This window comes from Cydia amplana, chromosome 8 (genome assembly GCF_948474715.1).
Source record: "Cydia amplana chromosome 8, ilCydAmpl1.1, whole genome shotgun sequence".
Taxonomy (NCBI): Eukaryota; Metazoa; Arthropoda; class Insecta; order Lepidoptera; family Tortricidae; genus Cydia; species Cydia amplana.
The window spans coordinates 736,255-1,302,049 of NC_086076.1; the positions used below are offsets into that span (position 1 = coordinate 736,255).

General features: G+C 37.2%; 16 protein-coding genes, 2 long non-coding RNA genes and 1 other non-coding gene across 22 annotated transcripts; 14 read left to right on the forward strand and 5 right to left on the reverse strand.

Moving 5' to 3' along the window:
- Positions 1-1,022: 1,022 nt before the first annotated feature.
- LOC134650388 (zinc finger protein 239-like) lies at positions 1,023-45,177 on the forward strand. The gene is made up of 4 exons (XM_063505343.1): positions 1,023-1,940; positions 42,962-43,045; positions 43,890-43,975; positions 45,013-45,177. The coding sequence occupies exons 1-4, from the start codon at positions 1,835-1,837 to the stop codon at positions 45,175-45,177; spliced, it is 441 nt and encodes a 146-aa protein (XP_063361413.1). The 5' UTR covers positions 1,023-1,834.
- Positions 19,007-21,854, forward strand: LOC134649992 (uncharacterized). The gene is made up of 3 exons (XR_010097016.1): positions 19,007-19,077; positions 20,322-20,497; positions 21,505-21,854. It is a non-coding gene; the product is annotated as an uncharacterized LOC134649992 (long non-coding RNA).
- Positions 45,178-46,269: 1,092 nt separating the features above from the next.
- On the reverse strand, positions 46,270-67,675 carry LOC134650389 (pseudouridylate synthase 7 homolog). Its single transcript, XM_063505344.1, has 13 exons — positions 67,314-67,675; positions 66,334-66,544; positions 64,512-64,653; positions 60,972-61,092; positions 59,517-59,705; positions 57,446-57,540; positions 56,310-56,389; positions 55,335-55,514; positions 53,176-53,311; positions 52,494-52,860; positions 50,966-51,114; positions 49,435-49,581; positions 46,270-46,424 (listed from the first exon to the last, which is right to left on the reverse strand). Exons 1-13 carry the CDS (start codon positions 67,625-67,627, stop codon positions 46,270-46,272), a joined length of 2,286 nt encoding a protein of 761 aa, XP_063361414.1. The 5' UTR covers positions 67,628-67,675.
- Positions 67,676-73,568: 5,893 nt separating this feature from the next.
- Positions 73,569-90,065, reverse strand: LOC134649985 (uncharacterized). Its single transcript, XM_063504800.1, is given in 10 exon segments — positions 73,569-74,061; positions 76,805-76,997; positions 77,849-77,941; positions 79,077-79,166; positions 79,675-79,785; positions 80,316-80,558; positions 84,275-84,373; positions 85,631-85,735; positions 85,816-85,912; positions 89,053-90,065. Coding segments are annotated over 10 exon segments (2,205 nt in total). The 5' UTR covers positions 89,844-90,065; the 3' UTR covers positions 73,569-73,678.
- A 1,970-nt stretch (positions 90,066-92,035) lies between these two features.
- Positions 92,036-93,482, forward strand: LOC134650464 (THAP domain-containing protein 2-like). Its single transcript, XM_063505420.1, has 3 exons — positions 92,036-92,196; positions 92,380-92,557; positions 93,049-93,482. The coding sequence occupies exons 1-3, from the start codon at positions 92,117-92,119 to the stop codon at positions 93,358-93,360; spliced, it is 570 nt and encodes a 189-aa protein (XP_063361490.1). The 5' UTR covers positions 92,036-92,116; the 3' UTR covers positions 93,361-93,482.
- A 702-nt stretch (positions 93,483-94,184) lies between these two features.
- LOC134649955 (uncharacterized) lies at positions 94,185-278,116 on the forward strand. Of its 2 annotated transcripts, XM_063504758.1 has the most exons (9): positions 94,185-94,377; positions 271,640-271,730; positions 271,859-271,918; positions 272,544-274,890; positions 275,174-275,360; positions 275,894-276,066; positions 276,393-276,615; positions 277,050-277,377; positions 277,669-278,116. In XM_063504758.1, exons 1-9 carry the CDS (start codon positions 94,257-94,259, stop codon positions 278,078-278,080), a joined length of 3,942 nt encoding a protein of 1,313 aa, XP_063360828.1. In that variant the 5' UTR covers positions 94,185-94,256; the 3' UTR covers positions 278,081-278,116. The 2 variants fall into 2 exon arrangements, with proteins under 2 accessions (XP_063360828.1, XP_063360827.1); XM_063504757.1 differs by lacking the exon at positions 271,859-271,918 and having other exon boundaries at positions 94,186-94,377; positions 271,640-271,790.
- Positions 155,286-156,193, reverse strand: LOC134650169 (probable palmitoyltransferase ZDHHC24). The gene has a single exon (XM_063505020.1). The coding sequence runs from the start codon at positions 156,126-156,128 to the stop codon at positions 155,286-155,288; it is 843 nt and encodes a 280-aa protein (XP_063361090.1). The 5' UTR covers positions 156,129-156,193.
- Positions 161,876-162,545, forward strand: LOC134650465 (uncharacterized). The gene is made up of 2 exons (XR_010097042.1): positions 161,876-162,179; positions 162,238-162,545. It is a non-coding gene; the product is annotated as an uncharacterized LOC134650465 (long non-coding RNA).
- Positions 230,934-231,006, forward strand: Trnas-gga (transfer RNA serine (anticodon GGA)). The gene has a single exon. It is a non-coding gene; the product is annotated as a tRNA-Ser (tRNA).
- Positions 278,117-295,288: 17,172 nt separating the features above from the next.
- On the forward strand, positions 295,289-318,352 carry LOC134649945 (neurotrophin 1). Of its 3 annotated transcripts, XM_063504742.1 has the most exons (9): positions 295,289-295,860; positions 310,485-310,838; positions 311,464-311,632; positions 312,525-312,714; positions 314,838-314,987; positions 315,965-316,135; positions 316,521-316,644; positions 316,755-317,004; positions 317,134-318,352. In XM_063504742.1, exons 1-9 carry the CDS (start codon positions 295,390-295,392, stop codon positions 317,814-317,816), a joined length of 2,562 nt encoding a protein of 853 aa, XP_063360812.1. In that variant the 5' UTR covers positions 295,289-295,389; the 3' UTR covers positions 317,817-318,352. The 3 variants fall into 3 exon arrangements, with proteins under 3 accessions (XP_063360812.1, XP_063360811.1, XP_063360813.1); XM_063504741.1 differs by having other exon boundaries at positions 316,755-318,352; XM_063504743.1 differs by lacking the exon at positions 310,485-310,838 and having other exon boundaries at positions 316,755-318,352.
- Positions 318,353-320,186: 1,834 nt separating this feature from the next.
- On the reverse strand, positions 320,187-325,350 carry LOC134649944 (myb-like protein X). The gene is made up of 2 exons (XM_063504740.1): positions 323,621-325,350; positions 320,187-323,401 (listed from the first exon to the last, which is right to left on the reverse strand). Exons 1-2 carry the CDS (start codon positions 325,275-325,277, stop codon positions 320,253-320,255), a joined length of 4,806 nt encoding a protein of 1,601 aa, XP_063360810.1. The 5' UTR covers positions 325,278-325,350; the 3' UTR covers positions 320,187-320,252.
- Positions 325,351-334,280: 8,930 nt separating this feature from the next.
- On the forward strand, positions 334,281-340,210 carry LOC134649946 (uncharacterized). Its single transcript, XM_063504744.1, has 3 exons — positions 334,281-334,332; positions 339,321-339,417; positions 340,023-340,210. The coding sequence occupies exons 1-3, from the start codon at positions 334,318-334,320 to the stop codon at positions 340,166-340,168; spliced, it is 258 nt and encodes an 85-aa protein (XP_063360814.1). The 5' UTR covers positions 334,281-334,317; the 3' UTR covers positions 340,169-340,210.
- Positions 340,211-358,904: 18,694 nt separating this feature from the next.
- Positions 358,905-360,837, forward strand: LOC134650364 (keratin-associated protein 19-2-like). Its single transcript, XM_063505317.1, has 2 exons — positions 358,905-358,913; positions 360,505-360,837. Exons 1-2 carry the CDS (start codon positions 358,905-358,907, stop codon positions 360,835-360,837), a joined length of 342 nt encoding a protein of 113 aa, XP_063361387.1.
- Positions 360,838-452,351: 91,514 nt separating this feature from the next.
- On the forward strand, positions 452,352-456,486 carry LOC134650366 (uncharacterized). Its single transcript, XM_063505318.1, has 4 exons — positions 452,352-452,357; positions 454,132-454,931; positions 454,980-455,541; positions 455,806-456,486. Exons 1-4 carry the CDS (start codon positions 452,352-452,354, stop codon positions 456,304-456,306), a joined length of 1,869 nt encoding a protein of 622 aa, XP_063361388.1. The 3' UTR covers positions 456,307-456,486.
- Positions 456,487-459,016: 2,530 nt separating this feature from the next.
- On the forward strand, positions 459,017-463,545 carry LOC134649974 (probable rRNA-processing protein EBP2 homolog). The gene is made up of 5 exons (XM_063504787.1): positions 459,017-459,127; positions 459,362-459,582; positions 460,040-460,198; positions 460,835-460,982; positions 463,148-463,545. Exons 1-5 carry the CDS (start codon positions 459,074-459,076, stop codon positions 463,511-463,513), a joined length of 948 nt encoding a protein of 315 aa, XP_063360857.1. The 5' UTR covers positions 459,017-459,073; the 3' UTR covers positions 463,514-463,545.
- Positions 463,546-464,737: 1,192 nt separating this feature from the next.
- On the reverse strand, positions 464,738-479,351 carry LOC134649948 (signal recognition particle subunit SRP72). Its single transcript, XM_063504745.1, has 13 exons — positions 479,216-479,351; positions 478,628-478,862; positions 478,067-478,211; positions 476,679-476,869; positions 475,158-475,295; positions 473,278-473,410; positions 471,984-472,163; positions 471,352-471,510; positions 469,715-469,930; positions 468,085-468,182; positions 467,026-467,127; positions 466,466-466,570; positions 464,738-464,905 (listed from the first exon to the last, which is right to left on the reverse strand). Exons 1-13 carry the CDS (start codon positions 479,337-479,339, stop codon positions 464,776-464,778), a joined length of 1,956 nt encoding a protein of 651 aa, XP_063360815.1. The 5' UTR covers positions 479,340-479,351; the 3' UTR covers positions 464,738-464,775.
- A 1,853-nt stretch (positions 479,352-481,204) lies between these two features.
- LOC134650469 (protein Spindly) lies at positions 481,205-490,394 on the forward strand. The gene is made up of 5 exons (XM_063505423.1): positions 481,205-481,845; positions 483,515-483,672; positions 484,750-484,841; positions 489,434-489,548; positions 490,240-490,394. Exons 1-5 carry the CDS (start codon positions 481,319-481,321, stop codon positions 490,389-490,391), a joined length of 1,044 nt encoding a protein of 347 aa, XP_063361493.1. The 5' UTR covers positions 481,205-481,318; the 3' UTR covers positions 490,392-490,394.
- A 15,667-nt stretch (positions 490,395-506,061) lies between these two features.
- LOC134649958 (uncharacterized) lies at positions 506,062-525,271 on the forward strand. The gene is made up of 2 exons (XM_063504762.1): positions 506,062-506,243; positions 522,991-525,271. Exons 1-2 carry the CDS (start codon positions 506,085-506,087, stop codon positions 525,160-525,162), a joined length of 2,331 nt encoding a protein of 776 aa, XP_063360832.1. The 5' UTR covers positions 506,062-506,084; the 3' UTR covers positions 525,163-525,271.
- Positions 525,272-527,402: 2,131 nt separating this feature from the next.
- On the forward strand, positions 527,403-554,324 carry LOC134649954 (cadherin-23). The gene is made up of 24 exons (XM_063504756.1): positions 527,403-527,562; positions 538,881-539,091; positions 539,401-539,544; positions 540,328-540,476; positions 541,003-541,131; positions 542,260-542,478; positions 542,893-543,105; positions 543,237-544,061; positions 544,294-544,489; positions 544,695-544,995; positions 545,461-546,343; positions 546,632-546,817; positions 547,178-547,352; positions 547,606-547,725; positions 548,270-548,490; positions 548,757-548,883; positions 549,360-549,535; positions 549,833-549,953; positions 550,302-550,468; positions 551,073-551,245; positions 551,631-551,768; positions 552,290-552,350; positions 552,903-553,051; positions 553,901-554,324. Exons 2-24 carry the CDS (start codon positions 538,881-538,883, stop codon positions 554,196-554,198), a joined length of 5,382 nt encoding a protein of 1,793 aa, XP_063360826.1. The 5' UTR covers positions 527,403-527,562; the 3' UTR covers positions 554,199-554,324.
- Positions 554,325-565,795: the final 11,471 nt, after the last annotated feature.

The following is a 565,795-nucleotide window of genomic DNA, read 5'->3' on the forward strand; positions in this document are numbered from 1 at the left end:
TTTTATTATCTATGTACATATCTTGAAAAAACGTCGATGTTATATAGTTTTAGGAAAACGGGTTTTTCTTCCGCATACAGGCACAATAGACGTTCAAAGAAAGGAAATATTAAAGTTGAATGAAAACCTAAGATTAACTACCTTATTTTGACAGATTTATACGATGCGCTAAATCCTGAATTTTACATAAATTGGTATTTCAAAACTTTTCGAAAGAAACTGAAAGTGTGTGATGAAAAAAACCAAGACAGGTAAAGAACAAGTAAGATACCTACCGCTAGGTGTAATTCTTTGGCTCGCTAGTGAAAAGGGGTAAAAACCGGCCAAGTGCGAGTCGGACTCGCGCACGGAGGGTTCCGCACCATCAACAAAAAATAGAGTAAAACAAGTAAAAAACAAGCAAAAAAACGGTCACCCATCCAAGTACTGACCCCGCCCGACATTGCTTAACTTCGGTCAAAAATCACGTTTGTTGTATGGGAGCGCCACTTAAATCTTTATTTTATTCTGTTTTTAGTATTTGTTGTTATAGCGGCAACAGAAATACATCATCTGTGAAAATTTCAACTGTCTAGCTATTACGGTTCGTGAGATACAGCCTGGTGACAGACGGACGGACGGACGGACGGACGGACGGACGGACGGACGGACGGACAGCGGAGTCTTAGTAATAGGGTCCCGTTTTTACCCTTTCGGTACGGAACCCTAAAAAGGAGTACTAGTAATCTATGGAACTTATTTAATATACCCTCTTTGTTTGCGCTTCGCGAAACTTGTACTTTTTTCAGTAGAGCCACGGAATTAAGATACTACAATGGGAACATCTCGTCCTATACACACCTACTCGTTTTCATTATCTTGACTAAGTAAGTACATATATTTGTCACCCGCTTAGCATATTCTCTGAATATGAACTTAAACACATTCAACTTTATACCTTTCTTGCTTGCAATAAAGTACACATTCGCTAGTTTCCAAATGCTCTCATAGTGAAACGCTTCGCGCGAATTTAAAGCGCAAAGTAGAAAAATAAGAAAATGCTTGTGTGGTCGTTGAAGGAAACTGCAGTGGAACAAAGACCAGTCTCATTCAGCGGGATGCCCGCGTCTGATCATCGATTTCTCTGGATTAGATACGTAATGCCGCGTAACGGTGTCTTCGACCACCGGCCGCTGCCCATTACTGCCCGCCATGAAATATTTATGACGACTCCATAATAACGCGGGCGACGATATCATTATACTTTGTGATGGGGGAGACAGGCGGGGCGGAATTTCTGAACGCTCCTTACCATTGCAAAGTCGCAATCGTTCGCTTTATGATACAGGTAAATAGTTTAAGTTTCAAACTGACCGATCAGCTGCAGTCAGATGGTTTGAAGATTCGAACGCTCTGCGCAGCCGCGCCGCCCATCCATATTAACTTGTTAATTAGATCCATAATACGACTTGCAGATGAGCTAGAGTGAAGTTGAATACATAAAAAGGGCTTTTTCAGCGATCGCATGCATTGTGGAGTCGGAGGCTGCCCGGTGGACTGGCACCAGAACTTTGCGTGTTCATAAATAAACGCGAACGGTATTCAACAGCCCTTGGTGCTGTATGCATAACGAATTTGAAGGAGGCAAACTTGGAGGCTCTGGTGGCTCGGATGGAGTATAAAATTCCGTAACAACATGGTGGAGGATTTCATTCGCCGCTCTGCTGTCGTTGAAGACATAGCTCCGTCAATTAGTTTTAACTAATTATCGCGCGTGAAACAGTGAAGTGTGCCCGTTTTAAAAACTAAAGTGTTAAGTGTTTATGAATGTAAATGAGTGCGGGTTTAGTGGGAGATGCGGGCAGAATGCAGTTGTAGCGCGATGGCGCTGCGGACGTCAGTTGCTAGTTGGTTCCATCTGCGTCCGCCAGACGGCGTGCGTGTCTCCGAACATGGCCGACGTACTGTCTACTTTGAATATTTTTGCATGGAATCTGCATTACGTTTTAATCCATTAGATTATTGCTTATTTGGAGATGTTTGGGAGTCGTAAACAATATGATACATGTAATATCTAAATGGATTTGGACGCTTTTAGTTACTAGCGCGTCCTACGCACGCGTCAGGAAGGGTTATAGAGGTACGATATATCGCGAAGTGCGAACTAAACAAGTGAGAATCTTAAAAAATAATTTTCCCCATAATGTTAAAAGCTTAATATAACTTAAACCTTGTTTAGACAGTTCATTCAGAGGTTGCATGTGATATCTGTTTCATTGCGGTGTTTGGTCGATCGATTGAAATCATTGTGTTCTATAGTTAGCAATGTAAATATTCTAACTGGGGCTATTTTAAATAGGTACCTCGTCATGTAAATACTGCAACTAGTCGGCACACCTCCATCCATTTACGCCCATACAAATCACTTGTCACCTGAAGCATATGTCACAACCTTACTCCACTATAACTTTGCATCTACCAAACAAATTACACTAGCAAAATTTACCTTACCACTTCGAAATACGATTGCGTGTTTTATTGTGGCAAGCATGTTTAACTTTGTCATATGCAACCCTGTACTGTGCCCCAAAACTGAAAGGGCTTAAGTGTGTAACGTTTGTATGGAACATAGGTCGTTTTGCTTGCTTGTGTTGGAGTGATGTGCTCGGTTAAGGGCGCCAGCGTGGAAAATCAGGTGTCAACGGATTCTGATGTCGAGGGCATTCGATGCATGCGGAAAATGCGTGAATTTCCATTTAAATTCGGAATTCGAGATGGAAATGTTTTAAGTAAAACTATTTTGACGTGCACGTGCATGTTGGCGCCAGTCAACGAAGTTGCTGGAGATTTTGACGACATTGTACGCAGGTTTTGTCAAATATGTGAAGGTATTATAGGTATTTTTGTATTTTACTGACGAATAGGACCTAATTGCGTACATTTCTAGATACTGTCAATTAGTTCTGTGAGCTGTAGAACTCGCTAGAGCCATTTCAGGTTATTAAAACATTTTAAAGTTAAATGACTATAAAAATATACCTACATAAAAATTGATCTTGAAGCTGAAGACAGTGTGTGTATGTGTATGATGTAAATGCTGGGAAACTGGTTTGTTTGTTTGATACCTACTTCTTCGAAAACTTCATGTAAAAATTAGACAATAAATCGGATTTCCGACCAAGCTAGATTCTTATAAATATCTAAAGGAATGAGTCTAAATTGAATTTTTATATTATAATTAAGTTAATACTAATACAGTAAAACCCATCCCACTTAATAATATTCTGAAGGAACCACGTAAAAAATACATCTTAAGCGTAAAAAATATATGAAAACAATTTGGGCCAGCGTGGAATAAGGTACCTCCATCGCCATGTGAGAAATTATATTAAGCGTTGTAGTTCTAGTTATTTTTTTTTATCACTGGCCTATAAATCCTGGTCTTTTGATAGGCTTGCGTGGGGATATAGATCCAACAAGTTATTATTATTATACATATTAACCACTCGACGTTGTTAGGGCTAGTTCAATCAAACTAACTAGCCTCAACAATGAAGCTAACATTTCTCCATATAAATAAAAACAACAAACTCATAAAGAAACTCCGAATGTGAAAAGTCTTGATGTTTTCTTGTGATATGTGGCCTAATTCCGTGCTACAAAGAAGGCTCGTTAGGGTAGGTGGTAAAACATTGGTCATTAATTAGCTCCACTATTTATTTATGTCGTTTGTAGAACGTACACGTTAATATTTTGTACGTTGTTGTGGCAATTAATTAACGACCACGATTTATGCTGTTATAGGTTTGCGTGGTTATTTTCTAATATATAGAAGGTAAATGATTTTTGATACTAGCAGCCGTTTCTTCAAACAAAAACGTCACTTTTGACACTTGTTTGACACTGACATATCCGATGCATAATATATCGTTTCATTATCTAATATTTGACGTATCTTATTGTTCGAATACGGCTGTAAAACTAGTTTATATATAAAATCTTATGCAGTCAAGCCTTCAGTCAGTCCGTAGTTGATCATCATAACTTCTTACCGACCACATCAGTTAGGACCACAGAACAAGTAGAATGGCGATGCGAGCAGGGTACGTGTCGCCGCCGGTTATGAGCAAACGCTCGCATGCTAGTACTCGCCCGCGCTGACCGAAAAACGTAAACATGCCTTTTGCGCCACAATAACGTTCAGATTAAGAAGCCAGACATCAAATCTGTCTAAAGGAGGCGTATCCATTTCATCAGGCACACAAGTTTTTACTACCGTTGCGCGAGAAATGTGGAAATGTGGAGAGGAACGAGCGGCGACACCGGTTCCGATACTAACTGCGCGCGATAGCCGTTCTAACCTCTTTAATATGTTCTGTGGTTAGGACCTATTTAGTATTTAAACTTTGATGAGTGTTTAGTTCGAGTTCATACATTTGCTACTTGCGTTTAGTAACTTAATCAATGTAAATGGACCTATAGTAAGAAAATATATCTACCTTCTACAATTGTACATATCTACCTTAAACACCTGTCGTTCATTGACAAATTTGTCCACCTGATAGATCCTGATAGAATATTCCTACCTTTCCGCAACTATCCGTGTTACGAGACAAGCACTAAGAAATTCTATAACCCTACGATTTAATCCATTACTTACTTCATTTACTTAAAGGGTAACGAGGTGTACTGTTACATTCATTGATGCTGTCTACAATCAAGTTAGAAAAATTGAAAATAAATCTACGCAGGTTTTATGTAAACTAGTAACATTAAATAACATGGCTTGAAATCTTAAATAAATCATAGTCGCTTATACAAATGTTAGCGCATTGCAGACCATTCATAAAGAAGTACATTAGTATAATTTTGCTCGTAATATTTCTTCAGGATCGTTTCGTTGACTTAAACCAGTTTAACACGAACAAAACTAATCAACGGTTCGTAATGAACTTTTACGTATAATTACTAGAAAATATTGTGTTTTTTGTGCCATGTTATACGTACCTATTACGTATAACATGGCGTAAAAAAAAACAACGGGTTGCACTCCGGGAGTGCCGACAGAAGTGAAAACTCAATGACTAATCAAAAATGTCTGCAGCACTATGTATAATTGACCCATCCTCCTTTCTATTGAAAAACTTTAGTTCCAAAATTGCACGTAGCGTGATTTTATTAGAAAATAATTAAAACATATACCTACGTATAATCTACGGTAGCCTATTTTCCGAATTCCATTACTTTTAGCATGTTGCGTTTTATTCAAATTATGTTTCACTGTCGGATCTTAATGATGTTTATCTATACTTGAAGGATGTTTATACTGAAGCAAGTTGAATTTGAAAGTTATATTTTTGTCGATATTTCTAATTTGGTGTTTGAGGTCAAATGATCCGTTTTCGTAGGCGTAAAATGATCCCTGGAATCATTCTACCCCCTAAGTAATTTACTATGAGCATTTCCTGTACAGGCCACAAAGCCACTTACTTCCGAAAAAATGACCTTAGGAAGAAATGCTAAGGGCTCTTAATGCGATTAAATTATGGATTGCCTTTTAAAATAGCAAGCAAAATCTGTGCCCCTGACGGCGTTGAAATAAGGCCAAAATAGAAAAAAATAAATAGCACTCATCTTCTGAAAATAAAGAAACGCTGGAATCGACTGACTTAAATGATTAAAACGAAGAAATCTTGATATTACAAAGGAATCATCTGTGATTATTTTAACTCTACCCTAGGGATCGTTTTATACATACCTATGTATAAAATGATCCTTTACTAAACCTTTAGAAAACATAACATAATTATTTAAATATATAAAAAAAACACGAGAAATAAGTATGCAGTTACTTAGTTAAGTAAATGGACTATTCATAAAGACCTAAATCTTGTGTTTTGGTCTCCAAATGTGAACACAGTAAAGTTTCTCCCTTAAGGGGATCATTATACCCACATCTCCCCTAACTGTGAGATCCTCGTATTTCAGCCCGTACAAGATTAGAACATTGAATTTTATTGCTTAATATAAAAGTCCAGTTTTAAATAATTGACCTGATTGTGATACGTTATGACTAAAGTTCTTTGGTGAATAAACAGGGCTGCCAGATCGTAGAATTGGCTACGAATTTCGTATAATCGAATTTTTTTCGTATCCATTACGTATAGTTGGTCAATCGGTATAATTGGATACGAAAAAAAACACCGATGTCAAACTACTGACATGCTGTAAAACAGTGTGCCAATACTGTTTATACGATTTAATGGAACGGCAACTACTAAAATACACGTCAACGTGAGCTAGAACCGCGAATTTTTATCGCATCGTTCTCTGTCACTCTTATTACGCCTTCATTGGAGTAAAAGAGAAAGATCCCCGCAATTTGGGCTTTCGTTTTTTTTTAATTTTGTACTCGTATAATGCAATCGAATTTCGTATAATTGCGGGCACTGGATCGTATAATCAAGATTTATGTACTGGCAGCCCTGTGAATAAAAACGAAACAGCAGGCTCAGGCATAGATTTTCGCCGCGCGGTAGAAAGAGAGGGTTACGTTTTACGTCTTACGCCCTCGCGAGTTTAACATTTTTCCCCATCACAAAAAGTGCACAGCGCCGCTAAAGAAGTTTTCACTTCAAAAATACAAAATTTTCTGATAAATAAGTTTTTTTCCATAATTTAATTTTTGATACCAACTATTATCGCTGACTATACTTTTCTTTCAACAGGCAACTTAATAATCATCGAGACAATTCTAACAAACACAATTAGGTTGTGTTGTTATATCATGTGGATCTTGCATTGTCACTCAACTTCCTCTTACATAGGTACCTACGAGTACCTATGCAGGTATGTGAAGTTGCAGCTCAAGCCTCAAAAGAAAGTGGGTCTAATTCAGCTTGCAAGATTTGACCTAACCAACCAAAGAAATAGAAGCTTGTAAAAATCAATTACCTATACAGCGCAAGCGCGTCGCAAGAAAAGTCAGTTATCTCTAAAAATGGACTGATTGTATTTACTCAGAAGTCTCCATAAGACTAAAAGGGAATAAAATTATGTCTTCATTCCCTTGGATATGTTCCACATCGCAACAATGTCAAGCTGCCCTGAAGCCGATTCCGATTTGAACAATTATATTAAAGATTCAATTTTGTTTGTGTTTATTTCATAAAGCAATAACAAGTAATATAAACTACAACTAACTACAACAACTAAAATAAAAAATAAAAAACTGGCTCCAGATCAGTGCTTTGGGGCAGGATGCATTTTGTTTTAATACAATTTTGACGATCGCTCATGCTGATTGGTGAGCGCAAAATGCAAACACAATTCTGTTATCAGGCATCCATAACAAATTTTTAAGTTTCTTTTTTAAGATTTAATTTTTTTTTATAAGAAATTCTCAATATGATCGCCAAATACTAAAAATTGTATAAACAATACTCTAGAAAGCATGTTATCGAAATGTTTTAGCGTGTGATGATCTCTTTGTGAAATTTTACATCATTAAGTTTGACTTCTTTATTACTTAATTCAATATTTTTTTAATAATTGCATCAATAAATTGCTCTGGTAATTAGATTAAGTTGACATTTGTACCCAAACACTATTTAAAAGTGCTTGTTGCTAGGTCTAGGCACTTGAGCAAAGAACATTTTGACTTTATCAGAATCAGCCCCTAGTTAATTGTACAAATAAGGATGTGTCCGTTAAGTTTAATTAGTAATTATGCGAGTATTTGTAATTGATTCCACGATCGCGGTTCCCATGGCTGGATTCCCGGTAGGTACTGGGTTATGTTAAAGCGGTGTTAAGGCGATTAGTTTTGTGGAATACATATTTGTTTTCGAAGCGTTTTTACATTGTCTGATCCGATATTGGAGGTCGGATATGACTACAAAGAAGGAAAAAAGAAAAAAGTGCTTTTTTATTTTTTTATACATTTTGTATTGGTTTTTTTAAAGCAGTAATGCAAAAATAAAAGGACTTGATGGCATTGCGCCATATCGGATGTCGGATCGGACATTGTGGAAACGCTCTAAGGCTTTTGAATTACTAAGTAGCGAACTAAAAATCATGACATTAATAAATGTTTATATTACGAGCGAGAGGCACGAGTTTGATTAAATAAAAATGGCGTAAATTTGTAAGTTCCAATCGTGGTATTTGTCTAAAACTGTGCCTATTTGTTTTTGAAGTGAAAACTTCTTTAGCGGCGCTGGGCACTTTTTGAGGTGGGGAAAAAATGATAAACTCGGGACAGCGTAAGGCGATCACGTGACCGTAAGATTTAAATAGCCACTCATTTAGATGGCATTTAAATCAATAAAGAAAAACTCAATGACATTACATGAAAAAGGTTCAAATCTTGTACGGGCTGAAATACGAGGATCTCACAGTTACATTCTAACTTTATATCACTCAAATATAATTCAATAAAGCTACATCTTGATGAAATCGCTAATAAAAGTGAACTCTAGTGCTGGTGAATAAAACTCAAAATATCATGACTAAATATTTAGATGCGAGGTCTGCAAGGTAACTTTACAATTTCTATTCGAATTTTAAACAATTAACGCTACAAATTTGAATGTCGAATTTTAAACAAGCTCACTGACCAGCAATTTCGGAACTAAAGTTTTTCAATAGAAAGGAGGATGGGTCAATTATACATAGTGATGCAGACATTTTGGACTGGCCATTGAGTTTTCACTTCTGTCGGCACTCCCGGAGTGCAACCCGTTATTTTTTTTTTGTAAATCTTTGATGACTAGCTACGAGAGCCTATGTCAAAAATATATCTAAGCGAGATTGTTTAAAACATTGAAATCTCCAAAGTTCCTAAATTACAAATAATATTCTCATTGCTCCTATAAAACAATATACTTAGTTAAATAAAATTCTCCTCGTTTAAAATTTGAAATATACCTAAGTAATGTGTGAATGGAAAGTGTTTTATATTCGGTTTCGCATGCGGGTGATGTATTCAATCGATGGAGGACGTTGAGATACTCAGTCGCCTTAAGGAATGCGTGCAAGTTCTACGCAATAAATGTATTACCCGACGCGTCGAATCTGACGAGGTTTTTGCGCAAATTCGATAATGTACTAGGTAGTATGGGTCAATCAGCTTTTTTGAGTCGCTATAACTGATGTAAGTTTGAAGTAGACAGGTTTTCATAAGCATACCTAATTACAAGTTCCCTTCAACATAAAAAAAACAGTCGGTAAATACGTAGTAATGATTCGATTATTGGGAGAGTGGTGATGAGAGATAGTAGGTAATGCCCGGATGAGATTACCAAGGCTCGGAAAAACGCCCGTCATTTTGAAAACATTACCCTGTTCCGTACAACACAGACTTCTTTATACCAATGTCAACGATTAAATATGCCCCAATGACACCCGTAGACCGTAAACGAACATTTTCAAATCGTATATAAATGGATGGGGAATACCGATTTCCTATAAAGTTTGAAGGTTACCTACCTATAACTTACTATTTACGAGGTATTACTAAAGATTTAACAATCTTGCCAGTTAGCGCGGCGGTATTGTCTGCTGTGCTCAATATAGAACTTAGCAAGTACTAGCCAATGACCTGTACACGTCAGGCGGTAGTCAGATACGTAATAATTTGATTATCGATGGTGAGAGTTAGGCGTAATGCGCGGGTGCCCGAGGCGTCGGATGCTCGCGCACGCCGCTCTCACGGTCATTAACCTACAGGCTGATTTAAGAGTTAGGAGGATCCAAAAACATATTCGCAACATGTTTCTAACTCTTATAATAATCACACCACAAAATGTCAAACGAAGGGGCTTGGCTATTGGAAAAATAAATCAAAATATTCATTCCATAATATACCTATCATTCATCAAGAAAAGGAAGTACTTCCTTCATATAGTGAAGCGGTCGTTTACTTTCCTCATAAGGTCATAGATCAGTGGTTCCTAATCTGGGGGTAATTACTCCCGTGGGGGTAAAACTGCTATTTTACGAGGGTAATAACGTAATAAGCTAACCTAATATAACAATATTAACAAACGTACACATTTTATTTTTTATTACCATTGGGAGGAGGGGTAAAATCAGGTTCCCTAGTTAGTCATAGGGGTGAGCGGACTGAAAAGGTTAGGAACCACTGTCATAGATACAGTCAGCAGCAGAAGTTGCTAAGCCGGCGAGGTGTTCAAAATGATCTTGACGCGAGTTTACTGTTAAGAGAATAGGAGCCTGTCAAGGTAATTTTGAACACCTCGCCCGCTTAGCAACTTCTGATGCTGATTGTACAACAAGACAGATAGTTTTGATAGATTATACCAGGTTCTTTTTAATAAGGCAGAAGTTTACTATATACTTTAGAGGCATTATTTGTTAGCTCAATCACAGTATAATAAAGAGTACTAGCGTACAGTATGGACACTCCCTGCCTCCCGTTGAAAGTGCCGCCCACCCGCTCTCGGTTACCTCACAGTTACCCTACAATGCCTTATCTCACTCACACAAGCATGGTACGCGTTCACCTACACGAGCTTAGGCTGTGTGCGTAGGAACGCGTTTGTTTCATACATTTGATCGCCAGTGTCCGAGGTGTGGCTCAATTGAATATTTAAATACATATTTCAAAACATGCAAATATTTAAAAATCGCAACATCCTGTACATTCAAACCAGTGAACAAACAATCGTGCGCATGCCAGTACTGTTTGCACAGCGATTACCAAGATCACGACCTTATCAGGTCACTCGCCTGACCCTTAGCACCTTGACATAAGACCTGTTTCCCTTCGACCCAGGGCAAGAATCTTATAGGCCAATTCGAGCTTTAAGGTGCACCCACATTGGTGTTATTAAAGCACTTACCAGTTAAGAGCCAACAGGAGCTAAGATTTAAATATTTTAGGTAAATATACCCGTCTCGCTAACGGAAGCGGCTCCTAAAACTAGTGCGATAAGGACAAGGCGAAAAATCCTGCGTAAAAATATCAAAAATCGAGGTTTCGTACTCGACTGTTTCCTCCTCCAAAACTTAACCAATCGTAACCAAATTTGGAAATCTAAATGATTATGACATTATCTGTGTCGGACCGTTTTCCTTTTTTGACTAATTGATGTCAGTTTTGAATAGCACGCCTCTCATTGCGGCATAGTCAATTAGGCCATTTTGGCCATTTTTGAAGGGCTCTAGCGCCTTAAAAAACAAAAATATCAAAAAAAGCAAAACGGTCCGACACAGATATTGACAATATTAATCTGTGTTGAAAAAATCATTGCTCTAGCTTCAAAACCCACGGCGAAAACAGTCGAGTACGTTTGTATGGAGAACCCTATAATTTGTATTGCGAAATTATAAACTTATTATAATTCCTATGCTGTTATTGACTTAATATAGTAATAATAAATAAATAAATTTAACTCGCACTGTTATGGTACGGGATACATGCGCAATATACCTAAAATAAAATAAGTTAAGTTAATGTACATATATGTTTTTAGTTTAAGGATAATCATATTGTGTGCCCTTACAGGGTGTCATGTACCTACCGCTTTATACTTGTAACACCTTACTGAATTATGAACATGGCTACAATGAAATAAAGAATAAAGAATAAAGAATAAAGAAATGACCACTCCTGTTGGCTCTTAAGGCCCCGTAGATTCGTGTTCTTCTCTTACTCTTACTGAGCTTAAGTGTGAGCGAGATGGATACAATGCAGAGCATGTTTGGGATCGCGGATATCAATTTTTTTTATTGTTAAAAAATTTAGTGAGTTGTAGACTTATGCTCTTGATTTTTTTCTATTGAGCGGAAGTCAAAAAATCATTATTCGAATTTATAATGTCTCTAGAGGAAATCGTCATGATTGCTAATTAAGTTTTTGGCAACCGTATTGTGATCTTAAAAAACGGCACGTACCTATTTTAAAGAACTCCGTTCTCTGAACCTAAGGCACCGTAAAAATGACTGTGCTGAAACGGTACGTAAATTAGGTTTCAACGAACGGGGGACAATAAAAGATAGTCTAACCTCCGGAGAAACAACTAGCACAAAGGGAACTTAACTCGAGACCGTATCGCCATAAATCTCACCCTGTATGTACCCACTTTTGTACTTTTTAAACCGCATTTTTATTCAAATACCCACTTAGTAAATAAAATATGGGTGGAACAAAAACAGGAGCTGGGTGGAGATTGTCCTCTTCCGTTCTACTTCCTTTTTTTAAGTGAATTTATTTGCTACAAATAGGGACATGATAAAGAACAAAGACGATAAAAACTACATCCTAACATATTTAATGTTTTTTTTTGTTAGTTTTTACATTTAACATAGTTTTTTAAATTAGAATAAAAAGAAAACGCGCAGATCATTAGGTGCCTACTTTAATCTATTAATTAAATGCATTTAAATGGTGAACTACCACAAAGTCTACAACTTAAAACATAAACATTTATTTGTAATTCAAGCACAACACAATGTGCAATTTACTGTCTCCTCCATATATTGTTTACGTCGAAATTGTGTATATAATTATGAAAAAATAAATAAAAGAACAACACAATAATTCCAACACGATCTAAAAAAAGTTATATAATTATAACGGGGTATTTTTCTTTAGGTAGTTTAGGTTGCGTTCTGTGGGTTGCCTAGAAACTTTCCTTAAATAAACTTTCGCGTCTTTCATAGATATTTTTCCAGTAATAAAAATAACCTAACGCTTTTCCTAAAACAACAATAACACAGTTTGATGTCGCATGTGCCGGGCTAAAAATACAGTAAAAACAGTGACCGGCGATCGTCAAAATGGCGGTATTTTTCTATGCGGTCATGAATTACGCATGCCGCTGTTATATCGGGTCACAATTGTTCAATCGAAAACCTGTGGAATCTTTAGATCAAATATTGGGAATAGATATTTTTTCTGGGTATTCGAATATCGCAGCTTTAAAATTTTGTTTTATATTTTAGTGCAAACAGTAACACACTCTTAACTGTCCATTGGTGGACCTTATGCCTTTTGTAATAAGGTTTACGAACTGTTACTTAATAGTGTGGGCGATGGTGCGCAATTCGTATACTACAATCATTAGAATCTACCTTAACAATCTCACATGTAGGCAGCTAAGTATGATTTGTTCTTAAAGGGGCCCACTGATTACCAGTCCGCCGGACGGTATCGGCCTGTCAGTTGTTCGGAACTGTCAACTTTTTGTTCTAACTGACAGGCCGATATCGTCCGGCGGACTTGTAATCAGTGGGCCCCTTATAACAGTTACAGGTTGGTATAAGTTTGTTTTTTATTTTATTTTAAGGTACCGCAACCAACCACAATCAATAACTTTTTGCCACAACTAAAGTTTAATGGTGGTAATATAAAATTTGATACAGTTCGCAGCAGAAGTTGCTAAGCGGGTCAGGTGTTCAAAATGATCTTGACGCGACTTTATTGTTAAGAGAATAAGAGCGTGTCAAAATATCTGAACACGCCTCTATTGTCAAGGCATTAGAGTGCGTGTTCAGATATTTATGAGCACCTCGGCAGATCCGATATATCTGATGGCGACTATACCTACGGGTAGACCTATAACAGTCTTTTAAAGGGAAGCAATAAAAAAATAAAACAACTCAAACATACGACTTTTTCTTTCATCTAAAGTGTACCCTACTTTGTTAGAAATTGTACCGAAAAAATGTTTAGATGTTGGCAAATTAGCATTTGGACCCACGGAGGGGTCCGGGTTTTGTTTTACTTTTAAACCGCTCTTAGTTTAAAAACTTCTGGGGATTATTTAATTTTGTTACTCGCTTTTTTTCGCAAATTCAGGATTGCATCACAATTTAAGATTATACATTTAATTAGTACCTATCTCCCTGTTTTGTTTCGTTTTCGCGGTCCTAAACTATTAATATCTAACTTAAAATGAAAATTAAATGCACAATAATTAGATAATTAAGTACTTAATTTTCCTATCATTAATTCCACAGGTTATATTATTGATTTTTGTTGTAGTTTAATAACAATAAACAAACATCTTCGTGAAAAACAGTTCATCAATAACTCCGAGCGATTCGAAGCCAGATTGGATGTAGGTAGGTACTACTCGTAAAGGCGAATTTTTAGTAGGTGTATAGTTTTGTTAACCCTTATTTTCAACATTATTGTTATGTTGTGGAAACCCCATTTTGCCCAAATAAGAGTAGGTAAATATTCTAATACTAAATCATGACTATGCAAGTATGCACCTTTGGTCCTGCAGGCTACCGCGAAAACCGAAATCCGCAAATTGCGGGATCTTTCTCTTTTACTCTCATTACGACGTAATTAGAGTGACAGAGAAAAATGCCCGCAATTGACGATTTTGGATTTTCGCGGTTATAGCCCTGTTGTCACTTCTAGAATTCGTCTAACCTAACTTAGCAGTACCATGAACGGGATAAAGTGAGGCAGTGTCATTATAAACGTCATATTTTCACAGAAATTTGTTATTCATGTTGATATTGTAACACTTTATCATTGCAAATGCTATGCAGCAGAGTTAGTTTGGTCTGACTTATGAGTTAGTTTTTTTAGGTACTTATAAGTTTTAGTTTTGTAGGTAGTTTCATTTTAGGTTACTTTTTATTATAAGTTTGGTATTAACTATGTTTATGGTTTTAAATAAAATATTATTGGTTAGTTACTAGGGGCTTGCCCTTTCTGAAAAGATTGGGCACCTTTTCCTATAAGTAGGTATTAAAGAAAACTAAGCCTGATCAGGTTTGGCCAATGGGTAGGTATATTATGTTTGACGCGCCACCACCTAAAAATAATCTCGTAAAAGAATCTCGTAGCACACTAAAGTGGACATTATACCTTATATGTAGGTACCTTGCCTTGAGAAAAACAACATACAAGTTTTACGGAAAACAATATCCACTTGGCGCCAACTCCTATCTCAAACATAAATATAACCCAATTTAATTGTGACCAACATCTAACCAATTACTTTATCCACATATCTATAAACAAAAGACGGTTTTCAAACGCCCCGCCCACCCAGCAGGGCGTGGTGTATCCCCGCCCAGTGACACTCCCCCCTTAAGATTACCAGGTTTTATTTTCCAGTGGGTGGTGGGGGGAAAGATGGCTACTATTTATGCGGGGGTCTATTTGAGAGAAATGGGCTTTGGTAACAAAAGGTAGAAATATGCTGGTATATCTAAGTACCTATAGGTATTGTGCTTTCCTTTGTGTTAGGTAACTAGCTTCGTTTACTAGCAGACAAAGAGACTTGTACCTATATGTATATGTAAGTGCAAATATTATGTTTTCCAAAAATACCTTTAAAAACCAGGAAATTAGAAGGAGACGTGCCGCCCGAAACTTGCGACGGAAGAAATGACCATCGCCCGGGTTTTTACCTTTTAAATTAATGTGAAAATATATAGGTAGATACTTCTTTTTCAAATTTTGCTCGTCTGATCCCCAAAGAGTAGTATAATATATAGGAAGATCCTCTGCTATATCACTATTTTATACAGACTATGGTCAAGCAAGGTAACGATATATTGAAAATAATGAAACGATTAGGTAATTTTCGTTTAAGTAAATAACAATTTACAGTGTATAAAACTAAAAATCTTGAAAGACCAAATCAATGTTTATAAAATTAGCATGTTTACAACACTCAATTTACGTTACTAGTAATGAGGGTAGACAAGTAATTGTAAACTGATTGTAAAATACCTATGCTTGCCATTAGGCATTTATACTAAAGGTATTTATAACATAGTATTATTTCTTCTTTTATATTTCTGATACAAGTGGAATATCGACATATAATTTGAGTAGAAATACAAGGAAAACTGAAATTAAACATACAGTTAGCTATGCACAGTGAAAATGTCCACTAGAAAACTATTTAGGTACCTAGGTAGGTAAGAACATGTGTAGTATGCACACAAATTGTAATATTTTCTCCTAATCACCTATAGTTCGTTTTTTTAGCATTAGAAATAAGGTAAACAATCTTGATGTGTCTTTTATTTGAAAAACACATTTTAAAAATAAATTACGGCAAATATGTAACAATTATTAATTTAATACGATCATTTATATTCGGCTGCTTTGATAAGTAATAGTTACTGATTTTTAAAAAGCGTTTTTCAATTATTAAAAGACATGTCAAGATCGCTTACCTTCTTTCAAGTTCTTTCTAATGCTAAAAAAACGAACTATAGAATCAACAACAAACACAGAACAAGTGTGTAGACTATGAAGTAATATAAAAAAACCTACAGGCCAAAAAACAGAACGCGATTCAAGAATAGAATAAATGTTTTCAAATGGTACTACCATTTTGAGGAGTTACGCAATTTTGTACACAATTAAAAATAAAAACAAAACAAATTCAATATTTATGTAAGAAGTTTGCTTGCAAGTGTGCTTTTAACTTTTTTCCCAAGAACGTTCCACAAAAAGATGGAATCTCACGATGCGCCTGTCGTTTTTGCGTGTTGATTTATTGCGTGAATGCCATTGACATGTTGATGCATGGCAGCCGAAATATTCACACAATGTTTTAGATAAAAAGTATCTGTTAAAGTGTGAGTTTGACGCAGTGTAGGACCAATGATGTGCTGACGGAAAATTTCGAAAATTGCGAAATTTCCACATAGGCAACTTCATTTATTTTTGTACAGGGGTCGATTTTTACCGGTACCTAGTTGCCAAATGAAAGTTTTCTTTGTTTCCTGTGAAATTTTCCAAAAACTTCCGAAGTTTTTTCCTACTTTTTGGAAGTAGGTAGGTAAAATTTATAGTGTGTGGTAAACAATCATAATAAGAGGTCTTTCGATTCCGACTGTTGGTGAGTTGTTAACGTTGTTATCAACATGTTGACAACGATTCATATGGAGAACGTCGTCGATAAAAGAAATGTTTTTGTAACTTAAAAGTATTTAAAGATTAACTAACGCACGCATTTATAGACGCGTTTCAAATATAATATTGAAAACGCGAAAGTTTTAAATATTATATTTAAAGATTTTTAAAATATAATACTGTAGGAAGATAGGGTTATGATTTTAGCAGCCCCGTTTTAATTATGATGTTTGTGGCCGCCGCTGTGTCAAATTCTTTAGTAAAATGAGTGAAGGAATGAACGTCATAATTGCAGCAGTAATGCGGCGGCGAATGTCACTCATTTTATTCGCAACAGTAATGCAACTGCAGTTGACATCCGAACGTCACCTTGAGCAAACAAAGAGGCACCATACCATTATTTTCTAGAAGCCATTCAGGCTATTTTCAAACTCCTGTACCTAATTTTGTTCTGGCCATTGGGTTCTACCCTAAATTTTCAGTGATGTATTTCCACGGCTACTAAGTAATCGTGCCTAGTTCAGTTCATTTATTTTATTAAACATAGGTACATAGTTTGAGTTGTTATCACCTCATATAAAAACAACGGGTTGCACTCAGGGAGTGCCGGCAGAAGTGAAAACTCAATGACTAGTGCAAAATGCACTATGTATAATTGAGGTTAACGCCATCTAGCTTAGCGTTAATTACTTGAAACCCCTAAGCAGATCACTGTTAGTACCCGAGTTATATTAATACCAGTTAGAGCTAAACTCACTAGATGGCATTTAAAGCAATAAAACACCTCAAATCGTAACACCTAATGTAACATGAACATGACTGCAATATAATAAAGAATAAAGAACAACTCAATGACATTACATGTAACAGTTTTTCATGTAATGTCATTGAGTTTTTCTTTATTGATTTAAATGCCATCTAAATGAGTGGCCATCTAAATCTTACGGTCACGTGATCGTCTTACGCTGTCTCGAGTTTAACATTTTTTCCCCACCTCAAAAAGTGGACAGCGCCGGTAAAGAAGTTTTCACTTCAATAATTAAGCACACTACTGATATATGTATACTGACCTAGTTCTTTAAAAAATACTTAATCCAATATATATTTTTGTGAATACTTTGGTAATTTTATACTTACTTTGTGAATCAAACCGATGTTTATTACTTAGTGGTCATGTAACGGGAATGTGTGACATTTATATGCGGTGCTAATTGCCAACAACTATCAAGGCTAATGTAAACATATATTAGACTACATTATTTTAATCTACTTAAGTATTTATTTCTTAGCTACAACCCTATGCGCCGGAGGCCCCGCGACCGCGTCTATAAAAGGCAGCCTGCCCACGCGCACGGCGCACTCGGGATCGGAGCGGGACGTAAGTATTCACTTCCTGTACTTTAGCGGCCATTTTGTGATGCCACCATTTTGTTTGACACTTTATGAAATTATTTGGTTATTTTTCAATTTTAAACGCTATTTAACTGAGTAAATAATGGATATTTATATTATTTATCAATCGTAAGTTGGATATCTGCGATTTCGGTAATCTGCCATGTTGTACACGTTTTGAAATTGTGTACTGTGTAGGTACCTACTTAGTTCTTTTTCAATTTTGAACGTTAGTTAAGTGAGCTATAAATAGAATACCTATTTATTTGTAGGAAAGTTATTAATCTTGTTTTAGAACAATGGAAGTCCGTCAACTCCCATTTTGGGAATCCGCCATCTTGTTTTTACCACGTGTTCTTAAATATATTCTTTCTCGTTTTGGTTTTTGACTTTCAAATTACCTCAATAGTAGGCTAGGAAGATTAGGGACATTATTTTTGAACAGTTTACGTGACATGATATCGTCTCAAAATAACATTGTGATAATCTGTCATCTTAGTTCAAAACCACGTGTTCGTGTTCTTTGCGTCGTTCTTTTAGTTTTTGTTCATATTTCACGTTATTTTAAATCAATTAAGTGTTAAACTGTAAGATTTTATTTACAACTTAAAGATATAAGTACATAGCCGTTTCGAAACTTATGTCAAGAAACCAACTGTATTTATTCACTGTTATTTTTGAAAGAAATAAAAATTTATAACTAGTACCTAGTGTACCTACACCTATATACCTAATCGTTCTCTGAAAGTATATAGGTAATTATTTCTGCATTTTATCGTTTACTATGTCCTTTTATTACAGTGAGCCAGGGTACCCGCTAATACTGGGCTTGCGGCAGAATGGTAAGTCTATTTTATTTAGTCACTATCTAGTCATATCATTTTAAATTATAAAATAATCATATACTTATGTACTACTAGACGTATCCTTCACGTGAAGAAGAGAAAAAGTCATCTGAATAAAAGCTGCTAAATATTTAGCTGTCTCTAGATCTGTTGTGAACGTCCCTCTTTTACCTATATTTTTTATAGATAATTTCATTAAAAATAAAATTTAATAGTTTATATTTTAAATTATATTCAATGATTCAGCCTACTTAAATTGTCACGGCCGTATTCGAACAATGTTTTTTGAAGTCACAGCGGTACGATACCGATCTGTCAGTGTCAAAAGTGGCATTTCTTCAACCAAAAAACTTATTTACCTATGCGTTCCTCTTATATCAATGCTTAGCTGGACTGGAAAAAATTACAGTAGGTAAGTATACATATTGACTCTACTCCCATCATTCACAAAAACAAATTTTCATTACAAAGACATTCTATATAAAATAGTTATTTACGATACAAGTGCGGAAAAGAGGAAATTCGAAACGAGTGGCGATAAATTAAAACACGACCGAAGGGAGTGTTTTAAATCGACACGAGTTGCGAATTACCTATTCGCACATGTATCGAACAACGTTTTACAGTACATATGGCACTTTAAAGTTTCGACATACGCACGAAAAGTGCCATTTTACGCACTAGTGCGGAAAAGTAACCCCATGTGTACTGTAAATTGTATTTACAGTACATATGGTGCTACTTTCCCGCACTAGTTCGTAAATAAGCACTTTTCGTTGCTATGTCAAATATTTAAACGGGCATATGTACTGTAAAACGTTGTACGATACGCGTGCTAAATGACTGCGAATAGGTAATTCGCAACTCGTGTCGATTTAAAACACTCCCTTCGGTCGTGTTTTAATTTATCGCCACTCGTTTCGAATTTCCTCTTTTCCGCACTTGTATCGTAATAGTTATTTTCGATACAAGTGCGAAAAAGAGGAAATTCGAAACGAGTGGCGATAAATTAAAACACGACCGAAGGGAGTGTTTTAAATCGACACGAGTTGCGAATTACCTATTCGCACGTGTATCGAACAACGTTTTACAGTACATATGGCACTTTAAAGTTTCGACATACGCACGAAAAGTGCTATTTTACGCACTAGTGCGGAAAAGTAGCCCCATATGTACTGTAAATATCTATTTTAGTTCATTGTACCTAAAGGATGTTGCTGCATGAAACTTTGTGTTTCCAGGCAGGTAGCAGACGCACCTGGCTCCGGCAGCAAGCTCGGCCGCCCGGTGCCGTTCCGTCGACGACGTCGATCGACGTCGAGCGTGACGTCGGGTGACGTCGGGCGGAGCGCTGGCCGCGCGGCTGCCCCGCTCAGCGAGCGGCTAGCAGTGGACGCGCTGAGAGAGACCTGCGTTGGTGAGTGTTGAAACAGTAAACGTCGATCGACGTCATGTGACGTCGAGCGTCTGGCAGTGCGGCTGTGCTCAACGAGCGACTAGCAGTGGACGCGCTGAGAGACCTGCGTTGGTGAGTGTTGTACGTCGATCGACGTCGATCGACGTCGAGCGACGTCATGTGACGTTAAGCGTCTGGCAGTGCGGCTGTGCTCAGCGAGCGACTAGCAGTGGACGCGCTGAGAGAGACCTGCGTTGGTGAGTGTTGTAATAATACGTCGAGCGACGTCGGGTCGACGTCGGGCGTCTGGCAGCGCGGCTGCACACAGCGAGCGGCTAGCAGTGGACGCGCTGAGAGACCTGCGTTGGTGAGTGTTGTAATAGTAGATGTCGAGCGATGTCGTGTGACGTCTAGCGCCTGTCATTCGCTCAGCGAGCAGCTAGCACTGGACGCGCTGAAAGAGACCTGAGTTAGTAAGTGTTGGACGTTAGTTTACAGTGTGGTACACGAGGACTAGATATTGAGCCGCTACGTGCGGTGTCAACAAAAGACATTTACGGTCAAGGAATTAAATTTCAGTACCATGTCGTACATGGTCACAGTGGCAATAGTGTGAGGTCCCTAGCGGCTATCATATTGATTGTCACTGTGACAAGGTACGAAATGATACTAGAATAAAAAAAATCACTGAGCCATATTTTTTGTAATAATAAACATCGTAATGTAAATTATTCTTTTTAGGGTTCCGTACCCAAAGAGTAAAAACGGGACCCTATTACTAAGACTCCTACTGTCCGTCTATCCGTCTGTCTCATGAACCGCGATAAACAGCAGTCTAGACAGTTGAAATTTTCACAGATGATGTATTTCTGTAGCCGCTATAACAACAAATGCTAAAAACAGAAGGCTCCCATACAACGAACGTGATTTTTTTGCCGTTTTTGCGTAATGACACGGAACCCTTCGTGCGCGAGTCCGACTCGCACTTGGTGGTTTTTTTAATCATGTTTTTCCTCTCCTTGTTCCAGATCGCGGTCTCGTAGCGAAGTCACAGATTGTAGTTTAAATAAACATTAACATTAACATGCTGCGATCAGAAAATCAAACCTTTTAACATTAAGTCTTTAGTAATATAATATGTGTAATTCGTTCACCAGTCTTTCACGATTGCATTATCAAATAGGGATTCACCGCTATACTTTTCCGTTACTGATACAAGCAGGAACATATATTCTTGCATAGTATAATGCACAATTTTAGAGATAAGTTTTTTGTTAAGTAATCCATTTTACATCTCAGTCGGCGCTAGTTAAGTTTCTTTTTTGACCCTTAGTTATAGTTTTTTTTCTATTAAACTTGTGTTTTTTCTTACTTTAAATGTGGTACTTTTATTTTACACCTTGTTTTTCCCTATAGATTGTTTAATCCTAGTAATGCAGCTGCAGTTGACATCCGAATGTCACCTTACCTAACCTGCGTGCCAGTGTCTAACTCTTGTTAAGGCTACTAGTATCTTAGGTACTTAATTTAATGATTTTTAGTTCATTGCTGGCTACGTAGGAGCGACGAATTCAATAGACCAATCAAATCGCTTGCTCGGTGACATCTGGAGAGACCATTAGGGCTATTATGGCCGGCTCTTTATCATTTGTCACCATGGCTGTCACGTTCTAACAAATAAGTAAGTGCGAAAGTGACGCATAGCATGACAAGTGATAAAAATGCGACCATGATACGCCGCCATAAGTGGGTTTCGTTTGAAAGGACTGACGTTTTGAGTTCTTTTTAGTGTAATAAAGGTGCGATGAATTTATTCGTCAGTTATGAAGCGATACAGTTGACTGGCTCTACGCTACGGGCTGCTAATGCCCGACCCCGCTTTGATCCCCAGATATTGCTGGACCCGCATCTCATTTTCAAAAACACATTAGGCTATTTTTCATACGGAGATTTATTGCAAATAAGTAATAAAAAGCCACTTTCATAATAATTTTATAGAATTACAGCAACTTAAATTGAATCTATTCGATTGACGATATTTATATGTAGGTATGTATACTGTGTAGGTATTTAGTTGGCATCGTGGTACCAAAAACATCCTAATATTTAGAATAGAATAGAATAGAATAGAATAGAATAGAATAGAATAGAATAGAATAGAATATAATTTATTCGTAAGCACAGACAATACATAATATGAAAGAAAACACAAAATAAGATTAAAGTGCCACGAAATGGCCTCATCTCAGCATGTTGCTGGTGGCTTCCAGCGCTGGTCTTGACACATTGACTCATCTAATAAAGTCTTGGTTGTTGGTCTTGGTTATTTGACACAATGTAATAAAGAAAATGTCATCAAAGGTTTTAGTTTTGTTGTTTTGGAAATAATTACAAAGGCATCGTTATTTTCCACCTTTCAAATGAACGCCCCTATAATATGTTTTGTTTACGATTACATCTAAATGTGTCGTTAAGTAGATAGGTTTCATTGTAAGATTGGAATTACTAGGTTCATTTAAGTTTACCTACCTACAACAAAACATTTATTTTTGTAATTTTAACTTTGCACAGATAAAAAAAGAAAAAAAAAACTTTAAAAAAATCCCCTAGTGTGCCCGTCTCCGCAATATTCAAATGAGGATCATCTGCTACTTGGTCGCCATCTTGCGCTAATATTGTTTCACAAAATAAAGCTTTACGCTCATTTTCTGGAGACAGTTTTTACAATGTGTTTTTAAGGGATCGACATTAAAATTTAATTTTGGAAGAATTTGGGGATAATGTGTCAATCAAATAAATTTCATGTGTATTTAAATGGCGGCTGCAAATGTAGAGGTATTTTTTTATTCATTACTCCCCGAGCTATGTCAATGACCTTGGTTGTCTCGCGTATTTTTTTTATAAACAAAGAAAACACCGATCATCAAACCGTCAAGAAAAGATCGTACTCCCGTCTTAAATTCCGGCAACGCACTTGCAACCCCTTGTAATTGCTTACAATCAGGCGATTCCTCTACTCGTTTGTCTCCTATTTATATCATACAGAAAAGCGTACTTACCTACTTTGCTATATAATGTTATTCATATAGGGAATAAAAATTATACGTTTAAACATAAATATCTCGTAATTTTTCATGAAATTCTTAGCAACACAAACTGAAAGATTGATTGATTAAGATAAAAAACGATCAGTACCCTCAAAGCAAATCAAAACTTCAGAAAGTCCATAATACATGAGTGTAATCCCATCAAAGGAACTCGATTAGTAAACATTAGTAGCGCAAATGCCGACGCGGCAATAAATTGAAATAAGAGAATTAAGAAATAAATCAAAAGAGGATTTTCCCGACACGTCGTCGTCGCGAAATTGGAAAAATACAACGCGACACGGTGAGCGCGGCGCGGGCGCGTTGTCGCACGACACGACACGACAATTTTGAACGCTTTTCATCTTTTGTTAGCTATGCTTTAATATCCTATGAGGCCAATTTAAACTTAAGGATGACTCACGCTAGACCGGGCCGGGCTCGTGCCGAGGCGTCCAACATATCATCTTCTATGACGGCTGATCGGTGATCACGTGGTGCTTTCCATAGAAAACGAACGCCGGAAGCTCCGGCCCGGCCCGGGCCCGGTCTGGCGTGAGTCATCCTTTAGTGCGAGTCGGACTCGCGCACGAAGGGTTCCGTACAATTACGCAAAAAGCGGCAAAAAAAAAATCACGTTTGTTGTATGGATGCCCCACTTAAATATTTCTAGAATATAAGAAATATTTAAGTGGGGCATTTAGTATTTGTTGTTATAGCAGCAACCGAAATACATAATCTGTGAAAATTTCAACTGCCTAGCTATCACGGTTCATGAGATACAGCCTGGTGACAAACAGACGGACGGACAGCGGAGTCTTAGTAATGGGGTCCCGTTTTTATCCTTTGGGTGGGCCATTTTATTTAAAGTTGTCCCCTACACTTTTTTCTCAAAATTGGGATGTTTTATGTTATTTCTACTCAAAATCACGAGCTCTTTTGACCCTAATAGGAGAAAAAAGTGTCCCAAAATTTCCATACATTTTTCGGTTTTCCATTCCGTGACCGCCATACAGTCTATGAAAAATGGTAACAGAATGGAAATAAAAACCTTGGGACACTTTTTTCTCCTATTAGGATAGAAAGAGCTCGTGATTCTGAGTAGAAATAACATAGAAATTCAAAAATTAAAAAAAGTGTAGGGGACAACTTTAAATAAAATTGCCCGGGTACAGAACCCTAAAAAAGAAAAATAAATTCTGATACACGAAATAAGAGGTGCTGGTACAGGACAGCCCATGGAATGCTCCTCGAATGTATCATTAAAATTCCGTGCTACAATGGACCCTTGCTCCATAAAGATAATAAGAGTGTCGGTACATATTAAGCGCGCAGCTACGTACAGCCTCATCTACATATACATGATGAAATTGAAAGAAAGCGGGTAGTCAGGTGGTACTGCGTTCTATTTTATTTTCCCCTGTTTACTTTTGTACAATATGAAGATAAAGTCATATTTTTAAAGAGGGTAGGTTGATAAATTTTGATGACTATGTTAGCTGAGACGCCCTATTATGAGGTGGTCTTCAATTCGTAGGTATATGATGTCAAAAACAAACCATTTGAATATGTTGAATGACTGTTGATAGTTATTCCTATACCTATGTACACGAAGGTATTGAGTTTTACGCGAAATAAGAAGTTTAATTTGTTGTTTAGTGTTTTGGGTAATTATAGGAAACACATTAAGGATATTAAAACGACTTATGAACAAGCTTTTTTTTCATACAAACATATTATTATGCATGTAAACGCAGTAATCTTATAAACATTGTGAATATTATACCAAATTAAGGATACCTATTTTTGATATTTCACCAATAACTGGAATAATCGCTAATCGTGCAAACAAATATCCGTTGTTTATTCTGTGTCTGTAGAATACTCCGGGTCCGGGCTTTAAATGCAGGGTTTGGCTCACATAACTGACCTTATTTTATTATGACACCAATCCTGAAATCGAAAAAAAAAAATTTTAGCCCCCCCTCCCATAGAAAACATCATAAAAACAATGGACCTGGACCTTGGAGGATACAATTAAACGGAGTAGCCATTAACAGGCTTTCCCCTCTGTCGAAAATAGGCGGCCAACGGTCATACACAATGTATGGACTGACGTTTATCTGACATGGCTATTTTTACGTTACGCATACATTTGACGTTCCCCTCCCCCGCAAAAATCGGCAGACTGTTTTGTACAGAAAATTACAGACATGGCGTCTCCGTTTGATTATATCCTCCAAGACCTGGACCGTTCTACATATAATAAAAGAATGTGTATAGATATAACAGAATAATAAACAGAATAAAGCATCAGCTGTGTTACTAACATACTCTCGTTATCAACGACTTCGTTGGCGACTTCGGAGAACTAGTTTTAAGCTATTTATCGCAACAATAGCCTGTGAGACTCATGCGAAATAATAAATATGGGTAAAATATATATGTATATATATTATATGTATGTATATATGTAAATATATATAAGTATATATATATGTGTGTGTATTATACTATGTATTTATGTATGTATATATTGATAATAGTAAGTAGGTACCTAGTATTTAGATAGTGACTTTTATATCTCTGTACTGATTTTCTCTTCCGCACCAATTGTAAGTTTCTGTTTGGCCCAATGGTTGACTGGTAGAGAATGCCTTATGACATTAAGTCCGCCATTTGTACTTTCTTGTATTGTGCAATAAAGTTTAAATAAATAAATAATAAATAAATAAATAAGTACAATGTCTATGTAAGTAAAATGAGCTAACTTAAGGTTTTAAGGCACTTTCCCTCCAGCCCTAGTAGCACGGTCGCATTTTTATCGTTTATCACCATGCCTGTCACGTTCTAACAAGTATGTAAGTGCGAAAGTGACGGGCATAGTGATAGTCGATAAAAATGGAACCGTGCTGAGCCCGCTGGGCTCATTAATTATTTCCACACTGTATAGCGCGAGTCATCTTTATTGTCAACAGCAGGTAACGGTACAACTATCGAGCAAAATGTTAAGAAAAGCACTCCAATACAATTAATTACCAAAGGAATTCGACTAAAGGTCACCAAAAGCGTGATTTGTGCATTCCAGGAGGGTCCATATAATTAATAGAAGTGGCGATAACAGGGGGGGCAACGATGGGACACGGAATCTGGTTAACACACAGATTTGGACGTGAGCTGAATGTTGGTTTTTAATTGTTTGATAAGTAGGTTTTTACGGCACGGCCACAGCAAAGAATTTTCGCGAAAGAAATAAAAACCTCAGGCACTACCAAAACTAAGATTTGGTATTGATTATTGATACTTCATTCGGTTTTGAACTTGTGGACCATAGTTGTAGTCATCATCATCATCATAACTTAAGAGCTTTGCTCTTGTCTGTGGAGTAATTGCCAATCATTTATTTATTGCGCCAGTCTTTTAGTTTAATATGTCTATTAAATATATCTGTATATTTAATATGTCTGTGTCTCACAGTCTCACGGAAGTTTTGTTATTAAAATAGTGTTTTAATTTCCACATAGTTGTAGTACTGGACTGGTATTGCTTCACTTATTTTTCTTTGAGTAAGAATTCAACAATATTATCTTCCTGTCTCGATTTTTTTTAGAATTAAAGACATAAAATCCGTAAATATTCTTTAGACACTTTGAACTTATTCTTTCTACTTTATATACAGATTTTCTCATGATGTTTTCCATTACTGAATAGCAATTACTAAAATGATATTCCATAGTTACTAATACTTAAGATCCAAGAAAACCACCAATAACAAAATAAAGAAAATCGTACAAAATTACCAATATATTTTTCTTGAAAACCTTTCTTCAATTTCAAGATTACTTCAAAAGAATTCCCTCTCCACTATTTCAAATAAAAGCAGCTCTTTTCCAAGAAACATAACCCTCCCTATCTATCGTAGTTAAAAGCTCTCGAAGGCACTTTCAGCAGCAAATCCGTCTTAGAAGTACTTGACATAGTTTTGTGGCCACGCCTCCCGCCCAGCTTATGGCCACGCCCAGCTGCCTTGGTTGATTCTTATTAGGGTTGCGTTGAAAGCTGAAGTTTTCAGGGAATTACATGTTTATTTTGGAACGTAAGTAAATAGTTTTGAAAAGGTTACCAACGTAAAGTGTCATTCTATGGAATTGCTAAGTAAACAAACCGCCATATTAAAATTGTCTCTAAATGTCAATTTACTAGTGACTTTTGTAAACATAGTAAGTTCCATAAAATGACACCTTCATATGTATGCCTTACCAAAAGCTGACTTTAAACATATAACATACAAACTCATAGATATACATGAATCAACAGTGTCATTGTACTTTTTTATAATACCTAAGGGTAAAAAAGCTATTCTACCTAGATGTTGGTAACAGATAAAAGACACGGGCAGTCAAAGAGGTAATACTGAAAAGTTTTAGAATTTACCTAGTGTTTATTAAGACTCGAAACAGTGAATTCGTAAAACCCATAAAAATACAGAACCAAGTATCAAGTAGTTAGTAGGTAAGTATTTAAGTAGGTAGTAGAATGTTCGGGCCAAAGACAGTGTGGTTTATTACCCCCACCCTCAAGTGGGGGGCGTTACGTAAGTTTCAGAGATAAATTACTGCGAACGTTAAACTTTTATATTTCTTTGGTTTTCTTAGACAACGAAATAATACTGGGCGTTTTAATAGTGAGAAATTTAGTTGTTAGAATTGCTTTAAGTTTGAAATTATCTAACAATATTTTCTTATTTATTTGAAAGACTTAGAGCTGTATACGAGAGAATTGACATTTTTGCTATAAATAATCTAATTTTAAAATAATAATTGAGTTGGCAAACCAACTCCAAAATCATTAAAGATTAACTGGGTAGGTACTTACATACTTTGTAATTGGAAACAATGTAGAATTTATATTTTATAATAAGATCAGATGGGGTAAGATCAACATAGGTACTTAATATATAGGTACCTCGGTATTCGCACGGGGCAGGACAAACAGTATGACGGTTCCACACTAGTTTTACTCTACCCTACCTGTGCTTACTACCTACATTTTTCTACATTTTTATTTTTTATTTGTATTTTTTTACCCGGGCCAATTTTTATTTTTATGCCAAATATTTTTTCACAGATTTGTTTGATACAATTTGGTAAGTTTGAAAAGCTCTTCATTCTGAGTGGAACAAAAACGAAATCCCAACATGGGACAAAAAAAGTAATATTCCGTTGAGTTAGAGTAAGACCAAAGAAAGTCTGCAGCGCTAGGTTAAAAGTAGTTTTTAAAAATCAGTATGCGACAACACCACAGAAAATGGATTAAATAGTCTTGATACTTGTGAAATTTCTACCATATTTACCGTCTATGAAAAAATTAAGCTGTATGCACAGCTTAATTATTATGGTAAAATAAATTTCATTCCAACAATAGATCTCGTAATATGTAGACATATACTAATATTGATAAATAATATTGGAAGAACGTGACATTTGGCTTCATCAAAATTATTAAGCTTTTGTAATATCCGCGACGGCCTAGTGGTAAATAGGTACGGAGGGCCTACCGCGAACACCGAAGTTCTCAATATGCGGGCATCTTTCTCTTTTACTCCCATAATTAATAGATTGACAGAGAAATTGCCCGCAATTTGCGAACTACAGTTTTCGGAAAAACGAAATAAACCATTAAAACAATAAACATATATTAAAAATAAATTTTAGCTTTAACTAGTAGATACCCATGCCGTGAGCATAAGCATGGAGGTGGCATGGAGGTTGTGGGTTCGAGCTCGAAACCTAGCTAGTACCAATGAGTTTCTCGAAATGTTAGAGGAAGTACATAAGGAAGTACATATATGCCTATACCTATTAGGTGTGTTCAATTTGCTGTGAAACCTTAGTCTAAACCAATATTATTTATATTATATTATCTAAGTAGGTACATATGGTGAAGTATTAAGATGTTTCATTCCACTTACCCGTCATCAATTCAATTTTGTAAACATTGTCGTTTTTCAGCTTGAATCGCCTCGTGCTGACTTTTTACAAGTGTAAAATTATTCGTCATGCGGAAAAGTAACTCCCGCACGCCGGTTTTGTAAGGTTTCACCATGTTTTTTCCGTTCATCACAAAACACAACGAATATTTAAACGATTTTGACAAACACATACCATAGTGCATGACGTTTACTGACTGCTAAGAAACATTGCCATATGTAGTTTTTTAATTCGCTGTCAAATTATTGCGCTGCAGACTTTCTTTGGTTTTACTCTACAAAAACCCATCTTAGGTAAGGACGTTATGGTACCTCAAAGATTTCTGGGACAAACGGAGTAATTGCGCTTATTATTGTACAGAAAAGAAAACTAGATAGCTATTTACCACTTTTTCGAAATCTGACGAAAAAAATACATCAAAAAAATTATTATTATAATGACCAGTGTAGGTACTGAGTGTTGTGCATCCTGTATATAAAGACCAACCTGTCATAAAGGGACCCGTCTGAAAATCAGCGCTGGGTATATATCTAGACATATATCAGGAAAAAGCTGAGATTGGTACCCATTGCCTATACAGATATAAAATTCTTGTGCATGTTTTTGTATAATTGTCTTTGTGAAATGAAATGTATATTGTTTTTCTCTCGTGTATTTTTTTTATGGTACTTGTGGCAATAAAACATTTTTTTTATTTTATTATTATTTTAAAAGAAGAATCGATTTACCTCCTGTTTGTACTTTTCTCTATCTAGCGTTAAAAAACAAACAAAGCCCTCATAGGTGCACTTATTGGCTATGAACCGTGCACGTGCCTCAACCCTGAGCCCTCAGAGCTCAAAGAGAAATATCAAAAAATACACGCCGGCCTCTTGGCGCTTTATTAAGAATAAATTTAGGGCGGACGGCGGGCGGCGGGTGGCACAAGGGAAAGGGGACCAGCGGGTTAAAAAACTTGACAGAAATCGGAGCAGAACCCGTACCATGCGTCACTGACAGTGTCAAAACTGACATATACGCTATCGAGAACGTAATTTACTTTCTATACAAAGAGTCAAAGATTTATTTGTTCAACAAAGGTATGTTACAAGCATGTTGCAAGATGTTAAACACACATCTCGCATCACTAATCATCTTGCTTGCACTAATATGCGAGTACGAGCGAGATGCATAGAAAGTAAATTACGTTCTCGATGGCGTTTATGTCAGTGCCAAACTAGTGGTAGCCACAAGGGGGCCTAGCCAAGATGACAGTCGTTGATAGAAAACGCCATTTCAAACTTAAATAATGTATAGTAACAGTAACGTGAGTTTTCGTAGCTTCTGTCATCCCGATACATTTTTTTAAATTTTTGTTCGGTGTTTGTCGATGTACGATTGTCATCTTGGTTAGGCCTCCAGTTGGGAGTGTCAGTATCCGAAAGGGTACTTACCTACAGGTAATACACAAAGTTAATAAATACATATTATCTTCTCTTATCTGAGATGGGATAAGTGGGGTACTCGAAGAGAGGCCTATGCTCAGCAGTGAAAGATAAAAGGCTGATATGATGATGATGATATCTTCCCTCATCTCTCGTCCCATAAGCACAAGCGGGAATTAAATCGCTACCTAACCCGCTTGCGCTTCCAACTCGATCCCAACCCAACACGAGGTGCCTATCTTCAGACTAATGCATTTATTCAACAGGCGTTAGCCTCGATCGATACGCCGCGTAATTTCACCGAAACTGCGACTCCACACTTCGCTGGTTATCGTCTATTTGTTTCTATCGAGGGTCAATGAAGTGTGTGGAATATGAATTTGATGATACTTCTTTCGAAGACACACACACACACATACACCCCTCATACTAAAAGTAGAGTCTACGCACACCGCCTTGAAGTGAACAGAATAAAATGAGTGTCATTATAAACGTTGTATTTTCATATTTTGAGTTTAATGATGACATGGACAGAGTTATTAGAGAGCTATTGGTCTATCTCTAGTGGCTCTAAGGGCCTAACCAAGAGGACAAACTCCAATACAATACTTAAGTTTATAATATTGGCATTTTCTATCAAGTATTATCATATTGGCTAGGCCCACTCGATCAGAAAAGATCCTAGATTTAATCGACAAATAAATTCCATATAATTAATTATCGAACCTGCTTACAAAACTTCAGACACGCTTGTAACTGTTCTGCCCAAGCTGAAAAGTGGATGCTTCGCGCTCGCTCAGATTAATAGGGTTGCTAAATAAAAACCGGCCAAATGCGAGTCGGACTCGCGCACGGAGGGTTCCGCACCATCAACAAAAAATAGAGCAAAACAAGCAAAAAAACGGTCACCCATCCAAGTACTGACCCCGCCCGACGTTGCTTAACTTCGGTCAAAAATCACGTTTGTTGTATGGGAGCCCCATTTAAATCTTTATTTTATTCTGTTTTTAGTACTTGTTGTTATAGCGGCCACAGAAATACATCATCTGTGAAAATTTCAACTGTCTAGCTATCACGGTTCGTGAGATACAGCCTGGTGACAGACGGACGGACGGACGGACGGACGGACGGACAGCGGAGTCTTAGTGATAGGGTCCCGTTTTTACCCTTTGGGTACGGAACCCTAAAAAAGGCACCCGATTGCTCATTTTACATTTTATATAGTATAATTTTGAAGATTTTTTTTTTGGTTGTTGTAGGTTTCTATTGTATTTTTTGAAACCTTTTCGAGTTCAATTAGTATCGGTCACTGGAACAACTTTCCTCACAGCGCCAAAGAATGAGCTGTGCGTATTTTGACTCATAATTTTCCACGTATGACCTTTTTTTTCTGACGCAGGGCAAAGCAACAAAGTTTATCTTAGGTTCTAATAATAAAATCAATAATCATTAATCACAATTAAAAACATTTTTAGACAGCTTTTAAATTTAGTAGCTAAAAGAAAATAAAAGTTCGTCTTTCAAAATTTTAAAAAACAAACAAGCCATTGCCCTATTTCAATCCAGAATCCTAAAGTAATTCACCTTTCCTTAAACAATAGACAAGAATAAACAAAAAGGAAAAAGTTGAGAATTCCTAACAAGTTTACTTCGCAAATCGGATTCCGAATTTGAATAAGACCCAATAACAAGTGCGTACTTACCTTGCCGAGCCCCCTTTTAATGGGGGGATGGGATCTAAGTATTTCTACTTTAGCAGAGACATTGCATAATAAAATAATGCCAAACAAATATAAATACCTACCTACATAGCCCAGGTACCATTTAAACTTAGAGTACTCACTCCATACCATACTATTATTTATTCTGTGTCCATACTCCATAACAACTGGCTTACTTCGTTATTAAATAAATATTATAAATAAATTAATAAATACTAGGGGACATCTGACACAGATCAACCTAGCCCCAAATACGATGATATACATAGGTAGGTACTTATATAAATAAATACATACTTATATAGGGAAAACACCCATGACTCAGGAACAAATATTGGTGTTCATCACACAAATAAATGCCCTTACCGGGATTCGAACCCAGGAGTCCCAGGACCATCGGCTTCACAGGCAGGGTCACTACCTTACCCACGAGGTTAGACCGGTCGTCAAAATTAGTCAATTATAACTTAGGTAGGTATATCAGTAAATTAGTGTCGTATCATGTCATGGCACACGTTTAAATAACCCATCTTTGCAAGCAGCAAGGAATCTTTGTAAACAATAAAGAGCCATAGGTATTACCCGTGTTATTATACCACGAAAGTTTATTGGCATAATGGATTGGCACGGAACAATACGGTGAGTGCCAACTCACGTCCGCTTGCCCTCGAAACGAATCGATCAAACTAATGTAGCACACAATTAGCAATATATGTCGGCGGCCGATCGTAATATCCGCCAGATCATGAGATTCCTAGGCATATCGTGAAATGTGAAAATCATTGACTCGTACCCCGAGTCGACGGAGCCTCTATTTCTGGATAGTGTTCCTGTCGGGCATCTGAAGCAACCTAACGAACCTAATATCCTACGAGCTATCTATTGGTTTAATGTAACCACCGTCAAAACATTACACAGGAACTTTACGATCGGGCGGATATCACGATCGGCCGACGACATAGATATAAATGTAGGTACGTATATCTTAAGTCTTAACACGTCAGGCGGTTTCCAAACTATCACATCAGTAAGTTATGGAACTTGCATGATATATTATTAGGGCACCCTAATCGACTGATAGTACGTACTATCAGTCGCTTTTCTGTAAAGGAAAACATCGGAAAAATATAACTAATTATTTAAGGTTTATCTCGCTTTTGTAAAAACGAGTGCCTGCACCAATTCCTAGAGACCCGTAGCGACCCCGTAGCAAATATACAGTATTTAAAACAAGCGTACGCTACGGATTTGATAATCGAAATATAAGTTAGGTATTCAAAACACAGTTTATAATCGAATACCTAAAGTTATTTGTTGATTAATTGCATACCTATTCTATGAATTAGAATAAATAAATAATTAAATCTAATACCTTTAAATAAACAGTTCTTGTTTATTTATTTATTTATTTATTTATTTATTTAGATATATAAGTATATATTTCGGGGATCTCGGAAACGGCTCTAACGATTTCGATGAAATTTGGTATATAGGGGTTTTCGGGGGCGAAAAATCGATCTAGCTAGGTCTTATCTCTGGGAAAACGCGCATTTCCGAGTTATTATATGTTTTCTGAGCGAATCTCGGTCACCCAGATATTAAATATTATAGGACATTCTTACACAGATTGACTAAGTCCCACAGTAAGCTCAAGAAGGCTTGTGTTGTGGGTACTCAGACAACGATATATATAATATACCTATAATATACAAATACATAAATACATAGAAAACACCCAAGACTCCGGAACAAATATCTGTGTTAATCACACAAATAAATGCCCTTACTAGGATTCGAACCCAGGACCGCGGCTTAACAGGCAGGATCACTACCCACTAGGCCAGACCAGTCGTCAACAAAACAATTTATTAATACAATACAATTAATACAATCCTTGCTACATTTATAATTACGGACAAATCCCTCGAAAATACGTCGCATAAAATTGACAAATGTATCTATAACTAGCTGTTGCCCGCGACTTCGTACGCGTGGATTTGTATATTGGTGGTTATATATTCTATATTAGCTTAGAACATTATGCAGAAAACGATAGCAGTAGGGACTGCAGTTAATCATTTGTTAATTATTATACACAACCTGGCTACGAAGTTTCAAGCCCCTAACTGAATAAAATTGTTCTCGATATAATCCCTCTCAACCCCCAGCATATTTTCAAGTCCACTATTTAGTAAAACCTACTACCTAACTACCTATTTACGAAGTTTGAAGTTCCTAGCTTTAAATAAAATTTGAACTCTCTACCAACTTTCAACCCCTTCTTAAACCTTTTAGGGGATGAATTTTTAAAAAAGCTGAAATTACTTATTATGTATTATAATAATATGCCTTTATACAACGATTCAAGCCCCGCACTCAAAAAAATGTTTGACCTCCATACAAATTTTCAACCCCTTTTTTACCAACTTGAGGGAAGAATTTTCAAAAATGCCGAAATTACTTTTCTTGTATTCTAATAATATGTCTTTATACAAAGATTCAAGTCCCGCACACAAAAATGTTTGATCTCCATACAAACCTTCAACCCCTATTTAACCCTTTTAAGGGATGAATTTTTAAAAACGTTAAAATCACTTTTCTTGTATTCTTATAATATGCCCTTATACGAAGATTCAAATCCCGCACTCAATAAAATATTTGATGTGCATACAAACTTTCAACCCCTTTTTCACCACCTTGGGGGATGAATTTTCAAAAACGCTGAAATTATTTTTCTTGTATTCTAATAATATGCCTTTATACAAAGATTCAAGTCCCGCACTCAAAAAAAATGTTTGATCTCCATACAAACTTTCAACCCCTATTTAACCCTTTCAAGGGATGAATTTTTAAAAACGCTGAAATTACTTTTCTTGTATTCTTATAGTATGCCCTTGTACAAAGATTCTAGAAAATATTTGATGTGCATACAAACTTTCAACCCCTTTTTCACCACCTTGAGGGATGAATTTTCCAAAACGCTGAAATTAGTTTTCTTCTCTTTTATTATAATACCTTTTTACGAAGTTTCAAGTTCCTAGCTTACAATAAAATTTGAACCCCAAGACAAACTTTCATCCCCTTTTTAACCCCCTTAGGGGTTGAATTTCCAAAAAACGTCCCATAGCTTTTTTTTGTAATCGGCTATTATGCCTTTCTAAGAAGTTTCAAAGCATTTGTAATGGATTCAAACTTTCAACCCCTTTTTATCCCTTTTAGGGGATGAATTTTCAAAAACGCTGAAATTACTTTTCTTGTATTGTAATAATATCTCCATACACAAAGTTTCAAGTCCCGCAATCAAAAAAATTTTTCTTCTCCATACAAACTTTCAACCCCTTTTTCACCACCTTAGGGGATGAATTTTCAAAAACGCTGAAATTATTTTTCTTGTTTTTTAATATTATATCTTTTGATAAAATTTCTAATTCCTAGTTCAAAATAAAACTTGAACCCCATACAAACTTTCATCCCCTTTTTAACCCCCTTAGGGGTAGAATTTCTCAAAATCGCTTCTTAGCTCTTATACATTTTATAAATGCAACCTCGTGTCCAAATTTCAACTTTCTAGCATTTGTAGTTTCGGCTCTGCGTTGATGAGTCAGTCAGTCAGTCAATCAGTCAGGACACGTGCATTTATATATATAGATAGATAGATAGCTGTTGCCCGCGACTTCGTACGCGTGGATTTGTATATTGGTGGTTATATTTATATGGCCGCTATTTAACTGATCACCAGATTTAGTAAAATTTAATACCAAAAAAATTTATTTTACCACCCTAAAATAATAAATGATCACCAAAATTATAACTCCATTTTAATGTGAAATGATTACCAATTTTATTACATTTTACTATCCTATTAAAGGAAATGACACCAAACTAATCATTATTAACCCAAAAATAGTAAATGATTACCAAATTACAAATCCCATTTTAATGTGAAATGATAACCAAATTTTTACATCTTGCTATCTTATTAAAGAAAATGACACCAAAATAATCATTGTAAACCCAAAAATATTAAATGACCACCAAAATTAGAACCCCATTTTAATGTAAAATTTTAACCAAATTTTTAAATCTTGGTATCCTATTAAAGCAAATGACTCCGAAATAATCATTTTAAACCCAAAAATAGTAAATGACCACCAAAATTGTAACCACATTTTAATTAAAAATGTGCAAATATTTAATATATATTATCGTTATCCTATTAAATTAATTAATCCACTTCGTCACCTTTTTCTAGCAGCATTTTATTTCTGTAACAGTCGTAGTTCTAACAACCTAACCTAACCCACTTTTCTAGTAGCATTTCTTTTCTGCTAGGGTCGCAGTTCAAACCTAACCTAACCAACTTTTCTAGTAGCATTTCGTTTCTGTATGGGTCGCAGTTCAAACCTAACCTAACCCACTTTTCTAGTATCATTTCTTTTCTGTAAGGGTCGCAGTTCAAACCTAACCTAACCCACTTTTCTAGTAGCATTTCTTTTCTGTAAGGGTCGCAGTTCAAACCTAACCTAACCCACTTTTCTAGTAGCATTTCTTTTCTGTAAGGGTCGCAGTTCAAACCTAACCTAACCCACTTTTCTAGTAGCATTTCTTTTCTGTAAGACCAAGACAGCCAGACAGACAGACAGGGGCTAGTAATTTTGGCATCATTTTACTTTATTTGGTAATATGTATACATTTTTTGGTACCTAATCATAGTGGTTTAATTAGGTGAAAATATCGCATTAATTTGGTCTTCAAGATTTGGTGATCATTAATGATTTTAGGTAATCGTTCAATATATTTGGTATTTGAATACAATTTGAAGTGCAGTCGTAATTAAAACGGTGGTACTTTTGTAATTTTAGGCCTTATTTTTTTGGTGTTCAGTAATTTTTTTTGGTAAGCATGATTTTTTTATTTAGGGTACCAAAGTATTTTTTGGTGGTCATTATATTTGTAGCCGTTAGCCGTTAGATATTCTACATTAGCTTAGAACATTATGCAGCAAAAGTTCGCAGTAGGACGGTTAATCATTTGTTAATTATTAATATTATACAACGCATGAGACTCTTTCACAACCTACGAAGTTTCAAGCCCCTAACTGAATAAAACTGTTCTCGATATAATCCCTCTCAACCCCCTTAGAAGATTTTCATGTCCTCTATTTAATAAAACCTACTACCTAACTACCTGTTTACGAAGTTTGAAGTTCCTAGCTTTAGGTAAATAAAATTTGAACCCTATACAAACTTTCAACCCCTTTTTAACCATTTTAGGAGATGAATTTTTAAAAACGCTGAAATTACTTTTCTTGTATTCTAATAATATCCCCAAATACAAAGATTCAAGTCCCGTGCTCGAAAAAATTTTTGATATCCATACAAACTTTCAACCCCTTTTCACCACCTTAGGAGATGAATTTTCAAAAACGCTGAAATTAGTTTTCTTGTATTTTAATTTAATATATTTTTGCAAAGTTTCAAGTTCCTAGCTTAAAATAAAATTTTAACCCTATACGTTCTTTCCACCCCTTTTTAACCCTGTTAGGGGATGAATTTTACAAAACGCTGAAATTATTTGTCCTGTCTTCTAATAATATCCCCAAATACAAAGATTCAAGTCCCGTGCTCGAAAAAATGTTTGATATCCATATAAACTTTCAACCTCTTTTTCACCACCTTAGGGGATGAATTTTCAAAAACGCTGAAATTAGTTTTCTTGTATTTTAATAATATATTTTGTTACCATGTTTCAAGTTCCTAGCTTAAAATAAAATTTTAACCCTATACGAAACCTCAACCCCTTTTTAACCCTGTTAGGGGATGAATTTTACAAAACGCTGAAATTACTTTTCCCGTCTTCTAGTAATATCCCCAAATACAAAGAATCAAGTCCCGCGCTCGAAAAAATGTTTGATATCCATACGAATTTTAAACCCCTTTTTCACCACCTTAGGGGATGAATTTTCAAAAACCCAAAAATTACTTTTCTTGTATTTTAATTTAATACCTTTTTGCAAAGTTTCAAGGTCCTAGCTTAAAATAAAATTTGCACCCCAAGACAAAATTTCATTCCCTTTTTTACCCCCTTAGGGGTTGAATTTCCTAAAACGTCGCAATTACTGTTTTTTGTAATCGGCTATTATGCCTTTCTAAGAAGTTTCAAAGCATTTGTAATGGATTCAAACTTTCAACCCCTTTTTAACCCTGTTAGGGGATGAATTTTCAAAAACGCTGAAATTACTTTTACTGTCTTATAATAACATACCCATATACAAAGTTTCATGTCCCACACTCACAAAAATATTCGATCTCCATATAAACTTTCAACCCCTTTTTCACCACCTTGGGGGATGAATTTTCGAAAACGCTGAAATTAGTTTTCTTGTTTTTTAATATAATACATTTTCACAAAGTTTCAAATTCCTAGCTTAAACTAAAACTTGAACCCCATACAACCTTTCATCCCCTTTTTAACCCCCTTAGGGGTTGAATTTTTCAAAATCGCTTCTTATCTCTTGTACACTTTACAAATGCAACCTAGTGTGCAAATTTCAACTTTCTAGCTTTTGTAGTTTCGGCTCTGCGTTGATGAATCAGTCAGTCAGTCAGTCAGTCAGTCAGTCAGTCAGGACACTTGCATTTATATATATAGATAATGTATTGTAATGTATTACAGCTTTATACTCATAAAATATGGGTTATCTGAAAGCAACGAGTACCCGCAACCTGAATAACTCGTCACAAAAGCTCTATAAATAAATTACTTTCCAATATTACAAACATCCCTAATATCGTGAAAGGTATACGCTGAATGACAACCCAATACAACCCACAACAATATCAGAGTTACAACCCTGGCAAACTCTTATCTCACCCACTTTTCCCTCAAAAACCAACCTTGGTAGTGTATTACTAGAGTTCATATAAGTATGACAGGTGTTGTTGAGGTAGGAGGTTTGGAAAATGAGTTTGATTGAAGTATCGTTTGTCAGAGCGTCACATTTCGATGCGTCACCTTTATAGGCGATTACGTTTTCTTCAATACAGGGTGGTTTAACATTATTGTTAAAAGTGGCCACTTTTAACAATAAGGGTTCAACTGGCTTGTTTCTTTCTGATTTGTTAGGAGTGGCCAATAACTATAGCATTTCCCTATGATGGAAAAATATGTAAATCAAAATGAAATGTGTCAGGAATTTTGCACTTTGCACTGATCAACTTCGGAATAAACGCAGTACACTAATGGCATATATGTATATGGTTCAAGACGTGCATAAGTAAAAAGGTAATAAACCTGAAATTTTTGAAATCTACTTCCTGCAGCTCTGCCCATTAACAAACCACCCCTACCTATGTGCATGTTTAGTTTAGTATATGTTCTTTTTAAAATATGACAATTTTGTGGCAAGGATTTATTTTGAATGTCAATAATAACATTTATACATAGATGGTCAGACAAATGCATGTCATAACAGGATATAGATTTTACATTTGATTTCATTATATTTGAATATGTATGGTCAATACAAGTCTTACTGTTATTCGTTATTCTAGTAGGTTCGTTAACTAATTGTCTGAAGCCAAACTGTTTTAATGTATTTAATAAATATTTAGAATTATTACATTTAGTCATAAGGTCAATATTAATGTCACCGATTATTATTACGTTATAATTTTGAATTACATTTAAATTAAGTAAATTGTTTAACATAGTTAGGTACAATGGTACATCACCACTCGGCGGTCTGTATATACACACGATAACTAACTCTAGTCCTATACACTCAACCGCACATACCTCGAACTGAGACTCCACAGATAGGTCCGTTATTTCCTTCCGTTCTATGCATGGGATGTCCGGTCTTACATAAATACAGCTTCCTCCACCCGTCCTGGACAATCGGCAGCAATGAGCACGCAGTTGGTAGTTAAGAATGTTGGTAGCTAGTATTTGGTTGGATTGTAACCAGTGTTCCGTTAGGCAAAGTACGTCAACCTGTCCGCGCACCTGGAGTTCCGCTTCCATTTTATAGGTCTTATTTGCGAGTCTATTAATGTTTTGGTGTAGGATGCTTATTGGAATGGAATTTTGGGAGGTTCTGTCGTTCGTTTGCATCGTAGGTGAGTTGGCAGGCACTGACTTGGTTTCGGGAGACCTTGTCTCCCTGGGTCGGAGAAAGGGCCGCCATTCCGTGATGCATGTATTTATTGGCCAGGCCGTTGCTGTGATGAAGTCATCGTACACAGTTATGGGAATGTTGCAGAAGATTCTCAAAGTTTCCGAAATTTCTAGAAACTTTCATGATGTAAGTTTCCACTTAGAAAGTTCTCGTTTATTTACTCAATGTTCTTAATTTATTTTATTTCAAGTGTCATAGAAATTGAAACTTAGGTTAGTTAGAAGTGTTAGAAGATTTGGCAATAAACGTGCAGAACAAAATACCAAGAAGATTTCATGGGAAATTTTCAGTTTTTGTCAATTTTCTTTGGATTATTGCTACCCCTTCGTAGCTCGTTGCCTTGCCCGAAAAATCGTCAAATCACGTCGATTAGCACGTACAATACGCATTGTACACAAAGCTCGATTGCACAACCCTGTATTTGTCCACCTGCTATTTAAGCGACAACCCTGGATGTTCCCTTCAGTCCTTATGAAAATTCGGCGGAAAATAGTGCTATCAGTCTATTTGAGCATTAACTGTGTCAGGGTGTTAAATTACCTAAATGCTAATTTTGAGAGAAAGGAATACTTGTGTTTTCCTTCAGTCTTTGAGAAAATATTATAGAAAAAAGCAATAAAATTTTCAAAAATATCTACTTTTTTTAAATGTTTTTCTAAAGAATTATGAGTTTCTAAGAAGCCTGTAAAGGTTCCTTTTCCTTCAAACATTTTTTTAAATCCAATTTCGAAACTAAAACCATGTCCTAAGAGAAAACTCACGAACAGCCTCGTCTTTTAAAACATCCCTCTAGTCTTGTGTCTTAAAACCATATATACCTACTTGATTAGACCGATACAAAATTTAAACCACGATGGACTTACAAAACCTAACCCAAACCGAGCCGCTAGATCTCTCAACCAAATCACGAACCATCAGCTTCGATCTGACGTTCCTTGCCGGCATCAACAGTCAGCTGGTCAAATTGTATGAGAGCCAATGTAAGAATCCGTGTCGAGGCAAGAGCGTGCTACCGTGCCATGTGTGCTTGAAGACGTTCGATAGGCCCTCGTTGCTCAAGAGGCATATGAGGACACATACTGGTAAGTATCTTAGGTCATCTTACGTAGTAACTTGCTGATGCCGCAAAGTTCTCCAAAACACGCCTTCGCCTTTGTACTGCCTATCCTGTGCCATATATTTGTGTTCTGTGTTTTGTACAATAAAGAGTTTATACATCCATACATAACGCATTGCTGACGTTTGAAGGCTCGAGGCCTCAGGCCCCTCCTCCTACTAGACGGTGTTTTCAAATTACGGCACCAATGCAATTAAAACTGCCACGGCCATGCGCTTGGCGGGGAACAGAACGCTATGGAGGAACCTGGTCTTCAACAGGACCATGATGTCACGATCCTCAGTACCTACCTATTGAGGGACCGACTGAAGAAGAAGACGTTTGACAACCGACAGGTTCAAATAGGATTGGGCTGGCCACGTCTATCGCATGAATCCGGATAGATAGGCTAAAGGATGACTCACGTTAGACCAGGCCGTGTCCGGGCCGGAGCTTCCGGCGCTTCGTTTTCTATGGAAAGCATAATACGTGATCATCTGTCATAGAAAAGTAAGCAGCGAAAGCTCCGGCCCGGACACAACCTGGTTTAACGTGAGTAATCCTTAACATCAAGTCGATGCCGGTAGAGAAGCGTAGGCGGGGCAGGCCGAGGCGGAGTTGGACGAGTTCTAGGAAACTTCGGGAACATTTATACAAAAATTTTAGAATAAGTATTTCGAGGTTTTTCCAAGTGGATGTTTCACAATTTTGGTAAATTTCCGACGGCACCATCAGTACCTAGTCTCGGGACTAATGTCTATTAAAGTCCTATACCTACCATTGTCCTATACCTACCTACCTGTACCTATAGTAGCGGGCGCAGCATGGTTCCATTATTATTGCCTGTCACTATGCCCGTCCCTTTCGCACTTACATACTTGTTAGAACGTGACAGGCATGGTGACAAGCCATAAAAATGCGACCGTGCTACCGCCGTAGGAATTACATACTCGTAAGTACACGTCTGTATAAGTGTGTTTGTTCCGTAGGCGAAAAACCTCACATCTGCAACGTGTGCAACAAAGGGTTCAGCACATCCAGTTCACTCAACACGCACCGACGGATACACACAGGTGAGTTTTTAAAGGTGACCCAGGGAACCTTTTGACGGATCTATATCTGAATCCCTAAAGTCTTTTCTCCTATCTTTGCATTCCCTAATATTGTTTGTCATAATGATCAATTGTCCTAACACTAAAAACCCTAATTTTGGTTTCCCTAATTATTGATTACTTATCCTAATGTTATTAAGCATATTTTCTTTTTTGCGAGGGTCGCAGTTCTAACCCTAACCCACTTTTGTGGTAGCAAGTTCTAAAACCTAACCATTTTTCAGAACCTTACATTATAGAAAATAATCGTTATGACAATTGATCGTTAGGGCATGTGCCCATTAGGACAAACCAGTTAGGGCAAGTGACTTTAGGACAAACGTTGTTAGGGATTCAGAATGACACCCCCTTTTGACGCGGGGGCCACAGCCAGACCTGGCGGCTTAGCCAAGGTGACGATCGCTTGCTCTTCGCCATCGAATCGCTTTGTGTCTTTCTATCACTCTTCCATATTAGTGCGAAGGTAGTCCTATAACCGTACAGTAAGTAAAGAGTGAGTACTTATCCGCGCCCTTATCTTACTTACCTTCTTATCCTCAAAGGTTAGGTTAACCTAGCATAACCTAGCCATTCTAAAAGTGTGGTCCGCGGACCCCTAGTGCTCAAAGCCTCTATTGGGGCCTCTATATAATAAGAAAAAAAACAGCTCGTCTATAGGTCCAAAGTGACCAACGACACATTTTAATTTGGGGTTCCGTCAAATATTTCGCTTTCCAAAAGTTAGTCACCAAAAAAGTTTGAGAACCGCTGGCCTAACCAAACTAATGTGGTTTGTGTAACATATATAGGTACTTGTTCATTGCAGGGGAGAAACCCCACAAGTGTCCAGAGTGCGGCAAGTGTTTCACCGCCAGCTCCAACCTGTACTACCATCGCATGACCCATACAAAGGTAAAGTGTAAACAAACACAAGCAGGGGGGGGTCACGCTCTCTGCAGCTGACTGTACCTAAAATGTTGATGTGTGTAGGGTTTATAAACTGAAATAGATGTCATATATTAAAGAAAAAGTGACGAAGCCCTCCAGTGGTGAAGGCCGGATTCGAACCGGTCTTTAGCAATCCGGGCTAACGCCTTGAACCCCTTGGCCACCCCGCCACCGTGGAACCCGTCCAAATTTCTCGACTATATGCCATTTTACTAAGACTAGGCGTCTTTGACCAACTCTAAATATCTAATTTATATATAGTAGTGTGACTAGGTACTTAAAAACACAAATCAAAATATTTAATTAAATAATTTGATTTGTTCCCAATGTTGTGTAATTAACTGGAGCAGGCGTGTCTCACTCCGCGATTTCGTCGCTTTGCTACAGGTAGCTAAAAGTACATCCGTTCCACACCAATTTTGGGGAAAGCCATAAGCCGCGGGTGGCGCTATCGCCACCTGGCGGCCATATCTGTGCTGATCGTAAGAGACGCGTTTTGTTAGAGAGTGAGTCTTCTGTACCTACTTAGTACTATTATTTATTCTGTGACTGGAGTTAGAGCTAATGATATTGTCCCGTCGGCATTACAGTAGGTACGTACATAAATAGCTACCTACGTACCTACCTAATGAATAATCAAAACAAAAATATTACTTAGTTAATTAATTTTGTTTGATATCTTACAGATAATATTTTCTTCGGGTTGGTGGTGAAAAATTTTGTGATTCACTCGAGGGCAAATTGGTTTAACCCTCGTGCTTTGAAACCCTCGCAACGCTCAAGATTCAATTTTTCGAAGCACTCGCTACGAACGTGGTTCAATTTTGGAATCTTTCGCTTTCTCGGGTATATATATCATATTAGCACGAGCGGTTTAACAACATCAAGTTGCCCTCTTGTACAACATTTAACTATTGTTTTGATTAATTGTAACATAGATTACCGCAAAGTAACGCCTGATTCTAATAATTATACCTATTGAATGACTGTTTCTTTTTCAGAACAAGCCACACAAGTGCTTATGGTGCCCGCGTTCGTTCCCGACACCAGGCGAACTACGGGCGCACACTGCGGCGCACGGCGCGCACGCAACGCATGCGACGCACGCTCGTACCGCGGCGATGGTGCCACGACTTTATGGCAGACGTAATAATGTTAATATGTAACGGATGAAGACGAATAAAGTGAAGGAATCGGTTTTGTAGTTTCCTTTTTAACCTTTTCCACGCCGTGTCAAACACAAAAGCTGTCACTCAGACGCCATATCATTGAAGTGTCAAAACTGAAGTTGAACTTTATGTATATGCACGTAGGTCGATGTTGCTCTGTGGTCTGTAACCGATTAATCGGTCTTTGGCGTTGAACCTACGGTGCGGATATATCGGTCATTGGCGTCCAAAAGGTTAACCTTGTAGGACAATGTACAAAATTGGATATAATGCCTTTCCTAAATTGGCCATGCAAACTTGTGGCTGGGTGTACAGTCAAGGTATTATAGTTGGTCAAAGCAATTTATCAGTCAGTAAGAATCAGGAAAACTATACTTACCTTTTCTTTTGGGTGCTAGTACTAGTGTACGACAAAGATAGTATGATTCTCTCTATGTTTGAAATGAGACAGTCCTTTGACAAACTATAGTTAAATATCGACGTGGACAAAAGTGCCGAAAATATGTCTACACTACTTTGTTGGCATTTTGTTCGTGTCGGTATTTAATATCCTGACTGTACATTAAAATGTACAATCAAGATCTAAAATATCGATAAGGACAAAGCCCCAAAAACATGTGTACACTAATTGCCTTGAAAATATGGTATGTGTATATAATATTTTGTTCTGTATCGATATCATTAGACTACATAAGTACTTAATTAAAATGGAATTTGAAAATTGAAGTATTTACTACACAAATAAGAAGGTAACTAGCATTCATTTAAATTCGTTAATTTCTCTAACAAACTCAACTCTAATTATTCTACAACTAAATACAAAATGTTTCAGAGTCCAGAGTTTGTCTATATCACTATATACTCAAGGAATTGGAATAACTTAAGAGTCATCACTACATAGTATAAAACAAAGTCGCTTTCCTCTCCCTATGTGTGCTTAGATCTTTAAAACAACACAACGGATTTTGATACGGTTTTTTTTAATAGATAGAGTGATTCAAGAGGAAGGTTTATGTTTAATTTGTTAACCCGTGCGAAGCCGGGGCGGGTCGCGAGTTTCGAAATAAAACTCATAATTAATTTGAATATTTATTCTCCCCCTTTCGCACGTTTCGCGTCACCATCTTCAGGGTCCAACTTTCTCTTCGCCCCATTTTCCTTCTGGCCTTCGTTCCCGTTGTTGGGACCTTCCGATGCATCGGCGTTTTCTGATGACCCTTCGTTGCCTTTGGCACCTGACGTTTCTGAAAGAGAAATAGTTATTTGTACAACAAGAGATCAAAGTTTGATATTTCTTCGAGTGCTTATTTTGAGTCCCGTGCAAGCGAAAGATTCTATAATAGATTCACGAGCGTAGCGAGTGAATCTAATTTAGAAACTTGAGCGTAGTTTTTTTTTTTTTTTTTCGTATGGCTTTTTGTGTTACTCTACTTCAGAGATTTACAGTTTTTAAGTACTGTACCGCTTCTATTGTTAAGGTGGTCAGATCTTCAACTTGCCCTTGGTATTTGGTTAGAGGACAGTCAAATACCGTGTGGTGTACGGTCTAGTACGGTTTGAGCGTAGTAAGGGACTCAAAAGCGCACGAGATGTAAATAACTTTGATCTCGTGTAGTACACAACATTTTTCACCTCAGCAGTGAGAACATATTAGTAAACCCGAAAAATGTATTCCTTCTTCATCACTTACCTCTATTCACTCATGTTTTCTTAAGATATACCAACAATTAAATTTTCACCTCAGCAGCTCGAACAAGGGTACTTTGCTACTTAAAAACAGTGAGCAAAATCGCATTTTGCTCACTGAGTGAGCAAAATTGCATTTTGCTCATTTTGTCTCACTCAGTGAGCAAAATGCTATTTTGCTCACTGTTTTTAAGTAGCAAAGTACCCTTGTTCGAGCTGCTGAGGTGAAAATAAGTTTTTCACACCACCTATTCGGAAAAGAGCTTTTTCTTCCCTGCTAGGAGGGATCAAAGTGGCACTTTTCCGCCCTGCTACGAGGGATCAAAGTAAGCACTTTTCTGTTCTAGCACACTATTATTACATTTTTTGCACATTCTTTTTTTAGCTTAAATAATCTGTTTTTAAGCATCAGATTGCGTCAACACTAAGATTTTTTTATTTTCCTCATAGTTGATGTGAAAAGCAGTATGTGTCACACGGTATCAAAATTACTTCGTCTTCGTCTTGGGCGTTAACACTTGAACCCCTCATTACGCTCAGGATTCAATGTACGCCCTTGACGGAAATATATCATTCTGATCCCTTGTAACACAAACTTTTATCGCTGTCTGTACTTTTATTTTCACATACAACTAATACTCATCGAGACAATTCTAAAAACCCCAAACACAATTAGGTTGCCTTGTTTTTCACTTCCTATGGCCACCTCCTGTCTTTATCATCAGATCAGCTCGATGGTACCGTAATATTTCATTGTCGCCAGACTTACATTTGTATGCAAATCTTCAGTTTCATTGGAAGTCGAGAACTGGGTCAAAATTAACTTACAAGATTTGACCCGTACAAACATACAGTAATAACATATACTAATCTATGCAAACAAACATTGCAATATAAAGCAAAGCTTGTAAAAAACAGGAATAAAATCAATTTCAATTTGTTAATTTGTGTAAGGATGTCCTTGTAATATTTATTTGTTTTATTATTTCCCCCGTGATTTGAAACAGCCGATTTCAAAACAGTCTAATATACACTCGCCATCAGATATATCAGAGCGGCTGAGACGTTCAAAAATATCTGAACACGCACTGTAACTCCTTGACAATAGAGGCGTGTTCAGATATTTGTGAGCACCTTGGTCGCCCCGATATATATGGCGACTGTACCAGCATTCTATGGTCATGGTCTACAATGTCTACAACGTAATTTCCGCTTCACGAAATGGTACATTCTGACATCAAATCGACAAGAATGATTAAAAGAGCATTTGAAAGACATTTAGGTCCTTTTGATATGTATTGAATGAATGAATTGATTTCAGGCAACTAGTGGCCCATACCATAGAGAAAAAAATACATAGATTGCTCACTCCATACATCAGTTTTAGTACCAAAAAACTATTAGCATCTAGCATCGAGTAGCGGAACTATCAGTACTGCTACTTGACAATAGATGTAGCACCGACCGGAAAGTCTTATCTCAACAGCATAAGACTTTCCGGTCGGTGCTACATCTATTGTCAAGTAGCAGTACTGATAGTTCCGCTACTCGATGCTAGATGTAGACACTGAAATTAATAGTTTGGATGATGTATGGAGTGAGCACTCTTGTCTTACTATATTTCTCTATGCCCATACATAAATACCTTAAAACTAATATACATATTATGACTACATAGCATAAAACAAAGTCGCTTCCCGTTGTCTGTCTGTCCCCATGTATGCTTTTAGTTTTTTAAAACTACGCAACGGATTTTGATGCGGTTTTTTTAGTAGATAGCGTGATTCAAGAGGAAGGTTTATGTAATTTGTTAACCCGTGCGAAGCCGGGGCAGGTCGTAATAGTAGTTTATGTGACTGCTACATAATGAGAGGCATTAAAATACGAGTGTGGGTTTAAGAAACGAACGTTAGTGAGTTTCTTAAAAGGATCACACGAGTATTTTAATGCCTAATTATGTACAGTTACATACACTACTTTATCTAAACACATACTTAAAACTAACTAAAAGATAAACTGTACGTCAAATGGCGGTGAATGAAAACTTTTTTTGACGCATGTCACACATCCGTAGTTTTTTTAATTCCTAGACAAAAGAATGAAGTCCCTATTCTCATGTCACTCGAGATCAAATATCATGCGGTTTATATTAAAAAAACATACTAAATTGACGTTTCGTATCGATAACTGTTTTAATATCTATGGATACTAGAATAGAGACCCACTTGAGTTTTGACTGCTGTTCCAAATTTAAACTCATAACCTTACAAAAATCTATAACGTTACCCATAGGTAACTCATGAGAACACAAACTTTCTTATCTGTGGTAGTAGGAAAATTTGTACTTTAATGTACGAGTACATATACTCGTACATTAAAGTACAAATTTTCCTACTACCACAGATAAGAAAGTTCTCATAGTAAAATTGGTTGTAATAAAGCTTGTCATTTCCTACGGTTTCTGAACGCATTATAGAGCACTAATGACATGTGTGTAGATAAAAATATAAACTAAACACTAAAAATCACATATTTGATATGTAATGGAAAGGAAACTGAATACAATACCTGTGGCATCAGGTTTCTTATGGTAGTTGTTCTGCAGCGCCTGGTTGTCGCCCGAAGTGTCGACTTTGAGCAGTTCTCTGAGAGCCATGGTCGCGTAACAACTCGCCGGGAGACACATGCTGACGAGCAAGGCTTTATATTGACCATCTGGAAAAAAAGAAATTAATTTTTCACCTCAGCAGCTCGAACAAGGGTACTTTGCTACTTAAAAACAGTGAGCAAAATCGCATTTTGCTCACTGAGTGAGACAAAATGCGACTCGCTACGCTCGTGAATCTATTATAGAATCTTTCGCTTGCACGGGACTCAAAATAAGCACTCGAAGAAATATCAAACTTTGATCTCTTGTTGTACAAATAACTATTTATTTGATTTTACATACTTAAATCAACCTAGTCCCACCAGGAATTTTAATCTTAATAAAAAATCTGATAAAATTCGTTTTAAATACTTAATTAACCCCTTACTGCATTTGATAAAAAATATTTGTTTAAATTGGAATTGGAAGTTTAATAGCTGTCAAAAGAGTTGAATATCATATCCGCCATATTTGGCAGCGAATGCGGTAAAGGTTCCCTTTGTTTCCCATAAAGTTTTAAGTCATAATGTATTGTTTGTCATATTATCATTAGTCATAAAACTGAAACCGTTAACTTTTCAGGATTTTCGTAAGGTTATCCAATAGATAAGTTAGGTTAGGTTAGGTTTGTTTTATGGCAATCCTGAAAAGTGACGCGTTTCTGAACCAAATGAATTATGATTAACGAAAATGTGGGCAAACAATGTATTATGACTTAAAACTTTTTGGGAAACAATAGAGACCCGGTAAAGGGTTAATATAATATCAACCTTCGTGCATTCCGACAAGGTTCACAATGACGCACTGCACACGCTTATATAGTTCGTTTTTTTTAGCATTAGAAAGAACTTGCAAGAAGGTAAGCGATCTTGACATGTCTTTTAATTGAAAAACGCTTTTTAAAAATCAAAAACTATTACTTATGAAAGCAGAAGAATATAAATGATCGTATTAGATTCATAATTGTTACATATTTGCCGTAACTTATTTTTAAAATGTGTTTTTCAATTATAAGACACATCAAGATTGTTTACCTTATTTCTAATGCTAAAAAAAAACCGGCCAAGTGCGAGTCGGACTCGCGCACGGAGGGTTCCGCACCATCAACAAAAAATATAGCAAAACAAGCAAAAAAAACGGTCACCCATCCAAGTACTGACCCCGCCCGACGTTGCTTAACTTCGGTCAAAAATCACGTTTGTTGTATGGGAGCCCCACTTAAATCTTTATTTTATTCTGTTTTTAGTATTTGTTGTTATAGCGGCAACAGAAATACATCATCTGTGAAAATTTCAACTGTCTAGCTATCACGGTTCGTGAGATACAGCCTGGTGACAGACGGACGGACGGAGTCTTAGTAATAGGGTCCCGTTTTTACCCTTTGGGTACGGAACCCTAAAAAACGAACTATAGTGTGGAACGTAATGTTCAAAGATTTCCGTTTGTTCATACCTGGTGTCTCCTTGAGAGTAACTCCCCTTATTTCGTCCATGTCGGATAGTATGAGATCCTCTGTGGGCGAGTTGTACCGCACAAACGACCAAGACATGTCGATAGGTCGAGTAACCAGTCGGCGGTATGCGCCAGACATACTAAGACTCCTTAGGAAGAAAACATATCGATAAAGTACCCATTCATACGTTTAAAAAAATAAGGAAGGTAAGAAACTGACTAAATACGCTCAACATCGCCCGTTATCTGGGGGCACGGCAGTGCCCCCGCCAAGTCGAGCAAAACAAAGAGGCACGGCCGTACCATCCTTTTCTCGAAGCGATTCAGGCCATTTTCGACATCCTGTAATTTTGTGCTGGCTGAAGCTAGAACCCTGAATTTTCAGTGACATATAGGGCTTAACATGTTTTAGATATATTCTCAAAAACATTAAATCGGAACTTGTAGTTTAAAAATTATTGTACGTCAAAGTTCCTTAGTTTCGACACTCATTCACTCATTCACGCACCTACGATCATTATAATCAGGGGTCGGACAAAAAGTGCGGATGACGTCAAACCACTTATAGGATGATTTCAAATAGTATTTTTGATTTTCATAAACAATGATCACTTATCATTTATCAACCTCTTTATTAAACGATATCGCCACTTGAAATGAGTAAGTACGTTTTTGACTGACACATTGTCAATCAGATGAACAATAATTGACTTCGTTATTGTTTAGCTATTGTATCTTCACGATTATATTTAGCTAAAATTTAGCTATAAAAGTATAATAACATCAAATTATCTTTTTTATTTTTACTAATCTTACCTACTGTTCCCACTTTTGACTATTAAACCTATTTATCTGAGGATCCCACAAACTTGTTCTAAGTGTTCTAACTAGTAATAAGTTTCGTGAAATTTATTTTAATCACTACATCACCCTACCACCTGTATTATTAATTCCATGGATTTATTTACGATTATTTTGTTACTTCATTAATACTACTTTGTTACTACATGTCACACGGAAGTTTAAATACAAACTCAAACATCATCCTGTGTGCAAGATTACGTCATTTTTACGTCATCCGCACTTTTTGTCCGACCCCTGTAAATTATAATTCTAAGGCACTTCTAGCATACCCAATTACCCACTAGCTTCAAATTTTAAACATCAAACTGCTGAGTCATTATACGTATTACAAATTAAAGATATCTTATTGATACGGTTTTAACACCCCCTGGCAATGATTAAAATAACCGACTTGGTTTCACATTACATCTCAAGACTTTTTTGTAGTAGAATCGTTGCGAGACTTGCACCTTTTTACATGTAATGTTTTTGATGGGATTAGGATTACTAATTAGATATAGAAAACTGTTTGGTCGAACATCACCGTTTTTTCAAGCCATGCAGTGACAAAAACTTGCTAGAGTTAGACCAAGAAAAGTCTGCAGAGATTTTGACAGCACAGGCAGTGCAGGTGTTATAAAACTCAAGATTTTGTTCTAAATATAGGTAAGAAAAAGGAACGTACTTAATCTTATTTTTCAACTCCAAAGTCAACCCATCCTTCTTCAACAACTCTTCATAAAAGTCGACCATATTCGGCGGGTAGTCTATAAAATACCCCGGCAAAGGCATTATAATGTCCAATATACTAAACTGCCCACTATCCACGTCTTCTTGCGTTAATATTTTAACTGGGAACTTCACTGGTTCCTTTTGCATCCCTGTGTTCTTTTCAGATTGTTTTTCTTCCGTGGATGGTTCAGTTTGGTCGCCATCTTGAATGTCGCCGCCATCTTGGATATCACCGCCATCTTGGATAACGCCGCCATCTTGTGTTTCGACGCCATCTTGATCGTCGGGGTTATCGCCATCGCTGTCTTCGTCTATGTCATCTGTTGGAGATATTACGTTTTGAGTTGAACAGGAGTATACATTTAATACAAATTCATGGAAGAATACAGAACACACTTATAAATAGACATTTATGTAGGGGCATGGTTTTAGGGATTGTTGAATACATACTTATAATAGTTATAATTACCATTTTTATGATCAAAAGACGTACGTGTTTCTTTTTTTTTTCGTTTAAAATTTCGAGTAATGCCGCTATTTGACTTCGATAGGTCCGTCCGTCATCCGGTACTTTAATTAAAATATTTCAATTCATGGTTTTTCTTCTCTAATCTTTGTTTTTTTTTTTAACTTACCGTCGACTTCTGTGAGTGGTACTAGGTCTCCAGCAGCGGGTTTCAGTCCGAAGCGTTGGATTCGCTCCGACACAGCGCGGTTCCATACCATGGATTGGTAGGAATGTATGTATAGTAGGCGAGTGTTGCGGGCCAACTGGAAAGATATAGCTAAGCTATTAAATAAAATGAAAAATTAACTTGAAATTAAGTTTATTACGACCTTCTAAAACACAGGTACATTTGCTCTAACCAAACTTAGTTATGAAAGCTAGTAAGACCCTAGTAAATATAAGCATCATTCCATAATGGAATGTGTAAATGGTGTGTTGTAAGAATGTGATATGTTTTCTGAAAGAGTTACGTATTTGTATGATTCCATGTACATATGTATATTTTTAGGGTTCCGTAGCCAAATGGCAAAAAACGGAACCCTTATAGATTCGTCATGTCTGTCTGTCTGTCTGTCTGTCCGTCTGTCTGTCCGTCTGTCTGTCCGTCTGTCTGTCCGTCCGTATGTCACAGCCACTTTTCTCCGAAACTATAAGAACTATACTGTTGAAACTTGGTAAGTAGATGTGTTCTGTGAACCGCATTAAGATTTTCACACAAAAATAGAAAAAAAACAATAAATTTTTGGGGTTCCCCATACTTCGAACTGAAACTCAAAAATTTTTTTTTCTCCAAACCCATACGTGTGGGGTATCTATGGATAGGTCTTCAAAAATGATATTGAGGTTTCTAATATCATTTTTTTCTAAACTGAATAGTTTGCGCGAGAGACACTTCCAAAGTGGTAAAATGTGTGTCCCCCCCCCCCCCCCCCCTAACTTCTAAAATAAGAGAATGATAAAACTAAAAAAAATATATGATGTACATACCATGTAAACTTCCACCGAAAATTGGTTTGAACGAGATCTAGCAAGTAGTTTTTTTTAATACGTCATAAATCGCCTAAATACGGAACCCTTCATGGGCGAGTCCGACTCGCACTTGGCCGCTTTTTTAAATCAAATTTTTATTACACCTTATGTGTATAATCGCATGAATTCTATAGTCATTTTAATTGTATTTTTTGTCTTATTTTCTCGTATTAATGCATGTTAATAATTATAAGATGTAATTTTTTTTTTAAAGATGTGTCCCGCCGAGTTTGTTGCCGGTCCCATATTGGGATGCCCTCCTCCAATTGAGGGGGGATTTAAATTTTAAATCTTCTCGGGGCAGAGGTGTAGGGTTGGAGCCGGTGTAGCTTTATTTGACGTTCATAAGCGCATTGTAATTATGCCTACTTGAACTATCTTTTATCTTATCTTTATCTTTAACTTTTATTTGTTTTATACCGAAGTCTCGTAGCGAAATTTTCTGTTTTAGTTCCCAATGGTACCAACATTCCAAATTATGTAGTAATTTTAATATATTAATTTACCACTTGTTCACGAGCTCTCAACATTTTAGTCTATCAAGCCGCCCTTCAACGGTCAGTTTTATATTTTTATAGTCCAAACAGCCAGAATCAAGACTATATTGGAAGATTTACCTGCTTTTTGTAAACTCAAGATATGTTGCGCCCACAGACAAGACATCCTCCAGACTGAGCATAGTAGCGCTACCCCCTCTGCCACAAATATACGGTAGTTTTACTCCATCTTCGAGTCAAAGTGTCTTTGTGTGACGTCCGTGTCTTTGAACGGACCAATCACGGCACGGGACTCGCTCACCTCGTCCCCCGCACCCCAGTATTTTTGGCAGCATCGGTTTCATGAAATAATTGCTCTAAACTCCGTCTAGATGATTCCTAGTCTATGGTTGCGCCAAATGAAGAGACCATATAGTTTGTAGCTTTCTAATAGAGCCCGAAGGCTAATCCTATTGTCTATTGTTAAGTAAAACCGCTCGTGCCACGTGCCACAACCACCTGCATAAAAAATCGGTACTTCGGTTCCTGAGTGCCGGCGAGTCGAACGCTACAGAACCAGTCTAAAATGTGTCATCGAGATGCGTAACAAAGGCGCGTTATCGGAGAGCGCACCTACACTGGTTTTTTGAGCGTTGGACTAGCCCGCGCTCAGGTGCCAAATAGAATAATTAGGACCCTTTTTTGCAGGTAAGTGCGGTTTTACTGAACAATAGACAATAGGATAAGCCTTCGGGCTCTACTAGAAAGCTACAAACTATACCTTGTTGAGCGCTCCCAGCAAGTCTTTAGGCTGACTAGCCAGTGCTTTCAACAGTCTGAGCTCTATACTGTTATGGGATCTAATCCCGGCCGCCAGCGCTGCGCTTGCGCCGTTATCGCGGTACTGCTCGAGCGCGAACTGAAGCGGACCGGGACGGGGCCGGAGGATGCCGTTTATCGCCTGAAATAACACATACATTACTCTGATTGAAACTTTCACGATTTTTACACATTATGTCAACTTAAGCCAGTCTTCTCCGAGACCACGGGGACAACGCCGTCCTCGAAACGTCGGAGGTAAATCTTAAAACTTAGATACGCGATTAAGTCCCGTTGTATAATTTAATAACATACATTACTGCAGGGATCGGAACCGGTTTTTTGCAAAAACCTAGAAATAACCATATTTTTTGAATTATTTTATACTCGAAATGTAGGACTCAGTTGTGTTTTTAGGTTACGACTTCGTATTATTAGATTGCCCTATTAGAAATGAAGTAATTAGCAAAGAACGAAAAAATACCGTTTCCGTTCCCATACAAAAAATACCGGTATCCGATCCCTGCATTACTGTTCAATAACTAAAAAACAAAGAGTTATTAATAGTAGAAGAGCCGCTGTAGACTAATATACAGGGTGCCCAGTAATTAATGGATAACCTGCTAACCACCAACAGGGCACCTAAGGCTGGTCCAGAAAATGCACTTGTAGGTCTAGTAAAAGATTCATGGTTTTCAAGATAATCGAACTTTTCATAACTAACACCTTACTTAACAGATTTCTTTGAAGATCGAGAACTTTTTCACAATAAAAGCTTTGATCCCCGCTCCGGGTCATTCTTGGTGCAGAGGTTACCACGATTCAACGCGGTAACGCGGCGAGCGTGTTGGGCACCTTTGCGACTAGGATACCGCTGGGTGGTATTTTTGACCGAGTGTTTTGTATTTGTTTTTTTTGTGTATTATTTTTGACTTACCTCCTGAAACTCCCCTTTAAGCATACTCTTCCCGATCTCATAAGTGGGCGTGTCGGCCCTCGTGCCGAACCGCTGCAAACCTGTTAGTTATAGCAATTATTGTGAGAAATTATTATCATACCCCGCAACGGAGCTAGCAAAACCGTAGCATATGACAGTTTTGTGTCAGGGCTGGCGATTATGATGAAACATTTTGCTTTAACTTTATTGTATGTGAGATTAATAAAATTGATCGAGAACCTTGTTGACCCTCTTCCGATATAACCCGGTTCAATTTACTGTCAAATAATATAAATTAACAGGTCAATGTCAATATTAGATGCGTCTCAATGTATCTGTTATTTTGTTTATAAAATCACGTTTTTTTTTTCGCATTTATTTCAAATATTAACATGGAATTTTTATTGCTTGATAATATTGGTGTGTTTGAAAACAAAGAAAATATATTTTTTGTACTTTAGTTAATGCGTAATAGTGATAACCCTGGCGTACAACTGCTACAGATTTGCTAGCTCGGTTGCGAGGTATGATTATTATCAAGATAGTTAGTTCATATATTTTTTATAATGCATATTTAATGTTGCTATACCCTCTCAGGGTTCATGTTGAGACTACTTAGCTTTAAGCTATATATAAGCATCAAATGTACCTACACATGAAACGCAATAAAATATTTTCACCTCAGCAGCTAGAACAAGGGTACTTTGCTACTTAAAAACAGTGAGCAAAATCGCATTTTGCTCATTAATTGAGACAAAATGAGCAAAATGCGTTTTTGCTCACTGTTTTTAAGTAGCAAAGTACCCTTGTTCGAGCTGCTGAGATGAAAACTTAATTGTTGGTATTTCTTAAGAAAACATGAGTCAATAGAGGTAAGTGATGAAGAAGGAATACATTTTTCGGGTTCTCTAATATGTTCTCACTGCTGAGGTGAAAAGTTTTGTGAACTACACGAGATCAAAGTTATTTACATCTCGTGCTCTTTTGAGTCCCTTACTACGCTCAAGATTCTAAATTATAGATTCTATATTACTATAGAATCTTTCGCTTGCACGGGACTCAAAATAAGCACTCGAAGAAATATCAAACTTTGATCTCTTGTTGTACAAATAACTATTGAAATTTGAAATTTGAACCGTAGTAGTTGATGAACCCGTTATCCGACAGGAGCTGGCAGGCTTTATCCACTGAGTCGTCGGCGGCGGTCACGTTGCGCAGGGCTATACGGAATCTGAAAAGCAAGTTTTTATTTACTTAACCTCCAAAGGCTTAAGAGGCCGGTATCGATTTTAGTCGCAAAAATGTAAAATTGATAGATTTAGTCGATGAAATTGTGCACCTTTTGTTACGTAATAGAAATAACATGTACTGGTATCTATTAGCACGTCTTCTTATCTTGCATTTGTACAGATCATTTTTTTGAAAACTGGCTCACTAAATTAGTAATGATTTTTTTTCTGATGGACGTTTAGGTAAACGCGCGTAAAGCACTGATTTAGTCGATCTTATTTGTAAATTTCGTAAAGTTTGGACTGCTAAAAATGGTAATTTTGTATTACACATATCCTGTACTCCAACTTGCCTAGACTACTTTTTTATTATATGATATTGAACAAGAGTAAATGAAAGTTAGACGAAATCAATTTTCACCAGAAATTACTTCAAAACAAGTGAACATTTTTCGTGAAAATCGACTTAATTTCAACGTAATTTTGATACTTAAACAATCTACAACATTTCCTGAAACTGTTCTTATACATCATTTTTTATAATTTATAACTATAATTTTTTGATGTGTTTTTAAAAACTGCCCCTTCTCGTCATATATTGCCGGTGACGCAAGCTCGGGACCTTATTATTAAAAGGCAAGATGAGAAGACGTGTTAATAGAAACCAATACTTGTTATTTAGATATTACGTAACAAAAGGAGTACAATTTCAACGACTAAATCTATCAATTTTACATTTTGGCTCTAAAATCGTTAACGGAGCCTTAAGCCAGTTTGAAGAAATTTAAACCATATCCAATAAGGATGTTGACATGAATCGTGAATATATAACATGTTATGTTTTTACCATAGCAGGGAATATTAGAATGCGGAAAATCATATTTTGCAAGTGTAAATATGCGTAATAAATTGATTAAAAATAATCAAAAGTATTAAAATAATGCCCAGTATCACGTGACTGACGCCAATCGGAGCGCGTGACGTCATGGCATAAGAAACACCACAGACAAGTCGTCAAACCACCGTAATCCATACGACACCACCAAAGAGTTTGGATGTTCAAAACCTGTATGTATTTTTTATTTCGACATTAGACATAATACAAAAAATATTAATACACGATATAAAGTATATATTTGTTGGTTATGAAATACGATATTTCACTAAAAATCTTTTTAATTATTTGGCTGAATGGAACTATCATTGCCACGTTGGCCGTGGGAAACAGAAAAAATTAAATAGGGATGTTGACAATTTTTTGGAACTGGTTTCATTTTGTAGATAGACACGTAATAATTACAGAAAAAAATATTAAAAAAATATATTCATTAATTTTGAATAAGAAAACATGTATAATAAGTTTCGTGTTTAAATTTCGCGCCTAAACGCTCCAAACTGTCACGTGACCTTGATGACGTAACGGCGTTTTAAACAAACTGCTGTCAGTAATTTTTTTAAATTCTTTATATGGCAACTGACAATTTTTTTTAAAGCCTTAACACACTACCGCATCGGACAGCGACCTTCTTTCTCGCTCTAACTTATAGCTGCGTCCTTAACGCACCACCTTACACACTATCGATTCGTGCGCCGCACCGCACCAAGATCGCGTTTCGGTACGATAATCTGTAGACACTTAGGCAGGTTTTATAACTTGTCTTTGGAGATTCCACTGTGATTACGTCACGCGCTCCGATTGGCGTTTGCAGTCACGTGATACTGGGCATTATTTTAAATACTTTTGATTATTTTTAATTAATTTATTACAGATATTTACACTTGCAAAATATGATTTTCCGCGTTCTAATATTCCCTGCTATGGTAAAAACATAACATATTATATATTCGCGATTCATGTCAACATCCCTATTGTCGATTTTCCCCCCCCTCCTAAAATCGTCCAAAAATCATGCTTCGAATGACCCCGTTTCCTCCTAAGTCATGCTACCATCATCCGATGTCCAGGTGTTTAACTCACCGGTTCCCTTTAAGCATCCCCAACTTCAAGTGCGTGTCGCTGAACGTAAAATTGCCTATATGTATGTCCCGCAGATCTCTCGCGGCGCCCGCTAGACGGCGCGGGTCGACCTTGCGCGCCGAGAACCACTGCGAGGTCTTGGCGCGGCGATCTTTGGTGCCGGCGTAACCGAGGCACGATGGCCGGAGACTGTAAACAAAAAAGTTGCAATCATTATATAGTTTGTCAAAGGACTGTCTCATTTCAAACATAGACAGAGACAATCCGACTATCTTTGTCTTACACTAGTACTAGCACCCAAAAGAAAAAGATGAGTATAGTTTTTTTTGTTCTTATTTACTGGCAATTTGGTTTGACCAACTATATTAGTGTTTCATCATCTTTCTCGCGTTGTCCCGGCATATTGCCACGGCTCATGAGAGCCTGGGGTCCGCTTGGTAACGAATCCCAACATTTAGCGTAAGCACTAGTTTTTACGAAAGCGCCTGCCATCTGACCTTCCAACCCAGAGGGTAAACTAGGCCGTCTAGGCACTTATTGGGATTAGTCCGGTTTCCTCACGATGTTTTCCTTCACCGAAAAGCGACTGGTAAATATCAAATGATATTTCGTACATAAGTTCCGAAAAACTTATTGGTATGAGCCGGGGTTCGAACCCGCGACCTCCGGATTGCAAGTCGCACGCTCTTACCGCTAGGCCACCAGCGCTTCTCCATACCAGTTGCAACCATTATATTATATTTATTAGTATTTATAAAAAAAGGCTTTTTTTATATTAGTATTAAATACATTAAAATTAACGGGTCGGGTCACTCACGTATTTTAAGTCGAAAACGCTCGGCATGTTTCACTCCGTACCGAGGAGTATCATCAGGAGCTTGCGTTAACGGTGACGGACCGGCGCAGGCTGCGGGCCGCAGGTCTACTAGCTCTACTCTAGCTACAGGCTGCGGGACTTAAAATACGTGAGTGACCCGTTTTTAATATATTTAATATAAATAAATAAATAAATATTATAGGGCATTTTTACACAAATTGACTAAGCCCCACGGTAAGCTCAAGAAAGCTTGTGTTGTGGGTACTCAGACAACGATGTATATAATATACAAATACATAGAAAACACTGATTTAAACTTTCACGATTTTTACACATTATTAAAATATACAACGGCACAACGCCGTCCTCGAAACGTCGGAGGTAAATCTTAAAACTTAGATACGCGATTAAGTCCCGTTGTATATTTTAATAACATAGAAAACAACCATGACTCAGGAACAAATATCTGTGCTCATCACACAAATAAATGCCCTTACCGGGATTTGAACCCAGGACCGCGGCTTCACACACATATGGGACATATTTTTGAATAAGTTGTCTACACCCATATTTTTACATTAGTTGTAAATTGTTGACCACCTGTACAGCACCATCTAGCGGGATAATTGGGAACTTACTTCATGCGCAGGCGCTCGGCGAGGCGCTGCGCCGCGTCCATGGTATCGCAGTTTTCTTTATGTAGAATGAAGTGCACGTGTTCACCGCCCCACACCCACTTTACACGGTTGTCTATGCGCACTGAAACACAAATACAATTATCGTCAATAAAAATGTCAAAAAGTTAGGAAAGGTCTCGAGAAATTCTGGGACATTTCAATAGGGAGCGTGCGTACCTAAAATTAAGACCTAACGCGACCATCGAAATTGGAAATCTCGCTATGTTACTTTTTATTCAATCATCAGCTGAGAATGACCTCAGAGGATTGTTTCATTTCACATTGAACTACGAAGTATCAAACCAAAAACTGGTAGAACTGGCATGTAACTTACCTTTTATATGTTGTCCGTAAATTCTGTTCTGATCCATGGCTTTTAAATCAATATGGCTGTAGAACCCCCACCAAAAGTAAAGCCATAGTAGTTTATGGTGGAGGTTGTCTTGGTTATTTAAGTTTGATAGAACGGGATACCATCTCTTGGCATTCCCATTCCCACTCCATTGCCTAAACGAGTATTGTCTCCGCTTTCTAAGTAATTTCTAAAATTCTTTTCACTTCCCAAATGGTCTCCAAATTCTGCGTCTTTATCAGAAACTGAGTCAGTCCTTCCCAAAGTTTGGTATTGCATTCCTACTCCTTGGTTGGTCATATCAGCACTTTTATACATATTCTGCAACACATTTTGTGGCGGATATTCGAAATACTTTCCTCTAGAACCTAGAAACCTCACATATACAGAACCTAACATGAAGGCAAGTCGACGTTCACGCTCTAAAATACTTTTCACCATAACCTCTGGTACACTAACCACAGCAAAGGTACCAGACTCCTGTTTTTCAATCCAATGCAGTTTCCATCGATCGACTTCTGCCCAAGCATTCTGATACCTCAATGTTTTTACAATCAAAGTAAAGTCATCCCAAATACCAGGTAAAAGTATACCACAGCGTACCAGCGGTTCAACTTCTCTTTGGCTCTTTACAATTATTTTAACTCCTGATGAAACAGTTATGGTGGAACTGGTACGTTTAAGCCATGAAAGCGTGGTTTCATCTTCACACCAAAGACGTAAAGCACCGTTGGAATATATCGGCTTTGCTCTAAATATTGGGCCGGGACTGTTATTTGATTTTGCTTCTTCCATTAGCCTCGTTTGTAATTGTTGCTGAAATTCTTCGGAAAGCTGAGGAGTGAAATATCTATTTAATGCTGTGATGGAAACTATCAGACCCGATTTTACAGCTTCTGCATACGGTTTATTTCCTGCCGTTTCTGTTTTCTGTCTCTTAGCCTCAACACTATTATCAACAAGGACTCTTTTACGCGATATTGTCTCTTGTTTACTTTCTTTGGCACTGAGTTTTCTCCTCTTAGGATCAGTAGGACATATGGCTTCAACAATCGTTCTTTTTCGTGATATATTCGGGTTTTCTTCATTTATTTTAAGAGTACTAGCTTCAAGGACGATAGCTGCTTTCATGGTATTTATGTTAGGAGTACTGTTAGCTGTGATTTTAGAAGCATCTGGTAGGTGGGTATATAATGCAATTGTGTTCGTCTCTATTGCTTGTCTTGCTTGTTTCCTAGCTTTTCGACGCTGATTCCTATTTTTCTTTTTCTTTATTTCTTTAATTGCAGGTTCAGACACTGGCTGTATTGTTTTATTTTTGGGAATCTGAACAGTCCAATTAGCTTCAACTCGGGCTGATATCGCGTCTGGTTCTGTCTGCTCTAAGACATCAGGTGCTCGTGAATCGTCACTATCTTCTATAATAATTATAGACTGAGTATGACGTTCAGGCGTGTCTGCAGGTAAAGCCTCTAATTCAGCAAAATTTCCTTCAGTCAGTGTACCGTCTGGGTGCGTAGATAATGTAGTTGTGTTCATCTCTATTGCTTGCCTAGCTAGTTCTCTAGCCTTCCGACGCTGTTTCCTATTTTTCTTTTTCTTTTTTTCATTAATTATAGGTTCAGACTCAGACACTCGCATTATTGTTTTATTTTTGGGATCCTGAATAGTCCAACCGGCATCGAGCCTTGCAAACACATCGTCTTGTGGTTCTATCTGCTCTAAGGCATCAGACACTTCTGGTGAATTGTCTTCTGTGACAATAGACTGAGTATGACATTGAAACGTGGCTGTAGATGAAGCTTCTGATTCGCCAACATTTCTATCAGGCAATGCAACGTCTGGAGCGGACGAGTTAGTTTCCCAAGTCACCGATCTATCAACTTGTATACACGGCAAGGAACGGCTTTGAGCGTAAGAGTCTTTTCTAAATAGTCCAGCAATTCTTTCGTCAAGCTGGGTACGGTATAGAACCTGCGCCGAGCTTGAAAAAGCCATTGACCCAGCAACTTCTCTATCAGACAGGGTACTACCATGGGCCAGCCCCGAGCCACATATCGAAGTCACTGTTCCATAAACTCTTTCAGACTGGGTACAGCTTAGAGCCTGCGCCGAGCTTAGATAAACGATTGTTCCAACACCTCTTCCGCTATAGTTATGGCCTTGCGGTGTTCCATCATTTGTAAAATGGGAAGGGACTGTAGAAATGTCTCGTCGTGAAAAGAGAGGCACTGTGGAAACAGCACCCCTTTGTAAATTATGCGAGAGCATTGTAGAACTGTCTCGTTGAGTAAAATGGTAAGGTATTGAAGTAATACCACCACTGTGGGAAAAACTGGATTCGGGAAGAGCTTTTTCATTATGTAAATTGTATGGCACTGTCGAAACAGCACCAATACATGTACTATTTGGCATAATTCTGGCATTGCCATAAGTGTTGTGTGTAGAAACACTACTGAAATGTACATTGTGGCCTTTCTGTGCTTCATCTCTTGAAACTCGTGTGAAGGGGTTTATGTCAGTTGGTAACCAGCCTGAAAACGAGTGAACTATTTCAACATACAGTCTGTGAGTTGTTAAAAAACAATTTTCGTTCATAAAAATATAGGCATGAGTAATCTGAAATACGGTACTGAAGGATTTGTCGGCATTTCACAAACTGTATGTTCTATTGCTGGTACGTCCGGTTTTACGGAAAGTTATCCACGCTACTTTTTTATCAGAAAATTGTATGTTATTTCTTCTCGAAATCACATCCTACCTCGAAAAAATACAATAATTTTGTTTGTACCATCCATTCCGTTACTGTCATACAGTCTATGAAAAAAGCTAGAAGAATTAAAAAAAAAACTTAATAAACTTTCGTAAATTGCCCTTGTATACTGTAACGCTACTTGCGTTGTCATCAAAGCTTACCTCATTCAACTAATCTAAGGTTTACCTCATGTATTTTTAGGCACTCGCGCGATATGTTTCAGAGAGCCTAGATCTCTATTTTCACAACACCTTCGCTCGCCGCGAGAGCGAGTGTGACTAAAAATACGTATTTTTAACTAAATTTACGGGTTAAGTCACGTGACTTAACCCGTAAATTTAGCTACTTAAACGTAAGTATGACTAACGACAGTTTAAATTCGATTAAGGCTTACCTCCTTTCCTGTATCTCTCGAACCGCACAAGCTTCTTGTCCCCGTCACCGACGGTGCTGCCCACAATACTGTCTCCGAAGGCCTTTTTCACCGCATCATGGATTTTGGTCCGCTGCTCCTTGGACATGCCTGTCACATCTATCTGTTGATAATAGGTTGAGTTATCATAAAACGATTGAGTGGCTGAGAAAACGAATGAGTGGCTGAGACAGCAGTACAAGGTCACGGATGCTGTAAAACGCGTAGCCAGTTTGAAGTGGGAATGGGCCGGTAATATAGCACGAAAGACCGATTCGTGGAGTAAACGACTACTCGAGTGGCGACCATGGGGTGAAGAACGTCCTCAAAGTAGACCCAATATGCGTTGGGACGACGACATCAATAAAGAGAGAGAGAGAGAGAGAGAGAGAGGGAGAGGGAGAGGGAGAGGGAGAGAGAGAGAGAGAGAGAGAGAGAGAGAGAGAGATCATAAAACGATCGAAGACATTCATTCTCTACTCCACGGGACAGGCATTGCCTAGTGTGGACGTCAGTAAAAACTGTATCCAAGTGAATATTTTTCGGAAATAAACTATTTATTTACAAGCTTTTATTTACTTTCACCTGTCCCGTTGTCTGTAATCAAATCTTGCAAGTTAAATTTGATCCACTTCCCGGTTTCCGATTGAGCTGAAATTTTGCATACACATGTAAGTTGGGTGACAATGCAATATTATGGTACCATCGAGCTGATCTTATGATGGAGACAGGAGGTTGGATATAGGACCTCTGTGATGAAACAACGCAACCTAATTGTGTTAGGGGTTTTTAGAATTGTCTCGATGAGTATTATTTGTCTGTCGTAAGAAAAGTAGGTACAGACAGCTTGTACCAAAAATGAAATTTTTGCCAAAAACTTATTTTCAATGGAAAGTGAAGTGGGTAAAAATAGAACATTCGTCATTAGCAGCAGCATTTTTTTATTAACCTCCAAATAGCTATAGTTTGTACAGTTGGTAGTGACCCTGCATATGAAGCACTACTGGTTTATAGGTTTGAATCCTAATAAGGGCATTTTTTTTTGTTTATTAATAATGAGTAATTTGTTCCTGTGCTATGATTGTTTTATATACTTAAGTATTTATTTATATAGTTATTACAGTCAGCAGCAATATTAATTGCTAAGCGGGTGGTGTTCAAAATGATCTTGACGCGACTTTTTTGTTAAGAGAATAAGAGCGTGTCAAGTATTATACGTCGGCCGCTTAACAACTTCATCTGCTGATTGTACATCTGTTCTACAATACATTTTTGTCTTGTACATACTTACGACACAATACTCTGGTACAGTCAGCAGCAGAAGTTGCTAAGCGGGCGAGGTGTTCCAAATTACCTTGACGCACTCTTATTCTCTTAACGATAAAGTCGCGTCAAGATCATTTTGAACACCTGGCCCGCTTAGCAACTATTGCTGCTGACTGTACTAGGTTGATTTGTGAAATGCACAGGCAGCTTAAAGCTGATACGTGCACATCAATGTCCACTTGTGTTTTGTCCTCTTCAAAGGTGTTCATAGATTGTCTCATATTTGATTTAATGTTTTGAATAACTGTATCTTACTTACTCAAGCTTAATCAAAGTAAGCGACCATGGGGGGAAGAACGTCCGCCAAGTAGACCCAATATGCGTAGGGAAGACGACATCAAAAGGGCTGCGGGGATGTGATGGCTCCAGGTTGCACAGAACCGTGACGAATGGAGAAGAATGAAGGAGGCCTACACCCGAAGGGTAGAAAAGGGCTAAAGAGAGAGAGAGAATCAAAGTAAGAAAACCGAACACCTACTTCAACCTTCTCACTGCTAGCTTCCGACACGGCCAGCTTGTTGATCCGGTCCCACTCGTCCATCGGCAGGATCTCCACATTGTACTTGTTCAGCAGCAGGTCCTCATCCTGTTCTACGTCCTTGTCCACGGGCGGTTGCGGGGGTTTGGTGTTGGTAAGCTTGGCTATCTCGCCTTGGAGATTGATCTCGGACACTTGGAAATCGGAGTATCTGGAAGGGTTGTAAAAGTTTGATGTAGCCAGTCAAACAAGTTTGTCAGTAGAAAAAGGCGTGAAATTAAATTTTCTATGGGACGATAAGCCTCCACGCCTATATTTTTTACAGCCCCTCTTTTCTAGTGACGGAAATTGCTTGATCTGTATAAAATTAATTCAATCATGTTTTTTTGTATAAAATTCACGTTTTTATATTCCAGACTTTCACCCAGCAGATGGGATCTGCAGTCAGCCCCAAAACAAACTTAAAAAAAATAAAAAATAATAATATAACAATCCTGACTGTAGAACAAATGAAGCTTAAATAAATATTCCAGACACATTCAATTGGCCAATTTACTATACCAAACACCCAATCAAACAACATTTTAGTCTTATATACTGCCGCGCTTAGCATAAGAGCAGTAACTCACAAATACAAGTACAAATTATACAAATGAATGACATTTCAAAGTGAGTTACTGCTCTTATGCTAAGCGAGGCAATTTAGTATCTGGAATAACCATTCAAAAAAGTAAAATAGTAATAGGATTGGACAAGTTACAATGTGGTCTACTGACATTTAAAATCAGAATTCACATATTAAACTAAATTAAGCTACAAATTTGTATTGAAAGGACAGGAAACGTCTAAATAAGTAGTAGGGCCTTGAAGGAAAGCATACTCTAAATATAAACTATGTTTTTAACTTATTTTTATGAATACTAGCACAAACATATACTTATTTGTACAATATGAAAACTACTAGGTACTAATGATTTTACCTGGACTTGATAACACCTAAAAACCCCTCATGATCGTTGATATACTTTGTAACACCAATCTCCTCTTCCGACAGTCGCTTCCCAGGCGTATCTCGCGGCGTTTTACCATAGTTCTGGAAGGATTGAGGCGGGCCGCGTCCTGCATAATCATTCTGACGGCCTCCCCGAAACCCCCTGTTATTTCCAAAATTATGCCCCCTGTAGTTCTTGTTAACCCCTCCTCTGGAGCCCCGGTCTCTGCCACCGAAGCCCCCACGGCCGCGACCGCCCCATGGCTTCCTATTACCCCAGTTACCACGATTTCCACTGCTCATGTTTAGTTATATGCTAACCTACAATTGCACTGGGTTCTACTTAATAGAAAGCAATAAAAATAGTTAAATTGACCGTATTTTAACTACATGCATTTTTTAAATCTTAAATCAACTTGATTTTTTTGCTTTTTCACCAAAAAACAGCGAGTCGAATTGAAATTGCCGATCAGCAAATCACAACACGCTATAACCTATAAGACAAAACGTCAAATTGACATGACATGTACGGAGTTGCCAGTGCTTTAAATAACAATCCCCTCATTTTCCAATAAGGCCTGGTGTCTTTCCTACCAACTTTTGGGTTCATTGAAGGGTAACATGACAGCCGCTTTCATAAAACTAGTACTTACGCCAATTCTTGGGATTAATTGCCAACTGGACCCCAGGTTCCCATAAGCCGTAGCGATAAGCCAGGGCTACGCTAGAAAGCTGATATATAAAATATATAAAAACTATAATAAATATATAAAAATTAAATGCAAAAGAATAGACAAATATTTTTAGAACATTTAACAATTAATTAAGTTTTGTCTATTTTGTGTAAAATTCACCAATATTTTTACAAATTTAAGCATATTGATACGTTTATGGCAACATTTTATCATAGACAACAAATCAATCACTACTTATACTTTTAACTTAAATGCAAGGCGATATTCAATCAGCCAGAGTATTTTCTGCCAGATAACTGTCATATATAGTTGGTCAAACCAATTTGTCAGTAAATAAGAACAAAATAAAACTATACTAATCCTTTTCTTTTGGGTGCTAGTACTAGTGTAAGACAAAGATAGTACTTATGATTCTGTCTGTTGAAATGAGACAGTCTTTTGTCAAACTAGTTTGGCCAGGGGGGGCCAGGGACTGTCCCATTTCAAAGAGACAGAGAGGATCATATTGTCTTTGTCTTCCGCAGTTTTTTTTGTTCATATTTACTGACAAATTTAGTTTGCCAGACTATAAGGGCTCATTTTGACGATGCAAGTTTCATTACATTGCGGCTTGCGGCCATTGCGGGTTTTGATCGGTCGGTTAAATTGGACGTAACTAGTCCGCAATGTAACTAAAATCGCATGCGAGTTCGCGCGCCGTATAAATAAGCCTTAATTGATTATTATTGAATTATCCCCAGAAGAAAGTAAATTAAGCGTGAGGATATTGAGGGTATTTTATACGGTACGTATGAATAGTAATGATTAATGAAATACGTAATCTCATTAGTACACCAACTACATACTTCAATTATTTACAAAAATAAAACCACCTTAACCAGTCTTGTAAATTACATGTAATTTAAATACTGTAAACAAGAGATCTGACATAATTCCTTTACATTGCAACATAAAACGTCTAAGATCGAAAATAAATCAGTTTAAAAATCAATAACATCTGTAGTTATTTCTATCTATGATATTAGTGATAAATTTACAATTACAGAAATTTCCATTGATTATATAGTTCCAAATATGTTCAATTAGATTCGAGGTAGACCTATTAAAAACTAACAGAATATGAAAATATAATATAAGAAGAATAAAGATTGCAAAAATAGACTAGTCAATGGTTATAATACGATCGAAATATATCTAGAAAATAATATACAACTCGCAAAGGAACAATATTAGCGCTATTTACCATCACTTCCTAGGGCACAAAAAGTTGTCTAAATTAATAAAATAAGGAATACTCTTTCTCTAAAATATGACTAAGTCTAAATACAAAAAGTAGCACGTCAAAAAATATTTTTACAGTGGTTTAAAAGAAATAAATGCGAATGACAGCGTAATAACCAGAGATCGGACAGATTGGCGTCATTGCTCGCAATAATGTGGACATGACTCCAAATTTGATTAAATAATTAATCATAGAATTATTTTAATTAATTTTTTACCTGAGATTTACTTTTGTTCCCTAGTCAATAAATAGCACTTAAATATATTTTTGATATAAAAAAATGAGTAAGTACCTTCAGAAAATTTGGAAAACATACTTATTATTTTTTTTAATAAATTTACATTATAAGAAATTTAGTGTTATTTATTGATTAGGAATCAAAATTAAACCTCAGGTAAAAATTAATTAAATGATTAATTATTTAATAAATTTTGGAGTCATGTCCACATTATTGCGAGCAATGTCGCAAATTTGTCCGATCTCTGGTAATAACATACAGCGAACTGTGATAAAAACTACGAAAAAGTCCCCTTAAAAAAACAATATTCGTGGGCTACGTGGCAACACTGCCTCAATTTGTTTGGATGACGTTTAGTGTTGTCATGTAATTGAATTTAATTTAATCAACTTTCAGTTAGACCGAGGTCGCGCGGCCCATGTTTATAAAGCATCAGGTTACAATTTTACAAGACTATACTGGCAACACCGGTCAAAAGGCTAATCATTGGTCGAGAAAATGTTAATCGCATTAATGTTGCCAGTTCACACTTGTGAAATTGCAACTTATACTTTTAAAAAATCACTGAAATATGAGGAATATTTAACACGCGTCAGTAATATTTCTTGTGATTTCAATATCACAGACTGCAACTCAATATTACAGTATAGTTAGTTAAATAGATTTACATAGACATAACATTTTGACGTTAGTTTCTGAATTTATACTCGATAAATATGACAAGCAACCTCGACACAACGTCAATTTAAAAGCTCACTTCAGAACAAACCCTCGTCTAAATATTATGTATTCAACGTAAAATATTATGAACACTTATACAATTCTGATAGTCATCATTAAATAACTTTCTATGAAATATACTTCAATGATTCCATAAAATGGAGGTTCTTTCTTATATCTGTCGAAATATCGATATTTTAAGGATATAATCTGTAAATCATTTACATCAGATAAATTTTATCATCTAATCTAAATGCTCTCCCATTTTATTCAACATGGATTATAAAAAACACGTGACTCAGTTATTCAGCTAATGAGATACATAGTCTGTCAAATCATTTCCGTCAGTAGAAAAAAGCGGCAAATTTAAAAAATGTAGGGTTATTGGCGTTATTGCCCAATAGAAAAATTTAATGTCGCGCCGTTTTCTACTGACAAACTTGTTTGACCGGCTATAAAACATTTTGAGCTGAAACTGTCATTACAGCACCAAGAACGCAATAAAATGATTCGAGCCTTTATAATTTAATCTTAAAATGTATTAAAAAGTAAAAGAGAAAACTACTCCATTACTTTTTCCCGAGAATGTCACAATATAGACGAAAGTACGCCGATTTGTAAACAATACGATATATACTGAAACTCACTCATAAAATACATACAAATATGTGATGTGAAGATTGCACATAAGACCGGTAGGTACCTATATTATATATTACGGACTAAACAACCATATAAAATCTACGCTATGATATAATTATTTGTTCTGCGCTTGAAATACAAATGTTACAAAATTCTAACTAAGTTAACATTAGGTCGAAAGGTGTAGATAGATCATGGCAGACCGTTTTTTTAATATATTTTTTTTAATTTGTTATGTTAATCAAAGGTCTATCGAAATAACACATTCACTGTCTAACAAAAGTATTTAAATTAAAAATAAAACGCGAAATAAGAATACGTAGTTAATGTAATGTCAATAAAATAAATAGTTTTTTTTTTAATAATCTCCAAAAAAATTTAAAATATCCCTTACCACTCTTATTTACTAAATCACATGAAAAAATCGAGAAAGCTAGTATTAAAATTTCATAGTTCATCAAAAGTAGATACGAATTTCAATATCAACGTTGCTATAAAAATGTGGTACTTTTTCGTAAATTATGAAAGAAGGCATGCAGCATGCACTATGCGTTGTCCGATACACAATTCTGCTTTTATACAAATTATACACAGTGAATGTATTACACGCAGTATATTGACTTTATGAAACAGTCTGCCGCGGGTAGAAGCGTTGTCTGGCAGTGTTGGACAGGCTATAGGACTAAGGTCTAAGTTAAAGTGCGAGTTGAGATCAAAGGAGTGTCGGGGGAATGAATCAAATAGAGGGCAGGTTTTGAGGTTAACCAAGTATATTAATTAGGTACTGTAGATTACATGTAAAACAAAAATGTTTGCCTATCCTTGATGTTTTTGCAGGATTATTCTCTTTACATGACGAGTATCTGTCAAGTAACTTTCAAAAGACTTAGAGAAAAATCTAAAGTAAAAATATTTAGCAAATACAAGATGCTGGTTTGTAAATAATTGTAAATCAAAATTGGGAATATAAGTGTAATGGAAAGAAGAAAGTGATTGTCTATTTGAAATGTAATTTTGTCATACAGATTTAATGTTCTATCCAAATTCTACAGATGTTGAGAAATTATCCTATATGTATGCTAATAGCTTACCCTTACTTTTAGTAACTAGCGCATAATTGGAAAATTCATAATAAACAGCGAAAGAAAAAACTACATATTTATTTCATTCCTCCGACACTAAGAAACAACCGTGAACATTATCGCGATATGAGCTTGCCGTATTTATATTTAAATATATTCAAAAACTTGGCAACAATGATAAACATAGCATGAATGTATAAATTCACCAATATCTCGTACACACAAAGCTCACACAATACTGGGTACTGAGGGTAGTCACAGAAAACAAAAATGGCGCTTATAGGGTAGTGTTATCTATACATAAATTGATTTACAGCAATCATTTTTTTAAATACCCTAAAAATTAATAAGAGAACCGAAACTTATTTCCACTTTTCGGTCGCCTTTTTGAATTTTTCAATAGCAGTATGACTCGTTTGCACACTGTTATTATAAACAATTTTGCTATGTGATTTTAGACTTTAATATTTACACGCATTAAGTCTGTTTCTGTATGTGCTTGTTTCACACTGAGCTAAAGCTTTTTTTTAATTGCTAGACGTAGGAGTCAGTTTCCTTTTTATAACTGATCATTTCAGAAAAATAATGTTTTATGTATTTCTGTAAAAACCCTCCACTAGAAATTATGAAAATACATTTAAATAGTTCACTGTTCAATTCGATGTCATACACCAACAAAGAACTATCTAATTCTAAATGAATTTTCACTCTCATTCATACAAAATTTTATTAACAATGAGATTTCACTTGTACAATTTGTTCGAGTTTCATTCGTTTAAATTTCAGAAGTAAATGCAAATTAAAACTGCGTTTATTTCATGTTCGGTTTCACTGACAATATTGAAAATTAGGCACATTATAATTTTACAAAATGTCAAGAAATCCGGAGTTAGAATACTTAGAATATTTGTATTGTGGTCAGATTTCAATATTGTCAGTAAAATTCACAAATCGCTCGATATATCGTTAATCGATTAACTGATCATTTGTAATCCTTATTGCAACTGCACAAGGTCTATAATTTGTATTTATATACCAGACACTAAAAATATCAGTTTAATTGGCTCAATTTGTCGTAGCGATTGGTACGGTACGATGGTTAGTAATTTAGGTATTCGGCAAGAGAGTTGAGGTGATTGATAAGACACACAGCAACATAGGGCGATGTGTAACGAACCCTCTTCAACGTCAGCAGCCGCTCCGTTGGTAGGTTGAGGAATAGCAGCCACCGAGCCACCCAAACACGTAAAAAAATATAGCCATCGCATTCCAATTGAAACTTTGTCAGGTGATAGTTAAAATGCAGCCGGCTATATTGCGGTTGAAAGTCAGTTTATGACCTGAAGCACAGAATAAATAATAGTACTAGGTACAGAAGGTTCACTCTCTAACAAAACGCGTCTATTTCGACAGATATGACCACAAGGTGGCGCAAGCGCGAGCAGGCTTCCGTTCCGTAGAGTGCGCGATAACTACTACTGTTAGACACCAAAAATGGTGTGGGCCGCATGTATTGTAGATCTCTAAAGAAGCCTCGTGAACATCAGTCGTTCATCAACATCAGTTGCCTTGGTAATCTGGTAAATTGGCCAATAAAATTAAAATTTTTGTATCTGCGATTTAAAAACATCTTACAAATGGTCAGTTACCGTTACATTGAACCTGACTAGTTCCCAACAATGCCTATAAAGCGAACTACGAGCTTAAAGAGCTGAGAGCACTTGTATTATTATCACAAATAGTTTTATCAGTCGAACGCAGAACTAATTTCTGCATTGAGTCTATAATGTCCTCACTGACAGAGTTCTCCGGAGAATCTTCCTTATTGTCAAACACAGGAAAGAAGTCATAGTGCGGCTTCCCGTTGACTTTCTTTTCAGATTTCTTCTCTTCCCCGCTCTTGATGGTGGATATGTTCCGTTTGGAGAACTCGTCCCAGCCCTCCGGAGTCTTCCCGTGGACTGTGTTCCAGTCTTTCCGGAACGATGTAGATGGTTTGGTGTCGTTGGATGACAGTTTTTGCTGTATGTCATTGATTTGATTGTGGTTTTCCCTGCTTGAAACTATTTGTCCATATACTGGAATTATGAGAGAGTTTTTCATGTATTTTTTTTTAATGAAAAGTAAATAGGTTATAATTCCATATTTGCTATTAGTTGAAGGAAAACATCAAACCGAACTTATCCCAAGGTCCCTAATAAGACATTTTTTTAGGTTATAAAGGTCTGCACCAATTTATCGAAACAAAGGACCCTTAAAAGACAAACGAGAAAGCTAAGCTAAGCTAAGCGCTAAGAGCTAAGATAATTATCGTTCCTGGGGTACAATATACGTAGTATTGTCAGTATTATTGACATGGCTCTGATTGATCTGACAGTTGTTGATGCCAGAGTCAAACTTCGTTGTCTGTTTAGATGACTTGACTGTTTTCTTGCCTTGATCACCTTAAGCTATGTGACTCCAAACCAGAGGTTGTGGGTTCCAACCTAGTTAAGAGTATTCCATGGAAATGGCATTGATATTTACAATTGCCATTTGATCCACCAAATGAAATCTTGAGAAAACCGGTCTAACCACAAAAAAGCTTAGTTTCTAGGGCCAAACCAGTGCTTATTGACCGAAGCGTAGCGGGTCTACGTTTTGACTCGGGCATTTTGCTTTTGTATGTCCGGATGTTCTCCTCTACAGGTCACAATTCTCAACCGATTCTTGTGAAATTTTGTGACCAGATTCTATGAGTAAATAAAAAAATTTTGTCGATCCCGTTTTTGGATTTTTTTTAAAATGGAGGAGTTGTGATACCTCGCGCTTAAACCAATAGTCGTATCGATATCATAAGAGTATTTTCTTTTTGAGACATATTTACATAGTAAATGGCAAAAAATGCAGAAAATTTGTATTGCTGGTTTAGGCGGTATTTAGATATTTAGTTTGTACTCGAGAATGAGTAGCCGAATTTCGTCAGCTTGGCTAAGAACTATCATGGCGCATTTTAGGGTTCCGTAGCCAAATGGCAAAAAACGGAACCCTTATAGATTCGTCATGTCTGTCTGTCTGTCCGTCTGTCCGTCCGTATGTCACAGCCACTTTTCTCCGAAACTATAAGAACTATACTGTTGAAACTTGGTAAGTAGATGTATTCTGTGAACCGCATTAAGATTTTCACACAAAAATAGAAAAAAAAACAATAAATTTTTGGGGTTCCCCATACTTCGAACTGAAACTCAAAAATTTTTTTTTCATCAAACCCATACGTGTGGGGTATCTATGGATAGGTCTTCAAAAATGATATTGAGGTTTCTAATATCATTTTTTTCTAAACTGAATAGTTTGCGCGAAAGACACTTCCAAAGTGGTAAAATGTGTGTCCCCCCCCCCCCTGTAACTTCTAAAATAAGAGAATGATAAAACTAAAAAAAATATATGATGTACATTACCATGTAAACTTCCACCGAAAATTGGTTTGAACGAGATCTAGTAAGTAGTTTTTTTTTTATACGTCATAAATCGCCTAAATACGGAACCCTTCATGGGCGAGTCCGACTCGCACTTGGCCGCTTTTTTTGTTTGCACACAGAAAGTCTGGGTTCGATCCCCAGTAAGACATAACTTTTTGTCTTTTTTTTTCACTTAAACTTCGTATTTTTTTTTAAATTAAAATCTTTGTATTGTTGATTGATCAAACCGCTGTGTGGCGCTGTCCTCGTGCATGGTCCCAATAAGCTATGCTCGCGAGGTCTACAGCTCACAGATCCACTGGTATTATTTCTTGGTTACGAAAAAGTGATGAAAAAAGTTAAAATGAGTAATATTGACGTACCTGGGCTACAATACGTAGTATTGTCAGTATTATTGACATGGCTCTGATTGATCTGACAGTTGTTCATGCCGGAGTCGAACTCCGACTTCTGCCCGGCTTTGAGCAGTATCTGTTTGGATGACTTGACTGTAATATTGACGTACCTGGGGTACAATAAGTAGTGTTGTCAGTATTATTGACATGGCTCTGATTGATCTGACAGTTGTTCATGCCGGAGTCGAACTCCGACTTCTGCCCGGCGTTGAGCAGTATCTGTTTGGATGACTTGACTGTAATATTGACGTACCTGGGGTACAATACGTGGTATTGTCAGTATTATTGACATGGATCTGATTGATCTGACAGTTGTTCATGCCGGAGTCGAACTCCGACTTCTGCCCGGCTTTGAGCAGTATCTGTTTGGATGACTTGACTGTAATATTGACGTACCTGGGGTACAGTACGTAGTATTGTCAGTATTATTGACATTGCTCTGATTGATCTGACAGTTGTTCATGCCGGAGTCGAACTCCGACTTCTGTCCGGCGTTGAGCAGTATCTGTTTGGATGACTTGACTGTAATATTGACGTACCTGGGGTACAATAAGTAGTGTTGTCAGTATTATTGACATGGCTCTGATTGATCTGACAGTTGTTCATGCCGGAGTCGAACTCCGACTTCTGCCCGGCTTTGAGCAGTATCTGTTTGGATGACTTGACTGTAATATTGACGTACCTGGGGTACAATAAGTAGTGTTGTCAGTATTATTGACATGGCTCTGATTGATCTGACAGTTGTTCATGCCGGAGTCGAACTCCGACTTCTGCCCGGCTTTGAGCAGTATCTGTTTGGATGACTTGACTGTAATATTGACGTACCTGGGGTACAATAAGTAGTGTTGTCAGTATTATTGACATGGCTCTGATTGATCTGACAGTTGTTCATGCCGGAGTCGAACTCCGACTTCTGCCCGGCTTTGAGCAGTATCTGTTTGGATGACTTGACTGTAATATTGACGTACCTGGGGTACAATAAGTAGTGTTGTCAGTATTATTGACATGGCTCTGATTGATCTGACAGTTGTTCATGCCGGAGTCGAACTCCGACTTCTGCCCGGCATTGAGCAGTATCTGTTTGGATGACTTGACGGTTTTCTTGCCTTGGTCGCGCGAGTCTTCCGGTTCTTCGCTGCCTATACCGTCGATGTCGTAAACCTGAAAACAGGTTGAGTTAGACTTATTAATTAGTATTTTTAGAATAAAGGATAATTGATATGGCCGATGGGGGGAGGAGCAAACATTTATAGTGCTACAATTGTAGAAAATTATTGAGAGCGCCACTCCCTACCAGGGATGTTGCGAATATCCGCATCCGCATCCGCAACCGCGGAACTTCCGCATTATTTTCAACATCCGCATCCGCATAAAATCGATGCGGATTTAATGCGGATGCTGATGTGGAACAGGTCGGTACAGGAACGTCTTAGCATCGGCGTAAGTGCTAGACTGCTAGGTAATTTAGTCATTAACCAAAAAAACATATTAGAAACGAGCAGTCAAGCGTGAGTGGGACTTAATGTACGGAACCCTTGGAACGCGAGTCCGACTCGCACTTGGCCGGTTTTTTGAAATAAAAATTACTAAAATGTAATATTTGATGTTTTTTATGGTACTATCTTGACATCCGCATCCGCATCCGCGGATGTGAGCCTTTAAAAATCCGCATCCGCATCCGCATCCGCGGATGTCAAAAAATCGGCATCCGCAACATCCCTACTCCCTACGTAACTGTCACACTTTTGAAGTAAAAATGTATAATTTAGTATGGATTTTTTAATTCCATTTTATTTAATTTCTATTATTCGATGTCGCAGTGTAAGTGTAGTTACAAGTTTTATTCTCTTGGGGGAAACAGCCACCCATCCGCGACTCCCTTGTAAATAAATATCATAATTATGTATTTGTATAACGTGTTAGGTCTTTTGGGCCAAGAAAATATTCTGAAGCAATTTAAACTGTTCATCCTTATACAATGTTCAGTTCAATCATCAAGCCACTTCGCTAACCTTATACATGACATCCTGGCTGCCTTTTTCCCTTTCTCTCTTGTTCTGTACTGCGAGCCACACGTCTTTGAGTTCACCCGCCAGGTCGCGGTCCTATAAAATAAAACCCAAATGTGTAAGTTCGCTTCAAATATTCATACAAATATATACAGGGTGGATTTTCTTTTTGGGTCAGTGAGGGCAGCTACCAGATCCCGTGCTGCTACGAGAAAACGGTCTAAGAAGACCTTCCCTCGATTTCAAATTAATGAAGATTGGCTTTTACAGATTTTGGAAAAAACATACAGGGTGCGAGAAAAAGGTCATTTTTGACAAACTTTTTTTTTTGATGCCAATCGATCCCATTCCTATTAAGGATCAAAAGCTTGTATGGAACCAAAAAAAAAATTTCCGGCTAGAAAAGCCACTAATCGAGGAAAACTTTTCCCATACAATTTGTATGAAAATGAAAACTTTTATTTTTCACATGCTATTTTTGTATGCCAATCGATTCCATTCCTATCCAGTATCAATAGTTTCTTTGGGGTCAACTTACGGTAATGTACTAAAAAGCCACAAATTAAAGAAAACTTTTTCCATACATTTACTATGGAGAACATGTGAAATTTAATTCACATTTTTCTATCTGGCCAATCAGTCCTGTTACATTTAAGGACCATAATACTGTATGAAGACATTGCTGTAGGACTGATGGGCGAGATAGAAAATTGAGAATAACATTTCACATTTTCCCCATAGTAAATGTATGGAAAAAGTTTTTATTTATGTATTCATCACTTCCTTTATAAATAAATAAATAGTAATATTTAATTGGAGTGCAATTCTGGAGGTTAAGAATAGAACTTTTGGGAGACTCGCGAGTGAATTTGAACGGATAAGAGTTTTTTGAAATTTGAAGTGTGTGAATGATTTGTGTGGCAAGAGGTGTTTGTGATGCGCGCGAGTAAATGAGTAAAATGAATAGAGGAGTGAAGTAAGACATTTTTGCGGTACGAAGTACTGCGACAAATTAACAAAATGAGTGGTACAAATGAGGTGCCTCACGAGTGAGCGACATATTGGACAGGTGGAAAACCAGCCTAAAAGCTTATCTTAATTTTTAAAGGGGTTTTGTCACACAGTGACTATGTCACCCCTGTAATAGATAATTTATTTATATTTGATTTAATATAACGTCAGTTACGGTGGAATTTCCTTATAGCTTTTGCATTAAAAAATTTAAATGTACCTTCAAAATAGTTGGGTGCCGCGCTAGCACCAGCCCTGGGTTCATAGCCTCAACAAAGTCGCAGAGCAAACTCACTAGGGCTTCTCTGTCCTGAAATCAGTAAGTTATAAATTGTATATACAGATGTAGATAGACAAATGGACACAAAAAATAACCAATTGGTTCCCTACATACAGCTAGAGAACTAAGGGATACCCTAAAATGAGATGGGAAGACGATTTCCCACCAAAGTGGAGAAGAACCGCTCGAAACACAGGAGTGGAAGGCTTTACAGGAGGCTTTTGTCGGAGACCCCGACAACCTGACTAGTAAAACTCAAAATCAGTGATAAAGAAACAAAACAGAACTATAACTGAGTCAGTGAACAAAGCTAATTGTATTGTATATACATGTAATGTCAATGAAAAAATCAACAATGGTCAACTCTGGTCAATTGAGTACTCGAACCCACATCTTTGGACTGCCAATCCGTCCACATTTAAGAATGACAAGGCAAATGTTTCCAGTGAATAATTACCAAAACTTAACACTTAAGAAACCATTAAATTCTTAGATTCAGTTGAGACTGAGATTAAAATTTGTGTAACTGCGGACTTACACTAGGATTGGCAGCATTTTTCCCATTGGCCTTCAGGATGTCTGGATTCACCATCACAGCGAACACCAGTAGTGGTGGCCGAGTGCTGTTGGGGCCACAGCCCTGCGGCACCTGATTAAAAAAAAAGAAGTTTAAGTACAGTCAGCAGCAGAAGTTGTTAAGCAGGCGAGTTGTGCAAAATTACCTCGACTAGCTTTTTTTGTCAAGTACAGAACAAAATCAAAACTCGGCTAAATGTCTTTCCCCAGACAGTTAATAACATGTTTGTAGCTATCACTATCCAGTTTGAGGTTACATTAATTACCTACAATTTGTAAAAGTTTAAAATGTTTATATTTCCATTGCCATGATAAAAGAAGAAGCAATGTTTCTAAGGTTACACTGTTATTTAATTGAAACTGGATACCCATACCTACTAAAACAATCAGCAAAAATCATCCAGACATGACAAAAAAACATCAATAACTGAATTAAACCTGCATCTAGATGATGTAAGCTGTTGCTACACTGAAACTGCTGACATCACAAATCAATAAATGCTACACAATCACAATTTACACTAATAAACAATACGCATCCAGTTAAACTTGGCCTATCGACCCTAAAACATATAAAATGAGGATAAAGATTATAATACCAACCTGCATTCCTCCGTAAAGTGGAATAGGATCTGAATATTGCTTCGGATTGGCGATTTTCTGCCATCCCAACACATTTATGAACAATTTCTCCGAAGTATCCCGTATAGTGTCTTGAATGCACATATGGGGCTGAGGTGGATTTTTGAACTGTCTAAAAGCTCTCGAACCCCGAACATACTGTATAGGCACAGTCCGCTCTTGTGGGTTTTGATTTTCCATAGCAAAAATACAAGTTCATGAATGCTTTGTGTAAAAATCACTTCTAAAAGTCGTACATAAAATATCGAATGACATTTATGTTCCGGTTAGACCCAGCCTTCAGCTTGGCGGACTGACATCCCAAGTTTATTGAACTCTTCCGGGCAACGGAACGTGTTGTTTCTATTCAATTACACCGTCTACACTTTATCACTCACCAAATCCCTACTTTAAAACGACCTTTGTTTATGTAATTACAGCTTATTTTGATATACAAAACGGTCTAGGTACTAAAATTAAGAGAAATTAATTCGATTTTACAAAGGAGAGAGAAGGAGGAAAGATACTTTTTTTTGGACGACGGGAGGCCGCTAGTGATGTCAACAATCACTTTTAAACTTCGGTTTAAGAACCGATAAATGGAGATTTAAATAAATAATAAAGTAGAATTAATTAATAGATTCTGAATTCTTAGTTACGCAGGGGTTAAAAGTGGCTCCAAATGGTTTGTGTAATATAACACACGGCCGCTGCGTTGCCAGTTCTTTTTTCTTTTGAACTTGGCTTGACACGCTGCCGCGTGTCTAGATGGTCAAGCAGAGCGCCTACCGCGAACCACGTTCGACGTGTTGCCTCTCTGTCGCACTTGTAAATTCGTACGTAAGTGTGACAGGGAGGTAACACGTCGAAAGTGGTTCGCGGTAGCCCCTATCTTGTCAGTAGAAAAAGGCGGCAAATTTGAAAAATGTATGCGCGAAGGGATATTGTCCCATAGAAAATTTGAATTTCACGCCTTTTTTAGGGTTCCGCACCTCAAAAGGAAAAAACGGAACTCTAATAGGATCACTCGTGCGTCTGTCTGTCCGTCCGTCTGTCACAGCCTATTTTCTCCGAAACGACTGAACCAATTAAGTTGAAATTTGGCACACATATGTAAGTTTGTGACCCAAAGATGGACGTATAACGTCTTGGAGGATATAATCAAACGGAGACGCCATGTCTGTAATTTTCTGTACAAAACAGTCTGCCGATTTTTGCGGGGGAGGGGAACGTCAAATGTATGCGTAACGTAAAAATAGCCATGTCAGATAAACGTCAGTCCATACATTGTGTATGACCGTTGGCCGCCTATTTTCGACAGAGGGGAAAGCCTGTTAATGGCTACTCCGTTTAGTTGTATCCTCCAAGTATAACGTAAATAAATTAATTTTAAATATGGAGGCCATTTTTGGGGGGTAAATGAGAAAAGTAAAAAATAAAGTTTTTCAAACTATATCGTGTTACATATCAAATGAAAGAGCTCATTGTAGGAATCTCAAATATATATATTTTTATAATTTTAGGATAAATAGTTTATTCCCCCCCCCCCCCCTTATCTCCGAAACTACTGGGTCTAAAATTTTGAAAAAAATACACAAAATAGTTCTTTACCTATAGATGACAGGAAAAGCTATTAGAAATGTGCAGTCAAGCGTGAGTCGGACTTAATGTACGGAACCCTTGGAACGCGAGTCCAACTCGCACTTGGCCGGTTTTTTACTGACAAGATTTGCTTCACCAGCTTTATAAATGAAAGTCACATGACTGTACGAGGCATGTAACGCGAAAACCGATTTTTTTACTCTAATGAAGGCGTAATCAGAGTGACAGAGAAAAATGCCCGCATTTTGCGAAATTCGGTTTTCGCGGGACGGGAGCCCCTCGGTATTCTATTATTCTAATGTGAAAAACACGCTAACCTGTTTTGAGAAGAAATGGAATGAGGAATACATATTATAATAGTACATCCACATTTTATTTTATACTAGCGACCCGCCCTGGCTTCGCACGGGTTAACAAATTATACATAAACCTTCCTCTTGAATCACTATATCTATAAAAAAAAACCGGCCAAGTGCGAGTCGGACTCGCGTTCCAAGGGTTCCGTACATTAAGTCCGACTCACGCTTGACTGCACATTTCTAATAGGTTTTCCTGGAATCTATAGGTAAAGAACTATTTTGTGTGTTTTTTTTATAATTTTAGTTTAGACCCAGTAGTTTCGGAGATAAGGGGGGGGGGTCATTTTTTGCCTATTTGGGGGGGGGGGAATGGTCTTTGGGTCACAAATTTACAGATGTGTACCAAATTTCAACTTAATTGGTCCAGTAGTTTCGGAGAAAATAGGCTGTGATAGACGGACGGACAGACAGACGCACAAGTGATCCTATTAGGGTTCCGTTTTTTTCCTTTTGAGATACGGAGCCCTAAAAACCGCATCAAAATCTGTTGCGTAGTTTTAAAGATCTAAGGATACATACAGACAGACAGACAGCGGGAAGCGATTTTGTTTTATACTATGTAGTGAGTGATTATATTTCAAAGCATTATTTAACATTATTATCTTTAGCGTTGAATGCAGCCGTGAAAACTGGAATAACGGTAAACTTTTTTATATGTATTTATTTATTTATACAAAGCTAATACAATTAGAGGAGCTGGTTTAGTCCTTATAACTATAATAAGTGGTATAACTACAAGTGTACAATATTATATTGATACTAAACAAATTCATAATTATCTCGGAAAAAAAAACAATCTTAATTAAACTAGAGTCGGACCAATAAAAGTCTGCAGCGGATTTGATAGCCCACGCAGTGCAAGTGTTATGTATACGTCATAATTTCATAGAAGTTTGACGTTTAAAATAACACTTGCACTGCGTGGGCTATCAAATCCGCTGCAGACTTTTCTTGGTCTGACTCTAGAATAGAATCACAAAATTAAAACAAACAAAAAACTTAAGAGCAAATATTATAGACTGGCAAGAAAACTTTGCCAGTAGAAAATAGGCGGCAAATATGAAACTCGTAGGCACGGGCACGAAAGATCGAATTTCACGCCTCCTTTTTATACTGACCTAATTGGTATGCTAAAACTATAATAATATTATTATGTACGTATTTTTCATTTGAAGTGTCTTATTTCCTTAGTATGGTATAATAACTGTAAGCTCCTTTCAAAATCTGTAAAGAAAAAAAAAACATCATTAAAATAAAGCGTTCACAGAAAAGTAGAAAAGTTAGGCCTCATTCGCATGGGCGCTTTTTCAACGCGCATCAACGCGAACGTTTTAGTATAAAGGTATACTCAATTTTATGCTGTAAAACTAACTGCTTTTAGAAACGGGTAGGTATAACGTAATACGTAACATCATAACATGTAGCTTTTGCATATTTATTAGACTGCCAATCTAACGTTACCTCACGCCTTTTAGCTACTTATTTTTATTTTAACGTGTGTCGTTATGACAAGTTTTAAATATTAACTTGTTCTAACGTTGTTCTACAGACATTGAATAAAAATCTTACTCAGTTAATCTCTTAAAATTACGTCCTGCAATTTGTTAAATCTGCGATCAGACAATAATTGTATACATAGTACTTAGTAGGTAGGTATAAGGCCACGAGTAATATAAAATATAACAAAGATATATGTAAAAAATAAATAGTAGTTAAAATATAGTTCAGCAAGAGGCATTTGTCAGTTAAGCACAGGTGACAGAAGATAATCGTACCCATTTTTCTTATGGTAATATTTTAACCCTAAAAGAGGGATGAGTACAGATTTTTTAAACTTCTTTTGTTACTGACAAAACTTATTTGCCGTTGTCCAAACTATAGGTATTTGCTGAGTTAGATAAATAATTAAGTAATTAATCATACAGCAACGAATGTAGACAGTGTGAGGTTAGTGAAAGGTCCTGCCGTGTAGATGTGAACGATTTGCATCTGCCCCTGAAGAATCAGAACGTTGTTCCGCTGTTGAAGATTGGCTGCCCACCAGTCACTCTCAAACGGCCCCATCATAACAGCTTGACTCTGAAAAAAGAAAAACGTTACTAAGTTTAAATGGAGACGGTAACAAATATCGTAAACGATAGATACGTGTAAACGGTGAACTTACAATATACATGTTGCAATCATTTTTGCGAATATTCGTAGATTCAGCTATTTAGAATCTTGATCGTTCTAGGTCTAAGTCGGTAAGAAGATCGCTACTCTTAACTTTCGAAAGATCGCTAATAGTCTTAGACGCCTGACAAACTTTACTGGCTTTAGTAGTCCCATTAATTAATTATATATTAATTTTACACTAGTTAGGTATACAGGGTGACCTTAGCAATTGGACGAACCCTGAAATCCCACGTAGGATTACTTCTCAGAAATGCTCTAACGTTAATATTTTTTTAATTAGAACAAAATATAAAAAAATAAATTTTCAAACGAAAGTTATTTTCAATAATCGTCAACAAAAAGAAACATACTGTATTATTCATTGGCGGTGCTTTTGACAATTTGTTCGAAAATATGCGGCAATGATGACATTTGTCAAGAGTCAGAATCTTATCTTATATCTAATACCTTTAAATATTTTATACCTTTAAACGAGCAATTCTTGTTTATTTATTTATTTATTTATATATATATATTTCGCCGATCTCTGAAACGGCTCTAACTATTCGGATAAAATTTGCTATATGGGGGTTTTCGGGGGCGAAAAATCGATCTAGCTAGATTTTATATCTGGGAAAACGCGTTTTTGAGTTTTTATATGTTTTCCGAGAATTCCGAGCAAAGCTCGGTCTTCCAGATATTCTTGTTAATGTCGTAAATAAAAAAGATAATCAAAACGGTCCATGAAGGTTTCATACTATTTATTACCTCAGGAGTTACTAATAACACATACAGGTTGCTCCAAAGTAAAAAATCGTAATTTGTCAATTTCTTTGTAACCGCTACACCGATTGTTATGATACCTACTTTGTATACTGGTTCTAAATACCCTAATGTAAATACCTAAATTAATTAAACTCGATTACCCTAATGCATAATAATATGTACATTTAGGCTTTGTCCAATGGCTAGGGACACCCTGTATAACTGCTTAATAAGTATTAAGTAGCGATAATCACGACGCTAGAACGCCTAGAACAGCAATCGCAATCGTAAATAGTGAAATATAATATTTTGAAGAATCTCTCTCTCTACGCGTGTAAATTTATGCATGATTTGCAATAATTGCAATTCGCGGGCTCCAGCCTACTGAATAACTAATTTCATCGTAAAGAACCTTACCTTGTAAAGAACATCATTGCTATGCCAACAAAACATAAACAGCTGAGCAATGCCAAATATCAAATATTCTGCCATCAAGAGTTTTTGCGTTGTATTTGTTGCAGACTGAAAAAAAAAAATTTTTAGTTAAACATTGTTATAAATTATTAATTGCTTAGATTTATCTAAATAACGAATATACAAACGGTTAGTTGAAACGCGCTGGCACAGATCATTAGTGAGCACATGACGACATAGCAAAACATCACAGGTGACAAAACTGAGTTGAACAATCTGGAATGCCTGAAAAAAATTGTATCATTTTCATTTCATACTTGCTTGACGAAATTGAGGGCGTACCCTAATTATTGTTTTGAAGATAAGTGCGCTCCAATAACCGAGGCCTACGTAGTGCGGCTAATGTTGATGGGAGAAATATCGATATCTTTTTCACGAGAGTACTACAATGAGAATCAAAATATAGCTGGTAAAAAAAGGCGCGAAATTCAAATTTTCTATGGGACGAAATCCCTTCGCTCCTACATTTTTCAAATTTGCCGCCTTTTTCTACTGACAAGATCTGCTTGACCAACTTTAATGCATGTTATTCATCCGATTTATAGAACAGTTGTTATTATTTTTAGTATTTAGTTTCCTCTGTCTATTTTAAATGAACGACTTGACTACCTATGATTAAGGCTGTTTGGATGGCTGGTGGGCTATTTTATTCGATGAGAAAATCTATGAAACATATTATGTAATGTTTTTCTAACTTACTATATTAACTAATTTTAAAAGAAAAAAAAACTGTATCAAATTAAGCTCTAGCAATAAATGTGGAAAATAAATTGCGTAGTATTCACGTTTTAGCTTACTTGAATATGTTTAAAATAACAAAATTATGCTTTTAAGTCAAACTTTTGGTATAAGTATTTTTAATCGTGTCCTAAGTTAATCCTTAATCTCTTATTATGGATATGACTGTATGGTTTGGTTAATTCCTTATGATATGACCAAACTAGCAACTTGAACATCAGAACTGAAGAATTTGAATATCTAATTTTAAGTAAAATAGCAACTTAGCAACCTAACGCGTCCGCGATAAATTAAGGGCTTCTTTCATAGATGATGAGGATTAATGAAGGAAAGCCTGTCTTAATGCCAGTGCGAGCTGGAGAAACAGCAAAGTGCAAATGTATTAGAGCAAGTCGAAAAACATAGCGAATTCTTAATTATAAATTTTCCAACGTTTCCGACACGAGGACTGTTGATATAAAATGGATATGAATATTTAATAACTGTAAATAATATGGCGTACTATACTATGACTGTCACTTTTTAATATTAACGGATTATGAAGAAAGTGTCATGTCACTGAATAATAAATACACCCTTGACTTACAATACAAAAGAAAATTGATATAGCATACATTTCAAAACCCAGAGACATCCTGAGAAAAATAAATATCGGTAATACAGTCTGTTCGGAAAAAGAAGAATCATGAAATGTATTGGGATTGGGCCCCATCCATACATTCCACGACTCTTCTGTTTTCGCACAAACTCTATCAAGGACTAACTAAATGTTGCTGCTAAATAAATATTTTTGACTTTAAATAATTATTGATTTTGTTGGACTTGTCCACCAAACACGTCTACCAGTCAGTTTTGATAAACACGTTCATAGGTATAACCTTAGCTCTACTCCTCGCCTTTATAAGGGCATATCGACGATTCCCATAGAGGCTTCTGGTGACCAGAGGGCAGGTCTAGAGGGCAGGCTGATCCAGGCCTAAACTAAACTAGGTCTTATTGAAATTATTCCCGTACTCGATCCAGAGTACGGGAATAATCCCAATAAGACCTAGTTTAGTTTTATCCGGGGTAAAGATCAGGCTAGGATTAAGTTACCAAAGAAAACCAAGGGCTCCTGTGACATTGAACCGGATAAGCGATAAGATGTGCAAACAGAATATAACAAAAACATATTATTTTTTTAGCCTTGATTGAGCGAGCGATTTCCTTACTTGAGCCAAAGTCTAAATAACTTTTTGGTTCCTAAAATCTAATTAGAAAAAGCGGCTAAGTGTGAGTCGGACTCGCCCATGAAGGGTTCCGTAATTTATGACGTACCTATTAAAAAAAACTACTTACTAGATCTCGTTCAAACCAATTTTCGGTGGAGTGGAAGTTTGCATGGTAATGTACATCATATATTTTTTTCAGTTTTATCATTTTCTTTTTTTAGAAGTTACAGGGGGGGAGGGACACACATTTTATTTTGGAAGTGTCTCTCGCGCAAACTATTCAGTTTAGAAAAAAAATATATTAGAAACCTCAATATCATTTTTGAAGACCTGTCCATAGATACACCCCACACGTAGGAGTTTGATGGAAAAAAAATTGAGTTTCAGTTCTAACTTAGAACTTCTAAGTATGGGGAACCCCCAAAATTTATTGTTTTTTTTTTCTATTCTTGTGTGAAAATCCTAATGCGGTTCACAGAATGCATCTACCTACCAAGTTTCAACAGTATAGTTCTTATAGTTTCGGAAAAAAGTGGCTGTGACATACGGACGGACAGACAGACAGACAGACATGACGAATCCATAAGGGTTCCGTTTTTTGCCATTTGGCTACGGAACCCTAAAAAGACTGTGGTTTAACTTTTTTATTTTTTTTGTCAGTTTTTACATAACTAATGATTACTAGGAGACATTCGTTTTCATAGATTGAGATCTTACAGTAATTTTGCAAAAAAAATAACAGTATCAGATTTTTGTACTGCCGTACGTGTATGTAGCTTTTTCAAAACTATTTAAATGCAGTTTTTTTAACAGGTCTCTTGAGTACTAAGTGTGTGTATCTATTCTCGTTTCAATTTTGTCTCGCCTAATGTTTGAATTTCCAAAGGTTACTTGAAAGAGATCACTTGTTAGTGATTGAATGTTTCTTCAGATAGTTACTCTTTATTATTTAAGTGTTAGAAACTTATCCCTTGTAATTTATACACAAGTAAACGATTATTTTTTAACTGGCAAACATCTCAATGTAAAACTTAAATATATCTTATTACTTATAAAATATAAATAAAATTTAAAAAAGTATTGAGACGGACGTACAATACTATTATATTGGTTTCTCTAAGTGCATTGCCATATTTACAAATTTTGCAATACAATAGCATAAGTCTTTAAATCATACTTTAAAAGAGGACATAAAGCAGTATATCGCTAAACAGCGTTCATATAATTTTTGTAGTTGAGAAAAGAAAATTTTAAAAGTATTTATGTATACTCTCGCAAGCCAACTTAGCACTAAAAATGGTTCGAAATTCGCGTCTAATTTTTTTTGTCAAATTTCACATTTTTGTTCACTAACATTTTTTTATAGCGCTTAAATGAATAAGCAATCTTTAGTTAGGTAAGAATGGGTTAACTTACTTCAGAAGTAAAACATGAATTCCGTGGAGTTGTCGGACCACCTTTTCTGCATTTTCATTGCTTACTCTCCCTTCCGTGCCCAGCATCTCCCTGCATCTTATACGAAGCAGATCTAATTTTCCTCCAAAATACACTAGTATCACCATTACACTAGTATCATAAGCAGCCATTATAGTCGCCCCATAAGCACATAGCCCGGTGTGCCACACAACAGTGATCCAGCACCCTGGCGAATTCTCTTTATCAAAAGGCATCCATGAGCTGAATATGTGGGGAAATGGTTCAGTTCCGTTGCGAAATCCCTCCCGAAATGTCTCCGATGAACAATATTTTATTAATGGTGCAGTAGTAGTAGTAATGAAGGTAGTAAACACTAAAACCCAGTAGAAATAAGTTACGCGTCGACAATATCTTGTGTAAGTATTGATGATATTTCCTTTAGCTTCATCCTGATTATCCCTTTCAAACTTGTCAGCTTCAGTTATGTAGTCAATGACTTGACGCCAATTTCCTTGCCAAAATACAAATGTATTTGCTTTAAATACACAAACGATGCTAAGCATAGAAATCTTCAGATTTGTCAATACGAGATCCAAGTCTGATCTTATTACGTAGAGTTCCATGTACTGGGTGAATACGAAAAACGTTACAATCTCGTGTATGATTATTTTCCAAATTCTATCCATCCACTTCTTGGGAAGCAGCAGCCCAATTTTATTTAAAAGCCAATAGTTTGGACCAAAAAGAGGCCTGTTTGGGTCTTCTAAACATTCAAAAATTTCCTTGATCATTTCGAACTCGTTTTGAGCAAGGTCTGTTGAAAAGTGACATAGAAAAATACTTTCAGTGTCATTTATATATTCACCCCGCTTCTCTAGCCTTCTATTATACCGCAGTGAGTAAAGCAATCACAGCATAGTGTGATGGTATCATTTTCAACTATTGACAACCCCATTTCCATTTTTTATTAAAGCAATAAATACTTATCTGTTAGCTTTTTTATTGACAACTAAGTAGCCGGTATACATTGATATCACAAGAACTTTGTAAAGAAACAAAAGACAAAATAATGTTTGCACATGCTTTAGTAACTTAGAAAAAGTTTAAAAATACGTAACATAATTTAGGAACTTTACATAAACGAAGAATAACGACTACTCCAACCAATACTCATTATTTTATTATGTCTGTCTCGTTGATTGACAAAGTCTATGCGGTGCAATACGGTTATACTTAATTCTTGAGTGATTGGTATAGTTTGGCAAAAGTCCTTTATTGGCAGTGGAGCATAGCAATGGCAGAGAGAATCATACTCTCGTTTTATATGCTAGTACTCCAAAAAGAGGGATGAGTATAGTTGTTATTCTACTATTACTGATAAAATTTGTTTATCAAATTATAACTAGTTTAGTAGAATGTAGTAGGGTTTATTCGGGTAATTCCGGAAATCGGGTAATCCCGAAAATCATTGTAAAGTCACTCATATTCCGTTGTAGTAAGAGTCAGCTTTCGGAATTATCCGCCACTATCGTTCATTCGGAAATACCCGAATACCTACACCTTATATGTAGGTGGAGATGTAGTCTTTTAACAAAGTGTATTACACAAATTAAGACAAATTTCTGGTATTCTGATAAATAAATAACTTAACATTTAATTAAACTGCAAGTCCATATATAAAATTCATTCCGAGTAATTGTACCTAGAGTAAGTCTAATTTGTTCGCATATTAAACCGTATTCAAATATTTTTATTCTTATTTTGAATAGGTATTGCTTGGATTGACGTTTTTAACCAAAATACTTTTCAGTTATCGACATCGACGGATTATATCTACATCACTACGATAACTTAATTTATAATGTATTTTTACTGAATTCCAAACCTTCAATTTCGATGTCTTTATAGCAATCGCGAAATGTGGGCGGGACGATCATACGAGGGGCGAATACCCAAAAAAATAATGAAGCCGTCAAACGTTCGAATGGTGTGAGGCGGACCGTTCGGTACAATTAGCTTTTAAATAACACAGCAGGGTTGATGTAATGATACCTTATTATAATGACTAGTTAAGTATTCTACTGGGCAACGTTTTTTATAACGGCTTATTTTTTTGTACTTTTGTCAATTCATTTATGAAGGTTTTTTTTGTTTTCAATAGGATTCATCAGTAATAATACTATCGTTTGATACGAACGAACTATAATGAATCACGGATAAAACTTAACGGCTAAACTAACAAAATATTTAATTCAAAATATACAACTTAATCAAAGCGCTTCGGTTTCGCTTCGTACACACAGGGTCAATCACGAACTCACCACGAACTTCAAAAACCTGAATTTAACTTGCTGTTTTTCTATGGTTCTTGAATAATGATATATTCGAGAATTTCGAGATGTTGTGGATTTTTAAACTTCGCGGTAATACCTCAGATTGAGACTTACGCCAAATGTCACTGAATAACAGAGGGCCTACCGCGAACCACGTTCGACGTATTGCCTCTCTGTCGCTCTTGTAAATTCGCACGTAAGTGTGACAGGGAGGCAACACGTCGAACGTGGTTCGCGGTAGGCCCTCAGATTACTTACTAATTTAAAAACCGGTAATTTTTAGCACAACACTATGTTAATATCTAATGAAAAAATATAAAATTATTTCACTAAATGTTGATTATTTAACTAAGTTAGGAAAAATAAACAAGCTTCATCAAAAAACACGCGAAATAAAATCACATCTTAAAATTTACTGTAATTTCAAACGAGTTTACTGATGAATTTCTTCATTGCAGTATCTAAACGTAAACCTAATCCGACTAAATTAGACAGTCGTTATAAATTGTTCTTGCTTTTTCTTTCATCGCGTGTACGCCTTTGCAAAACAAAGATATTTGACATACATCCCGACTCCTAAATTTCTTTGCTTTGTTGTAAATTGTTCTGACAATTTTGACATTTCATTTGTCTTGTCCAAGCAAAATAAAACAAACTATGGGAGAGCTTTTATTCTTTAGTTTTTTAGTTTTTTATAATTAAAAATATCTTTAACTATTAACGAATGTAAAATGGTAAGCTGCGCAGTCGCTAATTGCAAAAATACTTCAGTTAAAATTACGAAACACACAAACGGGATTACGTTTCACAGGTAACATTTCTTTAGCATACACTTGTAAACAATTCTACAATAATCGCAGTTATCATAGTTAGCCGACTATTTTCAAGACTTGAACTATTTTGACTGTATTCTGCTTGTCTTTTGTTCGCTGAATTGCCTATTCACATTTGTTTCTTCAACTTTTTGCCTTATGAAAGTCTTGTTTCTCACCAGGTTTCCTCGTGATAAAAAGCGTCGCCGGCAATGGGAAGTGGCCGTGGACCGGGAGAACTGGTCGGCCACGGCCTCGAGCGCAGTGTGTTCAGAACATTTTGATGCGAAAGACTTCTATGTGACCGACTCCGGGCTGCGTCGGCTGTCGGTTGAGGCGGTGCCTGTTATTAATATTTCTGTAAGCACAATTTTATTTATTTTAGTTAGGGTGTCCACAGTGGCGTATACCAACAGAAGGCCAGTAGCACATTTGTCCAATGGGAGCAATGGAGGCCTGTTCCCATGGTCTAATAGGGCCTGTCAGTTTGCCTACTTTGCCAATTGGTCCCACTGGTGAGCCAGATGACTTGTCTAACAGAAAAAGGAGAGGTCATCACTTGACCATACTTGGAGCACAATACAATACAATTAGCCTTTATTCACTGACTCATTTGTACTTGGCGGGGGCATTGCCATGCCCCCAGATTTTATACTTATTGTTAACTAGCGACCCGCCCCGGCTTCGCACGGGTTAACAATTTATACATAAACCTTCCTCTTGAATCACTCATCTATTAAAAAAAACCACATCAAAATCCGTTGCGTAGTTTTAAAGATCTAAGCATACATACCGACGGACAGACAGGGAAGCGATTTTGTTTTATACTATGTAGTGATTTATTTTTCTAGATATGCCAACCAAGAGCTCAAACGGTAACAGAACTACAGCCAGCAGATATCAGTCCCGCAGATTCTGAAGAAGTTATCAAACTAAAGTACAAACTACGAAGACTAGAAATAGTTTCTTCTAACAGAAAACGGAGAATCTATGAGCTGTCAAAGAGTAATCAAAAATTTAAAAAGAAATTACAACAAATGAATACTGTTATCAAACATTTAATACAGAATAAGAAACAAACAGAAATAATAGGTACAGAGCAAACTACTAGTCAAGATTTAGAAAATATTGACATACGGAACATGGATTACGTAGAATGTTGATATGTCTTGTGAATTGGAAAAGTGAGGTAAATATTTTGCTCATTATTGCCAAATTGTGATCTACAAATACAAATTGTGTTGTAAGTTACGGAAAGTTTCTAAAAAGTTGAAATTTTTCGGAAATTTCATGAACCTCAACGAGACAACATGTAAATTGTGGAAATGGAAAGTTTCAAATTTCAAAATTATTACATAATTTTATTTTGGTTCTAGGTAATAGGAGAATTTGTCAGAAAAAACATTCGAATGTTGATTTTCCCAGGAATCCACAATTTTAAAATTTTAGGACTGGACATAGATATTTCTCACAGAGCAGTATCAAGTCTAGTAGTCTTCCATATACTGATCCATAAAAAAATGTACATATCTCTACTTAAATTAAATTTTATATTCCAGAATCAAGTGTTCATATTCCAAAATTCACTTTTACTTATTATTTATTTATTTATTTGGCTCACAAAACAATTGTATTTTCCAATTGTACAAACTCGGAGGACCCGGGTGGACCTTATGCCTTTTGTAATAAGGTTTACGAATTGTCAGTTAACAGTGTGGTATTTTATGAATATACCTAAACCAAATCCTCTATCAAATCCCATTTTCTCCTAGTTTTCTTTGATAACTTATCGGCATTAGAAACCTCGATAGCATCGATCGCGCCGCGCGCGCACCTCCCACCATTCTTCGCCAGTCTTTCGCTACCAACCGCTTGCGGCGCACGTCAACCACGTTCAAATTTCGAACGTTCGAAAACAAAACACGAAGCGTTCCAATTTAAAATTTTATTAAAGTGCGTTGATAAAAAACAGTGCAATGTGCCAGTGTTTTAATAAAGCGTGATAGTTAAAAAGTTGCGAGTGAAAATGTGACTGTGAGTGTCTGAGTACTTAGTTAAGATGCGGGAGTTTTTAAGGATTGTTTTGGTGTGTGTGTGCGCATTGCTTTTGACGGTATGTTGTGAGGACAGTGAGGAACTGGATTCGAGGGGTGACAAGGATGAGAAAGGTCTACCAACAGGTATGGAATGCAGTAATTTATTAGATTTAATGGGGTCAGCCTTCCTTGCAAAATTAATGAGAGTTCTTCGATGATTTCTAATATGTAGGTACTTGGTTACCTTCATACACTTTCGTTTCACTCAGGTAAGTAAAGATGCAATATCGAAGTACATTTTGGTGGACGCACCTGTAAGGCAAAAAAAGCGTCTTGTAAACAAACAGTCATCATAGCCTATGGATACTGTTGACTGCGGTGTCAAGTCAAGCAGAGATTGGATTTATGCACTAAATTAAAATGGGATTGAAGAACAGACGTCTGCGGATTTCTTCATAAGTAAAAGGTGTTTCTGGAGATAGCAAAGCGTAGTGAGAGCGAAAATTCTAAAAAATATTCTGTAAGAGAGACGTCTCAAATCTATAGACGGGATTTATTCATGAAACGTCGGTAATTGAAAATAATAAAATAAATTTCGCGATAGACCCGTCTATAAATGTGAGTTTATACTAGGTACCTATGTGTTTCAAACGCGAAAGTTTTAAATATTAAGTATATACTGAACAGCTCTTTCACATGTCAATGAACTTAAATGTAAGCCCACTACACCTCTGGGTATCATAGGATAACATTCATCATCATCTTCTACCCTTTTTCGGCCACAGCTGCATAAAACAACTGTAAAGGAGAAAATGCCCCAAATGTCCCAAAACCCCACATGCACCAACGAATAACAGAAATCTGTTACAAAGTCATTTGAGCGGTATTCTCAATTCATAATGCATGTGTTCTTATCGCGTACGTACGTCGAGCACGTCCGTGCCGAATAGGCATTCCAATTGCACGTTCATCACGGCGATTTTTAGAATAAGAATAAGAAACCATTTATTGCCACATAAAAAACGGATAGGTTACAAAATATAATAATATTAAATGATTGGCATGTGCGGCAAAAGGAACGGGCTCAGCATACGCTGCGTCAGCCATTTCATTACAAATTGCCTATACGCAGCGCTGATTATCAGTCCGTCCCCTTCACTGAACCACATTGATATAGTTGGTCAAACCAAATTATCAGTAAATACGAACAAAAAAAACTATACTCATCCTTTTCTTTTGGTTGCTAGTACTAGTATAAGATAAGACAAAGATAGTATGATCGTCTCTGTCCAAGTTTTGAAATGAGACAGTCCTTTGATAAACTACGTATGCTGTTTAAAATATTTTTTACCAGAGATAGCTTTTTAGTAAGTTTTGGCACGAACTCTTTACAGTTAATTATAGTTTTTTGTTATTTCTCAGTTTTTTAAGATCTTTTTAGGATCGAAAAAATCTCGTGATTCTTAACAAACACACTCAAATCTGAAAAGAAGTGTGGGTAGTGTCAAGTAGTGTGTACGACTTGAAATATGCTGAATAACGACTTTCTAACACTTAGTAAATTGGCCACTAGACAGACAGACGCACATGGCTAAATTCACATTATGTAATTTATTTCGTAAATACACAAATGCATTACACGTCCAGGCAAACAATCTCTGTAAAATATAACGAAGCGTGCGGTACACTAAATGCCACGAGAAATGACTCGGGCTTGACCAAATTTTTTTAAGATTGTAGTGCCTCTACAATTGTTGCGTTAGAAATATCTCATTTAGCATTAAAAAAGTAAAAACTGTATTCTGCCTAAAAGAAATTGTCGCGATTTGTTTCACGAGAATCGCTTGAGAAATATGACCTGGCCCCTATTTCACCACGGTGACAGGTGCGACAATTGTCGACATCACTGTTACTGACGTCACAGGCCTCCATAGACTACGGTAACCGCTTACCATCGGACGGGCGGTGTGCTTGTTTGCCACCATCATATTTTTTTTAAACTCCATTATATCGCCAATAAATAAGTACCTACTTATTTTGCGAAGCTAATGACAATTGTCACAAGAAACACGACAATTGTCACGAAATTCCGACACAGAACTCGTTTCCTGTCAAGAATTACCGAAAGTTCTATTAAATCGTACAATTGTCATCATCATCATCATAAACTTCGAAAGAGAAATACCTGTTTTTTGCCGAAATAATAAAGTTTTTTTAAATAATACAATTATGGTGGCAAACAAGCACACCACCCGTCCGATGGTAAGCTGTAACCGTAGCCCATGGATGCCTGTGACGTCAGCAACAGTGACATTTGTCGAATTGTCGCACCTGTCGCCGTGGTGAAATAGGGGCCTGATATGCGAACAACTGGGCATGGACATACCTACCTACGAAAGCATTTTTCCCAAGCTAAAACGGCTACACTTCACTTTACTCCGATAAACTATGATATGCTTTAAAGGAAATGTCGTGAGTTGATTCAGAAGTCGAGAATATCGAAAACATATCGCCTTCCGTGTACCAGTAACGCTCTTACGCAACGCGTGGGCAGTATTTCCATAATACAAGCCGTTTGAAAGCTTATTGGAGAAGAGAGTATGTCTATGACTATTTAGTTTAACTAAAGTTGTTTATGGTATAACAGAAATGGTGTTGGCGAGCGTAGAAACTGAGGATTTAGTTACTTTAGGTACGGTTTACGGCGTTGGTTTTAAGAATACAGTTTTAAGAATTTACCAATCGTCGATAACATTACCGAAACTGGCTGCCGGATATGTTAAAATATGCAGCTAAGAGAACGACGCACAAATTGTGTTGAACTTATCGGAACGAAATAGGCATAGGCCGAAAACCATCAACCTGATTGTTTAAAAGAAAAGGAGACCTCAATCAAGCCCTATTGCCAGGAAAGACGGAAAAGCTTGGAGCAAGTACATAACCATAATAAAGTAAAGAAGCCCAACCCTAAATAATGGGAACAGGCTAGTGAGATGCATGGGAGTTCTTTAATAGTAGGTACCTATCAAAGATCAAGCTTTAGATTTAAAGAGGACAAATGGATATATTTATTTTCATATAGTTAGAGGTCTGAGCTATAAACTGAAATAGATGTCATATACCTACTAAAGAAAACGTGGCCGAGGACGGAATCGAACAGGAGTCTTGGATAGAAGAAAAAGAAGAAGGCGGTAATTTGAGTTGTATACCTGCTTTTGAAACGTTCAATATGATTGTCTTATTTGGCACTCAATTTTGGGTAGTTTGAGATATACTTTATACATCTAGATGTTTCAGTATCTATACGTTATTTTAGGAAAAGCTGGTTGCGACGCCGAATACAATTGGCGAGATTAAAGCAGCCATACGACTTCGCTGGCTCAGGAACCTGGAGAAAATGGGACTTGGGAGATGGAGATGGGCGCCCGGGTGGAATACGTCCGTTCGGGCGTCCCAGGCGCTACAGTGACGAAGCCCTAACAGACCAGCCCAGCCCAGACCAGCCCCCCTCGGAGTACCCAACTCTCGTGAAGTGGTGCTCAATAGGGCAGAGTGACGTTCTCTTGTGTGAGAGGCTAAGATCCTTTTTGGGTCACTGAGATAATGGTTAAGAACTGTTAGCAAATATTATCAAATACTTGGCTCAGGACCGCTTCGGCCTCAGTTTCATTTCGTCATCTCCATAAATCGTCCACAGTGCCATGTCGTCAGCCTACAATTCCTAAATCGTCACCTTCCTAACTTGCCTACTTTCTGATATCGTCAATACCCCATTTTGTCTAAATTCCTATTTTGACCATAGTGCCAACTCGTCCAATATCTGATATCGTCAATATACCATTTTTGTCTACGTTCCTATTTCGACCAAAGTGCCAACTCGTCCGCGTTCTTTTATTTGAATTGAGAATGTAGAATTAATACTGATTGTCTTCATATCTTCTTAAGTGCTATTTTCCAGCTAGTATGCGGCAGTTACAATTAGTATTTGCTGTTGTCACACTTGTCCTTAACCATAAAGATAACTTTGATGATAATGATGATGTACTATTAGGGCTGCTATGTAGTTGACGAGTTGGCACTGTGGTCTAAATAGGAATGTTGACGAGTAAGCACTATGGACGAATTAGGAGTGTTGACGAATCGGCACTGTAGTCTAATTAGGAATATAACCAAGTTACTACAGTGGCCCACGTAAGAAAGCGGGCGAGATAAGAAAGTGACGATATAGGAATGCTGGCGAATCGGAACAGTAGACCAAATGCGAATGAGAACTACTTAAGAAGTTGCCGAAATGAAACTGAGGCCGAAGCGGTCCTGAGCCAAATACTTAATTCAAGAACAATATTGACCTTCCTTAAGCACAAAACAAATGATTCACGAAATTAATACGCAAAAGGCAAAGGGTCCGCAAACTTGATCGAAACCGGTTTCTTCCTAATCATTTTAATAAAAACATGATTACAGTCAAAATGCCTGTTGAAGATTCGTATCTTCACATGTTCATATTGTTCATTGTCAGTGTCGAATTGATGGGCCATGTAAGGTTTTGCGATTTTTTGTTCCTCATTCTTGGAAGCGAAACAACATCTTCGTGTTTGTAAATAGTTACGTTGACGTCAACAATAATAATGAAAACATATTAATAAACGTTACAACTTACAATAGTTCTAAATATATGTGTAAATAATATAACGTGATTAACTTTCATTACTTCAGCAATCAATTAGATGTGTTATACCTAGTGCTCTAATTTCCGACCAAAATTTGTTTTCGTAGTAAATAATACAAGCTTAAATGGAATAATTTACCATTCACTCACACATGAGTGAATGGTAAATAACGGATGTTCGTATGTTTTTGAAAATATCTTTCTTCTTTCTCTAAAGTACTCTGATTTTCTCAGTTTGTTACTGAATTTCTCATTCCCCTATTTAATTATCTGTCGCACAAGATTAGTTCTTTCATGATGCGAACAATGCCTTATTGCACCGATGACTATTTAGAAAAACCTTTTTTTATTGTTATATGAAATTGCCATAAAATATCCACTTTGCAATAAATTGCGAAGTAGTTTTTTAAAGAAATGACTTTAGTCGTTACACCATATTGAAGTGTCCTCTGTGGTTTTGGAATTGTTGTCTGAGAAAATTGCATTGCTTTTTGCATTGTCATTTCGTTGCACATGTGCATGTCTATTTAATTTCGGACGTCTACTTTTTCACCTATTAATGTACTATGATTACGTATAACTTTTAGATGGTACAAGGACGAATGATGTACCTAACCAACTTGAGCAACACAATTGGCCTTTGCTCAAGGGTTATTCCCACTAGTTACCACCAAGTTGTTATCAGTGGTAACTACTGGGAATTTTTTTCCCACCTTTTACCACTGGTAACTACTGTTACCACCAACTCGGTTTAGTGGTAACTACTGGGAATTTTTATTCCCAGTAGTTACCACCAAAATTTTGTTAGAGTTAAATACTAATAAAAACAGTATAAAAATAGTATAGTATAAATATATAGTGATTTTGAATTACCTAATAAAAATCACTTGAAAAATAATCTAAATGGTTTATTAAATTTATCTTACATATTTTATAGTTTTTGTACTAGTACCGGTTAAACTGATTCAATATTCTTGGTCACGTTTAAGGCAGTTTACTAAAACACTAATCGACTTGTAATTGTTTATTAAATCACTCTATATTTATACTATACTATTTTATACTGTTTTTATTAGTATTTAACTCTAACAAAATTTTGGTGGTAACTACTGGGAATAAAAATTCCCAGTAGTTACCACTAAACCGACTTGGTGGTAACTACTGGGAATAATTTTTCCCAGTAGTTACCAGTGGTAAAAGGTGGGAAAAAAATTCCCAGTAGTTACCACTGGTAACAACTTGGTGGTAACTAGTGGGAATAACCCTTTGCTCAATTGCTTAGCAGTGGGTGATACCAGGCTGAGGAAGATGATGATGATGATTTCATCACTACATACTCGTAGTATAAAACAAAGTCGGTTCCCGCTGTCTGTCCCTATGTATGCTTAGATCTTTAAAACTACGCAACGGATTTTGATGCGGTTTTTAGGGTTCCGTAGCCAAATGGCAAAAAACGGAACTCTTATAGATTCGTCATGTCTGTCTGTCTGTCTGTCTGTCCGTCTGTCTGTCCGTCCGTATGTCACAGCCACTTTTCTCCGAAACTATAAGAACTATACTGTTGAAACTTGGTAAGTAGATGTATTCTGTGAACCGCATTAAGATTTTCACACAAAAATAGAAAAAAAACAATAAATTTTTGGGGTTCCCCATACTTTGAACTGAAACTCAAAAATTTTTTTTTCATCAAACCCATACGTGTGGGGTATCTATGATGATATTGAGGTTTCTAATATCATTTTTTTCTAAACTGAATAGTTTGCGCGAGAGACACTTCCAAAGTGGTAAAATGTGTCCCCCCCCCCCCCCCCCTGTAACTTCTAAAATAAGAGAATGATAAAACTAAAAAAAATATATGATGTACATTACCATGTAAACTTCCACCGAAAATTGGTTTGAACGAGATCTAGTAAGTAGTTTTTTTTTATACGTCATAAATCGCCTAAATACGGAACCCTTCATGGGCGAGTCCGACTCGCACTTGGTCGCTTTTTGTAATAGATATATAGAGTGATTCAAGAGGAAGGTTTATGAATAATTTGTTAACCCGTGCGAAGCCAGAGTGGGTCGCTAATAATATATTACAGTTAATTTAAGTGAATAGCTAACCTAAACTAACCTATCCTAGGTTAGGCACATCAATCAATGCCGTGCATGCCTTATCTAAATTGTGGAGTTAAATATGAATTGTCCGGCGACCATAATTTTGTAAACATTCGATTTTACACGTGCCTTATCGATACGTAATGTTGTATGTCGATTTTATGACTCAGGCGTGAGTATGAGTACTGAAAAAAGATTTACGTGCAAAAACGTAAAAAATGACTAATAATTTATTATTGTTCGGAAAGTCGACAACTTGACAGCTTACAGCAATTTGTTATTTATTTATTTAAATCTTATGGCACGATATAAAATTGGCAAATGGTGGACTTAATTCGTTAAGGCATTCTATAGTCTCTACCAGTCGAGTATCAACGTTATCGTAGAATTAAGACGCATATATTATGCAGAAATCTCGGGTCAAAATCAATCTTGGTAGGTACTATTGAGATCACGTGACGCAGAGATCCGAAGTGGATGGCCTCCGACACCAAAGACCGCCATGCTTCTCTGTCCAAAGTCGTTTCTGTCCAGTCGACGGCGCCGAGTTCGCTATGGTGTTTTTGCATATCGTCTCTCCAGGGGCGTCCACACGGTCAACACTCGGTTCGTTTAAGTTTTTGGACTAAAGTCAACAATTCAACATGCTAAAAATAATCGCTAAAGTTTAGAGGTGTTCTTATGTCAGATTTCGGCACATCGTTTTTTCGGTCACTTTCTGCTGATTGTATCTATCAGATACGCAATCAGATTGTAAAATTAAATATAACTCATGAAAGGATGATCCTGACAGCTGTCAACGTACAAAATGGCGGACCAATCAAAATGGCCTCCCACTGCGTTCTTATTCAAAGCACATTGCATCGCTGCCCTTTACCCAGCAAAGGAGCTGAAGATATTGGGAAATTATAAAAAATTCAGCCTATTATTGTACAATAGCTGTTTACAATTTGTAAACATTATTGTAAGGAAATATAGTCTACCAATGATCAGTGACTTATTATGGGTGTTAGTTCACGTCATGTCAAATCTAATCAATCAGGCATTGTTGTCAATAATACGCCTAATACATATTGACGATCAATTTGTTATGATGCACTTGAGAAAGTTGCAACACCGGTTGACCAATTTGCTCTTGACCGTCAAATTTCGAAATGTTTTGGATTTACATTGTGGTCATCATTGTAGCTATCATAGGGATTGCATCAGTTAACAAAAGCCAAGGCTTGAGTTAACTAGCGTTCATATCAACCGCTTGTGGGTTATTGACATGAATGATATCAATACAGAAATCAATTTGAGAATGTTGCAAAATTTACGAATTGGGTACTCGAGTGAAAACATGCTGTTTCTTTGTTCAACTTCTGAGAGATGAATGTCCAACTATTCCAAATAAAGCGCAATGGTTTAGCTTCTATTTAGTTAATTAAATTAAGTGTTGGGTAATTACCTAGCTAAATTACTTAATTAATTAATGATTTGTTAAAATCCGAAAATATTGCCAAACATATGCACGATGGCATATATTTTCAACTTGCCATTAAACATTAAAAGGTTATATTAATTTAAAATTGTATTTTGCTCCTTTTAATTTAGTGCATGATTTTCGTAAAGCATTTCTCCGGATAAAGGGCTACTTACTTGTCAGAATACCTTTATAACCAGAGGTACCTACATTTTACATTCACGTCGCCTTCAATGGTTTAAAGTATGGGTCATAACTCATAATATAATATTTTAAGTCATAATGTATTGTTTGTCATATTATCATTAGTCATAAAACTGAAACCGTTAACTTTTCAGGATTTTCGTCAGGTTATCCTATAGCTGGGTTAGATTAGGTTAGGTTTGTTTTATGGCAATCCTGAAAAGTGACGCGTTTCTGAACCAAATAAATTATGACTAACGAAATGCGGGCAAGCAATACATTATGGCTAAAAACTATTTGGGAAACAATAGAGACCCTTTAAAGTGATTTCAAAGGTATCCGAAAGTAGCCTCAAAGTGTGCACTAGGAAACATGAGTAAACATGAATGTCCGTAGCGAATGCGAAATGCACCTTCCTGCGCGCACAATGGAAGCGCGCTTCCTGAATTTAACGTTATTTACATACGCTAACAATGATAGATACTAGCTACTCGCTACTGCCACTGCTATTTTTAATAGACTTCAAAATTTTTAAGGAGGAGGTTCTCGACTTGTTAGGGTTCCGTAGCCAAATGGCAAAAAACGGAACCCTTATAGATTCGTCATGTCTGTCTGTCTGTCCGTCTGTCCGTCCGTATGTCACAGCCACTTTTTTCCGAAACTATAAGAACTATACTGTTGAAACTTGGTAAGTAGATGTATTCTGTGAACCGCATTAAGATTTTCACACAAAAATAGAAAAATAATTTTTTTTGGGGGTTCCCCATACTTAGAACTGAAACTCAAAAAAAAATTTTTCATCAAACCCATATGTGTGGGGTATCTATGGATAGGTCTTCAAAAATGATATTGAGGTTTCTAATATCATTTTTTTCTAAACTGAATATCTTGCGCGAGAGACACTTCCAAAGTGGTAAAATGTGTCCCCTCCCCCCTGTAACTTCTAAAATAAGAGAATGATAAAACTAAAAAAAATATATGATGTACATTACCATGCAAACTTCCACCGAAAATTGGTTTGAACAAGATCTAGTAAGTAGTTTTTTTTAATACGTCATAAATCCCCTAAATACGGAACCCTTCATGGGCGAGTCCGACTCGCACTTGGCCGCTTTTTTACGTTCCTCTCGCCACTCCTCGCGTTAGCCATTGATAGCCGTGCACTGTGTTCAAGAGAGGTTAATGTATCTGGGCCACAATCCCTGGTACTCCATATACGAACGAACGTCTGCAACAGATAGTAACAGCCATAGTGGCAGAAAATCATCATGGCTGCGCAATATCCGGGAATGAACCAGAATCGGAAAAGCCGATGAAAAATATGCGGAACTGACTGCCAACCTTCACTAGTTAAAGAGGCAGTTAAAGAGAGAGACGATGTGTAAACTAAGTAAACTCAAACACACCCAACTTATTACTTGAAAAAGACGCGAAATTCAAATTTTCAATGGGATATCAACCCTTCGCGGCAATTTTTAAATTTGGCCGCCTTTTTCTACTGACAAAGTGTGTGCCAGAGTATATATATCTATCAATTGTTAAGCAACAGTATTTATTTTCCGAACACCTGCATCGCCCTCGAGGTGCGGCGTCCTGCACATTGTTTCCGAACAATGCTTGGGAGCGTTTTCACTGGCCTTTGCTGCATTTTACACACGCCAGCCGACATTGTTTGAATTTACGTGTTTTAGTGTGTAGCAACGACATGTTCTATTGATAGCTTACTAGGGTTTAATTAAACTGAACACAAAGCAAACAATAGATAAGGACCTAAGACGTACTTGGGAAGACCGACTGGTCTGGGGAGACAGTATGGATCTGCGTCAGCTTCAAGCCGATAATTGGCAGGAAATGGTACAGGATCGGGAAAAGCGGCGTGGTCTCGTTTCGGAGGCCAAGACTCTCTTTGGGTCGCTGAGCCATATTTTAGTTAGTTAAAGCCAAATGGTATTCTCTGACTATAACAATAAGTCATAGGGCCCAAGCAGAGACATAAACTTGACTGATGACTTGCTTATAGCGGATCGAAATCTCTCTTTCACTGCGTGATTGGTTTGTTTGGTTCATTCCCATTTGTCCGCGCCTGGCCTAGATGGGAATAGGTATCTAGGTATATTCATAGGAATTGTCTGTACATAAGGTATCTGCTCTACCTCGTTGTATTGTTCCAACTCGTGTGTATGTATAGCGAAGCTAAAGAACATATTCTACAGAAGGCATGATTCAGTATTTGTTCTTACATATCGTATTTTGATAGATCATTCATCAAAGGTAATGTGCTATTTGCGGTAAGTTTCATCAAATGCAAGCATAGAATTATCAACAGGCGAAGCGATGTCATAAGGTCAGCTAGGGGCGTTATGAACCGCGTGAACTTTCATGTTTGTATGTTCCATAATTACATATTGTTCGTTAAATCATTGGACTCCAATGTAATTTTGCAGGAACATAGTACAGACAGATGTGATTTTTATGTTCCGATTATGAGGAGAATCAGTCCTACGGTAGACGTTCATAGGGTGATGGAAATTAAAGTGATTAGTGTCCGCCGGAAGTTCCGATTTCGGCAGGTTTCGATATAAAAATCATGTTTCGGCCGAAGGTTCGGTTTCGGCGGAAACAGTCTAATATAGAGCAAAACCGAACCTTCTTGGACACTAACAGTTACTGCTAAATCTAACCAAAAACTCGACACACCTTTAGAGCTCCGTTTTGCAGTAACAATAGGGTATTTTTCAGTACCTATTTAAAATAAATTATTTCACACCATGCATGAAATAAAGCACCAGAAAATTATTACAAAAACATATATAGCAGTTACATATTTTTATTTAAGCACAAGTCTTATTTAATAGATCGGATAGAAGTATAAAAAGTAGGTGAGTTGACCGTGACGTCACAATGTAATGTTTCATATAAATTTCCTTGGAGGATACAACTAAACGGAGTAGCCATTAACAGGCTTTCCCCTCTGTCGAAAATAGGCGGCCAACGGTCATACACAATGTATGGACTGACGTTTATCTGACATGGCTATTTTTACGTTACGCATACATTTGACGTTCCCCTCCCCCGCAAAAATCGGCAGACTGTTTTGTACAGAAAATTACAGACATGGCGTCTCCGTTTGGTTATATCCTCCAAGTAAATTTCATACAAGAATTGCTCGTTTAAAGGTATTAGATTAGCAAATCGTTTTGACAGTTTTAAAAAAGAAACTGATTTGACTAGTAGGAAAATACCCTATTAAGACGTTTAAGATTATAAAGCCAAGTTACCAAATGCGCTCTCAGTTGTTTTTCCTCCACATAACACTTGCAAAAAACGGATATTACCAAACTGCAATACGTACTCATTGTAATCGAAACCAAGCACTTCATGCAAACATTCCAAAACCAACCTTAAATCATTAATACAAAGTTCACTTTAAAATTGACTCGCATGTTTCGCAAGTGGTTAGTGGCCGGAACGATTCGAGGTTCATTCAAGAATTTTCGCGTAAAAACGGTATCATAAACGCATTGCATGCATCTTACTCGCTCTGAAGTACAATCACATATGTGCGAGTGTGATGTATTGATATCGCTTTTGGTATTTCGTTTTCGTGTCAGAATTTTCATTAGTTCTGAGCGACTTGTGTCTTGGAGTTGGTAATCGCGTGCAAGGTTTACGTCGAGTATTTTAACGGTACGAATATGAAATATTTCAAGAACTGTGTAGTGCTTATGCTTCTGGGCTTCAAGTATACTTATTCGTATGTTTATGTATCGACAAGTGTTGTTGCATTGATATAGCCAGTGATTGAACATGATTTACGTAATATTTACTGTAGAATTGATACTTAAGTAGGTATGTCCTTAAATAAAATCTTTAAAGTTAACCGTAAAATAAAGAAGTGTTTAAACACATACTACACATACACTGCCACTTTTACATCGTCGACGATTTTAAGTTGGTTTTAATTTAATAGTTGAATTTAATTAGCTAGTTGAAGTTAAATACTAAAACACTATAGCTTAATTGCATTCGTATTATTCGTATATTTTAAGTTATCGGAAGTAATATAAAATCTCATCGTTTTTATTATTTTTTTTCAATCGGTATAACTATGTTTATCTAACAATTCTAACATATCATGACAAAATTTTATTGATGTCACCCACGCTTTATTTGATGAATAACAACTCATCCAAACTGAGATAGCAATAAATATAACATATAAAATACATATAACTTTAAAAGAAACGTTGAATAACTATTGAAGGCCTTATTTAGTCATATTTCATATGTTATTCTCATATTCATCCGCTCCAAATAGTAGTTTATGCAACAGTGATATAATAAGGGTTCTTAAAATTCAAGGGTCGAAGTTACAAAACGAGACGTAGTCGAGTTTTGTAAAAAAAGACCCGAGAATTTTAAGAACCAATTATGAGCTGTTGCATACATTACTTTTTCTATGACAGCTGCAGCAAAAAAAAAAAAAGTTATTATTAAAAAAAAAGAGTTATTATTAAAAAAAAAGAGTTATTATTAAAAAAAAAGAGTTATTATTTAAAAAAAATTGAGTTATTATTTAAAAAAAAAGAGTTATTATTTAAAAAAAAAAGTTATTATTGTAAATGAAAACATACCTCTTTCAATCAAGATGATCGGAACTTGTATCTTTAAAAAAAATAAAGCAGTTGTATTATACTCATAAGATGACTGCTTGCAGTCATCTTATGAGCCTATAGACAAAGCATTCAAATGACATTGCTTTAGATATCACTGTCAGTCATTTAATTGACACATTTAAGTGCTGGAGTAGAAAAAAATCATTTTAAAACCACACAAACGTTAAGCTTCTTAAATACATTATTCATTTACATTAGGATTACAATAAAAAGGTCACGTGCAATTATAGTAATCTTAAGCGTTAGTTTAACAAACCTTCACTGACTCCCACCGAGGCTGCGCTGCGTTTGCGCATACAAAACCTTTGCGCACGAGTTGAAAGGAAATTACCTTTATGTGAACGGATTAGGAGTCATTACAAATGCTTTATTTATGTGGTTTGCGCGTTTAAATACAGCGATTATAAGCGTTTAAGCCAAACAATAGTGAACTTTATTGCTATAGTGTTAACAGTTTTACGTGTGTTTGTTTTGGTAAGTTATTCTGCGTGGGGACTAGTGACGGTTAATGTTCGTAAAGTATATGACATACAATGATTACACATATGTTCACGTGCATATGATGTTCCAAAACGTTTTCTATAAGGTTATTTAGATTAGGGCACTATGGATGGCTCTATAGCCATGGGTGCCTCTATGGCACCATGGATTATTGTCTTGTTAAATATACACCGCGGGATTTAATAACCCGAAAGATTTAAACCACCTATTTTTGACGACATCGACAGTACGAGTAAATAATGTTATATTAACATGGCTCCAATTATGTGTTTTAATTAAACTACTATTTCAGTACAAATTAAATCACATTAATTTACCGCTTCTTTGTGAACAAAACTTTACTCCAGAGAGTGAGCGAGTTTAATTAATCTCAAGTAGAGAAACAGAGAGCGAGTATGACATTTCACGAATCACTCCGATATCAACGATGCACGGCGAATGCAGTGACTTGTGTTCCATGACAAGAAGTGTCAAGTTATGTATAGGACATGTCTAGGATGATGTTTACGTTGAAATTATTTTAATTTATTGGCACCACAAAATACCACAAATTGTATCAAAACTTTATTAGTTACTACAACAGTACAGTGCAGTTATTATTGTTGAAACTTTGCGATAAAATCTTTTCCTTTGACTGAGGTAACCAAAGCCATTAACTATGATACTATCCGAAAGAAATCATGCCTCTTATTGTTTTAATTCATACTACAATTGGAAAGGGATGATTACTTTGTTAAAATCAATGACCTTTTGTTAAAATATCGATCATACTTATCAGTACGTATTTTAAATTCTCGATGTGTTGATTTATACTAAGTAAAGTAAAATAAACAACTATGTTAAACAATTACGATTTTTTATTAATTTAATGAATTAGGTTTTCGAAGTGTGTACCGCCGTTTTCAGCACAAAGATTTAATTTTAAACGGATTTCATTATTTAGGTTTACAAAAGTGTTCTTTATTTCTTCGGAACCCGTTCGAATTCTTAATAATTCTTCTCCAGAGTTCACTGGTGTTGAGTATTCCTTATCTTTCAGAGTTCCCCATAGAAAAAAAAACCAATGGTGTTAATTCGGGTGACCGGGCGGGCCAGGTTAGGACGTTGCTTCCACCTCTCAGGGTATTGTTCGTCTAGCCAATTTACGAACTACAGGCTGAAGTGAGTCCGTCGTGCCGGAACCACATAGTTCTTCGGGTTTCCAAATCCGTACACAATGTGAATATCCGCTAAATGAGCCGGAGGATATTGCGGCATGGCGAATTTTATTTATTACAGTCAATAAAATTTTTAAGATTTTATCTTGCGTGACAATCAGTAAATTATTACTTCATACTAATGAAAAATGTCATTTTAGTGACATCAATTTCAAACTATCAGCCAGTTATCGTGAAGGTAAATAGTTTGCACTCTCGCGATTGAGAACAGAACAAAATTTCGGTAGTAAAACCTTTTTGTAGGATAGATACCAAACTGGCAAATAAGAGTAATAAGTAATAACCATGCAGTTAGTGCGTCTGCGTGTAAAATTAGTTGGTGGCTACGTCACGCAATAGAGTATGTTAGAATTGAGATTTTTTAACTTATGATTTGTTTTAAATATTTAATATCTCTTAAATTATGGGTTTTTGGACTATATGTTATATAACTTTATATACTCTAATTAGGCTCTAAAATCGTTGGTTTAAATCCTTCGGGTTATTAACGCCCACGGTGTATAGATGCGCTCCAAAATAATTATCTATTACAGTTATCGTAAAACGGGATGGCTTCAGAAAAAAAGGGGGCCTTATTTTTATAGCATACTGATTCTAAAATTATATGAATTCTTACAAATGTATCATACTTACAGATATGACGGCGGACTTTAGCCCAATGAAAGCTTAATTTCTTACTCGTAACTAAATTTTATTGGGATATTGCTGTATAAATCAAAAGTAATAAAAGTAGGTAGGTATTTAATCTCATTTGTACTTCTTGAATCAAATTGTATCTATACTTACCTACCTAATCTACCTATCATTTTTTTACATAATCAAAATCATTAACCAAAGCTCACATTAATTCACCGTAACATTGGCTCTAACTATCTGGGCGGGTCGGAATGTCAATCGTGATATGCGTATAGACTATGTTGCCCTTCACGGTATTAATCCACCTGACTGTCCTGTCCTACTATTAATTTAGTGAGTAATGTAGTGATTAATTAATTAATTATAATTATGGCAACTTAATGGGGCAATTAACGTTTTTCTATTGCTTGTGGCAATGGTGGCCACTTTTTGTGTCACACTTTAAAGTAGGTATGATTTAAATAAAATCAAGGATGTCAGTCGTAGCCTTATGTAATAATGTTCATAATAATTATATATTGGCTTTACTACACTACTACAGTCACCATGCTAGCCATGTTGTTTGAGCGCTTTATTTTATAACATTTACAGTCCATATGGTGCTACTTTACCGCACTAGTGCGATAATAAGCACATTCCGTAACTATGCACTTGTATCGTAATGTACTTATTCCATCTTCACTAATTCTAAATGGGTAGACCTCAACTATGCGTTTCTCCAGAATCCCTTTGGTATTGCAGGTGTCCATAGGCATCTTTACTTTATTCCTCGTAACTGGAGCCTCCATTTAAATCATAAAAAAAAAACAAAATATATGTGCGGAGATTACGTATATTACATAGATTTAATAAAAAATAATGAATGAAAACATGCTGCAATGCCTGCTGGAATTTTCACGACATAATCAGGAACTGTTCTGTTAATTTGTAAAATTTACTAATACGTCTTTCACAAATTTAAAATACACTCGAAAACACGTAAATGTCGTCTTCACCGAACTGTGTGTCGCAAATATTTATGTCACCAAACCGGTAACATCTTCATACGGAGAGTCAATAGTTCACGTGTGTTGTTTCGTCATACAACTCGCTGCTTCAAAAAGATGTATGTCCATACAAGTATAATGGGGTATAGCAACTTTTTGTTAGATTGAGCAGTAAGTGGGTAGTATAAGGTACGTTGTATTTATTAACAAATTAAATAAGGTGTTTAAGTGTACAGAACGTCAACTTGGTGTTTACTGACATGAGTTTAAAGTGCGATGTTAAAGGGTCTATAATTTTGGTTGTTGGGTACAGTCAAATAATTTCCGTACCATTTCGTACCTTGTCACAGTGACAATCAATATGAAAGTGGCTGGAGATCTCATAGTATTGTCACTGTGACAAGGTACGAAATTGTACTGAAATTAAATTCCTTGACCGTACTAATATGTAGTTCCGTTCTTGTGTTTTTATATAATTGTCGACGACCGATAAATGAAGTGTTTAAAAACCTCATAACCTAAATAAATAGTGTTTTAAATGTGTATTAGGTTAGTACTTATTGTATTTACTTTAGTTTGATCTAAATATGGCATGTTTCTAGAGTTAGACCAAGAAAAGTCTGCAACGATTTTGATAGCACACGTAGTGCAATTTATTAGTGCATAAATAATACTTGCACTGCGTGTGCTATCAAAATCGTTGCAGATTTGTCTTGGTCTAACTCTAGAAATATTTGATAAATTCCTAATCTAGAAATGTGGTCAATATTGTTGTTTCCGGTCACCGGTTCTCCTTGACATTATAATCGCCACTTTTGTCAAAACATCTCAATGCATCAATAAGGAAAAAATAATCCCCACGCTTACCAAGAAAAATGGTGACCTTACAAATAGGTATTATTCTTCTTCTTCCTCGCGTTGTCCCGGCATTTTGACCACGGCTCATGGGAGCCTGGGGTCCGCTTGGCAACTAATCCCAGGAATTGGCGTAGGCACTAGTTTTTACGAAAGCGACTGCCATCTGACCTTCCAACCCAGAGGGTAAACTAGGCCTTATTGGGATTAGTCCGGTTTCCTCACGATGTTTTCCTTCACCGAAAAGCGACTGGTAAATATCAAATGATATTTCGTACATAAGTTCCGAAAAACTCATTGGTACGAGCCGGGGTTTGAATTGAACCCGCGACCTCCGGATTGCAATTCGCACGCTCTTACCGCTAGACCACCAGCGCAAATAGGTATTATTGACAAAATATTTTACTATTAGTTTCTAGAAGTATGCCTACGAGAAGTTATTAATCTCTTTGTGGTTTGTGTTTATTTTGAGAGTTAATACTTAGGTATTTATGGCCTGCGACTGACGTTCGTTACCCATTATAATGATTACCATAACCTAATATAAACGTATGTTTATCGTTATATTTATAGGTATTTTACTGAAATATTCATTGTCATTGTATGTATTATGTAGTTACGTATCGTTTGTTTAATTTGATATTTGATATATTTATTTACAGTCAAAACCATTTATAATGGCATTGCACTGCCACACTTAGTTAATGCAAAGTTATAAACTATATAATATATAATTTATTTATACCTATGCAATTAAATATAAAATGAACCTGGAAATGGAAATGGGACCTTGTTCTTGCAGATCTTACGCATAATTAGTATCCAATAGGCTAATAAATTCTTATTTCCATTGAGCAATGAAGAACGAGGCGATTTTTCTGCATTTTTTTCTTTTAAAGCCCTTAGTCGACTGGTTGCGAAAAGGAAAAGTTGAAAAACTCAATCTTTCAGCGAGATTCGAATTCGCGACTCCGGTATACCAGCCCTCCGCTCTTCCAACTCAGCTACCGAGACTTTTCCGCAATACAGCGAATATTTCCACCATATCTTTTATATCCGCCTTAGGGGGGTCTAGCCTAGCGATATTACGTCATTCACCGATGTTTTGACTATTAGTATCATATTAGTTAGTATACTAATTCCTTGTCTGAACCGGATACGAAAAAATTAGGAAGATAAATTCGAAACTTAATGCTCCATTAATTCAATTAGAACGGATTTTGCCGAAGTTAAAGGTTAACGAAGAATTCATAAACAGCTGTCAGATTAACAATAAGCTTGACCGAAACATATTGTTCCTGCATTATAATGATGTTTTTAATGTAAATTACATTGAAAGGCGACCATTTGTACGGAACAGCTTATTTAATTCATTCAGTTGGTTAAATTAATTAGGTATTAATCATTGTATTCTATGGTTAAGTGGCCTTAATTAACAATAACCTTGTGATATTAGCAATTATAAGTTGATGGCGATTGTTAGGATTGCAATGAGGTAAAAAACCCACAGATAACAAATGATTTCAACTGCCTTAGAACGAAACAAAAGTGTGTAGTCTGTGTTTATTGGTATTCAATTATAGTATTTTATGCAACCGTTGTTTAAGAGGGGTCAAAAAAGGCGAGTGGCGTGAGTAACAATTTGAGGCGAAGCCGAAAATTGTTAATAAAGACGCCACGAGTATTTTTTGACTCAGTTAAACAACGTTGCATACAATACAATACTTTTTCTACGACCAAGCACTTACTTTGAAATAAAATTGTAAATTTAACAAATATTTTTAATTCAAGAAGTAGCAAAAATGGAGGGTACGGGCGGGAAAAGAATGAATGAATGAATGAATGACATTTAAAATAAGGTTGGCAACACTGTATTTCATTCAATATTTTTTAAGTGGTCATTACACGAAGTATTGTAAAATCGCCAAAAACATACTGCGTGTATGCACACATTCTTTTTTGGGGCATATACTAAAGACTTGTCTTGACAACTATAAGGTAGGGTTTTAAAGGTGTGTGTACGACCCTTTAAATGACAAATAAAAGTACGGGAGTAGAAAAAAATATATTAAAACGGGACACTCGTGTATTAAATCGAAGATCGTAATCTTCTTGTTATTAGTTATTAAAAATAACTGTAATGTTCATTTTAAGAAAATTTTAAGAGAAAGATAACATTTATAAGAAATTTAAACATATTAGGAAAAAACATAAGATTCGGCCTAGATTCTAGAAGGAACGTAGTCGTGAGCGTGACCTCATACTTTTGATTTCTAGTACATTCTTCGATCTAGTCATAAAATAGCGTAGAAAAATCTAGTTTCTCCATATGTATCTCATGGCGACGCTAAGGCGAGCTGCTGTGTCGTCTGTATAAAGCCGGCCTGGTTTAAACTAGTTATAGACACATCAAACATCACATCTGTCTTGTGACACATTGGCAGAAAGGGAAATATTCTAACATACACACTAATTCTGAAATTACTTAAGGTGCTGTAATCCAGTAATTAAACCTTTTTTTGTGTTCCTCTAAAGGAGGATGGGCAGATTTGTATGGGACACTGGCTTATGAACCAATAAGAATAAGCGACATACCATTGGAAGGGTTTTTTTTATATACTCCATTTTTTTGTATGACGAGACTTGTCAAATCTCTGTTTAAAAAAAAATTATGACACAAAAAAACATAACAAAACGAATAAAAAACTAAAATAACGTGACACCAAATCATCCACAATAACAAAACCTTAATGATCTGCGACACAGGAACTTAGTATCGAAAAAAACTATACAGTCACGTTTAAACTCACACTACTTTTTGCGGTGATAACTTTTTTCACACAACGATTTGGGACTATCTGCCATAGTAAAAGTTTCGGAACTTAGAATAAGCTATCCAGTGACATATCGCTTGTCCTTATTGGTCAATAGGCCAATCTGCCCACCCTCCTTTGTCCATGAGTATAATTATAACTTAAATACATCTAAGTATAAAGAAAATAATAATTCTCGTGAACCTCACATTTATTCAAATCTAATTCGACACTTTTAAACATAAAAATTAAACAACATTTAAGGTAAATTAAATCTAATTTGTATGTAGGGATAAAGTGATTAGAATCTAGTTGCACGGAATAAATAAACCACTCTATTTCATTTTAATAATAAATAAATATATTTATTAATAATATTAGCACGCAACATTTTACGAGCCAATCATACAAAAAATCAACCCAACACCACAGCAAGCCCAATAATATTTGTGCTAGAGTACTAGACGACTATAAATGAATAATTATTTGATAAGTAACTATCAAAATATTATACTCTGGTGCTACAACAGAAATCTTTTGAGATGATCTATAAGAGAAGTGCAAGTCATTCAGCAGCTCTGTAGCTCTGCGGGCGGCCCAAGAAGTGTACCCTGAGGTACGCTACTTATTTATTTTTATCTTAGCATGACACTTTTGTTTATTATTTTTTATGATATCGATGTAATAGTAATAGTATATATATTATTATAATAGTAAATGTGGCTATAAGATAATAAGACTGGTTCTTTAGCGCAAACTTGAAATTATAACAATATCAAACGCCTTACTGCATTTTAAAACATATCACCAACCGTAAATTATATTTGAACTTCTTGAATCGTCTTTGAAAGATGGTAATCTTCAAAATAACAACCTAACCCAGCCTAAAGTCTCGTACCTACAAGCAAACCTGGCATAGGTCACAAAATCCAGTCCTAACCTTACGTAAACGCATTGTAAAATCAGTATTTGAACATCATTCTTCCGCCGCACAACCTCGGTGATAACATCGATGAAAAACAAACTTAAATCTACAGATCATTTAAATCTTAATTCCAATGAATAGAGCTGGTTTTCGAGTGTTTTGTTCATATTTGAGGTGGTTTTGATACGCCTGGCGAGTTGGAGATTGTTGGTTGCGAAGGAATGCTTATAAAAGGTAGTTAAAAGTCTGAGGGATGCGTTTCCTTGTTGGTATTTGAACAATCTTTGATTTTGTCCTTTATTTGCCGTGCATTATAATGAGGTTGGCTGCAAGTTAATTAAAGTTAAGGGTATTCGGTTTGTCGTCGGAATACGTAATTCCTTGATGTTATCTTGTAGATTTACAGGTTTAAACTGTGGTTACGCGATCATTCTGGGTACGTTGCGAAGGCTGGGCAGTAGAATCATATAATAAATTATGACAAAAGACATATAATTTATTTTTATTACTATATTTGTAATTAATTAATTTGATTTTCAAGTATGGAGTATAAAATTTACATTGTTTTGGTTATGTTAATTTGGCGTTTTCTTAAAACGTTCATAAAACAAGCCCTTTGGGCCTTGGTTGTAGTGATGTGTAGGTAAGTAAAGTGGGACGCGTACTCATGTCCATCTTGTGTAAGAGCTTGACTTAAAGGAGCGTTAAATATTAATGTTTTAACCGCAGATGACATGTGACAGGCTTTGTATTACATCAAAATTGACACGCTCAAAACTATGCTAATATTTATAAATTAGACTTAATGAAAATAATGAAAAACACAATTTAATTAAAATGGAAACTTCACTAACTTTACAAAATATTAACTTTTTGTTTTTGGTTGCTTAGCAACATAAGCAAAAAGTATTTTTTCTCATGTCCTATTATATAAATTATAACCAACATAAAAGTTACACATGCCGTGCAAATCTAGCAAATTTTCTCATTTCCTGTTCAAAGTTATATGCTGGACTTTCTGTGGAACCAAAAGTAGATTTTAAATAAGTAACGAGACCTACAATCGTCTAAATATAAACCAATAATACTTACAATTGTTAATAAAAACCAGTTGCATTCAAGATTAGAATCCCACTTCAACCGTATCAAACAGTCTGACATTCAAGCTTTACTGTGACAAAGGTAATTGGCGAGTTAACAATTAGTACAATAGTGGGTGACATTACTGACACTGCGCACACCTTGACCTGCGCAGGCGCAATAGCGGCCATCGATTCCTGGCAATGAGAGTAAGTTCTCGCTATTGTTTTTACTGAAATAATGATAGCATATCTGAAGTGCCATCTTAAATAGGTACAGTTATTTAAATTATTGAGTATGGAAGCCCCCATCCCTCATTGCCCCATCATGGTGACTATAGCTGAAGCCCTCTCGCGTATGAGAGATCTTTGCCTTGCGGTAGGCCTTACTGAGCAGTGGGGAGTGGGGATTATTGTACTAACTATTATAAGCTAGGTATTAAGAGGTGTATAAGAATATTATTAGTTGCAAATATATAAAGTTCCATATATGTACTAACATAAGAACATCATGTAATACCATGGCTGCAATAAGCAATTATGATTATTACTAAACTATTACCTAATATGTCACATAAGTTTCTTTAAATAGTTGTTATTGCTAGGTAAGTACTACATACATATAAATATTTATATGTAAAGTGTAAATTATGCTAATCAAATAATAGATAATGACTCGTTTCTGAGAATGGTTGACATAATATACTTAAATGACCGCTAAAGCAATTCTACTGAATCACCGGAGTTAAAGTAAATATGTACCTTATGTAATTTTTAATTGTGCACTGTAATTAGGGAATTACCGTTACGGGAATATTCGCTAGGTAACTATAATAAACCAGCGGTGGCAGCATGGTTCCATTTTTATCGCCTGTCACTATGCCAACCACTTTTGCACTTACATACTTGTTAGAACGTGACAGGCATTGGTGACAGGTGATAAAAATGCGATCGTGCTGATGGTTCTGAATAGAAGAATGAAGGCGGTTAAAAACGATTTTCATTTGTATAAATAATTGAGGAGCATGAAAAATTAACATCAATTCTCCTTCAAATTGTATTATTATCCATATCTGGAATGAGATTCAAAAACAAAATTGTAGCAAAAATTAAGAAATAAGCACGCCACTGTATAGATTTTCCGGGTCTGCGAAAAAACTGTTTCTGCCATTGATTTAAAAATCAAGTCAGAACGCACAGATAACAGTACCGAGTACCAAGCCTTCATTGTATTTTCCCCCATCCAAAAATGAGCATTTTCCCCATTGACACATGTCTCACTTTCGATTGATGCCGCCATGCGTGTTAACGCATGCGTGCATCAATTATTGCGCCGCCGGCGCTTTTCCCCGGCTTTCTCGCCCAACACCCGTGACGAAATGCGAGACCTACGACTGTCCCTTTCCGTTGTATGGCGTTGCCTCGCTCTCGTAGTTATGAAACTTGCGGAATGCTATGGGTATTAAGGTTAATAGTTTAGTTTGTTATACGGACATATCGTATGTGACAGTATTAGGGCAAGGGAGCTTGGTAATTTATGGTTTTGAAGATTGTTACATTTATGTATCGAAGCATGAGTCTATTGAGAAACTTACTTTTCTCGTAGTTTGGCCGTTGTAATTTTAATTTTATAAATTCCGCCCATTATCTAGAATCTAGGACATGCTACTTGGGTCAAACATACCTAATATTTCAGAAAAAGGTCACTTTTGTTAGACAATAAATCAAAAGTTAACGACCCGGGTAACCCGTTTTTTCAACCCTTCCTGTGGAAAGCGCATAGTTAAGGTATGCTAATTTTTACGCTGCGCGTTTTAGGCGGGATACATTTTGTCAGCACTTGAGATTCGAATAACAAAAACCGGCCAAGTGCGAGTCGGACTCGCGCACGGAGGGTTCCGCACCATCAACAAAAAATAGAGCAAAAAAGTCGTGTTTGTTGTATGGGAGCCCCCCTTAAATATTTATTTTATTTTATTTTTAGTATTTGTTGTTATAGCGGCAACATAGATACATCATTTGTGAAAATTTCAACTGTCTAGCTATTGCGGTTCATGAGATACAGCCTGGTGACAGACGGACGGACAGTGAAGTCTTAGTAATAGGGTCCCGTTTTTTTTTCCCCTTTGGGTACGGAACCCTAAAAACGGGATATATATGTAACTGGTTATAAATGAATATTATGATCCACTCCACAGCAGAGACCACAGAAGTACTTAATCTTTTCCTAAAACGTGTTTGTCCATATAGTGCGCATCTGTTTTGAACCATGAATGGTTCAAATAGTACGAGGAACAAAATGCTGAGAATGCTTATTGGCTGATCGTTTAATGGTCGGCTTTTTAGTTTGATTAATGGATTGTCTTAAGGTTCAGGGTTCAAATGTACCCTTTAGACGTTAATGTATGTGGAATTTATTCGGCATGCTGGCCATAAGTTAATAACAATGATGGACTGTCTACGTACGTACGTAATTACGTATACACAACGAAGGCCGCAAAAATATCTGACACGATCTTATTTGTAGAGCCATAAGTGTCACATATTTTTCCGGCCTTCGAAGAGTAACATTATCGCAGGTGACTGTACAATGTGCAGTTTATTTGTAATTAATGATTTAATTAAGTGTTTTGTTGTCTTTCCAAAAGTTAAGGAATAACTTTGAAGAATTATGATCCTAATTACCTTGAGGCTTTTTATGCGAACTTCATTAACGCTTAAAAGTTTTAAAGCACAAGTATTGTATAATTAGACTTTATGATATGTAATACTTAATTAATGTTTAATATTGTGTGAACAAGATGGTACTTACTCAGGCTCAAATAGGAAACAAATTACATATTTTAATTTCAAGGTCATGAAAATCGTGTAAAACAGATTTTAATTCGTGAGAAATAAGTGAATCGAAAAACTTTACGGATGTGTTTTTTCCCTCAACAATCTTAGCTTACGTAAACTCATCTTTCAATAATCGTGATTCTGATTACAATTGAAATGAGTTTTTTTTACGAGTTCCACGCGCCTGCGATATTTTATATTATGGCGTGTAAGTAAAAAATCGTTAAATTTTAATTTATTTAATCTTATTGGTAATCTTAGTTTTTAAGTAAATAAGTGTCTAAAGTCAAGTTTGAATTTGTAATTAAATGTTATTTCTAAAAATAGATACAAACTGGTAGACCAACTGTAGGTAAACATTTATTATATCAGGAAGTATTTTTATCTAGTGTTTCTATTTCGTTAAGACACGAAATGAATTTAACACTTAAGGTGACTTTTGCGGCAAAAATGCAGTTGGAATGTCACGATGCATATCTGCATTATTAGTATTATTACTATTTATTACATCGTCTGAATTCGAAAATCCGAGCTGTACCTTAAGTGTCATTCTATGAGTATGGAACTTCCTAACTATGTAAACAAAAATCACTTGTAAATTCATCATACAGAGACAATTACAATATGGCGGTTTGTTTACATACTTAGCAAGTTCCATAGAATGACACTTTGGTAATAAGGCCTAGGTACTCGCAGAATCAAATTCAGAAATGTATTTAATATTTGGTAGCTCATACCGGAATCGAAGATAAACTCCAGACTAGTTTCGTTCTCTCACCAGTTTGCATTGACTGCATTCCTGCCCCCGCGCAATAAGTGTTATTGTCTGCTCCACTTTGTCGCATAACTGGTCATATTTCGCTACTGACAAGAATTGATTCAATACCTGGAAGGTGCAACATTGGTGGATTAAAAAAATTTAGATGCATTTTTCTAGAAGGAACTAACGTAACTTATGTACTGACACAGAATTTGGGATTAAACTGACAATAGTTTGAAGAAATGATTAAAAAATTACCTTGAATGTTTGAAATATTGTAGTTTTATTAAAAAAAATATTTCTTGAAATGAAATCATTATGGGTTTTTGAGAAATTTTATCTGGACAATGTCCACAGTGGAGGTTATTATTTTTCATGCTCTGAATGAGGGGCATTGTTGTTCTAAAAGGTGTGCAGAAAATGATACGTTTCTGCACTAGAGCATTTTAAGTTCTACGTAAGTACAACTATATTAATTTTTTTTGATAAGCAATTGAAATTTGGGTTTAAATGGATTTGTTATACAATTTCTATTTTGATATTCAACTCCCCATTCCATAAATAACGATACTTTCGCCTAAATTGTTAATTGAAATCGGAAACAAAAAAATCGTGGAATGTATCGGGCCATACATTCCACGACTCTTCTCCTTCCGCACAGACCCTACCCTCAAGATTTACTATAAAAAAATCTACTTTCTTAAAAAAACACATGCATTTTACTTTCCTCGTATTCTAAAATGAAAAAAAAGAGTTTTTAAGTCTGGTGAAAGGCATCATTTCAGCCTCGGACCTCGGCAGAAATGAGTGCCTTTCATCCCTTGGTTAATAATCTACTATTACTTACATAATAACAAGATATGTATAAGCGACTGACATTTGCGCCAATTCTCGACAATTATGCCACGGCTTGTCTCAAACTGGTCACAATAAAACCACAATTAACAAATATTTAACACCTTAGCTGTTCAAAATGTGAATTATTTGAGGTCGTGCAGACAGACAGCTACAGGTCAATTAGAAAATTACCACGAACCGAGTCGCGTTAATCGGTACGAATCGGCACTAATCGATACGAATCGGCAGTAATCGGTATGAATCGAGCACGACGTCGATTACGTGATAATCTGAATATATACGAGTTGACCGTTAGAATGGCTGCTGCATTACGCATTGAATAGCCAGCGTATACGTTCGTTAAGTGATGAAGTCACAAGTTACATTATCATACAGGCCACTTCGAAAGTACACTGACATGATGTCTAAATGAGGTCATTTAGTTATCACCGGTGTGAAGTTATCGGGCGTCTCGCTCGCGCTAATACATAAGAAGTACGAGCGAAATTCACGACTAAATGCGATCATTTAGATATCATTCTGACGTCAGTGTAATTTCGAATTGAAGCTTCAAAGACAGATAAATTTAAATTGTTTTTTTGGTTAGTTGAAAAATAATATTCAGTGACAAGTATTTTTAATTTTTAGTTTATTATAACTTTGGATCATTACTAATACATAATCGGATCAACCAATTTTCAGTGAAAACCAGCGTGAAATTCAGAAATTCTACTGAAGATTACTGTTCGCGCAAACATTGCCTCAATTTGCTGCCTATTTTATCTGACAAAATTGATTTATCACACTACAGTTGAGATTCTCTGATAAAACCACTGGATAAACTTTATATAATTACACTTTAAGGCGATAGTGGATGGAAAATGGGGACTAGGTTTGTATGCAGCGGCGGTCACGTGACCTCGTCCCCTTTCTCTCAACTTTTGTTGCAACAACGGATGCCTTAACCGCAGCGGTAACAACATGATGCATCATGTTCGTTGCACCCAGTACCGTACTAAACCACTATATAATAATATAATCCACAACAAACCCTACAAACCTGAAGCGAGAGGTCATCGCTCGCCTCCGGCGCCGGCGACTTTTACTTTCGACCGGGGAAAGCGACGCGAACGCACGAATGGCCGTGTAGCCAACATACCAATCGCTAACGCTCCGTAGCGAAAGAAACGCAACTGTCACTGTCGCACTAATATGGAAGAGTGATAGAGAGACAAAGCGTTTCGTTGTCGGAGCGATAGCGATTGTCAGCTTGGCTGCTTACTGGATTTTTATGTTCTTAATACATTTTACCGCACGAAGCAGGCCTGTCCATTGACACGAATAAAAAGGCATTAACTAGTCGGAATCATATGCTCTTAATCCATTTCTATCATCTGATTAAGTAATAAGTATGTCTTAAATGGAAAAAGGTAGTAACTACATATATGAGACATGTGTTTTTTTTTTATTTATTATTTAACAGGACACTTTATACGTTTGTATATATCGGCCCCATGGTCCGCTTCTTATGAGTACTTCCAAAAATTACAAAATTCAGTGAATATTTAGTTCCATAAAATTATTTTTTGGTTGTGAGGCATGTTAAGGTTAGTAAGCTGATATTATTTGTTTAATTAAATTGATGTTTGTTGTGATTTCATTTTCATTTCTGAAACTCGTTAGACTAACGAGTGACTCTATATAAACTTTAGCCAATTCACTACAAACAAACTATAACATATGCATATAATGCGTTAACTTCCCCATATGATTAACCTTAACCAAATGTAGATTATGAAGTCATAACATGCATACAACCTCCGGCTGACATGTTGGTTTTAAAAGCTACGTACATGACATGAGACATGAATGATTGCATTGTATTCAAACAAACAGCAATGTCACAAGTCAGATTATAGCTACTTCTTTTAATGCAATTGAGAATTCTTTATAAAGAATAGATGTATACCTTTTGAAGGTCAAGAAAGAAAGCTTTCTTTCACTATTGAAGACTATTTAAATAATTGTTAAATGTCAGTTGTAAATTGATTAACATTTACTAAACTAAGACTGATTGACATTGGTGTTTTCACTTTTATTTTTACTTTTATTAGAATCCAATATTAGTCAAGTTTAAGTCAATGATCTAATGATGGTTGGGCACTTAGCTTTGTGATGAATGGAGTGGAATGAGTATTATGTAATCGTTGAAATTGTTGACGGCCAGACGTGCGATACGGTGTTGTTCGGAACGAAAGTGATAAGGGGCAATAATCTTGGTCGTTGTAGTTTTTTAATTACGTAATAACAAAAGAAAAGCCCTCGTTAAATACTAGTTAAAATGAAGTAGATATAATAGGTACAGTTCTAGGCTATTGTTTCAGGTACCTACCATAATATATATACAGTCGTAGATTTTATTGAAATGTTTTACTACTTAATGCAATTAAGGATGAAAGTAATTTGTGTAATCGCAATTAGAATCGTATTGATTATAAAACAATTAGTGGTTAGTTTTGTCAATAACAATAGGTATTTTAAACATACTTAATTGCAATTTCGTATCGCTTTAAGGATGACTCACGTTACACCGGGCCGTGTCCGGGCCGGAGCTTCCGGCGCTTCGTTTTCTATGGAAAGCATCACGTGATCACCTGTCATCTGTCATAGAAAAGTAAGCGCCGGAAGCTCCGGCCCGGACACGGCCCGGTCGGCCCGGTCTAACGTGAGTCACGCGCTATGTTAACATTTATTTAACTTTTTTTTTTTTTTTTTTTTTAATAGTTTTATTTTATATTGAAAAACTTAATAACACTTAAAAAATAAAAACTTATAAATAAAAAATTTGGCCTAGGTCGTGGTCACTCGGTAGGGTACCCAGAAGGCTGGCCGCATTGCCCCGCTGGATGGCAATGCTGATCCGCTGGGCAAAATATTGGCCAGCCCTCTGGTCGCCAGAAGCCTCTATAAGGCGCTTTGAGAGCTCCTTATAGAGGCTACGTGCGCTAGGTCCCCACGGCCCCAGGGTTTCCACCCCAAACGCCGCAAATATGTAGCTACTACCTAGTGTCGCATATTTGCGGCGTTTGAGGCTTTCGGCTGAGGATGCCGCCGCACCAGCACCAACTTTGGTGCTTGGAATATGGGACGGCGCCAGGGTATCTACACAGGTAGCGTCCCAGACAAGTGGCCGACCCATACTCCAAGGCACCAGCGTCATTCCGTCAGGCCTCTTGCCATCGTCCCTGGCCAGACCGTTGGGCTCGAGGACCGACGGTATCTTGGCACTGACAAGGGCCCTTCGGATGACGTCGTTGAGGCTGGCGTGGCGGGGGATCCTACCAGCGCTCCGGACACAAGAGAGGCCATGGTGGCCCAGTATGTCCACCATGGCGCCGCATTGACAGCGGTGAGGCTGGTTAGCTGATGCCCCCAAACGTAAGCTAGCTGCCAGGCGGAAGGTGGTGTTATCTAGAAAAGTACCTATGTTTGGAGATGGTAGCGCCTGCAACCACAGACCCGACTCCCACTCCGCAGACGCAAGGAGACGAGCTCGGTCTGCCGAACTAGTTGACGTATGTAAAAGGTTATTCCGTACTAGTTGACAGAGCGGCTCGTCCCATTGCCTCTGCGAACAGGGATTGGCAGGCGGGTCTGTGTTGGGACAGGTTATAGACCAAACGTTCTTGGCCTCAGAGCAGTGTGCGGCCTCCATAGATCCAATGGAAGGATCTAATATTTTCCCTATGAGGCTTTGAGCACCGTGCACCGAGGACAAGAACGCAGGTAGAGCAACACAAGAAATTTTGCGGATACCCAGGCCGCCGAACCTAATGGGTAGGCTAGCCTGGGTCCAAGATCTATCATCAAAAGGAATATTGAAAATAGAAGTGAGTGTTTCTGCGATTAATGTATCTAATTTTGAGACCAAAGTGGGGTATTTCCAAAAATGTGTACCGCGAAGTATATATGTAAATTTTGGGACGAAAAGACAATGCTTAATGATTACATAGGCTGAATGAAGATTAATTTTGGCCAAACGGAGTGATGTTGTTTTGAAATTTTGAATTTTTGAGTCGACGAAGTTTTCAAGGGATTGATCTAGGACGGGACAACCCAGGAGGTGGAGCGATTCTTTGTTAATAATTTTGATACCCGGGGCGAGTTGTCTGAAAAGGTCGATTGTATTTTCCTTGTCCAAACAGGAATCGGTGATGAAAAGTTCGCACTTGGAAAAATTAAGCGAAAGGCCAATTTTTTCCATGTCTGAATTAATTTTTTTTAAATCTTCAAGGACGGAAATCGCTTCTCCGCCGAGGGTCCCGTCATCTAAGTACCATACGTTTAATTTTGAATTTAGTTCCTTAATGATGGGATGTATAGCGAGGCTGAAAATTGCTGGGCCGAGCGGGTCGCCTTGTTGGCATCCTACAGACGAAGCCAGAACGTCGGTTTTATATAATAATTTGGAAGGAGAACTATAACATTGCCAAAGAAATTTATATGTCAGAGGAATTTTGTCTTTTATTTGAGTCAACAAGGCGCCCCTGTCTACGGAATTGAAGGCGTTGCAAACATCCACCTTAAGCAGGACCTCTCCTCCATTATGCTCGAGGAATGTTCGCACGGCGTGCACGGCAGCTTCACATCCACTTTTGGAACCAAACCCCAGTTGGACAGGTTGAAGTTCTGGGGCGAGCTTCGAAAGGATGGAGCGGCAGGCGATCTTGGCGGCAAGACGTCGAAGTGTGGTGCCAACTGCAATGGGGCGGATGCCGCCGTCTTTTTTTGTTAGGGCATAAAGGTTTGCTCCATACAGGACGTCCTTGATGCCGTCCGGGACCTGTCCGGCCAGCATGATATTCACCAGGGCCGTCAGGTCCTTTAAGAGTATATCCGCCGATTCACCACAGCCACTACACAGGAGATCTTTCAGGTGCTGAGGTGTGAGACCATCCAGACCTCCCGCTGAACCATTGGGGAAAGACATTACGGCTCCAAGGACATCCTGTGTGGTAGCAATAAGGTTTGGATCACCAGGTAGAGGAGGATTAGGCAGGCAAAGGTTTGTAGCTGGAGGTGGATGCTTGCTGTGTAAAGCTGTGAGGGTGTCAGAGTTAGATGGGGCTACTGCATCGTCAGAAAAAAGCAAGCGGGCGGCACCTTTTATGTCGCCGTCGTAAACTTTAGTCTCTACAGATTTGAATAAATTGTTGTTGCTGTTCCTAAAATGGTGAGATGTGGGATGAAGTGAAATATCCCTGCAGCAGTTGTCTTTTACTGTTTTCGTGAGTGATTTTGAATGTACATCAGAATTTATATGGAGGATTTTGAAAGTGAATGAAAGTAAGTGTTCCCAATTACGTGTGGAGTTATCTGATAGGATTGTTTTGATTGTATGGTTCAAGGATTTGGCAACAGAGATTCGGGCGCCGCGTGGTATCCGTTTTAATACCGGGCGCGAATTTTTTAATTCACTCAAAATTTGGTGAAATGGTATGTCTGGACTGGTGTTGTGTACCTGTGAAGGCGCTGGAACGTTTGGCTGGGACAGTACGGTAGATGAGGGTTGAGTATGGCTTCGTCGGTGTGTTTTGGTGATATGGATGTTAAGGCCTCTAGGGCCTTTAAAATAACATGGTTCGTTACATTCCGGGCAACGAAGGAGATTTTCTGTCGATGCAGTAGTTCGTGTAGGGCAGGAAAGGCTTGCGAGGGGCATCTACAATACGTCAAGAAAAAATACAATACTTACTTAAATTAAACTTAAAAAAAGACACAAAAAGTAAAACTAAAGACTTAAGTAAATAGGTAAAGTAATTAAAAACTAAATTTTGTAATTTGCTTCAGCCGGTGGAGGTTCAAACTCTGCTAGAGTGCTCTTTGATGAGATCGAAATTCCTGTGCGTGGAAACTGGTGGAGCCATCGCAGCTACTTTTCAGGCAGTAATGGCAGCTTAAGCCTTTCAGCTGCGAAATCACGAGGCCTCTGAATAGTTGCTGAATAAAATCAGGTGTAAACACGTAGTAAACAAACAAAATTGTGCACAAGGCGGTGTGTGCTGTCAAACGTATTTATTTAACTTACTTGGAGATAACTATAATCAATTGAGAATTTTATTGGATATATTTATTACATTGTGTGTGATCAGCGACGCAGGCTCCGTCAAGTAAACACAAACAGGAATCATCTACAGGTTTCCTCACAGTCACCATCACATCGGAGCGGCCAATGTGTTCACAAATATTTGAACAAAACCTCCACTATCAAAACGAAGTGCATGTTCACATATTTTTTACCACCTTGGCCGCTCCGATATATATCTGGCGACTGTACCAACAAATGATGTAACTTGCGGAATAAAATTAACGACGTAGTTTTAAGTAGTTGTACCCTAAATACGTTTGTCGTATCGCTTTGCTTGTTGCAGGAAGTTGCAATGGCTTGCATAGATTAATGTTAGTCTACTTTTTATTGGCATTTTGTAAGTCGTTTCTAATCAAGTTAAATAGCTTTTCGTAACCAATATTTTTCTACATTTAAATCGGTACCGTTAAATTGTGAAACCGCAAGTCTTATAGTACAGTTTACTTATTGCTGCGACGTAGTAACAATCTTTGCAATTCTATATAAAAATAAGTATTGTCACAAATTGTATCATGTATGTCATAAAGAACTATCGATTAGCAAATTCTAGGATCTTCTCTTATTACCAAGATTAACTAAAGTGTAATTCATAGGGGTGGCCATTTTCATACTTATTATTTATTGCAACACAAAGAAATCAATATTTAAACTCTGTTTCACGAAACAGAGTACATCGTTTAAATATTGATTTCTTTGTGTTGCAATAAATAATATTTTTTATTTATTATTATCGTTCAAGTCTTTTCGCAATTTCCAGAACCTAACTTACACTTTAAAGGCATTTCCTTCAAACCAGTCTGATGAAAGTGGTTTAGAGGCCGCCATCTTTGGCCATATATTCCACTTCGTTTTCGAGAGCGCGGCTTTTTATATAAACCAGTATACCGTGGTCTTATGATCCTTAACAATTATGACTAATCGAAGAGTAGACTTATAATGGTGTCTAAATCAACTTGCATGACAAGTAACTGGAATACGTGCGCGTGCGCGAGCAATTAGACCAGTTTATGGCGATACGTGGAATTAGTGCAATGGGCTAATTGGTGTGTTGGTTAAGTGATTTGGTTTGCCGTGGGAATGGATTAGGGTTTTAAGCGGATTAAGTTTTCGGTGTTACATGTTGATATCAATATGTGTGTTCACATATTGTAAGGGAATAAGGTGCTTAACTGTTAACACCTTTGTCTGTTTCAATGTTTAGAGTTACCTTTTTGCTCTATTTTATTATAAGAGTAGCGTATGATGCTTACTATACTTCGTTTTTTTAGCATTAGAAAAAGACTACGCGATCTTGACGTGTCTTTTTATTGAAAAACACTTTTGAAAAATAAGTCACGGCAAATGTGTAACAATTATGAATCACACTGATTTAAACTTTCACGATTTTTACACATTTTCCTCCGAGACCACGGGGACAACGCCGTCCTCGAAACGTCGGAGGTAAATCTTAAAACTTATATACGCGATTAAGCCCCATTGTACAATTTAATAATTATGAATCATATACGATTATTTACATTATTTTGCTTTCATAAGTAAAAGTTGCTGATTAAAAAAAAGCGTTTTTCAATTAAAAGACACGTCAAGTTCGCGTAGTCTTTTTCTAATGCTAAAAAAACCAATTATAAATACAATATAGTTATTTTCGATACAAGCGCGAAAAAGAGGATTTTCGAAACGAGTGGCGATAAATTAAAACACGACCGAAGGGAGTGTTTTAAATCGACACGAGTTGCGAATTACCTATTCGCACGTGTATCGAACAACGTTTTACAGTACATATATGGCACTTTAAAGTTTCGACATACGTACGAAGAGTGCTATTTTACGCACTAGTGCGGAAAAGTAGCCCCATACTGTAAAATACAATAAGATATAGGAGAGACATGATGGTAGGACACCTGATACGGCATGACAACTTTTTTCTAAACATCTTGGAAGGCAGGATTGAAAAGAAGAGAAGAAGGGAAACCTAGAATAACTTATATAAAATAATGCGTCGTCGTATGAGGAAATTAATAGACTGGCACAAGAAAGAAATGATTGGCGATTACTCCACCGACAAGAGCAAAAGCTCTTAAGTTATGATGATGATGTTCACTTACAACAAAAAAAGCTGTGGCCTATGCTACGATAGCTTCATCAGCGTTTACTTTAATGTTCTGCATATTTTTTTTGGAGTTTGACATGTTTTCTAATAATAACTATTTTGTTACAGGTAAAGAAAAGAACACAAACTGCCCTCGCATGTCAGTTGACGTACGGTATGTTTATTAGAACTAGGTACAAACAGCAACTACCTTAACTGTCCATCGGTGGACCTTATGCCTTTTGTAATAAGGCCCGGTTTACGAACTGTCAGCTAACAGTGTGGGCGATGGTACATATATTGAAATACAACTGTACAATTTATGATCGTCTAATCCAAACGGCTTTATTGCACCAAATCAAAGAAAATAGTTATTTGTACAACAAGAGATCAAAGTTTGATATTTCTTCGAGTGCTTATTTTGAGTCCCGTGCAAGCGAAAGATTCTATAGTAGATTCACGAGCGTAGCGAGTGAATCTAATTTAGAATCTTGAGCGTAGTAAGGGACTCAAAAGCGCACGAGATGTAAATAACTTTGATCTCGTGTAGTTCATAAAACTTTTCACCTCAGCAGTAAGAACATTTAGACAACCCGAAAAATGTAATCCTTCTTCATCACTTACCTATTTAGTCATGTTTCTTAAGATATACTAACAATTAAGTATAATTACCGCAATCAAACACAAAAACAAACAAACAAACGTAGTAAATTTCAGTAAAATAGGTAATATATGAAAACAACGACCATCAATTTTATTGATTGACATTTGAATCGGCAACTTTTTTTTTGTAAAAAAAAACATTGTAAGATACGGTCCGAACTTGGAGGATATAATCAAACGGAGCCATGTCTGTAATTTTCTGTACAAAACAGTCTGCCGATTTTTGCGGGGGAGGGGAACGTCAAATGTATGCGTAACGTAAAAATAGCCATGTCAGATAAACGTCAGTCCATACATTGTGTATGACCGTTGGCCGCCTATTTTCGACAGAGGGGAAAGCCTGTTAATGGCTACTCCGTTTAGTTGTATCCTCCAAGGGTCCGAATTACGGATACTTACTATTTGTAAACTATTGTAGAGATTCTTAAAAGTATAATTATTTATTTTACGTGATATACTGTGTATTTTTTGAGTTCATTATTTTAATCGTACAATAAATTACGTAAAATATAGTGTTTTTATCAGTTTTTATCAAATCTGAAACTTTATTTTCATTAATTACATATTAAGAATTCATACTTGTATGTGTTTTGGAACGATGCGTTCTGACGGTTTTCGGGGGTCTATTATAAACCGTCAATATACCGTTGAATGTCGTTTGAATTTTTTTTGTCTCTTTCTTTTTGCTAACGACGTGAAAGGGACAGAGATAATAAAATCCAAGTATTTCGAACTTGTATTAGACCCCGCATGTTGAAATGACATTTGAATATTAAGGTCACTTGAATGTCATTTTGTCTCACTCAGTGAGCAAAATGCGATTTTGCTCACTGTTTTTAAGTAGCAAAGTACCCTTGTTCGAGCTGCTGAGGTGAAAATGTATTTGAACATTGTCCACTTAATGCCTAATGGCATTATCTCCCAGTCAACCTTTGAGATGTAAGTCGGTTCTGACTTCCATAATTTCCAGTACCAGGCAACCATAAGGCACAGATGTAAATAATTCGCGTTAAACGTAAAGCCTAAACAAACACACAAAGCTCCCACGAGCTGACCCACTTGTGTGGGTACGTGTGTGACCTTACAGGTGTGTTCATTAAACATTAGCGTTGAGTTGCATCTTATTCGCTGACGTTTGCGTGGCGTACAAAACTTAGAGCCCGTACCATGAGTCATTGACAGTGTCAAAACGGACATATGCGCTATCGAGAACGTATTTTACTTTATATTTTCTATACATCTCGTTTGCACTAATATGCGAGTACGAGCGAGATGTATAGAAAGTAAATTACTTTCTCTATGGCGTTTATGTCAGTGCCAAACTGATGGTAGCCATACAGTATGTGCACAGGTTTATGACTTATGATACATACAGGTTACCTCTACCACTTCATCTTCTTCATTATTCTTCATCTTGCCCACTGCTGCTATGTTAGCAAAACTATTTGGTATTATTCTTGATCTTTGGTACCTATTTTGGTTTTCCCAGTTTTGTAAAAAATGTGCTTTATTTAAAATTATCGTATCTTTGCCTTTGCGACAGTTAGTCACACAACTTTTAAAAATAGCGACACATGGAAAAAATGTCTTCTAAAGAACCGATAACTGTGTATTTTAATGGCAATATGCATGCAATAATAATATTGGTGGAGAAGGTGAAAAGTGCAGTCTCTAAACTTTTGAGAAATATAAACTTTTGAGGATATTGTAAATAAAAGCACTTCTTTTGTAACCGACAAATCTCAATTTACCTGTATTCATATGGTTTTTCTGCAAAATTTTCAACAATACATTACCCTTTCAACAAAACAAGTTTGACGTCTACATCGTGAGGCATTACGTAAAAATACATTTTTTACACTTAAAATAAAAAAAACAATCACGACGGAGATACCCAAATAATTACCGACAAGGAAGATACCTAGTCGTGCAGATGTTAAAAAACAATCAATTATTGTAACGATGCGTCTTATTTTAAATCTTAATTAGCTGACCCGGTCTTGAACCTCACGCATCAGACAGTAACCTGAACTCTACCGTAACAACATATGTTAAAAATACAGTGTCATTATTTGTATAATGTTACGGGTAATGTTAGAAGGTTAATTAAACTCTAGTTTATCCTCGTATACCATTACCCGGACCTTTTTGGTTAAACCCCAAAACTTAAATTTGTAATCGGCATTTACCCGGGTACACATCTAGGCACAGACAAGACATCTTCTAGACTGAACATAGTATTAGCGCTACCCCCTCTGCCACAAATATACGGTAGTTTTACTCCATTTTCGAGTCAAAGTGTCTTTGTGTGACGTCAGTGTCTTTGAACGGACCAATCACGGCACGGGACTCGCTCACCACGTCCCCCGCACCCCAGTATTTTTGGCAGCATCGGTTTCATGAAATAATTGCTCTAAACTCCGTCTAGAGGATTCCTAGTCTATGCATCTAGGTCTACCCAACACTGGCTGGGTAATGTTAGGTGTTGCATCATCACTTCTGACATTACCCTCCCAGTGTTGGGTAGACCTAGATGTATACGGGTAAACGCTGAATAGGTACAAATTAAAGTTGATTTAATTATCGGTTTTTACCCAAAAGCCTTTTGGTCATACTAGGTATACCCAAAGCTATTCTGTATTCGAACGGACGAAGGCAGCGAGTTTCCCAAAAGATGAATTTTGACAACACACACAGACTGATTTAATTTTGTGACACAATACAATGCACTAGGGTTCACATTTGAACGGACGGCGAATTGTAAGGTTCCCACATGCGCGGGAGTGGCCTCAGCGGTTAGAGCAGAGGTCGTCAACTGTCACGAGCATGCTTAATTGTTAAGCCACCAGGCTTTATACAGTGTGGCAAGGCGAAAATAAATTTACAAGGCGACATACATTCAAAGTAAAAATACATACATGTGTTTTTTTTGTAATCTAATTTTATTTATCAGAAATACAGATGCTTGATATCTTGATCAGAATAACTGATCAAGATATCAAGCATTATCCCAATGAACCACAAGGACTCTAATCGCTTTTAAGGTTTCGAAAAAATTAAACCCTTAGGTATCACTTCTTACAACTGATAAGGGTCAGTCTGCCCGTTTGTCCGTGAAAATCCTTTTTCTCAAGACAAGTGACGAATTCAAAGGATAGGTCTACCCAACACTGGCTGGGTAATGTTAGGTGTTGCATCATCACTTCTGACATTACCCTCCCAGTGTTGGGTAGACCTAGATGTATACGGGTAAACGCTGAATAGGTACAAATTAAAGTTGATTTAATTATCGGTTTTTACCCAAAAGCCTTTTGGTCATACTAGGTATACCCAAAGCTATTCTGTATTCGAACGGACGAAGGCAGCGAGTTTCCCAAAAGATGAATTTTGACAACACACACAGACTGATTTAATTTTGTGACATAATACAATGCACTAGGGTTCACATTTGAACGGACGGCGAATTGTAAGGTTCCCACATGCGCGGGAGTGGCCTCAGCGGTTAGAGCAGAGGTCGTCAACTGTCACGAGCATGCTTAATTGTTAAGCCACCAGGCTTTATACAGTGTGGCAAGGCGAAAATAAATTTACAAGGCGACATACATTCAAAGTAAAAATACATACATGTGTTTTTTTTGTAATCTAATTTTATTTATCAGAAATACAGATGCTTGATATCTTGATCAGAATAACTGATCAAGATATCAAGCATTATCCCAATGAACCACAAGGACTCTAATCGCTTTTAAGGTTTCGAAAAAATTAAACCCTTAGGTATCACTTCTTACAACTGATAAGGGTCAGTCTGGCCGTTTGTCCGTGAAAATCCTTTTTCTCAAGACAAGTGACGAATTCAAAGGATGTGGCCACTTATGTCGCATATTTTGACAGTCCCCATAAAAACAATAGGTACCTTATAAATGTTACATTAAAGATTGAAAGGGAACTTGATGCTGAATTGAGATGGGGACCATTTTGTGCTATTCTAGATAAGATAAAAGTTTACTCAGGACATCTAATTATTTGTTTGTTATATTTTTATGTTGTATTGTTTTGTTGTGTCACAAATGACTTGAAATTGCCAGTAGTCCGCGAGGTGCAACGGCGATGGGGTCGTGAATCCCGACCTAGACAATGTCGCAACAGAAACGTGAAGCGACGAGCTCCGGTGACACGAGCGGGTGATTACAGTTACCGGTTAAGATGGCTGACACGAACTCTCAAGGTCTGAGAAGATCTGGAAAAATTACGGTTTTTACTGAGGTACTAAATATAGATAACCCTTTGACCGCCAAAGACGTTAACTCACGCGCACGGCTACAGCTAATTATCAACCTTCGTGCATTATAACAAGGTTTACAATGACTCGTCACGACACAGAAAGAAAACCACAGAATAATTCGGGGATGTCAGAAATTCAGAATATGTAATTTCTGGGTCAGTGAACATCTTTGTCACTGGAGACATATCCATGAAGGAAAAGAATAACCAACATTTTAAAACACATTAAAAAGTTGAATTTCACTCGTAATAATGTGCTAATTATCGCGCTAGTGCGGTAAAGTAGCACCATATGTAGGTACTGTAAAAAGTATGACCAAATCTTTGAATCGCAGTGATAGGTACTTGAAATCTAACATAATGTTGTATAAACATTTCAATTAAGTCGTTGCTAAGCTAATACACACACAACTGTTGGTATTTTATTGTGCAATTTATAAAACAAGTTATCAGATAACTCCCTTATAAGTTTGCTACCAGCAAAACACTCGATTAAACCTATTTATTTTACGACCAAACCATTTAATGTCAAGACCGTTCACCATCTGATAGGGTTTTGAACCCGCGACCTCTTCGGCCTACAATTTGGCAGGTATAGCACCGCACACTTATAGACAATTAGTATGTATATTTAATGTTTTCCACACCGTGGTAGCCCCGGGTGGATTCTCACACAAATCGGTATTTAGAGTTAAACGTGTAGTAGGTATCTAACCGGCAATTTTCTACTTGATTGCCCCCTCGGGCTTCCGGTACAGTCATTATATTCAACTGTTTATTTATTTGATAATTTTATTATTAACCGACAGTGTTATATTATAGACTAGCGACCCGCCCCGGCTTCGCACGGGTTAACAAATTATAAATCAACCTTCCTCTTGAATCACGCTATCTATTAAAAAAACCGCATCAAAATCCGTTGCGTTTTAAAGATCTAAGCATACACAGGGACAGACAGACAGCGGGAAGCGACTTTGTTTTATACTATGTAGTGATTCATCTTACTAGCCTATAAATCCACTTCAAAATCCTCACAAGGGGATGCCAATCGAAACTTAAATGATACAGTCGACGTCAAAGATAATGTTTACATTTTTGGCCTTATTACAAAGGAGTAAAGTGCTGGGCCCGTTTCTCAAAAGCTTGTAACTTGTAATTTCAGATTCCGCAGATCCATAGATTGTTAGTTACAAGACACTTATAAAACTACATTAGTAAAACTATCTATTCCATAAAAACATAAAAATATTATTTTCTAGGTCGCAGGACATGAAGGTCGGTATACTCGGTATATTGGCGGAGGATATCCGAGTCCCACCTGTCTGCTATCATTCTCAGGATACAAGCGGATGTAATTATATGACAGCTTTTGTTAGAAAGAGACTTCCACTTGTATTACAAGTTACAAGCTTTTAAGAAACGGGCCCCTGCTCTCGCTTGCAACTGTCACTCCAATATATTTTCACTTTTCTATTGTCGGTTTTCTATAACTGTGAGCTATATTTGCAGATGTGTCCAGGTTTTCTCGTTGTGTTTTTTCGTAAACTAGCAGAATTTAAGTAACATTTTAGTTGCAAACTAAAATAGGTAGAACTGTGCAAGAAACTATTTATGTTTAACAAACAACAGAGGTCCATAGGTGAAGGCGTCGTAAAGTACGTATGTTAAAAGACACTTAAAATAAACATAATTTAAGACAAACGACAATTTAATGGCTCAGTACAGTCAAATATTTAATATATTATAATTTAACAACAAATAACTGGGAACACATTGAGAATGAAACTCAACTTATAAAATCCGATGATGTGTAGAGGTATATTATATGTCGTCGGTTAGGTTATATAATTTATAATATAATATTATTATATTATATTTCGGGAATTTAGTCAATTAGTGTAAGTTTGTCCATAATATATAGTATATTTTTTTATTTAATGATTCATTAGAGAGTAGGTAATATGTTCAAAATATTCAAGACGATAGTTTTATTTCAGACTCTATTACAGATTCCTGAAGCACTTTGTTTGTACTCGTATTTTGTCAATTTAAAGACAAATAATTACCTATGTAGGTATTCCAGGTTAAATATACCATATCTTTTTAAGTATTTTAGGTTTCGTAGTGTGAAAATAAAATACAATAACAGAAAAAACACAATCGCAGTAAAAACGAATGCTCTTGATCATAAATTCTATATCTATAGTATTCACAAGTCACCATATGAATTCGACCTTTATAATAGAAAATTAAAACGTTAATAAGACAATAGAATCAAAACATTGTTTCACAGACAAATATCCAAATAAAAAAATAGTCCACATTACGTACGACGTAGAAGGCTAACCACTTAATTATGCTAATCGCGGCTTAAATATGTCATCGGAAACAATCTATAGATACGTAGCTATAGATTAGCAGGTAGGTCACGGAGTCAAACGGTTAAGGAAACCGTATTGACCTATATGTTGCATTAGCTAGAAAAGCGTTTCTTTTAAGCGTTTTTTGTCATTTTTATACATGGGCATCATGGGCACCTTTGCACCAGGAACGACATGAAGCGGTTTGTTATTTGTAACCTTAATGAATTAGTTTGATTTAATAAAGTATTTTTATATATTGTGACCTTTTTTGCACTATTGTGTTATTTCTACTCAGAATCACGAGCTCGTTCGATCTTAATGGGATAAAAAAATGACCGAGAGTTTTATCCTATTGTGTTACCGTTTCCCCATATACTTTGTTTGGCGGTGACAAAAAGGAAAGTTTGAAAAATGTATGGAAATTTTAGGACAGTTTTTTTTTCTCCTATAAGGATGAAAAGAGCTCGCGATCCTAACTAAAAATAACACAAAAGTGTCAAAAAAGTCGCAATATATAAAAGTGGCAAAAAATAAAAGAACCGCCCAGGGCGTTCCACGGGTTAATCGTTAATGTAATAATGATATGACCATAAATTGTGTCATTTAAACGTGAAATTCTTTAATGTTTTTTCAATAACTTGGTACATATAATTCAATATTTTTTGTACGTTTCTAAATTATTAAGGTATTAGTAAAGTATTAAGGTTCAAAAATACCAAAAAAAAAAACCATGGGTTAATCCTAACATTAAATTCATCCAATTTAACTGGCACAATAATTAAAGCCGTCAAAACATACGATTAAAAACTTGAGCCTTGGAACGTTGCTTAGTTTTTTTTTTAATGTGGGCAGAGGCTTTGTTCGTACTGCCATGGGCTTGAAGGGCCACTCTTGTCTGTGGTAACCGTAGGGCTAACCCAAAGATCTACTGCGGTATTCAGAAAACAAGATCCCTTCTAGACGATACGATATGTACTAGATACTTGGTAGTTTAGATTTCAACTAGATATCTTTTGCAGTTCAATTCGGGCAACCAATGTCACTTTTACGTTAAATTATCGTATTAAGATCGTTTCAAAATCGTTTTGAGATCTAATGATACATAACGAGACGTTTTAGACATTGTGGAAATCGTTCAAGAGTATCTCCAGAATCGCGGAAATGTCAAATTTGACAGGCTATATTTCTAAAATAGTAGTTTATGCAACAGTGATATAATAAGAACCAATTATGAGCTGTTGCATACATTACTTTTTCTATGACAGCTGCAGCAAAAAAAAAAAAAAAAAAAAAAAAAAATTATGTGAGCCTATAGACAAATCATTCAAATGACATTGCTTTAGATATCACTGTCAGTCATTTAATTGACACATTTAAGTGCTGGAGTAGAAAAAATATCATTGTCGTATCTTGGTGATGTCTAATAGATATCTAATGGATGTCTAGTTCAAAATCCGAATCGGGCCCATAGTTTTCAAAGGACCGTCTTATTTCAAACATAGACAGAGATAATCATACTATCTTTGTCTTTGTATTAGCACCCAAAAGCTAGTTTTCAAAGGGAAATGAAATTCCTCACCCACGTTTTCTTGTTGCTTAATTTCAAGTAATTAAAACCAGTAACCCAATTGGATAACGAAATTTTAAAGTAGTGATAAAACAACTACACCCCGCCTAATTGGTTGTGACACTTGTGACCCTGTCTATGAAGGTAAAGGTCTTGGGTTCGAATCCGAGCATTTATTTTTGTATTTATAATATAAATAATATATATTATTGAGTAGGTAAATGCTTTGTTTAATTTTTGGCTAGGTCGATTTGCGTGGAATTTCTTAGAAATATTAAAATAAGGTCGTCAGGGTCATTTATTTTTTATTTTAGGACTTAATTACAAAAAAAATATACAAAATTATTAAGAGATGGCAACCCTAACCATATAGGTAATCGCATGTAGAAGTATGTATTGTAATGCATGGATGCCTTAAAACACTTTCCCTTTTGCCATAACGCATTCAGACGAGACAAAAACCTTTTCAAAGTTTCTATCTTTATCTAACTTGATGAATTACCTCAGTATAAGAAAAAGACAGAGGAAGTACTTAAATAGTTAACCTCCTTAAACACTTTTGTATAGTTCTTTTGACTGATTTTAGTTATTATTTAACTGGTAATGTACCAATTTGTAAGTTAACTTGTATAGAGTTAAATTTTAGTATGACTATTAGCGACCCGCCCCGGCTTCGCACGTGTTAATAAATTAATAATTATACACTAACCTTCTTCACGAATCACTCCATTGATAGGTGAAAACCGCATGAAAATCCGTTCAGTAGTTTTTGAGTTTATCGCGAACATACAAACGTCAAACACACAAACAGACAGACGCGGCGAGGGACTTTGTCTTATAAGTTGTAGTGATTTATTTATTAATATTGTACGTAATTATTAAATTGTATATACTCGTACATTCTGTCGCTTTTCAAGTCGTTGGGTGTACACGCCGACTAAAGTCAGTTAAAATAAATTATCTAAAATTAGTTTTGGTAAATACCTAAGGCTCTCTGTAACAAGCAGTATAACTGTAATATTATGTCATTTATACCAGCCATCCGAGCGGATCGAACAAGCTCAGCCACAAAAACTAATAATAACTGAGGAGAGTCGTCATTTGTATGGCCGTTTTTTGTATGACACAGTCTATTTCACCTTACAAATTACAGCCATTTTGTTTTTTTCACAGTTGAGACTGGGATCAAATGGGTTCTATAACCTTTATAGCTTGTATCTTCAAGATTGTATGGCAACTTATTCAAAAATATTAACAAAATTTTACTCAAAATTTTTAAACTTCTTTAGAAATGCTATTAAATAAAATTAAACATTATCTTACACAGCTGTAAAGTTAAAAGATTAGGTCATCGGATTTTCTAAAGTGTGTATTTCACGTCGTAATTATATTTGTATGTATGCTAGGTGTTCAATTAGAGTAAGTATATCTACAATTCTACATACATATACTTACTCATTTGTGTCCATACGACACAGCTAACATAATGCGTTGATGTCTTTTACACCACAGACATATCGTAAAGGAAGAAAAAAAGAATAAGTTGAGTTTAAATGCTTTATTTTTAGTACAAACGTATGAAAACTACCATGTCCTAGTAATAAAATAGATACGTTGCGTTGACAATTGGAATTCACTTAAAATTTAGCAGAAAGATATACTTAATTTCATTGTAATTCAGTCTGTGTTTAGGGCAAAATTAATTATATACAGAATGATCATAACATCATAACGAACACATAATATAATATTATGTAGACAGCAATGTTCACAAAAACCTTAACCCATAGAATCAACAACTTTTTATGCGTTCATTCCACCGTTCTTACATCCCGCCTACATATTATGCATCATTATGAAACAATAGCGTTTTTGCCGACCACACCATTGTACCGACAGCAAAAACTATGGCAAACGACAAGCAATTACTTATATCGAGCATATATCACTAGCAACTGGAGGTTAATTCAGTTCCTCATTCAGAATATTCAAAACAGACTTAATAACATGCGCGTATATTTATACGATCTGTTATTGAAATTAATACCTTAAATGTAAAGCATTAAACTTACATTTGGAACGGCAAGTTAAACTATTATAAGAGATTTGGAAAATTATAATCATCGTTTAACAAACACGTATTGTAACCACTTTGTCATTCAAATTAAAACCTTAATAAAAATTAGTAAGGTCGCATTTAGAACTTCAAATTTACGTGAAATAAGGTAATTGGAAAGATATACATGGGTATCACATCTGACAAAGGATTATGATAATTATACATATAGGTAGTAGGCGGTTTGTTACAATATTATTGTAATTGGTTCATTTTCGTGGTCATACAGTAGCATCCACAAATGAGAGTCTGCCTTATGCCTTCGTAATACGGTTCATTGTTGAATGTGATAGGTTTATTACTCATACAGTGTGAAGTTCATATTATCAGTTGTAATTGTGGGTTTATGTAATTATATTGTAATGTCAAGTTTATTTTGTGCTTACAGTCTTTCCAACCGGACTTAACAATATGTGAAAATAAAATAGTGTTGTCCTTGTCTTATATCATAAAGTGATATGATTTATTATTTGTTTAGTTAATGAATTTGCACTTTCATATTAGAGATATCGATTTAATTAAGTATACGTGTATGTCTAGACACCAGCTAGACTATAAATGACTTGACATAATTAGTGTCTTAATGACCATTAATGACTTTAAAACTAGAAAGACCTAGACAAACTATAGACACACTAATGACATAGTAATTCCCGATTCAAACTACAGGTGACATAACTACATAAGTCACATAGGTCAATTCGAACGCATCTAACTGATGTCAATCATGAAATAAAACTATTAAAATGGATTATATCGCATATTAACGGGATGTCACCCGTTGACCACGAACACTGTAAACGGTTCGAAACGTCGGGATGTAGAATAAATTTAATATACGCGATATAATCCGTTCTAATAGTTTTATTTCATGAGTAACTATCGCGGTAACCGAAGACAATATTATGATGTCAATCAGTTACCGTGCATTTTACTCGTACTGGTCCGTACATGTATTAGCGAGCGAGACACGCGATAAGTCGATAACTAAATAACATGATTTAAGTATCATTTTGATTTTAATTTTTAACAAGCAGAAACGTCTGCGAACGATGCTATTAAGCTTAGAATAAATTTAAAAGTGGAAAAAATACTGTCTTAGGTGAGACTTGAACTCAATGCCTCTGGATTGATGCTCCAGCGCTCTGCCATTTGAGCCACCAAGACCTCATCCATAGCCAGGAAATCTCAAGTGGAGTATCAATCCAGAGGCCTTCAGTTCAAGTCTCACCCAAGACAATTTTTCCACTTTTAAATTTATCATTCTGATGTCAGTGTAAGTAAGTTCGAATTGGCCTGTCAGTGACTAATTACCTCCTAATTACCGATGATATAACAGTGGTAACGATAGCTTTCTCTGTCATAACTCACTAATGACTCTCATTAATGAAGGTAATTACCGGCGTCTGGGTAATTCCTTACGCGGCAAGTTAGTGTGTAGTGAAAGAAAGTGAGTGGGCGTCATCAACGAACAATATGTCACTTTTGATGACGTCTGTGACATTTTGCTGACGATTTTGACCTGAGCCCGTACCATGAGTCACTGACAGTATCAAAACTGACATTTACACTATCGAGAACGTAATTTACTTTGTATACATCTCGTTTGCACTAATATGCGAGTACGAGCGAGATGTATAGAAAGTAAATTATTACGTTCTCGACGGCGTTTATGTCAGTGCCAAACTGATGGTAGCCGTACTGGATGTGTGACTTGCACTAAGTATGACCGTTTATCATCTCTGAAGTAGGTAACAGAAATTATACAATTGATTATAAATATTACATAATAGTTATTTCTTTTTGTATAAGTACAGTAGGTAAATGACAATGCAAATGACAGTTACTGAGAATTTGTCTTTTAGTTTTTTTTATTTCAACTCCATTTGTCAGTGCGTTCAAAGAAAAAAGCAAAGCTATTTAATTATGGATACTAGTATATTATCCTAATATTTACAATATTAACACATAATTATATGTATATAACGTTTTTAAAAATAAGCGTTGCATATTTGTATGTAAGGTACTGGCAGAATACCAGCGATGTGGCTTGCCGCATCACAATGCTGAGCCAGCGCCTTTTCTGTGCCACGAGACATGGCTTCATAATTTTTTAATAGTTAATAGTTTTTAGTAATTAAGTTGTTTTGCATGTTCTTATCCTGTGCTTTTTCAATGCCGTGTATGTTGTGGGTATGAATAAAGAAATTATCTATCTATCTATCATTATTTATTCTGTGGTGTTGTTATTATTTATTTTATTAGTTTAGTTTTTAGTTCTAATTTAGTTTTATTTTATAGATAAGTTAGTTTATTTAATTTTTTTTTTTTTTGAATGTACAATATTTCTATCTATCTAATATTATTCCGTTCTGTTTTTTATATGGGTTAGTAGTTAGTGGTATCTTCACTGGTTTATGGATGAATATTATTTGTATGAATTATTGTACCGTGTGTGCCCAAACAATTAAAACAAGTATTGAAGCTGGATTCTGTTTAACGCAACGTAAAACGGTAACAGTAAAATATTAGCCATAGATATAGAAAAATTCGCGCGTAGGTCTAATAAATATTTTAACAGATATCACGAAAAAAATCTATACAAATTATATCCCTTTCGAAACTAACTCAAACCTAAAAATATTATGTACTTTAATACAAGTCCCTATAAACTATCGTAATAGATTTCAGCAACGCATCGTGACAGCGAGTTTCGTCAACTTCTAACAGATTTCCTTTGTCGGTGACCCTAGAGGTCAGGTAGCGGACCAACGATTGGCAAAAATTGTAAGAAATTCACAGGTGCCAGTTTTTTGTCAGTATAACGTCTTTTTACACGACTGCCCAAAAAAAAAGAGTGTATTGTTTTTCAGCGTTCATGTTTGTATGTATATATGGAGTTTCTTTATTCCACGATAACTTCAGAATGCCTTAACCGATTTAGATATATGATATATCATTAGAATCCTTACGTCATCCCGGGTGACATAGGCTATGTGACGTCATTACAAACTCAATATGGCGGACTTAATACGCCATATTACGCAACCTTAAGAAAAAAATATCTTGCAAACCTATCGAGTAGGGTATCAAAATGTAGAGCTTTGAAAGACGAGTAATAATATATATGCAACATGTTGGTTTAAGTTTAATTTTGAGAAAGTAAGAATTTTCATGTTAAGAACAGCAAATCCCATGAAACCAAATATTATTATTGAATCGGATATTAAAAGGAAGGTTTTGACCGCCGATCATAAAAAAACATAATATAGTACATATTACATTATACTACTTGAAGTTTTTAACACATCTTTTAAAAGCAGCCAATACCTATGTTCCAAATTGCGCTAATGGAATCGAAATGTGTACAAATAACTTATATTTATTAATCGATACGATTGTAGAGTCCGTCTAAGCTAACTCTGCACCGACTTTGACAGAAAAAAGTGTGAAAGTGTCATTTATAACCTATTTTTTGTAAAAAATCTACATTTTTTCAAAGGCCAAAGGCCGAGCTGCATACCCTATACGAAGGCCCGGAGCGTAAGACAGACCCGGTGTGCGCTTTATACAACATCCCTAAGTATTCTAATTGCAAAGGCCGAAAGCCAAGCTCCTCGCAGGGCCGAAGGACTGGAGCGTAAGGCAGGTGCGTGCTTTTTGTATCTTCCCCAAGTTTCTTAATTGCAAAGGCCGAAGGCCGAGCTCCGCGTAGGGCCGAAGGCCCTTAGCCAGGCTCGGTGCGCGCTTCCAACTACCCCAAGCATATTAATTCCGAAGGCCAAAATCCGCGTAGGGCCATATAAGCCAGGTGCGTGCTTTTTGTATCTTCCCCAAGTTTCTTAATTGCGAAGGCCGAAGGCCGAGCTCCGAGTAGGGCCGAAGGCCCTTAGCCAGGCTCGGTGCGCGCTTCCAACTACCCCAAGCATCTTAATTCCGAAGGCCGAGCTCCGCGTAGGGCCGAATGCTCTTAGCCAGGCTCGGTGCGCGCTTCCAACTTCCCCAAGCATCTTAATTTCGAAGGCCGAGCTCCGCGTAGGGCCATAAGGCCCGGAGCGTAAGCCAGGTGCGTGCTCTTTGAAACTTCCCCAAGTTTCTTAATTGCAAAGGCCGAAGGCCGAGCTCCGAGTCGGGCTGAAGGCCCGGAGCCAGGCTTGGTGCGTGCTTCCAACTTTCCCAAGCATCTTAATTACGAAGGCCGAGCTCCGCGTAGGGCCGAAGGCCCAGAGCGTAAGGCAGGTGCGTTCTTTTTGGAACTTCCCCAATTTTCTTAATTGCGAAGGCCGAAGGCCAAAGCTCCAATTAGGGGCCGACGGCTCGAAGAGTCCGAGAGAGGATCGTTTCCACGCAAGCTTACTAGTTCTTCAAACCAAGCACAAGTACAAGTATCTAAATGATAATGGCCGAAGACCGACCTCCACAAAGGGTCGAAGGAACTGTTATAGCTCGCTATAAGCCCACATATTTTATGCTTGTACTATTAACCTAAATCGCAGTAATATCTATCAGATGCCACAACTTTCGCTCAAATCCGTCGATTAACTCTAATGAGGAGGTAATCACGTAAATAAACCTCCATGAGTCTTACTTTAGATCCGAATAAATCAGCGCCATCTGTATCAGCATTAGGTACATGCAATTCTGAGTAATGGCTACCATTTACATATATTATTATCTAAATATCGGTATTATAATTATGCGGTATTAAAGATATTACCTATAGGATATATGTAGTTGCAGAGATAGTAAGCTTCAATACGTCTGGTTTTTGGGTCCGACCTATTTAAGTTTTCAAGCACGTTTCATGGTAACATATCAAAAATCAGCATGATGAAAGCTCCTTGAAGGAACTACATTGCCTTAAATCATAAAAAATATGGTTAGTTTGTATGATCACTAAAATGTATAAAATAAAAATAATTCATTAAAAATTAAAAAACACAACTGCAGTTTAAAAGCGAACCGAAAAGCTAAAAATAATTTTAGTTATGTTAGTTACTCAACTTAATGAACGTAAATTAGAATATAAGTGTTCAGGCAGGGTCATAAACAGCAAATGCAAAAGTTTAGGCTCATTTAGGATCGTGACTGTACCTGTATATTTTATTTTGATTGCAGTCGGGGACCTTTTAAATGGGAAATTTTTAATACATCAAGGTCCCCGACTGCAATTGAAATAAAATAATTATGCAGGTACAGTCACGATCCTAAATGAGCCTAAACTTTTGCATTTGCTGTTTATGACCCTGCCTGAACACTTATATTCTAATTTACATTCATCCCTGATGCGACGCGTGTGCGCCAGCCCCAACAGCCTCCTACGCGTGGTGGCCAGCAGGCTGGATTGTCCGTTCCAGTACCACTGGATGAAATTACATGTCCGGTGACAACGGGCAATCTAGACTGCGTAGTTGTAAGTTATGTTTAGTTATTAGTTTGTATTTTAGCCGTAAGTAATACTAACATTACTTTTAATTGCTTTGTTTTGTTTTGATTTTTGTTACTAACCAATGATATGGACGATATTATGTCTGAAATAAAAAATTTCAATTTCAATTAAGTTGAGTAACTAACAATTATTTTTAGCTTTTCAGTTCGCTTTTAAACTGCAGTTGTGTTTTTTAATTTTTAATCGTGAAGACATCTGGGTGCGTAGACAAGATGCCAATCGTTAGCGCTCGGTAGCGAACGAAACGGAACTATCTCTGTCGCAATAATATGGAAGTGATAGAGAGAGATAACAGTACCTATAGTTGTACCTTTTTATTCATCCTTCTTTTCATCCCCAAATTGGTGCACTCTATAAATTTTCACCCCATTTTTTACACCCTAAAGGGATAATTTCGGGGATAAAAGCGGCCAAGTGCGAGTCGGACTCGCCCATGAAGGGTTCCGTATTTAGGCGATTTATGACGTATTAAAAAAAAACTACTTACTAGATCTCGTTCAAACCAATTTTCGGTGGAAGTTTACATGTTAATGTACATCATATATTTTTTTTAGTTTTATCATTCTGTTATTTTAGAAGTTACAGGGGGGGGGGGCACACATTTTACCACTTTGGAAGTGTCTCTCGCGCAAACTATTCAGTTTAGAAAAGAATGACCTATCCATAGATACCCCACACGTATGGGTTTGATGAAGAAAAAAAATTTTGAGTTTCAGTTCTAAGTATGGGGAACCCCAAATATTTATTGTTTTTTTTCTATTTTTGTGTGAAAATCTTAATGCGGTTCACAGAATACATCTACTTACCAAGTTTCAACAGTATAGTTCTTATAGTTTCGGAGAAAAGTGACTGTGACATACGGACGGACAGACGGACAGACAGACAGACAGACAGACAGACATGACGAATCTATAAGGGTTCCGTTTTTTGCCATTTGGCTACGGAACCCTAAAAACGATTATATATCCCTCCCCACAGCTCATACTATCCGCATACCAAGTTTCATCTAAATCGGTTCAGCGGTTATTGATTTCCCATACAAAGCTCCACCCCCCTTTTCACCGCCTTAAGATCGGAGTTCTGGGATAAAGTATCCTATGTCCTTTCCCGGAACTCAAAGTATCTCTATGCCAAATTTCATCTAAATCGGTTCAGCGGTTTAAGCGTGAAGAGGTAACAGACAGACAGACAGACACAATTTCGCATTTATAATATTATATTATAGTATGGATGTGTGCTATAACACTTGTAACATAATACACGTTTCAAAATGGCAATTTTATGCGTAGTTATGCAATGAACACGAAATTTGTGTTATTACAGTATTTCTGACGTAACTTGCTACGTGACTAATGTATGTATGTCTTCTTTGCAGGTAAGAACGAGAACCAGAACTTACGAAGGGTAATCCATAATCAAGATTCAAGTTAACTATTTGACGTTAACAGGTTTGGGAAGTATTGCTTAATTGTGGCAGAGATGAGTAAATAATAATAATAAATTCATTTATTTGCGACCAAGTTGGATCAATTCACACCATACCGAATATAAATTTATGTGTCTTTCATTATCTTTTTTTATTTAATCTTTAGTTTACAATTATACATTTTCTGTCAATTTATTTTATTTTGTTATTGTGTCATGCAGAAAAAAATATACAATTTTGTATTTTATTTTCTTATTGTTGTCTGTCGTAACTTTCTCATCATTCTCATCAGTTTTAAATAACAAAGAGAGGCTTTACGAGCTGGTAAAATGAATAATCAATTATTTGTCAATTAACTTTGATTTATTTACTTGACATTATTTACTTGTCTTTGACTTTAGTTACTTTATATCAACTTTAACGGTTGTCAAGACAATTAAGTTGCCAAAGATCGCAACTAACTAAGTTTTTAGTCTATTTGGTTTCATCGACATTAATTTGTTTATCGGAAACTATAATAATCGATCCGTTCTAGCGATTATTTTTTGTTTACTATAAATTCGTTTTTTGCCCGCACGATGCCCAAACATTAGGCAAATGATATAAAAAGGTTTAATTCCGTTATTCTTAGGAAAAGCGATGTTTTTATTTAAGTAGAGATGAATTACACAAATGTTTCCGCTTAATTGATTTCGTTAACCAAACTTCTATTTCAAAGATCACCTGAAAAACATCTCAGAGAACGTGACGACTGATAATTTGCTAATCGATTGATCAATGAGAATCCGATGATTGCTTTTATCAATTCCGGCCTAGGATGGCTCTGACATAATCTAGATCGTAACAAAGCTTTCGTAAGTATCGATGAAACATCTATCGATAGCTTTTGCAGAAATCGCGAAGCGTCTGGTTGACGTAACTGGTGACCGAAGAGCTGGCGGCTTCCACGCACAACGTATCTGCATTGCGATACAACGAGGAAATGCCGCCAGCATCCTTGGTACACCTCAAGGGCCTATTTTAGATTTTAGCTAGTTATTAATTTAGTTTGATAGTTGTACTGTAGTAACTCTGTATGTATGTATTATGTAAATAAATGATTTTACTCGATATAGCTTTTATTACTTGGTAGTCTTATTGCGAGTGGATAAGGTATATAATTAGCCAGGTTTGAAATTTACGAGAACATAGTGTTTAAAATAAATCTTTGCACGTGTTAGGTAATAAGTTCTATTTTGGAGAAATAATGACGATTTGCGCAATACTGAATTGATGCTACGTTTCATAGGTTGTAATTTCCACTTGATTTTATTGCAGAAGATAGCATAATATACCTAGATTTTTTATTAGTCTTGAGCAAAGATCTTGGCTGTTATGCCACAAAACTACCATCAAATATTGTTTTTTCATGTAGGTTACATTCTTCAAGAGATAATTTAAGTACCATATTCAAGACGTTCATCTTTATAAAACTAAATTTATATCTTTGTTTAAAGGATATATGGGATTGACAGCATTATGTTGCATACTTCCGAAAGTTTCATGAATAATGGAATATAATTTATTACCATTACCTTTTTCGGCCATCGAAAATCATCTCAAAAGACCCCAATAACCATCTCCCTTAATAACTCAACGACAAAACGGATTATGACAAGCCTTCATCTCAGGAAATTGTTTCCTGGCTTACAATAATTTATATTCACTTACCAGATTCGGCACAGTTGAGGTCAAGCGCATATAGTTTGGTAAGATAAGAGCCACTGGAGTGTAGGCAGAGAGAATAACATTTTATTTACGCTAGTAGTTGTGTAATAATTATTCTATTGCTACGGACAAAATTGGTTTGTCAGACACATGGGCTCATTTAGACGTCGCTCGAACTTGTATACGATTTTAGTTACATTGCGGACCATTGAACATCAATTCAGCCGACCGATCAAATGACGCAATGTAATGAAACTCGCATGCGAGTTCTCGCACCGTCTAAATGAGTCCTAAAACAACATGTAAAGTAATCTGGCAGCGAGATTTTGAATTTAAGCCTCATTTACACGGTGCGAAAACTTGCATGCAATGTATCGAAATACATTGCTAATAACAAAGTACAAAAAATTCAGTAAGTAGCCCGCAATTTAACGAAAATCGCATGCAGGTTCTTGATCCATCTAAATGAACCTTACTGTTATTTACTGTGGACGACCGGTCTGCCCTAGTGGGTAGTGACCCTGCCTGTGAAGCCGATGGTCCTGGGTTCGAATCCCGGTAAGGGAATGCCCTTACCGGGCTTCACAGGCAGGGTCAAATAAATGTTTTTTTGTAATGAACACAAATATTTGTTCCTGAGTCATGGATGTTTTCCATATAAATATGTATGTATATCGTCGCCTAGCACCCATAGTACAAGCTTTGCTTAGTTTGGGGCTAGGTTGATCTGTGTAAGATGTCCCTTAATATTTTTTTTTCTCGCACCGATAGCACTGGTGTTGCGGGTGTCCATGGGCGACGGTAATCGCTTATCAATCAATTCGTCTGCTCGCTTACCTCCTATATCATAAAAAAGCTAGTTCATTGACTAGATATTTAGGGTTCCGTACCCAAAGGGTAAAAACGGTATTACAACTACACTCCAACTCCTCTGTCCATCTGTGTGTCTGTCACCAGCCAGCCTATTATGGATAGCTTTATCCATCTTTATCCACGTGATAAAATAACTGTCACTGTTTAACACCGTGGGAAAGAAAGTGACGGACACCGTTTTATCACGCTGTCACGTAGACAAGAACGACCATCATATCCGTACTGGCTGTATCTCATGATAGATAGACAGTTGAAATTTTCATAAATGATGTATTTCTGTTGCCGCTATACAACAAATACTAAAAAGTACGGAACCCTCGGTGGGCGAGTCCGACTCGCACTTGTCCGGTTTTATTGCAATTGCGGTGTGACCTGCCGACAAATTATTTCCTGACTTTTATTAATATTCGCTTGCAAGATTCGGTGCAGTTACCTTTACAGCGCTTTTAATTACTGTATATGCATAAATGCCAGTATTGTAAGAAAGGCCAGGTGTTTATTAAAATCGTGAGGTTCCAAGTAGAATGACGGGGAAGTGGTAAATATTAAAAGAAACGCATTCACGCAGTGAATTGTTATGAATTCATAACGATTAAGTATTTTCCGCTATGTCATTCCTGTACGTTGAACATTTATATTTGAATGTCGGACTGTTGGTAGTGGCTATAAAGGGGTCCCTTTGTTTACCATAAAGTTTTAAGTCATAAATATGTATTGTTTGTCATATTATCATAGTCATAATCATATTAATTTATTTGGTCCAGAAACGCGTCACTTTTCAGGATTGCCATAAAACAAACCTAACCTAACCTATCCATAGGAAAACCATACAAAAATCCTGAAAAGTTAACGGTTTCAGTTTTATGACTAATGTTAATATGACAAATAATACATTATGACTTAAAACTTTATGGGAAACAACGGGAACCCGTTGCTAAGTGTTACGTGGTGTTGGATTAGTCTAAACTAATTATCACAAGGCACACGTACGTATAACAGCAGATACATACTACGTACGTTAAAGTACACATTACGTACAGGACGCGGTGACACAATAGCTAAAGGATCGTTCCGTAACATAACGGTGCGGCGCATGCGCGACGCGTGCGTGCGGGAAATTTATACGGCGGGGAATATTTATAAACAGTTGGCAGTTGATACTTTTATGATTATATTTTTGGGTAGGGCAGTGAAAAAGTATAGTAGGTATAGCTGGTCAACCAAATCTGGTCAGTAAAAAAAGGCGCGAAATTCAAATTTTCTATGGGACGATATCCCTTCGCGCCTACATTTTTCAAATTTGCCGCCTTTTTCTATTGTCAAGATCTGGTTGACCAAGTATACATACTTACATAGGATAACTTAAAAAAAATGGATCGTTACATATTCCTATTTTACTTCGGCTTGCATTTACACATACTTATAGGTATAGATGAAATCTCTCTATATTCGCGTCATAAAGCACTCAAAAACTAATAAGACGTTTATCCCATTCGTGCGCAATATTTTTAGTGACATTTCCTTGTTTATACCACGACGTGTCCACCGGCTTTGTAAATGTCGCGTCGTGAGGTTCCTGATGATGATTAATCGATGCGCAGACGCCAATAGTAATATGTAGACTATATGTGTATGATGTGTGTATATGTATATGCAGTATGTAGGTGTGTGGTGACGCAGATCACGCAGATGTAATCATAATCAATAACAGCCTAAATGGATTGGGCTTGATACTTTTAGGATTAGGATTTGGCCTAATCGTTCTACTCCCAATGGTTGACATATTTAAAGATTCATAATAAAACTTATTAAACCTACTAAGATTCATTGTATTACTTCTGAAATGTTCTCGAAACTGCTGAAAACCTTTCCAACTTACTGGAAACATTCCGCAAGTCTTCTCTTGGGTTCATATTCATATTCATTATGAACCCAAGAGAAGAGTTGCGGAAAGTTTGAAATTGCTATAAACCTTTCCTACTTACCGGGAAATTTCCGCAAGTCTTCTCTTGGGTTCAGGGTAGTTATAGTTGGTCAACTAAATCTTGTCACTAAAAAAAGGCGCAAAATTCAAATTTTCTATGGGACGATATCCCTTCGGGCCTACATTTTTCAAATTTGCCGCCTTTTTCTACTGTCAAGATCTGGTTGACCAAGTATAGCAGTAATTTTATCTAAGTGGTTTTGTAATTTTTGTTTAGCCTGTAGGCGGAATTCCACCACTGTGCCGCACAATGCCGTACACTGGTGGAATCTCGCCTTAACAGGTACTTATAATATGTTTATATAATTATTAATTTCTTCTGTGACCTAAACATAAGCGATTATCAACGTAACTTAAATCTTTGTTTGCGTCAGTCACAGATTAACTTTATGTAGTAAAGAATCTCAATGATGTAAATTAAGACTAAAACAAACAATTCCGGCCTAAATAAACAAAAGATTTCGCTAATAATGAAGCAATTACTGCGTTTTCTGCTTTAGCAAGATTCAAATTTACGTCACCGTTGCATAAAACCAATTTATCGCATCAATTTAAAGATGATTGCGATTTTAATTCTATCGCAAATCGCTGTCATTAAGTGAATTTCTTATGATCATTCTAATTATTTTGCAGCTATGCAATCTTTTTTAAACGAGAAGACGTGTGAAATCTAGAAATCTTTACTAACGGAGGGAGGGTTGTATTACGAAACATGGTGGCGTCACCTGCCGTTCAAAGAATAATACACAACTGTCAAACTTATCTAAGGGGCACTTGCGTGTTCCAGGGTTAGCCAACTAGAAGAGATCCCTTAAAGGGATAATTGCGCTTTGTACAGTCAGCTGCAGAGAAAAGGTACCCCCTGCATACAAACTTCTATGCAGGGCGGTACCTTTTCTCTGCAGCTGACCGTACCTAAATTTGAACGTACGTGAATTGCATGTGAACCTATTTTTGTACAATAAAGTGATTTACTACTACCACTAACTCGGAGTTAACCATTTAACTTCGGAGTTAACAGTAGTTTTTACAGGGTTAAATTGTACTGTATAAACGTACGTTTCAGGATCGGAGCAAGTGGAAATCCGTGGTCTCTGCCTAAATACCCCTCCGGGAAATAGGTGTGATTATATGTATGTATGTATAAACGGTTAACTCCCAGTTAGTTGCCTAACCCTGGAATGCACAAGTGGCCCTTACAAGCAAAGTTTAACGATGTCGGTTACGTTGACAAGCTTGATGCAACCGGCCCTAAAGATAAGGACATAAGAGAGACGAGTTCTACTGAAGAGACAGTCCAGAAAATCGCTATAGGAACTAAACTTTGAGACCCAATGTTACTTAGGTACTGTTAGTTAAGAATAGATTGTGGAATATGTACAAAAAATTATACAAGGAGCTCAGGAGGATAGATACATCTGTGCCTAATTCCCGCCCTACATTGAAAGATTTGTCTAACAGACAAATCTGCCAGGTAAAACAGTACTACTAAGTCGATCAACTTTTGCCTTATGGTCCACATATGTACCTGTAAAAAACAAATGTTTAAATAGACAAGTAACTACTTATGACCTGCAAGTTGACGACCGAGAACCTCGGGCCAGTTGGACCTTACACCATCGCAATAAAGTTTAAAGTAGTTTCAACTCCTGTCACGGGCACCTAAAACCTGAAGAAGAACAACTTTACACCTTATTTCATGGCAGTAAGATTGGAAATCCTGCATCGTCATCCACCGCTCCCGGCAGCCATTATTATCCGTGGCATACGCTTCCTGTGCAGCCCATTAGCATGCTCCGGGTCGCGGCTTGCGTAAGAATTGCGTGGCAGTTGCGGCGCTCCTTTATACTCGCCATCAGATATATCGGAGCGGCCAAGGTGTTCACAATATCTGAACATGCACTCTAATGCTCTGACAATAGAGGCGTGTTCAGATATTGTGAGCGCCTGAGCCGCTCCGATATATCTGATGGCGACTGTACCATCGTCCACACCGTTAACTGACAATTTATTATCCATAGCTATGGTTAATACAACGTAAAGAGAGACCGAAAACCTCTTACGCGTATACATAGGTACTCTATTCTAAATCTATTGTTACGCCTGCAAAAGTCTTTAAGACAAAGTTCGGCCTGGCCAGCCACATTCTGGCCCATAATAGGCGTAATCCGTAATTGCTGAGGTCGCCGTCATCAATATTGATGAGGAGGACTATATTTAATGTACCATAAATTGTAAAAAAAATTTTTTTCATAATGTCAATCCAGGGAGGAAAATGGGGACAACGTTTGTATGGAGAAGCGGTCATGTTACATCGCCCCCTTTACTCTCAAGCAGGAAGGTAGTGAATTGGCTATTCAAACTGTCATTTTGTTACCTAGGATGGAAAACACAGCTTTAAGAAAGTCTTGGCAACACTCAAGGCTTGAGAAATGCAAATATTACATAGCCTAGCTCTACATAGAACTCTAGAATAAATGTAAATCTGTTGTAATATCAAAATAACACCAGTGCGATAGAGACGGATATCCCCAAGACCCCTAAGAAAGATTATTTAGATTAAGTAATTACCTTTTCAAAAATCTGGCTCATGGTGTTTACTTGACTCGTTTGCAAATATTTCGTATGAAAACTAAACTTTCATAATTATCTCTTTATTTCATAAATATGCATAAAAAATTCTAATCTACCTGTAACCTATTTATATCAGGCAGAGGACTTTCCACAAAAGGCCAAAACATAGCTAAAAACCATCTTGTACCAAAGACGTACTCCAATTTACTGGTCAATAGAGCCTTGCTTGGAGCAATCCCTTTTATATATTGATTAACAGTTACCCCTCGCAGAACATTCCTCATGTGAACGAAACAAAAATACATCGACGAAGGTAAAAATAACAAATCAATTAACCAAACTAATACAAATAAGATGCTTTCAGAATCTGGCGGATTAGGCACGTTGTGTATCAAATAGGGTTTAAGAATTATAAGCACAGTTTGCATAAAAGATGTAGCATTAAATTCTGAATATATAACTAAGAAGTTATAGTACATGCAATAAGCCATAGAGAGCGCTAAGTGTCCAAGCATGCAGATGAAGTAACGGATATTTTTGCGTCCAATGCAGTGTGCTAGTAAGCAGCAATGGTGGTCTCTCCTAATAATGCAAGCACTGCACATCTTACAATGCCATGTTTCCTCTGGTCTGTTCTGTTTGCAGTATTGGCAGTAAGTACCTGGTCCGTGGTAATCCTTCAAACGGGAATCGGTGAGATAGCTGAGCATCAAGTTGCCAGCAACGTTGATGAAACAATACGTTCCGAAGATGCTGTGGAGGTAGTAGGTGCAGCGACTTATGAAGGACAGTTTTAGTAGCTTAGGTAAGGCAACGGTCATCCCGAACCAGTAATATCCAGGAAGAATTATGAACATTATCACGAAACTTTGGATTTTTTCAAACCTCGCCAGGCGTTCTAATTGTTCACTCCTATGAGCCATTGTAGTTTTTGATTTGAATGTCTTAAATTGTTTGTAATCAAATTGACAATGACAACGAAAGTTGATGCAGACTTAGACCCGCTATAGACGAAATAGAGTTTGTCAAATTAAAAAGGAGTCATTAGTTGCGCAATTATTTAGCTTGATGATGATGAATATAAAATCAAAGCAAAAATAAGACACCTACTATTATTACACGAAGGACATATTATTATAATTAACTAAACATAAGTAAAGTCATACAACTTTAAAATCAACAATTAGGTATATTCAAAATATAAAGTAACTTACACATAACAAATTATTTGAAAGGAAAACGAAAAAAAAATGTGTAACAACTCAATAACTAAATAAGCGTCTCTCGTCGCAAATCTCTTGTACCGTGCGCACGTTTATTAGGCAAAGGACTTTCCACCGACGGCCAAAGTAAAACGAGATACCACCGCGTACCAAAAACGTATGCCAAGTTCCTTTTCCAATGCGTCCTTACAGGCACCTTCCCTTTCTTATACTCATACCACGTCAAACCTTTACACGCCTTATACAGATGGAACACCAAAAAATTTAATGAAATTGGCAAAATAATTAAATTTAAATACCAGAAGCATACAAACAGGCGAGCTTTCAGTATCAATGAACTATTAGCAAATATGCTCCAATCAGACAAGCTAAAAATTCTTGACGTGGTCGCAGCAAAAGTCCTGAGGTCAAACATGGAGCGAAGAATAATGTAATTGTAGTAAGTGGCGTAAAACATCGAGATACTTAGATGGCATAAGTAGCAAATGAAGTATCGTAGATTATTGCGTCCAATGCAGCGTGCCAAAAGGATGCAATGATGGTCTCTCCTCAATATACAAGTATTGCACGTCGTACAATGCCAACTGTTCGCTGGTTGTTTCTGTTTGCAGAACTTGCAGTAGCTCCCTGCTGCAGTAGGTCCACGGTATGATTTAACACTAGTATCTGTCAGCACACATAAGATCATATTTCCAGCGACGTTGGTAAATAAGTAGCTGGCGAAAACAATGTGAAGGAAGTGCTTCACAGGACCCCAGTCGAGATGTACTGTTAGATACGGCCTTATGACGCAAATCTGGAATAAAAAGTAGGCAGGAGTTAGCAGGAACACGGTGTAGCTTATAATCGCTTCTTTTAGGCGTTGTCTTCTGAGTGGTGTGAGAAACATTTTATAAATTACTTGAATCGAGTTACAAACCCCTTCCCCCGATTGACATTTGAATGAGTGAAAAGTCAAAACCTATAGATAGTCAATCACGGTATTGTTCTATGCATGTTCTATGGTTATGGTACTTATGGTTTGAAAGCATGTTGAAAGGAGGTTAAAAGAAACTCAATGAAATTAACTAGGTCAAAGCTTCATTTTTAACCATACCATACCGCAAATCATGAAATACAAATTAAATAATTAAAGGAGGCCCAAACATTCTACACAAGCATTTACAAAATTTTATTCCAAATAACTACTTAAGTATATTCTCTTTAGTATAAATTACTGAAGTTTAAAAATGATTGAATTTGTCAATGTCACTGTACGGCACATGTACGGCACCTATTTTGTTACGCAAAAATGTCACTGAAAAAATCAAAAAAGCTGCTAATAGCATTTGAGAAACTATTATGTGTTATCATAGTGTTCGGAGTAACACCTTTCTCCTTCATATTCCAAATGTTGGTCGTTCGACCAAAATTGCAAAATGTATGGGGGCTCCCATTCGCAAACCACTGTTTCCACTCCCTTCTCGTCACATACATCTTCGCTAATGTCTTCGGGAATATGCTCTTAAGTATAGTCGTCGACTCTAGTTTGAAGGATTGTCGAAAATATAAAGGACGAGGAAGATACTGTGATACTTGTAAACAGAACCAGCCAGAAGACAGTTGGCATTGTGTAACATGCAACGCTTGTATAGTTCAGAGAGACCATCACTGCTTCTTCTTAACCCAATGCATTGGACGATACAATCTGCGTTACTTCGTTTGCTTCCTAGCGTACGCGGTAATGTCTTTCGTGCTCTCAATCTACTATAACTATAGTGCCATGGAACACCTTGACATTACTGGTTTTATGGATATAACGTTCATTGTTGTACATTTTTTTAAACCAGGTAACATTTCTATCCCGCCGTTCGACGTCAAGAAATACCTGTATGAGTTGTTTTTGTACTTGAATGTGATCGCTTTCATACTTTGCGGAAGTCTGCTGTGGCTCCATTTGGGGAACGCATTGCGAGGCATGACGTCGTATGAGCGTAAGTTAGGGAGGTCTCCGGCGAAAATGGATTTCAGAAGGAATATGGAGCGAGCTTTTGGCACAAGGTGGTACTTGGCTATATTATGGCCGCTTGTGGACAGTCCCTTGGTAGATAAAAGAAGGAAGATTGTCTAGTTTATGCATTCAAGTTGATTAATTACCTATAGAATTTCTTAATAAAACGGCTTTAAAATTAAAGTATGGCGTATTCGTTTTCATTTTATTTTCCTTCGCTATTGTTAAGTTACACAGTTAATTAAGTCAGTAATCTAATCAATCTATTTATCTATCTATCTAATACCTTTAAACGAGCAATTCTTCTTTATTTATTTATTTATTTAAATGTTTATGCATTTTGGGGATCTCGCAAACGGCTCTAACGATTTCGATGAAATTTGCTATACGGGGGTTTTCGGGGCCGAAGAATCGATCTAGCTAGGTCTTATCTCTGAAAAAACGCGCATTTTTGAGTTTTTATATGTTTTCCGAGCAAGGCTCGGTCTCCCAGATATTTATTTTATTTTGGTCTTAATTTACATTTTTTACAATTTACATTACATTCATATTTCATGCATTGAAGCCTTTTTAGTTCACTAATGCTAGAACGTAGTGATTATATTCTCTTTGATTAAAGCCGTCAATGTGTCAAATCTGAAGCAAGTTGACACTGGACAATAAGTTATTCCTGAGTTTTATTTGTACAAGTTTAAGCATTTTCCATATTATCGGTTGATTTTTAAAGTAAAATGTTATTACCACGGACTAAGAAAATGAAGAATCTCGAAGTAACATTTGAAAAAATCATCTGTTTCGTCATAGCATTCGGAACGCCTTCACTCTTCGCTTTCCACATGCTGGTAATAAGACCAAAACTTTTGCAATTTTGGGACCTCAGCATCACCAGGCATTGCTTCCACGCTCTCCTTTGTACGTACAGTTTCGTAAATGTATTTGGGAACATGATAATGATTTTAGTAGTGGACTCGAGCGCGAACTCTTACAAACACGAAGATGAAAGATGGAGGTATTGCCAACGATGCGAGAAATACCAACCAGATAACAGCTGGCATTGCAAGACTTGCAATGATTGTATTCTGGACAGAGACCATCATTGCTTTTTCTTAAACCATTGCATCGGACGCAACAATTTAAGATATTTCATCTGCTTCCTGACTCATATGGAAATATCTTTAGCGCTATGTATTTACTACGACTGCTGTTGTATAATTTCAGAATTTAATTTTAATAGTTTCCTAGATATAACCTCCTGTATCGCTGAGATAATTAGACCTTCCTATTTATTAATGAGTCCATCGTGGGATATGAGAAAACACCTATATGCGATGCTGTGGTATTTCTTTGTAGTCATTTTCATTTTATGCGGACGTTTGTTGTGGTTCCATTTGGACAATGTTTGGAAAGGTATGACCTCATACGAGTATCACAGCGGGAGAATCCCGGAAAAAACATGTTGGAAGAAGAATATGGAGCGTGTTTTTGGTGTTAGGTGGTATTTGGCTATACTTTGGCCTTTCGTGGACAGTCCTATAGTTAAATCTATTAAAATAAGATAACCGATATGTTATGTTACATTATAAAGTTGATTAAATAGATTACAATGAATTTGATTGTATTTTAATGACTTGTTTTGAGATAAGTTATCTTTTTACTGTTATTACCAATGTTATTACGTCTTACCGCAGATTTCATGAGTTAAGATTGCGCAAGTACATATATTGAAACTCGGTGGTTATTCGATTTTGGGTTTATTCCAAAGAGTAAAGGTAATAGGTAGTTTATTCATGAATCTAGTATACAAACTGGATCTGGCATGAGGGGAGGGGGAAATGGCCGAACGGGATGGTCTTATGTATCTTTCAGTAGGAGTAGCAGCGAAAGCGCTATTTTTGTCTGTCCTTGTCACAGTCTCACATTTTCCCCACCGTATTTTTTTAAAATTTAGTATGGATATGGTGGGCAACAAATAAATTTGACCAATCATAGTATCGCATTGCCTATGTTTTGTCCCTCACGGAGGCACGCGTATAGGATCTTCACTTTCATAATCATAATCATAATCATAATCATTTAATCGCAATCCATGGTATTACAGGTGTTAACTTAGATTAGGTACAGCATGGACCCTACAAGGGCGTGGCAACATAATAATATTATACATAGGTATATAAGGGAAATTAAACTAATTAATTGTCCATAAACTCCTGCAGAGTTTATTCCATTAAAATGTCAACGCGATAAATACGTCAATGTCATGAAAATAATTAACAATTTTATACAAAGCAAAGATTTCAAGAATGGTTAATGAAACAAACACGCTGGAAATAATATTGGAAAGATTATCGTGTTTGTTCATAACGTTCGCAACGCCTGTATTTTTCATATACCAGATGACTGTCATACGGCCAAAACTCTTAGAAATATTCAACGTTGGTCGTACCAGGCATTGCTTCCATGTCTTTCTATCTACGTATTGCTTCATAAACGTACTGGGTAACTTGCTTCTCAGTATATTCACTGACTCAAGATTAAAGAGCTGCAATGGTGAAGGCAGATACTGCGAGCAATGTGAACAGATTCGACTGGCGGATAGCTGGCACTGCGAGACGTGCAATGCTTGTATACTAGGGAGAGACCACCATTGTTCCTTCCTCTCATGCTGCATTGGACGCCATAATCTGCGATATTTCATCTGCTTCTTATCTCATACTGTAACTTTCATTGCGTATTCGACGTACTACAACTATTTAGTTCTTGTATCAGAATTTGAACTTAACAGTTTTTTAGAAGTAACACTAAGTGCAGTCCGCATTATTTTGCCAGTTTATACTTTGGTAAATCCTTTGGAGATGATGAGACATCTGTATGCATTCTTCTGGTATTCTACTTTATTTATATTGGCATTTTGCTCTGGTCTATTATGGTATCATATGAGTAATGCTTTAAAAGGTATAACTTCATATGAAAATAAAATAGGGAAGGTTACTTTAAATTCCAATTTGAAGGCCAATATGATATATGTATTTGGTACTAGATGGTATTTAGCTTTACTCTGGCCATTCCTATGTAGTCCTTTACCAGATAAGCGTAGAATGTGATTCTGATTAGAAAACACAGGTTGATAAACGGTAGATTAAATTAATTAAACTATTTATAATGGTGTTTTAATTGACTGTTACGATAGCTTATCGTTATATCGCTGTAGATTTGGCTGGCTGTTGTCTAAGCTTTAATGACAAATACAGTTAGAGGATTTAATAGAACTATATTATCAAAATGACAAAATCAATAACTTATTTATGATAGGTAAGATCTTGTCTACAATATTAAGTATTAAGAAGGCTTACGAATGGTCGATTATAACTGCTCTTGTGAAAATATATGAGACACGTAACTTAATTAAACGTACTTACGAGTACTTTGCGTTTTAGGCTGGTTTTAGTGTCACGCGGACCGTCCGTGCAGATCGCTCCGCACCGGAACAATATGATGTACGTTCAAGGAGCGTTTTAGAGTAAAACTGACGGGTCCGCGCGGACGATTGTCCGCGTGGACAGCTTTCTCATACAATTTGGCGGTGCGGAGCGATCCACACGGACGGTCCGCGTGACACTAAAACCAGCTTTAAGCAGTCTAGTTTTTGTTTTTAAAGTTTATGTCAGAAATCAGCCATCTGTTTACATTTATGTTTCATTATAATTACTAATTTAAGTAATTTATCATTTTGTCGTTTGTTAGACATTTATCTGTATAAATGCGGTAAATTAATTTGATCACACCTCCGCAGATTATTGTAGGTGACGACGGTTTTTGACCTCTATATAACCCGATTAGGGTCAAAGAACTAACAAAGAAACATCTTATGAATACTACGTCTTTCGGATCGTGTCTCTTGTTTTTATATTTAAAAACAAAACTTCGTTCTATTTCTATCCTGTTCGCTCGCGATCATTCACAATTGGAAAGAGTGAAACAGAAAGTTACTTCCGAATTTTGTTTATAAGTGTCGCCAGTCCCATCATCAGGTCAGATTGCTGCTAAAATTATGCACGCGAAAGCAGTTCCTACGCTGTTTTGTTTAAGGTTCAAAGTTAATTGCTGAAAAGGAGTGACGATGGGTATTTTGATGGCGGTGTCTGAAATGCCAGGATCGTGCGCAAGCGTCGCAAATAACGCGTAATATCGGCTTTTATCGCGGTATTTGTTGTGATATAGGTACAGCTGCCATCAATATATCATCAAGGGTTCTGATAAATACGCAGTTTGTTTACAAGTTTCATACCGTTTTTACCTATTTGTAACTAACATAGCGTCAAGAAAATGTATGTAATATTATAATAAATAGTATCATGTATAATATTTTGTGTTGACGATCGGTCTGGCCTAGTGGGTAGTGACCCTGCCTGTGAAGCCGCGGTCCTGGGTTCGAATCCCAGTAAGGGCATTTATTTGTGTGATGAGCACAGATATTTGTTCCTGAGTCATGGTTGTTTTCTATGTATTTAAGTATTTGTATATTATATCTATCGTTGTCTGAGTACCCACAACACAAGCCTTCTTGAGCTTACTGTGGGGCTTAGTCAATTTGTGTAAAAATGTCCTATAATATTTATTTATTTATTTTATTTGTTGCAGTAATGCCTTGTAATTTCTCCGGTAGTAACACCCAACACAAAATATCCCTCCAAGGTGTGGAGCTTCAACGTGTTAGCAGTTTTAAATACCTAGGCAGTGTACTCTCTACCAACGGCAACATCGACGCAGACATCACTCACCGTGTTAATGCGGGGTGGAAAACGTGGCGAAGTTTAACCGGTGTGCTATGCGACAACAGGATGCCCGTCCGCGTCAAGGGAAAGGTTTACAAGACCGCTGTACGACCAGCAATGATATATGGTGCCGAATGCTGGCCACTCAGAAAGGACCAGGAACAGCAACTAAGTACATGTAGCTGAAATGAGGATGTTACGCTGGTCAGCAGGTGTAACCCTCATGGATAAAGTAGCCAATAAGTATATACGTGGAAGCCTGAAAGTAACGCCGAAATCTGATAAACTATCCGAAACGAGACTACGCTGGTACGGACACGTTATGAGAAGGCCCGAAGACCATATGGCCCGAAAAGTGTTAGACATCGCCACTGGTCCAAGAGGTCCCGGAAGGCCCCGACTCACATGGCTATCAGTAGTAAATAGTGACCTCGAAGCTCTAGAATTAGACCCAATGACGACCCAGAACAGAAATGGCTGGCGAAAAGCGATTAGGAGAGCCGACCCCAATTGAACATGGGATAAGGCCGGAGAAAGAAGAAGAAGAGTTTAATATAACCGGGATGTTTACTTGTGGGAGACATATCTCTACTATTAATATCATATCTCTCTCTGTCTGTCTGTTACCTCTTGAGGCTTGAACCGAGACAGTCGTAAATCGGCACAGGGAGTTTTTATCAATTATCATCATTATTCCATGCAGACGAAGTCGCAGGCGGAAAGTTAGTTTGTCTATAATAGCGACAAAAGGCTCGTTCCCTAGTTCTCACACTTATTGCGAAATATCGATTGCCAAATCAACGATTTGTTATGACTCTGCTGTCATTCGATGAAAAATACTACACGATACTCCATTAGCGGCCATTACAGACTCCTTAGCTTTTGATAGATGGCCCCCTACAACAATGGCATCAAAATGGTCTTTATTCGCAAAGTTGTACATGCAGTTAGCGGTGCTACTATCATCGAATGGCAGGTGCAAATTTACTATGAACGCACGATCACTCCAGAGTTTGCCAAGTGAATATATAACTTTGCTATCCTATATCGTTTCAGAAAAGCGTTCAATAGAAAATCTACTCTAATACATAGGGTATATAGTTAAAGTTCTAATGATAAATGAATGTTGAAATGGTTTTAAGTAGCCACTTGTTTGAACTTTTTTAAATAGATGAGACTTCAAGATGTCTGTAACAAAAGGCGTGGGTTGATATTCCGACTGGGTTATTATTATATATATTCTACCTTAAGGGGTTTATAAATTGGTTCTATTGTCATTTATTAGTTATTGATATAAGCAGTTACAAATCCTTGTCAATCTACGAAATAATGCTTCCTCTGTAAAAAAAAAGGGAAATAATACCTAAAAGTGATTGGTTTCGCTTGTTCAATTATCAAAATTAATTTTCACAATTAAACTATTCGTACTCGGACTTTAGAAGTGTTGAAATTTAGGGACTCCGTCTATACTCGCTCTTTTGCTTAAAATTTTAGCTTAAGTAAGTATATACTAGTTTTCTTTAATCTCTATACCGATAAGTTTCCTATTGCCTTCCAAAAACTTGTAGAGTCTGTGCGGAAAGAGAAGAGTCGTGCAATGTAAGGGATTAACCCATACATTTCACGACTCTTCTGTTTCCGCACAGACTCTAATGTATTTTTGTCATCTATTAACTTATTTGACTGGTTAAGTACTTTTCTATTTAAGTTTTCTGTAGGAATGTGGAAGATGCCTATTCCAAACCTTATGTCACATCGCGCGTTTACTATATATGGATGCGAATATTCGTTTTTTCACAACCAAGTAACATTTGCCTTGCCTTCTATTTGAACCAACTGTACGAAAGCCACGTTTTTATTACGAAAACAAACATAATTGAGTGAACAATCACCAGTGAAAGTGAAGACAGCCTTACCGTCACGTAACCTAGTAATAATAAACTGCATTATTTTTGTATTAAGGCAAAAGGGAATATCGTGAGAAGCTGCAAATAACAGCAAATCATGCCGTTATGCAGATTGTGGTTGGCTTTGTTTAAGTTTGAGTGTTCCCAAGCCTGTTCAACTTAAGTGTGCTTTTTGAAAGTAAAAACAGGTGACCCTACCCTACCCTACTAGTTTCATTTCTGTATAAAGCGTTTCTTAGTAGTAATAACACTAGCAGTAACAATCTGGTTTACATGTTAATACGTAAGTATGTCCGATTTAATTTTTTAAGGGGATGGGTACGTTTTATGACCAGATTTTGGCAATGATACAAATTATAAATACCTAGTTACCTTACTTAGATAAGATAATATAATCTTATTATGTCCGGAGACCTTTTGGATATGCGGATACACTTTTGACGTATCAGGATCCAGGATGTTTTGTGTAATCGCCCCCTGAAAAGCTACCTTTTGCCTAAAAAGCTTTTATGCTTCGAACGATGCAGCTCAAATAAGACAAAATACTTTATTGGCAATTTGTGTCAATTATTTTGGCTTTATGATCAATATAAAACAAGTGCATTTAAATGTCTGAATATGAAAGTACCTACACAACCGTAGGTATTTAATCTATTTAAAGCATGGAGTAAGAGGTGTCTACATATCTATATTGGCGGCCAATCGTAAAATCTGGTAGATCGTAAAATTTATGTGAAATGTTTTGATGATAGTAGTTACATTAAAAGTATAGGTTCGTTAGGTTGCTAGGTTGCTTTAGATGCACTACGGGCAAACTGTCTAGAAATAGGAGCCCCGTGTAGCGAAGCTCCGTCGACTCAGGAAACGAGACAATGATTTCCACGCTTCATGATATGCCTAGGTATTTCATGATCTGCCTGATTTCACAATCGGCCGCCGAGATGTGTAAGCACATAACCTAAAAAAATCTATACTTTAATTAATGGATTAGCGAACGCCCACCGGTAAAACCGGTTAAGTATAGAAACTTTCCGGAAACATGTATAAATAACTTGTTCCCGTACTTCACATCCATCTTGTAACTTTGATTAACATGCTAAAGCCAACGAATCATGTTATATAACTGATTTAGGGTCGGGTGCACCAAACTGTTCGTATCGTTAAAGAGTTCGCTAAATGTTTATGTATGGAAAAGTTAGTAAAGCGCCGGGGCGCGCCGGCTGACGTTTATCAGTCTGTCAAATGTGGTTGGTGTAACTGGCCCTTAATCGTTAAATCTTACATAACATGACCATATATCTTTCGAATTTCAATTTCAAAATGACATTACGGCCTTTTGCGGGCACTGTGAAGATGTTTTTTGAGATGATAAACAAATATTACGTAGGGTTTACGCAAACGTAAGACAAAACAGTTTAATTGGCGTTTGTCAACTTTGTGGGCTTTTGTCCACAATAAGTTATCTTTATTGATGGTCACGTAATAATAATGTCTTCAGATTTGATCGAGGATTTGAAAGATATCTTTGTATAGGATATGCTTTTACTGTAAACTTAAACTTGTAATGTTATTTCATGAATTTAAAGTGTATTTTTTAATTTAATGCATGTTAATTATATGAATGTGTTGTTTTGAAAAGCTGTGTCTCGCCGAGTTTCTTACTGGTCCCATATTGGGATACCTCGTCAAATTGTGGAGGGATTTAAATCTTCTCGGGCAGAGGTAAAGCTTTATTTGACGTTCATAAGCTTATAATATTACAATGAGCTCAATGTAATATTCCTGAATGCTTGAAAGTCCTTTTGAAACTTTGAAACTTTTTGTTCGCAGGTACGTGTTCACGCGTGTATCATAATTATCGCTCTGAAGGCTTCGAGCTGTTGGTCACCTCTCATATCTTTTTGGCAAGTACCTATTTTGATCAAAATGCGCATTTTCAGGATGTTTAATAATCTAAAAACAATACTGGTAGCCTATGCTTATTAAAATAATACTGCCCAAATTACTTAGAACCAAAACAACCTATGATTGATGTCGGACAATAGACATCGAAATAGTTCGAGAATTATACCGGTAATTTTCAACTAAAAATGACCCAATAAAGGGCAAGGTTATTTTGAATATTATCGTTAGGTAAATATAGTTAAATTTACGGTCCTTAGTTAAATATATAATGACCGACAATGTTTACTATTGGAACGTTCTAAATGACCTTTATTATCGAAGTTTCTTAAACTTCTTAGTGTCCATTTTGTTAAATGCCACAATATCAGAGTAAATATTATTATGTACCTACTTATCGAGTTAGTTAGGTAAGTACTTATACTCCAGAGCAATAAAATGGAGCCTCGTGTACCTATATAAATATTCAATCAAAGTTACCCTTTTTCATTGCTATTAAGTATAGCAACGCAAGGCCTAATAAATGACAAAGACATTAGCCAAGATAATGTTTAATTCTTGAAAGATTTCAATCGCGTAATTATAAGGTTTTAAGACTTTTAAGGTTAATTATAAAATATCGATTGTATAGTTTTTATTATTAAAACTGTAAAATAAAGTATGTAGGCCATCTTGATAAAGGCGGTAATAATTCAATACCGCTTTAAAAAACAAATGCCAGTGCTGTAATGTTTGGTAGTTAAAGTAGATGGGCTGATAAATAGCCAAGTCTTTTGACCTTTCATATTCGCAAGTATATTAGTCAATTTACTAGTTTCATTATATTAGGAGATTATGATAATGTTTTATTAGATAATAAGTTGCTGCAGTGTTAAAGCAGGTAGTGTTAAAATAGATCTTGCACAATTAGCTAATGGCTTTTTTACCTAACTGATGAAGTAAGGATAATGTTTTTAGAGTGATTTTGATCTCTATTTCTTTAGCATGCCTTGGCTTGACGAGGTTTAACGTGTGTCTTTATAAAATTTGCCTGCCTTTTGAAACATCAACTAAATTGCAAATGTTTCCATATCCAGGATCTTGGAATATTCTAAAAAATATCTTTAGGGAAATTTCTAAAATGGAACAACTTGTAGTTGTGTTCTCGTGAAACTTTGCAAAAATTTCCAATGTTTTTAGATTCTTTTGGCAACTTACACATCTGTTTTTATCTCATGGGCCTGGCCGAGATGATATCGCTGATAGAAAACGCCAGTCGAAACATAAATAATGTATGGAAACAGTAACATTACTTTCCGTAGCATCTGTCATCCAGAAAAAAAATCTCGATGGGCAATTAGGCTACGTTCCCAGCAGTATATGATGGCTCCTCTACACGATGGTCTAGCGAGATGGCCAAGTTGTGGTTAAGAGCACGCACTATGGAATAGGCCACGTGTACATGCGTGCTGCCATCGCTGACCCACGGACGAAAAATCGACACCGTGGCCATCCCATAGCCATCCCGCCGAGCCATAAGCCATCCGACACTACTACCCTCTCTACACGCTGGCCCATCTTAGTGGGCCAGTTTGATGGCCCATCGTGTAGAGGAGCCATGAGATGTAGTATTTGTTTTCTTCTAACTGGCTTAACCCTTTAATTATAAATAAACTGAGATGGATATTATGATATAAACACGATGATTAGACAAAGACGACATCTAACCGCACACGCGTCAACATATCATCGTCGGTAACCGATCGATGATAATCGACTTGACAGCTTCTGCTTGCTACACGGTACAAGTTGCTAGTACATACGACTTTGGACGCAATCGTATGATTATGCTGTGAAGATTTTTGACAAGCATTTATCGTACTAAACTGATTACATGCAACAAAAATGTAGGTACCGTTTATATTATACATATACCCAAGGATCTAGTTACTTAAAAGTAAAATTCAATAAAGAAAAAAAAAACAGTGTCTTCATTTTTAGTTTAGAGACGCCTCTTCACATACATAATTTTTTAACCACAAACGGGAATATGAACTTTTAATCCATGTAGGTCAAGTCATTTTCGTAAGGCAAGTTTTTTATGCGATTCTTCATTCATTTAAGACTTCCTTCCAGGCGGCCTAGCCAAGGTGACAATCGCTTGCGCTTCGCCATCGAATCGCTTTGTGTCTCTATCACTCTTCCATATTAGTGTGACAGTGACAGTTGCGTTTCGTTCGCTACTGAGCGTTAGCGATTGGCATGTTGTCTACGGAGCCAGTAGCGATATCGCAAGTGCTGATATATTTTATCTCGTGTTACGATCCCATGTCCGATAAGCAACTAGCTCCGTGTAATCGGCCCTTAACGCTCGACCGCGACCCCCGCAGCGCTAGGGTTAAACACTTGAACTCTTCAATCTTCACGCTTGTCGTGTGGAATCATCGAAAGTTACTTGTTAGCGGTTGCAATGACAACAAATTGAGATAGGTTCGGTATATTGTTTACCGCTATTTGTTAAGGTGGGGCACACCTGCAGGTATAGGTACCTACATAGTACCTATAACTTCCGCATTAAATACGAGTAATGGTCCCTGTCCATATGAAGGCTCCTCTACACGATGGGCCAGTGCCGGCCACTCCAAGGGACGCAGCCATGCGGTAGAATGAGATAGCAATATCACTTGCTCCCTCTAACGCATAAATGCGTCCCTTGGAATGGCCGTCGCTGGCCCATCGTGTAGAGGAGCCATGACAGTTACTAAGTCTCATTTAGTTGGCTTGGTAATTTAATAAATTACATAAGTAATTGAAGAAATGTATTTACGTATTGCATGTAAGATTTTAATTAACAAATGACCTAACAAGGCGAAACACTGACACTAAACATATAATATATAGGTACACCCAATCTAGGTACTCTAAATTCGAAACTGCATTTTTAGCCAACATTATCGAAATATGCAAATCTTACGCCCCACAAATTTCAGCCTTATCTTCATAAAGTTATGGTTTAAACTCGTATGTATAGTTTTCAGCAAGCCCTTCTCCTCTAAAGGTCGGCGCGTGAGTTGCCGACATACCCATAACAGGTACTTCTGTTCCGCTGCGCATGCGCGTTGGTGAACAGAATCCGAAGCTGCGATCGTGCTCTCTTTTTCTCTCTATTCACATACCACTGCAGAGGAAATGGAACGGAACGAATGAACTCCAGTTGCTTGGAATATAATAGACTCTTGACCTGCTGGTTTTCTTCATATTAGCTCGGTAGCCGTTGAAATAAGAGGCAAAAGTTAATATTGAGACATTATAAGCAAAATTGTTAATAACTAAGAAGAAACGAATTCCATTGTAACTTCTATTGTATGCTTGCATTTTATATTTGTAAGGTCAATGTAGCTAATTCCGTCCACGAGCGTATATTTCTTTGATTTTCAATCATAGGAAATAAGTTTTTGGCAAAAATTTAATTTTTGGTACAAGCTTTTATCGCTGACTATACTTTTCTTACGACAGACAACTAATACTCATCGAGACAATTCTAAAAACCCCTAACACAATTAGGTTGCGTTGTTTCATCACAGAGTTCCTATGGCCACCTCCTGTCTCCATCATCAGATCAGTTCGACAGTACCATATTATTGTATTGTCATCAGAACTACATACAGCTGCCAATTTTCATGACGCTACGATCCTTGGAAGATGGTTAAATTAGTTACCTTAGATTCCATTACATAGTTACATACAGGTCGACCTAATAAAAGCTTGTTAAAAACATCTGCTTTTGATTGCTGAAACTAAAAGCAATCGCTGCTTTGTCGACGAAATTATCAATTTTGTTTGTTGTTACGCTGGTGGACGGAATAGTCCCTAGGGCGGAATTAGCCACATTGACCATATAGGTATTGTAATTTCGTATTTATTTTTACGTATAGTCAGCAGCAGAAGTAGCTAAGCGGGTGAGGGTTATAATGATTTGTTTCCTAAAGTACTAAATTATTCTCAGATAATTATGAAACCCTCGCCCGCTTACAGACTTCAGCCGGACTAGCACATGATTGGCGCGACAGTATCTCGCGGCGAGAAAGACTACCCGTCCCTCTTTTATTAACGTAGTTAGAAAAATACGGGTAGTCTATCTCGCCGCGAGATACTGTCGCACCAATCATGTGCTAGGCCTACTGTACTTACTGTAACAATTGCATAAGAGCTTTTTGTATTAATACGTATCTTTTTTAAACTCAATAAGCAGCAGTCATCTCCCGACTTATCGGTGATATATTCGTTATTGTTATATATTCTTAATATTGTTACTTGTTTTGTCATCTATATGCAATTACCATGTTTAAGCAAATAAATATTTCTATTTCTATTTACAAAGTTGCACAAATGCACATTGACTTACACAAACAATCAATCTTTCAATGTGTCACTGTAGCCGCTTATTTAGCAATATATCACATATTATAATAACATATTGTCACATAAGATCAATAACCATATTTTCATACTTAACAATGCAATAAGTCTTAAACTGTCACTATAACCTTTTCGAAACGACAGGTGTCAAAAATTGTCCCAATTTGTGTATGTTAAAAGTTACACAACTGATTTTGTTGGATTCGCACATCCGATGCATAAATGTTTCTAGTCTTAACTGGAGCGTAGAGAGTGGTCTAGATTAAGTTACACACAGTGATTTATAGATGGATGGAGTCTGAGTAGTGAGTGTTATAATAATAGGTATATAGTCTGGTAAAGCAGAAAAAAATCCGAAATTTAATATGTGTAGGAATGGGAGATTTTTACAAATTTGCCGTCTGTTAGTACTGACAAAATCGGTCAATCCTTACATTACGGCGAATAATATGAACAAAAAAAACACAAAATAAGATCAAAGTGCCACGAAATGGCCTCATCTCAGCATGTTGCTGGTGGCTTCTAGCGCTGGTCTTCCGACGAAACCATCAAGTGAGAAGAGTCTCGGAGGGTAACAGACAAGAAGAAATAGACATAAAATAACATGCAGTGAACAAATAGTTAAATAAGAAAAAGTTACACAGAAATAAGATAAAACAAGCATCGTTCTCACAACACAACATTTATTATAAACTACCGATAATAAAATAACTGCTAATACTGTGACTAACCTTTTTTTTTTTAAGAGGGGAAATGCTTTACGCATACCACCCGACGCGGGGACGGGCCGGGATGGTTATGTGGGACTCCCTGTTGTAGGCTAATGAAACCTAACCTAACACTTCTGACCGTCGCAAAAAACTCGGCTTTAGGTTTTACTTATTTTATCAAAACAGCATAAAGTTTATCATATGACTCTTATGAGGATTGAAGTTGCCTCGATATATAAATGAAGAGCAAACCTAAGAGCCGGTTTTCACTTGAACATTACGTAACACAACTGGATCGTTACGGTACGGTAACACACATAACATAACGAAAGTGAACAATTACTGTAGGACGGAGGGTCAAAGGTGGAGCCATAGCGTTAGGTAACAGTAAGGAAACGTGGAAATCGATGGGAAAACACTGAGAAATAGGTTTACGATAGAATTCTTGCACAAGAATGCTTACTATAGAAATGTTAAGGATGACTCATGTTAGACCGGGCCTTGTCCGGGCCGGAGCTTCCGGCGCTTAGTTTTCTATGGAAATCGTCACGTGATCACCTGTCATTGTCATAGAAAAGTAAGCGCCGAAAGCTCGGGCCCGGTCTAACGTCTAACGTGAGTCATCCTTGGATCTGTTTGAAATCAAACCTTCTGGGAATAAACTGTTTGCGATCATTTATACTGTACGCTGTTGAAATCAACAAATCAAATCAGATATATAACTAACTAACTAATGTAAAAATCATTATCAAATTAAATTATGACGGTCCACTACTTATTAGGTAACTATGAATACCTAAGACATAAAAAAAATTGTTAAGTAGATTTTTTTATTTATCTACAGGGATAACGATGAAGTCAACAATTAGATGAAATTATATCATCAAACTCGCATCTACTTGTTTTGACTTTAATTATATCTATATTTTAAATCAACCTCTAAATACTATAGTGAGAATAACCATTTAAACAGCAAATTAACAATTATCATTAAGGCATGATTTTAATTTCGCACTGCGTTTACTTTGCATTAGCTATAATTGTTTTTGTTAATAGATCAATTGAGATAAGTACCGATAGACAGACGGATTGATGAGGCTTCTGTGAACAATTGATTGACTATATCTGTAAATTGATCTGTGTAGGAAGGTTGGGCGTCGACATATCGAGGCACGTACATGCCCTGACCCATGCTATGAGGTCTTTGCTTATATTGCTTAATATTATGTGTTCAAAATTTATTTACTAATCTCTGCTGATACTCACAAACAAAGAAATAAAAAGGTTATGTTCCTGAAAGATACAGGGACCTTATTTTGATATTAGTTTTACCGATATCCTATTTAACCGTCCATATTCGTCATATTTGACGACTGGTCTGGCCTAGTGGGTAATGACCCTGCCTGTGAAGCCGCGGTCCTAGGTTCGAATCCCGAAAGGGCATTTATTTGTGTGATGAGCACAGGTATTGTTTCTGAGTCTTGGGTGTTTTCTATGTATTTATGTATTTGTATATTATTATCTTTGTCTGAGTACCCACAACAACAGCCTTCTTGAGCTTACTGTGGGACAGCCAATCTGTGTAATGTCCTATAATATTTATAATATATTTAGGTATTTATATCTACTGAAAAGCCATATCAGAAAGTAATTTATTAGTAAAATCTTATACAGCCTCTCCTCTTTTTCATACTAGGTACCTTGGCATATTACTGAAGCCAGGACCTGCTTGGCTATCTAAGCCCTAAACGTCCGCCCTAATTTTGACGAAAGCGACCGCTATTTACTAGTTAATAAACTAGGTCTAGGTAGGATTAGTCTGCTTTAATTTCGATGTTTTACTTCACAGAATAGCCAGTGACAAGAAAATATTAAATGATATTCCGTTCATAATTTCCAGGGGACTTATCAGATCAGCACTGTAATAATCTGTTTATCAAAAGCTTGTAACTTGTAATACAAGTGGAAGTCGCTTTCTAACAAAAGCTGTCAAAAAGGGACTTCCACTTGTATTACAAGTTAGAAGCTTTTGACAAACAGGGCACAGGAGGAAGCCTGGTCTGGTACTTTATTAGAACATCCGGCTCGAAGGACCACTTTGTTTAAATAAGTTGCTACGTTACTAAACATTTATTCACTTTACGATGAACTAGCGTTACCTAATTTGCGTAACAGCGCCATCTGTTATGAAATTTGGTCATCAAACTAAACATGCACACTATCCATCGTTTCTAAAAATAAAATCTTAAACGAGTAGTTTAGAATCTTAAAATGTGAGCTCTCCATTCAGAGGGCCTACCGCGAACCATACCTCCCTCCCTCCCTACCTCCCTGTCACACTTACGTACGAATTTACAAGTGCGACAGAGAGGCAACACTTCGAACGTGGTTCGCGGTAGGTGCTCTGTAGTTATTCCCAAGCTTCGATCAACACGGGCTTCCGACACGTCGGAAGGGATAGGTCCAAGCGATATCTTGACATACACATCATTCTGCCATTTTTCGCGGGGGGGAACGTGCACACAGTCGCACTTCTCACACACTTACGTACAAAATCCAATCTGTAATGACGACACAAATACATAGAAAATGACACCCTACACCAGGGATCGGATACCGGTATTTTTTGTATGGGAACGGAAACAGTATTTTTTCGTTCTTTGCTAATTACTTCATTTCTAATTGGGCAATCTAATAATACGAAGTCGTAACCTAAAAACACAACTGAGTCCTACATTTAGAGTATAAAATAATTCGAAAAATATGGTTATTTCTTAGTTTTTGCAAAAAACCGGTTCCGATCCCTGCCCTACACAAACAAATCTTGCACACCTCGATGTGTTTTTGTGTACGGACGAGTCACAAGTGTCACAACACGCACACTAACACATTATCGTCAAAGAATTTTATTGTATTCTGAGAGATGGGAAGTCGGATTTGTCGCTCGACCGATCCGCAATTTGTACTGGGCGAGCAAAATCGATAAATCCAGCAATTACATGAGACTAAAATATAATAATTGTGTTTAAATGTAATTAAACCTATGATATGTAAAAAAAAATATTACATGTGAAATGTAACACCTTCTTTTTGTAAATTTGATGTCCCCGACCTCTTTGTACAACAAAAAACCAAGCAATTAGGCATTTTTTCTGCTGCTGTGTTCACTCGCGCGTCTGGTATCGGTCTAGTTAAAAATCCGAGCGCAACTAGTTTTATTACCCGCGCTAGATCAGTTGATCTTGTACCTAGGCAGAGGGGAAATAGTGCGAATGCCGCATCCCTTCCGTGTTGATCGAAGTTCCCAAGACATGTTATCTTAATATAACTTTCAACAGGTAAACCAAGGTAATGATTATAGATTGTAAGCATGCTTATAACAGCCATTTCCTTATCTTGTCTAATCACCTGATTGAGCTGGTCGGCCGATTCTGATTTAATCATTTGTTAAAGTGTTGATTTTGTTATGATTATGATACGACTCGCAGTGTATTTTACGCGCACCGATAAGTGTAAATAAATAACAATTTCTAGCAACAAAACTAGTATCAGGCATAAGATATGTATATGTTACTTGAATGTTCATGCCATGTAATGTAATTAGTGCAATGTATGGATCTTGTTATCCGAAATAAATATATTTAATTATATTGAATAAATATAAATATATTAGAATTCCGGCAACGCACTTACAACTCCTCTGGTGTTGCGGGTGTCCATGGGCGGCGGTAATCGCTTACCATCAGGTGGTCCGTGTGCTCGTTTGCCTCCTATATCATAAAAAAAGAATGTAATTTTAAAATCAGAGAATAATCAAAGTTATGCTCTGATTTTAAATGCGAGCGGCTAGGTTCGTTTGACTCAATGACACGACATATCGTAACAAGATCAAAATGTTAACAAATTGTTCTTTCCGAATCGGTCTCCGTGTTTAAATATAATATTTTACGTAATAACTTGTATACTTATATATGTATATTGGGCGTGGGAGTGTAGAGCCAAGTATTAATTAATTAGTTGCTGATAGAGTTCAGACATATAAGTTGTATTTTTATCAATGATTGCTTAAAGTTTATAAATAATCGTTCAATCAAATAAAGTCTATAGTGGCAAACTACGAGTAAGTACTTATTTAGTTGAACCGGTTAAACTTGTGTACCTACGCTGTTTCCTAGATGTTAAAATGCCAGTTAGATTGGCTAATTCACCCAACCTGCCCAAAGCAACTGTTATTTTTTTACAAGCTTTTATTTAACTTGCAATGTACCTATGTATTATGTAACTATGTTTATACGGGTCAAATCTTGCAAGCTAAATTTGACCCACTTCCCGACTTTCAATGAAGTTGAAAATTTGCATACATATGTAAGTCGGGTGACAATGCAATATTATGGTACCATCGAGCTGATCTGATGATGGAGACAGGAGGTGGCCATAGGAACTCTGTGATAAAACAACGAAACCTAATTGTGTTTGGGGTTTTTAGAATTGTCTCGATGAATATTAGTTGCCTGTAGAAAGAAAAGTACAGTCCGCGATAAAAACTTGTACAGAAATGAATATTTTTGCCAAAAACTTATTAACAGTGAGCTGCAAAAGTGCATACCTACCCATTATTACCCACTTTATGAATGAATTCCATTCAGCTGCAAAAGTGCAGTTATGCATCTCTGTGTACAAAAAGAGATACCTGGGGCCCGTTTCTCAAAAGCTTGTAACTTGTAATATTCCAAACGGATGTCATTTTTTGACAGCTTTTTTTAGAAAAGGACTTCCACTTGTATTACAAGTTACAAGCTTTTGAGAAACGGGTCCCTAGCGCGAGATTTGTTTAAAACTGAACGTCAGCTTTCGTGATCAACCTATTATAAATAGTTGGAAGATTTTGGATTAGTTGAGTGGTTTCGCGGTACGCAAACGTGATTGCACCTACACATTAAATGTCAATTGGAGTTAAAGGTGGTCGAGTGTATCTTAATGTGAATGTGTCGGAGTTAATGCCAATTAATCTCTGTGACATTAACTGTCCTAACCAGGCGACTAATGAAGTTTCTCCCTCGGTTCTCACGGCGAGAGGATGTGAGAGCGACATGGCGACGGGGCAAGATGTCAGCTCTTGCTTCGACGTTTTTTATGGTCATGGACGTTTCAGCACTTAGCCCGAAAACTTAGAGCCAGTGTAGGTAAAAACGTGATCTGGGGGAAGTGCCTCCGCCAAGTCAGTCAAAACCATAGAGAAAAAAATACATAGATTGCTCACTCCATACAGTACCAAAAAGACTATTAGCATCTAGCATCGAGTAGTGGAACTATCAGTACTGCTACTTGACAATAGATGTAGCACCGACCGGAAAGTCTTATGCTGTTGAGATAAGACTTTCCGGTCGGTCCTACATCTATTGTCAAGTAGCAGTACTGATAGTTCCGCTACTCGATGCTAGATGTAGACACTGAAATTAATAGTATAACTGATGTATGGAGTGAGCACTCTTGTCTTACTATATTTCTCTATAGTCAAAATTAAGCCACACTCATATCCATATTTATTAATTAAAAAAAAAAGTAATTCAGGTGTCTACTCTATATTAGACGACAGTTTTATTACGTTATTTATGTACCTACTAGTTGCTTTGATGGCCATGAACATTAACATAACAGGTGTCTTACTAATTGTAACATATTTAGGTAGAAATTAATAAGCCTCTAATTTTAAAACTGAAGGATTTTTAATTACTACAAAAAAGTTTTTTTTTTATGCGTAATCATTATAAAATTTATGATACTCGGATCCATTTATGAATTTAAGATACATTATAATGTAGGTATTTAATAGTATTTTTTGTGACTGCTACATAATGAATGGCATTAAAATACGAGCGGGTTTTCGAAACGAGCTGAAAGCAAGTTTCATAAAAACACCACACGGGTGTTTTATGTTCAGTTACACTAACTTTCTACGTAAAATAAAACATTACAGTGCCTGTAATAGTTATTTGTACAACAAGAGATCAAAGTTTGATATTTCTTCGAGTGCTTATTTTGAGTCCCGTGCAAGCGAAAGATTCTATAGTAGATTCACGAGCGTAGCGAGTGAATCTAATTTAGAATCTTGAGCGTAGTAAGGGACTCAAAAGCGCACGAGATGTAAATAACTTTGATCTCGTGTAGTTCATAAAACTTTTCACCTCAGCAGTGAGAACATTTAGACAACCCGAAAAATATAATCCTTCTCCATCACTTATCTATTCAGTCATGTTTCTTAACATATACTAACAATTAAGTATAATTACCACAATCAAACACAAAAACAAAACGTAGTAAATTTCAGTAAAATAGGTAATATATGAAAACAACGACCATAATTGATTGACATTTGTACCGGCAACTTTTTTTTTGTAAAAAAAAACATTGTAAGATACGGTTCGAGTTGCGTATACTTACTATTTGTATACTATTGTAGAGATTCTTAAAAGTATAAGTATTTATTTTACGTGATATACTGTGTATTTTTTGAGTTCATTATTTTAATCGTACAATAAATTACGTAAAATATAGTGTTTTTATCAGTTTTTATCAAATCTGAAACTTAATTTTCATTAATTACATATTAAGAATTCATACTTGTATGTGTTTTGGAACGATGCGTTCTGACGTTTTTCGGGGGTCTATTATAAACCGTCAATATACCGTTGAATGTCGTTTGAAATTTTTTTTGTCTCTTTCTTTTTGCTAACCACGTGAAAGGGACAGAGATAATAAAATCCAAGTATTTCGAACTTGTATTAGACCCCGCATGTTGAAATGACATTTGAATATTAAGGTCACTTGAATGTCATTTTGTCTCACTCAGTGAGCAAAATGCGATTTTGCGTTTTTAAGTAGCAAAGTACCCTTGTTCGAGCTGCTGAGGTGAAAAATCAATTACTTAATTTGAACAGTTGCAAGTTGCTGTGAAGGACTAAATACTACTCAGTATGCTAAAATAACTCTGTTTTCTTTATTCCGGAACAAAAGAGGAACTAGTACTCAAGAAACTGTGATTAAAATAATAGATCTTAGAAAAACACTTCCCTAATTAATTTACACGATCCTAAGAGCTATTAGAGTTTTACCAATTAACATCTCAAGTAATATTTACACAATTAGACAATTAAAGTTCCTCTAAGAACCGCGGAAGACACGCAGCCGGATACCGACTTCCTCGGCGTTTATTGTTTTACTTAAATAAGAAGTTAAGTAATTAATTATACTCTGACAAGCGAGCTTTATCAGTAGAAAAATACGGCAAAAAAAAGCAGGCGCGGTGGATTGATCTCCCATACAAATTTTCGCGCCTTTTTTCTACCTACTAAGTTTTTTTACATATCGCCTGATGATTAGTAATGGCCGTCACCCATGGACAAATGGACACCTTCAAGATCTTATCTTTGAGATTTCTTGAAGTTTTCAAGGTCGCATTCAAATCAAATCAAATCAAAAATCATTTATTTCGAACAAAAGTCCATTAATGTGTAACATACTAATACGTATTGGTCCTCGTATCATACCTTACTTATTCTCGGGCGATAAGTATTCTTCACATGCCAATAAAACAGAAGAGATAAACTGCCGTATTCGAACTTCAAGATATTCACAAGAGACGACACGTACTAGATCAATTCTAGATACGTTATAAGTAGTTTAGATTTCAACTAGTTCTCTTTTGCTGCGCAATTCGGGAAACCAATGTCACTTTTACGTTAGATAGACTTAGATATCTATTAGATGTGAATTGGATCTCTAAGTCATATCTTGTGGAAATCGTTCAAAAGTATCTCCAGAATCGCGCAAATGTCAAATTTGACAGGTTAGATCTTAAACATATCGTTATCTATCTTGGCGATGTCTAAAAGATATCTAACAGATGTCTATTTCAAAATCTGAATCGGGCCCAACGATCCCAGCAACCTGCGGCTTTACTATGGTAGGATTTTTATCACTTTTCACTATGCCTGTCACTTTGCACTTACATACTTATTAGAACGTGACAGGCGATAAAAATGCGACCATGCTACAACCGCTGGTATTATTTACAAACTTTACAGCATCCATCTGACCAGGTCAAGCTCTGACCCCGGTAACACGTAATACCGATGACACAGCTATACCGGTTCTGGGGTGTCAAGTCGACTGATACTTTCACTGGCTTTCTCGCAAGGACGACCGCTTTCTAACCTTTTGTCTTGCATTCCTTGACGCTGATCCCGTCTGTGTATGTATAACGTGTTTCGATATTTAAATTATGAATGTGGGGCATGTGTGGGCGACTTTTGATTTTTTTGATACGTCGACGTTGTTAAACAAGATAAACTTTAAACTCCTTTATTTCCAAAACATGTTATTTAAGTATCTAATCTACAGAAATATGGTAAGCAATACAAACAATACATTATCACTACATAGTATAAAACAAAGTCGCTCCCCGCTGTCTGTCTGTCTGTCTGTCTGTCTGTCTGTATGCTTAGATCTTTAAAACTACGCAACGGAATTTGATGCGGTTTTTTTAAATAGATAGAGTGATTCAAGAGGGAGGTTTATATATAATTTGTTAACCCGTGCGAAGCCGGGGCGGATCGCTAGTAATTATTATAAATGATACGTTAAGTAAGAGGGGGCGGAAAACCAGGAAATTAGACGGAAACAAATACTAGAGGAGATATAGCCTTTGGGGTCAAAATAATTCCCATAAAGACGGGGTTTGATGTTTTTAGTTCTTTGTGTGTATCTTTATGACATACTAAAAATATATCAAAATATATACATGCAAAACGCATTTATTGACATTTGAAATTAGAAAAATCAAAAAAATATTAAAATTCGTGTGGGGTATCAAATTACAGGAAATTGCACGCTTAAAAAGGTTATGAGGTTGATTTTATAAAATAATAAAAATAAAAAACCAAGTGGTGGCTGAATCTCTGAAAAAAAAATACAATGTAAAAAAACTTACCCCCTTTAATGCCTCATTAAATATTGATCGTAGCGAAAAAGTGTACAAAACCTTTTTTGTAGACAATTTTATGTTCAATATTTATGTATAATATTTTTTTGCAATGGGCCACCTTTGACGAGTTATTTACGAAAAACTAATAAAAAGTGACCTGTGAACTGATTGTGATTAACTTTCTTCGTTTAATATCGTTTTAAATATTGATCCTAGAGAAAAGTGTTTAATATATTTTACGTAGAAAATTTTATGTAAATTATTTATCCATAAAAACCTATATTGCTATGGGGCACCGTTTACGAGTTATTTACGAAAAACTAAAAAGGGACTTTAAAAATTATTGTAATTAAATTACCCCTCTGCTTTGTTTTTTTTTTTTTTTAATATTGATCTTAGCGAAAAGTGTTATATATATTTCTTGTAGGAAATTTTATGTTTCTTATTTATGTATAAGATTTTTTTGCTATGAGTCATACTTTTCAAATTATTAACGAAAAGATAAAAACAAAGGAACCTTAGAATTTATAATTATTAACTTTCCCTCTTTATTATCTTTTTAAGTATTAATCCCTGCAAAAAGTGTACTGAATCTTTTTTGTAGAGAATTTTGTGTAGATTATTAACATTAAACAACATTTTTTTATATTGGCCACCGTTTACGAGTTATTTATGAAAAACCAAAAAAAAGGGACCTAAGAAGTGATTAAAGTGAATTAAATTTCCCACGTTAATATCTCTTTGAATATTGATCCTAGCTAAACATTGTACTGAATCTTTCTTGTAGGCAATTTTATGCAAATTACTTATGTATGAGAATTTTTTTTGCTATGCGAGTATGCGCCACCGTTAAAAAGTTATTTTCGAAAAACTAAAAAAACGCAATTAAAATTATGATTTTGAACACTGCACAAGCTTTAATTTTTTCTTCCACCATATTGTTATTCAACGTCATTACCTTTTTCACTATTTAATTTCCTGTAATTTGATACCACACACGATATATAAGTAACATTTTTATTTAATTTTCGAAGTTAACATTTTTGGTGGTCAAAAAAACGCGTTTTGCATACATATATTTTGATATATTTTTAGTATGTCAAAAAGATACAAACAAAGAACTAAAAAAATCAAACCCCGTCTTTGTGGGAATTATTTTGACCCTCACATACAAATTTTCATACAACTTCTCTAGTTCCTCTACTAAAAAGCTAACCGCCGCGCGAAACTTGCGACGGGAGATATGGCCATCTAGCGGGTTTTAGCGTTTTGTCTTAATTACTCAGAAAATATACTACTGTATCCGTACCATGAGTCACTGACTCTTAAGTTTATCGTTATCCCTGTCTATTATATAGGTACAGGTAAATACTTATATATGTACCTAGTCAGGTAAGTATTGTTTGACTGACTCGATGTATTTTAATTCTAAATCTATTTCTGCATTAGCCTTTTAACGGCCTAGATAGAAAAAAAAATACTCAATTCAAGCCTCATCGCCTCCTTAAGTCCTGAAAATTCTTCATAAGCTTAAAATACACTAAGATGACCCTATAACAATAGGGTGGTCATTTTTGACCTATAATAATGTAATGTAATTGTGTGAGTTAATTATGGTTTTGTCGTTAACCGTATTTAAAAGACACTTTACTTATATTTACAGTACATAAGATATGGCACTAATTTACCTCCCTAGTGCGGTAACTAGCGCTACTTATACGTGCGTATGTCGACAATTTAAAGGGCCATAGGTATCATAATTATGTACTGTAAAACGTTGTACAATACTCGTGCGAAAAGGAAATCCGCAACTCGTGTCGATGACCCTTCGGTCGTGTTTTAATTTATCGCGGCTCGTTGTGAGTTTCCTACTTCTCGCACTTGTACAGTAATGAACTATTATAGTTTATAGTATAGCTAGCTATACTGTGTAGTCATTACGTCATTAACCTCTGCAAATCGCACAATCTACTTATGGTTTTCACCGTAAACCGCATTAAGCCGCCAAATGATGCATAAGTCATGGCTTTCTCATTATCTTGCAAATTATCTCAAACTGTACTGATTTATATATATTGCGTGACTCTAGCAGCAACTAAATAACCGCTCCTTTTACCCGACATTGCTTTTCAAATATAACCCTTTTGCTGTCTGAATAAGGTTTATTTTCCAAATAAATTGGACATAGTTTTCCGAGGTTTTAATAGTTAACGATGTCAGTCTCCATGTTTAGAGTTATGAAGATGGTAATTCGATGATTTCAAAGTGATTATATAAGAAGTATATCTATTGTATCTTATATCAGATCTCATTTTTACGGTACTTGAAGATTGCTATTATTACGTGATGGGATTTTGAAATGTTCATTGAACTTAATGTAGTTATCATTGCGATTTTGACAGCTGATTCAATTTGTAGATTGGCAATGGCATAAAATCGTTTATGATTGAGCACATTTGTATAGTCAGCATGCAAAGGAGCGGATGGGACTATGCGTGAATAGTATATATGTCTTTATATGAAGAACAATTAAACTGTGATAGGTGCTTTTCGAACTAGTGATATATATCTAGGTACAGTTCGCGTTGAAATTTCAGAGTGGCATATACTTTTGGCGCGCTGATACAATATAACCCTCATTTTATTCTATCACATATTTAAATAAAGTCATTCATAATATGCATGTTGTCTTGTTATAAAAACATTTTTTTTATTAATTCGGTACTAAATTATAATGTTTACTTCAGGGAAATTGTTCCGTGTATTGTATCATATAACCTAGTATTTAAACTTACCTAACTCGCCGACACAGGTCATTTGCTTCACTCACTGAAGCCAATCACAGAAAAGAAAATGAATGAAGAATGGATACATACTGTTGCATCAAGACTGGTAATGTAAATAATGATTATGTCATGTTTTGTAAGGCGGTGCAATCGGTGAATATGATGTATTATCATAATAAGACGAGTATAAGGCGTTACTATTTGGATGAAATTAGAGTAGGTACGTTGCTGTTGGGAAATGATGATATATTATATTTTTGAGAGCAAACTAATATCTGGCTCTGTAAACTTTAGAGCTCGCAAGCAGAGCTTAAAACTGAATAATTGTATGGCTCCCCCTTTAACAATATCCAAATACTTAATCTAAAAATAATTCATATAATTACCGTACTCGTTACAACATTTCAAGAGAATCGGTTCACAAATGCGACCTGTAGAAAACAGTGCTTTGACTGGTCTCCTCTACAAGTCGCATTATCACAGCACAGGGGCCCGTTTCTCAAAAGCTTGTTACTTATAATACAAGCGGATGTCACTTTTTGACTGCTTTTGTTAGAAAGGGACTTCCACTTGTATTACAGTTACAAGCTTTTGACAAACGGCCCACAGGTCGTGGTTTCGCATTTGTCTCCACATCCGAGAGCATTTTTGCTCAATCTGAAACGGAGACGCTTCGCTCGCCCCTCACTCTGGCTCGTTCAGTGAAGGTATGAGTTAATTATACCTAGTACATAAATCTAACTCTAACGACAAGGTAAATGACTAACGGCCCAATTCGGATTTTGTAATAGACATCTGTTAGATATCTTTTAGACATCGCCAAGATACGATAACGATATGTTTAAGATCTAACCTGTCAAATTTGACATTTCCGCGATTCTGGAGATACTGTTGAACGATTTCAACAAGATATTACTTAGAGATCTAATTCACATCTAATAGATATCTAACCCGATCTATCGTAAAAGTGACATTGGTTGCCCGAATTGCGCTGCAAAAGAGAACTAGTTGAAATCTAAACTATAACGTATCTAGAATGGATCTAGTACGTGTCGTCTCTTGTGAATATCTTGAAGTTCGAATACGGCAGTAAGTAAACGTTTTACTGAAAGAATAAATAATAATTTACTAAAGAATAAATGTTAAAATTATGTGTTCTATTGCAGTTATAAATACTTTGGTCTCTAAACGCAGCTATATCGTGTGTTTCAAGGAAGTAAAGAGATAATTTAATGTGCATATATGTATTTACTCTAATAACATAATAATTCAGTTTATTTAATGACATTTATACTTTATAATAGTTACTTAAGTGTCAATTAAATATATTGAAAAAAAAAACTTTCCGTAAAACTGTATTAAAGTACAGTCGATGCGATGTCAAAGGTATGTTTACATTCTTCGCCTTATTCCAAAGAAGTAAGGTGCAAAAGTGTTGACATATCTTTGAAGTGTGTACATTAAATTTACTTCCTCATTAAGCTATCGGTTTTATGTGACACTTGCAATTAAAAGCGAACAATTCAGTTGTAACCGCTAGAAGTGGTTAAGCCCGTATAAAGGCGTGCTTGGTCGGAAAATATTCATGAAGGTGCTAGCTAAGGTCGACGCCTTTCGGAGCACTTGATCGGTGCTATGTGCAGGTCGAACCTTAATTACATACTTATTACTCTACATTGTAATTCGTCCCCAAAACAAGTAGATATCAGTACCCCTAGTGTAAATTTCATTCGATAGCGTGACGTGACGTACGCGTTTTCGTTAAGGTAAGAGTCATTATGTATGGGATTTTGAGTTTCCAAAACGTCCCGTTGCCGCGCTGTTCAAAATCCCATACAAAAATAGATATAATGCAAACGCACGTCACGCTATCAAATAAAATTAATTAAATGAATTAATTATTGCATTAATAAAATAATAAATTTTCGCGGTAGCCCACATATCAGACATCCTTCAGTATCCTGATTTCTCAGGTACCTACATAAAAGATAATTCTTGTTTTTCTACTTTAGTATGACTAAGACTTATCCAACTTATTATACGTACACACATATACTTGCTCGTGCACAAGATAATATATGTAAATCAATTAAAAACTAGAGCACGCCACTCCTCACGCTGCGGCCATATGTGGCCTCGATATGTCCTTTCCCTGCACCGCGGGCCCTATATTATCATTTATTAGATTGTACATGACAGATTTCTGCAGGACAACATAGTTGGTAAGGTTGAGAGAGGTTATCAATTTATCTCACACACTTGTATCCGTTTTGAGTTACGTATATATGGACAATATTTAGTGTAGGTATGCAATGAATATGAGCACGAACATAGATAATAGTCTAGTCTCCGCCTGCAACTTTGTTGGTATTTAGGGTTCCGTATTTATTTAGAAGTAATTGAACACTTTAAACGGGTTCGTACCTGGTGCAAAGGTTGGCCATATAGCTATCCAAATCCAAAGTGGCAATACTGGCAACGCAGCCAGTGTGATGGACACCTTTGCACCCGGTACAGCTCGCGGAGGTCTTTTTGATTAGTTTATTTGTAGGTTATTAATTAATTGTTTTTATTCAAATTAAGCAAGGGTTAATTTAGATATTTTAAGTTATTTTTCTTAAGGACCTAACGAAATTTGCTGAATAAATTATATTTATAGATTAGATTAGATTTATTTATTTCACAACATATGATTACAGTACAAATTACATTAATGTCAATTTATAAGAATCTATATTGTGATCGTCAGAAATACATTTAAATAATAGCAAGATAATCTAAATAAATTCATAATATGAAAAAAATTCAACTGAGCAGGATCGTCAAAAAATAACAATAATAAACGAAACAATGTCAAAAATAGGAATGCGAAATATTAAATATGTTTGCATTAATATATTATATTTGTACCCCCTGAATTTTAATAAATCCTTTCTTAGCAGCTCTACAGCTATTCATATTTAAAATAATGCAATAACTAAAACTAGAATGGCCTGTAAACCATTGAAAATGGGTTTGTATTTAACATATTATGCATCTGCATCTGTGCATGCATGCATATGTGCATATTATGCATCTGTTTCCTATATGATACTGATATGACACTGACAGATCAGTATCAAATCAGTGTCATATTGGAATGAGATCTAATTACCTACTAAAACTCGAATTGGCCTATTAGTATCTTTATTTTCAGCAGTTAGCCTCCTTATAAATTAATTTATTACTATAAACAAGCAGTATACAATAAACAATAAAATGCCTTAAAATAAAAATTACAAACTAAAAGTATGACGAGAAATATGATTGATTTCTCTTTCGCATGTATATTTTCATTGCGCTCTTACAAGGTTTAATTATACCACAAATATGCTTGTCTTGACACCACTGACCTACACCATATTCATACCTAACAAGTAATGAACATGGCTAAATGACTACACAATACCGAAAGCTAACATGCTGATACGATCTTAATGCGCATTGCATTGCGCTTGCGTCCATTCTATCTTCTATCACTGTCGGCGTATTCTTATTTTTATTTTGCACTTAAGAGGCAACAGGAGTGGTAAAGATCAGGGATGTTGCGGATGCCGATTTTTTGACATCCGCGGATGCGGATGCGGATGCAGATTTTTAAAGCCCTTGCTACACGGTCGCCGACAAGCCTTCTAACCGTCTGTCCTTGGTCTGACCTTGGTCAGTTTTGGTCAAATTTTGTTGGAAACAACTGTCTACACGGTCCGTCCAGACCAAGGCCACGCGGTCTGAGGGGCTTGTCGGCGACCGTGTAGCAAGGGCTTAAAGGCTCACATCCGCTGATGCGGATGCGGATGCGGATGTCAGGATAGGTACATAAAAAACGTCAAATATTTTATTTTTGAAATTTATATTTCAAAAAACCGGCCAAGTGCGAGTCGGACTCGCGTTCCAAGGGTTCCTTACATTAAGTCCCAGTCTCGCTTGACTGCTAATTTCTAATAGGTTTTTTTGGCTAATGACTAAATTACCTAGCAGTCTAGCACTTACGCCGATGCTAAGACGTTCCTGTACCGACCTGTTCCACATCCGCATCAATTTTATGCGGATGTGGATGCAGATGCGGATGTTGAAAATAATGCGGAAGTTCCGCGGTTGCGGATGCGGATGCGGATATTCGCAACATCCCTGGTAAAGATACAAACGTACTCGACTGTTTCCTCCGTGGGTTTTGAAGCTAGAGCAATGATTTTTTCAACACAGATTAATATTGTCAATATCTGTGTCGGACTGTTTTGTTTTTTTGATATTTTTGTTTTTTAAAGCGCTAGAGCCCTTCAAAAATGGCCAAAATGGCCTAATTGACTATGCCGCAATGAGAGGCGTGGTATTCAAAACTGATATCAATTAGCCAAAAAAGCAAAACGGTCCGACACAGATAATTTCATAATCATTTATATTTCCAAATTTGGTTACGATTGGTTAAGTTTTCGAGGAGGAAACAGTCGAGTACGAAACCTCGATTTTTGAGATTTTTTATGCAGGATTTTTCGCCTTGTCCTTATCGCACTACTTTTAGGAGCCGCTTCCGTTAGCGAGACGGGTATATTTACCTAAAATATTTAAATCTCAGCTCCTGTTTCGTCTTAAGTGTTTTGAGTCGTACGTTCAAGTGAACCAACGTAACAATGAGAGCGTAACTTCGAGATCCATAAAGGTGTATCCAATCTAGCGAATTAGCGGCGAGTGTGGGTCAAAAACGTTACGTCGTGCCGCTTCAAAATTAGCTTCAGATTCTCTTAAATCTACGATGTCTACAGGAAAGACGCGAACGAGTCAGAGCACCTTGTAGAAAAAGGTTACTTTTGTGCACAATACAATAAAAGTTAAAAACTCTGGTACATCCCGTTTTTCTTATTTGAGTCTCAAGTACAGAAAAAGTGCATTGACAAACGCCTTAACGAAAAGAAAAAACGCGTTATCAGAATGACCTTCGATCAACACGGGCTTCCGACACGTCGGAAGGGATAGGCCCAAGCGATATCTTGACATTCAAATCATTCTGCCATTTTTCGCGGGGGGGAACGTGCACACAGTCGCACTTCTCACACACTTACATACAAAATCCAATCTGTAATGACGACACAAATACATAGAAAATGGCCCACGTCAAAGACAAATCTTGCAAACCTCGATCTCTTTTTGTGTACGGACGAGTCACAAGTGTGACAACACGCACACTAACACATTTACGTCGAAGAATTTTATTGTATTCTGAGAGATGAGAAGTCGGATTTGTCGCTCGACCGATCCGCAATTTGTACTGGGCGAGCAAAATCGATAAATCCAGCAATTACATGAGACTAAAATATAATAATTGTGTTTAAATGTAATTAAACGTATGACATGTAAAAAAAAAATTACATGTGAAATGTAACACCTTCTTTTTGTAAATTTGATGTCCCCGACCTCTTTTTACAACAAAAAACCGAGCAATTAGGCATTTCTTCTGCTGCTGTGTTCACTCGCGCGTCTGGACTCGGTCTAGTTTAAAATCCGAGCGCAACTAGTTTTATTACCCGCGCTAGATCAGTTGATCTTGTACCTAGGCAGAGGGGAAATAGTGCGAATGCCGCATCCCTTCCGTGTTGATCGAAGAGAATGACAGATGCTACGAAAAGTCACGTGACTATTTCCATAGAGTATTTAAGTTTCGATAGGCGTTTCCTATCAACGTTTGTCATCTTGGCTAGGCTCCCTGCGGTTGTAGCACGGTCGCGATTTTATCACCTGTCACCATGCCTGTCACGCTCTAACAAGTATGTAAGTGCGAAAGTGACAAGCATAGTGACAGGCGATAAAAATATACTACCATGCTACCGCCTCTGATCATTCAATTCACCTACATTTAGTTAAGTAATTAGCAAGTGGAATAACAACAAGTAAACATTCAATAAATTGACCGATAATCTGATACGAACAAAGGACGTTATCGTATGGTATGTATAGTAATTAACAAGCGATCTCTATCGGAATGGCTATTAATGTTAACCTGCACTTTGGTGCTACAGATAATTGATGACGAAGGTATGCAATAAACAGTTGCTGTAACGAATGTGTTATGAAATAAATACTCATATATATTAGAGCAGCGGTCGGCAACCTTTTAGCAACCAAGGGCCACATAGTAGTTAACGTAGTTGACGCGGGTCGCACTTTGTTAATATTTATGACTTTATCAGACATTGTCGTTTGTCAATATTACATACAAAATAGCCAGGGAGGCTCGCGGGCCGCAAGTGACAGGTTCACGGGCCGCAGGTTGCCAACCGCTGTATTAGAGGATTGTAGAGACACTCTTTACCATAGAGAAATATAAGTAAAGAAAGAGTGGTTATCTTACCAAAACGCGAGTTATTTCGTGGTCGACATCTAGCGCTAACTGACAGACAGACCGACGGACAGAGCGTTTAATCCTTAGGTACTCCCATTTATCTGAGAGAATAGATGCTTTGTGTTTGACTTAATAAGTGACAGCCGATAAACAGCATTACCTTTTGTTTACACTCTGAAAGGAAGAGCGATGAAGTTCGTGCGGCGGTAACATAAACGGAAACGTTTGGCTGACCGTTGGCCATTGGCCGGCTGTATGGGCTAATCGTCTGCTAATCGGTCGGTCACTGTCATGTTGACCCCTTAGCTTCTTTGGTGACGCATTTTGATCATGTTTTGATCGTCTGTTAACTGTACTCCGAGCACTGTTTTCATAATTATATCACTACATAGTATAGAACAAATTCACTTCCCGCTGTCTGATGCGTTTTTTTTAATAGAGTGATTCAAGACGAAGGTTTATGTATAATTTGTTAACCCGTGCGAAGCCGGGGTGGGTCGCTCGCTAGTACTAACATAAGAAAAATAAAAAGTTTAGTACCGTTACACCCTGGAATATTTTTTATAGTATTATAATTATTATACCAATATAATTTGTATTTCGCGGAAATGTGTTTATTTTAACATATTTAAAACTAACATGTAAAGGTAGGTACCTACTTATTGGCATCGCGGAATATCGCTCGCAGACGTAATCTGCATGTTAAAAATTGATTTATTGACATTGAATTCGGCCTCCTCGCCTTTAGCACTATTCATGAAAATTCACACATCACATTAAACCAAGGTAACTCTGCGGTTACCACAACCACGATATTGTGTTCGTAAAGAGAACCTTACATCGTTGGCAGACAGTTTAGTTTCGCAAAGCTTTTATCCTATATTGTCGTTTAATACCAAGCCATCGATGGATAGTTTTAAATTTTATAATGGAACTATGCAGAGAAATAAATTTTCAAGTCTTTACATCGGTATGATAAGGTTCAATTTACTTTGACTTATATGTACCTATACCAATAGGCATGTTGATTTGTTTTTGGACTGCATTTATGTTTGTAACGTTATGTAAGACAAGTAACATTGCTGTAATGTTTAGCTCAGTGACAATAATCTTGACATTTTCATGACTGTTCTTATTGGGTTTTGAGGTGTCAATGACAAGGTTTTAAATAGGAACAACAATATCTATTGTAGATGAATACATATTTTACTTTATTATGAGAAATATGTACCTAAGTACATATAACATTGTTATGTAGACAACTTACATAGTAACATGCAGAAATGTATATAAGGTCAATGTGGCTAATTCCGTCGTAGGGACTATTCTTTATATATAGGTAGGTAATAAAAACCATCTCTGAATTATTACATAGATTATATAAAAACCATCTCAATTGTTTATTTTTGGAAATCAAGGGGAGACCCTTTAACTAGCAGCGGGACGCTATAACGGGCTAAAAAAAACAAGTCACGTTAAGTTTAAAATATGACCAACACTAAGTAATAAAGGGTTAACCCAATTACCGCCTTACGCGCCTCACATTTCGACACTAACCCATCAACCTCATCCATTGCGTAATACCCATCGCCATACATACCGACACCTCTCGATCAGCATTCATTGTACGACGTCTAACACAATGGATCGCCAACCGCATGATTAACTAGGTACGTCTAATTGGTTGACATCGATTATAATTTGGTCGTTCGAAACAAAAGAACGTCTAGCTTAAATCTTCGAATCGCTTGATTATAGACTTTATTGTATACGTGTTACGATTTCGAATGCGATAGATTTCTTACTGGTCGTAGTGATCTGAACTAGGTATAGGTACCTACAGTCGCCCTCAGATATATCGGAGCGGCTAAGTTGCTCACAAATATCTGAAATCTGTTTATAACTATGATTATGATTATTGAGAATATTGAGAGAGAACGGAGAGCGTTATGTGTAAGGGCGAATATGCTGGCCCGAAGGTTTGCTAGATGTTCAAAAGCGGTAAAAATAACTCTGTTTAAGGCATTTTGTTTATCCTTTTACACAGGTAGCCTTTGGGTCAGCTATACCCAAAAATCGTATAATGCTCTGCGAGTGATGTACAACAACGCCTTAGAGTGCTGGTTGGGCTGCCTAGGTTCTGTAGCGCTTCAGCCATGTTTGCGGAGGCTCGAACTGATGCCTTTGCAGCAATCATACGCAAGAAAGCGGCCTCATTACTGCGTGGAACCAGGGATAGCACAAACAGCATTCTAAGGATGATTGCTGATCACGTTTGTTGTCCCATAGTGATTAGTTTAATTAAATTAATTAAGTCTAATATAACTTTTAAGTATTAATATAGTTTTTAAGCCTTATAATATGTAATACTAACACAATGGGATCACTGTTATCTTAAAGTAAATAAATATACAATACAATACAATTATTGGTTTCCATGCTCGACATGATGATGCCCAATAGATGACACCCTGTCACCTTTGTGTCTATTAAAATGATGTAAGTTTAAAGATGGCAGCGACGGCAGGGTGCTGGGACAGTGACGATCATTAGGACATCTACCTTAAATACCTAATTACCTAATTTGGTCGTTAACCCTTTGAGCGCCAAAGACGTCAACTGATGCGTGCGATTACAGCCCAATATCAACCTTCGTGCATTCCGATAAGGTTCACGGTGGCGCGCCGCCGCCGCACACGACGGATGGTGTGGCATTCAAACGGTTAAGTTTTTTTTGTGGCAAGCCAACTTAGGCCCTCTTGTACCATTCCATTAACTCGGGGTTAACCGCTTAAACCTAGAGTTACCATGGTTACCAGTTCTTCAACTTTCTAGTTCTTCAACTGTAAACTTGTTTTCTTAGTTAATTAGTCATACATGTTTCATTATAGAAATTGTAATTCATGTGTAATTTTTTGAAACGATGTGTCCCGCCGAGTTTGTTGCCGGTCCCATATTGGGATACCCTCCTCCAATTGAGGGGGGATTTAAATCTTCTCGGGGCAGAGGTAGCTTTATTTGACGTTCATAAGCGCATTATAATATGCCTACTTGAATAAACTATCTTTTATCTTTATATAAACAAGCCTGATATCAGTTACATAGTATGTAACTCAATCTGCGCGCGGTGAAAGCATAGATGCAGTCCCTGAGATAACTCCACGGTGGGGAAATTTCATAATGCCTATGGAATATATAATGCAGATTTTATTCGTAAAAGGAAATATACACTTTACACGTCGTTGCAAATTTAACTCGCCTGCGAGGAAACTTTCTCAGGACTGATGGAATCAGAAACACGGAACTGCGCCCCAGAACTCGCGTTGTAGATGTGTTAAGACCGCTAGGTGAGGGTGGGGAGGGTCGATCCCTAGGGGACACTTGGTAAACTTCATTTTTAATCAAACCAAACGAGATACAATTTTTTGCGCTGGTAACACTCATTCATTCGTTCCTAACTTCACGTTCTGTCATGGCACTGTATCGGAAAAGTCAGTGGTTCAAAAATGGCGGACGGTGAAAGATTTTCTGCGTACTATATTCAATTTTCGGTAAGCTTTAACTGGATTTATTTTATAATATGAGATGGAAATGATGTTAGTAAGTGTGCTTATTTTATTTGTTGTTTATTGAAGTGATGATTAACTTGGATTACATTGATATACGCGAACACATGTTTCGAGTACGGCACGTTTTATAATCTTACTATGTATGGGGAGACCTTGTCTTTTTCTTCAGGGGAGATATGATTCCGGGATCATGTCACCCCCAAAGCGATCAAGTATACATTGTGATAAATTTACTTACAAAATGATTCATAGAGCTATCATAAATATTTTCTTTTCTTTAGTAAATCATGCCGCGAAAGTACGACCAGAGAAACACTGATTTAAACTTTCAAGGTTTTTGACTCATTATTGTTTATTAAAACGGAATTTAATGGCGTATAATTCAGTTTTTAATTATACAACCGACTCCGAAAACGGAATTATCCTTCCGTGGCCTTTGAAAAAACTGACTAAAGTTGACATCAACATTTTACGAACTACCCGTACTTGGTCTTTTTTATCAAGTTAAACGTTTTACACACAGGGGATGTTACTCGGTCGACAAAAAACACTTATAATAACGATATATGGTTTTCAACTGGCGATATTTGTTTTTATGGATGAAATGCTATTTCAATGGCTTTCCGACCTTATGTACTATAGAACCGACGGTCCATAGAAAGGATTTTAGGATTATGCAGCTCAAACACCGTCCTCGAAACGTGAGCAGTAAATTTCTAAACTTATTTATTATAGTAAACAATAACGACCAGTGATGGGTAAAAAAATTAAAATTGCTGTAGGTATCTGACGCTAAAAATACCTTCATAAGAACTTTATAAAAAATAGCTTTTTACAAGAAATTTTATGTTAATAACTTAGATTTTTGTTTTTTTTTTTAACTTTTTTTTGGTACAAAAATTCATTCCCTATTTTATGTTGTTTTATGGATAATACGATTACATTGTTTTTTAAAAGTATAAGATTATGGATTAATATGTGTTTGATATCTTCATATATTAATTTTCTGTAGATAAAGTGAATAAATTAATATAGATACTACCCTCGAAATATGACATTGCCACTTAAAATCTTTTTACCAAGTGTCCCCAAATCTGGAAGACTTGATCCCTTCGGCTTAGACATCTGATTACCGGAAATACAACTTCAAAGCATGGAAGATGCAATATATATATGTTTGCTGTGTATTTTACAAATTATAGATGCATTGCTAATAGCGATCCGTGTTATATAATCAATGAGAATCTGGTATGGGGAGACATGGTAAAAATATGTTTACCATGTGTCCCAAGAACCAGGGTCACTTGATCCCCCTAGGATCAAGGCTCCCGACCAGGGGTAAACAAGTCTCCCTTACATAGGGGACACATGGTAAAAGTCAACAGTATGGGTTTTCATTAAATAATGATCTAATTTATTGCACAAATCTGTTCTAATTCAAACTATTAATGAAGAGATAAATTCTGAGTCGTATGGTCTATAAAGTTTTGCAATACTACAAATAGTTAAGAAAATGTATGCTAAAAACAAAAGGGGTGATCAACCCTCCCCAGTTTCCCCTACTATACCCACACTAGCGTCTTTTGACCGTCGGACAGTCAACTCCTCACAATACGTCGGTGCGAATAAAAAAATCGCTATGTGTTTTTTTACGATTTTTTGATTTTATAATTCCTTTTTCAATTTCCTTTCGACCTATATCAAATTTATTTTTATATCTATATTAGTTTTGAAAATAACTAACAAAATTTGTACAAAAAAATAGCTATGTGATTTTTTTTGCACATAACGAAATTAAATGCCTTGTTTTCCGTCGAGGGTGATGGCAATAATGTTGCACATGGCGATTTATTGATCCTAAAATCCGCTATGTATCATTTCTCGTGCTACTCGTACGTTACTTTGGCAACAAATCGCTATGTGTAAACTTTACGCATGACGATTTTAAGTGAACCAAATTTAAGTCGCTATGTAGCAAAATTCAGGATAAAATAATTTATATTGTAAAAATGTACGAAAAAAACTGGTTATTTTCTGCATAAGTATCATTAGATTTCCTACCGACTTGCTGTATAATGAAACGGGGATCCTCAGAGTCAGACAATTATTTATTTTCAGCGCACTGTGTAGAGTTCATAAAAGTATTACAAATTTACCGGTAAGAGACCTCATTTTGAGCAGACGTATATATAGAGTCCCGGTACCTGCTGTCCATACATCTCACGCCAAGAGGTTTGCTTCCCATATGCACCCATTTATATATAACTCTGTTTGCAAAATTATCGATCTAAAAACGTGTACTTTATCAAATGTTAAATCTAAACTCAAAAAATGGTTTGTGACCCTATCCTACAATGATACGGAAAATATAATACGTTCTTATATTTAGGTCTGTCATCATCTAGTCCTTACTCGCTCTCCTACACCTTTCACACACACACACACACACACACACACACACACACACACACACACACACACACACACACACACACACACACACACACACACACACACACACACACACACACACACACACACACACACACACACACACACACATATACACATATACACACCCTAAAAGCTTACACCTTATCACCCTCTTTCACACATCATTTTAATTAGGTTTAGTTACCGTATGTTACCTACTCTTTTGTAAGCCCCAAGATACAGGCTCAGCCTAGTTTGGTGCTTACCGGACACCTTTGTGATTGCCTACCTATTTTATTATAAATAAATTATTCTTATTCTTATTCTTATTCTTATGTAAAAACCATTGATCTACCAGAAAAAAAACAGGTGCAACAAATATATTACAAACGGGAAAATAAACAGTTTTTTTTGTTTCGTGTAAAGTAGCTAAAAATACATGGCGATTTTTTTATTCGCACCGACGAATACCTACTAAGCTAAATTATGGGCAATGCCTATGTCAAGTAATGATGTTGACACAAATTGCAATTTTTGCATTATTTTGATCAAAATCGTTGTGATTTTCATTTAAACCCTAACTAACTGAAATCACCTTAATGATGGTAAGGTCTAATAAAATAATATCATCATCATATTGTGCAAACAACACGATAATGACTGATATCATTAGTGAATGACCAATTTCACGGTCAGGTGATTTGTCAAACGCGACCTTTACGGTAATTGTTATTTTATGCCTCGTCATCGATCATCGTGTAATTGATCGCTCTAATCTGGATCATCAGATATGATTTATAGTTAGATAGATCGTTATAGTTTGAAGAGTTTTACAAGGCTAAAAAATCTTTTGGATCATGTAAATAATGATTAATTGTAAAATGAAAAAGATATTATACACTAAAAGAAAGTGACAAGTCCACCGGTGGCCGAGGCGGGAACACAATTCAAAATATTTCATAAAATAAATTGAAAGTTGGAATGATTCATTAATTTAAACTAATTTAGTATGGGGATGCGCTATGCGCTTATATTGCTATAGTTTGTCAAAGGACTGACATTTCAAACATAGAAAGAGAGAATCATACTATCTTTGTCTTACACTAGTACTAGAATCCAAAAGAAAAGGACGAGTATAGTTTTTGTGGTTCTTATTTACTGACAATTTGGTTTGACCAACTATATTGGTTCTCAATACAATTTGAGACGCTAATGCCGTCAAGGAATTTAATTTCAGTACCATTTCGTACCTTAAATTGTCGCAGTGACAATATAGTATGTGATCCCTAATAGTGACTCATATTGATTGTCACTGTGACAAGGTACGAAATGATACAAAATTAAATTCTTTGAGTTTACCTACATCCAATCCCCTCCCCCCTGTATTACTGCAATGTTCTGCCGCCAGAGTGCAGCACTAGCACTTATCGTAAACCATCTAAATCTAAATTTATGCAAGAGTGATTAGATAGGGAGGCAGATAGGTAACGGAATTTCGAATTTCGTGTTTTACGGTAGGCTCTGTTTGTGCTAGTGGCAGACGCAGAGTTTTGTGTAATATAACCTATTTCGCCTTGAGCTAAATATAAATACCTCGACATATTTGCTACTGGTCTTTAGCTAATGCTTTCTTCTGATTGATATAACTAGATATCCATTTAGCCTCGCCTCGTGATGCGAAGAAATCATTGCGCTCCAATTACTCAATCATTAAATCATTTACAGATCACTGTAACATCACGCAATCGGATCGTTAATAGAATAGATAAAGACTTCTGCAGACGAATTTCGATACATTGGATTTGATATATCGATTGAATTGATTGCATTGCTCTGCACAATATATTGTATTGAATGTTTCATTGCTGAGTGACGTTGATCTGTTAAATGTAGTAAACTGGCCCTTATAGTATCCCACGCTAACTACATGAATGGTTACGTTAATGTTTGCGCAGGCGCGTGTCAGAGACCTGCGATGGTCAAATGTTTGCCAATGCGCACGTGATGTGCAGAATAATGCGATAGTTGGACTTGGAGATTCTTCGGCGTTTCGATCACAGTAGCTACTAGGTACAACCATAGAGAAAAAAATACATAGATTGCTCACTCCATACATCAGTTTTAGTACCAAAAAGACTATTAGCATCTAGCATCGAGTAGTGGAACTATCAGTACTGCTACTTGACAATAGATGTAGCACCGACCGGAAAGTCTTATGCTGTTGAGAAAAGACTTTCCGGTCGGTCCTACATCTATTGTCAAGTAGCAGTACTGATAATTCCACTATTCGATGCTAGATGTAGACACTGAAATTAATGGTCTAACTGATGTATGGAGTGAGCACTCTTGTCTTACTATAGTTCTCTATGGTACAACGGTCTCGATATAAAGAAATATTTGACTAGGCCTTTCTTCCAGTTAATGAAAGTACTTAGTTAGGATAATAGTTAAACATTTCTTATTTACCTAAAATGTAATTGTTTTGATATTTATAGTGGCAAATTTATCATTCGGTATTTCTCCAAGATCCCCACGATACAGGCTGTGCCTAGTGTGGGGATCACTGTACTACTTGTATTGATTATTGTATTTCCTGAACTAAATATATTTTTAATTTTTTTGATGGTAGAAAAAACCAAGCTTATAAACCAAATCAATTTCGTCCGCACAAATTTGCATTAAAATATTAAACAATTATTAATAGCCTCGCCACGACTTTAATCACAGTTTAATACGGCTAGTAAAAGTATCTGAAGCTCAATCGAGAAATACTCTTAGCTTTGTCAAACTCGTTTACGCCTCTCAGGCTACTAATGCTATCTATAATGATATGCTACTTTGTCTCAGCTAGAGGGCGTACCCGTCGCAATAAAAATATCGCTCCATTCAACATCTCATTCAATAGCAACGGCGGTTGCAAAAGAACAATACATTCACCGTTCCCTGTCGGCCGTTTTTCATGGCTGACAGTTTGATTCTAGTTTCCATCGTTGTTACCATGAATATGACGCGTAATTGACCGAAGCGAAGGACTCCGTAGTTAGGCAAATGCTTTCGTATGTCCGTATGTTCTCCGCTATAGGTCGCAATCCTATCGGTTATCGATTTTCTTGAAATGTTGTGAGCAGGTTCGATAATTGTATAGATTTTTCTCGACTCAGTTTCTGAAATTGTGCAAACTGGCGGATCCATGGGGATTCGCGAGGTCTACAGAGGGCTTACCGCGAATGGAAATTCGCAAATTGCGGGGATCTTTCTGTTTTACTCCTATGAAGGCGTAATTAGAGTGACAGAGAAAGATGCCCGCAATTTGCGAACTTCGATTTTCGCGGTAGAGCCGATTCCTTTATAAAAGCACTTCTAGATCAACGTTTATCCTTTTGAAATAAGTATATTATGTTTATGCGTATTCCATAGTTTCCATACTTAAAGGAGGAAATAGTTTTGTACATGTTGGGAGCGTTTCTCAATCCAAAAGGTATTGGCATTAGTAACATCCATAACTGATAATTTGCATCATTAGTTATGAATTACTTATATGCAACTTGAATTACCATATTATAAAACAAAATTAATCTAGTTCCATTTGTAAAACAAGATGTATGTAAGACTAATGATATGGAAATCAATATTTCCATATGATATTTCATTATATTTATGAGTATTAAGGAAATACGGATCATTTCCCTATTTAAGTGTTATTATTTTGCATATTAGTTTAATTATGCATATCGAGATTATGATCATATTTAATGCCTATATGATTTGCCTAAGGAATATGGAAATAGAGAAAGGATAGCGCATAAAAGGACATCGTCCTTAAAACAACTGACTCATACACTGGTCCTAGCCTAAGAATCAGATAGTCTTGTCATACTTTTAGTCTATGGCAAAATTACTTTAGTTGGTCAAACCCATTTGCCAGTAAATAAGAACAAAAAAAACTATACTCATCCTTTTGTTTTGGGTGCTAGTACTAGCGTAAGACAAAAATAGTATGATTTTCTCTGTGTTTGAAGTGAGACAGTCCTTTAACAAACTATAGTAAGTGTGTAATAAATACAATACATATTTGTGTCATTCAGCAGAAATAGGCGACTTTGAAAAATGTAAGCGCCAAAAATGAATATCGCGCTTTTCTACTGTACAATATAGGTTGGCTAGGAACTTTTATAATCAAGAAACTTTTTGACGAAAGTGCATGCTGCCTAGAACCTCAATTCATTTATAGCCACCGAGCTATAGCACATTTGAGCTTTTTTGCTAATACACTTAACTTTAGTCATCTATTGTTTGTATTTAATTGATGATAGGTGTTCTTTTCTTTTTTCATTTGTAAATTTCTGCCTGTTACTTTAAATTAATCTTGTTCAATGACCCACAAATGATGCAACCCAATTGAGCTAGACTGGGTTGAATTTAATTACTTTACTTTTGTCTCTTGATAATAAATGCATCGGCCTGAATCATCGCCTCGCCTGCGCGGCGCGGGTTGCGTCACATAAGTTGCGTACAACATGGCACGCACAATGCGTCGCGTAGTCTAGTTATACGCAGTATTTGCACTAAGTATTGCTGGGTATTTCATATTGTTTATGAGTGGAGGGTAGGGCATTATCTTTATCAGCTTGAGTTATTAATACAAAATAATTATGTATCTCAAATTATTTATTTTTGTAAAGCATAATAACATTATAACACAACAACAGCATCACTTATTATGTTTTGTTAAACATAATAAGTCGTAGTCACTCGGTAGGATGCCCTGAAGCCTGACTGCATTGCCCCGCTGAATGGCAATGCTGATCCGCTGGGCAAAATATTGGCCAGCCCTCTGGTCACCATAAGCCTCTATAAGGCGCTTTGACAGCTCCAATTAATACAGTGTAATTTAATAACTACAAAATGGGGCACAAAAATGGGAAAAAGACTGGAAAATGGCCACTTGCCAAGTTGCTCCCCATTTTTTTACCTACATGCATGCCAAGTTTTTTGCGGGAGTTTTGTTTTGACCGTCACCGAGGTCGGACGCGTCCCGGGGTGATTTACAAGGGTGTACGCTATACCATTTTGTCGCCAGATGTGCGGGCCGGGCCGGACTGTGCCTTTTTTTTTGTATATAAATGACCGCGCGCGTTTTGTGTGTTTCGGTTTCGATTCTATGATTCTATTCATTACTATTAAAATATCTCATCCCGAGAAATGCCGGTTTAACGTATTTTTTATTATTTTAAAATGTGTAAAATCACTGCGCATACGCCGAAGTAAACCTCAGCGAAGTCGAGACATGAGTACGAGTTACCTGGTGAGAGATTTCCATTTTACCTCCAAATAACATGCTCATGTGGATTGAATCTCTGTATAATTGCATTGTCTGTTTTAAGCAGGGTAGCAGTACAAGCAATACTTGAACTATGTTGAGTACCTGTATGTTGCTGTCTCTTTACGAGCAAATGTAGACGATTACCTTCAATCTTGCCCCAAAACAGGCAACTACATACTAGTATAAGTACCGAAAGATGCAAGTTGATAAAACGAACTCTATGTTAATTTCGTCGTTACAATACCATTCCAAATTTGTTCTAAATTAACATGCGTCACGACTCACGAGGGACGCTGCTTGTACACAATTTTTTTTACTTCGCACGAGTTTGGTTGGTGGAAGTTGTTACTTCAGATAATGTCGTGGCAGTCTCATGTGCCTACTGTATACCTATAGCGGCAACTTTATTTTATTCCTAACAACTGGACTGGGTTAGGATAGAGGTAATTGAGTAAGAAAGATGCCTATGCCTGTAGGTGGGTGTAGCTTAAAAAGGGAAAGAAGGGACCTCTTACGGAACCCACTGATTTCAATGTACAGCGAGACATACTGGGCGATTGTAAAGGGTTGTAAAAGGCGAGCAAAATACGCAAGACAGTCGGCTCAAAGAAACGAATCAAAATACAAAGGCCCGCAGAAGTAATGGCGGACACCGCTTCAGAATTATTTTTTATACTATCCGGCTTCAAGGGTCTTACAGCCCATCACAACATGTGCAGTTGCAATAAATGCCAAAAAAAAGGGTACGAGGCACGGCTACTTTCACCACGACCACGCCGGGGCGCGAGGAATTGAAGGAATGTAACAGGTATGCTGGTAGAGACTTCAAAATAATACCATACAATTGTTTTATATATTTATATCGTCGATATATGAATTGCAAACTAAGAGATACCTACCAAGTATAACCGTAAATGGAATATTTGCATTGAGAAATATGAAGTTAAGATACCGGAACGGGAAGAGGGTGTCATGGGTCTTTAGCCCTAACTACCAAATAATATTCAGGTTTAACAATCAATTCAAGTGAAACTCTATTAATATATATTTCTGTAATTTTTATTGAATTGTTTCGTTTGTGTTTTTTTTAATCAAAGTGATAGTGCTGTGACAATGTGTAGGGGTGAGAGATAGGTAAGGGATGGTACTCACAGCTAGTCCTTTGAATTGTCCAAATTACAGTGCACTGTTCACTCCTTTCACTCGCGTTTCGGGGCCCTTTGGTTTCGGAAGGCACACGCGACACTGAGGGTGCAGAACTTCACCCTTTCGAATTATTTTTGAAGAGTCCGGGACGCACACGCGCGATGTGTGTCAAGCTCGGAGCCAGATCGCATTCTGCCGAGCGTTCCCGAAAGATCGCCGTGAGTTATGATTTTGGGACGGGGAGGGTAGTTGGAAACTGCACATTGTCACATCCCCCCCCACTTAATCTCGAACAGTACGGCTTCAATTGGGATATATTTACTCTTTTTACAACATTATTTGAATTCGGCTTAATTAGCGCGGCTTGACCGTTTGTAATATTTTTAATTGTATATGGCCCTGACCACCGCGGACAAAACGCGGCGCATACTCCTCGATCGGCGTTTGTAAGCGGAAAACATTTCGCGAGTACTTGTTGCCCTACATTAAAAATATTGGCTCTCCTACGATTATTATAATAATGCTCTTGTCTCTCATGTGCAGCGTTTAACTTCCGAACTACTGTAGTTTGTTCGTGGTTATGGGTCGAGTTACCTTCAGAAATTATTTTATCTAATTCCCACCTATTTTCTAAAGGACTTCTAATTTCCCGCCCGAGAAAAATAGATGATGGTGTACGATTTGAACTCTCATGGACTGCGGTGTTGAGAGCAAGCTGGAAATTAGGTAGCGACTCGTCCCATATAGATTTCGTTTTCCTACAATAAATATTTAACATTATACTCAAATTTCGATTTACGCGTTCCACTGCATTTGCCTGTGGGTAATACGGAGATATTTTAACATCATTAATTCCCCAAACATGGCACATTTGTTTAAATACGTCGGCTGTGAAATGTGTTGCGTTATCAGATACGATAGTTCGCGGCGGTCCGTAATTCGCCCACACGAGCCTCGACAGCGCGCGCACGGTGTTAGCAGCGGTCGCCGCCCGTACTGCAATCAACTGAACCCACTTTGAGTAGCCGTCCAAAATAACCAAAATATATTTGTTTCCGTTCTTTGATATCGGAAATGGTCCTTTGTAATCTATATAAACTCTTTCCCAAGTTTCGGTAGGTACAGTTGATGACATCAAACCAACCGGTTTCTTATTTAATGGTTTTGTCGTTTGACAAAGCAAACACGACCTTACGTACTCTTTAATATCCGTATACAAGTTCTTCCACCAAAAAATACTGGCTATTCTATTTAAGGTTTTTGTTATCCCTAGATGACCAGCTATATCTTGATCATGATAATAATTTAAAATTACATTTTTTAAATGAATAGGTAATACTATTCGCCATTTGTTTGTTTTCCCTAATTGCCGGCACAATAACTCGTTTTTAATTTTATATTTTGGAACCCTAGTCCCACCATTAATTTGAATAATTAAATCATTGCAAAATTTGTCGTTTACCTGGTGTCTTATAAGCGAATCATTAGTAACGGGGTATTCCTGAAGCGCGGAACAATTGACTTCATCCGTTCCTTCGTACATACGGCTCAAACAATCGGCTACGTTATTACTACTGCCCTTAATATGTTTAATATCAAATTTAAATCTGGACAGAAGAAGTATCCACCTCCCTAACTTTCCAATCTGTTTAGGATGTTCAAAAAGCCAAGATAATGCAGCATTATCGGTTTGAAGTTCAAACGGCGCGACTTCTAAATATTGTTTAAATTTAGTGACTCCGAATACGGCGGCGGCACACTCTAGTTCGTAGACCGTCTGGCGACGTTCGGCGCTCGACAGCGTGCGGCTCGCGTAACACACCGGCGCCAGGGCCCCGTCCACTTCCTGCTGAAGCACAGCTCCAAGAGCTGTTCCAGATGCATCACTTTGTAAAATAAATTTTTTTGAGAAGTCAGGAAACCTCAAAACGTTAGGTGAAACCAATTGCTGTTTTAATCGTGCGAATGCGTCAACCTGTTTAGGCCCCCAGATGTACTTGGCATCTTTTTTTTTTAACAAATTTAACGGTTCGGCAAGTTCCGAATATCGAGGAATAAATTTTGCATAGAAGCTAGTCATCCCCAAAAATGTTTTTAGCTGTTTTAAATTTTTCGGTTCCGGATAGTTTACAACGACACTTATTTTATCGGGGTCGACGGCTAAACCGGAATAACTAATATTATACCCTAAAAACTGTACCGACACTTTACATAGTTTTAATTTTTTTGGGTTGACTGTTAACCCTGCTTTACCAAGTCTACTCAACACCTCGTCTAGGTGTTGCACGTGCGATTCCTTGTCTTTGGAAAAAACACAAATGTCGTCCACAAATGGGATTATATACTTGTATTTTATATCACCAAATATCATATCGACCACCCTGTTTAATGACTGCGGACTTACACAGAGCCCGAAAGGAACATATTTGTACTGAAATAACCCAAAGGGGCATATAAACGCTGTAACCGGCTTAGATTCGTCGCTTAACGGTATCTGATGAAATGAGCTGTTAAGATCAATTATTGAAAAATACCTAGCCCCGCCTAAATACTGGAAAACTGATTCAATCGACGGCATTGGATAACTGTCGTATACAATCTTCTTATTTACCGCCCTGTAATCGCAGCAAAGTCGCTTGCCACCACTGGCTTTGTCGATTAAAAATGCTGGTGACGCATATGGTGAACTCGATTTTTCAATGATACCTTTATCAAGAAGTTGTTTAATATGTGCCTCCATTTCCGCGGCTTTCGGCGGCGACAGCGGATAAAATCGTGAGCGAACCGGAACATTATCAATGAGTTTTATCTCATAGTTCAGGATGTTAGTTTTACCTAATTTTTCCGTTACGACTTCTTTGTGTTTTCCTAATAAATTTTCTATTTTACCTCCAATTTCCTCATCGTTTTGAATGCTGTTAAACTGTACTATATCTTGCTGCTCTTCATTTTTCAACAATGGTATTTTATAATGCGGCATAAAGTCAAATATCACGTATCCATAAAATGGATATGGGACTAGTTTTGTTTTGTTAATAAAATCGCATCCTAATATAACAGGTGCAATTAAACTCGGTGCTACTGTAAATTCAAATTTCCAAGTAAACTTATCAATTGAAATCAATACGGTTATAACTTCGGTAGCTGTAAAAACTTGTCGCCTAGCGGTAGTACATTGAATATTGCACCGCGACGTAACCACCTTACGACGACCTTTGAGTTTATCTGCTAAGTCCTGAGTAATAAATGACCGAAACGCGCCCGAGTCCACTAACGCGGTAAGAATATTATTACAAATAACTACTTGTAAGCATGGTTTATTGGTTTCCCTATAACTAATTATTTTGCCACCTTCTTGGACTACTGCGAGAGGAAGCTGACGGTGGATATCGTTGCTTACTCCCTGTTCGCGTTTCCCGCGTAATTTGACTGTGTCTGTAAACGTCTACGACGCTGTTCACAATCACGCCCGAAATGACCATAAGAATTGCATTCATAACAACGTGGGCCGCGCTGCGTTGTTTGAACCTGATTAGCAACCGATGTATTTGCGTTAGGCAAGCCCGATCCGCCGGCGGTGACCTCTCGCTCGCCCCCATGCGCTAACCGGTTCCCGCGCGAAAACGATGCACTCGACTCCCGTGCCGGTTGACCATATTGCCGATACGTATTACTACCAACATTTAACTGGTTCCGGTGATAAAAGTTATGCGAGTTTTGTGAATGCAATTTGTCTCGTAAAAGAGCGCTCTCGACCTCACTACTTATTTGCGCTAATTGCGACATGTCCTTTATGTCCATAGGGTTGCATTTAATGTAATAATATATCCTTGGAGAAATTCTACTTAATATAGTTTGCATTAACATTTCCTCTGACCAGCCCAGATTGAGCGCCTTCGCCACCGCAACTACAGAATGCGCAAACTCTAATAATGTTTCGGACTCATATTGATAACGCAAGCACATTTCATTTTTTAACGTTTCAATATGTATCGGAGATAAAACCTCGCTTAAAATCAGTATTTTAATATCTTGCCAATTATGTAACGCGGCTGCCCGACGGAACCACCAATCCGCCAGAAACCCAGTTGTCCTGGTCATTATCCAGGTCACATACTCTGACTGGGGAACTAGCTGGAGTTGAGTAATTTTATCGACGCTGATAATAAATTTAATAAGTTGTTTAGCCACCTTGCCATCACAAGTTGGTAACTCCGCGAGCATTTTTTGCAACACTTTTAACTTATTTTTATCGACTCGATTATGTTCACCTACCGCGTTCGCGGGTGACTCGACCTTTTGACCGTTAAGGCACATCGATGGAGTATGCGACATTTTTTCTGTTTCAATCGTATTAATTCGTTTCTTTAACTCTGATATTTGATTATTTTGCGACTCAATCTTTTCCTGTAATTGTCTAATAGCCGGATTCAAATTTTCCAAATTTAACGACTTAAAATATTTAAACATGTCCGACACTCGAGTAACGGTTTCTTCTTCTGTGTCGGACATTTTGTTACCGATACGTACTAATTAATGCCAAACAAGAAAATATTAGACCTAATTCGGGGTTTCGCAACCTCCACCAATTGTGACAATGTGTAGGGGTGAGAGATAGGTAAGGGATGGTACTCACAGCTAGTCCTTTGAATTGTCCAAATTACAGTGCACTGTTCACTCCTTTCACTCGCGTTTCGGGGCCCTTTGGTTTCGGAAGGCACACGCGACACTGAGGGTGCAGAACTTCACCCTTTCGAATTATTTTTGAAGAGTCCGGGACGCACACGCGCGATGTGTGTCAAGCTCGGAGCCAGATCGCATTCTGCCGAGCGTTCCCGAAAGATCGCCGTGAGTTATGATTTTGGGACGGGGAGGGTAGTTGGAAACTGCACATTGTCACAGTGCAATTTTCTCATGCCCGAAGTAAATATGTAATATGCTGATGTGCAAACTCTGTGTTTTTGCGGTTTTATTGTGTTAGAAGTGTCTGTGTTGTGCAGTGCTAAAATCCAGTTTTGTATGTCCTAGCGTGATTAAACTACTATCTATCTTTATTATTATTTTATATAAAGTAAAGGACCTCGCAAGTTGTGATTTTCTTTTTGTGCCAACTGAGTAATAATATAACAAACGTCAACCATTATACCAACCGGTAGATATTACTTACTCGTGCCTCCTGGGAAAAAAAAAGGTCCCCCTAGAAATTCCTATATCTACAAGCTGCGCTACCTGTGCTACACTACACTTATACAACAGGACAAAATCCTTCGTCCACCTTACCGAAGCTCACCGTACGCTACGCAAGTACATACTTGGTCGACGATCAAGAAACTTAATGACCACTACCTGCCTTCTTCATTATCGCAAGAAAACGCAGCACTCCACGCAGCTCTGGAATATAAAGAGAAAGAGAGGAAGGAGGGACGCCCGATATATACGTGGGAGGACTCACTTAACGACATTCGACACTATACTTACTAACCGACCCCGATCCTATTTGGAGTACATATCTGAAAACAGAAGCAGCCTAAAAAAAAACAAGCGGAAAAAAAAATATACAAACAACCGGAAACGGACACGGAATCAGAGCCAGAGGAAACGGAAAACGGTGGCGGCACTAGCGGTAGGATATCTAATACGGAGCCCCAAGTGACCTAGCACGCTTTGATTAGATCAGAGATTACGTAATAAAGACAAGATGAAGAAGAAGACATGAAGAAGACAGGAAGAAAAAGCAGTCATATTCCCTCACAACCAAGTATTTATTACACACCAAGTATAGTATCTATCTACCCCATGCTGACTTCACGATGCCTGTATTCGGGTCGGCTCAAAATTTCCCGTCTCTCCTACTATCCTGACTGCAAACCCTACACTCCAGTCCTATCTACTGGGTGCTCCGGTGTCTCGGGCAGGCTGCGGGCGCCTACGGAGGGGTGGCAGGGGTTGTTGCGTAATAAGCTGGTTTGCGCGCGTACTTTGTTTGATTTCGCGTTTGAGGCTTAGCCGGTGTGAGGTGACGCTGACACCTCCACTGACTCGATGCCGCTTAGGTTGAATCAGCAGAGTCATACGAGCTTACAGGACTATTTGCCTCAACTACGCCTCCCCCCTGTAGTCTCCTCTTCCTAGTCCTTGCTGCAGGATCTGCTGGCTGGAGTTACCCCTAGTATCAGTATCAGTATCAGTACATGCATGCCAAGTTTTTTGCCGGTCCCATATTGGGATACCCTTCTCCAATTGAGGGGGGATTTAAATCTTCTCGGGGCAGAGGTGTAGGGTTGGAGCCGGTGGTATGATTTGACGTTCATAAGCGCATTGTAATATGCCTACTTGAATAAACTATCTTTTATCTTTATCTTATGCTTTCTTCCAGTAGGGGTAGTGACCCAATGAGGTGAAGGGGTGATTTCCCCAAGGGTCGGGTCCGAGTCCGGACGGCCGCTGGCGAGGTTGCGGAAGAGTACTTCGGCGTTCCTGGGACCTCGCCTTATAGCAGCGAGGCGGCAACAGAGGGGTTTTAGTGGGTAAACCTGGGGTCTCATTAGCCCACAACTGGGAGTCCCACATAACCATCCCGGCCCGTCCCCGCGCCGGGTGGTATGCGTAAAGCATTTCCCCTCTTAAAAAAAAAAAAAAAAAAGGGACTGTACTTTGAACTTGCGAGTCGGACTATTTGGAACCTTGTATAAAGTCAAAATACTGTTCCTCACACCGATTGCGTCGGAGTCTTATTGTCTCAAACATTAGCATGCCATATGCTGTCTCCGATTGTACCCGTATGATACATATTTCGCTCAAAGAGGGTTTCCTAATGCCCGACGCATCTCGTGCGAATGTTTGTAGTGAAGTTTTTCCTCGTATTTTGCACGTGCATTTTGCATTTTAATATTACCTACTCGTGACAAAGATGGTCTCATAAACGTGAATGATAGACGTAACTGATAGTACTTACTATACCTACATATTCAAATACTAAGTGAAGAAAATAAGATAAAATAAAAAGTGCTAATAATAAACGTTATTTTATTTATATATATTTTTATTTAAATACCTATTGCATCGGCCTATGGTATAGCAATACATACATATAAACTTAACTGCGACAACGTTAAACATGTTAAAATACAGTTTATGCAGCATACCTTAAACCTGTCATCTAGCGCAGATAAGGAAATTATGACACTATGAATCTAAATGAAATGTGAATTGCAATTCTCAGACTCGGCAACGCATTTCCAATCTTAAGATTTGCACGTGTCCGTGAGAGCGAGAGTGCATTTATCGTCAGTTGGTGTGTGTGCTCGATTATCTTCTCTCGGCGTTATTCATAAACGTCTGCTAAGTTAATCAACTGATGATCGTCGTTTGTCCCTCTCTATGGCATAACGACAGAGGGACAAACAACGATCATCAACTAATTAAGTTAGCAACCGTTTGTGAATAACGCCATCTGTCTTTAATAGTTTTAACTTGATAGCTGAGATTAATATGTCTGTTTGTCATCAACACTAAGCTGTCCGTGCCAAACAAACGGGAATAAACAAACCCTCAATAAACTTTACCTTTTAATCTTTGTAGGTTCGACATTGCCCTTTCTCTTTTATTGGTCTAGCTGCCTAGCACTAAATAAACTAAAAATCCGTCATATGCATAGAAGGTAGGATCCTATAGAAGTGGTATACGCGTGCCTTCGTGAGGGACAAAACATAGGCATTGCGACACTATGATTGGTCGAATTTATTTGTTGCCCACCATAATACATACAAAATTTACGGTGGGGAATAAAAAAAAAGTGAGACTGTGACAAGGACAAACAATAATAGCGCTTTCGCTGCTACTTCTACTGAAAGATACATAAGACTATCCCGTTCGGTCATTTCCCCCACTCCTCATGCCAGATCCAGTTATATACTAGATTCATGGTCATATGACAATTAAAATGAGCCGGGAATTGAACCCGTACCTAACCTAAGCCTTCCAAACTATCGGGTTTGGAAGGCTGGTCTGCTGCCGATTGATTAAACTCGGTTCACTCTCCCAAGTATCTAATCTATGAGGCCTATTCAGGGAGCAAAATCTTGTTACGAAACGGTTATGGATATGAAATATGAATACCATTTTAATTTCGCAACCACGTTCCACAGTTTATAATGCCAAATACATTCATTAAGTTATTAATTACTCACGGACCGATGAATAACTATCGTCTTTCTGTTCCAGGTACGTTACATCACAGCATAAGGCATAAACATAAGCATAACCACTTATGTCAGGCCATTGTTCGACATATACCGCTTTGTTTAACGGAAGTAAGTAAACATAATGTCCACGGGTCAATCAAATCTTACGCAAACGTGAACTGAGATTTTATAGCATTCGATATACATTGCCGGTTTTGCTTTAGAGTGATTTCATGGTGGCTTACGCAGCGTTCAATGGATACGGTTTGAAGACGAGAATCGAGAACGTGACATAGTGCTTTGGACAGGTGAAAGTAATGCACGAGCGTCATTTGTTTCAGTTGCTTTGAAAACCTCATATATTTCGCGTCGGTTTGAAATATGAACTTTGTGGAGCGGAAATTTAGGTGGATTTTTATGAAATGAAAAGTGAGTTAGTATGTTTGGAAAGTTTGCGAAATTTTACGTCATAGTCGTAAATATTATGCGCTGCCAATTTTGGTATGAAACGACCGCGGAACGTAGAGATATTATTAGTTTGAATTGGACTGTTGGATTTAATTGTAATTTTAACTGGGTTAGGATTATTTTATGGAATGGGTTATGTATTGTTCATATCAGTTTCTACACTCTACCATACTCTTATGTAGCAGTGCAATCTTCTTGCAGTGTGTAATTATGGCAACCCTGTCTTCTTCTTCTTCTGCTAGCCCTAGCGGGCGTCGGTGGCCACCTTTGCGAAGTCTTTTCTTTCTTTTGACGACCGGTCTGGCCTAGTGGGTAGTGACCCTGCCTGTAAAGCCGCGGTCCTGGGTTCGAATCCCAGTAAGGGCATTAATTTGTGCGATGAGCACAGATATTTGTTCCTGAGTCATGGTTGTTTTCTATGTATTTAAGTATTTGTATATTATATATATCGTTGTCTGAGTACCCACAACACAAGCCTAGAGCTTACCGTGGGGCTTAGTCAATTTGTGTAAAATGTCCTCTAATATTTATTTATTTATATTTATTATTTATTTTCTATTCATGGCAAGTCTTGTTAGCGTGGCCGCGTCTTTGATGTTTGTCCATTTTGTGATGTTGTCGAACCAGTTCATCCTCCTTCTTCCCTTTCCCCGTTTTCCGTCTAATTTTCCTTCTATTATAACTTTCAACAGATTATACTTTTCATGTCAACCCTGTCTAATGAAAGAGAAATCATACATGTCATTGGCGGGACAACATGATTCGTGACCAATTGCTGTCAAACCGTTTGACTCAAACGCATTGTCCGAGTGAAAATTCTGTACCGTCTATTCTACAGGCATTAGCATAGATATCTTTAATGTTATAGTTAAGAGAAAGTGGTTCGGTTACAATTCAATCTGGTCTGTTAATTGAGCGTGTTCAAATTTCCTTTCAAAGACTCTTGTTAATGCTATTAAGTTTCAATGAACACTTTCACTAGTGGCCTACGTTTTACATTGATTCTAATACGTACAATAACATGGATACAAGACTGACCAGTTTGAATTTTTTAACGGAACTATTTAATACTTATCATGATCTTACTTATATCCTTACTCAAAATGTCAATACAGAACTCTGGGATGATGATGAGTTTACTTATTTACTTCATATCTATTGAATTTTTACACGTTTTAACCAAAACAATGCCATGCAAAAAATCATACGGAAACTAATCTATACTTACTTGCAAGGGTAGACACTAGCTAAAACCTTAAAAGCTTGAGATTGGTTCGATAAAAAAATCACTATAACATATCTAATTTTCATTTATTTTCATACATAATTATTATATAGCTCAATAACCGCAAATAAATCACAATATCTCTCCATTAAGAATTCGAATACATTCTGCAACCACTACCTAATTGAATAAAGATCTACCAGAGAGTCCAGAGAGCGTAACAACCTACTGATCCTAATGCCAAAGAAGCGTGGCTACCATCTGCTAACCTCATATCCACCCTCCACGTTTTACAGGAATATAAACCTTATAATGAATAGTAAAAGGTTGTTTTCACATTGAAAACATTTAACAAGATACGATATTGTGGAAGTAAGATAATTAGCTAATTAGCAATGCTACAAACTTCATATCTAACCTCCACTTTTTATAAGAATCTAAACCTTATGATGAACAGTAAACGGTTATTTTTACAATGAAAAGATTTAACAAGATACGATATTGTGTACCTAGCTACAAACCTCATTTCTCCCCTTATTTTTGCGTTAGAATTTAAACTTTCAGTCGTACAAAATACAGTTGCTTATGGCAGAAAATATTTTGATAAGATACGGTGTAATAAAAGTAAGGTAATTAGCTAATTGGCAATTCATGGTGGTTATACAATTATAAACAATACCTTAGTCATCTTTAATGGTGATGACAGTTTAATTGGTTGACGATTAGTGAAGAAAGTTAATCGGCATGACGATTATCCTAATTAATTGTCCTGTAGGGCTATGATGGTCGACTGTATAAATGATATAGTTGTATAAATGATGATAAAACTGGCATTTTATCCAGTTCTTATTGATTTGTCGTCTTTTCCACTTTTGACAGCGATAGTCGTTAAACGATTAACTGCATAACATGCTCGTTGGATAATATGTCACTTGTCTACTTTTCCAACTTAAACTTAGTTGATAAGTGGATAAGTTAAATGATATAAAAGTCACTTGTCTAGATTTATACATTTTTATAACATTCATACCGTTTTGTCCACTTTGACAGCGATAGACGGTAAATGGCTACGTTTGTTGGATAGTTAGACATATAGTCGATTTTTGACGGCTAGCCTTTGATTAATTTATCGTGGTGCTCACTGGGCACGATAAGGTGCTCTCATGGTATAGAAGTGGTGAAAAATACAATTTTTAGGGTTCACTCGTGCGTCTGTCTGTCCGTCTGTCACAGCCTATTTTCACGGAAACGACTAGACCAATTAAGTTGAAATTTAGTACACATATGTAAATTAGTGACCCCTCACCCAAAGACGGACATGGCTTCCTCGCGTTGTCCCGGAATTTTGCCACTGCTCATGGGAGCCTGGGCAGCTTGGCAGCTAATCCCAGGAACTGGCGTGGGCACTAGTTTTTACGAAAGCGACTGCCATCTGACCTTCCAACCCAGAGGATAAACTAGGCCCGTATTGGGATTAGTCCGGTTTCCTCACGATGTTTTCCTTCTCCGAAAAGGGACTGGTAAATATCAAATGATATTTCGTACATAAGTTCCGAAAAACTCATTGGTACTGTGAGGAACGGAACGTTCCATCGCTCTGTTACATAGACTACGCCGACTGTCATGGTAACCTAACTGTAAAAACATGTTGAATAAAAAGCTAATTAATTAATTTAGACTCTTTATTTCAATATATAATAATTGGCGACGAGATATTAGTACCTCGTGTGCACAATTAGGGTGATAAAACTAAAATCTACAAGTGGTTTCGACTTTAAGTGGTTTAAGTGTGAGACTAATACAATGGTAATGGCTGCCACGCGTAAAGGTTATGTCACTACAATAAATTAATGTCGGACTCAGAATATCAAGATGCAGATTTGATGGAAGAGGAAAATTCGGAGGAAAGGTCGAATATTATACAAGAAGTGAAAACCGGAAAAATAAGCTCCATCTATAAATGCAAAAAACCAGAACTGATCCAAATTTTACGAGAAGAGAGGTTAGAATCTAATGAACCTCATACCGTGGACCAGTTACGAAAACAATTGAGTGATCACTTCAAGAATAAAGGAAAACATCAACAAAAAGCGTGTACCTCAACAATGACCGCGCTAGGCGAGTTGAAACCATTTGATGGAGAAAAGTGGGAAGTGTTTGAACAACAGTTTGAATGTTTTATCTTAGTTAATGATATAACTGAAGACAAAAAAGTGCCTTTATTAATCACTAAATTAACGGCCAAAGTTTTCGAAACACTGACTTACTTATGTTCACCTAAACAACCAAAGACTTTTACATATCAAGATTTAATAAAAAAACTACAAGACAAATATGTCAAAACACTATCAACAACATTGGAACGAGCGGAATTTAGAAAAAGAAACCAGCTACCAAATGAGAAAATCCAAGATTATGCCCTAGAGTTGAGAAAACTCGCAGGAAAATGTAATTTCAAAGACATCGATGACCAAATTAAAGAAAAATTCATGGAAGGAGTGTCATCTAAATTGATTAAGTTCGAGTTAATGAAGAGTCCCGCTGAAATAACTTTGGAAAAATGCATTGAATTAGCAAGAACAGTGGAGGCAGCTTTACTTCACACTAAGAACTCCGGAGAAGTTACCGAAATTTTTTACAACCGAGGAAAATCAAAGCCAACTTACAAAACCAAAAGAACGGATAACAACAACAAACCGGGAGCACAATGTTACTGTTGTGGAAAGAATAATCACCTCAAAGCGGAGTGCACTCTAAAAAAAAAGTATTGTTCAGAATGTGGGGTTCAGGGACATGTATACAGGATGTGCCCTAAAAAGACAAGACAAGTTAATGTGTTAGAATCAAATACATCAGCAGGAAACGAGGACAACGAGGATGTAGAAAATTCAGTGCAAGACTTGTTTGAAGGATATACAACATATACCGTTAATAGTGTGAGTAGGATACCACCTGAATACTTAACTATTAGTGTAAATGATCATAATTTGCCATTTCAAATTGACACAGGCTCAGAGGTGACAGTGATGTCAATAACTGATAAAAATAAATATCTGAGTAGTTTTGAGTTACAAGAATGTAAAACTTTGTTTAAAAACTTTGACCAAACTATATCTAAACCAATAGGAATTGTGACAAATGTAACAGTTACATGTAATAATATCTCTAATAAATTAAGTGTATTTATTGTGAAAGATGACTATCCTAGACTCATTGGTAGGGACTGGCTTTATGCATTTAAATTGTGGCCTCCCAAGTGGGTAGACAATGTTGATAAGAAAACTTACATGCTCCAAAATGTTTCAGATGCAGAACAATTAATCAGAGACCAGTTTGCAGAAATATTCAAGCCGGGATGGGGGAATTTCAAAGGTGAAGTGATCAATTTAAAATTGAAGTCCAATGCTCAACCCAGGTGTCTGCCAGTCAGGCGAGTACCCTATGCACTGCGTGAAAAGGTAAATAACGAAATCACTAGATTATTAAATAATGGTAGGATTACTGCAGTAGAACATAGTGAATGGGGTACTCCAGTAGTGCCTATAATAAAACCAGATGGCTCGGTCAGGCTATGTGGCGACTATAAGCTAACAGTAAATCCTTGTATGGAAATTGATCACTTCCCATTACCTCATATTGATGATATTTTAAATTCTCTAAAAAATGGCGAATATTACTGTGAACTGGATTTAAAAGAGGCATATTTACAGGCCCCACTTGGGGAGGAAAGTAAAGATTGTACAACCATTGTAACCGAATCTGGAACATACAAATATAATTACTTGCCTTATGGGGTAAGTTCCGGCCCTGGGGCTTTCCAACGTTTAATGACTAAAAAATTAGCCGAAGTTCCCAACACCATAGTATTTATTGATAATATTTATATAAAGGGTGATTCATTACAAAATACTTTTGAAACATTGTGTCAAGTCTTAAAAAAATTGCAGGAATGTGAATTCAAATTAAAACCACAAAAGTGCAAATTCTTCACAACCAACCTACAGGTGTTTGGGTACCTTGTAAACAAAAATGGTATCAGCGTGATTCAGTCCAATATTGAACCATTATTAAATGCAAAAGCACCGACTAACCTGGCCATGCTGAAATCATTCTTGGGTAAAATAAATTATTACTCTCGATTTTTACAACATATGGCCACAACACTAGCACCTTTATATGACTGTACTAAAAAAAACAAATTTATCTGGACACCAGAGTGTGATAAAGCTTTTAAAAAAATTAAAAGTAAATTAGCTTCGGCTAATAACCTTAGACACTATGATCCTAAACTGCCACTGATCTTGACTTGTGATGCTTCAGATACCGGGCTTGCAGTAGTGCTGTCAAATAGAGATTCACAGGGTGTTGTAAAACCTATTGCATTCGCCAATAAAAAATTAAATGATGTTGAAAGGAAGTATTGTACCATTGATAAGGAAGCAATGGCAGTGATTTTTGGAATTACCAAATTTTATAATTATGTCTACGGCCGGTTCTTTGAATTAGAAACAGATAATGCAGCACTGACGCGAATTTTTGGCCCAACTAAAAGTATTCCAAAAATGGCTGCCAAACGATTGCAACATTATGCAATATTTTTATCAGCGTTTAATTACAAAATAAGGCATATTAAAACCAGTATAAACCCTGCTGATTTTCTCTCAAGGTCGGTGACTGAACTGAACAATAAAAATAATGATATAAATATTCTTCCTGTATTTGTAAATGCCAGTTGCAGTGTACTGAGTTATACTAATGACTCCAAAATGAGAACTTTAGATTGGAAAACAATACAAACAGAATCAAAAAAGGACGCGGTATTGTCCAAATTAATAAGGTATTTAACAGATGGTTGGCCAGAAAAAAAGGAGTTAGACAAAGAAGTTTTACCATTATATAACAGAAGGAATGAATTAACGATGGACAGGGGTTGCTTATTTTGGGGATATCGAATATTAATACCCTACACTATACGCGAATCGGTTTTACTTGAATTGCATAAAAGTCATTTTGGAATCATTAGAATGAAAGAGATAGCACGTTCATATTTTTGGTGGCCTAATCTTGACTCCGAAATAGAAAATATTACAAAAAAATGTATAATTTGTTTGCAAAACAGTAAAACACCATCAAAAACACAGAAACCGTGGCCTGTTGCTCCTTCAGCGTGGTACAGGATACATGCTGATTTTCTGGGACCATTTTATAATAAAATGTTTCTGATCATAGTAGACAGTTATTCGAAGTGGCCAGAAATATATGAGATGTCTAATATTACTAGTTCTCGCACTATAGAGGTCTTTGAAAGTGTATTTACTCGGTTTGGATATCCAGTGCACTTGGTAACAGACAATGGTCCTACTTTTACCAGTCTAGAATTTAAAGACTTCTGCATTTCTAAACACATGAAGCATACATTTTCACCGCCCTATCATCCTGCGACGAATGGTGCGGCCGAAAGGTTTGTGGAAACTTTCAAATCTGCTGTAACTAAAATTAAAGAGAGCGGACTTAATTTGAGATCTTCGGTGAATTTGTTCATGTTTGACTATAGAAGTACGCCACAGCGCACTACAGGAATCTCACCTGCTCGCCTTATGTTAAGCCGAGAATTAAGAAATAGGTTTAGTTTATTGCGCCCTCCCCCTCTGTCAGAAGTAGTGCAGGAGAGAGTGCAAAAAAGGGAACAAGGGAAAAGAGATGTCAGTTTTGATATAGGTCAGAAAGTAATGGTAAGAGACTACAGAAAGGACAGCAGGCCATGGGTTCAAGGATTAGTTATAGAAGAGTCAATACCAGGAACCACCTACGTGGTAGATGTAGAAGGATTAAAGTGGAAGCGCCACATTAATCAGATGTTAAGTTGTGCTGATGAACTAGAAGAGTTATGTTAGTCTTAAGTTTCTTAAGTAATGATATATCTTTAAGTCAGACTCAAAAATAAGTGAAGGAGAGTGTGAGGAACGGAACGTTCCATCGCTCTGTTACATAGACTACGCCGACTGTCATGGTAACCTAACTGTAAAAACATGTTGAATAAAAAGCTAATTAATTAATTTAGACTCTTTATTTCAATATATAATAGGTACGAGCCGGGGTTTGAACCCGCGACCTCTGGATTGCAAGTCGCACGCTCTTACCGCTAGGCTAACAGCGATTTTTTTAAAGTACAATAAATAGGTTAGAAGTTATTTAAGAAAATAGCCAAAAAATTACCCCCTCCCCCCCACCTTTATCTCCGAAATTACTGGGTCTAAAATTTTGGACTCGCACTTGGCCGGATTAGTTTTTTTTATTCAAATATAATATATACTATTTGAAGTTTGAACTCCATTTGTATTCATATAAGAATATCATTACATTATTTGTAGGGATGGCAAAGATATCATTTCTTCTTGGCAGCTGCTGCCATGGAAGAAAAGCATCAACAAAGAAAAATTCAACGACGTGCCATAAGGGATACATGGAACCCTTTTGATATGCCCATCGAGGAGTTTCGGCACATATATAGAGTGCTCAAAGACTTTGGCACTCTATTTGTGTGCCGACCTAGACGCCGACCTCAAACTCAACATGGCGACGGATTGCCGGCACATCTTAAAGTACTTAATTAAAGATATAATGTAGCACTGAGGACGTCACTTTCTGAGAACGCCACTTTCTGAGGACGTCACATTTAGAGTTCGTAACTTTTTTAGCATAGGTACGATTTAACAGTATAAAATACCAGCACGAAAGATGTATGTAATGCCAGCAACCAGATTACCTGTTCGACATACGGTCGCTTTTATATCCTACATACCAACACCAATCTCTGTTTGCCTTACGCCTGACTGGTAGAGAATACCATTTGGCAAAACGTCCTATGTTTCGTGCAATAAAGTGAAAATAGAGAGATTAATAATAAAAAACAATCTAATTATGTTTAAATCAGAGTATTTAATTCAGAATACTTAAAAACTACAAGCACCAAAACATTTAGCCACAGATTGGAGTTAGGCCGGAAACAGCTTCGATTCCATACACATAAGGGCGCGTGTACACGGTGCTGCCTCCGCGCCGACGCCCTCGGAATAATAAACCAACAGGAACCGCCATTAACAGGCGTTCCCCTCTGCCAAAAGTCGGCGGCCGCCGGTCAAGGAGGTTATATAAAACTAGTTGCCATACGTCATACGCCATTCAGCAAACGTCAGTCTAAGCGGAATGTTAGGAGCAGAAAATGCCGAATTGTAGCGTTTTCTCCTGTAAAAACCGATCGGACACATCTAGCTTACTTAAAGAACACGTTTCTTTTCATATGTAAGTACTATTACATGTAAATATTATCAAATAGTGCACTAATTTAGCAAAAAACTAAAAAACATTGTCAATCTGAAAGTGATACCACTTCATGGTACTAGATCTAATTTAGGGTAATATTTAAAGAAGACTTTCTAAATATTCATTAGGTATACCTAACTTCTAATTTGCGTTGCTTATTATTATATAATTTATATAACACATTATTTTTCTATAACACCTTATTTTTATATCAACATAATCCATTCAATGAAATAAATAGTATAAATCATAAATAACGTGATATTACCGATATAGGGTCATTGTGCTAGTTTCCGTCCATGCTCTAGTCTCTAGTTTTCGTACATGACATGACAGATTAGCAAATAACATATTTGATACTTAATTTGCTACTTGCCAAATACATTTTTTATGTAGATAGATACTCGTATATTGTCTCGACATTAAGGATTGCATTAAGTCCAAATTTGTGCAGCAATGTAGATTTATATGTACTCAATTTCGCCAAGTGGACGAAAACTAGAGCTGGACGAAAACTAACGCACCTACCCTACTACTGTTTAAAAATTCATTTTTCGCTTAGTTTCTATCGTATATTTTTTATTTGACATGTCCAATATTTGTATTGTATTTTATTTATTTTAAGGTATTTACTGCCGTCATTTTCCATAAATAGGAACTTTTAATTTATTACTCTGGTATCACTCTACCATAGTTAGCGATGGGACACCATAAAAACCAATATCGATAAAATCTATATGAACATTGTAAATATATTGTTATTTTGATTTCTTTTTTTAGATTTCCAAAAGATGCAATAAATTTTAAACATAAGTAGTTTTCAGCTTATCAAGCCATCGAAAACCTAAAAATATCGCAATATCAGTCATGATTTAAAGATCTAAGAACTGCATAAGTAAGTTTGTAATTCCATATAAATATATGCTGTTACAAAGTTACTGTTGCAGTTCCTACAAATAGTAGGTAAAGTAAAAGGTACACTACGATGTATGTACGATGTGAGTATGTGTTTAGTTATGATATATGTATACATAGTATGGGTATGAGTACCCGAAAAGAAGGACTGTCTACAAAAAGAGATGAGATCCCATCAAAAACATTACTTGTAAAAAGGTGCAAGTCTCGCAACGCTTTTATTACAAAAAGTTCTGAGATGTAACGTGAAACCAAGTCGGTTACTTTAATCAGTGCCCCTGGCTGACTGTTAAAACCGTATCAATAAGATATCTTTAATTTGTAATACATATAATGACTTGGCAATCGCACATAATGCTTTACTCGTACCGTACTCGTAAATATGTGTAATGCTCAAACTGCAATTAGCGCTAGCGTTAGGTATGTTCAATTAGAATTATTTTTAATAGGTGACGATGATCCTTATGTCATTATGCAGCTGTGCGATGGCCAAGTCATTATACGTATTACAAATTAAAGATATCTTATTGATACGGTTTTAACACCCCCTGGCACTGATTAAAATAACTGACTTGGTTTCACATTAGCATTACATCTCAAAACGTTTTTGTAGTAGAAGCGCTGCGAGACTTGCACCTTTTTACATGTAATGTTTTTGATGGTTATGATTGACTAAAGCAGACAGTTAAAATTCAGTCAATAAAATATCGACAATATTATCGACAAGTCCCTCGCACTTCTACGTTTACTTAGAACTGACATCATCTCGTTTACGGACAGGGTTGTCTGTGTTTGTTCTTGTATTTGTGTGAATATAGTTTATGCTAGTGTTTGATAATTTTGTCGTGTGCGTGTGTAGCGACGCATGCAAAAAATGCATTAGTGTTTACATTATTTGTGTGCGTTCCTCGCCCCCCGCGCCGAAAACGGCAGAATTTTTCACATAGAAATTAGTGCGTGTCACCACTCCATATTGGATTATTCCTCCGAGCCGCCGCCGCACCTTCGCGCTATGTACACGAGACGCGTAAAACCCGCGGCGGCGGCGCGGCGGCGGACTATACTTGTCTCGTGTACATAGCGCGAAGGTGCAGCGACGGCGCAGCGGCGACGCGGCAGCGGGCTTTACGCGTCTCGTGTAAACAGCGCGAAGGTGCGGCGGCGGCGCGGCAGCGGCGCGGAGGCGGCACCGTGTACACGCGCCCTAAATGTTTCGCACAGTAGGAACCAGGGATGTTGCGAACATCCGCATCCGCATCCGCAACCGCGGAACTTCCGCATTATTTTCAACATCCGCATCTGCATCCGCATCCGCATAAAATCGATGCGGAGCTTATGCGGATGCGGATGTCGAACAATTCGGTACAGGAATGTCTTAGCGGCGGCGTAAGTGCTAGGAAATTACGTCATTACCTATAACGAAATCGTCTAGATCCAGAAAAGTCGGCCAAGTTACTGTTTAGTAAATATAACGCACCTATATTCTTGCTCAAATTCTAAACGTTTCGTTTTTTTTTAATGAAATAATACTAAAAATGTGATATTTGACGTTTTCTAAGTACCTAATCTTGACATCCGCATCCGCATCCGCATCCGCGGATGTGAGACTAAATATCCGCATCCGCGTCCGCGGATGTCAAAAAATCGGCATCCGGAACATCCCTGGTAGGAACCATGATTTTATCATACGCCGCTGTGATTAGCTCGTGAAGGTATCACGGCAAGCTCGCTGACACCAGTTGAAGGTCATTCCAACATATTTACATTTAAACGGACTGTCGCTCCTTTTGTGACAACATATTCTTCAGCATACCGCGTCTTCTGTCATGTCTCCATAAACTCTAACGTCTTTTTTATCTGCGTATAAAATCAGCTCTTGCAGTTTTTTTTTCAGACAATATTTCCTCTCCTGTGGAGAATAGGCGTCCAAGGATTTTTTCTTCATAGCGTTGCCGAATTTCAGAATATATGTTCAGCCATCAATCACTTCTGCGTATGGAGTGATCCATACTCTCATAGTTCTCATGTTCTGCATATATTTAATGCAATTTATTTGTTTGTTTTCTTCCTATAGGTATAGGTTACGCAATGAATTTTTAAATTAATATTACATTGTACTTTTAGCCTGACTGACAATGAAAATCTATCATGTCGCCGATTTGACATCGCTGATTTTTTTTCTATAGATGGTCAACCAAACCTTGTCAGTAGAAAAAGGCGCGAAATTCAAATTTTCTATGGGACGATATCCCTTCGCGCCTACATTTTTCAAATTTGGCGCCTTTTTCTACTGTCAAGATCTGGTTGACCAAGTATACAAATAGGTTATATCGTTTGTCAAAGCACTGTCTCATTTCAAATATAGACAGAGAGAGACATACTATCTGTGTCTTACACTAGTACTAGCACCCAAAAGAAAAGGATGAGTATAGTTTGTATTGTTCTTATTTAATGACAAATTGGTTTGGCCAACTATACTTACAAGAATGCACTTCGTTTTTCGGGTAAAATCGGACGTAATCGCGTAATAGAAAATGACAGCGTCGTACTAATTTAGTTGCAATCCAACACTCAAACTATACAGGATGGTCTATACCACAACGTTCAATTTTTTTTTTAGTTTCCTCATATCGTGGGCTATTAGGAGATTCTTAGAGATGACGTTCGGTGCCTGACTTCGGTGCCGAATTTTATTTTTTACTTCTTTGATACACAACTTTATTTCCTAAAATCTAGCCTTAATATAAAAAAATATTGGTAGTAGCCCACGTAGTGATAAAATAAAAAAAAAATGTTGGACATCGAGGTTTGTAGTTTGTACCGCCCTGTATAGAGTAGTTAATAGAGTCAGACCGAGAAAAGTCTGCAGCGATTTTGAAGCACGCAGTGCAAGCGTCATTTTAAACGTCAAACTTCTATGAATTTATGACGGGTAAATATAGCTGGTCAACCAAATCTTGTCAGTAAAAAAAGGCGCGAAATTCAAATTTTCTATGGAACGATATCCCTTCGCGCCTACATTTTTCAAATTTGCCGCCTTTTTCTACTGTCAAGATCTGGTTGACCAAGTATAACACTTGCACTGCGTGGGCTATCAATATCGCTGCAGACTTTACGAGTAGCAAGGAACTAGGACCGCCTTAGATTGCGATGGACAGTCTTTGCATCAGGAAAAATCCGGAGGGGGTCAAGGCCGCTTTCAAACAGGCGAGGTCCCAGCTCCCGGAGCATCCCGAAGTCTCGACACCGAGGGAGACGAATAAATACCCGCTCAGCGCCGAGTATTTATCTTTTTAGGGTTTCAGGAAAAACGGGACCCTATTACTAAGACTCCGCTGTCCGTCGGTCTGTCTGTCTATTTAGATGATATATTTCTGTTGCCAACAACAAATAATAAGTACTAACAACAAAATAAAATAAATATTTAAGTGGAGCTCCCATACAACAAACATGATTTTGTTGCCGTTTTTTGCGTACCTAATGGTACGGAACCCTTCGTGAGCTAGTCCGACTCGCACTTGGCCGGTTTTTAAGAGACGCCGCATGCTCAGCAGCCGCTCCTGCCGACCGCATTGTACGACTAAGATGCGGGGCGGTAAAAGTACTGACGCACGTGGCGTCCCACAGTAAGCACTTACCTCTTTCCCACGGCACCAGGGTCTAGTCGTCAGACCTTATGCCGTCCGATCGGCTAAAGCCTGGCGGCTCAAGCATACATGGGATATTAGGTAACTCTGACAATAAGGCTCTCCTAACGATGTCATTAAGAACATGGTGCCGTGGGAACCTCCCAGCGCAACGGCAGCAGCTCAAGACATGGTGGCCGTTGCTCCCCACAGTGGAACCGTAGATGCATTGGTGGGGTTGGCATACCCATGGCAACCTATTAGGCGGAGAGCAACGGCCACATGCATACATAGGTGGCTACGTTTGGGGAGGGCCTACAATTTAGTTGATTTTGACACATGGTTTGACGTATAAAATTCACCGTATTTGAGGTTAATAAGGTCTACTGTCCTTAAAATTTTGTATGAATTTACAAGCAAATATGAGCCTTCGTTAATGAAGTATTGCAGCCGGTTCTACCTTAATTCGATAATGTAGCTTGTTTCAAAGACTATAAACTCTAAGTACTTAGAAATAAAGCTTCAAAAGCTTTAACCGTGGATAACTTTTAACTATCAACGTCACATGTGGATAAGTGGTGATAGGATGTCATTCATTAAAATACGCTTTAAGTAAACTTGTTTAGAATTGATTTTTGAAAAGCTCAAACCACGGATGATTTTTATCAGTCAATGGCAAAAGTAGATAAGTGGTGGAATGTGATTAAGTAATCTATTCTTTAAAATAGGCCTTAAGTCATCGAGATTAAAATTGATTTTTCAAAAGCTCAAATCATGTCACGCTATCATTAGTCACTTGTACTTTATCCTCGCGTCTTTTTTACCAATTTTAATCACTTATCAGGTATTTCACATATCACGCAATAAATGATTAATGATTTGGTGACAAAGCATCATAGCCCTCCTGTTGTCATAATTTATTTTTTATTGGACCTTGTGTTCAATTGATCGTATGTTCTTCTGTGAGGACTCGGGTTCAAATCCTGGTAAAGGCATTTAATTGTACTTTTCAGAGTCGCCTATTTCTGCTGAAATACACAAACATGTACTGTATTTTTTACACATCAGATACCTACTATAGTTTGTCAAAGGACTGTCTCACTTCAAACACAGAGAAAATAGACAAACATAGACAGAGAGAATCATACTATCTTTGTCTTACACTAGTACTAGCACCCAAAAGAAAAGGATGAGTATAGTTTATTTTGTTCTTATTTACTGACAATTTGATTTAATCAACTATATTTAGGTATCTGATTCTATTTAATTTTACCATTATATTATTGTCTAGTGCCCACAACACACGCCTTATTGAGCTAATTGAGCTTACTGAATCGATACGATTACACACACATTACGTACAATACCATTATTGACATCTTCTTCCTCGCGTTGTCTCGGCATTTTGGCCACGGCTCATGGGAGCCTGGGGTCCGTTTGGCAACTAATCCCAGGAATTGGCGTAGGCACTAGTTTTTACGAAAGCGACTGCCATCTGACCTTCCAACCCAGAGGGTAAACTAGGCCTTATTGGGATTAGTCCGGTTTCCTCACGATGTTTTCCTTCACCGAAAAGCGACTGGTAAATATGAAATGATATTTCGTACATAAGTTCCGAAAAACTCATTGGTACGAGCCGGGGTTTGAACCCGCGACCTCCGGATTGCAAGTCGCACGCTCTTACCGCTAGGCCACCAGCGCTTCTTATTATTGACATCGGTCCCCATTTATTATTGTAAGTAAATCATAATAGATACTAACTTAGTAATTATAAGTCGGAACCTTGTATGAAAGAGCTAATTCCTCCTAATACAAGTAATTAACTTAAATGGAGGATTCAACACACCTGTATACAGTGCATGTTAAGTTAAATGAATAAATAATTTTCATTTTTAATTTTCATTTTTACTCTGGGACTAGGTTGATTTGTGTAAGATGTCAATAATATATATTATTTAGTTAGCTGTACTCGACTACTCATACTATAACATGCCATATTGTTCCCGCGGCCTTTGCAGTCTGCCGTTTCCCACGGCTCGTACAAACATTGTATGTATGTATGTATGTATGAATGGTTTCAGCCGAGCGTGCATCCGGCCTCTTTCAATGGTTTTGGACCGTGAAGTCACAGTGTGCAGTAAATTACGATTATTTGGTAACATGGTAACAGTTAGATTATAAAATGACTATCGTCTCTAGTCAACCAACTATTGTTTTCACCACACCAGCTCGGAAAGGCTTACTTTGCACTTCAAAAGCTGATAGCAAAGTTGCATTTTATTCACATGTGAGGCAAAGTAATCAAATGCAAATTTTGAGTTGTTATCTTATGTTTTCTGGTTAGAAATGACTTTTAAATAATGATTTTGGATGATAAATATTAAATAACATTCATTTAGATTTGATTTGGTTTGATTTTGTTTGATATTTTACATTTAATATTAGCTTCGGGTTGGTGTGGTGAAAAATGTTGTGTTTCACTCGGGGGCAAATTTTGTTTAACCCTCGTGCTTTGAAACCCTCGCAACGCTCAAGATTCCATTTTTCGAACCACTCGCTACGCTCGCGGTTCAATTTTGGAATTTTTCCCTTGCTCGGGTATCAATATTAGCACGAGCGGTTAAACAACAACTTTGCCTCCTTATAAAACAAATAACTATTTTCGAAAGCCACGTAGTGGCGTAAACGTAGCGGTACGATCCAATGCTCTTTATATTAAATAATATGTACTTCAAAGATAAACGAATAAAAACTCTATCTTTAATTAATAATTACATAACAGTCACTACAACTGAATTTAACGAACCGTTTGTAACCAACTGACAAATATCGGTAAATTATTCAATATCGAACTTTATTTCTTGAGCGTAAGGGTGTCAACATTCGCATTTCGTATATAGCTATCTATTTAATACGCGAGATGATTGCCAATATCACAAAAGTAAACAAAAATAGACTTTAATTCCTATGTAATAAGTTCGATCAAAGACGCATGTAAATGATTAAATCTAGAGAGACAGTTTGTTTGTATACTTTGTAGCGGAATGACATTTCGATCGTATCAGTGACAGTTGGTTACGTATTTATTGAATTCAATGGGAGACAATAAAAAGCGGTGGAAGTAGCTTATGGACATTGATCAGATATTTATGACTGTTTCAATACTTGGCAACAATATCGATCAATCGTTTTATCATGGAGGAAAACTGCGTGGGAATTCTGGTTTGTTGCTAAAGTTATATACTTATTTGTTTGCGAAAATAAGGCTTACATATTCATGAAGCTTAGTGATTGCTAAATAGGATTATTTTATAGAAATAGATAGGTACCTATAGTTTACTCGTGGAAAAAATATGCGGATAAAAAAAAGGAACAAAAAACAAACTTACACATAACATTACAACGCATAATAATACATACTGGTATTATATTATAAGTCTTTAAACGAGCAATTCTTGTATACATTTATTTTTTTATATGTATTTATACGATTTCGATGAAATTTGCTATATGGACTTTCGGGGACGAAAAGTCGATCTAGCTAGGTCTTGTTACTAATCATAGTTTTGATAAGTCTTGTAAATATGTAATTACTAACAATGTTATGGATATGTATGTCTGAATTAAATAAATGAATTGAATTGAATTGAAAATATATTTGTGTAACTTACATAGACGATTAAAAATTTTTCACTCAGAGATTTAAGTTCAATTTAATTTGTTTATATTTCCAAAAGAAATCAGTGATACAGTTGCCTACAGGGAGAAAGTGCCACAAAATAACCATCGGTCTGCAAGTTTTTCAATGCATACGAAATCGAGCGGTCGAAAGTCAAAAATTGCCCCCCCCCCCTGATCTTTTATACCTACCACCATTCTCATTTGCCCTGCCCCAATGATATTATATAACCTAGATAGGTTATACTCATACTTGAGGAGCACAAAAATTACTTCCATATTTATTTCTGTGCCTACGAAGAATTCTGTTATTTTTGATGTATTTTCTCATTCCATCTATCTTTGCCACACTCGTTGCTAAACATAAGGCCGTCTCTTTCTCTTTCGGTGTGCGGGAGGTCGTTAGCACGTGCACATTTCACGCTTGTCCAGTCGCGACTAAAGGCAACTTGTCCAATTTGTAAGGTAAGCGCTTCAATTTTGGAACGCCTATAACCTACTTATCTTGAGTTATAAATCATTGCCCTGCCCTTATATTTTCTTTATCTCTTACAACTATTTATAACGGAAAGTGTTAAAAGATTGCTATAATTCTTTCCAACATTACGTAGGTAGCCATTGTATTACAAGGAAGACGCAATAAGACAATGGCGTGTAGGTTTCCTGATTCTGGCGACATGCGTGCGTGTTATAAACACAATATATTATTATCGTTGTTTAGACATTAATTTTATTGCATTTCATGTGTTAGGTACACCCCACCCACCCAGAGGATCTTAGGGTTAAGTACCTACACCTACAGTCTCAACAGAAACCCTGCAAGGGTATAGTAATATAACATATATAATAACAAACTTACTAAAACTAAACTAAACATCTAATTTTCACTTAAAAAATCTTGGATACAATAACATGCTTTGCTAATTAAATTTCGCTTTAATTGCACTTAAAAATCTATTTATGATTTTTTTATAAACAGATAATTTATTTTGACGTAAACATCTATTTATGTTTTTTTTCCATCTGTATTGAATTTACCTTACGAGAATACACATACGAATACTGTTATTTCTATTCCTCAACGTTTCATAGAACCTAAGCTTCAACTTATATTGCGTACATCTTATTAGTAATCGACTCACGCGCAGCCTTCCCAGAGCTATGCCCGATAGAATGCGTGCGCTGTGCCAACTAATATATTGTTAAATAGGTATCATGTAATTTTCAATAAGAAATAATATCTATCTAACATCCGTATTATGTATAACAGAATCAGTTTAATAATGAACACATCGTAGCAGAAAACATAAACAATATCTTATACATAAAAGGAATAACTGGTACTTACGAGCTTTAAAAAGGGGTGGGTAAACGAGCAGCTAAATCGCCTGATGGTAAGCAATTGCCGTCGACCATGGATACCTGCAACAGTTGAGAGGGTGATTTTAATCCAGTAGTTGAATATGCGCCTCAAGAATGAACTACGAATTATGTCAGAAGTAGTTGAATAGAAGACAATTAGACATGGAATGGAACTTAACATAAAAAGTTCGTTTTATTTCGAAATTAGTTCTTAACGGAAACATAGCGTACCAATTAATAAATTAGAGTGATAAATTATGGATCCGTGTGCAAGTGGCGACGTAACAGCAAGTCATCTAAATATAGCCAGACAAAAGCTTGACAAAAGTCAACAAAATATTTGTAGATGGACAGGAATTACAACAACGAATACTTGAATGAATGAAAAATAGTATATTCATATTCATTCATTTCGTAAATGCACGCATAACATTACTTACACGTCAAAAACAGTTTGAAGGAAGGATAAATACATTTTCAATCATTAAATAACAATAAAGAAAATTTATTTTAAATAATACAATGTTAGTGTTAAATAATTACTAATTATAAGTACTAATAATCGAAATGCTACAGATCACTCTAGAATACACACATCACACACAACACGTCCATCACACCATCATAGTTGACGACGCTCACATTTCTCAGGCACGCGCAGTTTTTGCCGCGCGGCAATGACCTGGAAAATATGTCGTTTCAACAAGGAAGTGAAACCGCTCGTGTTGAGTGTCGATTACTGAGTACTGAGTAGCAGATCCAGATGGTAATCAAGATTATTTTCATTCAAGGACTCGTTTACAGTTTATCCAAAATCAAGGTTACCACTAAATGGCGCTTGCCATTCCATACACTAAAACAAAATGTTTGCATAACAGTAACAAAAAGTTTTGCACCACACCAGCTTGGAAAGGCTTACTTTGCACTTCAAAAAGGGACAGCAAAGTTGCAAGTGCTATCAGTAATTCACATGTAATCAAATACAAATTTTGAGTTGTTTTCTTATGTTTGCTGGTAGAATTGACTTTTAAATGTTGATTTTGGATGATAAATATTTAATAACATTCATTTGAATTTGATTTGGTTTGATTTTGTTTGATATTTTACATCTAATATTTGCTTCGGGTTGGTGTGGTGAAAAAAGTTTTGTTACTACATACTTACTTACACAAAAAATGGGACATTCTACTAAGTATATGTTACAAAATCGGTTTTAAGATGTTGAGCAAAATTTATTTCTTCGTTACTTAAGTTCAGTTTTTTTATTACTTAGGTACTCTTTGAGTTCGACTAATTATTTTTTCAGAAACACCTTATTTCCTATAAGTGTAACAAATTTGAATTTAGAACGGATAAAATATAAATCGAAAATACTTAATTCACGCGTATATTCGCTTGTTACGTTGATAACGTTTACGTTTTAAGTGACTGCTGTATAATTAGGCTTTAAAACACTCGTAAATATGATCCTAAACTCGTATTATAATGCCACGATCTTAAAAAACTACTAAAAAAAATATTTTTCTACTCCAGCACTTAAATGTGTCAATTAAATGACTGACAGTGATATCTAAAGCAATGTCATTTGAATGCTTTGTCTATAGGCTCATAAGATGACTGCTAGCAGTCATCTTATGAGTATAATACAACTGCTTTATTTTTTTTTAAAGATACAAGTTCCGATCATCTTGATTGAAAGAGGTATGTTTTCATTTACAATAATAACTCTTTTTTTTTTAAATAATAACTCAATTTTTTTTAAATAAAAAGTCTTTTTTTTTTAATAATAACTTTTTTTTTTTTTTTTTTTGCTGCAGCTGTCATAGAAAAAGTAATGTATGCAACAGCTCATAATTGGTTCTTAAAATTCTCGGGTCTTTTTTTACAAAACTCGACTACGTCTCGTTTTGTAACTTCGACCCTTGAATTTTAAGAACCCTTATTATATCACTGTTGCATAAACTACTATTAGGATACCGCTCGAAATTTGACTCTTGTAACTTCAAACTTCGGGGTTTAACGGTTGAAGATTTCAGAAGTAATCGCTCCGTTAGCGCCACTTGCACCATCCCACTAACCCGGGGTTAACACATGTAACCGTTAACCCAGTGTCAAATTGTACTGGTAACCATGGTAACTACAAGTTTAACCGGTTAACCCCGGGTTAGTGAATGGTGCAAGTGGCTCTTAGGAAATTTATTGGTGATGTTATTTGGTTACGCTTTCCATCTCTAATAGCTCCTAAAATCCAAGCTAAAAAATATGCACAGAAATCGCAATAGTTACTAAACCCGTCTTGCTAGTTTGCATCTCTGGCAACCGGAGCAAATCATTGTAACTGTAACAACTGATGATTTCGCTTCTTTTGATACACTTTGCAACTATTTCGAAACTCTGTCTGCCCCTATAGTTTTTATTATGGGTACAATATAAATCAATTTTTTAACAAGCAGATACGTCTGTGAGCGATATTACAAATTTTATATTAAAGGAAAAAATTGAAAAAGTTACGCTTCCCGCAGGACTTGAACCCGCATCCTCCGCAATCCGTGCGTTGCTCTTAACCAATTGAGCTACGGAAGCATAAAGGAAGGGATGGAAAGATTTGCGATGTCCTGGTAGGCTTCCGTAGCTCAGTTGGTTAAGAGCAACGCACGGATTGCGGAGGATGCGGGTTCAAGTCCTGCCGGAAGCGTAACTTTTTCCATTTTTTCCTTTAATATAAAATTTGGGTAAAATCTAAATGTCCTAACAATAATTGAAGGTTACACGGAATAACATGTCTAGTCACTCTGACAACATTTTGAGTTATCGCGGTTTGAAAGGAACAACGATGTATATAATTAACCATATTATTTTCGTGTAGTGTTTTAAAAGTGAGAAAAAAAGCGGCCAAGTGCGAGTCGGACTCGCCCATGAAGGGTTCCGTATTTAGGCGATTTATGACGTATTAAAAAAAAAACTACTCACTAGATCTCGTTCAAACCAATTTTCGGTGGAAGTTTACATCGTAATGTACATCGTATATTTTTTTTAGTTTTATCATTTAGAAGATATTTTAGAAGTTACAGGGGGGGGGGGGTTCACACATTTTACCACTTTGGAAGTGTCTCTCGCGCAAACTATTCAGTTTAGAAAAAAAATGATATTAGAAACCTCAATATCATTTTTGAAGACCTATCCATAGATACCCCACACGTAAGGGTTTGATGAAAAAAATGAGTTTCAGTTCGAAGTATGGGGAACCTCAAAAAAATATTGTTTTTTTTTTCTATTTTTGTGTGAAAATTTTAATGCGGTTCACAGAATACATCTACTTACCAAGTTTCAACAGTATAGTTCTTATAGTTTCGGAGAAAAGTGGCTGTGACATACGGACCGACAGACAGACGGACAGACGGACAGACAGACAGACATGACGAATCTATAAGGGTTCCGTTTTTTGCCATTTGGCTACGGAACCCTAAAAAGGAGTTATATTTATGATTGATTACAGAGGTAACCGAAGCTGTAACTTATAGTTCATTGAGAGCTCTACATTTTGAGATTATAATTTCATTTTTCAAAAAAAGTGACTATACATAGACATGTTATTTCCATGTACCCTTTAATAGGGTATTTGACACATGTTGAATTTTATAACTAAATCTAGTTATAGTAGTTTATGCAACAGTGATATAATAAGGGTTCTTAAAATTCAAGGGTCGAAGTTACAAAACGAGACGTAGTCGAGTTTTGTAAAAAAAGACCCGAGAATTTTAAGAACCAATTATGAGCTGTTGCATACATTACTTTTTCTATGACAGCTGCAGCAAAAAAAAAGAGTTATTATTAAAAAAAAAGAGTTATTATTTAAAAAAAATTGAGTTATTATTAAAAAAAAAAAAGAGTTATTATTGTAAATGAAAACATACCTCTTTCAATCAAGATGATCGGAACTTCTATCTTTAAAAAAAATAAAGCAGTTGTATTATACTCATAAGATGACTGCTAGCAGTCATCTTATGAGCCTATAGACAAATCATTCAAATGACATTGCTTTAGATATCACTGTCAGTCATTTAATTGACACATTTAAGTGCTGGAGTAGAAAAAATAGATAGAAAATGAGCAATTTAACACAATACATTGGAAATTTAAAAAATATATGGGAATAATAAAAAAAATACAAGCCCTTAAAGTAAAAAAAAAAAATTGTTTAAACTTTCAAATTGGAAAAAATAATACCATTCGATTCCTTAAATTTTATTTAAAAAAATATTGTATAGCAACCATATACATAAACGCAATATTTCACCGACAAAATCGCAATTTCCTTGGTTTCCAATTTCCATACATTGAAACGGCTTCTAAGTTAGAAGTTCTAACGTTACATGTTACATGATGACATCACGAATCACGATGTATTGCCATTTTCTATGTAGCGTTTCGTCAGTAAAGTGCGGGTGCCAGACTTTGACCATCATTTGTGACTTTTGTATTGCTTTAAGACAATGGGTTCCATACAAACATTTGATCCTCAAAGAAACCTGATCGACTGATACCATAAAAATTGTCAAATACCCTATTGTTTTAAACGGTTGTAGAAAAAAAAGGATGATCATTTTCTGTCTTTGTATGACTGGACTATTACTTTAGCACACCCTACTGGCCCTAAATAAATATGTAGAGTTGAGTTTCAGAGTGGTCTTAGATAAGCCAAGTTTTAAATTTAAATTTATCCTAAGTTATTTGGCACCCATTTAGACATCTGTTTTGTCTGTGTAGTAACATTGAACTTGGCTCCCACACTTACGTTTTTGATGGGATTTTATATTCAGTCATGTAGCCCATGTAGGCTTATAATTTTTAACTTTACTTATTTCTGTATTAGTTTTTGTGGGATCACGTTTTAAATGCACGTATTCAACGTGATGGGTAGGCTGAAGCCATATATAACATTCTCGATGTCATTGTAAGCAAGTATGTGAATAAAAAAACACATACATTTAAAATTTCACCAAAAAAGGTATTGCTGTCGACAATAATGTTTCATCACTGTGTTGTTTCACAAAAAAATCTGCTGTGACAGCTGTTATTCATTGAAACGTGGGATTTTTAACTGTGCCTATATCACTACATAAATTAAGGTTGACATCTGAGCCCGTACCATGATTCACTGACAGTGTCAAAACTGACATTACGCTATCGAGAACGTAATTTATCTTATCTTATTATTTTCGGGGGCCCTTACGGATACACTTCGACCCATAGGGATCTTTTGTGCAATTACCCCCTGGAGAAGATCCGTCAGCTACTCAAGAGCTTTTCCCACCATATCCATGTGTCGGATGATGGAGCTCATGGGTAGCGTTTTAAAGTCCTTTGGTTCCAGATATCCTGCTCCAAAGTCCTTCATTCTTTGTCTGGCGAGGGCGTGACATTCACACATTAAGTGTTTCACTGTCTCTTCCTCTTCGCCACACATACGACAATCGGTGTTGTCAGAATGTCCCATCTTGGTCAGAATTCCCTTGACCCCGTAATGACCAGTGAACACCCCCGTTATGATTTGGAGTTGTCTTTTGCTAAGTTTCCAAAGCTTTTTGCTCCAGCCGGAGTCTACTCCTTGCATGAAGAGCTTTGCATGCTTTAGACCCGTCAGACTGTTCCATTCTTCCTGATGTTTGGTCTTGGCATGGTCTTTAATAGCCGTTGTGATGGTTCCCTGTGAGAGCCCCACGAATGGTTCCGGACCTATAAAGTTGCTTTCAGATCCGGTTCTGGCAAGTTCATCTGCATTTTCATTGCCTATGAATCCCTCGTGCCCTGGGATCCATACCAGTTGCACTCTGTTTTGCCTTCCAAGCTGGTTCAGAGCTTGGACGCCATTATATACCAGTCTAGAGTCCACTCTGTGCGATTCAAGCGCTTTGAGTGCCGCCTGACTGTCGCTGAGTATATAGATATTCTTCCCTTGGGTTTGCCTAACTATATTCTCATGCACGCAGGCAATTATAGCGAAAGTCTCAGCTTGGAAGACAGTGGCGTAATTGCCCATGCTTATACTACTACTAAAGTCATTTGCATAAATGCCTGCTCCCGTACCAGATTCTGTCTTAGACCCATCTGTGTACCATACGATGTCGTTTTCATCAGGGATTGGTGCTTCAAGACCTTCGGTCCATTCTGCCCTTGTTGGAATTTTAACGTTAAAATTCTTATGGAATACAAACTTGGGTTGCATTTTATCGCAGCCCATGTTCGTAATCCTTTTCACGAAATTGTCGCATTCCATGTTTGTGTGCTTGGTCTTTGGCTTGCTATCGCTCCAGAGGCCTGTTAGGGCCAACCTGTGTAACGATTTCCGCGCCTCAGATTGTATCACTAGGTGTAACGGTGGAAGGTCTAGCAGTACCTCCATCGCCGCGGTTGGCGTCGTTCTAAACGCACCAGTAATAGCCATGCATGCCGTTCTTTGTATTTTCATAAGGGCATCCCTGCATGTTCTCTTTAGTGTCCTTGGCCACCATGCCAGGCATCCGTACAAGATGATTGGTCTTACCATCATGGTATAGATCCATCTTAGTACCTTGGGGTTTAGACCCCACGTTTTGCCATAAGCCGATCTACACATTCCAAACACTCTAAGTGCCTTGGTGATTGTGAGTTCGACATGCTTTCTCCAGTTCAGTTCTTTATCAAGTGTTACGCCTAGATATTTCACTTCATTGGACATTTCCAGGACCCTTCCATAAAGCTTCAGCTGCTTCATGCCATTAAGGGTCTTTTACCTGGTAAACGGTATTACCACTGTTTTGCCTGGGTTTATGGAGAGTTGATGACAGTTGCACCATCTCTCCACTTGCTTCAGTGCTTTATTCATGATTTCCGATACTGTTCCCGGGAATTTTCCGTTTACAAGAATCACTAAATCATCTGCATACCCTACCGTATGTATTGGGCCTTTGTTTAGTTCTTCCAACAGTGAGTTAACTACCAGACTCCAGAGAGTTGGTGAGAGAACCCCACCCTGTGGGCAACCTTTCGTAGCCGTAGCTAGTATTTCGTCTCCCATAAGGGAGGATGTTATTAGTCGGCTATTTAGTGAGAACGTAATTTACTTTCTATACATCTCGCTCGCACTAATATGCGAGTACGAGCGAGATGCGTAGAAAGTAAATTACGTTCTCGATGGCGTTTATGTCAAAGCCAAACTGGTGGTAGCCACACTGATGCCTGTAGGCAACACATTGTTTTTGCATCAGACAATGTTTCCGATATTAAGGAAAGAGATGCAACATGAATATTAATGGCACTATACGAGTATAATTATGCACTTGATATTTAAAACAATATAAAATTTTATTTAATAGAGGTGCTATCAAATTTGGTAGGTTAATTGTTCATATTATTATCATCAATATTATCGTAAACGGATAAAAAAATATTCACTGGCCTTTTCCCGCCATTACAAGTACCGTAGAATGGTGTTACTTTGATTAATTTCAAAATTAATATTTATTTATCTCCCCGAATATGGAATCTAAAAATAAATTAAAAAAATGACAATATCGGTTTTTGCTCCTCTATCGACTTCACCAATAATATTTTTTTAAATACTAATGTGTCCTTTGAAAAAAAAATCTAAAGTGTTGATCAACTTTAAACTTAATTTGGGGTTACTTTGATACCCCCCTTTTTTTCGACGGAATTCGATAGTAACCCCTATAGGGACTAAAACTTCAAAACATTACAAAAAAATCCGTTCGCAGGTTTAGGATTTATAAGAATTTTATTGCCTTTGGGGTTTGACAAAGAGAAAAAAGGTTAGCTTAGAAAAAATCTATAACTTTATTGCAAAACAGTCTCATATTTTACTTATTTAAGGTAAAAAGCATAATTGAACAATAAAAATAAAAACCTATCAAAATTTATTAACAATATGTAATAACAATACGATGATGTACGGGATGCTTGGCGTATCGATGGCCTGCCTTCGACCACTTCTGTCACAGCCCGGTTTAAAACTTTTTCAGAGTAGTTCCTATATGCTCAGGCATTATTCTAAAACAATAATACAAAAATCAGTTAAAAAACCTTCAATATCTAAATAATCTAAAAAACTATATATGTTGTCGTCAAAGTAAACCCTTATAGGCGATCAGTGACACCCCATGCCACAAAAACCGAGTTCCTAAAATGGCCGCCATGATTATGATTTGCAACAAGAATCGATGTTATAGGCCGATACATGCCTGATTCAATGGATTACATCAAATTTATGTATTTGCTATATAGAACATTGTACATTAGAAGTTATACAGGCTATTAAAAGTACACAAAACTGATACTTGCATATTTTAATTTTTTTCCCATTGATCGACATGCTTGATCCCACGGACACAAATCACTAACTGACAGTGACGTTCAATCTTGCCAACCGTAAAAAAACAATCCACACGTTTGAACACGAAGTAAAGTTTTTATCAAAGTAAACCCAGGATTCAAAGTTCCCCATTCCACGGTACCTATATACTTTTTTTTAATTAAATTGTGTTTTGTTTCAGGTAATTACTATGGAAATAGCGGTCAATAATACATTCAAACAAAACATGCAATAATGCTTCGTGTATCTACAATATAGACATGAGGTATTCCAAAATAGATTTAAATACTTCAACAATAGGTTTGATTTATTTCCGTGCCATTTCGTACTTTCTCACAGTGACAATTAATATATGAAAGTCGCTAGGGACCTCATATTATTGTCACTGTGACAAGGTACGAAATGATACTGAAATTAAATTCCTTTACCATTCATACGATTTACCGAAAAATATTACAGTTAAGTACCTGTGTAATGCCACTTGCCCGATCTTAATAACCCGTTTAAAACAAATGTCACAAGAGAATCTCAATCAAAACTACTCACTAACCTTGAATTAAGGTAGCGTAGCATTAAACTAGTTAGTTTACTTTTAGATTTAGATGACCCAATTATCGACGTTGCTCGGACACCGGCGTGTGCGCATCGTAAGGCTGTGGTCGGGAGGTAGCGATTTGAAATAGAGAAAACAATATGACATAATATTCTCAGTTTACAGACTTTCATGTAACAGCTGCCAGGTTGTCTGTACTTTTTGTGCATTCTCGTCCTTAATCAACAGATTTTTAGTACTTGTACAAAATAATAAGGTACTCGAGGTAATCGGACAAAATTGCAGAAGAAATTTTAGCGACTCAAGGCGCGACTTAGGTGCGAATGAAATAGGTACCTAACTCCCAAATAAAATTATTTATCTAACCTAATTTTAAGTCCACTCATGGTATACTGAAATAGAAATCTGAAAATGGACAGTATGTGGATTAAATAATAAAATTAAGTTCCATTGTATTCCACGTGTAAAAAATGACTCGTGTGTAATGGCAACGCTGTGGCATTGGGCGCAGCCTTACCTTCACTTAAACGGTAACAAATAAAACGACTGATCATTGTGAAATAGATGTGTCTGTTATACATAATTGGGTGTATACAGTTACATTTGATTGATGTTACATTATTACACATTACTTACTTAAAAGAGCTTATCTTGATCAAATATTCATGCCGCTTAAGACCTTTTGCGGACTTTAATGATATTGAGACTTACGACATTTTTGGGACTTGGGTGTTTAATGATACATATTCATTACACGTTAATGGGTATGTTTTTGTGTATGTTAATGAACTATATCATTAGGTTTGTCATTAATCTTAGAAACATTTTTGCGGCTTTGTCAAAGTTTTGTAATTGTGTTAGATCGTTGGTTTTGTGTTGAAATTATAATTTGTTAATGAAATAAAGTGTGAAAAGCAATGTGATTATATGAAGTAGTCCTTTATGAACAAACACATGAAGAAATTTTTGTTTTGTACGAGTCAGTAATACCTAGAATAGAATATTATAAATTATAAATATTATTATAGAAATAGACTATTCACAAAACTGTTTCTGTTTAGCCCAATGGTTGACTGGTAGAGAATGCCTCAAGTCGTTAAGTACGCCATTTGTACTCTTTTTCTGTAAATTTGTGCAATAAAGTTTAAATAAATAAATAATTAAGTGTTTGTTACCCCTGTAACCTTCAGTTGCGGCCACGGTCATCTAATTGCCAGTACCATGACCCGACCGTCATGTAAATAGTCAGGTAGACGATGATGACCAACTTCCGACGGTTACGGTAACCGCCGTTTTACGTGTCATCAAGCTGTAATAATAATAATAATATGGTCGTGCCACGCTCTATTGGGATCGATCTATCATCACTGACAGGACTATTGTAGCCAATAAGCCTGACATTGTGATAATAGATCGATCGCAGCGCCGGGCCGTGCTCGTTGACATCACCATCCCCCATGATGAGAATCTCGTGAAAGCCGAGAAGGACAAGTCCAGTAAGTACCTAGACTTGGCTCACGAGATAACCGCCATGTGGGATGTTGATTCGACGATCATTGTCCCGATAGTTGTTTCAGCGAACGGTCTAATAGCGAAGAGTCTCGACCAACATCTTGAGAGACTCTCGCTAGGTGGTTGGATCAAGGGTCAGATGCAGTAGGCGGTGATCTTGGACACGGCGCGGATAGTCCGCCGGTTCCTCTCTCTGCAGCCCTGACCACCGGCAGCTTGGGCCTTGCCCCGCTGCTGGCGGCACCCTAGGTTAGGTTTATTTATAATGTGTTTATATGTATTTTTTATTGTTTTGTAAGTGTTTTTATATTTTACTTTTATATTCATATTGTAAAAAACCCTAACTTAGAGAAGATAAATAAATAAAGGAATAATAATAATAATGTGAGCCTATATGCGTCCCACTGCTGGGCACAGGCCTCCTCTCATGCGCGAGAGGGCTTGGGCTATAGTCCCCACGCTAGCCCAATGCGGATTGGGGACTTCACATGCACCTTTGAATTTCTTCGCAGATGTATACCTATATATAGTCCTCCTCATCGTTTTCGATGACGGCGACCCTAAATAAACATCATGGACGTTGTCTAGCGTGAGCCCTTACGAGGGGTATTCAAAATATTCTCGGTATGAGAATGAAAACAAACAAGTACGAAAAGTTTGATATTTTTATTTTTCAATATACTCCCCCCCTATGTTCATACACTTAAAAGATCGATCAATTATTTTTTTTAATCCCTCGTAAAAATATTTTTTATCTTTCGTGTAAAAATGCTCCTCCACTGCCGCCTTCAATGCTTCATCGTCAGAAAATTTATTTCCACGCAGATCCTTTTTAAGATTGGGGAGCAAAAAGAAGTCGCTGGGGGCTAAGTCCGGACTATACGGTGGGTGAGTAACAGTTTTAAACCCACGTTCAACAATAGCTGCCTTGGCAATATGAGCAGTATGGACGGGGGCGTTGTCATGCAGAAGCAGAATACCTTTGGTTAACTTTCCTCGCCTCTTTTCTTTAATTACATCCTTTAATTGACGTAGAATGTTAGCGTAGTACTGTCCTGTGATATTTACACCTTTTTCTTTATAATCGATTAGTAATACTCCTTCACAATCCCAAAATATCGTGGCCATGACCTTGCCAGCTGAAGGGATGACCTTCAACTTCTTGGGATGAGCTGAACCCTTAATGTGCCACTGCATGGACTCTTGTTTACTCTCTGGGTCATAATGATGAACCCAGGTTTCATCTCCAGTAACTATTCTTTGCAGCACCTCATCAGGATTTTCACCGCACAGGTCAATAAAATCGGAACAACAAGCTACACGCATGTCTTTTTGAAGCCGAGTTAGCATTCGCGGAACCCATCTTGCACTTACTTTTGACATATTAAGATGGTCATGTATAATATCATGTACGGTACCAATAGAGAGATTGGTTACTTGTGCTATAGATTTTACCTTCACTCGACCATCTTCCAATATAAGTTTTTCCACTTTATCAATATTTTCTTGTGAAGTAGCTACTACAGGCCGGCCAGGTCTAGGGTCATCTTCAATACTCTCCCTTCCGCGTTTAAACTCGCTTGACCACTTTTGAATGGTAGATAAAGAAGGAGCAGACTCACGGTAAACACAATCCATTTCCTCTTTTATGGTTTTTTGATTTTTACCCTGTTTTGTCAAGAATTTTATCACGCATCGATGTTCTAATTTAGTTAACATTGTCAATTCGCACAGGATGTTCATGTTTGTTCAGCAATTGCAGAAAAACAAAAGACTATCTCGGTTCGAATTATACTTTTTTTTAATGTCAATGAATAAACCTTAGCGGCCAGTAACGAAAGAAATTTTAGAAGAGGTCGTAAGATATCAATACCGAGAATATTTTGAACGCCCCTCGTATGTGGCTGGCCAGGCCGAACTTGGTCTTAAATACTCTATTGCACGTGTGACAATAAAGTTGGCCAGCTGCGTTGAGCGTGTACACGTAGGAGGGCTTAGGTCTCTCTTTCCGTGACTGGCGTTTTGTGACTAGGCTTGGCTCGCAGATGTATGCAGGTTTCCTCACGATGTTTTCCTTCACCGAAAAGCTAGTGGTAAATATCAAATGATATTTCGTACATAAGTTCCGAAAAACTCATTGGTACGAGCCAGGATTTGAAGTTCAAATCCTGGCTCGGGTTCAAATTTTGAACCCGCGACCTCCAGATTGAAAGTCGGACGTCATATCCACTCGGCCACCACCGCTTCCAAGCTCAAGCTATCAAGCTGTAGACGGACGTTTTTACTGATGTTTTCGTGGTTATTGAAACTCTTGACGTTACGTTAATGATGTTGGGATTTATGTATGTTAGACTAGCGACCCGCCCCGGCTTCGCACGGGTTAACAAATTATACAGAAATCTTCCTCTTTAATTACTCTATCTATTAAAATCCGCATCAAAATCCGTTGCGTAGTTTTAAAGCATCTAAGCATACATAGGGACCAGGGATGTAACGGATGTGGTTTTATCGGAACCGAAAGCGGAACCAGATGTTTTAAATTTAGTTTATCGGAACCAGAAACGGAATCGGAACCGAAAACGGAACCGGAACCAGAACCGGAGCCTGACTAGCGTGAGACAGTACCTACTGTCAGTAGGTACACATTATACAACACAACATACGAATAGGTACTTTAAATTCAACAACACGAATAAATCAAAACATCTAATTACTGCAGCACGTGGCAAACGGGGCTATGAGTGAATGACTGGTATAAACCTGTTTGTTTTTGATGTACGCCGCTCATGTCCCGCAGTCCCGCTGCCGCGCCAAGCATTGACATCCGATATAACATCCGTTTCAAAAGTAACGGAACCGGAACAGAAACGGATGTGTAATACCAAACGGAAGTTCCGACTTAACGGAAACGGAAACGGAGCTCCGTAACATCCCTGATAGGGATTAGGGACAGACAGACAGAGGGAAGCGACTTTGTTTTACACTATGTAGTGATTTAGATTTGTTCGGTATGTCAACATTAATATACTTACTGGATTATACAGTAAATGGATTGGCTTATTAGAAAACACATTTTCACTAATGAGGACGGACGATACAGTCTTAAATAGGCTACTAACTTTCAGTCCTCAGTAATCGAGCGATATTTTGTTACAATTATCGCAAATTACTTTCAGGATATAATAAGTAAGTAGATACAGTATAATCTACAAGGATAAACGTCACAATTTGTTTTCAATAGCTCTAAAATCTCGTTACTACACATATTCGGCTACTTTAATAACGGTTCTAACGCGGCTAAAATTCGCATTATTACTTAATAATACCAGTAGTCAACCTAGCACCAGACAGGTTGCTGTTGATATATAATTATACCACTCTTACTATCACATTACAAATATAATTTCTTGTATACGGCAAATGTAGGGTTGTCAACGATTGTTTTTATAAAATTTAGTTGTTTAGATGTCAGTTATGTTATGTTGAACTGTTTGAATAACTACGCATATTGTTCGTCTAGTTCAGTATAATATATGTAGGTAGGTACGTACCTATCCACAGTAGGTTTAATTTAAATATATTTTCTTCCGTGCTTTAGATTAGCGCCTGCGTCTTACTTAACGCCATCAAATCATATTAGATAAACATTTGTTTGATAAGCGGTTTGTAAGATTGATAGTTTTGATTATGAATAACGCCATAATAATATAACAATTAAAAAAAAAAGCTAGCATTTATATCTAATTATGTAATGCCGAATATTGGTAGTTTAGAAAACTGTGAGTCTGCATTTTGTGAGTGGAAAGGAAATGTAAAATTTAATTTGTAGATTTTTTGTGGCAACCCTAGTGCAAAAAATGTACACATTACGTGTGAACTAACAATTTGCACTTACACGTTTTTCTTAACATCAATTTGAATAAAACTAACTCTGTTTATTGCGATAGCGGCCCAAATATGCGCGAGATACGACCACGCCCCGTGACATTGCTTGTTCAAGACTAGGCTTAATTATATTATAGTCACAAACAAAATATAAATATAGATAGAATATTCTTTTTGCAACTTCAATAAATATCATGGGATCATGCTCCAATTTGATTCTTTTTTTACCCAAACTAAGAGAAAAAAGGTTTTTGTCCACGTATTATTGGGCCCCTTTTTCGTAGTGTAAGTATAAATTTCCACAGTTAGACAGATTCTAAAAACTTATGAGAACGGTCGTTAAATTTTTCTTTGGGAAAGTGAGACAGGTATTTTTGTGTGTACCTACTACTTTGTAAGAAAAAGTATTCACTCTGTTTTTATTGTTGTCATATTAGAATTTAAACTGTTGTGAGACATACTAACATTGAATAATTTTACGGTTTAGACTCACTTGTTCAAGTGAGTCTAAACCGTAAAATTATTCAATGTTGTCATATTTTTGTATTTATTCTAAAGTTTTTTTTTGTATCTAATGTCCAGTCCACCATTTTAACCGTTAATTATTCCTATATTTATACTACGTGTTTATTATTTAGTAAGCGCAAATTTATATTCTTGCGTTCATGTTTAGGTTCATTTCATTACCAAACCTAATGCCCTACACTTAGGTCATATTTATAAAATTGTGCGTGATTATTTGCAACGCATATTCCTAATTATGCACATTATCATATTTCGTGCAAGAATCACACTTAAATAATTCATATTACCTCGGAACTTAAACCCACAAACCGAATGATTTAAACGTCTATAGTTTAAACATGAGCTTGAGACGCACATTCGAAAATAAACCTTATTATAGTTGATTAAAAAGTAAAATTACTTAGACAGTTTCTTAACTAATTGATCTTTTGTTCTGTAACGGAATATATTAAAACGAATGCATCTAAACTATAGCACGGGCTGTTATAGAGATTAATGGGTATTGTACCGCAAGTTAAAATCATACACATGTGTAACGTGTAACGTGTATTGTGTGATCACGTGGTCATATCGTACATGGACGTCGTTTAGTATCTACAAAATTTCATTTAGTACATATTCCGATCTTCTGTGTACGCGCAAAATCACAAAATTAAAGTAATTAGTACCTAATGAAACTTAAAGGTAATAAATAGTAATAGGCACCTCCGTGAAAAACATTATCTACAGATTAAGGGGCTTATTTTGTATTTTCTGTTTTCATAACTCAGAACTCAGAACATTGGGCCATCAAACTAGTATGTCGGTCACAATCAAAAACAGCGCTTAAATGTATTTTATGTTCGGAAAGAAAAGACAACATTTGTTGTTGTTGGGTTAAAGACCTATACCCAGGCCTACCCACCATCATCATCATCTATTACCGGAGAGACACCGTTTTTGCCTTTTGGTGGCGAAAAAGACCGGTGTTATTTCTGTATTCTCTTATTCATAAGAAAGGTGATAACGTCCATTTTTTAACCGCCTTAAAAAAAAGGAGGTTCTCAGTTTGACCCGTATGTTTGTATGTATGTATATTTGTCCGCGATTATCTCGCGTTTGGCTGAACCGATTTTGATGCGGTTTTCAGAAAAGTGTTTGTTACATTCTGGGGAAGGTTTTAGTATGGAGCTGAGCAAATCCCGTCGTTAAGCAAATTTCTGCCAAAAAGTAGTTAATACCTAATAATAAGAAAATTAATAGCCATCCGGGTAATTAATTAGTTTTTGAAGGCGGTGCCAAACCAACAAAAACCTTCTTTGCTGCCAAACAGAATAAAAAACGAGTAGTTAGTAGTGCAAAAACTAAGTTAGTAAGACTCTAAAATTTTGGTTTGGCACCGACTTCAAAAACTAATTAATTACCCGGATGGCTATTAATTTTCTTATTATTAGGTATTAACTACTTTTTGGCAGAAATTTGCTTAACGACGGGATAGGGACTGGACAAGGATAGGGGTGGGGTATAGTATAAAAATTATTTTGTGCTTTTCAGTGGGTTGATTTTTTGAAGGCGGTTCCCTTTTTTTTGTAAAGAAATAAAATTAAGTTATTTTGGTTTTGTTTTTTTTCTGTGTCGTCGAACCTTGTCCTGCAATGAAACAAAGATGTGAACATTCTACGGGCTAGTTTGATGTTGTCTGTGTAATGAATGTAGGTACTACGTTAATGTAGCATCGACAGCCATTCAATGTTTTACTAACGGATATTATTTTTTGATAGATACATCTCTCGGGATGTCTCGACGATGTGTACATCCCGCCTCCGTAGCCTCCGCCTCAAACGTCCGTAGGCCTTCAGTCCCAGAGGTGGAAAGTAAGACAATGCGACAGAGCAAATGAAATGCAAATAAATCCTGTCGCTCAGATTGAAACGTCGATTATTGTTTATCTTATCTTTGGTTTCATGCTAATACTGCTGTTGTCATTTTGGACCGTGCGTTTGTGACTTGCCTTGACGCTGAAACAAAACAAATGTATAAGTTGAAATAGGACCGGAATAATGAATTGTTAATGTATTGTATTTTACTATTGCTTTTTAATTTTAAATATAACCTTAAGACCACATGCCATATTTCAGCCATATTGTCAGCGGTTTTCAATCTTTTTTTTTTGGAAAGCGAAATACTTGATGGAACCCTACAATACGGTGGCGGCATGGTAAAATTTTTCGAGGCGACTAAAGCATAGTGTTCTAAATTCTTGCGGAACCCCTGCAGGGTTGTCGCGGAACCCTAGGGTTTCGCGGAACACACTTAAAGTATGGCTGCCTTATGTTATAGTCATGGGTTTGCCTGTGATATAATTTAGAGATATTTTGGTCGAGTGAAAATTAACTTATGTACTTTATGTAGGTATATTATTTTAAGTAAAATTTATCAATATTGAGAATAAGCTGAATCTGTTGATAGTACTACTACTGATGATAGTGATGATAGTAGTCAAATCATTTTTTTATAAAATAAATTTATTTGTTCCTTAAGTTGCTATTAATATTGACTTGTTTGTGACATGTAAAATATTAATATCTGGGTGACCGAGCTTCGCTCGGAAAACATATAAAAACTCGAAAATGCGCGTTTTCCCAGAGATAAGACCTAGCTAGATCGGTTTTTCGCCCCCGAAAACCCCTATATAGCAAATTTCATCGAAATCGTTAGAGCCGTTTCCGAGATCCCCGAAATATATATATAAATAAATAAACAAGAATTGCTCGTTTAAAGGTATTAGATAGATATTGTGTTAATATGACGATAGTCTTCGATTGTTGTAATTACAGATTTGACAAGGCTGTTTTATGACAACACCGCATATAACGGCTTTACTACGGGAGTGCGACACACGCTTGTGCGAAGTATTGTTAGTGCGACGTATGATTAGGCGATGTACGATTGTACGACATGTCATTTGTGGGAACTATTGTTCGTGCGAAACATTATTAGGCAATTCACGACTATACGATGTGCCATTTGAGCGAATCATCGTGTGTGCGAAATATAAATCAATAGGTAGGTTAAGTTCGTTAGGTAGCTTCAAATGCCCGAAGGGCAAAGCGCCCAGCGGGGCTCCGTCTAGTTCAGTTGTAAAGGAAATGTTTTTTGAGAAGAAACAGTGTAAGTGCTGAGACCATGTTAAAAATAAATTACCCGTAGACCCACAAATACTGTCGTGCACTAGAAGTATTGTCGAGACGTAATATGTCGCACAATTTAACATCGATCAAAAATACTGCCGGACTATAGTTTGGTCGAATAGTGATATGTCGCACAATATCACTTCGCAGAATTGCAGTGTCGTTAAAAAAAATACGTATGTCGCACAATCGTGCATCGCACACTTGGGGTCGCACTTATGTAATAATCCCCATATAACATGTTGTATAGAATAGCATTTAAATTGTGTACCTAGTACCTATTGTAGGAGGCAGTAAAATAAACAATTTGAAAAGCAAGTATATTCTTCATTTTATTCGATTAGTGTTGATTGTTGAATAGGTCATGCGTCATTTGAAAATGTAGAATAATAATTGTCCATTACAAAAAATAAATGTCCATCTGTGTGCATAACATTATGGTTAGTATTTGTTTATGATTACTCTTAGAAACATAATTACCATAACAAGTCCATGACTGACTGAGTTTTTACTGCGGTATTTCCCAAGGATTGTTGCCACTTTGCTGATAAAATCCTAAATTATTTCTGAATGGAATATAATTGCGCCGTCAAGTAATTGTTTCCCAGCTGGTTACAGCAAAGGTCGAATCCAGCGGAAATACTTAATATCTATAGGTACTAGATGACACGGAGTGCAAAGGAAGTTGACTTCTGATTGATAAGGGAAGTGGAATGAAAATTGACGGTAATGAGAGTTATAAAATAAAAAAAATAAAATAAAAAGCTTTTATTTCAGGCAGTACCCATATACAAATTGCATTAGAACTAATTTAAAACTAAAACTACTGACACTGTAGAGGGGTGCCACTCATGTTAAAAGTGTTATGGTAATGTCGGTAATGAGTTAGGTATTACGTATGTGGACATCCATCGGTGTTGAGTGTAGGTATTTAACAAAAAGCGGCCAAGTGGGAGTCGGACTCGCCCATGAAGAGTTCCGTATTTAGGCGATTTATGACGTATTAAAAAAAGCTACTTACTAGATCTCGTTCAAACCAATTTTCGGTGGAAGTTTACATGGTAATGTACATCGTATATTTTTTTTAGTTTTATCATTCTCTTATTTTAGAAGTTACAGGGGGGGGGGACACACATTTTACCACTTTGGAAGTGTCTCTCGCGCAAACTATTCAGTTTAGAAAAAAATGATATTAGAAACCTCAATATCATTTTTGAAGACCTATAGATACCCCACACGTATGGGCTTGATGAAAAAAAATTTTTGAGTTTCAGTTCGAAGTATGGGGAACCCCAAAAAAATATTGTTTTTTTTTCTATTTTTGTGTGAAAATCTTAATGCGGTTCACAGAATACATCTACTTACCAAGTTTCAACAGTATAGATCTTATAGTTTCGGAGAAAAGTGGCTGTGACATACGGACGGACAGACAGACGGACAGACGGACAGACAGACAGACAAACAGACAGACAGACATGACGAATCTATAAGGGTTCCGTTTTTTGCCATTTGGCTACGGAACCCTAAAAAGAGAGGATGTGGACGGTGATGAGAGGTTATGGTAATGACAAGTATGGCGGTAAATACATGGCCTTGCTAGTCGTGCACATAATAAACAAATTAAATTAATATTCTACGTGCTATGACAATATAAAGTTTCCTTAGAGTTTTAGACATCTGACTGTAATATGTGTAGACTTACTAAGATAAAAAAATGTCTTTATGCTTAATTTTTACGATGAGAAAATGTTACACATTATCAATAAAATATAGGTTTATCCTGCCTGTATTCTATTATGCAAAGTGTAGACAAATTTTTTAACCAAATAAAAAAAATACTTCTTAAGAAAAAGTGACCAAATGGGAACAATCGGGACTTCAGCTTTTGCGAGTATCTATTAATTGTGTAAAATAGTTATTGACACAAATCAAACAATGGTGAATAATAATGATAAAAATTTACATTGTTTTTTTTTTATTATTATCTTTCCTCAACAATAAGAATATTAAAAAAAACGGTAGCGGTATTCCATTGCCCAACGCTCATACATTACAGAGGGCGGACCGCCGCTGTCAGCCGATCATACACCAAAGGCAAGCAACCTTTATGTATGAGGTACGGGCCACGCCCACTAAGCACTGGCAACACTACACAATGTAAGCCACATTGACAGTTAATTCACTTGATGGACGGATGGATGGATCATTGGGGGAGGCCTTTGTCCAGCACTGGACGTCTTTCGGCTGAGATGGTGATGACTTGATGGAACTATCGAGGACTATGATGGGGTACCAAGAATACATAATGCTGAAGCAAAATAATGAATGCTCAGAGATACCTTAACACCTCCCCCTCCTTTATCCACATCTTGCCAATAAATGCATTTTTATAGTTGGTCAAACCAAATTGTCAGTAAATAAGAGAAAAAAAAATATACTCATCCTTTTCTTTTGGGTGCTAGTACTAGTGTAAGACAAAGATAGTATGTTTCTCTCTGTCTATGTTTGAAATGAGACAGTCCTTTAACAAATTTTTTAACCTTTAATTTTTTTTTTTAATTTTTTTACATTATTATAGTTTGCTATAATAATGTTCTTTAACTCAAGATACTGCTTTAAATGTACTGTGGTGCTAGCATCTATTTAAACAGCTGAGCTAACCTTTCTAGACTTGAATTTGTAGTTTATCGACTGAGTGGGATAATGAGTGGAAGTGGAACCAGTTTTTAGATATTCTAAGCATTTAATAGACTTGTTCTTTCCAATTCCAAATGATATTTAGATAGCGATAGAAAATGAGAGCATTTAAAAGCGTTTCAAGACAAATACGTATGGTCTATTATTACATATGTATAAATATATATAGACCATTTTACTTGTGACTGCTATATCTATTCTCTCGTACTGGGCCATAGGCCTGGGAGATATTTTTTACAATCTACTACATACTTAGGTACATTATGGGTACACTAAGACAAATAGAAAATTCCATTAAGTAAATAAATATTGGTATTTTCATTATTTGACAACAATGAAACCCATAAATTTACTAGTAAAAGCTAAAATATTGATTCAGTTGCCGTAGAAACAATAACGCTAAGTTTTTATTTTGACTCTCAAACACACTTCTATTGTCGATCAACACTGGAACATACTTTGTTTCACAAAACAGTATGTCTCACGGTACTTATGTTTGTTTTGTGTGTACATAATTGTGTATTTTTATCTTAAACACAACTAATATTAACATTCAGAACTATATACTCGAATATACCTAAATAGTTACGAAAGTAGGTCTCGTATCTCGTATCTGTCTTTCTGTTACCACTTCAAGCTTTAACCGCTAAGTTCGTCCAGAAGCTAGTTGGACATTAATCAAAACAATATCTTTTAGATTGTAAATACAATATAAACAGACTTATGAAAGACACCTGTCCCCGACCACAAATTATAATGAAATTGCACGTTTATGATTATAGAACGGACCATTCGTTTCAAATAACTTGTAGAACGTTTATTAGCAGTTGACCTATCAGGATTGCTATACAATTGATTCGGTTAGTATTAAAACTGATTAAGTCCATATAAATTCAATAGTAACAGCTGTTATTTATTTTGGAAATACTTAAATCCTTTTTGTTAACATTATAATTACGATTATTATATTCATTTTTGTTTCGACGATCATGATAGAAATTCGTATGTTTTTGATATCAATGTAAACTTTATTATGTTATTATACTATATTTCGTAAAAAAACGAAAAAAAAAAATGCGGATAGCTTCCTTGATTTCACAATAATTGTTTCTAGTTGTATAGGCTATGCGGGCAAAGAATCATTGAGTCTATATTTAGTACTCATAAAACCTTTAGTAGGTTAATCCTTATCAAGAAAAGAGGTAATTTGAATTCAATAAGTTTTTTTTTATGTTTAGTGGTTGGCCATGACTGTAGGTATGTATTTTATTTCCATGTTTCAGAAGTTATTACTCATTTTAAATACAACACACGACTAATATCAGTGCCCTACAGTCCAGTTTTCAAGTAAGTACCTAAGTAAATTACAAAGGCAAACATCCCTTCGAGGGATATCTTCCAGCTAACCTCAAAAAGTCACAAGATGGAAATAAATACATTGTCCAGAACATTACCATTCGCCATCATTACCATAATATCATTCCCCTGTCATTCCATGTCCCATTCCTCACGCTTACGGATTTACTTCAAAGACACGTGATTGTATTTAAATATGATCTCAGAAAGCGGATACTATAGCAGCGTGATCATCAAAGGGCACGAACTGTTATGTACTTATGTATTCCATTAAATTTATTCCAACTGCTTTATATAAACCAGTATAAAATAGCTCCCTGATGGTGAATATTTACTATGGAGTTAGGGGTCATCAATGTTTGGGAGATGAAAATGTAGGGCCCGAAGTGAGAGGTGTATAAATGGATCACGATTATAGAAAGGGATTTGTAGATAACTAATTGAATTGATCAATCAAAGATTGTTAGGTCAGTTCTATACTGAACAAACCAGATCAATATTATTTGCAAAGCAGCCTTTGCTAGAGATTACGTATTGTATGTATATATGTAAAATCGTACGGTTCATTAGGATTGTGAATCCCCCAGAACGCTCCCATCTTAAAAGTCCTAAAATGCACTTGAACCCCTCTGGTGTTGTAGGTGTCCATGGGCGACGGTATTGCTTACCATCAGGCGATTCACTGCCACTTCCACGCTTTGTCATTTAAAAGTCGGCGCAGAGTTAGCTTGGTCAACAATATCATTGAATCTACCCTTAGAACCTTCACATACATCACCTATGTATTTAAAAAAAACCGGCCACGTGCGAGTCGGACTCGCGCACGGAGGGTTCCGCACCATCAACAAAAAATAGTGCAAAAAAATCGTGTTTGTTGTATGGGAGCCTCCCTTAAATGTTTATTTTATTTTATTAGGGTTCCGTAGCCAAATGGCAAAAAACGGAACCCTTATAGATTCGTCATGTCTGTCTGTCTGTCCGTCTGTCCGTCTGTCCGTCTGTCTGTCCGTCCGTATGTCACAGCCACTTTTCTCCGAAACTATAAGAACTATACTGTTGAAACTTGGTAAGTAGATGTATTCTGTGAACCGCATTAAGATTTTCACACAAAAATAGAAAAAAAACAATAAATTTTTGGGGTTCCCCATACTTCGAACTGAAACTCAAAAATTTTTTTTTCATCAAACCTATACGTGTGGGGTATCTATGGATAGGTCTTCAAAAATGATATTGAGGTTTCTAATATCATTTTTTTCTAAACTGAATAGTTTGCGCGAGAGACACTTCCAAAGTGGTAAAATGTGTGTCCCCCCCCCTGTAACTTCTAAAATAAGAGAATGATAAAACTAAAAAAAATATATGATGTACATTACCATGTAAACTTCCACCGAAAATTGGTTTGAACGAGATCTAGTAAGTAGTTTTTTTTTATACGTCTTAAATCGCCTAAATACGGAACCCTTCATGGGCGAGTCCGACTCGCACTTGGCCGCTTTTTTTAGTATTGTTGTTATAGCGGCAACAGAGATAATTCATTTGTGAAAATTTCAACTGTCTAGCTATGGCGGTTCATGAGATACAGCCTGGTGACAGATGAACGGACGGACGGACAGCGAAGTCTTAGTAATAGGGTCCCGTTTTTACCCTTTGGGTACGGAACCCTAAAAAGGGCCTGATTTTACACTGCCAGTCCAACAACCAATTTGCAATCGAGTTGAGATTTTACGGTGACTGCATTCTAAAGTTCAACAGAATCTCTAAAACGATTTCGTTGTTTGCGTGGCTTGTCGTTTTTTCCAATGCACCAGCGTTTCAACATTCCTGGCCTTAAAGTCAGCTACATTTTCGTCGTTTCGCTAATAAAGTCGTGCTGTTATGGTATCGTGATAACGCAAGGTATCTGCATGAGGTCATTACCAGGACTGAGTCATTACACTAGGTATGCCTAGATTGCCTAGAGCTTACTAGGTAAGTATTGTTAATTGGTTTGTTTGTTATAATTATATGTATTTAGGAATTCAATTCCGACTATCAAACACACTGAAAAAAGAATCAAACGCGATCATCTAGCTTGGTAATTTGTGGGATAACTTCTTTCAACACAATAGCAGAGTTTTAGAGCAATTTGGACTTTTACACAAATCTTTTCAGTCTCGATCTAACCTCTGACTAGCGGCCTGCCATAGAAAAACAATTGGGTACTTTCCTCTACTCAAAATAAATTATTTCACACCGTGCACGAAATAAAGCACCAGATAATTATTAGAAAAACACAGATAGCAGTTATTTTTAAACACAATTTCTATTTAATAAATCGGATGGAAGTATAAAAAGTAGGCGAGTTGACTGTGACGTCACTACACACGTTTTCATATAAATTCCATATTAACAAATCGTTTTGACAGTTCTAAAAAAGAAGCTGATTTAACTAGTAGGAAAGCAGCCAATTGGCTGTCGAGTATCTAGGTACAGGCCTTGTTAACGTTACCAATTCACATTATAAAGTAACGTTACTTAACGTTAAAATCATAAAAATACCTTATTACCGGTAGTAAATGGTAACGATACTTGATAACTTAACATTATTATAACGTTAGCTAGTTAACGTTAATTTTACCGGTAATTTTACTTTTTATTGTAGGGCTTGTTAACGTTACCCAATTCACATTATAAACTAACGTTACCAAACTAACGTTAACACTATCATTCTTTAAGCTGATATTTGCTTGTAATTTCATACACAATTTTAAGGCCAGTAGACCTTATTGACCATAAATACGGCAGGGCTTCTGTCAAATTGAAATAGAATCAGTCAAAATACATTAAAGATAATTATGTACGTTAGTAAAACTCAACTTTAATTCTAGTAGTTAGAGTTCATAGTCTTTTGTCATTATTCTTTATGTTTATCAAATGAAAGAGGTGGTATTCTACTTGTTTAAGATCTTTGTCCAATATGCATTGCGTCTCACTCTCTCATTAAGCAAAATGTGAGACGCAAATACACATTGGACCGAGATTGGACAGATAGAATACCACCCGGCTGTGTCGGAATATATTTGCCAAAATAAGAAGATTGCAAAACGTCATAAATTACTTTGTTAAATATGATGGTATAGCTAATTCGTTACTTGGTCGGTTTATATTAGGTACAGGCGTCTTTGATATAATATACGTCAATATTATATAGGTTGGATAATGTCTTGATTTATTTTGTGAAATATGGAGGTATTGCTGAAATGTAATTTAGTCGGATTATATTAAATGAGACACCTATTTATTGATGTTACTGCTTGCTTGTAAAAATGATTCAATTAAATTCGATTAAAGATAATTATGTAGGTACGTTAGTAAAACTAAACTTTAATTCTAGTAGTTAGAGTTCATAGTCTTATGTCATTATTCTTTATGTTAATCTAGAATGGTGAAACTTAAATTCTTATTTGAGACATTATTACATGCAATGTGAAATAATAATAATAATGTCCTAATTTGATAGGTTGTTCGGCGTGTGGTTCTGAAGAGGAACGAAATTTTTATTATTTTTATGCTACGAGGCACGGTTTAGGAGATCCAGCCCTATAAAGATTTTTCTCTCTTTTTCTTCTTTTTATTCGTTTTTAGGGTTCCGTAGCCAAATGGCAAAAAACGGAACCCTTATGGATTCGTCATGTCTGTCTGTCCGTCCGTACGTCACAGCCACTTTTTTCCGAAACTATAAGAACTATACTGTTGAAACTTGGTAAGTAGATGTATTCTGAGAACCGCATTAAGATTTTCACACAAAAATAGAAAAAAAACAATAAATTTTGGGGGTTCCCCATACTTAGAAGTCTTAGAACTGCACTCAAAAATTTTTTTTCATCAAACCCATGTACGTGTGCGGTATCTATGGATAGGTCTTCAAAAATGATAATGAGGTTCCCTGAAACGTATAAAACGACATCCATGACGACTTTTATGACATACTGCATGGTCGCCATCTTGGATTCCAAAATGGTCATTTTCGAAATCTGTACACCTGATTCAAATAAGGTTAGGGTTGCCAGATCGAAAGGCGCTATTATCGGGAAAAAATATAAATTTTTCGGGATTTTGAGACTTAAGTCGGGACAAAAAAAACATTCAAATTAAAGTAATTGTATTAAAAACAACGATATTTTACACTATTGGCACTACGTCAACTGCTCTGCCCATAGACGTTTTTATAACGCTGACGCGCTTGACACGGGTCGCTCGCTCGCTTGACGACAGTTCGGAACTTGAAATTATTGTTTTATAACGTGAAGCTGTTTTTCGGGACATATTTCACTTGGTCGGGAATCGGGAGCACATGCTAAAAATCGGGAGAATCCCGCCAAATCCCGACCATCTGGCAACCCTAAATAAGGTGCATCTATATCTATTAAGCCAATGATTTATAACTCAAGATAGGTTATAGGCGTTCCAAAATTGAAGCGCTTACCTTGTGACAAATTGGACAAGTTGCCTTTAGTCGCGACTGGACAAGCGAGAAATGTGCACGTGCTAACGCGCTCCCGCACACCGAAATAGAAAGAGACGAGCTTATGTTTAACAACGAGTATGACAAAGATGGGTGGAATGAGAAAATTAATCAAAAATAACAGATTTCTTCGTAGGCTCAGAAATAAATATGGAAGTATTTTTTGTGCTCCTCAAGTATGAGTATAACCTATCTATGGTTATATAATATCATTGTATTAAGCCAACATCAACAACATATCTACTATCGAAATGTACTTTTGATAGTAGTAGTACGAAATGTAATCTGAAAGGAATCAAGTAATGCACTCCTGTAATGAGGAATCGACATTGATTTCAATTACTAGTAATTGTAATATTAGAAAAGGTGATTCTTGATTCCTTAATTGGAAGTGTAAGTACTTAGTAATTCGGTATTGTTAGATTACTAAGTAATCTGGGAATCGGTAATCAGATTACAAAGTAATTTCGAGTAATCGTGGAACCAGGAATCAATTACGAAATGCCCATCTCTGCTTGAGAGTGAATGAACATTCGCTCGATTGTCAACGATGATGGCATCTATCAGTGAATCAAACGTAAATAAGCAGTTGTTAACGTTACCTACTAACGTTAAAAATGGTGTATCGATACCTTTGACTTAACGTTAGCTCAAATTGACAGCTGCTAACGTTACCATTTTGTTACCGGTAAAGAGTAGTATAACTAACGGTACCTGGTCTAACGTTAGTTAGAACTTAACGTTAGATCTGTCACCTTGTGGTAACGATACCAACTTTTTAACGGTATTTAAAGCCCTGTCTAGGTATGTTATTAAAAAATAGAATTGATTTAGTTTCGTTTTCAAACTGAACGTCAAAAAAAGCAACTTAAAATGTAATTGGAGGTAAGTAATTACACTATAGGTATTATTTATGTTTATTGTTTTTAGGTACAAAAATATTATCAGGGATAACGTCATTTGTTATTGATCTTTAGAATTTCCTCGAATTTTGTGATCTAAGAAACCCAGGTTCAGTTCAGAAATCAGATTTTTTATCCGTGAGAAAAAAGTATAACCAATAGATAAAAACACAGTGAAAAAATAACTAGTGTTAATATATTTGCAGCACATCAATCGTAATTAAGTTACGATACCAAACTTCTTGTATCGATCATGATTCGACATTTTTCTTTACACGAATAATAAATTCATCAACTTGATAAGTTAATATTAATGAACCACTCAACCGCTTCTGACATTGTTATCAGTCAAAAACATTGTTGGTGACATATGCTAATAGCAAAATTAACTGATCAACTGTGAACCTTATTGTCTTTGCAAAAAGGCTAATAAATTGTTAATAAACAATGCGGATGACATGTGTGTTCGCCGCTAACAACATTAGAACAATAGCGGAAGAGTCACACCCACACATTCCTGCGTAAATTATGTAAATAGAGTGATATATTCGTGGTGATTACCTACATTCGTCCTTTATATTTATTCGATACATTATTATTGTATCTGTTGACATTTTAGATTATATAAGTAAGAGCATTTTTGTGTCTTGATTATGCTTAGTAGTTTAACACAGACATTTGTTTGTGAAATTGTTGAAAAATGGTAATGACATTTCGGTGCCATTAATAATTCCGTACGACTTTAGAGTCCAACAAAGTGTAATATTTGACAATACCACCACTCTTCTAAATGTTGCCAATAAAAACTTAACGTGGCCTAACTCTACGAAGTTCATTAAGGCTTGTGAAAGTTGTGAGTAATAAAAGTATTGTATTCTCACGTTATTCCTTGGTTAATGATACGTTACTATACCCAATCTAGACATAACCTAATTAGTTCGTAGGTAGAGGTACATTTTAAATTAACTAGTCAAACTCATACGAACGTCTTTTCACAAAATGTCAGATTCACTGACATTTGCATATACAAACGAAAGCTTCGTCGACCAATATTACTTGATACCTAATTTATATTAAACCTATTAATAGCCATGATTCAAGTTATGTTGGTTGCAGAATAAGTAATCGGTGTGAAATTGAGTTCTCAGCCACGATCTGACCTTTTGTGATGGAAACATAGTAAGTCGCAGTCTAAAAATGACGTCTTAGTATAAGGCCTGAGTGGACGCTCGGAGCGGAGCGTTCGGCGGGGCGTGCAGCGTGGCGTCGGACTCACAAGTGATTTGAGCAGCGTGCACTAAGGCCGCTCCTATACGCTTGCATTTGTTTAAACATGCACGCCGCACGCCCTGCCCCGCTGCACGCCCAACATGAGCGTCCACTCAGGCCTTACACTTATGGTACAAATAAAACTGTTATTTCGACTTTGATTCGATGTCTAAATTATGCTCGTCTCGTTATTAACGATATATAGCACTATTAAAATTCTGATAACTAGGTAATCCTATAAGGAAGCAAGAAAAGAATAGGCACTTATTAACAAAAAAATGCTTTTATTTAAAACAAAGAAATGGAGGATTTTTTTTAATAAAGTACGATTACCTTTGTGCTCTCTTTTCCGTAAATTATCATTGCCATTTCTTGGCTAGGGTAATGATAATGTATTTTTTGTGATAGTTAATAAAATGTTTTGTAGCATCAGTTATGTTTTGTTATGTAAAATAAGTATCTACCGACTTCTCTCTGCAGATATCGCATGAATTATAAAGAGATTCAAAAACGTCTAAGCTAAAAACTTTGAAAGTGTAATTTTCTAAGTCAAATGCCCGTATAATGTCGCGAACACATGTCGATCGTGTTGCGTCGAAAGTGAAACGCGTTCGCGAAACGCGACCATTTTAGACGATGGCAGATCCTTTCAGACTTTTGAGAGGGAAATTAGGTACTTATTTAGTCAGGTGAAACTTTAATTTGTCTTTTAAGGAAGCTGACGCAAACTGTTTTCTCTGATATGTTTTACTGATTTGGATAGTTCCCCTTATTAGGGCGTACGCTAGCTGGGTTAACGAAAAATAAAAAAATCAACACTAACTGACGCGCGGACGCGTGCGACGGGTTTTAATATTTCAGTTTAATACCGAAATAAAGGAAAAACTTAATCTGATCATAATATTGTAGGTACATCTATGTAACTATAGGTACGCAAGATAGTCTCTAGGTAGCGTTTATTTTACATATTTAATTTCACAAACGGGTCTACTGTTTATTTTGTTAGGAACCCAGAACATTTTGACTTGTTAAAATTTGATCTATGGTCGTATGGCTTGTCAAACAACTTCGTCACTAGAAAAATGCACGAAATTCAAATTTTCTATGTGCCGATACCTACCCCTTTGCGCCTACATTTTTTAAATTTGACGCTCTTTTCTACTGATGGAAATGGCTTGACAGACTATATTTACGTACACAAAATCAGTGACAACGTTTACAAAATGTGGTAAAAAAACTCTACTTGCGTAACTAAAGTGCCGTCTATGCAAATGTTTACGTCAGTCTATATAGGTACCATTACCGTAGTAATTAGCCGCACAATTGCCTGTACATCAAAATGGACTTAGCTTTTGTTTCCTACGTAATTCGCGTTGCATCTCAGATCATCAATGCCATGCATCACAATGATTTGATCTCTGCCCCTCGTGTGTAGATAATTATGCAAATTACAAGTTTACTTGTTATTTTAATCGGACGCATCTTCATACAGTCACGTTTTAAAGACATATGGTTATTAAGCATAGTACCTCTATATACCTACTAGATTTGCCCGTGGCTCTGCCTACGTGGGATCCGGTCTGAATCATTTGGTTAGTTCCCGATTCGCCGGATTCTTGTTTCGCCGGATTCTTATTTCGTCGGATTCTTATATATTCGGATTGTGACGTACTAAAGTAAACCCGGCGAAATAGGAATCCGGCGAAACAAGAATCCGGCGAATCGGGAACTAACCTATCATTTCCAGTGCTCCCCCAAAACCATTAAAATAAAATTAAAAAAACTAAATAGTATTCAATGAATCAACCTGTAGAGCGGACCAACGCAACCTGTTGTTTTACACTTTTTACGGGTTGGGCCAAAAATACATGAACAAAGAATTATAAGGAATAATTTTGATAAACCGACTTACACATCTTTCACAAAATGTTATTAAAAATTAGAAATCATTTAACTTTTTAGTTGCGTGCTAAAACAAACAGTATCGTCTGCAAAATATACTCCTTAAGCTTTGATACCTAAACGCAAACGTAGGTATACAATATGCTGCAATAAAAATATTAGACCAACCTGTATAGGTATTGTATTTTACACATTTCATTCAAGGGTAAATGCCGTGAAAAGAGTAACAGATAGACGGTGTGTTTTATTAGCATTTAAAACATTATTTTGAATAAAATCAAAGATAGATAGTCAATAACCTTATGGCCTTCGGTTTTAGCTATTGGATAGCCATATTTGCTAGAGTACGTAGACTATAAAAACATAACCATTTTCTTAGTCACGTTTTGCAACAGATGGTTCTGACTACTTATCATGTTTTGATCTTACGACCTCAGCCTTAAGGTATTAGACACTCTAGACAGAAGTCATATGTGAAAAACAGAAAGCTACCTATTTACTGTAATTCGTTCCTATTTAAATTATCCTTAAACTTTGACCTGGGTAGTTCATTTAAATAGTAGTAGTAGTAGTAATATTCTTTATTGTGCACAATTAAAACAATATTAAATACATTTTAATTAACATAACGAGCTTAGCAACAATGTCTTATCGCTAAAAAGCCAGCAGCTAAGTAGATCATTAGTTTTACAAAAAATTTGAAGCTACTTGAACTTTAGGTACTAGCTTTTGAATTAGGTATTGTCGCTGTTCTGATAAAGATCTTATTTTTTCCTTAGTACAGTAATTACAGACTGATGTTCACCAGGCGGCGCGGCGCCTAGAATTAAATCAATACTCAAATAATATCGCAATGCAACAGTAACATAGTTCTTGAATCAGTTGCACCGACCACTGACCGGCAATGGTGCCGTTACCTCACGCACACACGCAAAGCAAAGTAGCCTTCAATACACGCACACTAGCGTCCAGATGCACTGTGCCAGTTGTTTCAGTTGCTTACAGAATCGATCGCTCAATGTTTCTTGTTACATAGTTCTTACGGATAGTTACACTGGTGTTGTACAAGTTAATGACTCGCCTGGTGAGTGGAATACGCAGCTACTACCTATAGTACACGGACGTAAAACGGGACTGTGATTTTTATGAATAAGACTTGAGTATTACCACACGTAATACTTTTTGAATGGGCGTACGTATGTTAAGTTCAAGAAATTAATTTTTCAGGCCTGTAAATTAAAAGTTAAAATTAGGTAGGTATGTTACAACTAATAAAGTCAACTCGATTAATTACTTTTGTAATAACAAAAGTTTTGTACCTATGTAGGTTAATCGAAATGTTTAAAAAGTATTGCTTGTTTAATAGTATAGGCTTAATAATACAATGCTAGCTTTTTGCACCATGCGGAAAGCGGTGTGAATAAATGTGGGAAATACTTGCAACATATAGACGTATGTCGCCTTCAAATTATTTGTGGATACTGACTTTTATGCTGAGATTGCTGCAATGCCTATTTCCCATGTTTTTAAGTGTTGGAATAAATATATTGCAAACGATAGGTGTAGAACAAATAGCCTCGTCCTGCCCACCTTCGTTTAAATTTCAATGGAGTATTCCATTGAAATTTAAACCAAAATATTTGGAAAATAGAGTTTTGTTTCACGTTTTAAGTAAACAAAGAAGTTTCAGTGTAACCTTAACCTATCCAGGCTTTTCATTCATAACTTGCTAAAAATGGAATATGTCCTTTAGGAATCACATTGGGCAGGACGAGGATAGTTAGGTACCTAAAGTGTCATTCTATGGAACTTGCTATGTAAACAAAAGTCACTAGTAAATTGACATTCAGAGACAATTTTAATATGGCGGTTTGTTTATACAGTTAGCAAGTTCCATAGAATGACACTTTACGTAGAAATATCGAGTGTTTTCTTCGAACATATATTTTATTCCTGAGTGTTGGAAGACAGGTAGGTACTTAGATGATATTCTCATTCTAATGTTGGAATCAAACTAAACGAGTACTTAAGTCGAAGGATAGACAAGACAAGTAGTTCAATCGTTATTTCAACATCTATATTTAAACAGATACCAATTTATAGTCCAACATTTTGTCTCAATCACGCTCGTAAACACATCCACTGAGAAATGGCGCGCTCATAACATTTCCCAATCGCCAATTCCCATCGTTTAGCTTCGCGTAATTAATAGCACAACTTTCGGACCGACCTGGTAAACTTGCGTAAACCTATGCACTAGATACTGCAATTGAATTGACCATTGGTAGACGTTATCGTGATTGCAATAAGGTTTATGAAAGGTTAGTTGGCTGTGGCGACGGTACATAGTGCCGTACCTAGTCACTTAGTTTGGTGAATGTGGATAGTCTATTAGGGTTAAGCAAGGTAGCATGCTAAATGCTTTTTAATGTCCCTTTCCTGTGTGCTACTTACGTGTGACTTTACCTGAGGCAACTTACTGATATACTTAATACATATTGATCAACAATACAGTTTTGTCGTGTGGTTGTACATGTCGGATAAAAAATATTGCTAAGCTAGCCTTTTCAAGTCAGTCAGTCCTCTGAACAAAACGGACTCAACTCAAAATTAAATAATTCAGAAATGTCAAGAAGTAATAAATTTACACACTCCGAGTGATCTGTTTTATTGTAAATGAAAACAAGAAGAAATCCTCTTAGTTGGAAGGGGTAGACCTCGGCGGACTTTCTCTGATCAGATCGGGAAAATCCTGAAGAAAGGCCAGGTCAAGAGCACCCTAAACCGGCGAGCGTGTATGAGGAATGTTATGAAAGTGAAAGATGGAATGTCAGGATCGTAGTAAGTGGAAATCCGTGGTCTCTGCGTACCCCGCCGGGAAATAGGCATGTATATATGTATATATATACATATCTATTATAAATAAATCTCCAATAAAAACTTAGGCGAAACCTAAACTGTAATGAATGTAAAAGTGTAACTTTGCGGTTTGTTATTTCCTTTCATGGCCTAATTGTCTTTCGTTTTACACATGAAGCAAATATTGGCGCAACCTCGTAACAAACCACAGTGAATTGTTTTATTACTTATAGTGCCGACAAATCTGAAATCAGTATTCTCCTCACACCTATCTAAGAAACTGTCGTCATGCTTTATTAAACCAACAAAGCTTCACCCACTTTTGCGTTTGAAACTGCAATGTCCAATCTAAACGTTCGCACGGTGCAATCTCAGATGTAGTTACATAGTTTATACATAGTTTATGTATAGCTATAGTTTACTAACTAGTAAAGTGTGCAATACGGTGAGCGCAGGATTCGCTCCAGTTAAACGTGCTGGTCAGCGGAGAGCGCTAAAATGTATGGATGCATTATCGTTGTTCAATATGTGTTGTGTAGAGTTGGTGTAAAGTCTCTTAGAAAACTATTAGGAGAACTTTAAATACTTAAGTCTTTTGAGTGTTAAGTCAAGTCCTTTTTGATTTTTTTAGAGTAGCTCAAAATGTTTCGAGTCCTTTATTTGACTCGACCTAAAGGTTTTTATCGAGAGACAACACCTTACAGGTTTATTGTAGCAATCCATAATTTCATCGATCTTAACTACGAATTGATTAAGTATGTTGACATTTTTATTTGTTTAGTCTTCTGTAGTTACTAGAATTTCCACAGAATACTTAAGTGTCTAAAAATGAGGACTGCAAATGGTGTCACGTAATACTGACCTTACTGACGCTGGCTACCGTCTATGTGTATGATTGACAGCAAGTGCATATTGTTATCGCTTTGAAATATAAGTTTTGTAAACTATAAAATCCAGCACAATAAATGTCACTGCGCGAAGCATTTTACAACTCTCTTACCAAAGTCCATCACTATGTCGGCTACCGTTCTTTTATACTGATAGTAAACAATGTCTCTCATATAATTTTACAATAAAGCCCATCATCACCATCGTGAAATAGGTATAGGTTCTATAACTTTCATAATATACAATACAATATGTATATGTAATATCACAGCGCAATGCTACATTTTACAAATTTACTACTTATACCGGCTACCGTTCATATCTACTGACAGTAAATGCCTACAAATTGTTATCGTTGAAATGCAAGTTCTGTAAACTATAAAATCACAATAGAATGTCACCGCAAAGCTGCATTTTACCGGCCGGTTACAATACTTACAATCCGTTTTCCCAGCCTTCGGCCCTTACGCAGCTTTTACTTGCGCAAGCGCACTCGCTTAGCGAACTTTACAACAGTTTACGGAGATCGGGAACATCTTGCACCATCTTGCATCTTGGTTATAGGTCAGACATCTTGTTAAAACTGAAAGTGATAGAAACTTTTTTAGGATAATCTTTGACTAAAATAGTTGTCCCTCAGTAAGTCCGTGTTAAAATCGCCCATTATTATATGATGTGTGCGCTGGGAACTCACATCCGACAGAAGGTCATCAAAAACGGAAAAATTATCAATTGTCGGTGGACAGTAAATTACACCAAGAATAATTCAGACGCCGAGTAACTTTACCTTTATCCATACTCCAAACTCCATACTCCAGAGCCAGAGTGCAGAGTAAAAGAGAGGGGGAACTTTTAAAATATGCATTATCGGTTTTCGAGATGATTTATTTTTGTTACAACTATCATTTATATTTGATCAACTATTTTAAAAACACCTACAGACGCATTTTCAATTACGGTGCACATTGGAATATAACGACTCTATGTTATTATTATAGGAACCTACCATTTTTAAATTAAATATATTGCCGACTGTAAAAGGTTAGCAACGCAACTTTTTCACCTCTGAAGTTATTAGCGTAATGCGTATAGACCACGGTATACGCTTTCCAGCAAGATATAGTCTGTGCGAAAAGAGAAGAATTTTGAAATGTATGGGACATTCTACAACTCTTCTCTTGTCGCACAGAGTCTACAATGAATAATGCTTCAATATTGACTAAAACCACATTTTTTAAGGTTAGGTTTTATCAATCATTTGCTAGACTCTTGCGTGGTAATCTAAATTAACGTACGTAAGTTCATAGAACTACAAAGAAACAGTTATTACTACACATTGTATCATAACATAATAAATAACGAAGTGTCATTACAACGCCTCCAAAAACGATTGCCAAACGTCACACATTACGTATCACAATTGACAGTTATCATAGCTTTAACAGACGTCATGAACCTTGGCACGGTAAAGTCAACGTTAAATCAATTGATGAGTATGTAATTAAAGGTGTTACAAATTTAATTTTTAATTTACGACCGCCGTTGTTTAAATGAGAAGTAATTATTTCTTAATTTAACAGTTGTGGGCTAGTAATTATTGGTTTATTGCGTTTTAATTGTGAAATAGTGTTGAAAAGGATTGGCGTTGAGCTGATTGGTTTTGAATTGATTATACCGGGTACGTGCGAGCACATTAAAGCTTAGTTGTTGATGTTTTAATAACTTGAATGTATTGAATTGAGTATTATTTCTGATTAAGTGCTTAGTATTTTATGTAAGTGTAACTTTTCACGAACTGAATTTGCATAATAATATTTTTACATTGAAATATCATTCATTGTATAAAGTAAATTATAAAATATAGGTTATGTTATAGGCAAAGTAGATCGGTATTCTATACCTATATTTTATTGTTATACTGATAAATATCCTTATCCTAAAATATGAATAATAGTACTTACGATCCAAACTTTTTCTTCCTATGTCTTAAACCTCCCAAGAAGTTTTACTCAATCTAAAACTTGTCATGATATCTATGATCTTAATATTCGCACGCAATAAAAAAAAAAATTAAAGGACATTTTTACACAAATTGACTAAGCCCCACAGTAAGCTCAAGAAGGCTTGTGTTGTGGGTACTCAGAGAACGATAGATATAATATACAAATACCTACTTAAATACATAGAAAACAACCATGACTCTGGAACAAATATCTGTGCTCATCACACAAATAAATGCCCTTACTGGGATTCGAACCCAGGACCGCGGCTTCACAGGCAGGGTCACTACCCACTAGGCCAGACCGGTCGTCAAACATTAATATTTAATCTAAGTTAATTATGTAAGTTAGTTATCCTTATTTGTTTTAATTATTGAACATGTTTGTGTGAGAACTTTATCAATAGGAAATTACGGTTAAAAATTATAAAAAAAATGGTTCGAATAATGGTTTCAACCTCAACAAAACCTATTTTTCTTTAAGGTTGGAAAGCCAGGTAAACAAGGTTAAAACTAGTGCTTACATTTATTCTTGACATTAGGTAGCCGAGCAAATCTTGGGTTTCTTTAGTACCTATCGGTTATTCATTTGGTTGAACGCGTTTTTCAAAAACCATTATTGTTTCAAGATTTTGTAACTACCGTCAAAACATTCCACAGGAACTTTACGTTTGGCCTGATTTTACGATCGGCCGCCAACATAATATATATTAGATAACTCTAAAAACATCCAGGTCACAGAGCATGATCGAATTGTCCATTGCTTTGATAGTAAGTGCCCGATAGCCGGTCATACAACCGGTCCGCTCCGCTATGTTACGTTATGATGTCAAAAGTTATACGGTGCATCGTGCTATGCACCGTTAGCCCTTACTGTCCTACCAGCTTTAAAAAGCGTTATTTGCTACGAGTTTTAATGTGAGTTATTTCGTTTTAACAGTAAGTTGGCTTAGCCACAGGAAATGCGCCAAGTTATAGTCTGCTAGCGGATAGCGATTTTCCTTCAAATGCACAAGCATAAACACATTAGACAACTAATTTGCTGTTTTTGGTGAAAGTATTAGATATTCAAAGACCTTACTTAAGTACAATGTATTTTTCAAGACTAGCGTTATAATTATAAACACATCAGGCACATACATAAGCACATACTACGAGCGTCTACCCGCTGAATTACGAATGGAAACATCTGACGAAATATTTGAACGTCAACTGAGGGTCCTTTTATTGGATAATCCACTTTATTCAGGAAATGAGTATATGACTTTGACATTTGAAATTGTAAATTTAATCGTGTACATTTGACATGTTCTCATTTATTGATATTCAACGTAATGTATACCTAGTATTTATTGTATGACGATCATTAAGAGATACTCGTACTTAGTTATTCCCGTATTTTGTTTTGACATAAATTGATAAAATTGTTGACAGAAGATTGATTATTTTAAGACATTTTATCAGATCACAATATAAATTCATGTAGATTAGTTTAGCATAATTTATAATGTAATTTCATATTATGAGAATAAATATCTAAATCTAAATCATAGGTGGTTTTAAAAAAAAATCTAAAAATAATATCTTCTGACATGATCAAATAAATTATCATATAAATAGTGAATCATAGGATTCACTCTAAATAATTAATAATTTCAGCTAAAATTGAACACCTACTATTAATGTATAAATGTAAAATTGAAACTGTCTGCGTCCGTTTTTGTAGAAGTCCTATTTTAATTGCCTATTATGACGATCAGTTTTTAAGTATATAAGTATTTGTGGGTTACCAGTACCACCCAGGTCTTTAGGTATATACTTCATCTGCAATAAGGACGTTTCTATCAGAATGTATGTTGGAATTTCAGATGAAAATGTCCTTATTGCACTTGAAGCATACCTAAGGACCGTTCTGTATGGAAAGCCACATTTATTAAGATTTGGTAAGTATCTCTTACCGCTTGTGACTTATACTGCGTCGTGACATGACAAAACCGAACTAGACTGTATCGTGAGATGACCGTAGATAAAGTATGAACCCAGATAAGTTCCTGTCATTACGTTGTTTATTTAGGATTAACTTACGGCAGTTACATCTACAAATTATTGAGTATTATGTTTTCCACGTTTTTAACCCAAATGCTTCTTTAAGCTCTAGGTATTAGGTTTAACTTACGGCGGTTACATCTACAAATTATTGAGTATTATGTTTTCCACGTTTTTAACCCAAATGCTTCTTTAAGCTCTAGGTATTAGGTCCAAAACTTGTAAGTTTTACTTAGACTGTAAGCTTTACTTAGGGACACAGCTATACTACAGAATGAGAGTTGAATATCCTTATTTTTTTCTAACAAATATATTTGTCCCTACTTACGTAAGTAAAACTTACAAGTGTATCTCGGGCCTTAGAAAATGCTCCAGAACTATTATGTGATAAAGATGTAGTGAACAGAAAAAGTGTTCGACCAATCAAAATGGATCGAAAATTGACGAAAAATATTCTAAACTCAATACGTGATCTATTTTCTATGTTCGAGTATGACGTTACCTACTAGCTAAAGTATGTGTACTCTGTAAACATTTTTCGCATTATAAACTTTTTCGGAATAATTAGCGACATCCTAAAAAATCACCATTATGCTCCTTTTGCGTGAAATTGTTGACATTATGAGGCATGTTATGAACAAATATTACTATTTGCAAAATAAACCTCAAATAAGGTAAAAATGGTCGTCACTGTTCCAGTATATGTCATCTTTAGACTTACGTCATTAGCTATAAAGCTGATAACAGGAGGGGTATTCGACAAGCGACGTTTGACGTATCGTGTTTGAACTCCCGTTGAATCGGAAGAATCCTGTGTTAAAATTTGACATTAGCAATCCACAGTTAGGTGACAACCAAACCAAACCATTATAAACCTTAAAGTGATAATAAAACAAAGTAGATTTTTGTTCAATTATTGGTTGTAACAAATGATATTACCCGCAGTTGATGAACATGCGATTCAATCAACTGTTGAATTGAAGTGGACGCGAAATCTTACTGTTACATCTCGAATAGGGTCCCAGGATGTCATCTATTGCGCACCAGCATGTCGAGCACTGGCACGTTTACGTTCTAATAAAACAGTGTGAAGTGTACACAAACTCATCACCCTTGACGCACGTGTGCAGTAATTATGAATTTCTCGTTCGTGATCGTTAATGTGCGCATGCGACGTTTTTTCGCAACGCAAGTGTTGTTCCAATCGCTCAACTGCGCTAATGGGGTTGGCAACTGCCAAAGGTTCGCATAGATGGCGCCATCATAGCTTGCCCCTTTTTCTATGAGATTTGGCTTAAAGGGCTGGCATCCGGGGCATTAAAAAAACAAAAATTTGACACAATTCTAGGGATTGACAGGGCAAGCGATGATGGTGCCATCTGCTAAATACTTTGACCGGCCAACCCCATTAAAGGATGACAGCCTGGGTCGGGCCGGAACTTACGGAGCTTCATTTTCTATAGAAAGCACCACGTGACATAGTATGTCGGAAGCTCAGAGCATATAATACTACTTCCTTCCTATATCTGTGGTCGGAAGCCTCGGCCCGGGCACGACCCGGTCTAGCATGAGTCATCCTATGAGTGCTCTTTGTTGTCCTACTCGTAGTTGTAACAATTAGGGCGCACAATGATATGTAAAATAAAATCCCATTCATTACATGTCTCTAATACTCATCCCTTTCTTAAGGGGCCCACAGATTACCAGTTCGCCGGACGATATCGGCCTGTCAGTTAAACGCAAAAGGTGACAGTTCCGAACAACTGGCAGGCTGATATCGTTCGGCGAACTGGTAATCCGTAGCATAGATTAACTAGTATATTATGTTATTTGACCCGTAGTCCCCTTTAGTAGTATGTCGCTTTCATAAAATGCCCCGTCTGCGAAATGGGTAATACTTATACTTAAATCAATAAGGTTTACTTATCTCCTGCGGACATATCCAAAAAGCTAAGAGCTATTAGCAGAACATATTTTATGTAACTCATATCTAGGCGAAAGCACAGAATAGAGTGAGCCACGCCTGGCGAGAGTTATACTGGACACCCTGAGCGCTAGACTCGGTAAGCTACAGTATGAAAGTTAGTGCCGACATGCTCGTTGGCTTGTGCAACGGAGGTTGTAGAACTCGCGTTCTATTTCGCTGCCCGGGTTAATATGGAGGACGATTCCTAATCCAGTTTAGCGAATAATTGTTAAAATAGCTGTTGATTTTTTTTTATGCTAATAGGTACCTAATTTATCGAAAAGACGGGATGGGAGTTCTGTGCATTTAAATTTTAGTGCACTTTCACCTCTTTCTGTCGGTATTTCAGCAAAATTATTTTTTAGATACGGCATTTGACAAAAGTTAATAAATAGATGCTCTTAGCAATTAAATATAAATATAATTTTATATAGGTGTAGGTACCTATATAAAACTATATTTATATATAAAAATATATGTATATACATATATATTCTTGTTCTAAAATATGTTTCATGGCTCTCATATCGGCGAGTTAAGAACAGGGACATATTTTTGAGTAGGTAAGTTGTATACACCCATATATTTACACATAGGTATGTAATTCCATTTGCTAAGTGTATTACGTTTCATTAAATTATCTAGCCAAAATTGTGCATCAACACCGACTTACAAATATTAAGACCAGTTACACATGTTAATACTATATGAGTACCAATGTAATCTTAGTCCATAATGTCCATGAGACCATTAGCATGTACTCACTAGCAGAAGGTGTGAATACCATAGAAGTGTGGCGTGGGAAGATGGAACTATGACCCAACCATTTTAGTCAAATGAGGCATTTGCATAGTATGAGACAATAGGCAAATATGAGGTAATGATAGCTCTGTGTATGTTACAGGGATTAGAAGGGAAAAACTAAAATGAAATACGTATTAAAAGTTTTATTCTTAATGAGTGATCGATGAAGTGGTACTCGAGCTGTTGATAGTAAAAAGTGCTGAATTGAATATGTGAATAACGAAAACTCACAAGCTATAGACAATTTTTGAAATAAAATAAATTTATTTTTATTTATTTTATTTTATTTTTTATTTAAATTGGTGCTTAGGATTTTAGGTATTTTTTTGTTACCTATAAATCCAATATAATACCGATACAATTCTAAGAAATATAATTACCGCAGGATATCTTAGAGAAACCCTTATTAGAGTAAGTCTTGTAGCTTTTCCTTTGAAATTCATATCTTGATATTAATCTGTTTAATGTAAGTATCGTAAATGCTATATTTTGGAACATATGCTATTAAAACATTTTAAATGGACCTCTTTGTTGGACATAATTATTGAAAGTCATAATGTAATGATTGTCAGATTATCATTAGTCATGATTTGGAAACCTTTAATTTTTCATGATTTTTGTAAGGTTATGCTAAAGATACGTAAGGTTAGGTTTGTTTATGGCAATCCTGAAAAGTTACGAGTTTCTGAGAAAAACCAAATTATGACTAACGACAATGCGGAAAAACAATACATTATGACTTTAACCTTTTTGGGAAACAATAGAGACCCCATTTTAAACCTAAAACTCACATACCCATTGAGCATTACCCAATCTTTTTATGACCCAAGATCATAGGCTCAAATGCCAAATTCAGCATACACGACCTCACTTAACATTTGTATACTTACAACTATTTACCTCTCCAAAGTTCTGGTCACCATCTTGTAGTACAGACGCATCTATTGTCTTTACACGCCATTCCGAGATTGTGGGTGAAGGCTGCGCACACGCCGGTACAGCAAACACATTCGAATTAATAAAGAAATAATGTTGAATTAACGTATTGGCATTAGTTCTAATTCCATTTGACTTAAATCATTTGGGACAAGATATCATTACAGTCTAAAAAAATAGTAATGATCTCTTGTACCTTAGATTTAAGGTCCTATTTAGTTTGGTTTAAAGTATTTTAATTTAGGTTTAAGTTGGTAAGTATCTGCCACTACAAGATTGCATGTAATTATTCCAATTGTTGGTCATCACGCAATACTTTAACGGATAAGTACTAATTTATGACATTGAAACATCTTATCTTAATACGTACTAATTAATATTTACCGTATATTAAATTTAATAAAAATTTAAAGATAACCTTGATATGGTTATACATACTTAATAGATATGTATAATAAAATCAGTATTTTAGCAGTCGAAGATTGAATTGGGATTGCCAGAAGCGAATCTATGAATATTAAATAAATATGAGGAAGATCTTGATTGTTTACTTGATTATAAATTGCGCAATATTTTACGTTCTCGCCAAATCTGTTTAATCTATTAAATATGTTAAATAAGGTGTGATATAAATGCTATCAAGGTGTTTTCTGTAATTCGTAGGTAATATAATAAACAAATAAATGAATGTGGAGGCAATGAAAAAACAAGAGTAACAATGAAATGACTAGATTTGATCGATTTGAAATTGTGTGAAGGATTTTATCAAAAGTGACCGGTTTATTGCTCAGACAGAAGTGTATCTTCTGCTTCTAAAAACGCTATAGACATTCACGTAATGTCATAGGTATCCAATACCGTTCCAATGTAATCTAATTTTAATCCCAAGATCAGAATTGGCTTAGTAAATTCCAAGTCCATTCGTTCAAGTAATCGATCGAAAGGTAATATTTGATGACAAGTGCTGGAGCGTTGTAGCAGCAAACAAGGCATTTGTTTCGATAAAGTTTTCTGTGATTTCCAAGTTTTAGATTCCATATAGCATTTTTATTCATGCTCGATTTAGTAAAACAAGTCTCAAAGAGTTGAAATAAATTCAGGCAATAATTATTTTTGAAAATGATCCTCAAATAAATAATCATGATGATTTTATATTTAGTTCCTCAAGCATTTACAATCTATTCCAGGCACCCGTCGCACGACGACACAGAGCAACGTCAACGCGACACGCGACCAGCAGCTACACGCCGTGCTGGCCGCGCGTCGGCGACAGCTGCTCAACGGCAGGCTCGCCACGCACATCAACAACTTAGCCAACATAGCTAATAAACCACACAAGTAAGTGTTGCATTTATACTCTTTGGGCAATGAACTACGACACGAGATCAATAGCTACACACGATACACAACGGGCGGCTCGCCTCACACATCAACAACTTAGCCAACATAGCTAATAAGCCACACAAGTAAGTATTGATTTATTCTCTTTGGGCAAGTCAAGTCAAGTCAACAGGTAAACGCAGTGCTGGCCGCGCGTCGATGACACGCACATCAACAACTTAGCCACAATAGCTAATAAGCCACACAAGTAAGTGTTGATTGGGTTTCAAACTATTTGTCGATTCTTCTGTAAACACAACAACATGCACATGGCAACTGCTCAACGGGCCACATAAGTATTGATTTATAGGCTGTCTTTTGACAATAAGTGTTAAGTCTACGACACGAGATAAATAGCTACACACGGTGTACAACGCGCGGGTCGCCTCGCTCATCAACAACTTAGCCAACATAGCTAGTAAGCCACATTATAAGTGATTTCTTTAGTCATCATTTTCCTGCCAAATAAACCTTAAGTCCATGCCTGTTTGGGTAATCCAAAATTGTCACGTCTGTTTCGGTTTCAAACTATCTAGAACTATGGCTCAAGGGTAGAAATTAACAATAACCATTCTGTTGGATAAATTGCTCTTTATCATTTACGAGTAGGTACTTAAAAATATACTCTTCCTGTTTAGTCCAATTTTTAAAATCAATTAATTTGTTTTAATAAAAAAATATAAATCTAATTCTGATATTTTTATTTTCCAGGAGTAACACCACATTCCTCCAGATAGAAGTCCGAGACTCAAACAGCTCCATAATCAAGAGGATAACGTTCGACAACTCAAGCAACGAAGCGGCTCCCAGCCTTCGGCTCACTACGACCGACGGCATACGGGAGATCAAACAAGACCTCAAACCCCATGAGATCAGACATCTATTCGTGCCCAAAGTCTACCAGGAAAACCGAAGTCGAGCAGGCTTTCTAAACAACAGAAGAAATAAAACACAAGGGCCTTCCACAGAAAATGGAATCATATACGTTCCACCAGAAAAACTTGAAGGACTGGACAAAGAGGTAGACTTGGAGCCAGATGAAGAGTTTCAAGTTGATGAATCTAATCATGGTTTATATTTGCTCAACTATTCAGATACAGATAATGTAACACAAGTTCCAGTTTTAAATGAAACTGTTACTACGAATGAAGTTAATGTAAGTAGTACTGTTAAAATTGAAACTACAACACTCACGAGTAATGTTACTATTAACGTTTCAACAGAAGCACCAAATGTTCATGTACATAAAAAAGACGAACAAATTGAAGATATTATTGTTAATAGTACTGATACGAAAAACACAAAGCCTTTAAAAGTGGAAAATGAAAAAGATAGAAGAAATGATACTCAGTTCATGTCAGAAGAAATTTATAATCATTTTAGACCACTCGAATCTGAATTACCAGTTGAAGACATGACGCCTTTTATTAATTTCGGCCAAAAGATAGCCGGTCAAATTATCAACGATAACCTAACAGACTCTCCATCGCTATCGGCATCAACCAAATCCGTAAATTTCATCGTTGCTCCCCCGGAACGACGTAAGTTTAATTCTAGATATTCTGCCACCGAAAAGTACAAGAACACTAGTGTGGATGAAGAAGAGTTGAATGAAGAAATGGATGTCTCTGTAGTTAAGAATACAATTGAAAAGAATAAGATCAGAAACACTGTAAAAGGACCAGCTCCTCAGCGTCATGTGGGATTAGTTAATGCTTATAGAAAACATACTACGTCATCCACATCCAAGCCTCCAAACATTGCTCAACTTAATGTAACTGAACCGATAATAATAAATGTGACACCTAGCTCTGTAGACAAGAGCAGTAATGCGACAAATACCACTGTCAATAAAGAAAATATCAATATAAATTCTACTGTAAAAGAAAATGTTTCGAGTAAAACAAATGGAACTTTAGTGCCGAGGAATTATACAAGAAGTTACTATAATTTACGACGTCGCCCCGCTAGAGTTACAACAGTTTCAAGTACTGAGAATATACTACCCGTTGTAGTCGTAAACACAACAACAGAAAAAGCTTCAACGGTATATACAGCTGTGGTCACTTCCGTCTCAATAACATCTTCCATGAAAGGGCATAATAAAACTGACAGCAAAGACGCTGACAATAGTACAGTCATCGAGCCAATAGTGCCTAAGGAAAATGATACTACACCTAAAGTCTTTCTCATCAATGTTACTGAGACAACGCCAATACCGCCACCTTCTTCTAGGGTTCCATATAAACACAGAATAAGAATACGAACAACAACTACGGAAAGTAGTGTCCAGTCCAGCCCAGCGGTTTATATGCACCGCGCATATGAAGACAACGATGTTACAACAAAAGGTTCAGATCTCAAAAACGAAGCGACAACTTCCAGGATATCTGAACGACTGGCCAATCTGTTCAGGCAAAATGAATATGAAGACAATAATAACGGAAGTACAATTAGACCGAAAAATATTCTAAGAAGACGACGACCAACTACGACTACTACTCCTGCTCCAGTATCTAGTATTCGACCTACATTTTTGACTACAATTTCGACTACGACTGAGCTGCCAACAAGTCCCGTCACAACGGCGGAAACTTCAGCAGCTACTGAAACAACTATAAAACCATTGATCATAACTTCAAGGACATCATCGCAATCTAGTTATAAACCAACTACCACTCCAGAAGCATCGACAGAAAAGGAAGAAAATATCACTTCAGTTGATTCAGTGGAAGATGGAAAAGCTACATCTGATAATGAAGTAGTGATAGAACCTGAAAAGACGTATACAGCATCGTATGTCTTAGCCGGATTAGGTTTCCTGCCTGTGGCGGGTATAGTTGTATTTGTTTTAAGAAATATTTTAAATAAGAAGACCAAAGAGATAGACACGGAGTACGAGGGTTACTTCGATGATGATGAGTTGAAGAAGGAGTCTCCTATAACGCCCGTGGCGCGGCCGCCGCTGCCAACGCCGACCAAGCCGGACAACAAGTGGGAGTTCCCGAGAAACAAGTTGAGGCTACAAACTTTGTTGGGTCAAGGGAACTTTGGACAGGTAAATATTTTGATCCTGTTCATTTATTCGCTTTTATATTACTTATTTGTTCAGGAGGTCTAACCAAGAGACAATCGTTTATTGAAAACGCCAATTGAAACTTAAATGATGTACCTATGGAAATGATGACTTGTCTTTTCGTCGCATCTGTCATATGTTTGCGTGGCGTTTATCGATAAATGATTGTCATCTTAGGTACGGCTTGATTGTTCATTACCATTTTCCTTACTAAACATAAAGAAGTTGCGTTGCACGTATGATGATAACCTAAATCTCATTTCAGGTATGGAAAGCCGAAGCCGACGACCTGAACGGCCACGACGGCCTGACGCGGCTGGTGGCCGTGAAGAGCATCAAGGAGTCCGCCTCGCAGAAGGAGAAGCAGGAACTCCTGCACGAGATCTACATCATGCAGAAGATAGGGACGCATCCGAATGTCGTCACGCTGCTCGCTTGCTGCACTGAACATGGTAATTTTATGATATGAAGTCTTCAATATTCTCCCCACTACTGGGGAACGGCCTTGTCTCATTGAACAAGAGAGTTTGGAGTGTTTGGACCATCCACGCCAGCTCCAATGCAGTTTGAGGGCATTAGACACACCTTCGGCGTAATTTTATGTGGGTTTACTAATCAATCGAAGAGTTATTGGTTTTAAGAATTCAGCAATGTATTAGGGAAGCAGAACATTATTCTTTTATCATGTTTCTTGAAACAAATGAGAAATACGCAGGAAGGCCATATCTACATGCTAGTAATAGTGTAAGGGAAGATTACAGAGAACTTGTAATATAAAATCACAGTAAAGAACACAAAATGATTTACGTAGATCATTGGTCAATATCAATCAAAGAAGTGTTTATTTTATACAAAGTGGCCACTTGTATTTTCCTTGATACAAGTATAAGTATTTTTAATTCAAATAACTTACTATTAGGCTTCTGGGATGAACATTGGATAGTTGCGATAGATTTTCATTAATTATGGATTTATCACTTTTCAGAGCCCTACCTCCTCATAATGGAATACGTGATGTGCGGCAAGCTCCTCACATACCTGCGCGAGCGGCGCTCCAGGCCCGACCGTTTCAGTGGCAGCGGAGCATTGACTTCACGGGACCTTACGGTCTTTGCCTACTGCGTGGCACGGGGGATGGACTATATCGCCTCTAAGGGGGTGAGTTTACCAATGAACTTGAAAGTTGCTTTAGGACAAAAATCGTCGAAATTCTTGTCCGCAGAATTAATTGCATGTAATTGGTTTTAAACTTACTGAACTCAGGCTACAATTAATTTCAACATAACCTTTTCCACCACTATTCTACTAAGAAATATTCCCTGTACTGTTCTATAGTATATATTTCGTCAGGATGCGGTTGTTGAACAAACATCGGGTTACATCTCCGTCGTTAAAATGTAACCACCTTTTCTCGACTGGGGTGATTGCATATCACCACTCATGTACATACAACTTATATCATCTTTCTCAATTTGTAATTCCAGATCGTCCACCGCGACCTAGCCGCCCGCAACGTGCTGGTCGACCACAACAAGCTGTGCAAGATCGCCGACTTCGGCATGTCGCGGGCGGCCGGCGGCGCCTCACGTAATCGAGGGGCGTTGCCGGTCAGATGGATGGCCCCTGAAGCATTACTTTACAATGTGTACAGTCATTCGACGGATGTGTGGGCTTTCGGGATTACGCTGTGGGAGATCGTCACGCTTGGTGAGTCGATTGTATTTATTTATTTATATCTTGGTACTTTATATCAACTTAAGATAGATGAAGCACTTTTATACTTACCTATTATATAATTTAGACATCTGTGGGGATGGTTAATGGATGCCCATGAGACTGAAGATCTAGAATTCATACTAAGATAGGTTCAGCTTACTCTCAAGTAAAAGAGTTTCGCTCCGTAGCACATGTTGTGAGGAAACTGCACACAAAGAGTCATTTAGTTGTTGGTCTTAAACCAACAACATAATGTCTGGAGTCATCCTGCAGATTGTGAGTTGCGAGTGTACCCACACTGTAAGATATAGTCACCAGTTCTGTATCTTCTCGTCAAATATTTTTGGACACCTTGATTGAAGTGCTTCCAAAGATTTTTAAAGCTTAATTGAACTTACTAATATGTCCTATACATTTGATTCCAGGTTCTACACCGTACGCAGCGATGTCCGGGCGCGAGGTGCTGACGGCCGTGACGGAGGGCTACCGGCTGGAGCGCCCCCCGCACTGCAAGCCGCAGCTGTACCGCGCCATGCACGCCTGCTGGCACGCCGACCCCTCCCAGCGGCCCACCTTCGCGACCCTCAAGTCGCAGCTAGCCGAACTGCTAGACAACGAGCCCTCTGAAGGGAACTATGTGGACTTGGACTCGTTCTATCAGGAGTCCTCGGTGTACAGCGATCCGTCGGCGATTATACATGACGATGAGGGGCTGTCGGCCGAGTACGATCGGGAGAGACGATGTTTTAGAGAGTAAGTGTGGACAGTTAAAAATTGCTATTGCGAAATTGGTTATCGTTCATGAAAATAAGAAAAATTTACCAGTACCAGTGTACCAGTTGATGGTGATTGTAGAACCACAAGAAGAGTCAACCATTTAACTTCGAATTTAGTCTTCACTGATAATGTCTTAGTTAAAGCCGTTATCTTGTTTCTACTTTGGCTATTCCCTCAAATCACCCATTGTCTTTCATCTATGTACCTACCTAATCCTGTTCAAAATGATTGCCAATAATTCTTACTTTCCTTTCTATCTCTTCGTAGACTTACCAAAGGCCCCACGAAATACGACAACCACTTCAACTTCCGCGAAAGAAACGAAGATCTCCTAAACAAATTCGGTGGCACGCCGAGAATGGGCGGTTTCGGCATCCGAGACGTCCCCTTCAACGACAGAAACTTCTCCGACGGCGAGTTCAACGAGCGCACCTTCACCGACAAAAGTTTCACCGACAAAAACTTCACCGACAAAAATTTCACCGACACCAACTTCACCGAAAGAAAGGAAAAACTCTCCACGTCGAGTTTCCACAAAGAACGGGAGAGCAGAGAGAGCAATTTGGTCAGTAGGAATAGTTTTAGTGGGTTCCCTAGAATAGGTACGAGGGATGGCCATTTTCAAATGATGCCTGATGGGAGGAATAAAAGGGTTTCGGAGTTTGAATGTGACATCTGAAGATACCATATAGTCGAACGAGAATTTAGAAATCTGCAGCTATTTTATAAAATCTTGTAACCTTTTATAAAACAGGTCTCAGGTAGTTGAAAGGTGCCAATGGATATTAAATATTGGCTTTTTTATACGTATTGGTTGCTTTAAGGCTACGGTAAGGATTTCTTTGTTCTCTTTAACTATAATTGAGTCAATTTAGAATGTCTTATTTCAGACTTTTACGCACTCGAATGAGTCTTTAGAAATTGACTGAATCTTTAAATTTCTAGTATCTTTAGGAAGGTTTAGTGACTTTACCTAACGTTTGCACTGATTTCATGTTTTAAACACATTTTTAGCACAAGTGTGGACTCGTGATAATTTTATTTTTAAGTTTCAATTTCAATTAATTGTTTGAAATTATGTAACTTGAAATGTGTTGATTTTGTAAATAGATTAATTTATAGAATTTTGTATGTGTGTTTGTGTTAATTGGTGTTTTTTTGTAAATAAATTGTATAAATAAGGAGGTAGAGCGACAAACAAAAGAACTGCATCTTATTTTGTAGATTTATGTAACCACAGTGATTAAAATGTACGTTACTGTTTAAATAATAAAACTATAAAAAATAAAAGTGTTATGTAAAAGTTTAATACTGCACTTATGTTTATATTGTTGGATCACAACGGTGCTAAATATTAGGTTTTTAAAAGTAGTTTTCTTTACAAAACGAATGTGAAAATATTGAGTAAGTGGTGAAAGTCGTTTACTTAATGTCGGCTACATATTAGTCAAAAATGTATTTAATTTTTGTGGCACTTCGTACTTGGCACTGTGACAATTATTGCCACTGTGATCCTTGTCACACAGTAAGTACACATTGGCACAAAAATAGAGTTAGGTACTTGACATTACCTAGAAAAAAAAAACACAGGGTTATTCATGTGTATTCTTAACTATGTTATCATTTTGTCGAAGATTTATTTTCTTGTTTCGTTAAGTGACATAGTTGCTATTACAAATTATCGCCATATATTTTGACGTTTTTATATGACAAATAATTAATACTATGACAAATAATACAAAACTGGATTTTCTGTCCGTTTTGTTGTTCCAAGACTACTAAGAAACCTATAATATACTTAGTTAATTACTGATATATATGTTCATTTAATGCTGTTGCCTGTATAGTAATATTAGGGCCGACTTTTATTATGCTGGCGATTTTTTTCCTCAAATTTTTATAATATTTGGTAAATTTGATTTTTTGCGCTTAAATAGTACCTACAGCTAAGGAGCTTTTTTGAAATCTGACAAAAAAAAACGACAGCAAAAAAAAATCGGCGCGTTAAATTTTATACAATGTTATTTGACGTTCTCTATCAAATCTCCATGACGAGTACATATGTACAGGAATTCACGCTATATATTATTACCATACCTATATATTTTTGTTTACCATCATAGCCTTTGAACTTTTGATATTATCTTGTACACAAATACACATATTAAAATTTGTTAAAAGATTATCATCGGGATAAAATGCTAGATAAAATATTAGAAAACAATTGTCTGGTGTTCAATTTTTTTTTGGGAAATTGAAAGACAATTGATTTAATTAATTATTTTTTGGGTCCATGTAAAATATTGATATCCATAACTAACGACCATGTAAGTAATCAGTTGTTATTACAATCAGAATAAACCTCCTTGCATTGTACTCTGTGATGACCCGTTGATGTCGTTTATATATTATGTGAAAATAATTTAGACACAAACGCGCCCGTATTCTACTGTTAATTCCTGCAGTACAGTACTTATATAGTTGATTCTAGCAAAAATTCAATGATTGTATTACCTACTTAGATGTGTAAAATCTAAGATAAATTCATATTTTAAGTTTAACTGCTTATGTGGATGGTCCTGTACGTCTCCTTAGCAGTTAATGTCGGCCATGGACACCTGCAACCCCTGAGGCCCGTTTCTCAGAAGCTTGTAACTTGTAATACAAGCGGATGTCACTTTTTGACAGCTTTTGTTAGAAAGGGACTTGTATTACAAGTTACAAGCTTTTGAGAAACGGGCCCCTGGTATTGCCGGCCTTTAAGATGAGATTACACTCTTTTCTTGAAGGTATAAAGGTATCGGTGCGGAAATACCGAACCAACCATCTAAGTTGTCAAACTTAGGGATAAGGTCAATGTGGCTAATTCCGTAGGGCTATTCCGTCTACTGTGAGAGTCAGAATGGCGGGTGTATGTAAATAAAATTAAACAAAAAGCATACCATATTTTAGTACCTAATTTGTACTATTTGGTACCTCATATAAAAAAATTAGTACCTCACGGTATTTAAAGTTATCAGCAAAAAACGTTACACCCGCCAACCTGACAGTCAGAATGGCGGGTGTATTTTATTACGCTATGATCCCGCGATTATTGATAAATTCTATAAAAGCCAAATTTTAGTACCTTTTTAGTACTTTCATATTCAATTATAAATTGAGCCATTTTATTTGTGGTTTCCGAGTTATACTCATTTTACACTTTGCATTGCTATTAAAAAAATTCAGGCGCTTTAATTTTTCACCGTATCGATATCGTTTTTAAGAAAAAACGCTACGCTACAACTATTTTTATTACGCCAGGATTTAGTACCTTTCATGATTAATCTGTTACCCTTTCACGGTTAATCTGTTAGGTTCAATTAACTATGAAAATTACGTCTTACAAATGGCCAGGCGCCATGTCAAAGGATTCTTCCTAAGAAATTCCGCTCTTCATTGTGGCCTCATCTGTAGTGCGAACGATTTTAGTTTAGCTGACCGATTTTAGTCAACTAAAATACTCGCCACTCGACTAATATAGTCCGAACTAGGCTATAGTGTTTTTTTTTTCAAAAAACTGTTTAAGGCATAGTATGTAGGTACATGTACAGGCATAGGCTATCAGACTTTGGAACGTTCTCCCACTCTCTATCAGGTAAGCGCAGACCAAATTCACATTCAAGCGTACCTATGCTGCGCAAGCATTTCCTTGACAAACTTTCTTCTTCGTCAACTTAATGATTCACACTAGCTAGGTATACAGGTTGGCCAAAAAATAAGTGCATTTCCGTAGGGAGGTATATTAAGTATAGATATTAGATTAATAACCTATCGGTGTTTGACTGTTTTATATCGACTACTTTTTCAAATGTCGTTATTTTATCTAAATAAAAACGTGCAAGCCGTGTTTGTGCAAGATTTTCGTAATGTACCATTATAAATTTCATTACTGAACCCTATTAGCGCCTTTTGTGTCTTTAATTTTCCTTTAGAGCGGATGGAAATAAGTAAATATCTAAATAACGAAACTTAAAACCGAAATCAGGATCAAAATGGATGGAAATATATTTCTTATGCTCTGATAGAATGTTGTTCTAAAAGGTGTTGATGATACGTTTCTGCACTACGTACTACGTAGAGCATGTTACGTTAAGTTGCAAATAAGACTATGTTAAAGTTTTAACGATAAGCAATTGAAATTTGAGTTTAAATGGATTTGTTATAAAATTTTCATTCTGATATTTAACTCCCCATTCCATAAATAACGATACTTTTGCCTAAATTGTGAGGTAATTGTAATAAGTAAATATATAATTTTATACTTAATAAAACACGTATTTTACTTTCCTCGTATTCGAAATGAAAAGTAGAGTGTTTAACTCGAGTGAAAGGCATCATATCAGCCTCGGACTATTGGCGCTCTCACTGCGTTCGAGCACCAAACTACCTCGGCAGAAATGAGTGCCTTTCATCCCTTGGTTAACAATCTACTAGTAACACAACTTTGTTTTTATCATGAAATGGTGTTAAAAAAATACCGCTAAACATGTGCATCCTTAAAAAAGTTCAACAATAATTATTATTTTAAGTCGAGTGTGAAAATTATAATTTCTTGTAAAGATTAATAGAGTCTGTGCGGAAAGAGAAGAGTCGTGAAATGTATGGGCTGCCTTGAAAATGAAAATGAAAAAAATATTTATACTCGTATAATTATATGCCTTACATTCCACGACTCTTCTGCACAGACTCTATCGACTGGTCATATGATCAATATGATTATCATAATCCTGACTTACCATAATCATAATTGCATATAAAAGTGCCAAAACGCCGAGCATGACGTGCATGCCTATTTCTGTAAATTTAATTAATGTATAATACTTAGTGAACAAAAGCCACTAATAATTACAGCATTCGTTTATTTAATTTGATTTCAAATTGTTTAAGTATTTTCCTCGCGTTGGTGTGGAAAGAAATTGTGTTTCATTTGGTAGCAAAGTTTTTTTAAGCCTCATGCGTTGTTGTTGAAACCCTCGCAACTTTCAAGATTCCTGTACTTTAGAACCACGCGCTACGCTCATGGTTCTATTTTTGAAACTTTCACTTACTCGTGTATCAATATTAGCACGAGGATATTAAACAACAACTTTGCCCCTTGTAAAACAATTGCACATTAATGTGCCCAATAATAGGGCAGACATTAACGAAATAGAAATTGCTCAGGACGGATAGTTAGTGTATTATTATAAATATTATTATTTTTGTATCTCCTTGGATATCACGGGCCTATAATCCCGGTTTTTTGATAGGCTTGCGTGGGGACACAGATCCAACACGTAGAGGCCCCTTGGAGAGCTTTTATGTCATGTAGAACGCCTGCTGGAACCCGTTCACAGATGCAACAATAGACAGAGGCATTGGGACTATTGTAGAAAAAGAGAACAGTATACCGATCTATGGATTGAAGTTTGGGTGGACTATGAGACTGGGTTATTACAAAGACGTACGGACACCTGCCATAACAATGTGTTCACAAGTTATCGAGGCAAGTGGGGACTTGCCGCGCACTAGATGGGCCTATTATTTTTATTATTATAAGCCTATACAATTACAGTGTCCCACTGCTGGGCAAAGGCCTCCCCCCTCGATCTCCACTCTTCTTATTTGATTAATCACCATGTACCTACTTAAGAGTAGGTATTATGTACACAATTACATGCACAACGAAGAGCGGAATTTCTTCTTAGGAAGAATTCTTTGACATGGCGCCTGGCCATTTGTAAGACGTAATTTTCATAGTTAATTGAACCTAATAGATTAACCGTGAAAGGGTAACAGATTAATCATGAAAGGTACTAAATCCTGGCGTAATAAAAATAGTTGTAGCGTAGCGTTTTTTCTTAAAAACGATATCGATACGGTGAAGAATTAAAGCGCCTGAATTTTTTTAATAGCAACGCAAAGTGTAAAATGAGTATAACTCGGAAACCACAAATAAAATGGCTCAATTTATAACTGAATATGAAAGTACTAAAAAGGTACTAAAATTTGGCTTTTATAGAATTTATCAATAATCGCGGGATCATAGCGTAATAAAATACACCCGCCATTCTGACTGTCAGGTTGGCGGGTGTAACGTTTTTTGCTGATAACTTTAAATACCGTGAGGTACTAATTTTTTTATATGAGGTACCAAATAGTACAAATTAGGTACTAAAATATGGTATGCTTTTTGTTTAATTTTATTTACATACACCCGCCATTCTGACTCTCACCGTCTACTAGCGTTTTTCTCGAACAACGAACAAAATTGATAATTTTATCGACAAAGCAGCGATTGCTTTTAGTTTCAGCAGTCAGAATGGGTTCAGTAGATGTTCTTTTTTTGAAAAATCAAAGAAATATACGCTTGTAGACGGAATAGTCCCTATGATAGAATTAGCCACACTGACCTAACATTTTTTTCTAAGATTTTTAACATGTTACACATCCATTGAATAATTGGTTCTCGTGTGAATATTCGTTGTGAATCTCAGTTCAGTAACTTTCTAGTCTCTATAAGATACGATATTGGTTTGTCCGTAAGATCGGTTTAATTGTTTATGTATGAAAGATGTATTTTATTTTAATTATAGGGATGTATTGAAAATTAAACGGTTTATTATTTATTCCCTGATATCTATTAGTCAAAATCTGTTAAAATTTAATACAACTTGATAAGTGGGTTTAATTAAATTATTATAAAAGAAAATTATTAAACGTAGGTATATTAATATTAAAAGAAAGAATATATCGTCAGGTGACAAGCAAAAGTCACTAAGTACCACCACAAGTTCATAGCCATAGTGAACCATATTAGTACGAAAAGAAGGTTGATTTTTGTTTAAATATTTTATAGTAATTAGTGACTTGCATGTCACCTGACGTCGATATAGTGTATCACAGCAGCTAAATTTGTAGATACTTCAGACAAATGCGTCTAAAATGTAACGTCTATGTGTAGTCCCCAACCCGCACTGGCCAGCGTGGGGACTATACTCCAAGCCCTCTCGTGCTTGAGAGGAGGCCTGTGCCCAGCAGAGGGACGTATATAGGCTGAATGATTTTTTTTTTGGCTGTATACGAAATCACCAAAAAACTAAGAATTAGATTTATTTGACTTTTGACAGGCGTGGCTCACTCCGCGATTTCGTCGCTTTGCTACAGGTAGCTAAACGTACATCCGTTCCACACCAATTTTGGTGGCTAGCCATAAGCCGCGCGTGGCGCTATCGCCACCTAGCGGCCATATCTGTCCTGATCGTGACAGACGCGTTTTGTTAGAGAGTGAGTCTTCTGTACCTAGTACTATTATTTATTCTGTGCTTTTGAGGAGAATTATTTTTTTACTTTATTTATCTGATATAATGCTTAGCTAGCCTTCTCTCAGTGATGGTAAGCAAATAGAGAATTTCAATTTGTACAGTAAGCTGCAGACTTATGCCCCTGGGGGGCCACTTAACTCTGCAGCTTACTGTAGAGTACCAAAAGTAGTGGATAAATGTGACGTTCGGTTGTCAGCTGCACCTGCGTTACTGTCGCGATAGGACTGTGGGCCCGATTCATATTTTGAAATAGACATCTATTAGATATCTTGTAGACTTCACCAAGATACGATGACGATATGTTTAAGATCTAACCTGTCAAATTTGACATTCGCGCGATTCTGGAGATACTCTTGAACGATTTCCACAAGATATGACTTAGAGATCCAATTCGCATCTAATAGATATCTAACTCTATCTAACGTAAAATTGACATTGGTTGCCCGAATTGCGCTGCAAAAGAGAACTAGTTGTAATCTAATCTATAACATATCTAGAATGGATCTAGTACGTGTCGTCTCTTGTGAATATCTTGAAGTTCGAATACGGCAGTGAGTATTGGCACAACAGTAAAACAACAGCTTTCTCTAGCAGCATTTTCTATTAGCTAATTGAGTCTTGTACCTAGCGCGTTTATTACATTACATTAGATTATTACATTAAGTAAAGAATACATCTCTTTCATATTTGAAACATGTGCAATATACATTTTAACACACCTTTCCATTACAATGCACTTTTGAAACAAAACAAACAAATTATACAATTACAATCACAATAATACTTAGCTTTTAACCCTCCAACTTTTTGCCTATGATATTAAAAGCTAATTTTGCTCAGATATAAGATAAATTGGTAAACGCTGATGGGCCTTTGTAAGCGGTGATTATGGGGGTATTATAGAAACGAGGAAAACGCTAGATTATCCGATTAAACTGCGGTGGTGATATTACTTGTTACTTTCTTTGTGATTGAAGCATCGCATGTTTTGAACCTACAGGATGTTCATAATATCGTAGTATTGTAATAGCAGTGGGTTTAGTATTTACAGTTAGGCCTAGCACATGATTGACGCGACAGGTAGGTATCTCGCGGCGAGGTAGACTACCCGTCTTTTTCTACCTACGTTAATCAAAGAGGGACGTGTCTCCGCGAGATACTGTCGCGCCAATCATCTGCAAGCACGGATGGAGCGACAGTATCTCGTCTTTTTCTATCTGTATTAATTAGATTTAGAGGTACGGGTAATCTATCTCAAGCAAGACAATTCCGTGGGGCTCCTGTGCTAAGTCTAGCTCCTGTGCTAGCCCCCTAAACATTTACTTTTTGCAATAATGTGTTATAAAACTTATAAAGGTTCAGGAAATAATAATTAACGATTTGTTAATATAAGGCTTTCATAATTCAGCCTTGAAGAAAAATAGTGTTTGAATACAGACCGATTGTTTAAGTCACCTTTGTGCATTTTTTCCAGAACAAATTTTTCTGCTCGATACAGCACAACCATATACTTCGAACGTTTTTTGACCACCACGCACACATGGAAAAGTAAACAGTTATAATTTGAGACATATAATTAATACATAAACTGAAAATCTTGTAGTTTTTGGACAATATATTATCTCTTAAATCTTATAAATCTTTGAATCTTTGAATCTTAATTTGCACGTAGTTTAGTATAATGAAAGGTTAAACCGCCCGAAGTAAAAACTGAAATGTGAACAGCCTGTAAGCAATACTAACAAACAAAGTTGCTTAACGCACAGCGCAGGCGCAGCTGCGGTGAACGAAAGTGCTGTTTCATAGGCAGTTATCATTCTTCTATAACTCATTGCTTAGCCTTTCAGAGTTGTAATCATTCTCATAATAGTTAGAATGTTGCTTTGTCTATCGAACATTTTCATTAAAATTTTACCTGGAGTTTTATTCTATTAGTTAGTTTTACTTTTGTTAGTTGGGCCTAGCCGCAGCTAGTTTTAGGTAGGGAATACGGGTATTTATGGGAATATATTCATAGTATGTAATTGAGAAACGCATTTGATTTCCGGTATATTGATGTATTTTTTTATGGGAGGCTCTCAACTTTATCTTGATGTATCCACATAATTTAAACTACAGAACCCCTAGTACACTACAGGGTGTCAAGCGACAGATTTCCGAACCCCTAGTGTACATTTCATTCGATAGCGTGACGGACGTACGCGATTTTTATATAGGATTTTGAACAACGCGCCAAGCGGGACGTTTTGGAGAGTCAAAATCCCATACAAAATGAGACTCAACTCAATGCGTACGTCACGTCACGCTATAAATTAAATTTACTGAAGAAGCGGTTAAGCGTGAAGAGGTAACCGACAGACAGACACTTTTGCATTTATAATATTAGTATGAATAATATTTCCCAATAAGCAATTGGTAAACCGGTCGCCAGGTACTTATTATTTTTTATTATGAAAATGTTAACAACCGGAGTAAATTAAATATGATTTGTAACTTCTCAGATCACCGATCCTTTTGATACACTTTAGCAACGATTGCTGTTGCTAGAAACTTTATTTCTATTATTATTAGTAAATAAAATTGTAGAGTTTTAATGTTAAAAACTTACCTACTGGCACTGATACAAATTCAATTTGTTGCTTAATACTTTTGTCTTACTCGTAAATATGTTATGCTAAAGGTGACGTTCGGATGTCAACTACTGCATTACTGTTTCGGCGTCGTTGTTTCCGAATTAATGATTGTTACAACAATGTATCGTTGACTAGACAGATCATTTTCTACGGATCTCATAAAACGCTGAACTAAATGCCATTCCAATTAACAAGCCATCTCATTTCCTATTATAATATCTGTTACATAACTTACATAATGAACGCTCATCTAAAAACGGTTTTATCACCAACGTGCCAAGACGCACGCTAGATACCTAAAGGTACCGTTCGGATTCAGACTACACTAGCAGTATAGCAGCAGTGTTGCAACGCGACATTACTGTCGCAAATGTCAGAATACATTTTGCTGTCCGGATTGTTGATATGTATGTCATCATCATCATTGGCCACAGCATCATTGCAGATGATAGTTGCAGCTACTAAAGAGGTATTTTGAGGAGGTAGTCTACAGCCTACATTCAATTTATTTATTTAAACATCTACATCGAGTGCGATGACTATATAGACCAATGGCAGATCGGCATTTCTTGCCGCATCGATCACAGATGTGTCTTGACTCCTGGGGTGGTCCAGCAGCTCTGCGAATTCGCTTCTGCTTAAGTTGGTCCAACCAGTACGGTTACCATCAGTTTTTCACTGACATAAACGCCGTCGAGAACGTAATTTACTTTCTATACATCTCGCTCGCACTCGCGTATTAGTGCAAACGAGATGTATAGAGAGTAAATTACGTTCTCGACGGCGTTTATGTCAGTGACAAACTGATGGTAACCGTACCTAACTCGTCGTGCTTTGCTATGCCTTCCCGCAGGTTACGACGCCACTCTGGTCTCATCTCCGCGCGTTGCTCCCAACAGTTAGCCGGAATGTCGAAGCGGAGTGATATGTATGTATGTATTTATTATTTATTTCATTTAATAAAATACAACGCAAATCTTACAATGTAAGCATAGCCCCGGGGTCGTATCTCGTCGCATAATAATTGATTGTCCTAAATGTAATGTTACGCAGCATAAAATTCTTTTCGCATAATTTTTCTCCAGCTGACACAAAAAGTATTTTCGAAAATATTTTGCATAGGTTGTGTAGAACAACCGGTAGGTTAGGTTAGGTTTCTTTTATAATTTTTCGTTAATGTTAATAGTTTCAGAACAATAACAATTATATATGCGAAATCTAATCTAATACTTTTAAATGGGCAATTCTTGTTTATTTATTTATTTATATATATATATATATATATATATATATATATATATATATATATATATATATATATGTCGGAGCGAGACACCAGAAAGACGTATTGCAGCATTACAGTTCATAGTTAGACGCCTGTATAAAATCGATTAGCAATGTTTGGCGTATTGTTGAACTAAAATGTCAGGTAGAAGGCTTTGGAACGTCAAGATGTGTACCTATCTTGAGTGAACGTAGGCACGGGCAGGCATTTTTGTCGTTATGTTGGTAGACTGGTCAGGCAGGTTTACCAACTTGAATTGGAGGCGGGAGCGGTTGACTCCGCCGCTGGAACGGGCTTCCTTCTTCTTGATCGGACCGCGCTAGAGATCGGACGTTAGCCAAGCTCGTGCCTAATTCGCTACGTTCCTGAAGGCTTACACCTGAAGGATTATTCTGAAAGCTTATAGATTCTCACGTTCTTTAACCGTTTAGCTAAGTGTTTTATTCCAAGTGTTATTTTGATTTCTTATGTGCCATTATAAGCTTACTTTTGTAAAATAAAGAAACTATGTGTTGTTTTGAAAAGATGTGTCCCGCCGAGTTTGTTGCCGGGTTAAATCTTCTCGGGTCAGAGGTGTAGGGTTGGAACCGGTTTAGTTTGACTTAAATAAAGATTTGAACGATTTCATGTGATCTTTTTATTTTTATTGAATTCCGATTCCATCGTAAGATCGTTTAGTTATTTTTATTATTTAGTACTCAAATAATAGTAGGCACTAGTATGGTTAATGAGTCCGAATGTTTATTTCATGCGTAGGTAGCATACCTACTATTTTGGCTGTGAAGTAATACATCTAGGTACTACCCCCACGCGCCCACCGCCATCGGGACCATCCGTCGCCGACATCAGCAAGTGGGATCGATGCGTAGTTTCATGTATTGCTTACACAGCCACCTGGGAGCGTGGTGTATTTCTGGTGACCTACATTCCTTAATCTGGACACGTGGTAAGGTAGGCTCACGTGTTTAACCTTCATTGAAAGGTGAGTGCAATTCATTGTTATTTGGTGAGAATTATTGTGAAATTGTGAATTATGATTGGGGCTGTCGAACAGAGTGGTCGTTACGTTACGTCATCTCTGGTATCGCCACGTTTCTTTATAATTAATTTTTGTAATCCATTTAAATCAAAGCGATCTTGAGTTATTTTGATTTGAAATCCATACTGTTAATTAAAACCAAGTATTAGCAATCACGACGTGATACTATTTCATCGCTCACTTGTGAATCTACCCTCAATAATTGATTTTTCATGAAAATACAATTAATTTATAAAATCCATTTAAATCTAAGTGATCTTAAGTTATTTTGATATGAAATCCATATTGTTAATTAAAATCAAATATTGGCTGTCGCGACGTGATATTATTTCATCGCTCACTTGTGCATCTACCCTCAAAAAATATTTTTTTTCATGAAAATACAATGCACCCTTAGAAATTGATCCTGCTGATTTGCCAATGCAAGGATTATGTAATCTTTACGTTTAGTAATTAATAAAATTGCGACAAATTATTGCTCGTAATGCCGTGATAGATCACAAATCGTGCATACTATGGAAACATGAGCTACGCATATGAAAATTAATGTTACAGTGTCCTGCAGCCAGAGCCGAGCGAACTTGCAGACACCATTACGCCCGTGACACAGAAGCAGCTGTGCATTATCTTATGTGCTAGAGATTTGGAAATAAAAGGACAGGTTTCGTTCCAATTGTTTATTAGTGAATTTTATTTTGAGTGTAATGGCGAAGCATAAGTCGAACGTAACTAATAAGCTGTCACTTTTCGTATTGGCCCATTTTACCGTGGTACTTATTTTTGGAACACGTGTTTGTTTGTTCATAGATTGAAATGCGCACTCATTGAAGTTTAAATTTTATTCTGAGATTTTTGAAGTCCCGTATACATTCGAAACATGTTTTTTGTGTCTGCTACCTTGCATTTCATAAACCTTTCGAGTTTAGCTTGCATACATGATAAACCTGATACCGTGCAAATGATGATTTCAGTAACAGCCAGCTATGTTGAACCACATCGTGTCTCTCGCAATCTGCCGCAGCAACGGCAACGGCAAGCGGAAAGGATCAGCATCCGTGCTTGGGTTGGACCTCACCACCACCACCTTTGAGTTGGTCGCGTGCATCATACTTTATTAAGCTGGTGAGCAGTTCCCATTTCGTTGGGATTATTTTGAGATGTTTTACTTCTGCATAGAAGTCTTGAGCGAGTTTCTGTTGTTAAAGCTAAAGAAGAAAGCTATCTTTAGTGATTTTGATCAGTAATGTTCAGTTTCATTTGATCAGTTGACGCTGATAGTACCAATGGTTCTGAGTAACATGATTTAAAGACCTGTTTTTATTTTCTTTTTTTTTGAATTCACTGTTAACATTGTTTTGCTTTCGACGGACTGAAAGCTTGTACTTTCGTATGGGCTGAAATCACGCCCGATGGACTGGACAATACTGTCATGCTTTCGATGGACTGAAGGCATGCCCGATGGACTGGGCAATACTGTTTTGCTTTCGATGGACTGAAAGTACGCCCGATGGACTGGGCACTAGTGTTTTGCTTTCGATGGACTGGGTATTGTTTAGTGACCGCATCAGAAGTGCCGGAGCATGTAAGAGGTGCACGTGGTCTGCTTTTTATGTGCAGAATGCTCTTTGCGAGGAGTAGCACTTACGCAGCTGAGATGGTTACTTCTGACGAGGGTCTGGTATCTGCCGAAGGACTGGCAATGCACCGAAGGACTGGTGTTGTTTTGTAAAAAATGAATTCCCGTTTATGTACTGTGTTCATATGAGTAAAATTGGAACTATCAATTCGGAATGTTATTTATTTTAAGATGTCTTACGAAAATTTAGATCACATAATTATGACCAATTTTTTTTTTTAATGCCAGATAATTTCCCCGTAAATTGATATTGACGACAATAGTAGTGATACTGTCGAGCAATGAATTAGAGCTGTTGTGATTTGTGTTTTTGATGTTTGGGATTGTTCTGTTTTCACATAAATTTGAGAGTATCCGCCAGATGGAGGCGATGATTATTGGAGTGTATCCGTTAGATAGCGGCGATGATTACCGATGATTATTTTTATTTAGTCGTTGCTCGATGGACTATTTTTGACTAGAGAATTGAGGATTGTTAAAGTAATTTTGAACAATTTTTTTTTTGGTTTGATTGATAACAAAGTTTGATTTCAATAGTAATTTGAGTGAGACCCAAATTGTTGGTCAGGAATGACCGAGCGATGAGATACTGTGCTGTATGTTTTGTTTCAGTAACAAATGCGTACACCCACACACGAGGACGTGTGTAACGCAGGATGGCCGTGTCGGAGCGAGACACCAGAAAGACGTATTGCAGCATTACAGTTCATAGTTAGACGCCTGTATAAAATCGATTAGCAATGTTTGGCGTATTGTTGAACTAAAATGTCAGGTAGAAGGCTTTGGAACGTCAAGATGTGTACCTATCTTGAGTGAACGTAGGCACGGGCAGGCATTTTTGTCGTTATGTTGGTAGACTGGTCAGGCAGGTTTACCAACTTGAATTGGAGGCGGGAGCGGTTGGCTCCGCCGCTGGAACGGGCTTCCTTCTTCTTGATCGGACCGCGCTAGAGATCGGACGTTAGCCAAGCTCGTGCCTAATTCGCTACGTTCCTGAAGGCTTACACCTGAAGGATTATTCTGAAAGCTTATAGATTCTCACGTTCTTTAACCGTTTAGCTAAGTGTTTTATTCCAAGTGTTATTTTGATTTCTTATGTGCCATTATAAGCTTACTTTTGTAAAATAAAGAAACTATGTGTTGTTTTGAAAAGATGTGTCCCGCCGAGTTTGTTGCCGGGTTAAATCTTCTCGGGTCAGAGGTGTAGGGTTGGAACCGGTTTAGTTTGACTTAAATAAAGATTTGAACGATTTCATGTGATCTTTTTATTTTTATTGAATTCCGATTCCATCGTAAGATCGTTTAGTTATTTTTATTATTTAGTACTCAAATAATAGTAGGCACTAGTATGGTTAATGAGTCCGAATGTTTATTTCATGCGTAGGTAGCATACCTACTATTTTGGCTGTGAAGTAATACATCTAGGTACTACCCCCACGCGCCCACCGCCATCGGGACCATCCGTCGCCGACATATATATATATATTTCGGGGATCTCGGAAACGGCTCTAACGATTTCGATGAAATTTGGTATGTAGGGGTTTTCGGGGGCGAAAAATCGATCTAGCTAGGTCTTATCTCTGGGAAAACGCGCATTTCCGAGTTATTATATGTTTTCCGAGCGAAGCTCGGTCACCCAGATATTGAGTTTTATGCGTAACATTAGGACAATCAATTATAATGCGACCCAATATGGACCCTGTTACGGGTTACGCATAAAACTCATTTCGCGTAATTGTTATTGTTCTAAATCGTATAAAAGACTTAGGTGAGGGTGGGGAGGGTCGATCCCTAGGGGACACTTGGTAAACTTCATTTTTAATCAAACCAAACGAGATACAATTGTTTGCGCTGGTAACACTCATTCATTCGTACCTAACTTCACGTTCTGTCATGGCACTGTATCGGAAAAGTCAGTGGTTCAAAAATGGCGGACGGTGAAAGATTTTCTGCGTACTATATTCAATTTTCGGTAAGCTTTAACTGGATTTATTTTATAATATGAGATGGAAATGATGTTAGTGAGTGTGCTTATTTTATTTGTTGTTTATTGAAGTGATGATTAACTTGGATTACATTGATATACGCGAACATATGTTTCGAGTACGGCACGTTTTGTAATCTTACTATGTATGGGGAGACTTTGTCTTTTTCTTCAGGGGAGATATGATTCCGGGATCATGTCACCCCCAAAGCGATCAAGTATACATTGTAATAAATTTACTTACAAAATGATTCATAGACCTATCATAAATATTTTCTTTTCTTTAGTAAATCATGCCGCGAAAGTACGACCTGATCGAGAAACACTGATTTAAACTTTCAAGGTTTTTGACTCATTATTGTTTATTAAAACGGAATTTAATGGCGTATAATTCAGTTTTTAATTATACAATCGACTCCGAAAACGGAATTATCCCCGTGGCCTTTGAAAAGACTGACTAAAGTTGACATCAACATTTTACGAACTACCCGTACTTGGTCTTTTTTATCAAGTTAAACGTTTTACACACAGGGGATGTTACTCGGTCGACAAAAAACACTTATAACGATATTTGGTTTTCAACCGGCGATATTTGTGTTTATGGATGAAATGCTATTTCAATGGCTTTCCGACCTTATGTACTATAGAACCGACGGTCCATAGAAAGGATTTTAGGATTATGCAGCACAAACACCGTCCTCGAAACGTGAGCAGTAAATTTCTAAACTTATTTATTATAGTAAACAATAACGACCAGTGATGGGTAAAACAATTAAAATTGCTGTAGGTATCTGACGCTAAAAATACCTTCATAAGAACTTTAAAAAAATTAGCTTGTTACAAGAAATTTTATGTTAATAACTTAGATTTTTGTTTTTTTTTTGTACAAAAATTGATTCCCTATTGCATGTTGTTTTATGGATAATACGATTACATTGTTTTTTAAAAGTATAAGATTATGGATTAATATGTGTTTGATATCTTCATATATTAATTTTCTGTAGATAAAGTGAATAAATTAATGTAGATACTACCCTCGAAATATGACATTGCCACTTAAAATCTTTTTACCAAGTGTCCCCAAATCTGGAAGACTTGATCCCTTCGGCTTAGACATCTGATTACCGGAAATACAACTTCAAAGCATGGAAGATGCAATATATATATGTTTGCTGTGTATTTTACAAATTATAGATGCATTGCTAATAACGATCCGAGTTATATAATCAATGAGAATCTGGTATGGGGAGACATGGTAAAAATATGTTTACCATGTGTCCCAAGAACCAGGGTCACTTGATCCCCCTAGGATCAAGGCTCCCGACCAGGGGTAAACAAGTCTCCCTTACATAGGGGACACATGGTAAAAGTCAACAGTATGGGTTTTCATTAAATAATGATCTAATTTATTGCACAAATCTGTTCTAATTCAAACTATTAATGAAGAGATAAATTCTGAGTCGTATGGTCTATAAAGTTTTTCAATACTAAAAATAGTTAAGAAAATGTATGCTAAAAACAAAAGGGGTGATCAACCCTCCCCAGTTTCCCCTACATGCCTCGTAAATCTCGTATCAATCTTCAAAATCTATAACCATTATAACTTATTCGGTAACACAATTAATACAATCATGTGTGAAAGCATGTTCGAAAAACTGGAATATCATCCCATCAAATCTTTGTACAATTACATTGTCGCAAATACCAAGTTGGTAAAAAGACTGAGCATCTTTACACTCATACATATAAAGACTAGTTTAGATTGAGATTTACTTTTCTAAATGCATTATAGAAAAGTTGGATCGTCATGCAACACCTTTTAAGTGTAACCACGTTGATAAACGCAATGACTTATCAATAGTGATTAGTGACCTAAAGGTGACCCGGTAAGAGAGAAAGTTACCAGATCCGGTATAATCTGACACCTGGTATATGCGAAGATGCTCGCATGCGCGCGTGCTCATTCGACGCGCGGCGGACGAAAGCGGTGCGCGTACGATATGCGCAAAGATTTCTATTGCATAATTTAAATAATGTGCAGTGAAGTGAGATTAATCGAGTGACAATGGCGTTTAAATTTATTTCTGCTTTAGTTTTAGTGATCCTAGTTGTAGCTGATGATGATTTGCAAGACTTTGAGTTCGCGCATGACGATGAGATTATGATAGCGCAGGAGTCGAGACATTATCAAACAGTGGTCAAGCCTCCTGTGAGGATAGTTAAGCCGCATGGAGTGACCAATTCACACCGACCACAATACAACATAGACTCTTATGAAGAATTAGAAGAGCAAGCAGAGACAACAACGAAAAGGAATTTAAAAAATTACAAGCCGTCGCATAAGTTGAGGGCTAAGGAAGGGATGATAAGGGATGCGGTGTTGCGGGCACTGGAGAGGAAGGACCATGTGGGGAAGTTCGCGCAGATCCTGCCCATCATCAGGGCGATGTCGGGGAACCAGCGGGTGGCGCTGGCGTCGCTGGTGGCCAGTCAGGTCAGCACGCCGCCGGGGCGGCAGCCGCTCAATCTGTCACAGGTAAGAATAATAAATAAATATTATAGGACATTCTTACACAGTTTGACTAAATACCACAGTAAGCTTACTGTCTTGAGCTCAAGAAGGTTGGTGTTCTGGGTACTCAGAGAACGATCTATATAATATACAAATATATAGAAAACTCCCAAGACTCAGGAACAAATATCTGTGCTCATCACACAAATAAATGCTCTTACCGGGATTCGAACCCAGGGCCGCGGCTTCACAGGCAGAATCACTACCCACCAGGCCAGAGTAGTCGTCAAACCTTTCATATTTAAGATCTTCGATAGTCAACACCAGGATCGTGAAAACATGCTATTAACACGAGGTTCACTAGGTCGATAGGTATGTATGCCAAAAGTAACTAGAGTAGACACAAAAAATCAAAATGTATATCTCTCTGGGTCCCAAAAGTTACATTTATCAAACAGGGCCCGATGTAGCGTGTATTAAATTATAAACTTTTTAACGATATTCTTAACTTTTGGGGATGAGAAAACCAAAAAGAACCCATCTCTATTAGGATTTAAAAACAAAATTGACCTTCTATGTTTAAATTTCTACATAGGTACTCGTATACGAGTATCTGTTCTGTGCATGTCTAAATAAACGATGGGCCTTTCTTAGGCCTATTTATAAGAAGAACTGTATTAAATAGCTTGTGTTTCCTCTACTACTGACTGTAGAACGGAATTGTAACGGAAGAGACGATGCGTGAAGGCTCACTCACTGCAAGTTTGCTAGTTACGAGTAATTCTGATCAGATCCTTATCTTGATTTAAATGTATGTTAGAGTCCGTTCGCGCTTTCTTGTTTGAAAATGGATAAGGGTACATAATTATCTGATAACAAAAAAATCACAATATTTTTATTTTAGTGAGAACACCTATCAAGTAGGTATTTATATATGGTATTTATGGTAAGTTCTAAATTGAATGTTATTGGCATGTTACTGGTAGTCTGTGCGGAAAGAGAAGAGTTGTATTAGAATGTATTGGATCCCATACATTTTTTCGACTCCTTAATCCTTATAAATAATATATAGAGTACTAGCGACCCGCCCGGCTTCGCACGGGTTAACAAATTATACATAAACCTTCCTCTTGAATCACTCTATCTATTAAAAAAAAACGCATCAAAATCCGTTGCGTAGTTTTAAAGATCTAAGCATACAGACAGACAGACAGGGAAGCGACTTTGTTCTATACTATGTAGTGATAGAGTAAGTATTCTATGCTCCAGTTTTAAATTAATTACTAATTCATCTAAGGTTGACTTGTTTCTTGTTTCGGTTCTAATTGTAAAATTTTGCGAAACTAATATAATTCGCGGCGTTAGTACCTGTCACCACCATTAGCTACGCACTGCGTGTCGCCAAATATTAGCAATACCGGTTGACAAGTGAAACCGTGTTACCTTTAATTGGTTTGAACTTTCATCTGTATCACCTTTAGTGGCATAAAATTCGTAACATTCGCATTCGTAACCAAGTCTAACATTAATAGATACGATGGCAGATGAGTAGGTAAAACCACAGATCTAGAATATACCTACAAAATTACTTGTCGATGATCAAAAGCGCGACAATAATCGTAATGATGTCAAGTTGTCATTGGAAGTATTGAATTCAGAATCAATGTGTCTATCCACCGACCCACCAGTATTTAATTTAATTTAATTTGATATGAATTTTGACATTTCCATTAATATAATTATTATTATTTTTTTCGCTACCTATCTTATCGTTGACATTTAATATATTTTTATTTTATTTTTGATTTAAATAATCTGATAAAGTTATTTACAACTGAGTATTTTTTGTAATATTTTGTTTTTTGTTCTTGTTTCCTGACATTCGACAATACCTAGGTTGGCCCTAGCTATGTATACATTAACATCTCTTTTTATTATGACATTGTTTTATTTGTAAATTTTATATTCTTTTATTTTTTTCTTTATGTTTTTAATTTTAAATTGACGATCTTTTAATGAAAGCCTTTGTTTTATCCTATTGTGTAAAATACTGTGTCTTTTTCTTTAAGAAATAAATATATCTAATTTAATCTAATCTATTATCCTTAATGCAACATTTTTTATTTACCAATCCGTTACAAAATCAATCGTCACCTCAAAAATGTTTTTTGAATTTGTTGCCTGACTCATGATAGGATTCAATTATCTTTAAGTGATAGCGTTCTAAAGTTTCATTCTATGGAACTTGCGAACTATGTAAACTAACCGCCATATTAAAATTGTCTCTGAATGTCAATTTACTAGTGACTTTTGTTTACATAGTTAGCAAGTTCCATAGAATGTCACTTTAGATCTGTAGGTGAAACAAAAAAATGGAAAATGCATCACGACGCGCCCACAGAGAGGCGGCATGTGAAAAGCTTGTCTTGCTTTAAAATTTTACAGTTGAACAGTGTTTAATAGTTAATTATTTCCTAAAAAACTTCTATTCAATAGACCTTCAGATAATAATAGACTCTATGTGTTGGATACCATATAAAAATATGTAGCTTAATACATACGTGCACCACTTTTTACTTTTTACTTTAAAAGTATTGCATCAGTTTTACTAATCTTACTGACTTGGACGTAGAACTAAAGCCACAAAGTTTGTCAATATCTTCAACTCGCATGATGTCCTAACACCTTTTTCTTAATAATTTCCCGTTCACATAGATAATTGCAACATTATCCGAGAAAAGCAAATATAATCGTGGGAGCCAATTCTCTCCGTCGTGTCGCAAAATAAGTGCACTTTTTTGGTCTCTAGAGCATTGTTAATATCAACAACTACATTTAAACGTCTCATACGCCATTTTTCGCTTCTATAAAAATATACTGTATGTTATACCTCTTTAGGTTGGTAATGGGTTAACTAGTTTTTAGTTTAAGTGATATTTTTAAATTAACCACATGTAGTACATGCTTTCATACTTGAGTGACAAATATGATATTACTTCCGAAAGTATGCGTGTAACGGTATAACTTACATTGCTACCGTTTGTTTTCTTAAGATTTCTCTTTGCTAATAAGCATAATACGTAAGTACATTATAAGTACACACCGCGATAGTTATATACTCATTAAGTAAAACTGTGTAAACGGATTATATCGCGTATAATGAATTTAAAATACATCCCGACGTTTCGGACCCTTTAAGTTCGTGGTCATCGTTGGTGGTGGTTTATTTTCTTATGTACAGTCGACGTCAAAGAGAAATTTACAGCCAAAGTAACAAAAAAATGTTTACACGACCTAAATGCTATGACAATAAAGTCGTGTAAATAATTTTTTGTAACGTTAGTCGTAAAGATCTCTTTGACGTCGACTGTACATACTGGTATCGTTGATTTGATTTGATTGCAAAATGATTTGTAAAAACTATAATGGGTTAAGACTGTTACGAGTTAGCTTTAACTTGATATATGGCAGGAAACCATATACCTGCGATATGTGTTAAGTTTTTTTCCTATTGTCCAATAAAATAAAATAGAGACATTAAAGTGGGACTGGGCGGGACACGTTTGCCGTATGCCGGATGATTTGTGGGCTAAAATAACAACCAATTGGGTCCCACATCAAACCCGGGGTCGCGGCAAACCTCGACGGCGATGGCGGGATGACCTTGACGCCTTTGACAGGAACTGGTGGGAGACGGGTCAAGACCGGGATACGTGGAAAAGGAGGAGGGAGGCCTTTGCCCAGCAGTGGGACACTCTAGGCTCATATAAATAAATAAATAAATAAATAAAAAGTAAAACTAACAAAACGCTATGCATTAAAGATTCGCCTCGCCATGCTGGTAAACTTGATCTCGTCACAGATTCGCTTGGTTAATTTAATTAGTTTACTTGTTTGTACATCTTCAAGGAAATAAATTAAAAAAATCGTGTAGTTCACGCTTGATATTTATTGACTTACGCTTTCGTGATATTGATTCATTCATGGTAGGTTTATTGGGTATATCACTAACACCTTATACAATAAAGTCCCCCGCCGCGTCTGTCTGTATTGTACCTCTTCTATTCTATTCTATTCTATGTTCGAGATTGGTATAAGTTTTACTTTTGCCAGTTAAAACTGATAAAATTATTAAGTTTTCAGCATGACAAAAGGATCACTTCTTTAGTATATTTTTAATTGCCTTAGTTAACAATGCAAATGCATAAACAAGAAATGTTATTGACTAAAAATAAGTATATAATGATTATAGTACATTGCGATTTGAGTAAAATTCAATCCTAAATATCAAAACAAGTAACCGGAAAAGCGAAATATAGAACAAACATTGAAACTAGTCTAAGTGTAAGGCCTGAGTGGACGCTCATGTTGGGCGTGCGGCGTGCATGTTAAACAAATGCAAGCGTATAGGAGTGGCCTTAGTGCACGCTGCTCAAATCCCTTGTGAGCCCGACGCCACGCTGCACGCCCCGCCGAACGCTCCGCTTCGAGCGTCCACTCAGGCCTTACGAGGGGCGTTCAATATATAATGAGAATGAGATGCAAACTCTTTAAATATTAGGAAAGTAAATACTGGCCGGTAAAGCTAATCTACCTAGCTGATTGCCATGAAAAAAAAAACTAACTGTTTTTTGTTTTAAAAAAAAAATACGGCGATTTCTTTGCGATGCTGTTGAGTACGTTAGCGAAAATGGAGAAAATTGAACTGCGCGCCGTTATTAAATACTTGTGTTTGAAAAATTTTTCTACGGACCAAGTCAATTTAGATTTACGGGACACTTTAAGGTCTAATGCTCCTCCGTATTCGACAGTTGCACGTTGGTGCGCCGAATTTAGACGTGGAAGAACATCGACCATGGATGACCCCCGCTCCGGACGCCCTACTACAGCAGTAACTGAAGAAATTGTGAAAAAGGTCGAAAACTTAGTTTTGGCGGATCGTCGTGTCACGGTTCGTTTTATTGCTGAAAATGTAAAGATTTCAACGGGGAGCGTGCATAATATTTTACATGAACGCTTGGGTATGAAAAAGGTATTAGCGCGTTGGGTACCCAGAATGCTTACTGACACGCAAAAACAAACTAGAGTCGAGATTTGTCAAGAAGCTTTGGACCTGATACAGCAAGACCGGGAACTTTTTTTGGCGCGATTTATAACAATGGACGAAACATGGCTCCATCATTACGACCCTGAAACGAAACTGCAGTCTATGACATGGAAAAGGCCATCATCTCCAACTCCGAAGAAATTCAAGATGGGCCCATCTGCCGATAAGGTAAGGCTGGCTCTGTTTTTTGGGATGGTAAAGGGGTCGTAGTGATTGAGTATCTCGAGCATGGAGCCACTATTACGGGCTCTTTATATGCCAAACAAATAGCAACATTGCGCAATGAGATCCGTGAAAAACGGCGAGGTAAACTCTCGAAAATTGTGTTGTTCCATCAGGACAATGCACCGGCACACAAGTCCGCCGTTGCAATGGCTGCAATACGTGATGCTGGGTTCGATATCCTTAAGCATCCTCCGTATTCACCAGACCTCGCCCCTAGTGATTTCTACCTATTTCCGAGATTGAAGAAATACCTAAGAGGCAAGAAATTTGAAGACGACGACGCGGTAGTCGCTGCAGTACAAGATTTTTTAAGTACTCAAGATAAAACCTTTTTTAGAAATGGAATATTAAGTTTAGAAAAAAGATATACTAAGTGTATTATGCTAAAAGGTGACTATGTCGAAAAATAAAATAACATTTAATAAAAGTTGTACATAACATACTCATTCTCACTTTTTATTGAACGCCCCTCGTACACTAACGTGATCTTTATTTACTTCCCGTGCATAATAAATCCGTCTTCTTCTTTCCGTGCCTCTTCCCATTATTTGGGGTCGGCCTTCCTCGTTCTTAAGCGCCAGATCGGTCGATTCTGGGTTGTCTCTTTGGTTAACTGGGTCTGTTTGAAATCCATTGATATGGATAGACCCGTGAATAAATTATCCATAAAAAACTAATTAAGATCCGTTACAATACAACAACGGTAACAACCTGTAACTGTTTTTTTGATTAAATTATGTAATTGTGTTGCAGTGTTGCATCTACAATGTTTAGGTGGGTAGGGGGTAGGTAGGTACATGTTTTTATACCACATCGGTGATCGGTGATCGTGATAAGAGTGATAACGGACATGGAAGAGTACAATCTCTAACCGGAGGATGCCGAAGACCGGGCAAAGTGGAGAAGACAGCAGGAAAGCGGAATATTCGGGGAACTATTGTTTCCCATAAAGTTTTTAGTCATAATGTATTGTCTGCCCGCATTTTCGTTAGTCGTAATTTATTTGATTCAGAAACGCGTCAGTTTTCAGGATTGCCATAAAACAAACCTAACCTAACCTATCTATAGGATAACCTTATGAAAATCCTGAAAAGTTAACGGTTTCTGTTTCATGACTAATCATAATAATTATGACAAAGAATACATTATGACTTAAAAATTTATGGGAAACAAAGATATAATGACGCGGAAAAACTTCGTGTGATTCTATTTTCATGCTTGGGTACATATCTAAAGCAAATCAGACCCAGTTTTCGCTTTCGTGAGGTAATGGAAGAAAAATGCTTCGTGCTTTTGGATCTGATCAATATCTGGTATTATTCCAAGCGCACATCGAATGCATGCGAGGCAGACGGTCCGCATCAGTACTATAATTTTAGCTTGAATAATGCGTGAAAAAGTAAACATTGCGGTATTAAATTGACTGTTGTAAAAAACGCGTTGAATCTGAATGCATTGTGTTTTCTTTTAACGAAGTAAAGAGTAAGTTAGTTACGCAAACGTTAGCGAATATGTCAGTGTCAGGTTTGCAAGCTCGTGGTAGCCTTAGGTCAATAAGGGCAATACAGTCATATTTTAACAGTTTAAATACCCTAATTTTTGTAATTTTTTGATTACTTGATTGTACCTACATTTTAAATTTTTTGGTCATATCCGAATATATAACGGTTATGAGATATGACCGAAAAATGTTACCAAGCCTACATACTCTAAATTCAAAACCAAAATGCAGAACAAAAGCTTACCTACCTAAATTTAATATTTTTACATACATTAATATTATCTCAAAATTGTTTAATATGTTTAATGGACCATGGTGTGTGAGCATGTAGCACATGTAGCACATACTAAACGTTTTATAATTGCCGTGTTCGTTATGTAACGGCGACGTCGACGACCGCTTAGTTCCGATTTGAACATAAATGTGCAATTTCTAGTTGACATGGTTTAGTTCCGGAGATATTATTAAGCACTTAAGATTTATCTTAAATAACATGGAAACACTAGTGTAATAATGTTACACTTAATTTAACAAGTGCAATTTTTGCAAGAATATGAAATTTCAGGCTTCTAGCTTAATCCGTAACAAAGTAAGAGGGATCGAAAATAACCTAAATGGATAATGATACAGCTTTTTTGTTGGTTTCTCTCAACTTTACGAAGATTCCATACGTTTTCGTAACTCGGGGGTAGATTTTTACGGATATACTTACAGTGGAATTGCGCTTAAATTATACAGAATAGGGAACAGAAATTAAATAATAAAAAAAAATCATTAATCTAGCCCTAAATTAGCCTGAGGCATTGTTCCCAGGACAGGGAACCCTATATATGCACCAAAAGTTTTACGAGTTCCGACAAAGAAAACTAACAAATTAAAATTTTGCCCTTATATCAAAAATATTCGTTTTGGGACAAAAAAGAGAAACAATGTACCTACGTAATGCTAGTAAATCCAAATGTTGAGGCCTAGGCTCCTTTCTAGTGGTGCAGGTATGCCTAAGTGGATCTTCAATGAAGACTTATTATTTTAACGTGTGTACAAAGATTTATTTTAAAAATTAAATTAATACAGTACAACTACAAGTACAGTTTGTCGTTCAATAGATTTTGGAAGATTGCCGTTGGCTGCTGGCGGCGGACGTTATATACGCATCCGATCGTTGCCGATCTTCGAATTTCGGAGGAAATCGGCCGTCCGTGACGTCACATAGGATGCGTTCTGAACATGCTCCCGGCGTTGAAGTACTTCAAGGAACCTATAATTGAGAGCAGGATGTGAGTGCTTGTGCATAATACCGAGTGCAATGCACGTTACATGGAAGTGGGCAGGGGGCAAATATTATTAAACGCCCGCTTGATTATTCCCCGTTTTGTTTTTATATCTGCTACTCGGGCTATTCCATCTTTGCCCATATAAAGCTTTACTATGCGGCCGAGTAGCCACATTAAAGGCTATCCTAATAAATCGTTCCTTCAACATTTCCTACTTTGCCTTTGAAATCGGACACAGTTGTCGACATACTCGATCGGGTGCCAGCTATTCCTCTCTCCATCCATATTAATGTCTACCTGATAATTGTCCGATCATTCTATTCATGCATAATCTTATGGCTCGATCAACGACTTAATTTTATCTAATGTCTACAAATCAGGGATGTTGCGGATGCAGATTTTTTGACATCCGCGGATGCGGATGCGGATGCGGATATTTAAAGGCTCACATCCGCGGATGCGGATGCGGATGCGGATGTCAAGATTAGGTACTTAGAAAACGTCAAATATTACATTTTTAGTATTCTTTTATTTAAAAAAAACGAAACGTTTAGTATTTGAGCAAGAATATAGGTGCGTTATATTTAATAAACAGTAACTACGCCGACTTTTCTGGATCTAGACGATTTCGTTATAGGTAATGACGAAATTACCTAGCACTTACGCCGCCGCTAAGACGTTCCTGTACCAACTTGTTCGACATCCGCATCCGCATAAGCTCCGCATCGATTTTATGCGGATGCGGATGCAGATGCGGATGTTGAAAATAATGCGGATGTTCCGCGTTTGCGGATGCGGATGCGGATGTTCGCAACATCCCTGCTACAAATGGTCTACAATCAGCGGTTATTAGTGATTCGATAATTATGTAAGTCAATTAAATCGGGTATGTAAATAATTTGAATTTGAAATCCCAGGGCACAGCCCAGGGTACATTTATAGAGTAGGACCACGCTAAGTTTTTATGCCTACTTTCCTAGTGCTACGTAATGTAGCTAAATAGGATATAAATAATACTATAATAATTATATAAATCTATTTTTTGAGGCTAATTTTATATACATAAAATATGTCAGCGGGAGCTCAGGTTTTCAGGTTTTCCTAAGGGTCTACAGTATGGGGTTCTTCAAAACAGGAGTGTACCTACGGTCGGCAACGCGCATGTAACACCTCTGGAGTTGCAGGCGGGCCGTGTGATTGCTTGCCACTGATCTTCTTCTTCTTCTTCAACCTATAGCGTTTTCCCGGCCTAGCGCCAGGGTTGAGCTTGTACGATCGCCCAATCTGTTAACTCACAGTTCGTAAACCTTATTACAAAAGGCAAATAAGGTCCTCCGATAGACAGTTAAGACTATTGCTGCTTGTACATTCGCTAGTTAGATCTTTAATCTACTATCTTACCTTTTGGACATTCCCTTTCGAAATTGGACAGTGCACATACCGTGACATTTACGCAAGAATATCCTAAATTGGAGCACGGTGTATTTAGGATTCAGGCTTCTTTGGCCTTACTTTCATATTCCCATGGCCCGAATTGTGAACGTCTGATTAGTTTATACAGTAATCGAATAATCCGACAGGTTTAGAGTTAGACCAAGATGAGTCTGCAACGATTATTATAGCACACGCAGTTCAAGTGGTGTTTTAAACGTCAACGTTTAACTCACATTAATAGACGGGGCCCTATCGCGAAATTTATTTTATTACCTTTACCAACGTTTTGACACAGGTTTCACTGGTCGTGGTCGCGGCTAACTGATGTCCCAGCAAAATGTCAAAACAGAGATTTGTGCAACTACCCGACGCAAGTGTATGAAAAAGCTTGGGGTAGACATCACATTGTCAAACCACCCACTACACATAATGTTAATTATGGTCAATAGTCCGACACGCAACACTCACAATATCCACGCACACATCCGAAGATAGATCCCTTGACTTTAACTTCTGTAGGTATCACTTGGCGATAAGTTGATTCCATCCTCCCTATTAAAATTCCTGGGGTGATTCTTGATTTCGCGATAGACCCGTCTATATATGTTAATATGTATTTAAAACGCGAATGTTTTAAATATTATATGTCAACGTTTAAATTATGACGTACAAATACCACTTGCACTGTGTATGGTATCAAAATCGTTACACACTTTTCTTGGTCTAACTCATTCCATTATACTTATTCCAAAATATGATTATTAATAAAGTTTAGACAATAATGACCAATTCCATCTTCACCACTTAGATTGCTGGCAGTCATCAACCTGTGATTACTCCAGAAACACGACCTTCAAACCTTCAAGAAAAGAGTGTATTCCCATCTTGGGCGGCGGTAATCGCTTACCATCAGGCTTATCATCTGCTTTTTTGTCTCCTTTATTATAAAAAGAAATATGCGGGTGGTTCAACCGCTCAGGTGACAATAATATTTATTTGTTTGTTTAAATAATTACTACCAGCCTACCTCCTAGCTATCTTGTTAACCAAAAATCAAGCGGCACACGCCAGCACCATTAATGTTTACGGAATGACTCAGTGAGTCCATTAAGTACGCGCGTGAAACGCGGCGTCGCAAAAACCGGCCTCGTTCGAGTGGAAGCGGGCTACTTAGAATTAGAACAATGCATCGGAACCGCGATCTAAGAAAAGTTAGCTACCGAATTTAACCGAATGAATGTTTAGATAGATTTCAGCAAATTAAGCAAATCATCATCAGGCTATTTGGGTAAAAACCTTCGGGAAAACTGGCGTCTTTTTTGTGGACATTACAGAAGTTAACAATTAGGGTAAAATTTTCTAAGGCTTTCAAACGGTTTTCTATGCTTTTAACATACGTATAAGGATAAAGTACGAAAAGTTATTTTAACCATTACGACGTTCGTTCAGATGTCTATAGGTACAACCTATACCTTTGTGCTAGAGTCTTCACATACACATTTTCATTTCTTCGCAATTATTAATTTCGCAGGGTATGTAGGGTTTACTCACAATGTTTCGGCCTAGTTGGAAGATCATATGGCAGCCGCTATCATAGAAACTAACAAGCGGACCCCAAGCTCCCATGAGCCGTTTCAAAAAGCCGGGTCAACTGTAGAAAGATGATGAAAAAAGTAAGGCAGCATTTTTGACCAACTGGCCCATTAGCTCACAAAGAATGCACTTTATACGTCATTACGAGCCTCGGAAGTAGGTAAACACCAATACAAAACCAACCACAAATTAGCCAAATTAGCCATTCAACGGCCACGCATGCAAAAATTATAATTACCCACATTTGTGTTTCCTCTACGACACACGCGATTCTATTTCCGATGTAGACACGCATATTGTTACCTAAAAGTGATTATAAACAAACGAATAGCTAAATTATATATTTCGAAATGAGGAACTATTTTACATGCATACTTATTTATTTATTCGCCCACCTAATATACCACTTTCCTTGTATACGTACGTACCCTATTCTAGAGCTACTTAGCACACCTACTATGTTAGTAACAGTATGTTTGAAATTGTAGCCTATCAGCGGATTATACAAACCGTTTTCCTCTTTATAAATTAAATTCTGATTACTAACACTGATGTCTTATGAAATACATCATTTTAATAACGTCCTCATATCATAGATATTTCTTACTATTTCCATCTTGGTAATTTTATTTCTTATTTCTTTAGTTTTCATTATTGTCTTTTATCGTCTCAACATTTCTCTTATCTCAACCAGGGATCGGATACCGGTATTTTTTGTATGGGAACTGAAACGGTATTTTTTCGTTCTTTGCTAATTACTTCATTTCTAATTGGGCAATCTAATAATACGAAGTCGTTACTTAAACACATAACTGAGCCCTACATGTCGAGTATAAAATAATTCGAAAAATATGGTTATTTCGATGTTTTTGCAAAAAACCGGTTCCGATCCCTGATCTCAACTTCAGTTTCCAAATTGATTTTTACACCATATGGACTTGACTGTTTCCTTGTCTAACTGTAAAAATCTGCTTTCTAGTAATTAATACATCTAGATTGCATTCTGCAGTTGATACGGCTGCATGAAATAGACCAAAACGGATGTATCTTGTTGCTGTCTGTTACTAGTGAGACTACTTAGAGGCTTCTACAAGTTGTCTATTATAGTATAGTAGTTGTTTACCTATTTTAGGATTTTTATAATACAATTTAACACTGCCATCGCAAAATTCAGCCGCCATTGTAAATGTAACCAAAGCACTTTTAATTGCTTTTCTATTGCAAATTAATTTAGCGTTGCTTTGTATAATTTCGATCGTCATATACTTATTATTTTGAAAAATCTCGGTTGACAACGGTCCAAAATGACCTGAAAAACACAAATATTGACGGCCAAACAGCAAAAATTCGTCCTGTGTAGAGAAACAGCATTAAGGAGAGCCGACCCCAGATAATAGGAAAAGGCAGATAAATAGATGGATGATGACGAAGAAATATTTTGAAAATTCTCGGAATACCGTATCGGAATTTAAAAAATCGAAGGTACTGTTGCTTTCGCATTACGTGAGCGCTTTCGCCTGTTTATGGGCGATGGCTGTTATATCACTGATCAACCATTCATAATCTTAGCAGCATTCGACGCTTTACTACCTGATCTTGACTTGGCATTACTCTCTGCAGCTCGCTTGTACTAATATAAGTTTGCGTGATGCACTGCGAGTAATATAAAATTAAGTTAAGCTTGTTAAAGCTTCAATGCAGCTTCTGGTTATAGTAAACGGATTAGAGTGATCGGTTTTTTGAATGCTGTTATGGTGTTTACCATCTCTACGGGAGAAGATTGGCTATTTGAGTGGAAAGATGTTTCTTTTATGGAATGTTACGATACTTAACTTCTGATCGGTACTTACTCGTAATATTTGAAGTCGTTTTTAGGGTTTACAATATCTTTATCTTTAAGATATGATGCTGTAGTTTTAGTGTTTGTTATGATGGTATTTGTTATAACACACTTAAAGAGTACACGTTAAATAAATGTTAATGGTTATTATTATTATTAATGTTGTTATTACTTTATTGTGCATGTTAACGAACATACCTACCCGAAACTATTCACGCCACCAAAAAAATAGAGTTTATGGGTGCTAATTGGGAGTTATTAATGATCCCTGCACTCCTAGCACATGATTGGCGCGAGAGTATCTCGCGGCGAGATAGACTACCCGACTTTTTCTAACTATGTTAATAAAAGAGGGACGGGTAGTCTATCTCGTCGCGAGATACTGTCGCGCCAATCATGTGCTAGCCCGGTTGATAATAAATGAATAACCATAGGTACCTACTAAAACTTAACCGTTTTGTGTACTAAAAGTTGTTCTTTAAAACATAGTAATGACGCAACTGTATATCAAAATGTCATGGTGCAGGACTTTCCCTAAAAAGGCACCTAGGTAGGTGCCTAAAATAGTTCCGTAAACATTGCAAAAATGTGTCATTCTCAGACAAGAGGTAACGCTGGTAAGAAAACTGCAAACGCAGATGCAAATGCTGCAATTTAAAAAAACTTGAACCATTCAGTTTCAACTAAATATCTTAATTAACTATGCAAGTCAACAATGTCATTGAAACAATACGGTACAATATGTTTTTATATGAGACTTAAAAGACAATCTTTAAAACTGACCTTACCTTACCTTAGAATCGGGTTCATTGAAAAACTATAATTAGTTTTTTTTGCGTTTACCAACGTTCTTATTTTATTAGCAAAAAGGTCAAATTTCGAATGCACAAAACACAATTGTCCTACATTTTTGGTATTTCTGAGGAATTCTCACGGCCGTGACTACATAGATAAAGTTCTAGAGATTTGTTTTTAAAATAATATTAATTAAGGTTATTAAGTAAGAATGGGGTATTTGTTCTATAAATTAGATAATTATAGTAATTATCACAGCAGCAGGCAGCATTACATCATTATATTTTACACATAACATACACGGTTAATGTTTGCAGCAAGCAATATTTTTTCTGGCCTATGTATTTAGTATGACGATAGGCTGTCTACATATGAATCCAGTGCGTAGGTAAGGTACTATACGTTCGGTTAGGTACTAAATGTCTTCGACCCAGCTAGCATTAAGTAGTACAAGATAAAATCACGCCCCTAGTTTGTCGGCTACAATAGATGGCGATGTACTAAATACTAGCATTTACACATCTTAAGGATGACGCTAGACCGGGCCGGGGCCGGCCCGGAGCTTCCGACGCTTCGTTTTCTATGGAAAGCACCACGTGATCACCGATCAGCCGTCATAGAAAATGACATGTCAGAGGCCTCGGCCCGGGCACGGCCCGGTCTAGAGTGAGTCATCCTTTATGCAATAATTGTTATTCATGAAATCTTGCAAGCCTCAAGTTATTTTATGTTTTATTCCTTTCTTACAAATACATTAGTCAAAATGACAGATTAATACAAGTGATTAATACGAGTAGCTACTTGGCTTGTAGCACGTTTACGAACAACGCCAATTAGTCTTTGCATAACTCAAACTAATTTACCAACTGCACATTCCAGGTGAGATCAATGTTCGGCAACGCCAACGCGACCTCCGACCTCATGCTCCCCATTCTCCTCGACATGGCCAACCTCATCCGCAAGGCTGTCCGCTCAGGAAAAGAACCCAGGGAAGTCAGAGAACCCCTCACCCTGCCACAGGCTCAACTCCTCAGACGCTCATTCACTGAAGACACTGAAGACACAGATACACTCCTAGACGACGAACCATTCGAATACTCAACCACAAAAGCACCAGAAACACGATACCGTAGAATACCTCAAAGGAGATACAGTCCTAAAACAGTAAACAAAACAGATACAGACACTAAAAGTAACAAAAGCAATGAAGTTAAGAAGAAAGAGGATACTGCTGTAAGTTTTGCATTTCACTCTTTCAAAATTAATTCAAAATTCAAATGTTTATTTGCAAGTGAATTATATTTACTCATCATTTTTGCCATTGTTTCTTCATACTACTTGCCTAGATATTAAACTTCCTATTTCCCCGATGCATCTTGTTCTTAGTTAATTGTACCTACCGTAGACGTAGATTCCTTTTCTTCATTTCACATCCATACCAGTCTACTGACTCTCACATCTTACCATTTTACAATAAATCTAGTAATATACAGTTCATCTTTATTTCTATCATTCATACATCCAATCCTATCACTTGCTTTAACCATCGTATCGTATTAGGGTTACTCCACGCTAGCATCTCTCATGCGTCGGCGTCTAGTTAGCTCTATGGAAAATGACATCGCCAACGTTGCATCTGGTTGCGTCGTGCAGCACCCATAGAGTTGATTAACGCCGGTGCTTTGGAGACGTTAGTGTAGAGTGGCCCTTTACATCGTTATCAAGGATAAACAAGTCTGCAGGTTCAACGTCTTAAACAATGGATGCAGAATTAGAATGTTCAAGCCATTGACAAAATGCCACACAAATAAAGAAAACACTTGCTTCCAGCCTGATCTTTCTTCCTCTCGAATTCCAGAACACAACAAGAACCACAACAACAGAAGCCCCGTCCACAGTCAGGAACAAGAATGCGACAGAGAACAGCACCATGGACCTGATGGCCGACGCGACGAACCAGACTCTTGCGCAGGACCTGCCTGTGGCTGAGAAGCTAAGGGCATTGAATAGGTTTATTGATAGGAAAGGTAAGAATCTTCAACAAGAATTTATAGTAAATATATAAATGGAATATAATTATCAGATCAAAATAAAAGTAACAGTACCTAAAGCAACATAGGTACTTATTATTTGTCATAAAAGCCGCTCCTTACTGTTAGTGCAAATGTGCCCATAACGCTCGCACCATTATAACGCTGGAGAGCCTATTGAAAACAATTTATATGAGACATTGAGTTATAACAAACTAACTAAAGATTGTAAATGATTTGCCAACTGTAATGACAAAAAAATGGATTGCCTCTTTCTAGTAGAGGGTAACGGGGTAGAGACAATATTTTTGTAAATTTCTTTTTTAAATAGTTTTAACTTTGGTTAAAAGTTTTATTTTTATTTGCTGTTGTATAAATAAGTGTGTACTTACATTGAAAATATATTTTAATTTGTAGGCATACAAAAAACTGTTTGGTATACCTAAATGTGGTGAATCAAAAGATGCATGAGACCTCCACAAGCCTGTATGCTATTATTCAACGTGTTATATATGCATAGTAATATGAAAATCCGGTATTGTAGATCGACTGCGATTAACTACAAATGTGTATAATGGTTCAAATTATCAAAATCTCATGCATGATAATGATTATTAACGACTTTTTAAACGAAAGTATTGGAATTTTTTGACGGTTTGCGAATAAATTTGCCGTAAATACTTAAGTTTAATGCAATGCTTTGAATTCAGATTACTATTCCGAAACTAGTTTTAATAAGGCCGAATGAACGCTGTTTTAAATAATGACATAAGTTTTATAACACGAATGCTTATGATGTTACATATAAAAACAGGAACTATAAAATGTATCAATTATTGTTAGAATTTAGTTACTTCATTCATCAACCAGCCATAATCTGTTTTTTTAGGCAACCTCATCCGCCGAGGCACGTTTCCGCCTAAGCCACCTGCACGGCGTGCCACCGCCGAGTCTACGATGAGCCCGGTCCGGAGACGACCAGTCCCAGCAAGAAAACTACCAGTGATTACACCGAGCGAGCAAGCTACATGTGAACTGTTCACGAACACACTTTGCCTACACTCTGAGGATTACCCCACGTATGTATTTGATTAAAGTGTCATTCTATAGAACTTGCTAACTATGTAAACAAACCGCCATGTTGAAACTGTCAAAAAATATGAATTTTGTTTACATAGTTAGCAAATTCCATAGGGCCAGCGAGGAAACTGCGTGTGATCACACCGAGCGAACAGGCCAAGTGTGAACTGTTTCATATTACCCTCTGTGTCTATACTCTGAAAATTACCCCACGTATGTATTGGAATAAGAAGTAATATCCAATGTGAACGAGAAAGCCAAATGTGAACTGTTCACCAACAGCCTGTATCACATCATCACACTCGTAGGATTACCAATGCCTTACCATTCCTTTTTAATCAATGGATTAAAAAGGAATGTCCAGTTGCCGAGTCTACCATCACGACGGTTAGGGCCAGCGAGGAAATCTGCATACACTCTGAACATTCTATGTATGTGACTAGTTTTGTTAAATTTATTTTCTAATCAAGAAAAATAATAACATAAGTAGATATGATGGTAACGGGATGCAGCCGGATTGAGAATTTTGGGACACTTCTCCTATCAGGATTAGAAAAGTTCGTAAGTAATAACACCATTTTCTAACTTAAAGAAAAAGTTATGTGTACAGTTTTCCATAAAATGGCCATAGCAATTACCAAAAATAATTATGAAAAATGGTTAATGGACTGTCAATGAATCGTTTTTGTGCCTTTTTATTGTGGCCAGACAAGAAGACACTTTCTATCTTACCTATTTACTTATTGAAAGTAGGAAAACGTTATTAACTTATTGACAGTAGAGTACCTGCAGTAACGAACAAGATCACAATTTGAAATGATTATTTAACATCAATTTTAAAATTCGGTACGCCTAGGATCCACTATAGCGATTTTTATTAACGTTAAATCGGTCTTCTCAGCAAAATGATGGTCAAATTGCGTAAGAAAGTTGTAAGCTAAAGACATTATATTCAAAAAACAGCAAATCATTGTAATAACTATTCTATAAACTACCTATTAAGGTTGAAAGTAGAACTATTTGTTTAAACAACTAACTGTTCTTGATTTTTTTATGGAGCAAAGAGTAAATCACGTTATATAGAGTGTGAAAGTGGTTGAGGTTATCTGAGTAAGATAGTGTTTTTTGCCTCAACTAGTCAGTACCTACCGGTCAAATATACACGTGAAATTTATAAGTTAAATAAAACCTCATGTCATGGATTTTAGGTTCAAAAACGGACATTATGTACTTATAATACCCGTATCTTTCTTTTACAATGAAATCTTGTGTAAAGAAATGTATTTCTCTGTAATGGTGTTCGAGCTATATAAAAAACCGGCCAAGTGCGAGTCGGACTCACGCACGGAGGGTTCCGCACCATCAACAAAAAATAGAGCAAAACAAGCAAAAAAACGGTCACCCATCCAAGTACTGACCCCGCCTACGTTGCTTAACTTCAGTCAAAAATCACGTTTGTTGTATGGGAGCCCCACTTAAATCTTTATTTTATTCTGTTTTTAGTATTTGTTGTTATAGCGGCAACAGAAATACATCATCTGTGAACATTTCAACTGTCTAGCTATCACGGTTCGTGAGATACAGCCTGGTGACAGACGGACGGACGGACAGCGGAGTCTTAGTAATAGGGTCCCGTTTTTACCCTTTGTGTACGGAACCCTAAAAATCCATAACAAAAAACTTGTAAGAATGTTAAGAAGTCTCAGCCTTCAATATTGTACTGGATGTAGAATAGAAAGGAATGACTGGCTTATTTTAGTCACAAATTTCATTTAGGAAATATGTAACAAGTTTTTTTCTTATAAACTTTTATTTTGTTCAATGTGGCAGTCGATTCAGTCCGATACCTTCTTAATTGCGATATTAACTAATTGCCGCGGCGAAAGTGTATATCTATGTTTATCTACAAACTATTGCTTTCGGATCTTAAAATAATTTTGAATCAATAGACCGTGACTCGGCCGATCAGGTACAACTTATTGTATCTTTAAAGTTATACCTATACCATGGGTTGAACAATCGAGTATAGTTATAATAAATACTCTGTCTCATTCTTAACATAACTTAACAGAACAAAAGCATAGTGCACAAGTTCATCAAAAATACTTACAAATATTTCCAGAGACGCAATCATTCAATCCATCCGGCGTAACAAGGCGGCAGCAGGGGCTCTCCTGGCGGACTTCAGGGACCCCGGGGAAGGCGCCCTGGACGGCGTCACGGCCGCTCAGGAGGCCCAATACACGGCGGACCACTATCTGGTCTCTAATAGGTAATTCAGGATGTTTTAAACTGAAGTGACAAATGAAATCACTTCCTCGGGCGTGATTCGCGCTCCCGACCTCGAGAAGAATGGCCCATCATCCATCTTCATGGCTCCTCTACACGATGGGCCAACGCCGGCCACTCCAAGGGACGCATTTATGCGTTAGAGGGAGCAAGTGATATTGCTCTCTCATTCTACCGCATGGCTGCGTCCCTTGGAGTGGCCGGCGTTGGCCCATCGTGTAGAGGAGCCATCAGGGGCATTCCACAATTCCGCAATGGCAGAAGACGCCGATTCGAATTCGGTCTCCACCACTATAGTTCGTTTTTTTTTTAGCATTAGAAAAAAGGTAAACAATCTTGATGTGTCTTTTAATTGAAAAACACGTTTTAAAAATAAGTCACGGCAAATATGTAACAATTATGAATCTAATACGATGATTTATATTCTTCTGCTTTCGTAAGTAATAGTTACTGATTTTTAAAAAGCGTTTTTCAATTAAAAAACAGGTCAAGATCGCTTACCTTCTTTCTAATGCTAAAAAAACGAACTATAGAGAGCTTTATATGTAACTTTTTCTTTAGTATATAACATCTATTTCAGTTTATAATTTAGTAGTAGTAAAACACTTTATTGTACAAAAATCAAAATAAAACGGGAAAAATAACATTCGACATTAGAGCCAAAAGGTAAAGGTAATTTATATAAAGTAGTGTAATTATTTCAAAATGTTCAATAATGTTGTGACAGTATAGTACTTTTAAGGATGATCCACGATAGACCGGGCCATGTCCGGGCCGGAGCTTCCTGCGCTTACTTTTTTATGACAATGACAGGTGATCACGTGATGCTTTCCATAGACAACGAAGCTCCGGAAGCTGCGGCCCGGACACGGCCCGGTCTAACGTGATCCTTTATGGTAGAGTCATCTAAGCGTAAGATGCGTAAAACAATATACCAACTCGACATTTTCTCTGCTTCAGACGAGGCGACACAGCCAACAGGGACTTCGCAAGCGCGGGTGAGGCGGGCTTCATGTGTCCCAGCACTGTGAAGTACGCTCGACCACAACGAGCGCGGGCAACTTCAGGCCAGTGGAAATACATCGTCAACACTGGCGAGCATACGCAGACGCTACGGCTGGAAAAGTGCTTGTAAGTATATTCTGCTTCAGTGGAAGATACATCCAATAGAAACACTTCTAGAAGCTGGCTTCATGTGACACGTGTGGCTGCAGCAATTAGTGTGAATTACCTAAGCTACTTCAGGCCATTGGAAATATATCGTTAATATTGGGGAGCATACGCAGACTCTACAGCTGGAGAAGTGCTTGTAAGTATATTCTGCTTCAGTGGAAGATACAACCAATAGAAACACTCCGAAGTTTAAGCTGGCTTCATGTATCTTACTTAGCACCGTGACATAAGCCCGTTTTACAATACCTACATTGATGAAAAAATTGCCGAACGAATTTTGAATGTAACCTTTGATGACAATCTATTAATATTTATAATTTATGTTCCCCTACTTTCATTTCAGAAAACCCAAGGAATCGTGTACATATTTAACGGACAACTTTAAATCAAAATGCGTTCAAGTATACAACTATCACAGACTCTTGACATGGGACCAGCAGAACGGATTACACATGGACATATTCAAGGTAAAAACTGATATTTAATTGCCCAATAATAACAAAAGTAAATTATAAATGACTAATGGATTCTCGTGATTCATTTATAACATATTCATTTTAAATCTTCTTATTTCTAGGTGCCAACATGCTGCTCCTGCCACATTGAAGGCTACAGCGTATCATTCCCACCACTAGGCCACAGGATCCATGAATCCTCAGCAGAGAACATGCCAGTAGAGGAACTGTCCTCAGAACAAGGCAACCACGCCTTCGAAAATGTACAACCGAGCGTCCAAAGACCCACCGTATCCAAAAACCCACCGTTCACCTTTAACAAGCCTCTAGAGTCCTTCGCACCATTCTCTGATAACCACAACCTAATAACCGGTACGTCTTTCTCTAATGCTAAGCTTAACGATGATGATAACAGTAACTTACCTTTGCCTGCAATACCAGTAATACCTGTTGTACTCCCCTCTAGCCCCACTGATTCTTACGGTAACACTTATTTCCCAGATTCCTTCAACCAGGCCACTTCCATTAGAAACGTGAAACGCCCTCCAATATCGAGAAATCCTGTAAGCACATTTGACCCCGTCACGTTACCGAGCTATCTTGAACCTCCGACTCCGTCCGCACCGACTTCGTTTTCATTCTCAAATGACATTCCGAATAAATTCAAAAGTACGCCCCAATTCAAGAGAGGAGCAGGAAGGCCGAGTCGTCGACCAATCAGGAAGAAGATATCCGGTGCTCCAGATGACTTATCGTCTTCAGGAACGTCGGCGGTAGAATCGTTTACGGGAAGCAACTTGGAATCTATGGAAGATTTCAACGAAGAAATTGATGAAGAGGCAACCAATACTAACCAGAAACATATCCCACCTAGACAAGTACATCCTACTATTGCTCCAAAACTTCATGCTACTACAAGTGAAAAGACGCCCAGCTTTAATCAACGGGAGCAAACTAAATCTGTAAAAGACAATGTTTCGAATGGAAAAAGAGTAAATTATAATTACCATCCTATAATAGATTTCTTTGGAGAAGAGGAAAAAGAAGAAAATGACTCCATTGATAGGGAAGACGTGGTAGCAGCGTACGTTCCGTCGTCAGAGTCTGAATGGAAACCTATGAATCACCCACCGCCAAGAAGTTCACAAAACACTAATCTAGTAGAAAGAAAGAAACATAAATAACAATAAAAATATTAATAATCAGAGTTGCCGTTATATTTAGTTATAAATGTTTATATATAGACAGTATTGTAAGTATGTATGTTTTTCGTTCTCAGTACTGTTAACTTAGGAAATTTTCTATTTTTAAGCTAATAAATACAATTGCAATTTAAGAAGAAATGCAACAAAAAGAGTTTTGTCAATACAATTAAAATACTCAACATGATATTAGTACTAACTTATTAAGGCCTGTAAAGATTTTACAATTAATTATGGATGTATTAAGACATGATAATAATCGGAACTTTAGTAATATGTTTTATATTTAACAAAGTTTTATTTTAAGTGGAAGAGGCAATATTTATATATTTATAACGTGAACAAACGATGCCAAATCGAATCGCAATGTAAATTATTGATTAGTAGGTATTTATTTAAATTATTTCTAGTTGCTTTAATGATACTCCAGTTGTAACTCACCTTTAGTTAAGTAAGCTAAATGTAAGACTCAAAAGACTTGCCAGACAATAAATGTGTATCTTCTAAATGTATATTTTATTCACGCCACTGTGTTTCGTCATTATTTTTCTGCATGAAATGTTTCTGTGAAAAAATAACAATGAGGTCAATGTGGTGAAGATGGTATAAAATAAAGTCGCTTCCCGCTGTTTGTCAGTCCCTATGTATGCTTAGATCTTTAAAACTACGTAACTGATTTTGATGCGGTTATTTTTAAAAGATAGAGTGATACAAGAAAGAGTACAAGAGGAAGGTTTAATGTATTATTTGTTAACCCGTGCGAAGACGGGGCGGGTCGCTAGTAGAATATAAAATGTATTGCTATTTGCTAGGATGACCGTCTCAGGGCAAGAACTCTCGTATTTGTATATTTACGGCGCACAGAAAAGATGTTCCTTCTGCTCTACCGACCTTCTGTAAGTGGAGTATGTGTAGATGGTGTTACCCTATAGACGGTATTCCCACATTGACCTTCTAAAAATAACACAAAGAAAAGCTGATGAGTCGTATTATTACCACACTTTTTTTTGTTCAGAGAGAAATTGATACCAAGCGTAGCAAGACGGAGAAAAATATTTATATAATGAAAAAAAAAAACAATTATTAAAATATAGATAATGAAATAAATAGGGCCTACAATATTTCAATTCAGACTCGATTTCAATACGACTCAAAGTGATACAGAGTCCAACGCTTTACCAAAAGTGAAAGCGGCTGTTTGCGCCGAGTTGAACGAATCAACGATCTTTATTATCAATAGATTCTCAGGTAATCGAACTCATTACAATGTGGTGTCAAAACTATACGAGACCTGATCTTCGAGCATAACCCAGATGTGAACTCAACAAGAAAATTGGCCACGACATTAAGTAAGATTATAATTGAGGCTTTTGCATAAGAATACAACGTTATTGGAATAGACGTGACATAAAACAATTAATTATTATTGCCCTAATTGCATAGTAGGGTCGAAATTGTATCGATCTTTTTATAAATTTTGAAACATTGGCACATTACTGTTTAATTATGTTTCTACTTAATTTATTACTTTATGTTATGACTTATGCTAGAGTTGTGTTGACAATCTCTCTTCGTTTCTTAGTTTTCAATTAATTTTACGCAGTAAAATATCTATAAAAAAAGTAGGTACGTACATCTCAGACAAAATTAAATAATAAATTATGGTAAATATTTGTTTTTATTTTTATTTAATAGCAGACTGTATTATTTAAATTAACATTTAGCTGACTCCAGGAAATACCTAACTTAAATATTCGCTTCAAATCTTAATTGGCGGTGTCTATTTATTTCATTAAAATAGTGATATAGGACGTAGGTACCAAGAAAACGAAGACAGTAATTTTTACAAATTTATTTAGTAAATTATAAATAAGTAAGTATAACAACAGTTAGTAAATTTACTTAATATAACAATAAACAATGTTAACAAGTTCTATCACAGAAGATTTCGTTAGCAAAGAAAAACAAAACGAGACAAATTATCTAATTTTTTCGTCGAACACTTTTACATTTTGTTCAAAAGTGATACGATTTAGTGGCACTTTCTATTTACAACCTAATTTTAAAAAACAACTCATCATCTTACTTTTCATACAAATAAATCTAAGATTTCATGCAAATAACTGAACTTGTTATTATAGAGTTTCCTATTTTTTTTTTCTTAAATTTGATGAGAATTGTCGGTCAAGGAATTTAATTTCAGTAGGTACCATTTGGTACCTTGTCACAGTGACGATAGTAAACAACCCTAGCGACTTTCATATTGATTGTCTGTACAAATTGGTACTGAAATTAAATTATTTGACTTACGTTTGATGATTATATTTTGCGTATATGTATAAGTACTTAACGCAGACAATACTTTTTGTATGAAGACTAAGACAAATCAGTCCATTCATGGCGTATGCTCTTATTTTTCTAGGTATCGACGTAATAATACATGCGCTTACTAGGGTCTATAATATAGTTTGGCGTAGTTGTCAATAAAGGAACAGCTTTTGCAAATCCTTCTAGCACTTCTGCAGCACTGTGACGTCCATTTTTTACATTTTTACTTCTCGATTGTAATTCTTGTTTATTCTTTTTATCTGAATCATCTTTAGGTGCTTCTGCTTGTACCAATTTGGCACTTCTGTAGTTGCCTCCGTGCAATCTACCTCTTGATCCATTATTGTCGTATGATCCATGCGTTTTATCCGAGTCATCGTCATCGTCGTCATCGTATTCATCGTCAAGTTCGATTAGTTTTGCACTCTTACTGTTTCCACGAGACTTGTAAGTATCCTGAAACGATTTTAGGTTACCTCCATGTAATGCTCGAGGTTGATCTACTTCGCTTAGCTCAATATGTTTTGCGTTTGCTGGTTCGTTATCTTTAACGCGCACATCTTTGTTTAATTTTATATGTCCACCTCGTTTCGATTTAACCTCGATATCCTTTATATTTGATTCTTCGGTTTCAGGCTTCTGAACGATTCGTTGTTGTCCTGAACCTCTTCTTCGTAAAGCTGTTTGGGTTGAACTTACTGGTTCTAATTTAATCTCAGCGGCTCGATAATTTCCTCCATGTCTAGGTCCTTCCTTAAAATCTAAATTTTCTTTGAATATTTCCACATCTTTCAATTTATTTATTTCTTCCGCTAAGGTTTCATCTTTGAACAGATTTAGTGCTTCAACATTTTTTTGAGGTTTCCTGCGTTTTTGAGGCATTTCTTTAATTATTTCTACTTCTTTTATGTCTTGCCTAAACTGTGTAACATGGGGAGCTGACATGTTGACCGGCAGTTCTTTATGAATTTCCACTTTCTTTTTATGGATAATTGGTTTGAGATCTATCTTTAAATTACCCGCTTCAGTGGTGGAGATAGGTGCTTCTGTAGTTCGAAGAAGAGTACGCTTTGTTGGTTCAGGGGTAGTCAATACGACTGGTTCTGGATGAGACCCTTTTTCTGTTTCATCTTCACCAGATGATGGCGACTCTTCATCATCGTCATCCTCTCTTTCATCTTCATCTTCTTCGTCATCGTCATCCTCATCCTCATCTTCATCATCTTCCTCCTCGCTTCCGTCGTCTTCTTCACTTGACTCGGGCACTTTCTTTTTTATCTTTTCCATTACAGTATCAGCTTCTTTCTCATAGCTAGGCACATAGTCATTCATATTTTGCTTACTGCCAATCATTGCATCGACTTCCTCTTTTATCATATCATCATCATCTTCAACTCCATACCTTTTAGTGTCCGTAACTAACGTCGACTTTCTAGTTTTCTTTTTCTTTTCTGTATATTTTGGGGCGTTGATATCATCGTTTGTATCAATTTCAGTAGGTTTATATTTATTTGACTCTTTTTTTATGATAGGTTTTTCAGTTATATGTGGTTTGTTAAATCTTGTAATTAAGCGTAGCTTCGGTAGCTCTTCTGCATCATCATCTTCTTCATTTTCCTCAACTTTCGTTGGTTTTGCGGTAGTAGTAGTAGGTCGCGCCCTTCTCCTAAAAGATGGTTTGATTGTTGTGGTAGTGGTGGTTGTTGGGCCTTCTTCATCGTCTTCATAGTCCTCATATTCTTCCCCACTTTCTTCACTTTCTGTCGGTTTTTGGGGTTCTTTAATGTTTTTAGGTGCAGCCGTAGTACTTACTACCCTGTTCACTGTCTTAGAGGCGGCAGATTCGATAGACGATGGAGACAATCTTGATTCTACAAACTTCGCTTTAGATGATTTCCTATTTCTTGTGGGTGCAATTGTTGTGTTGGTTCGAGTCTCATAATCTTCAACTGACATTGCTTTTTTATGATCAACTGGTGAATAATGCGTCTTGTGATTGGCAGGTTTTATCTCGTACCTTGGTTCACCTCTTCGTTGATCGATATTCACATCTACAAACCCTATTTCGTCCTTATTAGTACTTTTTTCCCTGTCTTTTCTACTTATGTCTTTGTAAGTGCGTGTTCGTACATTGCGTTTGACCGGTTGATCTTTGTCATGACTAAAATTTAGTACCTTTTCGACAATGTTACTTGATTGAAGTTGTCTAATGAGTGGACTAATGTTACCTGTGGTTGTTGTTTTTTTAGATTCTTGGCCCTGGCCTTCTCTAATAATTTTATACGGCTCGTATATAAAAGGTGCAGCCCTTTTTCGTCGTAGTAATGAAGGTGGTTTCGTTATATCTTCGCTATTTTTTAATGACTCGTATGTTATATTTTTTGCCTCGTTAAATACTCGGTCATCAACTTTTGCGTCACTTTGTCTTACAAATGGATCTTGAAAATTTTGCTTTATATTTTCTAAAATATCTGCATATACTTTACTCTGCTGATTGGCATCTGAAAAACTAAAGTTGGAAGGTAACAGAACGGAAGATTTAAGTTCTTCTGTTGCTTTAGCTAAAGAGTCCTGGAGTGCCGTTGATCCGTTGTTTAATTTATCTCTCAATAAAGCAAAACCAGTTGCATCTTTAAAGCTATCGCCATTTAGAATTGATGATAATTTTCCAAAGTTGTTTAGTTTAAACGTTTCTAGCTTAGGAGTCTTAATTGGTTCTGGGTTGGCAATAATGTCTTCTTTGAAAAATGGACTGTCTAGTGGATTTTTTCCAAAATATTTAGCCTTAAAACAATCAATTTTATCTCCAAGGCCTTTCAGTCGCTGCTTATTTTTCGAGTTATCAAATTTGGCTTTCTCACCTGCATTAGGTTGCTCATCGTCGTCATGTTCTTCAGAAGTTTGGGTCCCATTATTTTTTATTTTATCTGGTATGGGATCGACTTCATCGTCGACTTCGGCACATTCTATATTAGAGCGTGAGTCGTAAAACTCTGTGCCTCCTTTAGATTTTACAGGCATCAGTTTTAAATTTTCAGCGTAGCGTAGAGGAGAGTCTTTATGCACGGACTTTAGTTTTTTAAAGTAGTATGGATACTTTTCTCTCAAATTGGCCTTCTTTTTCTTAGGTAACTTAAGCTTTGCAATTTTATTTAATTCTTCCTCATTTAAAAATGTTGAGTTGAAATCAAATTCTGGAATTTCAAAGTTTGCTTCGCGTTTATTAACATCATGATCTGCTTCTGTTAGATTAGCGGTCGTTGCTGATTTATCTTCCCTTCGTTTATTAACATCATGATCTGATTCTGTTAGATTAGCGGTCGTTGCTGACTTGTCTTCCCTTCGTTTATTAACATCATGATCTGCTTCTGTTAGATTAGCGGTCGTTGCTGATTTGTCTTCCCTTTTGTGTCTTGATTCCTCAATATTTGATGAATTGTCAGAATCCTGTTCAACACTTCCCTCCTCTTCTTCTTCTTGGTCTTCTATCTCTTCATTATTTTCATCTTGTTCATTAACCGGAGAATCATTAGAGCTTTCATTTTCTTGGTCGTTTTTTGAGTAATGTTCTCGCTTGTGTCGCACATCGTCATCTGGGACATTTCCATAGGCATCTTCTTCTTCAAAATTATCATGTTCGTCTTCAGCGTAATCTTCGGAGTCATTTTGATCGTCTTTGTCTTTGTTGTCCTCTTTCCATTTTTTGCCATGGAGCTTTTTATCTCTATAAACTGACCCACTCGAATCTTGGTACTTACCACTGAAGGAAGGCGTTTTATATTTTCCTCCGCTGATTTCAGCTTCTTTTAGGAAACCACCATGACCCTCGTGATCAGACGCATGTTTCTGTTCACCGGCATGGTCGTATGCCGCATCTTCGTATCCTTCTTCAGAGTAAACGGTTTGAGCTTTAGTACTCTTGACAGCTTCTCTCAAACGGTGAGCATTTACTATGTCGTCATAACTAATGGCATCTGCTAACGCTGCTGCTTTTGGCAGATGTTTAGTAGTTTCAGTCTTCCTAACTTGTGCGTAACTTTTGATGGGTACAAAATCATTTTCATCACTTTCTTCGTTATTATCTTTATTTTGCAGTTCAAGTCTTTCATATGCAGGAGGCCGATTATTTAAGACAACTTTATTGATGGACTCATCAACATTATTTCTTAGTTTATTATAACGTTCTTGACCTTTTAAATAAATATCGTAGCCATCAGGCGGTTCTGCGAAATTGTCTGATGGCGGAACTTGCGGATACTCATTACGTTCATCATCATATTTCAGAGCATGGTGTTGTCTTAAATTGTGAAGATGAGATTTCAATGGTCGATAATGTAGCGGTCTAACTTTCACAAAGTTTTGGTTCCACGGATGTCTAAACTTATGATTAAGAATGTGTTCATGTGTAAAAGCTTTTGGCGGGGTTCTATAATATACTGGGCGTCGTAAGGGTCTGTGGATCTCGTAAGGAGCTGGGATATTCTTGTGAGCAATTTTCTTGTTATCAGTTTGCTCTGGGCTCTCTAAATATTCACCTTCTTCAATATTTGGTTCTCCCGCTTCTTGCTCATATTTTTGTGCCATGGCTTTGCTGTTTTGTAAATCACTTCTAATTCTATCTAAAACCGGGTCTTTGTACAGTTCTTGAAGGGCTGGCTCTTCGGCTTTATACGGATGGAACACTTCATAACTCGACGATGTTGGAACTATATGACTTTGTATTTCTTCATTACCATTTACATAACGTTGAAACGGTTTATATATTTCTTTATCTTCATCTAACATGTGACGTATGCCTAACTCCGGCTTATGTTTACCAGTAAACGGTCTCACAGGATACGCTTTATAATGCTCATATGGATTTTTAACACCATGGAATTCAGCGACATCAACAGCGAACTGAGGTTTATGTGCGTTATATTCAAAATATTCCGTCGGGATAGATGGTTGTTGTTGTTGCAGTGTCACTGGAACCTCTTTCACTTCACTATTTTTACTCTCGTCCCACAAGATAGGAACTCGGATGGCTCGACACTCGCACAACACAAGCACTAGCACAAACACAATGCGCATGGGCACGCATGCGTGCGCATGGGTCGGCATGGCGCGCAGCATGGTCGCATCACGGCCGGGCGAGCACTAGCCGGGCCCGGGGTCGACAATCGTTTTTAACTCCTCGGTGATCGCGGGCCGATTGCCGCGGGCCGTTCGCTTCGCTACGGCTGCTGGTGTAAGGCTTGGAAAATAGCGGAGTAACCAGATATCCAAATGAGTTCAGTGGTTAAATCACTTCACTTCATAGTATAAAACAAAGTCGCTTCCCGCTGTCTGTCTGTCTGTCTGTCTGTATGTATGCTTAGATCTTTAAAACTACGAAATGGATATTGATACGGTTTTTTTTAAATAGAGTGATTCAAGAGGAAGGTTTATGTATAATTTGTTACCCCTGCGATGCCGGGGCGGGTCGTTATAAATAAACTAATGTCAAAATCAAATTATCAAAACCTTTGATAATAATGCTGTATTTTTGATTTTAATTAAAAATATAACGTTGAAACTTGAAAAACTAGGATGGTCTTGACCTACTCGTATGTGTCATGTACCTATACAGTACCTATGAACTGGAACAGGACAGCAATTAAGAAAGTGGACTGTTCATAAACCTAGGTACAGTCGACGTCAAAGATATGTAACTTACATTTCGCCTTATACAAAGGATTAGGTGCAAAAGTGTAGGTAAACTTATTTTGGACGTCGACTGTACATAGATAGAGAAGTGGAGGTAATCTAAAAAAAAGATTTTTTACGCTGATATTCGGGAAAGAAGAAAACATTTCAAACCGCTAATTGTTAGAACATTCTAAAAAATAATAATTTAAATCCCCCCTCAATTGGAGGAGGGTATCCCAATATGGGACCGGCAACAAACTCGGCGGCATACATCTTTTCAAAACATTACATCACATAAATTAAAAGTGGAAAAATTCACTGTCTTGGGTGTTTCCACTTTTAATTTAATTCGAAGCTTAATAGCATCGTTCGCAGACGTAGCTGCTTAATACAAAATTAATTACATCACATAGTCATAACAACAACAACATAAGATCATTATAAACTGTATTTATTAAAAACGACTCGTACAGTTTGTCCCTTGCGCAACACCACCAGTCCACCATGTCACAGTCTCAGAGAAATGCAAAAGAGTGGCACGGGGCAAACGATTAACGAAACAGATAAACTAAACTAAACACTTGAGGAACAATAGTACCGGACGTCAAACGTGTGCAAGTACATAATGGCGTAGAGACGACCAAATAACAGAGACTGGCCAATCTCATACTCCAGATTGCCTTCCTGGACTGCTGTTGCGTTGGGATTATGTGATAGATAACACAAACGCAATTTTATTCTTCCTATTCGTGATTCCCATACAATATGGATTCCACACAACTGCAGTTTACTACATTCGTGATTCCACACAAGGGGCCGATTTTTAAAATTCGATCGCTCGATTTCGTGTATTTCGTTCAGTAATATCTCCACTACTAGGCATGTAAATTCTACTAATAGAATTTAAAACGAGTGTTAATACCACTAGATTCCCAATTTTTATCGCTCGTATTTCAAAAATCAGCATTTCGCCGTTTTCCTCCGATTTTCGAGTGACGGAATCGAGCGATCGAAATTCAAAAATCGGCCCCCAGTTGTTTTTTTTACGCAATCGAGATTCTTCCTATTCGTGATTCTACACAATATTTTTTCGACACAACCGCAGTTTACTACATTCGTGATTCCATACAGCCGTTATTTTAACGCAATCTTCCCATTCATGATTCTTTCTACTCAATATGAGTTCAACGCGACTACAGTTTACTACATTCGTAATTGCACGTTTTGTTAGTAGGATTCAAAGGCTCCTTTACAAGTCAATACAATAATTACAATGACATCATATATTTAGTTATATGGATAATACATAGCATTATTTATAAATACAACAGACAATACCTGGGTAAGCAAGAAGAACTCTCCGAGAGTCAAAATTAAATTCACTATTAGTTTTAAATTGTGTCAGACTAACGATGTTTCAGTTTCACATAGCAAGGAGACAAGATTATAATTGTCTGAATTAAAAATTAAAAATCCGAACTAGTTCCACAATAACCTTAATGAAGCTTGTGTGAGATACAATACTATAAAAGCCGAAACTATTTAACACTAAGGAATTTCATTTGTGTGCCAATCACGTAAATAGAGTCTGTTCGGAAAGAGAAGAGTCGTGGAATGTACCTATGTTCATACATTCCACCACTCTTCGTGCGTGGAGATACAGATCCAACCCGTAGAGTCCGTTTTTTATTATTCTTTATTTATCACAGATCTTAAGTAAACTATAATTAAGAATATAAAATCTATTAGGGCACGAGTTTGCCTTGGTAAATCCAGTAATTGTGTTCATGGGGTATCAAAATTAGGTACATAATATTAGTTTCAAATGAACATAGGCCTTGTTAAGTAGCGCGTATTTACTGGATCTGCAACAGAGATTGATAGTCTGTTACTTACTTATCTCTGACGGCGTGAAAGGCCCAAAAATGACGAATGACTCGAAGTTATCCGCACTGTCATAAACAGAGCAATTTGTATTAAAGTGGATTTAAGTAGGTTAATGTTGTGACAGAATTGAGAAGTATGAATGGTAATAGATAATAAATCAAGTTGAATGTGTTTAGAATGAAGTTCGATGTATGATTTTTCACTGACTGGAAGTATAATAATGGTAATTAATGATCTAAATTCTTTGAATTGATTTATTTACATTTGTTATAGCTTAGATTACCATTGAAGAGAGAAAACCTTAGATGTATGATGCCAGACTGTAAATAAATATAATAATGACTTACCTACATACAATTGATTGTCACATTATTATAAGTAAGTTAGGTAAAATAGGTAGTCTTTTTTAGGGTTCCGCACCCGAAGAGTGAAAACGGGACCCTATTACTAAGACTTCGCTGTCCGTCCGTCCGTCTGTCACCAGGCTGTATCTCATGAACCGTGATAGCTAGACAGTTGAAATTTTCACAGATGCTGTTTTTTGTTGCCGCTATAACAACAAATACTAAAAAACAGAATAAAATAAATATTTAAGGGGGCATCCATACAAAAAACGTGATTTTTTTGCCGTTTTTATAGATAATGTTACGGAATCCTTCGTGCGCGAGTCCGACTCGCACTTAGCCGGTTTTTTGTCTAACTAAAATTACTTACTCAAACTCATACTTACCTCAAAGTATGTCAAGAGCTCAAGACAGCAGTTCATTAATACCGGATTGCAAAATTACACTCTACGGAAATGGTTCAGTTGGAGAACAAACCAATCAATTTAAAATCGGTTAATAGTACAAAATTAAACGAACTGATCAAAACTAATATTATGTTTAAGTACGTTCGAATTGCGACCGGGGCAAGTAAAGGTGACATTCAGATCGCGAATGTAACAGGCGTAACAATCTAACAGCGTTACTGTAGCTCCTGTTACGGAAAGTGACAGCGATAAATAAATTGATATTGATTGATAAATATTGATAAATAGCGATGCTATCTTTGTCGCATTGCTGACTAGATGAGAACAATCAATCCGTCACACATTTTATAGTTGCGCTCTCTCGAAAGGGTTTCCACGGAAGAAGTCGGTGACCTCAAAGGTTCCTTGACATGAAGCTGAGGGGATACCATTTCAGGAACGCTTTGTAACCAATATGTGTCAGTGTTATTAGTTAAGTTTAAATTAAGCGTTTTTGAATAAAGCATCTTTTATTATATTCTATTGTATTTTATCAAGAAGATTGACAGCGAAATCGTCCGCATCAACGCTGCAACGGCAATGACGCTGTCGCCTTCCGAATAACACCTGTAGTTCAATTAAATCGGCTCCGAAACTAATTCTACACACTTTGCAATAAATAATTCAACAATTGTGCGGACCAAATTATTTTTCGATCCAATTGTCAAAATGTCCAAACTTATTGCAACTATAACAATGCAGTATAATTTGTGCAATGCGACGGGGAATTTCTTTACATAATTTATTAGCAATAGCCTGAAATCGTTTGATGTAATTGAGTCATTTTCTTTTTGTAAAAGAAGGCAGGATTTTGTAGGATTTTCTCAATAGTGTCTCGAAATGATTCTTGATTTGTCTGTGTCGTTAACCTTGCTATTACCTAAAGGTCTGGGTCGCTTTGCGATTATTTCAGCCATTTCTCAAAATCACTGACCGCCCGATTCTAATTTTAATATGCGTCAAAAATGTTATCTAGATACGATATCCGTATCGTGTACTTTTTTATTTACTACGATTATTTTTTAAACTTTGTACTGCTTCACAACTTTGGGAACAAATCAAACTACATATTTTGTTAAATATTTTGATTTGTGTTTTTAATAAGTAGTCACACTACTATATATAAATTATAAACTCTCTCTCGCTACTTATATTGTAATTCCGCAAGGAATTCGTATAGGACGTGCAAGCGCATATTGCTTGCCCTTAGAGTTGGTCAAAGACGCCTACTTAGTCTTAGTAAGATGGCTTCGAGAAATTGGGACGGGTCCACCGCGGCGGGGTAGCCAAGGGGTTCAAGGCCCGGATTGCTGAAGACGCCGGTTCGTATCCGGCCTTCACCACTGGAGGGCTTCGTCACTTTTTCTTTAATATGTGACATCTATTTCAGTTTATAATTTCTACTACTTGTTAAGTTGGCTATGGTTAAGCTGTTCAGACGTCCTAATGGTAGGTACCGCCTTTTCCCGTGTTCACTTTTCCCACTTGCCTCAGTCCGAGTGAGATTCACGCTCAAAGTTCTAACGGCCTTCAGAATCGTTCAGAACCGATATTCTACAATAGCCATTACCACCGTTACGGCAGCGGCCTCGGTTACATTTCCCATAATCGCTCGTCACGAGCCGCAACCCGCTCCAGTTGTTCGTTACGCTCTCTGTGGGGTTCGGCAAGGAATCGTCACGGTATTATCGGTCTTATAGTTGGTCAAACCAATTTGTCAGTAAATAGGAACAAAAAAAACTATACTCATCCTTTTCTTTTGGGTGCTAGAACTAGTGTAAAGGGGCCACTGATTACGATATCGATATCGGCCTGTCAGTTGTTCGGAGCTGTCAACTTTTTGTTCTATTAACTGACAGGACGATATCGTCTGGCGGATTGTTAATCAGTGGGCCCCTTAAGACACAGATAATACTATACGATCATACGATTGTTTGATACGGTTGTTTGGATCATACGATTCTCTCTGTCTAGGTTTGAAATGAAACAGTCCTTTATCACACTCTATCTCAGGCGGTCTGTGATGTTTTAGCTGAATTTTGGGACCAATATTTATATACAGTGGAACCTCGATAACTCAAACCTCGATAAGGCGAAATGTTAACACGAAATAAAACGCTAATCCATCTTAGGCCTTCAATGCTAAAAACCTGTACTATAGTTCATTTTATTTTAGCATTAGAAAGAACTTGAAAGAAGGTAAGCGATCTTGACATGTCTTTTAATAGGAAAACGCTTTTTAAAAATCAGTAACTATTACTTATGAAAGCAGAAGAATATAAATGATCGTATTAGATTCATAAATTGTTACATATTTGCCGTAACTTATTTTTAAAATGTGTTTTTCAATTAAAAGACACATCAAGATTGTTTACCTTATTTCTAATGCTAAAAAAACGAACTATAACTCGAAATATTTAACCTCGTTATGACGAAGTAACGGATTCTATAACTCGTAAATTTGAGGGTTCTTGTTGGATATCTACGTTCTATTTCATGATGTAGAATTTAGTAATGAGTAAAAATATAAAAAAAAACTAGAAATCACAACTGTCATTTAATAAACAATTTTTGAATATATTTGTACCATAATCAGCCGATATGTTTATTTACCAGCATTATTTTATACCTAACATTTTTTTAAATAATATTAGAACAGAACAGAACCCTTCTAATCAGGCCAAGTTAACTGCACTTTTTCCGTGATCGGCGATTTGCATTTTGCAACTCGAACCCACTTGTGCAAACATTTGGTTAACAGATCGAGACAGAAACTTCAGAGTCAAGGAGATGCGTTTCTATTGGCTTTATAACTATTTGAATATAACAAGCTATTCGGCCTGATTCGAATTTTAAGATAGGTACAGTCGCCATCAAATATATATGAGCGGCCGAGGTGCTCAAAAATATCTGAACACACACTTTAACTCCTTGACAAGAGAGGTGTGTTTAGATATGCGTGAGAACCTTTGTTGCTCCGATATATCTGATGGCAACTATACGTCAAAACAATACTTATGGATTAGATATGCAAGTGTCAAAAGTGACGTTTTTGTTTGTTTTGTTAATCCATATACATAATCGTACCTAGACGTAATATTTAACGTAGGTATCTTAAAGTTCAAATCGGACCGTCTCTGTTTGCGAATTAAGGGACCCACTGGTTCGGAACTGTCACCTTTTGCATTTAACTGACAGGCCGTTATCGTCTGGCGGACTGACCATCAGTGGGCCCCTTTAGTCCGCGTCTTAGAATGATGTGATCCCCGGTAAAAACTATGGGGAAGGATCCCTATTACTCAAACTATATCCATTCCATACCAAATTTCATCTAAAAAAAACAGTTATCAAATGTATTCTCGCATTTATTGATTCAGTGAAGCGTAAGCTTCTTTGATAGAAATCGCCAATCAAAACTTAAATAATCTATGAAAACAGTCACGTGACTTTTCCTGTTATCGCGTATTTTTTTTGTATTTTATTATTTTATTTGCGGTAGGCGTTTGTCGATGTAAATATATTCGTCATCTTGGCTAGGATATTATTCGCAGTGACGATCAGCCGTGAGATTCAGAAAGAACAGTACAGTCGCCAAGTTTATAGCACCCTTTGGCTGAGACCTAAAGCACCACCCATGGGTCTCGTGTAGGGTAGCGGTAGGTAACTTCTTACGGACGTGGTGCAATATTGACCCCCTGGCTGGAAAGCCGTGGATTATTTTAAGAATTCTACTGCCGTATTCGAACTTCAAGATATTCACAAGAGACGACACATACTAGATCCATTCTAGATACGTTATAGTTTAGATTTCAACTAGTTCTCTTTTGCAGCGCAATTCGGGCAACCCATGTCACTTTTACGATAGATCGTGTTAGATATCTATTAGATGTGAATTAGATCTCGTGTGGAAATCGTTCAAGAGTATCTCCAGAATCGCGGAAATGTCAAATTTGACAGGTTAGACCTTAAACATATCGTTATCGTATCTTGGCGATGTCTAAAAGATATCTAATAGATGTTTATTACAAAATCCGAATCGAGCCCCTAGTTTAAAATTTTCATTTTATAATGCAGTTAAGTACATGTAAAGATTTGCCATTCAATAAATAAAAATCTTGGCTAGAAGTTTTGACTCTCGTGAAATGTTGTGAGTAGATTCATAGTAGATTTGATAATTTTTTGTCGATTTAGGTTTTTGAAAATATTTCATAATTACGAAACTACGATACGATGGATCTACAACTCACAGAGAGACCCCAGTAATGTTAAGTAGGGTCAATCAGCAGTGACAAGCTGTCCGGACCGCCCATGAAATCTACGCAACATCGAGAAACTGCAAGTAGGTTATGCAAATTCTGCAATAATGGCGTTTGAGTGACTTGGTTTCCTGCTGACGGGGACAGCCTCCGCGGTCTTAATAACAAGTCTCTCCGTACGCTATTTGGTCTGGTGTAATGGAATTGGACACTCAATTTTGCCCATTTAAGGTTATTTACTTATTTAACAAGGCAACGGAAACAGACTGAGATTGATATTACCTAAAACAAAGATTTACCATTACCATTATCCTTAAGATAAAATTAGACCTGAGGAATAAAGGTAACCGTCCTCTTCCCGAATTTTTACTTCACCGAACGAATGGTTTCTAATGCGTAAATATTTGGTAGGTATTTCGTACAGAAATGCGTTTCATATGGCATATACGTTCCGAGTAGAATTTCCAAACTGTCACTGTTCCAAGAAAGATTTTAAAGTCAGAAGAACAATTAGGCCGACCGCTTGGGATTTTGGATATTCTAGCGTGCGCACAATCGTTAAACGGCGGAAGTATAGGCCGCAAATGCCATGGCGCTTGTTGACAAATTCGCCGACTGGCCGTTCTCACGTGAAGTTACGAGTTGCGACTTGCGAGTAGGTAGCTACAGCTAGCTATTTGGAGAATGCTGGCAAGTGCGTGCATTGTAACATTTAGATCTTTAGTAAGTAAGTAAGTAAGTTATATTTATTAGCACAAGAAATTAACAAATTAGTATAAAAATTAACAAAATATAATAACAAAAAATCATTAGGACGAGCAGAAAAAAAAATACATTGTGCTAAAAGGTCCCCATTCAGCTTAGTGTCACGAAGTGAGTCCTAAGGACCCAAAACGTGACGCTGATTTTCAGTTAGGCCTGATGATAAAACTAAAAACTAAAACTAGAACTAAAACTATATCTAACTAATAAAAATATCCGGGAAAACATAATAATTACTTTTGGCCTGCGCGAATGTGTGTGTGTGTATGTGTGTGTGTGTGTGTATGTGTGTGTGCGTGTGTGTGTGTGTGTGTGTGTGTGTTTATGTTTTAATTACTAATAGTAGTCAGTGGAAGTTATCACGGGTCTTTATATTGAAGTGGAAGCATGCTGAGTCCGATTTTCTTTCTTTTTACACATATGTATATACATATTGCAAATTCATGCAAGTGGGTATAAATAAAGTCGGTTTAAATGGGCGATTGCGTATCGTACCACGCCTATTATAACAAGTTAGATTAATTAGAATTCACTTTTCATTATAGAAAACTAGCCGAACGTAATCCGAAAATACAATGTTGTAAGTTTTGGCGCGGTACTTTTTTGGCCCAAACATGGTTTTTAAGGCGAAACCTGCCGAAACTGAAACTGGACATGATTATGATCACATATAACGCCATCTATCACCCAAATCATGACTATTCGTACTAGCATGCCTGATGTGGTCGAGCAGATGTGGCCTTATAAATAGCGCTCCAAGGCCAAGCGCCTCACTGTTGCCCGATTCGCCATGTACGTTCGACAGGTTAGTGTATGTTCATATTATTACATAATCTGTGCATTTTTATAACAATAACAATTATTACGTAGTCCGCATTGGGCTAGCATTCGGACTATATTAGCCCAAGCCCTCTCGCGCATGAGAGAAGGCCTATGCACAGTTGTGGGACGTATATAGGCTCAAAATTTTTTTTTTACGTAACTGTATTTGTGAAAATCAATACTTCCTTGTTCATTAATTTTGCGAAATTTGAACTCCGGGTCGTATTCGATTTACCACATACGGTTTTACAATCGCGGTTGCATTGACATAAATATTTGTAACATAGGTACATAGCTAGAATTTTTGAGGTTAAATAATGTGACACTTACCTATGTTTGTTTTAGAAAAGTTTGTATAATAAGAACGTTCTCAATATTTAATTGTATGTAAAAGTTTGAAAAGTTCAAGTTCTGCATTTCTCTGTCTGTGCTTCAATTTCTCTTTTATTAGAACTTTAAGAGTTTCCTTAATTTTTGAAAGCTTTTTTACGCAATACCTTATGTGTACTATCCCCTAGTGCTTAGCAATTTTGTGATTGATATGAGATCTATATAAATCTTTAATACACAAACTTTGGTGGAACATAATTACTACCCATATTATTAATGTGATATTTTCTAAAGTCTATTTTTTTATTCGGTAGACTAAAATGACATTTCATAGTATGAACATAAAATGTCATTTCATACTATGAAATGTCATTTTAGTCTACCGAATAAAAAAATAGACTTTACACTCCTATTGGCATTTCAATGGCACAAAATAACACAAATTAGAAATTTAATATCTTTAACCCTTTAACCGCCAAAGACGTCAACTGACGCGCGCGGCTACAGCCCTACCAACCTTTGTGCATTCCGACAAAGTTCATGATGACATGCCGCGCGTTCAAAGGGTTAAGGGTTATATGACTTTGACCTTTGTCAAATGCAGGCTATAATTATATGGTTGTGGTTAAAAACTTAGATCATAGAGTCACGTAGTTGTTGCCTTATATGTGCCCAACCTCGAAGCTGCTGCATATGCCATATTGTATAATCTTATGCATGTTACGCAAGCCAACCTTCGCATTATGTATTTTTACATAATCAAGGGACTTTTAGCCAAAATATGTATTACATAATTTGAAATACGATCCATGTAACTAAAGAGGTATGCTATTAGTTTATGTATACCGCCCAGCAGTGGGACGCATAATTAGTTTTGATGATATGGTTTGTATGTAGGTACATATAGCCAAGGGCAAAGATTTCAAAATACCATAGCATCTCATAAATTGACTAGTTATACAAACTCTAAAATATTTTACCGGCTGTGACACTACAAGCTTAATAAGGATGCCTCACGTTAGACCGGGCCGTGTCCGGGCCGGAGCTTCCGGCGCTTACTTTTCTATGACAGGTGATCACGCGTGATGCTTTCCATAGAAAACGAAGCTTCAGAAGCTCCGGCCCGGACACGGCCCGGTCTAACGTGAGTCATCCTTAAAGGATTACAAGTAAAACTAATACGTAGGTCACTTGTAAATACCAAAGTAATACGATGTTTGAATACCATTTTCTAATAACGTCATTATTAATCTGAACACATCTAAATCTTTACTCTTTGCACCAATAGCGCACGAAAAACACTTCCAGCTCCGAGAGAATCAATGTGAAATATATCTGATTTAGTTAGTTCAAATTTGTATATTTTCTAAATCAAATTTCTATTACACCTTATGTGTATAATTGCATGAATTCTATAGTGATTTAAATTGTATTTTTTTTCCTTATTTTCTCGTAATGCATGTTAATTATAAGATGTAATTATTTTTGAAAAGATGTGTCCCGCCGAGTTTGTTGCCGGTCCCATAATGGGATACCCTCCTCCAATTGAGGGGGGATTTAAATCTTCTCAGGGCAGAGGTGTAGGGTTGGAGCCGGTCTACCTAGCTTTATTTGACGTTCATAAGCGCATTGTAATTATGCCTACTTGAATATATCTTTATCTTTTATCTTTATCTTATCTTATCGCATAAGATACAATTTCAGAGCTATAATTTAATTAACTCTTATGACAGTTAGTTTTCTATTTGAGTGCACTGACCTCCCTATATTCCACAAGACCACATTGCCACCTGTCACTTTAGTAAACTATGTGTCTGAGAGCCTGGTTGCGTAACTTTGTGCATTGACTTTGTATTGAAATCGGTTTGAAATGCTATTGTTGTAAAAGTATCGGTCAAATGTCAAACGATGTTACGACCCGTCAATGCAAATCAATTTATTTGAACACCAAGAAGGCATTGTGAATAAAATTATCAGGTCCATAATAGTGCTAATCATTATGTTAGAGTAAGTAGTATGCGCCATATTTTGCATCATAACCAAATATAATTATTTAGATGCGAGGTCTGCAAGGTAACTTTACAATTTCTATTCGAATTTTAAACAATTAACGCTACCAATTTGAATTTCGAATTTTAAACAAGCTCACTGACCAGCGATTTCGGAACTAAAGTTTTTCAATAGAAAGGAGGATGGGTCAATTATACATAGTGCTGCAGATATTTTGGACTAGTCATTGAGTTTTCACTTCTGTTGGCACTCCCGGAGTGCAACCCGTTGTTTTTTTTTACCTAATAAGTAATGTAATTGACATTCACCTTCCAACCCAGATGAGAAACTAAAACTTATTGGGCTTACACAGGTTTTTAGGGTTCCGTAGCCAAATGGCAAAAAACGGAACCCTTATAGATTCGTCATGTCTGTCTGTCTGTCCGTCTGTCTGTCCGTCTGTCTGTCCGTCCGTATGTCACAGCCACTTTTCTCCGAAACTATAAGAACTATACTGTTGAAACTTGGTAAGTAGATGTATTCTGTGAACCGCATTAAGATTTTCACACAAAAATAGAAAAAAAACAATAAATTTTTGGGGTTCCCCATACTTCGAACTGAAACTCAAAATTTTTTTTTTCATCAAAACCATACGTGTGGGGTATCTATGGATAGGTCTTCAAAAATGATATTGAGGTTTCTAATATCATTTTTTTCTAAACTGAATAGTTTGCGCGAGAGACACTTCCAAAGTGGTAAAATGTGTGTCCCCCCCCCCTAACTTCTAAAATAAGAGAATGATAAAACTAAAAAAAATATATGATGTACATTACCATGTAAACTTCCACCGAAAATTGGTTTGAACGAGATCTAGCAAGTAGTTTTTTTTAATACGTCATAAATCGCCTAAATACGGAACCCTTCATGGGCGAGTCCGACTCGCACTTGGCCGCTTTTTAGCTATTCCACTAGTAAAATTCAAATGATTTTTGCAACCCGCGATTTCCGCTCTACAAGCCATACCATGAATAACATCATTAACTATGTAAACTTTATTACTCTTGAATTAAGTTCATACATATTATATGTCAGGAACTAAAACTTATCAAGGCTAATCGCGTGCGGGTTGGATACCTCAGTCACGATCAATGTCACGCGGTGCTAAAGCTCGCGCCAAAATTACATAACACATCAGCATTAATCTTTTTAATATATCGTGTCCATTTAACTGGTTTCGTTTGAATGCAGATAGACTTGGTGATTAAGTAAACAGTACTTTATTTTAATGTTCCTAATACAAGATTACATGTTTACAGTTCTTGTACAGTCACCTACAATAGTAGGTATGTTTATTTGTAGAGCCATAAGAGCGTGCCACATATTTTTGCGGCTTTCGAAGTGTAACATTTATTGCAGGTGACTGTACCTACATAGTGTGTTATCTGCTCATGAAATCACTACACCTTATAAAAAACCGCCGCGTCTGTCTGTATGTGTGCTTGTATGTTCGTGATAAACTCAAAAACTATTGAACGGATTTTCATGCGGTTTTCACCTATCGATAGAGTGAATTCTGGTTTGTATATAATTTGGTAACCCGTGCGAAGCCGGGGCGGGTCGTACACATAAGAACTTTTTCATACATTTTAGGGCGAGAGGACCAATTTGGAAAAAAGAAAACAATTAGGCCTAACCTTTTTACAATGTTTTTAATGAAGGCTTCAATATTTCCATTATAGAAATTAGTTGTTTTTGAAAATGACCCAGAACATTACAAAAAGCCTTTGACATACATTAGAGATGATTCAAAAATAGTCAAATCACCTATGTTTTTTAACCTAGGTTTTTACAAGTCACAAATCACAAAAATGTTAAACTTTTAACCACATAAGGTACGTTGCTTTTCGAGATACATCCGTTCAAACATTTGTGAGTACTTGAAATAAGATCGCCTATTAAGAATAGGTTGTCCCGCAAGGACCTCTACTAGGTAAAGGTTACAATGTACAATGCCCACGTCATTTACATTTACCATTAAATCACCTGTGCTTGCACTCTCGCTCTAGTTTACCTTATTGAATGCCTTGGCCTTTTTATATTAGCACTTAGACATAGACAGTTCCACTTTATATTGAAAAGTGGTCGGTCCTACACCTACAGTTATGTGTTTTGTTAATTCTAATATATACAAGGCTACAAATATAAATATATAGGTAGCTGTAGGTATTTAAATATTTTATTTATCTATGTATTTACATTTTCGATACAAAATCTTCGAACACGAGGAAATAAAACACTTGTAATTTTAGATTGGGTTCTGAACATTTGGTTTATAGTATTCTATACTAATTACTTCTATAACGGAGGAATTCGCGGGCCTAACTACTCTGTAGACGAGCGCTTCTCCATTTAGGTTACAGGCGACGTTTATTTAATAATGCTGACTGATGACTATAACTTTTTTTTATTTTATAGATGTTCTTTTTTTATAGGTGTGCTCATGGTCGTGTAAACTCTTAATTTTAACGTATTAGTAATTCAGCTAAATATTTCTCTTTTTCCTTTTGTTTTCTTCAAAATTTAGTTGCTATTAACTAAGAAGTGTCTCTTGAAGTGTTACGTATTACATTAACGTTTGGCTGTAATTTTCAGGTAACGTTGTTAGTTTGTCTGTGCTGCATGATGGCTGCGCTGGCGCGGCCCGACGGTGGCGATAGCCCGCCTGTACCTGGCCCTGGCCTTTCATATGGTAATATAACTTTTTCATATATGCTTATTTTATTTGGTAATTTTAGCGGACTCTTTAGCCTAGTTGCTAGTAACCCTGTCTCGAAAGACCGCCTCTGCCAGGTCCTAGTCTTTCAAATGGTTAAAGTAATGTAAATGTACAACTGGTACATGAACTGATAGCCTAGTTATACCTAGTTCTATCGCTGTACGATAGTGCCCGCCAAGTCGAGTACAACTGGTCTAAGCCCTGACATTCTTTTCTGGATTCAAGACATTTTCAATCCCACTGTAACTTCGTTATTAATACAACTCCGGCCCGATTCTAAATGAAACTAAAACTTAAAATAAACATTCTCATTACTAACTTACGTATTTAGATGACCAACTAACCATGGCCAGATCATATTAGAATTTGATAAATTCATGAAATGGCATTTTATGATCACTTCATGATATTTATTAGGTTATACGGTTCGATGATTGCGACATCATGAAGTGATCAATTCTATCTGATCTGACGACGACATATGTCGACCACAGAAAAGAATTATCTGCTAAATGTTGTAGGATTTTTTTGTTGGTTTATTGGAATCTTCACTAACTAAAATTTCCCACACATTCCAGGAGGAATCCCGTATGGCAGCATGAGCGGCAACGTCGCCGAATTCTTCAGACAACAGGCGGCACCTAGCGGCAGGAGTGCGTACCGCCAGCAGTTTACTAATACGGCAAACATCGACTTCGCCCCGATTGAGCAGTGGCTGCGATAGGTGGCGCTAGTGGTTTATAGATTTAATTTTAAGGAACCAAAGTGACAGACTCATAGTCCCTCAATTTTCTAAAATAAAGAATAATCAGACACTGTGATAATAAATTTATAGTGTATAATTACAAACATAAAATAATATTCCGACAAACTTTCATTTTTAAAGACTATTAATAATTCCTTGTTGTTCACTTCATTGACTTCATTTTAGTGAAAATCTCAATCTTGTATAAATAAATAAATAAAATAAAATAAACAGAATAAGAAGAATCGAGTTTTGCGTTCTAATGAAATACAGCTTATGAGCTATTAAATCAATTTAAATGCGTATTTAAAATAGATACAGAATCAAAAATCTTAAAAAAAAAAGTACCTATTAGAAAGCAGTAAAGTAGGGTGACGTTTAACAGTGTATCTTCTTAAATTGAAAAAGATTTGTTCAAGCTGTTTTCAGTCTACGTCAGCTAATTCTGAGTTTCAATTTTATTCATGTCTTAAGTGTATTTGTAAAAAATATTTTCACCTCAGCAGCTCGAACAAGGGTACTTTGCTACTTATTTTAAGTAGCAAAGTACCCTTGTTCGAGCTGCTGAGGTGAAAACTTAATTGTTAGTATATCTTAAGAAAGTGAATAGGTAAGTGATGAAGAAGGAATACATTTTCCGGGTTCTCTAATATGTTCTCACTGCTGAGGTGAAAAGTTTTGTAAACTACACGAGATCAAAGTTATTTACATCTCGTGCGCTTTTGAGTCCCTTACTACGCTCAAGATAAGCACTCGAAGAAATATCAAACTTTGATCTCTTGTTGTACAAATAACTATTAATGTTGCCATGATTTAGAGATAAGAGTAGAAAATATATTTATACTTTGGTCTTGTTTTCATTATATCTTCCTTTCCTATTTTCCTTCTGCGGACCAGCCCTTTTAAGAGTTTTTAGCCAACCGCCAAAAAACCGCTCGCATACAATCGAAGCTACTGTCTAATTTTAAAAACTTTATTGCTTATTGAACACGCATGATACTCAATTGATGAGTTTATGTGTATATTCTTTAAACAAAGATCATTGACCCAACTCTGTGAAACAAAAAAAAATAACGGTTGCACTCCGGGAGTGCCGGCGGAAGTGAAAACTCAATGACTAGTGCAAAATGTCTGTATAATTGAGGTTAACGCCATCTAGCGTTATTTCGTCGCATTACTTGAAACCCCTAAGCACATCATTGTTAGTACTCGAGTTATATTAATACCAGTTAGAGGGAAACTCACTAGATGGCATTTAAATCAATAAAGAAAAACTCAATGACATTGTTCTATCAGGTCACGTGTCCGTCTTACGGTCACGTGATCTGTCGCGAGTTTAACATTTTTTCCCCACCTCAAAAAGTGCACAGCGCCGCTATAGAAGTTTTCACTTCAAAAATTATGATTGGTTTTTTATTGTTATTTTATATTGAACTATAATAATTACTTGTATAATTTGTATTTTATTCTAACTTGTAAAATACTTTTATTTTAACAATAAAAATCTGTATTCTGTAAAACGATAATTATGCTTTAATTACATGAAACTTGGCATATTAAACATTTACCTACGTAACGTCTGACCATAGTTTTCTATGCTAAAAATGTAATGCTAAAAATACCTAGGTATACAAGATATATTAGAACTTATTCAAGTCACGTTTTTCTGATATAGCTTATGACGCAAAAAGCTCATGACACACGCCAGAACCACAAGGATAATTCCTTTAACTCAATAATTATTGCCACAATTTGCGTCTACTTTAAGATAATGACCAACATGACTCACATACCACAATTAAATTACAGTTTTGTCGTAAAAAGGCTTAAGTCATTTAAATTATTTGTTACGATATTCCCTTTTCAATATTTTTGTAGCTAAGCTGGGTATGAGTTATATATTGCTGGCTGGATAGTATCGTTTCATTGAGTTTAAATGGGATTCATCGTCATGAAGACTGCACGACAGGTAACAACCATATTTACTTAGGTATTAACTTAGATATTTCTTTGAAATATTATGCACAATAAATATCCATGACAGACTGGCAGCAGGATCTCCATCTGTCTATATGTAACACGCACCATTATGTACACATTTTTCACCACGTCAGTTCGAAAAGGTTCCCTTTATTCATCAAATTCGAATCTCTTGCTTAGTGGTTAATTTTTTTAATCTTTGCCGCCTTGTAAACTAAATTACTTAACTTATTACTTATTATTTACGAAGAATTTATGCATTGTAAGTATATTAAACTCTGGATAATACTAAAATCGAATTCAGCAAAACTTCAATTTAAGTATTTAAACATAGTTAAAAAGGTACATACAACAACAACTATATAAATGGCAATTGCTGTTCAAAAAGATAAGGCGCAAAGATTCACATCGGATTTTCCATTTTTTTTTAAATAGGTATTATTTTCATCTTTTCTTTACTGTGGAAATAAGTTAACCTTAATGATAAGTGTATAGCTTACTTTATTTTTCAGATTATGTTGGTGCTATGCATATTTTGGGGGATAATGGCGATGGCGGCCTTGCCGCTCGATGTTGAAGGTGAAGATTTGTCAGTCATAGGATTACCTGCTGCCAAAGGTAAAACATAATGCTTTTGTCAAAAACCACTTTCGAAGTTTTTGTTGCAAATATTCTGTCTATTTAGTATTAAAATATAAAAGGAGTGCAACATAAGTATTACAGCCACAGTTTGAAAAATGTGTAGATTTTGCTACGTTTTCTTATACGGACATCGTACGTTTTTAGTTTCTTTGTATATCAAGGCAATAACTTCTCACTCCAGACGCCGCTAAGTCCTGCGGTGGCAGCATGGTTCCATTTTTATCGCCTCTTCACTATGCCTGTCACTTTCGCACTTACATACTCATTAAAACGTGACAGGCATGGTGACAGACTGACAGGTGATAAAAATGCGACCGTGCTACCGCCGCCGATTATTTAATATTTTTTATGGTTTTGGAATGGTTTCGATACGATCTTAACGATATTGTATTGGTGATTGGCGCGCATCTCATGCACAACTCGCTTCATAAAGGTAGACTTCCGAGCAAAGCGGCTCCGGCGTCACTAACGCAGCGACACTGACGCGGCGACAGAGCGATAGTATTATGCAGTATGGAAATGTATAAACTTACTTCCGAGCGCAGCGGCACTGTCGCAAAAGATCGTCATCCTCCTCTTCTTCTAATAATATTTTCATAATTGACCGGTTCATCATATATCAACATATCTGCACCGTATGGAATAACAACTGCGACTGTCGCCGGAGTCGCGCCGCTCGGAAGTGTATCTGCGTCAGTTACCGCTGCGACACTGACGCAGCGGCTCTGACGCTGCGGCCGTTGCGACAGAGCCGCTTTGCTCGGAAGTCTACCTTTAAGAATGCACCAATCAATATCTAATCTTGTTAAAAATTCCCATTTGTTTTTCAGACATGTCACCCGTCCAACCAAAGCAAACCTCTGAAGAAAGGCACAGAGAAATAGACGAGTACCTGCGAGCGCACCGCGCCGATCTAGGGGATGTCGTGGACCAGTGGTTACATAGCCGGTGGTCGGGGGATAGGTGGGCTAGTTAGCCTCTGTCTACCAGCACACAACGGCAATAGGGTTATTTGACTACTAGCGAAGACATATGTAACTCCGTATAAGATGAATAAAGTCTAAGAAAAAAACGTGCCTCTGAAATCAAGAAAAAGTCAGTCTCGGATAAATGGCGCACACACCTTTGGCCTATGCTCGGCTAGATGGCGTTGACGACACTGTTTGATATTTAACAATTTTAACACATATAGGTATCAAATTGAAAGAACATGGGTCAAATTGATATAAAAATAATAAAATCATTTATCCATATACATTTATATATTTTTTTAATAGTTTTATACATTTTATTTTTGAGTTTTAATCGTGTGTCGATAGATGGCAGTAAATTTACTGTGACTACAAAATTTACTATGACAGGACCCCTCTATACTATCTATTCTCTTTGCTACTAGTCAAATCAGGCCCCGTAGACAACATGCCAATCGCTAACGCTCCGTAGCGAACGAAACGGAACTGTCACTGTCACACTTATATGGAGGAGAGACACAAAGCGATTCGATGGCGAAGCGATAGCGATTGTCGCCTTGGCTAGGCCGCCAGTATCTTTTTTCGAATTGTCCAAACGATTTTCCTACTATGGAATTAATATGAAACACTAGCACGTGACGTCACAATCAAATAACCTACTCTTTATACTTTTATACGGATTTTAAAATATAAATTCTCTCTATTTAATCTTCATGCTTTATTTCATGCATGGTGTAAAATATATTAAAATTAAAGGCGTTTTAGACAATAGAATGCACCTACTTTGCTTCCCTGCAGATAATTATGCTCCTATTCTGTAAAATTATTTATGTAACATGATTTTTCGTCTAGGTCTGCTTCTGAAATGTATATAAACAACTTCTGGTCGCAACGTCGTTTGCATATAACGTTATAATAATTTGCTTTATTTCAAAAAATCCTGTTTCAGTGGAGTTTTTATATTAAAAATTTAGAAGTAAAGTAACTGTGTTTTTCTGTCTGTAACTTTAATTCTCTAACTATAAGTGTAAGGCGTGAGTGGACGCTCATGTTGGGCATACAGCGGGGCGGGGCGTGCGGTGTGCCTGTTAAACATATGCAAATGTATAGGAGCGGCCTTAGTGCACGCTGCTCAAATCACTTGTGAGCCCGACACCACGCTGCACGCCCCGCCAAACGCGCCGCTTCGAGCGTCCACTCAGGCCTTACACTTAGTCTGAAATTGAAATTTGTTTTACCTATTGCCACTTCATATCATGATAGTCAATAAGAAAGTCACTAGGGTGTTACCCACAATAAAACAATAGCCCTTAGACAAGGTGCGTGGCACACAAACAAATTCCATTACCGCACTTTAAATGTACTTCTTTAAAAAAAACCTCATTTATTATCGCAAAGGAAATATCTCAGGGGTTTACAACCGCTACTCTCAACTCTTAAACAGAAGGGCTAAGATGGCCTGCTCTTTATCATTTGTCACCATGCCTGTCACGTTCTAACAAGTATGTACGTGCGAAAGTGACGCATGACATGACAGGTGATAAAAACGCGACCATGATACCGCTGCAGTAGAGGTAGAGATGAATTCTGTTATCCATGTGATAGAACTAAAGTCACTTTTTAACAGTTAACGTCACTGTCATTAAAATTATATGATATCACGTCGATAACCGTGACCATCCTTGCTTGATTTTGATGTTAAGTATGAAGCAGAATTTTGCTCTTCCTTCGAAATACCCTACATATCATTTCAATAAAGTCGAAAAGACAGTAATTTCATAAACATTCCTCAACAGCACCTGTAATTTCATTTACCTATACCAGCGTCAACCATAAACCATTAACCATTACCATAAACCATTTGTATTTGTATTTGTCTATATTGTAAAACAATTGAACGTCTAGAACCCATATGTTGATTTGACCTTATATTAGCAAAAAGGCATAGCACAATCGGCCGATTCAGCATTATAGCAGCATTATACAACAAATGACAATAAGGCCGGTAACAATTAGCGAACATTGTCAGTAATGCAGCTTATTGTGGCCCGTTCCCACAGCACTGTCGCAAATTGCTGGCTTGTATGTTGGGACGAAGGTAAGTGCGGATTGCACTTGACCGATATGTACTGTGGTACACTGGGTTACATCAAAGACTGCAAGAGTTGTCCGCAGCAGTATTCATTCAGTGAAAATCGACGTTGCTGCCCAAATTTTTGACATTTGCCACAGCAATGCATTCGGCAGTAACGTCGCGCTGCAATACTGAAGCAGTAATGCTGGTGTAGTCCGTAAAACCGATCAAGTGCGAGTCGAGATGTATTTTTTAATGTAAATGAAATGTCTTTAAAAAGCCCATAGGGGTCGGATCAAAAACTACGTAAAAGTCCGACTCACGCTTGACTGCACATTTCTAATAGGTTTTCCTGTCATCTATAGGTAAAGAACTAGTTTGTGTATTTTTTTTTTAATTTTAGCCCCAGTAATTTCGAAGATAATGGTCGGACAGACAGACAAACGCACGAGTGATCCTATAGGGGTTCCGTTTTTTTCCTTTTGAGGTACGGACCCCTAAAAAGGTACCTTAAAGATAACCAGACACAGTCCGCCGGAAGATCTCATGTTCCCTCATAATTACTTTTTATACCCTCGTGACATAACCGACTGGGTCTCACGTCACGTCATGCTTGACAGCGCTAAGGAATTAGCCAATTTAAAGACAAAACGACGTACTTATATGTAAATATCCGCATGACTCTAAAGGAAAATAGACCTTAAAACTATCGGCGCTTACGTCGAAATGTTGAATTTTTTATTGTGAAATCTTTAGCAATGAAGTAACGCGCTTGTACATTAAGGTTGATTTTTCCTTAAAATTGTATAATGATGTTATGCTCTTTTGTCTGATCTTGATAGTAAGTAGCTACAGCTGTAGAATACTACTCATTAGTGACTGTTGTATACTTAACTTTCGTGAAGTGGGTCAATGTAGTGCGTGCAATATCGGATTTGTGCTATTTGTTAAATTAAGGTTTGGCATGAATTGTTTAAAGCCTGACCAGTATTTATATGATCAAGCGCCATATTGCGGAATTTCATTGGAACTAAATTTTTCATACTAAACTGAACTGTCACCATATACATGAGAATAACAGCGCCCTCTTGATGACAATGGTCATATGTCATATTATACCCATTTCTGGTCGGGCTATAGGTTCAATATGGCTCCGTGTATGAAGGCTGCTTTGATTTGTGATGGATATTTGTTTACGTATACATATATATGCAAAGAAAAAGCGTACATATTATGTGGAGTGCGGACTCTCCAATCCGCTTTGGGCCAGCGTGGGGAATTTTAGACCAAGCCCTCTCAATGAGCGATAGTATTGGCTGAATAATGTAAGCTGACAGTAGTGAGAGTGGATGGATGGATAGATACATTTATTTAGGTGTTGACCAACCCGACCAACTGTATGAAACAATATTGGGTAAGACGAATAAGGCCCTTAGGCCCTCGGAGGGCTAGTATACGAGGTTCAATAAAAAAGGAGGAATGTACAGATTGTTCAAGGGTCGGCAATGCGCTTTCAACAAAATTGGAGTAAGTGTCTATAGGCTACGGTACGGTGTTTAAAAGAACTATAGGGGAACAGACAAGTACTACATTTACATTTGCATTTTTTTGAGAAAGGACGTTTTGCAAAAAAAAACGTTGCAAACTAAATAACGAGACCTAATGTGTCTTTATTAAGGTACATTTGTGTCTCTGTCAACCATCCCCGGTCTCCCCTAATACCACCAGCCCCGGTCTCCCCTACAAATAGCATCTTTACGCTTGTTAATTGTTATAGCAGGCTGACAATGACGACCTTTCCATTGACGATTGGTCGCGCCGAACACTTTGATTAGCGATTGATTTGATGGTTTTACATGATTATCGGCTGTATTCGAACTTTAAGATACGTCAAATACTAGAGATTGAAACGATATGGAATGGATATGTCAGTGTCAAACAAGTGTCAAAAGTGACGTTTCTTCGAACAAACGCGTCACTTTACTACTAGAGATTGAAACGATATGGAATGGATATGTCAGTGTCAAATAAGTGTCAAAAGTGACGTTTCTTCAAACAAACGCGTCACTTTTGACACTGTTTGACACTGACATATCCAATCCATATCGTTTCAATCTCTAGTATTTGACGTATTTTAAAGTTCGAATTCAGCCGTATGCACGTTGCTACTTTAGACAAATGATGGTACTTCAGGCACAGAATAAATAATAGTACTAGGTACAGAAGACACAACTCTCTAACAAAACGTGTCTGTTACAGATATGGCCGCCAGGTGGCGACAGCGCCACGCGCGGCTTATGGCTAGCCACCAAAATTGGTGTGGAACGGATGTACTTTTAGCTACCTGTATCGCGGAGTGAGCCACGCCTGCTTCAGGCTAATTGTGACGATTAGATGATTTTATAATAGGGACTTAATACGACACATAAACGTTATATGGGCCAATCTTTTTTTCTCGGTATCATGGTCGCATTTTTATCACCTGTCATGTCATGCGTCACTCGCTAGTTAGACAGTGACAGGCAGACAAATGATAAAGAGCCGAAGGGTGAAATAAATACGAAAGCACAACTTACTTTAAATACCTATATGTTTTAGTAATTTTTAGGGTTCCGTACCCAAAGGGTAAAAAACGGGACCCTATTACTAAGACTTCGCTGTCCGTCCGTCCGTCTGTCACCCGGCTGTATCTCATGAACCGCGATAGCTAGATAGTTGAAATTTTCACAAATGATGTATCTCTGTTGCCGCTATAACAATACATACTAAAAATAAAATAAAATAAATATTTAAGGGGGGCTCCCATACAACAAACACGATCTTTTTGCTCTATTTTTTGTTGATGGTGCGGAGCCCTCCGTGCGCGAGTCCGACTCGCACTTGTTTTCTATCGAGACAACTTTACAAAAAACTAGTATCAACCGATATGACCTTATTGACTGTTAAACAATACCTACTAAAACCAAAAGATTATCTTATCACAATCTATCTAACTTAACTTCTCAATTTCGCCACTGATTTCGCATTCATGCCGCATCAAATCCCGGTATTTTTGCCATTGTACAGACTGAACTGCGATATTATACGACAAAACCATGATCAAAGCAAAGTGTACCTATGTCAAATGATATCTAGCTCTATTATCAACCGTACATACCTTGAATGAAGGTAGGATTTCGTGTGTCGTTTCTTTAGAATTACGTCGTTCTTTAAATATGTGTTAGTAGAATACTAATACAGTCATACACGTCACATAGGGTGTGAATGGTAATATTTTTGACCGTTAACATCCTGTCAAAATCCATGCGATTTGTTCGTTAGTAACAAATTTAAAACACACTAGGTACGTTTTCAATACTTGGTTAAGCAAATTTTTTGAAACCGCCCAATTGTTTTTTAAAAAACGCCCAATTAATGGAAATGCCTCTATACGATTGTAATTAATAGAATTTGCCGGGTTTCGAGGGTCAAATAGGTACCTCTAATACATGGTATCAAAGCAGCCATCGTCCCAAATAGTGTCAATTAGCTGTCAAACAACTGACTATAGCCTTAGTAACGGAAGGAAGCCGCGAGGACGCGCATTGTTTCCGCGCGGCGGGCGTATAGGCGGGGCGGAAGCGGGCGCGAGTTTGATGTTTTTTCTCCCGACGAAAACACGACCCAAAAAAAAACTGCATATGATTTTTTTATGAAGAGGCCATGTAAGAGGAGATATAGAATTCGCTCAATTACCATCGCCCATGGTCTACGTAGTATTACAAACAGCAACACTTAACTGTACATCGGTGGACCTTATTACAAAAGTCATAAGGTCCACCGATGGACAGTTAACAGTGTGGGCGATGGTACAATTTTGTCGGAGGTTTTTAAGATTTGAAGGTAAACATTGCAATAATATTTTAAAATGTTCAATGTGTACATTTGAACACGGGAAACAAAATACTTGAGTAAGTTATACCACGACGCCGACGCTCACTTGACAGTTCCAAGTAATAATGTTGTGATAACATGTATCCACACTACCTACTTTATCATATATGTATCTGTGGATAGTGGGCTATGCATATCATATTACTAATACCAATAATAGGGTACCTATTACAAATAAGTTTACATGTGACGCTAGCTATGAAAAGGGACCTTATTGTCGAAGGCGCTTACTCCATTATTAACGATGCTCCGATATAAATACAATGCCGCGCGACGGTGTACGGCGTAAGCGCCATCGACAATAAGGTCCTTTTTCATAGATAATGCCCCAAATTACCCATAAAAAATACCTATGTACTGTTAAGCGTGCAACCCGCTCTCCGCTCCGCTCGTCACTATAGCCTCTCCCTCGGCTATGTCGCAACGCCAATTTTCGCTAATCTAGCCCTAAGCACACTAATTGCCGTCCCACTGTCATTTATACACGCATCACGCGACATTGACAGTGATTTTAAGGAAATTCGTCAAATTACGGTGCAGTAGGTCAAACAAGTTATGTTCCTCTGAGGATAACTCACGTTAGACCGGGCCGTGTCCGGGCCGGAGCTTCCCGCGCTTACTTTTCTATGACAGGTGACAGGTGATCACGTGATGCTTTCCACAGAAAACGAAGCTCCAGAAGCTCCGGCCCGGACACGGCCCGGTCTAACGTGAGTCATCCTTAACAGGACCAGTCAGTACATAGGTAAGTAAACATTTTGCACACTGGCATTGCTGGGATACGTGCATAATTATCTAGGACAGCCATACTCAAAGTGTGTTCCGCGGAACCCTAGGGTTCCGCGACACCCCTGCAGGGGTTCCGCAAGAATTTAGAATTATGCTTATTTAATTAAAAAATACACTTCTAAAAACTATTGGTTTATTGTAGGGTTCCATCAAGTATTTCGCTTTCCAAAAGGGTTCCGTCAAAAAAAAAACGATTGAGAACCGCTGATCTAGGGAGACATCAACATTTATAATGATACCTTATACATATTGGACACGTTCGTACATACGAGTGTGTTGCAGATGTTTTTTTTTGCTTGATTATATAGAAAAAGCCTGCATTGTTGATTTCGATAAAAAAAACGATAAGTGCTATTTTATAATCTTTTCCATGTGGATATAAAAAAATGTAAGTAAAACTAAACGACTCTATGAGGTGGATATTTACAGTCAGCAACAAAATGTGCTAAGCGTAAAGCGGGCCAAGTCTAAACATGATCGTGGTTCGACTTTACTATTAAGACTATCAGCCATATTCGAACTTAGGGCGCCTGCAGATCATTTTAAACCTTATCCGGTCGTTTTCTAAAATAAATATCGAAAACCTGATTCTTTCGAATCTGGACATTCTTGGGCTCATTCTACTCAGAATCGACAGAACTCTCCACCCTTCCATTAAAAAAAGATGTCCCAAAATGTCCATTCCATTACGTCACGTTTTATTATGAGAAAATGTTTCACTTGTATGGACGTGACGTAGTGGAATGTACAATAATCATACAAATTTTTGGGAATTTTTTTTTATCATCAGGATTGAATATGCTAGTGATTTTGAGTTGAAAGAACACCAGGATCCGTGAGAATCGGGTTTTCAATATTTATTTTAGAAAACGCCCATCCGCGTTCAGGTACTTCTTTTGCGGAATGTACGAGGGGCGTTCAAAATATTCTCGGTATTGATATCTTACGACCTCTTCTAAAATTTCTTTCGTTACTGGCCGCTAAGGTTTATTCATTGACATTAAAAAAAAGTATAATTCGAACCGAGATAGTCTTTTGTTTTTCTGCAATTGCTGAACAAACATGAACACGCTGCGTTTATGGAGGCCCGCGAACGCTTTGGCGTCCGCAGCTGCTGGACGTGGAACGGTGACGTGTATATCCTCGGGAAGGATGGGGTGAAGCGTCGTGCAAATTCCATTGCTGAAGTCAAGTCGCTTCCGACTACGCCGTCCGCTGATGTAGCTGCGCCTGCGGGACCGTCCGTGGCACCATGTCCGGCCCCGATTAATAAGGAAGCTCCCCAAGGAAAGCAAGAGTCGAATAAGAGGTCCAGGCGTGGAGTCTCCAAGTCCCGATCATAACAAACCGATTGTCTTGCTACTTTATACTGTTCGGTGCGATGCGAACTCTTGACTTTGGGCGTATTATAATTCTGTTTTTTTGTTAGTTCATATTTAGTCGTGTAAAATCACTGTAACATGTTATATTCTACCTTCTTTCTTTTTCATTTAAAATGTTTCATTTGATGTTTTCTAGCTTGCTGTCACTTTTGACGTACCCGATCAGTGTTGCCACAGTACTAAATTGCGTTTTGTTTTTCCTATATATCGAATACGCTGTCAAGTTAGATAAAATTATTGTAACTTTATTTTTGTTTTTCTAGTATACTGGCAGGTAGCGTTAGTGCCTTAACTTTGCTTTTATATATTATTTTTTTTATTAGTTCATATTTTTTGTCTTATTACGTGTTATTTATCGATATTAAATATATATTTATTTGTTTTGTTTATCTATGTCCAGCCATAGCAGTGCCTCTGATCTTGATAATTTCGTGTCATTCTCTTCAGGTGAAAGTGTTACTGACGACAGTTTTAAGAGCTTGCCACCATCACTCCATGATTTACTTAGCTCGGAATTCAGTGACGTTAGTAAAAATTTTAATATTGTACACATTAATGCGCAAAGCATTCCTGCGCACTACAGTGACTTGATCGCGACGTTTGACTTAAAAAATATTCATGCGGTACTAGTTTCGGAATCCTGGCTTAAACCCTGTCTGCCTTCCACCTCTTTTTCTTTGCCTGGTTTCCACCTGATACGTCACGATCGCTTGGGCAGAGGTGGCGGTGGAGTTGCCATCTATCTACGTTCTCACATCCCCTTTTCCATTATAGTCACGTCGGCACACTCTCCTTCCTCAGACACCGCTGAGTATCTTTTTCTAGACATCTCTGTCTCCCATACGAAGCTTCTCCTTGGGGTGTTCTACTCCCCGTCACTTACTATTAATTATTTCGCTTCTCTTGAAAAACTTATTGAAGATCTCATGCCATCTTATGACCACCACATTATAATGGGGGATTTTAATACCTGCCTCCGCAGAGACGACCATCGGTCGCGGTCTCTTAAATCTCTGGCACATGCCTGTAAATTGAATATCCTCCCTTCTGGCCCTACGCACCACTTTCCAAATTGTACTCCGTCTCTTCTTGACCTTACTCTCACGTCCTCGGTTTCTCATGTCGCCAAGCATGGCCAGCATCCTGCTGATGCTTTCTCATATCATGACCTTCTTTTCCTATCTTATAAAGTAAGACCTCCTAAGCCTAAAGCTAAAGTACTTCTCCAACGCAATTTTGGTAGGATGGATGTAGCTAAGCTTCGTGAAAGCGCATCAGCAATTGACTGGGATGTTGTCTCTAGAGCTGCTTCTGTTGATGACCAGGTGTCACGTTTTAATTCCTTATTGACCCAGCTCTATGACGAGCACGCCCCAGTCCGCTCGATTAAGGTGAAGCATCTTCCTGCTCCTTGGCTTACTGAGGAAATCAAGGCACTATTAGGGAAAAAGAACTCTGCGAAATCTAGGTACAAGTCGTACCCCACTGATGCTAACAAGGCTCGCTACCATGCCCTACGTAACCGCTGTAGTACCATCTGTCGCGATGCCCAGCGACGCCATATCCACCAGTCTGTTGAAAATGGTGACCCGGCGAAAGTTTGGAAATTTCTTAAGTCGCTAGGAGTTGGAAAGTCTCAACAGAACTGTCCTAGGGATACTAACTTCAATCAGCTTAACAAGCATTTCTCTACTTCTGCTGAGTTTAGTGGCCCTGATAAAGTTAAGACTCTAAAATACCTCTCTTCTCTTCCAACTCCTGACTCGTCTCCTTTCTGTCTTGCTCCTTTTACCGACAGTGATATTAAGAAGAGCGTACTGTCCATAGCGTCTAATGCCGTTGGAGTCGATTGTGTTAGCCGTAAAATGATCCTCCCTCTCCTTGACCAACTTACTCCCGTTATTTCCGTTATTCTTAACAATTCAGTTTCCACCAGCTCCTTTCCTTCACTTTGGAAGGACGCCTGTATCGTTCCCATACCCAAAACGTCTAATCCTTCTTCTTTTTCAGACTACCGTCCCATCTCAATTCTCCCTTTCCTGTCCAAAGTTCTTGAGCGTCTCGTTCACCAACAGCTTACCTCGTACCTTAACACACATGATCTTTTAAATCCCTTACAGTCTGGCTTCCGTTCTGGTCATAGTACGGCTACTGCACTCGTGAAGATCACTGACGACATCCGGGCGGGGATGAATGATCAAAAATTAACGGTGTTAACGCTGCTAGATTTTAGCAACGCGTTCAATACCGTTGATTTTGATGTTCTCCTTGGAACACTACGCTGTCTTAATATATCTCCTGCGGTAGTCGGATGGTTTCGTAGTTACTTGAGTGGTCGTCGGCAGCACATAAAGGTCGATGATTGTCTTTCTTCTTGGTCCAACACGTTGGCAGGCGTTCCGCAAGGCGGCGTGCTGTCTCCTTTGTTGTTCTCCATATTCATAAATTCAATTACTTCTAACCTAACTTCACATTATCACCTTTATGCCGACGATCTTCAGATTTACTCACAGGGCGTTATTGGCGAACTCACGTCTGCTATCCGTAAAGTGAATAGCGACTTAGACAAAATCTCAAATTGGAGTCGCAGTTTTGGCCTAAAAGTTAATCCGTCAAAGACACAGACTATTATAATAGGTAGCCCAAAACTGCTTCCCAGAATTGACTTTAACAACCTCTCACCTATTTACTTTAATGGCGTTTTAATTCCCTACTCGCAGAAGGTAAAAAACCTTGGCATCATTATGGATAGGACCTTATCGTGGGGTCCTCAGGTGGGCGAAGTCAGCAGGAAGATGTTCGCGGCAGTTGCTTCCCTCAGGAGATTACGAAACTTCCTTCCCATTCCTACTAGAATTGCCCTCGCACAAACTCTTCTCCTCCCTATTCTGGATTACGCTGACGTTGCTTATCTCGATCTCACTGAGGAGCAACTTAATAAGCTTGAGCGTATCCAAAATGTCTGCATTCGGTTTATATTTGGGCTACGCAAATATGACCATGTCTCCCACTTCCGGTCGCAGCTCAAGTGGCTCCCTATTCGCCTACGTCGTAACTCCCACGTTTTGTCACTTCTGTATTCCATTCTTTTTAACCCCGCAACTCCCCGCTATCTCAAAAACCGTTACAGCTATCTCCGTTCGGTTAGGTCCTCCCAGAATTTTCTTCTTTCTGTCCCGTCATCCTCGTCTAAATTCTATACTAATTCTTTCACTTTCCAATCTGTTCGACTATGGAATTCTCTGCCTGCAGACGTAAGGTGCGCCCAGTCTCCTAATTCTTTCAAGAGACTCGTTAAACTTCACTTTTTATCTGCTCCGTAATACTTTTACCTGTTTCCTTTTCCCTATAGCTGGCATATTTACACATATATTTATATATATATGTATGTATTTGTGTATGTATATGTGTATGTATATGTATCTTATTTTATTTTATTTTTATTTGTGTTATACTGTTTTTGTATTGTGTTTTTCTGTGCTAAAATTCTTATATTGAATATGAAACACCTACTGACATGACATAAATTTATTAATTTCCGCTACCTAAAGGTTGTCTGGAAGAGATCGCTTTTTAGCGATAAGACCGCCTGTTGTTTAACCTCTTCTTCCTGTATTATCCGTATTGTTTTCTGTAATGAGGTGTGCAATAAAGAGTATTTGTATTGTATTGTAACATCCTGTGCGAATTGACAATGTTAACTAAATTAGAACATCGATGCGTGATAAAATTCTTGACAAAACAGGGTAAAAATCAAAAAACCATAAAAGAGGAAATGGATTGTGTTTACCGTGAGTCTGCTCCTTCTTTATCTACCATTCAAAAGTGGTCAAGCGAGTTTAAACGCGGAAGGGAGAGTATTGAAGATGACCCTAGACCTGGCCGGCCTGTAGTAGCTACTTCACAAGAAAATATTGATAAAGTGGAAAAACTTATATTGGAAGATGGTCGAGTGAAGGTAAAATCTATAGCACAAGTAACCAATCTCTCTATTGGTACCGTACATGATATTATACATGACCATCTTAATATGTCAAAAGTAAGTGCAAGATGGGTTCCGCGAATGCTGACTCGGCTTCAAAAAGACATACGTGTAGCTTGTTGTTCCGATTTTATTGACCTGTGCGGTGAAAATCCTGATGAGGTGCTGCAAAGAATAGTTACTGGAGATGAAACCTGGGTTCATCATTATGACCCAGAGAGTAAACAAGAGTCCATGCAGTGGCACATTAAGGGTTCAGCTCATCCCAAGAAGTTGAAGGTCATCCCTTCAGCTGGCAAGGTCATGGCCACGATATTTTGGGATTGTGAAGGAGTATTACTAATCGATTATAAAGAAAAAGGTGTAAATATCACAGGACAGTACTACGCTAACATTCTACGTCAATTAAAGGATGTAATTAAAGAAAAGAGGCGAGGAAAGTTAACCAAAGGTATTCTGCTTCTGCATGACAACGCCCCCGTCCATACTGCTCATATTGCCAAGGCAGCTATTGTTGAACGTGGGTTTAAAACTGTTACTCACCCACCGTATAGTCCGGACTTAGCCCCCAGCGACTTCTTTTTGCTCCCCAATCTTAAAAAGGATCTGCGTGGAAATAAATTTTCTGACGATGAAGCATTGAAGGCGGCAGTGGAGGAGCATTTTTACACGAAAGATAAAAAATATTTTTACGAGGGATTAAAAAAAATAATTGATCGATCTTTTAAGTGTATGAACATAGGGGGGGAGTATATTGAAAAATAAAAATATCAAACTTTTCGTACTTGTTTGTTTTCATTCTCATACCGAGAATATTTTGAATACCCCTCGTACAACATTTCGTATGTGGGTATAGAATGTCATTAGTCGAACGACTGAACGCTAGGTTTTTTTAAGATAATTAACTTTTTATTTATTTTTTCTTTGCAAAATTACATCAAAATTATTTTTTAGTCTGTGAAAAGACATATAGACTGGGTCTGTATTCATGTTATTATATACATATAGGTATTTTATTAAATGAATAAATAACCGGATAAAAAATAAGGTTAATCGTAGGATTATTAAAAAGTTTCAAACAAAAACATGCATCCTCAATTATGAAATATTTTCTGCCGCTTTATACAATTCGCTAGAATAATTTACTTTGCATTGCTTTATAAAAATGTAATTAGCTAGCATCATATATCATATCATAAATATCATAATACATAATAATTTATTAGTACAAACAATATGTGGCATGTAGTTTATTTGATTTCTAGAAAAAATAAATATAAATATACAAACATGGACTCTAATTTTAGAATATTAGACTAATTTTAGAATTTTAATGTAAGCATTACTGTAATACAGTTTACTTTTGATATTTGCGAAAAATTGAAAACCAATAAAGAAAATTAAATCAACGTGTAAACCTTAATCCCTAATTAATACTTATTATAAAGGGAAAGTATATACATAACTCTCTCTGTTTGTCTGTTACCTCTTCACGCTTCAACCGCTGAAGCTATTTAGATGACAGAGACCTTTTTGACGGAGTGGGAATGCGTTTACGCACCGTGTGTGGGACTCGCCGCTCCTTTCCCCTCTCAGTGAGAGGGGGAGCACTTGGCCCTACCCACTAAACCCACTCCGGCATTTCACCCTCTCTGCCGTTCGTGAAGGCGCACTGGGATCGATGACACTCCAGTCATTCCACCACGGCGCCCTCCAGATGACATAGATCTGTGAGACATAGGATAGTTTTTGTAAGTCATCAGCATCATCATTACAGGCAGAAGCAAGTTTACATATATGTAATATATAATTCATCAATGGTCGATAATGTCGATATACATCATCGATCGTCAGTTGTTATGTCTACGGAAAGCCACACGGGCTGCGCGTACGCACGGCATGGCGGCAAATTGACAGCTAATTTGATTATAGGTACACACTCATTCGATTACTAATCATTTATTACGTAGTTTTTCTCCTATTTGTTTACGGTTTTTACAATTGTCATCATTGAAACGAAACAATTTGAGTTTTAATTAGTAGTTATCGGGCAATTAAGATAGTTAATGATGTGTTAAGAGACCCGCAGTTCAAAGTTACGTATGAATTTCAATTCAATCAATTATTAATATTCTACTGGGAAATGAACCTATTTATTCTATAGGTACTCCAAAGTACAGTCACGGACATTAATGTTGAGCCATTTAGGGTTCACTTTACATTGGACATTTTACCCTTTACATTGGACAACCAAATTAGTTTGAACAACAATTAAAGTCTGTGACCGTACCTACATCAACAGTCATTTTCTCAATAATGATAGTTTTTACATCATAATTATGTACACCTTCTGATTTATTAGTAATTTATATTAAATAAAAAGAAAATACATTTTCTTAAATACCTACCTACCTATAATGTTAATTCTGCATTTTTTACGACGCTTAATCTCAGCCGCGCAAGTAACCTAACAAATAACTGATTTGCAAGACCGAAGTGATCCCATAAGTGTACCGCGAACATAGTTTTGTGCGGTACACTAATTAGGGTAGAATGGCGCATTCTTATACATATACTAGCGACCTGCCCCGGCTTCGCACGGGTTACACATAAAGTCAACAAATTATACACCTAAACCTTCAAGAATCACTCTGTTGATAGGTGAAAACCGCATGAAAATCCGTACAGAAAATCCGAGTTTATCGCGAACATACACACAGACAGACACGGCAGGGGACTTTGTTTTATAAGGTGTAGTGATAAATAATCAGTTATGGGACTAAAAAGGCCTAATAACAGTGCAGGCCTAAGGACAGCCACAGTATCAGTATCCTATCCGTGGCCTACCCCATGTCCCATCCCATATAAGAGGTCAAAGGCACCAGCCAACCGGCACAACGGCGATATATAACTCGGCGTTGCCGCGGTGGAGGCACACTCGGCCGCAGCACTGGACCTCAACATGGCTAAAGTAAGTGCTAGCTAAGTGTTTAAGGATTGTTGGATCGTGATTAAATAAGAGTACAATTCAATGTGTGATAAAAGAGATGAATAAAAGCAAATTCCAATTAGTGTCACAATATTAATTTGGTAGTTTAAAAACAACAACAACGGGTAAAATAAACAAATGATGTTTATTTTTAACAGTCTCGAGTATTTACTTTTATATTATACGCAAAAGAAATGGCGTATTGTGTTCGCTAATTCAACTAAATCCAGCTCATACAGTTCTACCTCACATTTATATAAGAACATATTATTTATACCTATTATGTTTAATAATATGCTGATAACCACATAATAACATTTGCCGACACTATAGATTGAAATTCATGTTCTGTAAAGTTTTTTTTTTTGATATCAGAAGAGTCAGAAACAATTATTCAACTATTGTCCGGCAAAACTGAAACTAGATAAACCGATTGATATAAATTAAAAATCCCGAAAACTTCCAAAACTATGTTTCATTGTCGAAATAGAAAAGCATATTATACTTCTTATTATAAATATGCAGTATTTTTTTAACAATTCTTAGTAACAATGATTCGATTTAAAGTGGTTTTATAATTGGATATTATCAATTTCAATCGTACCTACTTAAATAACATAGTAAACGTTTTAAAACAATTCTAGATCTGTACCTAATGGTGCCTAAAAAATCTACTAAGTAGATATTGTGACTGTTGTGAGATTACATTACCTATATTTATAATGTTTACATACAAGTATGTATTCATTGTTTACATAAAAAACTTTGCAGTTCTACAATCTCTGTGTTAGCATCAACAAACATTTTAAACCTTACATTTTCGCACCTAATTACATTGATAATCTGTACAGATAGCTATAACATATAAATTCCATTTAAACGAACATAACAGTTAAAAAATACGATTGTATGTAAATCCGCTCGAAATAGCCCTTTTAGGTGCTTATTAGGCATTCTGTTCGCGTGGGACTGAATGAATTGTGTGAAACAAGTCATTGACTACTTTTTATGACAGACAAATAGTCGCGAGACGTTGTCACGCGACGAAACTACGCTCTTTAATTTTGTACTTTAGTTGGGAGAAAATAGTAACTTATCGTGTGATAAGATAAATCGTGACGTGATGTTTATTAGACATGTGGATATACAAAGTGACTCGTTTATAATGCGTTTTTAAAATAATTTTAGAAATATCTGTATAATTTTATTGATTAAAAACAATTTCTAGGCAAAAAGAAAACAAATATGATAATAATTTTAACGGTAGAGTTGGGATTTCATTAGTTTTTACTAATTTATTACATTTCAATTTGACTTGTATGTTATGCAAATATGTATAAGGAAAAATATTTATCAATTCCCTTGATGATTGGAGGTACAAGCCACCAATATGTAGTTGTAGTAGTTGTTGTAGTAAACACTTTATTGCACAAAACAAGTACATAACACAGAGAGAATACAGTAAATTTGTACAAAGGCTAACTTATCCCCTCTTACTTACCCTCACTCTTCTTTCTTATCTTATTAATGACGATGTTTTGTTGATAAGAACTTAACTTATCTTATTTTTCAGCTCGCAACCATCTCTGTTGCTTTCCTTCTCCTCTTTGCGTTATCGCACGCAGCGCCGGCTGAAAAACAACCAGTTAAAGACGACCTCGAGGCCCCCGCGGAAAAAGGAGACCTCAAGGCCGCGGCCTCGCACTGGGGCGGGTGGGGCGGCTACGGGGGCCACTGGGGCGGCTACGGCGGCTGGGGCGGCTGGGGCTCACCGTACTACGGTAGTTACTACAGCTGGCCGAGCTACATGTACGGATACGGGTACGGATGGCCGTACTACGGCGGATACGGAGGCTATGGTGGATACGGCGGGTGGGGATACGGACATCATGGCTATTGGTGGTAAAGAAAAATGTGCTATGTATATTATAAACAACGAATTGAACATGGATACAAGGTTTTTGTCACCACCAATACCACATCACCGTACAAGAAAAAAAAGTGTATTATACGATTAAACTGCTTACGACATAATAAAGATAAACGACGCATCAATATTAATATCCATGTGTAACAAATACATGTAATATAAAATGCCAGTATTAATATTTATTTAGTGTAAGAACATGTTTTTTGACTTAATTTCTTAAAGCTAGTTTGACATAATATATTTATTTAAGTATATATTTCCTTTTATTTATTTTTATTTTATTTTATACGAGTATCTTTACTTATCTAAGTCCTTCGTATAAGTTTACTCTCAGTCACTTAGTTTCTATTCTTTTTTTGTTTTTTTTTTTTTAAACTGAAAGACTTGCCTGTATTTAAATAGGTTTTTAATAAATATATTGCTAAGATCTCTTCAAATCACTGCCTTTATTTAAATATACTGTATACTATGTATAAATAGACGTAAGAGTATATTGTGTTTATTATGGTAATAAAGACCTGTGAATATTATTTCGTTTTGTATATTATTTACTTTTTATTCCTTCCTATCCGTTTTATCTTATTAAAGGAAACAGGTATATCTTTTCCTAAAAAGTTTAGATTTGACACAAAAATAGCAAATATATGATGTATATTTTAAGTACATTTAAAAAACAAATGGACACATGGTAGCAAAGAGTAGTATAATATATAGGACACACGGTAGCCGCGTTACTAGTGTTACTACCTGTCTTCAAACTATAGTTAGTCAAACCAAATTTGTCAGTAAATAAGAACAAAAAAGCTATACTCGTCCTTTTCTTTTGGTTGCTAGTACTAGTGTAAGACAAACATAGTATGATTCTATGTCTATGTTTGAAATGAGACAGTCCTTTGACAAACTATAGTCAAAAAGGCCCTCAGTTTTTGGCAACTACGTAGGACATCGACATTGGTCTTTGATGTTACTGCTGTCAAAGTGTTGAGGTGCAGGGGCCCGTTTCTCATAAGCTTGCAACTTGTAATACAAGTGGAAGTCACTTTTTGACAGCTTTTGTTAGAAAGTGACTTCCACTTGAATTACAAGTTACAAGCTTTTGAGAAACGGACCCCAGGTGCCCGGTTACGAAGTAGTATAGTCGAGTTCACAAACATATTTATAAGCCAACGCTCAAAAAATTATTTACGAGCCTCTAAGACACTAACAATAAGATCGTGTAAATATATATCTGGAACGTTGGCTTGTAAAGATGTTTTTCTACTTCTATATCACTTCTATTTCTCAATTAAATGACTATCAAACTGTCAATGATATCTAAATTAACCTTATTTGAAGCCAGCGAGCCGGCGTTTGTCTATATAGGATCATAATAGTACTACTTAGCAGTCATCTAATGAATATCCAACACAATGTATGTAGTAACACAACTAACCTCTTGATTGAAAATAAACAGATTACTTAAATTTTAATTATTTTTTTTTTAGTAAAAAACTATTGTATTTTTTTTCATGCCAACTTCTAGGCAAATATCTACTAACAAAATGGGTCCTAAATTACATGAAAATGATATATAACTTGCCCTAGTTTGCTAAGAGCAGGAAGAAATATAGCATATATTGGACCTGGGAAGCCGACCCTTTCCCCCCTCCCTTTTGGGGGGTAGGCACGGTACGATCTCGTGGCTACCGGGCCAAATCAGCTTTGTTTGACATTAGGAACAATCGTGCCAAGCGATGCCGCTGAGACAAAAGTGCATACTCACTGCATTTACTTACTTAACATGTACGAATTCAAGTTCGAAAAAAAATATTAGTAAATCATCATCTTCCTCGCGTTATCCCGGCATTTTGCCACGGCTCATGAGCCTGAGGTCCGCCTTGGCAACTAAGCCCAGGAATTGGCGTGGGTACTAGTTTTTACGAAAGCGACTCATCTGACCTTCAAACCCAGAGGGTAAACTAAGCCCTTATTGGGATTAGTCCGGTTTCCTCACGATTTTCCTTCGCCATAAAGCGACTGGTAAATATCAAATGATATTACGTAGGTCCATAAGTTCCGAAAAGGTAGTAATTATTTAGGTAATTAATATTAATAATAATTTGAAAGGCTTTATCTCGGAAACCATTAGATCTACACAGACAGTTGTAGTTTCGTAATAACGAATACGAACGAACAAACGAATAGGTTCGTTCGTTATATTCGTATAAATAATTCTGTTCTAAAATTATCAAAGACTATATTTCCATCACTCGTTGAAGTATTTTGGTCGAAGGATGAATAAATATATTGGAATACAGCGCCATCTGCCGAGGCTAACCTGAACTTTATACGTAAACAATGCGTACGCGTACAGCGTGCGCTTCGCGATTTCAAAGGCTTTCAAGAAAGGCTTTAGGCCGTGAAAACTCTGTGTAATTACGACTTTATTTTATAGATGGCGCTTCTTTCTAGAATCATAATTATCATAAACAGTTGTATTCTGCTTATTATATTATTTTTCTAACTCGATGGGTAGCGTGACAGGTTTGACATTCGTATAATTTATAACCTAAGAACGCCAAACTTCGCTAAATTTTATTGTATGAAAATGGTATTAAAAGGATTCCAGGGGCCCGTTTCACAAAAGCTTGTAACTTGTAATACAAGTGGAAGTCCCTTTCTAACAAAAGCTGTTAAAAAGTGACATCCGCTTGTATTACTAGTTTTCTTTTGAGAGCTTTTGAGAAACGGGCCCCTATCAGAGTACCCGTTGAGTTTGAGAAAATGTGAATACAAAATCAAAACACGACGAAATATAAATCGATTCCATTTATAATTTGTACAATTTGTGATCTTCAATGATATTCAACAAAATATCATATTAAAATAATTACAAACCCAAATATGGACCTTGCCATACATGTTACAAATATGTAGTTATGAATACAGACGAAAGACCTTTGCCTTAATGGATGATACAAATTATGTTAGTAATTTATAAATATAGTTCCGCCACCAAATATGGTTTTAATAAGAGACGAAGATATACTCTTAATGTTACCAGCGCTATTAACAAAATTTGATTAATAGTTCATAGGCTTATATTAACATTTAATTTAATAATCAACGTTTTTCTATTTAATTTAAATGTCATATGAACCTAGGCGCTTCCATACAATCGAATAACGTTCTCATTTTAAAACAACGTTTTGAAAAAACATAAAATTAGACATGGACATATATTTTATGCCTCTGGGCCGTTTCTCAAAAGCTTGTAACTTGTAATACAAGCGGATGTCACTTTTTGACAGCTTTTGTTAGAAAGGAACTTCCACTTGTGTTACAAGTTACAAGGTTTTGAGAAACACGCCCCTGGTATTAGTTTTCATTGCAAACAATTTTAATACAAGGAAATTAGAGTGAGTAGAAGTTTTCCATGGCTCACTCGTTTGGTCTCTAGAGTGCTACAAATAATCAAACATGCAATAGAAACAATCAATAAAAATAGGGTTAAACCAAGCTAAGTTGACAGCGATTTTAATAGCATACACTGTGCAAGTGTTATCAAATTTCTATGAAGATAACACGTTAACAGTCTGTACTATCAAATTCGCTGCCAGCTTACACACACACACACTAACAGTATTAGCATCATGGCGACGAACCTATTTAAGCCATAAAACAAAGCCGATATTTGTTTAACCTTTAAACAATTAAGACAGTGATGTAACAGTTTTGTTGCATTGACAGTTATTAACATGCCCACACAAAAACATGGGACCACAGACATATGTAAGTAGAACACGCAACACGAACGTTAGAGTCTGTGCGGAAAGAGAAAAGTCGTAGAATGTATGGACTCTCCTAATTTTCACGACTCTTGTCTTTCCGCACAGTCTCTAACGTAGGGGTGCTTACAACCTAAAGCATTTCATAAATCATAAATTAGTTATTTTCGATACAAGTGCGAAAAAGAGGAAGTTCGAAACGAGTAGCGATAAATTACGACCGAAGGGAGTGTTTTAAATCGACACGAGTTGCGAATTACCTATTCGCACGTGTATCGAACAACGTTTTACAGTACATATGGCACTTTAAAGTTTCGACATACGCAGTAAAAGTGCTATTTTACGCACTAGTGCGGAAAAGTAGCCCCATATGTACTGTAATAGTTATTTTCGATACAAGTGCGAAAAAGAGGAAATTCGAAACGAGTGGCGATAAATTAAAACACGACCGAAGGGAGTGTTTTAAATCGACACGAGTTGCGAATTACCTATTCGCACGTGTATCGAACAACGTTTTACAGTACATATGGCACTTTAAAGTTTCGACATACGCACGAAAAGTGCTATTTTACGCACTAGTGCGGAAAAGTAGCCCCATATGTACTGTAAAATTTATTTGTAAAACATAGGTACAATAATTAGGTCTTAAAAAATAAACATCTTGTGGAAGACTAGGTATGTTTTGCCTGATACCATAGCGGTTCGTCCAAGGTGCTCACAAATATCTGAACACGTCTCTATTGTCAAGGCGTTAGAGTGCGTGTTCAGATATTTTGAGCACCTCGGGCGATCTGATATATCTGATGGCGACTGTACTACGCCAAGTCCAAGCATCTCGTTTTCATTGTAACTTCATGTAACTAGAACAGCCTAAGCGCCATCTACATTAAAGCCTTAATATCTGGGTGACCGAGCTTCGCTCGGAAAACATAAAAATACTCGAAAATGCGCGTTTTCCCAGAGATAAGACCTACATGAACCTTATGTAGTCGTAATAAGAGTCATAATTAATCTGTTAAACAATGGTTGGCGCCAAGTGTCAATGGTTTTATAAATGTGTTAATTTGATTAATGCTTAATTTGGGCCTTGGAATGGCACGATTGTTTCCATATAGGGAGCGTGTAGTAGTGACCGCGAGTTGTAGGCATATATACCTACTTGGAAACGTATTAGGGTTCCGTAGCCAAATGGCAAAAAACGGAACCCTTATGGATTCGTCATGTCTGTCTCTCTGTCTGTCCGTCTGTCCGTCCGTATGTCACAGCCACTTTTTTCCGAAACTATAAGAACTATTCTGTTGAAACTTGGTAAGTAGATGTATTATGTGAACCGCATTATGATTTTCACACAAAAATAGAAAAAAAAACAATAAATTTTGGGCGTCCCCATACTTAGAACTGAAACTCAATTTTTTTTTTTTCATTAAACCCATACGTGTGGGTATCTATGAATAGGACTTCAAAAATGATATTGAGGTTTCTAATATTATTTTTTCTAAACTGAATAGTTTGCGCGAGAGACACTTCCAAAGTGGTAAAATGTGTGTCCCCCCCCCCCTGTAACTTCTAAAATAAGAGAATGATAAAACTAAAAAAATATATAATGTACATTACCATGCAAACTTCCACCGAAAATTGGTTTGAACGAGATCTAGTAAGTAGTTTTTTTTAATACGACATAAATCCCCTAAATACGGAACCCTTCATGGGCGAGTCCGACTCGCACTTGGCCGCTTTTTTATACAAAAAATCGGTGCAGTGCAAAAACTAAACTGTTTAGACGACAACGGTTTCACTCACTTGAATTTTTAGTCGCTATTGGCGACATGTTTCGAGCCCTTCGGGGGTCCTTCCTCATTCGTGCCCTGAGCGCGCCGCCCGCCTCGTCGCTCGCTGCGCGTGCGCACTCGAGCCTGAGGAAGGACCCACGAAGGGCCGAAACATGTCGCCAATAGCGACTAAAAATGCAAGTTGTGACGACACGGAAGTCCTCTGTCATCAATTATTAAAGTTATGGGCATTTAATTACAAATAGGGATGTTTTACATAGACAGGAGTTGTTGGGAAAACAAATGTAATCATAAGAATATTCCCTGGCATTATTAAACTAATTAATTATATGCTTGATTGTATGCAGAATAGTTTTACATGGACTGAATGCATAGTTAATATGAAAGGAAGACAAATGTTTCACATAAAACAATGTAGGAATTATTAAGACATTACTTTGTAAAATGAAAGCTAACGCTGTGAGCATTGCATAAGTGTCCACTGAATAGTTGGAAACTTACTTTAACTATAGTAATCTACAGTATTTACTGTAAATTAGAGGAATTAGATGTATTACTACTTAAGTGGAAGAAGCTTTGTATGTCAAACTTATTTGAACATTGTAGGTGTTCGCTTAATAAAATAAAAAAAACTTAATTTTGCAAATTAATATAAAACTAGGGAATAAAAGTACATAATTTCGATGTAAAAGGAGTCTGAATATGTGTTTATTACATAGAAATTTATCAATTAGCTAATTACTGTAAAATATTTATTTTCAATATAAGTATCTACATAAATGGGATAAATAAATGAATTGCAGAATGAGGATTCATTCTAGAAAAAAATTGTAAATTTAGAGAAACATATTATGTATCAATTATGTAGAATGTATTTAAGTAAGGCAATGAAACTTTATAATATGATTATAAGCTAAAATTTACATAGAAAAATCTTTTGTATGTAAGCATGAATTTACACCTAGGAAAAGTCTGATCTAGATTACAATTGAGAGATTAGGGAGCCTTTAAAGCTTAAGGGAAGTATATTTCAATCAATTTATGTAATATAATGTATATAAATTCGAACATTTAATGTTCACAAGTAAGTTTTGAACAAGGAAAGTTTGTATGTTAAAATCATGTAAAATTGAGATTAACATTGTAAAATATTGTTTTAAGAGATTAGATCATATGTCTAAGAAATAGTTTTAGTCATAATTATCAGTAGAAATATCAGGAAAAGGTAGAGAAAGGCTTGCAAATAATTTGCTAGGTGAAAATCGTATATGACAATTTCAACTAGGAAAAATCATGGGAAATTGATGGTGTAGATACAAGTTGCTACTATAGAAAATTAAAACATATGATTAAAAGATAGTTTTAGCCTTATTTAACAGTGAAAACTTTAGGAAATTCAAAGAATCATACAAATAAAATGTTAGGTTATTTTTGATCATAACTTCTAAACTAAGGGAATTACCGATATGAAATTATAGGAATATATAAATAAAATATAGATACATCTGATTTTGCATTAATTTTCATCTAAAAACAAGTATTTTGCTCAAAATTATGGAAAACGTATTCCATAGGAAAAATTTCATAATATAGTTTCAAAGGAAAATGAACCTTAAATTCAAACATAATAAGGTTCAAATTTGCTTGCACCATAGTATCGAAAATTCGAATTAGGAACGGGTGAAGGGAATTACGTTATTTTCGTCGACGAACAGGACGACGAAGACGATTGAAACGTTCAAGACGGCCAGGACGATAAAATTGGGGGGTATAAATAGAGGGGCCCAATTCTCGGGGATTCATTCAGTCTACGGCAGCGGACCAGAGAAGACCTCCTAAGAAGAACGAAGAAGAGGATCCAGGAAGCAGAAGAGCGAAGCCCTACGGACTCCGGCGGCCCTGCGGACACCGAGGAAGACTGCGGAGCCCTAAGCGGGCATTCTCCGAACACGAAGCCCTACGGACTCCGGCGGACCTGCGGACACCGAGGAAGACTGCGGAGCTCTAAGCGGGCATTCTCCGAACACGAAGCCCTACGGACTCCGGCGGACCTGCGGACACCGAGGAAGACTGCGGAGCTCTAAGCGGGCATTCTCCGAACACGAAGCTCTACGGACTCCGGCAACCCTACGGACTCCGAGGAAGACTGCGAGCCCTAAGCAGGCATTCTCCGAACAACTTCGGCGACGGGAGCTGGTTGCAGAGCTCCGGGAGCAGGTTGCAGAGCGTCGGAGCGGGTAGCAGAGGTTCCTGAATTCTTCGAAGCCTTCTAATCTCCGGGTGAGTGATTACTTATTCATATGAATTGTGTTATTATATGATTTTTATTATAGGTCGTTTGAGAAAACATAGTGCCTACCATGTTACTGAAGTGCTAAATAAGATGTTTATAGGGAATAAGATGATTATAGAATGCGAATTTATTAAAATAAGAAAATAAGATCTTGGCAATGCGAAATATTTATTGATTTCTAGGGACTGTTTAAATATAGAGATAATTAATTAAATAATCCTCAGCTTTGGCATTATGAATTTATGAGCGGTGTATTGATATGATACAAAGAAACCTTGCATTCAAAGATATTGAAACTGAATTAATTGAAAACAAAATGCTTTTGCGTTAAAGAATTTGAATTAATCATAAAAAATGATTAAAATTGGAATGAAGCCTTTACCAATAAATGAAAAGGCCTGGTATAGAAAAGTATGCCAAAATTCTGTTCATATTTCATGATTTGGGGAACATCGGATAGCTGAGCGATTCCGAAAGTTTATAGATGTAAAAGAATCTCATCTGTACTCTGTGTTCAATGCCAAATAAAAGAATTGAAACTTGAACTGAATATAATTTATTGTTTATGTATTTATTATTGGGCTTTATTCTGGTTTTCATTTAATAGTTGATTTATAAGTAGAAGCATAAATTTAAGGGTTAGCTGTTCCACTTCAGAATACTCCCGAATCAATAATTTACAGGACGATGTCATCATGGATCCTCCTCTTCCAACAAGTCGAATCATCAATGAAACTCAAATTATATGTTTTTCTTATATTCAATTATTGTAGGAAGCTATTGCGATTTTTATGTATATTAGCTTTTGACCATGATCAGAGATTTATATAATTTAGCTTGAGCCTTAGTTGTCGTCCCGACTGATGACAAGTTGCGTTGATAGGAATTCCAGCAGTTTTTCTTTCATGGTTTCTTTTCTGCTGGATTGTAGATTACGAAACCATAGTAGAGTCTTATTAACTGTTAAGCAGGTAACTTTTTAGGGACTAAAATAATTAAACTCTAAAACAAAACTCCTCAACTAAAAATCATCTTTTCTGGTTAATAAACGCTTTAAAACCTTATTCTGTGTTTGCTTTGGTAATTATCCCTGCTCTCCTAAAAGTTCCTGAGTTACTATTCACAAAGTAGGATCTTACCACTACGATCTTTGCCTGGCCATAGTTTATAAGAAGACTGCAAAGCATGGAAATTCTGACTCAAAGGGAATTAACAAATTAGTTTTATAGTATGGTAAGTTTTAGGTTAGCTTTCAAATGTTTTCATTAAAGGGTTAAGTAAGTTCTTTGAATTTAGGAGGGTTAGACGTTAGAATATTAAGCCGTGAGCGTTTAGGTAAGTAAGTAGGTAGGGTTCTTTTCAGTTTGGTGCCGTGACCAGGATGTAACTGTTATTCAAGTTAGAATTAAAATAGGGTTATAATATGTGAGTCTGAGATTCCAAGTTTTGCGGTCAGTTTGTTGTTTGTGAAAGTTGAAGGAGAGTTGGGATGGTTACTGAAGCGAATGGGTAGGGGTAAATCAATCGTATTAATACGTACTTGTTGTTGATTTGATTGTAATCACTAACACAATCACATTTTTAGTTTTAACTTTTACACAAACACTTAATATGTAGCACTGCTTCCATTGTCTTTGATATGAAAGATTCTTCATCATCGTCATAATTTAAGAGCCTTGCTCTTGTCGGTGGAGTAATTGCCGAATGATACACTCGCGATATTTGATAAATTAATTACGATAAAACAATGTTTTGTTAGGTTAATAAAAAGCCGGCAAACTTGACAAGTCAAAGAGAGACTTCTGTGTGCCTAACTTCACTCCACTAGAAACGATGCTGTCCCTTTCTAAGTATACTAAAAAACAGTGCAAGAATTATATCGGAGGATTGTACAGCGCCCCTAGGAGTCACCTAAAGAACTAAATATCAAAGTAACCTACCGAAAACATCGAAGTTTGCAAATTGCGGGCATCTTTCTCTGTCAGTCTAATTACTCCTTAATTAGAGTAAAAGAGAAGCATGCCCGCATATTGCGAACTGTGAAATGTTTTAGCTGTTTCTATGGTTTCTAATAGGGTGATCAAAAACATAAATGTGAAATGAGAGCCAAGTCCAATATTTAGAATATGCCTCGGTTGTTGCAAAATGGCGCGGTTTTGGTATGAGATGCAATGCCAATTCACAACATTCAGGATCGAGCATAAATATCTATACTCGCCGGTAATAAACGGTACAACACGATAAAATAACCAAAGGATATCACGCACTGGACTGACCTTATGCTGCAGCAATGGCGGAATCCTCTCGATGCGACTGGTTCTTCTTTTATGTTCAGCACCTTTTCTTCTTTCACACACCGGCCGGCGGTACGTTAAATAGTCTTAGGCCTTTTGTCACGCACGATATATCACTAAAACACTTAGTTTTGGAGGCTTAAAACATATAAAGCGATTTAAATCGATAGCGGTCGATACGCATGCCGCGGCGTCTCGCTAGTTCTCGTTTTCGCCAACAGAGGCGCTGCTGAGGCGTTGTCCTTAGCGTGTCGTCCGAGCAGTTTCGGACGATCCTATTGGCTAAAATGTCAATATTGTATCGTTGTGAAGTGCGTTTTGGCTTTGCATCGATAAACGGTAGAAGCGCGCGGAAATTTGATTAATTAATTAAAAACTAAACGTTAAGAACGGAACATTCCGCCCACCAAAATACCAATGGGATTTTCCCGAAAGAAAAAGAAAACGTTACTTAACTATTGGTAAAAATACGATTTACGAAACTAATCTTAAAACTAGGGAACGTTGTTAATGGGAGCGATTATTCGGATGGAAGGGGACATAGTTTGACCAGGGGCCTTTTAACTAAGTTATCCTTCGCGGTTCGCACGGTAGCTACCCGAACTACTCCGTCAGGTCCGTTATGGAGAGAGACAACTCGTCCCAACGGCCAATGAAGAGGAGGTCGGTTCTCGTCTTTGATAAGTACGATTGAATTTACGGTTAACGGTGTTGAGTCTTTGGTCCATTTTGCCCGCAGAGTTAAGGCGTGTAGGTACTCATTTTGCCAGCGTTTCCAGAACTGCTGTTGGAACGCTTGGATGAGCTGCCATCGGTTTAGTCGATTAAGTTTAACGTCCGCGTAGTCAGAGTCTGGCACTGCGGTCAGGGGTTCTAATGTCAGGAAGTGACCGGGTGTGAGGACGTTCAGATCGTTAGGGTCGGAACTTAAAGGACACAAAGGCCTCGAGTTCATAATCGATTCAATTTGGGTGAAACATGTCGATAATTGTTCGAAGGTTAAGACCTGGTCGCCAACGATGCGATATAAATGTGTCTTGGCGGCCTTAATCTGGATCTCCCATATCCCTCCAAAGTGTGGAGCGGACGGGGGGTTGCGTTTGAAAGTGATACGTTCTGCGTGCGAGGCTCGTTCGATACATGCCGCTAGTTGTGAGCTCGCGCCGACAAAGTTAGTACCACAATCCGAATGTATGACGTTACAACGGCCACGGCGGGAAACGAAACGACGTAAGGCTGCGATGAAGCCATCGGTTGATAGCGTTGACACTACCTCCAAGTGCACGGCCTTTGTGCTTAGGCACACAAACAGGCATAAGTAAGCCTTGTCGATTTTCGCACCGCGATGGGATCCGAGTTTGATGCGAAATGGACCACCGAAATCAACGCCGACTACAGAGAACGGTTTAGCCTGATTGACTCGAAAGTCAGGAAGGTCGCTCATGAACGGTTGCAGAGGCTGCGGATGAAGACGATAGCAACGGATGCATTTCGAAAGCTGGTGTCGTATCGCTCGCCTAGCCGCGAGGATCCAGAATTGTTGCAGGACTAAATAATGAGTCGTATTTAGACCAGGATGAAAGGTTTTCCGATGGACGGATTCGATTACGCGTGTCGTAAGTACACACTTTCTAGGCAATAAGGCAGGGTGCTTATGTTCGAATTCTAAGCCGGAGCGCGCGAGTCGTCCGCCCACCCTGAGAATGCCTTGGTCGTCTAGGAACGGATTTAGTTTGCGAAGACTACGAGGTAGCTGTTTTCGCAACCTAAGTTTCGATATGACATCGGAAAAATGACGATCTTGGAAATGCTTGACGATTTCTAGTAGCGCGCGATGGCGCTCGATGTCCGTTATGAGCAAGCTTTCAGATCGTGAAGCGGTGCTACGCGCGTTGGTACAAAACCTACGCACGTAAGCTAGAATGCGACAGACTTTGTCCAACGACGAATATCTCTCTAACAGCTGATCGATTATTGACGTTTGCTTGATAGGTTCGGTTTGACTTGTTACGAGAGTTACACGACGCTGTTCGGAAAGTACGACGTTATCGGTGTTGCGATCTTTCGATAGATCTGTTGGCCATTCAGACGGTGAGTGAGAGAGCCACTCTGGGCCCGCCCACCATAGCGTATTGGTGAGAAGTTCCCGAGGCATCTGCCCTCGTGAACAGATATCTGCGGGATTCGTTCCAGAGGGAACGTGTCTCCAGCAAGCGGTAGGAACGATGTCCTGCACGTGGCTAACACGATTTGCGACGAATGTCACCCAACGAGAGGACGGAGCGCGTAACCAAGCCAATGTAACGGTTGAGTCGCACCAAAGGTAAGTTTCTTCGACAGGCAGCCGCAGCGTGTCCTTGACGAACTTGATGAGATCTGCAAGCAGCACTGCTGCGCACAATTCTAATCTGGGCAAAGATTGTTTCCGGAGAGGACAAACTCTCGCCTTTGCGCAAACGAGGTGGACGCGAACGGAGCCATCAGACTCGGTGACACGTAAATATACGACGGCGCCATACGCTACCTTAGAACTGTCACAAAATCCGTGCAACTGATACGATTGAGCACCTTCGATGGTGAATTTGCGAGGGATTTTCAGATCTCTAACTTGAGGAAGTTGCTGAGAGAAATTGCTCCATTGGGACACAATTTCCGGAGGAGGAGTTTCATCCCACGAAGAGCCGAGAATCCAAAGTTTTTGGATCAAGGCTTTGGCTTGGATTGTCAATGGAGACAAGAAACCCAAAGGGTCGAAGATTCTGGCGACCTCACCTAGAATCGTTCGTTTGGTACACGGTCGATTGGAAGGTTGGACGTTAAAAACGAACGAGTCTGAAGCGGGTTCCCATTTAAGGCCAAGGACCTTAACGGTGGTGTCTTCGGCTTCGGTAAATGCGATGGCGTCCGAGAGACACATTTCCGAGGGCAAATCCCTAAGAAGTTCGGGTCGATTGCTTACCCATTTTCGTAGCTCGAAAGCGCCGAGCTTGAAAAGTGCGATAACCTGTGACTTGATGTCACAAGCGTCATCCAGCGAAGAACTTCCGGTAACGACGTCATCGACGTAAATATCGGAAGTTAGAACGGTTTTGGCCTTCGGGTACTTATGACCTTCATCGTTGGCCAATTGCTGGATCGTTCGGCAAGCAAGAAACGGAGCCGAGGAGACCCCGTACGTTACGGTGTTCAATACGTATTCCTGAAGAGGCTCATCTGGGTGAGCTCGCCAGAGAATACGCTGGTAATCCCGGTGATGCGGAGCAACGGTAATTTGACGGTACATTTGGCGCACGTCGGCCATAAAGACCACTTCGTGCTCCCGGTAATGAAGAAGAATCTCCGCAATGTTGGATTGTAACTTTGGGCCTGTTAATAGCGAGTCGTTAAGCGATTTGGAATGCGCATCTCTAGCTGAAGCGTCAAAAACAACGCGAAGCTTCGTTGTGGCGCTCTCGGGGCGCAAAATGCAGTGATGCGGCACATAAAACTTGCCTTGACCCATGTGCTTAGCAGGCACCAAAGTCATGTGACCACTTTCGATGTAGTCGGTCATGAAATCAACATATTGTTGTTTCAAGTCTGGATCACGAGAAAGGCGCTTTTCGATAGCATGGAAGCGTCGTAACGCTATCTCCCGAGAGCCTTCAAACACAGGCTCAGCGTTATCTTTGAAGGGGAGACAGACGACGTACCTACCAGTCTCGTCACGGTAATGCTCGTTTGTGAAACTATTTTCACAGAGCTGTTCATCTGGGGTTAATCGGGAAGAATGTGGAACGGTATCGATTTCCCAGAAGCGTTGAACGATATTGTTTAAGCTGTCATCCTTATTAGGTGTAGGTACACTTAATAAAGACGACGATGCTAGTCGGATTCTTCCGACAATCAGCCATCCGAAGACAGAGTTGAGAGCACGCGGTTTATTGACGCAGCGTTTCAAACGTTGGTCGAGAAGTGACTCAGCAAAGACATCGGCAGCGAGCAAGACATCAATTGGACCAGGAATATCAAAACCAGGATCAGCTAACGGTAATGTTTTGAGTTCTTCCCATCCACTCGTATTGAGTCTTCCGATTGGTTGTTCATCACAAATGTGCGGTGAAACAAACATTTCCAGGCGAAAATGTACGGTATCCTTGGCACCTATATCGCATGTGACCTTGCCAGTCACTGTTGCGGGTGCACCTCCTAGGCCGCAGGGCCCCTCACTAGTCGGTGTAGGCTCCAACTTTAGCCGTTGAGCCGCTTGTGTAGTGAGAAGATTGTTTTGACTCCCGGCGTCCAATAACGCCCGGAATGTCTGAAACTCGCCTGAAGCATCACGAATTTGGATGAGCGCGGTTGCCAGTAGCACGGTCGTATTCGAAGGTGAATTGGACGGAGTCAACGATTCTTTAGCCAGTAAGACGACTGAGCTTGATTTTTCACCAGAAGGTTCAGGATTGCTGGCAGCTTGTTCCCGGTGCAACAGAGTGTGGTGCTTCCGCTTGCATTTCTGACAAGAGAATATCGATGTGCATTGTCGCACTGAATGAGACGCGTTAAGACAGTTGTAGCACCATTTCCTCTCCGTGGTAATAGCCATTCGTTCATCCACCGATTTAGCTATAAAGTCCTTGCAGGCTGATATGTTGTGCTCTTCACCACAGAAGGAACATTTTCGGACAACTTTCGGAGTTCCCGAAACTATTGGAGTTCCGGAAACTTTCTGAGTTCCCGAAACTTTCGGTTTCACCTCTTGTTTGTCACCACCCTTTGGAAGGGGGTTCACGGTAGGAGAGAGGAGTGTATGCGTGACGCTATGTCGCTTCGGTTTCTGTAAAGTTCCCGTTGCCTCTTTAGAAGTATTCGCGTTTTTAGAAGTAACGGCGGTAAAGTGCGTATCGCGCAACAAAGCTTCGCTTTTCGCGTGTAAAAATGCCCTAATTTGCTTGTACTGAGGCATCTCCACGTTGGTGTGTTTCTCCTCAAACTCGCGTCGCAGCTTTGTATCTAACTTGGCTAGAATATTATAACACAGGACAAAGTCCCAATGTTCGGTCGGTAACTTCAACTGTTTTAAAATAGTTAGATTTTCATCGATTGTATCTAGCGCGTGTCGAAAATCTTGAGCGCTAGTCGTTTTAAAACTGACATCTAAAATGTCACGCCAACACGTAAAAGCTAAGTCGCGTTTGTCCTCGTAACGGGACTTGAGAGCCTCGTATGCACTTGAATAATGTTCACTTGCAACAGGAAACGTTCTGATTAACGATAAAGCGTCACCGCGTAAAACGGACACTAAATAATGAAATTTCTCAATTTCACTCAAAAGGGTCGATTCGTGAATAAGCGCATTGTAAGTCGCGATGAACTCGGGCCATTCCTTAATAGTACCCGAAAATGTCGGTAGCGAAATTTTTGGAAGTCGCATATTACTACTATGCGAACCCGGTGTTATGTCCTGTCTCGAAATACCCGGTTGTTGAGACGAACACGGTGAAAATTTACGCTGTAAGGCCACTACGTTAAAATACGCTTCGTCGAATCGTTCCTGAATTGCGTTCTCACTGTCGTCGACCTCACCATCCCCTAATAGATCCGAAATGATAAGATGAGACTCTTGAAAACTATCAGCGATATTTTTTATCTCCTGACAATATGAAATAAATAATTCAACTTGTGAATCATCGGTATTGGCTAAGGTCCCTATTTCCAAAGCCTTCGCTATACGGTTATACGCTATAGTTCGTTTACGTCGTAAACTCGGTAAGTTGTTGACAGTGTAAGTTGTATCGGTACCTTTTTTACCTACACTGGATTTAGATTTACGCCTTGTTAGGTAAGACATTGTTTAAGGTTAGAAAACAATGTTTACTAAATACGCAATAATATACGCTAAAACAACAAGCTCGTATTTAAAAACACTATACGTTATCAGTGATAGCACAATAAAAACAGCGTCGATGTTTGTATAATGCGGCAACTATTAAAACCGGCACCCCGAGTTCGCGGAATTAATTTAGTAAAATTAATCAATTTAGTCAATTTATACGAAAATGAACTCAAAAGGCACTCGGTACGGTTATCGATAATCGGTAAAGTCGATAGAAAATAAAATGAAAGAAAGTCCAGTATAAAAATGTTATAACACGAAATTAATTTGAGAAATCCGGAACTACTAAAGTGAGTACCTAATTAAACGTTTACAATACCTATCTTCCGTTAAAGTTATTAATACGATAAGTTGGATTTCTAAAATATAATTACAATTTCCAATACGGTAAGTCGAGCGGTAAGAAATAAGAAAATTAGTCGAGTTATACGAATTCCGAACACCTGTGTATAAAACACGCTCAAGACCCGAGTCGCCGTATGCTACGCCTCGGACGAGGGGTCAAGTTATGTGGTTCTTTGAACAAAGGCAGAAGGCCAACGAAAGGCGTGATTGAACTACGTACAAAACTCCGTAAGACGGAGGTCTCGTTACACTGGGAAGTTAATTCTCAGAATACCCGTAGGTAGGAAATATTGTACCTAAGTTGTAGTTTTCGTTACAAAATTATAGGATTAGGTACTTAACAATTCGGTTATAAATGATTCGGTATATTTCGATAGTTTTAGTGAAATGATTAAGCAGTTTTAAATTCGGTAGACGCTGGAGTAAGCGAGACAACATGAACCAAAGACTATGATTTTAACTTCGTAATTACGCGATAGATTGACGTTGCAATTCGTTTACACGGTAGGTAAGGATATTAAACGAGTATTAACGACAATGTTAGAAAGGTTACGAAGTGAAATTGGTACTTGGTAGGCCGTGTGAATAGAGGTCAAAAGGTCGTTCCCGGGTTTCGGCACCAACATATGTTGCAAAATGGCGCGGTTTTGGTATGAGATGCAATGCCAATTCACAACATTCAGGATCGAGCATAAATATCTATACTCGCCGGTAATAAACGGTACAACACGATAAAATAACCAAAGGATATCACGCACTGGACTGACCTTATGCTGCAGCAATGGCGGAATCCTCTCGATGCGACTGGTTCTTCTTTTATGTTCAGCACCTTTTCTTCTTTCACACACCGGCCGGCGGTACGTTAAATAGTCTTAGGCCTTTTGTCACGCACGATATATCACTAAAACACTTAGTTTTGGAGGCTTAAAACATATAAAGCGATTTAAATCGATAGCGGTCGATACGCATGCCGCGGCGTCTCGCTAGTTCTCGTTTTCGCCAACAGAGGCGCTGCTGAGGCGTTGTCCTTAGCGTGTCGTCCGAGCAGTTTCGGACGATCCTATTGGCTAAAATGTCAATATTGTATCGTTGTGAAGTGCGTTTTGGCTTTGCATCGATAAACGGTAGAAGCGCGCGGAAATTTGATTAATTAATTAAAAACTAAACGTTAAGAACGGAACATCGGTGTTGATTTTGCGGAAAAAAGAATTGATATCTATATGGGTGCCAAGTTCTAGTTCGCTTGTGATGTAATTAAAGTTCAGGATTTTACTTGACTAGTTTTTACGTACACGCTATATTATATTTGTCTATGTTACTTTTTTAAGAATTTAGTTTGTTGGTATAAAAACTAGACAAGACAAATCCTGAACTTTAATTTCATCCCAAGCGAACTAGGACTTGCACCCAGGGTAATTCGCCAGTGACTGGCCAGCTGGCCACCTTAAACTAATGATGAATTCTATTCATCTATAAACAGAATATTTCTGCGGAGGCGAAAACCTTTCTTGGGGAGCTGGGGCGTCGCTTGCAGGAGAGAGGCCTCGACCCCCGCTCCGGGTCGTTCCTGGCGCAGAGGTTGTCCATCGCGGTTCAACGCGGAAACGCAGCAAGCGTGATGGGCACCTTTGCATCGGGGGCGATGCGGGGTGGGTTGTTTGATTAGTTTTTATGAGTAGGTTTAGTTGTATTTATAGTTAAGGTTATTTCTAGTATATTTCTTAGTAAACAGAATTCAATGTAGTATAGGTTCAATAACTGGTCAGCTTTCAATAACTGGCCACCTAATACTAAAATGAATTCTGTTTATACGTGAATATAATTCATTTTTAGTTTAGGGCCAGTAACTGGCAAAATACCCCGTATAGGTAAAGATTTCAATTCGTTTTCCGGCGAAGTCAACAACGACGCATATTTTTTATAAGTACCTAGTATTGAACTTGACTTTCATTTCAAATTATTTTATGTTTTTGATGCATTATCATTACTTTTTGTACAGAAATTATTAGTATTCATCATAATTGATTTCGAAACTAACATTTATTTCTATTTAACAATTATTTCTAGTTAATATAACACATAGCCGCTGAGTCGCCAGTTCTCTTTTAAACTTGGCTTGACACGCTACCCGCCATTCTTGAATTTGTGCGAGCTATTTTGTCACTTTTTACAGATTCAACATTCATTCTACAATTTTTAAAGATTTGACGTTGCCATAGTTACGAAAATATTAAACATATCAATGTTAGTAAACAATGTATAAACAGTGCTGTGTTCAAGAAAAAAATGCAAAATAATATATGATAAATACGTATACACCATTAATAATCGTGTTAGAATTATACCTTTGCGTGTTAAAAAATATGAAGCAAATTATACGGGCTACTTTTGGCTACATAAATAAGATTATTATGTACTTATGTTGAAAATAGTACACACGTGAGAAGAAATCTGTATTAAAATAGGTATGTATATATGTTAGGTCTTGCCCTGGCCTCGCTTTGTGTAGGTTGCTGTACGTGCCGGCGTACTAAGTAAGTAACATTATACGGCCTTAACAGCGATCTAAATTTTATGGTACCTAAATGATCTCGATCTTAGCACTTTCAGTGCCAAGCGCCCCTTCCCAATACAAAATGAACCCACTCAGCGGGTTTTTGGGCAGTGAATGTGTTAAACCTTATTTTAATTTTCAGATTGTGAACTACCAGCAAAAAATGTTTAGTTTTATATTTCCTGTTGCCAAACTGACGAGACATGAAACATCATCACCACACACATGAAACATCGAACTGAACTTGAACATCGGGAAATAATATATAGGTAGTAAAGAAAAATAAATAAACTCACAGAACATTTGTATGTTTTATTTTATTTAAGATATAAAATAATAGGTAATAATATAAAAAATACGTAGGAACTCTCTCTGTGTACATATAAACAACAGGTCTTGCAGTAAGTATGTATATTGTGTTACTATGTGGTATGTGCACCCGGCAACAACAACACAACATGTCTATGTACCGCTCCTTGACATCATCATCTTCCTCAAGTTGTTGTCCCGGCATTTAGCCACTTGCCAACTAATCACTTCTACAATGCATACAACAATGAACGATTTGCTTGCACGCATGTACCGCTGGATGCCATCCGGGTTTGTATGGAAATGTTGTTTTCAATCATAGGTTCATGCCTAAAAGCAAAAACTGCTCGTAAGTAATGTGATCTTTGCAAATGTACTTAACTAAACAGTAGAAATAGGAGTAAATATAACTCATTACCTTTGTATCAAATCAGCCTTTTTTCGAGCTACTAATTGATTTATTCCGTATTAGTTTTGCCTGGAGTTCACGTAACTCTTATAAATAAATACATACTACGTTGAAAATTGCAAAGATAATCGTGAAAAATATGTTTATTTCTTGTGTTTACAAGTTGACAGAAATGTAACGTCGAAAACGCACGTATTTTTCGATGACATCTGTCACGTTTATTCGCGTAAACGGCGTAAAGTAATTAACTTGTATAATTCTGGCTCAGTTTTCTTTATATAGTTAGAAAGAGAGCGTTTTAGGTGTGAAGTTAGGCATGGATAGAAAACTTACGTAAAAACGTTAGGAACTCATGGTACCAGTTGAAATTTTTAGTTCTTTAAGTGACCGGTAGAGGCACTGTACAAATACTCCATACATTTTCCTCAACGTTCTCACTATCGACTGTCATTTACGGAACTCATGGTAGTGCTTCAGTTTGAAGGATGGGACGTTCGGATACTGTAACTTTTTGTATGCGTTTTACAATAGATACAAATATTACTATTTTTTTTGTGTAGCTAAATTAGATAAAATTAGCAGTTAAAAGAAATCATAAGTTTTTCCTTGAAAAGTTCTTCGTTTATTCAAAACATGTTTTATATATATGTACATAATGCATCTCCATCGGAAGCGGGAAATTTGAAGGACTGTCATTGCAATTTGTTTATTTCATGTTTTAAAATAGCGTTAGCATTAAGGCATTTATTTTGCGTTTGCTCCAGCAGTGATACTTTATGCCAGAGCAAGTGCTGCCCTCTGCAGATCACGTATGTTTCCTTGTACAATGTAGGTTCATTTATTTTATGGACTGCATTGGATGCTTAAACTTCACATTTACATTCCGCGCCAATGTGCAGAGTGCACTTGTGCTGGCCTCTATGGTTCATGCATGTTCCCTGTACTGTACCTGAACTTTGCTTCAAATTCATTTTATTGATAGGTCAGTCATATGAAAATCTGTTCAGTCGTATTTAGGATACTCATGAGCATGCTTATGGGCAGATAGATATATTGGGAACCATGTTCCATAATGGGTATTAATAGTTTTGTAAGCTAGTCTTGAGTTCTATATTTTAAGGGCAATTAACCAGTAATTGATATCACATTTGCTACATTTGGACTAGTTTCTATTCAGTTATTCAGAAAACTTTTAGACACATAATGTGGAAGTAGTAGAAAGGTTGGGAAAGTTAGTAAGATTACAGAGAAAAGGCTTTGATTGTTATAGAAAATATCAGTCAGTTATCAAGGCTAGCACACAAAATTATAACATGGGTTGAAATAATGCATAATATAACTTTTATTAATGATCAGGAACATATTTCAAACATAATATATTACACACATGGGGTAAATTGCTTAACATATAAGGTAAATTCTTCTTCATTAGCTTGTAGATTTGACATTTTGCCGTAGTATTGATTCAGTAGACCTTAGTCCGACTACACTGGGGACAGGCGAGTTTGCACCTTTGCAATCTTTGCTGCTCAATGCCTTCTGAAATCAGAAAAATAAATTAAATTAATATCTATTGCTTGGGTTAATTGGTTTCAGTATTTGTTCTGTTATTTCCTTTTGTAAGTTTTTCGCATTTTCAAGCTTAACATAAGACTAAAGTAAAAGTTTGGAAATGTGATTTTCAGATATAGAGTCTTTGAAGATACGGGATAAACGGTCAGTAATTTTCTGCCACTTCTTGGCTTATACATAACATAGGGGCAGCTATTTACTAGTTTAAATTGAGACACTACATAAAATGTAAGAATCTATGTATGTATTGTATGTGTGTTAAGCAGTTAGGTTTAACATTAATACAATATTACACTGATAGAGCATACAGTCATATATCTGCATAACTTATATTTAAATATAACAAAAATGATCAATACCTTTTTAGTTTTCATCTTGAGCATTCTATCTATAGGTCTGTCACGTGCTCATGCCATGTCATACTAGTTTTGTGACGTTTCTGGTTGAATATCATTTCAGCTTGAATTTTGTAGTTTACTTGTGTCAGATCATCTCAACGAGTATATAGGACGTTCGGGAGCTACGGCCTTCGTACAGCAGATTACATACAAGTGATAGTCGTGTTATTGGTAGTCATTCTTGAAAAAGGTTATTTATTCATCTACATTTCTGATGCAGCGTGTTCTGTCTCGTGTCACAGGTTCTACATCAATGGGCGTTTGTCAGCATTTCATTTTCACAGACTGTTTTTGTAGTTCAATGGTACTTCATTGGTACAAAGGGAGGAGTCAACCTCGATGACATGTTGGCATAGACTTGAAGGGCTAAGATCTTAGTCAATCTCCAGACTTACAATGGGTTTGAAGAAGGAAGGTGGTCACGTGACTACGTTCAGGAGCAGGCGCAGCGCAACATTTTCTTTATCCTTCTGTAGGTGTAACTATTCATTCTAGGTTGCTCCATTTATTTCAGGCTGTGTTCCTGTTACACTGCAACAGGTGTCTCTTTGTAGCTGCTTTATTATGTAGGTCTACATGATTGACTCTTGCATCGACGCGAGAAGGTGTTGTTAGCTTGAGGTCGTTGGTGCGACGGGAGAGGTGTTGTCAGCGCGAAGTTGTTAGCATGTTGATAGAGGGTGTTGTCGGCACGGTGTCGTAGGCGCAGAACAGGATCTCCAAAATGTTTATTTTCAGATTGAAAGCTTGAGGTGCTGGCGAATGATTGTACTACCAGCTTTTGTTGATCTGAAATTATTTAATAAAATGAGTGATTAAGGTGTTTTATATTGCTTCATGACCAAGGAGATAGTTTAGATTGAGTTTTGTGTAGGTATTCTAGAACGCAGGGTAACATTCAATACACCAGAACAGGGTAACGGGGCTTGACATGATGGCTATCACATAATAAATAGACTTTAAAGTTTGTTTTGTCATACCGAAGTATCAAATGGTATTAATGGCTTGGTCTTGGCACAGGTTTGTTGTTTTTTACTGTCACATACTGTTTAGATTCATTTCGGACACCTCTTTTCAAAAGGGTATTATGAATCTTGTACTTACATGATTTTATATTCATTTGTTTCATTGTTTGTACTATGCTAGTTGAGGCGCAGTCTAGGCGCACACATCACTAATTACCGGTTCGAGTTTATCACAGGTTGCATTTACTGTATTGCTTGCTTAAAACCTGAAAATAAAAACAAATTAATAAAATATTGGCTATAAGAAGCGATTGTACGTTATTCAGAACGTGAGTTTCAGAAAGATTGGATAGAAATATAAATAGAGCTTGTTCATTAAAGGGAATTAATTTATAAAATTGAATCCCTAATATACATTAAGTTGGTTTCGATAAAGTTTTACAATTAAAGATAGTACGTACCGGTTACTTTCACATCTTGATTTTCTGTTTTTGTAGTCATCTTAGCTTCTTAGACTGCATTTTGCAATAATTATCACAGTAAGTTAGGTAATATTTCGTTCATAGTTTGATGCAAAAACCGATTGTAGACTCATGTAAATAATATTTGAATCTGGAATCAAAACACAAACAATCATTGGAGGTTACAAACGGCGTGCATAATTACATACAACTATTTATACGACTTTAAGAAAGCAATGTTTAATCTCTAAAATGTATACTTACTTGTTTTTCTCAAACGTTTTTACACTTTAAACAAGTTGGCAAGTTAAACGGAAACTTTTATTTCTCCATTACGACATTTGACATTTGTTTGAGTTGACATAATTCTCTAGCGGTAATATCAACACAATACGTAATTCAAATTAGATTCGGTAGTACGTCCTCACATCTCTTTCTTTAGTACGGTAAACGAAAGTGACACACTGACATCAATATAATGTCAAGTTGACGTTTAATTTTGGCGAGAATGGAATAGGAAACAAGATACAAAATGGCGTTGACGTTTGCGTTTTGTTTCGTTACGTTAGATTAAAGGGCTCTACAGATCTTACATCAAATTGAGTGCGGTTTTATATTATTGTTGTTCAACTGGTATGATAGTGTGTTTGGTGGCGAAAAAGAAAAAGAAACAATAAAGGAGATTTTTATAGCAGAGCATAGAAAAAAATCATAATGGAAGAATTTATTGCGAAGCGAAATGAAATTCATAACAAAGCAAATTATTGCAGCCAGATATGAATATTAACCACTGTCATGTTTATGTATAGAAGAAAGAGAGAGGTATAGAGGGAGAAAGAGAGAGGTATAGAGGGAGAAAAAGAAGAAAGTTTCTTAGAGCGTTATTGGGTACAATAATTGAATTTGACACAAAGATTGTAGAAGAATAAACATAAGACAAGGAAACTTTATCTCATAATGATGTTGGCGCCTGTTCAAGTGTGTGAAAAATAAGTGCGATTTTGTATTTGTTTCTATCTCTTTCTAACAAAGACCATTTTATGATTAATAGAAAGGGATAAACTACGTGAAGAGTGTTTATCACACAAGTGTAGTGATAAATTTAGTGAGTGATAGTGATTAAGATTCGTTCGCGAGTGTGAGTGTATAAGTGTGTGGGTGAGTTATAGTGTGTGTTCGTGTTAATTTCTATTTTGGGTAATATACGAAGTAGTGTTTGGAATTCCGAATTTAGAAGAAATATAATCAGAATTTTTCACGTCGCAAGGTGTGAACAGGCTGAAATCGTGACCATAGACAAACTTTCGGTTGATTGGAGCTTAGCCGACCAATGACGAGACAGGTGCTTAGCCGACCAATGACGAGACAGGATGGTCTATACTCTATGTTAGTCATAATGTTAATGGAATAACCTCTAAAATTGATTTGTGTAATATGAAATGAGACAATAATTTGGATTTTATGCGCATAAAGTAATTAGCTTACAAGTAAAAGAGAGCATAATGAAGAAACGTTCCATTATCAAGAGAAGAGGAGAGTCTCAGAGATCTTTAAAGAACTATAATCGAAACCAAACATGACAGCAGTGTTATCACTTATCAAGATGGATTTGATTGTATTACCATGTTGATTGTGTTATCAGTGTTATCACCATGGTATCACTGTTATCAGGAGCAACTATTTAGGACCGCCAATAGAAGAACGAGATGCAACTGGAGTTTAAATATTGTGGATCATAAGTCAAGCGAATCAACATAGGATCGGGAAAGAAATTTGAAGAAACAAATCGTCACATTACTATAAAGGAAGACTCAGAGCACTCGGCGAGAGATTAACATCAGGGATTATCACAATGATTGCTAATGTGTTGATCAGTTTGTGCGACTACGATCAACCATCGGACCAGTATGTTGCAGATTTTATCTTCGTACGCTTTCGAATCACAACGCCATAATTAAGTGGATAGTTACTACTAAATTGAAGTCAGCCTGGAATAAAAAAACAGTTCAATCTAGAGGGAGAAAAGAAAGTTACGTGTAAAGGCCATTTACCATCTTTTGAATGAATTTCATCAAGTTAGCATAGCAGCACATCTGTTCTAGCTGTAAGGAGAGGAAAATGTTATAGATCGGCAACTTCAGTACAAAGAGTTTAAAGAAATAAGACAATAGTGGGAGAAGAATTGGAAGAAAAGCAACAACAATATTGTATTAGATGGAAGGAACTGAAATTTATTTTGGAAGGAGAAAAACTGGCAACTTCAGTATAAACAGATTGAAGAAATAAGTTAAGAGAGGGAGGGATATATAATAGAGGGAGAGAAATTGGCAGCAAAACACATTGACAAAATAACATTAGACGCGGTAGTCAACCATAGTTCGGCTGAGAGACGGAATAGTTGCTTATATTGTGTACAGAAGTGTAAATTTTATGTAGTAAAACTTTTTTGTAGTTTCGTTTCATACATTTATTTTTCATATAATAATAAGTCTTAGCAGTAAGAACTTTAGCGTATAAGAAAATCAATACAAAAGATAAGTTATCGGTCAAAGTTTTATTTTACCTCCTGTTTGTTCTAGTGGGTAATGAATCTGCCAATTTTCAAGCTATAGTTCTGGGTTCGAATCCTAGTAAGAGTATATTTGTGTGTAGAACACATTATTTGCTGTAAGAAAATATGTGGGAATGGACCGGGATAGGTCAGCAGTGGGTTTGATGGAGCTTGCACTATATATTATAACACATTGTATAGGGTGGTTCAATTGACTAGTTAGAACTGGAAATACTATAATATTCGATTTTCAGTAGCGCCTAGTTCAACAGAGACGCATTGCTCGCTTGCTCAGTCAACAGCGTCTGTGCCTGTAGTATCGAGGTAGATATATTATGACAGTTTGAATTACTATAAATACTTATTAATGCTAACAGTATTAATTAACGAATTATATTTTAATCACGATCGAGTAATATAGTTACTTTATAGTTTTGAGGCCAAGATAAAAGGTTGAGTTACGTGAACTTTCCTGCTACGACGTACTCGTATTCGTAGAGTGTCAGGCATTCATATTCTGAATGAAAAACAAGGAAATGTACCTACTTATGATTATGAGTATTATGACCAACACAACAGGTAATTCAATATTATTATCGTCACAGTTCAGGTTTAGAGGATTTAAATATGTCATGTTTTGAGTTACCAGGGATTGTCTGAGTCTTCGGGTGTTTAGCTAAGTCAGAGTTCGACCAGATAGCCAGTATATCTACACATCGAGCTGGAACACATAGCCATCATCGCAGCATTATAAGATAAGTGTCTTACATTCAATTAAATAAATTTTAATAGTTGTAATAAAAAAGTAAGTCAATAATAAATTGTTGGTACAAGTTTTTATCGCCGACTGTAATTTTGTTATCTAACTGATACTAATCGAGACGATTCTCAAAACGCCGAACATAGTTAGATTGTGTTGTTCTAACACAGAGTTATTATAGCTGTCTTCTGTCTCCATCATCATCATTAATCAACTCTATAGTACCGTAGTATTGCATTGTCACCTAACCAGAGTGTCTCACTCCGCGATTTCGTCGCTTTGCTACAGGTAGCTAAAATTACCTACTTCCGTTCGGCCCCAATTTTGGGGAAAGCCATAAGTCGCGCGTGGCGCTGTTGCCACCTAGCGGCCATATCTGTGCTGATCGTAACAGACGCGTTTTGTTGGAGAGTGAGTCTTCTGTACTTAGTACTATTATTTATTTTGTCACCTAACTTACATATGTATGCAAATTTTCAACTTCATTCGAAACCGGGAAGTAGGCCAAAATTTAGCTCGCAGGATTTGATCTGTACAAGCGTAGTTATTTATATAGGTACCTACATTGCAAGTTAAATAAAAATTGAACATAATCACATGTATAAATTTCATACACCGGTAAAACTAAGTTCATTTGAACAATGAATTTTAATTAGGTTCCATATATTATCTTTCAAAATGTCTAGGAGACCGAGCTTCTCTCGGAAGACATATGGAAAATAAGGGGTGTGCGTTTTCCCAGAGATGAGACTTAGCTGGATCGATTTATCGCCCCGAAAACCCCATGAGTATAACAAATTTCATCGAAATCGTTAGAGCCGGTTCCGAGATCCCCGGAAAATATATATATAAATAAATAAATAAATAAATATACAATAATTGCTAGCTAAAAGGTATAAGATAGGTAGATAGAATACAAGTTTAACAAGTTATTTATATATATTTGCTGAGTGTTTCAGGACAGAAGTTAAGATCGCTAAGCACGTCGTGGTTCGCAAGTAGACTTCAACAGCGACAAGCAGCTTCTAAGGTTTGTTTTCGGCTGGAGGGTCTACAAGCCAGGCGGAGCAGGTCTATCTGGCATTGGCAAAGGAACGTGAGTCAATTTCTATTATTACAAATTTAGCTAAATAATTAATTTATTTATTACAGTGAACATGTCGACGTTACCACGAGCTTTAATTAAGTATTGATATTTTCATACAGGTTACAATTTCACGCTAGATGTCACTGTACCATCTGCAAACTAGCTAACAACATTTTATTTAGTAATATACTTAACGTAAGAAATAATTTTACCATTTTAGTACCAAAATCGAAACTAGATGTCACTGTACCATCTGCAAACTAGCTAACAACATTTTATTTAGTAATATACTTAACGTAAGAAATAATTTTACCATTTTAATACCAAAATCGAAACTAGATGTCACTGTACTTTCATGAAACTGACTAACGATATGATTCTAAGATTTTACTTAATGAAAAATATTTATCCACTTTAGTTCTAAAATTATGACACGAGATGTCACTATACTTACCGTAAACTAGCTAACGGAGTGTACTCTAACATTTTACTTAAAATAAGTAAATTAATAAATGTTTATCTTTTAGTTCAAAAACACATTATTAGATGGCGCTGTACTAACTGCAAACTAGCTAATGGAAAGATCAAATAATTATACGTAGTGTGGAATTATGGGATACTTGCCATATAAGTAGGAATGATTATATTATTATTACGGATTCTGGTTCGAAATATAGGTACAGTTTATTTACAGACATTCATTAATGATTTAGAAAACCAGTACTTAAGATCTTTTATGAATATATTTGGGATGAATTATCTGAAGGTAAATGACTTTTTGGTAATCTGAGATGACTGTGACAGATAGGAAAGTAATTTGTTTGATAATTGGTGTCTATTTAATAATTGTTTTTATGTAGTCAAATTTTACCATAAGTACGACTTTAAGTTAATCATATACATACGTATATCGAATCCTTATAATTTAGTTCAGCTTTAGCTGGTTGCGAATCATTGTATCATTTGTAAAATATTGTAATTTCGTCACATAATATTTGGTAAACAGATTGGAGAATTTCTTATGGACTTACATAATTATTATACTTGAATTACGAGTTAGTGTGATTTGCAAACAGTTATCTGCTATAAAATTCAGGAGTTTTGAAATGTTGTTGTGGGAGTACGTTTTGAACATTTAGTACAAAATTTATAGGGTCAGTCCTTGGGTGTCTATGAAGGAGGGTCATCTTTGGTCCTGCCTATACCTTATGTGTAGTGAAGTGTTTAGGGAGTTGAAAGTATTTTGATTGTATTAATCTTACGATTCATGCAATACATTTACTGGCCTCTCGAGCACGGGATGAGAAGTCTGGGTGTTTTTGTTTGCCAATACAAACAAGTTTGTTTTGGAGTCAATGGAAGCATACGGACTAATTGGTGACTTGACTTTGTCCGCGTTTTTCATAGATAACTTAACAATGTTGAGTTTTACTTTAGTGGAACTCGGTATTGTGGACATCGCTGTTTTTTTTAATAGTATGATTAAACTTAGAAGCAGGCCGCGGTGCAAATGCCTGGTTTATAAATTATTTTACAGTTGCTTTGCTCTTTGCGTGTTTAGAATATTTGAATACATTTAAGTCTTTGTTCACATAATTTTGAGTCACTTTTATTTAGACCGGAAATACTATGGATTCTGATGTAACTCACAATAGCATTTTATGAGAAGAACGTTTGAGAGTGTAAAAATTGTTTTGTTAAGGTATAAATTTGAGTTATTTTGATAAAATATTATGAGTCTTACTCACTTTAAGAGTGATACCTATTAAGTCTTGTATTTTAGATTGTTATTTATGTAATAGGAAATACTTTGAGTTCGGAAACTTGTGAGTTTGATTTTTTTTTAATTTTCCAAATAAATATTTTATTTAAACGAGTTTTCGGACACGAGTATTGCACACATGGTAAGCGAGGCAGAATTTTAATAATTTATTTATTTATTTAAAATTTGTTGCACAAAATTTATACAACAATGTATGAATGGCGAATTTAATACCAAATGGCATTCTCTACCAGTCAACCAAAAATTTATATTGTAATGATTGTATGGTGGGACTTTGTGGGATTCCCATATTAAGGGGTGGTTATTTCATTGGTAATTATAAAAATACGGGTTCTTTTAAATAATTATTTCTGAGTGTTATTAATTAAATGGGAATTTGTGAGTTTAGGGAATTTTGATTATTCTGATCATGTTTTTATTGATTTTGGGTTGTTGAATGGAACCGTGTGTTTTAGGCAATGAAAGCGAGAGCGTATGAAAGGGATGTATGAAAGGTTCAAAGATGATGTATGAATGGTGATTTATGCGAGATGATGAATGTTACTTGAGGTGATGGATGATACTTTGCGTGTAGATGAGGTTCTGTTTAGTAGCACAAAGTTAGGAAATGTGGTCAACAAGGTTATGGATATTTCGAATGTTTGGGCTTAGGGCCGGGGGGATGGGGTTCGAGAAGGGATTTCAACGATCATTGTCAAGGAAATCTTGGTGTTAGGCTTAAAAGATACCAGTTTTAGGTACATTTCTTCGACAATGAGACACACCACAAGCTGCTGAGACTAAATCTTCACACACCCGTGATCGACCTCAGAGGAATCAATGAAAGATAATTTGAACTTTCAAATATTTAGTAATTGATTAGCCTGTGGTTGATTATGGTCATCACACCATAAAATGTGATACTGGTTGGTTTGGAGAAATGTTGTGGACTGGTTTTTTGGTCCATGAGAATATTATTGTGGGAAGTTATATAAAGGGATAGTCATTCTCGGAGAAGACTGCCTGGTCTCCTCATTAGTCCGGACAATGTGGACGCGGTATCTGTATGTAAAAAAAAATTAGCTTAAGGATATCAAGTGAGTCGGCTGGAGTAGGTTCTACTAGGGAATGTACGGATTCACAACCCGTGCACTTCATCTGAGAGTGGAAATTCTGGCTTCCTTGCAATTCTGACTCATGAAACTAATTTATCTTAAGGTCCGTGATTTTTTCCTGGATTTATCAGTTGTTTCAGAGTAATGGTCATTTTTACATATCGCATTTGAATTTTTCTCTGTTTGATGTTGCTATCAACTTTGTGATTGATGGTTATTCAAATAGGGTGAAATTACACCTTGGTGGGAGAAATATCGATAACTTTATCATTTTGGGGTACGATTTGTTTTCTGTTTATGGAACATATGTTCCATTCTCGTCAAACAATCTCGAGAGGGAGGCTGTGACGACACGGAAGTCCTCTGTCATCAATTATTAAAGTTATGGGCATTTAATTACAAATAGGGATGTTTTACATAGACAGGAGTTGTTGGGAAAACAAATGTAATCATAAGAATATTCCCTGGCATTATTAAACTAATTAATTATATGCTTGATTGTATGCAGAATAGTTTTACATGGACTGAATGCATAGTTAATATGAAAGGAAGACAAATGTTTCACATAAAACAATGTAGGAATTATTAAGACATTACTTTGTAAAATGAAAGCTAACGCTGTGAGCATTGCATAAGTGTCCACTGAATAGTTGGAAACTTACTTTAACTATAGTAATCTACAGTATTTACTGTAAATTAGAGGAATTAGATGTATTACTACTTAAGTGGAAGAAGCTTTGTATGTCAAACTTATTTGAACATTGTAGGTGTTCGCTTAATAAAATAAAAAAAACTTAATTTTGCAAATTAATATAAAACTAGGGAATAAAAGTACATAATTTCGATGTAAAAGGAGTCTGAATATGTGTTTATTACATAGAAATTTATCAATTAGCTAATTACTGTAAAATATTTATTTTCAATATAAGTATCTACATAAATGGGATAAATAAATGAATTGCAGAATGAGGATTCATTCTAGAAAAAAATTGTAAATTTAGAGAAACATATTATGTATCAATTATGTAGAATGTATTTAAGTAAGGCAATGAAACTTTATAATATGATTATAAGCTAAAATTTACATAGAAAAATCTTTTGTATGTAAGCATGAATTTACACCTAGGAAAAGTCTGATCTAGATTACAATTGAGAGATTAGGGAGCCTTTAAAGCTTAAGGGAAGTATATTTCAATCAATTTATGTAATATAATGTATATAAATTCGAACATTTAATGTTCACAAGTAAGTTTTGAACAAGGAAAGTTTGTATGTTAAAATCATGTAAAATTGAGATTAACATTGTAAAATATTGTTTTAAGAGATTAGATCATATGTCTAAGAAATAGTTTTAGTCATAATTAACAGTAGAAATATCAGGAAAAGGTAGAGAAAGGCTTGCAAATAATTTGCTAGGTGAAAATCGTATATGACAATTTCAACTAGGAAAAATCATGGGAAATTGATGGTGTAGATACAAGTTGCTACTATAGAAAATTAAAACATATGATTAAAAGATAGTTTTAGCCTTATTTAACAGTGAAAACTTTAGGAAATTCAAAGAATCATACAAATAAAATGTTAGGTTATTTTTGATCATAACTTCTAAACTAAGGGAATTACCGATATGAAATTATAGGAATATATAAATAAAATATAGATACATCTGATTTTGCATTAATTTTCATCTAAAAACAAGTATTTTGCTCAAAATTATGGAAAACGTATTCCATAGGAAAAATTTCATAATATAGTTTCAAAGGAAAATGAACCTTAAATTCAAACATAATAAGGTTCAAATTTGCTTGCACCATAGTATCGAAAATTCGAATTAGGAACGGGTGAAGGGAATTACGTTATTTTCGTCGACGAACAGGACGACGAAGACGATTGAAACGTTCAAGACGGCCAGGACGATAAAATTGGGGGGTATAAATAGAGGGGCCCAATTCTCGGGGATTCATTCAGTCTACGGCAGCGGACCAGAGAAGACCTCCTAAGAAGAACGAAGAAGAGGATCCAGGAAGCAGAAGAGCGAAGCCCTACGGACTCCGGCGGCCCTGCGGACACCGAGGAAGACTGCGGAGCCCTAAGCGGGCATTCTCCGAACACGAAGCCCTACGGACTCCGGCGGACCTGCGGACACCGAGGAAGACTGCGGAGCTCTAAGCGGGCATTCTCCGAACACGAAGCCCTACGGACTCCGGCGGACCTGCGGACACCGAGGAAGACTGCGGAGCTCTAAGCGGGCATTCTCCGAACACGAAGCTCTACGGACTCCGGCAACCCTACGGACTCCGAGGAAGACTGCGAGCCCTAAGCAGGCATTCTCCGAACAACTTCGGCGACGGGAGCTGGTTGCAGAGCTCCGGGAGCAGGTTGCAGAGCGTCGGAGCGGGTAGCAGAGGTTCCTGAATTCTTCGAAGCCTTCTAATCTCCGGGTGAGTGATTACTTATTCATATGAATTGTGTTATTATATGATTTTTATTATAGGTCGTTTGAGAAAACATAGTGCCTACCATGTTACTGAAGTGCTAAATAAGATGTTTATAGGGAATAAGATGATTATAGAATGCGAATTTATTAAAATAAGAAAATAAGATCTTGGCAATGCGAAATATTTATTGATTTCTAGGGACTGTTTAAATATAGAGATAATTAATTAAATAATCCTCAGCTTTGGCATTATGAATTTATGAGCGGTGTATTGATATGATACAAAGAAACCTTGCATTCAAAGATATTGAAACTGAATTAATTGAAAACAAAATGCTTTTGCGTTAAAGAATTTGAATTAATCATAAAAAATGATTAAAATTGGAATGAAGCCTTTACCAATAAATGAAAAGGCCTGGTATAGAAAAGTATGCCAAAATTCTGTTCATATTTCATGATTTGGGGAACATCGGATAGCTGAGCGATTCCGAAAGTTTATAGATGTAAAAGAATCTCATCTGTACTCTGTGTTCAATGCCAAATAAAAGAATTGAAACTTGAACTGAATATAATTTATTGTTTATGTATTTATTATTGGGCTTTATTCTGGTTTTCATTTAATAGTTGATTTATAAGTAGAAGCATAAATTTAAGGGTTAGCTGTTCCACTTCAGAATACTCCCGAATCAATAATTTACAGGACGATGTCATCATGGATCCTCCTCTTCCAACAAGTCGAATCATCAATGAAACTCAAATTATATGTTTTTCTTATATTCAATTATTGTAGGAAGCTATTGCGATTTTTATGTATATTAGCTTTTGACCATGATCAGAGATTTATATAATTTAGCTTGAGCCTTAGTTGTCGTCCCGACTGATGACAAGTTGCGTTGATAGGAATTCCAGCAGTTTTTCTTTCATGGTTTCTTTTCTGCTGGATTGTAGATTACGAAACCATAGTAGAGTCTTATTAACTGTTAAGCAGGTAACTTTTTAGGGACTAAAATAATTAAACTCTAAAACAAAACTCCTCAACTAAAAATCATCTTTTCTGGTTAATAAACGCTTTAAAACCTTATTCTGTGTTTGCTTTGGTAATTATCCCTGCTCTCCTAAAAGTTCCTGAGTTACTATTCACAAAGTAGGATCTTACCACTACGATCTTTGCCTGGCCATAGTTTATAAGAAGACTGCAAAGCATGGAAATTCTGACTCAAAGGGAATTAACAAATTAGTTTTATAGTATGGTAAGTTTTAGGTTAGCTTTCAAATGTTTTCATTAAAGGGTTAAGTAAGTTCTTTGAATTTAGGAGGGTTAGACGTTAGAATATTAAGCCGTGAGCGTTTAGGTAAGTAAGTAGGTAGGGTTCTTTTCAAAGTGAGCGAAACCGTTTTCGTCTAAACAGTTTAAAATATGTCTCACGAAAGTTTAATGAAAACAAGTTGAAAAATAAAGCTAGTGTCGGGTTTACTGTTGATAAGGTACCTACTTACTTAAAAGTTTAACAACTGTAATAGGTATTTAAATAAAGGTATAAGACGCTAAAAAAATTTAATTTGATTCAAAGTTGTAAACTTACTAAGAACGAATCCAATGATTCCAATTGAAAATTAAATTGAAGAAGTGAAGCCACCATAAACAAAGATGTAAGTTAACAATTAACTAGGCAGCTAGCTAAGTCCACCCATCTATGTTTAAATCGAATCCCCTCTGCCAACAAACTGCCCTGCAGTTTGGCAGAAGAACAAATTGTACATATAGGATTTATTTCGCCTGATTAAATTATTTATTTATTTTTTATTAATCAAGAAGGTAAAATGCTTAAATCCTGTTCTGCACGACAGACTACACCCCTATTCTGAGTTATGAATGCTTTCTATGTATTTCTGTTTTCATATATACTCGTATTTGTTACATTATTTAATTTTCGTCATCTATGTTCCACACGACAAGCCTCATTAAGCTTAATATAGGACTAAGTAGGTTAATTAGTGTAAGATTATCCCATATTTTATACATATAGGTATTAATATTTATAACGGTCTCATGTTCTTCAAAGTCTTATTACGAATATAATCAAAAATTAAGCCTGTTCTTATGTAAAAGTATATAATCGAATGATTTTTCATCTAAAGCTTCTTCATCTACCTATTAGTATAAGCGCAGTATTATACATTATAATAGTCAGTAAGATAATACAAGCTTATTATTCAAACATTCCACAAGTACGCATGGAATTTGCTCCAATTATATTATTAATGCTATCGCTACATCCTTGTTGCACATTTCTATGTTTCATTATAAATATAACGTACTTAATATATATTTTGTATACATATATACAAACTCAGGCATAACATGTGGGTTAAGTAGCTAACTTACGTATCAAATGGGGGAAAAGGGGGAGTAGAAAATGTATGTTGATATTTCCACGCAATTAGTAATTTTAGATAAAAGATTATTTTTTAATGTTTATTTATTTATGCCATCCCAGCACCTCCACCAAGTTGGTAATTATTAAAATGTCATAAAAATTATAAATGTTTGTAAAATTATGTATTTACTAGCGAAAGAAAATCTAATGCCTCTATGGAATTATTTAAAAAGGTTACCTAGTAGACAGTAGGTCACAATAATTAAAAGCAAATATTGTCTCATTATACGAAAATATGACACATTGCAGCACAAGTACAAAAAGCTATACAAAAGATCGTTAATTAATTTCACCGTCTATAATATAGCAGGTGTCATCGAGAATACAAAACGTTTCAAACCCAATGAAAGTTTAAATAAATATCACTTTTATGACAAACACTCTAAGTTCAAATTTCAACGTTCATAAATTCAAAATTAAACATTATTTACTACTCCCAGATCACAAAGTCTTTTATTGAATGTCATCATTGCGAAATGAACCAGTTGTTTCCCAACAGGTGCCGTTGTACATCTATATACATAATATATACTGAATGCAAATTTATTCCAATTTCTTGGACATGTATCGCATAACGACGTCCACTTATGGGAATGTAGATTTTAGATTGGTCTGTTGCTACACCGAACAAATATCAGGAAGGAAATTCTAAACATTGGCCGTAAATACACAATTATTTAAGAAAATTAGAGGTAGAAAAACCATTGTATTTAATTAAAATAAAATTCGATAAAAAATAAAATTAAAACCACAACCTATCTTAACTTATTCTATGTTACAGTATGCTTTGTGTGACAGTAACGGAATCGATGGCACGAAAAAGAATGAAAAAGGTGAAGTTTAAAAAAAATTACTGCCATAGTTTCAAGAAGTTACTTTAAGGTGAACAGAGGGCTTACCGCGAACCACGTTCGACGTGTTGCCTCTCTGTCGCACTTGTAAATTAGTACGTAAGTGTAACAGGGAGGCAAGACGTCGAACGTGGTTCGCGGTAGCCCCTCTGCATGGTCCCATCAACACAGCGGTGTTAAATATAAAAACCGGCCAAGTGCGAGTCGGACTCGCGCACTAAGGGTTCCGTACCATTACGCAAAAAACGGCAAAAAATACGTATGCTGTATGGGAGCCCCACTTGAATATTTATTTTGTTTTGTTTTTTGTATCTATTTGTTGTTATAGCGGCAACAGAAATATATGTTACTGACAATACTATCACGGTTCATGAGTTACAGTCTAGTGACAGACAGAGGGACAGACAAACAGACAGACGGAAAGCGGAGTCTTAGTAATACGGTCCCGCTTTTACCCTTTGGGTGCGGAACCCTACAAAGTGAACCGTCCTTGGCACCTGCGATCAATCAAATATCAATTATTTTGTTTTACGCGATATATTTTATCGCATCTAAATATTCTAAATGCGCTGTAGGTCAAGCTTGTGATAGACTGGGAGCCAGATGTTGGGTTATAATTTAATTTTCACCTCAGCAGCTCGAACAACAACAACAGGTACTTTGCTACTTAAAAACAGTATGCAAAATCGCATTTTGCTCACTGAGTGAGACAAAATGACATTCAAGTGACCTTAATATTCAAATGTCATTTCAACATGCGGGGTCTAATACAAGTTTGAAATACTTGGATTCTATTATCTGTGTCCCTTTCACGTCTTTAGCAAAAAGAAAGAGACAAAAAAAGTTCAAACTATATTCAACGGTACATTGACGGTTTATAATAGACCCCCGAAAAACGTCAGAACGCATCGTTCCAAAATACATACGAGTATGGATTCTTAATAATTAATTAATGAAAATAAAATTTAAGATTTCATAAAAACTGAAAAAACTGATAAAAACACTATATTTTACGTTATTTATTTTACGATTAAAATAATGAACTCAAAAAATACACAGAATATCGCGTAAAATAAATAATTATAGTTTTAAGAATCTCTACTATAGTTTACAAATAGTAAGTATCCGCAATTCGGACCGTATCTTACAATGTTTTTTTTTGTACAAAAAAAAGTTGTCGATTGAAGTGTCAATCAATTGATGGTCGTTGTTTCCATATATTACCTATTTAACGTAAATTTACTACGTTTTGTTTTTGTGTTTGATTGTGATAATTCAACTTAATTGTTAGTATATCTTAAGAAAGCATGAGTGAATAGGTAAGTGATAAAGAAGGATTACATTTTTCAGGTTGTCTAATATGTTCTCACTGCTGAGGTGAAAAGTTTTGTGAACTACACGAGATCAAAGTTTGATCTCTTGATGTACAAATAACTATTAATTAATGTTTGTTTCCCCCTGGCGCTTAAAGTCACAATAATTTTAGTCGAATTTAAACTGTTGTGAGACATACTAGCATTGAATAATTTTACTATTAAGACTCACTAATACGCGATACACGGCCGTCGTGAACACTACTCGCACTGTTAGTGCTTGTGAAAGGAGACCCAGGCTCTCCGAAACATGACGCGCGAGTGACTCAAAACAAGTGAGTCTAAACCGTAAAATAATTCAATAATTTTACTATTGAAGTGAAATGGGCTTAAGCCAATGTGTCACAGTTTTTATTGCACTTTGCAGTTTGCTACAAATACCTAAAATGAAACTAAAATGAAATTTTTTGAAATGTACATTTACCTAGGTTTTGTTTTATTAAAAAAAATAAGACGTCTAATAACTATAAATGATGCCGTTTTTGTCATTCCAGCTCCCGGCGTGATCATCGCATATTCAATCTATTTCTAACTGCTACGCAATGTCGTAGTTAAAAAGTCAATGTCGCCCTAATAGCCGTGGCACGGTCAGACGACACCCGCGGCGGGCCGGACGAAGTGTAGCTGGCTATTACGTATTATTTGATAATCATAATCATAAATTATTTCATAAATTATTACAATAAAACCTGGCCAAGTGCGAGTCGGGCTCGCGTTTCAAGGGTTCCGTACACCAAGTCCGACTCACGATTGACTGCACATTTCTAATAGGTTTTCCTGTCATGTATAGGTAAAGAACTATTTTGTGTGAAAAAAACTCTGGGATTTTTTTTATCCCATTAGGGTCGAATTAGCTCGTGATTCTGAGTAGAAATAACACAAAAGTGGCCAATAAGGTCACAATATATAAATTTAGCAAAAAATTTAAGAAACGCTCAGGTAGCAAAGTTTATAATATCAGCCCCAGGCTACAAATGCAAATAACTAAATCATAGATCATTGAAACTATTCATATTTAGATAGGTAGTTAAGAGGATACACTGCGGCCGCTTGTCCATACGACGTAGTCTCCATTTTCCTCTCTGGATATTGACAATATGGAAAATGTTTTAACATATTTTGATGTATATTGATCATAGCTATGCCCCTATGTTTGACTTTTTTTTAATTTGTGTAAAAATTAGGAGCGAAAAACAGGTTTCAAATTTATAAATGCTCCTAACTCTTAAGATAATTAAAAGTTTAGAAACTAATGTTAATATCCAGAGAGGAAAATGAGGACTAGGTTTGTATGAAATGGCGATTTCGCGCGGCTGCGTTGTATCCTCTTAAGCATAAATAAGCAATCCTCATCATCTATTCAGAGCTTATAATAAAGTTTATGATAATTTATACTATAAAATAGTTCACAGGTGATTTGAACCAAAATATTGAAGGTTAACTTAAACCTGCAACGTAATTGCAAAACAATTAGGTTTGTCTGTTACGATGGAGGAATAAAAAACCGGCCAAGTGCGAGTCGGACTCGCGTTCCAAGGGTTCCGTACATTAAGTCCGACTCACGCTTGACTGCACATTTCTAACAGGTTTTCTATCATAGAAAGAACTATTTTGAGTATTTTTTTCAAAATTTTAGTCTCTTTATTTTCGGAGATAAAGTGGGGGGATGGTCATATTTTGGCTATTTTAATAAATAACTTGTGTATGATTATATACGTATACACTTAATTACACTTAATGTATTGGAACTTCCGTAGTGATATTTACAATAATCATAATCATAATAATTTATTGATAATATAAAATTACATGTCAAATAAATACATAGGTTACAGTGTGTAACTACAGTATTATATTTAAGTACCTTAAATAATTAATTAATTAAATAGCTCCTTGTGGTCGTAGAACATCTGCTCGAGAAGCCATTTTTTAAGTTTTGATTTAAAAAGTGACGCACTTTGTGCTGTTATAATTTCCCGCGGTAGATGATTGTACACCTTACGGCCCATGACGTGGGTGAGTTTTTTGGACTGGCTAGTCTATGCGGCTCGATTCGCAGGAGTCCCGCGCGTGCATTACGAGTCTCGTATCTTCGCGGGGGTTCGATGGTGGGGTTCGTGTCCACTTCATCACGCACGCTAGTTGCCATTTGCAGTATTAAGAGTGAGGGCAGTGTTAATATGCCTAGCGACTTGAAGAGTGGTTTCGCAGAGCTGGTTTGCGGAACGCGCGCTATCGCACGCACAGCTCATTTCTGGAGGCGGAAAACCCTCTCCCAGTCGGCGGCCGCTGCCCACAGCTCGATCCCATCCAATAATATATGCAAGAAGTTTAATACCAAAACGATGCGCCCGATATACCAAATGGTAGTTCCACCAAGTTCCAGTCGCTGGCCTTCATATTATACTAATGACTTTATACTCACTCTGGTTGCGACCGGACTTAGCTAAGGTATTTGAAGATAAAATTGATAATACGTTTTTATTTATTTATAAACAATACATTTTAAAAATAACAACATTACTGCATCACTACAGTATAGTATAAAACAAAGCCGCTTCCCGCTGTCTGTCCCTATGTATACTTAAATCTTTAAAACTACGAAACGGATTTTGATGCGGTTATTTTTAAATATATAAAGTGATTCAGGAGGAAGGTTTATATATAATTTGTTATATATACGTATTTATATAACAATTAAGTATACATATTTATATTAATACGCATACAATGCCATCTGACAAAATTAAGATACTGCACATGCTTCACAGGCAGCATGATTATCGATATTATCATGTATTATCATAGTATGTAAAAAAATAACGCATTTAAATATTCTTTAGAGTGACTAAATTAATCAAATTCCTTGTTTATGACGAAGATTTATTATAATAATTTATCAATAAGTTGCTGCACGTGGAAATATATAGAAAAATATATCTTATTTTTACTTAATTACCCAATAAAGGCCTTCGTGTTGATGAGTCCATTAAAAGGTTTTACGGCATGCATATATGTACATATGTTTATAGCTTTAACAGTTTGATACGCGAGAAATACTCAAACTAGTTTATTAATTAGTAATTTAAGAAGGACATACATAAATTGCATATTATATTTATGATGTTTCTCGCCAAATTTCAGTTCCGGTACACCTCAACCTCACAGTAATAATTACATATTTTTCAAGGCATCCTGATGAAATGAAAACCATCTGTGCCGCTATATTTCAACTAGCTGTATTTCAATAAAGAGACAAAATATTACGCTATTCATTTAATGTCTTCTGAAGTATTCGTTTAAATATGTTTTGTTTATATATTTCAAAACAAATGTCAGCATTATGTAATAAATACTGTTAACAGTACATTGACTTGTAAGCAAACTCAAAGGTTATAGTCATTAAGCTGTTGGTGTTAAAATGTGTGTAAACTATGAAGACGCTAAGTTTACAAGTTTGGACATTGTTTATTTGTTTTTAATTAATAAACTGTATAAAGAAGTAATTCATTATTGATATATAATTTATATAAAGGTCGCATTATTTAACATTTTAATTTTTAAATAAATGTCATCCGACATTTTTCGGTAATTCTAAGAAAATTAAAAATGTTCCTTCTGAAATGGATGAAGGACTCGCTGGCAAGGTCCGCCTAGTCTTAAGTATTGGCGCAGCACTAATTTTTACGAATGCGACTGCCTGGCTTTCTAACCCATAGAGGAAACTGAGCCTAATTGCGACTAGTCCGGTTTCCTTAGAATGTTTTCCTTTACTTATCGAAAAGCGTCTGGAGAAAATATATATCGTACACACATCGTACATAAAATCAAAGAAAATTATTGGTGCGAGCCAGTTTTAAAAACCCGAAATCTACGACTAAAACCAGTCTTACAGCTGCCCAGCTATTAGATAAATAGCCCCATAGCCCCCCTCCCCCCCCTCTACCGGAAATAAAATTGCATACCGTTTTATTAGGCAGGCATCCCGTTTTTAGGGTTCCGTACCCAAAGGGTAAAAACGGGACCCTATTACTAAGACTGTATCTCACGAACCGTGATAGCTAGACAGTTGAAATTTTCACAGATGATGTATTTCTGTTGCCGCTATAACAGCAAATACTAAAAACAGAATAAAATAAAGATTTAAGTGGGGCTCCCATACAACAAACGTGATTTTTGACCGAAGTTAAGCAACGTCGGGCGGGGTCAGTACTTGGATGGGTGACCGTTTTTTTGCTCTATTTTTTGTTGATGGTGCGGAACCCTCCGTGCGCGAGTCCGACTCGCACTTGGCCGGTTTTTTTATCCCATAGCCCAGTATTTCCATCCAGTCAGTCCATCGCTTTCACCTAATTTTATTTCAATTTTAAATTCCATAAATACATAAACGCCGTTATTCCAATACAAATACCGTCCTTAGCACAGTTCTGTGAAATTATATTATCATCGTAGAGGCGAATTTAGAAATATTTGTACATAGAAATAGCTTAAACAAAGTAAGCAACAGTAACGGAACATAAATGTTATCAGTGCGTATACCTTTGTATGTGAGATAAGTTATTTTAGTTCTGCGTTAATATTGTGGCCTTTATTAAGTAGGTATATTTACTGTTGACGGGTTTCATACGTTTAGAAAATACGAACTACATAATGTATGCAATCTCTTGGTACATTTCAGTAAATACTTAGTTTTGCTTAGGTATATAATAGACCTATAAATTATATGCGGTTAAAGGGTGTGCAATAATAGATTGTTAACCAAGGAATGAAAGGCACTCATTTCAGTCGAGATAGTTTGGCGCTCGAACGCAGTGAGTGAGTGAACGAGGGCGTTCAAAACGTATACTAATCTTATGTATAATGCACTAAATCTATATTTTCAATAAGTATAACATAAAAATAATATAACATACAATATACATACCGCTGTTTGGTATAACATACAAATAAACTAATTACATTTAATATACCATTCATTATGCATATACCTACATTAAAATAATGAATAACATCTTATATAAGTATCTGAACAAAACATCAGTAAAATTATTTGGATAGCTCAGTATTTCATAGGTCATCGAAACTAATTACTAATACTACAGAAAAGTAGGTTAGGTTAGATTAGAACTGTTACCCTATAGAATAAGAAACTACTACCATAAAAATAGGTTAGGTTAGATTAGAACTGTGACCCCCACAGAAAAAACTGCTACCAGAAAAGTAGGTTAGGTTAGGTTAGAACTGTTACCCCCCAGAAAAATTAAAGGTTAGGTTTATTGCATGGTATTTGTTTTGTATATTATATTATTTCAACGTTATACCTTTTTATACTTATCATAAACGTATGTCTTTGAAGAAACGTCACTTTTGACACTTGTTAACTGACATATCCGATCCATATCGTTTTAATATCTTATATTCGACGTATCTTAAAGTTCGAATATGGCTGCAAAACTCATTTTCGTAAAGATAGTCGCGGGCATTATTTAAAAGACACGGGCGGGAACATGAAACGCCAGTTTTTAGCAAGGTCCACCAAGTAAGGTGGGCATTAAAACCGAATTTAATTTGCAGCTGATGTGATGTATGAAGGCTGAAATCACTATAACTTGTAAGATTGTAGTTCGGTGATACAGTTAAATAATTTTTAAAATATATTTATTAATATGCAAAACAAAACTTTTAGTATTTAAAAAAAAAATTGAATAATTTTACATAGGAACTATTTAAGTATGTAGTTTTGTTATAGTATTTGTTTTTTTTTATTACCAGGAAATGTTTTATTTTATGTTAAAAGATTAGGGTAAAATTTATTTAAAATGTGTATTTAATAAATTTAATTACGAAGAACAAAAACACAATTTACTAGTTACAAATATCGTGTGATATATGAAATCACAAAGCATCTTGGAAATTTTATCGACTCTTGAACAGTCAGAGCGGTTTCGCACTACGTCCGATCCGAATCAGATCCGAATCCGTGAAAATATGATCCGAAGTAGCCGTAGAACTATTTCTATGGTAATTTACGCACTCCGTCATCCGATTTCGGAAAGAAATCAAGACGGATGTAGTGCGTAAATTACCATAGAAATAGTTCTACGGCTACTTCGGATCATATTTTCACGGTTTCGGATCGGATTCGGATCGGACGTAGTGCGAAACCGCTCTCAGCAGCAGAAGTTGCGAAGCGGGCGAGGTGTTCAAAATTACCTTGACACGCTCTAATTCTCCTAACAATAAAGTTGTGTCAAGATCATTTTGAACTCCTGGCCCGCATAGCAACTTCTGCTGCTGACTGAACAATAGGGTACTTATTTTACAAAACAAAACGATGTACTGTTGTCTTCTTTTTTTAGTGTTACCGTGAATTCTGTGAGAAAATACGACAGCAGTAAACATCTCTGAGGCGAGATAAAAATGCATCACACGTTTTTGAGGACCGCCTTTGACTTTTATTTTAAGCGCCTAATTGACTTATCTTTATGATTTTTATTGTTTTTTGCAATTGTTTTAAATGTCAACTACATACGTATAGGTTAACATGTTCAGATAATAAGATAACTTAATAATTAGGGATGCAGTATTTACCTATAATTATTAGGTACCTAATGTTCCTATACATGTCGTAAAATATTTTATTTCTGTCTACTAAGTATTATAGGAACTGTTGGGAGACTAGTCAAGACCGGGATACGTGGAAAGGGAGGAGAGAGGCCTTTGCCCAGCAGTGGGACACTCTAGGCACATATAAATAAATAATAAATAAATAAAAGTATTATATACATATTTGTGTTTTGGAAATGTTTATTTTTGTCGAGAATTGTTGTTACCGTAAAAAAATTGTCAAAAATGAACAAGTATTTTTCCCAACAATGTTTAGTTTTCGAGATATGTATTTCGATATATTTTAATTATTTAATATTGTTCTAAAATACTTACAACATTTTTGTCGTATTAAATGAAACTCGATGCTTCTGGCGGTAATGGCGCGAAGTTATAAGTTTGTTTTAAATTAATTAAATAATATTTTTCTCATCCACTTTAAAACACATTATATTTCTTCCGATGAGAAATGAATCAGAAATATATAAGAATAATTGCCTGATCTTTATGGAGCAGATTACTATGCTGTATGAGGCCACCAGGTGACCAAAGTGACCTCAACTTCACTGCAAAGTTAACTGCGCACACGGCGAAAAAATAAATTAATCTCATTTTCATTCAGGGCGATGCGAGCGCCTCATTCAACTGCAAAGTTATCTTAGTAAAATTGCGTACCCGGTCACATTACCAACTTATTTATGTACTCGGTGAAATTCGAAACTAAACGTTGCCAATATAAATGATTATGAACGTGTACGACATTAGCGACGCTGACAACTGCAAAACTTAAATTGGTCGACCTCAGCAGGTGAATCTTTACGAGGAATCGTTTAATATTCCTTCATCTTCCTCGCGTTGTCCCGGCATTTTGCCACGGCTCATGGGAGCCTGGGGTCCGCTTGGCAACTAATCCCAGTAATTGGCGTGGGCACTAGTTTTACGAAAGCGGCTGCCATCTGACCTTCCAACCCAGAGGGTAAACTAGGCCCGCATTGGGATTAGTCCGGTTTCCTCACGATGTTTTCCTTCACCGAAAAGCGACTGGTAAATATCAAATGATATTTCGTACATAAGTTCCGAAAAACTCATTGGTACGAGCCGGGGTTCGATTCGAACCCGCGACCTCCGGATTGCAAGTCGCACGCTCTTACCGCTAGGCCACCAGCGCTTCAATCGTTTAATATTCCTTAAGGTTGTATTTTTAAGTTACAATATTTAATTCGAGTTATTAAGATTTGGTGATAATAATAAACATTTATAATGCAATCAGTACCATTTTCTGCATTTGTATTCCGATGCAAGTTATTCAATACCTATATTTTAATTCAAATATTATTGACATAATGTAACCTTTCACACGACTGCACACCAGTACTCTCCAATTGTCCGTTCCCGGACACTCCTTAATATTTTTTTATCTTTTGCACCTGACTGCGACTTGTTTGCCGACCAAAGTCATAAACTTTTTATAGATTTTTTACGTTTTTGCGAATCAAACATGCAATAGGTAGCTTATTAATCGCTTTATTATTACCTACTTAATTTTACAGTGCATTGGTGTTAGCTGTAAATGCTGTAATGTTGTAAAATTTGATTTCAATAAATATCAAATATCAAATATTGAATACATCAACCCATAGTGAGATATCAAATAGCTATTTTTAGCGACCGATAGGCAGACGAAGGAAATTTACAAAAATTACGGCCCTCCACCTCAATTTGAACAAGAGCGTGTGTCGTACTGTGAAGTACGTTAACAGCGTGAAGGTTACTTACGTCGTTTTTACTTTGAGGGCATATGTCATACGCGGTTTGAACCGGTCGAGAGTAGTAGATGTAGTGTAGGGACGCCCGGCCGGAAGCAGGCTGTCGATCGCGTGTCGCGTTCATTCAGCCCAGTTCCCTGGAGTTGGAGCTGCAGGATACTGGCCCGAAGGCATTCCCACACTGTTCTCCTCAAATCTTCTTGTTTTCCTGCAGAACAGGACATCTTTAAGTTTGACAACATAATTATTGTTTTGTATTGTTTATAAAACGTTTTTAATACTTGCCTCTCAGATGGTCGATCTAGTTTTTCACATTTATGCTAAACCACAACCTTGAGCCATTTACATAATAATACAATAAATATATAAGTATATAACTTTAAACATAACGTCATTTGTAGTTAAGTCGCGGAATGCTTAAGAAAATTGGAGATGTTTTTAATTTCGTTGAACGCTCTATAATAAATTTAGTTTAAATGTCAAGCTATTAAGATACGCGGTCTGATTTAAATTGTAAGCGACTTGTCTGTTTTTGTAAAGTAAAATATATTATGTAATTTAAGAAGTCGGTCGTCTTTATGTCTGCTACGACAAACAACGATATATATATCCAAGTATATGTAGGTACCCCTGGTATATAATTTATATTTCTCAGAAATGGACGGAAAAGTCTACAAAAATACACTTCTATTTTTTTAAGGTTGCAAAGCATATATTTTTAATGGTTTTACTATTTTCTGTGATTAGAACGTTGCTTCTGTAAAATATTACTATTTCTTGCACCATTTTTGAGAAATGCACTATATATGACTCGGCTGGAAGGCTACTTGCTGGCTTCGGATTCAATTAAACGGACTCCCAAGGTCGTCCGTTTAAAACGAATCCTCAGCCAGCAAGTAGCTATACTTCCGAGCCTCGACAATAATGTACTATTTCTGGTTGCGACTCTATTTGTTTGATATAAACATTAGACGCATATACGAACTCTAAAAATAGAGATAAATAACTAAGTATTTAATATCAGAATGTCGCTTTTATTGGGTTGTATAGGTATACAAGCTTTTACAAATCGAATTACGAGTTTACTGAATGCTTTATCCCAGAAAATTAAATACCCCTTAGGTATATCCCTGGGGTAAAGTGCAGCAGCACATTAAGTTTGGTATGATACCTACTATACTTAACTCATTCTTTACATAAACACTTATATTCGAGTATGTACGAAGTCACGGGCAGATAGGTACCTACTTGTTACCAAAAAAGTACCTAAAAACATAAGAAAACGTCTTCTCTCAAGTCAGTTAATTATTTTTAAGCTAAAATATTTACGAATCACGCGACAAAAGCTCGCGAGATATGTCTACATACTTCTCGACTGTCAGGGAAGGTAATGAATGAGGTGATAAAATGATACATGAATTGGGAAATTAACTCAGTTGTAATAGTGGTTGTAATTAAAGTTTAAATTATGTCCCGATTCGAGTAACCTCAGCATTTTACGCGTGTTTTATGAAGGTGTGTTTGTGTTGTGTATGCGTGTGTGTTGCCTGGTAGGGTTGAGACAAAAGAGGTGGCGTAGTTTTTTAAAACCGGTACCGTATCAAAATAAGATCAAAACCGTAAAAAAATGTTATCTGTGTACCTGATTGAAATGAAATTCAAAGCATCACTACATAGTATAAAACAAAGTCGCTTCCCGCTGTGTGTCTGTCCATATGTATGCTTAGATCTTTAAAACTACGCAACGGATTTTGATGCGGTTTTTTTTATAGATAGAGTGATTCAAGTGAGTGTATACTTTGTTAACCCGTGCAAAGCCGGGGCGGGTCGCTAGTAAGGTATAAAGTTATTATGCTAAATCACTTGTTGATCTCATCGTAGCAAATGTTTTCCTTCAAAGATTTTATTCCGAACTTTCATTCTTTACAAGCTTGTTTGCGGACTGCACCCCGACTCCAACTTGTATAGGAATTACACGCCGACGTTGTAGTTGGCGTGCAGTTCCCATACAAATTGCAGTCGGATTGCAGTCCGTCTGTCTCGGCCCTAACTGTAGGCATAACAGCAACCGTGTGTAATAAATTTTACACCCGGAAGCCTAAAATGATAGTACTTTCCATATTATTGGTATAATCATGTCTCGCAAAATGTGTATTCTTCCTCATAATCATCAATATTTTTGTATTCGACCCTGAAAGATCGGAAAATGGTCAAATCCCTTAAGACATTTTATAAGAGATTAAAAAGCGCGTTTATGTCTTTTCTTGGTATGTTTTTAACTTCAGAATATGTATTGATTGACAGACATTATGACCACGGACTATCTAATAGTGACATTCGGATTTCAATTACAGCCGTATTAGTGTAAGGCCTGAGTGGACGCTCGAAGCGGAGCGTTCGGCGGGGCGTGCAGCGTGGCGTCGGGCTCACGCGTGATGTGAGCAGCGTGCACTAAGGCCGCTCCTATACGCTTGCATTTGTTTAACATGCACGCCGCACGCCCCGCCCCGCTGCACGCCCAACTCGAGCGTCCACTCAGGCCTTACACTTAGCAATGGCAACAACGACAGTTGTATTATGTCAATTTACTTGATAAAATGAGTGACGGAATGAAAGTCATAATCGCGACCATAATGCGACCAATGACGTCCTCTAAGAAAAAGCATAATCACATAATAGATACCTCTAATACATACCTAAAAAGTAACTACTTTCCCTAAACATAAAGCATTTTCATGTTTTTGCGGTGATTGAAAAAAATTACAATCATTTTTTAAACAACAAAGTTATCATTTATCTGCTCTCTGAACTCGCCAAATTCAAATTCTATTTCCGTCAAGTGAAATCCTGATACAGATCCGATTAAACGAATAATTAAATTCGTGACTTAAACTGTTTAAACTTCAAAAATATCAAAGTTCAACCGTTTTCATTCGTTCATCGGTTACACCTTAAATTAAAAGCTTTTATAGTACCTAGTGCGCGATTTCTTAGTAATTTCTCCTAAACTCGGCAAACTGCAAACTGTGCCCCTAGTATAAATTTCATTCGATAGCGTGACGTGACGTACGTTGCGTTAAGTGTCATTTTGTATGGGATTTTGAGTTTCCATAACATCCCGCTTGGCGCGTAAAAACATCGGTGTCTGATGTAGCGGAATATACGAAATCATTGAAAAATCATCGTGTAAATGATATGATATTTCACGAAAGTTATTTCACAGGCGAATCAAGAAAGGATAACAAAGGTATATATATATATAATAATTGTGGTTTTCACTAGTCAATAACACAAAAAAAATACGGTAACGTTGTATCACACCACGTAAGTATGAATATTTTTTCTTTCTATGCCAATATTGCACTAATCCTACACATGCCAATCTAAACCCACTAATTTATATATTTGAAATAAGAAGTAACCCATTTCTCATGCTCTCCAATTATGTAGCTACGTAACGAACTAACGAAGCAGTGATAAAATCACGCGGCTCGATCGAAGCGACAAGTTTTTATCGTGTCGCGTCGGTGTCAAGATCGTCGTATGTAGGACCGACGTACGACGACAATTTGTCGGAGCTAAGAGACAAATTGGCTATTTAGGATTTAAATATCTTATCTAAACAACAACAACAACAAATACACCAAATACTGCTAGGAAATACAATATATTGTATGGACGAATTCATGAGACCTTAAACTGTGTATTGTTTGTTAGAATATCCCGTATTTGATAATGTACTCTTGACGATTAACATAATAATTTATAATGCAATGTAATATTATGAAATAAATAAATATCATATCATATCATATCATATCATATCAGTAATCTAAGAAGAAGAAGAAGAAGAAGTAATATACCTAGAATGAGCTGAAAATAACAGTTTCTGGTTTGAGACTTCGGAAAAATTATTCATCAATAACCTAGTATGATCTAGCTAGACGACTACAAATCCTCTGATAGTGATTAGGTGGGAAAAGCCCAGGATCAAGTTATATGTGAAATTTGAATAAGGCCTCATCGGTGGACGACCTTTAGCTATATCCTTCCGTATTTAAACCTTCGAACTCATATGAGTCAAAGATATAATTTCCATAAACCAACTAATGAATATATTGGACATTCTCCTTAATTTTACGAATCGGCTGACAACGGCGCTCGTAAAATGGTCATTTTATTCTAGACCTTGACACGGGAGCGGTAAGGATAATATTTATTTATTTGTCGTTTTTGGAAGGTGGGTGGCATCGGAAACAATGGGTGCTTGTGTGTCAAATTTGTAAGCTATTTGTAGGCAATGGTTTAAGAAGGATCATAATCATATTGATTGAAGACCGTGTCGAATTTCATTTGATTGTTGTGTTATCAACTCGATGAGATTAATGAAGAGGTATAGTTGGTCAAGCAAATCTTGTCAGTAGAAAAAAAGGCGGCAGAAAACTTGGTTCAGCAACACTACGTTTGAATTATTCGAAAATCGTGTGTCATTTATAGTTGCTCAAACCAATTTGTCATTAAATAAAAACTATACTCATCCTTTTTTTTGGTTGCTATACATACATATTACTAGTGTAAGACAAAGATAGTATGATTCTCTCTGTCTATGAAATGAGACAATCCTTTGACAAACTAAGTACTTAAATAAAGTTTTACAACTCTGAAAAAAGCTATATCGAGAGGCCTCTTGTTTACATATGCGGTCTCTTTCTTTTACATGCGTCTATCTACATATTTATATTCTAAACAATTTCATATGATATCTGAATAGTCAGACCTGAGTCTTGTTAGAAGGTAAGTTTCAGAAACACAAATTATCAAACTATTTTATTAGATAATTATAAAGTCATTCACACGGATCTCGTGGTTGTTACATTACATTTTACCCGATCGCAAATTGATAAATCTGCATACCAATAAACTACCTAAAGTCAAGGCTACCGCTTATTAATTATAAATTTTGTTTTTACATTTCATTTTAGGTCCGCTAAAAAAAATATTGCAAAAGGTCGAAAATGTGGCAATAGATGGCCTAAATCTTGACTAAAAATATATTTATAAATAGATCAAAATATATTAAACGACTTTATTGCGAGTTTTTTAGAGGCGTGTAATAGTAGTTTGTGTTACAAGGGATCAAAATGATATATTTCCGTCAAGGGCGTACATTGAATCCTGAGCGTAATGAAGGATTCAAGTGTTAACACCCAAGACGAAATAATTTTGATACCGTGTGACACATACTGCTTTTCACATCAACTATGAGGAAAATAAAAAAATCTTAGTGTTGATACAATCTGATGCTTAAACAGATTATTTAAGCTAAAAAAATAATGTGCAAAACAATGTAAAAATAGTGTGCTAGAACAGAAAAGTGTTACTTTGATCCCTCCTAGCAGGGAGGAAAAGTGCCACTTTGATCCCTCCTAGCAGGGAAGAAAAACCTCTTTTCCGAATAGGTAGTGTGAAAATCTATTTTTGGAACGATATAACAAAGGTTTTTAAATCTTAACAGCAGAGTATTGCATGGTATATTTTCCAAACATTTGTCGCCATTTCAGGCGTAGACTGTAGTTTCAAACCGTACTTGCGGTTTGTCTGTACATCAATTATTAAGAGATTGCATAAAACAAATTTCTAAAAAAAACTTCCGAATATTCTGTATATTTTCCATAATTTTTAGAAGTATAAATATTTAAAACTTTTGCGTTTTGAACACTGTCAACTCACATTTACAGACGGGTCTTTCGGGAAATATATTTTATTACCTTTATTTACCGATGTTTCGACACAGGTTTCACTGGTCGTGGTCGCGGCTAACTTATGCCCCAGCAAAATGTCAAAACAGAGATTTGTGCAACTACCCGACGAAATGTGTATGAAAAAGTTAGACCCGTCTAATAAATGTGAGTCAATAATAATATATGTTCATAAAAGTAAGTTAGTATCATATGAAATAAGTAATTTACAGGATAACAAACCAGAACTATAGGTAGTTATATGTATCTACACAGATATGAAGGAATAATAAAAGGAAGGAAGTAAGGATAGGGGCTTAGTCAATTTGTGTAAAAATGTCCTATAATACAGGATATTCTGTGGCAAATTTCTGATTTCAAATCCAAATATTGTTTTCCTTTTGTAGTTGTAGGTAAGCCAATAGTCACCCACTGCCTATACTGGGTAAAATATTTATATTTTAACTGCTACACCCTAGTAGGGTCCATGTTTGTACTTGATTAGACTTTTAACATCTTTGTAAAATACCATGCATGGTTGCATTGAACAAATGACATATCTGATATCAGCGGCCCGTTTCTCAAAAGCGTGTACCTTGTAATACAAGCGGATGTCACTTTTTGACAGCTTTTGTTAGAAAGGGACTTCCACTTGTATTACAGTTTACAAGCTTTTGAGAAACGGGCCCGTGATATATCACGTGAAAGAAATCTTTTACAGGATAACAATTAAGTCACAATAATCGTGAGTTATATAAAGCTAGCGAGAGATTCAGGTTTTTATATTTCAGGTATGAATGTTCAATGAAAAATTATTATTTATTGATAAACAAAAAAATATAAAAAAACAGAAATAATACATAGGTACTAAATTAACAAAAAATATCTAACTATATACACATATTTATAAATTCAATTGTTTTCAGGATAGCACATACCAATGAAGAGCCTCCTTCGGCTTTCAGGCTGTATATCCGAAGCTATATAGCGAGCGATGCGCGCGCGCTGGTCACAAGTGCCGCGTCTGCGTCGCGTAGTGCCGTGTGAGATGCAGTGAGTGGAACACAGAAAGAAATATGGTGAGTCGAAAGTTTACAAATTTTAGGTTGTTATCATTTTAAGTTGTTATAGATTGGACTATTATAGCAAGTTAAAACGTGATTTTTTTTTCATATTTTAACTTGCTATACCTAATTTTAATAAGGTGAATCCAATGGAAGCTTTAATTAAGTTTTATGCTTACAAACTTTAGGTGTTAGTGATTGGTAAATGATGGAAAATTATAAACGACAAAAGTAAACCAGGAGTTATGATTATGACATAGAAAAAGTAGATGTTCGAAAGTTATTCTATACTTACCAAAATCGGTTTTCTTAACAATGTCAATCATAATTTAAAATTGACCTATTTATAACTTCGGATTTTACTAAAAAAAACTTAGTCAAAGCAACCTTTTGTTAACTCAATCAAACTGTATAAACAAATAAAAAAATATATAAGTAAACGTTATGTGTATAATTGACATAAAAACTTAATTGACATAATGGAGATGGCGCGTGCGCATGAAGTTAGTCGTGATCTTAATCAATTAGACGGTTTATCAATGCCGATGTTATAATAGATGTGTTTAGTTTAATCAAAGAGGTCAACAATATACTATTGCTGAGAAAGTGTTACTTACTGTTTAAGGTCTTACTTTTTTAACAAATCATAACATAGTTATTAACACATACCTATACTGAAAGAATTGTTTACATAACAGTAACAAAATATTTTGTTACTACATTACACATAAAAGGGACTTACAAACTATGTGTTACCTGTTACAAAATCGGTTTTACGATATTGAGCGAAATTTATTTCTTGAATACTTAACTTATTTTTTAAATTATGTACTCAATGTGTTCGGCTATTCATTTTTCCAGTGTATGACAAATTCGACACTTACAAATATGCATATTTTAATAATAGTTACATATGCGCCGACATTTATGCAGATTAATCATTACTTACTTCATTCAGTTACCAAATCTTATAAGATTACATTAGTTTGATACAAAAAAAATCTTACAATATATTATATTATGATCCATTACTTAAATGTTATACTCAATTAAGTTAAATATGTAAAGAATAAATAAAAAAACAACTTACAAATTCAATTTACCGGATCTATTAAGCAGACGTCTTTTTAATTAATCTGAATAAATTATATAAAATATTTTAATTTTTTTATGAGCCTAGCAACGAATTAAATGTCAAGTGACAACTGACCTTTTGATGATCCACATTGGACATTACAGGTAAAAAAAGATAAGGTCAAGGTCATATTTATTTAAGTATATTCAGATATCGGCCCGATTCGAACTTTAAGATACCTACGGCAATTAATAGATCTATAGAAACGATATGGATTAGATATGCCAGTGTCAAGTGTGACGTTTCTTCTAACAAAAACGTCACTTTTTAATTTTAATTAATTGACGTATCTCAAAGTTCGAATCAGGCAGTAAGTTCAGAGTCGACCAGATGTATCGATCGTCTTTTTTATTTAAAATTAAAATTAACATTTTATAATTGTTTACCAACTTTCTTTCCAATAATCAAAACAATTTTCTTAACTTATCGAAATTAATTTATAATTTTACAACTATTTGCAATATAACGAAATCATACTTGTTCTAAAGGGGCCCACTGATTACCAGTCCGCCGGACGATATCGGCCTGTCAGTTGTTCGGATCTGTCAAATTTTAGTTCTAACTGACAGGCCGATATCGTCCGGCGGACTGTTAATCAGTGGGCCCCTTTAGTTTGACTATTTTGTAATTTTCTCTTTCAGTTGCTTTAAGTTGCAAGGTTAGCTGGAAGAGAACCCTTCAAGGGATAAGTTCAACTTTGTAAACGCTTATTATATTCTCAGTGTGTTATGTACTTGTTTTGTGCAATAAAGTGTTTTATTATATTATCTACTAAAACAACGTAATTACAGTAAATTCAACATTACTTCGTATTCTAATAGCTAAACACACTTATATAATGTTATCTGATTTAATTCATTCTTAAAAACGTTAATAATCTCGGAATCTAATCATAAATAGAATCAGAATTCTAAACTAAGCAATTAAGGTTCACACAGTTAAGAATTCGAACAAAATCAATCAATCAATCAATCAATCTTTAAATCAAGGGTGAACAGGCACCTTCTGGGCAGACTCGCTCCATCGTAGGCCACGTCTTCGCCTCGGCTAGTCTGTGGCCATGAGTAAGCCCATTTTTAATAAAAAAAAAAAAAAAAAAAATACAAAATGTGGCTAAAAAGATTTTAGATAAGGTCAATGCGACTAAATCCGTCTGCGGGAAATTCCGTACACGAGCGCTTTTTTTTCAAACAAGTACACGATTGGTATATTCATCGACAAAGCAGTGATTGCGTTTAGTTTCAGCAGTGTCCCAGAATAAGTAATAGTATTATCATAGTAGTGTGCTCTATTGCTTACGGTTGAAAAAATTAAAGAAAAATACCCTCGTGTACGGATTGATTTCCTTTCTTAACCATAATTTATAAAAATCTTCGTTTATAATCCCCTTTCGCCGGAAAACTAACATGCGATGCGTACCTATTCTTACTTTAATAACAGATTATTAAGGATCTGATCTGTCAGTGTCAAATCTGACATTTTTTAAACCAATAACGTCACTTTTGACAGTGACGGTGACGGAACTAATTCACAACCTGTTACTAAAATCAGAATACACCTTTAAGACAGACATTTAAACTCCTCATTTTGCAAAAGAAAAAAGAAAAACTCTGATAGACTAAAAAGCGAGGCACAAGCGAGTGGACAAAATATAATAAATATCGAAGCATATTCAGATATTCCAAATATGATATGGATTTCATAATTATATCTCTGCATCTCTCCCATGCATGGGTGTAAAAAGGATGTATTGACATTAATATCACATCAATATTTTATTTTTTAGTCCGAACGCTCTCGCGGGTGCGGGTCACAAGTGACGCAACGGCTAAAGGTCACCGCGGCCGTTGCTTAGTTCTATGACATTATTGAAAATTAAGAAAAACATGTATGAAATGAATATAAAGTTATTGCAATGACAAATATACCTTGAACCTAGATAACCTAGCTTGCTATAAGTTTTCTTGACATCGATTTAGAAATAATTACCTATGCAGACTTGTTGCATTATTTTTAAAATGCAATAGTAGTTGCTTTTAATTACTAATGCAGTTATTCATAGACGTTTCACAAATCGTCGTTATTTTGTAATTTTTGTTTGTAAGAAAGGGACAAAATTGTACAGATGTTTGGAAGGGGTTGCTAAGTTTTATTAATAAGGGGATAAATAGGACCTATATAGTTTTTGCAGTCTACGATTTCAAGTATTTTTTATTAATATTAGTTTTATTACAAGAGCACAGAGCAACGTAGGAACTCGAAAATATTGATACCTAAAGTACCTATGTACTACATAGATTTAAAATACCCTTATTATTAATTATTATTCGGTATTTTAAATCGATGACCTACTATAGAATAAAACTAAACTGAGAAACACATTAAACTCTAATAAATAAAAATGTATTTAAAATATTTAACAACATATTATTATGGGCCATATTATATGTAGGTACAGTCAGCAGCAATAGGTGTTCAAAATTAATTACAATACAGGATTTGCTGTATCATACATGATACGTGGATGGATAACAACCTATGCCTTACGCTATGGCAAAGGTTGATCCGATAGCAGGATATATACTCGCCTGCCGCTGCCCTTATCTAGACAACTTTAATTGATACCAAGTGGAAATACCAAACATACAAATATACATACGTATTTCATTGATTTTTATATACTCAGGAATAGTTTTTGTGAACATGGAAAAACCTAAGAACTGTTTTATGGAAAGGCATAAAAATTACAAATCATGAATTACTTATATGTGTTATTAATATCTGTTATAAAATTAAAAAATAATGAAGCATTAGCAATTAGACTTTGGCAAGAAAATACAAATTGATTGAATAATAAAAATATCAATGATATAATTGGTAAAAATATCAAACAATGTTGAACACAATCGATAAAAAGCCGAATAACCGCAAAATCTATAATTAGTGCAATCATAGGTCTTTCTTGACATTTTATGCAAGATTATCTCTATTTTTCTGATGTAAATATTAATAATAGCCATTTCTATGACAACAACTGCAAGAATTACAATTACAAGCTACATTATAATTCTAAATACTTTTCTAATGATAAGATCATTATTAAAAGATTCCTCCTCCATACTGTCATTACTGTCATTAATGCTTGACTTTTAATTTGCGTAAGTAAGAGCCTTGAGGTCTCCCAAGTATCAGTGGTCAAGAATTGATTTGAAAATGACTACCTAAGTTTAAATCAATTACGACAGGTATCAAAGTCATTAGCACCAAGGACAAGTCATCTGTCAAAGATTTGATGAACCAGAGGTATATTCAGATAGTTATTTCTTGTTATCCAACGGTTTTCGATATGATCTGTCTGCTGTCACCAGTGACTGTTGTCACCGTGACAGCTGACAGATCATATTCATAGTAATTGTTTGATAACAAGATTTTACAATTTGAATAGGCCTCCAGTAACAGTTTGATGCACCGAAAAGCAAAAGTATTAAACGGCGATTAGTCGATCACATATTTTTTTACCCATTTTTGAACCTTATTCTAAATCTAAAGTTTTAGAGGTTAAATTTAAACGTATTTTCGTTGGTCAATTGATAGTAATCGGCAGTAATGTTTGATGACATTATGAATAAATAATTGTAGAAGCCACTATTTATTTCAATGTTGCATAAAATTTTATGCGAATAAAAATTATGTTAAATAAAAAAAGTTATAGTAAAGTTTATTTACTTAGTAATCAATTTAGTTGTTTTTGCTAGTTACTAGTATAGTTATGTGAACTATAAAGCGGATTTTTTTATAGGAAAATATCATAACAGGTATATTACTCTAGTTATTTTTCTCTGTGTGTATCTGTTAAAAAAAATATTAATCTAGGTAGGCAGTCAATCGCCCCAGTTTAATGATAGTTTAATGGGTAGGCCCAGGAATCGCTGGGAAGACAGTGTGACGGCGGATTCGCGTCGGTAACTGGCAGGAAGTTGCGCAGGATCGGGACAGGTGGCACGCTCTCGTTTCGGAGGCCAAGATTCAATTTGGATCACTGAGCCAAAATAGTTAGGTAGGCAGTCAAAATCTAATAGAAAGATATATGATATATTAATAATATTACATATTGCTTATTTAAACTTTCACGATTTTTACACATTATTAAATTGTACAACGGGACTTAATCGCGTATCTAAGTTTTTAAGATTTACCTCCGACGTTTCGAGGACGGCGTTGTCCCCGTAGTCTCGGAGAAGACTGGCTTAAGCATGGTCTAATAAAACATGGTCTTCTCTTCTCAGAGTGTCACTTGCCTACGTCACAATAACATTGCCACTTTATTTCAACATAACATGTTACATGGGTACATTATATCTATGGTTAATAAGTTAAAATATTTCTTTATAATTTTATAATTTTCATTTATATGTATTTTATCTTAAATTTTACAATAACACGTCATTTTTAATTATTCGTTAGCAATATCTTCCGATTCACGAAAGAAATTTCAGACGTTCGGGTAATTCTGTTTACACTACTGGCAACACAGGATAGCGCTGTCACATTTGACAATCCGCCATTTTGTCCCTGACCGTCATCCTTGTCGAACGCGTGTTTATTGTTATTTCCTTCTCGCTCAGTGTCAGCAGTCGCAGTGTTTTCCAAACTTTTCACGTCGTAAGCTTGGTAATTAATGTTTTGTTACGAAAATGGTTGGCTGCTCTATTCGGAACTGTAAGAGTAGGAGTGAAAAGTGCACTATTGGCAAGGTGCGAAGTCGGTGGAGGGGGAAGTGGCGCTGATCGTCACAAACACAGGTAATCTTATGGAATGGCCGCCATTAGTACTAGCGGCAGCCGCTTGAACTAATTTTACTCCATAAGATTTAACGTAGAAAGTCTGCCAAAATGAGAGCAGCACCAGTCGTGCACCTAGCGAATAGATTTGTTTTATTTTACTATGTTTCTACATGAATAACTTAAAATTAATGCGGTTAAAATAATTTTCACCGTTGGTTAAAATTCTCCCACGTTTTAAAGTTTGAGAACCTGTAAACAGCATGATGACGTAGGCAAGTGACAGTTAGGTCATTCGCGAATCTCGGAAGAGAGTACCAGGCGGAGTATATTATTATACCATGGGCTTAAGTTGACATCAGCATCTTCTAACCGCGCGAGTTTTTCGATCTACCCGCACTTGGTCTTGTTTATCCGCAAGGAATAACGCCGCCGTCCTCGAAACGTCGAAGGTAAATCTTAAAAACTTAGAGTCCCGTTGTACAATTTAATAATATTACATATCGGTACCTTAAGTACTGCTCCGAGCAATAATTGTACCATGAGAAGAGGCACAACATGATTCGTGACGTCACAGTTAGAATTTTGTACGTGTGAGTGATTGAAAATACAATTACCTAAAGACTAATTTCTAATGAATGGCCGGAGTCGTAAGTAAGCAACGTGGCTGAAGAAGTCACACAAATCATAGCCAGACACGGTTTATGCTTGTATAATTTATGCAATCCAGCTCGTTATCACAATTTCCGCAAGTATTTACTGACGATTTCTTAATAATAATTTAGCTTTTGCAAGATACCAATGACATTATAAAAACAGCAGGAAATTGGTTAGATAACATACAGTATGTAGGTAAGAAAAATAGTGGGGATCCGTAGTGTTTTTTTTTCTCTGGGGAAAATTGTCCAACTCGACCACGGGCCCTCCACACAAAAAGCAAAATAGTTTTGCGCCAAAAAAAAATTTTCTACTCTACACTGTTAACAAACAATTTATTAACCTTATTTCTAAGACATTAAGACCTATCATCAATCAGTTAAAAGTGTTGTTGTATGTTTGAACACCTGCGAACATACAAGCCCGTGGTTGCGCCACAATCGCCACATACAGACAAATGAGTTAGCTAAGTGTTATCTAAACGATTTTTCCTAAGAAACTGTACAATGCGGCGCGGAATGTTGCAAATGTACGGCGGTTCTCAGATGGCTGTGGTCTCAGTCACGAGAGGTAGCGGGTTATTCAGAATCTGCATATTGCACGTGTTTACTGACTACACTGCGCTGCACTTTCTACCTTTGTAATGAAATACTTCACTTGACAACTTAATACTCAGTAACAAACCAAATTTACTATACATATAAGGGGCTGTGGGGAAATCTTAACCGCGCGAAGTAGCCGACAGAACAGCGACATCTACTGTGAAATCGAGCAACTACAAAAACTAAACACTACTACATTCAACAGTCTCGCGTCGAATGATGTATATACATATAGACAGTTCATTTTTGTATGGTGTAGCTATGTATGTCGTAAAAAGTCTGTAGACATTTTTTTAAGTCAATCAGATTAATTTATTAAGAATTGTTATATCTAATTAACTTGCGTAAGTAGGGTGAAAACATATTTGTTATTTTTTTATCTATTTAAGTTAAATATATTTATATAAGTATAAAAAGAAGACGGATCGATTTTCTAGTATACAATTTATTAATACTGAGTGCATAGTAGTGATTAAAATCAAACTACACAATTTACGTTGCCTTTACTTAATGATTTGAATATACTTTACTTACTAATTAATTTATTCTTCGCATATTAAAACTCAATAAATATCAGATCAAGTCTATCAGAGCTTGTCTTCAGAATTAATATGTATTGACAATTTTGTTAACCCGTACAAAAAATATATATAATAAAAACAAAACAGAGGTCTCATCAATATTAATATGACATTGAAGGAAGGTTAGGTAGGTCCAACTTCAAGAAAGAGGTCAACCGCCGAATCTAACTCGGTTGGGCAGCGTTCGGGAAACTACGTAATGTCTTTTCGTCCGACATACCTCAGTGCTTCAAGACGAAAGTCTTTAATCAATGTGTGTTACCAGTGATGACTTACGGCTCCGAAACGTGGTCTTTCACTATCGGCCTCATCTCAAAATCCAAAGTAGCTCAACGAGCTATGGAGAGGGCTATGCTCGGAGTTTCTCTATGTGATCGAATCAGAAATGAGGAGATCCGTAGACGAACTAAAGTCACCGACATAGCCCACCGGATTAGCAAGCTGAAGTGGCAATGGGCAGGTCACATTGCACGCAAAGAAGATGGCCGATGGGGTCGAAAAGTGCTCGAGTGGAGACCACGGACTAGCAAGCGCAGCGTAGGACACTGACAAGATGGACAGACGACCTTGTTAAGGTCGCCGGAAGACGCTGGATGCGGGTCGCTTCCAACCGGTACGTATGGAGGTCCAAGGGGGAGGCCTATGTTCAGCAGTGGACGTCTTATGGCTGAGATGATGATGATTGAAGGAAGTGCCTTCATTATTAATACATTAAACTAGTTATAAAACTGGTATAACGTCCTCATGCATTTTACATTGGTGTTATGAAATCTATTTGTAGCATAAATTTATAGCACATCAAAATAAAACATTAATTTCCGTGTGTTGCAACGTGTATGCAAAGTATCGTAAGCGGAACCAAGTTTGCAGTATAGACGAACAAAAAATTAGATTATTATAAAAACTGGTTGCATTCCCTAAAATGTTAGTTGTTATGCCTATCTAGAGAATTCTTCGTTAAATGCCATCAAGCTTCATTTTTTGTTCATCACTTTTTATAGCAAAAAAGAAGATTTATTCAGTAGCACAAGTTATTTAACAAAAATCAGGTTGGTAAGCATTAAAGACAAAGATAAAACACGTACTTTATCTAATTATATCTCGGTATTTTGGTCACTTGAGTGATTCTTTTGTACTCATAAGTCATAGCATATCTTCATGCCTAATAGGTAGATCACTTTTATACAAACGTCTAAAAAGCATTTGTTGCCACTTCACATAACGTGACAATAAAGTTTACATTAAAGTTAACACAATAATAAAAAACATTAATTTAGATATTAAATTAAATAATTTGATTTGTTCCCTACTATAGTTCGTTTTTTTTAGCATTAGAAAGAACTTGCAAGAAGGTAAGCGATCTTGACATGTATTTTAATTGAAAAACGCTTTTTAATGATGAAAGCAGAAGAATATAAATGATCGTATTAGATTCATAATTGTTACATATTTGCCGTAACTTATTTTTAAAATGTGTTCAATTAAAAGACACATCAAGATTATTTACCTTATTTCTAATGCTAAAAAAAAGAACTATAAGTTTTAAAAGAAATGTTCCCTAACGTTGTAACTCGTAACAAATCGCCCTACGCTTATGCCTAAGCCCCCGCTCTAAGCAATATGTACGCATGTCAACGCTTCCACAATGAGATGGAGCGAGCGATAGTTTTGTATTCATTTGTTTGGCCACTAGTGTATGTACATATTCACAACGTGTACCTTTTAGCCAGCCAGTTAGTTGGACCTACGATTTCATACATTTCCGACTTTTGTGTTGCTTATAGTCTGTTCGGAAAGAGAAGAGTCGTGGAATGTATTGGGCCCCATACATTCCACGACTCTTCTCTTTCCGCACAGAGTCTAACTTAGATTAGAGGAAGATTTTGTGGAACATACTTACATAAATACATTAGTAAAACTCTATATATCCACCAAATTTCGTCGGAATGTGACGAATAAAAAAAACTATTTAAAAGTCGACTTTATCGGGATTAAATTGGGATGTCGACAGTATTACACACTACATACGTAATACAATTAAGTGTTAATTATACTCACTATCTATTTTATACTAAAATTATACTGCTATTGTATGCTGGGTAACGATTATACAAATGAAAATAAATGAAAATTAGACGTTTACATGATTCGAGCCAACATTTCAAATTCAAATTCAAATTAAAAATTGATTTATTGTAAACATAGGTTAAATATAGATCTTATACAATAATTTATGTTTCACTAGGTATGTTTTGCCATTTGGCATACAAACTAGAGTCTGCCCTGTCAAATATAGTCTAATAGTTTCCGTGTAGATTTATTCATGGAATTTGCCTTGGTTAAAACGTGTAAAATTCAATGTAAAAACTACAATTTTACATTAGCCCCCTCTTAATAAAAAGTAAAAACTTGTCGAATAGTCTATAGTAGTGTGAAGTGTGAATGATCGATAACGGAGTGTGTACAGTCTGCTACACAAGTGACGAATTGCTGCGACCGCCGTCCTAACAAAGACATAAGCTTTGTTGTCTTGCGTAATGCTCCGGTTTCTATGGCAACGCGGTTACACTAACCTTCTCAAATAGAAACAATGTAAGGTATAATTAATGCAAAAATATCAAGTACACACCGAAGGTCATGGGATTTGCGGTCTCAACTCTCAATAGAAGAAATAGTTTGGTACTTCAACTGATTATAATACACTAGCGACCCGCCCCAGCTTCGCACGGGTTAACAAATTATACATAAACCTTCCTCTTAAATCACTCTATGTATTGAAAAAACCGCATCAAAATCCGTTGTGTAGTTTTAAAGATCTAAGCATACATAGGGTCAGACAGACAGCGGGTAATAGTTTTAAATGATTCACGGTTAATTTCACAAGACTTATATTGACCGGGATATGGACCGTGATAACCTTTTGTATTTTTTTCGAGCTCCCGAATACACAACAAAACAAACACAACACAAAACACAATGCTAACAAAAGGTAATCACGGTCCATATCCCGGTCGATATGTCTTGTGAAATTAACCGTGAATCATTTAATATAAGTCTATTGTCACATAATATGACAATGGTTGACTAGTAGAGAATGCTTCAAGGCGTTAAGTCCGCCATTTGTACTCTTTTTGTGTAAATTTGTGCAATAAGGTTTAAATAAATAAATAAATATTTATTTAAGTATTGACAGGGAAAACCATCGAACATTTAGGCATTCTGGTAATTCTGGTCATATTGGATTGCATAACGAAATATCATGATTAATATATATCTGGAAATATAGTATCATAATAATATGTCCAAGCAATCTGTCCGACCCAAGGCCCTCGCACAAAACTTTCGTCCCATTTTGCAACATCTCATAATGACGAATCATCAGATTACAGACTTCAGAAGTTCCGAATCAATTTACGCCTTATATCGAATGGAATGAGGTCGAGTTTGCATTGACAGGTACAATTAGTCGGACTTTTGCAACACTTTCTTCGATTTCTTGGTTCTGGGCGACCTTTTCAAGATTGGTATTCAGTTGCGATAATAAACACCTGTGTTAAATTTACGCTTAAGCTTAATGGGATAGGTGTAATTAAAGTGAAATTACAGTCGGATTCATTGGATATTTTATGACATCACATTTTCCTTAGTTCACCCGGTTGCACCACTATGCCTCACTGCACCTACTATTAGTACCTATTATTTTGTTGATTTTCAATATTCAATATATTTTATTTCAGACTGCATAGGTCCATAAAATTGTTAGTATTACAAGTACTTACATTTAAGAGTTAGTGCCTACATGCTAAACATACTTACATTAAAATTAAAATAAATAAATAATAACCACTGAACAAAACTAATTAACATGTAATATTAAAAATTATGTAATAATCTAAATTAAACAATTAGATTTTAGACCACAATCATTAATAAACTGGGGGCCTAGCCAAGGTGAAAATGTACATCGAAAAACTTTAAACAAATAAAAAAATGTATCAGGATGACAGATGCTACGGGACGCCCCGTGACACGTGACTATTTATTTCCATAAATACATTAAGTTTCATTAAGAACTATTGTAATCTTGGCCTACCCCCTGAGGGGCAACCGCGAAAATCGAAGTTTGCAAATTGCGGGGATCTTTCTCTTTTACTCCAATGAAGGCGAAATTATAGTGACAGAGATAAATTCCCGCAGTTTGCGAACTTCGATTTTCGTGATTATAGCCCTGAATCCCTGATTAATAAATAGGAATTTAATTGTTTTAATTTAAATTTTGACATATTTTATTTTTATTACATGTTAATTAGTTTTGGTGCCGTGGATATTATAATATATTTATTAGTTATTTTAATGTATGTTTAGCATGTAGGCACTGACTCCTAAATGTAAGTACTTGTAATACTAACAATTTTATGGACCTATGCAGTCTGAAATAAATATATTGAATTGAATTGAATTGAATTAAAGAGTAGTATAATATATAGGACAGGTGTAGAGATATGACGACACCATCGCAGGGCAGCTTGTGGCGAGCTGTTGAGGAGTAGCCACTAGTGTTGTGAATAACGCTCATTTTAAGGATAAAATACTCGAACCCCTAAGACTCTCGAGGCTTAACGCCTCAAAGGCGGCAAAGACGATTTCTTACATCCATACGCGTAAAATAAATAAATACAATTTTCAAATATAGTCGAGTCGTCAACACTTAAGAGTCTTGAGGGCTCGAGTCCTTAAGCCTAAAAATAAGCGTTATTCCCAACACTGGTAGAGACCCCACGTACCCGAGTGCTTCTAGGGGAGCTCTACTGTCACCCAAAAGCTAAGTGTGACCTTTGGGTGGGACATGAAAATGCCTTTGATATTTCTTCTAATCGTTTCTTGAACACATCGCTAGAAATGTCATTATATTTATATTTCTTAACTTTGATTCTTCCCTTGACCGTGGGGACTCGAAATTCCTCCGGCGAAGGCCATAATGAATCGATTCAGTCCTCATTACTAACGAATTAAGCGACGCTGGTAACATTTGATCAGCCTTGAGCCAAGTAGGCTTCGCAGATGTCGTTAGGCGTAGGTTTAATGGCTTGACTTAAAGGAGTATGAAGACGTAATTATCCTTTTGCTGTAGAAATCTACAGAGCTTTGAGGAATCGAAGCGTACCTATTCTATAATTCGTTTTTTTAGCATCAGAAAAAGACTACGCGATCTCTACGTGTCTATTAATTGAAAAACGCTTTTTTAAAATCAGTAATTATTACTTATGAAAGCAAAATAATGTAAATAATCATATATGATTCATAATTGTTACATAAAAGACACGTCAAGATTGTTTACCTTTTTTCTAATGCTTAAAAAAAACGAACTATAATTACCTACAACATTGATGAGTGTGGACCATATAGAACCAAAACGAAATTCTATAATTTTGAAAATTTCTAATTATTTATAATCCCGATGAATGTTCAAATCTAGTATGCTAACACGCAGAAATCGGAGTCAAATTTCGGACCTAAAATTACAACGATTTATGCCAAAAACTTTTTTTAGTATGAATTAAGGTATTAAGACTTTTATTATATATATGTGGGTATACAGATATGTTAAAAACCCTCTACATTTTCAAAATTGTATTATTTGTATTATGAAGTCTTAGAAAATGTTATCCAACGCATTAACTTTTGTAATGTCCAAATAAAGACGTTTTGGTGTATTCCCATTTGTCCCCGTCCCACGTGACTGCCGTCACACATGAGATGGAGACAAATGGGAATGATATCGTATATAAAGCGCCTATTCCCATCTGTGCCAAGCGGGGGACCCGGGGATGTTTTTGGTCCATTTTATTTTGTGTCAAGTTTTGGCTATTAGGCGTTATTCATAAACGTCTGCTAGGTTAATCAGCTGATGATCATCGTTTGTCCCTGTCTATGGCATAACGACAGATAGGGACAAACGACGATCATCAACTGATTAAGTTAGCAGCCGTTTATGAATAACGCCATAGAGTCTGTACACAGTTTTGTTACTGAGGGAAACCGAAGCAGCATGCAAGTCAGTAGCATGTTACGAAAGTGATTGGCAGCCATTTTAATAACAAAACAAATGCTCTTTACACTTCACAACCTTTGCTTTCGATTTCTGTTTACGTCAACTTGAGGAACAGAAAGTTAAGTTTTAAAAGTCAAAATTGACACACACTGTACTGAAATGACAGGTTTCAGAATTAGCTTATACTTATTTGCCGGCTGTGGTGCACACTCGTCAAGAGACCCGAGCCAGTACCAGAGTCACTGACACTGTCAAAACTGACATATGGATACGCTATCGAGAACGTAATTTACTTTCTATACATCTCGCTCCCACTAATATGCGGGTAGTTGGACGGTTCTCAAGTGTTTCTTCTCAAATTCAGCGTCCTTGAACGTATGTTTATCTAATAAAAATAGCACAATAGGAAGAAGAAAACAATACTGACGAATGATTTTGTTTCCAGTTGCTTATAATTTATTTGCATAGCACCTACATAAACCATTAAGATAGCTTACGATAAAGTTAGTTCGACGACAGGCAGACATTGATTGAAGATGGCTACTGATGAAATGACGATCTTTGACCTATTGTGCGGCGCATATAGGCGCCACGTGAATAATACCGCGTTACAACAACGAAATGGATGTACTTGTATAGCTTACTTATACGCGATTTAACACTCTAAATTCAAAAATGTACTCTGCAAATAGGTCTCAAGGACTCTTTTACAAGTGAATACTTAGTGCCAGTTTCACCATTACCTACAACATTTACAATGACAGTGAGTACCTATAATAATCTTAAAATGAATCATAGAAGGTAGCATCCTATAGAAGTGGTCTACGCGTGCCTCCGTGAGGGACAAAACATACGCAATGCGACGCTATGATTGGTGGAATTTATTTGTTGCCCACCATCATCCGTACTAATTTATGGTGGGGAATAAGAAAAAGTGAGACTGTGACAAGGACAATAATAGCGCTTTCGCTGCTACTGCTACTGAAAGATACATAAGACTATACCGTTCTGTCAGTTATCCCCATCACTCATGCCCAATCCAGATTAATACTAGATTCATGGTGGATCAACTTTTTACTGTCGATATTCTGTCAATTCTGTCACATCAGCCAGGGAACTTAGTTAACTTAGAAGGATTGTTAACAGGAAGTTCTAATACTAACGTAATCAGTAGATGACCCATTATGGAAAGGCTTTATTTAATGTATATAACAATACCATAAAACAAGGATTATAACAGTGTCCCAGGAGAGCGTGTCCGTATCAACGAGTGAGAAGAAAAGTTGATTCACCCAATTATTATATAATTGCTCTTCAATATTATGAGGACCGGCACAAGGATGTCCTCGCCACCTTGGACGCATTCCTCTTCGCAGATCCTTGTAAGGAGCCCGAGATAAATCCGAGCTGACGTTACATAATGAGTGGGTCGGCCATTGGTCATCTAGAGGGCCTTCGTGTGGCGCGACAAATGAATCGTTCGAATTTTATTTTGTTCAAGTTTATTTTTAGTCAAAATTTGTAACGTTTTGTAGTAAGTAGGGATGATAATAACCAAACTGAGACGCCTTGTCTGTAATTTTGTGTACAAAGCACTCTGCCGAGTTTTGAGGGGGAGGAACACGTTAAATGTATACGTAACGTAAAAATAGCCATGTCAGTTAAATATCAGTCCATACATGTTGTATGACCATTGGCCGCCTATTTTCCACAAAGGGGAACGCCTGTTAATGGCTAATCCGTTTGGTTTGTTCCCGCTTGTGGTGACCAATTTCGTGTTTGACTCGGCAGCAAAGTTTATTTTCGAACCACGAGCGTACAGACTACAGATGTAGTGCATAATTGTTTTCCATCGTACTTTCTCGGAAACTTTCGTATTTGCCTTGCTACCTACTTCAGTCAACCTCACTTACTTTTTGTACCGAACCTGACTGAAATAGCAACATAATACGATCATCATACGTTTCCGTGAAAATACGATGGAAAATAATTAGGTATACACTACAAATGTATCAATATAAGCACGCGGAGATAAACAACTTTGGCATTTGTAAAACAAATAACAACGATAGGCCTTACGAGAATTAAAATTGTACGTACCTTGGCCCACACTCTATTAACTCTCCATTGGACCTTATGCCTTTTGTAATAAGGTCCTCCGATGGACAGTTAAGAGTGTTGCTGTTTGTAAGAAGACTTCGAAGTAAACATGTTTGTAAAGCTTATGTAAGACTTTAGGTTCTTCGCTACGATGACCTTATGCCTAGACCAGAAGTTGTCAAACTGGCTTCTTATCGTATAGTCGTTTAGGCATTTAGTTATCTGACGCTAGGTTTTATTATTTAGGCGTTTCTAGGTCTAGGGCATATTTTAAGATAAAAACTTAGTTAATGTAGATGTTGTATGGTCTTCCTGGCGTTTGTCCAGGCTCTTCGCAACGGCTCTTGGGAGCCTGAGGTCCGTTTGATTCTGGGGTACGGTTTACGAAAGTAGCTGCTATCTGACCGAGGGGAAAATTTAGATTTATTTCGTACATATTTTATGTAAAAATATAGATGTCAAGAGTGTAACCATAAAAAAGTAATTTTCATTCACAAAAATGAATGCAGTAATAATATGACTTAAGATACAGATTTTATAAAAGGTTGTATGTTTAAATTCCGGAAAATTTATTATTTTTCGATGCGAATATATATATAGGTCACACTGAACAACTTTTATTATGGGACCAATCCCAAAATCACGAAAAAAAAATGTCACTCCCATAGAATTCGGGATTTCGTGGTTGGTCCGATAGTAGAAGTTGCTCAGTATATCCATCTCGCGAAATATTTTCTGTTTAAGATTACTGAAGTTCGTACTCATTCGTAACGTTTAAGGTCAATATTAAACACACACTAAGTCTCCTTTAATTAATGTTAATAGACCATCACATGCAATTAATCTAACGCCAATGCAAACTAAACACTATTACGTAGAGATAACGTTTAAAAATGCGCTGACGAAGCACCGAAGATCCGTATTTTTCTTCCTTCCCACCTTTGACATATCGATGTTTGTACGACATTGGTTACAAGTTGACATTGAAAATACATATTTGCATTTGATTATAGCATTCGGTGCGTTGGACTTTGAGCTCTAAAACAAATGCATAGAACTTAAATTGAAATGTGTGTTTAAGGATGCTACTAAGGTAAGTAGTTATGTCGAAATGAATCCGGGGTTACCATATTGGTTTAGTTTTTGTTTAGTTTACGTGACAGTTGAGGATCTCTTGAAATTATTAGGTGGCTATTTTACTTTGTGTAGAATTAGTTCCTGCAGATAATTTCATACTAACATTATTTATATTATATTATATTAATTTAATTATTTATGTGGTAGGTATATTTTCCATAAAATAGGATAAAATAGACTAAATTAATAAGTTGTCAAGTTGTAAAATAAAATATTTAAGCAAGCATTAATTTAGCAATCACCTTTTAAATTTCGCGAGTCAACGTAATAATACGAATGTCGCCGAAATTACAATTTCTTTAGTGTATGGATAAAAAAAATACAAACGTTTGGTACGTTAAGGTTGTATCGTTAACAAAATACTTAGTACGAGTGTTCAAGTTTAAATGGCATGTGCCTTCGATCAACACGGGCTTCCGGCACGGAAGGGATAGGCCCAAGCGATATCTTGACATTCAAATCATTCTGCCATTTTTCGCGGGGGGGAACGTGCACACAGTCGCACTTCTCACACACTTACATACAAAATCTAATCTGTAATGATGACATCTTGCACACCTCGATCTGTTTCTGTGTACGGACGAGTCACAAGTGTCACAACACGCACACTAACACATTTTCGTCAAAGAATTTTATCGTTTTCTGAGAGATGAGAAATCGGATTTGTCGCTCGACCGATCCGAAATTTGTACTGGGCGAGGAAAATCGATAAATCCAGCAATTACATGAGACTAAAATATAATAATTGTGTTTAAATGTAATTAAACGTATGACATGTAAAAAAAATATTACATGTGAAATGTAACACCTTCTTTTTATAAATTTGATGTCCCCGACCTCTTTTTACAACAAAAAACCGAGCAATTAGGCATTATTTCTGCCGCTGTGTTCACTCGCGCGTCTGTGCCTCTGGACGCGGTCTAGTTTAAAATCCGAGCGCAACTAGTTTTATTACCCGCGCTAGATCAGTTGATCTTGTACTTAGGCAGAGGGGAAATAGTGTGAATGCCGCATCCCTTCCGTGTTGATCGAAGGCATGTGCCTAATATTCGAAACACTACGAAGGGTTCGTGCCTACCCAAATTATGTTATCACCATTTTTACACCATTTGAAAGTTGTTACCAAAACAATAGTAATAATTTTCAAGTTTACTTAATTCACATAAATAGCCGAATCTCATCATTCATCCTACATACGTCCCACTGTTGAACCTTTGATCGAGGGGGCATGGGTTATATACCCCACGCTGACCCGATGCGGGTTAAGGACTTCGCAAATATTCAGAAATTAAATTTTAAAGAATGTACTTATATTTAAAAAAAACTCTCGAGTACATACGTATTTTATATTTATCGTCACATACTTAACACCGATTCTCCTTAAAAAAAAAGCTTTCGTATGTCCGGCGGTTCACATTTCTAAACCAATTCCCGTGAAATTTTATGGGCGCATAAATTTGATAATCATAGGGAATTTATTTGCCGATACTGTTTTTTTTTTGTTTGGACTAACGAGGTCTACATATAAGTATTATGAGCTTCAGTTCTACATAATAAGGAATTTAACCAAAAGATACTACTCGTATCTTGAAACTTACGAACCGTGTTGATAAGGCTTTAGTTTAGACTAAAGTCAGTTACATACATACTGATACAACCATGTCAATGTTACACAAAGGGCACCCACCTCAACGTTATTACATAATACTTAACTCAGTGTACATGTGCTAAATTAAAGTATAGACCCACTTTTGGTGGTAGGAAATACAGTTCAAGTTTACTTTAACCTACTGGTATAATATCGTACAATTTTTTGAGTTAGTAAGGAAATTAGATTTTATTGTGCACCATAAAGTTAAAAAAAAATAAGTTAAATAAAGGTAGGTTTAGCTAAAGATAACAGTGGTTTTATTTTATAAGTACAGTCGACTCTTGTTAATTCAAACCTGCGATAATTCTAACCTCTCTATAATTCGAAGTTATCACGAGTTCCCTAGAACATCTCTTTATATATCGAAATAAATCAATACATTTTTAAGCACTTGGTAATTCGAACAAAAATAATCATCGCTAAGTAACAAAACGACGCGTTAATTCGAACTCATAGGCGTCAAACACTCTACAATTTGAAGTTATCAGATTGCAGACCTCACAGAGGTAATAATAAACCACACATTTTGAGACAAGTTCAAGTTCGTCGTTGCACTCTTTCGTTGGTTAAGCCCTTGCTACACGGTCACCGACAAGCCCCCAGACCGCGTGGCCTTGGTCCGTTCCGAACCGTGTAGACAGTTGTTTACAACAAAATTTGACCAAAACTGACCAAGGACAGACCAAGGTCAGACGGTTAGAAGGCTTGTCGGCGACCGTGTAGCAAGGGCTTTATGTGTACAAATTAAAAGTTAGTGTTAGTTATGAGTCCTAAAAAGTATAAATACTTGATGATTGCAGAAAAGAAGGAGTTAATCGTAAAAATGGAGGTAGGTGGGAAGACAAGTGATGTTGCAAAAGTATTTTCAGATCAGTCTCAGCAATGTGCATTGAACAGTGCACTTTTTGATATTCTAAAAAAATTAGCAGTTAATCAATATTTGATTATTACCTACCTACCTACTCAATAATTCGAACTTTCATATTTTTTCTCTCAAAAATTTCGAACCATTTGATATTTCAAACTCTCGATAATTCGTAATATATTAAAAGTCCTTCGAGTTTCGAATTAACGAGAGTCGACTGTAGTCACTTATTTTTATACAAGACACTGCAATAAAAAAAGAGCGCCATGAAGAGAAGTAAAAACTCAAGCAAAAAAATAAATAAAATACTGGTGTGTAGTTGTTGGTAGGATTAGTGTCGTTACATTTTCAAACAAATGAAATTCAAACCAATAAAAAATTTAAAGGGTTGGGGGTGATTTACTAACCCTGAAATATGTATCTGGGGGCCTCTTTTTTAAAAAATACAACTAGATTCGATCGTCCTTAACTATAACTTGGGATGGTGGGCAGCACAAGGATAATAAATTAAGAAGCATAATTATCATTTAACAGTGTAAAACAAAGTCGCTTCCCGCTGTCTGTCTGTCCCTAACGGATTTTAATGCGGTTTTTTAGGGTTCCGTAGCCAAATGGCAAAAAACGGAACCCTTATAGATTCGTCATGTCTGTCTGTCTGTCTGTCCGTCTGTCCGTCTGTCCGTCTGTCTGTCCGTCCGTATGTCACAGCCACTTTTCTCCGAAACTATAAGAACTATACTGTTGAAACTTGGTAAGTAGATGTATTCTGTGAACCGCATTAAGATTTTCACACAAAAATAGAAAAAAAACAATAATTTTTTGGGGTTCCCCATACTTCGAACTGAAACTCAAAAAATTTTTTTTCATCAAACCCATCATACGTGTGGGGTATCTATGGATAGGTCTTTAAAAATGATATTGAGGTTTCTAATATCATTTTTTTCTAAACTGAATAGTTTGCGCGAGAGACACTTCCAAAGTGGTAAAATGTGTGTCCCCCCCTGTAACTTCTAAAATAAGAGAATGATAAAACTAAAAAAAATATATGATGTACATTATTACCATGTAAACTTCCACCGATAATTGGTTTGAACGAGATCTAGTAAGTAGTTTTTTTTTTATACGTCATAAATCGCCTAAATACGGAACCCTTCATGGGCGAGTCCGACTCGCACTTGGCCGCTTTTTTTAAATAGATAGATTCAAGAGGAAGGTTTATGTATAATTGTTAAATCGTGCGAAGCCGGAGCGGGTCGCTAGTATCTATTATTTAGATCATCATACCTGTAGTAAAAAAATATGATAATGTCAATAGGGTCATTTATCTACCTATTTGATATTTTTAATATGCCCATCCATATGGCTTAGCGTCAAATGCGTCAATTAACATTTTTGAAGTCATTCACCCAATAAAATCGCTGTGCTTAGAATATTTATGTTAAAAGCTTAACTTAAATAAAGACTTATCTAAAAATAATCTTTAAAAATAATTCAACCGTATGTCAACTGGTATAACGTTGAAAACGAAAATAGGCCTATTCTGAAATCTGTCACTATAAATTAAGCTGTTTTATCTCAAGATAACGTTAAACGAGTTTGTCTAGGGTTTGATTATGTATTATGTTAATGGTGCTAAGGTATTTACATGTTTTTTTTGTTAATTATTAACGTTTATTAAGTTACCTTACCTATTTATTTATTTAAAGATCCATATTTTTCGGCATACTGTCTATAATTATAATTAACATACATACCAAATTTCGAAGTTAGTCTTAATCCGATTGTGCTAATAGGTATTTCGTACTACATATAAAACTCACTTCTATTTGATATTCTTTTTTCTCTAGAAGTTAAAATAAAATGCAATTTTGCCTTTCCATTTCGAAGAAGAAAAACAATCTCTCCGACTTACTTAGGTAAAGAATAGCATAAATCCATTTGTTTTTCAAATAATAATAGATTGCAAAATGCAAAACTGTGTGCTAACTTTCGACGTATCATACAACAGGTGATGTATGTTTGTTTTGATGAGGTCGACGGTCAAGTTCACATTATGTAATACCATCACCCACACTGTTAACTGACAACTCGTAAACCTTATTACAAAAGGCATAAGGTCCACCGATGGGCAGTTACGAGTGTTGCTGTTTGTACAACGGTAATGGCCGACGTGCTTTCGCATGGTTACCTCGTAATACAGATATATAATATGTAGTTGAACGGATTTAGTTTAAATTTGACATAGATAGTTTGAGTCCCGGGGAAGGACATCATTATAATGTAGTTTTTATATCTGAAGTCATCCCTAAAGAGGGTGAAAAGGGGGGTGGAAATGAGAAAATTAATGAATTGCCTGTTAATTGCTGTAAGCAATTTTATTTTATTTATTTTATTTTTGTTTATTCGGGATGCTTACTGCCTAATATACATACTGCATATTATGCTTACTTCTATTGTTTATGCTTACTCTAACTGCTGGAACTAATTCCACGAAGACGCAGTCGCGGGCAAAAAGCTAGTCTTCTGTGATCAAGATTGCATTATGGCAATACGATAAAAAATTAAGTACCTACACTTATAATAAAGTTCAGGCAAGATTTAATGTCGAAACTATTACAGTCTCATCTCAACTCTATTAACCGTAAATCTAGAAAGGTTAGATGTAGCGTCAATCATATTGACCGATACCTAAATGAGAAAGAAATGCTAATCTAACTTATGTGCTAACTTATTATAATATTATTTATGTATTGAATTATACGCGAGAAGGCATTTTTGAGCTCTCTAGTCAGACGTCTATTATAATATGTATAGTTATTCCATTATACGTTGGGTCCACTTGACTTACTTTGTAGCTAATACTCGTAGTTACGATAATAATATTCGCTAGGTGCACGACTGGTGCTGCCCTCACTTTGGCGGACTTTCTACGTTAAATCTTATGGAGTAAAATTAGTTCAAGCGGCTGCCGCTAGTACTAATGGCGGACATTCCATAAGATTACCTGTGTTTGTGACGATCAGCGCCACTTCCCCCTCCACCGACTTCGCACCTGGCCAATACGTTAGTAAAATCTTTTATGTGAAACTAGCGACCCGCCCCGACTTCGCACGGGTTAACAAATTATACATAAACCTTCCTCTTGAATCACTCTATCTATTTAAAACAAACCGCATCAAAATCCGTTGCGTAGTTTTAAAGATCTAAGCATACATAGGGACAGAAAGACAGCGGGAAGCGACTATGGGCCCGATTCGGATTTTGTAATAGACATCTAATAGATATCTTTTAGACATCGCCAAGATACGATAACGATATGTTTAAGATCTAACCTGTCAAATTTGACATTTCCGCGATTCTGGAGATACTCTTGAACGATTTCCACAAGTTATTACTTAGAAATCTAATTCACATCTAATAGATATCTAACACAATGTATCGTATAAGTGACATTGGTTGCCCGAATTGCGCTGCAAGAGAGAACTAGTTGAAATCTAAACTATAACGTATCTAGAATGGATCTAGTACGTGTCGTCTCTTGTGAAGTTCGAATACGGCAGTTTGTTTTATACTATGTAGTGATAAAAAAAAAGTACCGGCGTCCATGGTATACATATAACAGATTGAACTTACCAATGCATTCTACGCCAAGTGAATCAAGTACATATAAAAGTTATAACCAAAAGCATAAAAAGAGAAAAAACAAAACTAAGTTAATAATACACCAGATCAACCCACGTTGTAAGAGTCATTCGACCAAGTTAAGTCATTTCCGAGTCAAGGGCGATCACATTATGCTAAATAAGTTGCTATTTACATGCATTCTGATCTAATATGGAGATCAGGATGATTTACATCCGACACGAGAAACTTCAGGGTCAGTAGAGAGGAAAAGCTAATCTGGGCTGATCGGAAGGGTGACGGAAATTCTTGATGTCTTAAACAACAATATCTGGGAGACCGAGCAAAGGTCGGAAAACATATAAAAACTCCAAAATGCACGTTTTCCCACAGATAAGACCTAGCTAGATGAATTTTTCGCCCCCGAAAACCCCTATATAGCAAATTTCATCCAAATCGTTAGAGCCGTTTCCGAAATCCCCAAAATGTATAGGTATATATAAATAAATATACAAGAATTGCTCGTTTATAGGTATTAGATAGATTAGATTAGACTAGATTGGATAAGTTCACTGGTGCAATATATGGGGTCCCTTTGTTTCCCATAAAGTTATAAGTCATAATGTATTGTTTGTCATATTATCATTAGTCATAAAACTGAAACCGTTAACATTTCAGGATTTTCGTAAGGTTATCCTATAGATACGATAGGTTAGGTTAGGTTTGTTTTATGGCAATCCTGGAAAGTGGCACGTTTCTGAACCAAATGAATTATGACTAACGAAAATGCGGGCAAACAATACATTATGACTAAACAATAGAGACCCGTAATATATATTACTATGAAGCTCTGAAGTAAGTATGTATATACGTTTGCTGGGCCCAATCGCCAAACAAAATCGATCCTTCAAATTTCTAAATTACGAGTTGGATGTAATGCCATTGGGTCTCACGGCGCCAAACTGGAAAAGCCAGACGTCATCGTTTAGGCACGGTCTCAAGTCCTATTCTGATATCCAAGCCGGATGCCAGGCGTTTATCAGAGCGAGGCCGTGAACGTCATATGTCAAGGACACGGGCAATTTTGCTTGAACTCTTCTGTAACTTTGACATAACTTTAAGTGAGGACTAACAGAACATTTTAGTTTATAATAATTTAATCAAAGTCATGAACAAGTTGGAAGGGCAGACTTCAACCAAAATCTTAAAGTGCTAAAGCTGGCCTCATAGAAATGGTGTCTAGTTTCCATTTATTTTCAATTATATACCGTTTCACTGCATACTATTGCAGTATAATTTTAATATAAAATAGCTAGTAATGTAGCCGAGGGATTCTCACTCTCTCATAAGCAAAATGTGAGACGCAAATACACATTAGACCCAGATATTGGACAGGTGGAATACCAGCCTAAGTGAATCTTGTGTATAGTATAGTCAAGTTCATTTGGTGAGAATAGTTCAATTGCATAGTTTATCCTTTGTTTTGAGATTGGTGATTAAGATAAGCTACCTTCTCAGAGTTAGTAGAGCCAAGGTGCTTGCTTTCTATGATGTTTTTGATACGTATCTATTCCGTTCGTGATCCAGTTTGCATTATTGAGTTTAATATTTAAAACCTTCGCGTTTTGAACATATATTAATTCACATTTATAGTATTATTGAGTTTACTGAAAGTTTACGCAAATATTTTTAATCTTGGGATTTTATAGAATAATTACTATCCGTAAGTGTCAATCAGGACAGGAACTTAAAGTACGTACGCATTAGTTTCATTGCTTGTATGCTCTAAAATCTAAATACGTTCTGTTAATAATAAATAGTGTTGTGTTTCTGCCGTGCCGGTGAGTAAGGTTGCCCGAGCTCAATGAGGGTGCGGATTGTTAGTGTCGGCAACGCGCATGTAACACCGTCCTCTGGATTTGCAGGCTTCCATAGGCTACGGAGACTGCTTACCCTCAAGCGGGCCATATGCTTGTTTGCAACCGACTTAGTATTAAAAAAAAATGAAATCCATTTCCTACACCAGGAAAGTCTTAAGTCTTAAACAATTCTGTAGAAGTTTTACTAAAGTTTTCGGATATCTCAAAATGGTTTCAGAATAATCCTCGTCTGTGACATATGGGGATTTTCGTCTGGTATTTCTAATTTAAATTGCGAACCTGTTTTTATCAAACCTGCTGATTTTGGTAAACCCATCCAACTAGTTGAACCTAGTAAATTTATGTGTGGAGTATAATATTACTAGATACGTTAAATTTGCTTTTTAATTGCCAACTGAAGTGTCATCAATATTGAATAAGATATCAAATTATAACTCGCTAGGTATATAACATTCTTAGTGTTTTAACGTGAAATTGTCTTGATTAAATCTAAGAACTAGGTATATTGGCAAGCGTTGGTTAATGTACTTAGTATAAAGTGTCATTCAATAGAACTTGCTAACTATATAAAAAACCGCCATACTAAATTTGACACTAAATATCAAGTTACTAGTAACTTTTGTTTACACAGTTAGCAAGTTCTATTGAATGACACTTTAGGTATACATATTTTTAGATATAAGATTATTCATTCTGTGGTTTACGAGTAAGACCTGAGATGAAAAAACACGTAGATACTGGTTTCATTGACATTGCATGGCAACCTACCTATATATTACTAAGCAAAGCTCATAGGTACAGTCACCTGCATTAATATGTTACTTTCGAAGTCCGCAAAAATAATTCACACGCTCTTATGGCTCTACAAAAAGGATCGTGTCAGATATTTTTGCGGCCTTCGAAAAGTAACATATTAATGCAGGTGACTGTACTATGAGTATATTAAGCTTCTACATCACTCATAGAAAATGTCACATTACATGTCCATTACAAATTATAATGAGTAGGATGTGTCTCGGAATTTCATCCAGTACTTGCAAAGGCCTGCATAAAAACAATACTTTATAAATACATTATCGTTTCGAGATAGTTACAAGCTGATAATGATGTTTTTTTATAGATACCTTTATTGTTATAAACATAATCTGTCACATCAGGATATCCGGATAAAATAGAGTTTAAATAGACTACCATCAGGGCCGAAGTTGTGGCTCACTGTTTTGATAATATAATAACCATGAAGAGACTAACAGGCCAATCCGAACGTACACTGATATCAGACATGTCATTCAAATATTGTGCATTTCGCTTGTACTTGTCCGTACATATCACTACACTTTATAAAACAAAGTCCCCGCCGCGTCTGTCCGTTTGTGTGTTTGTTTGTTCGCGATAAACTCAAAAACTACTGAACGGATTTTCATGCGGTTTTCACCTATCAATAGTGATTCTTGAGGAAGGTTTAGGTGTATAATTTGTTAACCCGTGCGAAGCCGGGGCGGGTCGCTAGTGTATAATATATTGGCGCAGTGAGACACACGATAACTAAAAACGAAATAGCCTGTAAGACTGAACAATTATGTCAGGAAACACATTACGACCTTACACGTGATGGAGAAAATGATGTGCTGTACACAGTTTAGTCATGGAACAAGAATGCTGATATAACTTCAGTTTATAGAAGCAACGTTTATAGAAAACAATTACCTACAGATAATTAAAATAAGTACCCAATAAAATATGATGGTTACAAAAGATGACATTTATAATAATCACGTTAAAACCTAAAATGTCGAAACACAGAAACTTAAGTGCGATAGCGCAAAGATAGAAGAACAATTAAATACCTTAACATTCCTGAATCAATGGACGAAAAACGTCTTCTTACCTCATTTATGGTCCCATACAATCTATAATACATAAATTATTGCCAGAAGCGCTTCATTCAGAAAGGACTATAATTTAGTATTGGGCAATGTTGCCACACAGGGAATCTTGATTTGTTACACCAACTTAATTTTGCACCTGTCGAATTCAACATTTACGAAAACCAATCTGAATCGAACTTTGACGCTCTTGTTTTAAAGACTTGTTTAAAATATAATGGTTTCAGCGAACGCAGTGTTATCTTTGTAAAAGCATGGACCAGAACCAAATAAAGACGTGGCGACACTGAAGATGAAATTTTCCTTAAAGAAATGGACGATAGCCATTAAGTTAACGATAATGATCGTTCGAGGGTCGCGTTCGAAATTAATTTAAATTGACGTAAGTGGGTTTTGTATTTTTCGGTTATATTATAAGTCGATTATTGTAAAGTAAATAATTATGTATTTATATTTGACCTTCAAATTTTTAAAGAATTCAATCATAATATTACAATTTAGCATCGAAATATTTTATCTGGTTGATGAGAACGTAAGTAGGATGTTACTAAGAGAACTTGTGGATCATTCTCTGAGAATATGTCTGTGGTTGTATCTATTTGCCACGACTCTTTTCATACATTTTGGTATGGGTCGCGGCAATTATTTTTTGAGAATGACCTTGTAATTTTATTTGTATAGGTCTAATGTCTATCAAAATATTTAGAATTAAAGAGCATAAAATTTAATTTAGTTTCGACATTTTTTATTAACCCGATAAAGAGCATTATACCTATTAAATACCTTTAAGTCCCAATTCAAGTATTTATTTTTACATATAATTATGATACTCAGTAAAAAAACAAGTTCGTGATTAGCATCGCAGGCTTCGTCAAGTGCTGAAAAAACAAATCAGTTACAGGCTTCGTCACCTACTAACAAATTATAAGTATTATTATAATCAGGCTTTGTAAATTAAATAACTAGGTAGGCCAAGTCCCCACCCCGCCCGGACCATTTAAATTCTAAGACAACTTTTATTGCAACGTTATTTTTACAACATCCATTAAAATACATTGATTTATAGACCAGAAAAATGTTTGCTCTTTAAAGGTCAAAGTTAGACCATTAAAGAACCTAGGTACAAATGTTGTCTACAATCTAACTTGGAATTGTTTCATCATAACCCAACTACTGCATGCGTATGATGCATTTTACAAAGTATTCAATAATATGCTTGTTTACTATTGCCTGTCAAGAACTGCTATAGATTATTTTTTATTTAGATTTTTATTATAACAGGGTTAGATACATCCATTTTACGGGTACCTAATAACTAGAGATAGATATATTTATTTGCATACAAGTATATGTTGCGTACCCCGTCACACAGTTTGCTTATTGTAATACTTGAAGGCTGAGTAAACTTAAATTTACCTGGATACCGTAAAATGGGGTGAGTAGGGTTCGCGGGGAGAGTTGGGTTATGAATGGGGAGAGAAGGGATGAAAGGGGGGTGAGATGGGTTTTTAAGGCTACTGCTACAAAAATAATGTATTCCAATTTAAAATGGAGCTATAGTAATACTCATAATAAAAACAATCGATCCAACAATCTTCCAAAATCACCTTTGTATGAAAACCCAACTCACCCAAATACGAGGGACTACGGGTTGAGGTGGGTTTTCCTGTTTATCGTCAAAGTTATGAAATGGAACCACCCAAAAGAAAATAAAAACTAAAATACAAACGTCCGAAACACTTATTATATACAGTATACCAACACCATTCAATTTGCATATGTAAAAATAAAATGTTATCGAGGTTTGAATGTCAGTTTTGCGCCTACTCACCCCATTTTACGGTACTCGTATAATTATCTAGGTACCTATTACCTACGTAAGCCTTTTGGGTAAAGTTAGAAAATTTAAAAGATTTTCTTTTATTGTCTCAAGTACTTAATGAAAAAGAAATGTCTGAACACCTCGCCTGCCTATCAACTTCTCCTACTGACTGTAGATAGAGTTCGACCAAGACAAGTCTGCAACACAATATTGCACACTCAGTGCAAATGTTATTTTAAACGTCAACGTCAACTTCTATTATGACGTATAAATACTTAACACTTGCATTGCGCATGCTATCAAAATCATTGCAGACTTTTCTTGGCTTTAACTAGGTATATCTCTATTTAGTTCTTGAGTTTCATGTCTTTACAACTATGCCCAATTGTCTATAGGATATTTTAAAATTAACAAATTAATATTAAAATCTCCATTGTTACGCTTTATTTAATTTAAAAACAAAGCCGCTACATTCACATTGACATACTGCCCTTTTAGTCACACTAAAGGTTACATTCGGATTTAGACAGCATCATCTTTAGTGCAGTCTTGTTGACTGCATTGCTGCATATCATTATAACAATATTATATATATTCGTAGGCATCAAACTTGATTTTGACATTTTCTGCAGCAATTCAGACGGCAGTAACAATACTGAGCGCCATAAGCCTTCAGTATGAAGTGCATATATAGGTATTTGGAAAATTCGACCTATGCCGCTGTGGCCCGGTGGACGAGTGGCAACAGGCAGCGCGATAGCAGAGGACGCTGGTTCGTCGATTCCAGCCTGGGGCACTGGAGGCTTTGGGTCACTTTTTCTTAGTATATGACATTTATTTCAGTTTAGTAACAATACTGCTGACTGTAGTCGAAATTAATATAAATATTTTATTTTAATGTAGCCGTTCGGATGTCAACTGCAGTTGCACTACTGTTGCGGCGTCGTTGTTGCGGCCGCTGTATCTGTCAAATTTCTTGATAAAATGAGTGACACTCGCCGCCGCATTACTGCCACGATTTCGACGTTCATTCCGTCACTCATTTTATCAAGGAAATTGATTTGATGTTACTGCGGCAGCAAGAACGACGCCGCAACAGTATAGTAAACTTGACCAGTAATATATGATTATTGTCAAGACGGCGCTGTTATTCTCATGACAGTTCAGTATAGTATGAAAAAATTAGTTCCAGTGAAATTCCGCAACATGGCGCGCGATCATCTATTCCTGGTCAGAGGGGCTACCGCGAAAACCTAAATTCGCAAATTGCGGGATCTTTCTCTTTCACTTCAATGAAGGCGTAATTAGAGTGACAGAGAAAAATGCTCGCAATTTGCGAACTTCAATTTTCGCGGTTATAACCCAGGCTTTAGCTGCAGTTGACATCCGAATGTCACCTTAAGGGTAACATTCCATTTCTGACCGCAGCTGCACTACTGGTAGGTACTGAACGCGTCGCCGTTACTGTCGATTTCCATAGTAAAATGAACAGTAGTGCAGCTGCGGTTGGAAATGGACTGTCACCTTAAGCTCACGTGGGTTAATCGTAAATACATTTCTGTGCATGGTGTCAAGTGGCTCTTATTTCAATCAGGTAATTGGCCGGCTTGTCACTGGCTAGATGGAATCACCTAGCTTTATCACTTAGATGCCACGTTGCTTAATAGTAGCAGTAAAATGTTATTGTTATTGCATATAGTGGAAGCCGTACGAACCCAATTTCAAAGAAAAACCCAAATCGATGTACAGTTTAGCCATATGGCACACGGCACTCGCATACTGCCGGCCTATTATGGATAGCTTTATCCATCTTTATCCACGTGATAAAATAACTGTCACTGTTTAACACCGTGGGATAGAAAGTGACGGACACCGTTTTATCACGCTGTCACGTAGACAAGAACCACCATCATATCCGTACTGAGCTCAAAACCAAATTGATGACCCGCAGTTCTTAAAAAAATATGCCTCGTAATGGATTTTTGTCCGAGTGCTGAGTAATTTTTTTTTTTGTATGAAAAAAATGCTTTGTGGGTCACTACATACCGACTAGTCTAGGAGACCATTGATTTGTAGTTTTGAAACTTTGTTTTTACCGATTGCTAAAATTGATCCCTATTCGGAAGGCTAATAGGGATCAATTTTAGCAATCGCTCGCTAAGCCCAGTTTTTACCGCATATTATCCACCATGCACGTTTCTATGCCTAACCTGGCGCTAAATATTTAAACCTACATTAGGCAAGATGACCCCCTTACACAATGCGTTTAACAGACGTTAGACGGAAAAATGTACAACGCTACAGAACATCAACTCTTACAAGCCATTATACACGGTGTTTTTATTTAACTCCGTTAACTTCTGGGAATGTTTAGCGGTGAAAGTAAGTTGAATAAGTAGGTACTAAGTAGGTACTTACCTACATTTAAGGTAACTAAATGGCATAATAGTTCATTTTCATTTTCTTTTAATGGTGGATCCATGAAAGTTCCCAAGGTCAAAAACTCCCAGAGTCCCTAGATAGTCTGTCAAGCCATTTCCGTCAGTAGAAAAATGCCGCAAATTTAAAAAAAACCGGCCAAGTGCGAGTCGGACTCTCGTTCCAAGGGTTCCGTACATTAAGTCCGACTCACGCTCGACAGCACATTTCTAATAGGTTTTCCTGACATCTATCGAGTCTATAGGTAAAGAACTATTTTGTGTATTTTTTCAAAATTGAATAACTGCTAAACTATTAATTCTAAAATTATTAAATAAATATAATTATTTGAGATTCTTCCAATGAGCTCTTTCATTTGATATATAACATGATTTACATGATGTAGCTTGATAAACTTTATTTTTTAATTTTCTCATTTACTCCCCAAAAATGGCCTCCATATTTAAAATTCATTTGTTTACGTAATATGTCCGTCTTTGGGTAACAAACTTTCATATGTGTGCCAAATTTCAACTTAATTGGTCCAATAGTTTCCATGCGAATTGTATGTCTGTGGTAGTTTCGGAGAAGATAGGCTGTGACAGACGGACTATTGGGGTTCCGTTTTTTTTCTTTTGAGGTACGGAACCCTAAAAAATAGGCACGAATGGTAATCGTCCCACGGAAAATTTGAATTCTGCTCCTTTTTTTACTGACAAAGTTGTTTCACCAGCTATAGTTACGGATTAGAGACATTTTTTATGTTTATACCTCCTGCGGGCTCAGCACGGTTCCATTTTTATCGACTATCACTATGCCCGTCACTTTCGCACTTACATACTTGTTAGAACGTGACAGGCATGGTGATAAACGATAAAAATGCTACCGTGCTACTAGGGCTGGTTTGTGCAAGTATTGCTTAGTTGTGGAAACGACAGCCTAGTTTTTCTGACAACGGTGTGACGGATGTATTGGCGCCGCTTGCCTCATTGTGTGTGTGCTCTCGGTCTATATCCGTGCAATATTGCCTAAATGGTGTGTAAAATATACGTGTTTGTTCATTTATTAAGTGTGTTATTAACAGAATACTAATTTTAGGCCGTGAGGTAACAAAAATTTGGAGACTTTTATACTTGAAAATTTGTTGTGACTTATTCAATTCAAAATCATGACTGTATTTTCGGTGAATTAGTAAAATAAATATGATAAATACATGGGTCTATTTTTACATATCTATGTCACTGTCTAGACGATTTTAGATTCGAAAAGAAATAAGAAGAAGAAAAAAAAGAGAGAGATCCATAAAAAGTCAATTGCGGACCAAGCGGTCAATTTATCAAAAAAAACCAGTCATGAGAAAATTTGCAATCAACCTTGGACCTCATGTGGAAATAAATAAAAAGACACCTTATTATTGTTGACAAAGACACCTCGTTAAATTGTCGAAACTACAAATCATCATTACCGCGATGAAGTTGTTTAATAAGATGCTTTTTATAATAATAATAAGCGTGGTTTTGTCACTGATACCTTGTTAAATGGGCAATTTAATTATCCTTAAAAGGTGGTGATATGTTAAACAATAAAAACGTGACATTTCAAAAACTATGATCCAAAATATACTTAAAAGGTGCCAATTATAAGTAAAACAAATAACGAATGTAAAAAAAACACTGGCTTACTTTTGACTGATGTGACAATGTGACAGTTATATTTATACTGTGATCTGTTAGTAAAGTCAAGATTCTTTTTAAAGTTACTAGTCTCATATTCGCTCACAGAATACCATAAAGAATAGTATTTTTTAGGGTTCCGTACCTAAAGGGTAAAAACGGGACCCTATTACTAAGACTCCGCTGTCCGTCCGTCCGTCCGTCCCTCCGTCCGTCCGTCCGTCCGTCCGTCCGTCTGTCACCAGGCTGTATCTTACGAACCGTGATAGCTAGACAGTTGAAATTTTCACAGATGATGTATTTCTGTTGCCGCTATAACAACAAATACTAAAAACAGAATAAAATAAAAATTTAAGTGGGGCTCCCATACAACAAACGTGATTTTTGACCGAAGTTAAGCAACGTCGGGCGGGGTCAGTACTTGGATGGGTGACCGTTTTTTTGCTTGTTTTGCTCTATTTTTTGTTGATGGTGTGGAACCCTCCGTGCGCGAGTCCGACTCGCACTTGGCCGGTTTTTTATAGTTACTCCTGGTATCAAGTGGATCATCATCATTCTCTTCCATCACATTGATCTTTGATATCATCAATCAAAATCACTGAATCAATACATCTTGTTATATTATTAGTTAACTGCAGTTACTTACAGTGAATGGGAATAATTATAATTAACCGATCTTTACAATCAAAAGGTTAATTATTTTTGTTAACTGCATATGTATTCATGCTTGATTTGAGACTGAGGTTTTACTGTTTAATTTAAGTCTCTAATTTTGGAAGTTATTGTTATTTTATTTCTTTTACGTGATTGTTTTTGTTTATTATATATTATTATTTTGATTTTGATAACTAGTGATCTTGACGTCCGTCACAATACCCACAACTTCAAAAGACAACGGTGCAATGGAACGATCTTTAGAATAAGAATAAGAATAAATTCGTTTATTCATGGCAAACTAAACTTCCATCGTATTTTCGCGGAAACATACGAACATGAGCTATTTCAGTCAGTCTCGGTACAAAAGTACTGAGGTTGACTGAAGTAGCATGACAAATACGAACGTTTCAGAGAAAATACGATGGAAAACAATTATGCACTACATCTGTATATGAAAAGGGGTAGAGACCTTCTAGAGGTATAGTGTACAGTGGGGCAAGAAAGTGGTCTACCAGTTTTGACAAAAGTTTCTGCGAGATCTAACGATCGCTAAGGTTGACTTTTCTAACTGAGTTTAAAGTAAATCGACCTTGTTGTCTCATGACGTTCAAACGAACCTCAACCGTAGGGTGGGAGACCACTTTCTTGGCCCACTGTACCTGTGTCAGAAGGCCTCGCTATTCAAATAATCATCGTCATTTTTGCTTACTATACCTACTACAAAACAATCAAATCAAGATTTATTAAGTTTCCTTCAAATACTGTGGTAATTGATGTAAAACATAAGCAAATGATGTAAGGTGTCTTAATTAAACATCGAATGTCGACGAACATTTTTGACTAATATTTGTTTTTTCGTGACAAGCCCATTTATGAACTACGTCAGTCAGTGATATTTCGTAAAGTTAAATTTTGTCGAATGAGTATGACATTGACAAATATTACATAGGTTAGAAGAGAATATTAGTCAGCTAGGTTTGTATCTTTTTACATTTTGATTCTAATCGTACAGTCAAGTTTAAAAATAGGTCAAGCAGATCTTGTCAGTAGAAAAAGGCGGTAAATTTGAAAAATGTAGGCGCGAAGGGTTATCGTCCCATAGAAAATTTGAAATACGCGCCTTTTTTACTGACAAGATTTGCTTGACCAGCTATATGTCCCATAGCTCTTATGTCAGCGAATTAAGAACTATGGGATATATGTTTGAGTAAGTTATATGCACCCATATTTATACACTTGGCTAACAATTCCACGTGAATAATGTAACATGTACAATTGGGTCAATTTCACCAAACGAGCATTTTTGTCTAATTCCCATGGAATTTTGAAATACCAACATTACACAAAAAAAATTATGCTGATAATTTGATAAAAAATATAATAAACATTAATTTTCTTATGGGGTAAAAAAATTCATAAAACTATAAAAGTTATTTCAATTTAAAATTTTGGTCAGGGCACGGGAATTAGTGTGTCCATGGGAATTAGATTTTACTAGCACGGAAATTAGAACATGGCACAGGAATTGTTTTCTTAGCTTATTTTGGTAGTTAAAACTATTATTTATGTATATTTTAATCTACAATAATATACTTCAACCATACTGAAGCGGCATCGAATATATTTATCTTCTTTAATTTTAGTTTCGGACGACAAATCTACGAAAGTATGATACACTAAAAACTACGTATTTGACTAATCGTTTCCTTGATTTTAATGGCAACTAATCTCTCTTTCTTAGTAAAATATACATATTTCAAAACAATACTTTGAGTAGTTGCGTAAACATGTCCGCCTTACATACAAAACTATTCATTAAAAAGTGTCATTATGTATCTGCATGTAGATAGGTACAAGGTGTATGATCTGGTATATGGCCGTATAGGAAATGATACTAAGAAATAAATAGGGGCACAGAGAGAAGAAGTTATTGTGTAAGTTAATCTGAAGAAATCGAATATGCTGCCTTCATAAATTCATAACACAAAAAATTGTTTAACCACATATGCGGTAAGGTGGGGTAAGACTATCACCGGGGTAAGACTATCACAGACAGACAGACATGACGAATCCATAAGGGTTCCGTTTTTTGCCATTTGGCTACGGAACCCAAATAAGGTATCTAATAGTATTACGGTTTAATTTATAACAACTAATCTATTAAACGAGCAATTCTTGTATATATTTCGGGGATCTCGGAAACGGCTCTAACGATTTCGATGAAATTTGATCATATATGAGGGTTTTCTGGGGTGAAAAATCGATCTAGGTAGGTGTTATCTCTGGAAAAACGCGCATTTTTGAGTTTTTAGGTAGGTAGGTATATGTTTTCCAAGCAAAGCTCGGTCTCCCAGATATTTAAACTTTATACGGCATACGCTGTCAGCTGTCAAATTTACAAAAACAAAACATTGCAAATGTGATTCATTTTGTTTCATGTAACTTTAGGTACAGGTATTATAATATGTAATAATTCCAGAAATAGTTTTATGTTTATATAATATTTTAATGTTATAATATGATCAATGAATAAGGTAAGGTGGGGTAAGACTAACAGTACAAGGATTCCATACAAGTGATAGTCTTACCCCGGTGTCGTCTTACCCCACCTTACCTTACGTATTAAAATTGCCCGGGTTATTCGGGTCCAACCTGTATGTACTATAGTACTTATACTAAAAAACTATTCACAGATTTTTGTACATTCTTTAATATTTCCTTAAATGTAAAATAGACAGATATACGTCGTATTATTATTACATATAATATATATTCAATGCCAATATTGGTCGTCTGACACCAGGGTTTTTGTCAGAGAAGTGTCGGTTCGGCTAGTAGGCATCTCAGGCGATCATAGGGCTGGCGCTTTCTTTGCCCAGAGGCCAAGCCTGGCGGTGCAGAGGGGCAACGCCGCTAGCGTTCTTGCGACCATGCCGGAAGGGAGTGATTTGGGGGAAGTTTTTTATATTTAGTTTTTAGTTTTAGTTTTGTGTTAGCATAGGTTTAATTTACTTTCTTTTTTGTTTGTGATTTGACATGTAATATGAATTATTAAATAAAATCTTTGATTTTGTATTTATGCCAATATATATATGTAATAATAATATGACGTAAACATTGCCAATTAACTTACAGTGCCCCCAATAAAAGATTTGTTGACAATATATGTAATACTTTCTAATTCCCGTGCCACTTAATCAGCTGTTTTAGGTAAATTTGCTATGGGAATTAGGGCACGGAAATTAGAATTCGTAATAAAAAAATTCGCCAAAAATTTAAATCGTGTTTGACCAAACTGATATGTTATCGCTTACATAAAGATACATAAAGGGCTCCTAAATATGACAATTGTCATTGAAAAGCTATGTGGAAAATAAAATTTATAAGGGGCATCGAAATTAGAAAAAACTTGTCGCCCACCCGGATTCCGAAATACTTACGCGATTTGCTCGAACACGCCGCGGCTTGACTTACATCCGCTTGCTTTGAGAGACAGCCGAATACTGCCAGTACAGGTGAGGCGGGACACGAGGCGGTTCAAATACAAACGTCGGCTGTCAGAGCCCTTTGAGTTTTGCCGACGAAATTTTACTCGCGCGCTCGGACAAAATTTAAACATCGATCACAAGATATTTACCACAATTAAGTTAATAGTAGGGTAAAGGCACCAGTAGTCAGCCTTATAACGACTTTTTTAAGTTTGAACGTTCGGCATTTCTACAGGATTAGTCGGATAATTAAACAAATGACATGGTTAGATCAATTGTTTATCATAGTTTTAAAACAAAATATTTAAAAAAACAACAATCCTCTTTATAATATCTCTAATTAAGTTTAAACAAAAAGTGGCACTTTTCTCCAGTAGTCAGCCTCCAAAATCCAGTAAGCAGCCTCTGTGTACCCAGTACTCAGCCTATATAAACTAAATATTTTTATAATTTTTGTTACTTATCGTTATTGTAGTTAGTTGTAGTTTTTAATCTTAGTTTATAATTTTTTTGCATATATGTATTACTTACCTACTTGTTTACTTATTTAATAAAAAAAAATCTTATAGGTACATACAATTCTTATGACACGAAATTTGTTGGCCATAGATAATTAACTAACACTATTCTTGCAAACTAAGAATCGCAATATTTATTTTCTAATAATTAATCCGTCAAAAATTAACGAGGTAAATCAGGTAATATAATTATAATTATGTTCCTAGTAGGTATTCGGTAAAAAATAATTAATCGAGTCTATGCAGATCTAATTATCATTAATAAACAAAGTCATATACCGACCAGGAAAAAGCAAAATGATAGTTATGTATAGTTAACGTCAAAAATATGTATACACTTTTGAACCTTATTTCAATGAGATAGGGTTTAAAAATGTGGACATATTTTTGGCGGTGACGTACCAAGCAAGGTCAATGGCTGAGTACTGGATCCGCGAAACCCAGTGCTCAGCCGCATTAAAACGTTATTTCAAATGCGGCTGACTACTGGGTTTTACTTTAAATTGACTAGGGCATGCCTAACTAAATTTGAAAATGTAAATTTAACGGTCCTAACGGTCGCATTGGCTCGAAAATAATAAAATCAACGAATAACCCAAAGGTCAGCCGTGGGGGGCTGGGCACTGGATTCTTTGGAAAAAAGTGTTACCCAGTGGCCAGCCCCCTCAATTTATAAGTGAAATATTGATATTTTCATTCAAATATAATGCAATTTAATAGATAAACTAATAAATAAACCAATCATTAACAAAAACAATAACTTTTAACATTAAAACATAGTTTTTCTTGCCTGTTAAGAGAACACCACGTGCAGTAAAAAATATGGCGGACATGACACTATTGCACTCGTCGACAAACAGCACCTGTATGAACGAGTATATTTCTTCCCCCCGTTCCCTCACCGCACCTGTCGTGTGACTTATTAACCAATAAGGAATCAAAGCTCCTATTTGAGTACTCGCGATTCGTTTAAACGAATATACCAGATATTTATGACCAATAAACGACTCAAAAGGCTGACCACTGGTACCTGGCTGGCCACTGGTGCCGTTACCCTATATGTGCTCAGTGATAGTAAATATCATCTAGTTTAAGTATTTGACACTAAATTAGTGATACTAATGTAGAATTTTTCGTAGGATTTTTCATTATGCTTAAAAGTAGATTCCGGACAGGGCACGGGAGTAGTAATTTGAGCCTTTAGGTATTTTTATGTGTACTCTAAAAACCAACTAATCAGTGAATTCATATGGGACTCGGTGTGAAAGTGTGACTTCTTTATGTAAAAAAAAAATGGTAAGTATTATCTGATGCTAACCCGCGATTTTCATCACGGACAGAAAAAAAATCGTGTTCAGAAATTGACCCAATTAATTCAATAGAAGAATGCGGGTAGTACACAAATATTTAAAAAAAAATTAAGAAAATGGCTATTGGACTACTCTTTTTACGATGTTAAGGATTTTTTTGACCTACCGAATAATTTGTAAATGTATTTTATTAATAATAATGTAATGTATCTACTTAATTTAATTGAATAACTAACATTGTAATTGTACCTATCCTGATATCTTAATTAAGCTGATTATTTAATTAATTTGAGTATTGTATAACAACGGAACCTAATACCTAAATAAATTGACATGTAATATTTAAAATATAAATAAATTACTATGACTATGATCAATATCTATTTTTTAAGTTTAACTTTTTTATTAAATACTGTTGCTCGCCAACCTGACCTTGACCCCAATTACACTTGAAATAACTAAAAACAGAAGCTGACTGAACCTCACCGACTCATCTTACGTAACTAAGTTCAAGGTCGGAGAAAGAATAGGTAGGTATTTAATCCTCGTATCTTCGGTACCATCGCCCACACTGATAACTGACAGTTTGTAAACCGTATTACAAAAGACATAAGGTCCACCGATGGACAGAGAGTGTTGCCGTTTGTGCAGTGACGGAATTAGAATGTCGTTATACCTATATACATATAGCTTGTCTATGTAGCTCAGCCATATTCGAACTTTAACATACGTCAAATATTAAATACTAGATTGGATATGTCATTGTCAAACAAATGTCAAAAGTAACAATTCTTCTAACAAAAACGTCACTTTTGACACTTTTTTGACACTGACAAATCTTGGTGATGTCTAATAGATATCTAATAGATATCTAGTTCAAAATCCGAATCGGGCCTTATGTAGCTGTTTAGATTAGCTGCTAGAAAGACCTGTAGAAGTGTCTGACAGTTGAACAAATCATTTAATAATGACATCATTTACGAGCAAAAGATTAATGACATCGCATAAAACCGTAGTGGAGGCAATTTGTTAGATCGACCGAAAGGTTAACACAGTAAATATAGTAACAGTACACTAACCCAAATTTAGTTACCGATTTTTTTTGTCGATATTTTTTTCGTTATATTTATTTACTCTATAGACTATAGAGTAGAGTAGGTGGTATAGACCACCTCTATACTGTATAATATTTTGACTGTGGCTAGACCAAACATGTGCATACAAACAGTATTTAAGGCGCTAACTATATTACGAAACAACCTTGACATATAGGTACCTAATATTTACACGTGTTCAGTAAAATATGCCTCAAAAACGCTGAGCTATTATGAAAATTAAATATTTTAATTTTATTTTCACTATTAGCATAAGCACTCATAGCTATACTGAAATAAATATAAAAACTTGGGTACTTAGGTATATTTTATCAATGTTACGATCTTAATTAATTTAATAAATATGTACCTACACAATATCAAATATTTAGCATACTTTACATATTTAACAATTTTATTTAGAGACAAATTTGCATTTTCAGTTCAATGAGAGAACTTCTTTAATTAAAATATTGTTTCGATTTCCATTTTACAGTTATCTAAACAACTTAGAAGTCTATACATACATATTTAGGTTTAATATATATCGAAGCGATTCTTTTGCCAAAAATGTTTATAACCTGTACAGTCAAGTGTAAAAATATGATGGGCTTCAATTTAGCATTTTTTTAATTTATAAAGATGGTACAGTCACCACACGGGATTGTTATTTAATTTAATCTAGCTAAATTGGAAATTCTATAGCATAAGTATTGATCAACCAATTTAGCTAGGCCCCTAAATGGCGCAACAATCGCGGAGCGTGATGGTACATTTACTGCGTACTGTAATTACATTTGTAATAACTCCATATTCTCTCAATTCCAGAGGCTGACACTGCACCTAGCGGTGGTGCTGCTGGCGCTGCAGCAGACATGCGCGGAGCCCGACATCTCCAGCTTCCCCAACCAGAACTACGCCGTCTTCGGCGCCCCCATCCGCGCAGACCTCGACGAGGACGGCTACTTCTACCCCAAGCCGAAGATACCCTTCCCGCAGCCGCAGAACCAGAATAATATCTACGTGCCGCAGCCGACACAAGGATATGTTTATGAGAGGCCTACCGTACCTTTCAACCCGCCGACTAGGCCTCCCCCACCGCCACCTCCGCCGCCAACGAGGCCTCCGCCGCCACCGACAAGGCAAACTCCACCTCCGACCAGACCAACGCCTCCGCCAACTAGACCACCGCCGCCGCCGCCGCGGCCAACGCAAGGCTACGTTTACGAGCGGCCCAGTATACCTTTCAACCCACCAACCAGACCCCCTCCACCCCCACCTACAAGACCGCCCCCACCACCACCAACAAGACCTCCGCCTCCACCCCCAACAAGACCACCACCACCCCCCACTTATTCCACACAGCTCCCCGTCTCAAGAACCACTGGATACAATTACCCTAAACCCAGCATCCCATTCACTTTCCCAACACCCCCAACCACTGCTCGTACTTTTCCTCCATCTACTTATTTACCCCCTATTCCAACTACACGGAGACCACCACCCCCATCCACCTACTTGCCCCCAGTAACAACTACTAGGAGACCACCCCCTCCATCCACCTACTTGCCCCCAGTACCAACTACTAGGAGACCACTCCCTCCATCTACCTATTTGCCCCCAGTAACAACTCCTCGTCCAACTCCCCCGCCAACCACAAGAAGAACTCCACCCCCCTACACCTACCCCACGCCAAGCGTAACCTTTACGATCCCTACTACTAGGCGCCCTTTGCCTCCTTCCACATACTTACCCCCCACAACCAGAAGACCATTGCCACCCTCTACTTACCTACCTCCAGTAACCACACCTCGTCCAACCCCACCACCTACAACTAGGCGACCGACTACTGCTTATCTACCCCCAGTAACTACGCCAAGACCCACCCCACCTACAACTCGCAGAACACCACCCCCAACCACAAGACCACCACCGACCTACTCCACAATACTATACCCTACTAGAACCACAGGTTACAACTACCCCACACCAAGCGTCACCTTCACTTACCCAACTACGGCTAGAACTTTCCCTCCTTCCACCTATCTACCTCCCACTACCCCTAGGAGACCATTACCACCCTCTACTTACTTACCACCAGTAACTACGCCTAGGCCCACACGTCCACCGACAACAAGGCCTCCACCACCCCCAACCACGAGGCCCACACCGCCCCCTACAAGACCACCTACTTACTCAACCCAATTACCACAAACTAGAACTACAGGTTACACATACCCCAAACCTAGCGTCACATTTACTTACCCAACACCAACTACAACTAGGCGAACTCCCCCCACAACCGCGAGAACTTTCCCCCCATCGACCTACTTACCCCCAATCACTACCACCAGGAGACCGCTTCCGCCATCTACTTACTTACCCCCAGTGACTACGCCTAGACCCACACCTCCGCCAACAACGCGGCGTCCTCCACCCCCTACCACGAGGCCTACGCCACCGCCCACCACACGCCCCCCACCCACATACTCCACCCAACTCCCACAGACTAGAACTACAGGCTATTACTACCCTCAGCCCTCAAACCCCTTCACATACCCCACCAGACCACCAGTGTACATCCCACCGTCCACAACCCGAGCTCCTCCAATCTATTTACCTCCGTCAACCACGGCGCCCCCAGTATACCTTCCCCCATCTACCACGAGACCTCCATACATCCCACCGTCAACAAGGCCACCCATTTACATACCGCCTCCAACAACCAGAGCTCCCCCAATCTACTTACCCCCTTCTACCACCAGGGCACCTCCAGTATACATCCCCCCGTCTACAACACGAGCACCCCCAATCTACATTCCTCCTTCCACGACCAGAGCTCCCCCAATCTATTTACCCCCATCGACAACCCGAGCCCCCTTTATCGAAGACCAAGGCTACTTCTACGACAAACCGCGAGTACCATTCTTTTTCTAAGTTAGATAAAAGTACCTAAATATATTCACAGTTGCCATAAATGTGATACCAAAAAGTACTTTTCTTAGTACTTTGAAGTAAGGTTTGTTATTAGGTCTGGGTTTGAGGCCTAAAATTTGTTTTAACGATGTATAATAATTACGAACGAGCTTATACTCTGTCAAAATAAAGAATTCATTATAAAAATTAGTTAATAAAATTGTTGTTCATCACTTTGAAACTATTACACTCTAGAAAACAGTGTAAGTTAAATTAAAGTGATACGGATGTACAGTTCAGCAGATAACCTGTCATTTTAATAAATGTTATAATGTATATTAAATGTTTACGTTAAATAAAATGTATGGAAATGACAGCCGAGAACAAAATCTTGCTAAATCAAAACGGATGAAAGAAAAACTTCTGTAAAAATACTAAGAAGAATAAAATTGTAAATATGTATGTATTTGCCTTTTCTCGTTTAGTACTTTATTTTGACAGATAAGTACTTATTCTTGGAAACATCGAAGTTACCCGATTCTAGTGATATATTAAGTATGTATTTTAATTATTATAATAGAATGGTAAATACTCAAAAAAAATGTGGAAACAACACTGCCTTTAACTAATTATATTTTAAGATAGTAAATTACATTTTTATAAAAATTACTGATGTGTTTTTATTTTTCTGATCATCTTCGTTCTATGCATACCGGGTGTTTTATCAACCCATAATACATTATGGGGTGTCCAGCGACAGATCTCCAATTTCTCCAAACCCTGTAGCACCCCTAGCCTAGTGTAAATTTCATTCGATAGCGTGAAGTGCGTTCGCGTTTGCGTTATGTCTATTTTTGTATGGGATTTTGAACCAAGCGGGCCGCTTTGGAAACTCAAAATCTCATACAGAACTTATCTTAACGCAAACGTGTACGTCATGTAACGCTATCGAATGAAATTTACACTAGGGGTACCTACTGATTTCAGGGCTATAACCGCGAAAATCGAAGTTCGTCAATTGCGGGCATTTTTCTCTGTCACTCTCACTACGTCTTGATGAGAGTAAAAGAGAAAGATCCCCGTAATTTGCGAAAATCGGTTTTGGCGGTAGGCCCTCTGTTTATAAGAAAACTAAAACATACTTGGTCAACGATCTTGACAGTAGAAAAAGGCGGCAAATTTGAAAAATGTAGGCGCGAAGGGATATCGTCCCATAGAAGATTTGAATTTCGCGCCTTTTTTTTTACTGACAAGATTGCGGACGCAAGAATACCAATTTTGACGCCAGTATTTTCGTTCAGGGGCATTTTTTTAAATTAATGGGGCTCTAAAGTCTATTTTTTTATTCCGTAGACTGAAATGACAGTTAATTGTATGAACATGAAATGTCATTTCATACTATTAACTGTCATTTCAGTCTACCGAATAAAAAAATAGACTTTAATATGACCGTAAATCTAAAATTGGTGATTAAATTGTAGATTGACGCCAATTTCATTTCTGATCAAATCGGTCGATTTGATTATCACGTCTGGATACCGCTTAACTGGCAACACAGCCGTTGAACTCAGTGTTGCCAACTTAGCATATTTGGTCGAAGCAAAGTTTGCACCAGTTTGGCAGTAAAATAAAAACATGCGCCATCGCCTTATGTGGTTCATATAGATAGATGGTCAAGCAGATCTTGTCAGTAGAAAAAGGCGGCAAATTTGAAAAATGTAGGCGCGAAGGAATATCGTCCCATAGAAAATTTGAATTTCACGCCTTTTTCTACTGACAAGATTTTAACTTGTGGTGGTGCATGAGCTGATGGACCTCGACGGACTATAAGAAATTCAAATTTTCTATGGGTCGATTGCCCTTCGCGCCAATTTTTTTTTAATATGCCGCTTTTTTCTACCGACGGAAATGGCTTGACAGGCTATAAATAACAAACAACGGTGTATTTTACTGCATATTGTTAGACACCATATTATTTTTAAGTGCCCTTTTCAAGTAAAAAAATTAGCATATTTTTGGCATATTCTTTGGCAACACTGGTTAAACTGTCAGTGTCATGAATCTAGTATAACTGGATTGGGCATGAGTGGTGGGGATAACTGACAGAACGGGATAGTCTTATGTATCTTTCAGTAGGAGTAGCAGCGAAAGCGCTATTATTGTTTGTCCTTGTCACAGTCTCACATCTTGTTTTATTCCCCACCGTAAATTGACCACCGTGATTAGTCGAATTCATTTGTTGCCCACCATAACAAATAAATTCGACCAATCATAGCGGCGCAATGTGACGCTATGATTGGTCGAATTTATATGTTTTGTCCCTCACGGAGGCACGTGTAGACCCATGAATCTAGTATAACTGGATTGGGCATGAGTGGTGGGGATAACTGACAGAACGGGATAGTCTTATGTATCTTTCAGTAGGAGTAGCAGCGAAAGCGCTATTATTGTTTGTCCTTGTCACAGTCTCACATCTTGTTTTATTCCCCACCGTAAATTGACCACCGTGATTAGTCGAATTCATTTGTTGCCCTAACAAATAAATTCGACCAATCATAGCGGCGCAATGTGACGCTATGATTGGTCGAATTTATATGTTTTGTCCCTCACGGAGGCACGTGTAGACCACTTCTATAGGATGCTACCTTCTATGTGTAGACCACTTCTATAGGATGCTACCTTCTATGGTCAGTGTCAAGATGGTGTCAAGTCATTGTCAAGTACACGTTTTTAAGAGGTTATGTTTATTCGCTGCTTCTCTCCGTTTTAATTATATTTTAATTACACAATGGGTGACTTTGTGTTAAATAACAGTGAATCAGAAGTCGATTCAGATGACGAGGTCAGTATTTACTATGTATTACAAACTATTCGTATATTTTTGTTTTCCTAAAATCGCCACACGGCACAACGAATCTTTGTTATAGATAAAATAATTGAAGATGAATACCTGACACCGAAACGTGTTGTGCTAATTGTGACTTCGATACGTGGGTATCGTTTTATTTCAATTTAATGACTATTACCTACTATATTAACTTTTACTCTTTGTTTTAAAAATTGTTTTTTATTGCAGTTGCAAGAGGCATTCGCGAAAGGCTTGCTCAAGCCAGGCCTGAATGAAGTAATAGAAAAGGAAGGAAAGAAGCATGTGAACAGTATATCGGATTTAAAGCTGAAGCTGAAGGAATTTCAGCTGAAATTGCCGTGGATTGAGACACTGGATTTGGTGACAGCAGTTGCACCGATGGCACCGGACGTCGCGATGCAAATACAGGAGACTGCTCAGAGGAGAAAGTAAGCTTAACACATTCACTGCCAATAGGGCTGCCATCTATAAATTAAAAACATAAACTTAAAAAACCCAGACATTTGGCCTACCTACCTAAATCGCATTTTATCTGGTCGTGTATGAAAATAATATTATTAAAAAAACAATCGCTATTTTTCCGCCAATGGGTGGACCCCCATCTGGTATTTATGTATTTATTTTTGATAAATATTCTAAATTGCGTATGAATAGTTTTTTTTTTGTTATTTAATCGGATATTAGATCAAATGAAAGCTTATTTTATATACAATCTAACTGTAATAGGTTGCCTTATTGAAAAGTTGATCCGGTGACCGGTCCATGGTTGCCTATATTAACCGATTTTTTAAATTTACATCTAAACACCCTACTTTCAGTGTTACAAAATATCAACTCAAAAACCTGAGTCATCTTTTCACAAACAATTTTTTTTGCTAATTACAGGAATATAAAAGAAAACAGCAAGGGTACACATATGTACGACCCGTCGCAAGATCCGGTGCTGAACGAGTTCAAGCGAGAAAACCTGATCCACCGCCAGGCGCAAGCTGCTGTCGTGGAGGGACTGAAGAAACTTAAAGAACTGAATATTCCTACTAGAAGGTAATGTCAAACCTAGTGAAAAGTCCTTTAAACCTAATTTGTAGACCTTTATTAAGACAGGCTTCACGGTGCGAGTGCACCGGCTACAGTGTCCCATCACTATGTGCACATTCTGTAGTTTCATTACTGAATCATTCTGCCACTAGAGTGCAGCACTAGCACCCATCGTTAAACCATAGAGTAACTTATACATACTGTGCCTTAAACTGTTTTCTTGACAAGTTTTCACAGGCAATAAAAAATGACATTGATACATCAAGGCAGTTTGTTTACAAAGGGCCTACCGCGAAACGCGAAAATCGAAACTCCGCTATCTGCCTCTTTATCGTTTGAATATGCGAGAGTGATAGAGAGGTTAGATAACCAAATTTCGACTCTCTTGTTTACAGTGGACCCTCAGATTGTGAGTAGTTGTGGTAGTGGCACCCCCTACGCAGAGTTTCGCGTAATATTCCCTATTTGATCAACTTTCAGTCACTGAATAATTTTACGGTTTAGACTCACTTGTTCAATGTTAGCATGTCTCACAACAGTTTAAATTCGATTATTTCAGTCATTGATTATTTTTATATTATAACATTGACATTACCCACAAGGCAAAAACATTGGTTCAAATGTGCATAACACCGTCCGCAGGCCTGAGGACTACTTCGCCGAGATGGCGAAGACGGACGAGCACATGCAGAAGGTGCGCAAGAACCTGCTCGCCAAGCAGGCCGCGCAGGCGCGCACCGAGAAGGTGCGCCAGCTGCGCGACCAGAAGAAGATCGCCAAACGGGTGCAGGTATTCATATTCATATATTCATATATTTTATTGCGATCATGTTCATTACAGAGGATGGTATACAAAATTATGTAGTAGGTACATGTACCCCGTTAGGGCATTGCAATAGTCTTAATACTACTTAATGTTAACTATTTACAAATTATACATTATTAGTTTTAAGAATTACAAAACTAATTATAATTATAAGCAGAATTTTAATTAAATGTCATTCATATTGCATTATTACTTATTTGATACATATATTTAGTTCATCATAAAAGCCCAACAATAATAAATAATAAAATGAAATTAAAATAATCAACTAATATTTAACTAATATTTACTCTAATTCATTATCTGATAAAAATTCCTCGATTGTATAATATGCCTTTCGTATTAAAATTGACTTAAGTTTGTTAATAAATGATTGCGTTTTTTGCTCACTAGTTACGCTTTTTGGTAATTGGTTGTAAATTATCACAGATCTATAATGAGGGCTATTTCTGAACATTTGTAGATTTGGTTTTGCTGGCAACAATAGTTTATCCTGTCTTCGGGCACTTTTTACATGGTCGTACAAAGTAATATGTTTCCTAACAAAAACAGCAGTTTCAAGAATGTAGAGACAGGGGAGGGTGAGCATATTTTCTTTAATAGGTACGATGACTACATATAAAGATAAGATAAGATAAAATATAGTTTATTCAAATAGGCATAATTACAATGCGCTTATGAACGTCAAATAAAGCTAGGTAGACCGGCTCCAACCCTACACCTCTGCCCCGAGAAGATTTAAATATTACATACATACCATACTACTACTGAGGAGGCTTTTACCCAGCAGGGATCAGTGCAATCAAAAGTGCAACCAATTTAATAAAAAAACAAATGATATTAAAGCACTGAGCAAATAAAGCTATAATAAAAAAAAAAAAAAACATACCATACATCACTGGCTCAGTGACCCAAATAGGATCTTGGCCTCTGACACAAGAGAGCGCCACTCTGCCCTATCGTGCGCCACTTTACGCCAGTTGGGTATTCCGAGGGCGGACAGGTCTTTTAGGGCTTCGTCACTCCAGCGGTACCTGGGACGCCCAGACGGACGTTTTCCAGCACGATCCTCCCCCATCCTCTCCAGGCACAGACAAGACATCCTCTAGACTGAGCATAGTAACGCTACCCCTCTGCCACTTATACGGTAGTTTTACTCCATCTTCGAGTCAATCCCGTGCCGTGATTGGTCCGTGTCTTTGAACGGACCAATCACGGCACGGGATTCGCTCACCTCGTCCCCCCGCACCCCCGTATTCTTGACAGCATCGGTTTCATAAAATAATTGCTCTAAACTCCGTCTAGAGGATTCCTAGTCTATGTCGCCAGGTGACCAAGACAGCGGAGTCGTGTGGCTTTGATATATTACATAACACCATCCAAATGATAATAAGAACCTGATTACTGGATTTATTCATATTTTTGTCTCAGTACCTAAATGAATTTCTAAATAATTTGTTCATAAACATACCACCAACCATATTTAGTTGTCTCTTCGTTTTATAAAGAGTTAATAATACTGAAGCTTAATTTTTAGTTGTAAGTGTAACTAATATTTTACGATACAAAACCGCCTCTAACGTAGTTTTAACGCGTGTATTAAGAATGTGTCTGGATGTTTAAGTATTCCACTTATTTTCGTTACAAAGACAAAGAAACGAAATATTATTTCATTCAGCGTATCCATCACAGCAGATTATAGACCTCTTACACAGCAATGTACAGATGTAGTGCATAATTGTTTTCCATCGTGTTTTCTCGGAAACGTTAGTATTAGTCATGCTACTTCAGTCAACCTCAGTACTTTTGTACCGAGACTGACTGAAATAGCAAGACACGATCGTAAGTTTCCGTGAAAATACGATGGAAAATAATTATCCTCTACATCTATTGGTAATGTATTTATAACCCAATATCTGGGTGACCGAGCTTCGCTCGGAAAACATATAATAACTCGGAAATGCGCGTTTTCCCAGAGATAAGACCTAGCTAGATCGATTTTTCGCCCCCGAAACCCCTCATATACCAAATTTCATCGAAATCGTTAGAGCCGTTTCCGAGATCCCCGAAATATATATATATATATATATATTATAGATAGATTTACTAAAAGATCACTTTTATTCCAGATTGATGCTCGACTGAAACAGGCTTCGGAAAAGAGAGAAATGCTCGAACAGCTCAAGAGAGTCCGCAAAGGCAAATCCACAGACCTAGACTTCTTAGACGACAACAAAGGTAAAAATAAAGGCAAAGGCCCACAGAACAAGGTATCCAAGAAACGGGCTTTGAAAGACAAGAAATTCGGCTTCGGGGGTAAGAAAAAAGGTTCCAAACTTAATACTAGAGAGTCGTCTAGTAATATGGAAGGCTTCAATAGCTCGGCGAAGAAAAAACCGTTTGATTATAAAAATGCTAAGAATAAACAGTTTAAACCAGCGGGTAAGAAAAATCAGAGGCCCGGCAAGTCCAAGAGGAGGAACGCTAAGAGATAATGTATTTTTTAATAAAACTTGTTTAGTGCCTATTTACTTGTTTTATTTCAGTGATTGTTTAAGTTTGAAAGATTTATCAACTAACATCTTTCTTCAAACTACTTTAAACTTTTCGACGCCGTGTCAAACACAAAAGCTGTCACGCTGACGCCACGTCACCGAAGTGTCAAAACTGAAATTGAACTTTATGCATATGCATGTAGGTCTATGTTGCTCTGTGATATGTGACCGGTTAATCGGTCTTTGGCGTTGAACCTACGATGCGGATATATCGGTCATTGGCGTCCAAAAGGTTAAACCAAGCTATGCGAAGGCTATTGACGGCCGAGGCGGAACTAGATCTCCTTACTTATTCTAATCAAAATTCCTCTAGTATATGCAATTTTTAGTCTTACGTGGAAGTAAAATCAAAGACTAGTACAAATGATCCATATACATATGTATTATAGGCACAAAGCACAATATCGCATCGGCATCCAGAGGCCGTGAGTTCAAGTCTCACCCAAGCCAGTAATTTTTCCACTTTTAAATTTATTCTAAGCTTACAAAGTACATCGTTGCCAAGCCATTTATTGCTGTTTCTCCACGCGGGGACTTAGTGGCCGAGGCGGCTCTAAGTCTCATTACTTATATTCTAATTAAAATCCCTCTAGTATATGAAATTTTTAGACGCTCATGTGGGGTTTTAGTTTTTATTAATAAGCACAGGTTGGAAAATGAAAGTCCTCAATACAAATAATCATTTATTGTGCATATATCGGAACAGAGTTACCACTTGCGACCCTTCCCCTTCTTTTTCTGCTGTTGTTTGCGTTGCCAGCCGAGTCCTGTTTCTCCAAGCGAGTACTCTTGGCGGCCGAGGCGGTGCTAGGTCTCATAACTTGTTCCAATCAAAATTCCTCGAGTATTGGCAATTTTTGGAGGCTTATGTAGGGTTTTCGTTACTATTTAAGGTTGGAAAATGAAAGACTGCAATACAAATAATCATTTATTGTGTATATATCGGTACAGAGTTACCACTTGCGACCCTTTCCTTTCTTCTTCTGCTGTTGCTTGCGTGACCAGGCCGATTCCTGTTGTTTCTCCACGCGGGGACTCTTGGCGGCCGAGGCGGTGCTAGGTCTCATAACTTGTTCTAATCAAAATTCCTCGAGTATATGCAATTTTTGGAGGCTTATGTAGGGTTTTCGTTACTATTTAAGGTTGGAAAATGAAAGACTGCAATACAAATAATCATTTATTGTGCATATATCGGTACAGAGTTACCACTTGCGACCCTTTCCTTTCTTCTTCTGCTGTTGCTTGCGTGACCAGGCCGATTCCTGTTGTTTCTCCACGCGGGGACTCTTGGCGGCCGTGGCGGCGGCGCTTGGCGTCTGCTTACTCATGTCGCTGTAAAACAATTTATCGATTAGATACTGTAGAAATAAAATACAAGTTGTTTTGTTAACCTTTTGGACGCCAATGACCGATATATCCGCACCGTAGGTACAACGGCAAAGTCCGATTAATCGGTCACAGACCACAGAACAATATCGACCTACGTGCATATGCATAAAGTTCAATCTCAGTTTTGACACTTCAATGACGTGGCGTCTGAGTGACAGCTTTTGTGTTTGACACGGCGTCGAAAAGGTTAATAACCTGCAATATTTTACGATTAACGTGTGCTATGATTTGTAATCAGTCTTGTCCAGTAAAGACTGAGTTGAATACCGTATTTCATTGAAAGCCATCATCATCCACGATTGAAGGTCCTGATGTGCATCCGATAGTATGATACGCCATAGAGAAATATAGTAAGACAAGAGTGCTCACTCCATACATCAGTTCAGACTATTAATTTCAGTGTCTACATCTAGCATCGAGTAGCGGAACTATCAGTACTGCTACTTGACAATAGATGTAGCACCGACCGGAAAGTCTTATCTCAACAGCATAAGACTTTCCGGTCGGTGGCGACATCTATTATCAAGTAGCAGTACTGATAGTTCCTCTACTCGATGCTAGATGCTAATAGTCTTTTTGGTACTAAAACTGATGTATGGAGTGAGCACTCTATGTATTTTTTTCTCTATGGATACGCCCACGATTTCCATACTGAGCAGGATCGAATCAGGCGGTCTAGCATAAGTTGCATTCTCGCGCGCGAGTCCATACTTGAAGTCGCGCGCGATATCGCAACTCATGCTAGACCGCCAGAAAACCGGAAGCGAGTACAAGCGACAGGACCGAATGGGAAAAAAAACCGGCCAAGTGCGAGTCGGATTCGCGCACGGAGGGTTCCGCACCATCAACAAAAAATAGAGCAAAACAAGCAAAAAAACGGTCACCCATCCAAGTACTGACCCCGCCCGACGTTGCTTAACTTCGGTCAAAAATCACGTTTGTTGTATGGGAGCCCCACTTAAATCTTTATTTTATTCTGTTTTTAGTATTTGTTGTTATAGCGGCAACAGAAATACATCATCAGTGAAAATTTCAACTGTCTAGCTATCACGGTTCGTGAGATACAGCCTGGTGACAGACGGACGGACAGCGGAGTCTTAGTAATAGGGTCCCGTTTTTACCCTTTGGGTACGGAACCCTAAAAAGGATGTGGACATATTATAGATGGACATAAATTGTATATTATTGGTAATAGCATAGAGAAAAAAATACATAGAGTGCTCACTCCATACATCAGTTTTAGTACCAAAAAGACTATTAGCATCGAGTAGCGGAACTATCAGTACTGCTACTCGACAATAGATGTCGCCACCGACCTGAAAGTCTTATGCTGTTGAGATAAGACTTTCCGGTCGGTGCTACATCTATTGTCAAGTAGCAGTACTGATAGTTCCGCTACTCGATGCTAGATGTAGACACTGAAATTAATAGTCTGAACTGATGTATGGAGTGAGCACTCTATGTATTTTTTTCTCTATGGTAATAGTAATGTTAAATACTTACTACTGATCAGTGGCCGTGGTGGACATGCCCTGGCTGCCCTTGATGACGTCACGCCGCACGCCGCGTCGCTTACGATACGCCGTGCGCTCGTATTTCGGCAGCCATCTGTTTTGGAAACATTACATAATGTCAATACTTTTCAAATAATAGGGTTGGCCGGTTGAAGATTGCTACAGATGCCGCCAGCATAATCTCCCCTTTCAGTCCAAGTGGCAAATAGTTCTTTATTAATATTTTATGATATGGATGGATGGACCAAAACTAGAAACGGGAGCAACCTGCGACCTTCGTTTTTTTTCTTATTAAGAAAATCAAGTTCAAAAAGAATAAAATTGTTAATAAAAGACAGAGTTTCTGTCGTGTCGTAAGAGGGAGTTAAAAGGCTGGCCCAGCAAACAGAAGACTGGCGATTACTCCACCGACAAGAGCATAGCTTTTAAATATTGATGATGATGAATTCAAGTATGCTCGCGGAGCCCCACAGAGGCTTTACGGAGCCCTAGGGTTCCGCGGAGCACACTTTGAGAATGGCTGCTATAGATAGTGTAGTCAAAACTGACCTCTCTGGGTCCGGGGGCCGGGACAGGTCCGCATTGGGCGGCAGCTTGGTCTTGCGCTTGCGTTTCTGCTTGCGCTTCGTGCCCAACTCCGACCCTGGCGTTCTACAATATAACGTTATACAAAAATATCGTTAACAAATTAAGAGGCAACAGGAGTGGTCATTTCTCCATACAAACGTACTCGACTGTTTCCTCCGTGGGTTTTGAAGCTAGAGCAATGATTTTTTCAACACAGATTAATATTGTCAATATCTGTGTCGGACCGTTTTGCTTTTTTTGATATTTTTGTTTTTTAAGGCGCTAGAGCCCTTCAAAAATGGCCAAAATGGCCTAATTGACTATGCCACAATGAGAGGCGTGCTATTCAAAATTGACATCAATTAGTCAAAAAAGCAAAACGGTCCGACACAGATAATGTCATAATCATTTAGATTTCCAAATTTGGTTACGATTGGTTAAGTTTTGGAGGAGGAAACAGTCGAGTACGAAACCTCGATTTTTGAGATTTTTACGCAGGATTTTTCGCCCTGTCCTTATTGCACTAGTTTTAGGAGCCGCTTCCGTTAGCGAGACGGGTATATTTACCTAAAATATTTAAATCTTAGCTCCTGTTGGCTCTTAAGTAGGTAAGTACAAAAGAAAATCATTCGTGACGGAACATATAATAGTTTGTCAAAGGACTGTCTCATTTCAAACATAGAGAGAATCATACTATCTTTGTCTTACACTAGTACAGTCACCTGCAATAATATGTTACACAACGAAGGCCGCAAAAATATCTGACACGATCTTATTTTTAGAGCCATAAGAGCGTGTCACATATTTTTGCGGCCTTCGAAGAGTAACATATTATTGCAGGTGACTGTACTAGCACCCGAAAGAAAATGATGAGGGTTCTTACTGACTGGCAAATTGGTTTGACCAACTACATATAGTTTGTCAAAGGATTGTCTTATTTTAAACTTAGACAGAGAGAATCATACTATCTTTGTCTTACACTAGTACTAGCCTACTAGCAAAGAAATGGATGAGTATAGTTTTCCAAACTACAAGTCTTACCCGGGTGACTGCTCTTGCTTGCTCTGAACCGTTTTCTTCACAACCTTGGCTCCCATCATCCATTTCGACGACTCTAGGGCTTCGATGTCAATCTTACCCTGCAATTGTAGGATAGTATTAGATTTTGTTTGAAAGTATGGTGGCAGATCAAATTACGTCTTACTTACTTAATTACTTCTTTTTTAAGTTCCTTTAATATCGAAGGTTTGACAACTGCGAGATTGTTGGGTCAACAAAAACTCTAATGCTCGACAATTTTTAGCTAATATTATAACCGGATTAACCGGAACTCTATTTTCAACTCCTTCTGCTTATAATATTAGTTGTAAATTGTTTTAGTAGTAAGTACATTTTTCGTCAGTTGCGAAACTTGTGACATCTGGTGTCAAATATCGGTACTGATAGTTCCATTACTTGATGTTAGACAGCTGACGATAACTGTGTTAAGAGATTTCAGCGAATTTTTAGAACGTAGTTCCCAAGTTCCACCCGTGCGACTTGGGAATTTTCCGTCCCGACCCTTTCTGAACTTCGTTCCAATCGAGTGTTCCACGACTTTTTTTTTGTTGACATATATTCGTACGTGAGCGTTTTCCAAAAAAAGTGTACATTTCATTCATGTCTTCAAAATATTGACTTCTTGGGCTCATTTTACTCAGAATCATTTGTACATTCACGCCTCATGCATGAAAAAATGTGTCCCAAAATTTTGTATGAAAAATTTTTTTTCCAGTGCGTCACGTTCATACAAATAAAAAATAATTTCATACAAGAATGTGATGACCTGGAAAGGAATTTTTTGGACACATTTTTGATGTATGAGGCGTGAATGTACAAATGATTCTGAGTAAAATGAGCCCAAGAAGTCAATATTTTGAAGACATGAATGAAATGTACACTTTTTTTGGAAAACGCTCATGTGTATCATTTTGTATTTTCGTGTTTACGATCCGATTTTGTTTAAAATCGATATGTCTAAGGCCCACTTGCACCATTCCACTAACCCAGGGTTAACCAGCTAAACATGAATTTACCATGGATACCAGTACAATTTGACACTAGGTTAACGGTTTAACCGCTTAACCACGGGTTAGTGGGATGGTGCAAGTGGGCCTAAGAGTACGTTACAATAATACAAGTGTATTATACAGGGTGGCGCATTTAGATCGGTCAGTATGGGAAAATCTGAAACTATAAGACATACGACGATCTCTTCTTAGGAACCATGTCATCGATTTTAGTAACAAGAAAAACTGCATTCATACATTTAATTTTTTTTTATGTAAAATGTATTGAAAAAAATGGTGGCCATTTCGAAAACATACTAAAATAAATTAAAGGATATGAAAACAATGCATTTTATTCATTTCAGACATCATGTTTCATAGTAACATTTACTGCTTAAGACCTACACAATCGATATCTAAATAGAAATAATTTTAGATTTTTTTTTTCAAAACGTCCGGGTTCGATTCCCGAGCTGAGTACACATTTTTTTTAAATGTATGAATGCAGTTTTTCTTTTTACTAAAATCGATGACATGGTTCCTAAGAAGAGATCGTCGTATGTCTTATAGTTTCAGATTTTCCCATACTGACCGATCTGAATGCGCCACCCTGTATATCTCACCTCAACATTGGCCGGCGGCGGTAACCTCTCCGCCAGCTGTCTGGCTCTGGCCGGGTCAGCGGTGGCCAACGCTTTAACCAGCCGCGCCAGACTCCTAGCGTCATCGGGCGCGGCCCTGGCCACAGCCTCATGCGCGGCGGCGGCCGAGGCGGCACAGCCGGCGCGTGCGTGCACGCCCGCCGCAGCCTGCCAGAGCGCGCGTAGAGACGCGAAACGCTAAGGGGAAACAATGATACTAGTGACAGGGGGGTGTCACTCCGCAGTTTAGGTACATTTGGCCGGCGCGCCCATCCGACAGGCGTATAGCAGTGGGCTGCCGCTCGGCGCGCACGATAGTCGTGTCACGTGGCGCTCGCGCAAAATTGAAAATACACAATGGCTTCGAAACTTACTTCCGCGAGAATCAGACATGCTATCTCCGGATAAAAAATGTATGTTTACATAATCAACGTTTGTAATTCCTACATATTTATCTTAAAAACAATAAATCAGTGGGTATAGGTATAAAAACTTGTCAAGTGATAACCCCGTGCCGACACTCGCAGCTCGGTCATAAAACTGCGGCGCGCAAAGGAGATTCACGGTTCGTGCGCGGTTATGTTTCAATTTTGCTTGCAGGCGGCGATATAGGTGTATTTTTATACCTAAACCTGACTTTTGTGAAGGAGTGAATTTTCTGTACGGTAGTACTATTAGTAATTCTGTGCTAGTGATCGGCACGACCCGTGTCGCACGGTGTCAATGACCTCAATCATTATGTTAACATGGATATTCATGCGCGGCGGCGGCCGCGGCGGCGCAGCCCGCGCGCGCGTGCACGCCCGCCGCAGCCTGCCAGAGCGCGCGTAGAGACGCGAAACGCTAGAGGGGAAATTATCCGTTGTAGTTCGTATTTTAGGATTACAAAAAGACACGCAATATTGATGTATCATGTAATTGAAAAACGCTTTTTGAAAATCAGTACCTATTACTTATGAAAGCAAAAGAATATAAATAATTGTATATGATTTATAATTGTTACATATAAATCACGGCGAGACTTATTTTTCAAAAGTGTTTTTCAATAAAAATTAAGACACGTCACAGATTGTTTACCTTTTATCTAATGCTAAAAACGAACTATAAATAGTAACAGTTAATGATATAAGTTGGCAACTGTCAAAGATTTTACAAACGTTATCAGCACAGATTTCTCCTGTTTCTAGTTTTGTTCTATGGGATTTGGCTTTCGGGCCATAAATTCCAAAGAAAAACACTAATTTGACACAACCTAGAGGGATTGACAAGAAAACCTACACTGAAATGTAACCTAATCTCATCATTTTTGTAACCCTTTAAGTTGCGAAACCTTCTCAAGTTCCTTGTCAGCACAGAGCAACGTAACCAGAACACTACCCACTTCACACCTATATATGACAAACTAAAAGGTTTTAGTAATATCCTGGTCACGGTAACCAAAATGTAACTAACCTCATCATTCTTGTAATGCTCATAGACATCCTTGAAGAGTTGCGAAGCCTTCTCTAGTTCGTTGTCGGCGCAGAGCAACGTAACCAGAACACTACCCACTTCACACCTATATATGAGAAACTAAAGTGTTCGTAATATCCTGGTCACGGCACCAAAATGTAACAAACCTCATCATTCTTGTAATGCTCATAGACATCCTTGAAGAGCTGCGAAGCCTTCTCCAGTTCGTTGTCGGCGCAGAGTAACGTAGCCAGAACGCCGACAACGCCAGGGCGGTATTTGTATTCGCTCTCTTCTAATAGTTTGACGGCTGCTTTGCGGTCACCCTGTGGAAATTATAAAAAATGTAGAAATAAATTAGTGACTGAATTTTCGGTTTCGGCATAAAAATCATGTTTCAGCGGAAGGTTCGGTTTCGGTCAAAAAATAGAGGACCTACCGCTAACCACGTTCGACGTATTGCCTCTCTCTCGCACTTGTTTCGTACGCAAGTGTGACAGGGAGGCAATACGTCAAACATGGTTCGCGGTACCCAGTGCGGTACCGCTTTTGACCGAGCCGAATCTTACAACATTTACATTGAGCCACTTTTTTTAGTTTCAGTAAGTGAATTCCTTCGGACGCTGGTTAATTGTGATTTGTTAAAAACATTCATATCTTAAATTAATTTTGTATCAAGCTAAGAAATAAATTAAAAGTGGAAAAAAGTGGAGATATATCTTATTTTATGTCAGCCAAGTTGATCCGAAAATGCGATGTCTCGTAGTAGTACGAGCATAGCTAGTGGTTCAACACTTACACTCGCCAGCAGTACTTGAGCAGCAGCCAGGGTCAGGGTTCCACCTTCCTTCAGCAGCAGCTGAACGGCCTGGTTCTTCTTGCCGTCTTTGACGAGGGAGGAAGCTTCCACTAGGGCAGCACGCTGTTCTTGTTTCAGGGACTTGGTGAGTTTCACGCAGCATTGCTTGCAGAAGTCGGGCTGTAACAATTACAATTGGTTATTTCGGTATTATATTATATTGTTTAATACACTAGCAGCTGAAAGCTGATGCGTGTATATCACTGCACTTGTTTTTTTTAACGATTAATGTTCATTTTTTTGTTGTTTTAAGTGTTTGTCAAGTCTGTTTTTAAAACTGTTCACTGAAGGAGCACATATCACTGTTTCTGGTAACTTATTCCACTCACGTACGACGCGGTTCGATAGAAAGTGCTTCCTAGGATTGCTTGTACTGGGAACTCGAATAATCTTTGAGCTGTGGCCTCTTAAACGATGATTATTGCTCATAACAAACAGGTCCTTTAGTTCAGGTAAGTCATAATAATCATGTATGATCTTGAATGTTTCAATGAGGTCACCACACTGTCTTCTTCGCTCCAGGGTTGTCAAACCAAGATTGGCAAGCCTTTGGTCATATGGCTTATTACCAGTGATCGGCACGACCCGTGACGCACTGCGGGATTGCGAGCAGAAATCATAATATGGACATGATGAGATTATAACATAACTCCGTGATTTTGTTAAATAGAATAATTTTATTGTATGATATATATTTGCAAATATACGATAAAGTGTTAAATAAGCTTATAAAATGTATAATTAAATGTTAAATAAAAAATTGATATATTACTATGTGATTATATACCTATTTTGAACTTGATGTCGTTTTATTTAATGGTAAAAATCATTCATCTTCCTGTGTGGAATACCTTTATGTACTACAATCGGAAATACTGACTTCCTAAAAAGACCGAAATCTCGGGGCATATCCATGTTAACATAATGATTGAGGTCATTGACACCGTGCGACACGGGTCGTGCCGATCACTGCTTATTACGTAATCCATATACCATCTTAGTTGCTCTGCGTTGCACCTTTTCAAGTAAAGCTATATCCTTCTGAAAGTATGGACTCCAAATTTGGTAAGCATATTCAAGTAGAGGCCTTATGTACGTCTTATATAGTTTTAGAAATAGAAATATAAATAGAAACAGATGATTTCTGCAGATTATTAAGGTATACGCGTCACATCCCCGACAAAGTAGTTTTTTTATGAAATGCAAGACAGACTTAGACAGAGATTAGACATACCTGGTTGGAGTAGATGGCAAGAATAGCCTGGTTGTAGGTTATAGAGGTACGCTGGCGTGAGTTCAGCTTATGCTCGAGCCCTTCAGCCGTGGCCGCTTTCATACGCTTCCGGGAATCGAACACGTTGGTATCCCTGAAAATACAATATGCATTTTAGTGAACAAACATCGGTAAGAAAAATAAAATAATTTAAAATATAGACTAAAAAGTAGATAGACTAAAGTATAGACTACTCCTGCTAATATGAATTTGTTACTGTATTCACAAACCTATTTTGTAATCGTAGCTTTGTTACTTTTAGCTTTATGTTGTTACCTAGCGCTATATATTTTAGATTTATCAGTAGGTAATCTAGTAATCTGTGGACGATGTTGTTGGTCTCACACTTTATTACCCTTTGTATTCTATTTCTGTGTCTTAACCCTGTGTGTTACTGTTTTTTGTCCCAAATAAATTGAAAAAAAAAAAAATGCCAACGTTTTATGATCTTCATCAGCGGGGCAGCATGGTTGCATTTTTATTGCTTATCAATATGCCTGTCACTTTCGCACTTACATACTTACTAGTGGCTCTGTGAGCTGTAGACCTCGCGAGCAGAGCTACAAACAAAAATTAAACGAATACGCTTAACCCGCGCTTGATAAATAAAAAAATAAAATAAAAAACAACTATACGAAATTTAAGTATAAAAAATACAAAAAGTTATGTAGCAGTATACACAATTACTGGGGATGGAACCAGGGACCTGGGGATGCAAACAAAAAAAGCGAACGTTTGCAAAAAAAGCCATTATAGTTCTTACTATAGCTGACGAAATTTAGCTACTCATTCTCAAGTAAAAACTAAATATCTAAATACCGCCAAAACCAGCGATACAAATTTTCTGAATTTTTGGCCATTTAATCTATAAACATATCTCAAAAAGAAAAAAACACTTATGATACCGATACTACTATTTGTTTAGGCGGGAGCTATCACGACTCCGCCATTTTGAAAAAATTCCAAAAACCGGATCGACAAAAAAAATTATTTAGTCATAGAATTCGGTCACAAAATTTTGCGAAAATCGGTTAAGAATTTCGACCTGTAGAGGAGAACATCCGGACATACAAAAGCAAAATGCCCGAATCAAAACGTAGACCTTCGCTACGCTTCGGTCAATTAGAACGTGACAGGCTATAAAAATGCGACCGTGCTAACGCCGCAGCATTCGTCAAACAATGCGCTAGTAACAATTTCTTCTAAAAAATAGGGATGAGTAAAAAATTCGAAGAAATGTGAACCTCCCCCATTATTAGGTCAGAAAAGAAAATAATTTGACCTTTCTCAGTAATAAGGGGCATTATCTATGAAAAGGGACCTTATTGTCGATGGCGCTTACGCCGCACAGCGTCGCGCGGCATTGTATTGATATCGGAGCATCGTTAATAACGGCGTAAGCGCCATCGACAATAAGGTCCCCAGGGATCGGATACCGGTATTTTTTGGTATGGGAACGGAAACGGTATTTTTTGGTTCTTTGCTAATTACTTCATTTCTAATTGGGCAATCTAATAAGGGCCACTTGCTCTATTCACTAACCCGGGGTTAACCGGTTAAATCTGGGGTTTAGCATGGTATCCAGTACAATTAGACACTGGATTAACGGTTTAACCGGTTAACCCCGGGTTAGTGGAATGGTGCAAGTGGCGCTAATACGAAGTCGTAACCTAAAAACACAACTGAGTCCTACATTTCGAGTATAAAATAATTCGAAAAATATGGTTATTTCTAAGTTTTTGCAAAAAACCGGTTCCGATCCCTGAAGGTCCCTTTTCATAAATAAAGTCACATATAATAAGTACAGACGTGAATATTATTTTTTTTTTTTTTGAACTGACCTGTTAATGACCACAAGGTTGTTGCTAGCGATGGCAACCAGGGCCTGGTCGCTCGGCTTGTCCTTCAACACGTTTTGGTAGATGGTTGCCGCTTCCTTCTCTCTACCCATCTGTTGTAGGCAGTACGCTTGTTGCACCCTAAAAAGGAACAGGAACACTTGAGTTACTTTCATATGTTTTATCAAATATCAAATATCAACATTTATTCAGCAAATAGGCCACAAGGGCACTTTTACACGTCAATATGGAATTTACATACAGCAAAAAAAAAACACATCAATAATTATAAAATACAACTAAGCCGTAAATATCAAATCAAACTAACATAGAGATGTATAAAGCCTCTAAATGTCGAATTACAAAAAACGCAATAACAATAGTATTGAAAAAAAAAACACAAAGATACAAAAACTATAATCTAAAATTATTTAGAGACGTAAATGTCTCTAAGTGTCATCATAACTAAAAGATATATAGTAGTTAATCAAATTATCCTTAGAGATGTATAGGGTCTCCAAGAGTCAAAATCCTGTATACCTAATTAAAACATTCATTAAATTAAAGAAAATGATAGTAAAAATAAAATAGCATACGAGAACCGAATGAGGTGTGTCCATGTAATTATACTCAAAAATAAAGTTACTAAATATAATAGCTCGTGTTAGCTTAAATAGACCAGTCTCCACAAACAGCACCCGTTCACGAGTATGACGCGTATCTCAGCCATCGCCTCTCTCAACCTTCATTCGGGAAAGTGGCGACCCGATCAACAACGCCACCGTAAGCAAAGACTTTTAAGCGAGCATGACATATTCAAGCTACCGGGCCATTTAATCACTACATAGTATAAAACAAAGTCGCTTCCCGCTGTCTGTCTGTCTGTATTTATGCTTAGATCTTTAAAACTACGCAACGGATTTTGATGCGGTTTTTTTTAATAGATAGTGATTCAAGAGGAACGTTTATGTATAATTTGTTAACCCGTGCGAAGCCGTGGGTTGCTAGTTGAATATAATTCTTAAAAAGCCTCTGAAATAGACGTTCGCGGAGTTTCCTCAACTAGTTTAAAAGGCCTTAGAGGAGTTCTATTACCTAGGCATTCTATACAATGCCGAATGTTTTTCTGAGTTTTTATAAATGCCTAGTCATATTATAGAAAAAATTGCATTTCATGTTTTGCCTTGACATTTTAGCCATTTCATGTGCCATCCACGTTGTTAACTGACATACAATAAACCTTATTGCAAAGACATTAGGCCTCCAATGGACAGGTAAAAGCGTTGCTGTAAGACTTAATACCTATTTACGCATTACTTACAGTGTAAGTAATGCGTAAATAGGTATTTTATAGAGTACTGGTACTGGTTTTCTATACAAATACAATACTGGAACCGGGAATACCCGGTTCTCGCCATACAAACTCAGTACCGGGAGCATTCCCTACTGACTGCTATAACTTAAATACACAAAAATTTATAATTAACTTTAATAAACAATTTCTAACAAAATGTAATTACTGACCTGATGATACCCGCTTCCTCTTTAGCCTCGTCCTCAGTGCCTCCGTCTTCCAGAACACTCTCCGAGCAAGCCTGCTCGGACCTCTTCAGGACCGGCAGGGCCTCGTTGTATTTGCCACGCATGGCCAGAGTGCTTCCGACATTGTAGGCCAGTTCATAGGTGGTCTCGTCGAATTGGGGTAAGTCTGCCGACTAAAAAAGGAGTTGGCAAATTAGTTTTTTTTTCTATCTATCTATCTACGAATTTGTATGATTCCATGTACATATGTATATTTTCTAAATCAAATTTCTATTACACCTTATGTGTATAATTGCATGAATTCTATAGTGATTTAAATTGTATTTTTTTTCCTTATTTTCTCGTAATGCATGTTAATTATAAGATGTAATTATTTTTGAAAAGATGTGTCCCGCCGAGTTTGTTGCCGGTCCCATAATGGGATACCCTCCTCCAATTGGAGGGGATTTAAATCTTCTCGGGGCAGAGGTGTAGGGTTGGAGCCGGTCTACCTAGCTTTATTTGACGTTCATAAGCGCATTGTAATTATGCCTACTTGAATAAACTATCTTTTATCTTATCTTATCTTTATCTTATCTATTAAGCCCTTTTATTCTGAGTTAGAGTATGTCTCTAAGCTCAGTGTGACACTTGGCAAAGGCCTCCTCTAGCTCTTTCCATTGGGGTCTGTTTTTTTTTAAACATGATCTTTACTCAGATTGTTCTGATCAAAAGGTTAGTATGAGTAATAAAATCTAACAATAATTTTGGTTTGGAATTTGACACTTGATTGGTGCTGTACTGACGCCATTATGTTGTGTCTGCATGTCTGAGACGTTACCATAGACTAGGAATCCTCTAGACGGAGTTTAGAGCAATTATTTCATGAAACCGATGCTGCCAAAAATACGGGGGTGCGGGGGACGAGGTGAGCGAGTCCGATGCCGTGATTGGTCCGTTCAAAGACACGGACGTCACACAAAGACACTTTGACTCGAAAATGGAGTAATACTACCGTATATTTGTGGCAGAGGGGGTAGCGCTACTATGCTCAGTCTGGAGGATGTCTTAAATTGACTGTGGACATTACTGGCCGCATGCTATTTCTATGAGCACTTTATCGGAGTGCACGAAGGTTGATATTGGGCTGTAGCTGCGCACGTCAGTTGGCGTCCATCTAAATTTGCCAGCCAAAAAGCAACAGTGAGGACTTACACTCAGAATTTAATTTTGATTCATTGCAGGCGCAATATCGCTTCCATGGGACTAAAGGGGTTAGCTTGTGGTGCACTTCTGGACTGCAATAGTAGGTTTATCAGTCACTTGAATCTGACAGAAAATAGAATCAAATTCTCAATTAAAATACCATTGAGTGTACTCTAAATGCTTACCGGGTTCAGGGCCCCTAAATTGGCAACAACGGCGGCCATGTTGGTCTTTCTCTCATCCTCATAGTCGTCTGTGGTGTTTTTCACGATGTCCCGATACAGGTTGTAACAGTCTTGGTACTGCTCCAAGCGGTACAGGATTTGAGCCCTGTAAAGGTATGACGCAATAAAGCAATGGGTTAGGATTATTAAGACTGCATTCAAGTTTAACAGGTCATAAAAATAATTTATACAACTAGTTAGAAGTAATTGTAACATGATTAATGTTACTACAAATTTTATAAATGGAGAGTATAGAAATTGGTTTAGTTACCTATTAGAAAATTATAGCTATACTAGCTTGGACGGAAATTGGAATTAGCCCACAGTAGTTCTTACTTAACAAGTTAACATGCATGAACATGTGGTATACTTTTACCTCATACAGACATCTCATGAAATTGCTGAGTAAATAAAGATAGTTTCATTATTTTTGCCTAATAAGTTTTTATGGAATATGACAAAACAGTAAGTTGCAACACTATGAGTATTAAGTATGTATTTTTTCAACAATAAAGTACTTACCTCAATTCTTTCAAAGCAACAGTCATCTCCGGCGCATTATCCACAATCTGCAGCGCATCATTAGGACAATTGAGCCGGTACTGCGCGTAGGCCTTCTCGAAGTGCAGGTCAGCCGCCAGCGCAGCATTCTTAGGGTTCGTGAGGACGGCTAAGGCCTCCTTGAAGTTATGCAGCTGGATGAAACATATCACTTTGCAGTGAAATGCTTTTTGTTCATTTGGTGCTATTTGCAGGACTGGAATGTTTATATTTTATGATTAATTACAGGTTATTGTTACTGCAAATGTTTTAGAGGAATTTGGATGCAAATAAAAGATAGTTTAAGTCACATTATGGTCAAGGAATCTATTATAGTAAGAAAATGTACGGAACGATAAGATTTGAAATGGGTTGGAGATCATTCAGACTAAAAAAATTACTTTACTGATGTAATGGCTATATCTATATTTTATATATTAATAAATAAGATATAAAAAACAAAGAGAAAAGAAAAACTTTCGAAAAATAATCGTTTTTGTGACAAGATTGTGACCCGATTTTTGTGGTTAGAAACATGAAGTTTAGTGAAATACAAGACTGTAGACTTACTTTTCCCTGCAGCTTTTAACGCTCTATCATAATCTCCGCCTTGACAAAATTTATTTAATTCAATATAGGCCTGAACAAGGTTATTTTCCTTGTTGGCCGACATTTTTTTTTGACAACTTGGCATGTAAACGCAGTGTTGCCAGAGCGCTTCCAGCTTATGTACAGTCGTACGTCAAAAAAGGTACGATTTTGATAAAAAAGGTACGGTTTTTTTATTAGTAAAATTTTCTGACAGAAACAATATTTCTATGTGGGTGGGGGGTATGGTGGGTGGATGAGTATAGTTTTCCTGATTGTTACTGACTGACAAATTGGTTTGACCAACTACAAGTGTAGTGTACACGTCATAGTTAACCAATTTTGTTTGCATTGATATAGGTACATGAAAAATAAAATTTGTCAAGCCATTTCCGTCAGTTGAAAAAAGCGGCAAATCTAAAAAAAAAATGGTGCGAAGGGTTATGGTCCAATAGAAAACTTAAATTTCGCGCCATTTTATACTGATTAAGTTGTTTGACCGGCTATAAATGGCTGGCTGAATTTTGACTACCTGAGTTTTGTAATCTGGATAATAATGCCAAATAAAACGAAATACACTCAGATGACTATAGCTGGTCAAGCAAATCTTGTCAGTAAAAAAAGGCGCGCAATTCAAATTTTCTATGAGACGATAACCATTCGCGCCTACATTTTTCAAATTTGCCGCCTTTTTCTACTGACAAGATCTGCTTGACCAAGTATAAGTAACTTTTTACTGGATATGCAAATGTACATAAGTATATAAATTAAAAAGAAATGCATTTGAATAAGATTGGTAAGATAAACAAGTTGGCAGATAAGTAACAATAATTATGTAACTTCCCTTTTTAATAATAAAAGTAGGATTTAGGTACGACAGCCCGAGAACAAATTCTTTATCATTTTTTAACTTCTTTTAGCGTTTTTATTATTCCTCGAGCAACTGCATTAGAAGCAATCACAAAGCAATATGAATAATATTACACATAAATTATTTAATGTAGTTTTATGGATAATTGCCAATAACCTATCAGGGTGCCATGTCATCTTTTTCCATTGTAAGATCTATTCTATTGTACCATGGTTTGCAATAAACGATATTACTATTAGCAAAGCACAGGTAAGAAAGACACAACTGCCGACTGCAACTAAAGAAACGTGTATTTTCTATAGTATATGGTACTTTTTTATGGTGGCTATTGTTGTCAGATTAGATATTTTGCCCTGAACAAACCATCCTGAACCAATATAACGAAAAAAAAAGTTGATAAACAATTGTACATCAAAAGGTACGGTTTTAGTACGATGTACGCTGCGTACAAAAAAGGTACGCAAGGTAAAAAAATAGTACGTAAAACCGTACTAAAAAGTACGATCTGGCAACACTGTGTAAACGTCACATCGCCATCTCCGCCGATCATTCGTTTCGTTATACGCTACTACTATCGTACCTTCTTTATTGAAGTTACATATATTATTTATTAATAGTTTGTTGAAACTTAATAAGTTGTATTTGACTAAAAATATTTGTTTTTTAATAATACATGATTTTTAAGAAAGTTTTTATTATATCTATTAAATTTCAGTAATTTTCTAGGTTTCGATTTTAAAGTTGTGAGTTATAAGGAATGTACTTTTTAGTTCTGAAGTTGCACGCTGATTGGTTGAAAAACAGATGATTGCAGCAGATTAAAAAAAAGTTATGTCATTGTCTCCTTCATAGTGATGAGTCAAACCGCAAAATTTTCAAACCGGACAAGTCGACTCCGATTAACACCCAAACCGGTTTGGCCAAATCGAATTAACTTCAACAGTTTTTAAGTATCTGTAGTTCAAACCGCACCGTGTAGGGCGAGTATTCACTTGGTTTTGAGTCGACCAAATCGATTTATCAATTTTACGGTTAGTTCGATCCTTAGTTAGAGTGGTAATCCTTCCGTCATTCAGCTCATTGTCATTGTGTATTTTGCCGTTGCCGTTTATGTTTGAAAAATACGGAGTGTAATCTCGTGGTTCTGAGTTAAAGTTGAACCATTTTTGTTCTAAACTTGTATAAATTTGCGTGTTGAGTCATAAAAAGTGACAATGGATTACTCTACTATCAGCAACAAAACAGGTTGCACAGAAATCGTAGACATAACTAATGGTGACCTGACTGAGAAGTATTACTCTCTCAAAAAGCAGTTCGACAACTTATCCAGCAATTACGATGCCACAAAACAGGAGCTACATGAAGCCACACGAAATCATAACATAGCTTTAGACGGGCAGAGGTATTTAACGGTCGAACTAGAGTCCCATCAAGCTGAAGAGGCGCGGAGAATGAATGAGCTGAATTCCAAAATATCTAAGCTTCAGGAGGACATTTCAGAGTTGCGTGAGGAGCGTACGGAACTGATTGAGAGTCATGCTAAAGAGGTGAAGAAGTTTGAAGATGAAATTCGTCGTTTGAAACAGAAGAACGCGTTTAAAGAAGACAGAGAGTCTCCGGAGCGTGATACAGGGGAGTTAGACGAAGCGCGGGCCGCTTTGTCGGCGGCGTTGCAGGAAGCCGCGGCAGCGAAGGCGGCGCTAGAAGAGACTAAGGCTGAGATAGCATCCTGGAGGATGAGGTGAGCTTTTCACTACACTTATATCGACCGGGATATGAACCGTGATTACCTTTTCTCTTGTTTTCGAGCTCCCGATATTTCGACGCAGTTACACGCATGTTGTTCACGGGTAACTGAGGATGGGTGCCAATGTTGTGTAGACCATGCTCGGTCTACACTCATTCGTGTGAGAGATGAAGCTTTTATTGTTTTTTACATCTTTGAAAGGAGTATTTAATGCCTAGTCTGGAGACTTGATGTTTGGCAGTGAAGCAAATATAGAATGAAGTGTCTAAGGATAATCTGGCCTTGAAAGAAAGAAATAAAATAAAATAATACTTATATAGATTTCAGAGACAAAGTACTATATGCTCAGACCATGTCTATTTGTACTGGCTTACAGCATTCCTTATGCAATCATCCTTGAACCTTGTTAAGGAAAACCCTTTGAATTCATTGATGATGATGCTGATGCATTCCTGGTATCCCTCATCAGGGAATAGGGCTCCCAGAATAATTCTCCATTTGTTGCGATCTCATGTGGCTACTTCCAACTCTTTCCAGCCAAGTCCAGTTGAGCCAATCTTCTTCTCTGAATTAATTTGTAGATTAAAATTAGTGGGTTGAGTTTATCGAACAAGCGAGCGAAGCGAAGTGAAGTTCTTACATTCAACTTGGAGCACACGGCTGGCTAGGGGCACGTCCCGGCATTTCGATGTTTTTAAGCTGATCTATCAGAGGATAGTTTGATACACAATAACTTAAGTAAATTTGTTCTAATTTCAATTAAATTGGGTACATGTGTAGTTGAGGGCATTATATTTTAGTCATTAAATTATGAGCAGGCTCGATCAAGGGGTTATTGAGCTAGAAGAGCTTAGAAGGCTAAAAAGCTATTTGTCAGGGGTCTTGCTATTCTGGTCATTTTTTTTAGGGTTCCGTAGCCAAATGGCAAAAAACGGAACCCTTATAGATTCGTCATGTCTGTCTGTCTGTCTGTCCGTCTGTCTGTCCGTCCGTATGTCACAGCCACTTTTCTCCGAAACTATAAGAACTATACTGTTGAAACTTGGTAAGTAGATGTATTCTGTGAACCGCATTAAGATTTTCACACAAAAATAGAAAAAAAACAATAAATTTTTGGGGTTCCCCATACTTCGAACTGAAACTCAAAAATTTTTTTTTCATCAAACCCATACGTGTGGGTTATCTATGGATAGGTCTTCAAAAATGATATTGAGGTTTCTAATATCATTTTTTTCTAAACTGAATAGTTCGCGCGAGAGACACTTCCAAAGTGGTAAAATGTGTGTCCCCCCCCCCCCCTGTAACTTCTAAAATAAGAGAATGATAAAACTAAAAAAAATATATGATGTACATTACCATGTAAACTTCCACCGAAAATTGGTTTGAACGAGATCTAGTAAGTAGTTTTTTTTTATACGTCATAAATCGCCTAAATACGGAACCCTTCATGGGCGAGTCCGACTCGCACTTGGCCGCTTTTATTGCAAGAAAGTATGGTCGAGTTTGGTATCAAATAAAGTGCTCGGCTTACACATTTATAATATAGTTTTTAAATTTACAATTTTAAAATAATGATCTTACATTTTGGCGAACCGCGAGTTCTCAGTTCGGGGCGAACTACTAGTTACTTCCTTAAGGATTTGATTTTAATTTTTATTTCTAGGTCCGAAGAGCTGGTAGCCGAGATGGGCCAGATGCGTCAAGCTGCAGAGCTCCGACGCGAGGAGTTGCGGGCGGCGGCCGAGCGCGAGGCGGCAGCACTGGCGGACCTCGCTGAGGCACGCGCTATGCTGCACCAGCCTGATGAGGGGCCGGAGCATGGTGAGGAAATCTGCATTTTCTCAAGTCAATTTTCATTTAATTTCATTTTTCATTTCATTTATTCGGTTCAATCAATCAGCACTTACAGATAAACTTTACGTGCTAATTGGCATTACATTGCTTAGTGTCTAACATGCATTAACTGCAATAAATACAATAAAATACATTCGGATTAAATCAAAACTTAAACTGTACAATATCGAATAATTATGGAATTAGGAACAATATTAATGTCAAAATCTTCTAAATAAAATAATGATAATAATTTAAATGATATGTACCTATATAAGATCAAAATCAAATAAAATAAATATGACTATTTTCATTTTTAAAAATACGTCACATTACACTCTAATAGGATTAATATCAATGTGGGGAAGACGATAGAATTGATTGCAGGAAAGATAGTCATAGCCAGTGATCGGCACGACCCGTGTCGCACGGTGTCAATGACCTCAATCATTATGTTAACATGGATATGCCCCGAGATTTCGGTCTTTTTAGGAAGTCAGTATTTCCGATTGTAGTACATAAAGGTATTCCACACAGGAAGATGAATGATTTTTACCATTAAATAAAACGACATCAAGTTCAAAATAGGTATATAATCACATAGTAATATATCATTTTTTTATTTAATAATTAATTATTATTTATAAGTTTATTTAACACTTTATCGTATATTTGCAAATATATATCATACAATAAAATTATTCTATTTAACAAAATCACGGAGTTATGTTATAATCTAATCATGTCCATATTATGATTTCTGCTCGCAATCCCGCGGTGCGTCACGGGTCGTGCCGATCACTGGTCATAGCACAAGATCTCTCATATTTGTAGCTGCCAAGACGAGCAAAGCAAAGCGCAAAGGCACTAAGTACCTACCTTTTCTCGAACCACTTTGTTGTTTTTTTAAACCCTCATAACTTGGGTTTGGATTATATTACATTTCAGACATAATCAGAAGGAAGAGCCTCACTCCTGCTCTATTTTACTCTCTTTTTCACTATTTAAGCTTTCAGCGCATCACCTACACTACACATTTTACTACAATGTTGTTTCTAATTACAGCCGCCAAAGGGAATTCCATCTTTGCTGAAGTAGAAGACAAAAGACAAGAGATGGCCAAGAATCTTATACAGATGAAGCAAACTAATGCTAGAGTAAGTAAATTACATCAAAAATATAACTGCTAAAGAAAGCTTAGTTCAGTTGGTGACATGAATATAGATCTATTATGTAATGACACTACACAAAAAAACTTAAAAAATCTATTGGCTGTGTATAACTTTAAATGCTTAGTAGATTTTAATACAAGGATAACTAGCCACTCTTCCACATGTCTAGATCATGTTTACTCTAACTGTCAAGCCGGCATAACGCATGCGTCGCCTGTGACTACTAACATAAGCGATCATCTCGCGGTACGCTGCGAGGCGGTGTACCGGGCTCGCGCGCCGCCTGCGCCGACGCGGCTGGCGCGCGCATTCACTCATGCGAACCGAGCTAGTTTTGTTGAAGCCATTTACAGCATTGACTGGGGCGAACTGTGGAATCGTCGAGGGCGTACGGCTGACGAGATGGCGACGTCTATTATAAATATAATCAACAATAAGTTTGACATTTGTTTCCCACTAAAAATTATATGTAACCGTAAACCACATACTTGGCTATCCGATGATATTTTTAATGCAAAATTATTACTATTTGACATGATAAAAATAAGCAATGTATTCCCTTATGACGAACGTGTAAGCCATATTATTTCGATTGCGCACAAAAAATATAGTGAGCTGGTAAGGCAGAGTAAATACGATCACTATATTAATATTATTGCAAAGAGCCAAAATGCCTCAAAATCTATGTGGCAAATTGTTAACAAAGAGCGGGGTCAAACGTCACTCCGTCCTCAGACTGATTTTACAGAGATCGTCGTGAACTCGAGCGGTGCAGGATTTGGTTCCAAGCAGGCTGCAGCGAGCGCTATGAACCAACGGTTCGCGTGCGCGGCGGCAGCGTGCGGTGCGCCGAAAGCCGACTTGCCGCGAGTGCGAGTTGCGCTAAACCTTGCTCGTGCGACCGCTGACCGCAGCTTTCGCCTGCGGCCGTTCTCTGCAGAAGAGGTTTTTCATATGATTACTAAAGTTATTCCACATAAAACTACGAAAGACCTCTACGGGATTTCTATGGAGCTTTTATACATTGCCGCGGCTCCCCTGTCACCAGTGCTGGCGGGTCTGTATAATCAATGTATCATTGAAGGTGTGTTTCCCTCCCCCTTGAAAGTGAGCAAAATCTCACCTCTTTTTAAGGGGAAAGGAAAAAGAGAAGACATTGATTCCTACAGACCCGTCTCCATTATACCGGCGGTAGCAAAAGTGTTCGAGAACGGCCTTAGTTCGCGCTTAACGGAGTTTTTGACTGCAACCGATGCCTTGTCCGAGCGTCAATACGCCTACCGCGCCGGCCGCTCGACATGTGCGATGACGCGCGAGCTGGTGAGCCGTGTAATGGACGCTCGCGAACGTAGCCAACAGGTCGCAGTGTTGTGCTGCGACTTATCGAAGGCCTTCGATGTAGCTGACCACGGCGTTCTCGCTATTAAACTACGCCATTACGGTATCGAGGGCAAGGCTCACGCACTCGTATGTGATATGCTGCGCGGGCGGTCACAAGTGGTGGTGTCTGACGGAGGCAGAGTGAGATCAGAGCCTATATCTACGACAACGGGCGTTGCCCAGGGGTCGTCGGTATCCAATATACTTTTCTCTTTGCTTCTCAACGATCTACCAGAAGCCATAGTGGAGGGAGAAGTGTATATGTATGCCGACGATGTAGCCGTGGTAGTGTGTGCACCTAGCATTGACAAACTCGAGCAGTGTCTGAATAAAGTCGCAAACCAGGTGTCACAGTACTTCAGTAGCAATGGCCTGGTACTAAATATAAATAAAACCCATTTTATTCACTTCAACCTCGGGGGTAGGGGCCCAAGAAACCTTGGAGTATTTGTGGATGGTACCCAAGTTGGTCAGGTTCAGACTGCCACATTCCTGGGTTTTGAACTTGACAGAGGGCTGCAGTGGGAATCGCACATAAGCAAGGTATGTAACAAGCTAGCGAGCGCCTGCTTTGCCCTGCGTCGTCTAGCGAGAGTTGTGCCCAGAAATGTGGTACGGTCATGTTACTTTGCCACTGTACACTCGCTCCTACAATACGGCGCAGAGCTGTGGGGCCGCGCTGCCGAATGGGAGCGTGTCTTTCGCATGCAAAAGAGAGCCGTCCGAGCGATTGTGCAGGTGGGTCAAAGCACCTCCGCAAGACCTTACTTTAAGGATCTGCGGATACTTACTCTGCCCTCCCTTGTGATATTCCAAGTGGCTACATACGTGCGATGTCACCTTGACGAATACTCAAGTGGAGCGGATATCCATGGGCGAAACCTACGAAACGCCCGAAAACTCGTGGGCGTCAAGCATAAACTGGCGAAATCCGTAAAAATTACACATATAATGGGTCCAGCAGTTTATAACCGTCTGCCACCACACGTCACAGAAGCGCCGTCACTAAACAGTTTTAAATACAGGTTAAAACGATGGCTTATCGAGCACACTTTCTACAGTTTTGCAGATTTCGCTAATTAAGTAATTAGGGACCTAATGTAACTGTAGGTATATGTAAGTACTTTTATTTGACATTGTATTTTATTATGCTAATTTTAATTAACTTAATTGTTAATTCTTATTTTATTTTTTATTTTTAATGTAATTATGAAAAACGACATGTAATATGAATTATTATGAATATACGAATATGAATATGAATATCAGTCACAGAATAAATAGTACTAGGTACAGAAAACACTCTCTAACAAAACGCGTCTATTAAGACAGATATGACCGCTAGGTGGCGCAAGCACGAGCAAGCGCCCGTTCCGTAGCGGTATGTACAGTCAGCTGCAGAGATAGGTGATCCCCCCTGCCTACAATCAGTCTATGCAGGGGGGGGGGGTCACCTCTCTCTGCATATGACTGTACTTGTTGCGACGCGACGCCTGAGGGCCTACCGCGAACCACGTTCGACATGATGCCTCCCTGTCACACTTACGCACGAATTTACAAGTGCGATAGAGAGGCAACACGTCGAACGTGGTTCGCGGTAGGCCCTCTGGTTCTATTCCTATCACGGTTCATGAGATACAGCCTGTGACAGACAAACGGACAGCAGAGTCTTAATAATAGGATCCCGTTTTTACCCTTTGGATACGGAACCCTAAATATTTAATGGAACAAAACAAATGCAACTCTGTTCCTATTGAAAATGATCTTAATTTCATTGAACTTATTAAGTTCTATCTTTCCATACAATAAAAGTTACCGAAAATTTTTTTTTTTTTCGTATGGCTTTTTGTGTTACTCTACTTCAGAGATTTAAGGCCTGTGCATACCGGCTTGCGTGTGCGTGACGTGCGCGTGCGTGTGCGCTAAAATGTTGGAGCCGCACACGCACACGTCACGCAAGCGGTGTGCCGTCTCTCAGAAGGATCTGTATACTACAACGCTGCACGCGCACGTGCACGTCACGCACACGCACCCGGTGTGCACAGGCCTTTACAGTTTTTAAGTACTGTACCGCTTCTATTGTTAAGGTGGTCAGATCTTCAACTTGCCCTTGGTATTTGGTTAGAGGACAATCAAATACCTTGTGGTGTACGGTCTGCTCGGCTGCTCCACACCGACATACTGGTGATTCGCACCAGTTCCATTTGTGTAAATAAGCACAGTTTCCAACTGCCGTCCTTATTCGATTCAGCATGCACCAGACGCGATATATAATGATTGTCATCTTTTATTTATGCCTTGAAAGAGCTTAAGAGAACGACGGATTTTCAGTCCGCGCTTACCGCATACTACGCGTATACCTACTCGTGGCTTAAATATGGTATAATACTATGGGGAAATAGTACAGATGTGAAAGACTTATTTATACTTCAAAAAAAATGTATAAAAATATTAGCTAATATATACTGCCCAGAAAGCTGCTTACCGTATTTTAGGGAATACAAACTTCTCACGCTGACCTCTATATATATCTTGGAAATGGGTAAATTTGTTAGAGAAAACTCAAACCTATTTACCTATATCGAAGATCAGCCGCGACGATATGAATCCCGATTTAAAAATAACCTGGTAGCAATAACAGACTCTAAATTAAAATTATACAGCTCAAGTCCGTACGCTATGGCCATAAAAGTGTACAACAGAATAGATAACAGCATAAGAGCAGAAAAATGTAACAAAACCTTTTTGACTAGACTTAAAACTTATTTGATTGACAAATGCTACTACAATTTAGAAGATTTTTTTACTGACCCGTCCGTTTAGCAACACCACTAATTTTGTGCACTAATATTAAATTCGACCATTATTTGTAAGTAAGGTTAAAATGAATCAATTTGTTGACATACTGCATTAACCCACTTTTACTACATTAAATCTACATTCTGATTACTATATACTCATTAACTAGACATTACTTAATAATTAAATCGTTGCCTATTTGTATTGAATACACATATTGACAATTAATTGACTTATATACTTACTTTTATATTATACACATAGATTTAAGATTAGATCCTAAGCATGTATGTTTGCTATGCCCTCCCAGGGTCCATGTGGAACTACCCAAACATTGTAATATCTATAAAAATACCATGGTTGCAATAAATAAATATAAATATGAATATTGTTTTCAGCTAAGAAGAGATCTAGCCAACAAACAAGCAGAGGTGGAAGCGTTGCTACATGAGAAGCAGAATATATGGGAGCAACAGGCTGGAGACACCGCTCACTACGACAGGGAACTTATTGGTACCTAAGTTTTATAAATCCTAATATTTTTTATTCTAGCAAAAAGCGATTGCGAATTTTCAGTTATAAACTACAGATAAAATTATTATTAAAAACAAGATAAGATAAGATAAGATATTATTTATTGTATAACTGTGTACAAAGATGTTGACATAATACAATTAGGAACCAACAGTCTATCCATCACGGACGTACAATATATTAATGACTAACCTATAACTAAATAACAAAACTAATACATGCATACACTATTATCATAATCGTCAAATTCTTTCATGCTGTAGAAGACTCTACTAATAAGCCATTTTTTTTAATGGTTTTAATTTGGTTACCTTCGACAAAAGTTGATTTGTCGTAAAAATCCTTATGTTGGACTTTACATCTTAAGGCATCTTAACTCGCGTTCCAAGGACATTAAGTCCGACTCACGCTTGACTGCACATTTCTAATAGGTTTTCCTGTCATCTATAGGTAAAGAACTATTTTGTGTATCTTTTTTTATAATTTTAGACCCAGTAGTTTCGGAGATAAAGTGAGGGGGGGGGGGGGGATGGTCGGACAGGCAGACTGACGCACGAGTGATCTTATAAGAGTTTCGTTTTTTTTTCCTTTTGAGGTACGGAACCCTAAAAACAGGAGCCAATAATGGTGAATGTATTTAGCACCTATTTAAATCGACGTTTCTTTACAGAGAGCTACTCGGAGCGCATAACTCAGCTAGAGGAGATATGCGAGCGCCAACGACGGGAGTTATCGCGCTGGTTCAAGTCTCTACGCGAGGCCTCGCCTTCTGCTCGCCCTGAGCCGGGCTGGTTGCCTGTCGTGCTCGATCATCTCAAGTAAGACTATCTTATCAACAATAACATTTAACAAGAGAAAGCTACTCGGAGCGCATAACTCAGCTAGAGGAGTTATGCGAGCGCCAACGACGGGAGTTGTCGCGCTGGTTCAAGTCCTTACGCGAGGCGGGCTGGTTGCCTGCCGTGCTCGATCATCTCAAGTAAGATTATCTTATCAACAATAACATTTAACAAGAGAAAGCTACTCGGAGCGCATAACTCAGCTAGAGGAGATATGCGAGCGCCAACGACGGGAGTTATCGCGCTGGTTCAAGTCTCTACGCGAGGCCTCGCCTTCTGCTCGCCCTGAGCCGGGCTGGTTGCCTGTCGTGCTCGATCATCTCAAGTAAGACTATCTTATCAACAATAACATTTAACAAGAGAAAGCTACTCGGAGCGCATAACTCAGCTAGAGGAGTTATGCGAGCGCCAACGACGGGAGTTGTCGCGCTGGTTCAAGTCCTTACGCGAGGCGGGCTGGTTGCCTGCCGTGCTCGATCATCTCAAGTAAGATTATCTTATCAACAATAACATTTAACAAGAGAAAGCTACTCGGAGCGCATAACTCAGCTCTAGCTAGAGGAGTTATGCGAGCGCCAACGACGGGAGTTGTCGCGCTGGTTCAAGTCTCTACGCGAGGCGGGCTGGTTGCCTGCCGTGCTCGATCATCTCAAGTAAGATTATCTTATCAACAATAACATTTAACAAGAGAAAGCTACTCGGAGCGCATAACTCAGCTAGAGGAGTTATGCGAGCGCCAACGGCGGGAGTTGTCGCGCTGGTTCAAGTCCTTACGCGAGGCGGGCTGGTTGCCTGCCGTGCTCGATCATCTCAAGTAAGACTACCTTATTATGGCGTTTTTTTTTTCTTGTCCCAAACACTTTTTTTTTCAATTTGGGATTGTTTATGTTATTTCTACTCAAAATCACGAGCTCTTTCTATCCTAATAGGAGAAAAAAAGTGTCCTAAGGTTTTTTTTTCCATTCCGTCACCATTTTTCATAGACTTTGTATGGCGGTCGCGTAATGGAAAGATCGAAAAATGTATGGAAATTTTGGGACACTTTTTTTCTCCTATTAGGATAGAAAGAGCTCGTGATTCTGAGTAGAAACAACATAAAAAACTCCAAATTTGAAAAAAAAAGTGTTTGGGACAACAAAAAAAACGCCCATCAACAACCTGCGATTGCAGTATTATCTTAAATTTAAATTTTTAGATGTTAAATTTCAATTCAATTTAATTATTTCAAGGAATTTATCTAAGCGCCACTTGCACCATCCCACTTAACGGTGTTAACCGGGTAACCCGTTAACCGTTAACCCAGGGTCAACTCGTACCGGGAACCGTGGCAACTCCAGGTTTTAGATAAGATAAGATAAGATAAGATGTTTATTTGTATAGTCATGTACATAGGATGTTGTTACAATTATTCAGGAAGCTTCCATGACACCCCGTTTTAGGGCACACAAATTGTCTTATATCTAGCTTAATACTAAATTATATTACAGGCCCTGCATGCTATTATGTATAATATTTGAATTTATGTATAATTAGTAATTGGTCAGAGCAAATTTCGTATAAAATTCGTATACGTTATGAGTGTCAAATAATTTAGGTTTTAGATTAAATGTCAATTATTTATTACATTAATTACTATAAGGTTTCATCGTTCAAAAACTCGCCCACTGTGTAGTAACATTTATGTATGAGCAAAATTTTTAATTTTTTGTGAAACAGTTTGTCATTTGGTTCTAATTTGATCTCATCGGGTATTTTGTTTACTAAAATGTCATTCAATAGAACTTGCTAACTATGTAAACAAACCGCCATACTAAAATTGACACTAAATGTCAATTTACTAGTAACTTTTGTTTACATTGTTAGTAAGTTCTATTGAATGACACTTTACTTGGATACATACAAAGTGGGGCCCGTTTCTATAGATGGCTAATTTAGAGTTTGGTATTTTTAATTTGTTTCTATACTGGCTTCTAGTTTTGTATGTATCCAGTTTAACTTCAAATAGATCCGGATTTTTTCTGGCAAAGATAACGGCTTCCGTTATGTATATTCCCGGGAGTGTAAGTAGCTCATATTGTGTGAAAAAGGGGCGGCAACTGGTTTTACCGGTTTAATGGTCCAAGGGGCCTCAAGGGAGGCCCAAGATACACTTGTAAGTTTCACTTACGTAAGTAGGGACACAGTTATGCAACAGAATGAGATGAATTTCGTTATCTCATTTTAACAAATGGTTTTGTCCCTACTGTGAGAAACTTACAAGAGTATCTTGGGCATAGGGCGGACACGCCATACATCAAAAACCGGCCAAGTGCGAGTCGGACTCGCGCACGGAGGGTTCCGCACCATCAACAAAAAATAGAGCAAAAAAAAGAAAAAAAAAAGAAAAAAAAACGGTCACGCATCCAAGTACTGACCCCGCCCGACGTTGCTTAACTTTGTTCAAAAATCACGTTTGTTGTATGGGAGCCCCACTTAAATCTTTATTTTATTCTGTTTTTAGTATTTGTTGTTATAGCGGCAACAGAAATACATCATCTGTGAAAATTTCAACTGTCTAGCTATCACGGTTCGTGAGATACAGCCTGGTGACAGACGGACGGACGGACGGACGGACAGCGGAGTCTTAGTAATAGGGTCCCGTTTTTACGCTTTGGGTACGGAACCCTAAAAATGATTTGCGTTTATATGTGTGCGCGGCACGTCTGTACACGCGTCATTGTGTGTCTGACGGACTTCTGGCATGCTCTCAGTAGAGCGACTTACGCACACATTCATGTCGCGGCCAGTCGCGCGGGGGGCGGACCGGTGCGTGGCCGTTCTGTATGATAATACTATTACTTATTCTGTGTTTCGGGCCTAATGTAACTTTTCTCAAAAATGGACGGCAAAGTCGACGTTGCCGGTTAAAAAATAGGTCGCGAAGTGCGTAGTTTATGGTCATTCAAAAAATTAAAAAGTTAAAAACATTGCAGTCTCGATTTCGGGACTGCAATGTTGCATACAAATTCCATTATTTAACGAGTTCCAAACTTTTTAAAACTTTAAATGGCCATATCAAATGAAGGCATAGGTCCCTTAAACAGCCAAACAGATGATCAGCACTTATTATTATAAAGCCTATAACAGACTATCGCACCGCACCGCGACCTTGGAGCGTCGCACCCATAAGTGAGAGCGAGAAACAGATATCTCTTTTTCCCTCTCACTTATGGGTGCGACGCTCCAAGGTCGCGGTGCGGTGCGATAGTCTGTTACAGGCTTAATGTTGGTACCGCGACTATTTAGGTGTCTCAAATAGGTTGGCGTATTTTGAGCAGAAAAATACACTTCTTTTTTTTTTTAAAGGCGGCAAGCAAATTTTTTTAATGGTTGTATTTTTTTCTGTGAAAATTAGAACGTTGCTTCTGTAAGTTCTGTAAAATATTTCTATTTCTTGCACCATTTTTGAGAAAAGCACTATATATGAAAAATGAAAATGAAAAATGAAAATGAAAATGAAAAATGAAAATGAAAATGAAAATGAAAAATGAAAATGAAAAATGAAAATGAAAAATGAAAATATTTATTTACATTAATAAATGTTACATAACAAGGTAACAGGTTGGGACTCCCTATTAAGTATATTATACCTGTATCAGGAAGCCCCGCTCCTCCGTAGCAACAAGTTGTAGATTTAAGAAATATTTAACTAGCATACAGAAAGAAAACTTAAGCTAATAGTACAATTTATTCTAACTTGTGTGTGTGTGTGTGTGTGTGTGTGTGTGTGTGTGTGTGTGTGTGTGTGTGTGTGTGTGTGTGTGTGGCTACTTGCCGGCTTCGGATACAATTAAACGGACTCCCAAGGTCGTCCGTTTAAAACTAATCCTCAGCCTGCAAGTAGCTACTTCCGAACCTCGACAATAATAAATAAATAAATAAAAAAGCCTTTTATTTCTTGCATATTACAATGTAAAACATAAAAAATCTAGAATACAATTTATTTAATTTTCTAATAGTCAGTTTTTAGTAATGTTTGGTCACTTATGTACATATTGTTGTTTTTTTTTTACTAGGTGAATTTAGCAAGAACCCCTTCTCAGGTAAAGGCCTCCTCCAGAGTAAGCCATTCGGATCTATCCTGTGCTTTTTGTATCCAGTTTGTCCCTGCAACCTTTACTATCTCGTCTGACCATCGCGTGTATGGTTTGCCGCTGTTACGCTTTCCTGCCAGCCTATTATGGATAGCTTTATCCATCTTTATCCACGTGATAAAATAACTGTCACTGTTTAACACCGTGGGAAAGAAAGTGACGGACACCGTTTTATCACGCTGTCACGTAGACAGGAACGACCATCATATCCGTACTGGTGGTCCTGGCCATGTCGTTACTTGTTTTGCCCATCTATTGGACTTCATCCTGGCGACATGTCCTGCCCATCTCCATTTTTGTTGTTTTTGCGTATTTGAGCGCGTCTATCACGTTAGTTTTGGATCTAATAATGAACCTCGACAATAATGTACTATTAATCCCTCAGATCGGAGTGCGACCGTCTCCGCGCCGAGGTCCTGTCTCTAGGTGCCGGGCAGTTGGCCAGCGCGGCGCACTTGCGCGACCTGCGCCGGAAACTAGCGCTACTGGCGGCCCGGGCCACGCCCGAGAAACCCGAGCCCGAGCCCGAGGCCGAACCCGAGGCCGAGGCCGACAAGGGCGAGGTCCCCGTCTACAAGACAGTGCAAGCCAAGAGGATGGTGCCCGATGATGTTAGGAAGAAAGTCTCCTTCAACTGAGGCACAAAATAGATACAGTACAGAAGCATAGAGAAAAAATACATAGAGTGCTCACTCCATACATCAGTTTTAGTACCAAAAAGACTATTAGCATCTAGCATCGAGTAGCGGAACTATCAGTACTGCTACTTGACAATAGATGTCGCCACCGACCGGAAAGTCTTATGCTGTTGAGATAAGACTTTCCGGTCGGTGCTACATCTACTACAGCAGTACTGATAGTTCCGCTACTCGATGCTAGATGTAGACACTGAAATTAATAGTCTGAACTGATGTATGGAGTGAGCACTCTATGTATTTTTTTTCTCTATGACAGAAGTCAATCACATGTATGTACTTCACTTTTCATACCTACGCTCGGCGGTCGCTCTAGGGTTGTCAACTATGATTTATGCACAAAAAACTATCGTAGTAACGTGATAGTGGCACTCGTATCTAGTAGTGGCCGGGGCGGGGTGCATAGGTACCTACCTACCGAACTGTTCTGTTTAACGTTAAAACGAACCATCGAAATACAAGCAGATACTTACCTCTCTGAAACCACTGGTAGCTTAAAAAACGACAATTCATCGTTTTATGTTGAATTCAAACAACCGTCCACTGAACAGTTATAATAACTTTTTTTTTGTTTCTCCATTATTGCACAAAAAAGTTCACAGACGCGTGTCTCAAGCGGATGGCACTCGCGCTCGCACTGGTCCCAACCGGTCCGAGATATCGTGTCTGTGAGCAGTGTCATAGAGAAATAAAGACAAGAGTGCTCACTCCATACATCAGTTCAGACTATTAATTTCAGTGTCTACATCTAGCATCGAGTAGCGGAACTATCAGTACTGCTACTTGACAATAGATGTAGCACCGACCGGAAAGTCTTATCTCAACAGCATAAGACTTTCCGGTCGCCGCCGCCATCTATTGACAAGTACTGATAGTTCCGCTACTCGACGCTAGATGCTAATAGTCTTTTTGTTACTAAAACTGATGTATGGAGTGAGCACTCTATGTATTTTTTTCTCTATGGCAGTGTCTATGTGTGCGTTGCTCGAGCGCACTTTGTATGTAGGTTGATTTCTGTACTGTATCTATTTTGTGACTGAGGTCAGAAGTTCAGAGATTTTAACTTAACACATTCGGTGCCGGCGCGAGCTACGCGCTACGGGCGTAGACGACGACACGGGAAAAATGGTATGTAGCGAAAAGCGCCTCCGAACTGTGAACTCCCCTAGCGAGTCGCTGGCACTGAATGTGTTAAAAAACGATAGAAATTTTACTATGATACGATAAGTGTAGGGTAGACTTTTTCTGAGTATCGACAAATTAAAACTTACGGCACCCCTAGCACATGATTGGCGCGACAGTCTCGCGGCGATATAGACTACCCGTCATTTTCTAACTGTATTAATAAAAGAGGGACAGGTAGTCTATCTCGCCGCGAGATACTGTCACGCCGATATGTGCTAGCCCGGCTGACGTGGTTAGAATTAGAAACAAAAACGGTAAAATCCACTTAAGAATACCTAATATCGGAAAAATAATATACTAACTACAAACATTTCTAGAAATATGATGTATGACACTTCATGAAAATGACTCTTTCCTACACTTTATTTCTAATCATTTTAACATTAGGTACAATAAAAGAAACATTGGACTATTGGACTTCACTGTATACTTAATTACCAAAATTTATACCTCTACAATATAACACTTACCCCCTAACCCTATTCATAAACACGCTACAAACCTCAATTGGCTACTAATCGTTTGTCTTTATCTGTAATTTTGACTTATGTATTTGTAAGAAAAGGATAAAACATAATTGAACTAAATCAGGCCCGTAAAGTTTCATGAACAAGGGAATTAGATATTACATATCGGCACTAGGTAGGTGCTTTGAAAAAATCTCGTATTTCACCTACTCAAAGTTGAAAGGCACAGTGACTCTTTATGCATCCTACTCCTATATATACCACATTTTTCTTTTGATTAACAAAACAAATACGAGTTATTTTTTCGAGTACCGACACCATGTATAAACACTTCAAAATTAACAATCAAATGTTAAAATTAATCTTGGATTCAACTAAAGTCTATTTTTTTATTCGGTAGACTAAAATAACATTTCATAGTATGAAATGACATGATGTTCATACTATGAAATGTCATTTCAGTCTATCGAATAAAAAAATAGACTTTATATATATAGTCATTTGGCCCATTAATATTTAGTTAATACATATAATAAGTGCCTTAGTTATTAAGTAGGTTAAAAATAAGTTAAATGCCTTTTTATACAAATCTGTCTTTAATTTATCCCTTGTCACATTCCATGGTCTGTCACGTCATGGTTAATATTTTATATGTCAGTCCAGAACAAAGAGTAATTAAAATTATTAGAAGTAAAACAGGTGTAACTGTAATCTATCGCTCTTGCATATTCGAGCGAAGAGGGGCAAATATAGTACATTATTGTCGAGGTTCGGAAGTAGCTACTTGCTGGCTGAGGATTCGTTTTAAACGGACGACCTTGGGAGTCCGTTTAATTGAATCCGAAGCCAGCAAGTAGCCTTCCAGCCGAGTCATATATAGTGCTTTTCTCAAAAATGGTGCAAGAAATATAAATATTTTACAGAAGCAACGTTCTAATTTTCACAGAAAAAAGTACAACTATTAAAAAGATTTGCTTGCCGCCTTTAAAAAAAAAAGTGTATTCTTCTGCTGAAAATACGCCAACCTATTTGAGACACCTAAATAGTCGCGGTACCAACATTAAGCCTGTAACAGACTCGCACCGCACCGCGACGTTGGAGCGTCGCACCCATAAGTGAGAGCGAGAAAGAGATAATCTGTTTCACGCTCTCACTTATGGGTGCGACGCTCCAACGTCGCGGTGCGGTGCGATAGTCTGTTATAGGCTTAAGCTGATCATCTGTTTGGCTGTTTAAGGGACCTATGCCTTCATTTGATATGGCCATTTAAAGTTTTAAAAAATTTGGAACTCGTTAAATAATGGAATTTGTATGCAACATTGCAGTCCCGAAATCGAGATTGCAATGTTTTTAACTTTTTAATTTTTTGAATGACCATAAACTATGCACTTCGCGACCTATTTTTTAACCGGCAACGTCGACTTTGCCGTCCATTTTTGAGAAAAAGAAATTTCTTTTGGCGGTAGGGCCTTAGACCACATATGAAGAAGAAGAAGCATTTATTACCACAATAACATTACCTTAAAACTAACAAAGAGTACACAAAATGAGAAGTTGCGCTAAATGGTCCTCACTCAGCTAGGTGTCACGGTATGAGCCACATGGCATATTCCGTGACGCAAATTTTCAGTGGATGGACTAGGTGGCAGTGGCACTCAGTAAAGTGGCACCCCACACTAGCGTCTTTTGAGCGTCGGCGTCTATTTACTTAGTCAGCGCTATGGAAAAGTTGCGTCGAGCAGCAGGCATAGAGCTGGCTAGTAGCCGACGCTCGGGAGACGCTAGTGTGAGGTGGCCATAGAGAAAAAAATACATAGATTGCTCACTCCATACATCAGTTTTGGTACCAAAAAGACTATTAATTTCAGTGTCTACATCTAGCATCGAGTAGCGGAACTATCAGTACTGCTACATCAATTAAGACAAAAAAAGTATAAGACTTTCCGGACGGTGCAACATCTATTGTCAAGGAGCAGTACTGATAGTTCCGCTACTCGATGCTAGATGTAGACACTGAAATTAATAGTCTTTTTGGTACCAAAACTGATGTATGGAGTGAGCACTCTTGTCTTACTGGGTCAATGGTCACTAATGCATATGATTTTCACCCGGCGACGCTTGACGAACTGTCGCATTTTCTCCTCGTGTTGCGCAAGCGTTATTAAACTAACGTAGTACGAGATCCAACTGAGATTGTTGTACGATAGTTAGGTATATTGATTGAATAGATTATTGCTTCCTTCCTTACATTTCATACCGCTCGATAGAATGTCTATTATCATATCATCATTCAGTTTATTATGCTGTTATCACGTCGGTAAACGAGTCTATCATACGCGCTGATGTTTAAAATTCTTGAAATGAATTTAACTTAATACGTAATTTGTTCACATATTTAATTAGAATTACACAAACGGGTCTACCGCGATATAGTTTCATTGTTTTTACCTTAAATTCCGACGTTTCAGCTGAGTTGCACCAGCTGTGGTCACGGAAAGACTGACGACCCAGTATTACTGAATCGCGATTAGAAAGGGATTGAGATAGCTGTCAATCCATATTGATTTTGACGTAAGTGTATGGAAATCTGTTATTTCTAATCCCTTTCTGATCGCGGCATGATAATAAATGTAACGTAAGTTGTTATCCACGACACGACCAGTGCAGCCTATGTCTAACTCGAATCGTCTGACGACGTAATCCTCTAACCGGCAGGGGATCACGGCGGCGGCGCCCATACAATTTTTTCAAATATATGCTAACCTGTAAAGTACCTACATATTTGTCGCCAAATATCATATAATTAGTTTCTGGCAAAAAATTGTATAAAAATGCGAAAAAAAGGGTCATAACACCTCACGCAATTAATGAACGTCCCCAAAACTGCCGCCGTGGGGTGTAGTAAACATTCGTGGGGGGTAGAGCGTGTTTTGTGTTGAATTATTTTTTTAAAACTTATTCTGTGGTTATATGAAAATTGTAGTTGGAGCTCGGACTAAATCGTTTTTGTATAGGAAGAGAGCCGATACATCACCGTCAGCCGTCACACTTCGCCGGCGCTGATACTGATCGGAATACGCGATTAGACATATTTTATGATGACGAAAGATTTATTTCGCAAAAGTCAACGCCTATGCTAATTACATGCTAGTTAATAAAGTAGTCAATCTACTTTGTCTTCAATAGAGTCCGTATAAGCTGATTTTATACCGATTAGATTAGAACAAAGTGGCAGAATGTCATTATAGACATCATATTCCCTCTGCCGCAAAATGTACAAAAAGCAAAATGTACACAACGCGCAAAATACGTGGTACGTCAAATGTAAAAATATGGATGCACACATCTTACTCCAAAATTATGTATAGCTCTTATGTCGGCGAATTAAGAACTAAGTGGGACATATTTTTGAGTAAATTGTATGACTTGTATGCACCCATATTTTTACACTCGACTGTACAGTCGCACAGGTGGTCACAATATCTGAACACGCACTCTAACGCCCTGACATTGACAATAGAGGCGTGTTCAGATATTTGTGAGAGCCTTAGCCGCTCCGATATATCTGATGGCGACTGTACAATGTCACACTTAGTCATTGCAAATGCCACGCAGAGTTATATCTTGGTCCGACTGTACCAGCGGCGACTTTTATCCATACCAAATTGCATCTTTCGCCATATATTTTTTTCGTGAACGTTTTGAGTTCGTATTTAGCCAATTTTTTAGGAATTCAAAAATAAACTAGGCCTAAAGATAAAGAAAAGCACTTTCGTAATAGTGCTACCTAGTGCATTCATACGCGTTCATAATTAAAACAGTAAAAAGTATGCGATATCTCCAGCCTAACACATCAATTATTATAGACTAGTATTTTGCTTCTGTACTGCGGTAGCCCGCATCAGAGAGACCAGAGTATACGAGTAAACAGCAGTTTATTTTCATAGGAGGTATAATTATAATAGTTCGATTTGTAGCAACAAACAATAGACAAAGGATTAGCCGTTCGGGTGCATATGCATCAGGTCGGAACCGATTAAAAAAAAACAAGTAGCTGAGCTTAGGCCATAGGCTAATGACAACATATTCGATAGTTTCTTAGTTCCAAGTAGTTAATTCTAACTCGGGAGATTTCAATAATTCGTGTGTTGACGACATTATCGTTGTTGTTTGAAAATAATTTTGACTTGACTCCGTGAATAGTTTTCCAGTTTAACGCTTTATTACAAGACTAGCGACCCGCCACGGCTTCGCACGGGTTAACAAATTATACATGTCGCAGGGAAATGATCAAAACAGAGATTTGATCAAATCTCTAAGGGATATGATCAAATCACGCAGGATGTTAAAATGGCGAACCCATATCATCATTTCCCTAGAAAAATTCAGTCATTTGACCAAATCACTGACTCTGTTTAGTGAAAAGATAAAATCGGCCAATAAACGCGAAACGCTTTTTCATTTCACTAGATTTGTTTAGGAATTTGACAAAATCCCTAACCACGACAGTAAGTTGACGAAACGAACTTAAAAAGTCAACTTGTTTTATCATTTCGCTAAACAGGTTTAGTGAAATGATAAAGTCTCAACTGGAAGATGGTATATGGTAATTTGATTAAATCTCTGAAAGGTTTAGTGAAATGACGAAAGCAAGTACAGAATAGAACAGTTTACTGTACAGTTAAGCGATTTGATCAAATCTCTGACTAGATTAAGTGAAATTTTTTGAAATTATGATGCCGACAGATGTATCGATTTGGTACAGATAATTTTTAATACCTATTTAAAACAATCCCCGATACATTACTTCCATCTAATGGACCTCTGTCTACCTTAGGGACGTCCACCAACACGCTTGATTTGATTAGCAACTCTTTGTGCAGAGAAGTCTCTTTCATTTTTTCAGCCGATATTTTCAAAAATGTTCACTTAATCTAGTCAGAGATTTGATCAAATCGCTTAACTGTAGAGTAAACTGTTGTATTCTGTCTTGCTTTCGTCATTTCACTAAACTGTTCAGAGATTTAATCAAATCACCATATAGGTACTATCTTCCAGTTGAGACTTTATCATTTCACTAAACTTGTTTAGCGAAATGATAAAACTAGTTGACTTTTTGAGTTCGTTTCGTCAACTTACTGTCGTGGTTAGGGATTTTGTCAAATTCCTAAACAAATCTAGTGAAATGAAAAAGCGTTTCGCGTTTATTGGCCGATTTTGTCTTTTCACTAAACAGAGTCAGTGATTTGGTCAAATGACTGAATTTTTCTAGGGAAATGATGATATGGATTCGCCATTTTAACATCCTGCGTGATTTGATCATATCCCTTAGAGATTTGTTCAAATCTCTGTTTTGATCATTTCCCTGCGACATACATAAACCTTCCTCTTGAATCACTCTATTTAAAAAATCGCATCAAAATCCGTTGTGTAGTTTTAAAGATCTAAGCATACATAGGGACTTTAGGGACAGACAGCGGGAAGCGACTTTGTTTTATATTATGTAGTGATGGCTCTATTAGTACCTATTTACGACTTATTTAAACTTTTTAGAGTGCTATGGATAGACTATAGACTACTTGTTTTCCTCTCTACTATGCCAAGTCGGCATAACGAATTACATGCGATTACTCATCACTTTTGCGCCATGTCGAATGTATTAATGTATATTAACGGGTAGAAATCGGCTTAAACCGTTGTTAAACAAAAGCTACTGCGTAATTCATCATCATCATCATGGTGGCCTTTTGGTGATCCAATCTTGGATGTAGACGGTACCTCTTCCCTCCTCTTCCACTCCTGTCGATCTTGTGCCCGATTCATCCAGTCACGACCTCCGTGTCGTCGGATGTCATCCACTCAGCGCTGCGGTGTCTACTAGGTATACCTCGGGTGTCCGCTCTGGGCATGAATCTAGTATTTTAACTGGATCAGGCATGAGGGGTGGGGGGAAATTGTATTTAGAAATTTAATTCAGGCAACAAGGCCCATATTACAAATACCTTACAGACTAACATACATACTTATGTATTTTATAAACTTAAAACTAAACACTAGTTATTTAGTCGATATAACGGCGTGGCTCCGTTGCATCGGCTGCTCCTGTGTCGGATTCGGCAGTTTGCCCCGGAACCTCCGAAACACGACACCCTTCGGCCAGAAGTCGGCGCACTCGATGGTCCCCTGCAGCGGTCGCGGCACGCGCACCACAAAAGAGTTGAAGTGCACGTAGTGGCGCGATCGAAGCTGGAACACCCTTAGCTGCTGCTGGAAATGATCGAACGGGATAGTCTTATGTATCTTTCAGTAGGAGTAGCAGCGAAAGCGCTATTATTGTTTGTCCTTGTCATAGTCTTACTTTTTTTTATTCCGCACCGTAAACTAGTATGGATTATGGTGGGCAACAAATAAATTCGGCCAATCATAGTGTCGAATTGCGTATGTTTTGTCCCTCATGGACGCACGCGTATACCACATATATTAGGATCCTACCATCTATGGCTCCGGGCCTCCATTCTAGGACTCGTCCGTACCGTACCGCGTAATTACGTAAGTAAAATTAGAGCTGAAGCTGAAGGCGTTTTTAGGGTTCCGTAGCCAAATGGCAAAAAACGGAACCCTTATAGATTCGTCATGTCTGTCTGTCTGTCCGTCTGTCCGTCTGTCTGTCCGTCCGTATGTCACAGCCACTTTTCTCCGAAACTATAAGAACTATACTGTTGAAACTTGGTAAGTAGATGTATTCTGTGAACCGCATTAAGATTTTCACACAAAAATAGAAAAAAACAATAAATTTTTGGGGTTCCCCATACTTCGAACTGAAACTCAAATTTTTTTTTTCATCAAACCCATACGTGTGGGGTATCTATGGATAGGTCTTCAAAAATGATATTGAGGTTTCTAATATCATTTTTTTCTAAACTGAATAGTTTGCGCGAGAGACACTTCCAAAGTGGTAAAATGTGTGTCCCCCCCCTGTAACTTCTAAAATAAGAGAATGATAAAACTAAAAAAAATATATGATGTACATTACCATGCAAACTTCCACCGAAAATTGGTTTGAACGAGATCTAGTAAGTAGTTTTTTTTTATACGTCATAAATCGCCTAAATACGGAACCCTTCATGGGCGAGTCTGACTCGCACTTGGCCGCTTTTTTTTAATAGCCTTATGATGTCCCACTGCTGGGTAAAGGCCTTCCCTGTCTTACTTCCGCCACTTGTCACGGCTTTGTACTCCCGCTATAGTCGCCACAAAATGAGTCCAGGACCCAGGTCGTTTCGCCATCTTATACAGTAGGGCCTCGATAGTCCGAACTTCAAAAAAATACCCCCTGTTATAAAGAAAATAATTGTATATTCTAAAAAAAAACATATTTATTTAGACTCCAAAGTAACAAAAACAAAGAAATTAATCAAGAAAATACCTTGACACAAAATAATCACGAATAAATCATTTTAAGAACTCATCTAATGCAGTCTGCCGGGTTCTATTTATTGACAGAGCAATGGCTTTGTCCCTCAAATTACGTAGCATCATTCATCAGCCCAGTCCAAATAAGTGGTCAATGCCGATATAGGTTGCGAGTAGGGAATTTCTCTAACATTAAGAGCCGAAGAATCGTCAATAAAAGACTCGTCACATCCAGATTCGTCAGTCTCTTGCGAAAGTTAGGCTATGATCTCATCGTCAGTTCAGAAAAAGGGGTCACTAGGCAGTTCGGATTACAGCGACGTTCGGATTAGCCTATGTACGGATTATCAAGGCCCTAATACTGTATATAGCTTAGACGGACTCTACCAAACAGATTTTGAGGTGATTCACTTAACTTGACCAGTGATAACGTAAATTACCTTTACTTAACCATCGCATAGAGGGCATCCACTAGATAGCGTTAGCACTCCACCACGTGCATATAATAAGAGTAGATAGACCACTGAGATGGCGAAGATCAGATCCTATCAGATGGTACGGGCAGGTCGTTTCACCTGTCAAGCGCGCCGTGCCTGCTGCGCTCCGGTGCGCATATGAGATCTAGTGATGTAAGTACATTACATTACATATCTTTATCGATATCAATAATTCTTGAAATTAATTCTGCTAGCGCTATCTGTTAAGACTTATTTAAGAAGTTTAATCATCTCTAGCTTTTTAGGGTTCCGTAAGAAAAGGGTAAAAACGGGACCCTATTACTAAGACTCCACTGTCCGTCTGTCTGTCACCAGGCTGTATCTCATGATTCATGAGTCATGAACCGTGATAGCTAGACAGTTGGAATTTTCACAGATGATTCGTTTCTGTTGCCGCTATAACAACAAATAAGTACTAAAAATTTAATTTGTACGGAACCCTCGTTGGCCGAGTCCGACTCGCGCTTGTCCGGTTTTTTATTGAAATTATAATAACTTTTTCCCAGTTATTTCACTTAAGTAAGTCTTTAATTATTAATTAGTTTACCCTTCTTGCTTACCAGCTGTGGCAGTAATTTGTTAACCCGTGCGAAGCCGGGGCGGGTCGCTAGTCGGTTAGGTATATAGGGAGTTTCTTTTCTGTACGGTAGTATTAGGGACCAGGTAGGTACTATTCATTATTCTGTGCTTCAACCTAGAAATGGCGAAATAAGCATACGCACACTGGCCCCAAATGGAGAAAAGTGGGACATTTTGCTTATATCGCTATTAAAAAAATCCAGTCCATATGGAATTTGATTAAAAAAAATGTAGAAAATTCAAAATTTATTTTTCTCAAAAATGAAGCCGAACATTCATTCAAACTTGCTTCCGTGTTTCGGACAGTTATCATTAGAAACAGGGTTTCCTAACTTTTACGTCGAGTTACTGCATGAAAGAAAGTTTTCGCAACTATCTTGCCCTTACGCGCCCCTAAGGTGGCTCGCACCTCAGGTACGAAACTCCTGCTCCTGTCTGAAAACCTTACCCAATGGCATCATACACAATTACACATCACTCCTAAAAAACCTTACTTTCACTTTATCGACAACCCACACGCCCATCCCAAAACAATCCCAAAGAAAACATCAACACATTTCCTCGCAACCGCGCCACACTATCGCGAACGCCGTCCGCGCATGACGTCCACAATTTTCTTAAAAAAAATCTATAAACTACCAGAGACAAAAAAAGTTAAGTTCGCCTACCAGGTACCTGGTGACATTAGTGATGGTAGTGATGTGAACATGTCTAGTGAGGGCAGCAGCCGGTTGCGGCAGTTTGGATTGTACAAGACCATCGATTCGCAGACCGCGGAGTTTCTCAAGTTGTCTAGGAAGAGGCAGATAAGGCGAGGATGCGCTTGCGCGGCCGTGTCCACTGCTATCACTGTTACTGTTGTTGTGGTGAGTTTGGTAACAAAACAAGTGTGGTAAAATTTGTGTAGAATCCAAGGGAAATGGTACAGCCAGCATCAAGTCGCGGACGAAACAACGCGACAAAAGTATCAATAGGTACAGTCGCCATCAGATACATCGGAGCGGCCAAGGCGCTCAAAAATATCTGAACACGCCTCTATTGTCAGGAGTTAGAGTGCGTGTTGAGATATTTGTGAACACCTTGGCCGCTCCGATGTATCTGATGGCGACTGTATCTGCCACCCTCGAATACCTACTTTTCTAACTGCTTTTTCAAATAGCGTGGGTACGGTGATAAATGTCATCTGCATATAATTTATAATCCTAAAACGCAAAATCTCTTAAAAAAATACCTACTGAGATAACCGTACCCATGATGTTTGAAAAATACTACACCTAGAGATAAATCTCTATAGTTCGTGTTCCATATATTATTATGTTACAAGTGTTACAACCTAATTGTTTTACATAGAGACATAACTCTTTTTGGATAAAGCTGTTATAGAATGGTACTTTTTACGCGTAACCTGTCTACTTTTGATGCTGACTGTACTTGTACTGTACTTATTTTTTTTTGTCTGTACAGTCGACGTCGAAGATATGTTTACATTATTCGACTTATTTCAAAGGAGTACCTATAATGTTCATAATTGTAAACATTTTTGACGTCAACTGTGTATTTTTTGGACATTCTTTTGAAGTTTCTGCTGTGTGTGTGTGTGTGTGTGTGTGTGTTTGCTCTTAAGCAAATTTTAATTACATACATCATTCCTTCGTCAATTGTCGTAATTTGGACTGTCATCTGTGTTTTTCAAACTTGAATGTAAATAATCAGCCGCATACCTAAGCTAGAGTGAATTACTCGTAAGTGTCTAAAATAATGTACATTACGCTTTTCTTCGTACTATTAACGTTGTGTTCAGTTAATTTCAAACACCTCACCCGTTTAACTTCTTTGTTGCTGTACACTTGTACAGTCACCTGCAATAATATGTTACTCAACGAAGGCCGCAAAAATATCTGACACGATCTTATTTGTAGAGCCATAAGAGCATGTCACATATTTTTGCGGCCTTCGAAGAGTAACATATATTATTGCAGATGACTGTATAGATATATAGTCGCCATCAGATATATCGGAGCGGCCAAGATGTTAACCAATATTTGAACAAAGCTTCTAAGAGGTTAAAATCCATGTGCAGATATTTTTGAGCACATTGGCTGCTCCGATATATCTGATGGCGACTGTACAGTCGGCCAATGGAATTCTGTCACTTGAGTTAATTACAATGAATGCCACTTAGTGTTGGCATTTCAAATTGCTGTGCTGGAATTCTAAAAATTGTCGTCTGTCTGTGGCTTTCTTTATTGGCATACATTTTTATGTTCTCCCATGGTCAGACATAGTCTGCCGCGACACAGGGTGCCTAGCCAAGATGACAACTGTACATCGACAATCGCCAAACGAAAGAAACAATGTATCGGGAAATCGGGATGATCTGGTCATCTGCGTATCTGGTAATTTCCAAAATGCACATTTGGTCAACGGCGTATAAGGTAATTTGCGTTTCTGGTACCAAAGCGAATTTGAAATAGAGGCGGATTGTCGAGAGTAGGCCCAAGGTATGGTGCAATCTTTTCGAGCGATGGCGCCATAACCTTTGGCTTACTGTCCAAAAGTACTGTGGCAATTTTATACTTATCAGTGGAAGAATAAGGATCAAATCCAAATGGCGTTCTGACAGTTTTAATCTTCTGTCGAAAGATGGCAGTAAATTTTTACTGTGGGAGTAAACTCTCTATACACTCTATTCTCTTTGCTGGCACTAATATGCGTCTGAACGATGACGTCAGATGCTACGAAAAGTCACGTGACTATTTACATACATTATTTGGGCGTTTTCTAAAATAAATATTGAAAACCCGATTCTCCCAGAACCTGGTGTTTTTGGGTTCTTTCAACTCAGAATCACTAGCATATTCAATCCTGATGATAAAAAAATTGTCCCAAAATTTTGTATGAAAATTGTACATTCCACTACGTCACGTTACATACAAGTGAACAATTTTCTCATACTAAAAACGTGACGTAATGGAATGGACATTTTGGGACATCTTTTTTTAATGGTAGGATGGAGAGTGCTGTCGATTCTGAGTACAATGAGCCCAAGAATGTCCAGATTTGAAAGAATCGGGTTTTCGATATTTATTTTAGAAAAAGCCCATTTATGTTTGAATTGGCGTTTTCTATCAACGTTTGTCATCTTGGCTAGGCCCCTAGGTGGTATTGTCGCCTGTGTATGTTGCGTGTTTGATGTTAATAATTAATAGTCAATGTTTAACATTAAATAATAGTTAGTCATATCATAAACTCCACTAGGTAGGTATATAGTAGTTTCGTAGTATAGCATCGGTGACCATCGTTAAAAAAAATATCGGACAAACGACCGACCTTTGACGACCGGTCTGGCCTAGTGGGTGACCCCGCCTGTAAAGCCGATGGTCCTGGGTTCGAATCCCGGTAAGGGCATTTATTTATGTGATGAACACATATATTTTTTTTTTCGATTTGGCGCGCGCACAGCTCTTGTGAGCAAGGACCCCGCTAAGGATACGGGCGAGCCTTGCTCATATGCATATCTGTTGCCAGTTTTCCCTTAGTCGCCTTATACGACACCCACGGGACGAGATGGGGTGGTGCTATTCTTTTCTGATGCCGGCACCACACGGCACGAACAATATTTGTTCCTGAGTTATGGATGTTTTCTATGTATATATGTAAATCGTCGCCTTGCACCCATAGTACAAGATTTGCTTAGTTTGGGGCTAGGTTGATCTGTGTAAGATGTCCCCTGATATATATTTATTTATTTTTCGGAATGACAGATGCGGCTATATGAAAATTCACATTTATTCATTGTATTTATTGTTTATTTTATACTGTCCTATTGCTATCACGCCATCACTCATTCAAATAAACAAACAAACAAAAGACAACAATGCACCTAATAATGACTGCAGCAGTCTATGGAATGGCAAATATTTTGCTAATGAACGAATTGTTTTTTTCTTATTATAAATAAAGGGTCTTATTATAGGTAAATAAATCTTACACGTGATCAATAATAACAAAATGTATGATGACAAATTGAAAGGGGCACTAAATATATCATTTGCCACACGCACAAAGCTGATCTAGTAATATTAACACTAACACATTGCACATTGAGTCCCTTTGTTTCACATAAAGTTCCAAGTCATAATGTTTTGTTTGTCATATTATCATCAGTCCTAAAACTGAAACCGTTAATTTTCAGGATTCTCGTAAGGTTATCCTATAGATAGGTTAGGTTTGTTTTATGGCAATCCTGAAACGTTACGCGTTTCTAAACCAAACAAATTTTGACTAACGAAAATGCGGACTAACAATACATTATGATAAAACTTTTTGGAAACAATAGAGACCCGTGCCGTTAACCCGCTCGGCGGTGTAGTCTCTTTCCTCTACAAAGCGGGAAAACGTTACAATCGGCTACGCGTGTTGCGCTACGAAAACGTTGGCAGTGAATGCGTTAAAATACCTACTAGTACTAGAAAAATCGCATTCTTACTTAGTTTACGTCCTCATCCATCACTTTACAGAATACCAAGTCAGCCAAGTGCATTCAGCCGATAAACCACACAAATGTTTTCTACTTTTGAACGTTATATGAGACAACTAAAAGGAAAATTAAACTCGCTAAGAGAATATTGGGAAAAGTCTTGTTATCTTGTAACGTTCTGCTTGAATAGTTAGCCTTGCACGCGCAGATTTAAGCGTTAGATCTTGCCTGTGGCGAAAACTATCAATGTATAATGGCTCCTCTACACAATGGCCATGCGATGGTTGAGAGCACGCACTATGGAATGGGTCACGTGTAGAGTGTAGATGCGTACGCACCATCGCTGGCCCACTACCTTTGATGCGCGGACGAAAACCGACACTGCGGCCATCCCATCGCCATCCCGCCGCACCATGAGCCATCCGACAACACTACCCTCACTACACGCTGGCCCATCTTAATGGGCCAGTATGATGGGCCATCGTGTAGAGGAGCCATGAGAGCACGTACTATGGAATGGGCCACGTGTAGATGCGTATACGCAGTTACGCACCATCGCTGGCCCACTACCTTTGATGTGCGGACGAAAACCGACACCGCGACCATCCCATCGCCATCCCGCCGCGCCTAAGCCACCCGACACCACTACCCTCTCTACACGCTGGCCCATCTTAGTGGGCCAGTACAGTATCATGGGCCATCGTGCAGAGGAGCCATATGTCGACTGTCGAGCAGAACGAAACGCAACTGTCACTGTTGCACTAATATGGAAGAGTGATAGAGAAACAAAGCGTTTCGCTGTCGTAGCGCAAGCGATTGTCACCTTGGCTAGGCCAGCAGGTGGCCTAGCCAGGGTGACAAACGTTTGCAGTAAACGAAACGCTAAGATAAACGTAAACGTTTAGGGATTTAGCCAAGACAGCGACGGTATTTTATGTATAGACGAAGCTCTGAGTACATTTTTGACTTCAAAAAACGGTCCATTGACTGACACTTATCTGACATTATCCCTTCTTCATAAATACACCTAAGGTTAATGTGGCTAATAATTCCATCATAGGGATTTCCGTCTATTAGCGATTTTCTCGAACAACGAACAAAATTAATAAGTTCATCGACAAAGCAGCGATTGCTTTTAGTTTCAGCAATCAAAAGCAGTTGGTTTTTTTTCTATTGAAAATCAAAGAAATATATTACGCTCGCGGACGTAATAGCCCCTATAACGGAATTAGCCACGTTGACCTTACATACTTTTAAAGAGGTATATTTACCTAAGTAGGTATAAAGCTCTGTCATTTTTCCGCCACTTGATTTCTACCTACATTGACCACAATTGTTTGCAAGTTTTGCAACTAAACTTTTACCAGTTTTACCACATTGTATTCTAATTTAACATTAGGCAACAAATTAACATGCACGCTTTCACTAAAAACCGGCCAAGTGCGAGTCGGACTCGCGCACGGAGGGTTCCGCACCATCAACAAAAAATAGAGCAAAAAAATCGTGTTTGTTGTATGGGAGCCCACCTTAAATATTTATTTTATTTTTAGTATTTGTTGTTATAGCGGCAACAGAGATACACCATTTGTGAAAATTTCAACTGTCCCGCGATGAACCGTACAGCCTGGTGACAGACGGACGGACGGACGGACTGACAGCGAAGTCTTAGTAATAGGGTCCCGTTTTTTACCCTTTGGGTACGGAACCCTAAAAATCATTGGAAACCATTTTTCCACCCACAGAAACCGACCAATTGAAAAACAACTACATAATTATACTAACGCATAATAATAATATGCATTGGTGTTATTATCACATGGTATAAGGGCTAATTTTGAGATGAAATATGTAATTACTGTTGGCTTTCTAAAATGAAAGACTAACTACGTGTCGGTCTTCATCAGGCACTCGTCGTCTAGCTCTTATCAGATAAAGATCCTCGAAACGGATCGAAATGTGTCCTGTTACTGTTAATAAATAATATCTGGGAGACCGAGCTTTGCTCCGAAAACGTATACAAACGCAATAATGCTCGTTTTCCCAGAGATAAGACCTAATTAGATCGATTTTTCGCTCCTGAAAACCCCCATATAGCAAATTTCATCGAAATTGTTAGATCCGTTTCCGAGATCCCCGAAATATAAATAAATAAATATACAAGAATTGCTCGTTTAAAGGTAATAAGAATATTTGGGAGACATAATATAAAAACTCTAAAATGTGCGTGTTCCTAGGGCCAGGCTTACGACTGAGCGGTCTTATTCTCTGGGAAAACGCACATTTTTCAAAGGAAGTTTCCAGTATAATGTAGTAAAAATTCAACGGTAATTTTCCGCAATAAATATTGCGCATAGCAATAAAATTTAGCATACATTTACATGCTTACTTAGTAGGTGCCTCTACTTCTAATTTCTAATGATATAATTGGCTCTACTTTTATGGTTTCATTGTGACGATTAAACGTAACATTTATAAATTTTACACTCTCTGGTCGTCGTATACACTTCATCGTCATCTTCCTCGCATTGTCCCGGCATTTTGCCACGGCTAATGGGAGCCTGGGGTCCGATTGGCAACTAATTCCAGGAATGCGGGCGGCACTAGTTTTTACGAAAGCGAATGCCATTGACTTTCCAACAGGGTAAACTAGGCGTTTATTGGGATTACTCTGGTTTCCTCACGATATTTTCCTTCACCGAAAAGCGACTGGTAAATATCAAATGATATTCCGTAGGTACATAAATTCCGAAAAACGCATTGGTACGAGCCGGGGTTTGAACCCGCGACCTCTGGATTGCAAGTCGCACGCTCTTACCGCTAGGCCACCAGCGCTTAATTGCTTCACACTTCCGAACCGCAAAACCAAAAAAAGTAGGAACTCAATTATATGCAAGTGTTCCTCACTCAGCGAACACATGTACGGAGGAAATTGTGTGTGTAATGACACTAATGACAGTTATAATGACTGGAAGCGTGCTCTCGCGGCGCGTGCGCAAGCGTGGCGTACGTAGAATGCGACAAATTGTTGCTTGAGCGCATAATGCGTTCTTCGTACGGTTGGTTAAGACTTAAATCTTTGAAGTGAAGGAATGGTTCAGATTAATCCCTGCCGCTTCTTTCCGCCAGCACCACTTAGATGGTTGGCTGCTGAACTGTGCGTTTTTCCGAAAAATTCCTGCCTCGCTGTCGCCCGCGGTCTATTTCCGGACCGGTACAACCTTCAAACCTTTAAAAAAGTACCTATTCTCATCTTAACAGCCGGCAACGCATGTGTAACCCCGCTGGTGTTCATTGGGTGTCCATGGGCGAATGTAATACCATCAGGCTATTCGTCTAATCATTTGCCTCCCATATCATTATGAGTTTTGCGCTATTTTAGCGCCATATTTCCGATATACTAGGTTCCGTTCCGCGTTACATGCACTTTTTTAATTTATTTTTTATTAGCCTATTTGTGTGTCCCAGTGCTGGGCAAAGGCCTCTCCCCTGGTTCTCCATGACTCCCGATTTGCGCTTCCGGCCAGTTGTTAAAGAAGGCGTCAAAGTCGTCCCGCCATCTCTGCCTGGGCCTGCCCCGCCCACGCTTCTTCTTCGGCATCCACTTGGTGGCTATGTTAGCCCACCTATCCGGATGCATGCGATAGAAGTGGCCGGCCCAGTCCCATTTGAGCCTGGCGGTTTTTTTGCCAACGTCAGCAATGCGAGTTTTAGAATAGAATAGAATATAGTCGTTTATTGCGAACTTTGGAGTACATAATTTTAGAGCGCGGCGTAGTGTTCCGGACGCGATTGGTCCTTTTAACACCTAAAATGCTGAAATAGCTAAAATATTAAATTTACACAGCATCCTTTTAAAATGCTAAAACAGTTATATATAACGTGCGTGACAGAAGTTCGTTAACCAGTTATCTTCATACATCGTCCATACTAAACGCGGTATAATCGGGTGTATTCATGCGATACTTATTTACAACCGTTTTCCTTTGTTGCTGTATTGCCGGCTGTGATTACTATGATTAGTTTCTTCTAACATACCTACGAGTACCCTATATACCTTAAGTTACGTCATACCAACATTTTTTTCATATACTTTACTTCGGGTAAGTGTAAATTTCATTCGATAGCGTCATGATAGCGTGACGTGACGTTCGACCCGTTTGCGGTAAGTCCCATTTTGTACGGGATTTTGAACAGCGCGCCAAGCGGGACGTTTTGGAAATTCATTATGGTTTTTACCAACTGCCTAATAATAGTGGAGAGACATGCATTTTAAGGGGCCCACTGGTAGGGTACCGCCGGACGATATCAGTCTGTCAGTTGTTCGGAACTGTCTGTCACCTTTTGCGTTTAACTGACGGCTGCGGGCTGATATCCTCCGGCGAACTGGTAATAATTACCTGGTTGAACTCCTCCGTTTCTGTTTTTATATTTTTCTGCAAATAGGGCTAGTAAGGTCGCTCTTTTGGTTTCAAGCTCACAAGTTTGAAGACCACAATTGTACTTGCAACGCTTATTTGACCAATTTTGGACCCTATTTTCTTTAAAATAAGGTTTACTTACTCCTAGTCCATTATGAACATACACCCTTTTAAAAGCCGCGTTACGCTCGACGCGTACGCAAAGAAAGCCCGCAAATTATAGACGTTTGTTGTAGGTAGTCATTTGTTTTTATTATGTCGGTAAACAGTTAACTGACGATATACCTTATGTCATTGTGATAAGATTTAGAATAGGTCAGTCTACTGGGCTTTCTTTACAATGGTCATTATACGTCCACGAATATGATACGCGCTTTTATGTGTTTTATCGTTAGGATGCATCAAGAAAATAATGGAGCAGTAGCAAGGTCAAACAGAAATCAGCATCTAGGGTAGAGGTAAAAGCGACTTTATTACCAAGGGTTTAAAGTTGCTTATTACATGTGCTTTAGGCAACGTTTATATGATGTTGATGCAACGTATTCATTATGGCCTTCTTGAAACATTTAGATAATGATAAGGATTTGTGTAAAAAATACGTGTTTTCTGGAAAGGCCAGTCGACCAACTTTCTTCGGGTCATAGCACAGAATAAATAATAGTACTAGGTACAGAAGATTCATTCTCTAACAAAACGCGTCTATTACGACAGATATGACCACTAGGTGGCGCAAGCGCGAGCAGACGTCCGTTCCGTAGCGGTGCGCGGGAACTACTATGGCTAAACACCAAAATTGGTGTGGGCCGCATGTATTTGTAGCGACGTGACGCAATTGCGGAGTGAGCCACGCCTGGTCATAGGCATAATGCTGATGACCATATAATATTTATAGGTATATCTAATACACATTAATTAGCTATGTGTGCTAATGATATAAAGAATGATTAAAAGTTCTCAACTCTCTGAAAAGGGCAAGCCGTTGGGAATCGAGTTATAACGGATGCCCCGTTAAAGTGGTAGTAGTGGTAGTGGTGGTAGTGCATAATTGTTTTCCATAATATTTTCTCGGAAACGTTTATATTTATAATGCATGACTGAAATAGCAAGACACGTTCGTAAGTTTCCGTGAAAATACTATGGAAAATAATTACATATGCACTACATCTGTATACATACCTACTAGATACCTATAGTATTAGTGAAATATGACGACCAGACATATCGTAAAATACGGCAATTTATAGGTAGCAATCACTTTCTCATTTGATTTATCGTGCATGCGTGTATAACAACCTCATTATAAAATGGTTTTTTTCGACACTTTTCATTTAAGGATGGACATAATGGCGGTGTCTGGCTGGACGGTAGCATGCAAGACGGTTGCCGTAAAAAAAACCGGCCAAGTGCGAGTCGGACTTGCGCACGAAGGGTTCCGTACCGTTACGCAAAAAACTGCAAAAAAAACACACGTTTGTTGTATGGGAGCCCCACTTACATTTTATTTTAGTACTTGTTATAGCGGCAACAGAAATAGGTACATCATCTGTGAACATTTCAACTGTCTAATAGCTATCACGGTTCATAACTTACAGCCTGGTGACAGACAGACGGACAGCGGAGTCTTAGTAATAGGGTACCGTTTTTACCTTTTGGTTACGAAACCCTAAAACGATGCGAAATGTTCTGTTTTTTTTTTCTACGAGTACGTACAATAAGTAACCTTGGTATACTTCCGTTGCATTCTTTATATATGTAGAGAATGCAATAAACGCCCGCCGTCGTCGTCCGCCACTTATAAGCTTATTTTGACATACGTCAGTTTAATACGTTTTGTTTCAAAAAGTCCCTTGTTTGTGACATATCGCTGGAGTTAACGCAACCATAGTTAGGCTTTCAACGATTGTCAATTTTTTTTTATTGCTGTGGTCCTACCGCGAACCACTTTGTATAATTAATTTGTCTATTTTCCTCTATCGTTCGAATTTGCATGAGCGATAGGGAGGCATATAACGTAATTTCGTTTTTCGCGGTAGACCCTCTGACTATACGTTAGGTAGATACATTGTATTATCTAACACTCGTGTGCCTTTCTTCTGTGCTAGATGTATACCTAACCGTAAGTACCTACTTTATTGTTGCTAATAATATGTGTTTGCACTTTGTTTTCTTTTGATTTCATATCATGCGACAGACAAACAACTTCAACTACCTTTATAAGCGACGTATAATAAGCACTCACGTTGTGATTTGCTTTCAGGTCACTCTGCTGATCTACGAGTTTGGATTCCGAACAGAATTCAAACCGACTCCAAACACCTTACGCAAGCTCAGCTGGATCAACGTCGTTAACGACTCAAATGTGTTCGACACGCACCACCACAAAATCAAGAATAACGGAAAACTACTAGCCGTCATACTCAAATCGTTAGACCAGAAACGATACTTGGAAACTATAGTAGATCAATCCAGCCTCAAACCTTCAAATGAACAAACTACTTACTCTTTTAAGAAATACGCGCTTTCTGATGCTAAAAACCGGAAAATACCAGGATATAAGCCTTCACGCTTACACCCAAATATACGTAAAGATGGTATTGCAAAAGCTAGAAAGATTATCGACTATCAGAGAGTGATAACTTATCTTAACTCTATGTCGTTTACAGAAAATACAGATGAAACGACGCACTCTGATATTTATAACAAGCAGAATACACAGTTCAAAGAAAATTTTACAGGTGTCATTTTTCATCAAGGTCACCAAGCCTCTAAGGCAGAAGCCAAGCGATCGCAAAACAACAAAGCTGAACCAAAAACGCTTCCAGCAAAAAATCTATCCTGCAAATGTCCATTTCGTAGCAACCTCACACAAATTTTAGAAAAACTGTATAAAGTTATCCAGCAATTAAATCCAAAAGTAATTAAAGTTAAATCTAATGATAATAAAACTAACAAAAAGCACAAAACAGTGACGGCTATGAATCAACAATCTACAACTTATTCTCCTATCAAAAGACCTTCTATAAAAATTAAAAATATTAAACATGCAATGACAACAATATTTCCCATGATAAAAACAACAACAAATGCATATAGTCCCATCTCTAATATAAGAATTAACGACACCGTTGTATCTAAAATCTTTGAAGACCATATAAATCAAACAAACACTCAATCAAACTTATTTACAACTCATGAAAATGAAGAAACAGACACAATCTATGATGATGTTGCGAATGTTTACATCTACACACTACATTCCGACGCTAAGCCTACGAACAATAGCACGAACGAAAACAGCTCAGTGAGTGATGTCACTGTGAAATATACACAAATTACACAGAAAGAGCTATACAATTTCTATAACAAACTTTACAATATCACATCAGGATCTATTCAAGCCCTAAATATAAGTACAGGTCTTGAGAAACAGAATAACAAAAAAACTGTGGAATTTAATGACTTCGAGAATTATTTAAATGGTTTGAGTAAATTGAAGAACTTAATCGTTAATCAACCTCAAAGATCGGCACTACCGGTAACTTTTGTAGAAGACCCAAAAACGATGCAATGGGATTTTAAGCGTTTTTTAAATCATGCAATAGGAGATCCGATAAAACGTGTGTCTATTCAAACCGAAGGGCTTCATGAAAATGAACAGAAAAAACTGCCTTATCAAATCACTAAAGAAACACCAGTTATATACAAATATAAATCAGGTGCATCGTTAAAAGCAAATGATGAGAAACCAAAATCTAAATCAGATTTTTTGGTAAATGGCGTAGATGAAAGCATACCATTAACCCCAATGATGCAATCATATTTACTTTCGAAACAAGAAAGTGGATTCATCTTGAATTTAGACGAAATTACTACGATGTCGAATAAGCGGCAGCGGGAGGATTCGTCAGAAGATTTGCCATTTCATTTAAGGTTTTTTGAGGATGAAGAAAAATTTATTAGTCTAAAGTCACAAACAACAACGCCTACCGCAGTATTGAAGAAAGACAAGAAGAACAAAGATCAACGTGTCCACGACATTATACAATCTTTACATGAGAACGCAAGAATAAAAACACCAGTAAATATACAATTTGATGAGAAAGGTGAATATTTAAGCAATGATAAAACAGCCACGGCAACAGCTACTAAAGCAGCACAGCAGCACAATATAGAAAAAGATGGACATGCTGCAAGCCTGAATACACAGACAACAGCAATCACTAAAGACGCACAAAGAAGAGACCTTGATGTCAGTAATTTAAGCCCACACACACAAACAACTATCAGAGAAGCACAAAAACATGATATAAATGTATACAGAGATGCCAGTAGTCTAAAGCCACACACTGAAACATCAACCAAAGAAGTACAACAACACGATATACATGGAGAAATTGATGTTAGTAGTCTAAGAAAATATAGAAAAGGAACGCGCAAAAAAATACGAAATCATGATTTAAAGGGAAACATAGATGTCAGTAGGCTAAGAGAACACACAGAAACAACTACCAAAGAAACACAACAATATGATATAAATGAAGACAAAGATGCTTGGAGTCTTTGGAGAGACGAACAACTGCGTGATATAAAAAGAGGAAACGTCAACAACATCAAACATTCACCAAAAAAGTCAAGAAAGAAAGCAAAGAAAGTTCCAAAGATACAACTGTCAACTAAAAACTTTATACCTACTGAAGCACCTACTACTGAACGCAAAAGGCCAAAAATAAAAGAAATATTTTACATGACTGGTGACGAAACGCCTGTAGAAGACTTCGAACCTAAGCTGAGTTCGTTAATGTATTTTGAACATACTCCTATTAACTATACCGCTCTTGCGAATTCTTTTCTAAATAAAACAGACAGTGCTTCGATAGAAACCTCGAAATCGATGATGCCTGAAACTAGACCATCTAATTTGGAAATTCGACGTAATCCTGAACCGACTGACTACTATCCGAGCAACTGGTATACTAATAATGACAGTAATGACGAACAAAATGCTTTTGGTTTCAATTTTTGATTAATTAAGTGACACGAACCCAGCCGCCGCCATATAATTGAAGTTATCTTCTTCCTATTTAAAGCAGACGGTCTGCCGCGAAAACCGAAATTCGCAAATTGCGGGGATCTTTCTCTTTTACTCCAATAAAGGCGTAATTAGAGTGACAGAGAAAGATGCCCGCAATTTGCTGACTTCAATTTTCGCGGTTATCGGCGGAGCAATCTCCAACTCATCCGGTCCTCCGCCAACTCCTTAACCTGAACCTTTTCTTTTATTTGGTTGAAATAATTTTTCCTCGGTCCTCCTCTTCTTCTCTGTCCCTCTATTTTCCTTCTATCATGTTCTTAAGGAACAGGTCGTGTCTTAGCAGCACGGCTAGCACATGATGGGCGCGACAGTCAACAGGCGAGAAAACGCCGCGACATAGAGCTCTCTCGCGATTAGTACTTCTATTTTCTATTCATCATCTTCCTCGCGTTATCCCGGCATTTTGCCACGGCTCATGGGAGCCTGGGGTCCGCTTGGCAACTAATCCCGGTAATTGGCGTGGGCACTAGTTTTTACGAAAGCGACTGCCATCTGACCTTCTAACCCAGAGGGTAAACTAGGCCCGCATTGGAATTAGTACGGTTTCCTCACGATGTTTTCCTTCGCCGAAAAGCGACTGGTAAATATCAAATGATATTTCGTACATAAGTACCGAAAAACTCATTGGTACGAGCCGGGGTTCGAACCCGCAACCTTCGGATTGCAAGTCGCACGCTCTTACCGCTAGGCCACCAGCAACTCATTCTATTTTCTATTGTCTTTATTAAATTCTTTTCTCTTGAATCCTATCGAGAAACCTAACATTTAATTGAAGTTATACGCTCATTTTAAAATGACATGCTGAAATAACATGAAGCTTGCCATGAACTTTGAACATTTAAGTACTTATGGTGTTATTCATAAACGGCTGCTAACTTAAGCAGTTGATGATCGACGTTTGTCCCTATATCTGTCGTTATGCTATAATAATAATAATAATTTAATAAGTATTTTGTATTGTTTTTGTAAGTGTTTTTGTATTTTATTTTTATATCCATATTATAAAATAACCTAACTTAAGACCAAAAATAAATAAAGAGAATAATAATATATTCTTTATTGTGCACCACATGATGAAAAAGAATACAGAGAAAGAACAGACATTACATTAGGTAACAACAGGCGGTCTTATCGCTCAAAAGCGATCTCTTCCAGACAACCTTTGGGTAGCAGGAAACCAATAACTTACAACAATGAACGGGTAGTGCTGATACGAGATTACGTAGAATACTAATAGCCTTACATATCAAGAATAAATATAAAAAGATATATTGAAGAATTATTTTAAGTAAATACAATAAATATATAAAATACATACATATATATATATAAATAAATAAAAGCACATACACACATACATATATAGTTAGTTTAGCTATAGTGAGGGATAAGCGACGATCATCAGCTGATTAACTTAGCAGACGTTTATGAATAAGGGGGTATGTCTATGTCGGGAATTAGTTCTTGTTGCCAAACTTCAAACTAATACCTATACAGGGTGCTTCCTGTAACAGGAGCAATAAATTAAACTAAAGGCTGTGCTCCTGAAACTGACCAACATTTGTTCAGCAACTTTTGAAAATAACTCATATTTTGATTTTTATTACACTTAAGATTTTATTCTAAGACGCAATGTATTGCAAATTTTGTTATGTTTAAAGTTAAAGCGTGACAAGTAACGTCAAACACACTGATGTCAGCGTACATTGAAGGCAATATTTATTTTGTATGAAAAAGAGGAAGTCTAAAGGATTCATAATTTTTAAAAGTTGCTGAACAAATGTTGGTCAGTTTGAGCAGTGCAGCCTTTAGTTTAATGTATTGCTCCTGTTACAGGAAGCACCCTGTATGTTATTTGAAACTGCATGTCAAATGTCATGTTATTTCAGAATGACAGCCTAACTCCGAATGTATGGCGGTGGCTGCGTTGTATGGGTGTGACTGTTAACAATTTATGGGTAAACTTCAACATTGCCTACCGAGCCGAACATTGCCAGGCAGGAAGAACAGAAATCCATTGAATCTCTCGGTTCTTGGTCGTCAGACACCAAAAAACAAGTAAAAGAAATTTCTACCAAACTAGTCTGGGTGTCTGGCGACCTACGAGCTTGCGCATTTTTTGTCCAAAAACTCAGCCTCACTGTGCAGAGGGGGAACACGGCCAGTGTCCTGGGAACAATGCCTCAGGCTAATTTAGGATTAGATTTTTGATTTATTTTGTTATTTAATCCCTGTTATTAATAAATATAAACAGGAATCACTGTTACAAGCCAGATAAAGTTGGGCATGTTAGAGTCTGTGCGGAAAGGGAAGAGTCGTGGAATGTTTTGGATCCTGTTTGGATCCCACATACTCTTCTTTGACATGCCCGACTTTAACCTCTGTATTCGTATCTTTATCTCTTTCCGACTATAAGCAATTTTGAATCGTTTACGGTACTGTAGCTAGATTGAAAATAAGTTTCGAACTTTTTAATATTTTTTCATTTATTCTCAATATAATTTCTCTCTCTGCACCAATTGTAGGTATCTCTGTTTGGACCTATGGTTGACTGGTAGAGAATGCCATTTGGCATTAAGTCCGCCATTTGTACATTGTTGTATATATTTTGTGCAATACACTTAAAAGAAAGAAATAAATAAATTCCGTGTAAAGTTAGTTTAAGCTTTATATTCAAATTGTAAAAAAAAATTCTTTATTATTTTTACTTTCTAAACTAGGTAATAAATATAGATATTAATCATTATGAAGTTTATTATTTTTTATATAAATTTAGACGAAGATGTTCGATTGTTCGTTTCTAAAATGTTTTTTTTTATATTAATTAAGTAGCTTATTTACGTGCACGTTTTCTAATAAGTTTACTGAAATTATTTTAGGGGTCATTCATTAATTACATCACACGTTTAGGGGGTGGGAGGGGGTCAAGAAAATGTGACATATTGTGACATGGGGGAGGGGGAGACACAAACTTTGTGACGTCACTTTAACTTCATCAATAACCGATTTTTTTTTTAATTATTTTATTCGCTACATTTAAATAACAAGTTTTTAAAACGATAATCGTTTTTATTCGTTTAATTTTCTTTCCTAAGCAGTTTTGGGTTATAAAATTAGTAATATTTATATCGTCAGGTACTTACTTAATTCGATTTGGCGATTTCGTAGAAAAAATGTGACGTCATACTAGGGGGGAGGGGTTTGCCAAATGTGACCAAGTGTGATTCGTGTGACGTAATTAATGGATGACCCCTTAAAGGATTAGCATCATATTCACTGTACTTAATTAGACCGATATATACCGATATACCGAATAATAAATACTAACTATTAAGATTGGACAATGTTAATAGTATTTATTCAATAAATCAATCTTAATAATTGTTATTTATTTATTTATTCCACTGATGACGTAACATTAATTCAGCAAACACATTTATTTAGGTATTATAATCTCATCGTTACGAGTGTCAAACTGTGTAAACAAAATATTTAATTATTACACTGTGGACACAACACAGCATGTAAACTTATTGTAAACAGACAATAAAATAATAGCAGAATGACTAATGGACCTTGTTTACACTTTACTTTTCTAATCATACATTTTTATTTATTTTCAGGTAATTCTACTAATCTACGAATACGGGATTGCAGTAGAATCTAGCTTAGTACAAAATATATACAGTTATGGAAACTTGAGTTTGAATGGGAGCGCGGACTCGCCAGTTGCCGATCGCCTCGACAGGAGCTACTTCGGCTTCGACCAGGATTACTACGAACGCATGCCGCTCCTCGTCAACGCCATGCAGGAGAACCACTACATCGACCCTTTCGTAGACCCTGTCCCTACGAAAAGAGCACGACTCCTTAGAAACAAAACGAAAACCTTAAAAACGACGTCCATAAGAAGAACTAGCCCGAGACCTTTCATTTTTGAATTAAGAAGCCCCACACCAACACCTTTCAGTAGAACCTTTGGTTCTAAAAGCTGGGTCGAAAGCTACCGCAATGCCCAAAGACTTGAAAACCTCCAACAAGTCATACAATACCTCGAGAAGACTATTAATGCTAAATTTGGAGATCTATACGAGTTACCCTCTAGTTCCAGCACTCATATAGCGTTCTCTGGAGTATATGTTAAACCGTCAGCGGAGACCAGTAAGGAAGAGAAACCGACAACGCCTACATTAGATTTATTATTGCAAAGTTCTAATAAAGTAGAAACGAGAAATCACGTGTCAGACCCGCTTTTCAGTTTCAAGCCTGATAGCCCAGGCGACGTTAATCTGTTAGCGGATGGATTCTTAAGATTCGTCCCAACCCCGACTCTGGACAAGCCTACCACGCCGATGTTCAGACCCATATCCAATCGAAAGAAACTTGACAATGACGACAAGAATGTTGTTGATGCGCAAGCGAGCGAAATCAAAAACATCGAGACGTCGACTGTTGACAAGCCGAATTCCTTCAAAGTTATGCTGAATTACGTTCCAACGAAAACAACTATAGACTATTCTTCCAGCGACGGAACTTCCTCGGCTATCAACAAAGTGTATTTTACAACATCACGGCCCGTCAGATTTCAATTTAAGAAAAAATCAAACGGACCCGTTCGCCGTATGTATATGCCGAGAAGTTTAAAAAGGCCTATAATTAATAGGACTAAAGCTCCACCTCCTCAGGATATTTTAAGGAAATCGAGCTCAAACAAAGAAGCGACTATGATCGTTCATGTAAATCTGTATCCTCAGAGGACCGTAGTAAAAGAGGTCAGTAATGTTACTGAAAATAAACAAGAATATACGACCACTCCGGTAACCACCACCACACAAGTCGATACAGGTAGACCTTTGACGCAAGCACCAGAGTTATCCTACCCACAAGTAGAGGATCATCATGTGGGAAGTTCAGGCGTCATACCAGTGGAGTACGGGACAGTACCTCCGCCACCCCCACCCCCTGTGACGCCTTTTATACCAACCTTTGAAAACACAGTATCAAGTACCAGTGAAATCTACTCGTGGCCCACACATCCACCAGATGTAGTCAAGTTTAGTCCTGAAGATGCTAAGGTCCCCGATCATTATCAAAGATTAAGGGAAATGGAAAGTGGTAGTTACACAACTGAAGCAAACAGTCGGGCATTTAACCTCCACGACGTTCATTTTAAAGATCATTATGATCAGTCAAAACAAGTAGACGCTGGTAATGGGCCAATTGGTTATAATAATAGAGATTTTAATTCTGAGGAAACAGAAATTCTAAATCATTATGGAAGATTCGGGGAAAGGGAAATAGGCAATAGTTTCCCTGTTAATGTTGATAGTAGGCCGATGAATACTGGATATACTAAATATATAGATTCCCATCGAAGATTTCGCGACATGCATTTTAGTACTAGTGCCCCAACTGGAACCAACAGAAGAAATTATAGAGACAATATAGACATCCAAGAAAATGTAGAGCCATCGACACTAGTAGTGAAACTTAAAAACGAAGTAAAACTGCAGACTACCACTACTCAAGAAACAATAACAGAAGTAGAAGAAGATTCCGATGAAACTACTACAGTAAAAACCTATGTACCGCAAATAAACGGTCACTATAGGAGCGTCAACCAAAACTCTAGAATGATCAATGATTGGTTTGATAAAGACGATGAAAATGACAGGAAAAAAAGATTAGAAACGAGAGTCACGGGGTTGAAGAAACCAACATATGTAGAAATTAAGCGAAATAATACTAACATCCATAATAATGATGAAAGTATTGAAGATGAAAATGATGAATGATTCAGTGTTTAATAGATTATTCTTTTCTTAATCTTGTGTCCCACCGACTTTACCTAATGTATATATTTAACTTGTAGTTTTCTATGTGGGGCTGTAGACAATTTTGTAAGTAAAAACATTAATTTATTCATTCTAGTTTTATTTAAAAAAACGTAAGTTCTTAACACAAAGCTACATAAGTCGGCCATTTGTACTATCTTGTATTGTGCAATAAACTGTCAATAAACTCAACGAATGCCAGCCAACCCAATGCGTGCAATTAAATGCACAAGTTTGCACATATTTTTATTAGACTTTACATACACGGTTCTAGTGTAATTATTTTTTAGATCAAATAACAAAAACTTACTGTTGCATTCAAACAGTGATCGACTGCATTACATCCTGTATAGCCTATTGCCCCATTTCATCAACTTTCACATGCACATGCCTATTTTTATATTTTCATGTTCAAGCGCCATCTAGAGCAAGGCTGTAAACTACGTGCAAACACTTCTGACAACTTGCGGTGAGTTGCGCGTGGGCTGGTGCGAGCAAAGGCTGTAATGTTGTTGTTTTACAACTTGATGTAGCTTAGAATTAATCTTCATAGATGGCAGTAGTGAGTCAAACGTAACTCTAGGTAAGCCGGAGCTGATTTGACATCATCTTCAACAACCAACAGTTGCAGGCGACGGCAGGCGTGCTGTATTAATTTATTATTTATTAAATTAATCTCAAAATTAATATACTTAGTGACATAAGTTAGGAATTTGTTAATTTAAACTACCCATTGCAGAATCCAAGTTACCTACTTATTTATTTTTCCAGTTTGACTTACAAAAAACTAGCAGAAAACAAACCAACCATTATTTGTTTTTTTTTTTTTTTTTTAACGTGGCCCGATTATTTACTATTACAATCACGCCTATCACACACTTATTTATGATTATTATGCTAAATACGTGAACATTCCTGTGATGGCTGTATTTTAATAATTCATGAACGTGACTTGTTCAGTTATTTGCAATTGCGTGGAAAGCGTTGGATGCAGTATACAGGGTGAAATTTAGATGTTGTATATAAAAAAAATAGACAATCCGATTCCATATTCTACTAAGCCAGGGGTTTTTAAATTTTAATTTAACAAACGTATTTTTTTTTAATTTATTAATTGCATTTTTTAAAGATACCTATGGAAGGCGTGGCTATTAGCAGTCGAATCGCCTGATGGTAATAGCGTCACACAGGACACCTTCAACACCAGAGGGGTTTCAAGTACGTTGCCGGCCTTTATGGGAGTAGGTACGTTCTTATCTTAAAGGTTCGAATCGGTCCGGAAATACCGCAGGCGACAGTTATGAATACTAAACTAAAGTTATTCCTCGTTTTAATGCCCTATAATATAGATAGTTAAATGACACCTCAATTGGCCAATTTTCTAGTTTTTCTACCGAATCATCCAGTGTTTGTGTTTGTTCTAAAATTACAAATGGACGTACAAATTGCGGCAATAGAACTGCTATTTTTAACCGACGAAAAAACGGAGGAAGTTCTCAAATCGACGCCGATTTTTTTTTGTGTCTGACATAAAAACAAAGATTAGGTAAGTTAGGAATCTAGTATTCCTAAAATACTAAGCTGTAACATAAATATATAACTCGCATAACCGAGATCCCATTTCCCACATAGACCTCTCACCTTTCCCAACAATGACCCCATTGTTTTGCCCTCCACCGTATGATCCACTATCCATCTCTTTCACTCCGACGTGACCCTCATCTGTCCATCTCAAGTTTTATCCATTGCCCAAGCGCATAAGATATAGATATAACCAGTATAAAGGCGCCCTGCGTTGTCATATATTTTTTAGAGATCTTAAGTTCACAGTACAATGGTTTGCTGAATTTGCTTGGGAATTCGACGCTCACGCATCTCAAGTAAAACCCCGTTACTTTTACCTTCGGTGCTATTACAAAAACTGACCTTACGCAAGTCATCAAATGCTAAGTAAAAACCAGCGTAACTATGACCTCCAAATTCCAAGCGAATGTAGGTAGAAATGAAAACGTGCTTATGATGGTTCTGTTAAGCGCTCGTTTGGCTGACGCTCGGTATGTGAGAAGAATATTATATTCCTTCGCAAAAAGGCTGTATCTTGCAGATACTCAACGACGGAGCTGAGAAATATATTTATCTTGCTCTAACTTACTATAATAATGCTGGTTGAATAAGCCAGAAAATAACGAGTTTTTGTACCGGTGGTGCAAGTTTTGACAGTACGGTTTGAACGCAGAGGAGTTAGAACGTAACAAATATGTTAAAAAATAAATGTTTTTAGTGTTTATAGTGTGTTTTAGTGCTAATATGTGTTGTGTAGTGTAGTTAAGTGATATTGGCATATAAGGGATTTATTTAAAGGTAGGTTAACGTTATATTTGGTACTTACAGTTATGTTTACTATAGGCGGAACTTTCTTTGAGTCATCAAGGACGTTTTTAGGGTTCCGTAGCCAAATGGCAAAAAACGGAACCCTTATAGATTCGTCATGTCTGTCTGTCTGTCCGTCTGTCTGTCCGTCCGTATGTCACAGCCACTTTTCTCCGAAACTATAAGAACTATACTGTTGAAACTTGGTAAGTAGATGTATTCTGTGAACCGCATTAAGATTTTCATACAAAAATAGAAAAAAAACAATAAATTTTTGGGGTTCCCCATACTTCGAACTGAAACTCAAAAAAAATTTTTTCATCAAACCCATACGTGTGGGGTATCTATGGATAGGTATTCAAAAATGATATTGAGGTTTCTAATATCATTTTTTTCTAAACTGAATAGTTTGCGCGAGAGACACTTCCAAAGTGGTAAAATGTGTGTCCCCCCCCCTGTAACTTCTAAAATAAGAGAATGATAAAACTAAAAAAAATATATGATGTACATTACCATGTAAACTTCCACCGAAAATTGGTTTGAACGAGATCTAGTAAGTAGTTTTTTTTTATAAGTCATAAATCGCCTAAATACGGAACCCTTCATGGGCGAGTCCGACTCGCACTTGGCCGCTTTTTTTAAGTTAGAGCTTTGCGCAATGATACTAGATATGTAAGGTCTTTATTCTTAGATCTATTTAGCATTACTCGATTTAACCATCCTACTTACATTTTAAACTAGACAAAAATATGTAGGTAAGCTAAATGCCAAACGATTTTAATAACAAAACTTCCGCGAGACAGACATATTAAATATATTAAAAACGGGTCACTCACGTATTTTAAGTCGAAAACGGAGTGAAACATGTCGAGCGTTTTCGACTTAAAATACGTGAGTCGACTTAAAATACATTTAATAGAAATGCCAAACGGTTAGCAATTTGCTAATTTAAACTACCCTTGGCTCCATTAGATTTTCATACAACAAATCTCTTCCTTATTTCAAACAATCTGGTTGCGATATATGTTTTCAAATAGGTAGTTTAATAATCAGTTACTGTTACGTTTGTTTGTTTTCTTTATTAGGTAGGTACATTGTGTAAAAAAAGATTTTCTGTAGATTAAATGAATGTAAACGGATCTGGAATCGTAAAGATCCGAACTGTTTAAAGAGATCACGGACACCTACATACCTACCTGACCTTTCATTCATAAGATACTGAATACAACTCACCATTGTTGTTTAACGTTTACCTAGATCGATTGTTTATGGTTTCCGAAGTCCCTTTGAAACGGAAATAGGTACCTACTTACCTGCATAAACCTTGTATCCTCTGGGGTCTGGAATGCAATAGAAGGAGAAGACAGAAAATAATTCCATAAAGCACACATACACAGGACAATAAGATGAAAGAAATAAGATGAAGAGAAAATAATTAAATAATTAATTAAATTAAAACAGCAAAACAAGAAAGAATTAAGGGAAATAGTAAGTATCTGTAGGTACTACAAAGACAGTTCGATTCCCAAAATGTATCCAACCGATCTGATCTTAGCTTAGTACAAAGGCACAAGAGGATTGGATAGTAATTTGGCCAATCCAACCGCCATTTTAGAATCTAGGAATTCTAGGATAGGTAGGTACCTACCTACACAAGGAAAACAAGGTTGAACTCCTATGAAATTATGACGTTTAAATAACACTTGCACAGTCACTGGGAAATACAGCAAATTTATTTCCTTTATACGATCACATATTGTTCGATGTACTCCTCAATTAAGCTCTTCTGATGAAGAATGAAGGAACTTCAGGATAGTACTAATCTTCTTTTATTTTCTTAACAACTAGATATACATGTAATCGTTTAGGTTTTTTGGAAATCTATGCAAGATATGTGCAGCCGCTTCGGCTGTACGGTGCAGTCTAAATGTAGGTACGCGGAACGGGGAGCCGTGACGTATGTGTGTGACGTCATGTGTCGTCAACTGGTCTTCGGCCGAGTAGGTACTTATGTTGCGCCAACATCCTCCCGCCTCTTAAAGCCTTGGCTTTAAGCCTTATCTTCATCTAGGAAGGGGCATATCCTATTGATGGCTCGTCGAATCGTGCCTTTTGTTGTGAGTATGTCCGCGACTCTACTTGCTCCATCGCTTCCAGGATATACTGCCTGTATTCGTCCCAATGGCCATTTCAGTGGTGATGTCGCCTCGTCTTTTATCAGGACCATCTGACCGGGCTTGATGTCGGGGCGTCGCTGCTGCCATCGGGTACGCTGCTGCAATTCGCAGATATATTCTTGACTCCATCTCGACCAAAAGTGTTGCCTTGCTTGCTCAATCCTTGCGTATCTATGAAGCCGATTAGGATTGACATCTTGCAAATCAGGTGCCGGTAGCGAGACAAGGGGTCTTCCAATGATAAAATGCCCTGGGGTGAGAGGTGCTAAATCGGTTGGAGAGGATGACATGGGACAGAGGGGCCTGGAATTTAGGACGGCCTCAATCTGTGCGAACAACGATGTCAACTCTTCGAAAGTTAAGTGAGTATTGCCTACCACCCTTTTCATATGAAATTTCGCAGACCGGACAGCTGCTTCGTAAAGGCCTCCAAAATTTGGAGCGTACGCAGGTGAAAAATGAAAGACTATCTTATCGTCTACTAATGCATCTGACACAGAACTGGAGGCAGCATTGAGAAACTCGCCTATCTCGCGACTGGCGCCTACGAAATTTCTCCCATTGTCACAAAATATCTCTCGAGGCATTCCTCGTCGAGATATGAAGCGACGCAATGCTAAAATAAAATCTTCTGTGCTCAGAGAACTTACAAGTTCCAAATGAACTGCCTTTATCTTAAAATCTATAAAAACACATAGGTAACTCTTATGGAGTTTTGCACCACGACCTTTCCTGTTACTCACAAAAAATGGACCGGCAAAATCAGTACCTACCACCTCAAACGTATAGCCAGGTGTTACCCGCTGAGCTGGCAAGTTTCCCATGATTTGCTGAGCTACTTCTCCTTTCATTCTTTTGCAGCGCGTGCAATTGTTGTAAGTACGTCTAGCAAGTACTCTGCCATTTAAAGGCCAATAGTGTTCGCGAATGACTGACAGAAGAAGTTGTGGCGGCGCGTGTAACAGTTTGAAGTGGAAATATCTAAACAACAATTCAGTGAAGTGATGTTTGGCATCTAAGAGAATAGGGTGCTTTTTGTCGAAATCATAATTAGAGTTATCTAATCTTCCTCCCACTCGAATCAATCCGGAGTCATCGACAAAAGGAGTTAATTTACCTAATCCAATGATAGACTTTGGATTACTATCATAATTAGGAAAGCTTTCTCTTTGTGACAAATAAGCTAACTTGGACTCTGCTTGTTCAAGCTCGTCCACAGTAAATGAAGTGCTAGCTTCACAATTTGGTTTACGCAGCAAGCTATTGATAAATCGACACATGTACGCGAATATCCTTCTAAGTTTAAGAAAACTTGAATAATTTGACATATCGATTATCGGTACTGTCGGTTTTTCAACTCTTGCCGCATATACACGTAACTCAGGTAAGCTCTTTTCTGTCGCTTCAGTTTGATCTGGCCACTGATCAATTGTATCCTGCAGGAATGCGGTCCCTCCCACCACAGTGACAACGACTGTAGCTCGTCCGGAAACACGCCTCGTGAGGCAAGGTCACTCGGGTTTTGTGCTGAAGGGACATACATCCATGCAGCATTCGAACACTTATCATTTATTTCAGCGACTCGATGCGACACAAAAGTACATAACTTATTTGTAGGAATGCGCAACCAACCCAAGACAATTTTACTGTCTGACCAAAAATATCTTTTTGCGATATTACAGCGTAAAGCTTGCACGACCTTTTCACATAAACGCGAAACTAGTAAGGATGCACAAAGCTCTAATCTTGGGATAGTCGTCGCCTTCAAAGGCGTGACCTTTGTTTTAGCGCACAAAAGTCGAACCGTACAATGCCCTAACTCATCTACTGATCTTAAATAAATACATCCTGCATATGCCTTTAACGAGGCATCCGAAAATGCATGGATTTGAATTTCAACCGCATTTCTACAGCTGGCGTGGCGTGGAATACTTATTTCCTTTAAGTAATTAATATTGTTGACAAATCTGGTCCAGATACAGTTCGGCGCCTGAGGTATTTCCTGATCCCGGTCCATGGACGGACGGAAGCAGTTAATGCACACTTTTAAAGTTTTTATCAATGCATTTCGCTCATCAACTGACATCTGATTTAATTTTTCGCAGTTATAAATTAAATGATCACCGTTACATACACGACATACTCGCGCATTACTTATGTTTGAGTTGCTCGATGTGTTAGAATCGCTCGCCGCGGCAACAAATGATTTTTGCACTTTATCCATTCGTTTATAATTAACTTGCTTATTCTCAGTTTTTTCACTAGTAGTTGTCGCCGAAATCATTTCCAACACATCGGCCCTCTGACGTAAAAACTCATAAAAATTATCCAGAGTAGGATTCTCCGCTAAGCTATTCCTATACTCTTCCCACTTCGTGCAAGTGGCGGTATCTAATTTGCTTGCAAACATAAATATAATAAGTGTGTCCCAGTTATCTGTTTTTTCACCTAAACTATTTAAAGCCCTCAAATGTTTTGACACATGATCAATTAGAAAACGCAAAGACTTATCAGACTCCCTTCCTAACAAAGACACATTAAAAAGTGACTTAAGGTGAGTATGAATCAGCTGGCGCTTGTTATCAAATCTATCGCAAACTAGTTTCCAAGCGGCGGAATAATTAGCCGCCGATATTTCTAATGATTGAATAACAGACGCTGCGCTTCCTAATAAGGATGCTTTTAAATATTGAAATTTACAAATATCACTGAGATTATCATTGTTGTGAACAATCGATATGTAAACATCACGAAACTCTAACCATTTGTTGGTACAACCATCAAAGCTAGGCAGACGTATGGTTGGTAGACGTACACCACCCGCGTCCGCCCCACTGCGGGACGAGCGCGAGTCGTCGTCCGGGCCCCCATCCAGCGAGGAGCGAGGCTCATTAGCCGCGATCAATTCCTGCGCCTGACTAATTGCACAAAAGAATAACTTTTCTGTATTTTCCCGCTCACTAAAATCCTGCTCGCTGGCTGGTTGTCCGTCCGTTTTAACCTTGGACTCACCCACTTCAATGATCGACTGGATCTTATCATATTCCTCAAACAACAAATCCACTTTTCGCAATCTTAATTTAATTTCATTTAAATTTGCCTTAGATACCTGTTTTAATTTCTTAAACTCTTCTAAATAGTTCCTAAATGTAGTTAATCGACCCTTAATCGATGCTCTTTTCGCCTTCAATTCTGTGTCAGACATGTTGTAAACTAATTACGAATATAGGTCAAGCGGTTAAATAAAAGTGCAATAAATACCTGTTATGTACGATTGCCTTATAAGAAACAGCTGTTCGTCTCACCGGCTGATAACCAGAACAATAGCACTCGGCGCAGGCGACTGAGGGGCCGGCGCGGGCGCACGGGGCGGGAATCCTCCCTTTTGTTCTAGAAGTCGGCGTCGGGGGTATTCCACTCCGCCTCTAGATCCCGGTGGTAATTAGCAGGTCCGTTCTTTTCCCGTAAATACTTGTTAAAATGTAGTTTGCAGATTCGTGCTATGCGTCCACATAGCAACAGTAACACGGTCGCCAAAATGTTCGATGTACTCCTCAATTAAGCTCTTCTGATGAAGAATGAAGGAACTTCAGGATAGTACTAATCTTCTTTTATTTTCTTAACAACTAGATATACATGTAATCGTTTAGGTTTTTTGGAAATCTATGCAAGATATGTGCAGCCGCTTCGGCTGTACGGTGCAGTCTAAATGTAGGTACGCGGAACGGGGAGCCGTGACGTATGTGTGTGACGTCATGTGTCGTCAACTGGTCTTCGGCCGAGTAGGTACTTATGTTGCGCCAACACATATTTAATACGATTTCCCGCGTAATAATTCTTATCATAAATACACAAACACCAGCTTAAATCGCATAAGTTTAATGTTTTTTGGTGTAAGGCCATCGTAGGTTCTCGTAATCCCTTCAGAATCGTCATAATAAACCCTTTTTCCATTTCGCGAGCGTCTCCCTGTATATAGGTACCTACTCCCTAAGTGCCCTATCTCTGTTTACTAACACCGCACTATCCTAAGAAATAGAGTCCTAGAAATAGTGTAGTCTAAAACGGGTTTTAACGAGGTTCGACTGTACTTATTAACCAAATTAGGGTAATATTACCTTGAGACTAACGGGAATGATCGAAAAGAGAAACTTTTACCGTAATTTGAGCCTTGGGTTGGGAGACCGCGTTAACGGTGCACTCACCTATGTGAATATGGTACACTTTGTTGTGGTTTGTGTGTGGTTGTGGTTTTTATACCATGTAGGTGGCAAACAAACATACGACGCGCCTGCTTGTAAGAAGTTACCTACCGCCTAAATCGGCGCTCATATCTACCGCCTATGGATGTCGTCAACTCCAGGCGGGTGTATCACATATTGATTTGTCGACTCCTGAAAACTGTACCTAGATAAATTTTAGGGTTCCGTACCGCAGAAGGAAAAAACGGAATCCTTATAAGATTGAGTGTCTCGCGAATTTGTTCCAAAACATTGTTTTGGCAAGCCACACTAGCGTCTTTTGAGCGTCGGCGTCTAGTCGTCTCTATGGAAAATGGCGTCGTTGCGCAGTTGCGCCAACGTTGCGTCGAGCAGCAGCCAGCATAGAATTGACTCGACACCCGACGCTCGGGAGACGCTAGTGCGGGGTGACCCAAAGAAAGAAAATCTGGCTATGGCTATAACGTCAAGCAAGTAAGTTAGAAACTAGAGTCAAACCAACCTCATCTCCCAATAAGTCTCGTCTCGTGACACAACCCACAACCTACGTAACTCCGTATGCCAGTGACCCGTTATACCACTATACCACCATCCAAACGCACATAAATGCGCAATTATGAACTCTTTCCCAATGTCATAAGAGCTATTACGCAAACATTATTATCGTGGTTTCTGTACCTAACAATAGTCGTGGGAAAATGACGGTGTGTTGTTCGTAACGCTGCTAAAAACAAATGAGTCCAACGCTTATAAGAACCAATGAAAATGTTTCCTTAGATCACGCATAGTTGTTAAGGCTCTGGAGGGCAGGTTAGGGCCCCCCCACATCTAGCGTCTCCCGAACGTCGACGCCTCACCAACGCCCGCGCGGCGGCGACGCCGCGCTCCCGCAGCGGCGACGCGACGCTGCGGCGCCTCTCGAACGTCGACGTCGCAGTGACGTCCGCGCGGCGCCGACGCCGCGCCGACGCAGCGCCTCCGCGACGCCAGCGGCGACCAACATCCACTCAGACGCTCCGACGCTCGACAGCCGCCACTGACGTCGAGGAGGCGCGGCGCTGCCGCGGCGCCGATGCCGCGCGGACGTCACTGCGACGTCGACGTTCGAGAGGCGCCGCAGCGTAGCGTCGGCGCTGCGGGAGCGCGGCGTCGACGCCGCGCGGGCGTTGGTGAGGCGTCGACGTTCGGGAGACGCTAGATGTGGGGGGGCCCTTATACTGGTAATAGAGAGTTTGACTCGGTAATGGATAGCAATATGCCAAGGTTTCCCTCTAGTCTAGGAGAAGTTTTTGTAAGGCTTAGGTATATTATGCGGTTATGGTTGGAGAGTTTGGTAAAAAATGCTTGTTCCTTCCGGTTTAACCGACTTTATTAATTAAAAATAATGTTTTCATATAAAAATACGTTTTTTTATATCACAGGCTACTGTGAGATGTAGGTAGGTACCTATAGATATTTGTAGATCGTGTTCCACATCTACTGCACTTGCTATATATATCGGAAATGCTCGAATTTCAAAGATATGTGGAAATCCGTGGTCTCAGCCTACCCCTCCGGGAAATGTCAAATGAAACACAAACGTGGCCCCATGCCGCCGCGCCAAACGTACGGTCAGCAACACGTATGCTCTAAATTACTACGTTCAGTAATTGTATGAAATGCATTGAGGCGTTCGATCACGTAATACGGCATAACAAATACGGATTTAAGGCAATTAAATGTAAACATTGTATTAATGTTATTCATTGGTTTGGTTAATTTGCGCTTGTTACTTCCATTTCCCTAAGGCCCATTTTCATCATTCTACTAACCCGGAGTTAACCGAATAAAACTTGAGTTACCATGGTTACCAGTATACAATTCGACACTAGGTTAATAACCGTTTAACCGGATAATCCCGGGTTAGTTGGATGGTGCAAGTGGGCCTTATTGTAATAATTTCGAAAATGTGTAATCTCAATAATCTTAATCATGAATACAATAGAATTACACAATTAATTTAAAACCGTAAAGGCCATGCCAGGATAAGCTAAGTGAATCTGCCCCCAGCGAGTTTTGGCTTGTAATTTTTTTCGATGATGTCGCTTTGTATTGGTAACAAGTAATGCAAAATTTGAACCCCCAAAAGTTTATAGTTTAAAAAAAAACGAAATCTGATCTTTTTGCAATATTTTTTTTTCTAGCCAGCCGATTTTGACGTGCGTTATGTACTTATAATGTGCATATAGTAAAGACAATTATATGACATGAATTATAGGATATATTGCCATACAAAATAGAAAAAAAACACAATTACTTAAAAAAAAATTACTTTCACGTCAGCGACACTTCCAAATTTTTCACCAAAGCTAGCCTCTTTAATAAGTTACAAAATAAATGCATAAAGGTCCCTTTTTATAGTTTTTCGTAAATAACTCTTAAACGGTGGCCCGTAGCAAAATATGTTCTATCTCATAAGTAATCTTCATAAAATTTTCTACAAAAAACGTTCCGTACACTTTTTCGCTAGGATCAATATTTTAAAATATATTAAGGTGGGAAAGCACGTATAGTTTGTTCTACAAGGTCGTTTTTTTTAGTTTTTCGTAAATAACTCGTAAACGGTAGCCCACAGCAAAAAATTATCTTTTACAATTTTTATATACATAATCTATTTGAGATTCTTTATAAAATAAATGCTACGTTTTTTCGCTAGGATCAATATTTAAAAAAATATTAAAGGGGGAAAGGGTATACGTCTGACAAGCGTGGTTTAAATATTGATCCTAGAGAAAAAGATTGAATAACCTTTTTGTAGGAAATTTTATGTTAATTATTAATGTTATAATTATAAAACATTTTTAGTTATTAGCTATCGTTTACGAGTTATTTACGAAATACTAAAAAAGGGAACCTTCGAATTAATATTCTCCCTTTAATATAGATCCTAGCGAAAAAAGTAGCATTTATTATATAAGGAATCTCAAATAAATTATTTATGTAAAATGTTTTTTTTTTCTGTGGGGCTACCGTTTACGAGTTATTTACGAAAAACTAAAAAAAGGGACCTTAAACTTAATGTGCGGAACCCTTGGGACGCGAGTCCGACTCGCATTTGGCCGGTTTTTTACTTTTCGTTTGTCGATGTATGATTGTCATCTTGGCTAGATGTGGTCGAGTTTGCAACAGACCGTGATGTAAGGCATTGTCTTAGAGAAGTGGGATAGTGGGACAGTGGTACAAATACGTACCTACAACTTGTCCGAGGCGGCACGCACACACATTTTATGCAGTATGCACGCATAGCTACTTTTAGGGTTCCGTACCTCAAAAGGAAAAAACGGAACCCTTATAAATTTTTTGACTGTACTTATATATTTGAAAAGTACTTACATATTTTTATCATAGGTATACCAGAGCCTGCAACCATTGGGATAACACTTTGGAGCGTAACGATTCGAGATGGGTAAAAAAAAACAGTAAAATGATGTACAAAACCAGTCATTAACCGAAGTTCGAAAGTATCGTATTGTGATGTTTGTGTGGTAATGGGGCGAAACGAAATCGTGACCGCGTTACATTCTTTCACCAAGAGAGCATTTAGAGAGATCTATTGTGCGAGAATTTTTAACATTCTTTGCTGAACAGAAGGGCTATGATGCGGCCATCATAGCCCGTCATAGAGACGGCTCTCTTTATCATTTGTCACCATGCCTGTCACGTTCTAACAACTATGTAAGTGCGAAAGTGACGCATGACATGACTGGTGATAAAAATACGACCATGATACCGCTGCAGAAGTTTAGTAGGTAAAATTATTTTCAGAAAATATTATTTTAATTTGTTTTTATTTCAAGTAGACACACTACTATATAAATTATAAACTTTAAATAAATGTCATATACTAAGAAAAAGTGACCAAGGCCTCCAGTGCCCCAGGCTGGAATCGAACCAGCGTCCTCTGCTATCGCGGCAGGTGCCTGTGCCATTCGGCCACTGGGCCACAGCGGCATAGGTCGAATTTTTCCAAGTATATGCACTTCTTACTGAAGGCTTATGGCGCCCCCTGGCCACCTCTAAGGTAGAACACTCTAACGAATTCGATGAAATTTCCTATATAGGGAGTTTCGGGGGCGAAAAGTATTTTTGAATACCTACATATGTAGGTAGGTATATGTTTTCCGAACAAAGCTTGGTGTCCCAGATATTCATTATTATGCGAGTTATTATGAGATAAGTAGTACTGATGCCTATAGGCTAAAATGGTTCAAATTTAAAAACCTGTACAAAATCGTTCGGTTTCATACTAACATCAAGCGCGATACGACTTGAGAAATGGAGTTGCGTCAATCACGGCCAGAGGTGCCAGTAGGCGCACAGTCAAGCAATTCGAAACTTGCCATTGCGACATTTATTGACTAAGACACTTATTTGAAAACAAATTAGTACTTGGTTAAAACAACCAAGAACGTTTAGCAATAATTGCTTGTTTGTCAATTACAAAGCTTTATTCCGCATTTTAAATAAGTCTTGGTTGTATTCAACTAAATAAATTTTAACGAAGCCAAATTGGTACTTTGCTAAAGCTTATTTTTTTCCGTGAATGAATTGAGATTCCTAGCTGGCCGCGTAGCCAATGTGCCAATCGCTTACGCTCCGTGGCGATCGAAACGCAACTGTCACTGTCGCACTAATATGGAAGAGTGATAGAGAGACACAAAGCGTTTCGTTGTCGAAGCGACAGCGATTGTCAGCTTGGCTATATCCCGTGGAGCGCCCTAACAAGACACGTGTGCCAGTAACTAGTATAGGAGTTCCATACTACGGTAATTTTGGGGCGCTCCAGGGGATATAGGCCGGTTTCTACCTTCCCGATGAAACATTCCATAGGTATATTGTAAACATGTTTTCACGTATCACCTTTCTTTTTCAGATGGCAGAAATAATCCCGAACCGCCGTAAATTCGCGATCATCGTGAACGAGCCGAACCCCCTCATCATCCTCCTTATCCTGACGCTGCTGGGGCTGTGCTCGGCTCAGGTCATCAACAGAGCTCCTCACTTTGTGCCTCAAGCCGGCGACATGTCCCAGCTCAGTCTGCCGGAGGATACTCCTGTGGGAACACCAGTTTATCAGCTACAAGGTACAAAACCAAAGGGGGTTTTACTAGAGAAAATAAGTTTAAACCTAGAGGTCCAGGGAACACCTGGTTAAAAACTTTCCAAAGTTTGCACCTCCATTTCGTGCTTTTACATCCTCGTTCATAAGACCATTAGCACGCATATAAGGCCTCCCATATCTAACTCACACTTTTTGAACTTTTCCTTTCTTACGAGCCCAGGCAGGAGGCAGTTTTTTTCAAACCGTGACCGTACCAACATTCTCGCATTTTGTCTGATATTACATCAATATTAAATGTATTTATCACTATGTCCAAACGTTTTATTTGCAGGTATAGACCCGGAGAACAGTCAGCTGCGGTACTCCATATCGGGACAGTTTTTCACTGTGGACTCCCTGACTGGCGTAGTGACGCTGGCCAAGAAGCTGGACCGTGAAGAGCAGCCGTCTCTGGAAGTCATCATCAGCATTACAGGTTAGTTTTTGGGAGCTCCCATAATCTCATAATAACAATTACAAGTGGACGAACGTCTTTGCAGTAACCCAGTCTCATTGTCCAGTTTGTCCACCCAAACTTCAATCCATAGACCGTTATACTGTTCACTTTTTCTACATTATAGTCGCAATGCCAGCTGCGACCGGTTCATGGGTGTCTATTGTTGCGCATGTGAACGGGTTTCAACAGGCGTTCTACAATGACAATAAAACTCTCCAAGGGGCCTCTAGATCAAACCCGTTTGATCTATATCCCCACGACGCAAGCCTATCAAAAGACCGGGATTTATAGGCCTCTGAAATCCAAGTATAGGAATTACAAGTGGTAATGGTATGTGACTTGTCCAAGACGTCCCGCCATCGTTCTGTTTTTTCCTCGGCGGCCCTCTGTGGTATCCCGTGGGTCCAACTCAGTAGCTATTTTGGCCCACATTTCTGAACTTTAACGAATGAAATGTTCTTAAAATATCGGGGGTCTATCGAAAACAGTCGGTTTCAATCCAATGTTTTTCATTCTGTACTGTGTTGTGGCTCTAAATCAGTGGCTCCTAACCTTTTCACTCCGGTCACCCCTATGACTAACTAGGGAACCTGATTTTACCCCTCCTCCCAATGGTGATAAAAAATAAAACATGTACGTTTGTTGTATTGTTATATTAGGTTAGCTTATTTACCCTCGTAAAATACCAGTTTTACCCCCAGGTTAGGAACCACTGCTCTAAATAATTTTAGGTACATAATTTCTTTTATTTCATTATTTCAGATGAAGGTATCGCCAACGCAGACCCCAACACGGTGTCCCTCCGAAGAGTGATCCCAGTGAAAGATGTTAACGACAACCCCCCTGTGTTCCACAACAGACCGTACATACTCAACATTAGCGAAGCGACCCCTGTCGGCAGCGAGGTTGAGGTATGCTTCTGTTAAGGTACCGCACGGATTCACACTGCAACAGCATTAAAAAAGTAATGCTGCAATATTGCAGCGCGACATTGTTACTGCAAATGTCAAAATTTCCGGGCATCAAAATTGACTTCCAGTACTTACGTACAGTCGCCATCAGATATATCGGAGCAGTCAAGGCGCTCACAAATATCTGAACACGCCTCTATTGTCAAGGCATTAGAGTGCGTGTTCACATATTGTGAACACCTTGGACGCTTCGATATATCTGATGGCGACTGTACTTACGGTCGCTACAATGTAAGCCGAAGTATTTGTGTGACAAATTGTTGTATTAGTACCGATTTCAATCTTGACGTCTCAAGCATTACCGTAGGCTGGTATATTTAAAATCAAAGCTTGGCGCGGTCGCCATGTCAGGTTTAAGTTTTTAAACATTCATTCACAAACACAACACACAACAAAGTAACTTACAGACTACTAGGTGTCTGCTAGATGTATCATTAAACTGTACTAATCTTACATCTTTTTTTAGCTGAACCCAAAGATAATAGTGACAGACCGCGACGAAGGCCACAACGCCGAGATCAAGGTCACCTGTTCGACCAAAGAGAGGGGCAGCGATGCTGAGGCCTGTGCTACCTTCAGAGTTGTTACTGACATGGTATGACCCAGATTATTATACCATAACGGGGTTATTGAGGAATTTCTAAAAATCTCCGTAATTAAGTTCTGATGGTACCCTGGTGATAGTTTGTTCACATATGATATGACGGCATAGCATGATAGCTCCTTCCACCCTTGGTTGAGTAAATTCCTCGTTTGATTTGACACCTTGGCCTAATATACCTAAATTATAAAAAAAGAATACCTCTGTTTACAGCAGATTATTAGAGATCGCGGTTCGCGGTTAGGATATTAACTATCAATTAATATTAATTTTCAAGCTCGTCGTATTTAAATGAACACACATGAGTTTCATAATGGACTAATCTATTACCAATAATTTACAATTGAGTGTAAAAACTGTCTGTTGGGTGAAACTTAGATGTATTCTAATTAAAAAACTAATAGCTATAATATTGTTAAGGATGATGACTCACCGCGACTGACATACACGTGATGACTTTGCCTCTTACGTAAATTTATACATCATTGATTTTTAATTTAGTTAAGAATATGTGGAATCATATTTGTAGTCCGACGTCATGATTTTTAAAACTTTCCAATTAACACAATTAGGTACCTGATAGTACATTACTGCACTGGCCGTGAAGTAAGGGATTGCAGGACGAGATTGCGGTAGACGGCCGAGTCCGACGAGTCTGACGAGGCCGGATAAAGCGTCTTACAATCCCTGTTCCGCGCAAGGATTGTATAGTGCTTTTCTTAAACCTGGTGTCATTTTTTGACACGTCACATATAGCTTCTATCCGACAAAGAGCAACGGCCGCCCGTATTTCTAGCGAGGACCGATTGACTCAACAAATGATACAACATAATAAAAAAAAAGTCGCATGTATGCTTGCAGAGAGAGTGGTCGTTGGCTTTATGTAATATTTCCTCTGTCAGTATAATCTTAGTGAGCAAATTTAAAAAGTTAGAGCAGCGGACAATAATGTACGTTTCATACTATCTCCCTACATTACTTCTTGGCCTAGGTCAATAAGTAATGTAAGGAGCCATAAGTGAGCAACTTCATGTCTTCATTTCGTGACATTAACGCATAAATTTTGGAGTATGTTTGAGAAAATTTATTTAATATATTATATCAATTTATTGAACTTTCCAGATTTCCTCAAACGAATTCCAAGCACGACTGTTCATCCAACGACCACTAGACTACGAGAGCCGCTCAGCCTACGTGTTGAGTTTAGAAGCAGCCGATGCCTCTGATAAGCCTTTACGCACTTTTGCCAGTGTAGCTGTTGCTGTAAGAGACATACAGGACCAGCCGCCAGTGTTAATCAACGCGCCATACTCTGCCACAGTGCCAGAAAACACTCCACCGGTAAGACGACATTCCCCCACCCATTCCACATTGTAAATGCCATCCATGCTTTCCATTCGACCTTCTAAATGTTGCATTATCTAGTGTAGAAGTAGAATATATGGCTGAACTATGAGATCTCGGCCTGTTGAGTTCAGAAATGACTAATGTAAGATACTAGGTTAGTAGGTTTACTTTCTTCTGTTTGCAGCTTTATTTACAACTGAGGCAGAAACTAGAGCTCAGCCTTCTAAGAAAACATCGGTTAGACATATTTTCTATGTGCTTTATCTACCACTGAAACAGATAAAATGGCGTGACTATTTATACAGGCTCAGCCGAGTTTGAGAACTTATTCACTATGAGAGCTCGACTTGCAACTCCCACGCTTCAAGAAGAAATAATTTAATAAAAGCTGAATTAAACATTTTCCAGAACACCAGCATAATGGAGATAGTAGCTAAAGACGGCGACACAGCGCACCCACGACCAGTCTTACTGACCCTCGAAGGGGACAGTGAACAGTACTTCAAGCTGTTGCCAGAGAGGCCTATCGGACGAGCTGTGCTGGTCGCCTCTGACAACCCTATCGATAGGGAGAGCGATGTCGTCATGCAGAATGGAGGGGTTTATAACTTCTTTGTTAAGGTAATTATATGAATTTGTGGATATTGATGAACGACTTGTCGATGATGAAGAATTTTTCGAGAGTAGTTTTCAGGCTTATTTATATGCGATTAATGACAGCGAAAAAATCTAATCACATATTTTTTCTTCAGGCTACAGAACTGATAAACAACGAAGTGCCATCCGACTACACAGTCACGCCAATAACTATAGTAGTAACCGATGTTGACGACCATAAACCTAAATTTAATAAAGACCAATTTGATATTTCGATCCCTGAAAACATCGAAAACGGAAGCCCTATACCTGGTCTATCGATTTACGTTGAAGATAATGATATTGGACAAAACAGCAAATATGATTTGTATTTACGAGATGTTTTTAATTTGGAAGGAGTGTTTTCAATAAGCACAGATCACGGTGATGGCAGAACTCCAATTAGTATAAAAGTAAAAGATTCTTCTCGACTTGATTATGATGTCGATGATGATGATAAAAGACTATTCAGCTTCGATATAGTATCATCTGTTGGTAATATAGAATTGAGTTCAGCACGAGTTAATATAAAGCTACTTGATATGAATGATAACGCACCGATATTTGACCAAACGAGTTATAAATTTAATGTTTACGAAAATGCTCCTATTGCGAGTTTGATTGGTGATGTAGCAGCTACAGATAAAGACTATGGTATTTTTGGTGAAATCGAATATTCACTCACTGGTTTTGGATCTCATTTGTTCAAAACTGATAAAGCAAAAGGGAATTTGTACGTTGGTCAATTACTGGATTACGAAAAGCAGAAGAGTTACAGCTTGACGCTTATAGCTAAGGATGGAGGGGGTAAACTCAGTACTACCAGTGTGTACATTGAGGTTTTGGACGTGAATGATAATGCTCCTGTATTTGAAGTTCCTGAGTATAGTAGAACTATAAGAGATGGTGCGACTAGTTTTGAACCACAATTCGTGGTTACGGTAAGTAGTACTTTAGATACTTAATTTTAATCCACTGATACAAAAATAAAAATAAAATTGAACAAATATTCCAATGTGAAGCGTAAAAAATATAGTAGCAAAGATAAAAAAACAGTCAACATTTCAGATAGTCATGCTTGATTAATAAGGTTAAAGTGTAGGTATAAGGGTTGTTAAGGTTATGGTATTAATAAGGTGATAGATTATAAAAAGAGAAATATTGCTTTGACAGGCTACAGATGCTGATGGCCCGTCGCAAGGAGGTGGTCGAATCAAATATTCTCTAGAGTCGGATAACAGCATCACCCACAAAGGCAATGTTTTTGCTATCGATGAGGATACTGGTGAGATCGTGATTCTTGAGAAGGTTGAAACTATGGACACTCCTAGAGGACAATATGAACTTGTTGTGAGAGCTACTGATTATGGTAAGTTAAAACAGTACAGTACGTACAATTTAGACTGGTTTATGAATGAATGAATGAAATATTTATTTCAGGCAACTAGTGGCGCATACATAAATACTTTAAAACGAGCATACATATTATAAGAATATAACTAAACACTAAAAATCACATTATGATTGTTTATGATTGTTTTTTCTACATAAAAGACTTGCAAATCAACCCTTAGGTAAACCTCCTCTCCACAACGAAACCCGCGTCTACATCCGAGTTGGCGTGCCGGGCAACCAGCGCCCCACCTTCAAGGGCAACTACCACCACTACAAATACACCGTCAACCAGCAGCCCGACATTAATGAGGAATACACCTTTGAGCTAAATCCGATGAACTATAAAGCTAGCATCAAAGAAGATGCCAAGCCTGGGCAGAACGTTACGATGGTTGTGGCGAACGATCCGGATGGGTTAGATGATCTTTTGACATATCACATTGTATCGGGATCTAAAGATAACTTCGTTATTAATGAAAAGTAAGTGTCATATTAAAACCCCAAAGTGTTTCTAAGAGATATTAATTAATTTTTAATAATCTTAACATAACTACATAAAACTAAAAAAAGGCAAAAGATTAAAACTAAAACTACAACTAAACTTATAATAAAAAAACTGGCTCCAACTCGGTGCCTTGTGGCAGTTGTGGCAAGGTGCCTAGAAGTCCGGCGGTGTGAGTGTTATATTGATAATATTATATCTTTTGTGTTCATCAGATATCTCCCTAAAAGCATCATGTATATTTTCATTTTGGCGAAATGTAATTGAGAATGTCATCGGCGCGGCCTTAAATTTGTCGTTGAAAGCATCCATTTAATTAAGATTGGTTTGACCTTTTATAGATCAATGTGTTTGTAATCTTGTTATGCACTTACTTACTACTTTTAGTCTAAGATATATTTTTATTCAAATTATGGCAATCACAACACCAATCGTTGTTTCAGGACTGGTCTTATAACAGTATCAAACGATGCCAATTTAGATCGAGACGTCAACGCAGATCGTTACGAAATAATAGTCTCCGCAGTCGACAGCGGCGTACCCATCCCTGAAACCGCAACCACCACAGTATTCGTCACCATTCAAGATGTCAATGATAAACCACCTAAATTCAATATTACCGAATCAACCACTTACATTTCGGAAAAAACTAAAATTGATGATGTTGTTACACAACTAGTCGCTCACGATACAGATGTTAACGCAGTTCTTAAATACAGTATCATTGATCCAATAAAAGCTTTTTCCAAAGCTGGTGTCCATTTGAAACCTAACGCACAATATGACTATAAACACATTTTCCGTATCAATGAAGATACTGGTGAGATTATAGTCAATGGTACTTTAGATTATAGTCAAGCTTCTATAATCATATTGACTGTTAAAGTAGTCGATATAAATGCAGAGGTCGAAAAGGATAAACAATTCGATGTCGTTGAACATACGATTTATATCCAACCTTATAATGATAAAAATCCGCAATTTACAAATCCTGGTTGGTCAACTTCCCACCCTATAATTTATCATAAGATCAAAGAAGAACAGCCAATAGGTAGCACTGTTTTGGTGTTAATAGCTGAAGACCCAATATCTGGACACTTAGTGTCAGGATTCAAAGTCGTTAATTCTGAAACTGGTCTGTTACAAGTGGATCCTTTAAGTGGACAAGTAGTTTTAACAAAGCATCTTGATTATGAAGAACTGACGACACCTAATTTGACATTAACTGTGAAGGCGACGAGTAATGATGGAAGTAAACATACGATGGCGAAAGTCATTATTGAAGTGATGAACTTGAATGATAATCCTCCTAAGTTTGATAAAGAGGTAAGCAATGAGATCTATGTAAATCATCTCAATCAATCACTTTACTTCAAATTAGTGATTTAAAAGTAATTTTGAGCAATTTTATTGTAAAATTTTTGTACATTTACTGTAGTATCCATTACTATTGGTAAGATTATCTGTGATTGTCTTTAAACTACACCAGCCAAATATAAAATTCGTTCTAGTGCTTGGAAACATAGCACTTAGGCATCTACACACGTACCCCATCTTATCAACAAGACTTTAAAAATTAACATTTTAGATACTTTCAATGACATTTTATTTCAGCTCTACAAAGTGAGTGTCCTAGAATCAATAAAAGACCAAGAGCAGATTTTGACAGTGACGGCTAATGATGCTGACGCAGTTTTAACTGAAGAAGATAAAGCGAAAGGATATTCCGATATACGCTATACATTAAGAGGAGAAAATTCTGATCTTTTTACCATCAATAATGTCACTGGAGTTATTAAGGTAAATTATATTAAATAAATGATTGGTTACAATTAAACTCAAACTATTGTAAGTAATCATGTTGAAATTAAAATTTAATGGCTAAATTAGAGATCATAATTGGCACACAGTCGCAGTGCACTGAGTAGTTAATGTATTACCACTCGAAAAACCCTGATGAGAAACGCCGGACGCATTCAAACATTTCGCGTTAATTTGTGACTGATAATAGGTAATAATCATAAATAGGCATTGGTAGGAAAGTGGACAAATTTTTCTAGTACCAATGAGCATGATGTTAAGTTGTGGTTAAGTGTAAAGATATATTGGTCTTTAACCTCGTCTGGAAAATTCTTCCTGTAATTTTATTGCATTTTTCAGCTGGCCCCAAACAAAACGTTAGACCGCGAACGTCAATCCGTGCTAAGGCTTGAGATAGTAGCGGTGGACATGCCAGAAGGAGGCGCTGAAAGACTGAAAACTACTGCCACTATACTCATTGATGTTCTGGATGTGGATGATAATGCGCCTACGTTCGAGAAAGCTGTGTACACTGGTAAAGATTTATATTGCATAATTACTTTACTAACTAATACATTAGTGGATTGTTACTGGATGGATGATTTGGTCACGCGACAAAGATTTTTCAATGTCACCTGCTTCGTTTGGAAACAGGTTCAAGTGGAAACCTTGCGAATATAAAATAGCCGCCATGCAGCGTGTAATGATCATTACTTGTTGAAGAAAACTTCTTTCGAAATTATGTTTGCTTTCTCACCAATTAAGTACCATATTTTCTTTTTCTGCAGCGGTGGTTCCAGAAAACGTGCCAGTCGGCATTAGTGTCATCAACATCACTGCCAGCGATCCTGATGAAGGCCTAGGAGGGGAAGTCAAGTATGAGCTGCTAGATGAAGGAGAGGCTAATGGTAAGTTACTCGTACAAATTAGTATAAAATAACCAGGCCAAGGGTATTACGAAAACATGGAAGAAGACGTACCTACCTCGTGGCTCAAAAACCTCAGGTGTTGGTTCAAGATGAGCACCAGATCGCTGTTTCGAGCTGCAGCGTCTAAAGTGGAAATAGCCCTAATGATAGCCAACCTCCGGCAGGACACGGCACCATAAGAAGAAGAACCAGGGCTACCTAGGACGGTTGATGAAATAAAACCTAAGTATGTATAACTAGTTCTTGATTTTGTCTGAATGGTATTAGCGTCTCATCAACGATTAAAGTAGGTAACTCATTCAAAATTCAGCATTTGAAGGAGAACGATATGAAACGAGAGGAGTTCCAGGCACGCCCAAAGTCAGCCTTTACATAGGTATTTATTATATCGGTGTGATATCATCATGCTTAAATCTCTAAATCAAAATCCAATTGTAGGTACACATATTGTGATCGAAATTGGTTAGGACATCAACGTCACCAATAATTATCATCTTGAGTTAACATTATGTTTGGTTTCCAGGCTTGTTCACAATCGACGTGAACACTGGCGAGATCAAATCCCGCCGCGACCTGACCGGACGCGGGCGCACGGATCCGTACCGTCTGCTCATCGGAGCCACGGACGGCGGGGGACATAATGCCGATACGTCACTGTCGCTGTATATCGGGGACGTGTCCGCCAACGACGGCGTGCCGCACTTCATCCGGCCCGCGCCGGGGGAACAGCTTAGTGTGAGCGAGGTAAGCGATATATCATCTCAGCTAAGTGTGCTGTAACTTGGTGTGAGTGGACTTCATTTTGGGGGTGTCTGGCTTCGTCCTCCAGTTTATGTTTCAGATTACCAATTAAAAACCTTTCTGCCATCAGAATTATTTCTCTGAGATTCACTTCTAATTTAATCTTGCTGGGAAACTCATGATTCGCCCCATTGCCTCCATGGGTCATTTAGAAATTGCTTTTTCACTTAAATGAAGATTTACACTGAGCATTCTTTTCTTTTTTGCAGAACGCAACAATAGGCTCACCAGTATTCCAAGCAGTAGCAAGTGACCCTGATGACCCTACGCAACCGTCGGGGCGATTACTCTACTCTATACAACAGACCAATGCCGACGCTAAGTCTTTTGCTATAGGTGAGTAACTACTACAAACCGACTACTCTAGCCAACAGTCTAATATCAACGATCAACGCTGAAGCTTTTGTCATCGGTGAGCAAATCTCTAGAACGACAGAACATACTAGGAACTAGGAAGTTACCAGTATAGTAAGCTGCAGCGAATGTCCTAACCAAACCCACGCAGCTGTCAGGCTGGTTGCTCTACTTCATATAACAGTTGTTAAGCTGACGTAATAGCTTATGTAATCAGGGAGTAACTCTCCAGACAGACCATGATGGCAACTAAGACTTTCTTTACTTACCGTTGTGGCGCAACGACCCGAAGTGGATCTCGGCCTCCGATACCAAAGACCGCCATGCTCCTCTTTCCAACGCCGTTTCTGTCCAGCCGACGGCGCCAAAGTTCGCTAAGGTCTTTCTGCACTTCGTCTCTCTAGCGGTACCTATAGGGTGTCCAGACTTTCTTTTTAACTTTCAAAATTTTGTTTCAGACCCCCAATCCGGCCTGATCACAACCCGCCAGTCACTAGACCGGGAGCGTAAAGCCTCGTACACACTAGTACTACTTGTCACAGACCGGGGCTCGCCTCCTCAGCAGACGACTAGGATTGTGACCGTAGATGTCACAGATGTGGACGATCATAAACCACACTTTGCTAGGAACTTAGTAGGTTTCATTTTCATATTTTATTTTCAACCGAACACATATCGGTCTGGTTCCTTTTAAACCAGTCCAACCACAAACTTGAACATGATTCTAACCCAGAGAAGGAACTGATAACAAAATATAACATTGCTGGATGGGCGTACTTGCCACAGTAAAATGACTTTACAAAAGTGGTTATTTGCCTACTTTATACATTTATTCGTCTTTATTCGGTAACCTCTATTGATTTAAACTATTTTAAGAATGTAACACAGAGGGAATTTTAAATGTGTCCTGACTAATCTAATCTATTTTTAGGATGACCCACCAGTCCTCCTGACGACCAAAGAGGAGATACCAGTCGGTACCATCATCGGAGAGCTTCAGGCCGTAGATGAAGACATAGGAAACAACGCAGCCATCGACTATGCCATCACTGGTATGATACCAATCCTTCCACTTTTACGATTATCTTAACATCCTAAGGCCCAAGGTCCTACCTATAGTACCTCTTCTATTCGATGAAATTTAAATCCTATTCAATTGGAACAGTCGCTTTTACATTGTTACATTCAATTTTCCAACAACGCAAAATCAACTCTATTTCCTAAAGTAGGTAGGGTAACCAGTAGGTTCAAATTTCAGTGGCAAATATTGGATTTTTCATTGGCTGGGATTTAGGAGGTTAAGAATCCACGAATCTTAACTACTCAAGTATTTCAGAAGAAATATCCTGCAATGTAATATCAACTTTAATTGTGAAGTAATAAGGTTGCAATTCTTCTAGCCGGCAACGACCTCGGCCTGCTGAAACTCGAGCGCACCAACGACAGCAAAGCTCTCGTAAAGGCCGCAGCGCGCATCGACAGAGAGGCCATTGCAAGGATACTAATCACTGTCAAGTGCTTCAAATATGGAACCAAGCCTAAGTTGAATAAGGCTTATAATCGATTGGTAAGTATTTAAGTAAAACGGTTTGGCAGAAGTAGACACGCTTTTTCTAAAGGGTTGCTGATTCTCCAACAATGCCACTAGGTTCTTTAAACTCTCCTGCCCTAGTAGCACGGTCGCACTTTTATCGTTTATCACCATGCCTGTCACGTTCTAACAAGTATGTAAGTGCGAAAGTGACGGGCATAGTGATAGTCGATAAAAATGGAACCGTGCTGAGCCCGCTGACGGCACTGCTCTAAAAATCATCGTTTATTTCTAATTTAGGGTTATTCATTTACGAGGTATTTTTTATCTTTAATTCTTTAAATGTTACCTTTTTTTGTGTTGTTATTTTATCCAGCTGTCCAAAGGACCATATTGGAATAGTTTGTTAGAAAAAATATTACTAGCATGTTTAGCGGGTAGCATAGGTATTACGGAAATGGCTTATATTAAGTGCCACAAAAATGCATGTTTGATGATTTGAACATCATAAACTTTTAGTTTACAGTTTTTATTCTCCTGGACAACTAACGGTAACCATGGCAAAAGTGATACTAAAAGTTGATTGACACCCACACTATGTATACCTACTTAAACGACGTATTCTGAATTGGTTTTTCAGGATCCCTCAGAAACGCAAGCCCTAATCAAGATTCTAGACATAGACGACCATCTCCCTGAGTTCGAGAGCGCCAACATGACAGTGGGAGTGCGACTAAACGTGCCGATTGACACTGTCATTGCTACTGTCAAGGCCACTGACAAGGATCCCGACGCGTTACCTGTTCAGTACAAGTGAGTAACATCATTTTCTAAATACCAAATACCTACCATGACACTCGGTAGCAAAGTTTGTTTGCCTTGAAACCCTCGCAACGCTCAAGATTCTATTTTCGACCCACTCGCTACGCTCGTGGTTTAGGTTTAACACATTGTGCCGAAAACCCGACTATCGGGTATTTTATGATTTCGTTCCCAGGCCGGACGACCCGATAGTCGGGATCGTGGTACTACAGCTTTATATGACGAAATGGTTGTGACCTGGCGCGGATGTCTTGTTTAGCTGGGTGGCAATGAATGTGTTAATTTTGGAATCTTTCGCTTGCTCGGGTGCCAATATCAGCACGAGGGGTTAAACAACAACTTTACCCCCTTGTAAAACAAATAACTAATATCACAGATTCGTGAACATGACCTTCGAGTCTCCGATCCGAGCCCGATCTTCCAACAACGTTTCTGACGTGATTTCGCTCAACAACAACACGGGAGAGCTACGGATCATGAAGAACCTTATACATTATGCCGATGGAATATTCCGGTACGTTTTATTTGGGTGAATCAACTTTTTCTTGTCACTCGTTGCCATGGTTACGTTCTCCTGACTCTTTAAAACCTGATTTTTAGGCATTTAAATTCACCAAACACGCTTTTTTGTGATACTTATAATTCTTATAAACCCTTTCCATTGAGGATCGTACCAAGCGTGTCAGAAGAAGGTGGTGTACAATGTCTTCTAACAAACTATGGTACTATTGTCTCTTGGCTGATCGGACAGAATAACAACAAGAAATAGTTGATTCACCCATTTACAGTTAGGTTCAGTTCTCTGCAAAATAGCGTGTATCTTTTTTCTCTAGCGTATCTCCTGTCTCAATTTTTGCAAAGATAAATTCACTGCCTACTTAGTCAATAATGATAATCCCTAATCCCCATCCGCTGGGAAAGCCTCTGCAGCTAAATAATTTGCTCAGCAACAATTTTCCATAATGTTGCAATTAGGTATAATTACAATTCTGTGTTTCCTTTACTTGATGATTATCATAAGACCGTATTTTTCAGATTAACCGTCCGAGCTAATAATTCTGGAGACCCTGAACGAAATAGTGACATCTTAGTCGAGGTAAGTGATAGACAGTGTTAGAAGTTGTAGACAATGCAAGTAGACATTGCTCTGTGGATTTTCGAGCACAAACATGGCAGGGTCGCCATGTAAGGTTCAGTGGTATGTGGAATGAAACAAGCAGATATTAATTAAATAAACTGAAGTATAATTCAAAAAATGGTATTTTAATTATGACAGTTCATTGATTAATATAACATGTATAGGTAAAGGTAAGTACCTACTCTTTTATTTCTGAATGTTTTTATTTACTACTTAATTATGTCTATGTGGATGATTCTTTTCGTGTTATTACTTAAATTTGCATGGTTTCTGATTGTGCTAACGGATACAGAACTGGTTATTCTTAGGGCTCATTTAGACGGCGCGCAAACTCGTATACTATTTTAGTTAGGTACCAACATTGCGGACCATGGAGGTTACATCAATTCAGCCGACCGGTCAAACGACGCAATGTAATCAAACTAGCATGCGAGTTCTCGCCCCGTCTAAATGAGCCTTTGGTTTGTGGGAGGTTTACCACGTCCTAAAGCTAATCAGATTTATTTTCAGGTGGTAGTAGTTCGAGAACGCGACCTGCTCCGCCTGGTGGTGAGCGCGCGCCTCGTGCCGGCGCTGCGGGCGCGCGTGGCCGCGGCCGTGGCGCCGCGAGGCCTGCGCTTGCAGCTGCACGAGGCCGCCGCCTTTCACGACACTCCGGGGTAATATATTAGTTATGTCTCCTGATTATGGGCCTACCCCGTCGATAACTCATCATCATCTTCCTCGCGTTGTCCCGGCATTTTTGCCACGGCTCATGAAAGCCTGGGGTCCGCTTGGCAACTAATCCCAGTAATTGGCGTGGGCACTAGTTTTTACGAAAGCGACTGCCATCTGACCTTCCAACCCGGAGGGTAAACTAGGCCCGTATTGGGATTAGTCCGGTTTCCTCACGATGTTTTCCTTCACCGAAAAGCGACTGGTAAATATCAAATGATATTTCCTACATAAGTTCCGAAAAACTCATTGGTACGAGCCGGGGTTCGAACCCGCGACCTCCGGATTGCAAGTCGCACGCTCTTACCGCTAGGCCACCAGCGCTTTTTTACCCCGTCGATAACTACAATGGGAAATACTAAAATAAATATCGATAACTACATATAAGAGCGTTTTCACGTGCAATCCGAATGATCCGATATCGAAGGGTCCTTTTTAGGGTTCCGTACCTACCTCAAAAGTAAAAAAGGGAAAAGGAGAATAGGATCACTCGTGCGTCTTGTCTGTCCGACCATTCCCCTCCCCCCCCCCCCTTTATCTCCGAAACTGCTGGGTCTAAAATAAAAAAAAATACACAAAGTAGTTCTTTACCTATAGATGACAGGAAAACCTATTTGAAATGTACAGTCAAGCGTGAGTCGGACTTAATCTACGGAACCTATGGAACGCGAGTCCGACTCGCACTTGACCGGTGTTTCGTGCAATCTTTCTGGTTAGGCCACGCCTATAGCCCCTATAGGGTTCAATGATAAATAACTTAGGAGTATAATTAATAAATCTTTTTATTATTTCAGACCGTGCTTCCAATTCCGAAAGACCGACACCGGCGAAGCCCTAACCCCGAAAGCGATGAAAGCCGTCATCCGCTCCCTGGGCACCGAATTTCAACAGATCTTACAAACTTACGACGTCCACAACATCACCAGCTGTGGTGTGTCTAGGGCCACGCACACACCGGCGCAGCATGCGTTGTTGGCGCTAGCTGGGGTGCTGCCTATCGCTGCTTTGATAGCGGCTTTGGTGTTATGCTGTATGCATTCTAACGGTGAGTCAGCTCTATATCTGTATCTCTCTCTAACAAGTGTGACTTGAACATTACCAGCTGTGGTGTGTCTAGGGCCACGCACACACCGGCGCAACATGCGTTGTTGGCGCTAGCTGGGGTGCTGCCTATCGCTGCTTTGATAGCGGCTTTGGTGTTATGCTGTATGCATTCTAACGGTGAGTCAGCTCTATATCTGTATCTCTCTCTAACAAGTGCGACTTGAACATTACCAGCTGTGGTGTGTCTAGGGCCACGCACACACCGGCGCAACATGCGTTGTTGGCGCTAGCTGGGGTGCTGCCTATCGCTGCTTTGATAGCGGCTTTGGTGTTATGCTGTATGCATTCTAACGGTGAGTCAGCTCTATATCTGTATCTCTCTCTAACAAGTGTGACTTGAACATTACCAGCTGTGGTGTATCTAGAGCGACGCACACACCGGCGCAACATGCGTTGTTGGCGCTAGCTGGGGTGCTGCCCATCGCTGCTCTGGTCGCTGCATTAGTATTATGCTGTATGCATTCTAACGGTGAGTCAGCTCTATATCTGTATCTCTCTCTAACAAGTGCGACTTGAACATTACCAGCTGTGGTGTGTCTAGGGCCACGCACACACCGGCGCAACATGCGTTGTTGGCGCTAGCTGGGGTGCTGCCTATCGCTGCTTTGATAGCGGCTTTGGTGTTATACTGTATGCATTCTAACGGTGAGTCAGCTCTATATCTGTATCTCTCTCTAACAAGTGCGACTTGAACATTACCAGCTGTGGTGTGTCTAGGGCCACGCACACACCGGCGCAACATGCGTTGTTGGCGCTAGCTGGGGTGCTGCCCATCGCTGCTTTGATAGCGGCTTTGGTGTTATGCTGTATGCATTCTAGCGGTGAGGCCCAAACTATTATATTTGTCTTTGCCTTTGGTAATATACCTTCAATTGCATATATGGAGCATTATCTATGAAAATGGACCTTATTGTCGATGGCGCTTACGCCGCACAGCGTCACGCGCAGAGATGTGACTTATTTGAAATACTTGTATTTAAGGCCGTGCATCGAAAAATAACAGGATCTTAGAAACGTGGCAGTGGCTAGCCCCGGAAACAAACAGTAGTGATTTTCGGATATATGTTTCTTGACTATATGATAAGTGATTTCGTAGTAGTCGAAACAGGAATGCTTAAAATTTTCTCGATAGAAAATAAATCCAAACTTACGTGTTCATTTTTCGGTTTTAGCTTCGTGCAACAGAAAACACATCCATATCCAGCACAACCCACCTTACAGCAAAGGTTTTCATCTCGTCTTAACTTTCAAAGAACTAAATATTAACTTATTGTCCTTTACCGATGGATTTATTATCGATTTTTGATTTTACGAATTCAACAGCAAACGCCCATTTTACGCAGTTCGGTTTCTCTTTCTGTCATGCGTCAAAGTCATAAATGCATCCTTTATGCCAGTAATGTTAGATGGCCGTCGTGCCTCAAAGAGGTAAGACCTATGTCACTTCGCGCAGCGCTCCGAATTACGTAAAATTTTAATATCCAATAAACGTTGAGTCGTAACTCCATTGAGTAGTAACGGAATCGGAGGTAAACCTATGATGGTGCCTTCTTACAGGCCTATACGTTACGCATGTGTGCGTGTTTGCTTAGCTACGTCATGCTACTTCGAAATCTATACTCTTTGTCAGTTACAACGGGTTAGGAAATTTCGACAGATATTGAAATGTATCGGTAGCTGTTTGGTATTTAGCCATCAGAATCTAACCGTAACTTTTTGCTTTATTTTTGTTTGAAAATAAAATATCTATAAGAATATATTTTTTGCTTTTTTTCTATTGTAATGATAAAAATAAATCTAGTATGTTTCATGCTCAAATAATTTAAAATAATTGAATAAATATTAAAAACTAATTGATATTATTCGTTTTAATTATTATATTATTAAGTTTGTTTGAATAAAATATTTTATTTCAATAATACGAAAAGTTATTATATTTAAGTACCACTAAAAAAAGGTCCCTACTTACAAAAACTCACTTGCACGGGCCGGGGTTCGAACCGTGACCTCCGGTTTGAAAGTCGCACGCCACTACAATTTCACATAAGTAATTTATAATGACATGATACCGTGGAAAAAGTGAATATTACAATGTACTGTGTTACTATCATTTTATAGTTTATTTTGGCTTGACAAGGAGGAATGAGAAAAACGTGCAAAGCGAGAGGATTAAATCTCTCTGTCCCTTTCTTAAAGTAGCCAATCCTAATTATGACATCTGTTTTGATATTAATTCTTTGAACATAATTTGTCGATGTTCTTTTTTATATCATCGAGAAAGATTTTTATTAAAAAAATGTGTTGAATTTATATGTTTTATTTATGTTTTTTGGCATAAATTTCATTACTTTTGACAAATTTTGATTGTGATGACAAACGATTTGATGTGATGTGTGAAACGAACCATGTGATCAACGATTTATCTAATAAAACTTCATTTAGTCGAAAAAAATAGTTGTCTACTACCGGGTGGAAAAAAATTATGGGCCCTGGAGGGAAAGTGCCTTAAAACCTTAAGTTTGCTCATTTTACTTAAATGAAACATTATTGTTTTTTAAAGAAACAACTGCATTCAAAGATTTTTGCAGTGAAAACTTCTTTAGCGGTGCTAGGCACTTTTTGAGGTGGGGAAAAAATGATAAACTCGAGATAGCGTAAGGCGATCATGTGACCGTAAGGTTTAGATGGCCAATCATTTAGATGGCATAATCAATAAAGAAAAACTCAATGACATTACATGAAAAAGGTTATAATCTTGTACGGGCTGAAATACGAGGATCTCACAGTATTATAACTTTATATCACTTAAATATAATTCAATAAAGCTACATCTTGATGAAATCGCTAATAAAAGTGAACTCTAGTACTGGTGAATAAAACTCAAAATATCATGACCAAATATATTTAGATGCGAGGTCTGCAAGGTAACTTTACAATTTCTATTCGAATTTTAAACAATTAACGCTATAAATTTGAATTTCGAATTTTAAACAAGCTCACTGACCAGCAATTTCGGAACCAAAAGTTTTCAATAGAAAGGAGGATGGGTCAATTATACATAGTGCTGCAGACATTTTGGACTAGTCATTGAGTTTTCACTTCTGTCGGCACTCCCGGAATGCAACACGTTGTTTTTTTTAAATTCGCTTAGTCGCGCCCGGGAATCGAACCTACTTTTTCCACACTGTATAAAAGAACACAAATGCTTTTCTTCTAGGCGGGGGAAGAAAAAATTTTGCTTGCATTAATTCGTACAGTTTCGAAAGCTTTTTCTAATCAATATTTAGGGTTTACAGATGCCCACGATACGATTATCTCCAGTACCGTAATTGAGCTCTTCATGAAATTAATGACCCTAGGGTCAATATCTAGAACACTATACAGACTAAGTCATACAGTCGGGATAATGTATCAATTATATGTCTTAAGTTAGTTCATGATTAATAACAAAGAAATCCCGAGAGTTTCCTGTGAGCTGTGTACAGTAAGCTCAATCTATAGTTTTTTTTTAAATAATCGATATAAATGTAACTTAAAAATTCCTACACAATTCGAAAATTTGATGATTAGGTCATAATATTAATCTCAATTGATATGGAAATTTGCACCACTCGGATACCGTGAGATCTATTTATTATGATTTTTTATTTTTTATTTTATGCTTAAAAAATATGTTTATTCATCCTACACTCGAAAATTTTATATTTCTACAATTATCTGTTTATTTAACACGTGTTATAAAAAAATATTGGAATAATAACAAGTGCTTTGCGAGAAATCAAAATAAATAACAAATAATGTAGGCACCCCTGACAATTGAAATTCAAAATATCCAGAAAAAGCGGCCAAGTACGAGTCGGACTCGCCCATGAAGGGTTCCGTATTTAGGCGATTTATGACGTATAAAAAAAAACTACTTACTAGATCTTGTTCAAACCAATTTTCGGTGGAAGTTTGCATGGTAATGTACATCATATATTTTTTTTTAGTTTTATCATTCTCTGATTTTAGAAGTTACAGGGGGGGGGACACACATTTTACCACTTTGGAAGTGTCTCTCGCGCAAACTATTCAGTTTAGAAAAAAATGATGTTAGAAACCTCAATATCATTTTTGAAGACCAATCCATAGATACCCCACACGTATGGGTTTAATGAAAAAAAATTTTTTGAGTTTCAGTTCTAAGTATGGGGAACCCAGAAAAAAATTTTTTTTTTTTCTATTTTTGTGTGAAAATCTTAATGCGGTTCACAGAATACATCTACTTACCAAGTTTCAACAGTATAGTTCTTATAGTTTCGGAAAAAAGTGGCTGTGACATACGGACGGACAGACGGACAGACAGACAGACAGACATGACGAATCTATAAGGGTTCCGTTTTTTGCCATTTGGCTACGGAACCCTAAAAATGAGTGTTTCAAAAAGGCACCCTGTATTCCTTACATACCTAAATAATCTCTTATTCAATAAAACATATAATTACTAAACACTGTGATTTATTTCAAATAAATGCAAATCGATCGGATAAAAGATATTAATACCTACCTATACAACAATGAATACGAGTACAGTCAGCTGCAATAATATGTTACACACCGAAGGCCGTTTTGCGGTAGATCATGTTAGATCTTATTTGTAGAGCCATAAGAGCGTGTCACATATTTTTGCGGCCGTCGAAGAGTAACATATTATTGCAGGTGACTGTACCTATGAAAAATTCGAGGGTTAAAAAGCATTTCAACCAAAGCATTTATAATAATAACGACTATGGACGCCTGCAACCCCAGGGGTATTGTAACTCCATAACAATAAGGTTGAAATTTGCATTTAGTGACCGCAAAGTCAGGTGAGCGTAATCAAGTAAATCTGTTTTCATCATATTTTATCAAAAATAATCTCTTTTCTGTTCTTGTGCTATTTTCTTATTATCAATACTCTTAACTTATATGCTATATACGCTGCTGCTTCTATGCTGTTAACATCTTCCAAAACAACAATAAATATTCAGGTTTATTAATTAATTATTTTATTGTTTGCTATTATGAACAAGTAACAACGCCATCTGTTTAAATTTTTTCCGAATTTAAGTTTCTGGCCGACCGCAGCGACCGCGTATAATGGTAGTTAACTTCTGTAACGTTAGATGGTGCTAAAAGGTCACACAAACTTCACGTGCGGCGCGAAGCGTTTCCATGTGTGCGTGTTAGCGGGGAACTCGCGGGGAGGGAAGAACTAGCGGGCGTGGTTTACGAAGCGCCAGACGCGGCTGCAGTAGGCCCTTAAAATGCAAATACTAAATGCAAAATACCTATTTTGTATTTTGTATTTAAATACCTTTTGAAGAAAACTATTTTGTATTTTATTTGAAATAGTTTTTGGGACCTATTTTCTATTTTCAAAATACTTTATAGTAGGTGTTGAGTTTCAAATTTGATATTTTTATTTAAGGTAGTTTTTTCCTATTATTTTAAATGTAGGTACTTGTGAAACGTTCTATACCCTTCCAAGCTACCTATCCTTTGCCAACGCGCACAAAGCCGTATTACCGTCTCGCTTCACGGCAGTCCTATGAGACGCCATCTTGTCGAATCAGTTCCTGAATCGATGCGGACCTAAACGCATCTTCTAATTGAAATAAATCAAAATGTAATGTGAAATTAGCAAAAACTGTTACAAACGGAGTGAAAGTGGCACAGGTGTACTGACGCTGAAGTTTGGGAAAGGTTTTATAAAGTGCTGGCCAGCTGAAGAATCCTACAACGAGATCACCAGGTATGTGCGCAGGCATTTCTCCTAATCCTTAAATCTGGGCGTCAAACAAGTACTTTCTTATTTTAATTTCCTAACATACAGTCCACTTAAAATCCCTTCTGGTGTCTTGAGGGCTCCCATACATATTTCCCCGTGTATTTTTATTTCCGCATAAATATTGGTTTAAAGGCACTACCATAAATTTTTGGTCCATTCGTACCGGATTTTTAACCATTTGTCATAAATATCCCGCTAGCTATATGGTCATTGTGCTTTGTAACTGAAATATTCTGTCAAATTATCCTATTTTATCTCCCGCATCGGCAGTTATTTCATTTTGTTTCCGCTCCGCGTTGCGAAGTACGATAGATCGTAGGTTATTACCTATTTTATTTTATTTTTATGACAAACATACTTATACACGTGTTCCACTTTTCCTTTGTTCACGTTTCATAATTGTTAGCCATCTTGGAAATAGGCAAATACTTATTTCAAGTCATTCGTGATAGTTCGGTTTTGTTCGGCTACGTTCATTCATTCCGCTCGTTTCGCTCCTATACGATTGCACGGCACAGTATAACGCCACACCGCTCGCTCAAATATTTCGGGTAGAAAAATATTCCGTTCGCTATATAACGGCGTTGACCGCAGCTAAGTATTCGTTAGGTATACCTATTTTCAACAGGAACTCATTTATTTAAATCGCATATATTTTATTCCATCCATATAAATACTATAAATACGTTTAGTCGAATTGCTAAACTAAATAGTACACTACACCTTCATACAAATAACTCGTAGGTACATTATTTATTTACGACGGTTTAATTTTAGTTTTATTGCAAAACTTATTCATACCTACTCAATAAAAATGACAAAGAATTCAAAGAATAGAAAAGGCAGCGAAGGCTTTTCTAGCGATGATTACAATACAAACAAAAATCAGCTAGCCCTCTATACAGTTCGGCGCGACGTTATATACAAGCGCGTAGAAAACATCTTGGAACTTGCTTACAAGGCGGAAACCGATCCTACACAATATAGGGCATTTCACACGAATGCATTAAATTTAGACAAGATGCGTGAAGACTACCAAGCCGTCTTAGAGTCATATAATTTATTGCAATTGCAACTGCACCCTGACTCTGAAATAGATTACGAGTCATGGACGACCTTTGAAGAAATGTTTTGTTATATTAAGCAAGTTCTGATAGATAACGAATCCAAGATTCCCTCTGAACCGGCAAATTCTCCGAAACCAAAATGCCGCCTGCCTAAATTGGAGTTAGTTTCTTTTGACGGAGATGTCAAAAACTGGCCTTTGTTTTACCAACAGTTTAAAAGTATTATTCACGAAAACGCATCGCTGACTGACAGCGAAAAGGTGTACTATTTGGTTGGCAAATTAATTGGCAACGCAGCAAATGTTTGCTCCGGCTTGCCCACGACCGCTGAAAATTATCCAATTATTTGGAACGCATTAATACAAAAATACGATGATCCACGTTCGTTAGCGTCAGCGTATTTTAATCAGCTGCTAACATTTAAACAATTAACCGCAACCAACGCCGCCAGCTTGGATTCATTCATAAATAAATTTAACTCGTCTGTCGAAGCCCTTAAGCAGTTGAATCTGAGTGACTTAACCGACTTCATGTTGTTACATTTAGCGCTGCAAAAGTTGGATTCCGATACAATTAAATTGTTCGAAATTACATACCGCAAAGAGAAGATTCCTTCTTATCAAAATTTAATTGAGTTTATCAAAGAACAAAACAAAGTTTTATCCCGTTCGCCAAATGCGACAATTAGTAAACCGGTTGATAATTCCGCTAAACAACGCTTGTTGCAAAAAACTAAATCGTTTGTAAACACAGATGCGGCCAACGGCACAAGCGCTAGCGATAAATGTTCACTGTGTAAAAATAAACAACATGAGCATTTATATTCATGTCAATCTTTTAATAAAATGACACCGCACGACAGGTTTAATTTTATAAAATCAAACGCTTATTGTAACAACTGCTTAAGTGTGAAACATAAGACGAATGCTTGCACTTCCAAGCGCCATTGTTCTCATTGTTCGTTGAGACATCATTCGATGTTACATTTCAATACGAAAGAGAAATCGCACTGCAACGTTAGTGCAGTGGTATCCGCACCCGCTTCTAATAATTGTTTTCCCGCGACAACAAATAATGTTGTCACTCCCGCACCCGCTACCGCTTATGACTCGACCCCCGCCTGTTCAGGTGTACGGGCCGATAACCCCGCTCAAGCTAATGTAGACTCTGCGATTGCCGCAGTTAAGGTCGAAAATAGCTTGCCGCCTCCTCATGAGGTAAATTCCGCATCCATCCGCACTATGGCATGTAAGGACAATAGTGGTCCATGCCTAACCACCGCTTTACTCGCAACCGCTAAAATTAAGGTTATTGATTCCTTAAACCGCACGCATATCCTTCGCGCGTTAATTGATCCGGGATCAATGTCGGACTATATTACTGTCGCTTGTTGCAAACGTATTTCGCTTGCTATGAATAAACCGCTACATATTACTGAAGCCTCTGGCTTGGGAGAAATAACTCTCAAGACAAAGGGCAATACCGCGCTCACCTTTTCATCTTTATTAGATGATTCTTATAAATATTCGATCCGCCCGCTGATAGTAGATCGCATAACTTCACAGTTACCCGACTCGCGTGTAAATAAGGAGGTTGTGGATTTTGCTCGTGACTTAACGCTCGCCGATGATGGTTTTTCGGAACCTGGACCTATAGATATACTCTTGGGGGTTAATGTTTATTGCAAAATATTGCTCTCTAAGAAAATCGAGAGTTCGGATCCTACCATACCTACCGCTTTAGAAACGACCTTAGGGTACGTAATAATGGGTGACGCCGCTATAGTTAACCCGCCTACCGCTTCTCGCACTCTTTGCGCGTTTACTAGCGATCCTCTTCATAGGCTCGTTGAGAACTTTTGGGCAGTAGAAGAAATACCTTCGCGTACTTTTTTAAGTCCAGAAGATCAAAAATGTGAGAATATTTACGCTTCAACCACTGTCCGTAATACTGACGGCAGTTATACCGTGGACCTTCCGTTTAAAGACGATCCTCAAACATTGGGCGATTCCTTTAACACCGCAAAAAGGCGTTTTTTACTTTTGGAAAAGAAATTCGCTAAAAATCCTGAACTTAAATCTGGATACGACGAAGTTATTCGCGACTATCTTGATAAAGGTATACTCACCCGCGCGTCAACTGATGACGAATCTAACACTCCTGGATTTTATCTACCGCACCACCCTGTATTACGTAGCGATAAAATAAGTACAAAAGTGAGACCGGTCCTGGACGGAAGTTCAAAGACAGATACAGGTTTATCTTTAAATGATATTTTGTATTCTGGATGTAACCTACAGGCGAATATTTTTCACATTTTATTAAATGTGCGAATTTATAAAACAGCATTTTTCGCTGATGTAAAACAAATGTACTTATGCATTTATGTGAACTCTTCGCACCGCAAATATCAACGGATTTTATATCGGTTTTTTGATACCGACCCGCTCGAAGTGTTAACGTTCACGCGTGTGACGTTTGGACTTCGACCTTCAGCTTTTTTGGCAATTCGGACTTTACGTCAGTTAGCTGCCGATGAGCGGCACAAATGGCCGAAGGCAGCCTCTGTGCTCGAAAGAGATGTCTATATGGACGACCTCGCTTCTTCTGCTTCTTCACCCGAGGAAGCCGTTAAGATAGCAGATGAGTTGATCGCCCTTTTCAAGGCAGGTGGATTCGATTTACTTAAGTGGTCGTCGAATTCACGCGAGTTGCTCGAACATATACCTGAGTCGCACCGACAATCTAAATCTATTTCCTTCGATGACGGAAGTACTTTTAAGGTTTTAGGTTTGAAATGGTTACCTGCACGAGACAGCTTTGTTTTTGACATTTCGAGTCCTCCGTCCGTTTGTACCAAGCGCGCCATTCTTTCGGCTACCGCACGCCTGTACGATGTCTTAGGACTCGTCGGCCCAGTTATTTTGTATGCCAAATTGATTATTAAGCAGCTTTGGCTTCTTTCTATCGATTGGGACGAAGAGCTCCCCTCGCACATTGTTAAGCAGTGGCAACAATATTTAGCCGAGCTACCGCAAATATCTCAGCTTAATTTTCCTCGTCATTTAGGCATTGAAATGAGGTCTCAAGTTTCGTTGGTTGGTTTTTCCGACGCCAGCGAATCCGCATACGGCTGTGTTATATATTCACACGTCGTGAATAGCGACGAGCCGCCCGTGGTTACGTTGCTTTGCTCAAAGTCTAGAGTCGCTTCCGCTAAACCCAAAGTCACTCTTGCTCGTTTGGAACTTTGCGGAATATTACTTCTTTCTAAACTTCTTAAGGAAGTTTACGAGACTATGTCGAATAGGCATAAAATAAATAATATTTATGCATTTTCAGACTCAGAGGTCGCCTTATGTTGGTCGGTCGCCTCTCCACATAGATTTGACACTTACGTCGCTAATCGCATTTCGCAAATTCAAACAAATATTTCACCTGACAACTTGTATCACGTTGCAGGTTCGCAAAACCCTGGTGACTGCGTGTCACGTGGTCTTACTCCTTCGCAATTGCTCCAGCATGAGCTTTGGTTTAAAGGTCCCGCTTGGTTATCACAACCCGTAGAGTGTTGGCCTATGCAAAGGTTCGTTCCAAATCGGTCGCACCTGCCCGAAGAGAAAACTTTGTCCCACGTGACCACGGAGGTCACTAAAATTGATCACCCTCTTTTGACGCTCGCCCTTCGTTGTTCTACTTGGAACAAACTTCTTCGAATTTCTGTTTATGTGCTTCGGTTTCTAAAGAAGTTACCGCGAAATGATGTAATTACCGCTAATGACCTAAATACCGCTGAACTTGAAATTATAAGAGCGGTACAAGATGCACACTTCTCAGCTGACATGAAATCCATTTCAAAAGGACGCAAATGCTCGTTAAAGTTACAGAAACTGTTTCCTTTCCTTTCCGATGGAATTTTACGCGTTGGAGGTCGCTTATCGAACTCATCGCTCGATTACGCGTCTAAGCACCCTATAATTTTACCTAAAAAAGGTCATATCGTAGATTTAATAATTGATTTTTATCACCGCAATAACCTGCACGCAGGGCCTCAACATTTAGTTGCAATATTAAAAACTAAATTTTGGATTATATCCGCGCGTCGCGTTGTTCGGCAACGCACACAAAAATGCAACCGCTGTTTTAGGTTAAATCCTAGACCTACTTTTCCTCTTATGTCAGACTTGCCGAAATGTCGCTTAGAGCAATGTAAGGCCTTTATGCATACGGGTATAGACTTTGCTGGACCTCTGTATGTTACTCCTTACAGAAAACGTGGCGTACGCAGCGTTAAGGCTTATATATGCCTTTTTATTTGCCTCGTTACGAAAGCCGTTCACATAGAACTGGCCTCAAATCTAACCTCTGCTTGTTTCATAGACGCTTTCAAGCGCTTTTTATCGCGACGAGGTCCCTGTAGCTTTGTTTACTCGGATAACGGGACAAATTTTGTATCCGCAAAGGCTTATTTTAAAGAGCTTCACGATCTTTTACAATCGGACGATTACTATAAAACTTTCAGCGACGAGCTCGCGAAACATCGCATTACTTGGAAAATGAATCCTCCTACCGCTAGCCATTTCGGAGGTATATGGGAAGCTAACATAAAAAGCACCAAGACCTTACTGTTCAGAGTAATAGGAAAGCAGATCCTAACCTTTCAGGAGATGGAAACAGTCCTTACTTAGGTAGAAGCTTTACTTAACAGC

What these genes read in the sequence shown, in the direction of transcription:
- LOC134650389 (XM_063505344.1), bottom strand. Translation starts at nt 67,627, where the DNA reads ATGAGCAGTGGAAATCGTGGTAACTGGGGTAATAGGAAGCCATGGGGC. An exon ending in TTAAAGGGGAGTTTCAGGAG is followed by an intron (nt 55,515 to 56,309) that starts GTAAGTCAAAAA and finishes GTGTTATTTCAG; the next exon opens with GCGATAAACGGCATCCTCCG. An exon ending in TACTCTCAAGGAGACACCAG is followed by an intron (nt 49,582 to 50,965) that starts GTATGAACAAAC and finishes CTTTTTTTCCAG; the next exon opens with ATGGTCAATATAAAGCCTTG.
- LOC134650366 (XM_063505318.1), top strand. An exon ending in AGACCACCCCCTCCATCCAC is followed by an intron (nt 454,932 to 454,979) that starts CTACTTGCCCCC and finishes CCCTCCATCTAC; the next exon opens with CTATTTGCCCCCAGTAACAA. An exon ending in CAACCACGAGGCCCACACCG is followed by an intron (nt 455,542 to 455,805) that starts CCCCCTACAAGA and finishes CGGCGTCCTCCA; the next exon opens with CCCCCTACCACGAGGCCTAC.
- LOC134649955 (XM_063504758.1), top strand. Translation starts at nt 94,257, where the DNA reads ATGCGGGAGTTTTTAAGGATTGTTTTGGTGTGTGTGTGCGCATTGCTT. An exon ending in GCGCGTCGGCGACAGCTGCT is followed by an intron (nt 271,731 to 271,858) that starts CAACGGCAGGCT and finishes ACACACGATACA; the next exon opens with CAACGGGCGGCTCGCCTCAC. An exon ending in ACTATATCGCCTCTAAGGGG is followed by an intron (nt 276,067 to 276,392) that starts GTGAGTTTACCA and finishes TTGTAATTCCAG; the next exon opens with ATCGTCCACCGCGACCTAGC.
- LOC134649974 (XM_063504787.1), top strand. Translation starts at nt 459,074, where the DNA reads ATGGGTGACTTTGTGTTAAATAACAGTGAATCAGAAGTCGATTCAGAT. An exon ending in CTGAATATTCCTACTAGAAG is followed by an intron (nt 460,199 to 460,834) that starts GTAATGTCAAAC and finishes CACCGTCCGCAG; the next exon opens with GCCTGAGGACTACTTCGCCG. An exon ending in AGATCGCCAAACGGGTGCAG is followed by an intron (nt 460,983 to 463,147) that starts GTATTCATATTC and finishes CTTTTATTCCAG; the next exon opens with ATTGATGCTCGACTGAAACA.
- LOC134650169 (XM_063505020.1), bottom strand. Translation starts at nt 156,128, where the DNA reads ATGTTTCTCACACCACTCAGAAGACAACGCCTAAAAGAAGCGATTATA.
- LOC134649958 (XM_063504762.1), top strand. Translation starts at nt 506,085, where the DNA reads ATGTCTAGTGAGGGCAGCAGCCGGTTGCGGCAGTTTGGATTGTACAAG. An exon ending in TCACTGTTACTGTTGTTGTG is followed by an intron (nt 506,244 to 522,990) that starts GTGAGTTTGGTA and finishes ATTTATTTTCAG; the next exon opens with GTAATTCTACTAATCTACGA.
- LOC134649946 (XM_063504744.1), top strand. An exon ending in TGGCCCTGGCCTTTCATATG is followed by an intron (nt 339,418 to 340,022) that starts GTAATATAACTT and finishes CACACATTCCAG; the next exon opens with GAGGAATCCCGTATGGCAGC.
- LOC134649944 (XM_063504740.1), bottom strand. Translation starts at nt 325,277, where the DNA reads ATGCTGCGCGCCATGCCGACCCATGCGCACGCATGCGTGCCCATGCGC. An exon ending in AGAAGAAGAAGAGGAGGGAA is followed by an intron (nt 323,402 to 323,620) that starts GTGTTGAACAGG and finishes ATCTAACAGAAG; the next exon opens with CAGATCATGATGTTAATAAA.
- LOC134650388 (XM_063505343.1), top strand. Translation starts at nt 1,835, where the DNA reads ATGCGGGCAGAATGCAGTTGTAGCGCGATGGCGCTGCGGACGTCAGTT. An exon ending in GCACCGACGGATACACACAG is followed by an intron (nt 43,046 to 43,889) that starts GTGAGTTTTTAA and finishes TGTTCATTGCAG; the next exon opens with GGGAGAAACCCCACAAGTGT. An exon ending in ATCGCATGACCCATACAAAG is followed by an intron (nt 43,976 to 45,012) that starts GTAAAGTGTAAA and finishes TTTCTTTTTCAG; the next exon opens with AACAAGCCACACAAGTGCTT.
- LOC134649954 (XM_063504756.1), top strand. Translation starts at nt 538,881, where the DNA reads ATGGCAGAAATAATCCCGAACCGCCGTAAATTCGCGATCATCGTGAAC. An exon ending in AACTTCGTTATTAATGAAAA is followed by an intron (nt 544,996 to 545,460) that starts GTAAGTGTCATA and finishes TCGTTGTTTCAG; the next exon opens with GACTGGTCTTATAACAGTAT. An exon ending in CTCCTAAGTTTGATAAAGAG is followed by an intron (nt 546,344 to 546,631) that starts GTAAGCAATGAG and finishes ATTTTATTTCAG; the next exon opens with CTCTACAAAGTGAGTGTCCT.
- LOC134650464 (XM_063505420.1), top strand. Translation starts at nt 92,117, where the DNA reads ATGGTAAGCTGCGCAGTCGCTAATTGCAAAAATACTTCAGTTAAAATT. An exon ending in AACGGGATTACGTTTCACAG is followed by an intron (nt 92,197 to 92,379) that starts GTAACATTTCTT and finishes GTTTCTCACCAG; the next exon opens with GTTTCCTCGTGATAAAAAGC. An exon ending in TGCCTGTTATTAATATTTCT is followed by an intron (nt 92,558 to 93,048) that starts GTAAGCACAATT and finishes TTATTTTTCTAG; the next exon opens with ATATGCCAACCAAGAGCTCA.
- LOC134650469 (XM_063505423.1), top strand. Translation starts at nt 481,319, where the DNA reads ATGGATTACTCTACTATCAGCAACAAAACAGGTTGCACAGAAATCGTA. An exon ending in TGATGAGGGGCCGGAGCATG is followed by an intron (nt 483,673 to 484,749) that starts GTGAGGAAATCT and finishes TTCTAATTACAG; the next exon opens with CCGCCAAAGGGAATTCCATC. An exon ending in TGAAGCAAACTAATGCTAGA is followed by an intron (nt 484,842 to 489,433) that starts GTAAGTAAATTA and finishes TATTGTTTTCAG; the next exon opens with CTAAGAAGAGATCTAGCCAA.
- LOC134649945 (XM_063504741.1), top strand. Translation starts at nt 295,390, where the DNA reads ATGGCGTTTAAATTTATTTCTGCTTTAGTTTTAGTGATCCTAGTTGTA. An exon ending in AGCCGCTCAATCTGTCACAG is followed by an intron (nt 295,861 to 310,484) that starts GTAAGAATAATA and finishes TGCACATTCCAG; the next exon opens with GTGAGATCAATGTTCGGCAA. An exon ending in CACTATCTGGTCTCTAATAG is followed by an intron (nt 314,988 to 315,964) that starts GTAATTCAGGAT and finishes TCTCTGCTTCAG; the next exon opens with ACGAGGCGACACAGCCAACA.
- LOC134649948 (XM_063504745.1), bottom strand. Translation starts at nt 479,339, where the DNA reads ATGCCAAGTTGTCAAAAAAAAATGTCGGCCAACAAGGAAAATAACCTT. An exon ending in GTTGCTTTGAAAGAATTGAG is followed by an intron (nt 478,212 to 478,627) that starts GTAAGTACTTTA and finishes ATACCTTTACAG; the next exon opens with GGCTCAAATCCTGTACCGCT. An exon ending in CGCCGCCGGCCAATGTTGAG is followed by an intron (nt 468,183 to 469,714) that starts GTGAGATATACA and finishes CTACAATTGCAG; the next exon opens with GGTAAGATTGACATCGAAGC.